We start from the raw sequence: 576,716 nt of genomic DNA, 5'->3' as shown, positions 1-576,716 counted from the left end.
TCTCCTCAAAGAGGTATTTTGATCACTACCTACTATTAAGAAAGTGTCCACGAAAAGAGCCTTCAAAAGGTCCTTTACTCCACTTAAGCTGTACAATAAAGTGAATTTTATTTCATGTCATAGTTGTTTACTCTTAAATAGCATCAACAAAGCTTCATTTCTAATTAACCTGTACACCAAGAGATTTCCCTTTATCTCTCAGAAGATACGGATTCAGACCACCAATTCATCTGTTCTATGCAAGTTTGTATGCAAAACAGTCAGAGAAGCCTCTGACTCTTATTAAATTTCCAGTACAGGCCTTGGTGTTACAAGCTTTTGATCAGACACAATCTTTTCTCAAACTCAATCTAATATCCCTAGGTGGCAGCTTTTTCTTTACTTTATTTTTTTTTTGCTCTTCTTATTTTATCAGACAGTTTTCTCATCAATTTTCTCTTTTCTCTTTCTCCCTACAGGAGCTCAGACACGCAGTGGTTTTGATGCAGATGTGTTCTTAAATACAGAGCTGGAAAAGCTGCGGTGACAGATGAGGCCGGTTGGTCTGTCCTGGAGCTCAGCCTGCAGCAGCTCTGTCCCTGCTGCCTCTCGGTAAGGCAGGAGACATGCACGCCCTGACCAGGCATTCTGGAGATGCAAAGCCTTCCCACTCCCCTCCCAGAGATGTCTTCAAAACCTTGCTTTGTACCCGCACGGCCATATCCTATTTGGTTTCAGCTCAGTCTCACAAGGAGGGTGTGATCTTGCACAACGTGTTTTTGCACGATATAAAAATATTCAGCAGCCACTCTGTGGGTAGCCAGCTGTGGAGTTTGATCAACCAGGTGTCCAAAGGTCCTCATGCAAGTAGAGGGACAAGTAGATGGGTAGATGGACAAGCTCAGGGCCTAGCTGCCATGGAAATGGGTAGAAATTAGGAAATCAATTAAGGCTGAAAAAAGTGTTATCGCTTTAGGAAACTAAATGCTTCTCTGTGTGTTTTCATTCTCTGTAGCTTCCATCTTAGACATGCAGATAGTTCAATCTGTTAGCATGTATTAGCTTAATGAAAGAAGTTCTAAATGAACCTGAATTAGCTTGCATTAGCTACAGACCAAGTGTATGCATAAATGTAGACATCCAGCTGCTTTAGGACACTGCTCTTGCACAATAACCCGCTTCTGCGTCTGAGTTCTTGGAAAATTCAGCCTTGAGGGACAACTTTTCAAATGAACCTTGAAAAGGCTCATTGTCAGGGAGGGAACGGGGCATCTGTGCCCTGCCAATGGCATAGCTGGTCAGTCTGGAGAAGAATTTTGGATAGAAAAAAAAAAAAAAAGGAAAACTTCTCTTTCTGCTGATGCAAAATAATAAGGAATATACTCAGGGATGATACTAACTGGCTGTAAGTTGGCAAAGTCTATTTTATTAACTGTCTGCACGTGGTGTATGGAACACGTGGAGCCCAGGCTGGGCTTCGTCCGCCTGACAGCTCCTGTCTGCTCCCCCTGGGCTGTGGCTGGGGTTGGGGTTGACGCTGCCGCCGCGGGATGTAGCCCTCTGGCTGCGGGATCGGATTTGTATTCCAGCCATCTCTCCCTGCTCCTTTTGGTGTTTGCTCTGTCTCTGGGCTCAAGCTGCCCAGACCTGGAGAACAGGGATGTGGGGCAGCAGCTGCGTGGTCTCAAGCAGCTGTTTAGTCTCTTGCGGGTAGATTAATGCCTCTACGAATGGCATGTATTTCTATTTCAAAGAATGTTTTTAAAGTAGTCCGGCAGCTGGAGTGTTTGAAAGACCCTGAAGGTGCTAAAGGGCCACATTCAGGTGTAATTCAGTGGCAATCAAACCTCAGCCAAAAGTTCTAACTTTTTGACTTCTTTAATTGACATTTGGAATGGGATTTTCAGCTGCCCAGGGAGATAAAGTTCCACTGAAAATCAATGGGACTTTTACACTGCTAATGACTGAAACGCCTTCAGAAATCCCATCTTTAGGACTCTAAATTACTGCCTCATTTTCAGCAGTACTCAGCGGCTTTGACTGGGTTTTACCGCTGCTAACTACCACTTGGGCCTTTCTAAATCTCCTCAGTCAATGATGATGAGGGTTGTGAGAGCTGTGCTTAGGACATCTGGAACTAGGGCATGCGTTTGTGTATTTGTGAATTAAATCTTTAACACACTTACTGAAAAACTATAGCGTAGAGATGGAGCCTTGTATTATCCCTGTGTCCCTTTTTGTCAAGTTTTCAGTTCCCTTTTTGATCTACAGGATCTAAATAAATTGGTGTGTTTGCCTGTCTTACCCAATGTCTAATTAAATATGAAGATTACAGATGTACTTGAGCTGAAAACCGAATGCTTGATGTATTTCATTGAGATCTGGGTTTATAATGAAATTATTTATCACTTCCAAATTAGAAGCACTAGAAAAGGTTAGTGTTTGTACTCATGATTGCTACAAACTGCTTGTATTTGCATCTCACGGTTTTTTATACGAACATCTTGCCTCTTTTGTAGAAAACTGCTCTGAGATGCTGATGCTGCCCTTCTGAGATTTTTTTTTTTTCTCCTTTGACTATGCCTTTTCAGTGGAGAGCAATGTCTAATGGAGAAGCTGAGCTTTAATCTATCACATTTCTAGTTCCAGTAACTGAACTCAATCTGAGGCTTGAAATACCATACTAAAAATGACATTTGGGGTTGCTACAGCTGTTTTCTTGCTTGTAGTTTTAATTTTGGATGAATTCCATAAACTTTATTTAACATTAGTATTTAGTTTGATATCTTTCTTTGCAGGAATATTTTTAAATTGCTTCTTTGGTTTAGAAAGTTTGTGAAAGCCACAAATGCGTTCTTCTCCCCAAAAGGTTGTGGAGATAAATATGGTGAAATGATAAACTTGTGCATAAATCAGTACAATGAGATCACTTAGTGATCCAATGAGCAAGTTCTCCTGTATTTCAAGAAGGCTGATGAGAAGGGAAACCAGATACTATGGTAGTTGAGAAATACAAGGGTATGTTGCTGGGGAGGGGGTGTGGGTGATAATGACTTTTAGCTGTACAGGAGGTTCACACTATGCACCCAGCACAGGTGAGCAGGGAGGTGCTGCCCAGCCATGTTTCATGGTGATACCTCAGGAAGATGTAGAAGAAGAAGAAAAAACACACACACAGACTGATGGAAAAAGCCTCTTTTGCTACTCGCCTGCAATGCAGACCCCAGAAGAGCTGAGTGTGAGTAGAGTGGCTGGGACATGGAGCTCTCTTTCTGGGGGGTGTGTCAGAATTGCAGAAGAGGAAGACAAGGCGGTGTTGTGTTAGCAGGCAGAGTCCCTGGGTTGTTATGCTTGTTGTTAGTCTGAGGGGTTTTTTCCCCCAGAATGGGACCTTCGGGGAACCACAGACTAGAATTGCTGGCATTAGAAAAGACTTTGCAGTCAGTTTTGTCTTATGTGTTATTTGCCATATTGAATGGATATGTGACAAACAAATGAAATTAAGAAAAAGACCTCGCTCATTTAATTAAGAACCCTATGGATAGGGTGATACATTGGTGACAAAAAATCTGTGATCTCTGCTTTGGGTTTCCCATAACCTGGCATAAAAATAATGTGTAGTATAATGTATAACATAAATGTGTTTATACCTTGGTATATCTTGTTAAACCATTTAAAGTTAACTAATGTTTGGCTGTTTCCAAACTTTAATTAGCATTTAACAAGAAAGCAACAGTATAGCCAATTAGAGATCTAAGCAATAACACACACTCACTTCCATTTTCTAGCAATTAATTGATAACTAGTTTACCGTGGGCTAATAATTAAATGAGAAAACATTCTGAGCAAATTGAAAGCACTGATGCAAATGAGTTCTGCATTTATTCTTTTCAAATTCACTGACCACGTTATCTAATCTGTCGGGAACAGAGAAATCCTGAATTATACTAAATATATACTCAGGCTGACTAACTACCCTTAAAGCAACATTAGTCATTTTTGGGAAGCTTTAATTGCTTTCCTGAAGGAGAATCTTAGAGCAGTGCTGAAGCTGGCGGGTGCGATGCAGCAGGATGGCCAGGTGCTCTGCGGCCCCGCTGGTCTGGTCTGGTTGGCAGGTTGGTTTCTCTCTCTCTTGTGCTTGAGAGCAACACCGAACAGGCACAGTGGGGATGCATGCTGGGGTTTTGCAACCAGCTATCGCACTCGTGTCCTGCCCAAGAAGCAAAATCTCAACCGTGCCTGAAACAAAGGGGTCACCATTGGAGCTACGCTGGTGCTGGTGGCAGACGTGACTCTTGTGCCTTCTGCCAACTGCACGATAAAGGAAATGTTTGACAAAGAAGCATATGAGTTGGCAAAGTCGCTTGGTACATCCTGTATGTGAAAATTGAAGACATTTTTCTACTGCATGGAGCAGCGATCATTGGGAATAGCTCCTTACCAACGGGAAATATCCCCATCGCCCGCACTTGAAGTACAGCAATCTCTGGTGTACGTGGGAGAAAGTGTCACTTTTGTCTTGAGGTTCATAGTTTGTGATATCTTCCTCATCTGGATGGGCAGTAAGGTGAAATTGCCTGAGCTCTATTAAGCCACAAGCCATCCATTCCAACAGAACGCTCCCCAAAAGACAGCATTTCTCGATACCACTCCTACCCCTGACTCTTGCAAAACTGCCATGTCGATATGCAGGGAATAAGGCCTGTTTCAATTGCTTTTCCAACTTAATGGAACTGTATATAAAAAAAATAAGATGATATCAGGTGTTTTAAAAGATTTTCCCCTGCCCCCCCAAGGTTCTTGTTTGTCTCCTCTAAACTCAGAGGTACTGTTTTACTGGTGTGAAGTCAGTGTACGGGGCTTCATGGCAGTACTTCAACAAGGGTTGCCTAAAATAACAATTTCTGTTCAAATTCTGATGTGTTGTGCTTTGACTCACCAGTGCAGATTGGGACATTACGGAGAATTAAGAATGTAAACTATGCTTATCTCCTTGTTCAAGACCTGCATCCTTCTGCTGTCCATGTGAACGCAGCCTTAGGAGAGGAGCAGGTGAGAGATGCTGACCTGTGACATCTCCTGGGAGGGAAGATCACCGGATTTCCCCCACCAAGCACCTTCACCTTGGGGTGAGCACCCCCTTCTTGGCTGCTTTATTCCCAGAGACCCCATCCACTGCTTGTTTCCTGGGCTCTCTTGATTACTACAAATACAATTTCTCTAGAGTTTTTTTGGTTGTTTCAAGACAAGACGAGTGATTACATGTCACTTCCCTGTTTATTTAATAAGTGACATTTACTGGTATCCACAGTAAGAGTTTCTGGTTTGAAGCGGTCTCTCTGAAATTCTTTCTGAGCTGAAAAACAGATAATAGTGGAAGTAACTTAGACATTTTGGGATATTTCATGTCAAAGAAATATAGTAGAATTACAGAATAAGTATTGATTCACATTTATCACTGTTTCATAATTTTTTTTATTAAACTTTATTTAATCCTTGCTTTCCAACTCATTACTTTGTCTCTGGTTGTGACAGACTTTTATGATTTATTATGCCCTCTTAATAGATATACATTTTGAGTCAGAGTGGTAGAGCCATATTAGTTCTTTCAATCTTTTCTAGTGCCAATAGAGGATTACTTGGGGAAATACTTGCTTAAAAAGTCTTCGTAAAGCTTATTTCTAGCTTGAAATAACTCCAGCAATGGGTTTTATAGCAACTTGACCCACTGTTTGAAGAGAAGGTTACTGGATGGGAGGCTGGACACTTGGAGATTTTATAGCGTCTTGTTGCCTCTTCCTGTGGAGCGTCATATGCCTCAGCGCTGGGGGTTACAGAGCTCTTATGCTTAGAGATAAAAGCAAAGCAGACATCCTTGCAAATTTTCACTCATTCCCACCAGCTGTTGCAAACACAAATATTATCATATGATGTATGCACGGCTATAATTTGAAATTATAAATAGTGTCTCATTTTACCAGTATTTACTACACAGACATAAATAGAGCTAAAACTAACGGGAAAATAAAAAAGAACATTTATATCTCATGTAGATGTCAGTGCTAACTTGAATTTATTTTGGTCTGATTAAGTATTGTGTATAATTTTTCATCAAACTATATATTTAACAAAAACAGTCTGTGATGTAGTAATTAGAAGAAAAATAATGACAAATATAAAGACTACTTATTAAATAGCAAATAAGCACACCCCATCACGGAAAGAGTTGCTGTTTACAGGAAGCAAGAACAGTACAAATCTGATACAACTATCAGGGATATTTCAGGTTAAAAAATTATTTTTTTACAAGCAAATTGGAAGTTCTGAAATTTGGCAAAATGATTACTTGCCATAATGATCGCTGAGCAATTTATTCAAGAAATATAGCTTTTTATTTGTGGGGTTTATAGACATTTCTTGCCTTTATTCATATGTTAAAACTAATTTACTTATGATTTATTCAGATGTCCCTTCATAACTGTTTATTCTGTGGAATGAACAGGCATTATGACACTGTGATGTGCAGTGGTTAATCCCTCAAAAAATGCATTAATTTATTGATTTCATAATATTGGAATGTTTTTTCTCTTTTGTTTCAAACTTGTTAATTTCTCCTGAAAATATAACTAAGATTTGTGATAAACATAATATACAGTGTTTTCAAAATCACAATACGTCCTCCAAATTATTCCAGAGAGCAACTGGGACGATTTGTTAATGAGATGATGTCTGGAATGGCTTCTAATACTGGGTAGCATCTTAGACCATGGAAATTTTCTTTATTCCTTGTTGTTAATAACTTATGATCCCCCTATTATCATCACTATTATTTATTAATAGCTGTTCCATTGCTTCAGTCATGCCCATCATGCCGTTTTACATCAGCAATATCAGCGTGTTCACAGTGCCCCACATTACCTCGCTGTCAGCATGACTATCTGGAGCGCAGCCTTCCAGGGCAAAGACATCTAGAGGTTACTTTGCTGCAAGTGAGCACAAAATACCTACTTTGATACTAATAACTTCTGGCTACTGTTATTTCATGGGAGGTATGATTTGATCTACTGCTGGAAAGTTGTAGTTGCTCTTAAAAATCCAGAAAGCTGCCGGATCCTCAGAATCCCACAGATACATCCACCTTTTGATCTTCGGAAGCTTTATCTGGTCCTGTCTGAAACCAAAGTCAGCAAGGCTTTTTAAAGGCTCCTGTTAAGAAGATGACACCCCAAGTATCCTGGAGTGTCAGCACTTGGCGACTTGAAGCCACTGGTAGAGCTCTTGTGATGAACACTCCCTGGTCTACCCTGAGTCCCGACGTACTCTTGAGCGCAAGCAGTAAGCGGCTCCTTCATTTAACCAAAAGGCCCTTTAGTGTGTGAAACGATTTCCCATATCCTTTCTCCTGCTCCACGGACAAAGCTTCTAGGACACGCAGTGTTCTTTCAAAGAAATAGCTCAGAAACCTCTCCCTTGCTGCATCCCCTGGCGTCGGGCTCCTGCTGTGTGTGCTCCATCTTGAGCTCCGCCAGCCTCTCCGGGCGCTGCTGCTTCTCCTTCCCTGCCTCTCCACCTCCCAAGGACAGATCTTTTAGAGCATTAATGCAAGGCTGCCTTTTAGATGCAACTTCAATTGTCCCTTGCTGTTGGTGATTGCTCTGTGGGTTCAAATGCTTGTTTTCATCTTGTTGGTCACTCCCTTGTTCTACTTGACTCTTACAGTTTTATTTCTCTTCTTTTTTGTTGCATTCAAATCCTGTGAAGATCAATATGTGGATGTAAACTGAGAAGAGCAACATGCTATCTGATGATCAATATGCATGTGTGGTTTTCGATGGATCAGTGGGTAACTCAGATTCTTCCTTTATACCAAGCTTAGGGGTTTTTTTACATTCTCTAAAAATACTGGTTAACCTTCTTGTTTGTGGGAATATGACTATAAAACGATTTACTATTTTTTAAAATTTCTCTGCATTTTCCTGGTTCCCAGCAAGACTGGCAGCCAACGCCAAGATAAACCACGCTGTATCAACGTTGACATCGAGATCTACATACTAGGTGTGAAGCTACTTGGTACATTTGCATCTCTTTTCTGTTTTTCATCGCTAATCAAATGTTTGATCAGATTCTGCCTTTCACTGCGTATTGTTTAAGGTGTGCATGTGCTTTGTAGGAATTTTTATATGAACGCTTTATGAATTCGTCACTTCAAGCTGAAACAATCTTGCTCCCGCCACAGGAGGGCTCGCCAGAGGTTGCGTGTTGCGCAGACTGCAGAGCTGCTCCTGCTGCCCACTGGGACCGTCTTCTGTGGTCACTCCAGCCCTTCTCACCACTTGCCAGGATTTCTTCTTTTCTTCCAGCAGGGTGCATTGCAGCAGTGCTGTTGGGTTTTGTCTTGAGCTAACCTTGCTTTGCTTGTTTCGTTCTGTGCACAGTCGTTGATTATTATTTTTTTTTTTAATGGATTGCTTTCAGAGAAATCATGATCAAACATATAAAGAGCAGGCGGACTGTCCTCTCCGTAAGACATGCAAAGCATGATCTCTGGCTGAGATGTGATTAGCAAAAGCTTCTGCTGCCTCAGGCAAAAAGAGCCTCTTTCCCTCCACCTCTGGGACAGGTTTCCCGCAGTGCATCACCCGGGCGGGCAAAGCTGGGTCTGGGGAAATGGAGGAGTGGAGCAGGGATGGGCTGCCCTGTGCAGCCTGCTGCTGGGGGGAAAGGGGGACAGCAGGGAGCGGGGGGCTGCTTCTGGGCACGGCTCTGCTGCCACTGGCTGCACCAGCAGCAGCGCTGACTGCATTTGCAAATTAAAGGGTAATGCCAACGTGGCAAGCTTCTGTTCAGATCTAGAAAGATTTCCTGCTCTTCTGGCTTCCTTATTCTTTTATTCCAGAAAGAAATTTGCTCGGTAACCAAATGTATTCGGTGAAACATTCCAGTTTGTATAAACAGCTATCCAGGGGCGGATATCCTCCTCTTCCCCCAACCTCAGATGCCATCACTCTCTTTCTTTCCAACCAGAAATATTTGTTTAAATGGTTTGATTCATCTATACTGACTCACAGCTTAATGGGAATTTTAATCTGTTTATCTCCGTGTCTCTCTGCAGTCCGTGTGTCTACCCCCTTGGACAAACTGTGTCTCCCGTGGCTGCAAACCCAAAGGCAGAATAAGGTCTGTTGGCCTTGCAAGGACCCAGCCCACACAGGCAAACAAGAGCACGGGTGGTTCATGCTCTGCATAAATCTTCTGCAAGGCAACGCATCTTTGCCCAGTTTTGTTTGAGTTTGACTGTATTAGTTTTTTATGGAGGAAAAAAAAAAGAACTTTTTGTTACTTTTTTATCAGCTCTACTTATAACACTCTCTGTCTTTGTAGTGTTCAAGACTGCATGAATTCAAAACCAAAACAAACAAAAACCCAACCCAAGCAAACAAAACCTCTTTCTACCCAGAAAGATCTTTTATGCCTGCACTGTGAGGTCCTTGTGGTAGTAGCTTGTGCTGCAAAGCTGGAATAGTTACCTTGGACACACTTGTAAATCTCTCATACTTGTCCTTGGGCTTGGTTGTTTGCAGCTGTCTCAGAAGTGTGACACCTCTGACTTCGACCTTGCTGATACAAAGAGTTCAACGTGAAGCACTCAATACTTGACAGCAAAGCTGGGACTTGCTGGGGGGGCCACTGAGGTGCCCCTCTGAGAAGAGTCTCCAGACTGTTGTCCATAAGCATCCATCTGCTCTGAGGAGCTGAGCCAGAGACCCTTTGTCTCTGCGAGCACTGGTTGATGGAAGAGATGACAAAAGGGGCTCTACAAGGTTGAACATCTGCCAAGCAACTCTGAAGGCATTGCCTTTTCATAACCTCACCTTTTCTTTATATTTCCTGGATCAATTCTCAGTATCTCTGCCTTTGATTAACACCCTTCTGTGGAGAGCACTTTCTCTTTTCAGCAGTCTTTCTGATATTTTGTTTCATTCCCTTCTGGTCCATTTTGAAGCACCTTCCAGGACATGTTGTTTTGACAGAAGGGAAATAACTCTTTTTTTTTTTTTTTTTTTTTTTTTTTTTTTTTTTTTTTTTTTCCCTTTCCTGGTGGGAGAAGTACTGTCCAAAGTGGTGAGATTCTTCCACTCCCAGACATTTCTGCCCTCCTGAAAGAGAAGCCTGGCAGTCATTCTCTTGCCACGTGGAAAACAAGAGTTTTGGTGTTGGATTTAAAAACTATAACAGGACGCATACACCTGTATGACGTGAGAAAACGGTATTGCAAAATAGGCTACAAAAGGCACATTCAGAAAATGCCATGACAATGGGCTAGCACTTTTAATTTTGTTTTTTAGAATTTATAGAAGATCAGTCGTTTGCCGTAATTGGCTTCTCTGAATACGTCATCTCATGCAACAGTCATGGAGGGTGAAGGAAGGAGGAGGGGAGCGAGCCTGTTGAGAGGTATTTTGAAATGAAGCAGCTCAGCTGCTGTTTGGGTCTCTGTCACTGGGATTAAATAATAGATTATTTTATTCTGAGAGACGTTTCCTGAGGTGGAAGTCTCTTCCAGTTCTCCCGCCATCAGTAATTCTCTTTGAAAGAGACTAAAATATTGCCCTGATTTTAGGTGGGGTGACATTTTTTTTTCCTAAATATCTGCAAATCTTGAAGCAGACACGGTGTGAATGTTGCACTTAGTAAAGCAGCGAGTCTTGCCTTTGTCTTGTGTGTGTGAACGTAACTCACTCTTGTACCTTTGCTGTGAATCCATGGATGCGAAACAACGCTCGTTCTGGATTGTTGGGATTAAGTGAGAGCTGTGCACCTTGTTCCTCCTATTCAGTGACTGTGCACAGACTCTGGAGCCGTGTGCCAACAGCGTAAACAAATAAAAAAATGCAATTAAGACTGGAGAGTTCTCAGTTCTTGAGCAATTTAATCCTACAGGCTAGAAAACCCTTGGTATAGTGAAATCCAGGATAAAATATAGCTTTTATGGCCCTTAAATCAAAGATTCCTGACAATCTAATAATGGGCTACTGTGCTGGTGGTGACAACCATTTTGCAGTGGCGGTGGTTAGGTATTGCCTTTGTCATTGCTCCTGGCTGGATGTGGACTGCCTTCATATACAGATCCTTCACAGGTGGTGTGGCGGAGCAGGAGAAGCAGGATGCTGGTTAAATAAATCGAACTTCCATGCTTAGACAAAAGTTTGAAGATGTGGAACCTTGAATGGGGTGATTGCAAGCAATAACTTTGCAAAAGTGTTGAGTAGCAGCTGATCACCACAAGGACTTTTTTCTTTGTAATATGTGGTGACTTAAGTTTTTGTTTTTGCTGTGACTAATTGTTGAATATTTCAATAAACATATTTACTCCTCAGAATGAAAAGGGTCAAGGTCAGCTCTTCAGGGAGATGTTATATTAATAAACTGCTTTTATAGATTTTCTTGTATTTTTAAGGCTTTGTAGGAAAAGGTGTAGGTATTTAGCCTTGATCTTGTAAGCTGCTTTAATACTGTTTACAGTGAAATTATTTGTGTGCTGAAAATTTTATGTGTGCTTAAGTGCTCTGCTAGACTGAGGCCAGCAAGACCTTGGCAGGGATAAGTCTCCATTTCCTAGCACCTTTTACGTTGTTTTTATCAACTTCCAAAGCGAGTCTTGGTGCAAATCTATTGATTCTTCCCTGGCTAGCACAGACATGTATTTATCCAGAATTTCTGAGAACAGTTTTGGGTTGTTCATTAAAAGCCTTATTTGAGATGCTTTTCTTCATTCCAAAGGTGTAATGAATTCCCAAGGGGTGGGTTTTTAATGTAACTTTCAGATTTATTTTCCACATCCCCATTTCTGCACGTGTTGCTTGCCTGTTATTTTTTACATGTGTGACTACACGTGTGTGGTGCCTGTGCAGCTCCTGGAACGAGCTCACCCCAGTCATGCTTTGCTCTCCTCCTGCAGTCGCTGGGTTTGTGCACAACAAACGGGTTTGCATTAGAGCAACTTTGGCAACGCAAACGCGTTTGAGGCTGTGAAAATCCAGCCCGAATCCTCGATGGTGCTGTTAAAGAGGATGAAAGACCGTGCTCTTCCAGAGCTGGTTGCTGAATTCCCTGGCAGCCTTTGAAACGTAACCCATGCTTACCCCCAGTCCTTCCTGGTCCAGGTCCCATATGGTCCTACACTGTACGTGTTGTGTGGTTTCCAGGTGCAACCAGCAGTGCCAGGTGACAGCTCAGAAGCGGCAGGAGGTGCGGTGAGGTGTCTAACCTGTGCTCACACGGGTGTTTGATTTATCTGCGCAGCACAGGAGTCTACACGCAGAGTAAAGGTGGTGGATCTCCCGAAACATCTGATTCCTTTTTGCATGTTGACCAAGCAAGGCCTCTGTTTCTGTGAAAGGACGTTTGCGGATGGTGAAACAGGTGATGACCGGGAACGGTGACGTTTGCAGGTGGGGCGTAAGAGTGTCTTGCAACTGATGTGTTTTACAGGCCAACTTTGGAAACTCTTCTAAACAAAACCGTTTATCCCATCTACATTGTATTTCTATTTCGAACAGTTCATGTGAAGTGACGTCAGACATACATCAAGTAAATAGCTTAGTAGAACAAAACTGTCAGGCAACTATAAATTAAAGAGAGTTATGTTAGAGTTTATGGATTCTGCAACTCTTAATACACCTTGCAGCTTTAGCATAGCGGTTGGGCTCGCAGGAAGACAACAGTTGACAGGATTATATTTTATTTTAAGAAGTATATATTTTAAGAAGCCCATTTGCTGCTCTTTTCCTCTCCTATTTCAGTTTTTGTCTTGGAAACAAATGATTATAGGACTTGGGCTTCCTTCTATCTGTCTGAACTGCTTGTTTTGGTTAATTTTTTTTTTTTTGTTCCCTCTTTTCCTGTCCATTTTACGTCCCACAGCAGAGCAGTTCATCCTTTGCTACCCTCACTTCATAACCGAATTCTTAAGGTCAGGTCTGAGAGGGCTGATGGTACTACCGGGAACAGTGGGCCAGTGCTCTTTTGGGGTAGGAACACATCAGTGCCTGTCATTTCACAGACAACAAAAATAAAAAATCGATGGTGAGATATACCTCCAAGTTACTGGTGGTCATTTGATGCTTAATACCAACTGGGCAGTGGTGACAGTTTACATCAAATCCGTGGAGCTGCTGTGGCGTTTCTTGGCAGGGTTGTTGGACCACAGAGGTGGGGCTGGGAGCTCTGGGCAGCCGGAGCTGCTCCGAGATCAAGTGCCCACTTCCAGTGCCACATGCTGATCGCCACGAGAGGAAGGCAGGATTGACTGAGCACTCTGGCAGGTCAGACCCTTGCGAAGATGACTGCAATTCCGCTTTCGTTAGAAGCTTTAGGCAGGAGTAGAGGTGCAAACGCTACCTGTCCTGAGTGGCAGCAGGCAACCCTGTTCGGCAGGTGCCAGTTGCATGTGAGCTTCAGCGCACCTGGTAGCGGCATTTAGGAGCATCTAGTCTAGAAAATGAGGTGTAGGTTTTTGTGGGTATCCTCTGAACACACTAGGGCTTGCCTCCCCCATGTAACTGCAATGCTCGCAGGGACTGGGTGGTGTGGAAGGGATGTATGGAACAACCCAGGCCTGATGTCAAATGTGTATCCTATGGAGTCTCCATGATATCAAAACTTAAGAAGTCCTATGAGGAAACGCATTTCAAAACACTCTGAATCCTTCCACACACTCATACTTCTGAATATAGATTTTTCTCCTGTTATTATTTATTACTTTTTTCTTCTTCTTGAATCACGTTTGTGCTGGTCCTTCAGTTACAATGTGGAGGTCACTAGAGCATGATTAAAAATGATAAATAAAAGATATTGTGGAAAAAAAAAATCAGTAAAACACTGACTGAAAATATAGCAATGGAGAAATATAGTGCCCCTGTGCTTTGCAAGTTGTTATTAGCCAGCACTCTGGTAAAATATCTTTCCTGCTGTAATTGTCTCCTTGGGTGGTGGCCATAATGGATTATCACTGGGTTCTCTGGATAATGTTTTAAAAGACTCTCATGAAATTTCCCAAGGTTTAGAAATAAGAGACCGAATTTCTGAGATTTTTTTGTCTTTTATGATTACGTTCTGAACTGAGAAGAATAACATATGGTTTGCAATGTAGAAACCAGGCACCCTTAAGAACTTATGCAAAATTCTTCTAATAGAGATTCCTACACAAATTTTAGAAGGTAAAATATTTGTAAGGAAACATTCCTGGGCATGAAAACATCACTTTGCTAAAATCAGAGTTGTTCCAGTCCTTTCTATGATCTTTCTGGTCAGTTTTGTTGTTTTTTGGTTGTTTTTGTTTTTTTTTTTTTATGTTTTACTAGTGTTAGGTGAATGGGGAGAGTATTGTTTTGAAACAAGTGTTTGTTTTCTAAATTTGGATTAATAACAAAAAAGTTATGATAGATTCCACAACTTCAGATATAGATAAAATATTTTATAGTTATCCTAGAATTACTAAAAGGAAATTTTTTGAACCCTTCAGAAAGAAATGAGCTCAAATGAGAGACAGGGAGTTAAAGTGCTCCGGAGACTGATGCATCCTCTTTCCATCCTCCCTGGGGCGGAGAGGGAGGGAAGGGCAGAGTCTCCTCCCTGGCGACACCTTCTCTGATGGTACCTCCAGGTGCGCTGGGGCTGCTGAAGCCCGAAGCAGGGGTGGCTTCCAGCCCACTGCTGTCTCCCAGCAGGGAGAGATTTGGCAGTCTGCTCTCCATGGCAGGTTCCAGCTTCATTTTCCTGTGCTTTCAGCCAGTTCTGAGTCACTGGAACATCCTAAACAGCAGCAAAACCCATTTAACAACAACAACAAAAAAAAGACTGTCGTCGTTTCCCCCTCCTTGATGGCAGCAGTCTGTTTCTGCAGCACTGAAGAACTTCAAGTTTTCTTGCTCTCCTTCAGCCCAAGTCCTCTGGCACGTGGGCTGGGGCAGGCTGAGAGGAGGCAGAAGGGGCGAACGTGGAGCAAAACCTGCACGGCGGGGAGTGCTGCCATGAGCACTGCGGTGGAGTCACTTGGGTCCACAATTAGCAGATGATGTTAGCAGTTCTGTAAATGATTGCTGATAGGCCTGCCAGAACAAGCCAAATCCTCTGTACAGCTGCCTTTCTATTATATGTAACTCTGGTCCCTGCTGCCAAGAAACGCAATTTTTCAATAAATAGTATTTAGACATAGCAATATCCTGTATGTAGAACAGCAGACGTTTGGGGGTAGAGAGAAAACAGCTTTGACAATAAAAAATAATTGTATTCAAATAGAACAGCTTCTAGTTTTCACATTCCTTTTTAGTAGACAAAAAATAAGAAGGGCGTTCACGTTTCTGGGCATTTCAGCAAATCGGAATGCATCGTGCCTCGTTTATTTGCAGTTCTCCCCACGTTTTTGCAGGGTAAATCAGCTTGGATGAAACACGAACTAGCCTCATTCCTGCCAACACCTAGAGGACCTGACAGCAATTAAACTGAACTAGATCCTGCAATGTGTGAAGAATTTAGAGGCATAACTTGATTTGCTTGGTCCTGCTAGATAGCCCAGACCAAGGTAAGAGAAATTTTCACGCTCGTGTGATTCAGGTCCAGTTTTGGAACAGACCTTCCAGTTCTCACACAAACAGTTCTTGCCCTCTTTCCCCTGCTCCCTTCCCCGACGCGAGCACTGCTGTGAGATGCTGATAACACATTGCTGCAGCAGCTATTGCCTCTGCGGGAATTTGGGAGTGGAGGAGCTGCTGGCGTAGGCAAAGCTGCTGCTGCAGGGGTGGAGGTGGGTTGCTCTTCAGTGAGACACCTCCAGTGTGGTGCCAAGACCCAGATCCGGCCTCTGGGGCTGCTGAAGTTGAGCCACCCCGTTCTGTGTTAGATAAAAGATCAGTGTAATTGAGCCTTCAAGCCCATCCCCTTGCCCAGCTCCCTGCCCAGCCCCCTCCAGCCCTCGCTGCTGGTTTCTGACCCCGGCAGAAGGTTGGCCCCAGCCATGGCATGCACCCCCCTTGTGCTATGTGCTGTATGTTGCAGGCAACTAAGATCTATCACCCAGAAAAACAGTTGCTTTCAATTTAAAAACAGAAGCATAAGTAGGTCCCTGATTGCAATTCAAGCTTTTAAGCAATGTTATAATAAAAATCAGTAGTGCAAGAGCAGGTGATTCTTCACCTTTATTATTAGATCACCTGGTAACCTTTGCCTATCAAGCTGGTGAGTGATGGATGTTGACAGTTCCCAAGTATGGTGGTCCACAGGTGAATTTGTGGTGGATAAGACAGGAACTAACAGCATTAACAGCGTGTGTGGTAGAGGCACGTCAGTGCAACTGTATTGCTTCTACGGTCACCACATTCAACACGTTTTGGAGAAAGTCCTGGGTAACGTTAATTATCGCATTTTTATCTTTGTGTAGATAATGTCATTCAGGAAAAGAAAATCCTGCAAGGGGAAAAAAGCCTGAGGAACAGTGTGTTAACCATAGAAATTCTGTGTATGATACAGCACATCAGAGATGAACATTCTTGTTTTGTAGCTCAACATAATGCTGATTATTACGTGGGCTGAAAGAATAGGAAAAACCTGCTCCTTTACCCCTGCTTGATTCCTGCGTGCCATCCAGCCTTGTTGTTTAGAAGGAGCAGCTGAGCTCTTCTGAAGCATTACCTTGCTGTTTGGTACAAATAAAAAGGCTGCTGATGAATTAACAGTAGAGCCTTCCCTGACGGTTCATATTTGTGAGGGGATGTCTTTTGAAACTCAACATTAAATCATTATTTGTGTTTTGGGAAATGGGAGAGACGAGTTCATATACATTTCTTACGTACGGAGGGATCTATCCCGGTGCTCGTATGCTCTCCCATTACGGTAATACATGGTTTATTTCACCAGCTTGTGTATCTCACAGAGAAATGGTCCTATCAATTTAGGTAGGCATTTGTAGTCCTCCTTCCATTTCTGTAATAGCTACTGTATTTCAACCATTTATGTACTGCACTAAAACCTTTTTTGTTCAGAAAATATTTTTGGTATAGCCTTAAAACGTAAATTGCAGCCGATATAGTTATAGAAGGATAACCTTCTCTGGAAACTTTTTCAGTCTGAAGTAAAAATGCCTTTTCAGTTTAGCTCAGATTTTTTGAAAAGCATCTTAAGATAACTTTAAAAAGCAAACCCTACAGTTATATCAAGTTCTGAATGCCCACAAGTGAGGGTTTATATTGCTTTTTAGCTATACCCTGTGTTATTTCTGAGCTATAGGTATAATTGGCTGAATTTCTAATCTAGGCAGTGCTGACACTGATGTGTCTGTGGCAGAGCAAAGCACCCAAGGCTGTCAGGGAGGATCAGACCTGCTGCCTGTAAGATTGGCCAAGTCTCCAAATTTTTACAGTACCACCCCAGCATAACTCTGAGAGTCTCCTTGCTCTTGAGGTAGGAACATTTTACAGAAAACCTTCCAGAAGCAGAGATAAAATGTACCAAACTAAGGTCAAAGGGATTTTGGTGAAAAAGTAGGAGCTGAAGATGTTTGGATCCTTAAACACAGCCACAAGAGAACAATGGTCTGTCCAAACTTTGTTTTTTATCTGTCTAGACTTTGCAGCCCTTAGGATGTTGTCTTTTCTGCAGCTCTGAATTATGAATGGCCTTCACTTTTTCTACCTTACAGTTCAACAAAGAACAAGAAGAATAAAGCATAAGAAAGAGTAATCCCGATGGAAATGGGTAGAATTGTGGCATGTAAAAAAAATGACAATACAGCAAGGACATTTCTAGTGTGTTCATTAAGTTATTTCTAATGAGACCAACCACTGGTGCAGTGTGTAAACAGAGGCTGGAAGGGTGATTAAGGGACAAACTCGTTGGGTGCCTCCATACACCAAACTGTCCCATACTCATGCACGCGCACGCAGGTGCACAGACAAGTCCAGTGAAGAACCATGGTTTATTATGCTCTTTGGAGAGCTGCACTGGAGAAGATTCGCTGCTGAAAAGTCAGTGTAAGCTGCTTATCGTGAAGAAAAGGAATCCTTCATGATGGGAATGAAATCACCGTTAGCCTTCTGCCTTTTTGTTTAAGCTCTCCTGCCTACTGCTGAATACCTTCAGGATAAAAGATGTGCTTCAGATGAAGCGAAGAGCAGCAGGACATAGAAGCATTAAAACTCGTACTCATAAAGCTCAGCAAGAGACACACCGTCTTTTATCCCATTCAGAGTGTTTCACCAAGTGAAAAAGTGATGAACTTCTGGTTCATTCCCGTCTCGCCCCTAATGAGGCTGCCAAATTGGCTGGAGCCATCACGAGCCAATCACTTGGATCAATTTGTAGTTGGCTGCTTCATAAAATGCAGTGACAATAAACTGGCTGTTACCGAAACTTGAAATCATTCCCAGGGAAGCTGGTTAAAGACCGTAGGCTTGATTCGGAGCGCACGGCTTTGTGCTAAAGGGAGCCCCTCGACTTCCATGGAGCACTTGGACCTTACTCTGATGGACATCTGAAAGGGTGTAGGGTTTTCTCTGGCTGCAGAATGATTGCTGCTGCTTTACACTTAGGAAAAACCACAGTTTCTTATATACTCTACTAACAGCAGTGGAGGCTTTTGTTTTGGGTTTGTACGCACTAAGTCATAATAGTAGCAGCCATTATCTTTGGGTCATTAGCTGCTGTGGAGCTCTGCTGTTTACATGGACCGGTCAAAAGGGATCCAAACATATATCTAGGCACGTACTGGCAAACCAGTTTACATTTTAATGTTGGCTGAGAGTGATCCTGCAAGGAAAGAGTACTTGCAGAAAAAGAAATATTTCAACATGGCTTTATAGGTATATTTTAATTGTTACATCTATATTTAAAGAAATAGCCAAGAAGAGGTGAGCGGAGAGCCGTGTGTCCTGCTTATAACTGTCAACTTAAGAGCAGAGTTTGTCCACTAAAACCTGCAGTATAATTTTCAGTGGCAGTCAGGATATTTTTAAACAAATTAACTTTGGTTACCTGGGCCACAGAGATGAAGAGAACTACACTGGCCCATGTGGATGTCTGTCCTTCCTGTAAAAACAATCTAGGTCAGGCTGCTTCTGACTTGCTTGGTTTTGTCAGAGATGACCAGTTATCTTGTCTATGATGTGTTGTCACCTCTAAGTCTGTCACAACTTCCATAATATTGATACAATTGTTGAGGTTAAAATTAGAAATCCCGACAAATGCAATCATTAGTTTTTCCTATAATTTCTTTTCAAGTGACTCTTTCTAGACCTTCTATGGGTTATCTTAAAACTGCAGTGCGTGGTGAGGTGTGCTCACTGAAAAATTGTGACTGTGGTAGCAGCAGGTAGCGCACGCAGGTGTGCCCAGGTATCGAGTTTTTAAGGAGCATATGTAAACCTGAAGATACCTGTTTCTTGGTGATCACCCAGGAACATAAACTAAAGGCTGCATTGTCTTCTTTGGATCCCTGATCAGATCTGTAAGAAAGCAATTATAACTGGTATACTGAAGGGATGCTAGAGAGAAGGAAGGCTTTTTGGCCGTAAATAGGTAAAATTAGGGATAAAGAAATGCTATACCCAGTTGTTCCATTTTTGTATGCAGTGACACTTAAACCATTTTACAACTTTCTCGGCTGATGTCGTCAGCTGTTGCCTTCTGAAAAGACAAAATTAAATGTAGATTTCTAACGCTGCTTCAGTTTGTGTGAAAGCGCTAAGTGTGTTTGCCATCAGCCAGGAGCTGGCTCCAGATGCAGCGAGTGTTACACAGCAAAGCCCTGGAACTGCTGCAGGAAATGGAGAACGAGGTGAAACAGTCACCATAGTAGCAGAATGTACTCAGACTTTAATTGCTCTAAAAGATGTATTAAACTCCGGGGAATTTATCAGTCTCTTATACTAATATTTGACTAGAGAAATGGATTTCTTCAGAAATGTAACTGATCCATCTGACAACCTTCTGCTGCTCTTTCGAAGCTAAAGGATCCTAAAGTTTCCAAAAATTGTATTTAAGTCAGTGTTTCTTCCTGCAAATCTAACTCTGGTTTTGTTTTTTTTTTTCTTTGAAGTCAGAGGACATTCACAAGGCCATGCAATTTTAAGCAAAACAAGAAAACAAGTATTAATTTTCTCTTGGTGAGTATTTCATACAGAAATACATGGAGTTCATTTCTAAAAGCGGTTGCATGGCAAGTGGTGCCCTAAAAGTTACTGTCAAGAGCTCCTGCTGACTGACCATTATGAGGATTTTGGCTACTGTGCACAAGAGTAAGTAGAGCTCCTTTACCGGTTCATTCACAGTTTTAATATGGTAATGAAAAAATGTTTTGAATTATATAATATTCTGTTATGGTGCCCTAACTCCATTTGTGTTGTTAACAAAAATTAAAAGTCCACATTTTTATGCCAGCAGAGTTTTCACTGGTAAAAACTTAACGTACAACATATGCAATATATGTTTTTTCTAGTAATTCTGTACAATTCTGATTGAAAAGGTATCACTGGTGAAATTTCTGCTTTCCTTGCAGGAGATGTCATGGTGTTTTTAACTAAACTTGATCCTCTTGGCATCTAAGAAGAGCTGGTTCTAGGAAGAGTTGCTCTGCACCTTGCAGATTGTAATCGTATAATAAAATATTAAAGATACAACATCGGTAAGTATTCTTACCTATTGCAACTTTGATATTGTTGTAGTACTTACTGTATTACTCTGGAAGTGGATATATATGACACCTTGCCACACTGAACAAGTTTTATGACCCTTCCTGAAATGTCAATATATCTTCTCCAAGTACCACTTTATCATCTCTTTGTACATTCTTAAAACCAAAAGGAGCTGTTGAGATAATGTGGTCACAGCTTGTGCATGATGGAGGGTGCTACTGGATTTGATCAACTTGGGTTTGTTCCTGGTGCTGTAGCACATGACTCAACTCGGTCAGTATCTCTCATTGTTTTTGAATTTTGGCTCACGAGATGGTTATCAAGGCTCCTTCTGTCACACCTTCAGCTGGGAGGATGGCTCAGGTGTTTGATATCTACTGGTGTTTTGACACAAAGGGCACTGATCCTCCAAAGCATCAACCTGATTGCTTCAGTTGGTTCCAAGAACAGTCCCATGGACATCTATGTATGAAGTTAAGTTTATATTTAAGTGTATGGAGTCAAAGAAAGGTAATCAAATAGGTCATAAATGGTGAAAAATTAGTCAAGAAACAGTCATGGTTAAATAATAAAATCATGGTAAAAAAGATCTGCACATGACTGGTCATTTTAATAGTCTAAGATAGAAAACTGTTCTTTGTTCTGTGGCTCATAAAACAAATGCCCATTTTATTTTTCCATTTTGTATAAAAGTAAGTGTTCTTCACTGGCTTGACAAGGATGAAATTATAATTCAATTTCTCTTAGACTTCAAACACGCTGTACTATAGATGTGAAGCTAGGAGCTCCTTAGTTTACATTTATACCTCTCGCATTGTCTGTGGCTTCTGGGATTATTTTACCAGATTGTGCTATTCAGAATTGTTCCAATGAGTTCCTGATTTTATTGTCAGTCTTTGAATAGAGTATGTTTGAACTTAAAAAAAAAAAAGGAAAAAGAAGGAGGAGAAGGAGAGACAGAAGAAAATAGGTTCAGAACATAGATTCCCACAGAGCGTATGATCAGAAGTAATTTTCTTTTTTCAGGAATACAGCAAACCAGAAACTCTGTGTGTTCCAATATTTCCCTTGTCTTAGAAGATCAGTCTCTAGTGGTAGTTGTCAAATAAATTTTTGAAAGTATAGTGAGCATTTCTACATCTAATTTTGTTTTTTCTTCATCAAAATTTACTGTTTATTTTCCCCCATATTTTTACTCCTGCTTGCAAGGCTTGGTGGAGCAATTTTCTCTTAAACAGCAGTGGAATTGTCTACGATGTGGTGTACGTCAAAGGAAAATGAAAGCTATGGAGAAAGTTTTGATCCCAAGTGTCAGCTTCCCTCACCGGGATTACCTGCTGGCATGTCTCTCCTGTGTAGAGGAGACGTGGATCTAACATGCCCTGAGAGCCTGCCACGTAGGGAGGTTTCTGAAGATGAGCAGAACTGGAGGATGTCAAGAAGAGATGTTCTGAGCCTTTGCTTTGAACCCGTTGCTCCCAGATTTTATTTTATTAATGAATTATATCAATTATTAATAACAGGATCTTCCACTGGAAGATGGATGGAAGATGCCTATTATGTGGTTGTGGATCATGAGTCTTCATGCAGAATTGAATCTTCTGGTAACCTGTTGCGTTTGTGGCAAAACCTTGGGAGTGACTACTCCATCCTCTCCAAAGCAACGCTGATGCAAAAGTGAGATTTCAGCGAGGAGTATCCAGAGCCGAGGTGAATATTTTTGTGGAGGCAGATTGCAGCCTTTATCCTCATTGTCTGGTCTTGTCATGCCCTCTGAAATTTCGCCAAGCCACGGCATTTCTTTTGTATAATCAAAGAAGAGTGGTCTGAAAGGTTTTAGTAGTTGGAGAGAGCAAGCTGTATGGGTGTCATCTCTCCGAGAGCAGGATCTGATGCTCAGCAATCAGTGGGCTTAACCACATGGGGTCTCAGCATGGTGGTGGCTGTCAGAACCAAGTAAGGCTGAGCTGGCGCTCAGGAGTGTGAATAAGGGTTGAGAAATACGTCCTCTTCCCCTGGCCCTGTATCAGAGAAAGAAACACTGGGGCTAGTCTGAATTCCTCACACTTTAGGAAGAGTGAAAGGAAAAGTAAGGGAAGTTGAACCTTCCTAGGAGCTCTGCAGGTATTTTAACAGCTGTGAGGCTGCTACCGCTGTGCAGCTGATACCATCCGCCAAAGCTTCTTGGTTACTTGTGGAACACTGTGTCATCACATTAACAAGTATCTAGTTCCACCACTCTCATGGACATGTATGAAGACGCATCTACCTACAGTGACAAAGGTAGTTGTAAAATACACCTTAAAGAAAAAAAATTATTAGAAGGGATGTAGCCAAATTTTAAACTTAGAAACAAGAGCAGTTTACTAGTTTCTCCTGCTAAGAGTTTTCGTTCAATTTCAATTCCTGTATATTGCTAGAAGACTTCAACCACCGTCTATAAAAAGACTGACTTAATGTGTCTTGGGTTGTTTTATAGTTACTGCTTAACTGTCTCTCAGATCTCTTAATGGGCTTCAACAGACAATTTCCAGAACTGGAACTGTCATCTCTCTATAAAATGACAGATACAATAAACTGCTGTGAAGCTGCAGATTTCTTTGCTTTCCTTTGGGGACAGACAACATAAGAAAATGATGGGATTGTGACCAGATGCATGGGCACACCATACCCGTGTAGCTGTAACCCACAGACTTTGACTTTCCATAGTAGAAGACCGTGGAGCTGCCAGATTTACTGACAGTGAGGAATTCCTACGGGTGTCTGGTGGCAGTGAGACTTCTGTTTTGTACTGCCCTGGGTGTCCTGGTTGGGCTGGGACAGACTCCCAACCCGGCCGTGCCAGGCAGGCTCCAGGCAGCCAGGGCAGCTGCCCTGAGGGAGCTCCAGGTGGAGCCCATCCCGTCATGGCACGGGCGGTATAAAGGGGGAAGGTTTTTGTGGGAGGGGGCTCCTGGGGGGTTCCTGCTGGGGCTCCTGCTGCTCCTCCTCTGGCTGCTCCCAAGGACTGCTCTCCTGCTGACTGTGAGTGCTGCCTGTTCATTTGGCTGCGTTATAACCCTGGCTGTCTCTGCTGGTGTTGCTGTTATCTCATTAAAATCTGTTTCCCTTCCACCCATGGGTCTGCTCTCCTTTTCCCAGGTCCCCTCCCTGGCTGCTGAGGGGTTGCTGGGTGACAGAGCAATGGTTATAGTTTAGCCCCAGGTACAGGCTACAACACAGGCCCTGGGAAACTATAAAAAAGGAATTCACTCCTGAAGCCTCTTTCCTTCCTCTGCCCCAGCTGCAGCACTGCACACAGCGTTATGTGGTGCTGCCCACTCACCCAACGTGGCTTTTCGGTTTACGTGAAGATGCTGGGCTTTCCTCTGCTTTGGGACTTTCATCTTTTTTTTTTTTTTTTTCCCTTTTGTTTGTTTTCTCTTTATGCTCAATCTTGTCAATCTAAAGGTAAAAAAAAAAAAAAAAGGGGGAGTTGGGTGGAGGTGGGACGTCTGCAAACTCACCACAGTCCCTGGCTTTTTTTTGTTACTGTTTGGTTTTGGTTTTTTAACGTGAGAGATGAGTACGATGAGCGGTGTGGTAGAGGAGAAAAGCTGGCTCTATGGTAAGTAGCCATAGACCGCAGATGCCCCGGGATCTGGCGGTGGTGAGGGGTCAGCAGCCCAAAGACCCACCTTATTTTTTCCTTGCTTTTTTCCTAATTCCTGCCCAGATGCTGTCACTTAGTTAATGCAAAAAAAAAAAAAAAAGGGTGGGTTCTTGGCGCATTTTGTTTACTCTGTTGTCTGATGCAATTCATATCAGTCGCTGTGATTTTGCTCGTCTGTCTGCACATGAATCTGCTTCCCAAAGACTGCGTCCTGTTGTTTTATTCATGGGTGCCCTAATAGGAGGTATTTGAGAAAGGAAAGTCAGATTTTGTGTAATTTTGTTCACTGCTCAATAACTTAGTGAATAACAAGCAAATTTCACCACGTTCTCCTTTGCTGGCTCATTAGTAGACTTGCAATTCCCATTCGTGCATGTAGGCAGTGAGACTCTTAAATAAGCAGTTTACTGAATTTAGGGCTGGATATGATGCACGTTACTTTCTCCACACTGAGTATGGCAGGAAAATTTGGCTTGTCACTGTATAATACCAGTGGAATATTGCTTTTTCCGCCATTAAGCTGTGATATACAGTGATTAATAAACCGTGCCCTCTTTATATGCAGTTCTGTGAAACGTATTATCTTCACTGTATGTTTAGTCTTTTATTTCTATTTAGTTTCAAATGCATCATACTAAACTTCTCCTAACAACCTTCTTGTAAGAATTCTTTGTCTTTATAGCGCTGAACCTCCGTAATTGTTAAAGACCATGTGTACAGGAAACCAAGTGGAAAAGTTGCATGTCTTTCCAGGTTCTGCTGTGACTGTGAGCTAATTGCTGTACGTGTGGGCACTGGTTTTGGTCATGCTCTCTAAATCTGGAGTAGTGTTGCTGATCTTCAGGGAGTTACTGTGGAATTTCATCTCTGTAACCCAGAAGGGGAATTGTTCTGAAGGTCCAATAAAGGTGAAAAGGTAGCAAAGTTCTTTCTCACAGGGCGAAATAAAAAAATACAAATTTTGCAATACAAAATACCTTGCAGAAATGATTCAAGGTAGTGATTTAAAACAGTCTTCAGCCAAAGGTACACAAGATCATGTAAACATAACGTAATCATTAAACATATTTGCTCTGTCAGGCTGCCTTCTTTCTGAGGTTTTAATTGGTGTGCTTGACCCATGAATTCTGCTTAGCAGGGTAATGGAAACCAGTACTGGTCAACATGAGTGAGACTGGGAGAATATCTTTTCTTGACATGCCTCAAAGATGCACAATTATGTATGCTAATTGAAGTTTAAAAGAAATCATCAAGAATCCCCAGCACAACTGGAGACCTGGAGGAAACTCTGACCAGTGAGGATTCGGAAAGAGTTGAAGCTGGAAGAGAACCTGTTTGCTAAGCACAGAAGGGTTTTTTCTGGTGTAAATTCTGGACTGAATTTAAATTGTAATATTTAAACCGGGATAGCCCTGATGAGGAGAAATTTATTCTGGGAGGAGTTGTAGATCGAACCGAAAGTTATTCGGTTGCTCAAGTTCTCCATGCGGTCGGCTCCAGCAAACTTAGTTTTAAAGGCATGTAGGCATCCAGTATGAGTTCCAGAAGTGTTTGTTTAATCACATCAACAGGAGGTAAGTGCCTAGGCGCCTTTCAAGATACCACTGGGAGCTTTATGAAACATTTAAAGTGACTGGAGCATGAATATCTGTGTGTTATGATTGTCGACGTTGGATCTTTGTATTACGGGAGCCTTTGGCAGTGCTAATTTGACCGTAACCACACATGAACAGTCATACACTTCTTGTACTCGGAGTATCTAAGATAGATTTATGCCAGTGTCACTACGGGCATTTCAGCTTGCAATCTTATTTCATATTCCCTTTGTCCACTGCTAGTCAGTGAAACATATGCTGCTCATATTAAATGATTCAGTCACTTAATCACCCTTGAGCATTGATCTGTCTATAACCTTTTTCTGTGATAAAGATTTAATGTCATTCTTGGAGGTTGTAACAGATACCTGCATTTTGGCCTTGCTTCAGTTTAGTAAAACTGCTAAGGCTTTTATCTTTTGATAGTACTTTTTAAAAATGAAAGGCAAGCAAGCGAAGAGATCTCTTATCTCAGTTGTCTTAAGTGTTTTACTTGCTGTTGAATATTTCAATAAAGAGAGTTTTCTGTACTGGGGTCAAAGACTATTTTAAAGACACTGGTCTCCTTTTAAGACCTAAAACTAAGTAAAGCAAGATATCATGATCAAATATATATGGAGCAGATTCTGATCCCTTTTAACCAGTGAAAAGGTGAAGTAACTGCATTCCAATTTCTCTGGATTTGCCCTGGAGTCGTGAGTTACTGCGGATTTTCAGCTCTCTTGCTGGGATCAGAATCTTGCCCAGCACTGGAATAGAAGGGTATTGTGCAAGGGAAAGGCTCCCAGGTAATCACTCAGATCTGGGGCACACTTTTCATGGGTGTACAGCCTGTGAGAATCGCCTTAATTCATCTCTGTCTCTGAATAAGATTTGGATGGCAGAATTGCTCTGCTAACCTGAAATTGAGTTAACTTGACAGCCAGAGAGTAGCATTGTTATTGGCTGAATACCATTAATTTTGATGTGACATATTTCTTGCTAATGGGAACATTTATATAATCTGTTTTTTCAAAAAGCAGGAGGAAGGAAAAAAGATCTACCACAACAGTATCAATATTTCAAGGGCAGGCAATGCAGTAGGGAGCACTCTGGCTTCTGTAGCATTGCTTTTATTGATTGCTATAGGTCTAAAAAAAAAAAAAAACCAAAACAAAAACATTTTCACCTTTCTTCTCCACCCCTTTTCCCTTCAGAGACTGCAAATGCAGGTGAAGAGGAAAATTAACATAAAGAGGAAAAAATATGAAAAAAACTTTAGTTCCATGAGAAATCCTGATGAATTAGATGCGTCTGGTCAAAGTGAGCACAGATAATATAAAGACCTCAACAGGAAAGTAGAGTTTAAAGCAGACCTAGGGACAGTAATGACTGATAAACATTCACACAGGAATTGTTTGCATTTGTAATAGGTTGAATTTGGAGTCCTGGTTTGCTCTTGTTCTTGTGGGCTGGGAAAAACTAGACTGGTTTCTGTGGGGTGAGACTGGATGCTCTAAGGATGAATATAACTGAGAATTGCAGCCCTACAGCTACAGAGAAAATGTGATTTCATTAGAGACCAAAGCGAGATCCTTCCCGATGGGGCTGGAGCCAGTGATGCTGGAGAAGAGCGCTGATGTAGAGCTCCATTGCACCATCGGAGCAGAGAGTCTCCTTCGTACGTGCCCCAGCAGCGCTGTTTGGGATGGTGCTGCTCTGCCGCCTTTCCCCAGAAAACCTGAGGGCACTCTGCATCAAAGGACTCTTCTATTAACTTGGGCAATAGATTTGTTCTCTGCTCTTTTCTCTTGTAAATGAGAGTGGGAGATGACCTGTGAAACACGTGAAGATGCTTGTGAGTCACAGGGCGAGGAAAATGAGAACAGAATTAGCTTTTTTGGCTGGAAAGGTAAAAGGAGCAGCTGAGTGAGGCTGTAAGTCATGCTCTGCATCCTGTGATGCTGTTCTTAAAGAGAAGGGAAAGGAAACTTTAATATTGAAAGAAAGCAAATCTACTGGAAAAAAAAAATGTTGTACTGGGAAATATTACTACAAGTAGCATGTCCGTGGTGTTCACCAGTGGAAGTGGTGAGTCAGGTCTGGAGGCTGGATAGAGGTTTTCCATAGGACTAGGCAATGTGTTGATCGTTGTGGGTCTCCTTGTCAAAGAATTGATGCACCTGCCTCCAGATCAGCTGCATCTGATGTCACAGCTCTGGTTTAGCTCTTCTTTAAATTGGGCAATAATAAAGTAGAAAACTTTAAATAAGGAGGATGATAAAGTAGTCAACAGGCAAAATGAAGGAGCAGGCTTCTGTGCTTCGTAGAGGTGTGAGAAGGTACAGCAGCTCTTTTCTCTGATTCCTTCAAAGAAGAGTTGTGTTTTGTTGAATGAAGGTTATGGGCAAGAAGATAGGTTTAAAAGATGCCTATAAATCCTAAAAGGCAAGGAGACCTTTTTTTTTAAAATTTTATCTAGTTATAAAATCCCTGGTAACTGACTTCTGGATTGATAAAAGATTTCATAATGATATTAGAAAATAGATGAACAAACTTTCTCTACCCAGTATGTTTTAATTGCACAAGTAATGCTAAACTTCGAGATTTAGGCTGACTTCAGAGGCAAAGCTTCCTTGAAATAAGCCAGGGAAAAAAGTTAACATGATACTGCCAATATTGTGTGAAATACGCTGTTTTGGTCTGGTTTTTGCAAAACTGAAGAAGGGAATAACTCGGTCCTACAGGTGAGTTTGGTCAGAGATTTCAGTGATAGTTCAGCATGTTATTTCCACCTCAGGTTTTGAGATTTGCAATCACTTTTTCACTGTATGAGAAAGACACATGAAGTTCACCATTGCACTTTGCTTCCAGGCAAACTGATTTTCTAGTTAAAAATCAGTAGATGGAAAAGCTGTACAACAAAAGCCCTTCAGATGAGTCTCTACAGATGTCAGGAGAATCAGCATCTTCAGGCAGATCTAGAAAATCTTGATGAAGCCCCCAGCCTCTGCAGTAGGTCAGCTGCCAAATGCTACGGATCTTTGCCCCTGCTGCCTCTGTTCAGGTCTTGCCTTCGAATAAGGATCTTTAAATGCTCTCTCGGATTTCATTCTGCGTATAAAGCATGGTATGACTTTCAGCCCATGTATAAGAAAGCAAAAATGCTGAAGTATACATTAATGACCTTAAGGAGTTAAGTAAAGCCACAGTTGTATTTAAAAGGTCCAGACATCAATGCAGAGGCACCATCACGTTCCTGATGTGAATGCCTGATAATTTGCTAACCTTTGGCATAGCTTGCGTTCCTGCGGTGTGCAAATGTTCTTGCATACAAACATTTAGAAAGCTTTCCATAATGTACTGCGCTAGTGGACCAAAAGAAAACATTGGGTAGGCTCTCATGGAAGACAAACTACCAAAGAGGTGCAAAGCAACCCGGTCTACACTTTGGTGGGAGCGCGCTTGGGAGAGCTTTTACCGCGCTTACTGTAACGGCTCTCTGGTTCCTGGGAGCGTGGCACCGCGCTTTTCCTTGCTCACCCTCGGCACTTCTAGAAGTTAATCTCTCTTCATGTTGAAGCCTGAATTTAGGCACTCCAGGTTTGCTTTCAGATGCCCAGATCCAGTGTTCCAAGTTTGTGCCAAAGGCAGAGTCTTCAGGACTTGCCTCAAAAAGTCCTAGATCTGGCAATGAGAGAGCGAATCTCAGCAAGACTGTCATGTTTCCTTTTGGAATCTCTTGTTTTGGTCATTTTCAAGTCTAATCCTCAATGTCAGCCATGCCTGTTATTACTGGACATGCGTGTCTAAAACTTGGATAGAGGGAGGGTTGGTATGCCTGAACCAGGTTGACAGATGCTTTGGGCTCTTCAGAACTCTTTCCCTCCTGATGGATCACATGTTAAATGATATTTGTCTTGTCAAAGATTTTGTGTTGTGAAAGCCTTCTAAGGATTATAATTTGTGCTTTGATTTTTTTTTTTTCTTTCCCCTGGTGACAGCTTATCTAACTTGGTTTTCATTAAATAATATGGTTCTGTAAAGTGCCTGGGAATATTATTTTTAAGAGACTGTAGGTTAAATATTGAACATTTCAGAAAGGAAATATTAAGACAATTATTAAGTTAGAGTTGATTATTAATCCCAGAGAGATAATTACCAAGGTTTGAGGCAATTTGTCTTCTGTTTGAAATAGATTTTTCACTTGATTAAGTTGTATTTGTCACTGAGATCCATGGTTGCTGCAAAGAACTTTATTATCCTGCAAAGTACAAAATGCTTCTCCGAAGTTCACCGTAAGTATATCGGCAACAGGTCACGCTTTTCTGTGTAAAGGCATGCAGTCATTTGGGACTAATCTGTCCTTGCTCCCATCAAAGGCAAAGTTCCTTTGAGTGAGCAGTATTTCTACCACAGCAACAATAAAGAACGCTTTATATATGTAACAACTAAACTAAAGTGTAACTTTATTTCAGAAAACCGTAGGTTATCTTGAACATTATATGCACATATAGTAGTGTAAGTAAGTGCTTACGTTGATACTTAAAAACTACAATAGCAAAAACCAATGTAAGTGATGTGTGCTTTTTGGCAGCATTACTATTCTGTGTACAAGTAGCGTAACGGTTGCAGACATCTTAACCCTTCAGTCTATAAACTGAGAATCTCAGTAATGGATACATTAAACGTATATTAATGTATTACTCTGGATTTTGTGTCTGTTAGACTGTGACATGCTACACACAAAGGATCTGTGCTTAATGTTTGTGCTTAAACGTGTTTTCAAATAACCTGTGAAATAACTTTTTTGGATATTTAAGTCATAAATTCCGATTTAATTGCTCTGGAAATGAAAGGGACAGTGATGCGCTTTAATGTTAGGTTGTTACAGGGGGCTGGAGTCTATGGATAGCTGGTGGTGTGCAGCACCCGTGAGACTTCCTTTTCTGCGTCAGCTCGTGCTTTTTTGATGAGGGCTACAGAGGACACTGAGGCTGTTTTCACCTTAATATTGTTCTAGCAAGGTGAAAACGTATCTACGTTTTCCTTAACGATGAGGTGTTCGGTGCATCCAGTGCAGAGAGGATGATTGCTCCCTGCTTCCTTTCCTCAAAGAACCAGCTTGACAGAAGAATCCTGCTTCTTATGCTCAGTCACTTTTCATCTTGGAATTCAAAGAGCATTATTTATAACCCCCCTTTTGGAAATTCACCAAAAAAGGCTCAATTTCCTTCTCAGATAAATTTTTTCCGGTGTACCTAGACAAACAGTTACGATGCTCAATGTCCATTGTGTCCTGTGCCCCCTACCCCTCCCCAAAACCTGAGAGCAGAAACATTTCCTCCAGGAGCTGCAGCAAATGTTGTTTGTTAACTCCTACCGAGTAAATCCACAACAGGCTTCTCTTCATTGATAGCCTTTCTGAGAAAAAGCTGCAGATCCTCTCACGCTCAGGTAGTGGAGGTATGGTATACCAAGAAGACTTAGAAAGATTAGCTAAAAAATGGAAAACAAGAATTTAACAGAAAGGTAAATGCTATTCATAAGAATTATGGTGTAACTGTATCTCTCTGTGTTGGCAGAGCAGCATTTCTGCTGCAGGATCAAGAGGGAATTGCCTGTGGGGCTGGACATGGGCACACTGTGGAATGTGCTGGGCCCTCCTGGACCCGAGAAGTGCCAGGGCAGTCATGCCCTGAATTGCAGAGAGATGGGCTATGGGGAAGCATATGGTGTTTAACTACTTATTGTACTTCCAAATTTAAAAAAAAAAACCAAACCTCTCATAAAAACAGAGCTTACCTTATGTTCAAGAACATGTGACACTCAAGGCAATTTCTGCTTGACTTCTTTACATGTATATTTTGTAAACTCAGCTTTGTTTTCTTTGAGTGATGGGGATACTGAACCCCTTTCATGTGATTTAATATGCACGGGTTAAGCAACCTTTCAAAGATCAGTTCCGGAGAACAGTTTAACTAACCTCAGTATCAGACAGGGCTTTGAGTTTACTGTGATGCTGCTTCTATAGTCTAAAGCGAACACAGGTATTTAGCAGTCCCACAAACAGTGAGCAGGCATTACCTTATTAAACCTTTCCTCATCTGTGGGTGGGAGGTAAATATTTATTGCCGTCTTTCATAGGTAAGGCAACGTGAGATAAGACAATGTAGTGATAAATGGCGAACAAAAGCTGCTGTGGTGCCAGAGAACCTGGCAAAGCTCCCACCGAGTCTGAACAGTGCAGGAATCAGATATCTATAAAGAGTTTATTCTCCTAATTAGAGATTTGGATGTTTTAAGCCCTTTTTGCCTATGTCACAAGATTTGTATAACAAAATGACCACTATTCCTGTGAATTACAGGCTTTGGAAACCCCAGTTTTTTATTTTGCTACTTTTTCTTTCTGCTTTACAAGGAATTTTAAATCTTGGATCTCCACCAGGTGCAAGCACACATGATACAGTTTGAAGCAATCCTTAGAGGAGTAATTTCTATCTGCCGTAAGAGCGGTGTGGGTCTGGGCACAACAGGGGGCTGTTTGTATTTCATGTGCGACAGCTATGACGCACCCACTGGGGAGCAGCCGCGAGATGGCTTGGGGGGAGCTCTCGGGTTGCAGGTTTTTCCTCTCCGGGACTGCAATTGTGTTATTGCTAATAAACCCTCCTTGCAAATCTACTCTGAAAGAAGGCCAGAGTTTCATTCATCAGTGCCTACTGCTTAAGGCAGTGCTGCTTTCTCTTGGTCTCCCCACAGACGCTTTGTGATTTCCTGGGGATAGCATATTGAGCAGAAATTGCTTCCAATCTTCGGCAGGACCGAGACATGCGAATGGGTTTGTGCTCTGGCTGCTTTCACACTGTCAGCTTATGAAAAATAACAAAGCAAGCAGCCAAGTTGGGGAAACAAATAGGATATTATATAGCTTATTCGTATGTGCTGCCTTCCATCCCATTTGTCACCATTTCATCCCACCTGCTGCTGAAAAAAATTCTGTCGCTGAGAGATGCCTTCAAGGCGTTGTTGGTGCGCTCATACTACAAGTGAATATCAATATCTGCTTTGAATAGCCTAAATGTATTTTAAACAAGACATTTCCAAATTATTGCGGTGTAGCTGTGTATGGCGCTCCGCGGAACGCCAATTAAGAGTCTGTTGGCATTTTCAATATGATCCATTGTGAAAATTTATTCTGAGTAGAAATTTGGCATGTAATCACCAAGACTAGGAATTCTCTCTTCCCCTTTCCCCTCCTTTTCACTTTTTCTCTTCCTCTTCTGCCTTGGAAAACAATATCTGATGTTATAACTGCTAAATAATTCACATAAAAATTTGGTCTCAATGAGAAGATGGAGTAAGGCAAAGGAATGGCTGTTTCAAGGATGCACAAAGGCTCTTCAATGGCTCTTTGACACAGTCCAGTGAGACAGAATGGGAAGGAGGTATTTGAGTATAAAAAGTTTCCTGTGAAGTAGACAGAAAACACTTTTAGGAATGGAAGCATCTACAGCTAAAGCAGAGCACCAGAGGTGATGTACAGTTTGTGTAATTATCAGATTTTCATGCTTTTCATGGGATAGATTGCCATGGAAGGTGCAACTTGGTGAAATGCAGTTTGAGTTTGGTCCCCAGTCATGTTCAGTGTGGTGCTAACCTGCACAGCAGCCACCGAGTGAGGTGCTTAGCTGTGCAGCAGCCGTTTCGTGGTGTGCTTCCCCTGATGGAACAGATCGCTGTGGTTTTCGTCTGAGGTCTGCGCTAAGCTTAGCTTGCGACCTGTTGTAAAAGGTTAAAGAAAAGCTTTCGTTGATCTCGAAGTTGAGATCTTTTGTTTAAAGGTGCCCATCATATTCTCCGCTGAAGATATCTGGCTGGAGAGTAGGTTAGATGCCGATACCAACCTTTTTTTGACAGCTAAAGGGACTGCGATTTGGCCTCCAATCTGCTTTTGTCATTCTTTCTGATACTGAGCACCTCATGTCATGAAGACTTTGCTGCCTCCTAACTCATGCTCTGTCAACTTCATTAGCCACCTTCGTTGGCAATTTGCAAATTGCAGTCCGCCGGTTATTGCAAGATGTTGCTTCTGGATTTGTCCAGGTTCTCATCACTAGTGAGTACCTACAAAGCAGCTGCAAACAACGAGAGGGGCTGGCACTGGGTGCTGTAATGGCAGATGACATCTGGAGGGCTGGCAGATGAAGACTGGCACAGGGAGGGTTGTGCTGAGCTGCTGGACAGCATCCAGAGGAGGTGAATTTTGAGAGATCATCTCAAAAATTCAATCAGGGTACCACGAGGAAAAAGGAAATCCCAAAGATTTGGCCTGCAGCAAGGTAGGATAAACATATTTAAAATAAATGAAGTACTTTGCTCCAAGAGCAGCAAATTGGAAAGGTGTTAGAGTCACATAGAGGGAGTGCAGGTGCAAATGGGGCTTCTACAGTGGGATGTGTTAATGGCCTACAGTACATCTGCAGTAAATGTTTTATCTGTATTGTTATAGTAATGCTCCTAGGCTTATTATGCACCTCAGAACCAAGTTTGGCTCTGAAATCTGCAGTGCAGAGTCTCTGATTTTGTCCATATTCAAAATTAATTCAATTGCGTACTGACGTTGGTGCTTTTAGCGGGGGTACATCTTTGCGGTTGTGAGAATAATTCTGTGAAAGAGAAAGGAATCTGCATAAAATGAGAAACTTGCGTTGAAAAATACAATCCCTCTTCCTTTACGCACCAAATTCTTGTTTTGATTGCTTGCAATCATGTGTGCATTGTAGTCAATAAATACCATAATCAGTAGAGGACTAGGGCTTGTGATGTCTGGTTTCAGCACTTCTCTCATGATTTAAATGATAGTTGGCATTCCTTCTGAAAATTATAATGGCTGTGGATGGGTGTCATATTTGGTTTTTTGCAGGTATTCTTTAACGCATCTGAAATATTTCGTGCTTTTTGTTATAGCTCCTTACAGGCAGTCTTTATGTGTGTACTCCTTTGGAGGCTTGAGATATGCAAAGAATGTAGCGGCAGTTTCTGTGCCTGGATAATTTGGATTTCTGCTTCTGTGATTTATGCTTGTTGACTTCAAATGCTTGCCCCACCAAAAAGCTGCATCATAAAGCTATTAATGTCAGGCAGCTCTTCTTTTATATGGCTCTCCAATCGCATAAAGGAATGCAGAGTGCTGCAAAAGCAAAATGCCAAGAAGAAATCGCTCTGGGCTCACTGGTGTGACCAAGGACTGGGTGATCCCAGGAAAGGGACTCTGCAGGAGTGGTTGCCAGTGGCCACACGCATACTGTCTGGATGGTCATTAGTCTTTCCCAAACTGGCTTTGTAAAGTTATAATTCCTTTGTGTTTTTCTTTCTGACATCCCTTGTGTTGTGTTTTATCATGTGAGGTTAATGGATCAAAACTCTCCTGCCTGGAGATGGCTGACGATCCACTTTAACTTGTACTCCCTTGGAGTAATTTCATAGGCTTTTAAAAATGCATTTTAATAAAAGGAATCTATTAATCTCTCAGCCATTTTTCTCTCAGATTTGTCGTGCTGAAAGCTGGCAGGGCACCACCTGCGTATTGTCCACTTGGGGACTATTTCCATCCCACGTTTCTGGGAGAATGAAGGTAGATGTCCAATTGAGCAGGGCTGGTACTGTGATGATACAACTTATAGCTGAGCTGCTTCAGCTGTTGGACTGGTCTCAGGGGCACAATTCTTTCTATAGCTCTTTTACCCCGCATTTCTACTATTACGAAACCAAAAATCCTTATAATTTAACTCTTAGTCACTTCTCTGTGGGGAAAAGGTACAACAGCAGGTGGTCACAAAGAAATAAGTTAAACACCATGGATTTTGCAGAGAAGACAATGAGATTTTAATGCTGTTTATAGTTATTATTTTTATGATTTAGATTTCAGATTGAAGAAATGGAAAATGTGGAGGAAGGTATTTCTTTCATTTAATGTAAGGATACACAAGCTTTCTCCCGCTAAGGATGTAGTAAACATCTAGAAAATGTATTGTGTCTAAGGATTTGAAAATTATTTCATGCATCCAAAAGGACAAAGGAAAAAGAAATTGGAGACAAAGGCAATAAAGCATTTACTCATAGAAATCTTTGTGTAGTGTGTCTAAAAGCCCAAGTTTCAGGGTAGAAAAAGCATTTATCGTTGTCCTTAATCCAATGTAATCCTCTGTCTCTGACCTTGGCAATATCACAAAGCCCAAAATTTTATGTAGTTAGAAAACCCGTCCACTGCCTTTGTCACAAACATATTTTTAGTCATGCTTAGTTTGCTTGTTTGCTTCGCTTCCCTTTCCTTTTCTTTTTTTTTTTTTTTTTTTTTCATTTTCACTGAAGGAAAGTTTTTGTTCCTCACAGTGTTCCTCACATTGTTCGGGGCAATGGTAAATGTGCAATATGTAAGTGCAGAGGGTGCAATTAGAAGTAATGGAATGGAAGAACAAATCAACTTCAGACTCTTCTCACTGTGAGGGCTATTAGAAAAGGAGCGAGCCTCAGCCATCGTGCCGCTGTCTCTTGGCTGCACACGGTGCTGGAGCCAGAGGTGCTAAATCGTGTCCTTGTGCCTTGGAAGGCAGGGCTGAGGAGCAGCGTGGCAGAAAGATGAACCGAATAGTCCCATAGATCTCTCATTTCTGCCTCTTGGAGGAGTCAGCTATTAGCCTCCCACTGCAAAAATCTTGTCCTCATCACTTCTCCGCTGACAGTCCTGATGTCGGTGTGGAGGTCCTACGAGGCGGTGTTAGTCTTGCTGAATCCTGCAAGGGGCGAGCAACCCATAAATCTCCATAGAGATGTGCTAAATTTAAAAGTCACTGACCTCCTGCTGGGAGAAAGCACAGCGTGATTACGTAGGATCAAATGCAAGACGTCACTGGCAACGACAGCAGGAAAGCAGAGCGTCCGACCTCTCGTGGCTTGATATTCATCACGGGCTGACTGCGGGTCTGCTTTAATTTCTCATCGCTAGTAGGTTTGGCCTTTGTAGGGAAATACTGGTTAGGATCAGAGGGTGTTTGCTGTGTCTGAAATTGATACGGGCTTAATGCGGCGTGGAGTTTGTACTGCAGCAACTTTTAGCCTGAAACTTATCATCCATTCGGCTCCTGGGCAGGAGAGGGCATCTCCTGCCCGCTCCAGGCGTGTCGCACCCGCTCAGTGAATGAACGCTGAGGATGAAACGCTCAGATCTATTCACACGTCACCCAGAACGCCCCTAAGGACTTCTCCGTGGGAAAACCCACATCTCGCTTCTGCTTTTGTGCCTCTTCTGTCAATTAGCATAAAACTAAAGTCAGTGGTTTTGCCCGCTGTAAATCTGAGAGGATCAGCACAAGTTTCTGTCCCCAGCACTGGGTCCCTGAGTGGATCCAGCAGTGTGGGTGTGGAGATGAATCCTGGTCTGTCTGTTCCTCTGATCCTTTTCCTCGATGAAGGTGTGACCTGTGGTGGTCTCTTAAGTGATGGTGGTCTCTGCCAGCAACCTGACCCAACCCACCATCCATTTTAAATAAATTACAGGAAATCAACTGGGTGGTTGCAACATGCAATGAGGTTCCAACTGGTGATCCTGAGGGTGAACGAGGGCTTGGCTTCCATTAGCTTTTCTGGCCAGCAGGTCAGGTGCCAGCATCTGGGTCTCTTTCTTTTTCATTAATTTCTGTTAAATACTCTCTAGTTTAGACAGATCTTGGTGAGAAGCTATTTGTGTATCAGTGATGTGGAAGCAGAAGTTTCCAGTTCTCCTGCCGGGCTGACGATGCCAGGAATACCCCAGTGCAAGCTCGTTAAATTTCAGTGTTACCGACAGGCCCGCAGTGCCCTGTGGTTTATAAGCAGCTGATGGTTCCCAAAATCAGTTGGAAGACTTCGCTTCGTGGCTGTTTAGATCAGGCTGCTGTACTTTTGTTGCAGTCCAGTGCTTTTGCTTTCTCTTGGATTCTTCATTCTTTCCTTTTATTAATTTAAGTTTTTAAAATTTGTAGCTAACCTCCTTCTGTGCCTCTAGTTTATACAAGATGCGTATATCACCCCCGCACCATTTTCTAGGTACAGTTCACGACAAATAAAATACGTCTGATACCATGTTTCAAACTATAATCTAAAGCAGAAAAAGTAATGACGTGCTTCGTTTGAATTTTGGATATTTGTTATCCTGGAACACAGTATCGCACCAGAAAGAGTATGTGCGTCTCGGAGATGAACAGAGAAAACCTCAGTACTGTGTCCTGTGAAGAGGAAGGGTTTGCAAAACCAGCTGTTCTGTTTTGCAGTGCTGTGCTCAGCACACAGTTTAAGTGTGGTTAGTCCAAGAAGAAGAGAAAACCGATGCTTCAACGTAATTCCATTATTCATTGTGCTGATTGCTTCATTACGAGAGGATGCCCAACATCCCTAGGAAAGTAATAGCTTACCTTATGTTTGTGTAATGCTTTTCATTTGAAAGTGCCTTGCAGACATCGATTGCTCTTCACGTGATGTCTGGAATGTAGATAATTTTTATTGGATCTACAAAGCGTCAGAGGATGACAAACAGAAACGTTGAGATTTACTTAATACTAAGTATTAGATGCACATTCTCAAATCTTCTGCCTGAAGTGACTTTGGGTGAGGCACAGCCTGAGGGCAGTGAACTTGTACCTTGGGGCCAAATTTCCAATACCAGCAAGGCAGAAGGAAGAAGCTACAGAGCCGTTGCCAGCTGTGAAGAAGCCATCAAGGAGATGATGGAGGTAGAGCAGGGATCCACCCCGCTGACCAGAGAGGTGAGGGAAGTTTTGAAACAGAAAGCAGCAGGAGGGAAAGAGAGGGGTAGAGCAAAGTGTTCCTGCATGATCGCAATGCAAATGGGTAGGGATGCGACCAGGCCATGGAAGGGGGTGCCATCAAAGCCACTGGCACGGCAGAGGCGAACGGCGGTGGGAGGAGGTGGGTAACTGTGCATCCAGCACCCCCAAGCCGCTGCCTGGGTCAGCTGCAATTCAGTCAACCCGAAGCTGTGGAAATCCTTAATTCAAAATTTTAGAGTTTTAGTACTGGTCAGTGTCAGTAAAAGGAAAAAACATTTGGATTTGTGCAGTGCTGGTGTAAGTTGTCTGTTTCAGAAATGTTCCCATTAAAGACACGAAGTCTCTGTCATTTTTGTACCATTTCCAGTCCCAGGGCCTCTCAGGACAGTGCTGGATAATTAGCTCCTGTAATCCTATCAGACCGTCAGATCTCAAATTATTTGAGATCTCAAGTAGGGAAGATTAAGCCTATGCTTAGGTTAAACCGTTCACTCGGATGCCAAAATTAAGCTCGTGCTTTAGGCGACTTCCTGAATTGTTCTGCTCAAGTCCGGCACTGCAAGATAGATCCTACGTTCTGCACTGAAAGAACCGACCAAGTGCAGAACGACCAGTGACTATGGTCTGAGGCAGGCAGCAAAAGATATAGTGGATACTGAGCAACCCTGAATATAGATGTGCAAGAAATGTCCATCTCTGTCTTAAGTTCTTTTGATGGCTAATGCTCTAGCACAAAAGGCTGAAGGAAAAAGGAAGAGGATGTACTGTATATAAACGTAGATGTTCTATATGCTGCTATGAAGTGTAGCCTATGGTCAAACGAAGAGGCATTTCTATATTTATAATTAGTTGTTTACTGTTAATCAATTGTAATTTCCTTGCAAAACCAAGAAAAAACAAAGTACACATTGCTGCTTGCGCAGAGGAAGCAGTGCAGTAGGAGGAGTACATCTGGACTCACTTCTTTTATGACTTGATTTTCTTTGGAAACCAGAAGCTTATCCTATTTCTGAGTATCTTGTGGGCAAGTCAGCCAGCGTTTTCAGAAATCTGTCCAGCTTCTTAACCGACTTTTCGGACTCAAACCACGTACAGAAGATTCAGTGCATAGGAGAACCAGACCGCGGCAGAGCAGGGACAATGAGTCAGCTCGCACCTAAGCTGCCAAAACAAGCCGCTGCTTACGGGAGATCACAGGGCTATGGCTGGATGGGATTTCTAGGTCCCCACTTGTTCTCCCTCCGCAGCCCCTTCAGGCCTTGGCTGGGTTCGAGGAGACTGATTCCACTGTGGTTTCAGGAGAGGGTCCTGCACAACCCATGTGCGAGCTCCTCACAGGAAACTCTACATATTTGCGGTTTTCTTTTTCAATATTTACATGACTGTTAATGTTGAGGCCACAGCAGTGACGGTTTGTAATTATCATTGCTCGGCATATGAGTTAACTAACCTTGGGTGGAGAAATTCAGACTGCTAAAAGGTTTCTTCCTACGTTCTTTACTTCTGGAAAGAATAATTTCTTTTGCAGCCACGCGAGAATGAGCCTGAAAAAATGTACTTTCAGTTGCAACCCATCATGGCAAAGAAATATGTTAGTTTATGAGCCCTGATTGTATAACAGCTGCTTTTAAATATTTTATACATTTGTTCATGGAACTATTTGGTGTCTTGCTCCACTAGTATCAAACTTGATACCTTTCCCCCGAGGACCTCATAATTGGAAACGGGTCGTTTGTAATATGCGTGGTTTAGGTAACGTCAATACCTTGCAGGGATGTCTGTGACCAGCAGATCCCTGCTCTCCAGCTCTGCTTCATCTCGCAGGGACCTGGAAGCTCCATCCCAGGTGAGTTCCCCAAGCCAGGAGCGCGAGGGCAGTGCTTCAGCCTGGGGCAATGCCCTGTGGAAAGTGGCTCTTCTGCCTCTAATCCTCAGCTTGGCCATGTCATGTGGCTCGTGGCTCTCCCCTGGAGCGTTCCTCACGTACCTGTTCCACCAGTATAGTCTGGAGTGTCACTGGTGTTCATGTTACCCTGCCCTCTTGTCCGTTCCCTCGCCTTATGTTTGCCAGGTGCTGATGCTGGGCAGCTGATCGCTGCTTGAGCTTCCCGAGCTGGAGCGCAAACTCTAAACCACAAGGACAGAAAACAACATGATGCTCTGGTTTGGTTTGATTTGGGGGGTATGTGTGTGTCCCTCTCCCTCCTTCTCCTCTTAGAACAATTCATTTGGGTGTAGTGGGATCTGCAGAGCAAATCCGAGTGTAGTTTGACGGTGTTTGTTCAAACGGAGCCTCTTTTGGAGGTAACGTGCAAAGCTGAGGTCCTGCCTGCTTTCCATGACGTCCCTAACTATAGTTACACACATGGCTCGGGCGTGTGGATAGGTTTTTTGCTTACGTTAGTGACAGATACATGAATTTCAGGCCAGATTGTCTCGCCTTTAAAAGCTGTAGAGCACAGCGCAACGTGTTCTTGTTTTTCTTCGTGAAGGAACTGCATCTCATTTACCTTTTCATCTTGTTATTGAAATCCCAGCGTGATTTTATTTCCATCTGCAGGCGGCTTTGATGTAGCCTGACTCTGTGCATGGAAAGGAAAGAACGTCTCGTGTGGTATGATGTCTTTACGTCATCCTCTAGAAAGAGGGTTTGCGTCGTAAGAAATTATAAATGCAAGTGAGCTGTGTTCAAAACTACCAGGAGGTTTTTAAGGTTAGTCCATGGGTACTGCTCATGCAGTTCCCGTTAGCCATTCCCTGAGTGGCGAGTGCAGCTCTACGGCCCCCACACCTGGGTAGAAGTTGTCAGGTTTGCTCCTCTGGTCTGGATCAGTCTATTGCTGTGAGAAGGGATCGACTTTGGCTATTTCTACCTACGTGTCCATCTCAGTAAGAATAGAAAAAGGTAATACTCCTTTCCAAAGAAAACAAAAATATTTGGGTGATTATTTTTTTTAAATTTTTATTTTTTTTTATTTGGGTTATGTGCTGTGGAAAATTATCCCTCAGAGCTATTGATGTTCAAGATCAGGTTTTGTGATAGAGGGGAAGACTGGAGACAGTGATGATACAATAGCACTGTTTCAAAAGTGCCCTAATGTCTGCAAGATTGGATGGAACTTTCTCTCACCGATGCCCCCCCCACATCGTTTTGAAAAGGGGGATGCAACTATCACGGCAGTTCTTAAAATTTTATGTGTAGTCTCCACGTTAGGCACACTTCATTTAGAATTCAAAAGGCAAGCTCCGTTTTCACTTACCAGTGCAGTACTTGCATGTGCAGCTATAAATTCAGTTTGACCCAGTGTATGAGTTTCAAAACTGTTGGACCCCTCTAAGTAAAATATGCTGACTGATTTTCACAGATCACTGTGAAAATTCTGCTCTGATGCTGTGTCAAAGCGTATTCTCGAGGAACAAATCAAAAATGCCTCAGCAGTGCGTCGCACAAAATAGTAATTTGAAGGGCTAAAGCCTTGTACCATGATGCTCTATAATCCTGTCTCAATGCATTTCCCTGAGTAACTACCCCTCCGGAAGGCTTGTCGCTGTGCTGGTTTGTAGTGCTCTATAATTGCAAAAGGGTAATCAATAAAATGTCTTAAGCAGTTCCTGGATAGAGAAAAGGATTCACGTGTGAGGTGTCTGGTACGCAGATACATTTTAAGTGACTTTCATAGTGAAGAGGAGGAACATCATCTTGAAGTTAAACTCTAAGATGTTACTGATTAACAACTTCCCAGTTTCACTGGCTGGCTTCCAGTTATTCACTGGGGAATCTCTCTGTTATGAGACGCCCACTTTCGTGATGCAGCTGTGTACGTGTGTAGACTTATATACAGATTATGTCACTGCAGGACTGTCCCTCTGCCCTGCGCAGTGGTAAGGGAAGGCACTCTATATACTCGAGGTATATGTGCTGAGTAGCGACGAGTACCCCTACCCCTGCTGGAGCCTGTGCTCTCCCTGGGTGTTTTGGGACTAGAAAACAAGAACAACTTCAGGAGGAGCTCGGATTTGCTATTGTCATCTCTGTCTCGCTGAGGCCCAGCTTGCAGCTTCTTAGGGCTTCATTTGGACACTGGACAGGGTCCCTGGTAGGCACAGATGGCACAAAGAGGGTGTACATCGGGTGGCAGGAGTTGCTTTCAGTCGGTAGAAACTCCACACGTGTATGGGTAGGCATTGCTCTAGGAATCCTAATGTCATTTTTTGGTAAAGTTCAAATGATATACTTCTAAGACAAGGGTCTTCTTTCACTGGTAATAGACCTTACTTTATGTACTTTCCTCATAACTCTTGCAAAACGCTTATTGATTTTTAGTGGGAGTTTTGCTGAAATACGGGCTGAGCAGGGTGCGCTGCGTGAAGCCCTTTGCTGTCTTAGTGATGGAGTTTAGACATAACACAAAGTGCCTGAAGCTGTTGTGGCTCATCCCAAGAAAAGAACAGTCGGGATGGTATTTGTCCATCCAAGGAAAAACATTGAAAGTATTTCAATAAATAGTCTAGGACACCAGAAGGGCTGTTAAAGAAGAGTTGATGGCTTTTCCTTGTTTAAGCATGAAAGAGGAGTGGACTGTTTGTTGCCTTTCTTTATGTTCGTGATTTGCACGCACTAAATTGAGCACTAGCTCCAGTGAGAAACAGGAATATTTCTGGGCTAGCAGCATGTGCGTCTTCTAGAGAAGTCGTCATATTTTGAAATATATATTTGAAATATTTCTCATTATCCCTGACAATAATACTGCAATTAGCGACCCTTAATAAATATTGCATATTTATAAATACAGTCCTGCTACACTGTCAGGAATAAGGTTTCAAAAGAGCCGTTCGTTATCGATGTGCGGTAGTTCGGCACCGTTAAGTCAAATTTGCTCAGTTATCTGTAGGCTGGAATTAGGGACTCGTTAGCATGTAATAGGTTGCCAACCCACGTCTCTAACAGACACTGCGTGTTATTTACCCTTCAACACTGGCGGAATTTAAAAGTGTGCTTTGAGGACACCTCACATGGGTTTTAAGGCTATTTTAAGGCTATTTTGCCTTTAGCCAAGGTCAGCCTTGAAGGCCCCTCAGCTAGTTCAGATCTTGGCTAGTTACAGGGCAAAAAGGGATCCCTAGAGCTATGCAAACCTCAGGGTTTCTGAAGAACAACCTCAGACCTCAGCTTTTTTTAATGTTTGTGAACCTTCTTATCTCCCACGATGTTTATACAGCTTTGCAAGTGCATGCTGCACATTTTAACCCAGTTTGAGTGCCCGACTGGATGGATAACCGGAGTTGCCAGGAATGCTGCCCTTTGCCAATGCCCTGATAATCTGAATGTGAACGAGCGTTTGCTTTCAAAGCCAATATTTACATACAGAGCTTCTCATTTGCATGATTTTTCCCCCCCCTGAGGCCCACAATGTCTTTGTTTGTACCAGAACTCAGCCCAAACCCTTTGTCCTTGTCCTTTGCCACTGCTCGCTGCTGCTAATCCTCGTCTCGGAACCCCCTGCAGCGCCCGGCAAGGTGTAGGTGTTTGGAGTAAACACACTCAGCAAGTGGAAGCAGTGTGTTTGCAGGATGTTGCCTTGTTTACTTAACTTCTGCAGGACATTAAATAAGTCTGCAGTTCTTCACTGTCAAATCTGTCGCGTATCCATGGGATTTAAAAGTGCGAGTCTAGCTGTGAGTTACACATGTTGAAATTGTGAAGTGATTCCTTCAAATGGGAAGATGCTCCCCTACCCAACAGATCAGGAGCTGTCACTTTTCTAAAAAATAAATAAAATAAAATAAATACAATCCAAGTTATGAATTTTGTTCATCTTCCTGCATGGCATCCTCACTTCTTGTAGCAGTGAGTTGTAGTGAAGTCTCAGGCGGTCATGTAAAGGGCTGATTTTTCTTTGGCTGCCATTCATCAGACGACACGGAAATGGCAGGTTTTGGCGGGCTGCGCCTCCTCCGTGGGCCTGACTTACACCCCGGGTGTGTTTCAGGCCCTGCACAACGCGGCAAGGCAGAGCAGGGCTCACGGCTGGCTGTGCCCGCTGACACCCGCCGTCTCCGGGCGCTTGCTGCTCCGAAGGAACAGTGAAGTGCAATTAGTTATTAATGCCAAAGCCTCGTTTATGCCAACAGACCTATGTCCGTGCCTGCCAGTTTTTTCCATGAGATCCGTTGTTTGTTGTCAGGAGAAGTATTTTTGTGGGAAAGGCAGGGGCTGGAGGGAAGCGCCTGCGGCTGGAGCAGCGTGAGCAGGGCAGTGGGGCCGGAGGGCTGAGGCGATGCTGTTTTAGAATGGCTTTCATGCTCTTCTACAAAAATAAATAAATAAAGCCTGTGATCTGAGCCTCTAACAGTGTGGCAAAATAAATCATTTTCTGGCCCCGATTTATCCGTAACTGGCGTCTGTGTTAATAACGTTTCGACTCCTCTGCTTCTCCTCTCTTCAGCTGCACAGTTCAAGGCAGCAGAACTAGAACTCCATTTATGAGACTGCACGCACTGGAAAACGTGCATTTCCAGCACACGCGGTTGTGTGTTTCTGAACAGGCTTTAGGCAAGTTAACGTCGGGTGGCTATCGCCATTTATCTAAAACATCAGTTAGTTCCAAAACAGCTTCCTGCCAGTCTTTATTTCTTATGAGTTAAGATTGAAATCACTTGTGGTCAAGATTAACTAGTTAACACAGTTCTTATGATCCCCTTTTCCTAATATTTTCTCTCAATGATGGTTACACATCAACTCTAATGACTGCAATGAGAGTGAGCTGCAGAAAAAGAGTTCTTCCATGATGGTAAAGTGTGAGCTGGAGATGCGATGAGCATTCAAGGTGCTTTTGGATTCTACCAGTTTTAGGTGATATTTCCATGTGTTATGTTTGCTGTTAAGGCTGAACTCCTGCTCAACTTGCATGTTATTAAGTTACAAGTGTTTAATGCATTTTACTGAAACTTTAAAATCGTAATTCAATTTATTTTTTGAACCTCATTAAGCAGATAAGCTTGCCGTGGTGTATTACTTATGTAATACTTTTCTCAGTGCCCAAGTACCTCATTTCAACGATTTTAAAAGTCCTATCTAAAAATACATTTAGTTTCTCTTGTTTCGTAAACAAAACCATGTGTGCAAGACTTAATTTTTCTCAGCACTGTGACTTTGTAAAGTAAACTTTAAATATTTTCTTTAGTTTTCTATTTTTTGAGTTGCCTGGCAGGAGGATGCAAATGTGGCACATATAAAAGATCTTTCATTTTAATCTAATTGCTAAACATTTTCACTTCAGTGTAGTTATTAGCTGTTTGGCTTTTATTACCTTCTCTGACAAGCATCTTCTACCTATGAGTCAGAGAGTATATAACAGCAGAATTTGTATCACTGACTGTCTCCTGGGTGTGCTTCCATATCCATGCGAGACACTTTCATTGAGCTGATGGAGAGTTTTTAAGGACCATAAAAGGAGATGTTAGAAAAAAAAGCATTTTTGGTTTATTTTTTTTAAAAAAGAAGACACAAAACTTGTGACACATCTTCTGAAAGTGAGAGCTGAAGAGTTTACTGTCTCTTTACAGAACAAAAATGCCACCAGCTTCCCTTAGCACTCCTGGCTGGTGGAAGCAGGTCTTCAGTGTCTTCTGCACCCAGCTAGACAACACAGGCGCTGCAAGTGCTTGCTACGTGGGTCCACCTACATCAAACACGAATGATTAGGTCTCCATCAAACGTTTGTTGGAAAATAAGTAGATGATGTACTCGGAAGCAATTAAAGGCTATTTCCTTTGAAGCAACATTTGTTGCTTTGTCCTGATGCCTTTTTCCCCACCAAAGCCCGAGCTTGGTTTCAGCCACTGTCTGACAGCGAGAGGCAGTTGTGCTTAAACAACGCTGTAGTCAGCTGAGACTGTTTTTCACAAACCAGTACACAGATCCCCCTCTCCCTCTGGTTCTCCTGCATTTACTCTGTTCATTAATGAAGATACATATTTATTCTTTTAAAGTTACAGAATAATACGATTTGAACAGAGAAATCTGCTCTCTGTCAGCTTTGAGTTGACTGTCTTAGTCTGCCTTTTTCAAGGAAAAACATAATGCATGGATTTTGTACCTTTCTAAAACATTTCTTTATATTTCACAGCTGAGTATACACTTTAGTGGATCATCCTTCTTCAAATATGTGGGGACAAGATGGAAAAATTGCTGATCTAGAGTAAATTTGAGTAAGTACCCAGTGATAAATAGCTCTTTACTGGGCCACACTGAGTCTTTTCACAACCTTCTAGGCAAAAGAGTGTTGCAGTTCGGGGGAGGAGTAAGTGATACTTGGGGGTTGGCCAAGGCTGATTTTCTAGTAATATTGTATATCTCCCCTGCTTGCTGTTCCCCTCTTTTCTTATTAAAGTAGTTCAGTATATAATACAGTGAACTCCAATAATCGTTTATGCTATTCCTGACTTGTCATTGGCAATCAATGAATGCACAGTGACTCTAGGGTTATAGCAACGTGGGGTTTTTTGATCAGTTGTCCAACATAAAATACATCCTCTTTGATCCCATAAAAATGTCTCTGAAGAATAAAATGTTCTCCAGGTTTTGTTTCACATGGTGTTGGAAGTCAAAAAGTTTGATTTCAAATGGTTTAGAAGGGTTTATTCCAAAGGTTACTGAGTTCATCCAGAGTTTTTCATTGGTTTCAACAGATTATGGATCCTCTTAAATCAAGCCACAATGACATCCACAACCTTGAAAGGTTTCTGTAAATTATAGCATTGTAGGGAGGAAACACTCTTACTGTAGGGTTTTATATCTGATTTATTTACCTTCTCAGGAGAGTCAGCTAAGTAGAATGACTTTCATATACGGAGTCAAACAAGAAATATCCCAAACTTTGAATTGTTTTGCTCTTTGGCTACTTCTGATCATCACAGCATATATTTTGAACCTGTCTAGGTCTCACACCTCTTATCTCATAAAAGATATCTGTTGTGAAATAATGATCTTGGACAGATTTCATTCGATTAAAAGCTTGGGCTGAGTCCACTTGTGAGCCACTGCTCCATGTAGCACAGCTACGGTCACGCTTCAGATTTGCTTTGTAACGCTGACGTCGATCGCAGTTGTGATGTCCTCTCCCGGCGCCGGCAGTACTGATGGAGCAAGTGTCTCTCCTCTTGTCCCCAGCTGCTTCCCCCAACCTTCTGCACGGGCTCTGCACCCACCCACCTCTGGACGTTACAGCCCAGCAGCTCTCCGCGTTCTGCTGCTGGGGCTGACACCTCGCGGGTCGCAGAGTCGGCTTTTGTCTCGCTGTTCTGGTTCTTTTAAACAGCACTGGCTGATGTCCTTAATGGCCCACCAGGGGCCTTTCTGTGCAGACACATAGTCTGGAATAGTTAGTCCGTCACTAGCAGGGAAACACTTCTGGATGGGCTTCATAATTTCAGGTTTCTGGGAAGAAGCTTTCAGAAGCCCTGAAGGCTGTAAAAGGTGCTGCCTCCAGCTCCTCTCCAAGCTGTTCTGGCTTAGGCTCTTGACCTCTGCCTTGGCTTTCCAGTAAAAGGAAAGGAGTGGTAACGTGCTTACTTGACTTTTGAGGGATGATCTGCTCTTTATTATTTTTTAGTCTGGTAGAAGACGCTGTCAGTCTGATGAATTTTGCAACACATTGAAAGAAATAAGCTTCTTTCTGCTGAACTTTTTAATCCTTTCTACTGAAATCTGACGAGAAACAACATCTGTGCCTCTTGTTATACTATTTCAGACATAGACAAAATTTCTAATTTTCACATGAAATTTCACATGCATTCACTTGCAAATGATAATAAAGAGTAGTGCAGGTCCCTGCTCCTGCTCTCGGTAAAATCTGAGGTGAGCTTTGACTGGGAAGGAAGAAACATTTTTCTCCACATGGTTAACCCCCACACATCAGCAAGATGGGATTTACCCTCTCCTTCCCTAGTCCTTGGTGACCTTTCCTCTGCTGTATACAGCCACAGCTCTGCTGCCATACAGCCACATCTCTTCTGCCTTCGGCATTTGAAGCTTCACCTAAAATGTCTTGGTTTTCATTTTGATGGTTCTCTGTCCCTTTTGCATTATGTGAGCCTTTAGGGAAAAAAGTATCAATTTTTTTTTGTGAATAATTTAGTTCAAAATATTTTATGGAATGTAAAATATGTTTCTATAATGTAGAGCTATTTTAGAAGGCTTATTAACATTTTATATAGTGTACAATGTATGAAAGTAATGGTCCGATTATTTATGTGGCAAAACATCGCTGAAAATTTTCATATCCATGCTGACTATTTAATAAGGTACTAAAAAATACTATAATCCACTAATGCTTTTCTTGGTAACAGTCCTCAATTATACCCATACTGTAGTTTACTTTAACATCTTCATTAAATCTATTTTTTTGAGGTTTGAGCAAGTAATCTTAATGCAATTAAACTGCAACATTAAATCATACGTGATCTTTTCTTTTAACACCCACTTTCTCACAATGAGAACTGTAGTAACGTAACAGCAAACGACAGGGACTTGCTGTAGATGCTACTCTATATGCTAATACCTCCGACAAGCGTGTTTATCCAATGAAATGAGTAAATTCAGGATCGGGCCCATTTTGAACTCGTACTCTGCTCGGGGCATTCTCACGGGAGGCAGTACCAGACGAGGCAGAAGGCAGCCCTTTTCACCAGCCTGCCCTGCTGCTCAGATTACATTACAAAAAACCCGCACGATTTCATGATTTTTCTTCAAGCATTTTCAATAATTTGGAAGTTCGGTTGTGATGAACACCTTCCTCCAGGCAGCAATGGGCGGTTTTGTTTACTTCACTCCTAGCTGAATAAGCACCTTCCGTCTGTCCAGAGGAGATAAGCACAGATGTTTTGTTTGAAAGTCTGGACATGTTAGCCATGAGAAAAGCCACCTGTTAAACTGTGGAAACACACCTAAAGTTGCCCTTATAAATGCAGAAAGCTAGTTTTTGTGAAGGTGGATTTGTTTGACAGTAAGCAAATGAACAAATAAATAAAACCAGGATAAACCTCCGCGATAGCTGACAATGAAATGATTTTGAAATGTTCTGAAAACCATTCCTTTGAGTTCCAGCTTTAAAAAGTGGGGAAAACTTTTTTTTTTTTATTGCAGGGGGTACTTAATACCTATTAAGTAGTGCTGTCATGTTAAATGGTTTTCTGTAATCTGTACAGGTAAGACAAAAGATGAGCTATGATGTCATTTTCATGAATGAATATCCATGAAAACTGCAGCAATTTTATATTAGTGACAAAGGCAAAGTAAACGAAACACCTACAGCTAAATGAGCTATGAAAAGTGTTGCCGTTTGGCTGTCAGAATGAGTTGTCGATGAACAAAGCAATCGCAAAGTTATCGATTGGCCTTTTCCTTTTGCTGTTAACCTGCTGGTGAGCCTCCTTGGCAGGACTCGTCCTTCTAAACTGCACACGTAGAGTTAGAGTGAGGACAGAAGTGAGAGAGAGCTGCTGCTGCCTGCCAGACCTCGTCTGGAAGAATGATGGATGAAACTCCTGGAAGAACAGGAGTAAAGATCCTGCCACGAGGCCGGTGTCAGGAGCGACCGCCCGGGTGGGAATGGCAAAGGCTCGTCACTAACGGGAGTGAGGGGCAAGAGAACCCCAAAGTGCTGCAGAGGGGCGTTGACTCCCGCTCAAAGCCTCCTCCCCTGGTCGAGGGAGCCGGAATTCCAGGGGAAAGCGACTTTCCCAGGTGAGCACAGTCAGCGCCATCGGTTTTATCTGTTGCTGGTGGTGGGACTGGCAGATGAATATGGGAGGTGGAAACCGTTTTCTCTGCTTGTCTCACGACCCCCACATGGTTTTAAAAACATCTCTCAGAAACGGGACGGCGGCCCAAATTCTCCAAGTGCCTGAAAGGGGCTCGCCCCCAATCGGGAGTCTCAGGCAGGAAGCCTTTCCTCGGTCCGAGCTAGCGCGCTGCGCAGCGCGAGGAGATGCTCGTCCCTGCCTGGAGCCCTGGACAAGAAGCAGAATAACAGCCAGACTCCTCTTTTGCAGCACTCCGCTGTAGCTTTCTGCTGTAGCTTTGCTTTCTTTTACCTCGACGTGTTACATGAAATGCTGATTGGTGCCGTGCGCCAATTAGAAAGAAAAGAGCGCAAGCCTGGTTCCTACAAAAACTAATTTTGCGCGTGGATAATTACCATCATACTGGATTTACTCTCCTTAGCACAATTAGTCAGCCTGCATGGAAAAAAAATAAAAATCAAGGACCGTCTCACAATTTCTGTGCCCGTATATAAGCAAGTCGAATTAACTGCAGACAGGAGTTTTAGTGTCTGATTCAAATCACTTTTAAAATTTAACGAGCTTGCATCTGTGCCACCCGTGTGCTTAAGCACTTGTCCCTTACACAAATTATTTTTGTCTTCAAAGTCTGGTCAGAAACACACCGCCGTGCAGGAGCGGTGGTTCTCACGAGCTGAATTTTAAGCAATCTCTGTTTAACCACTGCTCTTGGGGAGACTCACCCACACTTCTGAAGACAACACTGTTTAACACTGAACTAGTTACTCTAGGGTTGCATAGCGGATCTATTTGGTTTTCTGTTATGTGGATCTATTTGGTTTTCTGTTATGTTGTATGTAGTTATATTGTAGTTTATACCGTTTTTTTGGATGAAAGTCTGATCCTGAAGTAACGTAAGAGTGTGGTTATTGTAAACTTCACTTACGGTGATAAGTGTGTGTAGCTGAGGTAAGTTCCTAATGCTGGCCATTATGAAAAAGAAGTGCCATTTTGAGAAGTTTTAAAATGAGAAAGGTAGACAGAGAAATATTAAATTTAATTTGGTTTAAAAAAAGTTAAAGGCAGGAAAGGGAGTTAGCATGAAACGTTGGTTGGTCTAAATACGATAGATCTTAGGATAAACAGCTGATTCTGTGACTGTGGGGCATGAAACTAGTCAGAGCTCTCAGTACAAACTACAGCAGCTGCACCAGAACCAAGTAAACCACTTCCATGCTTATAAATTTAGTAAACTTTGCAAGATTTTGTTTTGTGTGGAAACACAGGAATATCTCTGTGCGACTTGCACACGTGATAAATAACGAGGGTCCATGGCAGCGAAGAGAGGGTTGCTGTAGGATGTGCTGGTTTTGGTATTCTTTAAGATGGATCTTTTTGCGGTGATTCAAGCTACCAGTGCTGTCAGACTCATAAAACTACAGTCCTGTGAGTTGTCGATTACTTTAAATCTGCCTACAGGGAAAAATTAGAAGTTATAACATTATGGGAAGCGATTTTCTCTTGCTTTTCCTGTGGAGTAATGTTCAAATGGAATCTGAAAGTCTGCAGATTACACAAAACATCTTAGCAAACGCCCATGTAATTTTTGGCAGCTGTAAGTGCAGAAACTTCGGGCAATTTGTAGCAATCTGCGTGCAAGTTTAATACAATTGTAGGGAAGTGTTGTGTTGGCTATGATTTTGTGAACTTTACCTATGGGTTTTCCTTCTATTTCAAATAAAATGTTCTGATTTCTGTAGCTTTACAATACATGGGCACAGATTCAATCAGACTAACATCCCAGGCACTAACACTTAGAGATCCTGATAATTTTTTCAGTGGTTTTAATACAAGACTTTTACAGTGGAATCTGGCTGTATAAATTTCTCTTGTCAATTAGCATCCAACTGGCTGCTTTGGTTACTAGTAAATTTAACTATTACTAGATGAGTGATGATATCTTTTCCCTTTACTTCAACCATGACGTTGACCATAAAGAAAAGCTGAAATCAATGATCTGAAACGACTCTGCAATGCTCAGTGTGTACTCGGCACGTTTGTTCAGGATGTTTCCGAGACCCCTTTCTGTGGGCTTTAATTAGATGTCTTAAACATGAAAAAGTGCTTTGCCAGAAGAATTCACATCATTACCAGCAGCAGAAAACTAGCTTGGCGTGGCAATATATGATCTCAGGTGAAACACTGGGGATCTTAAGCGTTTAAAAGTGTACATCAATTTAAAAACAATTGTTACAAGTTAATTAGCTAATATTGCCTTTGTCTCACTTCCAGACTAAGTGCTAAATGGCCAAAGTGCAGACTTCAAGCAAATGAGAGCACCCATCTCCAACAGGTAACATCCAACCCTGCTATGTATTCTCTGGCTTCAGAAAAAATTTTGTATTTTTCATCTGCATTTTGTTTTTGTTGGAACTCTTGCAGTTTCAGCTTGCTAGCTCCATAAGGGGGCTTGATTGATTTTTATGCAAATCCTAAATGAAAGACAGCTGCTGTACCCACTGGCTTCAATAAAGCTAATCTGACTCATACAAGTCTTGTAAACAGCCAGATAATTACGTTACGATTTAGAAGGGATTTCATCTTGTAAGGTGCTTATAGCCCTGAAATACTCTCTTTTTTTCTTTTTTTAAGGTTAAAGACCACCTTCAGACAGGTGTTAGTGCGGATTGGCACCACTGCTGACACCGCTGCAGAGGGGTCCTGCCCGATTTCACGCTGCTGCCAGACGGAAGGAGTTACGCGCCGCGCGAGCGACGTGACTGCAGCGCTGCTCTACCCCCAGCTCTTCCAAGGGAAGAGTTTCCCAGTGGGGTCGGAGGCGAGTTCCTCACCGCTTTGAGTTCGCAGCTGCTGGTTGACGTCGCCAACGAATCCAGGCTTTTCTGCACCGATGGTGGCGTTTCCCCTTCGGCGCTGGGGCTGGGACGGCGGCAGCGGGGCCGTGGCCTGGGGGACGGCTGCTGCTCAGCCCGGCCAAAGCCGAGCGAGCCCGTAACCAAGGGAGACGTTCATAGCGGTCTCTAAATTTGATTTGTTCGCGTGAACGCTGCATAGAAAGGTGGTTGTTCTTTTATTAAACCGTCGTTGCCTTAGGGGAGGGTTTATACGACATTATTACACCTTACAGTGATAAGTCAATTGTAATCGCTTTCAAATGACGGATGGCAGGGCTTTCGGCAGATCCAGGAAAAAGCAGTTAGCTGTTCATCCACCAACTAATTATCACCATTTGTAGCTCTACAAGACACGCGGGTGCATCTCCGCACGCGGTCCTTTTCACTCCATCTAAATAAGGACGCATTCATGTGAGCGCATATTAACAGAATTAGTTTCTTCATTTAATACATGCAACAGAATTAAATTAAACCTCAACATAAGCAGGGCAGACTTCAGTTATTAATCCTCCCATGAGCAACTGTAATTATTTTCGCCGACACTAATTTCATTTGCATACGTATTGTTAAATTGCAAATCACGGTGAACCAAGAAGAGTTTCTGTATGTTTAGCTGAATTAAGTAGTGCTGCTTAAGTACATTGACTATGGTAGCTAAAGTGCTTATTCAAATGGGGGGGAAAAAAGCAGCACACGCTTACATAAAAAGGTAAATTAACAACTTTGAGTGTTTTCTGATCTCTCCATTGTTTGCAAGAAGTTTCCTGGGAGAGATTGCTGACCTACCCGTGTCATGAACTACTGGTTTTGATGGTTGAGATCCCAAGGTGGCCTGGCTGAATGAACACAGCTCAGGACATGTGTTCAAAACCAGCAAAAATAATCACAAAGCATTTGGGAATTTCCCCACCTCACCCCTGAAGTTCAGCAATACCAATGAAAAACTCATACAATTTTCTAGAGAGGACAGAGTAGTTAATATCCGTCTGCATGAATGCAGATTTGGGCATTCTTCTTGCAGAAACAGCTCATTAATAACCCCACTTATTTCACAAATGCGAGTAGCTGGAATCAATGCAGGAGCTACTGAGTTTGAAAATGTGCAAAGTAAACAGGACTGTTCAGTTTTGCTCATCTGCTGTGCTCTTGTTTGGTGAAAGCTTGTGGTTCAGCACGCTAATGGAGGTTCCCTGGCTGCCGTCAGGACTCAGGATTCAAACACGACCCTAAAGCTATCCTGGCAAAAATGCCTCCCAGGAGTGGCCCGTCAGCGTTGCTTGGCAGGGTGTGGGGTTGTACACGCCTTTAATATGGGCTTCCACAGGCGGTGATGAACTGATATCTCTCCGAATCTGTTTTGTATCATTAAAACTAAAAAATAAGTCAAAATTATTGATGGCTTCCCTGAAGCGTGATCTGTTCTCTTGCAAGCTTCAGATGCAATGTCTGTAAGAGGTGTAAATGCCCAGCGTTTGTTCAGCTGAGCCACGTTTTACCTGCTGTTCATTTATTTGTTGGCTTCTGCTCAAGTACCTTCTAGTGAAGAAAAGAGGGAAGAAGCTTCAGTGCAGTATGGCAGGAAAATGTTCTTGCTTAGTTTTCAGCCATGCAATAACTACTTACGTGGCTTTCAAATGTGGCATTTCTTTCATTAGATGAAGCCCAGGTTGTTGGTTGACACTGTGAAACTGGGTGCACTTCTGCACAGATGAATTCTGTCGCCGGTTTACTTCGAAGCCAGGTAACGTATTTATTTCTAGATTTAACTTGTAGGTACTGGTATTGGAAGCTCATTGCAACTCATTTTGGATACTTAAGCAGCCCTTGTGATTTCACTGAGAAAAGGCACGGAATAAAGTTACAAACACACAGGGCAGTTTGTGGGCTAGTGTATAACCAGAACTCCAAACAAGGGAATTCAATTTTCATTTCACAGGATTTCATTAAAAGAGGAAGTGGCTGAAGAAAGGGTTTTCCAATTTTAATGGAAATTAGTAGTATATTTTTTTTTCTGTGAAGATGTAATTAGGTTTGGGTTTATCAAAGTACTGACCTGACTTTTCAGTGTTATTTTTTCCTGAGAGCTTTATTTTTAAAGCATTCAAGAATTTAAAAGACTTTCAATTACTGTTCTTCAGAATATGCGCTTTGGAAGGTTCAGAGCGGGAATTCATGACACCAATTCAATCCTGGTAGTTTTTGATCATAAAAAAAAAAATAATAAAATAAATCCATCACAATATTTGTTAAAAGTGCCTTGGGCTGCACGTGGCGTTAGGTGTGCCAGTTTTATTTTTCATTTGCTCTTCAGTTGCAGGTGGAAAATAAGTTTTACAGGACTTTGCCACACTTCGTGTGTGCTCGGTGTTCTGCACTGACATAAAACACACGACTGTCGGACAACAGGCTCAAACAAAATTTTCGTTCAGGCCGGTGAATGGGGCACAGGCTTCCATCTTAATTTTTTAGAAAACATCATTCTGTTTCTCTCTGTTTTGCATTGTTAATTAGTGTTATGGCCTTGGCTGACACAGTGTGTCTTTTTTTTTTTTTTTAATTTGGTTTGTTGGCAATAATTATTGTTGTAAGCCCAACAATGAAGTGCTGATGTAGGTAAACTCAGACGGTTCTTCCTTTCCCTCTGTTTTCATGATTTACGTTGAAATGGGCGCTACCAATTGCGTTTTTACAGGCTGTTGGATGGGACAACAGGAGCTGTGGTAGGGGGACACAATTTTCATGAGTTTTGTTGGGATTTGCCTAGAGAATTGGCACGTGACAGATGAGGAAGGAACGGTTCCAGGAGGAGGTGGGCTGGCCGGTATCTGCCTACCCCTGCCCAGCAGCAGCGCGAGGCGGACTGAACAGCAGCTGACCCGGTATTGTTTCGTTTCCACTGCTCTGCATAGAAGAAATAATAAGAAACTTGTCACCTTCTCCCTTGCTTCCGCTGCATCCTCTGCTGTTCGTATGCAAACCGGTGTGGGCACGCTTCCCTGGCGGCGAGATGTTGGTGACGGAGCGGGGCGCTGGCTGGGGCCGTTAGAGGAGTACTGGCCACATGGCAGCAGAGGTAACGGCCCCTCGAGAAGTGTGAGGATTGCAAGGGCTTTTCCCTCCTTTTCAGCAGACCCCTGAGGCTCAGATGGATGCCTCTTCAGTTTTTCCTGATGATCTTTATTTTTGACAATCAGTTTCAGCACTCAGCTCAGTTTGCTTAGCTCAACGTCTACCTGGAGTGCTCCTGAGGATAAAAACCTGTCGTGTGCTGAACAGCAGATATGACTGGGGTTTATTATTGCAACATTGCTCACAAAACTTCTGCGCTGTACCCATTTAGCGCCATGACACTGAAGAACTTTGACCTTAAAATATTATGAAAGTGTGCATGTTAATAAGGGAGAAGTTGCCAAGAAATAGGCAGGAGAACTGGGAAGCGGCCGTATCTCAAAGCCGCAGCCGGGAGTTTCACAAGGCTTTTTTTTCTTGCTCAACAAGCAGAGTGAAACAAATTGGTTTTATTAATGGAAATCTCTTTTTACAGTAAGAGAGCTCATAAGCAGAGGACAAGAAAAAGGAACGGTCAACATAATTTCGTAGCGTATAGCATTTTAAGCTCGTTCCTCTCCTCAAATAACAAAATGAAGAAACAAAAATTAGTGCTGCTGAAACTGAGTCAGAAATAAGTTTCATCCTCAGGGAGCTCGGTTTATGTAGCCAGAAATGACCCACCTCTTTGGCGTTTCAATCTGAGCTTGTCTTCAGCGCTGAACAACTTCCTACATTCGCTATTGAACTCTTGATTTTCCAGATTGTGTCTGAGCAACATCTGCCTGTTTCTTCATTTTCTTTGGTTAACTTTCCTTGTTACTGAAAACACTTACTTTGTATGTCATGTTCCTTTCTCTGTTCCTCAAAAAATAATGTTGCAAATGAGAAAAGAACACAATTTCATTTTTAATGCAAAGGGTACAAAGGAAAAAAAATCCCAGTACTCCCTTGTTATATATGCACTTTCTGCAAAGCACTGCATATCAGATTGACTTTGGGCTAGAATAGGAAATGCAGAGTGATTATTAACAATGTGGGCATCAATGCAATCTTTCATCAAGAAATGAAAAAGAAGGAAAACAGAACTTGGCTTAGTAGGGTTTTATAAATAGGTGTTTCAGAACGGTGCTCTGCAGATAAAAACAATTTAGAAAGGACATCCCATGGTGATTTTACAATACAGCATGGAAAATATAATATGAAATTGCATATTTCAGATGTGACCTGTATGTATGTGTATATGTGTACATGTACCCAACGTCTTTGGATGTGAGATCTGGAATTTGCCGTTTTGATAGCTTTTTACTCTGAAAATTTCTGAAAGACCTTGATAGCATTTAACTCTGGACTATAAAGATATGAAAAAGGAAGTCACAAACAAAGCAGAGTTCATTTAAACCTGAATGTGCATTTGACTTCTAGTTTGTTGTATTGTGTTTTGTGATGAGCAGTGGAAGGTAAAAATGGGTGTAGAGTTGATGCAAGAAAGTTTCCAAAACTTCTTTTTAAGAAGTACCAATGTGGAGATAATTTGCATGGGTGGAAAGGCCCCCACTTCCAGGGGAGAAACAATTTGAACAGGGTGCAGAAAACAGTTGCCAGAGGTGCCTGAACAGAGGAACAGATTGAATGGGTGCGACCGAAGCCACGTACCTCCGTGGCCCAGTGGCCAGTTGTCCTGGGAAGCGGGGAAGCATCCACCAGTGCTTTCAGGCACACTGCCCCAGCCTGCGGCCCCTCGGTTCTGAATTTGTGTGCACTGAGGGTTTCTGGCTTCTTTTTAGCTTCTAATAGTGATTTCCTCTAGCTCCGTCAGCAGCTCAGCTGCAGCCTGCGCAGGAGGAGAGGGGTAAAGAATCGGCATTAAAAATATATTGGATTGTGAGAGAGTTGTCATGGGGATATGGAGGTTTATGAAAAACTGCAGCTGTGAGCAGAATCTCCTTAGACTCCATCGCTCCCGAGGCACGGGGCTGATGATGGCATCTATCAGGCCTTTAAGGGATTAAGGAGCAGGAATGGGCAATAGCTGTCCTTGCTCTGCTTCCTCACATCTCGAATTAGCTGTGCTCTGCACATCACAATTTTTCTGTTATTTTTTTTTGAGATAAGTACAATAGTGTGCTCCCCTCCTCTAGCATTAACTCGGTGAGAAAGGAAACAAATGGGCCAGGAATTGGGTCAGGTGCAACAGGGCAACTTTGATTTTTCTGACTTTTATTTTTTTTTTTTCCCCCACTTTCTGTGCCAAGAAGAAAGAACACAAATGAAAACTAAGACTTACAGGTGCCTGGAAGATAGGTTTGACCTAGATATTCCAGAGTAACCATAACTGGGATATTGTAAGTTAGCAAAAATATGGCAATACAGAAATCTACCTTAATTGGTAACCTCGTTGGTGGCATAGGAAGCTTGTGGAGAGAATCAGGTTTAGGTTGCACAAAGTGAAACCTCACAACAACACAGAGATTTGTCAAATTCTATGTAGCTGAATTGAATTCACGTCTGTTTTCTGCCTTAAAAAAAAAAATGTCTGTTTTTTGCTCAGTCTATCTCCATCCATCTCCGCAGCGGGAGATCTATGAGAGGAGGAGCAACCCTTGGGAAAAGTCCCTTTCCAATACTAGAGATTACTCACACCCCTGCCTTGAAATGAACAGAAAAAACCTGGTGGACCTCCTGGTCCAGGGATGTGCAGAGATCCCCAGAGATTGGGGCCATTCTCCCTGAAAATCCCCCTCCTGCAGGACCTCTAGCATTCCCAGCCCAACTCCTTTCTCTTCCAGTACACCCTGGACATTTTCCAATGGCCTGTTTCCTCTAGTCATTGTTCCCACTTTGATGTATCTTTAACTCTGTGGGCAGTAGTTCAGTACAAATATCCAATAATTCTTCCTTTTACCTGCTGAATCAGCAGATGGGAACAGCTCAGCCCTGCTGCGAGGAGGGCAGCAGCTGGAGTCTGCCGCTGAGTAGACTGGGAGCACAAGTATGATCCCAGCGAGGATCATAAGCCGTTGCTACACCTAAGCTACTGCTTCATGGTAGAGTTTGCAGCAGTGTTTGAAATAATCATCACTGGTATTTGTTTCAGAGTCAGTATGATGGTGGGTGACTTTCCAAGTGCTTTGTTTTAGCTCTGGCAAGGCAAATAGGAATGTGATTTTTCACTGGGCGTTTTCTGCACGAATAGCGTTACGTGAATTCCCTTGCGCACTCTGGGATGACGAGGCTGCTGTTGGCATCTCCAGAATGTGTTTTAGAGCAATATTATTCTTAGAGTCTCAATCACAAAACGAAGTAATACAACTATGCTGATTTTTAAACCTCTGTTTCTTCTCACTATCCACTGCTACCGTAATGAAAGCAGTGGAGCAAGAATCCACTAGTAGAAATGTCTGTGTGTCAGTCCAGTTCTGTCATACTGGGTCAAGGTCCACCATGAGGTGACTTTGGGCTTGCTTTCAGCAGAAACTGATGTGCTAAAGCCACGGGAAGCATGCGAAGACCGGCACTAACGGTTAGCAGCAGGCTGCCTGCCTTTGTCAGGCACGGAGCGCGGAGCAGATGCCCCAGACGACGCCTGTGGCCAAGGTTCGGCTAATCACCAGCACATGTTCCCCCTGGAAAAGACAGGTGGTATCAAAGCCTGCGCTTTGCCGCATATTTTCTTTGGGAACAGCCCTGGAGGCAGAACGTGCATCTGCTGGAGAGGTCTGTCTTGATCAGCACCTGCTATCCTTCCCCACGCCAGCTCCTTTCTCCGGGGACTTTGCTGCTGCAACCGGCTCTGCAGCGTTCCCTCTCACTGCCGGCCCCGCAGTCTGTTCGGGCTTTCTGCCTTCTCTAGAACTCTCCCACCGGTCCCCAAAGGTTCAGGAAAAAAATCATCAGAGCCCTAATTAAAAACTTTGAAAGCTGAAGTGATAGCAAGTGCCTCCCCCGCCCCAGAACGAGTTGCTTTTGAAGTTTAGCTGGACTTCTGCTGCTCTTCCAAGAGGCCTTGTTTATATGTGTGAACCACGATACATGGTAGGAATGAGTTGCTATTTTGTGCTGCTCATCACGCGGGTGCTCCACAGCACTGGATGTACAGCTCTTCTGTTACCTTTATCAACCATTTTTAGAATTGAACTGGCTTATGCACGTGTCACCCGAGGCTCAGAAGAAAAAGGGCACAGGACAAGAGCTACTTTGAGCTGAGGGCAGAAACGATTCTCTTTTCATTCAGGAGTTGCAGCACCAACCACTCTGGCTAGAGAACTCCGATGTCTTACTAAGGCTGTGGCACTGTACGTCAGCTACTCCAGGCTATTTCAAGGTGCAAAATTAATATTCACTTGTTAAGTCTTTGCTGTTACAAAGCCAGACACCAAATAAGACTGCGTGCCCAATTTTGAACATGCTTCTTTATTCCCCTCCCCAGTTCAAGACAGTATGAGCTGCTTAAATCCAGCACACAAGCAGCTGGAAAGACCTGGGCTCTCCAGTCAGTAAATCCACGTCCGATTGCCTCCACAGGACCCCGCCAGCACATCTCCTCTGCGCGGCCCCTGCGGTGGCCTGGCTGCCTGAAACGAGGCTGTCGGCGAGCCCACGGCACCGTCGTCTTTCTTTGGCAGCGGCCCAGCTGGGCGCTAGCACCCTTTTCGCTTTTGCATGGGAAAGTGATGTTTCACCTTTGCTTTACACAGCAGGATATTTTGTCAGACTGAAGATGTTTTCAGCCTCGTTGCAGAAAATAGCGCTTGGTGAGAAGGTGTCCCAGTCTGTAGTACACCAACTGAACAAATGCCTTATTTCTGTGACTATAATCCTTTCCTTCTGCTTTTCTAGTCAAAAAGATGTCTTAGGTGCCTTATTTTTTTGCCAGATATAATACTGAAACACAAGATAAATGTGTTGAATAGGTATAGTTGTTGCATGTGTGGTCAACGAGTTGGATGATCTGTGCGTGGATCTGTGTTGAAATTTTTGGTAAATAATGCAAATTTCGTTGGAAATATATTTTTAGTTAAGAATATATTTAAGCACATCTTTACGTGTGCCCTTTGAATCACGGCCTTGAAGATTAGTGCTTTTAAAGGTGAAAAAATATTGATACTTGTTCTGGGAGAGAAGCGTTAAAAAATATGAGCATAGGCTGGATATCAAAGAGTTGTGCTCTTTGAAACAACAGTTACCTACTTGTAACTGCTCTGTGGACAGTGGAAAGCCCCAATGCTCTGTTTGAAGAGGTTTCAATCATAACTTTATCCAGTTAATTTGCTCAAAGCAAAAGGTTTAAAGTCTAGAGAAGCCCTGTTATCTAATTAAATACCTCCCTTCTATATTTCTGCCCATAAAGTGAATTTAAAATTAAAATAAGAACCACCTTAGTCTTGTCCCAGAACTCTAAATGGTTTCTGGAGCTTCTGTCTTTGAAGTCTGGTGACACTGGGGAACCAATTAAAACACAGTTAACCGATCTGTTCGAATGGTTCAACACAGACATGGATGAGAGGAGCTGGTGATTTTAAGGAAAAAAGGGGAGAGGAGGGTTGGGCAAGTGAAAGTAAATGAAAATAATACTGTGCATCAAGGTCTTATTTAATTTCAGGTGCTTAAATGTTTATAATTATTGGCTGTTGGCGCTTGGACAGGTTTACCCTGTGTGTTCAGCTGCCCCATACTGCAGGCTGCTTCCAAGCAAACATCCAGTAATTCTGCTGGTCTTGTCTGCATAAACGTTTGACTCTAAAACTGATGTGCAGTTGCACGTTTAACACCCCAAAGCTGTGTGCCGAGTGAAGAATTGTTCCCAGGCTGCTCTGGGGAAGTCTCAGAGGGCTCTTCTCTCTCTCTTTTTCTTTTTCTTTTTTTTTCTTTTTGGATGCAAAAGCTGTTTCACAGATAAGTCAATGTATATCCTGAGCCGCCTGCGAGCGACTGTAAGGAGCACCGCTGGTACGCAGCCACGCTGAGGCACCCCATTGCCCACAATGAAATTAATAGCACACTTAATTAATAGCAGGCTTTCACTGACAGAAGAGCCAGGCACTCGTCCCAAAGCAATTGCTTCAAGAAGCAGGAAATACAAATTAAAGCGTTTTGCTTCTGCGTTTGCTTATTTTGCGAAGGCATTTATTTGTAAAGGTTTCCGTTTATGTTTGAAATCCCAGTGCTATATACAATTACACACGTATTTATATATGAAAACAAAACGCGACTGAGGACAAGAATAAAGATTATCACAAAGAAAAATGATTGTTTGCAAAAAATTATCCAACCCTACCTTTTTATGGCAGATGAAAGCAAGTGAGGGAAAAAAACCCCAAACTCACTTTGTTGTATACAAGCCCATTTTTACCCCCCAGGACCTTCAGCAGACCAAGCAAAAAGATGCACTGACATTAACTCTCTCGTGTTGAGTTTTTTCCTGTTCCTAAGGTGAAGTAAGAGCCTGCACGACCGAGCTCTTTGCAGAGAGCCTGCACACGTCGCAGCAGACAGCGGCTGGCGCGTGAAGCACCATCCTCACTGTCTGAAGAGGGCACAAGACGCCTCTTACCATTAATGAAACCTCTCCACCATAGCTGCAGTGCAAAAGTGACCTTAAAGTACTCGTAAACTCCAGAGCCGCAACTCAGCTGAAGCGTGTGGAGTTCAAGAGCTCCAGTTCTCTTGGCAGTAGCTGTGGTGGTTCGATCGCACCGCTTCTCGTGACTGCCTAATGAAATGAAAGTCGTTTTAAAAAAACCAAACAACTTCTTTGCTAGCTGGAAACTTTCTCCCAAGGTCTAATTCATGGTTTGAATAAATAATGCCTCTAGACCAGAGCTTGTGTGCATGTACCTGCTGGGTGAGGGAAATGGGGAGCGGTCTTGAACTGGAGATCAACTGGGCTTTGATGCCAACTCTAACACAGTCTGTTGCCTTCTGTTTAATTTCAGGATGTGCTATTACAGATTGGCCAGATTTGGAAGTTCGCTGGAAGTAGGAAAATATGGCTGAAACTAACAAATGTTAAAGGTAGTATCTTGTTAAAGGCAATATCTTGTTAAAGGTGATGTCTCGTTAAAGGTCATAGCGAACAGAGACGTGGTGCAGTGTGTGCCCGGGGGCAGGCTGGCCAGGGAAAGGAGATCCCTGGTCCAGGGACTGAGTCACTTCTCAAGAGGCTGAAAATGAACAGCTAACGTGAGTCAGATGTTTTCAGTTTTCATTCATCAATGACAGATGTATTTGCGTATGTTTAATTTTGGAGGTTCAATTGATGTAAAAAATTACGTAAGCATTTCTAATTTTTGCAGGAGTCAGCTTTTAAAGTAAAAATAGCTCCAGTACTTTTATGCCATTTTAATGAACATTGTTTATTCCTCTAAAAAGTGCAAAAGCCTGTGAAGTGTCTCCCATCAGTGCTGAACTACCTTTCTTATTTTCTTAAATAGTGGTGTAGATGACAGAGAACCTGACTTTTGTTGCTAGGATAATGTAACCCAACATATAGAATTTACCCAACGTATAGGTTACACCTACACCCAGCTCTCACCTTATACAGTGTTTTTTCTCCATCTGCTTCCGAGGAAGGGAAAGGCAGAGCAGGTGCTGATTTGGTTTTGTTGCTGTTTAGCTCAAGCGAGAGTTGACTCTGGTTCCTCCGGGTTAAATATTCATCTATCAAAGCAGGCAAAATTAATTTTCTTTTTTAACATTTAGAATTTAATATAGGTTTAGAGGTAGAATATCATCTGTCTGGTGCTGTAGACATGGGAGCATGACCCGGGCAGGAATTTCAGCATCCCCTCATGTAAACCCTTTGCTGAGGTCCGCGTGCAGTTGCGTATGTCTGGTGTCTTGGCTACGCGTGAACACGCCGGCTGCCACCCCGTGGGGTGGCTTGCTGCCTGTTCAGCACAACGTGTTCATGCTTCCAACCCCAAACCCAGGGGTTGCTGAGGGCCGGGGTGGCACCGCAGCGTGCCCCTGCCCCGAGCCCTGCGCAGAGCTGTAGGGACTGAGCCTGATATGAGGACGGAGGGAGCAAACCTGATGAGGGGCTGGTGGGTAGGTCACTGCAATATTTCTTCACTGATGGCCAAATTTCCATTTCTGGTTGTGCTGCACAGGGAAAGTCTTTTTGGGGCAGCAGTGAAGCAAATAAGCAAAACTTTGTATTTCTAAACTGAGGAAGTAAGAGCTGAAAATCCTGGAAATGCTACGTAAACTCAAAAAATCCAGGGTACCATTTTTATATTTTTCTGATTACCGCTGCACTTTCAGATGCTATCATTTCATGAGTCTAAATTGGTGATGAGTAGATTAAGGGATTTCCCACCACCTGTTGAGCTATTACAAACAGCAGATGTTAGGTAGTTCTGGAAATATCGTTCTAGATTGGCATTTATAATTCTTCATTTATTTGCACATTCCTGAGAAAAGAATTAAATGTGATTCTTAATGATCTAAGTCATTACAGAGAAAAAGAATGCTTTAAAAAATCTGGTGACCCAAGACTACCTCTTCTTAATTGTAACTGTAAGATAATTTCTGCGATGACAATGGAATACTGTACAGTAATTACAGCGGCACGAGAGAACATACCACTGAAGTCCCAGGCTATAAAACAGCCCCACACTTTTTTCATGTCACAGAAACTCCCGCACTTCATTCAAGAACAGAAGAGCCCGATACCCCAAGGATGTCTCATTTCACATCCCAGAAAACAGAAATCCTCCTTTTCTGTGCATGCAAATTGCGTTTTCGCTACAGCAAAGAGAAGTATGTAACTCTTTTTTCTTTTACCTCATTGGAAAAGCTGTTGATGTAATTGGACAGTTGATGTAATTGCATATGCAATTGGAGTAATTGCACATGCAAATAAGCGATTATTCTCACAATTATAAAACTTCTGTGAGCAGTTACTATGCATTTCTCTCTCGCTTAGGCACATAATTGTGTGCGTATTTTGCAACTAGGTTTTTTTATGCAGCATCCTACCTACTTGCTTATTTCGTAACACCACTGTTAACCTAAATACAAAACATTCTTTAAACAGCAAGCAATAAAAATAATGAGTTCACCATAATATTCAGGACTCTGAATACATTATTTCTAAACTGTTGTGCATTTTACTTTATGGGGAGTGAAATAAACACTTACTAAAGATAAAGCCTCATTTAAGCTCCTGTCGCTTTGCAGCAATCGACAACGTACAGAATGTTTTGCCAGTTCCTGAGGCCGTGTAAGGGGAACATGGCAAGCAACTGTTTACCACGGGTTTTTTAAACCTGTTGTTGCTACTGATAAAATTCCAGGTGTAATGACTTTCTTTCACTCTATCTTTTCAGCGTTCGTGGCACCAAGAGAGATGGTCTATGGCCAATCCTTATTTATGTGTATGAGGCAACATACGCCACGGTATTTTGCAGCCAAAATGTTTTCCAGTTCTCTTTTTCAAGCTGCTGGAGTTCAGGATGGAGCTGTGCACACCTAGGTAATTTCTTGTGGTTAAGTAACACCTCCTTTACTTGTTTCCCTTTCCTTTCTTACCCCGCTGACCGTAATGGAGGGAATTAACAGTGCTTCTTGATGGTGTCAGGATTTCAAGGGAACTGGTAGAGCCAGAGCAAGGAATATATTTAATTTACTGCTTCTGTTGTCTTTTGCTGTTCTAGAGCAGGAGTCCTCACAAGCTCCAGCTAATAAAGAAGACACATCGAATTTGAGGAGGATAAAATCTCGGATCAGAATAAGATTGGAATATCATTGTTAGTAAAATCCACTGGCGCTACAGAAACACAACAAAAATGCGAGCCTCTGAGCTGTGCACTGGGGTCCCTACCCGATATTTGAAAGGGCCCGGCAGGCTGGCTGTTCATGTGCTGAATGAGGGCTCTCCTGGTAAGAACAGAAATGTACAGGTTTACGTGACAGAACGGCAAGAAGGCAGACCGTGCCCAAGGTGGGGCTGTGTGCTTGCCTAATTATTTCATTATCACTGGTTAATAGATTAATTGGATAATTATTTTTTTTTTTTTTATTCTGTTGCATAAGATGCTTACGGATAAATTGCTAAATAAATGTCAGCACTAGAGCTTTTGCTGAAGACAGTCTTCATCTTTCTTTTCCTGACTGCCAAAAATCTGCCTGAAAATGCTGGTGTGTATGTCCATTCCTTTGCTGGGGCTGGTGCAGTGTCTTAAGAGTAAGATTGCAAATTGTTACACTTCACACTTTTTCAAAGCAGTTTGGGCAGATTTTAGTAGACATTTGGTTTGTTTATCTTTTTTTTTTTTTTTTTTTAATTATTAAAAGCATACAAAAATTTAACTAATCAGGCATTCAAAGGGAGGCAGGGTTTTGCTGAGTGCATTGGGTGGCGATGATGGAGCACTGGTTGACTGAAGTAGATGAACTGTCCATCTACAGAACTTGTTTTCTCTTTCTCCTTAATAAGTGTCAATACTCAAAAGAAAAGGGTTTAACCTCCTAAAAACCTGTGCTGTCATTGCACACTCGTGCCATTTCATAGCAGGAAACAGGGAAAGAAGCTTCTGAATACAGGCTACCTGGCCAAATTTTTGTGAAATACTGATTTATAATTTAATGATAGCTCAACTAGGATAAGAAATTAACGTTTCTCTTTTTAACGGTGATTATTTTGCTCTGAAATTTGTGAGGTCTTTTCATCTTTGGCTAAACTACTCCACCTATTTTCTCTGCAAATATGTCACCAAGATTTATTCCATCTTTCAAATACTTCCTTGTCATCCTGGCTGTAAATCCAGCAGAGGTGTTGCTTTCCACCTTGGGGACTAAATCTGGCCATTGATCCTAAGGGTTTCTGTTCAAATTCTCCATAATTAATGTATGAAGTATCTGAAATAAAATAAGTGAAAAAGGATACCCATCCCCCACCCCCCTCATGCAACAGTGGTGCTTTCTTTTGATTATTAACAATAAATTGTGGAAGTACCAGTTTTCTTATATATATGGACGAGGAGCTGCTGGGAATAGAAGTCAGGGCCTTCTAAAAGGCTTATTAGGCCAAGAGAATTTAAAGCACTCCCTGGGCAAGAGGAAGACTAACTTAAAATTTATAGGCCAGATTCTCAGCAGTATGGGTCAATATAGATCCATTGAATTGTACAGGGTATGCTTACTTACATAATCAGATAAACATCTGGTTCTATATGGTTTTATTTAAGTATTTAAGCTGGAGAGATCCCTGGTAAGATCAAGACCACCTTATTTCCAACGGCATCGTGGGCAAGCAAAACAGCCAGGAAAAAACACTTTCTCATTCATATATTTATGGCACAAGAAATTAATCTTTCAGAGCAAGGCATCATTTTTATTCTGGAGATGCTGTGCTTGCTCTGTATCCTGAGTAGCTCTGTGACTGACCCAGGGAAGATGTGAGCCTACTTTTTTTTCTCACCTGTGAAGCCAGTTCCTATAGCTGTACCTGTTCCTGGTTCAAACTCCAGCTTCCTAGTCATTGCCTGAAAATTGTAGCGACTCTTTTGGGACAACAGTAACGAAAAGGAAATTTGATTTTCTGAGGATGTGCTTCCTCATAAATCCCTCTCTCTCTATGTGGTGGTATCTGTATCAAAAACCTTTATGGATTCTTGCTTTGAAACTGCATTACTGCCTAGATGCTGCCAGAGACTGGATTATTTTAGACTTTTGGCTTGATGCAACCTGGCAATTCTTGTTACAAAGCAAAGCTCTGCTCACAGCAGAGCTGCGCAGAGCCCCAGGCACTGGTGTTTGTTCTGCACAGACATAGAGATGTGTGCTCTGAAGGGCAAATAAGCCTGGAAATGACCTGTCTCAGGTGGACAACTCCAGTTTTGGGCTTCAGCAATGCTCTTTAGATATCTGGACAAAGGAAGGCGTTGTGGCGCTTCCACATCTCGTTTGGAAGCGGCAAGTTGGTTTCTGCTGGACATCAGGGGGTGTGCTCAACCTGGGTGCTCAGCCTTGCCCTAAGTGCAGCGTAGTTCCAGCATTACTTTGTGTACCTGAGCTGTTTAGGTTCATACCAGGCAATACCAGCCACAGCCTCCAGTCCCGAAATCATTGCAGCCTCATTGACTTCTCTGGACTTCAGCCAACGGAGGTGGATTACCAGGTGGCCAGGAGGCCACAGCTCCAGCTGGAGAGCATCGCTGGAGAGCATCGCTGCCCAGTTGTGAGCTGCCCGCCGTCCTCCTCCACAGCACATCCAGTGAGGATCCAGCACAGTGAGCCTGGGGGGCAGGAATTTCCTCCTCCGAGCTCTGTTTCCACATCGTGCCTCTAGTGCCCTTCCTGCATTTCAAATCCACACGAATGGAGTCGCTGGCACCTTTGAGCCATGCAAGCAGTAAAAGAAACGCTTGGGTAAATCAGAATGTTTTTTAATGGAAGTGGAATCTACAGAGTTGCACATTCTTTGGTGAGTCAGTGCTGGACTATTTACATCTCTGTCAGGCAAAGAGAACATGTGCATTAGAGGGCGAACTGGGAGAGTGGTCAGGACACTGCTTTGGTATTCCACGCAAAGCGTGTAATCAGTCTCTATTCGTCCTCTGAAATGTGTCTGTGAGAAGACTGAAGTTCAAGAACAGTATTATTTGAAAGGTCTTACTCTGTTTAACCTTTGTGTGCAGGTAATACAGTATTTTGTTGAGCAAACACTCACGTTAGATTGGAACTTGATCTTTAGATAACATTTGCAACTTCATAGGAAGAACCTCTGGCTTGATCGGTTCTACGGAGAGATGAAGAATTACCTTTACTTATCAAATGCATGTACAATTTTAGGGTTAGTTCTTCAGCTGATGTAATTCAACGTGACTGCAGGATTATCAACAGAGCTGCTCCAGTATATAATAGTGTCAGATCTTGAGGAGAAATTCTGATGCAAAGAAAGTCTTCATGCTTCCCTTATTTAACCTTCCCTCATTTTCTTCGGTTTAATTCTTAATTCCAACAGAAATCCAGGAAAAAAAAAAGTGTCTTGCTTTGGTTTATGTTTATTCCTACAGGGCTGCAGAGTAAGAGCCTTTGCTACTCACCCCTTGCTTGTCCACCGAGTGAAAACACAGCGCCACTCATCCAGATTCAGGCCATCCTTGCGTGCCCTGTTGGGCAGGTGAGCATGGACTTTGTTTCATGTCCACAGCTACATGAATCAGGTAGGTGCAATGCGATGTACCATTTTCTTCATTAGGACTGCTTTCACCTTCCTGGCTTCTGAAAAAAATCCCTACGATGCCTGGTAAGAGCCGCACAGGCGAGTTAACCGTGCACGGGGCGTTTGTCCGGCAGCCAGCGGATGTAATACAATCACGTTCCGTCACCTCGTAGCTCATCCCACCTCTCGCTGAGTTTACAGCTGGTTTTCTCTGTGCAGCTTCATGGTAAAACACCTTTAGCAATGCTCACAGCTCCCGCAGGTTGGGGTGGAGTCGCAGGGCTGCAGGGCTCCTCAGACACGACCTCTCGGTGCCCGTGTGGTGCTGGTCGCCGCGCTGGCAAGCTGCTCCCTGCTCGGTAACGGCAAAGAAGTATTTATGCAGCCGTGAAATGGACTTCTTTTTGTAGCCTGTTGGCGGCTTTAACCCCCAGTTTTATTTAGGAAACGCTGCCACTCAAGACATTTCTTACAACTGGTCAGTGTAAAGATGGTAATTTGCCATCTTGTTTCCTTGTTCAGGTCTAACACTTTTTTTGGTGATGTGTGGTCAATCCCTCCGATGGCATAGGGATAATAAGATACCGGTTTGCTGAAATGCACCATTTAACTTGTGTGTCCTAACATCTAGAAGCAAACCCTTTGCATACACACCTCGTAAAGAAAGGAAGAAAAGTGAGAGAGGTTTTTGTACTTTTCTTTCTGAAAAACTGAATTAGTTACAAGTATCTTGGCCCAGGAGCTTATGCAAACCCTTATTCAAAATGCTCTTCTGTTATTCAGCGGAATGAAACCTCTGTAGAGGAGGGTTTCTTATAAAATATTCTGTTCAAAATATGCTTTCAAATTTGAGGCAAGTAGAAAATACATGTGGCATGGTAACTGCTCGGTGTTTCTCTTTGTATTTTCCTTCTTCTGGATACTGCTAAAGTCAGGAAGTGAATGAAAATGCAGAACAAAGGAGGTTTTTTGTGATTTCACACTTCCGAAAGATCCATTTTGCATTTCTGCTCTGGTTAGGTTTATCTTAATCAGACACTCTCTGCCACTTGAAGTAAGTGATCTCCATCACTAGACAGAAACCCGCTTACTTCTCTGTGGAACTTGAAGCTGAGTGTTTCAATTGAAGTAATAGGGTCTGTCCTCGCCTTGGAGATGTGAACACTACAGTGAGGTTTCCTGCTTGCTGAAGGTGTGTGGCAGAGCAGACCTTGTCCGTGTACCTGGTAGCACCCCACCAGGGATCTCTGGCTTCTGTAAGGATACCCAAAAAATAATTCATGCTAATTGCAACATCACTGCTAAAGGCATATGTGAGAGATAAAGATCTTCGCCATGAAAAGACGTAGACAAGCATTACGGCTGTTTAAATTGTTCAGGTGGCAAGATGAGAAAATGTAAGTCAGTGGCAACAGTCCTTTGAAGTGCAGAGAGGGAAAATTGGTAGTTTTAGCCACAGTGCAGCAGAATTTAAATTATGCCGTTCAAAATACACAGAGCTGTTTATAACCCAAATGGATAAAATACATGTTTTGCAGTAAGTACCGATTTTTAAACAGGAAGGTAATTACAGCCCTAAGCCCTTCATGGTACAGAGCTATTTCTGAGTCATTATTCCTCGTGCGGTACCGCAGCTCCTCGGCTGACCTGGAGCGCCGTCTCCTTTCAGGGGCTGAGCTGATGCCTCGGTAAGATCTATTTGCAAAAACCAAAACCGAGCCTTGCATTAAAACAAATCCCCCATATGGTGGCAGCCTTTTGAAAGGTACGGGAAAAAACAACCTTCCATTTAATGTTTGTTTTAATACGGTCAGGAGGAAACGTATATAATGTGGAATGGCTCCTCTTACTTTGATGGAGAAAAGTGGTCACCTGTAACGCACCTTCACAGGAACCTATGAGGCACCAGTGTTTCCTAATGCTAATGTGATTGTTTCAATTCTAGACCTTATTTCAATACATGAATATTTTTAATCATTTCATCACTTCTCAAGTGCTTAAAATCGTCACCCTCTTAGAATAATAAATATAGACCCCCACTTCAATTATCAGTGTTGTCGTTAACAGCTCAGCGTGGGCTACATGGTGACTGTTGGAAGAGTTTGTTCCTCTTCTATGAGACATTTCTGCTTATATTCAGCAAACTCTAAAATTAGGTGTTCAGCAGTCCTCCTGGTTTCCAGAAGCTTTTCAATGAGAACTGTGTTGGCAGCTCCGCTCCGTTCCGCTGGTACTGGAAGGGGAGCCACGTGAAGGGTAAGAGCATCGGTGCTGTGGGAGGAACCGGGAAAATCTATTTGCCAAAGATTTAAAGTTCTGTAAATCAGGGCCGTGAACTGTAAAGCACACCAGGGAAACTGGGGCTAATGCCTTTAACTGCCCATTAGACTTTGCTCATTCCCACTTAAAGTATCTGATTGCCGAAGAAAAGCTGATCTCTGGGGAAGCTCCGACATCACTAAATGTCTTGGCTGTTTCTAGATGGCCAGTTAGGCAACACCACTATGATCAAGAAAAGGTCTCAATTTTCTTTGAAATGACTCAGTGTAAGGAAGAGTCCCGTGTGTCCCCCCCCTTGATTAGTGGCTGATGCTCACCAGACTCCGCTCAGATGAGCACAGGCGTTGGAAGGATGGAGCCCCAGCAGACTGACACTGGTTGCCTTTGAGCTGTCGCTGGGAAGAGCGGCCTTTCCGTATTGTGGCATCCAAGCAAAAAAGTAGGTTTTTGAAAGCACATTTAAAGCATGGTGGTTAGGCAGTCTTTTGTCTGTCTTATTGCTCAGAGACAACTGTACTGCCCTGAAATGACCTGTTTCTGAAATATTTTTTCCCCAAGTAATAATAAAAAAGAGGAGATACGTGCCAGCAAGAAGCACATTTGAGAAGTGGTATCTGCGGCATCAGCTCCTGTTTTCGAGCCCTCTTGTCCTGCAGCTTAACTACCAGCCTTGCACCCTCTTTTCTGTGGGAGGCAGGAGCTGTTTTCCCGGCAGGAGCTGTGAGGGCAGGGGGAGGACAGTGGTGCTTCTCTTATGGACTCCACCCATTTAATGCTCTGTTTTGGACCCCACAGCCACTCTTTCTGCTGAGCACGAGGTACCCTCCATGGCCGTGGTAAGGGGACATGTTTTCTTGGTGAGCTTGCTGCGTTTTGCTCATGCAAATGAAATTGCTGTGCTCTGACTAATGTCTCTGTGAGTTACAGCCTGCTTATTGTTTTAGCAATAAAGATATTAGTATGCAAATGACTCTGGAAGGTGTTTCTTCTCATTAGAGAATGGAGATCATTTGATAAAAGATGCAGTGTGCTTCATCTGTAAAAAGGCTTAGCAAATTTGTCTTGTCTCAACAGCACTCTAACAACAAGAGCGATCGGATAATGCAGCAAAGAAAGCACAGGAGACAAATGGTTTATGACACTCAGGTTACCTTTACTGTGCAAGGTGGGCGTGAAATTTTTTATGGTGAGACAAAAAAGATGATGGGCAATTAACTACAAACTCATGCAGCAGGTTTATCATATGCTCAGCTCATCCATCTGTGTCTCAGTCTCCAGTGGACTCATGAGTTTCATCAAGAAAACCATTTTCAGACTAGCAGACCAAAACGGATCGTTTTCGACTCCAGGCTCCATCGAGGCTCTGCAGTAGTTTTACCTTATGTTTACGATTTACAGATGCACTTATACACATAGCAGAAAAGAGTGGTCCAAATGGTTTTCCCCCTGCGGAGTTTGTGTTTTAAAATATTTCTCATTCAGGGACCAGCTCTGCAAATACTTGTACGTGTGTGAATAACTTTGTTCGGATTAGTTCCATTAAATTCTTTGGGGTGAGATGGTAAAGGTGGTACGTAACTGCATTTAAATGCCAACTTCTGCCCTTTGATGACTCTGATAGAAATGATTCAGGGAATTAGGAAAGGAAGGATGAGCTGGTGGTTAAAGCAGTGAATTGATATGCGAAATATTGGTGCTCAGTTTGTGTTCCTGCTGCAGACTGTCTGTGTGACCTTGGATGAATCTCTTGGCCTAGTTGCAACTTAGTTTTGACCTGTAAAGTCAGGATAGCTGTTGTTAGGTTTGTGCCAAAGCAGTTAAAATTTAACTATTGCTTTTCCTAATATTATGCCAATTAATAGCTCATTAAAGACATTTAAGAACTGATCTTATAGAAATAATATTTTTTCTTAACTAGTTTGTTTGATACAGTCTTGTCAGATCAGGTAAAAAACAAACAAACAAACAAAACAGATTTTAAGAATTGAAGGTAATTATTTTCATCCTATGAATTTTCAAGTCCCCCTTCTCTTTTCAATCTCTAACTGCTCCACAAAACGCATACGCTTCCTCCCAGGAGATCACACCAGGGAGGGAATCAATAAAGTCAGAGCCATGGGACTAATCAGTTAAACTGCCACAAAGCTCTGAGATGATGTCTCTTTTTTTTCACCCTGCAAACAGGGGAGGGTGTTAAGCCTAGGTCACATAGGAGTAATTCTGACAAGTTTTATAGAAAATGAAGGGATGAAGGCAGGGTTGTGCTGTCCTCAGGGCTGCCACGTGGCCAAACATCTGATGACTTCACTACGAAAATTATGTATTTTGAGCTGTTCTCTTCCATGTCATGTTCTTGTTTGCTTGTAGGAAGATGAGTATCACTTGAATGAAACAGAAAGTCCTTATTTTTCATAAATTTGTCAAATGCATGTAAATTTTTATTGCTTTAGAGTAATACTAACTAATGATGTAACACTACGCAGCGCTCTCTGGCTGAAGTGAACGAAAGGCTTCCTTCAAATTCACTCCCTTGCTGCTCAGCACCGCTGAAGAAAGTGAACTCCTGAAGAAAGATGTAGGCCTCGTGGTCTTTCCTGACAGTCAATAAATCGGAGTTTTGTCAGACCAAAGAGATGCCATAAAGAGAGCGGATTAAAAGAGATTAGTTCTGCCAAGTGGCCTGAAGAGAGAATTGACGGCTCCCCTCCACCTGCCTGGCAGAGCCGGAGGGTGCACAGGCTCCAGAGGTCAGTGGAAATCCTTCTGCGGGGCTTTATATCACAGCCAAAATGAAATCTGCTCTACTGGAGGGGAGGAGGAAGAAGGGATGGGAAAACGCTTGGGTTTATTTCTCCATCTACACGTTACATTTGCAAGAAGCTCACTTCTGATTTCGGTCACGAAGTGTGCCCTTCACTCTGCTCGGCGGTTATTGCCATCAAAGTCATACCATTGAATGTAAAGGCGTAACAGTAACTTTAAAAAATTTGGTTTTATCAGCACAGCAACGGTGCTGTTGTACGGTGGTGCATGTGCTAGTATTCATGTTGGCGGGTCTTCAAAAAGTAATGGTGAAGGATTCCTCGAAGCACACGTCGGGGTGCCCAGGAAACCAAGGGGTGGGATGTGAAGGGAGAGGAGGTGGAGAGCTGGCCGTCAGCGAGCAGTGGAAGTTCAGATATCAGTCGTAAGCTGAGTTTAGTTTAAAGCATCCAAAACGCAAAGCTGCAGTTGACTGTTGTGGTACCCTTGAGTATCTGGATACCTTAAAAATAAAATAAAATAAAAAAAGACTTGGAATTTTCAAATTCACTTTCAGACAGGTCTGAAAATGCAGAAAGCACAGGCGTCATCAGTGGATTTATCTTGGCTGATAAAAACTTCATAAGCTCGGTCTTCACGGCTCAAAGCTTCCCTTGACTTCAAAGAGGAGTGTAGCCTGGGAACGCCATGGGACTGGTTAGGCACCCCTGCCGAAAGCACGGCTGGCTGGGAAACAAGAACGAAATAGTCACATATTCCGAAGTAATGAGGGAAAGGGAGAGCTTTTACCGGGGAAGCTAAGAGGGAGCAAAGGGTATCACAAACTTGCTGTAGTGAAAATGCACTTGGACCTACAAGAGCAGAGTTGCTTTAGCCCCTTTCCTCAGACCAGATAGTGAAAAGCCATTAAAGTACAGAGCCGTTTCACAGCTCATAGGAAGACAAAATGTGTCTTGATTCCTTTGCTGCCCCACAGAAAGGCAGAAAGACATTGTAATTGGATGGCCAAATTTCAAGTATTCCTTATATAGTGCATAAAACCCCTGAGACCTATGTCTGCATTTATAAATAGTGGGGTAAATCTGTCTGCTTTATAATTTAACCATAATTTTGCGTAGGTAAAATTACTTGCATCCCATTTTTGCTTTGTATTTCTCAACAGCAATTTTCTGATTTCCACTATAAATGCAGATATTTTATATGTCCTTATAATGTGATACTGCAAATACGTTGGAGTAACGAGTTCTCTTTGCAACCTGAGAGATGCTGCTGTGCTCATGGTATTTTGATCGTAGTAATCTATGGAGAGAAAACTTATCGTAAAAAGTCAGTACGTGCATGTGGTAGACTGCCCTTCCCTTTTTCCCATTTCCCGCGAATTTTTTTTAAACCTTTTTTACATTATTTAGCAAAGGGATACAAGGTGAGGTCATGGAAGTGCAAATGCATGGAGTTAACAAAATAGACGTGAAAGTCAGGATCTGAATAGAAATATCAGTATCTAACGCATCAGGTTATCAGTATGTAATGAATAGGCAGTTTATTTCTACAGTTACATTGAAATAGTTTGAGGTAGAATAGAAATAGACAGAAAATACGAAAGTAAGACTATCATATCCATGAAAATGATTTGATAACATGATTTTCCCTGTGGTTTTATTTGCCTATGGAAGACCTATTCCAGAGAGAACAAGTTAATCTAAAAGCATGTATTTTACTTGATAAAAAGGACATTTGCTTAATCCCAGAGATTGAGTATTCTGGCCCCGTTTGATTTACTGGTAAAAATGAAATGCACAGTAAGTAGGCAGAGGAGAGCTGCAATGGGAAGATCCAGGACGTATTTGTTTTATGCACAGCATGCAACGCTTTTCAGAGCTTTCAAACGGTCCGCTAAAATTTATCTTGGTGTTTAAGGCAATGCTTTTTCATTCATAAACAATAAAAACAGGCAAAACCTCTGATACAAAGTAAGACGCAGAAGGTTAATTCCATCTATGAAAGCCAAACATAAATTCTGTAATTTCGATTGCAAAATCAGTGACGCAGGTTATATTTTATTTGTACGGCACCCTGCTCGTGACGGCCGCGATCCAAAACTGATGTTCCTGCGCACCACTGCAATAAAATCGGTAAGACTGATTTTTCCCAGGAGCAAAGGGAATGGCCACATGCCCATCAACACCAGTGCTGAGGATGTGGGCCTGGTGTCACAGGAGCGATCTGAAAGGGTTCGCTGAAGCTGCCTTGCACTGCTTCAAAGAGTTGTTCTTTGTTTAAAATTCAAAATAAGTAGTCATCCCGTTCTCAAGTGATCAAATGAATATATTTAAAAGTAATTAATTGCTGGTTAATTGCCATGCAGGTTACTTGTCATCCCGTATAATAAAATTCCTGGAAATTTGAGTTTCTGTAATAAGCTAATGAATTTTTGTGTTTGTGTTAAGACTGAACAATCTTAAGGTAGCTGCACAGCTTATGCCTAGTGTACAAATCTCAAAGAGGTGCTCACAAATTTTTTTAAAAACATAAGCTGGCACTGTTTCAGTTAAAGAATTGAATCAAATGAAAATCCTGAAATTAGTTTTTTGGGAAGCTTAATTAAAATAACTGCTGGTACAAACGCTAAGGGATAAGACCTGCACATAAAAAAAATTAGAAGTCTGTAAACCAAACATTTCCTTTGAAGCAGTTGCCTCTGAAAAACAAGGCTTGCCCATCAAATTTCTGTTGGAATTTTAAACCATTTTGCTGTGAATGGCGCTGTATATATTTTGGCCAGGGAAACCATTTTACTGTGATCCTGAGCTCTTTGCTGGCTGCTGTGTGCCACACATGGTCTGCAAAAATTATACACCTGCCGTAAAACAAATTGTGGGCTTGACTAGGTCTCCAGGAGTAAAATTGCCTGCAATAAATGAGCGATCAAACAACTCTGGGCCTGTTTTGAGATGCCATCAGCGACACCGGTCGAAAAGGTCGCTCTGCTTGTAGCTCTCCTGTCTGGTTGGACCATCTACATCTGCCTGAGCTTCCCTACGGCCTGTGTGCTGGTGGGTGCTCGGAGGGCACGTTTAATGCTGCCCAAGGTGTATATTCCTGTTCTATCCCTGAGGCAAATCACCCTACGATAGTCAGTATGAAACGGTTTATGCCGTGCTGTAGGGATTCTGGTGCTGTTTCGGTCCGATGTTGAACTACAGCTGTTAGGACTTGCTCTCGCTGCAGCAGGCACCACTGCCAGACCAGCACAGCACCATTGCTTGAAGCTGGCAGGCGCATGTGCTGGTCATACCGTCTGCATTGCTTCAGCCTGCCGGTCATTCGCTTTTCCATTTGGTAACTCCAGCTCCGAAAATATGTCACTGAATATTTTGGCTGCGTTAGTTATCCCGTAAAAACTCAAAAAAGCCTGCTTTGTGATGCGGGAAAAACCCCAATTTGCCAGGTACTGCATCCCAGGGAGACTCTGTTGATACTTGAGCAGCTTCTGGGTCAAGGACACCACGCTCCACGCCACAAGCTGTGCAAGAGTGAACAGCTAAATATGTCTCCTGGCACCAGCACTGGTAAAATGGAGTGATTCCTCTAGTGATGGAGCATTTGCTGTATGGAGGACCTGTGCTCTGCCTGGTGGAGGTCTAGAAAAGAGAATGCAGACGTTTTAAAGCCAATTTTTGTTGTTTTTCAGATCTGAGATGTGCTTTTTGATATACTTGGATATTTTAAAAACCTAAATTGGTATTCAAAGAACTGTTGGCAGTCTTGGGGCCAGATTTTGCTCTTATTTGCCTTTGTGCAAAACAGGAATGTATAAGTAGAAGTTGGCACTGTACGCAGGACAGATTTGAGCTTGTTTAAACTGAGTTTCTAGAATTGCTTTGCTCTTCTTCAGGCTGTGTGAGTTTCCAAATTGGTGCTTCATCCGGGGGAGTAATTCATCCTCTGGGCACTGCACTTTGAAGAACACCACTGGCTCAGCTCTAGGCTATTTCCATGGTGAAATCACGACTCCACTCTGACTGGAGTCCAGTCCTGCATTGCTTTCATTGATCCAGTGTTTTATAGCGGCTACCCTGATTTGTGCCCATTCGAAGAGATCCAAGGTATTTGCCTGTACCCTGCCAGCTTTTCCAGCAATTGCTGACCATAGTGCAGCATCCCTCTGACGAACTGAGGCAAGGCAGCTTGCAGCGCTGGCAGCCAGATGGACACGCTGCGGTTTCCATCGGCTTCTGCGCCGATATTCTGCCGTGGTTTTGTTCGTTGTGTATTCGGTCTTGGAAGAAACAGAGAGCTTTTACAAAGCGAAGCTAAATCGCTGAAGTAGGAAGGAAATGGTGGAAATGTACAGCACGTAAAAATCAAAAAGTTGCAGGTTGTGGAGGTTTTTTGCAGTCTTCACCTTTTGGGCTTTACTGCAGGTGTGAAAGGGGTGGAGCAGCGATTCGTAGGCTTTCCTTTCTGAGGGGTTGCCTTTGGAAAGGACAGGTGCATGCTCCATTGGCTTCAGGGAGGGTGTAGCTTGCAGGTAGCCATGCAGATTTGGAATTGGTTCGGAAAAGGTTTGCGCTACGAAACCCAAACCCGACAGACTAAAAACCTGTGGGACATGGAATGAATTTAGAGAACCACAGCTCTGTGCTCTCAGCTGCCATGGGCAGCGTCACTGCTTCTCGTGCTGCTTGCAGGGAACTACCAGAGATGGTTTGCTTCTCAGTTTTCTGGTCATCAATTAGAAACCTCTTTCCTTTATAAGGTGTTTGCAAGAAAGGTGTTAAATTTTGAGTGGATTATCATTAAAATTCATCCCAACTGCCTTAAAAATACACCTATAGAACCAAACTGTGATTAAGAAAGCTTACATTCGGGTCTGAATGCTTTCTATTAATGCTCAACCAGCCACTTAAATATAAGATTTTAAATTTTCTCTTAGTCAAAAACTAGCATTCGGCTTTGTGTAAGTTGGTGTAGAACAGCGGCAATTTCAGCCGTTTAGGCTGTGTGTGTGCGAAGGAGGGTCTAGTAAAGAGCAAAGATGTTTGATGAAACGGAGGGGTTTTCCTCATTAAACTGTGTGGTTATTAACTGGAGTGCCCATCCCCTTTGTAAGGCATTGCTCATGGGAAAGTGCTTTTTGGCGCTTTCTAACAGCACACCTGAGCCTTCCCTCCTGCAGCCAGAGCAGAGGAAGGGCTGTGGGAGGAACGGCCGGGGTCCAGCCGGCTTCTGTGGTACTTCTCGTGGTTGGTAGGGCTCTGGTGCCTGCCCTGCCCAAACAGGCGTAGATTCATGTAGAATGGGAAGCAGAAAGAAAAACTGCAGGGGGGCGGGGGGGAAAGATTGCAGGTCCATTCAGTGCAAACATTTCAAAATTAATTTTGTTTTGGACACTTTCCCTTCATGAAATGCCCCTTGGAAGAAAATGTTGCTAGACTTCGTTTTTTTTTCTGATTAATTTAACAAATATTTAACAAATGGAAGTAATTCTCCATACGGTAATATGTTATGAATGCTCTTGTATTAACTCTTGCATCTCTTCCTGAGGGTTGGCTATGTATAACATTATTTACAAATTCAGGACACAAAGTTCAGGGGTAAATTTTTATTTTGATTTTTCCTTCTCACCCTTCAGCTTTTAGAAGATGACATAAAATTGGCCAGAGTACAGTTAACAGGAGCAAAAGGGACAGATATTCTGTTTGATGTTCCTGACAAAAAGCCTGGGAAGAAGGACAAAACTATCAAAAATCAATACTCAAAAATCTCTGTATTTCATAAATGATTTTAAAACAACCACCTCACTGTACCCTCCTTTGAGGTTTTGCTGAAAGGGTTTGTTTTAGGAGAGGCCATTTTCAAAAACAGGGGTTGGAGAAGGCTGGGAAAAAAAAATAATAAATTATTTTCACAGTTCAGTCATTCTCCAGAGGACTAACACATGGGAACGCTGGCTTTGAAGGCCAGGGCAGAAGGCAGTAGAAATAAAACCATTTTTTTTCCCCCGTAGAGGCAACCGACTCCTGTTGGCTGGAACAGTATCACATTTTGTTTAAATTTATGTATTTCTTTGGAACTTTGGGATGGTGGGAAAATGTTTAACTCCCTGCCTTAGCCCATGAGGTGCGGTAACTAGAGCTCTGCCTCTAAGTTGTGTAATGTTTAATTTAAAGGAATGGAAAGGAATATTTTTACCCTCTTAAGTCAGCCTGTCTTGCATTTGCAGCTTTTTTTTTTTCCCCCCCAGTGATTTGCAAAAAAATAGACAAGGAGACATGTCATTGCAATAGGAATAGCTGGTAAATGATGACGTTAAAAGGTAACCTTCTGTTGTCTACTTATGAAATGAACCAGACCTGAGACTTCTTGAACAAGTGGTTTAAAAATAATGACTTGCGCCAGAAAATAAAAACAGAAAGATGTATCGTAGAATAAAATGTAATTGCTGTGATTTAGCTGCACAGAGAGACCTTCTATAAGAGAGAAATGTGGTTTTGAACATGGAGGAAAAGCCAGGAATTAGTCTCAGGGAAGTTTTAATCCTTTCGTGGATGTATTTTCTCCCTAGCTTCCTGCAAAAACTAGGTTAATACACCCACGTATTGTCAGAATGCAATTACTTCAAACGGAATTGAAGATTAAAAGTGCACATGCTGCATAGTATTAGCTTCCTATGTGTTCACTCATTTAGCAGGGAACCTTTTCTGTTTGTACCTTAACCACCGATCTTGCCGTGCAACCCTAGGTAAGTCACTTCATCTGTCCTATCTTGTGAAGTCCACCCTTCCTAGAGGAAGGAGGGAGCAGGGCTGGCTGCCTTTCAGGTGCAAGTGGAACCTCATGGTGGAAAGTTGTTCGGAAGTGCTAAACATTTTTAAAAGAAAGAAGACAGCGTAGACTGGCCTGTGATGTTCTGGAGCTACAATTTCTCCCCCAATTTTCAGTATAAAGTAAACATTGCAAGTGATATGGAAGGCCACCCTTCCATCTTCCTTCCCTATAGCTACCTGGCTGTGAAAAACTTCTCTGGGAACACTTGATGGAAAGATCTTCAAGTTCTGGGTGCCTGCCGAGGGGCCATAATTTTTTCAGCATTTCTTATGATCTACTGAGCTACTGCATGCCACCAAGGAAACCAACCCCGGACTTTGGCGCTGCCGCCAAAGCAATTAATTCCTCCATCAGACCCTAAATTACTAAAAGCAGGCCCTTATCCTAATCTGTTGTCACCAGCTCTGCTTCTTTAGGGTGCTGAGGTATGAACATTGGCATGGGTGAAAGTCCTGAGGTTCTCAGGCACTCAAAGGAATCTCTGCACGAGCACCACAAACAACGTGCTTCCTCCTTTTACATGAACATGGGTTCCCTGAGTCCATTCTTTGCCCGTGATACTGTAATAGGGTCCTCTGGCTTAGGCTCCGCCTCCTTCAGCGTAGTCAGGATCGTGGTGGAAAGCCGGTGGTTTGCTGCAGTGCTCTTTCTGGGTCGCGCAGATGCCGCAGACCACTCTGCCTCCAGCTGCAGTCTTTGGCTGCTACCAAAGAGGTTCATTCGGGAACGGATGGCCAAATTGAGGGCAATTTAGTGCTTGCACTGAAGCGGCCTTGCATGCTGTGAAAGCTTCCTGTGTGGCGCTCTCTTACCTTGGTCTACAAATCCCACCATGCTGCCTTATCCCAAATTGCAAAGACCTCATCATAGCCCACGACTCTCCTGGCTTCACAAACTGTTCCTTGGCACTGCATCCCTTGTCCAAGACAGATGCTCAAAGGCATGAGTCATGCCTACCGTACTTCGTTGTCACGTAGGCTCGGTGTTTTTTATGTTGTCAGTCATAACCTGAGTGCTTGGGTATTTACAGTGCGGCAGACAAAGTCAATATACTAGGAGTGAGTCATATTTAAATGTAGTTTGTTCTTGCTATGTAGAACACACTGATGCTCTTTCACCAAATGAACTCCAGCTCAATGACAAACAGCTGTTGCTGCCACATTTTAATTAAAATGGAAGTCTGGCCCGAAAAGTTCTCCCGTTTTATTATGCAACAATAACAATACCAAAGTGAAAAAGCATGGGTATGTTGGGAGGAGAGAGGAGAAATAAATGGTGTCTGTACTATTGAAAATTCACCTCTACATTAATTCTTGGAGACAAATTCAATTCTACTGGCTTCAGAATGATGGCAGGTTACTTTGGAAAATGTCCAGCCTGAAAAATCCTCCCAAGGTACAGATGCACTGGGAGCGCTCTCGTAACTGCGGTTAGGTTGTCACCTCTGCACTTGAGCGTGGAGCTGTGTCCGCACCGTCATTCATCATGCTGTAAATTCACCATTGTCCTCATGTTAATTAAAGATGTTTTTTAGTTATCTGGAGTTTTTAGTAATAAAATAGGTGTGAATCAAAATAAAGCCCTTCCTATACTTTAAGCCTTATTTTCATCTTTAGAAAGTGAAAGCTCTTACTGGCTTTGACTCTAGTAGTGATGCTGTTGGAGATAGATTTTTATGGGGCTCCAGCACTTCAATTCCTTGTAGGCTGTGAATACCCTGAAGATACTTTACATGTTCTATTCTCCGTGTGTTATTCCATTTTTCCATGGTCAGTGTCACCACCTAGTTCTTACCCTGCCACACTTTCCAGCTAGGAACGTACTCTTTAAGCTAATGTTCTTGTTGATGAGGGTTGAGTCCCCAGATAAAAGCCTGCATGATGAGTTCAGAGCCCAAAAGAGAGGCTGTAGCAGAGCTGAATAGTAAGAATTCAGCCACACTGGCTGTGAAGGTGGGTGGATTTCTTTTCTATCTTTTTGGGAAAAATAGTCTCTTCTCACAAACTCACTCTCACATGAGGGCCGTTTCTTTAGCCAGGAATTCTAAGTATTTATCCTATGTGGCCACAGGAGTGTTTTTCAGAAACTATTGGTGACCTTATATAACTGAAAATGTATCAGAGCAAACCAGCGCCGCTCGAGACTTATAAAAAGGTCAGCAATAACAAATTAAGATAACGTATTCACCACTGGCCTGCTAGGTCCTCCTGTACTTATGCAAAAAGTTTTTAGGGGAGATTTCTTTCAATTACCACCTTTGACGGCCGATCTGTTTTCCCAGAAGTCTTCCCGTCTCCTCCGCCAGCTGCGTTCGCAGCACAAAGCCAGCTCAGCAGAGTGAAGCAAACTTCTCCCACGCAACTGGAAGAGCAGAAGTCTTGTCCACAGCCTGTTTGGACGTGCAACCAGAGGTACAACAAAAGCAGCAGTGAGTCCTTGTTCATCGTGCACCCCGTTGTCTCTTCCATCTTTACGAGCTGAATTGAGAAATTTAACTGTCTTGCAGGGAATGACCAAGCAAAGAAGCAGGGGCCAGACTCCTCTAGGAACTTGGCACCCATGTTGACTTTGCTTCCTCTGGTGGCTTTGTCAGTTCCTACAGGATAGATTTTGGAGGGGCTATAACTCTATTTCTCTGACAGCTACTGTGTGGAGAGCTAGTCCTGGCTGAAGCCTCCTTGGCAATGGGTGTTGTACGAATAACAAAAGATTCGGTTGTAAATACACTGGATAAAACATAAATGTGCGGCATTTCGAAGGGTCGTTTTGGTCAAAAGACCTTACCGCTAACCTACTGAAGAAGGATTTTCATTGATTTAGTGGGTAATACATAACATTTATGTGAATGTACAGATATGTACAGTTTGGTTTGAAGCCAAAGGTCTCTCTAAAATACATTGCAAAAAACAGAGCAAGCCCTCAGCTGCAGGCACTGGAAATGTAACTTCCATAAACCCCACGATTTCCTGAAGTGAGAAATGAGCATAAATCAAAAAAAGTCTTTGTTTCATATTAAAATAATAATAATAAAGGATTTCTAACAAAATGGCCATATAAATCAGCACGACCTGTGTCAAATATTTCTGAATTTTTTTTTTTTTTTTAAGAAGGGCCTTACCAGTAAGTGTTTCTACAGGCAAATAGAAAAAGCAAATGACATTTAAGAAATTTCTTTTCCTTCAATTCCTCAGAATTTCCTTTTTTTCTTAAAGAGAATCACAATACTCCATTGTCAATCATGAATCACGTTGCTGTACGTACATCAGTTGCGTGCTGCGTCTACATCGACCGGCTGCCCACTGCTGCCTAGCCCGGCAGCGAGGAGCAGTACAAAGCATGGTGTGAGAAAGGCAGTGAAATACAAAATGCTTACCCAAATTACATCTATTTATTCTCCGTAATCTTTGCACCATGATCCAGAAGACTGATGATAATCCAGGAATAAATGTGTACCTTTTACACAACATTAACTTACTTTCTTCTAGCTTGTCAAACAGCTTTGGGATTTATTATGTGTTTGTTGTATGCCTCACCAGTTTCTTTTCCAGCTAGGGGACTGCATATTTATTTTTACCTTCCACCTTTGAGTATTGAATTTGGCTTAGTGAAGCATATTTGATAATGGACTTTAGCAAAATGAGAGTGCAAATTTCGTGCGTTATTTGGAACGAAGGGACATGGAGGAAGCAGGGGTGGAAAGGCAAGGTAACGAAAAACTGCTACTCAAAGAAAAAGTTTCCCACTCTAACAAGGATTAATATATTTTCACAGCATGCTATGCACCAGGGCTGTAAATTGAAGTTCCAGGTGTCTGGAAGGCTGCTTGTTTATCAGAGTTCTCAATTTCAAATCTTTAACTAATTTTTGGCTATATACTTGTAGATAACTATTTTCTCATGTTTCTTCTCAGTAGTTTACCGAGCTATTGGAGCGGCTGAAATTACCGCAAAAGTTAAACTAGATTATATTAATCAGTGGTTATAGAATAATTGATTTTTTGATGAACTGTTAATGTACCAGGGGCTTGGGTTATTTCTTAATACTTGCTATTTTCCCAGTTAATGCTGTTCATTGAACGTGGTACGCCTGGAAATGAAATGGAGCCAGTTTCCATCTCAGCTCCGTAGTGCTGTTAATGTCGCTTCCAGTAAAATCTGTACAATTTTTATTTAAAATGATTCCTGAAGGAGCACAGCTGGATTCTTCCCCACTGCATTGATACTTCTCTTCTGCAGCTGCTTAAGTGCCCACTGTTACTCCTGCGATCAGAGACAGGCTGCGTAAACATCCACCTGACGCGCTTTGCAAGTGCAAACTCTGAGTGAGTGGGGGCTAAGAATCGTTCTGTGCGTTTTGGGGTCGGTAAAACCGTATGTAGAGAAGTCGTGACTGCCCCAAAGGTCCCACTATGAACTAATGACATGGCTTCTCCTTGTCACGCAGAGTTGTGCTCTGATAAGTGTCACGATGGGTTGGGCAAATGTACACTGAAAAGGCACTTACGTACACTTTTAGTGATTCATTGCAGTTTAATTGGGAGCATCCGGTCAAAAAAAAATTCCCATTTTTTGTGGCTGCTTTTGTGACTGGAACAAAGTTTTGGCATTTCTGTTTCAGTTGGGTTTTTTGAGCCAGCTGTTTCCAAAGAAATTGGAAATATGGTGATACCCAGAACAGGGATGGGACTGTTCAGGCCTAGGGTGTGCAGGCCGTAGGAAATGAATGTGGAGAAGTACCTTTTCCTTAGGCAGGTCGTCCTTCTCACCGGCCAAGCCCTGCTGTACCTGTCTTACCTTGAGCATTTTTCACAGGTTTGAGCTGTTCTAATTGCAAATAGGCACCAGAGGGATCCTGTTGGATGCTGTGCTGTGCTCCCGTACCATTATCTGCGACGTTACTCAAACACATTTCTCCTGGAAAATCTGGGGGTCGGGTCACACAGATCCAGAAAGGAGCAGGACATATTTGAAGACTAACAAGTAAGAAGCAGATATAATTGCTGTCAAAATTATTTAGTTCTGACAAGGTTAGATACCGTTTTAATTTCTCAGTTATCAACACATGAAGCGACAAGAAATTCCTCTGGCAATGGAAAAAAAAGTCTTGAAATTGTATCCACTACTGAGCACAAGTGGGGGTGGGAGGAGAGCAATGAGTAATGATGTTATTTCTTTAAAGAGCTTTATAATCTCCTAATGAAAATCCTGCACAGAAAGCTGTCACACCTTTCTTCTCTATAATTTGAGCCTGTTGCCCTCCACGTGTGCCTGAGAAGGAGCTGTACGACATTTCATGCCCTGGGAAGAGGGAGCTGTAATGTAGGCTGCCAACAACAGCACATCCATTAGCCAGCTCTATAGAAAAAAGAAACTGGAGATCTTCAGGGTTTTTTGGTTTTTTTTTTGTCTTAACTTTTATCTCTATTATAACTCACTCTGTCCTTGGACACCAGCGTTGAATACCGGCCTGTAACAAATTTTGCTAGCATAACCATTTATATCAGAGAATCAGATGAAGCATTTCCCTTGCATGAGTTACTGTGAAGGCAGACATATGGCAAGTATTTAAGCTGGGTAGGTTCCTGAAGTAAGTGTTAAAACAGAAAATCAGTGTAATAAGTGTATCACTCTTCTTTTAATGCTAATACAGCTACAGATTTCTGGCTCCTTTATGGGGTCTCATAAAGTGCAGTGATTGAATTATACTGTTTCCTATTACTTTTTCTTTAATTCTGGATCAAATTCTGGCATGTTTGTTAACCGTAGCAGCTTTCACTTAAGGAAAGAGATTGGGGAAATATTATTGTCAAAGCCATTTTGGATTAAAATGGGATCAATAACTATTGCAAGAGAAGAATAGCATGAGCATTTGTGCATCTCAACGTCAAAACGCCAATCTCACTGCGCCGTATTTCTTGGGGCAGCGTTTATTTATTTGCCATATCTAAATAAGGACAGATTGAAAACTTTGAATAAGTCAATTCTTCTTTTTGAATCTTTTAATGATTCTGAATCACAGCTTGTGTCTCTGCTGCATCCTCTGCCGTGTTAAAGCACGCCGAAGATCTGAAAGTGGCTCTAAAAACGCAGCGGGGCATCTGAAAACAGCGCGCCGTCATTGTAAGAACTTGTAAAGCCAGGCTGCTGCTGTTGTCCGCCTGGGCAGCGAAGTTCCCTTCCAGCTCCTCATGGGCAGGGCTAATACCTGCCTTGAATGTCCCCCGATAGGTGTCAGGGTCACTACTAGAGACGCAGCCCAGGTCACTTAATTGGGAACTAATCCTGGGTCATTCAGTCCTTCAGTCCATCTTCAGACCCAGCACACCAGTGCTGCACCACCAGGGGCAATAGGGCCCCTTACAGGGGTACATACCTAATTCCCAGCAGATTTTAGATTCAGTTGTCCATTCCTGCTGAATTTCATGAAACAGTCTGTTGGACTTCACTGTGAGATCATACAATCCACGCTGAACACTGATTACGAAAAGGCAAAGCTGTTATTTACCAGTATCTTCCCCAGTGGTTAGGAACAGAAAACCTTCCCATTTTAAGCATTAATGGTTTGATACTTGTGAGAGTCTTACAGGGAAGAGAGACTCTGCCGTCACTCCGTAGGAAAAGCTCTCCTTTCAAGGAGTCCCAGCCCTGGCCTGCAGAGCTGAGGTTGTGATGGTGGGGAATAAGGTTAAATAACCTCTCTGGCCATGGCCGGTTTATCTAAGTGAAAACCCAAGTCACAAACCCTTTGGAGTCTTTCCCATCACTACCACAAAAGCCCATATTTAAAAAAGAAAATGAAATGTTGCCGTTTTCAATTCAAAGAGGGTGCAGGTGTTTCAGTTCCAAAACCCGAGATGGCAGGCTATTAAAAACCGCTTCCGTGTCCAAAACAAACATATTGCAAAACTCCACGTTTTATTCAAAGTAAACAAAACCAATTAACCTATTTGCTGGTAGAAAACGGTGGAAATATCAATACAGATGTTAATTCTCAGATCCCCGTTTTCCCTGGAGATGCTCACGTCTTCCCTCTTTCACCCCAAGCAGCAGCACACGGGAAGCTCAATGGTGGGGTTAAGGCTGCTGTGGGAGACGGCTGAACTCCACTGTTACCTGCGATGCCGCTCGATTCAGCGGTGGGTAACTCCTGATCCGACGCCGAGAGGAGCTCGGAGGGCCACCAGCCGGCCCTGCAGCCTCGCCAGTGCCCAGAAAACTCGTCACAAACGTCCACACTCCTGTGCAAAGCGGGAGGCGGTGCCGCTGCGGCATCCACGGAGGAGGCACACGGTGAGGGACCCACGCTAGGTACGCATGGATCATACTCAGAGAATAATTACAAGAGCCTATTTTTAATGTAAAGCAAAGTTATGTTATTTTCAGACTTGTCTGGGGCATAAATCGGAAATCAAACACCTAACAAGTTTGTTATAACCTTGCTGAAAGCCTTCAGGCTTAATTTAGTCAACGTTCTGAATTAATTTTCCTATTAAATGGGTGCCTTCTTCAAATGTAGGGGGGGAAATTTTTTCACTGATAAGATTGTTCCGTGAACCGTTCCTAATGAGCTGCTGTGTCATTCCCTTACGCTTTCTATTCGTCTTGTTTAGATCGCTTCAGTTTTAAGTATTCCAGTCTTCTCCTGCCTGTTAAGAGTTTGTTTTATTTCAACTGGGAGCTTCAAATAAATTTTAAAAGCTGTTATAAAGCAAAATATTTTATTTATTTATTTATTTAAATTGGCTTTTACTCAGGTGAGTGAACATACAAATTATTCTGACTCCTTTTATCTGTTTCTGTAAGGTTTATAATCCAAATTTCATCTCCTTTGTTGGTTCCCCAAGCCTTTTCTTTCTTGCTCCTGAGAACGTGTTTGAAGTCTGTCGGGATTTCGGAGGCCTGGCTGCTCTAGGAGCACTCATGGGTCTGGCTGGAAGGTAGGACTTCAGGCTTTAACTCTGCAGAGAAGTATTCATCCCTGGACAAAAAAACCTGCTTCAGCAGAGAATCCCCTTGGTTTCGAGCATACGGTTCCCTAGGGCTTCTGTCAGTCTAGTGGTGACCTAAACCAATAATTTTCCTAATCAATTGTATTATATTAACGATATATCATTAGTTAATTTCCTATTTAAAGCCAGACACAGTAAAAATAAAGCCCTGCTTACGTTAAAAACCTGTTTCTTCAGTTATAGCTTTGACGTGGCTAAAGCGCTATAACCTCCGTGCTCTGTACGCAGCTGCGTTGGCACTGACGGGCCTTGCTGGGTAACTGTCGCCCCTCGGAAAAGAGACGAGCTGTCGCGTTGTTGCCAAAGGAGTTGTTGTGTGTCAACAGTTGTCTGTAGTGCCAGCGACGCGTTACATCTTCGCTTGGTTGCTTGTGCAGCTTCGTGTAGGTACGTCGGCATCGTTTTCAGTCTTAGCTCGGGCCCTACAGAACTTTTCCAGGCGGTGGCAGAAGCAAGTGGTTCACGCGTGGCAGCGGCAGATCTCTGCACCCTGTTCTGCAGCGGGTACCGTGGCGGTGAGGAGTCCCACAGCATCACCGACGCTCTGCCCAGCAGCGGGTTTCGGCATCTCTCCCTCGGGTGGCATCTCTAGATTCCTTTCACCACAGTAAAACACTCCTGTGGCCATGAAAAATATTTATAACTCCTTGGCAACCATTTTTGAGGCGCCTTTAGAAAAGGAGGGATGAACATTGAGGAGGGGGGAAAAAATCTCTCAAGATAAAATAGAGTTATTTTAACACGCTTCAGGCCAAAACAAAGCTTTTATTTTCTGTCTGGCTAATTCAAGGTGACTCCAGCGCCTTGAACACCTTAAAACATTGCTGTGATTATGATTTTTTTTTTTTGGACATGGCTATTTTGTGAGTATTTTGTGGGATTCACACAGCCGATCTATGTCTTAGGTGGTATGTCAGAATTCATCCCCTTTTGGTTCAGCCCAACGCATCTTTTTCCCGTTTTGTGAGAAAAGACCCGATTCCTGCTCAGTGGTGGTGGTGATTTTCGCTGGATGCCCTGGTGTCTCCCGTCTCTCTTTTCAACCAAGGTTCTGAGAGAACAGCTGTTCCGCAGCATGGCTGGGGGTGCAGGCGGGGGCTCAGCACACCGCTCCCCCCCCAATGCTGGTGGGGTGCCCTGGGTGCTGACACCAGCAGCGTGTTTTATCTCACTGAGACTCCTCTCTGCCTCTACAAATTTCGGTTAGAGGTTTTCAGCTTCCCAGTATATTCTAAGGGATTGAGTAAATTAGAAAAACTATTGAAGCAAGAGCTTTTCTCTCCCCTCAATCAGGTAATGTTACACTCCGCATTTAATTGAGGAAAGAAGAACTTTCACAACCCAGTGATTCCACTTTTTGTTCTTTTTACGGTATGAAATATTATATTTCTTAATAGTGTCATGCTTATATTTCAGAGCATAATCCACTTTCTTTTCCATTCTCATCATATTTCATATAGTTTGAAGTCTTTGAGTCTAGAGTATGTGCTCACCAGGCAGCCTTCCCCCTGCGCCTTGCGAATAAAGCAGTGTTCAGGCATTCATTAGGATGTTTCTTTTTTTTTTTTTTTTTTTTTTTTTACTGAAACAGTGCAAACTTTGTGCTGTAAAGCACTATAACGTCCTGTGCATAACGTACATTTTCTTTGCCTTTTCCATTACCTATTCCACAGCATAGCACATTTGTCACTGGTTTTCTTTCCTTCTGGCTTAATGAGAATCTCAGGTTTTGGAATGTGCTGTTTCTGTCCTTTGTGTCTAATCTGTGCCCTCTATTTCTCTCCCCCTCTTGGAGATAAAACTGCATTTTGCTGCTGTTGCAGTTCCAGACGAATTTGATCAAGATAGAGGAACTGACTCATCACCTTTTCTTGAATCTTTAGGAGCGGTACAGGCTCACGTGCCCTGGAGGAGTCGGGGGATCAGCATCGTGCGGTGTCTGGTTGGATTGCTAGGAGACCACAGGGGGGTTTATTGTTGTTTTCATCCACATGCTGCTAAGGCTCCTTTGGATCCTGATTCTGTTGATTTTATCTTCTGTAAATGGAGAAGGAGGGGGAAAGCCAAGCTGATGACTCTGGGAAATATTAGAAAGAGTACTTGTGAAGGAGACTGTCATAAAGCGTGATCCTTCTCCCAGTGTGTCCCACGCATACTGCACCGGTGTCGCTCTCTCAAGGGAGTTGTCTTGGAACCTGTGTTTAATTTTCTGTCCCATGCAGTGCTAGATCCCTTCACATGAGTTTCTGTATGTACCACTTTTGTTCTGGCAAATAGGGCTCATAGCTCTGGCTTAATAATTTCTCTCGTAATTCAATTGAGATTGATGATAAATTTCTAAAGGCCATTCAGTCACACTAGGGGAGCACGAAGGGGAGTTCAAATTGAGATGTTAACCTGTAGGAAGTGCTGCTTTAACAAGCAGAGCCACTTATTTAATCCAAATGCTATAGCTGTATACACGGTGTGGTGGCAAAGGTCAGCGTGAATTGCAAGGGAATTGGAAGTCAAATGTCTGCAGTGATTGTTTTTGCAACAAGACTTATCAGATAGGCTCCTTTTTATAGAGTTATAAAAACACATTCTCGATCCTGTTTTCAGCATCAGCTTACTGGCTTATTTCCTTGGGGTCTCATCAGCCCTTTTCCTTGTGGTCCTTACACAAGATTGGGAAGGGAAGGGCTTTCTACAAAGGAGCACAGAAAATTTGGTGTGCTGCTTTGGTCCAGCACCTCTTCTCCATAGGGGAGATTGAACCTTGCCCTGGACTTGCAGCGACAGGTCACTGCAGAGAAGAGGCATGTTTTGCATTCTGATGCACCCTCTTGTGCTGCAACCAAGGGAACTTTCACCTTCCTTTCATGGTATTTTCCAGTATTTCGTGGTATTTTCCAGTATTTTGCGGTATTTTCCAGTGATGCATCAGCCAGCCGTCTTTAGCCGTGTTTGTCGCCCGCCCCAGCCCTGAGCGAGGTGAACAGCTCGGGGCTGCTGCGGTGCGAGGGACCGGGGAGGGACGAGCAGGAGGGACCCGCTCGGGGCTTGTTTCGGGTGCCAAACCGAACCCGCCGCTGCTGCGAGCGGAGAGCAGCCGAGTCGGTGGGTTTGGCGCGTGGATTCCTGAACGGCTTGTTCGGGGGCTGGGGGCGTGGATTGAGTGGAGAGGAGACGAGGCTGATCCAGGAAATTCTCATGACCTGACCGACCCCTACGAGTGGCGGTTGGGCAGAACCAAGGGAGAGCCTTTTGTGGGCGCATTCGGAATTGCACCCCCAATTTGGAACTGGGACCCGAGTTTTAATTCTTGCCCTTTCTCGTGCCAGAGAGCACCAGAAAATTTTAAACTTGTTTGGATTCTGATCTTCCCAGCCTGACATGTATGTTTAAACCCAAATAACTAGAAATCCATCTTTAGTAGGTGGTCCGCAATTTTATTATTTTTTTTTTAACCCCCTGTACTGTTCGCTTCACTGCTCCTCACCACCGTTATTGTGCTTGTGCTGCCATGACACTCAGTTTGTATCTTTTTCCTGTATTCCCTTAAGCCTCATCTCTGCTCTTCTGTTTTTATGAATTACCGAAATAATAGCTTTCCTATCCAGCGCTGCACTTTGGCAAGGTGAGCCAGAGGAATTTTTGAGCATGATGATATTTTTCTGTAGCGATTCAGCCGCCTATGTTTCAATTAATGTGCAGGCCAGGTATGTTTGGTGTGGGGTTTTTTTGTTTGGTTGGTTGGTTTTGGTTTTGTTTTTCTGGAAACAGCATTTTTTCTAGCAGTGCTGATCTGTGCACCACTGTTGCTATGCAGCAACCGCAACTTCAGATTTCTTTCAGATTTTGTTTTGAGCAAAATCCCCAAATCTGAAGATTTTTCTTTCGTTTGTTTTGCTTTACTGTGTCAACATTTAATGCTGTAATCTATGCTACTGCAAGAAAATTTAAAGAATTACGCTTCCCACCTACTGCAAAGGATCCTCTGTGGAGGGGAACTTTGAGAGGAAGAGGAAAAGCTGTTGTGTTATGCAAAAGAATTTTCTTGTTTCTTTTAACTATGTGTCTTGAGATCACAATTCTTTGACTTTATATTTATAATTCAAGCTAGTGGGAGATATGATTCCTTCACTTTGGTTTGTCAAATGGGTAAATATAATTTTGCTTTCTTTTTTTTTTTCACAGCAAACGAGTACGCATAGTGAATGGAACAGTCCTCTGAGAGTAAAATGGATAACTTTAAAATGCATGTGTAGTTTTCTTGCATTCATAATATTGCTATTAACATGATTTTTGAATTTCTGAACACCGTGGTTTTATTTAATAGTAACTTCTTTGTTTGAACAGATGGAGTTGTATAATGTAGAGGCAATCAATTCTCATACAAAAAATGATAAATGAAGAACAGGCAGAGAATTTAAGCATTTCATATATGTATAAGCAGTTTTAACACGTTCATTTATGTTACAATGCAGTTTCTTCTAGTGAATAATTGCAAACTTAGAGCAGGTTTTGTCAAAACTGAGCTGCTTTTTTCCTTTCTTCTCTGATAGGTTGAGAAATGTTGCCTTTTAGTTTTGGTCTGTCCTTTCGTATCCCACCAGATCACACCTCCGATTTGTGCTTGTAATGATACAGAAACAGATTGAATTACGTGGCAGAGCTGTAGATGTGCATCAACTTATACTACCACGAATTGGTATAAAAATTCACAAGAATGTGAATTTACACTTACATGTAGTTGGAGAGAGCTTTTTCGAGTTTCAGGGTTTAAATGTGATGGTGAAAGGGGATGGAAAGAGACAGAAGGAAAGAAAAAAAGAATGAGAGTATTGAGACTGCAATTTTAGCTATTATTTATTTAAATTTGCAGCAAGATCTTCCTGAAGGTAAGAGAGACCAGGCAGCTCTAGCCCAGCCCGTACAGAAAGCCTCCTCTTCCCTGTGCCCTTTCTCTCCTCACGGGGACGGGTTCTCCAGCAATTTCACAATATTTATTGCCAGCATCGAGGGAATTACTACAGGTCATATCGGGACAGGTTTTCTTAAGCAGCTCCTTGAAGGAGAAGGACAAGGTCCCCAGCCTGAAGAGTGCACGATCTGATTTTAATCGCGCCGTGATCAGACGGGAGGTGACAGTCGTGTGCTGGGGACGGGGTGCAGCGAAGAGGGTCTGGAGCCACCCGAAGATCAGCTTGGTCTGAGTCACGATCTCCCTTTCTGAAAGCGGAAAGCAAAACATTTGCTTTACTCAAGCAATCAACAAGGCAAACATAATTAACTTTACCTGAATATTAATGTTAGTGAAGCTTTATTCTATGTGTAGGAGGGAACAGTGTTTGAAGACAATTTCCTGCTGAAGTCAGAACAAATGTGAGCTCTGTGTGTGTGTGTGCAATGTTTAACTGACTCTGGCGTGACAAAACCCAAAATGCACGGCCTGCAGACTTTAATCTAAATGCCATTTGTGCTAGAAGTGTAATCTGAAGCTGGTAAATACATTGACAATAAAGGTCTGCACCTCGTAAGGCCAAGCCGATCTGAAGAATTCCTATTAACTTTAGATCGTCTTTGCAAAAATATTACCCGTGTGCAGTTGACCTTGTTTTGCACTTGAGATCTGAAATTCAAAGTTCATACCTGGCTTCAGAGCAGAGCAATGTGAAAAGGGGATGAAGGTGTTAGTGGTGTTATAGAGACCGTCTTGTTCAAAACGTGTGGAGCCTACAGCCTCTGGCAATCTGAATCGGAACCAGCGTCCCAATGACAATTAATTAAACAATTTCAGCTCCCAAGAATTTCCATTGAGTTTGTTTTGTTGAGGCTGGGAAGTGAGAATTGGAAATTACACCTAATTTTCAACATTTTGTTAAATAATTAAGATGATATTTTATATATGATACTTAGCACCACATTTCTGGTCTCAGCTTGACCTCCTCAGGGTTTGGAGCCTTTGATGTCGTTACATCTGTCGTTCACAGAGCCTTTGTCTTGAAGGAGAGTTTCTGCCTCGCACACGCATGCATGCTGTCAAAATATTATGCGCCATCCTAAATTATTTGGTAGCAATGGGAAAAACACCTGCTTCCTGAGAACATTGCTTCCTTTCAATTATCCGCAAGAATTTTTTGGGAGATGTATTATTTACAATGGTAATGACAACCTGATGTAAAAAATAGGTAATTTTTGATTCTTCTTGTTCCAATACGTGGCATTAGGGTACATTGTTCTAATTCCCATTTCGTTATGTGCAAATGGCTTTCACAAGGTGAAGTAAATACATCCTATTCTTTATCCATTACATCTGTGTAGTATATGATATGCAAAACCTTTCAGGACTTACTGTGCAGCAAATGCTGCTTTTTAATTATAAATATATATAAAATATGCAAAAAGATAAAGTCGACATGAGCGAAGAGAGAGCAGGAACATGAGATACATGTCTTGAAACCACTGTGCTTTTAAGTGCGGTGGTAATTTTTGAAAATGAATTACTGTGGTAATATTCAGAGGAGCATTTTAAACAGCTTGAAAACTTTGGGACTTTAGATTGTTAGTCAGCACTGTTCTTAAAAGGTACTTCTTTATGGCTGTCCAAATACTTAGTATGTAGTATTTATATTTGTCATGTGTGTCTGTCTAATTACATACTTAACTTCTTTAGATACATAACTATCACATGGAAAGCATTTTAATATTCTTACCTGTAGATTTTAGTAGTAATTGCTGCTTAGCAATATTTCTGAGATGAGAATACTGATCCCCTTGACAATATTACGGTCTCTGGAAACTGAAATACATAAATAGGGGCACCCTATTCCTCTCTTACACATCTTTGCGAATATAACCCAGGGCAGAAACATGAGATAGCTATGAAGCTTATTTCTATTGTCTGTGATGGGGCACGCCAGGCAGGGCTTCTGCCAAAACCATCATCATTAGTTGGTATGAAGGGTGGGAAGAGGGTGGAGATGCTTGGGACCAAGCTTGATTGTGTCAGACAGAGGAGGGGCCATCGATCAAGCGCAGAGTGACCAGCGGTAGGAGAAAGAAGAGGTGTCGGGGATGGTGAGTGGAGCTTCCCAGATGTGGTTTTGGTGGTTGGGCTCACACAGACATCTCAGAGATGAGATGGCCTTATCTCAAGGGCAGTCATGAACTGGGAGTTCAATGGCAGAAAAACGCGCTGAGCTCTGCCAGGCAAAGTAATGTCAGAGAGGGATCAGGCGTCGGGCTTCTGCTGTCACCTTCAGCTCAGTTGTGTCAGGCCAGGGTTCTGTGGGGACGGTGGGACTGTGGAAAGCTTCAGATGTTTTAAGACATTTCCATTTACTTGTTTCTTTACCAGACATCTCACCAGACTGAATGACATTCAATTAACTCCGCAGTTTTCCTTGTCCAGAAAGAAAGCAGTTGCAAAGCAGAGCTTGCATGAAGAGAGGGGATGGAAGCAGCTCCTGCTTGCTAGTGGGAACGTAGATGCTTTTATGACATCTGGTGGTCATAAAATCACAATTACGTCAAGTGAAAATGGCAGCTCAAAACCTGCCAGAGAAAATCCTTCCTTACAAGACAGACAGACAGACATACAGACATGTATGTGTACGTGCACCTTACTTGTACACATACATATACACACACACACACATAGATATTTATTGTATTGGACTTTTATGTTCCCTACCTTCTGTTGCTTTAGGCATTTTGCGTATTTATTATATGGAGTTAAAGATGATCATATAATTCAGAAAAAAAAATTATAATATATTAAAGATGGGGAAAAATGGAATCTTTATTTAGCCAGGCAATTTAACTGAAGTCAGTGAAAAATATGTTGGCATAATGATTACATAATTTGGCTCGTGTTCAACAACACTTGAGATTACACCACGTATTTTCACTCACAGCATTCGCCGCATTCAGCCCAACAGCACCGGCCATGTTGTTCCTGTGCCTTTGTATTTATTATTCTAAGAGTTTTAAACCAAAAGGGAATTTCAATCTGTGCTGGGCGGGGGATATGGCAGCATTTATTTGTTCTGTTACTGGCCCCAGGAAATACGTATTTGCTACTGCACAATATGGTGGTGTGTGACAGTGGCCTTGGATATGGGGCGAATTACTGAGTTGGCCGTTGTAATTAAAAAGATAGCTTGTAAGGCTTCATCCAGGCTAAAATAAATGGAAATACTACTATTGACTTTGGCTGGCTTGGATTGGGCCTGTTGCATAAACACCTACTACAAATCTAAAGGCTTCAATACTCATCACAGGTTATTTTAGACATATGATATTGTCGGCTCTTGCCTGACCTAAATTGTTAGGATAGTAGGAAATGCAAAAAACCAAGTGAAATTACTCTTTAGCAGAAATTTCAGGCAATGGACACTTTTCCATGAATATTTCATACAAAGCTATAAATAATTCTGTTGGATTTCGAAGATCAGAAAGTGACAGGATGATGTAGGGCATTTATGTAAGCCTTATCACTTTGTGCATGCTGTAAGGGGCACATTCATTCATGGAATTCAAGTCATGTGTGTGTAAATCTGACATTTTTCCTTAATTTCTTTTAAATAGCTATTTGTTTCGACTGCTTAAGGCTCGATCAGACAAATATAGCATCGTCATTCACCTCCGCTGTTACCCAAGAGCTGTGCACACTGAACTGGTTTTCACAAAGCTTTTGCATTTTAAGAATGTTTTATTCATTATTCTAATACTAGTGCTGAATATACTGTACTGACAAACTACATGTTTGTTAGATTACTGAAGTGTAGGTCTCTCCAAACCCTCATTCAAATATAAAAATCAGATCCACTTGATTGAATTTGCCTCTTCTGAACTGTTTCTTTGCGTAAATGGTGGTAATCTCTTCACATTAACCAGGGGAAAAAAATTAAGAACTACAATTTTTTTTTTTCTGTGTCACATGTCCTGCAATTTACACAGAGAATTTTGTTAAACTGTTTAACAAAAAGTAGATTTCTTTATTATGAAGAAAAAAAAATTGAAAATGTGCTTAGTTTCACCATAAAACACCAACCAATAAGACAACCCAAATACCTGAAATTTGTTGATTGAAGAAGGAAAGATGTCCTGATTCCTGAGATACTACTTACCATAAGCATAACTGTTAGTTACCGCCCTTTCTGCATGCCAAGTTCCTTGCTGAATTCTCCTCCAAAATCACATTAACACTGGTTTCCTCTGCGTTCAGACATGTGCTAGTACTTGGGGCCAGCAATCCTGCGAGGCTTCCAGGTAGGGCTTTCCCTCTCCTTCTCACGTCTCTTCTCCCTCTCTCTAGTTTGAAGGCTGGAGTTTCTGGCAAACTAACAAAAGAAATGAAAAAAGTATCTAGAGTTTATTCCTTAAATCCCACAGAAAGCAACCGGAAGGTGAACATCAAAAAGCACAAACAAAATATTGCCATACTAGAGTCTTCTGCACAACGACTGTTGGCTTGTTTTGTGTTTACTGTGCAATAGGCTTATCCTGCAAACTCTTGGGCAACAAGCAGAATAACCCTCCACCTGTCAGCATCCCCTCCTGCTCCAACACCCACGAGGAAAGGAGCCCTCACAGCATCCTCCGGGATGCACACCAACGCCCACGGCTCACGTGGGGACTGGTGGCCCCTTCCTGACTCCAGCCAGGTCCAACGCGAGCGTCACCACCGCCTTCCCTGCCCAGGGAGCAGCAGCTGCTTGAGGAGCCAGGTCCCAGCTCCCTTACAGCTTGGTGAGTCCCGCTGAACCTGCCAAAAGCAAGGCTGTGAGCAGGAATACCAGGGCTTTATGGTACCACAGGGTCTCACCACAGAGATAAAAACCAAACCCATCTGGCTTTGCGTGGAAGGGAAGGTGGCAGCGTGTCCCATGGCAAGGGTTTGTCCCCAGGGCCACAGCCTCCACCCTGTGGAGCTGCTGAAGCCTGGAATTAAGGGAGCAGAGACCTCGTGTCCCTCAGGTCAAAGGAGGTCTCACTCAACAGGTTCTGCTTTTCATCGTCATCAGCACTGTCTGTTGTTAAAGTCATTGAACATTCTAGCAATTGGATACTTACATATGTAGTTTAATTCTCCTAATCTCTCGCTGATGTGTGTTATTTGTTTCAATCACATCCTGCTTTTCTACGCATAATTTTTCAGAAATTGCAATGGTCATTTAGTTAACTTTTTTTTTTAAAAAAAATCCGCTTAGATTTGTGCCTCTATTTTACCACGGTAAAACTAGGATTCTTGATAACATTTCCAAACTGTATTTCATTATCATTTTTCACAATTCATACAATCTCTTTTGTAATGCCAAATGTGCTACTAGTACACGATAAATCTGTAGAGCAGCAAAGAACTTTTCTGTTTCTCCTCTGTTCACAGCTAATCTTTCAGTATGATAGCAAATGTTACTTGCATACTGATTTGGTACATATCACAAAACAAGGACAAAGGAAAACGACTTAGCAAGTCAAAAAAAATTTACCAGGCCAGAATCAAGAAGATAATTTATATGAAACAAAATTCAAATAGGTGGGAAAGTACATTGGGTAGCAATAAAATTTTCCATGACGTGTTTGGATGGAACACTGAGATCAAGTGGAAAGGATCCATCCACCCAGGTTAGAGTCTGGAGAAGTTGCCGCCAGATTCTCCCAAAGTAACAAGAAGAAAGTAGGAAAGCTGATATGCTGGAAACACTATAATCTTTGATTAAATTTTTTCAAAAAAATTATTGTTATTGCCATGTACGCCTCTCCTCCAACCCTTTGGCAGCTAGTATGTAACGGCATTTCACTGGAATTTGCCCAAATTTCATTTTTTCAGAGTTTTTCTGCTTCAGAGTGGTCAAACATTGGAACAGGCTCCCCAGGAAAGTGGTGGAGTCACCATCCCTGGAGGTGTTTAAAAAAAACGCGTAGACGTGGCACTTTGGGACATGGTTTAGTGGGCATGGTGGGGCTGGGTTGACGGTTGGGCTTGAGGATCTCAGAGGTCTTTTCCAAACCAATGATTCTATGATTTGGTCAACATTTAGAGCTTTGCGAAGTGGTTCCTCATAAATGTGGATTTCTTCAAACAAGAATCTGCTTCACTGGACACCAAACAGCACGCAGGCTAACAAACGGCTGCTGCGTGGCAGATCTTCCTGCCACCGCCTGGCTGAAACGCAGGGCTGAAAGGTCTGAACAAGGTTGGGACTAAACCACAGGGGACATCTCCCGGACCTTATTTAGGAAGTACAGGGTGAGAGAAATAAAACAGAGCTAAAAGGACCTTCCCAAATCCATAATACAAAAGATTAGCATGATGTCTTGGGATGTCTGCGTACAAATAAATTGGATTAGCAAAATGGGACTGCTTTCACCAAAAAATATCCTGGTGGTGATAATTTTTATATATTATAAATTATTATAAGATACTTTCAAAATAGAGTGGGATTAAAATACTTGTTTTAAAGTATCCAGGGAAAAGGTGTCGGGCTTCTTGCACAATCATCTTTATTGCTTTTTATCGTCCTCCTCCACTCTCAGCCACTTAGCAGTTCCATTTCCCGAAATACCAGCGGTAACTCTCTCTCCAGTCTTTGCCTGTATGGATATCTGCTGTGATATCTCTCCATTCCTCAGAATAACTACAGTAAAACCCTTCATCACTTTCACACTGTTTTGGTACAAATGTAGTCTAAACTGTATTTTTTTAGACAGAATATTAACTGTCAGCCATAGCTGCAGATACTCGTCCATCTCCCAGCGCCTGCATCACTTGCTGTGAGTTTTGCAGCCTGACAGGTTTTTGATTTACCACAGTATTTCATATTCCATACTTTCTGTTTTGTACCTTGACATTTAACTATTATTGACCCCTGGCAGCATAAGGCTTCGAATGGCAGGAGAAACTTAATGAAGCACTTTACATGTCAGTCATAAAATGTGGAAGCATGTTTGACTGCTGCTGTTCTGGCTCTGGACTTATTTTCATTTATATCTTTCATAGCCAAAGGTAACATCGCAATGGGTTCTTTTCTTGCTTTTATAAATTGAATATCCACTTTTCTTCCAGGTTCCCTCAGGAACCTGAGAGTGAAATTGTTTTCCTGTCCTGCAAAATACTTCAGAAACTTTCCATTCCCAAACTGAGGTGAGTGTTTTTCTTTCTTTATTGTTGCTTTTTCTGAAAGTAATATGTTCCATTTTTCTGGTCATTTCAAAGTACTTTGATTTGTATCAAGTTTGAATTTTAACTTTTTTCTTCACATTTCAAAATGAAAAGTATTTTTCAGCTTCATGTTCTGTCAGTTCAGGAACTTTTTTGTATCAGCCTTTTCATCTAAACAATATTAGTTTGGGTACATCTTATTTTTAAACAAAAATATTTAGTTGAAAAAGTTGCAGGCGCTTCTTGCATTCAGCCTTTCGCTGATATGAGAGGGCCATAGTGCCTTCAGCTGTGAGGCTCTTTCCCTTTGAATCACAAATCTTTCCATCTAATTTTGACATCTAAGATTAGTTTCAAATTCTCTTTGCACACTTGTTTTTCCTTTTTCTCTGTTCCAGCTTCTTCTCTCTTTCGTGTCTGTGTATTTTCTGGATTTGCTTCTTCTCCTGTGAAAGCTGTTGGGGCAGACACAAGCTGGAAGTGCATCCAAGCACCTTTCCTACTTCTGGGTTCTTCAGCATACAACTGCAACCAGCTGGTGAAGCTCACGTTGCTCAGCTCTTTTAATAACATTTTAATAACTTCAACTTATTTGTACGGGTGGCTGTGCTGGACTCGCTGCTACGAGTAAATCTGATGCTTTCCATAACAACCATGAAACCTTCAAGGCAAATAATGTAAGGCGTAGTAGTCAATAGTTCTGGCTTTGGACCTTTATAACTGGAAATTATTTCTTTGGAGGTTTTATTTGTGTTTAATTAAAAGCTGTGTATCTCTTACCTGTATATAGTCAAGAATAGCTTTTGATATAAGCAGTTAAGGAGATTAATCTTTAACAGCTGCATAATAAATTCCCAGAGAGAATGTAACTATGAAAGAGTCAACTGCCACTATTTTGACACCCCCGACTTCTTGCCCCTCATTACCTCCTGCAAAGTGCATCGTGTGTGGCAGCACTCAGAGAGCCCCAGTCACAGGGGATTGCTGGGGAAACTGGTCCTACCAGCGGTGGTTAGGGCTGCAACCCAACAGTCCCCATGTCGCTACGAGGTGGGAGTGTTGCATGTGACGATGCTGTGGTTCGTATTTCCTGGAAATGTATTGTATGCTTTGTATTCTCAACGGGAGTTTGCCTCAGTGCTTAGCTCGGAGGTCTGTGTTTTGCCTTTCATTTCTTCTTCCCAGTATGACATTTGCCTTTTTACTGAATGTCATTTTTAATCCCATTTTATTCTTTCATTCATTCAGACAATCAGTTTCTGCTCACGCTTTTTCAGCGTGAGCCCACCCCGGGCTTTGCAGGTGTACCGAATAATGGGCTTGGTTTACGCGGTTTAAACTTGACCAAAAGTCTGTTTTGGCTTTTTTCTGTCTGTCTTTTGTTTTCTGAATCATGTAATGGGATGTTTTGAGTCATTGCTCCTGGTATTTTTCTGTGTGTCAAAGTATCCAAAACTTGTCTACAGCTTTCCCTGCTCTTACCACTCCTCCTTGGTTTTCTGGGTTCTCACCCATTCCACAAGATTTTAAAGACAATTACTAATGGCTCATAAGTCCACCAGGATGAATTTTACCATGCCCCGATGAGTTGCACACTTTTCATTTCCCTACGTGTTCTTTGACCTGTATTTTTTCCCTAGAGCTTTCTCTTCAGTCGGAATGCCGCGGATACCTGGTCACAGGTTGGCTGATGTTCAAGGCCAGAGACAAGTCGGGCACCAACAGCTGCTTTACTCTTTGTGTTTTCTTCGTGCTGGTTGCTCTCCTTTCTTGTTGAGGATTTAACAGTTCTTCCATCTTCCATGTGTAACGGGCTGGCAGAGACTTTGCTTGCCCTACCTCCTTTGGCACTGTAGCTCTTTTGATTTTCCTCTCTATATACCAGAAGAAAACTGTCAAGTTTCAGAAGCCTTTTTAATGACTTTTTGAAGCAACTCCCTTAAAAAAGAAAAGTTAATCACTCCCAACTGCCGATACACTGCACTTTAATAGCTGTCAGAGGAGTTCTTTTCCTGACCTGGAGGAACAGTTCTTTCTCTCTGTGCCAGTATATTTTTTTTTTCCATAAAATTGGCCTGTTACGAAGAGAATCATACATGATACAGTTTCTATGGGTCTTCAGTGACTCAGTGACACAATATTTCAGTGCTGTTCTTTCTGGGAAATACACATTAAACTTTCAGAAAGTAAAGAACAAAGAGCATTTCCCCCTTCCTTCAAAAAAAAAAAAAAAAAGAAAAAAGAAAAAGAAAATTGTTTAAAATTTGAAGCACAGCCCCTGCCAAGTAATTCTTGTAATTTAAAAACAAAACCCCAAAGTGTATTTTTCGGGCTTTGGGTTCTACACAAAAGAAGAAATATCTGAGGTTAAAGGTAACCTTAAACCATCAGAATTTCAGAAATCATCATCCTTTCTTCTTCCAGTGAGGGTGCACATTGAAACTCAATGCGGGGTTCTGTCTGTGCTTGTTTGGAAGGGTCCTGAGGGCTGTCAGCTTCTGCTGAGGAAGACGGAAAACCACGAGCTCATCATTTAACGCGACCAAGCTGCATGTTCCACTTGTCCCATCATATTTCAGGTATATAGTATGTACTACATGAAGCTACTAAACTCCGCACCGCTGAAACTAAGTAGTTTTAAAGCTACAAATGGCCATAGACATTACCGTAGAGGTAACCCTGGCCTTACTGAGAGAGAGCTGGACGCAGGGAGATGGTAAAGCAGTGAGGCCAGCTAAGCTGCCTGTGGACTCTCTCAGTTTATTATGTCTTCACAAAAGAACCCAAGCTGTGAAGCACAAACATTTCCCATATCCAAAGCTTTGTAAATATTCAGAAATACGCTGATCTAGATATTTACAGCCTGCTGCTTTGGTTGTCTTCCATTTCTCCCTAACACACAGAGCTCCATTAAGAGGTTGGCAAACTATTTAACGAGCTCAAAGAAATTACCAGTTTTCCCTGCTCTCAATCATCTCTTAATTCTTTTCCTATTGAAAAGTGCAAAGTTTTCTCCTCTACCTGTCAGGCTCTGCGTAATTAATGTCTTCCTGTTCTCCCAGCTCCCACATCTCTTCCTTCCCATCTCTCCACGACACCGTTTCCTTCGCAGATTTGAAGAAACCGATTATTTCGCTAAAAAGGCAAAGAAGTTCAAAGTATTTTGTGTGCGACAGCATAAACTTCAGCTGCAGCTTTGCGCGAGAACTGGTGCGTAATTTTCTGTGAATGGATTTAAACTTGTCGATTCCACATCTCTCTGGGAGCCAGACCTGCTCCAGCCCCTTTGGAGTCTGGGAAGGGGAATGTGGCCCCAGCCCCGCTCATGGAGGTGTGGACGGTGCCCACCTCACCATGGCTCTCCTGGACGCGGCTCACATTCCTTTCTACCATAGCCTTTTCCCAGAAAATTTATGTAACACATAACTGAGATCTGCATGTACACAGGCACACGCCCAACACGGTTAAAAACCTGCCTGAAGTCAGCAATGAAACAAGCTTGACATTCAAAATCTAAAATGAAAGGGCACATCTACATTATGAGAGAAGTCTTTCTGCCATCACTCAAGCAAAATTTCTTGCAGGATTTGGTGAAACCATTTGCATTACAGAACCAGATTGCAGCCAGCATCTAACTCTACAAATTCTCACACGGCTTTTTTAATTTTTTTTTTCCCCTCAGAAATGTTGAACAGGCTAATCTGTAGGTAGGTAATACAACATGCCTTACACTTACATACCGTGTGTGTACAGAACAATTAACTGTGGTTCTGCTCCTAATAACAGGATTTTGAGAAAAGGTAACGCCGGTGGTGATCGCAGCATACCAGTTAGCTTAAAAATATGCCCGCTGGCTAAAAGCTACTGTCTGTCTGATGGGAGGTTACTGGTTTGGGTATTTCAGAAGTGAACTCTCTTTTTCTGAGGTTTAAATATGGCTGAAGTGTGCCCTAACTTTCAAGAATAGGTGACTGTAGCATGGTGTTGAAAATCTAACAGCCTGTCGAGAGGGGGGGTAGTTTGCTGCAGTCTTCACGTTTTTTACGCTTCTTGCGGGTTCATAAATGTAAAACAAACATCCGCTGTTTTGGATTTTGCGGCCAGTTGCCGTGGTTGTGCCTCGTTTGCACTTTTGCTGTAGGATTGTGCCAGGGAAAGCTGCCACGGGAGAAGCAAGGAGAATAGTTACAACTTTTGGGGCTGTCTCACGGCCTCAGCAACATCTCCCTTCTACGAGCTTGCTCATTCTAACCTTCCTGGCCCAGCTGTCCATTATTGTGTAGCGAGAGGATTTCTAAATTAGCTTTTCCATTTTTTTTTCACAATCATGGCCTATTTCAGTTGTGTAGGATTTCACTTGGCTGGAAAGCAACGTGAGCTGATGGCGAAATCTCTCACCGACTTGAGCGGCGCAGCGCCGTAAAACACGGGTGCGGGGAGCAGAATCAGCAAATAGCGGTGCCTCGAGCCTCAGTGCAGAAACCGGGGGAAAAGTAAATCCCCGCCTCAGATGTCCTCATTAAACGTGTTGCTTCTCTCCCACCAAGCCAGGGCATCAGCTAAGGAAACGCTCTACCAGGGAGCAGGAGGCACGGGTGCACCACGGCATTGACGTGGGAAGAACATTGCTGATGTATGTTGCGATTTGGAATAAAACTTGCAGAGCGATGAGGGGTAATAGCAAATCCTCTTTTACAATATTTATATTATATTGCTATATAGTCCAAGGGGGCAGGGAGCTGAAGTTTGGCGTTAGTTTCAGCTTTGCGCAGCTGACAGAGTTCCTTTTTTTTTTTTTTTTTTATTTTTAAGAAGTCCATAAAAAATGAATATTTGGTTTTTATTTTTAATACGGACGTTAAAGATTTAGAGCAGAGAACCCGCCTCTTTATGAATATCACAGTAAAGAGCTACTTTGGCACTCTGTCTTATACAAACCCCGAAGGCCATTCATTCTTCTATCACACTGATGCTGAAGGCAGGGGGTGGCTGCAACCATTTATAGCTGTCGCTCTCCAGTGGGATGGAACAGGAAAATCTGTTGCCAAGAGCAGACTTTTCCTTATGTTTTCTGGTTTTCCAATATGTTCTCTGAGTACTTCCAAGTAAAACACTTCCAGACATGTCTGCCAGCAAGCAACAGAGACAAAGTATGATTTCTTTTTTAGGTGATGATCTTGCATCATGGTGGGGGAGACGGCAACCGCCCAGCCCAAAGTTAGAATCGGTAACTCAAGCAATCTATTTCCATTGACAGTACACAAGTATTGCTGCTACAGGCTAGTTGCGTGACTTGCATCACTCCCATGTCTCTTGTGACTGACTTGGCTGGAGATTCCTGGCTTGATACTTGTTTTTGGGGATGCTGTGCCCTGAGGAAGGACCCAGCACCCACAGCGTTGGGGCCATTTCTTTCTCCCCGTGGCTGGAAGAAGGGTGCGATTACGGTGTAGGGTACCGCTGTTTGGCCAACTTGTGTGGTTGTCTGTCGCCTTAGTGGAGGTCAAAGATTTGATGGATGTTTGACAGAGCATAAGGCACAAGGAAGCAGTTTGTTCCATGTTTGCAGACAATTAAAACTCATTTTAAAGTCCCTCCCTATTCTAATCGGTATTAATTACTCCTCAACTAATCCCATGCAAGCTGTGGGCCCTTAAAAAAAAAAACCAAACAACAAACTTTAAAAAGATAGAACATGATTTCACAATGAATATTCCTCAAATTAGTCTCTCCTGCCTACAAACCAAAAATAATTAGGAAGTTCCTAGAGCCAGAAAACAGCCAGCTTGCCATGTGCGTTTGCTGGATGAGTGGTGAGTGATTTGGTTGTCCTAAACGCGTTGGGAACACTTTTCTGCATGGATTCCTTATCTGTACTGTCAATAAACATAATTCTTGCTGATGTGAGCAAAAGCAATGATAAGAGCAGAAGAAAGTGAAGGCTTACTCCTGCTGTATTGGCTAGACTGCGCACTGGAGAAGCTGTGAGGGTGTGCGCAGCAAAATCCTCCTCTGCCTCAGTGCCGGGGTGCTGTTAGGGAAGGGACAGGAATTCTGGTCTCTGCACATTTACGTGGCATGGTACAAGATTCACCGTTCGTGGGCTATCAAGATACCCTTGACACAGCACAACGAAGAGCTGGCAACGCGCTGCAAGGGGGCTGAGGGTACCCCAAGTGCTGCGGATGCCTCTGTGCTCCTCGTGGTCACCCTTCCTGCTTTCATTGCCCAGGAGCCCCTTGGAAACGGGGTACCTGCCTGGATTTAACCCCTGCGTTCACTGCGAGTGTAAATGCTGCAGCAGAGATGGTGCTGGGGAGGTCTGCGAGCTACTCGCGGGCCAGCAGCCTCTGGTTAGGAAGTCCTGCTCCTTCCCCTGAAAAAATTATTATATGACCATATTGTGTACAAAAGGGTTACTGATTCCCTTGCTGGGAAGAGGGGAAGAGGAGAGGAAGAGAATCTGTCAAGCATTTTTTTGTTTTTTAATTGTTTTCTATTGGTTCTGCTTTCCTGGAGAGCATTATTAATAATCCTTTGTCAGGATGCCAGGGATCTGTCATTCTAAATGCAGCATAATTAAGTGGGCAGTATCTGCAGAGGTGTACAGACATTATAACTGCTTAAACGAGAGAGAGCTCTGGAGCAAAATTTTGGAAGGGCACTGGGGAATTTTATTTTCTCTGTGGATAAAAGGACAAGGGCCTTGAAGAGTAAATACTGGCTGCAAGATCGCCCAGGACAGGACGCACTCCCGAAGTACTTTTGCTTTCCATTGCATCCCCTGAATAATATTGTTAGCCCATCACCTGGAGGTTTTGTTCAGTCCCAATGTAATGCCAACTAGTAATAATAAGAGGGGAAACAAACAGATTGGAGTTTGATGAGGAGGAAAAGTGTAATTATATGGACAGCTTTGATGGATAAATGCAACACCAAGGTAGCAGAAGTTCTGCTTCTCATTAATACAACATTTAATATCATCTGTTAGCTATAAACTAATTATTGAGCTGCCTTGGCCAACGCAGCCCATTATTTTCTTCTGTTTTGCACGAGTGGCGGTTGAATTTAACACACAAATGTAGGTACAGATTGCCTGCTTTTTTTCAGATTCTCATCCTATTGAAAAGCAAAAGAGAGCAAAGACACAGGCAGGTGAAAAGAGTGAGACTTCTGTGAGAGTGCAGCAAGCCATCCTGTTCTCCAAGAGCCTGGCAGATGATTAGTATTGATTAGGTCAAGGTGACCCATTCTAGCACAATACAGTTCTCACAATCTCAAATTCAAAATAGCTATAGTAAATAAGATTAATAGAAACAATTTGCTACTCCCACGTCATGTTGTAATATAGCTTCATCTGACTGGGTTCACACTGGAAAATAAATTAATAGCCAGTAAAACACCGTGGAAGTGCGCTATGAATTTCCAGAGCAGCATACAGCCACTAAGTCCTTCATTAACATGAAGTGTAAGAACCAGATTATCGCCTGATAGCAAGTGACATGGTTCTACAATATTTAAAGAGCTGTCACAGGCTTTTCCCCCCAAAGTTCAGTGTGTTCCAAGTGCTCTTTTACTTCTGTTTTCTGCCTTTGGTCTTCAGTTTGCCTTTGGTCAACAACTGTGCAGCAGTTGGCTTGAGCCGGTCACCTAACCATACTTAATAACAGCAGATGTAAAATTAAAATCGTTCTGTTAATTCTCTGGGGAGAAGAAAGACAGAATGGGAGGCTAATGCTATGCCATGATGTATTTCCAGCATCTGATGGATAAACATAGCAGGACAGATTTTCATTCTGGTTAATCTGAACAAAACACGCACCTTACGGTGCCCTCACGTTTTAGTTGTTAATATAGCCCCATTTGGCAGAAAAAGGTACTCTCTATGTTCTCAGCATCAGCCTGTCTTTTAATCTCATGCAACTTGCTCTCATTTTCCCCCGTTTTACACCTATTTGCTTCCTTCTACCAGATTTCAACACCTCTCTGGATGTTTATTGCATCTAGAATGATGCACACAGCTCACCAAGCAACAAATTACATTCTCTAGGAGAAAAAAAAAAAATAAATATGCTACTTATGTCTAATTAACTTCACTACAGCATGTTCAACATTATGGGAAGGTAACCTGCTGAGTCCAGGGCAGAACTGTGCCAGATTGAAACTCTCCCAAATGACTGCTATTGATGAATAAACAAAGAGGGTCGGCCGAGGTGGTGGTAAACAGCGCATCTCAATGCAGGCACTGCTTGTACAAACAATGCATTAGCTGTGGAATGTTCATTCGGCTTATCTGCAGACCGTTAAAATTACCCTGGTATTTAAAAGCACATACGCTCAGGAAAAATGCATATTCATTTTTTCCCCCTGAGAAACCCAGATAATATTGATTCAATATTTAACTTTAAGGGACAGCCTCAAGACGCTGAGAAACTCTGTCTGAGAAACTCTCTGTCTCCTGAAGGGAGAAGTCAAGGGGGCTGTTTGTGGTGAGCTCAGCCTTGTCAGCCACGATACGCTTTGCTCTCAATCATTTCCCTCGGTCTTACGCGACGTAATTGTGAGCACAGGGGCTGTTTTTTCAGCTCTGTATTTGCACATGCCTAACACAAGGGGGTTAACCTGTGTGAGGTAAGGTAAATAATAAATAACCAGGGAAGTTGCTGCACCAATTCATGCTCATTCAAGGGAGACTTTTAGGCTCCGGTTTTAAGCTCCTGAGGTGGGGAAAGGATCCCCTCGTCGTGCCAAAGCCTCTCACACTGTGATTTCCTCTGATTTACGTCTGCTACAGAAGCAGCCCCGGAAAGAGGCGGCCAAATTACACTAGCTTTAACGCTTATGACAATGTTTATGCTTCACCTTAAAATTACAACTTTCCTTTTCCTTTTAGGTCTTTTGCTTTGTCTTTCTATATCGATTTTGAAGCGATGCAGACCCCAAGCCAGAGATGTGCACACACCCCGGCGCAAACAAGAGTTGCTTTCATCGGCAAGCACACGTCAGACATTTTTCTGAACAGATCTTGCTGTTGGGTCTTTTGTTCCCCAGCACGTTAATGTTTTATCTATTCATTTGGGAAAGGTGCCAGACAGTAAAAATGAAACATCTCAGGAAACTGAGACACAGACATTTAAATAAATGCAGGTTATCTAGAAGATATCATTTCATATTCACTTCAGGCATATCAAGATGTTCCAGAGCCGAAAAGAGTAGAAAAATGATGTGAATGTTAGCAGCATTGTTAAATTAATTGTACACAGAATTGAACAGAGTTCTTAAGCAGACTTTGTACTGTAACTCATACCCTCCAAGCACAGGAGGACTCACGAGAACTGCTGTTTGAGCCTGAAATGGCAAAGAATCCTTCTGTAACAGCGTTTGTTAACGTGTGGCGTGTCCCCTTTGCAGGCATCATCTGTTACATCAGATTTTGCCCCAAAGTAGCTGAAAGCGAAGGACGATGCTGAACATCTCACAATGAAAAGGTTGCTGAGGAGTAAATAACAACGCTGTGATTTAGGGCACTGCGGTGGTGCTCAGAGCGTACAGAGTATAAATGAAGTTAAAGTGCTTTGGGCACAGTAATTACCTCTTTTGTCTTTGGTGTGCCAGCGCTGTAGAGAAGATTTTATGTTGCTGGAGTTAATAAATCATTCACTAGGAGTACGGCGTAGTGGTCCTTGCACAACGTAATTAACAAGCTGAACTGTGAGTACTGCATGCCCAGCTGTAGAGGAAGGTGTTTCATTAAAAGGGGGACGCTTCCAACGACTCAAAACTCTTTCAGGTGGCAATTTCAGGCTTTTACATACTGGAATGTTCATCTGGACTTTATAAACCGAAAACCATGGTGAGGATCGTAAAGCCCTGCACCCCGAGGTGGTAATGAGATCTCTCAACCTCTTCCCAAATGTGACATTTCTTAGCATAATGCTAAATCCAGGTTCAGCCTGTCTGGGGAGGAAAGCACCTCTGCGAAAAATATCGATGGAGCTCGACATCGAGGCCCTGATGTCGTTTAGGTCAATCTTTGCTCATGCAAAATAACCCTGGCTGTGCATGAGGTCCAATGGCTGCATTTCATGTGTGTAAAATTCCATGTGAAAACCCAATGCTGATATTCATCAACAACACCCAACGGATTTGGGAGCTTTGTGTTTAGGAGACACCATCTTTCTTACACCTGCTCTGCACTGCACTTGGCCGGGTCGCTTGGACCCCAACCTTTGAGAGCGTTTGGGTTCCTCTCGCTTGCAGGCTGAAAAAGGCAGCGCCCAAGCGGCTTTCAGGGACTTGAGCCTTTGATCCTCCTCGCAGGATGCCGAGTGCTCATGGGATCACACGGGATCCGAGCGAAGCTGGCTTGGAAGCGTTCTCTGTGCTCCCTCCCGAGCGCTGCTCTGCGCTGCAACGCGCTGGGAGCGCGCTGGGTGCGCGGCTCCCTCAGCTCCTCTGGGGCGGCGACAGCTTTTCTCGGCTCTCACCCTAATTTACAATTTTTCAAAAATCTCATCAGTACGTGGGTGTAACAGAAAGGGAAATGAATACAACCACGTTTTAAAGATTAACGAGGTCCAGAGTCCTACTACAGCGGGACAGGTATGCACGTGCGGTACCAGAAGACGCGCAGGTTCCATCCCTTGGCTGCGGAAAGGCCTGCCCTGCGTGAGCCCCTGGGAATTGCGAAGGACCCCCGGAGTGCCTGGATGTCCAGCCTTGCGGGGCTGCCCTCCCACCCGCTGCCGCTTGCACCAGCCCGGCTCTGCACCAAATTTTTAGGACTAAAAATCATTTTTCTTTTTCCATAGCCAAATATTGCAGAATTGTCCACAATTTGCAGCAGCGTCGTGGGGTGAAAGCCTGTCTCTCTTTAATTTATAAAGCCTCAGTTCGAAATACGGAAAATCTGAGAGCAGAGAAGAGCCCACCGGGGGGTTTGCACGTCAGCAGCAGCCAGCGATGCCGCAGGATGCCGGTGCCACCGCGGCGATGGCAGGCAGCTGCCGCGCCGGCGAGCGGCTCAGCGCCGGGGGCTGGCAAGGCCCTCGCTCCTCCGTGTTGAGAGCAGCCCCAATGAAGGATTGCAGCCCAACGGCCCGAGTGCCAACTAAATTAAAAAAATCAATTCCTTTGAAGGGTCTGTGGAGCAAACGGGAAGGGCAGGTTTTGCTCGTCTTTAATTGTTATTAAAGGGTTGTATTAAGACAAGTCAAACTGCTTGTTACCGCAGGAAACTGTAGTCTTCAGTCAGCAGCTCTCACACTTAAAGATAAATATTTTAAACCCTAATTTTGCCTGTTATATGGCTTTAATTTACAAAATGTAGGATATCTCTTTGAGAGAGACTTCTAATTTATTTCAGGCATCCAGAAAACTCAAATTAATAAGAAAAACATCCTGTTGCTCTGCTTTTGCAGTAGAAGGTGAAACGCAATCTTAAAGACACAAGGAAACACGGCGCTTTCTCCCTGCTTCAGAGCTCTTCCAAAAGAAGGGTCATGGTGGTGCAAACCCACTACATCCCGTCATCTCTTTGAGCATCCGCTCTTGGGGTGTGCTGGTTTAGCTTGAAGACAGGGAGATAATTGTCCTTTCAGAATTCATGGAAAAATGATTGTCATATATAACTGAACCCATAATTGGGTACCTGATTTTGCACGGATAAACCTTGCAAAATAAAAATTTTGCACAGTCCAAATTCCACTGTGCTCCAACATCGCTGGAGATGAATTTACTACTGTAAATTCTAAAGCATATTATTGGGATAAAACTACTATATTTCCATTCACTTCATTATGCGAATATATCTACATACTATATTATGAAGCGTATTAATTTAAAAATGTGAGCTCTGTTGCTTGCCCAGTCAAATCAGGTTGTTACCAGCAAGCAGCGAATAATAACTTAGAGATAATGGAAAGAGTCAGTCAGATGATTAACACAAGTTTCCTACCACAGGGAAGACTCTGTGCGCGCTCACGTCCTCATGGTTAACAGCTCCGGCTTACACTGAGAGGGACTGAATTATCCGTTGCAGGCAAAATCCACCCCTTTATTCCTTAATCCTCACCTCCAAAACTGGCTCATGACAAGCACTAATTGGGCACAAAGAAAGCCTCCACCATGAACTACAAACGCATCGAAGTGTCCCTGGGGATTTCAATTATTTTGGCTGGGTGCTGAGGGTACGTGGGGGGTAAAACTGAGTTTACTGCAGGAGGGAGCACGCCCCGGCTGGGCTGGCCCCGAGAGCTCGTCGCAGCCGCGCTCGGGCGGTGTGAGCGGTGGTGGCTCCTCCAGCGACCGCCGGGGCTCTGCACATCCCCCCGTGCCGGCAACGTCGGAAAAGATGGGAGGTTTATTACCATTATTTGCTTATTTTTCTGAAATCAGCTTCCTACGAGACACAATATCTAAACTATTTAAACGCTATTTAAAATCTGCAGCTATCCATGAATTTTTCTGTGAGAATATATAACGAGAAGTCCTGGGGATAACGACATTGTGTCTTCTAATTTCCTTTGGAATAAACCTTATTTATATCCAATTAAAGAAACTCAATCTCTATAATAATATTTTGACTTGATAGTTACAAAAATTTTTTGGAAAAACGTGTCTTTCCTCTCGCTTGACGACAAGTGTTCTCCGTTGAAGGAGCACAGCCATAGCTCGCTGCAAGGGACCTGCAGTCGTGTCACAGCCTCCAGCCACGAGGCTACTGATGGTCCAAGCTACAATGAAGTCCCTGTTTACAAACACACGCGTCCCTAACAAAGTCTGAGGCCTGAACAAGGAGTAGGGGAAATGTCTTCAAAAAGATGGCAGAATTACCTTCTCTGTTTTATAGACAATTTATATTTAAATGCTTGTTTATTAGGAACAGCACAAATGGGGTTTACATGTTAATTTTATCCAGAGTTCTCACCTATGGGTGACGGATTTATTTTTAATAAAAATTCTTCTCTTGCATTTTCCTACATTCTCCCTCAGTGTCCCTGCTCTCAGCACTGTAATTATTCAGGTTACTGATTCTGCACATCAGGTGTGTTAATACGGGGGAGGAGAGGGGGATGAACTGTTCAATTAATTAAGCCAGGTTGCAGCAGATCATCATCATTTTTCAAGGTGTCAATTGAGGAGATCTCTGGGAGTGATGCAGATTAGTTAGGACCACCTGGGAATTCAGCCTCATTTACCATCACAGCATTTCAGAGTGCTTGGAAATAAGACTTGTCAAAGTTTAATGGCAAACCCACAATAGCTATAAAGCATATTTGCAGGAGTGTCCTAAAACACTGTTAATTCCCATCCCTGCAATACTGAAACAACCCAGCGAACCCAAGAAATCTTCTGATGTTGTGCAGAGAGGGTTTTTGTTGGTCGGTTTTGATAAACTAAGTCGAAGCAAACTAGAAATGTCAACAGTAATTAAAACATGGAATGCTGCCACTGGAGCAGTAAAGGAGGGGAAGCCAGTAAAGCAAACGTGTAATATGAAGCGCAGAAAGAGAAACATGAATTCTGTGGTTTTTCCTTACATCCCAGCTAAGAAAACTCTATCTGGGTTTCTGCCCAGCTGGATTCAATACGAAGCCACACAAATTCCTGGCTTGCATCTGTTTTCTTGATCTAGCCTGAAACCAGCCAGTCCTGAGACCAGTCAGTACATTGGCTTCCCTTTAACAAGTAGCGCTGTGGCTATTTCAACTCACCTGATTATAGAATTGAAAAGCTTTTAGCTTGTGGCTTATGCTTGGGGTGCCACACAGGGGTGAGGGCACGCAGGGCCGGGGGGCACATGTGTCCCCTCCTGCACATTCACAGCGCCGCGCTTTGGGAAACCTCCCCGGCTTTCTTGGTTAAGGACAGGGAAGATCCAGCAATATTTCATCCCAGAGCCACGTTTGCATGTCTATAACCTGCAAGCTTCACCATGGCTCCCTTTATGACACCATGCTGCACCGATGTACGGTTTTGGATGTTTACTTATATTTTTGAATGCCACCACCTGATCCGACCCCAGTTCTGTGGTGTGTTGTGAGCCATGCCCTGGCTCTGTAAGACAGCACACCTCTGTGACACCCGTGCTTACTGGGTTTATTGCTTTAGCCCTATTTATTCTGCAGCTGTTGGTGTGTTTGGGTAGGAAATCAGAGTGCTGAGGGCCTGGGGCTGTGGACTCTGCTCACTTGGGAGGAGGGTGTGGGTTAGTTCTGTGCTGCTTGGCTGGAGCTCGGGGTTTCTGTGGAGCAAGAGAGGGCTTTGACCAACACCCTGGGGTCATGAGAAGAGGCTTTTCTGGGGCTCTGGAGGCTGCTGGAAGGAGCTGGAAATGAGAGTGGAAGGAAGAGCTGAAAAAGGTAAGGGTTTTTTCATTGGTTAGTTTTAAAATATATTTCCCCCTGCATTTTCTGTCTTTAGCGAGTTATATTGTTCTGCTCCAACACAAGAATTTGGAACTTCTTTGATGTCTTTACGGAAAGTTATGGCTGTGTGCTCCAGCTGATTCTGAATCCCTTCCCAGTGACTTTTTTTTTAATTAACCCCATGTAGAAAGGCCGGCTTCCCCACCCTGAGGAGTGCAGGACCCACTGTGGAGGGGCTGGTGTAGCAGGGATAAAAGCAGACGGCTGACCTGCAATGCGCTGTGTACCGGGTATCGGTGTGAGCCGCCTCCTCGCTGTGCTTTTGTCTGCTCTGCCTTCTGACCCTGGGGCCTGAGCTGTGAACTCCTCCCCTGGCTTCACCCAGCTTGGCGGGGGCAGCCCCTGGTTCGGGCGCTGAACTCCCCGCGCTTGCGTCCAGGCGTGGGGTCTCCGGCCAGAAGAGCTGCGGGTGCTCCTGCGTGAGCACGGGGTGGTTTGCAGTGGACCAGAAAGGCACGGGGGTTGGAGCCTGGCCTGTTTGCTTCGAGAAAACAGCCTTTTTTAGGTGATTATCTGTCTGATTTAGAACCTGTATTCAGTTTGATTAAGGGAACTAGTTGGTGAGAACCTTTATCTATCAGGCCTGGAATGGGTCCTGGGACAATAAACTTTCTCTAAAGGAACAATATAGGTGATATTTACTGGTTTAGCATCAAGAAACTCTGGTGTCACACTTGGTGTATAACTTAAGAATTATTTATTTTTATTTTCCCTTTGGTATATGGTTATGGGGTGAGTATTTTCTGGTCCTCTCTTGTAAATAAGAAAGCACCTTCTTGGGTTTTTTTTAAAAAGTTTTTGTGAATCCGTGTTTCATGTACAATAACAACTTGAATCTGAAAAATTGGGGGAAGAAAGGAGACTCCAGAACTGAATGCTTTTACCGCTAGTTATTCATCAGTGAGTACAGTAATTAACTGTGTGATCAGTGTGCGATTCTTGCCTCTCTTCAGACACAGAAGACTTCTGCTGAAGTTAGCAAAGGCACAGTTAATTATATCAATATATTGGCAGATGACTGCTCTCAAATTTCTCTTTCCTGAAGTCTGGCTTTAGTAAAGTCCAAAAGGGAGAATAAATTTTGCAGCAGAAATGTTTGACTCCGTAGTGGGCTTGTTCTCATCCCTCCTTAGAGGTGCTCAACATTAAATCCTGGGGTACCTCCCTCAGGAAGTTCATTTTCAGCCCCATTTATTCAATATCCTTACGAGATCAACTGCTGCTTGCAGGCAAGTGCTGGGGTGTGGGACCCGCCTGTCACCCTGTGCACCCAGCACTGCGGGGCTGCTTGGGTGCATTGGACCGAATGCAAGAAATAGCATTGCATGGTTCCTCAATATTTGCTCTGAAAGACAACTCAATCGGGTGAGTTAGAAGCAAAGCTGCTTTCCAGCAGGCATCTTGTGATGTAACTTCTACCACTTGACAATCCAAACACCTGAAAACTAGAAACCGCGGTTGGGTAGCGCGCAGAAGGTGGCGTCTCCAGCGTTGCCACTGTGCAATACTCAGTTACGTGCCTCTTTGGATCATGTTTATCTCATACCTGGTGGCAAGGCTTTCTTGCCTTTTTAGGAGGTTTTCTTCAGATATCGCGTATTTTATCAAAGCCTGTTTGATTAGCAGGTAACTTTCTGATACTGGCATTTCACCTGTCTGGGTTGTGATGTGCCTGCATCAAACTCCATGAGCAAACAAGTAATTTAGGGGACACGTGAAAAGCCTGCAATTCTGGTGGTGCAGCAGCCAGGTTGCCGACACCCTGCCTATGAAGACAGCAGAAATGCAGGAATGAAGCAACCCTCGCCAGTGGCCAAGGGGCTGTGTGCGCTCTCCTGGGTAATCAAGCGGGTTTTGCAGGCGTCAGTGTCACACCTTGTTTCATAAAGTGATAGAGCCCAATCACATAACTGGTTCAGCTCCTTCCCCCTCTGGAGAGCTGGAAGGTTATTCCAGAGCTTAATTTTTCTGACTTTTAGAAACCCTGATTATTTTCAACCTTGGTTTGCAGCCAGCTTGCTTTTTCTTTTTTCTAACTTTGCCTTATAGCGTAACTGCTTCTTCTCTCCTCCTCATTTATTTACTGGCACGAAATCTAGCTATTTTTCCAGGCTAAATAAGCAATTTTGTTTTAATCTCATCCTCTGTTCCCCCTTTTTGATCATCCACACAGTTCTTTGCAATACTTGTGTACATTGCAATTCATCTTTCTTGAGCAAAGATACACAAAATTATACACAGTATTGAAAATGGAGTTCTTTGTGCTTCTGTCTATTGCAAAAATAGTGCATAATAGGATTTAACTTTTTTAATTGCAAATTCCCATTCTATGTAAAGCGTACTTGGTTTCCTCTTCTTTTACTTCTAACCAACAAGTTCCTGATATTTGACAGGAATTCTTGTTGTTGGTGCTCTTGGGGAGCACCTTTCACTTAACCATAGCCATGTTTCTCTATCTCCACACATAGTGGTAAAATTGAGTCATTCTGTGACTCGGCATCACATCGTTCCTCCCAGTGATACTCCCTGGGGCACGAACCCTCCTGACTCCTATTAGCTGATTTAATGAGCATATTCAGGTTTGTACCCAACAAAAATCAATAAGGAGTTAAAAACAAGCTGTTACAAGGCTGATGATACTTCAAGAATTTGGTTACTAACCTCTGTGTGGCTTGGGGGCCACCTTACCCTTTTGCCTTACCCCTACCTTACCTACCTAATGCTCTTTTCCCGAGCCTTGTCTCCTCTTCTTCAATTCACAATTTCCATACGGAATGTTCTACTGAAATCCAGATATAATAGATTACTAATCATAACATTGGAGAGGTTGGATGTGGAAAACTTCTATTTTTATTTAATATTGTACAATTACCATATCTGTTACTGTTCTCCAGGGAACTGCTTGTTTCAGTCTCAATTATAAGGCAGCTCCCAGGTAGCTACCTACCTACACAAAGGTAACGGAGGGAGGTTAAAATTCTCAGATAAAGAAGTCTGGAAATGAATTATTACGGTTTGGAGAATAATATTCTAATTGGCTTTGAGGAAAATGTAGCTTCTGCTGATTCTGGCTACTATCCTGTTGATTATAGGGCCTGTGCTGTGGGGGGAAAGTGGCTGCATTTCGTGTGGTCCTCTTCAGTAACGTGTATATATAGGGATGCCTGCAACAGCACAGTTGCTTATAGGACAGGGTTTGGTAAACAGTCTAATGCAAGACTGATGATGAGTAGTTATGATTTAGACTAGAGAGAGTTACCAGAAAAAGTAGTGTAATTTTTTTTCTTTTTGGATTTCCTAATCTGTCAGAAGACGGAGGGTTTGGACAGACCCTTACGAACAAGTTAATAAGGTCTATTTCACAAACTCATAACAGCCCTTGAGCAGCTCTTAAATCTGAGCAGCAGGGCTTCGCCACTGGCTTTATTTGTGGCACAGACCGATGCCATCGATGTGGCTCACTGACTTCACGTTAGACCTGCTGACTGTGAGGATCTGTTTCAGAAAATATCTAATATTTGTCAAACTGGAGGAAACAAAAAAAAAAAACCCAAACAAACCAAGAAACTGCTCCAACAAACTTTTTGTCCTGTTGGCAAAATCAAGCTGAGAAGCTGCGTGGAGCTCCGAAGGGCCTTGTTGTCTTGCGGGAGAGGTGGCTGGGTGCTGCGGGACTGGGAGTGCTGGCCGGCACCGCCAGGTGAGCAGCGGCCTCGGAGGCAGCACCGAGGGGCGGTTCAGGCTGTGCCCGGGGAAGGAGCTGGCTGCGCTGGGGAGAGAAGTCGAGCTGGGTGGTGGATGTGCTCTTTGTCAACACTGCCTGTTGTTTCCACGTGAGGACCATGGAGGGTTTTCCTTCTGGAGGTTTTCTATGATTTTTTTATAGACAGAGCATTTATTGCCCCTCCTAAACAGAAGTGATGCTGGTTGGGCAAAACCTACTTGTGGATCCCAAGAAGGAGTTTTTACACCATTTCCCCATCTCTCTCTCTCCTTCTGTGGCTCTGGGTACTCAGCCAGGTTTTCACGGACCGTTTTGGTGGCAACTGCTGCTCGAAAGAAGGAAACAAGCCCCAGACAAATGACATCGTCAACACTGACTGTGGTCGCAGAGCGTTCGGCTGCTCACCCTGCTCCTCCAGGTGGCATTTTGGATCTCAGAACATCCTTATGAGAATGTCCTAAAGAATGTAGATGGATGCCAGAGAGGCATCACCTCTTCCTGCGCTTGTGCCGGCATGCAGAGCACCTCAGTTCCCTCTGTCTCAAAGCCACCGATGGGTAGAAGCTATATTGGCTGGAAAGGAGGAGAGAGAAAATGTGTACTCGTTTGCTGTTAACAGCAGCACTGGAAAACAGTCCTGGAGCCTAAGCCGGGTCCAGATAATCCTTGTCCTGGAGGAGTGAAGGGAGGGAGACAAGAGGGCAGGGTATGGCACAGGAGTGAACAGGAGACCTCACAGGAGGAATAAACTTTTTTAATGCTTTTAAAGAGCAGTGTCAATTTATTCATTTTCTAGAAGCAAAGAAGTCAAAGCTGTCTGGGGTACTGGAAAGCTCTTATGTTTTGTAAACATCTTGCATTTCTCTCTTTTTTATTGCAAACTTGCTACTCAGTTATTCCGTGAGTTTTCATTGATATAAACCTACTCCTCAGAAGTGGCAATCTGCAGATCTTGCATTGGCAGAGGGATATAGTCATGGCTATGTTATGTCAGCCCTGAGAATTATTTTACTCAGCTTATGTTCCTGCATTACACACGCTTTCATTGACATGAAGAAGTATTCTGGCCTGTGACTGGGGCTGAACAGCTCTGCTCTGCCTCATCTGCATTGTCCACGTATTTACTTACTGACACAGTGCATGGTAATTTTTCTCCTTTAATATTCTGTTGTCTAATTGCAGTTAATTGTGGTTCTTAATCTTGCTAATTACTGTAAATCATGCTCTGCCAGCCATCCTTTCTTTCAATGGCATTAAGGCTCTTTTTTTTTTTTTTTTTTCTCCTTGGAAGGTGCATGTAGTTTAATATAATAAAAGTGTCTTAATAATGAAGATTTACTGGCAAAGGCTATAGAGGACTGGGTGTGAAAGCCACATACTGGGTTAAAAAAAATTAACAGAAAAGTCAGAGCTTGTAAAACACTTTATTGATGTGAATGGCAGTCAGTCTAACTTTAATTCCATGTCTAAACCAAGGTGGCTAAACGTAAGACCTTTAATTAAAACCATTAGAAGCCTGTGATGTTGCTGGCATACTGTTTGACAGGTAGAATGTTACCTCCAAGCAATTAGCATTTCAAGCATAGTGTACTGGCAGCTCTGTGGTCCTCCCGCAGGAGTCTAATCTTTTAAGAGTTTTCATACTGAATGCTTTTGATTTCATGGCTAATCAGTTGGTCAGATCACTGTATTCTATGGATGTGTTTAAATCTGGTCAAATTACGTTCAAAATTTTATGTTAAATGTAGGTCTGTGTAAGGGTCTCCAGATTAATCTGTTTTGATCCACTACAGATTTTTTACAGGGTTTAGAATTTGAACAAAATCTGCATGAGTATTTTTTACCTGCATATAAGTGTTGGTGGGAGAACTGGCTTTGAGGTTTCAGATAATTCCCACAAGGTAGAAAACATTGGTATTTAGAGGTATTATTTAACTGGCACACTATGCAGAATGCAGATTTACAGTTTAGCCTTAGGAAGAAGAACAGAAAGAATTGAAAAGTCACCGAAAATAGACTCTGAGATTGTGGTCGTGAAAGTTAACAGGTAATGGGACTTGTAAGAAGGTGACTAAAACCTCTTTTTGACGATTAAAAATGGGTGCCTGAAATGCTGGAGTTGTAATTCATATCACTAATATTCCAGATTATCAGCTGAGAAAACTCAGGTCGGGCGTCACCAGCTCCTGGTGATGTGGTTTTATTCCACTCTGTCCCTGTGCTCTCCTCCTGGAGTCTATACATCATTGCTAACTACTGCTTTCGCTCCCCTCTGCTCCTCTCCTACTTGTTAAAGAACAAACAAGTGCATGTTGAAGCCAACCAAGTAATCAAGGAAAAACTATGTTAGGCTCTCCATCCGATGTCTTGGTTTAGAAGGAAACTTTTAATAATGAATTAACATCTAATTTTCAGTCTTCTGCAATGCTGTTTGCATATATAGTTGTGTTATTTACTACTTAGCAGAGCTGGAAAGGGTGCCTTTTGGCACAGTTCACAGGTTGCTTTGCAAAGGTGCAGCTTTGCTTATAAGTTCCTAATGGTGTTGCTTACAGGACAGTGTTACTCTTGGCAGTGCACTCTCTGAGCTTAGAGGCATCTCCAGTGCTGTTTGTGTCCCGTGGCGGTCAGATGGCAGCTGGGGCTTTCCCTGGGGGACACTGCAGAGTCGAACAGTGACAGAAAGTCCTGGTTATTCCAAAATGAGCCGGCAGGCTGGAGGGGTTTCACTCTCCCTGTGGTGAGGAGGAGAAATACAGCAGCTGTTTGGGTCTGGCTGAATGCGCCCGAGGCAACATTTCTTACTTGCCCAGCCTTGTTCATGGATCACTTCTGAAAACCCCTTGGTCTGTCTGTCTTGAGGAGACCCAAGAGATGCCCCACCAGATTTCAAAGCCGTTGCAGGATCATGAAGGCTGCGTGCCGATTTCTCTGAAGAAGCCCCGACCTGGAGCACTTGTGGCTGACCGCAGGGCTGTATGGCGTGATCCACCTCACTGTGTTCAACGTTCCGTGTTCCCACCTCACCTCTGCAGAGCCTGCATGGTGTGCTGGTACTCGCTGAGCAGCTTAGCCCAGAGCAGTCTGCAGGGTGAGATGGGGGGATGTGGGTCCGACATGCCCTCGGTGGCGTGGCTCTTGACAGTGTCTGTGAAAGCGATGCAGAAATACTACAGAAAGCGTACGGTTCCCATACAGTCTCCTTTCTCAAAGGCCATCTGTGCAGCTTGCAGTCTGACTTTCTCGAGGAATTGTATGCAAGTTTCTCGAGTCCTCAACAAACCCATTCACTCGTGAGGTGGTTTAATCAAACAAAGGGGAGAACAGGGATACTCTGAGTTTGGATGTTTAGTTATGAACAATCCAAAATCTAATAAAATCTGAAAGATATTTCTGAAGCTTGCAGGAAAATTGAATAATTTGCAAAAATCGCAGTTGGCTTCTGCCTATTTACGAAATGGAAACAGGTTAAGTTTTATTTCAAGAGCTTCTGTTTTCCTTGCTGTGCTGTGGTGACTTCAGTTCCTTCAGAAGAGAGGCACGTCCAGCCTGAACTTTTGCTTTCCAGTGAGTGAACTTATTTTGTTCTTTTCTTCCTTTTGGATTTGCTTGTTCCCCCATGCCCCGTTTGTGCACCCAAATATGTTCTTCTGTAGCCTGGTTTGCTTTGGGCAAATATTTTTGTTCACTGCATAAATAACCAGAGATACGGAAACTTAACTCTGATGCCTGGGTTGGAGATGTGATTGCCCTGCCTGGGGGAGGTGATAAGGATTGACAGGGGCACTGACATTTTGGTTAATTTGTCTTCAGGAGCTTTTGTCATTATGAGCTCAACCTGTGTTAAATATGACTTTTTGACTCATGAAGAGGTTGGGAGAGGTTGATATGGGGAAGTTGCTGGTTGACAGACGACAGCCCTTTCCCTTCAACATTGACTTAATCAAACTGCTGAGGAAGGTGATTTTGGGAATTCTGAATCCCCCAGCGTGAGAAAGGTGGGATGAAAGGGCTGAAGCACTAAAAGCGAGAGCTTTCAAAACGCATGTGCAAGAAGACACTATCTGCCTTGCGGTGTGGAGGGCGCCCCTCTTCGGGAGGTTCGGGTAGGGGTCTCAAAGCCTTTGATTTCTCTTTCTGTCTTGGAATTTGGAGTTCTTGTTTTCTGCTGCCTCCCTCTAGTCCTGCCACTGCATCGTTAGAAACGTTGCTGGTGACTCCAGTAGTTGCTGCTACAACCCAAATAAGGGCTTTTAGAGCTCATGGTAGGGTGTGAGTGTGCAGTTACAGAGGCTGTCCCCATCACTGTTCTTACCCTTTTTTGTCACCTCGACATCAGAAGGATAAATTTTTAAAGATGTATAGACCTTAATTTACTTAAGTCTTCATTTCTTTACTTTTTCAACACCTTTAAATATGAATAAGATAAAAAGTATTTTGAGGTGAGTTGTCTCTGTGTTCATTACTTTTAGCATCTTTCTAGTTAGATGACAAAATTTTCAAACCTTGAAAATGAAAAGGAAAAGTCTTGAGGAATTTTCAGAACAGTCATTTTATTTTTATCTGTTTTCAGCTATCTACAGAGCCTCTGAAATGTCTTGTTAAAGAAAATATCTACGTATTTAAAATGTTGTAGCTGGAGAGTGCTTTATAAGATCAGATGTCAATATTGAAAGCTTTGGAAGGAAAGGGACATCCAGCCCCTTTGTATTTAAATCCCAAAACAGCTCTAACTGTCTCTTCCTAGAATTAAAGCACAAGTGATCAAATCTATTTGGAGACTGACTGCTTTAGAAGACAAGCTGAAAGATTCCTGTATATTTGGTAACATTCTGCTCTTCTGAGATGATCTCCTCTGTTAAGCTAAAGATTTTCTGCGATCCCAAAAGTCCTCGTAATATTTACTGCATAATTTCTGTTCATCAGCAGTTTACTCCACTGTGTTCTTGACTGAAGAAATCGCAAATCTTTCTGCTGATTTTGGAGAACGACACGGAGGGCTCTGTCCATGTTTTTATGCAATTTTGAATAAATGAGCTAGCTAATCAGACAATACAAATGTGTTTCGGTAAATGCCCTTGTTTTGAGCACTGCTTCCCATAACAACCAAGTCAGTAAGTCAGAGCAGATGACACGTTGTCACATATCCTCCCTCTAACAGTGCCTGGAGTATTCCCAAACCTGGCAGAGAGGGAGCGCAGACTCAAACTGTAATTGTGGTAAGAGGTACACAACGTGAATGTACGCTCCTTTGGTAGGTGGTCTTGGGCTTCACTTAGTGCAATGAAGGACTTAAAGGGAGAAGGAAAGAAAAAAAAAATCGGGTATCATGACTGTGTAGTTCAGGAATTCTCAAACGTGGGTTTTCATCAATACTTGAAAATGAAATAACTGATTATTGTGCACTTCTATGCGAATGATCTAATCAACCAGAACAGGTACATCATAAATGAGATGAACGTGTGGCAATTTGTTATTTGCATCTGTTTTTACAGGGCTTACACATGCCCAAGAGAAAGTGCAGCTTAAGATAATGATTTCCTAATTTTTACAAAGGATGTCTATTTATCTTCCTTATTTTAATTGTCACTTTAATAAATGCTATTCCATATTGGTTATTTCCCTTGTGAGAAGAATCTTAAGAATTTAATCAAAAATTTTACTTTGTGCCTCTGGGAGCAGCTTTTTTTTCTTTTCCTCTCCTGGGAAGTGTTAAAAGCATTTAATTTGTAAAAATGTAATGTTTTTCTCCAAATTATTTCATTTATAATTCATTATAAATCTGATGCTTTGAAATAACGAATAAATGAAGACAAAATGAAAGGTGTGATTGTTGATGGCAAAGCCCCCATCAGCTCGAAAGGGGTCAGATTGCTGTGACTTTAACACCATTAGCAGAGTAGTTGTGTAACAAATTGAGCATATTTTAGGTACCAGTTCTTCAGAAAATAGTCACAAAGACTTGAATAGCCTTTTGATGCTTAGATTGACTAAACCCGGTTGGAAAAGGCCAGAAGTAGGCTCTATCTTGTCTCCAGACCAGCAGAAGCATTTGAGATTCACAAAATTGAGTTCTGCTTTGACTCAATTGCAATTACAGCCAGAAATAACAATCGTGTGCTTTAGATGCGTTCTTGTACAGCATCTTTTTTTTTAATATTGTAGCTTTCGAATTTCCCAAGTAGAAGAAACTAAGGATCAAAGTTATTTTATTGGGGGTGGGGGGGTGTGTTTAACCAGCTTTCATGCTCTAAACCCAAACTGAACCTGCCATGACTATTCAGATCTTACTATTCATACGAAACAAATCCTATCCTTTGTTGTGATATGATGACCTGAATCTCCAGATTTGTAGTAATTTTCAGCTTACTTTCTTGTACTTTCCAGATGAAGCAATGGGTTAGAATGAGTTAACTAACTCTTGGGCATAATTTCCTTGTCCGTAGCAGATAGAGATTTCATGTCTGCACCAGCCTATTTAATTTGCTGTCAGTGGTAGTTATTTCTTTATTACCTCCTTGGAGAATTTCTCCATTAATGAGCAAATTAAGACTTTTGGCGTCATACCGTTAAGAGTCTTTGACTTCCTCTGTGTGCACTGCCTTCTGAACATGTTTAGCCACGTCGCCTGCTTAGCTGGATGCGGTTTCTACTGAGGTACCTGCTCTGAAAAAAAGCATAAACTTTAAGAATTTAATTTTAATAGCTATTTAAGCATGTTAGCAAGTTCATTCTTTGCTTCAACATCCACTTTTATACAGCGTGTAGGTACACACGGTCTCTATTTTGGCATGCCGAACCAGAGAGGCCTTACGTTTGCTTGTCACATACACAGTCACTCAGCGAGTTAGGAAAATGTATTGAGATCTGCAGAAGAAATCTGAGGAAATGTCTGCCTAGGCTGATGTGGTGGGGGAACGGAAGGATGGGTTAGAAAATAAGGGCAAATCTACGAAGGCAAGTTGAACAGATTATATTTAATCTGCCAGTAATGGCGGCCTCGTGTATTTTTCCACCCTTCCTTCTTCCCTGCACGGCTCTTGCAATGCTTACTGTTGTTCGTCAAGTTAATCCTATCACGTCCAACCCATGAAACCCCTTCACACCGTGTTGCATCAGCCAGCTTTGCTGTGTTGTTGTATTGAGGTCGATCCCTAATATACCCTGATTTGACTTGGACTGCAACATACATCAACTGGAAAACAAAAAGGGAAAGCTATTCCTTAAGTACAGCTAAGACAAGCCTTTGTTTGCTTCTAAAACGAAGAAAAATGAGTTAAGCCTATAGCAAACGTGGACGTATAAAAAGTTCAGTCAGGAGACCTCCACAAAGAAAGATGTACTTTTATTTTTGGAAGTACCTTAAGTTCTTATTGAGGATGGTGGGAAAGCACTAGGGATTAAACACAATTTGTATTAGTCTTAAAATCAGCTAGAGAATTATTTGAGCAATAACAGACGCTGAATGCTCCTGTTAACTCCACTAGGAGCAGGACTGGGTAGGTGCTGAGCGCTCTGGAAATCCGCTCTGCAGTCAGTCTTGATGTTTGGATCTTCAAGACTTTGTACACTTATTCACCTGGTGATTCTGCTATATTAATGCTTTGTCGACAACTTTTCTGACTCTCTGCAAAATAAATCTTCTAAACTACAGGGCTCTGTGAAGTGCTTTCACTAATACAGCACACAAGAGCCAACAGCTCACCCTTCTGTTCCTCTGCATCCGTACCCCTAAGAAATCACGGGATCTGACATGTCCCAGTTCAGATAGTCGTCTGTTTCTGAGGAGGAATGATGTAATAGGGTTACTAAAAAGGGAAATAATATAGATTTTCTTTAGTCGTTGTGTCATCAAAAGAGTGTAAATCTGACCAGTTTGAAAAATCCAAATCGATTTATTGTGTATTATGAAATTTCCTTAATATGTCTTCTGTATTGTAGAACATTGTGGCTTCCGTGTAGCACGCTTTGAAAAACAGCTGTTACTTGTAAAGAGATTTTCTTAAATTATCTAAATTTTATTATATAAAATAATCTTAATATTTTAATAATAAAATTATTATGTTTTTATAATATAATAATTCTTAAATTATCTAAAAGTATGAATATAGAAAACTGAAGGTGGTGAAGGGCAATTTTGGGGTTTTTCCCCTCTAGCTTCGGATCCGACACCTTGTGTTTTAAGAAAAGGAAGTAACGGAGAAATGTTTCCCTAGTGATACCCATAATTTGACAAGTTACGTGGCACTCGAATAAAATGATCACTTGGACCAAAAAAAAACCCCAACATTGCGCTCTCAGTACACCAGGTGTTACATGGGCACAACCCCACGGCAAATTCTGTAGCCTGTAGAAAACGTCCTTTGCGACGCTTCGATAATGACTGTGGTAAAATACAGCGCGGTGCGGAGCGTCTGGCCCTGCAGTTGTAAGGGGGATGAGCGACTGCCCTGGGTGTGCATCTGAAATAAATGTCTTGTTAAAGAAAATACCTACGTCTTTCAAATACTGCAGCTGAAGAGGGCAGAGGAGCCCCCGGGCCGTAGGTCTCCCGAACACCTGATGCCCAAGCGGTGCAGCCCCCCGTAGACCCTCAGCAGTTCAAAGCGTGGCCGTGTTCGCTGTGTTCCTGAGGTGTTCTGGGTGGTTAAGATTGAGCAGTCGAGTCCTTCTGCTTCTCTTCGCCTCTCCCCATGTCACTTCACCCTTCAGTGCTGGCTGAAAGGGCAGGGCAGTGCGTGGATTCTACTTAAACGTAGAATACTTTGACAAGGTGGTCTGAGGGAACATGATGTACAGTTACGGGTGTTTGGGGGGGGGTTGTGGGATATGGAAACCTGCTCCCTCCTCCCTTCCTGTATTTCCTCTCCCATGTCTTTATGGCTGCCACTTTTCTGTGTGGTTTTCTGAGACAGTCAGACACAGAGCGGTAGATGAGCTGGGGCACAAAAGCTAATTAATTTTCTTCTGCTGTATCCTGAACATTGGGAAAAATGGGATAGGGCAAGCAGTTTCAAAGCTATCTTCTTATGTGAGCTCCTGAGCTCTGTTTTTTAGAAGGCCAGCAAAACAGGTTAATTCTGAGAGTTGCTAATTGAGTAGCAGCTTTCATTGACAAAGTTTAAATTTCTTGACAGTTTCGAACACAAGATTGTGGCTTTTCCATTACTCTGTTATTAGAAGTAACTTTATAAGGTAGCTAGGATACACCATGGATGTTTTAAACTATTAATAACTTAGTTTTCAAGACCTGGAGATGAAAATTGAATTAACTTAAGTGATGAACAAGGATAACTTCTACCATGTAAGGATGACTTCAAAGTGGGGGAGACAAAACCTAAATGCATCAGGAAAGTTATTCATTGCAAATTACTCACTCGGAACTAAGGGAAAATCACTTTTTTGTATAGTAAGTAGAAAGCATATTAATCCAATTTTTGAAACTGTCTTATGGAAATTAATATAGAAATATGTTCCCAATGGAAAATCGTTACGTTTCAAGAGCACTGTATTAATAGTAATGAATACATTATGAAAATTTAATTGCATATTTTAAAGCAATTATCCAACTAATCATAAAATTCCTGTTGTAAATAGTAATTAGGAAAATATTTAGATTTGTTTAAGCATAGAAATTGGAAAATGACAAGAAAGGTCAGAAACCACTGTAAGAAAGAATAATTGATTGGCAGTTGACCCTTAGGCTTCTATAAATAACTTTTAAGAATTCTTAATTTTAAAGGTAGCTCATGGAAGGTGGACAATACATTTTACTTGTGTTTTAACATAGCCCATGAGCTGAACTTCGGAGGTGAGAGTGGGATGAATTGGCACTTGAGAAAATGTCAGCGAAGAGCTGCCTTGAAGGCAGCCTGCCCAACAGGAATTCATTTTGCCCTATTTAGATTTTAAGATCGTGTTTTCATGTTCAATTACCTTCTGTGAGATGGAGATAATTTTAAGCTGCTGATTGCAATGAAGGGCCTGGCACAGAGTTGATGTTCTTCTGGCACCAAACCAGTGCTCACGTGGAGGTTTCAGCCTGCAGATGCTCCAAAACCTTCCATGAAACTGCGTCTGGATGTGGAGAAATTATGTACGATTTTCTGCCCTAATAGTTTAATATCCTTTGGGTGGGTGGTGTGGTGGGCAGGTAAATGACCTTTAATTTTAGCTTAAACAGCTATTTTTTTAACAGATTCTGTACAAATCTGTTAATGTATTTCACTTGCTTATGTAGGTTTATACACACATGCTTCCTAAAACACAAGCACCCTTCAGCAGCCTGCTCCCCTGGTTCACTCCCCTGCTGTGAAGGTGATGTACTTGAGAGTAGGTCTCATCAGAACCGTGCAGAGAAGCCAGGATTCAGGGAGCCCCAGACCTCTTGCTGGTGATTTGTGCCGCGCTGGGAAGCTTTTAATATTGATTTTCTGGGGAGTTTTTTGGTTTGGTGAACTTTGGCGTCATCTTCATGAGTGGGTCACTCAGCACAGGAGATGATCAGTCAATTAAATTCAGTAGTACCTATCCATGCTGAATGCAGGGCTCTTCTGCAGCCTACGGACAGTTTGGCCTCAGGACCAAGCTACAGATGTAGTTCAAAGCTGCCAGAAGGACCAAGAACTGATTGGGATCTTGGAGCTTATCTGTATGCCTTAATATGGTCTGAACTGATCTACTTTTTAGCACATCTGCAATGAAGATACCGCTTTAATTTTCTCTTAGAGAAGTCTAGTTGGTGTTCACCAAAACTGCTCTGGGAATTGCATTAATATCTGGTGATTTGGGGGATTTGTTTCTAATTCACACTTGCTCTCTCTAATCACAGCATCAACGAATATCCAGTCTCCACAACCGACAAGGCAAAATACTGTCATGGTGGTTGGTAGCAGGTTGGGATTTCCTAAATTAAAACACTGGGGTTTGATATGACAGCTCACAATATCAAAATGATCCAGCAGAGGAATTGCACCTGCGCAGTTGTACTAATAGTGATGTTAAAAAGCACTTTTCCACGCAGAGCTTGCGCAATGATACCGGTTCACACACTGCAGTGGCTTGTGTGAACCTACCCCTCTGTGGGCTCGTGAAGCATTTCTGTGGTCTGTTCTCGAGCGGGGATTTCAGGCACATGCAAATATTGGCTCATAAAGAAGATCATGTAAGGGAATCCAGCCTTCCGCTAGCGCTCGGCCAGCATGCCCGCATGGCTGTCCCACGTGGAGGGATTGTCCTTTTCTTTCTGTGCCACGTAAGGTTCGGAGGTGTGATGGCTGCGAGGGCACAGGCACAGCGATTCCCGTGGTGATCATCCCCAGCATGGTGGTTATTGCAACGTAACACCCAAGCCCGTGCTCCTTTTAAGTCCTCACGTTTGCACATCTTGGTGAGAACGGCCGCTTGACCTGGCACCGTTTCTCTCTTAGGGTCTGCCAGTGGAGCCACTGATGCTTTGGATCCTAGGGCTGATGTGAGCCTACCTACACCGGGCCTTGCTAATCCCCAAATGAAATAATGTTGTGGGACTGAGTGTGCCCGTGGAGCATCACTTCATATTTCTCTTTTAATTTTAGACTAGGATTAGATCTGTACCTTCCTCAACTAAATTATTCAGCATTGCATCTCATGAGTCTCAGCAGTGCACACTGTTGTGCTTGCTCTGTGCTCTCATTTGGGAAGTGCCTTAGCCTTGCATAATAGGCAATTTGGGGGAAAATATCCTTTGATCAGCTACCTTTGTTGCTGAGAACAGAGCAGAGTAAATGCAGAGTAAAATATCTTTTTTTTTCTCTCTAAGAATTGGGTATCTTTAAAGTTAAAAAATAATTCATGGAAATTTACTGCAGATTTCTAATTAGAAGCACTCTGTTTTATCACATGTGATTTACCTCTGAACAGATTCAGATTCTTTATAAGACATTTATATGCATGATTTTGGCCTGTAATTAATGTAAATTTAAAAAATATTCACTTCAGCTTTCTCTGGGTAAAGCATAAAAAAAATAATATCTAGTCTCTTTTCTCTAGACTGATTTAGGGCTCTGAATCAAAAAGCAAAAAAAAAAAGGCATTCAGCTTGGTCTAAGGCTAGTGTCTTTAAAGCTGTTCACATGAATCCCTGGGATACCTCTGTAGTCATCAAAGTACCTATTTTTGTATTTGCCTCTTGTGACATTGTTTTGTTTGAACTAGGCCGAGTTAATAACCTCCCTAAAGCAAGCTAATTTGCTGAGCAGTACAGCTTGACACATTTTTATTAGCAAAAGCAATGCTTCGGGTTGGTTGGTTTGCGTGGTGTTGTCCCACCCCAAACACCAGTGCGAGCGCTCGGCTGGCGCTTCAGCAGCCGAGTTGTTTTCTGCACCCCTTTGAGAAGGTGATTCCAGGGTGGAGGCTGTGGCTGGAGCTGGTGAGGGTGCCCGGCAGTGCCATGGCTGCCTCGTGTCCCGCCCTCCCTGTTCAAAGCTCTGCGGGCGGGGGAAGGCGCGGTGAGGTGGGACTGGGGGCTCGGGGCCCATGGCTGGGTCCCCTGCGTGGGAAGCCCACGTCAGGGTGGCATTGCCTCTGCCGGCGCGGCGGCTGGCACCACGAACCGGTCCCTCCCCAGGCCAGTGCTGCTGCAGAGGGGGGTACACAGCCCCCAGGAGCCCTTGGGCTGGCACCAGCTCGCCGGCCCTTGCAGGGCGTTGCTGCTCCGTCCCGCGCAGCCAGACCACCCAGCCGCAGGAAGGCATGGATGCTCCCTTTGGCTGCAGCCTTCCCCCACACAGGTGCCAACCTGGAAACTCTTTGTGAGTGAAATGAGAATCAGAATAATGAAGGAACAGGATGGAAATGAAAAAAAAGTATTTGTTCTGCCTCAAAGAATGCGAAAGACACAGTTGGGTGACGCTATGCTCCCCGCAGAGCTTAACTCCTGTTCTGACCCACTCTGACCTTGCTTTCCCAAACTTTTCCCAGGAAAAATTCTCAGTCCTTCTCTCCCCACGTCGGGGTGTGGTGTGGCTGGTCACACGGACGTGGTGGCAGCTCAGTTGGGACTTGAAGGTGTTTCGGGGGCCGTGGGAGACGGAAACTGCTCCCTGCGTGAGGTCTGAAAGCTTGCAAAATAACCTTTAATTCTCCAGCACGAAGCACGTGTGTGAGTACACTGCTTTTCTCCTCTAATATAACTGCAGTGTTAGCAGAGATTAGGTCTTTTTTTTTTTTTTTTTAAAGATACAGCTTGTTTCCTGTATTCCTGGACGTTAATATTTGTTAATATTTTCTTTATAAATTTTTCATAAGCGTTATGGACCTCCCCAAGTAACTTGTTCATAATTGTAGATATTTTCAGTAACCATTTACGAGTTTGGTACCGACATAGTGTTCTTCCATCCAGTCTTCTAAAACACTACAGAAATAATCATGAAAGAATATAAAAAGAAGGGTAAAACTTTCTTCTTTATATACAGCACTTTGGCAAGGAAATCTAAGCCTTGTGCTTTCTATTAAGCAGAAAAATCATGTAGCTCTTCAGTCAAAAGATTTTTTTAATTTCCTTTTTTTCTTTAATGAAGGTATGTGGCTATTACATCCTCTGAATTGCGCTCAATAAATGCATATTTCTTCATAGTGTGCGTGACCCTGATTTAAATAAGTATTCAAACACATTTAAGTTCCTAAACCATCTTAGTGGCATAGTGAGATATTATAGAAATGATCCTTTGACCGTGTGCCTTGATGCCACCTCAGGAGGGCAGTTGCCTGGTTAAGGCAGCATCGTATACAAAGGAGAAGCCACCCAGGGTGCAGTGATGTCCCCTGCGAGGAGGGGGGGTGGCCCTGTGCCAGAGGCAGCTCCTGGGAGCTGGGGCTGAAATTGGGCAGAGGCAAGGGCAGCGGAGCCTGAGTGAGCAGCCCACCCCAGGGCACCGAGGTCTGCATCACTCAATGCCCACGTTTTTGGACAAGACTGTTTTGGTTCTAGTGTTGCTGGTTTTCATTGCTGGAAACTCTCTGGGAGTCTCGCAGTAGCTTAAGTTCTCCAGTTTGCTTAACTTCTGCTAAGCTCCGATAAACCCATTTAATGCATGTATTTATAGCTTGGTCTTCTTGGTAGCATAGAATGAGCTCCAGCAAATTAGGTAGGTTTGTTTTATGCCTATGAAAATAACGTTCACTCAGTGAAAAAAAAAAAAGGAGAATCATGCTGGCTGGGATTTGTCTCTCAAATCAAAGAGCTAACGATACACGCTCCTGCTGAACCTGGCTGAGCAGGGAGAGGGGCTTCCATGGCCACTAAAGTCTGCAGGCAAACCTCCGTGGTCACAGGCTCTGGCTGACTGTAGCACCGGCTTGAACAGAAATCTTCAAATACCCCAGTGCTGCTTCTTGTTACCTTAATCGGAGAATCTTTTATCTATGGGACCCTAATGGCTGCAAACAAAGCTGCTTGGAAGACTTTGCTAGGGTGATTTACACACAAGGGCGCACTTCATACTTGCCAAAATTTTTTCTAATTTTGTATATTTTAATTGTTAAAATACATTATTAATACCTGATGTGACAGATAAGTTTCACCACTCGCAAATATTAAATTTCATTCTTTTGCTTGTTTCTTTTTTTTTTTTCTTTAATTCCCAAAGGTTAAGAAAACCAAACATAAAAGAGCTTAAAATAGAAGCTCCAGATGTACAGCTTGGGGCCATGGGACTGAATTTTGCCAGGGTTCCACCGCCTGCACTGTGATTCTGGGGGGTTGGGTGATTTCTTTATATTCTATTAACCAATTGTTTCGATATCAGCACTTTATTTAATTTCAACAAGCAGTCATGCCCTGGTTGGGCTGGGAGAGAAGCCCAGGCAGGCTCCAGGCAGCCAGGGCAGCTGCCCTGAGGGAGCTCCAGGTGGAGCCCATCCCGTCATGGCACGGGCGGTATAAAGGGGGAAGGTTTTTGTGGGAGGGGGCTCCTGTTGGGGTTCCTGCTGCTCCTCCTCTGGCTGCTCCCAAGGACTGCTCTCCTGCTGACTGTGAGTGCTGCCTGTTCATTTGGCTGCGTTATAACTCTCGATATCTCTGCTGGTGTTGCTGTTATCTCATTAAAATCTGCTTCACTTCCACCCATGGGTCTGCTCTCCTGATTCCCCTCCCTGGCTGTGGAGGGTCATTGGGTGATGGAGCAACTGTTATAGTTTAGCCTCAGGTACAGGCTAAACTAGACAAGTCACAAGTGCAAAAAGAAAGACTTACATTTAGAAGCTAATTTTTAAATTAATTTGTTTTTTAAAAAAAATTAAATCCTTGTTCTGTTACTCTTGGTTTCTATTTCTATGAGTTTATTTCAAATTATTGTGAGAGTGAAAGAAGAGGAAGCTCCTGGGGAAACCACTGTTATTGTACAGGTTTGGGCTGAACTTTCCTCTTGTCCTGAACTGGAACTTTCAGTTAATTTTTAGAGACAATGATGTTTTCATGGGCTTTTGAAAGATTAGTTGAAGTTACTGTTGGGTTTTTCTGTACCCTGTGTTTCTGTTGATTTGTATCACTTCAGGGAATGGGGCTCTGAGGCAGGATTGGGAAAAATATTGAGTTCAGTAAGTTTTTATTGAGTAACAGTATTTTATTGAGTAAAAGACACCTTGCCTCTCCCAGGGGATTGGGGGGATAGGAATGCTACCTGTGCTCAAAGTGGATGAAAAGGAGCAAAATCTAGCTGTGTTACCCTTTTTCGTTGCTGTCCTTGTGTAGAAGACACATGCCCACTTCTCCCCCTTTAGCGATACCCTCCTGCCGGGTATAAAATCCACTGATGTGAACTGCAGGAGGTGCTGCACATGATGCAGGAGCCTGTGGTTCTTTGGATAAAAGCAGAATTTCATCAACACACATCTTCCCCAACATATGACCGATGCCACTGAACAGCAACAATCTAGTTCCATTGCTAGCAATGGAACAGTGAAATTAAGTTTATTCAAGCGTAATAACTCCTGCTAATAAATTAGAAAAGGAAAAATAAAACTCTTCTATAGAGTGTCCAATGAAACAAACACCAGTGATGTCATGAGTCTCTTGCAGTCTGTAAACTGTGAGTTTTTCCAGGGTAAACTTCTCAGTTATACTGTTGAACAGTGGAGCTAAACCCCAAAAAGACTAGATTTAGAACATTATCGTGTAATTTTATTAAGAACAGATGGGTGGAAAACTCCCTTGAGCGCTATGTTAGCTACCTGCCATTCCCGGGACGGCAGCCGACAATGTGCTTGACGGACCTCAGTGTCCATCTGTTAGTTGATCTATCCAGTGTTCGCTGGCTGAGGAAACACTTCGAACTGGAAACTTCAAACAGCACAGTTAAATGCCAGAGATGGTTTGTAGTATTTATAGATTTTGCTAGTTCACGCTTGAGAACATTTTCTGTGATTCATCAAGTGTTATCTTGATTTGTATCGTTTATTAGGAGTATCTCTTAATGACTGACTTGCATATGCTCTGGAGCTGTACCATTTGATATTCAGTGTTCTGGTAAGACAATCTGGCATAACACCTACTGTAATTTATTTCCTTACTGACTGATTATCCCAGACTAATTCATGTACCTCTTAAAGTACAGATTTTGCTTCAGGAGACTACAGAGTTTCAGGAGGAAATGATCTTGGTATTTTCAGAAAAGGAAAAGGCAGGGGAAGCGCCATGAGTCACCCAGCCTCTCCCCCAGTGTGTATTGGCAATGGGTGACTGGGGATGCTGTATGCTCTGTGGAAAAGCTGTGAATCTGGTTGTCAAATGAAACGGCCATCTCTAAAGAGAGAACATTTAATGGATTTCGGGGTTTTGATCTTTAATTTTTTTTTTAATTTCCTCTTGCTTTGCCTATACTTGATAGGGAAAAGTGCCTTGAAAAAATGGAGCTTCATAACGTAGATTGGATCGCTCGTCCTCTAGCAAAGAATGGGCTCTGCAGCTCCCCTGGGTACTAAACAGATAAATATAACAGGTTTAACACCAGCTCGTGTGGTTACTGAGAAGTTAAAGCATTACTTAAAGCAGTAAAAAGGATGTGAAGATTTAGTGCTGCTGTGCAGTGCACTCAATAACACCAAATTAACTCACAAAACATGTCAAGGCTTGGTCCTTCAGCTGCTCCATCTGCCCCTGTAACCAGGCTGCCTGCTGTGCTGGGGGGAAGGTTTCGTAGGCACCTTCAGAGAAAATGCTCTGTGGTGCAACCTGTTCGTGAAGAGACTTACCCAAGCCAGAGACGGCGTAACTTTAAAGCACTTCTTTCTTAATGACCTTACTACATGCAAGTGTCCCTTCTCCATGAAAAAGGTTCTTAAATCAGGATTGGGGGAAGGAAAGAGCAGAAAACCACTGGGTGGTTAGTGTCCACTTGAGATTTGCTATATAAATCTAACTTATCAGGAGGCTCTTAGGCAGAAAGGTGATGTTTTCCATGGCTACTTCTAAGAAAATTGTTTAAGGTGTTTGGGAATTTTCACTGTAGTGTAGTTTTTCTAAAATATGTTCAGAATTTGGACATCATAGCAAACTGACAGCTCTTTCTCTGTCCTCCCTGACCTAGTCATGTCTGTTGGCTGTAGTAACCACCAAAAACATTTTACCGCAAAACTTATGCAGGTATTTTCACAGTAATTTTTAGCTACTTTTAGTGGGAGCATAGGAGAAAGGATGCTGAATTTTTCTCTTGCTCTTTTATTACCTACAACGATCCCTCTCTTTTGTCTCCATTGTTCTCCTGCCTTTGCTTCCTTGTGCTTTGGCTTGACTCCTGATTTACGACCCTCTGCTGCACAGGTTCCTCCACCCCCTTGTCTCCAGTACACCCTTTTCTTCCTGCTAGGACATGGATTAGAACATTTTCTTGGTCTTATGTCTGATCTGAGACAAGTTTTTACCTCTGTTTTGCTGAGTAACTTCAGCCATCGGTAGAAGTGTTTGTGCAGGCTCCTCTGCTTTCCCAGCTGCACCTACGGGCATCTTGACTTGTCCTTGGCAATGAAAAGTTTGAAGAACGGCTCCTTTATCAGAAATGCCCCCTTTAGATACAGCCTGGCCTCTGCAAGCGAATGGAAAGTACTCAACATTCATGTGTCTCAGTTATTTATGAAACTCTATTCTAGGTGGGGGGGGAAAAGTGTGAGTTATTTAGATGTAATTTCAAAAGTGTAGGCAAGTACACTTGATCTCCATTTGAATGTGCCATCCAAACAGCGCGGCCTGCTCTGCAGGATAAAATGATGGTGAAATGTGTTTGTGCTTCGGATAAGAGAAGCTGATTCATCAGAGTAATAAGAGTATTAATTACATACCTAACGGGAGGTTATTTTGTTCAGTCAACCATGACCACCTGCATGAACTCATTCTCTTGTGTATAAGTGTACTCTCCTGTTGTCCAATAATCCTAAAATTTATCATCACAAATAATGTTTTATTTAGGGTCCAAGGAAAACTTCACTGAAGTTTTGAGTTCGTGGCTTTCAGAGTATTGAGCATATTTGTAGTTGAGTCGAGAAGCGATGAAATACCTTTCACCATTGTGTTTCAAGATGGTTTGTTTCTTGTTGGAGCACAGAGGAGATGCTCTGGATGACCTCCTGATAGACCTTCCAGCTCCCCTATAGGAACAGTATGCAAACTAGTCCTAGGAGGTCACAACTCTTAGAGTCTTGAAGAGCAGGGCAGTCAAGCTTTCGGGGGAGCCTGGAGTTTGCTCAGGGCTTCATGGCGTCCTGTTTAAAATTCTGGAGCATTGCTGTTTTTCTCCATGGAATGTCAGATTTTATTAACTAATGTTGTATCCGAGCATCTTATTAAGGAAGTAATTCACTAATGCATCTGTGGTATCACAGCTATCCTCACGGTACCCTTGCAAGGCACTGGGAAAGTTAACCTCACTTTGCAGCCGGGAAAACTGAGGGACGGAATACAAAGGAGAGATGAGAAAAGGACTTTTGGTGGCATTTATGCATCTGTGCCTAAAGTTGTGCTTATGAAAATGCCACTCAGCTGCTGCCTGACTTGACTTCTTCAGCCTTAAAGGTCCTCGTGTGTCTGAAGCTCCCCATGCCCTCAGGAAGGGCTTGTCAGTCTAATCTGTACACTGGGACCTGGGCAGTGGGGCAGACCCAGTGCGTGGGGAAGGCCGGGCTTCAGGCACAGGGCAGTGGGGACTTTCTCCTCCCTCTTTATCCAGCTGCATCAACTGGTCTAACAAAACGTGCTGCCTTTTCCCACAAACTTCCCCTGGCTGTGTTTGTGTCGCAGCTCCAAAAATGCAAAGGCTCCGTACGTTTGTATTCTTGTGCAGTAAAAAGTTACTGGTCAGGTTGTAAAGAAATTAATGTTGTTATGAAATTTTTTTTTTCCCTTTAAAAAATGCACTCCTGCTTTCCCTTCACTTCCGAAGGTGATGATATATCAAATTATGGGCTCTGCATAGGCGGTCTCGTGGCTGAGTCATCAGTGGAAAGAGCACAGGGAGAAGAATTGTAGTGTTCCATTACTTGCAGAAGATAAAATATGTTTGGTTTTCCTTCGTACTACACAGGCATAATTGCTCAATTCCTCTTATACTTGGCATTTTGAATTAGCTGCTTTAGTGACTCTTCTCTCCTGAGTCTTCTGAGGCAAGGTGGGCCACCAAGCTGCTGGCTTGGTTTTTAGATGATGACAGCTATGAATGTTTAAACTCCTCTCCTACCTGTGTTTTTAGTTCCTGTAGAGCATCCTAATTTTATGTGACAGCCCGTTCTAGCAGCGTAGGTGCCCGCTCACCTGTGGCTGGTCCATTGTCACTGCCTGGCGCTTGCTGACGTTCCGCGTTTTGAAAAGGTAGATGGGAATGTAGCTCTTCCCAGTAGGCTTCCTGACTAGCTGATGGTGAATGCAGGCTTCATTCTGAAATTTGAAAGTATTATATTTGATTATATGTTAATTTACTTTGAAAAGCACCTGGAGGTGTTATTTATTATTGTACACAAAAGATGGAATTGGTAAAATGTAATGGAAAAAACGGTGCAGAAGTTGATGGAGATCGAGTGTCGAACAAAATCTTGTATGGATTCATTGAAAGATGACCAGAACTGATATCGCAAATCTTTGCTGGTTTGGACAGTTAGTGAAAAATTAATCCCTCTATGAAAAGAAAAACAAATTTTGAGATTAAATGGACCAAAATGCCTTGGTGGTGGTGGTCTAGCTTTTTTTTTTTCCCATGCCTGCTTCTGTATAATGTTCTAACAGGAGAACCGGCTGTAATTGAGAGTGAAACCAAAATAATAACAAAACAACCCAAGTTGCTTGTATAGTTGTGAGGGACTCGGAGGTGTGCAGGACCAGGCAGCAAAACCCAAACAATAAAGAAACCCCTTTGCTTGACCGTGAGAATTAGGTTTTGATTTTGAGCTCGCCCTGCAGTTGGTTAGCTTCATGAACTAATCTCAAATTAACTCCATTTTCAGGAATTATTTGAAGTCAGTCATGGTGGACTGTGAATTTCCAGCTAGCGTGATGCGAAATTATTATCCCAGTATACGGTTCGCTGATGGCTCCTTCCAGTGCACAGCCCCAGCTTGGCTTTGGGTAGGAGCATGGACGTGGGTACAGATGCGAGGTGGAAAAGGGTGTTGCTGCTCCAAAATGATGTCCAGCAGTTTCTCCTGCTCCCACAGGCAATTACATACTAAACATGAATGTGCTTCTAGTCTCGATCAGTTCGATTCCCCTGGTTTGAAATTGAATGGGAAGGAGGATAAATTATTTGAAAATTGAAGACATTTATCTATGACATTTAATTAGTGCAAAGGGACTTCTCCTGATCCATGAAATTCCCAGTGCAGCATACATGTATCTAACTCTCATCAATGATAAGGCTATCCATCAGCTCATGCACTCTTTTCTATTACCAGAAGTTTATCCTCAGATCTAGCTAAGGCCACTCATAAATTCATTCTAAAGGTATGTTGTTTGGAGAGGATATTATACTATATAATTTCAAGCTCGAAATCAAGCTGTGATAACTGCTCTCTATCTGACATAGCAAGCTTTCAATCACACTTTATCACAGTTATGGATGTCGGTAAACGAACAGGTTTTTCTCAGAAACAATATAGATAAGCAAAGGTGGCTGAGAAGGTGTGAGGAGTAATTTAGAGAGGCAAGCAGCCTGGTAGATGTTTTCATTTTCAGTATTCTTTGTAAGAAAAAGCACATAAAAACTCTTCTATTTAAAAATAATTCAACAAGGTGGTTCCCTATCCCTTATTTGCCTGCTCCAAAGTAGCAATAAAGGAATCGATGCCTTGTCAGTCAGCACCGTAGGGCCTCAAAGCGCTGCTGCCGGCGTCGAGGAAGGCGGCTGTGGGGAGGGGGAACGTTCCCTTCGCTTCCCATTAAGAAGGGGACCCTTGCTTGTCTGCACCGAAACATGGGTCTCAAAGGAAAAGCAAAGAAGGATTTTATCAAGCTGGGCTGACCCTTGTAAATCACACGGGCTGTGATCACTGATCACTTGCCTGGACTGACCCTCCTAGTCACAACGGGGGAGTTACTGCTTTATGCTTTCCATTTCCCCCACGACTAGAGAAGTTTGTGGGTGCAGAAGTTTGGAAATCTATTCTTAATCTATTTTTGTTTTGCTGGAAAAGCAACTTTGAACCAAATTAAATCTCTTATTTAATTACATGTGAAACCATTTCTTTGGCTTTTTTTTTTTTTAATCTTGAATTAGACTTCGAAACAATTTAGAACACCAAAAAGTCTTAGTGCAAAACCATGAAAACAATTATTTGGCTTCTCCAAAATTGTCCAGGTTCCCTTCCCTCTGCCACCCCCAGTGAAAAACAACAGGATACATTTGACAAATGTGACACTTCTAAAAGTCAATACGAATGGGGCCCTTCTGGGAAAACGGTGAGGATGGAGCCCTGGGAAAATGGCTTGGACAAAAAATGCCTGCTATTTCTAACCCTTAAATCCAGTTTCCAACAAGGTTGTGTATAAACTGGCTCAGAAAAGATGCGTAGGCCTTACCTCTGTGTTTTCATTCTATTTAAATTAGGAATGCAGATAAACAGTTCAAAAAAAGATTATCAAGCTAAACCATGAGCGTTTGCTTAAAGCTTCTCTGCTTGCAATGATAATATCAAATATTTTGTGGCAGTAGCTGATGTATGTGTCCAGCTCATTTGCTCACCAAAGTACAGTATCCAAGCTGGTACTTTTTTTTTTTTTTCCTTCTGTCACCTAAATAACTAGTATCTTTGATCCTCTTGCTTTATTTCCTTGACTGTTTTATGATCTCCTCCTCCTCCCCTTATTGCACTTGCCTTGTCTTTCATGAATTGTGTAAAACTAATAATAGGAGAGCATTCCTTAATAGTAAAAGAACATTTATAAAAATTAAGCTATTTCCAGAGATACTGCAGGTACAGGTAGAGCCCTGGTTCCGTGCCCCACAGGGACTTTTCCTCCCAGCTTCTCAGCCAGCCACTGGCACCGCCGGCTGCATCTACTCACCTCACTTGGCACTTTCTCTTGCATCACCTTTGTGAGCATCTGAGGATGTGCTAGGGCTCGAGCCAGTCCTCACCTGGCCTTCGTGTCTGGCCCCAAAAGCCTTCACCTGCCTTGCACTCAACCTTATCCTGTTGTTGATGCGGTCATTTTAGGTTATCGAGGCATTAATTCTGCTGGTAGATGTCTCTTGAACAGTGTTTTCTCCATAAACTTCATTTCTTGTGACCTACCCATTTCTAGCAAACTGAGTCTGTGTCCAGTGGTTCTGCTCATAAGCTCTGGCACTTCTCCATATTCTTTTTTCTTTTTTTTTAATTATTTTCAATTTTTTCTGCTTGATTATCGGGAAATAGTAACATTTTCAAGATAGACATTTTTGAAATGAAGCTTTTTGTGATGAATGTTAAACGTAAGTCTCAACCAGCTCCTGTGTTTTGCACAGCACAAGGAAAGACAGCTGACTAAGTTTTCTTTGTGTGAAACAGTTCAGGAGGTGACACTGCTTGGGCACTTGCAAACAGGCTGCTGTCTGGCCCAGGATGTAGCAGGGGCTGCCCATGTTGTTTCCCCTCTTCTGCAGAAAAAAATGGTACCCCAAAATACGCTATATCGTTTGAGCAAACTCACTGACATTTGGGAAGGTTTTTTTGTCAGCCCACTATCTGCTTTCTTACCGAAACATTTCTGTGCCTTCCAGGCATGGTTATTTAATGATGCAGTCTGGGTATTTTTTTTTAATGGTAGGCAGCTCTTATTATGTGATTGGTCACCTTGCAGGAAGAAGCACTTCATTGGGCTTGTACAAGTTCATGCTCTATTTAAATTTGGTCCTGTGAGACGCTTTTTTTTTTTTTTTTTTTTTTCAGAAATTGTGTTGAATTTGGATTCAAAACAGCCACTCAGAAAATAGCCTATATTACTGAAAGTGAAGCTAAGCCCTATTTTTTTGTTTGTTTGAGTCTGAGGACTAGTTAGCTCCATACCTTAGAATTAGAGTTTTGTGAGGTTGTTTTCTTAAAGATGTAGGAAGAAATAGAACTTTTGGAAATGTGTGAAATCATTGGGAAAAGAAGCCCTGAAATTTCTGTAATAGACCACAGAAATTCCCACATATATGTCAGAAAATGAGGCGCAAGGACGTCGCCATCCAGGGCTTAATGGTGGTAGCTGTCAAGACTTGAACGACAGACTTCACTGGGAATCTGTATTCAGGCCTGGATTCCAACTGAAGAGGGGGGAAAAAACCCCAAAACCTCTGCAACCAAATGTACATTGCTCAATACTTCAGTATTCCTGGTCCACTAAAACTTCTCTAATGAGAAATTAAGAATGAAGCAGACCGTGGAAGCGAGAAAAATTTGATTTATGCCTGAGGAAGAGTGGGTCAATAGTCCCAGGCTGAACGCAAGGTTGATGTATGAAACCATCACATTAACGTCCGTCACTGCAGACCTGTGGTCGTTCTTGAGAAAGGGACCTGCCAATACACTCCCTGTTCCTTGGAATTTATTAATAAGAAAAGGAAAAATTATAAATCACATCTTGGGAAAAACAAAAGCAGAATTGGTTTCGTGGCCTGGATCAATGAGCAGCATGACTAGGTTACCTGTTTCAAACCCGCAGTTTTTTTTACAGCTAACGTGTATTTGCACAGAGTCACATCAAAGTGCATTTCGGGAGAAAAAGGACTTCTGTATAATTTAAACAGGCAGCTTTCCTTGGGCTGAAATAAGAATTGAATAATGCCATGGGCACTCTTCTGTTCATACATGATTTAAGAGTTATTAAGATAGATTACCACCCTTACAGATGCTGGTGATAGAGGCACAGAGGCACCCAAGTCACGAGAGCAATCTGTTGCACACACAACTTTGTAATCTATTTCTAATTATTGATCAGAGCAGACTTCTTTTTATTCAGTAGCAACAAATGTTAGGGGATAATTTATATTCATGGATAATTATTACCAAAGCCAGGTGCTATAATCTGTTTAAAAAAACCTTTGTGCTTTACAGAATGTAGAATATTCTCAAAACCTTTAAGTGTGGAACAGGCAGGAGCCACTTCCATCTTCTCTTTCTTTCTTCCACTGTAAGTGGGAGTTTATAGAGCAGAACGATGGACCTGAAGCTTTTTTCCAATTTTCTGCTCACCATATGGAAAAAATTATTGTCTTGCTGTAGAAAGGCTCATGATTCTGAGAAAAGATTGCAGAAATGTTTCATCCTTTCCACGAAGGACCAAGCTGGATGGAAGGGGAAGAGGAAAGGGGCAATGCCCACTGCCCCCCACACCAGGGGCACAGCAAGAACCAAAATGGGCTGATTGAGGTGGGGAGAGGAGGGAAAACAGAGCTTAGAGCTGCTCTGAGTTGAGAGGGGAGCTCAGAAAGAAGAGTCGGTCCAGAGACGTTAAAGTTGAAGGAGGCTCATCTGGAAATGGAGAGGTGGTGGCGCTGCTGGGGCATCCCCGGGGGGGCTCTCGCCACCTCCCCGCTTTGCTCCGTGGATTTCTTTTTAAACTGGACATGGGGGAGGAATTTTCCTGTAACATGCCTTCCAGCTGGGTGTGGGAGGTGTTTAGCTTCATCGCCATCTGCTAAGGAGGTGTTAGAGAACAGAGAGGGCTTTTTCCCTGTTCTATTTCAAGAAAGGAGAGAAAAAAAAAAGGGAATTTGTGTGTGTTTCTGTGTCAGAGTTTGCAGCTTACAGCAATAATAGCAAAACCCCGTGTAACAGCTGAAGAAGTTTTCATGTACACTTGCATAGAAATGCGAAATAATATAGTCAGTTATTTCCAATGTTATTGTATCAGCATTTTTTTTTCTCCCAGAGCAATACTCTATTACAGCCAAAATGGATAAAGACTTAACAAACAATTCTGTGCCTCTACACTAATAATTCATTATTATTATTACTTTGAGCTGGCATTGTTGGGCCACTACATTAAGGAAATTGGAAGCAGTCAGTCAGCGACTCTACTGTACTTGCTTTTCACGTGCAGCCAAGACAAAGGCTCCATCACCCTTTGGCCAGCAGGAGATAATTTGGGTCAGGGCATCCTCGTTAATACAGTTCAACTTATTTGCATTGCTCTGATCCTCCTGCTCCTGATGGCTGGTGAAACAAAGGAGTGACAGCCACCTTTAACAGCGCCCACCCTGGAAGCGCTGTCACAAACGTAACGAACTGCTCTAACGAAGTGGTTTCGTCGTTTCCTCACGGGGCTCGTGGCCATGCACGCCAGCCCCGTCGAGCCTCTGGTCACTCTGAAACCAGCGGGTTCCCGTGCACAAACCTCAGCAGAGCGGTGATGGCGGGCTGGGGAGCAAAGCCTCGTCTCAAGCATGGGTGCGGTAAAGTTACGCCTACATTTCCAAATATACTTGAAGAGGATTAGTGTTTCCTTCCGTGGCTGATGGAGCCTGCTAGCTCACCAAATGGCCAAGAGTATAGTCTGTCAACATATAAATAATATACTGTGTTTACCTGCCTCGAACCGATCTCTGAAAATCAGGTCATTGAGTCTGGTCAAAACTCCATTCTAAACCATTTTTGGTTTGGTTCTGTGTATGTTGGGTTTTTTTTTTGTAACTGTGCGTTTCTTTAGATGCAGAAATTAGTTCCAGCTCAGTAATATCAGTAATATTTAAAATTATTTTTCATGCTTTTACTAAATCTTGGTTCAGCAAAACTTTTCTGTGGCAGCAGAGATCAACAGATGTTTTGCTCAGATACAGACTGACGATGATAAGGTTAATGCATTTCACTATTTATTTTTGAAGTCCTAGCATCATCTTTGAGTACAGGCTTACTGGAAGAATATGTTTTTCCTGAAAGAACACACAAAATGCTACATTACTATGTTCTCCTTTCAAGGTAAGTATTTCACTGAAATGCATCGCTTTATGATGCTAATCTCGCCTGGCTCCATCCTGCTTGCAACGGGCTCCTGTTCAAATGCAACCTGCAAGCTGGAGAGCAGCATGCTTGGAAGCAGCAGCGTGACACAATCTGAGTGGCCTAAATGGCATCGTTATTTCAAGCTGCTGCCCCTTTGAACAACTGCAGTAGCCGAATTGCCATGTTTCCTCAGGTTTCCCAGCCTGACACGGTACTGACTTGCAAATACTTATTGATGTGAGTAATGTTGTGTGTGACTTCGGTGCATATACATGTATTTTTTTTCACAAACTCGGTAAAACCTCTGCTGTTTAAGTTGTTAGAATGCTACAGATGTTTATATCGTTTGGAAAGATTCACGGTCCCATCCTCACTGCTACTGCTGCTGAGGGAAAAGCTGAATCATGTGCATGATGTGCAGCAGTCAGGTTTCTGCAGCGTTGTTATAGTCTGAGGGTTTTGTGTGTCAGTAGGTGTCAGCATTCAGTTACTGTGTAATTGAGCAGCCTGATGGAATACTCATGGCAACACGCCTGCAGAATTAATGTCAAGTACTCCACAAACTGTGCTCTAGGATAGGATTATTCAGCCAGAAGTTTCTTGATACACAAAGGGGGAAAAAAAATTACTTAAAGCTCTATTCACTGCCCCAAACCAGAATTTCATCGCTGAAAATGCTCTGCTGCTTCACGCTTGTTTGATAACACCCAGTGCAAACGTGAGCATCCGCCTGTGCAGGCATCGGTGCGGGCACCGTGGCCGCTGCGTGGGGTGCTGGCTACCATGCGTGGGGCTCATCGGCAGGAACTATTGCTGGAAGAGCTGAGATAACTCTCAGTCAAGCTGCTGAGATAAATCTTCGCCGATAGCTGCAAGGCACCCGTGGTTGCACCTCCCTTTCCAACCACGTTACAACCTTAATTTCCTCTCCAGGCTTGTGAATCTAGTTTAGCGCGTGGTTGATGGGTTAGGATTAACTACGATGCGCGCCATAAGGGCTGGCTCGCCTGGGGGTGCTGCAATCCGATTAGGGTAATGAGGATGCTTCGAAGAAGGGGGTTTGGGGGTGTTTCTGAGCAGACATTAGCTGGGGAAGTGGAGTGGTTGTCGCTCTCCTTACTGCTGCCCACTCGTTTTCAGGAAAGATGCTTGAAGGAAGAGGAGCTCTATGGCTCTTCCATAATGCAGAGCTTCAGTTTTGGCCTGTTTGTGCAAGGAAGGCAGATGGGAACATAATGAATCTGGAAATGACACAGACTACGGTCTAAGTACCGCTGAAAAGTAAAGTAATACATAGAAGCTCTTCTGTATAAATGTGTACAATGGGAGCTGGGTTTTTCAAGGTGCTGTGGTGGTTAATACTCAGATTACTGCCCCAGCCCTGCGCATGTAACTCTGCACGTGGCCAGTCCTTGGTAAACGCTCCAGCTGTGCACCAGGACCTGCCTTTTCAAATAGATCACAGTTCATTGGAACCGATTAATTTGCTCTGTGTAATTGGCTTTGTGAGGAGCAGAGAACCCCTCCAAACTAAGAACCAGTGCAGCTGCTTCCATATCCACCCTAATACTGTCTCCTCCAGTAGAAGTGGAGACTTAAGCTAAATCAGAAAGGCTCAGATATGCTTATACTTTCTATTTCTTCCCTCTTCTCTCTCTTCCCATCCGCTGTAACTGCTGACATCAGTCGAAACAGCAAGAAGTAATACGTTTTTCACAGACCTAGCGTGCCAATGACATTGGATTTACAAACCTGAAGGGGGCTTGTTTCCCTTCCCAGACTTGCAGCCTCAGAAAAATTTCACCTTAGCTGCAAAAAGCAGCTGTAAGAGGAACGTGTTCTATTCTCCAGCGAGCGCAGAGGACAGTGAAGGGATGAGACAGCCCTCAATGGTGTCTGGATCCTCTGCTTGGCGTTGGGAGCAGATTAGATCTCATGTCAGACAGCAGCAGCACCCAAGACAACGTCTCTCCAGCTTTATGGTTTATGGTCCAGTTCAGCTGATGAAGGATCTTTCCTTAGGAATTGTCTTAGGAAAGGGTCTTGGACCTGGGAATCGCTTTATGCCTCATTTTTTCTAGTGACAAGGTGGCCTTGCAGGCGGGGAAATTCCAGCCTTGAGGGATTATCCAACGTATGTCACCTGCCCCTGCCCTCACAGCCCCTTCCCTGCTGAGTCGGGGAAGCGGCTGTGGACTCGTCTCTGCTTCCTCGGTGGCCACCGCCTGCTGCTCCCACACTGCTCCGTGAAACACGACTGTCTGGCAACAAACCTCTTCTGACTGTGCCTTTGGCGTTGGGGACGGGACGTGTCCCGGTCAGCGGGGTGCGAAAAGGCAGGGTGGCATCGGTCGGTTCTGATGTGTGACCCTGCCTGTGTGTCCCCCATGCTTCAACACATCAACCTCGGTCTCTCAAAGAAATCTTCTGTCGCTTAGTTAAATCTAAGGGCAAAAAGCATTGCTAATCCTGCAGCGGTGGTGATGGCAGTACTTCTATCATTATTACTGATTCACAATATTGGTGAAGCAAAAACAATTACCAACTATTCACCGAGTGTTCCTTTTAACCATCATGCTGCAAGAACATAGCAAGTGCTAGCAACTAATCTCCTTGTAGTCTTTTGTGGAAAATGCAGGATTATCCCCTTCATTTCACCCATTCAGCTTGTTTCTAGCTCATTTTGCTTTGCTGTTTCTCTAAAGAATGCCAATTCTGCTTCATGACTCCATCCCTTCCTGGCTGACACATTGATCCTTCCACAGGAGGCTCTGTACTGCTCCTCAGCAGTTCAGTATTATATCCGAACATCAGTATAATGATTTCATTTGAAACACAAAGGCTTTCTCATCCTACAGGTTTAAAATATGCTGCATTTTGAATGCTGTCCGCATTCAGCGGCCCAACGCGAGCAGAAGTGAATCAGGAACGTTTGCACTATGAAGCAGCATGTTTTAATGGAATCATTATTTTTAGGAGGGAACATAACAGCAGTGCAACCTGCAGCATCCAGACGTTTCAATTGAATTATCTTTTTTAAACATCCCCAGAGGAAGAGGAGAGCAGCTTTCTGCGAGCACAGAAGAGGAAGCAGTGCTGGGTAGGGGTGTTTGTCACATCGGAGAGGCTTTGTGCCCCCCGTGAGGTGCCTGCCGCTACCGACTGTGCTGTAACGAGCGTGGTGGAAACCCTCGGCAATCCCTGACCAGGGACTGCACAGTGGTGTGCCTGGAGGTGACAACACACAGCCCTGAACCGCCCGCTGGTGCGTGTGCTTAGGCAAAGGTGAAGTCAGGACACAGTGAGGGCTGCTGGCGTGTAGTCAGGGTTCAAAGGAACCCAGAACCTTGAGAAGACAAAAAAAAAGAAAACCAAGTGAAAAAGGGTTGGGAGTGTTTTGGTTTGGGATCCACTGGTGGCTGGAAGAAAGTCCGCTGTGTGGGTGTTGATCTTTCTGCAGTTCCTAAGGAGATGGGAAAGCTTTTCCCGGAAGGCTCCTTGGCCATGCCTTCTGATAAAGATGGGACCGCTTTTGGTTACCTTTCGTTTTTGGCAAAAATCTACCAATCTGCAGGTTTGGCGAACGCTTTGCAAATAGCTTGTCTACGACACAACGAATGAAAACAAAAGCGTATGCAACCGAACATGGGGAAGTAGAATCTTTGAAAATGTGGTTTAGGATTTGGATTATAAAATATTTTCAGTCCCAAATTAAGTTGTTTTACTTATGCGTTTGGTTTGGAATTGTAATCGAACAAAACAAGTGGCGGTTTTGGGGTTTTTTTTGTTTTCTTTCTCCCTTATTTTCACACAGTGAGAACTAGGAAGAGTTCTGGGTTCACGTGGGTCGTCTGCTCTTGCTGGGTGACACCTGACTGGGCTCACCCTCCTCAGTGGCATATTCCACTGCTGAGAATGATAGTTACTGACCTTCAAATAAGTAGCAAACTGAAACAAGCCTTAGCTATAACCCCAGAACTAGAGAGAGAAGTTGCTGGTGCACCCTCTTCTTAGTAACCCCAGAAGCACTATGCCAATCTCCCATGGCAGCAGTATTCCAGCAATGCTGCAGCTCTTCTACTACTCCTTAAAGCACATCACTCCTGTGACACGCTGGCAAAGTCACCAGAAAAATAAACAGGGAACCTGCCTCAGACCCAGAGCTGGCGTGGTCTCTTCTGCACCATGTTACCTCAACTCTACTGATATTTACTCCTCCCTCCTTTGGTGCTTGGTTGTTGATGCTAATTTTTATGCCTGTACTAACCTTGCATAAATTCTGATGATGCCTAGGATCAACGCTTCTGCATTGTTACTTAATCCTATTTTCCTCCTTTCCATAAGCAATTTACCAGCACGTGATGATTTGATTTTTCTTGGCACCCCACTTACTTCTCACTTTTCTTTATCAGTTGATTTACTGCCTCTAGACAGAAGATGAATAGTTTGCACTTTGTACTCTTAAATCAAAACAGAATAGGAAAGGCTGGTTTAATCATATTTTATTCCAACCCCACTTATCTGTATCACCTATTGCTTAGCCCTGTCAAGAGTGATGTGCCTGCAATATCCTGTCTTTGCTGTTTGCTCACCGCAGTGCCGCAGGTTTTGCTTATTAATGCTCCCAGCATTGTTTTATAACAAAGCTGTGTGAAAAGCTCTGAGCAGCTCATCGTCGATTCCGATGGCTTAAACAATGAGACCAAGTTTAGTTGGGAATAGCAACTCAATAATGGTTCATATTTCTGTTCAAGCCTCGCCATATTTTTGAACTGTAAGCTAGGTCTTAGTCCAGCTCGATGTTTATATTCTATTTGTATCGTATTCTTGACACTAAACTCATTTCAAGCTTTCCAGCTACATATATATTTTACCCGAAGTAGTGGAGTCCAACATACCCAAAGTAGTAAAGTCCAATAACTATTGGACTAATGGTTATTCCAGCATGGGCGTATATACCTTGTCATTCTGGGTCTGAATGCACCAAGTGGTTTTGATTTCTGATTTGAGTGTGATTCGCACTGGGTTCTAAAGCAGAAGTTAAAGCAACTGAATTAAAATATTTTTAATTTCATATATATAGACATAAACACATATATTTAAAGCACCTTTTTTAGGTGATGTAGTATTTTTATCCTAGATAAAAAAATGTTTAGGCTAGTTTTTCAATGGAGAACTTCATGCTTCAGGCTTCACAGAAACACCTCTCTAATATTTGGGATAATGCATCTGGAAACAAGCAATCCATTCCCTTTGTGGTCAAAAATACACCATGAAAACTATTTCAGTGTAGCTTCACAACGCAAAATGTTTTGGATCTCAAAATACTACAGGGTGAAAAAATCAGATTTGAAAATTAAATAGTCAAATGAGTAAGTTTCTCACCATACATACTGATATAAATATATATAGTTTCTCACCATATATACGGAGCATTCAAATTACTCTTCATCAAGAGAAAATCTCTGACAGAGGCAGACAGTGACAGGATGTTTTTTCGTTGCTTTTTCCTTGAGCTGTATTTGAGCTGACATGATGTGTGTAGAGGAGCTGACCTTTTAACGGAGCTGGGTTTTCAACCTGAAGCACACCAAAGCTTTCTGCTCTGCTGTACTGATCTCTGCTTTTAGCGATAAAGCAATTAAAGATATCCTTTATTTGATCAACTGGAGAGCACCATCAGTGCAATTTTCATTTTACTTCTTACCTGTTGCCGGAATACAGAATGATTTGTCATGGCTGGAGCAATACTGCACGTGGCTGTGAACACCTTATTCAGAATTTTCCATTTCTTCCACTGGAGTGTAGCCATGTAAATGCTACCATGTGTTTTTAACTTTTTTTGCTATTTTATTGCCTGTGAATCAAGCAAAAGAACAGCTTTTGTCTTCAGCCTCAAAGGCTTAGACTCAAGACCAGGTTCTGTGTCATCACTTAAGGCTGTGGCCCCTTTGAGGGGACTAAGCTAAAGGTAAAACCACAGCCCTGGCTGTGGAAGGCTTTTCAAAGTTTTGCAGTTCACTGGGTTTTATTTATATGTATATACTTCTAGAATATTTTTACAGCTTTCACCACAGTCCAGTTAAAAATCACTTTTCTGTTTTCACCACTCATCACGTTGTTATGTACAAGTTCCTTTTTAGCAGCCAAAGGAAATTATTATAATCCAAACCACTGCGTTACTGAGATAAAACACATCTCTCAGTTCAGTCAGGCCAATTGAGTTATTGGCCTCCGCAGCCTGTGGGCTACCGTGAGATTCACGCTGGACCACGGCGGGATGGCTGGAGAGGCTGAAGGATGCCTGTGCTCTGAGCAGCTGATGCTGATTTTAACCAGTAAGTCCAAAAGTGCGTTTGTTTTGCAGGTCTTGGCTTGCCTAATTAACAACCCCCTCTCCCCTTTTTTTCATTCTTAAGCTTTATTCTGTCCAAGCTTGTCTGCAAAGCCGCGGGGATCGCCGAAGGTGTGATCTGCTGCTCCAGCTACACGTGGCACTGCTTTGCTACGTTTCACCACCCAAAGCCTGTTAGTGAAACCTGAGGCTTTTCCCTCTGCACCAGTAAGTTAAAAGGTTCTAAGACATACCTAGCGACCCCTTGCAACCTTTGGGAAAAGCGATATTCACAGATAAGAGCTCACCAGCCCGGTGTGCAGGCGGCCGTTCGAAGCGACGGGCGGTGCAGAGCTCGGACCGTCCAAAGCTCGAGCTTCTCTGCTCTGGGGAAAGAAGCGGCCGAGACTGGTGCTTTTGTTCAGGAGAAGCTGAGGCTGCTCGGTGGAATGGGCAGCTGGTGCACTCCACGTGTGGTCAATAGAACACATAAGAGCAGCCTGAATCCCTTCTGAAAGCGCTAGGACATCAGGAGCTGTAACTATCGAATGCCGCCCGTGTTATGCTGCAGCAAGACCTGCTCTAAAACTCGGGAAATCGATAGGCTTCTCCTGGTGTCCTTAACTCTCACCATGTTACTAAATTGCTACTCTTCTCTTGCTGTTTTTCTTACTATATTTGTTGTTTTTAAGATTGATGCAGCCGCAGGGTCATGTCTTACTTGGGTATCGAGATCTTACTGAGTGTTCAAAAATGGGACTCATCCTTTTGAGCCTAACTCTGCCTTGGCTTTCTTGACTGATAAATGAAGGAAACGTCCTCTGGTGATGCCTGTCTTTCTCCATCAGTTATGGAATATTAGCCAGACAATGCTTCAGCAGCTATCATTGAGGTGAAAAATACTCTCCATCTCTAAAGGACATAGCTGTAAGAAAAATAACGCTGGAAATCGTAGGTGGCCCTAGAAGTTATTCTGCCCTGTGAAGAAGTCTTTCTAATTTGCATCTATTGCGGACATTCTTGCTTTCTTCTTTATCAAAAAAGCAACTTTAGCTGGAGGATCCATTGCTGTTTTGTGCTTGCTGTCTTTGGAAATAATAGAAGGGCTTATAGAAATTTCACTTAGGAGAATGGTAGTTTTGAACAGAATCTCTTTGGTTCAGTTTCTTCCAGAACACATTTAAAGAATCCACAGAAATCATTTTCAGTGCTAAAGCTTGAATTGCCTTGTTAGATTGTCGCTTTTGAGTGAAGAAATGGATTGACATTGATTTTTTTTTTTTTCTTTTACAATGATATCCAAGTTTTTTGTGTCAGTCTGATTTGACAGAAACGGAGATCTGTCTCTATTATTTTTAGACTACCGACAGTTCAAGGTTTTTGACAGATAGGGGAAAGTTTTACACACTTCTGATAGGGATTATCCTGTTTAACACTTTCCCTTGACTGCAATACAAAGTTGACTCTGAAGCGAGGAGGTCCTGGTTAAGAAGTACAGAGCTTTAATGCACGTGTTAACTAAACCATCCATCTGGGATTTCTGGAGTTCAGGCACCACGTCCCTGACTTTCCACCAGCTCACTCCTTTCCCACAAGAAGTCACATCACTGTTAAAATTCTGAAGATCTCTGCTGAGGCTACTGCTCCTGTGCACTCCTGGGACCCGTGGAAAGCACCACACCTCAGTGCTGACTGCTGGTGCCCTGGAGCTATATCTATTTTTATATCAAAAAATAAAGAACGAGATCCAAGGTCCTCAGTGGAGATGCATCTCTCGCAGTCCCAGCAAATGTGTCCCAAATGGGGCGAGAGGCTCGCTGTTAAGAGTTTTTAATGGCTCCAACATTTTCTCTGTAGGAAAAGGCCATTTCTGTACTGGTTTGGAATGAAAAACAAAAGAAAATGTTCCTGCATAAGCGTTCTTTGTCAGACCACAGCTCTGGCTGGAAAGAAACATGAAGGACTGTAGTGACCTGAAGCTACACAACTTGTGCTTTTTTTTTTTTTTTTTGTATTCTGTAGGTGTATTATTGAGATTAACTTGTTCCGTTCCATCAGATGGACTCGGGCTGTTCTCTGTTAGGTAGTCGTACCCAGGTTCTGTAACCCAGCAGAAGTTAAAGCAGTGATCGCTCTGCCATTGGCGTTGTAGCGTTGGGGTTTCACCGTTCACGTGTCTGAACGGAAAGCAGCGTGATGGCCCCACAGATTTCCAGTGCACTGAGCAATGAAATGGGAACCAGTTTTTCTATCGCTTATAGAAGCGACTTCGAAGGAGCCTTGATGAATGTGACTAGGAAGTATTTAGCAGTCTGAAAACGGCATGAGTATTCCCAGCACTTCCTAGGCTCTGTGAACGAGTGAATATTTATTGTTAAATGTAGCTAGGAACATAGAGATGTACACTTAGTCTGTTATTGTCCAATAATATTCAGTACGCTTCCCCTGAAATTTAAATACGTTCTGTCAGACTGGCCTTTGCTGCATCTGCCGTGAAGTTATTCTGTAAAGCACATGTGATTTACTGAAATTAATTTTACTATCTGTATTACTCCTTTTATCACCAGTATTAAGGCCCTGGTACCTGTAATATTTGAGGTTGTCATTGCCTGTCTCCCTCTCTTTAGTATGCAATTACAATACACTATTTCAAATTTCTCTGTGCGAATTTGGAAGCTCAGGTAAAGTCTAAACGTAACTCAAATTGCATTCCTGTGCCTGAAGACAACCTCTAGTAATTACCCAAGTGAAAAATACACCTTGGGAAGCGAAGGGGCGCACGATGGCACACTGAGCAGGCAGGCCAGCAGGCGTGGGCAAGCCAGGGAGGTGGGTTTTGAGCCACGCTGGCAGGTGGAAGCCCTACCGCCGCCGGTGGCTGCCGTGGGCAGGAGTCACGCGTACCACAACACATCGCTGCGGCACCCGGGCTAGCAGTTCCACTGAGTAGCCTGTGGATGGATGTCCATGGCAAGTAGAAAAAAAACCCAGAAATAGTCTGGTACAAAGTAAAAATTCACTGAGGATCCCTCGGTGAACAAGCTGGAGGTTAATGGGTGAAGCCAGTCCATGGAAGTGGCAGTAAAGGAGCGCGGCGCTTTGTCAAATGCCCTACTCCTCATTCCCCAGCTATTTTTCCTGTAGTCTCTCTGCCTTGTTGATTCACTCTCTATTTGCAAATCACATTTGTAAACATATTTCTTCTTCAGTGGTTATAGGTTCTAAGATCTAAAAAGAAATCCTCTGCCATTATTTTAACTCTATAACTGCATTATAGAACTCTAAATCCTTGTGGGAAATTTCTGTGAATTATATTATGAGGAACAAAGGTATGTTGTAGCAAACTGCACAAGTAGTTTATCTGTAAATTCTTAGTACGACACTCTTCAAGTGGGTCAGATACTGGGCAAGAGAAAAATGTGGTATAAAGTCGTTCATCAGTGGGAAACTGGCTCAAACCAAGTCGCTGTTTGGCTGTGCCTAAAGCTGGATGGATTAGTCTGGCTGCCTTGCGAATGCGAGTAAAGGTGTTACTCTGAGAACGACAAACAAATGTATGTTGGTACCAGAATTGAGGGCTGACAGCATTAAATAAAAGTGATAAACAAGGGTGGAAGCATCTCTTTCACAGCATGTAGTGGCTACAGTATGTTGTAGAGGTAGATTTCAGATATTATTTATTGCCGGTTGTAAATGAATTCTCATCTGAGCTTGTTCATGAGTCTCTTGCAGTGCACGATCTGTAAATATTTCAGAAATTAGGCTTGCTGGTCCACAGTGCTCACAGAAACCTGCACGTTGGAATAGACAGCAGGCTGCAGTTAAGGCCCTGTCGTGGCATTTCAGTTGGTTCCCATTAAACGATTAATTGATCAATGGTATGTATGGATATTTTTGGCAGGGTTATCCGTAGTTCTAGCTATTGTGCTGCTGTCTGAAGTCGGGATCATTCTCAGTCATTCAACAAAGCAATATGGATGTAGATGAACACAGGATAACTCTTCTAGAAATGGCCTGTCTTCATCTTAAAGGGACCAAATACTCTTTCATCTCTGGCAGTCAGTGTATTTCTAACACTGGAGGGTGGAAAATGCCGGTTAGGGCCTGATCCTGGGAGCACCGTGACGGAAGATTGACTCTGAACCTGAACGCTTCACGTGAGCCTTGACTTCACCGAAACGCTACTGATCTGTCTGTCGTTACTGCTGCTGCTTTTCCTTGGCATTACTAGTAAGTTTATCAGTTACAAACTGTTATAAACAGTGAGAAACATTAACATCTTTGCACTTCACTTGTACCATAGAACATTTAAACGCAATCTCTGGTATATTTTTCCCTCATGATTTGTCTGTTCTTCAAAAACATAGATTGGCATTTAAATACTTTATACGCGCCCACTGCTTGCTGTACAGTTGGTTTGCATTTCTCAGTAATATGTTCTAAACATGACGTCAGATAAAGCATTGAGGGGCTTCGAGCTCTTCCCTCTCTGGGTAATTTCTGCACTTCATTTTCTCAGTTGTCATTCTTGGCAGGGCAGTTGAGCTGTGACTTGTTCTATCTGAGTGGGGGAAGATGCTCCTCCTGCTGAACCTCTTGGTTCACCCTGTGGGGCACAGAGATGCTCAGCAAGAGCAGGCATCCGTGCACGCTCCAGGCAACCACGGGGCAGAGAAAGCCATGGTTCTGCAAGGAGAACTGTTCTTTAATGGAAAGCTGAACTGAAGTGATTGCTTCTGTGGTCTTCGTTGGAAATCGGAATGTAAATTTTTCACCTAGTCTGAAACAAGCAAACAAAGGAGTTCAGCTGAAATGTATTCCTGTGCTTGATCCCAAGACGTTACGATTTCAGTTCTCGTTTTGTTTGGTTTTGATCTGAAATTAGTTTTCCACTGAAAACACCAGGTTTCTGACCACTTCGTGCACCCTGTGTGTACGGATACATGCATGCATATACTTACATTTGTCTCTTTGAAAAAGATACAACGCCTTTGAGTAGATTTTGTATGGTGATGGTAAAGTATGTTAAGCTCTCTCATTAGGGCGGGCAAAGGTAAAGAACCTAACGATGACCCTGGCAGCTGCTTTATGTAGGAACCATTCAGCGCATCAGACGCCTGTGACTCTCCAGGCATCCTTGTGCCTCACTGTCAAGCTTTGCACCAGAAAACGTGTGACGTACATTGGCTCTTCAGCTAAATTTTTTATTATTTTGCTTGGCTTTTATGGAAACACTTAACACCCGTCTCTTTGAGCAGGCACAAGGAGATAAGTCTATTTGCAAGAAGATACAGCTGAGGCCTTCGGGGCATCAATGAAAAATAAAAAAAGGCTGTCGCTGCAGAGTCATGGGCTTTCCCAGCCTCCAGCAATTTGCAGCTCTGGGATTTCCCGGTCCTTTAGCCTTCCTTTTAATGCTCCACTTAGTTACAGAACAGCCAGCTTCTATTTCCACTACTCGTGCACCTTCATCTTGACCCAGAAAGACAATTATTTAAATTTCCAGGGACCAGTTAATCTTTGACATCCTTATGGCAGAGAGAGCAAATCGGATGCCTGTACGAGGCAGACATCTATCTTGTCGGAAATGTTCTGAGATCAGAAGGGTAGAGGTGAATGAGGAGCCAATAAAGGTTTATGGAGCTATTTCTGCAGCCGAGATCTCTCCTTAACAGGGGCCGATCCCTTGTGAAACACACCTGGAGACTTCATCTGCGGTATGGTTTTCCTCATGGTCGTGATCATGGACTACGTTAGATAGAAATTCAAGCCAGCCTTTTGGTGAAAGTGATTTTTACGTCTGGAATCGATAACCCATGTCACACAACATTGCACGTGCAAGTTTTTTCCTTGGCTGATGGTCCAGCCCTGCGATAGTCTGATCACAGCACCAAATTACAAAGAAAAATTGTCAGCGTTAGTCGTTCTTTTGTGGATCAGTGCACTTTTTTCTTTTATTATTTCTTTTTTCCCCCTTTATAGACCAGACTGAAGGATGTATTTGATCACCAGACGTTAGTTATTAGAGGGGAAGGAAGATCCATTTCAAAAGCAGATGGTTCTTAATATTCACAGCAAACTGGCAGCAAGTCAGTTTTCCTCAAACTCTGCAGACTTTTATCAATATGCAGGTGAGTAAAAAATGAAAATAAATAATGGAAAGAAAATTACATTAACATTTCTTGGGGTTTTTGTTTGTTTTTTTTTTTTTTTTTTTTTCCTGAGGGAATAGGATGGCCTTTACTTACCAGCCAGCAGAGGAAAGAAAGCAAAGAGGGTGAAGTTTTGGGATTCAGTTCTGGGTCTGCCTGGTTCACTGATTTACATGCCATGTTGCACTTGTTCATCAAACTAAAGCCATTTCTACAGGGAATAATGCAAGCTACCATACTAAAAAGCAAAATTTAAAAACAATGATTGACAAATTTTGTTTTGTGCAAGTCAACAACATACTTAACTCAGCCAAACGTATGTGAAATATGCTTTTAAATGATAGTGATCTGACAGTCCTTTGGTTATGGAAACCGTATTCAGTGGGGTGGGGGGCAACAGCCAGGTGCTTGGTAAGTGTGCTGCTCCCTGTCTGCTGGGCTTGTGCTGATACCCCTTGAAAGGCACTGGATAAAGCCCCAAACTCACCGCGCTCCATATGAGTTTTGAGTCTTACAGGGCTTTCACTTAAATATTCATTAAGAAATAACCATTCTAGGCAGAGCTCCAACCAGCTGGCATGTTGGCTACCAACCCTTGCAGAAATAGGATTCAAGGGCTTTCACTTGTTTACAAGCCAACCAGTCTCGATATATGTGAACTTCCCTTCCCTCCTCCTCCCATCCCACCTTATGCATAAAAATACCAGACAGTTAATTTTAAAAAATACTGATGCGTTTTGAACCGCTGCTTCAAAGTGACTTTTGCTGTGACAGTAGCCTAAGGAATTAATGCACCCAGTTTCTAATGCAACACATAGAAAGTACCTACAGAAAGCTCCCTGGAAGATCATAGGAAGTAGAAAATTAAACTTTGGGGTTTGTTATAGCTCTGTAAGATGATGGGCCATTCTTTTGAAACCATCCCAATAACAAAAAGATGTTAGAATACTACTAATGAATTCATTTCAGAATAAAATAATCTGCCACGTTGAAAGCTTGATTTCTTCTCTAAGGCAGTATTGCACTTAAGTGGGTATTTAAGTTATTTTGAACTGTAACAGCAGCACCTTCTGGTATTATTGCACTTACAGTATATGCAACATGGAAAGGGTGATGATGTCAATTAGCATGTTAAACTGGATTTTCCTACGAAACTTGCTATTAACAAGGTTAAGCCAAGTTCCGAATGAATGAATTTTGACAACATCCCAGTGCAGTGGCTTATCTGAAACTCTGTATTACCACTTCATTAACATAAAAGGTTTTATTTTACTTTGTTTTGATTTTAATCTGCCCAAATGCGTTTATAGACAGGGCTGGCTGCACGATTTCTTCGGCCTTCAGCTTATGGTGAAATTTTTAAAAAGTATTTCTCTCTGTACCTATGAAACCAAAAAGCCACAATTAGTATTAATCACCTCAAAATCAGTTCTTCACCTTTTCTGTACCTGCTGTGCTCCTTTGCTGTCAGAACTGACCCTCTGAATTTCTGCTGGCCCCTGGTCAAACGCATGCCTGTCCCCCCCCATCCACGTCTGGCCAAGACTCCCATCTCCTGGCTTCTGTGCACGGTCATTGCACCTCAAAATACTTGTACTAGGCTTGAAGGGAGGTTTGGGGTTTGGGTGAAGCTCTTCCTAGTCGGCAAAACATCTGCTTTTGTGGAAATTGGTCCAAATCTTTCTGCAGATACAATAGAGATAAAAGTCCAATCTGGGCTGAATGCCAGCTAGGCACTATGCTTAAGTAATAAGTGCAATTATCTTGTTAATAAACACAGACTTTAAATTAATCTCATGTTTACAGATATATAGGATGCTTAAATGTTAAGTGGAATTAATTAAAATCTGAAAGAGGTTCTGTCACAGGCAAAGATATAATAAACAAATAGCCATGTCTGCTTTCAATGCTGTAATTATCTCACTTTCTTTTAGAATTTGGTATTTACCTGAACTCACCAAGAGATAATAGTGTCAAAGCCATGACGGTTTTCCCCAAACAAATACTTTCACTTTAAAATAATACCCATTGAATCTAACAATAAGATAAACACATTATCAGTATAGAAATTTTCTGTAATAAACTTCAAGTCCATGGCAAAGACAGTGATGTTAAGCCACCACCACGTGTGCTGCCGGGAGGGTTGTCAGCACATCCACCTGGTGCACGCTTGGATGGAGGTTATAGCTGTAGGTTGCAATTGTGGTGGTTCTAATGGCTGTTTTCCAAGGCATCTTTACTCTCTCAGCAGAGATACCAGAGGCAGTCTTGCTAATACACTGTACATTGCAGAGAATTATCATCCACCTTTAGGTAGCCTTAATCTGCTCTGTCCATTTGTCACTCCAGGTTGCATCAGTCCTCTGAGCATCGCTGAACATTTTGAGACAAGTTGTTTACAAAGTATGACCCCAAAAGATCCTTCACAAGTACAGAGCGGTATTATTCATATTTAACAACATGAAGACAGAGCTAATGTTTAGTTCAGACGTTTCAATAGGCTACAAATGTGCTGCCAGCTGCTGTCTTTAAAACACTTTACTGGGTAATCTCTGTCCTATGCTAGTGTCAGGCAGGTCTCCAAAGGAAGAGGGTAAGTCTTATCTTTTTGGTTTTCCTTGCCTTTTAGACTCGAGAGCTTTTTTGTTCCATTTCTGTCAAGCACTGACAGGTGTTCTTCCTGCAGCCCTTCGAAAATAGTTTCGAACATCTGTGCACCACTCGCTCCCCTGGTATTTTCCTTTTAAGTTTTAGTCTTAATTGGGACCCACGTAGGTATTTACTTAGTTTGTGGCATTGAGCAGCAGCAGAAGAGAATATTCCCTCCCATGGAGGCAGACTGGGGAGAGGGCTTCAGGGCAGGCAGCTCTGTGAAGACCTTTGCCAGTCGCAAACAGTTTCCCTTTAAATCCTTTGTTTTGGGGGGTGAGGAGGGATTCGTAGACTCATTGCCATCTGTATGCTTCTGCACTGACCTTAATTGAGTTCCTCTGCCAGGTAACTCTTCCCCATGGGCCCCTCTTTACGAGAATCTTCTAGTTCAAAGGCTCTGCAGAAATCCAATGCACCTCAGCTACCCCGTCCAGCGAGACCTCTGAGCCGGCAAGGAGTTTGTTGCTGAAATCCCTCGATCTGTAATTATAGCGAGGCTTTGTGCAATGTGGATCTCCGTCCCAGCGGGATCCCTTGCGCAGCTGGGAAGGCAGCGAGCGCTCCTCTTCTTCACTTCCCGCCGTCTCTTTGAGGGTTTTGAGCTTCACCTGCCCTTTACACTAAACCCCTCACGCACAAGGAAGGATGCATGCTTTCTTCTTCTCCTTCTCCTTCTTTTTTTTTCTTCCAAACTAGTAATTTAGGTCAACTTACTGGAACAGCCACACATCTAACATCATGCACTTGCAAGAGACCTTTCCAGAGCATGGCTAGTATGCGCAGGCATGACTGCCTATTTACCGAAGGTCCTGGTGTTTGCCAGAGGTTGTCAGAAAAGGAGACTCGCTGGGACTTCAGATGGACAGATGCACTTGTTTGAACTGAGAAAGGCAGCCGTGACTTTCTGTTGGAGAAGAAAAATTATGATAATACACAAAAATGCTGCTTGAATTTGGTCATTTTTGCTCTACAGTCTAGAAAAGCGCTAGTGAGGACAACGTCATTAGACAACGTAATGTTAACAGCAGGTGAAGCGGTGAAATACAAGACTGAAGATATAACGCAGAATAACAGAGCAAAAAGGGAAAAATGGAATACAAATCTGGCTTCGTGCCTGCCTTCAGAGCAGAGGAACGGCCGGTGAGAAGCGGGTGCAGTCTCTCAGTGGGCAGGAGCCACCGGCGGGTGCGAGGTGTGCGCGGTGCTGGGGACACCAGCGGCGGGGACTCCCCTCCCTGGGCAGAAGTCATCGTGCGGGGGCTTTGCCGTCGTGGAGGTTGGGTGAGGAACAGCGTAGAGGCGGCCAAAGGCCTGTGCCTCTGGGTACCCGGTGTGAACCTGAATCAACCTCCAAAACCCTGCCCAGACCCTGGTGTGGCTGTGCTAGGCACAGAAAGAAGAAATAAAAGATTTTTACTTTGTTTTCTTCAAACAGCTGATTCCCTGCGAACCCGTCCCAAAGTTCCATGGCTCCCATGGGAATCGGAGGCATCCTCGATTTTCCTGTCTTTGACCACTGCTTTTAGCAGCTTAGTTCACACTAATCTGCAATAAATAATTAAACTTCCTTCTAGGAGTTAAATTTTTGTGCCAAAAATCGGGCAATTCTGCCCCCAGTTATCAATAAGGCTGTTCCTTCCTAATCAATCATCAGTGCCTCTGTAAGAAGGTGGTTTAATTTGGGGTGATTTATTCTGCTCAATAAAAGCTTTAGAAGTAGCTTTAAGGATCAAGCAGCTTTAAAGATCATGTTATCTGATAACTATTGTGTTATTGTGACAGAATTAGAACATAAAATAATTTAATTACCCTATTCTGTATGTTCAGCACCTCAGGATATTTTCCTTTTCCACATCATGAAATCGGCACGTCCTCAGGCAGATTATAAATTATAGAATATCACTGTCAGAGGTGAGTATCCTCGCTTGGAGGTGAGTGGTTGGGGGGGGGGCAGGGGAGGAAAAGACAAAGTAGAATTTGCTTTATCACTTTCTTTGAATTTGTCATCTTCAAAGCCAACGGATTTATCAGGCAGAATATTTGTAGGCATAGCAGGCAATGGAAAATATTTATGGAAAGTGAATTTTAAACTCAAACATAAATAGTAACGCTGGAAAGCTGAACCTACGAGTGGATTTTGTTGGTTTTGTAGGATTTTTTTTTTACCAACAAAGCTAACCCAAACATCGCACTGCAACTTAAACATCTGTATGTGCAGAAAACTGAACCTGCTGTGGAATGGGATAACAAATATTAACTTTTTAACTGGTCACAAAGCATGGATGCCATTTTATGTGGAAAAGTAATTATATACAGGTACTGTCCAGCAAATCATATAGCTGATAAGTTCTACATAACCCAGGAAAATTGAAGAGGGGAAAGGATTGCTCGTATGCTACTGATGGTAAAAATTCATTATTATTATTTCACTCAAATAATAACTACTTTGTTATTATTTCACACACGGTTTCCACGGCTGTCCATATTTATCCCCACTGTCTGTGCTAATTAAAACATGTGTTTTGACCCAGTGCAAATAGGTTCCTTGCTCATTTGGTAGCCCCTTTTAAACCGTACAACGAAACGAGCTGTAGAAACGTGATAGATGTGACTGCACCCAAAAAGCATCAAAATTTCTTGTTGGTCCTTCAACTAGCGGCTTAAGAGAGGAAAGTTGGTGTGTGGAAAAATGACAATGTTTCAGACTTGAGTAAAGAAAGGGGAAATGGGTTGGTAACAACTCAAGCAGCTGCTGCCTTTTTTTTTTTTTTTTTTTTTTGCGGGTGTTTTTGTTGGTTTGTTTTTGTTTTAACAGCTGCCAGAGAAGGTACCTTGGGGAGCTGGACTGTTTGACATTTCAGGGGTGAGAAAATGGATGCACTTGGTCAGAAAAATTCTAATGCCTTTCTCTGTCCACCCTGGCCCCCTGCCACTGACAAACAATTTAGCTCACAGGAAGAGGGTTGGTTTGTTGGGTTTTTTTTGACAGCTTTGAGGCTTTTATCTGTCTGATTTTTGACAAAGTCAGGATCAATGTTCCACCAGACTTGCTTATGTCTTATAGCCTTCTCATGGGACTTCTGTCGCATCCATCAAGGTGGCTGAATTCTTTTTATAGATAAGCAACCAAAACTTAAACAACATTTTTTTCCCTTAGCAAAAAATAACTGCATCAGTCTTCTCCTCCACTGGGGATGGCTGGAATTCAAAAGCTTGACATAGACTATCCAACATTTTCATTAGCTCTTGGTGAATAGAGTGTCCCTTGTAATTTTTTTGACCTCTACAGGAGTAAGGAGAATGTCCTTTTAATTTAGTCTTTCCTTTCTGTTGTCTACTGTAAGGCTTTGAGTCTTGATTATTAGTACTGCGACCTTTATTACCGTTCTCTTTTTTTCTGTTTTCCTCAACTTCATCATTTTGTCTAGTCCACCAGGACAGCTTTTCTTTAGAATCATGGTTTCTCAGGGCCTTTTCCATTCAGGTATGGAATATCTCCAAGCCCCTGCAACGTCTGTGGGCAGCCTGCTTGTGCTTGGTTACCTCCACTGTGAGCACTAACCAGCTCACAAACCTCCCCCTCTCAGAATATCCTGGCTGTCCATTAAGTGTTGTTGTAGGGGCTGGCACCTCCTGAAACCCCGTCTTTGAACCCCACAGGCACAGTTAAAAAGCACACATTCTTAGTCTTTCCATTTCTTAGAGGCATTACGAGTTTGAAAGACCACCTTTTGCAGAATTTACAAACTCTGTTCGTAATTTAGAAGTATTTATTCAGTTATATGTGCCTGGCTTTGTAGGAGCTGCTGGGAGCTCAAAGACAGCTGCTTCTTAGGCATGATAGCACCGCCTTCCCCCAGGATGATATACCTGGTAACAGGATTTTATTCCATTTCTCTCATTCAACTCCCCAGCTAAAGTACACAGGGACTTCAGCCATGAGGAATCCATGTCATAACTCCCTAAACTGGTATAATTTATAATTGCTTATTCTACAGAAATGCCAAAAGGCCAAGAAATAATGTGTACATCCTCTTGCACCAACTACGCACATACAGTCCGGATTGACCTGCGGAAGAGTTTGAGAGGATGTAAAGAAGGGTACTGAGGGACTGAGAAGTGAGGTAAACATCACCGTCTGTGTGTTCTCGCTGCCTTACTTATATCAACGTGTTGTTACTGCCAGATTATTTTCATACTTTAGATATGTAGATAGATAAATATTTGTCAGTAGTTCTCATTTTTAATTTTATTTAGGAATGGTCAGGACCGAATAAGCCCCTTTTCGTATGTCGTCTTCCGAAGGGATTTCAACAGGAGAAGACTGCAGCAGATCGCTGAGCCTGCCCAGGAATTTATTGCGATTCCCCGCTCACAGCGCTGGAAGGATCAATACCGTTATGGTTAATGGGCATCGCGAGCATGGCTCGAGATGAGAACAGCTGCCAAACGTTGAATCCCAGTCAGTCTAACCATCTCAGCGCTGAGCTCTTGCAGCACGTTCCCAGTTAAGCATGGGCCCATGGGATGCAGGTCCTGCGTTGTGAATTACGGGGATAAAGCCACAATTCAGTATCAGCCTTTTTTCACAAACAGTTTTTAGAATACATCTTGATTTTTTTTCACTAGGGGAAACAACGCAGCCAAACGCCAGAGGAAGAAGCACGATCCTTCCGTGAGGTTCTACGTGTTTCTTGCTTTGCGTACCTCAGGGATGCGCGCAGATGCGTAGGTGCCCAGGAGGACAGCTGAGTGTTCCCTGGGACTTAGGGAGTGGCCCTGCCTTTGTACCTTTGCGTGTTTTAAAAGTTTTGAAATGCGTACCACTGTTTCACAATCTGGCTCTTGAACATTGTATTGCAACTCAAAACTCATGGTCTGACCTTAACAGATGTACGCAGCCCATGTATGAAAAGTATTTTTATCTTATAAATACATTTCCTTTGTTCAATACAGTTGCAATCTTGGTTCACTAGCGTGCCTAAGAGGAAACCATAACAATTAGCTGTGTAAAAGTGATTTTATAGTACAAATTGGTTTGCTGGGACTGCAAAAGCATTTTGATTGTTATTTTCTCAGTGGAATAGATTGATGTGACATCTGAAATGACAGTCAGGAATAGATTCTGAACTGCCACCTTCATCTCTTAATTAGTACAAGTAATTCTTTTGAGCAAAATATGGTTATCATCGAGTTCATTCAGTCCCAATGAGATTAAAGAGTGCTTGAATTTCACTTTTTTTTTGTCCCAGGGGTGGGATAATCCCTGTAATTACATCATATTACCCACTGTTACTCATGTATCATCTCTAGTGATATTGGGATCATCTGCAGATCACTTTGAATATTTAAACAAGCCTTGCCAATACACTCCTTACCCAACAGCTGAAGATTGCTCTAGTGGAAGCAGTTACTTTGATATAAAACTCCCCTTGTTGCTTGTTAAATATATGAAAATGCTGTGAAATGCTGTGTTTTTAACCTCACTGTATTCAAAATATTGTAAATACTGGGATTTCAGTGGTTATAAAAAAAATGTAGCTATTTGTTACTCCCATTTATGAATGTAGTGGCGCATGTTAAGAACTCTGAGTTAAAATATTGCATGTCAAAGTCTTCAGCTGGGATACAGCTATACAGTAGGTGCTGGGTGGATTGCTGTGTACGGGAAGGCGGGTGGTATACTGAAAGAGGAGGCCACCTCTCTTGCTTTAATTGACTTGCAGCACATTTAAATCTTTCAAGCGATGACCATCCCTGTCTTGACCCTGGCATGCTCAAATTTTAATGGCAATTTCTTCCATGTTCAGTGTCTCCACTTTGTTGCTTTTATGGTTGCTTCCAAAACTTTCATTCCTAACTTGCATTTGGGATCCGTATCGAGATGATAAAGAGATAAAAATTAGGAGCACGTTCCCCTCTGCTCAGGAGGCAGGTGGTACGATTCTGGGGATGCAGTGAGGTCAGTTTTTCGGCTGTTGGCCTGGCTCACCCCACTACCCAGGGCACACAAGGCTTTCGGTCCGTATTGCAGACGTGAGTGTCACTTCCATTCCCTAGCAGATATGGACTGCTCTCTCCCAAAATCGACAGCTGGTTTTGGACAAGGATGTCTGGGTTTTCTTGCAGTGATCAACCCTACAACCTCTTCTGCGGCCCAGGCAAGCGCTAGTTCAGAGCTTGCCTTGGCTGTCCACGAAGGCTTTGGAAGGTCTCTGCTGGTCCTTCCAGATGTGATGCCTCTCAAACCAGACCTTCTCCCCTGCTTGGACATAGAGACACTGCCTGGTGAGTAACTCTTCTTTGGGGACCAGACCCCCGTCGCTCTAACTTTGCTTTAAGGTCACTGCAGCCTTTATTTTTTGCAGGTGGCTCTCTAGGTGAAAATGTGGGTTTCTAGCTTTGCCTCTTCACAGTATGCTTTTATTTAAGCTTGAAATCTTCATTTGCATCTTGCTATCTGTTCGTTTTCCTGGCACTGTAGTACTAACACGCCTATTGGAAGGAAGAACTGGATAGAAGGCCTTAATCTTTCCGTAGTGATGCCTTCTGTGCGTTCATTCCAAGTCTGGTTTACCCACACCCCAGTATTTCAGCCTGGGTTTGGTCACGCAGGAGGGAGCAGGCTGGCAGCTCAGTCCATTAACAGAAGGCTTGCTCAAAACTGCTTGTGTTTTACACAACAGACTGTGATTGAAAACTCCAAAGTGGTTCTGAGAAAAGTTTTGTCAGAGAAAGCATAGTATTGAGCAAGGCTCTTGAGGAGTGACGCTAACCATCATGCCCCTTAAAAGCAACTAAGATACATTAAAGTTGTGTGATAGCTTCTCTGTCATGTTGCAGTCTTGAGTTCTGTCTAACTTGTGATAAAATACAAATTGATTTATCTGTATTTTATTAAATTTGTACAGACCCACGACTGCAGTTCGTGGCCCCTCTCCCCTTCATCTTGGAGAAGCTGGTGAAACACTTGACTCAAAACTTTGTCATTCATCAAGTGTTTGCATTTTGTTGGTGGGCTCAGCAGTGAGCGTTGCTTTTCTGCACATGTCGGAGGAAGAAGAAAAGGGAACATATGGATTTTAATTATTTCAGGAAGGCCAGGGAAAGGCTGACACAAACAGCACTTCAAGCTCCATTTCGTGTACGGCTAGTAGACTTCCACATGTCGTACAGAGAAAAAACAGAAAATGTCATTTCTGTTATGAATTTCTACACAGTATTCCCTGCTGAATGCATTCTTTTCGCAAATGGTGTCATGTGTGAAATCCTTATGATAGACTGAAAGTACTAAACCCATCCCGTGCTGGTCAAATGTCGACATGTTAAAAAAAATAAATCCAGTATCTCCATTTCACATACGAAAACCATGGCAGATAAAGAGGTCGAATTGCTTTCAAAGGCACATTTTGTGTTGAAAGCTGCACAAGAGGGAAGAGCTCTGATCTGTTTCCTCCAAGTTCCACTTCTGATCTGCCAGGCCATGGGTTTCCTCGGGCCCATCGTTCAGCGGGCATCCAGTTTTTATACACGTTAGTAACTAGATGACACTTCTCAACTGTTTGTCAGCCCGGGTTACCCTATGCACCCATCACCAAAGGGTGTAAGCCCTTACTTTTGCTTTGTGATGTGAACTTGTCAGGATGTACCTTCTAAATTCAGGGAGAAGAATTGCTCTTCTGTACAGTGTGGTGGCAATCCGCGCGAAGGACCTTCTGTTAGCAAATTTATTCCTTAGAAATGTTTTTGCGCTGTGAAATTGGATTTCACTTGTGATGTGTCCTGTATACATATGGCAACCAAATCTCACTGATGGCAGAACTGAATGGTACCAAGAATTGGGAAAATTCTGGGGGCGACGGGTGTTGCAGAGAGTGGTGCAACCAAGGAATTTGGAGCAGAGCTGGAGATGTGGAAAACAGGGTGGAGTGGCCTCATCCAAGGTCCCAGCATTTTGTCTAGCTCCATCGTGGAGGATGCGTGCATAGCATATATGGTTATTTTTCAGGTAGTGGTGGTTTTTGCAGGGCACGTTAGGGGATTAAAGTCTGTGAATCCGCTTTAGCTGCTCTGGGGATCATAGCTTTCAGAGGGCTTCTATAATTTCTCAAAATCTGTGATCAAATGTCAAATAAATGAGCTAGGAAGTTGTTGAAAAAGACTGCGACGGCTGTTTAGGAAGGCAGGTTTTCAGGGCAATATCAAGAAGCTCTGATAAATCATGTCACTGCCTGAAGGGAGATGCCATGGCACACTGGTGTCCTCAAAATGGACCGAAAGTCTGCTCTGGAGATGGCAGCAATTAGAGTGAGTGATGGACTGGGACTTGGACACCCCCTGCCTGGTGCTAACAGGGCTTGGGAAGAAGCCTGCTGACTCTAGCAAATGCCTTCCTGTGCAGTAGGATCAAACAGGTAGAGAAAATTTGCTCTCCCAGAAGTGCTGGGAAAGCAGCGGCGGCTCCCTTCGCTCCCTGCCATTTTGCAGGAGAAGGGATTGATCGTGTTCGGCGGCTGCAGGAATGTTGGACGAGGCTGCCCATCACAGGAGTGGATAAATTAGCACTTTATGCCCTGTTGTCTGCTGAGCTTATCTGTGTCTATTGATCATGCACACACTGGTTTGGAGGGAATTTATCACATGCAGGGGAAGGATGAGAGGCTAATCTTGAAAAAAGGCTTGATCTGTGCCAGCAAATTAGTAAGACTTGGGGATGGAAATTTGACAGTAAATGTGCCACCTCCGAATGCAGCCTATAAGTAAACTGAACCTATTAAAATAAATGGGCTATAAGTCTGTTACTACAACTTGCATTTGAGGATCTCACACAGACCTAGCTTTTATACTGCTCGTTCTTCTTCAGCAGTTTCTTCTCTTAATCACCCCTCCTCGAGCCGCTGTGGATTCAATCCAGTTGTCACACATCCCATTAGCATTAATCAGGTCTCGGGCCAGAAATCAACTTCATCCGCAGGCTGCGGGTCTGCTCTGCCAGTTTAATTTACAAATGGAGCCGCGCTGCAGAGCAGCCTTTGTGAGCGTTCCCACCGCTCGCCCGAGGGAAGCTGGGGGATTAGTCGGGGTTTGAGGGCTTCGTGGTTCTTCTGCAGCAGGAGCCTTGCACGGAGGTCTTGCACCCGAGATGCAAGTGAAACGTGTTTGCAGGGGTCTCTGATGTGGGTTCAAGGGTAAATCGGCCCACCCGGGCAGTTCTGGTGTGGGAATACGGCGCGCTGAGCTCGTCACCCCCAGGTGAAAGGAAGAGGCAGGTGTCAAAGGGTACTACAGTTAAGAAAATGTTACAATAACCGGTGAGTCCTCTTGGAATTAGACTCGCTGCTTTTAAAATTTCATTAGGTAAGAATCCAAGTCACAGAGAAGATATATACGCAATCACAGCTACATAGTTCAAAGAGCTCTGTCAAAAATGGGATGCCCAAAAATATGACCTACCTTTCCTTCTGTTTGAGATTTCCAGGGAGTTATGAAAAATTAAAGATGCCTTTAAGGAGCTTCCCAGAAAACTGCTAAAATGTAGGACATGGTGTACCAGCAGGTTACAAAATGAAACAACTTTTATGCAATATACTGTGCTGCAAAGCAATTTTGTTCCAAGTATCTAAAGTATTTCAATTAAGAAAAATAATAATCAAGGACAAACAGCATTTTAGTAGGAAGGGATTAGATTATTTCTATGGTTACTGTGCTGGAGCTACAACTAGAATTAAAGTTTTGAGATCCAGGTTACTTTTGCATTTATTAAAAATTGGATGCTAATGGCCAATTTTTTTCATACATCGAAAAAATCCTTTGTGGTTTTTTTTTGTTTTGTTTTAGGACAGGATATGGAAGCGTGCTCAAGCTATGACGTAGCTTGATTGGTTTAAAGTTATTTGCGTGTTTTGCTGCTTTGGCACCAAACCTGGTGAAGGTTTTGGCTATTCCATGCTTGGCTTTTAACACATTTAAATTCAAATCACACGGGGTCCTGCAAGCAGTGATAATATACTGCTGGTTCATATTTTTTTTTCATTGGAGGTAAGCGCCACGCAACAAACAGGGATAAAAGAAGTGTATTAATTTATCATCCTACCAAACTTTTACATTAGGGCTTTGAAGGTTGTTTTTATGCGTTTGGGGGGAGGATGTTTGTTTCCTTGTAAATCAGTAGCTTTCAGCGAGCATCGCAGTATCGCCACCCCTGTTTTGCAGGCAGTTCAGGAACAAAGTGGTTTGCTTTACGTTATCCAGCAGCCAGCCAGCGCAGCTAGAAACTATACCCAGGTAAGCCGAATACCCTGCTTTGGGCTTATTTGATCAGCATTATAACAATTACTGAGTAAATGGGTCTTGCAAGACCTTGAGGAAGCGACTGTCTGTCAGTGCCTCTCCTAAAAGCAGATTTGTCTGTCGTAATAAACCAAGGTGAAGCAAAATGGGGTGAATATAAAATCCTTGTGGGTTTCTCCCGTCTCCCAGACTGCCAGTCTGCCAGGAAATATCTTCTCAAAGCTGCGGCCTCTTCTTTCCGTAAGTTCTCCCGGAGCAGCACTGGAGTAACCACGATTAATAGTAGTAACTGCTGAACAGTATTCACATCAACAGTAAAGGGGTGTGTTTGGGGTTTTTTAGCATTTGGGGATGGAAGTGGCTGCAACAGCTGTGCTTGAAAATATTTCTGAAGTTCGTACAAAGATATGGAAAAAGAAGAGAAAATAGGTAACTATTAAGGAAGGACTTAATTTTAACAACATTCCTGCTCCTCGCCACTCCCTGTCTGCAGAACCTATAACAAGAAGTACATCTGTGTAACAGTGAAAATAATCAAAGCTCATTTTTCGTAGTGAAGGAAGGAAATTACCTGAATTGGGGTAGTTGCTCTTGTTGCTAAGCAAGCACAGACAAAAGATGCAAAAAAAAGGAGCAACCGGGGAGCGTTTCTCTCTGGTGCTCGCTGCTCGGGCTCAGCCTCCCCGGAGGTGCCCATCTCCTAGAGGGATGGGCTGTGCCCCTCTCCTGGCTCAGTCCCCCTCTTCGGGGGGTCAGGGCACTGCTGAAGACTGCACCTCAGTTGGCAGAAGTAGCTTTTGCTTTGCACAAAGCCAGAAAGTAGTACGGAAAACTAAAAAAAAAACCCAAAAAACCAAAAACCCCCCAAAAAACCCCCAAAAAACCCAAAAAAACCCCACAACAACAACAAAAAAACCCACAACAACAACAAAAAAAAAACCCACACAGAAACACTGGATGGTTTGGGTTGGAAGGGACCTTAAAGCTCATCCAGTTCCACCCCCCCGCCATGGGCAGGGAGAAAAAGGATGAGAGAAGAGGGAAGAATACAGGAGCCCACGTCTTCTCTCAGGCCCCTGTCAGTACTGAGTAAAGCTGACAGCACAGGGACAGCCAAGCCCACTTTCTTACCCCGCTACATTAAAAGCTTGAGGGACAATGTCTGTTTTCATTCCTGTGTTAGGACAGGCGTTGAAAGGGGATGTTGGTTGCACTGGCGTTGCGTTAGGATTTGGAAGGCTCTGCTTGTGTTTGGGTAACTGTTGGCTGAGTTTTTCTGTCCTTTCAAACCTGCTCTTCATCCACTGCAGCGCTTCATCCAGCCTCGGCAGGAAAGCTTCGCAGATCTCTTTTGTCACTATGGCATTTCATGCTCAAATTCATTTCATTAGAACATGGATTTGTTTTTACTGAGGTGCTGGAGATTGTCCTTTTTTTCCTTTTTTTTTTTCCTCCTCTCCCACAGTTAAAAATGAAAAATGTTTTCTTGTAATTATCATGACTGATTTGTAGCTTAATTGCACCAGGCGCCTTTAGATTACCACAGTCTGGCCAGATGCTTCAAGAGGCACACGGAGATGCCCTTGCTCCAGGATTAGATCATTTCACTACATTAGAACTTATTATTAATTTCATATTTAGTAAAACACAAGCCATGCGCAGCCTTTGGCTTCTGAAGGAGGACAGAGGGAGCGGAAGGTGGAGCTGGATGCAGTGTGCCCAGCCACCCCTCTGGACCCAGTGTGGGGATGGGGAATTGCTGGAGGGTTTGGCAGTGGTGGGGTGGGGACGGGGACCACCACCACAGGGGCTGTCGAGGACCCTGTGGCTAATGGAAGTCAAGGGCAGAGCCATTTCGTTTGTACCCAGCTCCCACCAGGAGGGTTCACCACCTGGAGGAGGCGACCACCAACCTGACGGAGAGCTGTTGGGGGCAGGTAGAGAGGACGCGGGGCTTGTTTTGCAGATTTTCTGTGGGAAATCTTACCATGGAGGATTGCAATGAACCTGGTTCCCTCCAAACTGTTGTGCTTGCTTGTGTTTTGACTGTTTACTGTGGGTCCTAGGACTTGTTGGGAGATTCATTTAATATTTCTTGTTCTCTCTTGTCTGGCTAGGAAAATTATTTGGATAGGATATTTGGCTTTTTTTTTACTATTGTCACACTAAAAAAAAATAAATAGAAATGATAACAAAATAGGGGATTATAACACGATCTCTGGAAGTTTTGGATAAGGTATATAAAAGTGGTACATTTTGCCTTGCTGCACTAGCGACACTTTCTAGACTATACTTTCCTCCCTACACTGGGTTTGAATGGAAAACAAGCAATAGTGTCATCATCCCTGCGCAATTCTATTACTAAATTGTCAGAACATAGGCGTATTTCTGGCAGCAATGATTCAACTCCATTTCCACCTCCACATGGATCAGCAGTGACCTTGACATTCTTGGTCAATGCTCATGTAGCGATTGCTTGGCAGGCGCAGGTGCCAAGCTGTGGAATATAATTTCCCGACAATGTATGGTATCTGGGTGCGTAATTGGCTTCTGGGCTGTCCCTGCACAGCTACAGGGTCCTTTCCTGAGCCTCTCAGCTAGTAGCTTTTAATGACCAGGAAACCATGAACCATCTGCTTGCACAGAACTATGGAACCACACAACTGTTGCTGCTTTTACACATTTTGTATGCTCCTCTCGAAAATATCTCAAGCGAGATCCATTATCTAATTTTTAAAATGGAGCGTCAGTCAAAGGGTAGGGTTTTTTAATTAGTGGCAAAGGTGGAATCGTTATCATGCAAAAGAACACCGCAAGGCGAAACTGCATAAGCACAGCCCAAAAGTAAAATCTCCAGCCACAACAAGCGTTTGGAGCTAAATCCTGTCCCTGGGGATGAAACGGTGCAGGGAAGTGACGGGCGTTCAAGATCTCCTCCCCGCTCCTTTGCGTTTCGGCTTTGTCCATTAGCGCCTGGGTCGCTGCCCGTTTGGCCACTGCTGCCTTTCCTGGGGAGGTGTGCAGGAGAGCACTGGGGGCAGGTAGAGCTCTGGCTCCGTTTCCACTTGTGCTGCCCAGCCCAGGGGGGGAATGGGAGATGTCCCAAAACCAGAAAATGTCCCGGAGCGCATGGAGTGGCTCATCGGTGTGCGGGAGCCACGCGGGCAGCACAGCTCTGTGTGTTTGTCTCGGAGCACGTTAAACCCCGTAATTTTGCCACCACAGATTGCGCCCCTGTGAGGAGCAGATAAGTGGTTATTATTTCCAAGGAGGAAAGGAGCAAGAGGCAAAGAGCAGCCTTACACCGAACCTCGCTGCTGCTAAGGGCACTGCTCCTCTGGATGGCTGTTGGGACGCAGGAGTTATTTGTCTAAAGCTTATTTCCACTCAAAGCGCGGCTTGCTCTGGAGCAAACTTGCTCTCCAGAGGGGAAAAAACCCCTCATGATTAAAGGATAATTCAGGACAAACCTGCCAAAGAAAAATTTTAATACAACTGGAAAAGGTTTGGGGCAGAGTCAGGCCTTTCAAGCTGGTTTTGTCTGTTCAACTACTTGTGCATAAACTCATCACTCCCCCCACCCCTGCCATGCCTGTCGGTCACGGAGGGGAAATTTGGGGTGTATGCGATATATGTTCATTTTTTACTCTTCCAATTTAGTGGTATCAGACATGCACAAGCTAGAGAAACGGATAAAACTTCATGCTAAATGAAATGTGTGTCTGTCAATGCGTGAACATCTCCTTTGCTTGATGTCTTATTAATCACGCAGGGTTATCAAAAGTCATGTTAAACTCCTATGCGGGACAAGTTGGGAAAAGATAACGGTATCTGTCCCCTCACAGAGAAAGTCAGCAATAAGATAGCAACAAATGTGCCAGATTTGCTTGTTTCCTCCTCCGGCAGGGTGCTCCCCTTCAGTGTTTGCTATTTCGCAGCACTAACAGTTCCCCTCCCTCAGGTCAGCAAAGCGCTGATCATAAAGGGCAGTTTGGGCCCTAGGTAATGAGAGAGGCTTAATACCCTGAAAGAGCTTTTCTACATTAAAGTGGTATTTCCACCTACTACTGCGGGGCTTTGATAGTAAATCCAGGCTCAATATCATTTTCATTGGAATCTATAAAACAACAAACTGAAACAAATCCGGCCAGCTTATTGATCAGAGCTGGAGCCTCTTCTCTCTTGTTGTGGCAGCTATTTTCTCATGTTCTTGTCCTAAATATGACTTGCTTTATCTGAGGAACAGACATGTTTGCATTTTTTTTAAAAAAAATTAAATTATTATTTCAAAGTCATTACTGAACACTCCTCTCTGCTTCTTGCTTTTAATGACAATCTTAAAGGGTGAAATGCTGGCGTGGCTAGTGAATCTACACAATAATTCAGCAGCAAATTAAACCCAGAATGCTTAAACATCTGTTTGTTCGTCAGCTCCGTACATTTTGGACAGTTAGCGACTTGTTTCCTTCCTCAAGGACCTGCAGTAACAGAATTGTACATTCGGTATCTGTGTTCTAGTTGTTCTTCTTTTCTTTTTGTTAGCAGCAGCCCAGGGAGACGCAGACCAACGGTGAGGACTGAAACTCGTACCCAATGCGGAGACTTTTGTTGCTTGACGGTTTTCTTGTTCTTGTGGAACTAGTTCCTGATCGTAGGTGAGCATTTAGTAGGTTAAAACCACATAAGTGCCTACTTCATTTCCAGGACAACCCAGGAAATAAGCTCCAGATCCAACCCCTAAGGTTTGGGTTTGTGAGGCATCAATGATTTTGTATCTAATCAGGGCACTGGTGCTACACACATTCCCACCCCACCCCCCCCCCCCGGTGCATTGTACGGGTTGGGTGTGTGGAAATACTGACTTGTTTGTGAATTCCTTTAACTCTCAGGGGCAGCAGAGGCTCTCCATGTCTCGGGGGACGCTCTGGAAGTGTCCCAGGCTCTTACGGAGAGCTGCATGCTCTGGAGCAGACAGCCAACTGCAGCACCAGTTTTCTGCTGCACACTGCACTGGAAACGTCTGCCCGTTCCCCATCAACAGACTGGAATGGAGTGAGACAGAGGCAGGTACATGGGGGTTTAAGCATGGTTTTAATTTTAGGTTCCACAAAATCGGTTGTAAATAGATGCAGCCGTATCTCCGAGGCTGTGCTCAGAGGGCCAGGTCTGAACTGAAGTCACTGTAATGTTCTTTTTCCTCAGAGCCACCAGTTATGCAAACTGAAGCTTTACCTGAGTGGGGATTAGGATTTTCCATGTTTAGCTCAAACCATTTAATGGAAAGTGACCTGTCTCGGGAGGGAGGAGGAAAAAAAAAAAGCAAAATCAAAAACCCCCTAAAAATGACACATCTTATGTATCCTTTGTAAATCCTAAAGGCTCTTTTCTTTCCGCTAACGCTAATTTGGTTTAAAATCAGCTTATGTTCAGAATACAATAAGGAGGAGGAAGAACAAGATTCAATAATTTTCTTATGCTTCTAGTAGTTGTTCCTTACTTTATTACTTGCAAAAGTGCCAGAACTGACAAATTATCCAATAACGCAAAATTGAAGGCAACACCGCAGTCGTCGTAAAGCTGGATTAGTTTATGAAGTGTCTTTGTTATGTTTCATAAAATGAATAACTAATATCCAGCAAACCTGTTGCAGATTCTTTTCCTCCTCCTTTCTCTTCCTGCTCCTTTTAGTGCCAGAAAGAAAAAGAAGAAAGTTAGACAATTATTTACTTGTCATAGGAGAGGAAATTCTTCAAAAAGAAAAATTGTGTGCTACCGAAACCATTTCGGGATGTGAAAGGAAAGGCATTGGATTTCCACCCTGCCCACCACTCCTTCGGGCAGCTGGATTCCTGGCACGGGAGGGGAGCAAGCAAGGGGTTTTGAGGCTGGGGGTGTTGCAGTACAGTAATTTTTTTCCAAAGGGTAATGCTGAAAGTTACTCAGTGAACTACGAAGTACTATATATTGAATTATAACTAACAGTTGATTTAATATTAAGCTTAGGATTTGCTGAAGGCTATTGTAGGAAAATATAATGCATCAGAGCTGGCAGTTATGGCTTTCTGGCTTTTTTGTGCGTGTGTTTGGTTTTTTTTTAAATCCTGTGAACTGCAGACACAGGCTGTTGTCTCACGCGTGTAGGTGTGCGCATTTGACGCACCCTGTTGTGTGGCAAAGGACGCCCAGAGACAACGGCGCTCCTGCGGAAATCGGTGCCCCCGGGGGAAGAGCAGGACTGAGCTGCGGTGACGGTGGCGCATCAGGCTCTGCACGGAGAAGTTTTTGGTTGAGTATTTTCATGTTTCACTAACTTTGTGTCTGGGGCAGGTTAAGCAGCGTGCCCCACAGGGAGCGCTGCAAGAGCCTCGCTGATGCAGGCAGGAAGCAACATTAATTTCTGCTTTTATATACACGTAGGCGCTTTAAAAGCTGAAGTATCGGCGTGTACGTGCATTAACACAGCTACAGAGCTTCCAAAAGAACGCTGGGCTGAGCTCCACGGCTCGCACTGGGGGCAGAGCAAATCGGCGCTTCTTGAATTGCTCTGCCAAGCCATTCCTCCTCACCTCCTTCTTTGCTCCCAGCATGCAGAGGGGGCGAGTATAACTCTATGGCACTTTATTCTGCTCCACGGCAAAAATAGTCACGTTCCAGCCCAACACTGTGCAATTTAATAATGAAGAACCATTTTATGGCACGGATATCAGTAAGAAAGAGCAAGTGCAGGCCATGTGGAAAGCACGCTGAGCGCCGTATTCAAGTTCATTTGATTTGCTGCCGGGCCCTACAGCCCGTTCCTCATCGTCACGATGCACAGCCAGAAGGACGTTCCCTTTATGGCAAGTTTCAGCAGACACCAAGTCCTGAACTCGCATTTGATGCGTGACGCAGGAGGAGACAACCTGACCACACCTAATTCTGTGTAATTACAGTTTATTTCAGCCTCTTGCTTCCCAGGAGAATGAGCTAATTGAAGTCACTTTACCATGTGCCACTGAAAGATCATCCAGATCTTTGACTGATCCTCTCTGGATGTTTTTTTTAAGCTGTAACTGGTATTTTACAGCACCATTAATGTGCTAGGTCACCCCTGAATGCTTTTATGAGTACGTCTACATAACAAGGTACCCAAATTAATTCCGAATGTGCTTGCTTACAAAGGAGGAGCATCGTGGTAACGCTAGTGAATCAGTCCGTTAACAGTTTGTGTGTGCTGGTGTGCAACAAAACTAACCGACCAAGTTACTCCTCGTACCGAAACCGTACGGTGACGGAGCAGGGAGCGCTGCCAGGGCCACCTCTGCGGCGTGCTAGCACCTACGGCACGTGTAGCTCCGTGCTCCCAGTTGTGAAAAGGGCCGCAAAATGCAAACAGGGCCAAAACAAAAAGAAACTGTAAGTTGTTATAACCGGTCATTTATATTTAGCACCTACTTGTAGGACGGGTGGGAAGCTGGCACAAGCTAATTAGGTATGGTTTATGCTAAAAGAGCTACTCCGTAGGACTGGAGTTATTAGAGATCATTAGGAACAGTTCTGAGAGCGGTGCTTAACTCGGCAATGTGCTAATGAAACTCGCCAGCGAGGTATCACCAGTACAGAGGAGTTTGGTGTACAGGAAGAAATAGATGACTGGGAGGGCTGTAGTAATGAAAATAATATGAATAGTAATAAAAAGTACAAGATTATGCACTTTGGGACTTAGAAATGAAACATTTCTGCCATAACTGGAAAATTATGGTTTTAGATGATGGAGGAGGAGAAGGACTTTAATATTCTTGTAGATCTTTTCCTGTAAACCAGAACTTGGTGCAGCTATGAAACTGTGGCATGTAGGAAGCTGTTTACAGTTGTGGTCACAATCGTTCAAAATCAATGTTAATCGGATCAGGGGTGGAGAAGGAATTTCCATCTTCCCCATCAGCATCCCATCCTCTCTTTCAACAGGATCCCGGAAGTACTCCGTTAAAACAGCCCAGCAGTTCCAAGAGGTCCACTTGTTTTCTGCAGGTGCACTGGGGTGAAATACCAGAAGGTGACCACAAAACCGAAGGAAAGGTAACACGCCGTCAGACCACCCCAAATCCCTCCCGAGTGAATTAAGACCAAAATTCACTAAAGGGTGAGGACCCGGAACCCCCAGTTGGTGGGAACAGACCATACAACAACCGTCACTGGCTGCAGCGTGGAGACGTCGGCTGACAAATGCAATGGTGCCTGTGGTTGCCTGTGCTAGCGAGGGACTCGGCGAGCCAGGCTGGAGGCTGCTTTGGGCCTTAGGCTCTACATTGACGGGGTTTTGGTTTGGTTTGGTTTTACTGTGCTTTTGAAAGGCAGGACTGCAGACAGTCCATCTGTCTGTCTATTCTCTCTGTCAGCAGCATAGGTGGTTAGCTAACTAGGTGTGATTTGTGCTCTCCATGTGGAATAAAAAGCAGATAGGACAAAATTTAATAGAAAACCCTTCAGGAACCGCAGCACTGGAAGGGGAGGGCAAAGCACGGATAATGTTTTGTTTTTTTTTGCGTGTGTGATGCAGTTACACTACCAGTGTGGCCAAGATCCCAAGAACTTCAGGCAGGTTCTGAATGTATTTTGAGGTGATGGTGAGAGCCACCACGTTCCCAGGGCTCTGGGAAGGAATCAAGAAGTTGCTGACCAATAATGGTTTGGCATGTGAGCAGACATTTTTTAAAGCTCCCTTTTAAATCTTTGCAAGACTAGAGATACCCCTGAAAGTGGCCCATATCCACAACTAAATCTTCCATTTTCTGTTCAGCATGTAATTTCACAGCAGTCTGATTGCTCCTCCACAGCATTTTCATCCCGCTGTACAAGAAAGGAGAAAATTACTAACAATTAGCTGAACTCTGCAGTCTTCACTCAAGCAGAACCCCACTGCGTTCTTCGGGAGCACTTCCCAGGGTTGGATTCAGATTTTCTTTTTTTTTTTTTCCCCCCCTACGTGTCCAGAATAGGGTTCACTCAATCTCTGAACCGTCTGTAGGGTTGTACCCTACCCAGGGAACTGAAATTGCTTTTCAGAGCAATCAGGTTGAACAAGGTCCTGGATGAGCTCCTGAGACAGGTAACTCATCCCTATCGTTATCTAACAGAGTATCTTTTAAAATCAGCCGGGTGGGCGTCATTGAGGTGGCCGTGAGCCTTTCTGCGAGCTGCTAGCATTGGTGATACAGAACTGGAGGGGATTTTGGGGGAGGTAAGTCGCACCTTGATTCATTCCTGGTGCTTTGATAACCTGTCAGCTGCCGTGAAAGCCGGAGACAGAAACATCTGTGTTTGCAAAGCTGACGCTGCTGGCTGAGACAGATGTTCGGGTTTTCTGGAATGACACCTGGCAACGTCTGACAGCTGTGACATTGCTGGGACTGTGTCCCCACGTCAGTCGGTGCTGGCCGTGGGTAGGTCCCTGCAGCTCCCGCTGCCTAATTAATTCTGGTACTTTCTGCTCTTGGACTGTAGCACATCTCTTTGTTACTGCACTCTATCTCCATCCCTCACCCCTCCAGGCATTTCTCCACAATACATTTTTCATGACTCCCGCAGCCCAACGATATTTTCCTCTTCCATCTCCACCTCCTCACTCGGCTCGACACGGGGCTTTGCCCTGGCCAGGGGATGCGCTGAGCAGGGTGAGCTGGACTTTCCCCCCCCGCGTCAAGGCGAGCTCAGCTGGGCTGAGGTCTCGGGGAACAAGCACATCCTCGAAACAGCTTCTCTCCTGCTGCAAGGAGCGCCCAGCCGTTGCCAGGTTGGGTACCACCACGTCCTGCTGTCAGAGGGGCAGCAACGCCATTTGCGGTAGCTGTAAGTATACGGGTGTAGTCTAAATTCAATCTCTAGGTAGGAATGGTAAAATGAGTATTTCTGAGTAAATCAAGGACTAAAAAAACCTCTATTCTTGCTTCTGACTTGTCTTTTGCCTGACAACAGAAAGAGTGAACTATTTCCACAATGTCTGACAGTCCTACAAGACCATCAGCTCACTCCTACCAGTTAAATCACATTGGTCTTCTCGTTAGTTTAAACTTACAGGAAGAAAAATCTTTTTTTTTTAATAAGCAGAGAGGCATTTGCAAACATCAAAGGAAGTATAAAACAGTTATTGCATGCTCCTAAGCCCCACGTTTTCCCCCTCTTTGTTTTCAAGTCTAAAAATGACAGGAAGGTCGACGTGACCGTGGCTTAAAAATTGGGACTGTGAATTTGACAAATGGTACAGCCTCACACCATTTTACTTCCATGAATAATTTTTTTTTCTTCCAACAAGACTTCTTGAGGAGGAGGAGGAGGCTGACCCATGGAGCCCTTGTGACAGACACTCTGATAACTCGTGCTTTGTCACTTCAGCAGTGCTATTCATGTGTTTGACATTTGTCCTGTGTTCTTGTGCCACCTACTACAGCTCCCTCTGATCGAGTCACTGCTTCTGTTATTATTTCTCTGTTCCTTGACTTTTTCCAGTGAACTGAAAATACTTTCATTCCTGTTTACTATTGATCAGATAATCTACAGGTCTGAACTGCTCTGACGTACCCGGGACTGCAGGCTGATGTATTGAAAAACAAATACGTATAAGGAGTAATTTATGCTTTCTTTTTCCCTGTACTTACACAACGTTTTAATATTTGCAGACATTTTTGATGCATTACAATTGACAGTAACTACATTACAATATATATAGTGTGTGTTTCCAGGAATGGTACCAGAGAAAGCAGAACGACCAGTAATTCTTTTGACAATATTCAGCTCTTCTCCTTTCTCCTTCAAAAAACCCTCTGGTGTAGATAAAATAACTGGTTTGCAACTAGTGCCTGAACACTTTCAACAAATTTTAAACCCTTTTCACTATTTAAACTCACCCTAAGAGGGGAAGCAGTCATTTCTCAGTTTTAGTGAAGGTAAATGAAGGCTTTTCCGTGAAAGGTTTCCTTTAGCTCTTGCCTTCCTTGACTGGTTTGGTACAGAAATTTCGGAGAACCGCAGGTGAAAGGATGCTGGGGCTCGAGAAGCCCTTTTCCAGGCACCGGGTGCGGTTCTCCCCTTAGGGCGGTTACATTGCAGGGGCTTTTTTCTTCAGCATGACAGGAAAACCTGACACTGGCTAATTTGGTAGCCATTAAGCCACCATTCTGATATTTCCCAGTCAAACATATTCCTCACTGAGTGCTGCAGCTCTTAACTGGTGATGGGGGTGAAGCTTTCGGTATTTAACGGCCAGCGAACTGCAGCCTTGTGCAAGGGAGTGCACTGTCTGCTCTCCTACATCTAGATATTCTGGGGAGAAAAACCATGTGGAAGGAGCAGTCCACAATAACCGAATGACAGTTAACAACTGGCACTTGGGCCACTGTCTTTGAACACAACTATTCCTCTATGGTTCAAATTGTGTGAGAAGAGCAGAACAGGAATATCCTCAACAGGACACCATATATCTTAAATAACTCCACATATATTGAAAGCGATGCAGAATTTGGTCATTAGAGGTGACATTAAATGCTTTTGAAGAGGGGGTTGTACTGGAAAAGTGGAGTTGCTCTTTTGAAGTGTATGGAACCTCCTGCTGTTCACCCCCAGAGTCCAGCGGCGGGATGTGGCACTGCCACAAGAGAGTCGTAACCCCCAGGGCACTGCCTGGAGCTTGTGATGAGAATGAAATAATCTCTGATCTTTATTTTTTTTTAATTTACCTTTAAGGCAAATATATCTTCTCCTTAAGATAAAACAGCAAATCTTTTGGAAACTTTCTATGGCCCTTGGTATTTTATAACAGGTTGGACCCAGGTTATCTGGTGAGCTTAGGCTGTGTCTCCTCCCCTGTGAGCTCCGAGCGTTGGAGTGCAGCCTCCAGCCTGCCTGCACGGCAAGAGGAACTGGCCAACACAGAAGCTGTTCCAGGCTTCCATCCACGCTGAAGCCCATGGAGTTTTGGGGGTGAGACTGGGTGCAGTTGCATGAAAATTCAACAAAGCTCAGAAGCGTTTGCTCCTGCCCAGCTGGCCACCTGCCCTGCTCAGCACAGACTCCCCCAGGAGCTTCTCCAAAGACTTCCGAAGCACCTGAAAGCGATGGGATTTCTGGTAAGAAGGAGCAGGTGGATTAGGTTGACCTTAGATTTTTGGGGCTATTTATTAATTCAGGTGTCCATGCAAACCAGTCTCAGAGTTATTTCTCTGTCTGAGAGATTACGAACAACAGGGACAACTCACAACCTCTTCCAATTTTCCACGTAACTTCAGCCAGGACAGAAATATTTCTCTTTGCTTATGCCATTATTACCACCCAGATGAGTGCAAGGATACAAAATCATAAAACCACTTGCTTTTACAATTGAGCTGCGTTTTTACTGCATGATTTATAGACTTGTGACAAGGAGACCCTTCTCTAATAAAGAGGGTTTTTTTCCAAATGAATTTGCATCAGTTTCATAGGTCATACTCCTCACTTCAGTTCTTTTGTCTGCCATTTGCTATGGCTGTTAAACAGCTCTAAAATTAAAGTGTGATTATTCAGAAATCACTTCATAAAACATTATATGCCATTTGCCACCGGTTTTTCCTTTATGTCTTGCACTAGGCAAAAGAAACTGCTGAGTTTGAACTAGCAACGGAAAGTTCATTATGGATAATTGTTGATTAGATAGGAAAGTGAATTATAGAAAAGAGATCAGAAACATCTAATTGTCTTCTCCATGGTCATGATGCTTTACGGATGGGGAGGGAGCGTGCAGCCTGCAGCATCATTGGTGGCACTGAGATGACTAACAGATCTCTTGCTAATGCAGACTGAGGGATACGGGACAAACGGTTGGGTACCGCTGCTGCAGCAGAGCGCATTTCCTTTGTTCAGCTTCTGGAAGACAAACGAATTAATCGTAAATCGTATTTTTAAAGAAAACATGTATTGGTGATAATGCAGGGTGGGTGATTTGCTGAGGAGGAGGGTGGGGTTTTGACTACCTGGATAAACAGTTTTAGATCACTTATCTAACGTTTCTTTCTTCAGGTTGATCTCCTGACACCGTTGGTCTAACGAGGGACATCTTATTCCTGTCCCAGGTAAAGCACGGAAGCAGATGTCATAACACACGTCCCAAAATGAGGCCAGACTGTGGTGAAATGCTTTTATGGACCAAGTGGTCCTTCCCAAGGAGTGACAGAGAGAGAAAGCAATAGGAAATTGTAGTTGCCAGTGCCCTCTTTTTTTTTTTTTTTTTTTTTTTCCTCCAAAATATTGAGATGCTAAAATAATGTCAACAGCCTCAGCTGCTTCAGTATTACTATTTGGCTTGCTTGGGGCACAAATACTTGTGTATAGGACGGTATTACACCACCTGAGGGAAGTGAAAGCATGAGAAATTAGGGATCTGGGAAAGGGTTTTATTATTTAGAGTAGGATGGTAACTGACGGAAGGAAAATCGAAGGAATTAAAACCAAAACATTCAGTTAGGGAAGAAAGAAAATAAACTTATTTTCTGTGTCTTTATCTAACTCTGCTACCAAAATCAAGCATTTGACAAGTAACTATTAGGGATATTGTGAGCTGGAAAAGAGGCCGTGTCCTCCTCCCATAACCAGTGTGTGAAAATGAGGAAAGGAAAAGCCAATCAGTAAAAGACAGAAAATATCGAGAAAATAAAGATGCCTCTCAGAGTATGGGGACTTTAGAGTTAACCTTAAAGACAGAATGTTCTGCTGAAGCTAGTGTGCAAGGTTAAACCTGTACATATTTTTCTCCCCCCAAGTCTGCTTTTTCCAAGCCTCATTAGCCATTTTGCTGAACATTACAATCATTACTCTTCTGCCAGGTTATATCACATTTTTCAACCTTTTAGGTACAGACCTTAGAATTATTGATCCAATGAATCATACTGACTTAGGCGCTGGCTGCTGCTGGAACGCTTTTGTAGAAACCAGGATGGTGGCTAAACACAAACTTTTTTTCCGACTGCTCATTATGTAAGGCAGTATTTTTCCACACGGAAGAAGCAGCAGCACGTGGGCATCACCTCTTTGCCATTTCTACAGCGCTGCCTGATGTTCAAGGCACCAAATGGCGATGATGCACAAACGTCAAAAAAAAGCCAAACATGTATTTTTCTTCTTCATTACTGAAAAGAATGAGATCTGTATTCCATAGAGGCGTCCTGTACTCGATACCTGAGGCTAGTGATATTATTTTGGCATTTTATTAGCTAACTGGGTTCATTTGGCATGCAGTGCGAGGAGCATGAACAGCTTGGACCAACCTCTTGGGGTGGTAAATTCCAGCAAAAAAGGGTTTATAAGAACCACCCATTTGCAACAACACAAAGACTGTTGATTATATCTCTATAACACCTAGAGTGCTACCGCAGATGCAGATAGGCATTGGTCATCCCTTTTTTTTCATGTTTTGGGAATGCCAAAAGGCTAAGCTGTTTGTGCGAACAACTGATTTTGACCGAGCTACAGAAAAATCCTGCCTTAGCTGCCAGAGGGCACATGTGTGCATTGCATTAGGAGCTTTGGATTTTTGTCTTCTAATCAGGATTATTGTACTTAAAGAATGGGCCTAGAGTTTATCCACCACAGAAATGATTAGTATAATTTGAAATCTAGAATAAACATGCAGCCAGATGTGATACTCTCTCAGCCTGTGTTGATGGTTATTGAACCTGGCCACAAAAAACCCTGAAATAAGGTCTTTTAGAAGAGACACAGTGAAATCACTGATGAAATCAACAGCAGTTGAGGTGTTAAAAGTTACCCTGTTCCCCACATACGTGCCTTAATTACAGAGCTGTTCATAAACTCTGAGCAGCTCCTGTAAGAGACGTGACGAGACAATAACGATAAGCTAATTGAAGCTAAGATATTAAAGATCCCCAAGCAGCTGCTAAGGCTGAGATGAGACATAAGAACGGTTTAATCCTGAAACATCCAGCTCTGGTGCACTTGGCTCAGATTGGATCCAGCTGTATTTAGGGGAAAAAAAAATCCGTAGGACTCGATGCGTAGGAATTTGTCCAGGGGCAGGCCTGAAAATAGACTCTGTTTATTAAACAGACTGTAAAGAGAAGGCTAGAAGGATCATTTCTGTGGAGCAAAGCATTATTTTTATTTTCATTGTTTGAGTGCCTGCAGTAGGACGGGAACAACCACCTCCCGCTTGGAAGAGCCCGAAAGTGGGGCAAGGCAGGGAACGCACAGATGCTACCTGCCTCGCTCATATTTCAGGTTGCTACAGGGAATTTGTAACAGAGTTGGGAACAAGATGTTCTGAGTCTCAGATTAGTACTTGAACATCAGGTTTCTTTGTCTTCCATCTCGAGCGCTTTGCATCTGGTTTTTCTGTTGTGCCGGGGCTTCTTAAATCTGCCGGGGAAATCCCACACCTCCCCCTGGCACCCCAAGCGCTACGTGACACAGGCCCTAGACAGGAATATGAGAGTATCCCCCAAATAATATAAATGCGATAGAGACTCTTTATTAATCATTAGATAAAATATAATGATCTTTAAAAATACCAAATAAGTTAATTATATTGAAAGCACTTTCGTGTTTACAGAATGAAATGTGTAATTCATGAGCTTAATAACTCCCAGCCCTAAACTGGGATTACAAAACTGTGTATGGATACTCAGTTTACCACAAAATACACATTGGCAATGAACTTAAGACAACATATTTTGGCAGATTTGAGTTGTTCTCTGTAAGGTTCAAGAGAAATGAGCTGTATGATTTATTTTGTAGAAAAATGTTTTGATAGAATATCCAACAGAATTTCCCAATTCACCTACGTGTTTTGTTTATAAGAATAAAGAGATTGAAATAGTTAATAATTTTGAATGAAATCAACTTTTCTTTCGCAAAGCAAACAACAACAAAAACCGCTGTGGTAATTCTCTTGCAGCTTTCCAAGACAATTAGGTGGTAATGACTGCTGAAGAGATTTTCGTGTCGTTTCAAACACTGGTTGGAACAATTGGAAGCTACAAATTTTTTCTCATTGTGACTTTATCATCTGAAAGGAAATGACTAATTTGGAGTTTGTTATTATTGTTTTATAGCCCATGAAATATAAGTATATAAGTAAACATTTCCATGAGTTTAAATATATAAAATACATACTGTGAAATAGTTAAAAATTAAATAGTTTTTCAGCTGAGGCTGAGCCAGGCTAAATTACAAGCAGGGCTGAAGTCTGTGGCTTTCAGCACTCCAGCACAGCCTGCCTGGACTGGGGCTGCTGGCAGGTTCCACGCTGAAAACCATCCTGTCGATCAGCCGGGGCCTTGCCCTTGGCTGGCCGCACGGCTCGGTTCCCTCGGGCCGGGTGGCCCCGCTGTTGGGGGCCGCCAGCCTGTGCCCCCGCTGCTGCCCGAGGGGCTGGCGGTCAGACCTGCCCCGCGCTGCCGGGCCGGGGGGCTCTCGCTGCAGCCTTGACCTTGCCAGGACAGCGAGGGAGATGCTGTAGCCAACGCACAGGCAGCCCTCGGCTTAGGAGCCAGCTCCTACTGTAGTGTTATTATTTTATCGATGGAAGTAAGGAAATGCTGTCTCTTATGAGGCCTGTTGGTCATGCTAACCTGTTCCCTCAGGCCAAAGGTGGTGTTAAGCACAGGAGTCTCGGTGAGCAGCTCATCTCCACATCCTCTGGCTGCAAGCTGTACCTCGAGTCGACGTCCTCAGGAGGCAGAAGGGGTGAGGACCACCGAGGGCCCGAGAAAGATGTGAAGCCGGAGAGTACTGCTGGCCGGGAGCTGTGAGAGGTGAGGGGTTTTCACCACCGATAGCTACGCCCCTTCCAAGAGGTACACCTATGTTAAAAAAAAAACACAAAACCAACCCATAATTCATATAAAGATGACCTCTATTTGAGAATTACTGTATATTGCTGTTCAGTGAGACTGCTTATCCTGAAATTGTTCTTAGTTTCTATCTTGCTTTGAGTATATGACTGAATAATGACATATGAATAACATTTGAAAGACTGGGTTCCCCGCCTTTGAACGATTGTTGGTTAAAGTAGTTCCATCAATCGGGCAGCAACGAGAAGCATTTTTTCCCGTGCGGATCCTCTAGCACGTAACGATTTATATCATAGCCTTTTTCTTCCCAGCAATGCCAATATAAATCTTGCTCCTTTGCATGTCAGTCCAGGGTCTGCCTCGCTCCAGCCTGCTCATTCCTTGGGAGCTCTAATCTGTTCCTTGACTTTCATCCAGCTGTTCTGCCCCAGGTAACTCCATACAACTACGCACCAGATGCTCTTTCTGGCATTTCACCTTCCTCCTCACCTTGCCTGCACGGTTGAGCTGTCCCTGAGCTCTACCCGAGAGGAATTTTTCCACGTTATTTTGATCCTCATCCAAACCATATGTATTTCCTTCCCTTTCAAGCGCAGTAAATGTGTTGCTGGAAGCGGACATCCCTGTCGATCGCGTCCTGCCCCTTCCTTCTCAGCAGCACTTGAAAAACATTCTCACCATACCACGTCTTGCTCTGCCAGTGCTTCCCGTCACCTCTGAGCTGGCCTCCCTCGGCTCCCTTCATGAGTTACGCCACCCTTGCGCAGGGGAAAAAAAAAAAAGTCCAATCGTTTTTGTCAGCTGTTACGTTAACCTTTAAATCCCTTTTGAAATCTCGCTGTGCTCTGATGGCTGCCGCTCGCCCCCCTGGCACTGGTTAGGTAAATGACAAGCTGGAGCTTCTGCTCCCCGTTATTTCGCTGTCCCCATCTCCCAACCTCTGCCGCTCTCTGGTTTTCCCTCCTGTAGCATCCTGTCCATCACACAGGTTATTAGCTCGCCAGCTGTCTCCTCCGCTCTGTTTCTTACAATGCCAAGAAAAATAGGATCCTCGATCCTGATTTCTAGGCTGTACCATAAAGAATAAGGATTATGATCATTGGTGCCATTCTGATTTATTCCATTAGAGTAGCTGTTTATAGCACATGAGCTTCATTGTATAGTAATGATAGAGAGAAATTTTGGCCCCTTATTTTTCATAACCACTTGGTAGCTGTATATCATCAATTTTCCTCTCATTTAGATACTTGCTTCTACTTTGGGAAAAATAAAAATATCCCAGTTGTCTAGGTAATAAAGCTGGTGAAACAAATTCTGAAGTGCATTTTACAATGGAATTTGATTGTGATAATTTTTCATGTGTTTAAAAAAAGAGCACGCTGGCTTTCTCTGGGAAATGTTTGGGCTTATCTTTTGTTGGGATTTTTTACATCCACAACTTGTAGTCATGTGGAAGATCTCCTTCTTTCATGGGAACAAAGAAACATCCCACCATTTACTAGCCAAGATCGCTGAAAAACTACACATTATTATTTAATGAGGCCTGAAGCTGTACAGCTAACACTTGAAGCAAAAACTTTAAGCAGTGTGAACCTGAATTTTCAAAATTCACCTCCCTGCAAGTCTGGTAGGAAAAATAAATGGGAAGCACCAGAGATACTTCAAACAAAGCGAGTGGGAGCTGCACTGGGTCTGGATGCTCTTCTGGAGAGCTTTAGTCAAGAGGACTTCCACATCCACGGGTCAAGTGTCTGGTCACCAGAGATCACACCTCTTTCAGGCCGCTCCTGCCACACCGGAGCTTTTATGTGTGGGTTCGTGTAGCAAAGCTTGGCCTTGGTTTCACTGGGGTCTGAAAGCCAGCCAGAAGGTTTGCCTTTGGGGGGCACGGCTGCCCTGAGGCTGTCAGGATCTCAGGGTCTTGGGGGGCAGCAAAGCAGCCGTGGGCTGCCAACGCTTGCGCTCATCCCATGGCCCGTTGCTCTCCATCCCTCGTGGTCCTCCATCTCCACAGCTCGCAGGGCATCGCATCCCTGTATGGAAGAGGGGGACTGTAGCTTTCGGGTTTTTGAAGCAAGCCCAGCACACGCTCGCACCCATCTCCATGGGCTTGCGCGGCGGCAATCAGAGCTGCATAAATGCTCTCCCCAGGGTCTTTGTGCGGTTTCTTTTTTGGGTCACTCAGGTTTGTTTTCACAGTTGGCCAAAGCATGTCCTGGGTTGGCTCCACCTCTCTTACTTCTCAAAGACAGACTCGCTCTCTTGGCTACCCAGTGAAATGACATATTTTGCCGTGTCACTTCAGTTACAAGAGCTATAGATGGGCATCTTGGCTCTCACCAGTTATCATGCTGCAGAATTCCCCTTGTCCCTTTGGAAAGTCGGGGTGGGGGTCAGCAAAATGGTCCTCTCTGAAATCCCTGAAGACTATCCTGTTGCTCCAGGCAACACAGATGCTTCCCTCTCCCCATCTCTCCTCTGCCAGTCAGTATACGCAAATTTACCATCCAAATGTTCTTTATTTTATTTATTTTGTACTATTAACAGGGAAACTGAAGAAATATTCAGATAAGCTGGAAACGGCCCTATTGCACAAGCAAAAGAAATTATCCACGTGGTGGTTCTGTGATACCGTTCCTCAGCTGCAGTCCTCGGGAGAGCGCAGCAATTGCTCACATTCAAACAAAAGAAGTCTAATGAAAGTATTTTAATCTGCTGATCAGCTATTCAGAGAGAAAGGGAGGGCCACGCTAGGTGTCTTTGGAGACTGGAAACGAGTGCAGCAATGGTAATCGGAATATCCACATTTATTTATGTTTCTTAGCAAGACGTTGTGTGTGTAATGTTGTTGGAGGTGGCTTTAACTCCAGATTTCATTCCCTGCACTTTGGGCAGGTTAAAGAGCTCAGGTCTCGCTACACTGCTGGTCTTGATTTATCGAAACCAGAAGGCTCAGCTCCATCTGCTCTTCTGTATAGTTTAGACTGGAAAAATCTACTGGAAACTCATTCCAATCACCTAACTTAGATCCCTGTTCTGCTATTCTGCAAAGCTTTCTGATGGTGTAAACTTTTGGATAATGTGATTAAAGCAGTTTCGATGGGAATCCAGCTCTGACAACTTTCGGACTGTGGAAGAAGTTTTGTTTGGTCAGATCCCAAACTACACCAAGGACAAAGCCTGCCTTAGGAACCAGGAAGCTGACAGGACGTCCTCTCTTCCTCCTCCACACCATTAATATTGTGATCAGATCACAAAAGTCTTGGTGCCAGCGGAGCGACAGAAGAAGAGTGTCAATAACAAACGTTTGATTGGAGCTTGACACGTTGAAGGAGGTTTGTCTCACGTCTCACAGGTAAGGAGATCTTACCAGCATCCCATCACATGCTGCTGTTCCTCATTTCACACAAAACCGTTTCACAACAGACCCTGCAACCCTTCTAGTCCTCGTTGTTGCGGGAGCGCTTGCCTGGAGTCAGCTGGAGAGGGAAGATGTGTCTTCTCCTGCGGAGAAAAACCCACCTGAGCTTCAAAGGAAGGGCAGAGGGGAGCAAGAGGGCTCTGCACCCGCCTGCTTAACATTTGCATTTGTGCTGCACAAGCTGTTTGGGTGGGATATTCACGTGAGGAAGATAAATACGCGAGGAAGTTATTTCTGAAAGTATATTCTTTCAACGTTGGAAATAGCGTTGCCTCTTGCTTGCAGGAACCACAAGAAGGAAGATGAGAAGTGGATGTGGTTGACTGAAGATAAAGAGAGGGTGTGATCCAGCTTTGGGGCAGTTTTCAGCTGCAAAATACCAGCAGTAAACGGAGTTATATTAGGTAAGAGAAATTAGTTTAACCCATACACTCCTAATAGAAGCAAGGAAAGACTGTTTAGGGAATAAGACAAAGTTTATGTTTGTTTAGTTGTGTTTAGGTTCCCCATGGTGTTTAGAAAGATGAAATATATTTCACTGAATTTATTTTCTTACCAAAAAGATGATTTTTTTTTTTTTTTTTTTGACCAAAAAAATATACAAACTCTCCCAAATCCCCACATGGCTGTGAACAACTTGGTGATGGGAAGAGTCTCTGGATAAACCTGTGGTTCTGTGACCTGTGACTCATCCTCCTTTCACGGCCAAATTCCACTGGTGCACAAACTGGCTCACCCCACCACATGTGAAGGGTCAGAACTGGCTGAAGCTGTTGAAAATTACAGCACTGAGTAAAAATCTCCTCTAAAAAAACCAGACCAACTAGCAGATCTGTTCCTGATACCCTGTGGCTGTAAATTAGTGCTATATCAATTTCAAGTAAATTCACACAATTGTATGTCAGACTTTGTAGGTGATGCCAGAGGAAGCAACAATAATTAGTCTTTCGTTGCTATTGTTTCATATACATGTCAAAGTACAGCACATTGTATGGAACTTTTAATTAAGACAAGCTAATTTTGGCGAAGCAGTTCTTACTTCTGTCTCATTTCTCTACCACGCTAGGCCTTTCTGCATTGCCAAAAACTGTTGAACTGTTGCATCAAATGGGCAGACAATATCACTTTACCCAGCGGAACATGCTGTACTTGTACAAAGGAAGATATTTTTCTTTTACTGAAATGGATCCTTAAAAATATATTCTAGGAAATAGGTGAAAAAAAAGGACACAAAATGCAAGAAAATGTCCATATTGAGAATGTAGATTTTGTTCATGCTTTGTCTATATAATACCTGAAGTCCTTGTGCTGCTGCTGCTGTTTGTAGTAAATTATCTGTCACCTCTTTTCTGACTCTTTTTACTATCATCTTCTGAGTTACCTATTCTTTCCCCTACTCATCATCTTCCTTCCTCTTCATAAAATGTTATAAAAGAGAAAATTATTAAGTTTGAGGATCAGATGTGAGGAAAATGATGTGCTTCCTGTCTGTACGATCAGGCTTTGCTGGTGACTGCATCTGCTGCGGGTGAGGCGAATAACTGTGGGAGCTGCGTAGTAGCTCCAACTGAGTGAATTATTTCTGATGAATAGTAAATACTTTGCCTGTCATTCTGGCATTATTTTCAGATTTTGAGTCAATTAATACTTGAATATTCTGGACATGAGAGGAAAAATTCAAGGAAAGAGCCACAAAACTGCTGGGAGCTGTTTAGTTTGTGTATGTATATATACACATACATACATATATATTTTGTGGAATATGGAGAGCCAGGTTTGGCTCATTTTCTTTAAAAAGGAAATGGAATTGTTTCTGTTTTGCCAGTCAGGAGAATGTCTGAAGCTGTTGGTTATCCTGGGAAGGCCTGGCTGGGGTCCCTCCTGGTGATACTCATCCTCCTTTCACGGTCAAATACCACTGGTGCACAAACTGGTGCCCCACCAAACACCACAGTAGGTACAGCTGGTTGAGCATGCCAAGCGGCAACGCAGGATTTACTTGCTGCATTTGAGAAATTCCACACTTTTCACCAACAGGACAAATGATCGCAGCGTTTGCATTCCTTCTTATCAAGCAGGACACTGAAAATAAATGTTCATAAGTAAAATGTTTTTGTGGCCGTTTGTGGTGATTCTGCTGATTAACTCTGTAAAATTGAGATCATCACGCTGAGTTAGTTTTGATGATCCTTTGCTAGAATGCAAGCTGATGTGGGTCTCGCTCTTCTTCAAGCATGTGCACCTACATCTTATGCCTAAGACGTGTGTAACACTTTTTTCTTTTAGAGAAGCAATAAATGTTGTACAAGAGTTTCGGTCTGAATTGAGATATTAGTGAAGTAATTAAGGAGAAAGCCTCACGGAGTCAGAGAGCTCGTATCGGGAGCTTGGCGCCTGCGGTGAGATGCTGCGGAGCCATCAGCAAGAGAGACTATCGTGCTGTTCCCCGAGCAAAGGACTTGCATAGCATTTCAAATACATTTGCTGAAATGCATATAATGATGACAGAGCTGGGGTGAGTTTCAGTCTGTGGCTTTTTCCCCCTGGTAAAATAAATGAGGGTTATTTTTCCTGACCCTGCTGTGTGTTAGTGTAGCGTGAAAACCCTATTTATTGAAAAATAGGTTGCATGGTGAGTTCTAGGGCTTAAATTTGCTCTCGGATAGCAAGAAATAGACTTTCCTATAGCATTTAAGACTGTAAGGGTTAAGAGTGAATTATGGGCTTTTAATGGGATGTTACCTTGAGATAATGTAACTTCATTGATAAGGCTTAGAATATACTTTAAATAGACTTTGTACTCGGTCCCACTCTCGACTGTATCTCGTTACAAGTGGAACTGAAAACAAAACTCCTGTGTCCTCCGTGGAAATACCCGCCGTAGCGTGGCATGATAACATTGCTGGTTTATGTAGGCGTTTGCTGTTTCTGAGGCAAAAGAGACACCGACCCCGTTGCGGCCTGGCCTGAAATCCCCGACCGGCTGCGCAGAGGGTCCCTCTCCCTTTCCAGCCGTAGGGACCCCAAAGCCACCCGGGGGTGGCTGACGCACTAAAGCGCCTCATCTCGGGGCAGAAGTAACGGCATTTCACGTGTTTTAACCCAGGGGCCTCCCCCGCGGCGCTCGGTGGGGAGCGCGGAGGCCGCCGCTCCCCTGCCCGCCTCGGGGCCCACCCCGACCCTTCCCGCCTCCCGCCGTGCTCCGCCCAACGGCGCCACCTGCCGGCGGCCGCGGCGCTGCCGCCGGTTCCCGGTTGCTCCCCGGGGCTGGGTGCCGGGAGCGGGGGTGGCTGGGGGGGGTTTGCCCCGGCCGGAGACCGGCTTTGCAGCTCCTGGTGGGAAGGGAGGGGTCTGAAAGGGGGTTCTGAGGGGGGGTCTTGTGGAGAAACTCGCCTCCTGGCGTTAAATCCTGAAGCATTTGGTCCTCTCTCTGTGCGGATATCCCTGATGAAGAACAAAGACCCCAGTTAACACAGGTCACTGAGTGGTTTGGGTTGGAAGGGACCTTAAAGACCACCCAGTCCCACCCCCCTGCCCTGGGCAGGGACACCTCCCACCAGACCAGGTCGCTCCCAGCCCCATCCAGCCTGGCCTTGAGCCCTGCCAGGGAGGGGGCAGCCACAGCCGCTCTGGGCAGCCTGTGCCAGGGCCTCACCGCCCTCACAGGGAAGAAATGTAAAATCTGATGTAAAAGACGGATTTTTTTTTTTTTTTTCTTAATTGAAACTGCTTTTGATCAAGTTCCAAACAGATATTTTACAAGCAGCAGGTGCTCACCCACGTTGTTTCCATTCACTGTAGGCGGTAGTACGTTTTTGGGGTTATAGACCTGTGATCTTAACCTCAGCCGTGGGCAGCGGGAGCACTCACGGAGCTTTAGTCTCCTCTGTTAATGCCGTTTGCTCTAGCTGCTGTGCATTTCTGCATCACATCCTATGATCGCAGCCGCAAGACTGCACAATCCCCCTCTTAGGTCTGTGCCTTTACCCGCTTAACTTCAATATTTGGGGAACAGCAGACTTTATTACCTCCTTGGGAGTATTCAAAGAATGAAAGCAGGCCATCTCACCACCAAAAAGAGATGCTATAAAAAGAAAAGATTGAAAAAATAATACGCTGGAAGTCTGGTTTTACTATTGAAATGAAGCAGAGTTTATTGCCTAATGGAATTTATCTTCTCAGGTAACATGTTTTGTGCTGTAAAGAAACAGACAGCCATTTTTTCATAAGCTCCTCAAGGTACAAGTTTGTGAGAGCTGTCAAAATATATTGTGTTGCTGAAGCTCACTGCCAGCACGCATCGCATGGCACGCAGGAGAGCCACTGGCTTCGTGCATCCAGGTATGTTCCCTGCTTCATGTGCGATTCCAGTGGTTGTTTCTACCTCAAAGTAGGAAAGGTATCCACACGTCGACAAAAATAATGCAAGAAAATCTTCCCAAGAGTCGCACTGTTTACTGCAGCATTCAGGGAGGAGAAAGAAGGTGCATCACTCACCAGCGGTGGGAAGGATTAGGAGCTCAGTTTGTTATTTCTTTAGACAATTTTAGCGGAGGTTTCTTCCAGAAACCCTGGGGCACGTGTACGGGAGGGGCAACGCGGGTGTTTGCCAGCAGCGCTCAGTATTCCTGTACAATAAATGCCGTGCGTTGCTCCCAGCAAGTCTGCCCAGGCCCTCTGAGCCAGCTTCCCCCCGGCCAGCGGTGCTGGGGAACGGGTGATGCGTGCTCCAAGCAGGAGCAATCACTTGCTGGGAGCTCCTCTAATATGCTGAGAAGAGAGAGAGGAGTACATATCCATTAAAAGGGGAGTAAATTATTTCTTGTTGCTCTTAGCTGCAGCACTGTTACATTATACATGACTCCTCGTGGATCAAAGCCACGGCAAAAGGCAGCTTCTCCCTCTTGTTAAGGATTAGCCTTTTTGTCAGAGGTGGCAGTTGATAACCTCTGCTTTTCTCAGTAAATTGGTGGGCTCTCACCCTTCCCTGTAAACATTTCATAACTGGCACAAGTGTTATGAATATACAGAGGAAGAGAGTATTCGTTACTGCATCACTGTATGGAGAGTCTCAAACACGGCTGGGATTTTGACTTCTCTCCTTGGTGTGTGCTGTGCCTTGTCAGGACGTATAGCTGTCATACCGCATTTGGGAGCGGCAGCTAACGTTACCTGTTAGATGAATCCATGGGGCTGTACAGGTTTTGTCTCATTAGTCTGTAGTTCATTTTAATTTTTCTTTGTGTATCCTGTTCTCAGCCAAAGAGAAGACGCCTGTGACGTTTTGGTGGGGGGTTTCATGTTCCCAGTCCTTAAATTTCCTTGGGTATTTTAAAAAACATTTAGTCTTTTACATAATATTAAATACTCCAGATTTGAGAGCCACGTTAATGGATGACACAAAATACATTATTTCAAATAAGTTTGATTTCTAAGCCTCCTCTCATGGCTTTTTTAATGTTTGAAATAAACACGGTTTAAGCTCAGAGGCTAATGGAGGACGAGATGCACTATAGGATAATCGTTAAGCTTTTGTTCTATCCTGATGGGATTTTGAACAATAACTGTCCCCCCTCCCCCAAAGTTTGCTGGGCTCTTACATTTTTTCAGGCTCGAGTTCACCAGCATTCGGGTGGAATGCCAAAAAAAAAAAAAAACAGAACTGACTTCATTACTTGCACTCTGGAAGTGACTTGACAGCTGTTTAGAAAAATACTTAACATTCACCAATTTCCTTGGTTCCTCCTGTCCCCGAGGAGCAGATGGAGAACAGATCCATTCGTCTCCGTCCCGTCCAGCAGCCCCATGCACAGCCGCGGCTCGGAGGCAGCAGCGATGTCCCGGCACTTTGATTCATGGGATCGATAATCCCAAGGCTCTACCTAAAAGGATGGAAAATGCGATGTGACCCAGGAGATGAGTAATGACCGTTGTGTGTGGCAAACCGACTGGAGTACAGTTTGTGTCAACAGATAAAGCCCCCTGAGCACAACCAAATGATAAAGATCCTTTTATTTTGCATTTCTTAAATCTTTGCTTTAAACTTGACCTTATTCTCAGCGGTAAATACGGTCTGGCGCTGCGCGAACAAATTCAGGAGTATGCTTAAGCTATGATTTATTTAGGTCTTATTGCCTCCTTCAGACAAAAGTTTGCATTAATCGGTTCATTAATTTACTCTAAAGCTTCTACCGTCTTCATTTTGACTTCCATTCCATGAAGTATCAGTCAATTGGGTAACTTTGTGGTTGTTGTAAGGGTAAGGAAAACAGGTTTTAGGAGGGAGGCTGTCAGTTGGTGGAGTCTCTTACCCAGCCCTGGGTTTCCTTACACACCCTTCAACCCTGACCCTGCAGCCAGCACTGCCCCATGGCTCCGGGGAGCCCCACTCTTTGTGTCCCTAATGGACAGGAAGGACATTTTCTTGATAGCAAGGAAAATGTAATATTTATCGTACTGCAATTTATTATACATTAGGAAAGAACAAACGTTGGCTCTTACAGTGACAGATTTTTGTTTTATCCATGAAATTCATTTCTGGATCAAGCTGGTGCTTGCTCCTCTTGAGTCATACAGAGGGTGTTTTTTGGCACCTAATACATTAACATGTGTGTATTCTTTGTGGCTACAATTTGAACAAATGTTTTGAAATTATGACAGAGAAAATGACTTTTCTTGCCTACGTTAACAAGTAGGTGTCGTGTATTTTAATTACCGTGACCAAGCTGCAATTACAGCTGATAAACATATGGAGATTAAGCTGCAAAAAGAGAGGAACGTTTACATCTTCTTAAGAAATTGCCACAAAGATGAACAGAAAAGGGGGGAGGGGGAAAGGTTGGACAAAATTATGCCAAACTTACTTATTATTAACAAAGTGCAGTGCTGTGCATTTACAGTATATAGCACGCTCCATGACCTTAAAGAACATAAAGCTCTACTACATTAAGTTACCTCTTTGTGATAAACACTCACGTCCTTAGATCAACATAAGAACCAAGATACCAAGCAGTACAGGTACTACTCCGTGTAGAAGATAAGCCCACAAAGGCTTGTACCACAGCTGGGCTTAGGTGTGCATGTGTGTCCCTGAAGTCAGCAATAATACCATCTTGATACCCCGAAGGATCAGAACGTTGCTACAATTTTCTTATCAGATGACAAGCCTAACAGCATGATTTAAATCAAACGTGTTTTAGAAAAGCGACCGCTTTTTTTTTTCTTTCTAAACTTTGAGCTCTGTGGGAATTCCCAGAAGACGTTGGGAAGTTTGTACAGACTCACGGATGCTGTTGATTCTTTCAAGATTCAATATGTGCAGGCTCATTGAGAAGGTTTTCCTGTCTCGTACAAGACTTGGTGGAACAACTGCCGTGCTACGAACACGCGCCGCGGTTGTTGGCGCCGAGGGCGGTACGTTCACATACACAGCCCCAAGGGAGAGTGAGCCATGGTGCCTTCTTTCCTCACAGTGCAATTCCCAGAAACATCAATTGGCATTAAAACATTTCTGAAACAGAGCTTTTCCAGGAGAGTAGACTGGCCAAAGAAAAGTAGATTGCAGCCAAACATTAAGCAATTTTGCAGCGGCTTTTGAAATAATCCTGTATTCATGAATTTACACTAGCCTGTAAAATCTGTCAAGAACTGTGCTTCCGCACCTTTATCGCATTACTGTAAAGTTTGTTTTAGCATGGGGACAGGGATGTCTAGCAGTGTGCTGCGACTGAGAGAAGAGAAGTTCCGTGGCCAACTGAGGAGACAGGTTGGATACATTTCGCTCCCGTAAATGATAAGATAACATATTGATCCGGAGGGAGATAGCATTTCCCATATGCTTGGTGCTAAAGTTTTTTGCCTGAAAGAACAAGAGTTGGCCCCAGACCAAAGCTCTATCGTTAAACTTGGTTTGATCTTTGAGGAAATTCTCAGCTTCCTTTGGCAGATTCTCTTGGGTCAAAACAGAAGAGGACAGACGCAGCGCTGGGCATCAGCTGCTGTCATTTCCAGCAGTCCCAGTGGCTCTGCGGCCTGCAGAAAAGCTGAGGATCTAAACACCTGAAACAGAACCTGGGATCCCTCGGAGGTATTTCTGGTAAGTGTCTCCTTTTATACACTTTACGTATGTGAAAGCCTTTGAATTAGCTTCAGATTGTTGTCTGGTACTTCTCCACAATCTGGATTTAGTGACCTCTAGAAGCCAGCTGCCCTGGGCTTCTGTCCCCTGCGAGCCTTCCTCCAGAGTTTTAATTTTTTCCTGGAAGCTGGCTTCCATGCAATGTTCTCACAAGCAATACTTGGATACTTTGGAGGTCCTGTACGTCTTTATTTACAGATCAGGTCCCAGTGAAATAAATCATTTATGGCTTCTGGAGTTACCAGCAGTGAGGGATGTTCTGAAGCTGGAGATCTGGGTGCGTGGCCAAAGTCGCAGTCCTACACCCTCAACCCTAACAGACAAACGCGAGTGCAACGAATCCAGCACCTATTCAATGAGCCTCAACTGGTCATTGGAAGTTACCCTGCCTGAATTGTACCCCACCAAAATGGGGGCGAGGACGATTTCCTCCATTGGGCACTTAAATAAGTCCACATGCATCAAATGCTGGTTCACATGAGACACTTGCACTTTGAAATCGGCAGGCACAGAACTCGGCGGCTGATAGCTGAGCGGCCCTGACGCTTTGGCTCTTCTGCCTTCTGTGCCTGCGTCCTTCAAGCAGGTAATGTTAAGGTGTTATGAAAATGTCAGAGACTGGAACTTCTCTGTAGCCTCTAACTTCTGGTTTTGTGAGTGGCATTTTATCTGGCCATAAAATCAATAGCATACCAATTCCTTTCTTAGGCATAGTCAGCATCAAGGGAAAAGTTCACTGCAGATACCAAAGATTTTCTTTTGCGGTAATAAACACAGAAGCCTCCAGCCATGCTTTTTTGCTGTTAGCATGAATAAAGGTTAATCGCCACATTTTTGTGTTTGCCTTGGTAATTAAGAGTTGAGCCTTCAGTGCTTTTCACTGCAGCTACTGACAACTGAAGTTAATCTTCTTAATCGTTGCAGGAAAAGGCATGGACCCTAGAAGAGATCACGCTCAAAACACACTGGCTTGCTGTATTTGGAAGCAGGTCTGCATCTAGGAAAAGCTGGAATAGTGTATTTGGAGAATACATGCTTCAAGAATAGCAGTCTGAATTGTACTTTCTCTGCGACTTGATTGAAAGATATGCCAACGGAAGGTAATTCCCAGGCTGAGGCTGTAACGAGAGAAGCTGTGACTACATTGCAAGCTGCATAGAAACTGTGCTGCCAGAGACTTTGAAATTAAGGCCCATTCTGTTTGCTGCCATTTCTCTCTGTTTCATGTTTTTATTGTATTAACAAATTTTCCTATTGCAATTTTTTTCCTCGTTCATGCAACAAAAACTCAGAGATAAATTAGTGAAAGAAATTGGGCTTGTTGTTGTTGTTCAGGTGGGCGCAGGCAGTCCCTGTTCTAGGCGATCAAGTGGTGGTAGGTCTGGGGAAACCGCTGCCGCTTCTGACGGGGAGGAGGTCCGACGGGAGCACGGTGGGCAGCAGCACCCTGCAAGAGCCCGGGGCTGCGGGAGCCATCACACTTTGACAGCTTTATATTGCGCAGACCGTGGAACAAATATGTGTCACTACATCGTTTGGGTATAATACACTTGTTGCCGGTGCCATCGTGAAAACATGCTTTGTTGTGTTAATAAATAACACGTTTAAGAAATTAATTCACACGGAAAGATTTATTGCAGTATGTAATTATAGGAAGAAAAATGAACAACTTGGCCCTTAGAGTGGTTTGAAAGAATTTCTGTCTCATCTGATTAGGAGAAAAGGCTGCTTTGTCTTCTTAAATTATTTTTTCTGTATTTAAATAAATCTTCCGAAATGCTTGCATGCCTGCAAGAATTATACAAGGCTCTTCAGACCTAAATCATGTGTTCCAGTGTTGCTGCATGAATCTTCCAAGGCAATAAACTTTTCGTACCTTTGACAAGTTTTATGATTCAAGATAGGTGCACTGTGCTATGTGCCATATTTCAAAGTAACACATTTGAATAGATCATATCAATTTTTATATGTTAATAATTTGTTTTGGTATTTTAGGAGCTATAATTCGTATCTATCACGTTCCTTAACCTACAGATAATTTGTATAACATTTAGAGAAAAATCACTTTAGGAACACCTCCAGTATTGTGCTTTTCCATCCTGCAAAGGCAACAAGGAAAAAAAAACAATACTGAATCAAAGCTCATCAACTTCAGCTCAGGATTGTTCCCTCTGATGTTTTCCTGTCCCTTAACCACAGTACATTTTCTCTTTGCTGAGTGTTTGGGCTCTTTTCCACCTCCTGTGGTAAATTCTTTGGTAGGCAAATCACTCCTGCCATTTTCACACTCTTTTTGCCTAGAAGTATAACCTAAATGTTTCCTTTCTTAAACTTACCTCAAACTCCCACTGATATTCATGGGGTATTACAAGGTTTTACCCACTCTAATACATTACCTGTTGTGGGAGGGGTTGAAACTCACTTTTGGTGTTGCAAACTGGGTAACGATGGCCGTGAGATTTGCAGTAGGAGCAGTGTGGTAGTGGGGGGAATGCCATGGCAGTACTGTGTAGTCATAAAGCCAATTGAAAACTATTTTGAGGGCAGGCATTTCTGAAAACCAGAATAATCTCTGTAGTTTTGTAGCAACTCAAAATTTCTCTTTCTAGACGTGAGATGTGCAAATGGCCATGAAAGCTCACCAGAACCTGCGGGGATTTCTGAGTGTTTTGTATAAAAGAAAATAAAGCAACAATAAAATGAAAAAAAAAAAAAAAAAGGGAAAAAACGCTGAAAATGTCTAAACATAGAGAAGATAAATGAGGCTAAAGGCCTATTTTTATTGTTTCTCAAGTAAAAATACCTTCAGTGCTAAAATGGAAAATCTCATTGTACAGTAAACAGTTTATCAGCTGCCTGATCTGGAGCACCTTTGAGACCCCATCCCAATATTTGTGTTCAGCCAAACGAGCTGAGAATTATTTCCTTCTCCCCACTGCAGCTGCTCTCTCCCTACAAGCATTAATGGTTATTTGTCCCTGTGTTTAATATAGCTGATTCTGAGTTTCAAAACTGTTTTGACAGAATGCTCCAGATTACGTCTGAAAGAAAGGATTGCCGAAGTGTTCAAGGTAGGACGCGTTCAGGCTTCTCAGTGAGACTTTCCCTCCTCCTCTTCACCTCGCAGAAGCAAAGCACTCCGGCCAGTGCATGTTGCTTAATTTTTCAGGAGTCAAATTTTAAAAACCCCATAAAGCACATGGAGCGGTTCGCCATCCCCTCCCTTCCACCCACACTATCTTGGTGTCCTCTGTGGAATCTGCACTTGAAATGATTTTTCTTGTTGTTTGTTTGTTTGGTTTTTTTCCCTCTGAGTTACAGCTTGCAGAGCTTTGCTGTTCAGGTGCTGGTGCGATTTCGTGGGTTCCTTCATTCCTGCCAGGAATGCAGTTCAGCCCATAAGCACACCAGAGATCAACAGTGAAAACACTCAGAAGAGCCCATGTAAATATTGGCACCACATCCCTGCCCTTGGGGATTTCTGACCTTTGCCAGCTTATCATAAGCACCACGCCTCAGTGGCACTAACCATGGCTGTAACACAAATCAGCATCTCGCCGCTTCTGCTGTCTCTGTTGACTTCGTGTCTTGTTATTTTCCTCTCTTTCCTTCCAGGGTTTCTGCTGTGCCTTGCTCTGGTCCCTCCCGCAGTGGGAGCAGGTTGTGCAGCCTTTCCCCCATGCCGGGCTATCGCCGGGGAGCTGAGAGCAGAACCGAGATGTGGTGAGATGATCATTCCTCTGTCAGGAGAAACAAACACAACCCAGCCCTTCTTCCACAAAGAACCACGACCTTCCAAACCATGGAGGAACCGGTTCGGTGCTGAGCTTCATCTACAAGTGGTACGTGCCCTGGCATCCAATGGCTTATCCTCAAGTTTGTTTCATGAAGACCAAACAGACATTCCCCATGGTGAGCCTTTCGTATCATTTCATCCATTCAAAAAGATTGATTTGTGAACCCATTAAAAAAACCCCAACATGTCAAAATGGAGGGGCATGCATGACTTGTGCAGCGCTCTTCACAGCGTGCGTCATTCCACCTTTCACATGGATGACTTGTTGAAGATGAGGTGATGCTTTCTCTCCAGCTGGGTTTTTTCTGGGAGTTTTGGGTTTTTTTAATGTCAATTAGTTAAAAACAAAACAGCTTTCGCTAAAAGGCCAAAAGGGAAATTGAGAGGGAGGGAGAGTTTTTATTACCAGTGCCTTTTTTCCTCAGAAAGAAATATGTCATTTTAGAAGGAGGAAGGGAAGGCTGCTGAAGGGAAGCAGGGCCAGAGCTGGTGGGTCAGGCAGCAGCAGCAGCACAGGGTGTGCATGTGCGGCGTTAGGGAAAGGGACAGAAGTACAGCTCCTGGTGTCCAGCAGGTGTTTAGGCTCTTGCCTAGTAACTCTCAAATACGTTCAGAAAGTCTTTGTTCTAGTTGTCAGCAAGACAGAGAGTCAGCTGGCTACTCTAGAGGCACCCTTCATATCATTACAAGGAAATAGAGGGAGCATGTTTTGAAAGGAAAAGGGTGAAACGTTTCCCTGTGAGAATTTTTGGGAGAAACTACTTTTTGTTTTTGCCTATGTGGTGATATCACCACTTGGAGGAGTGGGGCAGGGCAGCAGCATTTCCCAGATGAGTCTGCAGTTGACTTAATACTTGTACTAAGGTATATTCAGGGACATGTCCAGGCACCTTGTTCTTTTCACACTCATGTCTCCTCGTAGAAGCAGATGTAGCAGGAAGTTACTCTTCCCAAAGAAGACCTCGTTGCTTTTTGGATGACTTGTGTTCACGTAGCTCTTCTCAGGAGATAATTTGCAGTGAATATAGTCTTTATCGCAGTAAAATGATGGCATCAAACCAGCCAGCATGTGCTTCTTTACCATGTGGCATGTAAAGGGAGTCTCACTTGCAGACACTGCTCGTTTACACCATTTTATTGCAAATATTGAGACCATTAACATGCTGTTTCTTCACCAAGTTCTGGTCCTTGGGGGAAGGAGGTGCAAAGGGGGCTTCTCCCTCGCCCTTTGTTTTCAGGATCTTTTCCAGCCTTTGGGATCATAGGCAGGCAATGGCAGATGGGAACAGCGAGGTTGAACATAGTGAAAGATAAAGCCAAAAGGAAAATTAACTTCAAAACCATTTAATGTTAAAATCTTGAGATGTTCAAGTGTTTCTTATGTTTTCTGAGTTCTAGACTGAGACCAAAAACTCTGAGTTGGCTTTAAGGTATTGACTTAACGGGCAGCAGACTCAAACCGCAAGAGATCTGGAGGACTCTGTGTCCCTTGTTGATACCCTCTCTCTGTCTTTCACTGCTCGGCTGTCAGTAATGCTTGTCTTGGGTCTCTCCAGGGCTCCCACGGAGGAGCTCCCAGCTGGAGACCACGTCTGCCCTCTGTGGGACAGGTCCTTCCCTCAGACCCTGCCTTTTATGAGGCTGTGACACAGAGCTGTCTTTTTGGGCTGAGAAGCTACTGAGATTGTGGGGTAATTTATCTAAGGGTATCTGATTGTCACTGCTTGAGCTTTGAACTGAAATATCCCTCGTCTTTTAAACCAGTAACACAGTGCCTGTTGCCACACGGCTAGGCAGAGGGGACAGATGTTGTATTACAATGAAAGTCAGAAAGGATTTAAATAATACAGTCGAAAGAGAAGCAGTAGCATGGGAATGCATCAGCAGCTGTTGGGAGTATGTACATTATACCTGTAAAACTGCGGAAAATTACTTATTTCACACCTTCCAAGGACTATAAAGGAGGCCAAAAGAGTAGTAATTGTATTAGGAATTAATCCGCTCGGCCCCTCAGTGTGTTGAGCTGCCCCTTTTTACAGAAAGGACAGAAATGGAAGGGCTGGAGCCTCCCCCAGGTGTGTCTGGGGAGTGGGGTGCAGTGCGGAGCTCCCACCCCTGCCCCACACCCTCCCCCTGGTTCTGGCAGGTTTTGTGGAGACTTTGTCTTGTAGTTACTCATGCTTTGGGGTAAGTGTTCCAGGCCCGCACTTAAGGCAAGCCATGAAATACTGTAAAATGGCTGTTATTTGGTTTTCTGTATCTCGATAATTGAAACTAATAGAAGCAAATAGCTAATATTTTCTGGTGGGATGACCTTGGGAGCAGGAGACCAGCTAGTTGTGTCTTCCTCCAGGGAAGAAAGTTAGAGGAATTACTGCCAAATAATAATAATAACAGCAGCAGCACAGGCTGTAATTCCTTGCTCTCCTACTTCAGCGACACCTGAACACCAGCACGAAGAAAACAAGTCATTTATCAAGTATAATTTCTTGGAACTGTTGGGTGCGTGGAGCAGAGTGGGGGAGAAATGGTCAGACCAATCTCTACCTCATCCCAGCCATTAAGGAACTAGCATGTAATTTTCCCATTTTGGCAATTTGTGCTTGCTTAGGCCAAATCTGGATGTGGACTAATACGACTTGCTGTATGTCCCCGTTTCCTTTTTAAGGCGCTCCGAGGCGCGAGCTTTGCTGCACCCACCTACACTTCCTAATGAGGGATCTGACCCTGTTGTTCTCCGTGTTCCCGAGGTTCCTGTGCAACCACAAACCACCCACCCTGGCTCTCATTTTGACCTAGTTTGGTTTTTTTTAAGAAATTGAGGTTCGTGTGATACCCGCAGAAATGCTGAGCCTTTTGCATCTATTTTGGTCTCTGTAAAATCAACTAGATTTTACAGCGAGAGAGAAAACTCAGAGATAATTAAATACTAAAACAGTTATTAACAAGTTGGTTAAAGGAAAGGGCTATCCTAAAGCAAAGCACGTAGAACTTGGACATCAAATACTGTTTGGCGGCGGCAGCCGGCCAGGAAACCAGCAGGTGGAGAAACCTGGGTGTCAGGCGCGGTCATAAAACCTAGTTCATGTGCAGTGGGGTCTTGTTATTCGTGGGGCTTATGGAAAAGCTTGTAGAAAACCTTGTTACAGACTCAATTCTATAGAAAGAGCAAGCTATGGAGGAAGAAGAATGGACTAAAGAGTTGGGTAGAAACACCTCAGCACAGGACAAAGCAGCGAGTGAGGGAGAGGTACCACCTGATTGCTGGGCGATAGAAGTTCGTTTCTTGCTAAAAGAAGTCATTTGGCCATAAATGTGGTGAACTTTGTGTGTCTCTGTCTGAAAAAGGGGAATAAAAGCCAAATGCCGGAAGGTTATACTGGTTTCTCTGGGGAGGAAAGCAATGAAATACTGGCCAAAGCGAGATAGCTGCACAAGAGGGGATGCAGGCACAGAGATGCCTGGTGTGTGACACCACAGCACGGCCTGGGAGAGGGAGAAAAGGGTGACCTTGAGCAGTTATATGCAAAAAAAACGGTAACAAACAGAACAGGAAGTTGCTGTGACACATGTATAGTTACGAAAAGTGGTTCTGAAAGCTGCAAATCTGCAAGCTACCCCTTCACATGTAGGAAAGGTACTGAACCAGTGATTGGAAAAGCCAGGTCTGGGGGTGAGAGGTGTTGATTGAGGAAAGAACAGTCTGCACTGAGCCGTAGAAAAAAGAAATCTGTGATTAAATCCACTCAAGCGATTTCAGCTGAGTCCTCCTGGGCTGAGCGTGGCGGAAAGGAATAAGCTTGGCCCGTGAGCTCTGCTCATGCCAGCTGGGATTTTTCTTCAAGGCCCCACTTCATTTCCAAACCCCATTTCCTTGCAACACTTCGCAAGCTGCAAGCAGCATGGCCAGTCCCCCCAGCTCTGCCTCACTGCCCCGCACTCTTTTGCCCCCTTGCATACACAGAAAATGGGAAAATTTGGATGTGTTGCAGCACCTGACGGGATCTTCTGAGCATCTGGAATGGTTGAGAAAAGGAGGGACCCCACGTGGTAGAAATACTACTAGATAAAGACTAAAATAAGAATGAAGAAGCATAAAACAAGAACAAAGATCAGCAAGGGAAAGGAGCCTGTCTCCTTGTTATTAATCTACAAGTTGGAGAATATAAATTAGCAAATGAAGGTGTTTCTGTGGATTTGGTCCAGATGCCAAACGTGTACAAGATGAGATCTAGGGAGTTCCTCTTCATTAGGGGAAGGATTAATGTAAAAAGTCAAAAAGTAAGAAAAAGCCCTGTGTGAACAAATGACTTATGCAGCACAGTAATTAGATAAGGCATTCATAACATATTTATTGCAGAGATTTAGTTACTTAATTGCTTGGTAGATAATGTGTGTATGTATATGTATGCATGCAAGTTATGGGTGTTTCTGCATGTAATTAACTCTGCATATGCTATATATCTATAAAATGGCTGATAAGGGTCTAAGATGACTGTCACGAGTTTAAAATGCCTTTGAGCTTAAATAGCTTTGCCATTTAACTCAGCATTTCGCTAACAAATGGAAGTTATTAAAAATCTTAGAGGGCAGAACGATCCGACTTTGCAGCACATGAAGACAATTCAGGTGTTGCAAAGAAAACCAGGACTAGCAAATGCATTTTTTTCCTTTAAATCATCTTCTTACTAAGGCCAGTCCATCAAAGCAAGCGGTGACCATGTGGCCCAAGGCCGTCGAATTACTGAGGCTTTACGAACGAGTTTGCATCCCTGATGCTGCGGTACGTCGCTGCGTCGTAGTCGCAGCCGGTTCCAGCTGGGAGGTGCGATAGTTTAAATCATTGCGAAGGCAAGGTTGGCTTTAAGTAAGTCGTTTTATCCTCCTTCATAATGCTTTGACGGAGGAAATTTTGCTTCTTATGTAGCTCTTGAGAGCTGTTATTTCCAGCAGCCTCACCTGCGAGCGCGGTGCTGAAGGACACGGTTTACAAGGTGTAGCTGTTGCAGAGCCGCAACCACGCCGGCTGTCTATATCGAGCAGCCTGGGGTTTCCAAAGGAACCGGGGAAATGAGGCATCTGCCTTTCCACGTAAACAAAGGAACAGCATGCCCCTCAAAGATAATTTTTCTGATAATTTTCCCATAGCTAAATAAATCTCGGGCGAGGGGGAGGTATCGCCATCACGTGACGTGACCCTGCGTGAAAGGGTGGAAGTTCTGCGGAAAGTTTTGTGTGCTTTTGCTCTGGAGGAGTGACGTGTCGCTCTTTCCCTGTCTGCTTTGAACTGTGAATCTCCCAGGACCTTCTGCGGGCTCCTCGTGCTCTACTTGAGGCATTTGGTCAGGAAGGTGCTGCCTGAGTCAGGGGCTTCTCCCTGACGGAGCAGAGACAGCTCTGCAGCAGAAGGGGTCTGACTCCCTCCCAGGCAGGGAGCTCATCTCACCTGGAGAGGGTTAAACTCCCCTGGAGACAGATATAAATTAATGAGGACTTTCCCTGGGGTGTGCTATTCTGCAGTTACTCATCCCGGGGTTTCTGGTTTGGTCCACTTCCCGAGCTAAGCGAATGGAATAAACTCATTGAGCACTATCTGGGTAAGTAAATCAGCATCGGCACTGAACAGCATGCTGTTTGTCACCTCCTTTCCACTTCTCCATGAAGAAACCCCAAATCTTCACCTTCACCAAATCCCGCCTATTAAAATCTGAAGCTGGACGATCACATGAACGAGTTCAGGTCCTACAATGATGAAATAAATGTCTGCTGCTAGAGAGAAGCCAGTCGGTGACCTTTCCCACTCAGCTTCCCTGGTGATTCACAGGTTTTATTTTTTGCTAAGTACAAAAGCGTTTTCCCTGGCAAATGCTCCTTTACTGAAGGTGAAAATGAATAAAATAAGCCCACAAAACACTAAGGGGAGGGTTAGGTCTTTTCACAGTTATCACTATTTATAACGTAAAGCAGCTGAAGTGTGGTGAGCTCTGTGGAGAAATGCATGGGTTTCCCTGTGCCAGCCTGAGCTCAATTCCTGAGTTAATGTCCTGTATTTTCAGCAGGAAACTTCTGCATAGCCTGGTGTGCAGTGTGATCTCTTTAAATGATAGGTCTACTACCGAGGGCATTTGGCATTTGACTCTACTAAAAAATTCATCAAGAATTGATATACTGCATTTTTCAACTGAAAAACTGCAATCTTGTAGAAAAGTGTGAATATTCATACGAGAGCAGTATCTTTTCAACGTTCATTAATCTGAGTCAGGAGTGAACTACAGGTAAAATTGAGTGATAATTTGGAACAAGTAATTTATTTGATTATTTTTCTCATCTCCCTATTATTAAATATCCATGAGCAGTTTAATTGACCTTCCTGAATTTTTCATTTCATATTCAAAGACTTTTTTGGTAAATGGTTTGCAGGGCCGCTGTGTGGTTGGTGTCAGCAGCTGGCCAGGCTGGCCCAGGCTCGCAGGGCGGAGCGGCAGCACCGGAGCGGCTGGTGGTGGTACAGAGCTCTGCCCCGCGGGGGGCACTCCTTGGTGGGCTTCCCTGGTATTTACCCTTTATCTTCCTTGCCCAGTTCATGGCTGATAGGGCAAAACCCAGAAGAAGGTCATTCCTTTGCCTTTACTGCTCTCTTGAATATGTTTTAAGTTTCTAAGTTCTCTCCTCCATCTTTTTTTTGGTTTAAGACTCAATTCCCCAACTTCTTTTCACCCCTTGGTGATGTTTTCTAGACTTCTCATCTCCTTCCTTGTCCTTGTTCAATTCCCTCCATTTAGTTCACAACTTTACTAACACACAGTATATAAACCAGAATGTATTTCTCCAATGAGGGCTAATTAGGACTGAACCTAGCGGAAGGATTATTTCCTATATCCTGATAGCCACACTTCTATTAACCAGCCGAGAACGATTGCCTCTTTCAGAGCGGTCATCCCCAGCTCCCTTTCCCCAACCTGTGCAGTTGTTCCCCAGCCTGTAAATACCCAATTGATTATTTCTGCCCAAGTACAAGATCTTGCGTTGTCTCTCCTGAATAACACGCTTTCTTTAAAGATTATTTCTGCAATTTGTCAAGATCTTTTTGAATTTTAATCCTGTTTTCTCGTGTGCTTGCAGTCCTTCCCTGCGCAGTGTCATCAGCAAATGTAACAAGCATAGTCCTTCTTCCATCATCCAAATCATTAATGAAGAAATTAATAATACTGAGTTCGAGGCAGGTCTCTGAAACTGCTTGATTCAACCTTCCATTTTGAATAGAACTGTTTTCTGGAAACAAAGCGTCTTGTAGCAAGCTTTGTGGGCCGTATACGCCTCGCCAAAGGCCATGTTAATAGCTAAGGCCAAAGTCAAGCTATGCCTCTTTCATGCCCCATAGAAGGAAACGCAGTTGGTGTGGTGCAATTTAACAAATGCTGTTTGCTTCTGCTCACGCCTTTGGTATCTCATTGCTTTTATAGACAGATTGAGTACTTTTCTGTGTATGGATGGCTCGTGAGCTGGTATGTAAAGCAGTATCTTTTCCTCCTTCTTAGACAGGGCTACTTTTTCCCCATCTTTCCCTCTTCATTCTTCCATGATAATAGTTAAGATTCTGATATTGCTTCAGACAGTTCCTTAAGTATGAGAAGATAAAGCTCATCAGCATAACCAATTTGAAAACATCTAAATTAGCTAGGCACTCTCATCATTCCCTTTTTATGAGATTACAATCTTCCCTCTTTGTTACGGTATTATTGTGCCGACCATCTGCTCTCAGTTGGCCTTTTTGATGAAGATTGAAGCAAAGAAAGCTTATTAAACACTCAGCTTGCTTGGTTAATGGCTTTCCCACTCCTTTTTTGGTCTTCCTTTATTACTAATGTACTTACAGAATGATATCTTGTTAATTGCCCCGTGCTTTGTACTCTGACCTTTCCGACTTTGTCACTACTCTTCTCTGCCTGATGAAATGCTTGCTGGACTTTTTTAAATGCTAGAGCTCAGGCTACACACTGAAAGTCCTGCACATTAAATCCATGGAGAATATTTAATCAGTTTTCACCTTCCAGTGATACTCGTGGGTCAGGTCTCTCACGTGAAAGGTAAGGTGGTGGCAGCCCCTCAGCTAACACCGCCCTGAGCCCGCAGCCAGTCAGGATCGATAGGCAGGAGAAGACAAAAAACCGTAAGTGAAATCGTCAAGATTACAGTATTTTTTTTTCAATCTAATAATACGCAATTTGTTCAAATTGTGTTAACTTTTTTTCCAAGTTCTCCTCTCCTGACTCCCTCTGTTCTTAGTGCATTACCTAGATTATTTCTTAGATCTTTAGAGTTCTCTGTGGATTTCCCTTTATTGGTCCCCAGTCTGCAAGTAATTGTTCTTATCCTTGATCCTTTTAAAATAGCTACTACAGCAAGTTTTACCTTTGTAAGTACGTGACTTCCAAGGCACAAGAAAAATCCTTCTCAATTACATTGGACAGCTTGTAAACAGATTTCCAAATTATGCCAGCCATATGTAAACACACTAGGGTTTGGGAAAAAAAAAAGAAAAAGTAGTTCTAGTCATAGAGTTGTAGATCAATAGAGACTTTGGTTTGAATTCACTCATGGCATAGCAATTTAGATAATAAGATGGGGAACATAATAACATAAAATTTCAGTGTTGCAAGTTCATTTTATTACTCTCACACTAGAGACTCGGGAAATGAAGAGAACTCTAATTTGCAAAGCTAAATAAAACAAAAGCACAGAGGAACCTGCCTGGGCTGCTGACCTTCTTTTCAGTTTTCAAGCAACGCGAAACTGAACCTTTCTTGGGCCATTATCATTGTTTTCTCATGCAGAGCCATTAACCTATAACTTACTGAAGCAAGCAAACTGTTCTTTGCCAGTATAAAAAAATTCTGGCCTTTCTCATTTTCTCCTGAAGCATCTGCAAATGGATAAGCTTTGTCAGATCCTAGTATTTCTAACCTGTGTAAGACACTAGAAGAAAATAAAAACGCACGTTGTTGGTTATATAATGCAAAATGACTGAAATTTAGCAGAAATTTTGAATCTATCTAAATTCTTGGAAACTGAAAAGCAGGAACCTTTGCTGCAGGATACTGCCTTTTGGGGCAGACTGGTTGGATAGCCTGAGCCCAGCCCTTAGGGAACTGCTGCCTGGAAGCAGCTCGGGGTAGCACTGAGCAAGCACGGCGCTGCAGAAAGCATCATAATTTGCTCTCCATGTTGGACTGGAGGAATCTATTTCTCGCAGAAAACCAAGCTGGAGAACACTTAGCAGAGTGATCGAACCGGCAAATATCCCCTCCAGTTTTCCCACAGCCTGAACTGGCATGTAAGGCCGTTGCAAGGCAAACAGAGTGAAAAGAACAGAGACTAATGTTGTTAGTACTTGTACTAAATTAAATGGAAATAGCTGCTACTTGCTAGCTTTTCCCTCACAACACACTATTCCTGGTAATCCACATGTTGCATGTTGACAAATGAGTATGTCAGGCTGCAGGAAGACCAAGTCCGGAGTGAGCAGCACTCCCCTGGGTGCTCCTGGCTGGCAGTCCTTGCAGCAGCTCCATCACGTTACGCCTCCTCGTTGTTCTCCAGGTAGCCAAGTTATAAGGGAGAACAATCTTCCAATCCCAACTGTGCAAAGAAGGGTGGCCAAAAAGGAAAAAACGGAGACCAAAGGTACAATTTCAAACTGCAGCTTCCACAAGAAGTCTTTACTTAGAGCTACGCAGGTCTCCAGCCAGTTGTAGCTTTTTTTTTCTGGCTCTTTCTTTGTAGCTCTTTGGTTGAAAAGAAGGAATTACAAGCTTGGTCTAAAAATCTCTAATTCTGAGTCAGTCACCCACTGGCAGATTGTTACTGGTCAATCACTGCTCAAGATTACTGGGTTTTCCAGACTCATTTGTTTCAAATGTAGAAGTTTTTGTAATAACTGCAGCCAGTGGACTGCAAACTTCTGCAGAGAGCGAGCAGCCTTTAGGAGGCTCTAAGAAGGAGGGATCCACAGAGAAATCACATTGTGCTTTTTGAGTAAGCTTTTTTTTGGCAAGAGAATTGAAATATCAAGCTAACAAAAATGCCAAGGCATTTTCGAAACATAGTCTTAACGGAGAAAATATGTCTTTAAAAGTAAATGATGTAAGCAAATAACAAAATCTTGATAGCTGACACCAATGGTTTATAAATAGGGGCTTTTTTTGTTCTTACCCATTGCTTCAAGCAGTCACTCAAAAAAATTAAACTTCCAGTTCAGTGAGTAAAGAGTTTAAGGTCTGTCTGTGGTGACGGGAAGGACCAGCTCTGCAATGCAAGCATGCGTGCTTCAGTACGTGGTGATATTTTCTGAGGTATAAACTGAAGAGTAAAAAGACAGAGGATGGTCTAAAGGTCAGTATAATAAAATAGCAGAATTTAGTGATTCCCCTCAGAGCTTATGATTCGAGGAAGATCTCTTGTTTCAATTGCTGAGATATCCAAAAACCTGCATTGAACTTCTAGAGAACGGGAAGCAGTTCCAGGGGGCACACGTGGTGTGACCGATTAGCTGCTTGCTTGAATCTTCTGAGAAATAATTAACCCATGACTGTATTCTTCTTTTGAGGGAACTTATTTGGGGTCAGGAGGAAAAACTAGTTCTCCTCCTCCCCGCAGTCTTTTACTGGAGATATTTAACGGCAATGCAGAGCTTTCTGTTTCCATCCCAGCAGCCCTGAAAACGCAGAGGTGGGCGCCCAGTCACACAGACTGTGATGAGACACGCTTGGTGCTAGACAAACGTTATGGTACCCTGACAGCAGGAATGCTTCTGTTTTGTCGTTTGCCCTTCTCACCCTAGAAACATAAAGACCCTTGAGCTTTTTTAGTTACTGAATTGGAAACTCAGATTGTGCTGAGCCGTTGCTTGAAGTAGTGGAAAAAAAATGGTTGAAAAAGTAGTTTGCTCAATGACCTCGCAAGCTGGAACTGCTTGTTCTCTGCCACCTTCAATGGCCGTCAACCATCAAAATCTCCTGAAGGTCAATAGAAAAACTCACCTTTTATTTTATTTTTGGTTTCATATGATATTGGAAAAGCTAAATCATGTTTTAGCTCCAAAAATCTTATTTAAAATCTTTTGACAGGGACTTAACACTTCCTTATATACCATTGTTATGGAGTCTGGTTTTTATCCTATTTATGCTGTTGGAGTGCCTCCACTTAAGGGCATGTGCTTCAGGTGCAGGTGCTACAAGCAAAATCAGAATGAGGTTTGTTTTCTTGTTTCCCTCAGTGCCAACGTTTTCACGGAGCTGTTGAACTACGCTTGCTGGGTTTTACCTTGACACTTTAATTTGGAGGCAATCTAATACATTCTGACTGAAAATTTTCAAGTGGAAGTCCCAGTGCGCAGCAGAAACAAGGCATAGATTTCATCATTCTTGACCCATTATCAGGTTGGGTTTTTTTAATCTGCCACTTTAGAAACCATGTGTTGTTTCACTCCAGGTATTTTAACAGCTCATTTTAGTCTTGCTGACATTGCTGTGTCACGGTTCATGTCTTTTCTGACATGAAGCTATCAAGTTCTTCCATTTACTCTTCCATTTTACCCCTGCTTACAAATGAGGTTTAGCGAAGCTAAAACCTTTCTGCTTCTAAGGTCTCTTTTATTTGAGGAGCATTGCCCTTTGCATTTTATAATTGCTGATGTACGGTTGCAGTTGAAAGACTGCGCATCCTTGTAAAGTACTTTGAAGAATGACTATTTTAAATAAATGCTAGAAAGAAAAAATTGTTAAAAACGCATCAATGTGGCTTTCATAGAATTTAAATTTCCGTAGAAGGGAAATGTTTCACAATATCCCAGCGTTTCTGTTTTCCCTCAGTACCCTTTGCCAGCTTGTCTTTAAAATTAGACCAGAATTTGGCTTGACCGTGATTTTTCAGTGCTCAGCGCATTTCCAACGCGTCACATGCCCTTCTCTCCCTCTGCTTACACTACCCAGAACTTCTGAGCAAGAAGGCAACCAGGTACCCAAAGGCGAGCCTGACAGCTCTGCTGGTGCCTTCTCCAGGCAGCACAGAGAAACTGGAGGTGTCACTGTCTGCATTAATATCTCCTCATCCTTGTGTGCAATCATCTGGTGCTTTTCATAAAAATCACATATGTATTTTATTTTAAAAGGTGAGGTGAGCGTGCTTTTCTGTCTCTCCACCAATAAATATAGCTGCAAGGATGCGTAGAGGAGAGTTGTGCCCCCTCGCTGACTGATGCTCCGTGACACGGGGTGTGGAGGAAATTCAACACTTTGTCACTTCAGCCGTTGACAAAGTGAGTCACCACGCAGGGGTCCCAACTGCTCGTGTCGACGCAGAGCCAGGCTCCCCTCCGCGAGCGCCGGGTGTTAGTCAGGCATCCCAACCTACGGCGGCAACCGGGAATGCTGGGTAGGGGAATAGTTGGCATAATTTAGCAGGATGCTGTGCGTCAGTAAACATCACCTTTATTTTTTTTGGATGTGGCCGTGTCTGTACGAGCTGGTTGGATGAAAATGACTCACAAGGAATGAAGTTGTGGTTATGAATGGTCACCCAAGCTATATGTTTGCGTCACAGCTCAGCAGAGCTGAGCCGGGTCTCAGCCCAGTCGGTACCACCAGCCTTGGGGCGATGCGGAGGAGCTCGGCCGGGGAGGCGGGTGCACACCCCTGGCTCATTTTCCCTCCCTCGCAGCCTCACGCCATTACTGTCTTTGTGGTACTCATGGGAACAACTTCGTCTTTCTTTTTCAGCTCTAAAGAAGTGTCTTATGATGCGAGCGGCAAATCTGCACCTGGCGTGGCTCTGAAAATCCCAATTCCCTTTGCCATTGTCGTGAACTCAGGGCATGGAGGTTTGAGGAGTATTTTGGTAGGAAATGTGTTGTAGAAACGTACAATGTCTCGTTATCGGGCAGTTAGTGCCAAAGCAGTGATTGCTTCGGGCACAGCAGGCGGTGGTCGGGTCACAACCTGGCTCTTCCCTTGGTGACACCAGAGCAAGGGCATCCCGCCGGCTGCAAGCCGCGCCGGGACGAAGGAGGTTTGGTTTTCTGGTGATGCGCAGTCGCACACCGCTGGTCCTGATGTGTGAGCATCATTTCTGATGCTGGATCCAGCCACGCTGCCGCTCAGCTTGTGTCTGATGAGCCATCTACGTAAATGAGGAGCAAACCATGTGAGATATTGCCAGGGGAAGTAGGAGTCAATGCTCAACTGCTCAGACATTGATACTCCTTCTTTCTTTCTTATCTATAAACCAGACTTCTGGTAAGACAAACTCTGAAGGAAGCAGATCTAGTATTTATAATTTAAAGAGGCTGAGGTCCCCATTTCATATTTGGAAATGAAAGACCACATTTATTTGTTTTTTATCTTTGAGTTTTAAGCCTGTTTCCACACCAAAAAAGTGTGGGAGAAGAACAAGAGATAAAAATGTGTTTGAAATACAAGCTATTTTTTGACGTGCTTACAATATTTTAAAGCTTTTCCCTACAGCTATTTATTCCATGCACTTAACATCTGTTTTATGCTTTGATATATTTTGCAATTATTTATCATCCTTAATTTGATTTTCATTTAATAACGTTGTTCAGAACAATAGTGGGTGACAAAGATGACTAGCATGCATCAGATAATCACTCTCTGACCAAGATGAGTTGTTTTAATTATGTACGTGTACATATTGTGCCACAGATCTGCTTAAAGGTTTTGTGATTTTAGGAGGCAATACTATAGGAGAACAACTTCTCAAAGGATTCAAAGCATTATTTCAAGTAGTCTTGCACTTACCCAGCATACACGTCATGGTTTTCCACTGACAAGACGACAGTTTGCCATTGAGCGCAGTACCAAACCGCTGCGCAGGAAAGTGCTCAGAGCTGGATCCTCAGCGAGGATGCTGTCACTGGCGTGTTTCCCTTACAATCCCAGTGAGGAGTGAGATCGCTCGGTCCGGCTGAAATCATCCAAAGTGCCATGCAAGAGACGTCTGACCCCCTGTTGTCAGGCCGCACTTCAGCCTGTACGAGGAGGGATGCTCTCTTGTTAAAGTAAAAACCGTTTTGTTTTGAATTACGAATATTACACACTTTGTCTCTTTTCCCATTTCTTCTTTTTTTTTTTTTTTTTTTTTTCCCTGTTACACAAATAATCTGTTTTCTGACAGTATTTGATTATCTTGTCTGTCCACAGCTAGATTTGATTTCACCGCTGGTAAGTTTTCTCTGGGAATTAGGTATGACTAGATATACAAGCACTGCTCTAACCAGGCAGTTCTGCCTCTGTCAATGGGAATGTAATGGAGTTTTTCAGTGTTCCCTGTTATAACTCTGTTGTATATCACTTAGATGGTACCTAGCTGTGGGTCACATATTTCTTTTTCTCCCTGGCAATTCTAAATTGCCTGGGGAGAAAAATAAAGCTTTGCTTAAAGCAGAAATGATTAAAAATTTTCATTTCATCCCAGAATTAACAAAGCATTCAATTTGACCTCTCATTGGATATTTCATTTTAGTTGCTAAGAAATGTACTGGGGTTTAGCATAGAATAACAACCCAAGTGAAATATTTGACACAAAGTATTTTGGTGAAAAAGAAATGTTAATTAAGTACTTCTAAAAAATTAAGACAACTTGCTGACATTGATGGGTAGTTGTGAAGTATTTAGACGAGCCTGAATTTGTTTTCTTCAAAAGCAAAAGTTTTTTACCAAACTTTTCTCCAGCTGAAGGTCAGCACCTGCCATGACTGTATACCACGTTTTACAGTCAGTCGGACTCATACAGATTTATGCTTTGAAGGGGAGAAATTTATCCCTGGTGCCTGAACTCCCTCCAAGGCAGCGAATAGCAGCCCCTAAGAGCAGAGCCACCGGGTGCAGCCCCCGGAGGTGCCAGACGTGATTTCCGCCAGCAGCAGTGCAGAAGGTGTCGCCTGCTGTTGCTCTGTCCAAGGAGGGCTTGGAGATCCCTAACAACCAGCTGTATTATTGGCGCTGTCTGGGTGGTGGCTGCCATGATAACCACCAGAAGTACCCATGCTGTGTTTGCGTGTGGCGAGAACAAACCAGATTATCTCCATTTCCCGCGCACACACACACCCATAGCCACAGTTTTTCTTTCTTTCATTTGTCATCAAAACTTTCTTATCTTGCTAACTTTTTCTTTCTTTTTTTTTTTTTTTTAAATGATAACCTTGCTTCCTCTCCAGGTAGATTTGAACCTTATTTTCTCACTTCTCAGCTAAGCCTTCTCCCCATCATGATGAGACAGAACACACTTGTACGACTCCATCTATCACAAGAGCTCTGTTGTCTTTCAGCTGCCCAAAACTAACACTAGTCCATTTTTGTTGGCTGTAGTTCTTTGTACAACGTGCCAGTGAGGACTGCTGTGGGGACGGGATGTCCGACCTCGTGCATGCGATGATCAAGAGAGCCATCGTTAAAATTGCATCAGCTTCTGCTCTTATCTAGGAGTTGGGAGCTGGGACATGGTGGGAGCTGGAAGGACAGGAGGAGGAGGATGGAGACTCCACCGTGCTGAGCTATGCTCGCCTCCAAGCACGTTTTGCCCAGTGAACTCCAGGCTGGAAGGTGAGTTCTTCCTTCCCCCCTAGGCAGGTATCTCCAGGGGACAACGAGCCCCTGAGTAACCCTTTTCCCCTGCCCCACTGTCCACAACACCTGATGCAAGGCAAAATCGAGAATCCATTGCTTACCTAGCTAGTTCAGCCAGAGCTCCTCTGTAAGCACTGTTATGCTGTGATTTGTTGCTACATATTTCAGACTAGCTGATGGCCTTTAAAAGGAATTAATATTCTTATTTTTCAGTGCTTAGGTATTTTAATATTTTCTTTACGTTTCCTTTTAGAATCGTTTCTACTATTTAAAGCCCACCTCTGTGTGCTTTAATATGAGACTCATTTGATTTCGTTTTACATCTGTGATAAAAATCTTTGATCTTTATTTTAGCCTTGTCTGTAATGTAACCACTAAGGAAAACGCTAGAGATGTCTCTGATTTTCTGTCATTAAAACTGGATCGAGATCTTCATAGAATCCAGTGTGAACTAGTGCTTCTCCAGTCTAGTTCTCACATTCTGAGAATAAAAGTTGACAAAATGCCACTACAGATCTTTTTTTTTTTTTTTTTTTTTTTTTTTTTTTGTGCTGTAAATTGCATTTTGATGATTCTCCACTCTTGAAAGAGCACTCCTTCAGCACTGCCAGGAAGCATCCCTTGTTGCTTCTAGCAAGAATTGTCATGGTGATGCATTCTGTTGACCACATTTTGAAACACAGATTGTTTCTAATTTTGTTTCTTTAATTTACTCTGGATACGGTAATATCTCTGTTTCTTTCTCTCACTCTCATTTTTTGAGATTTTTTATCATGACAAACTATATATACATATATATATATATATATACACACAGGATCTGCCCGCTCACCTTCACATTTGCAAAATGTACCAGCTGATATTTTCTTGCTCGCTTGTCCCTATGTATCTTTGTGCTGTGGCTGCAGCCCCCAAATCACCGGCGTTGCCCTCTCCGTGTGCCGGCACCCAGCTGCCAAAAGGGCATTTCTCCCTCTGCTCCCGGAGCGCCGCGTCGGCAAGGATCCCAGAGTGCTCTTCTTGCAGGAGGGTGCTATTTTGCAGCCGCTGCAGAAGCCGTACTTCAGATATTGAATTACACTCTGAATGCTGAAGAAGAATGGGAAAACCCGACGGGGCATCGAGTGCAGGGCTCGTTACCAGCACGCCGGCACAGCCTTTCCGTGGCTAATTATGCCTCTGTGGGAGAGGCCAGGCAGTGGCCTGAAGAGCACTTGGCCCTCAGAAAGGCTGGCGAGCTTTTAACAGGCTCCACGAAGAAATTAAATTTGGCAGCGAAAGTGCAGTACTTAGGTTAGTCTCAAGTAGTCTTGAGATATAAAAACGTTTCTGTGGGAGTTCTTGGCTGAGCGTAAAGGTTGAGAGAAGAGTCCAGCAGCTTGCAGTGTGGAATGGTGCCACTTTATTTGTTTCCTTGTTGTGTCGATGGCTTTGAGAGGAAGGGTTGGCCTAAATTTATGCCTAAGTATTTATTGCGCTTTCATGCAAGGACCAGGGCAAGGTTTTCCTCTGGTACTGGTCCATTTTGAGCTGGTCAGGCAGCCTGGGAGCTCCAGCCAGTCCTGTGTGTGAACAAAGTCTTAAATGCAAAGTGAAACTGGGGAAACTGGTGCACTGGGTATTAAACAGGCGCAGCTTCAATTGATACCTCTGCATTCCTCCAGAGATACAGAGCAGCCACAAGCCCAGTTCAGCCCCAGACCTCCAGGACGGAGTGTTTCCCCTCCTGCCTTGATGGCTGGGCCGGATGGGGCAGGGGCCTTCCCCGGGCACTGTGTTCCCAGGCACAGCGTTCTCCTCCGGGACTGATGCCCCGTGGTCCCTGCCTGGGACACACTCGAGAGTTCCAAACAGCTTCAACTTGGTTGCTGAACCTACTTCTACTCAGAGGTCTTGTTCTTCAGGCTGCTACTGGGGATCCATCTCTCCCAGCTGCTTCTACAGAAAATTGTGCTTTTTAGAAGAAAATGAGTAGGTTTTGGGTCAAAGAGTAAGGAGGGCAGTTTCTGTAGAGCCTGGCCGTTAAAGGCTTCTGGCTCAACGACCCCTGTCTGAGGCTGTGTATGAGGCTGTCTAACTGCTAAAGTGCAGTGCAACGACCTCGGGAAGAAATGGAGACAGTTGTCCCCTGGGCACTTCATGATTGTCCCCGGGACACTTTGCAGCTGCGGAAGTGGGAGATCTGGATGTAAAATGCTGCAGCAAAATGGGCAGAGGAGGAGAAATCCCGTGAATCCGAGCCTTTCTCATCTCCAGACAGCCCTCTTAACTCCAAAATTTGGATTTTATTTTATTTCTTTTTTAAAGTGTAGTTAAATTAGATCGCGCAGGCTTCAGGAAAGGGCTCACAGGTGTGACATGGAGGGGAGCTGGGGGGGAGTGGGCTAGGGTGAGACTTGGGTACCCAGCTGTGTGGTCACAGCCCTGGGGATGGTGAACAGAGAAATGAGCCCCCAGGAGCAAGGAGCAATTTGAGCAGCTGCCCATGGGCTCTGATCTGATTTTTAAAATCCATGACTCAACAGAGCTGATGGAGGGACGGGTGGTTTCCAGCTATGGACAGAAACAGTAGAACACCTTGGACAGCATTTGTGGACATTGCTCATAAAAATAGTTTTATTTCTGGAAAGACATTTTCAGTTTTCCTCTTCCTAATCTCCAAAGGCAAAGCTGTCCGGTGTGAGCTTTTCAAGTTACAAACCCAAGTTTACTTTGCATATGTTTCTCTGGTTTTAGGAAAATCTAAATTTAATTTAAGGAATGCTGTTTGTTTTGGCGCTGTTTCACATAGGCCATTCTAAAGGAAAGAAAATCCTTCAGGGTGAAGAGGAAGATGATGAAAGCCGCTGTGTCCTTCCACACGGCACAGACAGGGGCATCCTTGCTCAGAGATCTGTGGAAGACAAATTCCACAAGAGTCAGAAAGGCTGAGCTCCACCTGCATGCCAGCCGCCCTACAGGTAACTGCCACACTTTTGTCTAAACATAAATATTTTTCTAGATTTAAAGAGAAATCAAAGATTATACGGTGGCACTAAGGCTTGAAAGGCATCTCATTAGAAACTCAGCTCTGAACCATCGTCCCAAGGGTGAGGAACAAGTACAGGACGTGAGGAGCAAGGCTCCAGGACATGGAGGGAAACATGGTTGATTTCAGCAGAAACGCTGATTTATAAGAGGTGGCAATTTCATACAGTTTATGCAAATTTCACTAAGTTTAAAAAAAAAAAATACAAAAAGGACACTTTGGCATCAGCTTGAAAGGAATGTAAATGAATATATCCTTAATGCACAGCCCTGCTTGCCAGCAAAGACAAGTCCAAAAGAGCTGTATTTCCCACTGAACTCCTAGAGCGATAGCAACGCTGAAGCCAAGTTTTGTGATTTTATGCTATTGCAAGGAAAAAAGTCATCTAGTTGGGGTTCTAATGGGTCTGTGGCTCCATTTTTCTATTTTTTTGCATCCTGGTGAATGTCATGCCTTTATAGAAGACTACACGTAACGTACAGGAGAAATACAAATTATGCAGAACACCCCAGAGATGTCAGCATACATGTTAAGAGCATAAGCACTTTGCAGTAAGTCGATGTATAGTCAGTATGAAGTGATGCCAGTGTTTCAGTTGGATACTGAAGGAACCGTGTGTGAGCTTGTGCAGAAAATCCCAGCTCGCCTGTGCACAGAGAGAGGAGGTAGGACTGGGCGCCTCGGTGTCATGGTAACGAGGCAAGGCACGCGGTGTATAAATATCTGAACATCACAGTCCTCACTTTCTTCTGGGATGTGCTGCTTACAACTTTGTAATGACCTCAGTCAAAAACTAGGCTGAATGCCAGAGTTTCTCATCACGAAAGGACATTCTTCTGGCAGCTAACATTTGTAAAGTGAGTTAACGGCAGAGCTTTGTTCATTAAAGAGGAGAGGTAAAAAATACACGTAGAGGCTTGCTTCTAATTTATGATTATCCACAACCTTCCCCTACCTTTCATCTCCACCATGATGCATTTAAAAACACCTTAAATCAGATATGGTTTAACGGTGGGTAACTGGATCCCGTGGGATCCCTGCCCGGGCTCCTCCCTGGCTGCCAGCTGTGCCCCATCCCTGGCCACGTTCAGAACTGGGGTGTTTAAAGAGCTGCTGAGGCGAGGCGGGGTGGTGAGGGGGTGTCGCTGACACATCTTCTGGGACAAATCCTGGCTGTCGCAGGAGAAAACGTGAATCATCGCAGCCCCGAGAGCCACGGCAGTGCGCTGCCAGCCAGCGGCCCTCTGCGCTCGTAGCTGTGCGGCTGGGTGGAAATCTCTGACAAGGAAAATTAAGAGACAACTAAATTCCTTCCAAGAGTTGGATTTTGAACCTTGATGCTCTTGTCTCTGTGCTCTGCTGCTGACAACTCCTAGCTAAATAATAGCATTAGGCACTCATTTAAAACCTGACTTACGAATATTTTGCGTGATTAAAATAATTCCAAATTAAAATTCTTTATATATGGCATGCCTTTGGACCATTTGGGGGCATGAAAACTTTTTTAGCAACAATGATATTTAAAATAAAAATAATATCGAAACATTTGAACAGTTGAATAATTGTCACTACTTTGTATACCTAATTTTTCTTCTAATTCCCTCTTCCGTTCTTCTTGAAGAAAAGGTTCCAAACATATTCTTTTTTCTTTCTTTTGAAGAAATGCCATTATTTCACTGAAAAAAGAGTCTTCAATGTGTAGCACTGGTGAACTGTGAGACCTTTGTGGGTAAAAGCAACCAGTCACGTCAACAAAACCCTACCATGGTTTTAGCAATAAGCTTCGTTCAGTGTGAGAGTATGTTTAGATTTTATGTTAGACCCTTGAAAAAACAGTTTTATAGCGAGTCTTAGCACATACAGAAAGTCGTCTGGAATTGATCCTCCAGAGATTTAATCCTCTGCTCTGGCACACCATCAAGGCCAGTGAAATCTTGGCCTCATTTTAGCCTGTTTTCGCACCTTCTTCAGGCTAGAGGCGAAGGAAGCAATCTAAGCAAAACGAGATTGCCTGGAAAGTAATGGCTTTTCTTGTCTCCAAATTTTCCAAAATCTATTTTTAAAGTTTTTTAAATTTAATTTGAAGCTATTTGCTAGGAAGAAGAGCTGTTTCGGGAATCTCTTGCAGACACTGAAGAAGGAAGATTTTTAGGTGTTCAGATTTTACATCTGTCTTGTATTTTATTTGGATAACCACTCACTACTTTTCTCTGTTACATCCTAGAAAACGTGGTCGTTCTTTTGTGGTTTGGATTTTCATGTCTGTATTCACATTGTGAAGGAATTGATGGAAAAAACTGTGTATTTTAATTGCTTGAAGAGAGTCAACGTGTGGCTTATTAGGAGATATTTAGCCCTAGTTGTCTCCTACAAGGTTCAGAGATCTTTTTTATTTGATAGATGTTTCTATTACTTGGTAAAAAAAAAAAAAATCATGTTTGAGACGTAACTATGCAGAAGTGTGAAAAGCTAATTCACACTGTGATAAAATAGTTATGTAAATGAGATGGGGAGGGATCATTTATCTGACAGATTACTTGGGAATAGCATCAGTCACCAGTATCAGATAATGAAGTCCTATTCCTGCGTTGGAAAAGCAATGCTGTGGCCCCTAATATTTGAACACAGAGAAGGGGATTTACCAGCTTCCTGAGGGGATTTTACATCTGCTATAAATAGATGTTGCAAATATTATTTTGCAGTTAGATTTGCCATTGTGCAGCATGGGCAAATTACTGGTTTTGCTAGCAAAGCTCACTGTTCTGTAAAGGTCAGAACAGAAAAAAAAAAAAAAACACACAGAAATTTTGCACGTAATTTAAAATAAATATAAACAATATTTTAAAAATAGAACAACAATACGTGTAATATGCGGTAAGGAGATTAGTAACTCTGAGACTTGCATAAATTTGTACAGGTGCACTGAAAAAGGTAGGTGTATTTTGTACTGAAGTTGTATTTGGAGCACAAAAAAACATCCTCTAAGTCTATGGAAAAGACTTTGTAGGTTAAATTGCTCCTTATTGCGCTCTGCTCTCTTCCACAATGCCCACGCTGCATGCCCGGGCTGTGCCGCGCTGCACCGGCACCCGGAGCAGGAGGGGGCGGCTCGTCCCTTGGCCTGGTGCTCCCCAGGGACCCTTCCCCGCCTGCCCACCACAGGAGGTTTGATCGGGAGGTTTGGTCAGGAAGTTTTACTGTTCTCTAATTGTCGCCTGCACTCACACAGAGGACAAGGCAGATTCTCTCCCGGCCCCTGCAGCTTAGTGAGTGATGCCCACAGAAGCGATACCAACCAGCCAAGAGAAGTTCTCCAGGTTTCCCGTCCCCGGGTTATCCCCAGCCAAAGGAGTTCACAGGGGCAGAATATCCTCTGTACAAATGCATTAAGAACAGGGTAGGACAGAATATAACCAGTCATTAAACAGTGTTTTAATGAGACGCCGGCAGAAACAAAATGTAATTCCGAAGTAAAGGTGGTGATAAGGAGTCTCTATGGGTGACGGTGTGTTTATCCTCTCGGTACGCTCAGTGTACGTGTGGCTGTGACTGAAGACCGCGGGGAAAAAGGAGAAGAAGAAGAAAGCCCTGGGAGCTGTCAGAGCGGGTAATCACACAAATGCACTGCTGTGCTAATCCGACTCAATTTGCAAGCTGGAGGGGACCTCGGTGAAGGTTAAGATGTAAAATTACAGGCGCGGAAGAGGGTGTTTGTGCACATCGGCGGGAGAAGCGGGTACAGCCTCTCTGGGGGTGGCTTCCCCATCCTTCAGACCTGGAGCTGCACCTTCACAGCCACGAGTCGGCGGGGGTGGTGGAACAGAGATGCAACCGGCTCTGCACGGTGGCTGTCCGGCGAGGCTGTGTCACCTCGTTGCTGCCGTGGCTGGGATTACTTCCCGGCCCCTGCCGTGGGGTATCTGAGGAACTACCCAGTAAACCTTCAGGACAGTCCTTTGTCCCCAAGCTCTGGATCGTTGCAGCTGTGCCACGACACACGTAAGGGGAAGCAGTCTGAAAGGAGAGCAAACCCCCACTGCTGTAGGTGCAAAACTTGCGCGAGCGGATCGCTTTGGTATGAGCGGCATGGGAGCCGTCGGTAGCGTCTGTAGGACAACCACGTGAGTACCCGAGAAGAGACTGAATTGGGAAATGGGGGAAGCAGGCTTCGAATTGCCAATGAAGTCTGAAAACCTAATTTAAATGGTGAATTTCCTGCAAATTACGTCCCTGTTTCAGCATTTCTGGGACACAAGACCCGCCCTCCTGCGTGTAAGCTCTGAGTTTTAGCGGCGCGCTTTGTGAAGAACAGTTTTCAATAACGATTCTCCAGGAAGAACGTGCAGAGAAGGTCACTGAGATATGTGTGCGTGTATATGCATATATATATATATATATATACAGCGATTTGAGACTGAGCTTTCATTACATGGAGAACTTTTCCAAAATTAAAGGGTTACTCTGGGCCGTCCTATGACAGCAAAAGCCATAATGCCACTGTTTTTAATTACCCTGTCAGCTAAAATAATAATAATAAAAAAAATCTGTAATTTTTCAAGTTTAATTGCAGTATAAGCATCAACATCTTAAGCTCTTTTGCTTAAGAGCGCAAAACCCAGCATTTGTTTAAGCAAAGGGGATGGGTACACAGATACAGTCTCGTAGACATTATCTGTGCAGGCCCTTAAAAACTGAGGCAGGTCGGTAGAAGCAAGAGTAGGTGAACAAAACCCGAGCTCATCTAAAACACGGATGGAAACGCTGGTGTTTAACACGTCTGCACTGTGGTACTGCCTGGTTTTGAAGGATGCCTTATCCAGGCCGAGTGGGCAAGTCCCTTTAGACTTCCACACCTCACTGAGCAAAAATTGGATGGAAAAGGCCTGGAGCCTGACCCTCATTTTCGCTTTAGCCCATCCATCTTTTCCCACAAGACAAAGCAAAACCTGCCGCGTTTTTTTCGTGACAAGGGCAAATTCGTGTGATGCTGGTGAGGAGCAGCACGCCTTTTCCCTTTAGATGGGGAGGGAAGCCGCCCTCCTCCAGCTGTAGGGTCTGGGCTGCTTCCATCGCTCCGGCAGCACAGAAATTAATTCTTTGAGGGGAAACTGTGGTCGAAGGGCAGCGGCAATATCTGGGGCTAAAGGGATCTGCAGCGGCGATCCTGCCGCGTGGTCGTGGGTTCTGGAAACCATAAAACTTGGTCAAACTGTCTCCTCGGGCTGTTGGGAAATACACTCATGTAGGTGAAGTGTTTGACTATTGTGTACATAAACATCAAGGGATGGGCAATAGCTCACAACAGAATATGTAAAGAGTAGACGGGATATGCAGTAACGACACAGCCGATGCATGCAGTATCTTTTTCGGTAATTCATTAAATATTTGCCCTAGAGCAGCACTGCTGTATATCCTTCATATAGACTTAAACACAAGATTAGATAGGATTGCAGTTTTCTGTTATTTTTAAGCAAAGAAAACTTAACTTCATATTATTATAGCGAAATAATTGGTTTAATTAGTTAAACCTTTCCAACTGCATACAGAAGGAGATTGCATGATTTTTCATTCCATACCATGTTGTTACGATAGTCTGAGCGCTGAGAAGAGACTCCTCAGAGATTGTTCTTTTGATTTTTAATGCAAAAATACTTTTTCATGTCACAAACTCTGCACTGAAGAGTAAGTCTCCATAGCAAGTGGTTGTGCTGGCTCTGATTTACACTGCAGACTGCTTTGTGTGTAAAACAAGGTGATATAAATTGGAGGTAATAGGATAGAGTGCGGATTGGAAGAGGATTATATTTTGTACTCAGAGGGTATTTAGCACCTTGAACCTGCGAGACTAATGAGTTTGTTTCTGTTCATGAATCTTCTGCAAAATTTTCATCTGACTTTTGACTGGGAGAGCTGTCAAGGAAGGATGGAGCAAAGTAACAGCGAGATGCAATAAAAAGCACAGAGATCTTTGACCTTTAGGACCCCATAATACGTTGTAACATGGCTAACAAGAGGGCTAAAAAAATATTCCTTTGTAGGCTGAGATCTCGGAGAGTTGCATGGGAGGCCTACAATAGCCTTTTTCTTTTTCCACCGTATAAATAGAATCCAAGAGGAAGTTGTTAAAATTATGGTCAGAGATACGTTCTTCAGTCTTTTTTTTTTTTTAAAGCCAGATGAAGTTTGATGTTTGAAATTTTATGTGTCTTGTGAAATTTAGACTTTAGTTTTTAAGTAAAATTGTGATAGCTTCTCCAGAAAAACATATCCTTCCGTTAGTTAAGCACTACTGGTGCCCTGAACACTCAGCCTCAGAAGACACAACCTCCTCTTTCCTCCCACCCACCGTGTCCCCGTTCCAGCCCTGGTGAGGGTCTCCACCCGCAGACCTCCCTGGGCACAGTCCTGTCCCACAGGAGCTGCAGCCCCCGCGTGGCGTTGAGCACAACGAGGTGAATCAAACAGGCCGGGTCCAGCAGTAACGCTTGGAACGGGGTGGGTTTGGCACCTCCTTTGGCACAGCCACCTAATGCTGTCAGTAGTTCTCCCTTCGCCTTCCCCTTCCCTTCACCCCCACACAGCGACAGCATTTTTTCCTGTACCTGAGGCTCTCTGCTATGGTCACGCTTCTCACCACAGTGCTGCTTGCCACCTTCTCGTTAAGGTGACAGCAGCAGTTAATCCACAGCAGTGTAAGGCTTCTCACGAGCCAGCGCCTTGGCACGTCCGATCCTGACAAGTCCGTACAGCCCCGCCGAAGCCGGTGGTGCCGGCCAGCGTCACGCCCCACAAAGCCACCCCGTTTGGGGGTTCCCACGCTCGTGGTTTTGGTTGTCTGCTTTCCCGATCCTACGCTCACGCCCTGCAGGTCCTGCAGAAGCAATCGGTCACAGACTGGCTTACAGAAAATGGACCCAAACCAGTCATTTGGGGTTGCAACTCAGGGCTAATTTAAACAAAATCCTTGGGAACCGGCAACGCAGCGAGAGGCATTGCCTCTCCGTTAAGCTTAACCAACAACAAGCTGGTAAAGTTCTCCTATTTTATATGACGCTGAAGTGTGTGGAGTATTCCCCACATGAGCCTCATAAAGGTAATTTCTAGGAAGAGAAGTTGTTCATCAAGTGTTGTCAGAGAGAAGGGAAAAAAACACGTTCTTTCAGTGTCATTTCACAGGATTCTTGCAGTGAAATAGAAATGTGTGTGTGATAACGGCAGTTCTACCCAAAATGGTAAAAAAGACTAGCTGAAATGGAGGTACTCTTTTGAAATGTCTTTCTTGTTGGTCTCATGTAGGGAGCTGGGGGAGCTAGAGGGGGACAGGCAGGGAGCCGGGGTCATGCAGAAGCAGCTCCAGGCAGCGCTGGGGTGCAGGCAGGGCTGTGGTGGGTTGGTGTCGTGCTCCCTCCTTCAGCCTCACCACAGCACACAGCCCTTGCTTACTAAACGCCAGCAGTTATCAGTCATTTTTCTGCGTGGTTTAAAAGATACAGAGCGTTTCAAAATGCAGCTGATTTGGGTGAGTATTTGGGAACGCCCTTGGGCATGGCCCCTGAAGCTGCCTTTGGGGGGAAGCATGTCCTCTGCCCGCACGTGGGCACTCCCTTCGCCAGGAATTCCGCCTCTCTCCTTTGCAGGGGGGTTGGGGTTTTTTTAATGTATTGCTTTGAGATTAAAATATATTTCCCTAACTATCTTTGTTAGGGAATGAAGGAGTTTCACATCGCAAAGGTTTATTTCCTGACGAAGCTGTCCCACCAAAAGGTGACGTCATGCTATGGCCATAAAGCTCAGTATTTATGTAAACCTTTGGATGCTCCATCGGCTCAGCACCCTTCTTGAACGAGCGTGGATCTTACGCATGTTTTATACGCAAGGAAGAGGACGGAGAGCGGGAGAGTTTTGCAGACGGACAGCAAGAAAACCAACGGAGTATCGTGGTTAAAACCCGGAGCCAACTGGCGCCTCCTGCCCAGCCAGTAGGCCTTGCTGCCTGCCCCGCCTGGATCAGAGTATCTCCCTCTGACCGTGCGAGAGTGGAAATACTTCTCATCGCTTTTAGCCGTACAGGGCTTATTGATAACCTCCTGCTCTTCACTTGTATTATTTATGGCCAACAGCGTACGCTGCTGTAAAAGCAAACACAAAAACAAAGGCAGTACCCGGCCCAGCTTAAGGTGTTTTGCAAATACAGATGAGGTAAGAAAAGGCATAAAAGCTTTTTGAGGCCTCTCGATTTTTCCCCTTTGAATCCATCTGTCATCAATTCTCACAGAAGATAGGACGTGCTGCAAACTCAGAGGTAAAGCTAATGCCCTTTTTGATGCTGCTGTTTGTGAAATCTCTGACATATTAGCAATAAATTCAGGTGCTGCGGTCATCCTGGAAGAAGTAAGTTTTTTACCAGCTTGTACATTGTATGTGGCGTTTGATAAACGCTGCTTTGGGTTTCGGGGAATGCAGAAAAGCACTGCAAGTGGTCAGGTGCGGTGCTCGAGGAGACAAACAACCAAAGCACCTTGTGTTTCAGGAGGCAGAACCTACCCAAAGCACAGCAGGGAAATCACTGCTGGCGTGCATCTCCTGCCGAGTATGAGCCGAAATCAAACTGGCAGAAACATCGTGTAGAAAGTTTTTTTTTTTTCAAAATACCCACTCTGATGAGTGTACAAATATGGAAAACCTATTTTCTTTCTTGTGTTTAACTGTTAATGGAACGTGCTCTGCTGCTCCCAATCGTGATCTCTCTTCCGAGCGGTGGGTGCGGGGTGCCCCTACTCACACGTATCACCGCCATGCAGATGGGGGCACAGCATCGTTTTCCTGCAGAAATCTGGGTTTTGCCTTCAGTGCCCGTGGCTTTCCCCTGTGGACGTCGACAACTGTGCGATGTACTGGAAACTGCAGACGAAACACGGCTGAAGCCTTTCGGGGAGGGATGGAGGGGCTGCGCATCCCATCGGTCTGAGCCTGCTCAGAACAAGTCAGAAATGTGTTTTCTGCACTTGTCGCCGAACAGCCGGTTTCTGACAGCCGTAAGCGTCCTCTCGGCATGGGGGGAAGCCAAGGGGGACATCCGGCAGCAGCAGCGGAACAAGTCTGGGCTGTTGGACTTTGTTGTTTTAACATAGGTGATATTCTCTTCTTGTGCGAAAGCGAAGAGAATTAGCTTTAAAGTGCTGTCCCTGATATCAAAGGTACTCTTAGTCTGCACTAACTGTATTCCTTGAATTCTCATTTGGTAGTAGAAAGGATAAATTGGATGATAAATAGCAATTCATTCTCAAAAAAATTCATACGCCCTTTTACTTTTCTTAATTCAACTTTTGGAATTTTCATTTACTATATAAACTCCATGGTCTGATCCATCTCCAATTCATACTTTCTTGTCTGGTGGGTTTTATTAATTACAACACCTTCAGTTGTTGTTTTGTTTAGATAATAGAGGACAATCCAGCATGAAGAAAACTAATTTTCCTGTTTCACATGGTTTTGGTTTTGCTTTTTTTGTTTCTTCCTGTAGTTTTTAAACGAATTCTAGAAATTAGCAGTAATGATATGGAAAGACAGAAAGACTGAAGTAAACATTGATCTTTACAGTGTAATAATTTATGGTACCAACTTAATAAGTGGTGTGACATGAGCAGTTCACCATCCACTTATCATGTGTTGATAGTTCGATATCTGAATTTTTAACACCACTGCTCGCTTTGACATAATAAAAGACCTGCCAATGTTCCCATTAAAACCACAAGATTTTAGGATTTCTGCTTTGGCTATAAATATCAGTATTTTTAATCTATGAATTGTTATGCAGAGTAGCAATCTACGAATTTCTTATTCCAGCAAGTATAAAAAAAAGAAGACTTTGACATATTTGAACTTCAGGAGGACATCTTCCTCTTTCCAGAGGAAAAGGCTTAGGGATACTTTTCATTACGTCCGCCATAAAAAGTTTACAAACTAAGAGACAGTTTCTGAACTAAAATAAACCACTTTAATTCCACAGATAGCAAGAAGGAGACAGCAATTTACATTAAAAGGTTCTGATGAGAGTTGTCTTGAGCTGTAGTTTGCTGGCATAATAGCTCCAGGCTAATCACATATACTTCCAGAAGCTGTAGTGTGGTTATAGTCAGGGAAATGAATGTACAAAAATAGCATTTGAGCTTCCATGTTTGCTCTCAACAGTCCCATCTCAAGGACTTCCCAATCCATTTTGGTCAGCGTAGAGGTCACATCAGAGTCTGGTGACTGCAAGTCTTTCAACTGGGCTGCAGATAATAACGTCAAGTCAAATTATTTCTGCTTCTCACATCACTTTCTCCTGATTTAAAAAATGCTATGAAGCAGAATAACCCCCCTGACGTCCCTAGCTGGCTGACTTCACCGTGCTGTCCATAAGAAGCCTAGCTTGTCAGTGGAATAATACATAAACGTGTTTCCAGTAGTCATGATTGATGTCCAGGTTCTCCATGCTTGCTTTTCCTGGTGAAATCCGCTCCAGACAAGGTGCAGGTTGATCATTTCTAACGTATCGCTGGTGTAGGTACCAAGTTTTTTGAATGCTTCAACTTCGGCAGAACATCAGTGAGGCATAGCCCTGCGAGTTCAGTGCCAGGCGTTAGGTCGGAGCTCGTTTAGCAGCTGGGGGCATCCTTGTCGCCGTGTTTTATGGCTTGGGGAAATGTGGGGCGGCGGGCAGTGTTCTCACCAAACACTTCTCAATAGTCTTTAACCTACAGAGTTTGTTTCTGTAGAAACAGCTATGGGAGAAAACATACTCTTTGTTTCCACAGACAGCCACAGCGTCGTTGTCAACAAGGCGCGACGCAGGTCCCTCACGCTGCGAAGTCTGGGTCAGCTCATTGGCGCTTGGAGCCCGGGTTAGAACGAGCAGACACGAGTACAGAGTAGGCACGGAGCTCTCCGACAACGATGGCATCCCTAGACAGCTAGACCAGTTTGGAGTGCAGTCTGTTCCTAAAATGTTTTTCAACTTCTGCCTGAAACCTAGGTCCTCGCCTCCATTCTTTCTGGAAAATACATAAATACCCCTAATGACTGAAGACTCTGGAGTGGCTTCACCTGTTGGTTTTGCTGGTTCAAAGACCCATAAAAGGAGAGACATGGAAAATATAAATTGTGGGTAATGGGACAACAATGAAAAACAAGTGAACTGCTGTGATAAATTCCGTTTATATCTGCAGTTTCAAAGGAATTGCACTAAAAAGGGTTTGTGATTATGTTTGTCTTATCTTAGGTTGTAGGGATTTAATGCACCGTCTATAAGTCGTTAAACACTTTTGCTGTGACATTTGATCTCTGAGTTGATACGTTATTACCGTACATCACTTAGAAATGGGAAAGGGAACTGTGAAATTTAAAAACAAATTATGGTTTGTTGGCTTTTCAGTAACTGGATCATTTAAAAGCTCCATTTTTAGTAAGAAATGATGACTTGATTTATTTAGAGACTACTTTAAATGCTCTTGAGGTATCTATTGAATATCTTGACATAAAGACAAATCAGTAGCGGATTCGAAATTAGTCCTGCACTGTTCTGTATTATGATATGTTCTATATTATGGTGCGTGTTATACATCCCTTGTACACTGCGTGCCAGATATTGAGGAAGAGAGTCTGTTTTCAAAGCTGTTTCTCACATAGGATCGTTCTTACCCCCTGAAAACCCACCAGGACTTGTCTTTGAAGTACAAAGTCGGTATATTTGTATGTTTGTGGATGGTCTCCGATAGGCTGAAGATGATGGTTTTCACGGAGTTTTTCTCTTTGGGTGTTGTCAATGCATTATTTAGATATTCAAAAGTAATTAGGAGAGAGGTGGTTGTTCAGCTGAATTTTAAACTAATTAATCTGACCTAATTCCTGTCAAAAATAATTAGGATAAAAACCGCGCTCCCTAAGGAACTCTTTCAGGATGGAAAGCTGGGCACGGGTGTCTGGGCGCTGGAGCTGCTCCGGGTGAACAGCCACACGCCGCGTGGGTAGCTGCGACCCGCTCCAGCGCCTGACGTTGAAACAGTATTTGCTTTGTGACACCAGAATCATTAAGCCGCTTTCTTTGTCAACTGCAAGATGCATTTTCAGTCCAGTCAGCTCACTTCATGCATTCCCAAACCAACCAGGTCCTTACTGGGATGAGTGGGAACTCTTCCGTGGCAACAAACCTTTGCCTTGATGCGCTGCTGCTGGTCTCCTTGTCCTGCTGGCATTGCCTGCAACCCCCTGCATGGCTCCTGCAGCCTCTGGTGGGGTTCGACTACCCGAGGAAAAGACTTGCCGGCCTCTGGAATGACAGTGAGTGGATCAGGTGGTGGTGGGTTTTTTCCCCCAACAAACATAACTGTGAGCATTCACCAAAACTTTCCCCAAAACGGTGTTTGGCAAACAGCTGCACCTTTGTGTCAGAAAACAGCTTTATTTTAAGCTGAAAGGAATAAACTCATCTCCTTGTTTGAGCAGATCTGTAGGGTGAACTCAAACCAGCTGACTTGGTGAAGCAACAGGCTGCCCAGAGCGGCTGTGGCTGCCCCCTCCCTGGCAGGGCTCAAGGCCAGGCTGGATGGGGCTGGGAGCGACCTGGTCTGGTGGGAGGTGTCCCTGCCCAGGGCAGGGGGTGGGACTGGGTGGTCTTTGGGGTCCCTTCCAACCCAAACCACTCTGTGATTCCAGGTGTACACAAGAGCTTTGCTGCCTTTCCTGTTAGAGAACATCAGATATGTTATGTAAAAAAAAAGTGAGAGAGAGAAAAGCAACAGGAGGGAGGAGTGCGGACGGTCTGTCGCTGGTGTGATGGCAAATACCAGCCTGCCGGCTCTTCTGTCCGCGTTAACCACCAGTGTTACGTAAGATTTTCTCTTTGCCCTGGGACCTTGTTGTTCAGAATAACATATAATATTAAAGGAGCATTTTGAGTGATTTTATTAGAAATATATCAGGCTGTCTAACAGTCTGGTGGCATCAATAATTCCCTATTAAGGCCTCTACACCCATTACGGTTTGTGCTTTTACTTTTTTTTCTAAGTTAGTTTCCAAGCAACCAGTAAGAACTGAATTACATTAAGCTATTAATTCAGTGTTGCACGCCAGCTCTGGGTTCTGCAGCTGATTTGCTCCTCTTGCATACAAGTTTCCTCATAAAAACCCTTTTATTGGTTTAATCTTCAGTGGTACCCAGCCCAGAGAACTGATTTTAGAACGGCAGTGCCTGTACTTGAGTTTTGCTTCTTGTTTGTTTTTTGATGCTTGCTGGTGGGGTTTATTTTTGATGTACAGTGAAGCAGAGGTCTGCGAGGAAGGTTTGGTGCCAGCCACCACAAATATATACTGCTGAGTGTATTCCTCAATGCCACGTAACATACTGGCTCTCACAAAGATCTGAATTAAGAAGATCCTTGTCATTGATTTCCTGATGGAGTGCAAACTGGGAGGTGGGTTATTCAGAAAATCTAACTCATAGGACCTCTCTTTACCCAGCGGAGAAGTGTGCTGTCCTTCCTCGGCGGCTCTCGCAGCCCCCCAAATCCTCACAAACCTCGTGCACAGCCCTCACCTGCGGGAGGTGACGACCTGCCGGGCAGCAGCACGAGCTGCACTGCTCCGCTTCTCACCTCACAGCCCTGAGCCCTTACTCTGGCTATTAACTGCAAGTTCTCCTCTAGCCCTTTGTTGAAGAAAACTAGAGAATACAGAGTTTTACCTGTATACACAGTCTGGGAAAAAAAATGTGGGAAATCCTGTCCATGACAGAAAGCTTGATATCAGAACCAGAGCATTGTTTTCGTAAGTTGAATGCAAATAGACAGATATGATGTCAAAGATCCCTTCCTTTCGAGGGAACAGAGGTTTATTAGTTAATACTTGTGTGGAAAGTACGTGTACACCAATAATGTGAAAATAAGGAAGAAGCAGTAATGAGACACAACCACCTCTAGCGTGACATGGAAATCTTTGCAGTTATTAAAAAGGAGTAATTTCGGAGTCGTGCTCCATTGTTGAAAGAACGTAGTGCCCGTGAAGGGAACTAGACTGACAGCTTGATAATGAACTTCTCTGCTTATTCCCTGAAGAAGGTCAGAGAGGCTGAGCTTGTCAGCTTTCCTCCCAGACCCAGCTGAAAAGAGACTCCTAGAAGTAGGACAGAAATTTTGGGATGAAGCTGCAGTTGTGCCTGATGATTATGGTTTATGAGTTACGAAACCCAACCCGAATGCTGTATTGAGCTATCATATATTTTATCTAAAAGGTCAGAAAGGTCATTATCCGTTCCACAAGCTGTATTCACCGGCTCCAAACTTGGAGACTTCTGCCATCCAGGTATTTGTAATGTCTTTGTTTTTGTGTCACTCTTTGTACGGGTGTCAGTGAGTTGTGGAGCTCTGGGGCAACTGAGAAGCCGTGCTGGTGATTTTTGGTGAGGCTACAATTAGAACAATCAAGCTTAATTGAAAGAATTTCTCTTTATCCACTGCCAATATTTTTGGCAAAATTATAATACATAAATAGACTACACGAGACTGAAAACAAAACACGAAGACAAAGGCCATTTCAGATAAAGATGCCGTGGCTTTTGTGAAATAGTTGACTTCAAATGGAATTTTAAAAACAGCGATTTTTTAAAAAAACAACAATATTTATTTTAAAAATAAACTAGAGTTTTGAGATATTTCCAATTTCTGTTTTTTAGCGATCTGTGCTATGAGTCTGAATCATAGAGGTGACAAATTCAGACCGCAAAAGATAATCATATCTTCATAAAACTTCACTTGAAAAACACAGTAATTAAAGGTCTGCAGTTGATAAGCAGAGCACATAATATATGCTCTCCCCTGTTGTAAGAAGCCGTAAGAACTTGTAGAGCTAAAAAAGGATTTTTATGCCTCATTGGTCGCTCAGATCTCTCAGAATAATTATAATCACCAGACTGAGCGTTTCCCCCCCTTTACATTTATCACTCGAAGAGTGTGTTGCCATCCTGAGGGTCTGCGGTTCTACCAGCAGACCCAAAAAACCCTGTGGTCAACATGTTGAATCTAATCATGGTCGCTGTTTCTGGGACATACTTTATTAAACATTTTCATCACTTTCAACTGTGCATTCATACCTCCACAGATTTATAACTGTAATTAGGGGAATTGTTATTTACCAACAGAGATAAAGCTGGTAAAAAGACACCTTTCAGCAACATAACTCAAATGTCATGAGTTATTACTAGTTCCAGATTAATAGTACAGTTATTTCTTTTGCTACAGGTTAGGAACATGTCTCCTGTCAGAAACCTTTGGAAATTGTTCCGAAATACTGGGCAACAAGTATTTGTGATTGTCCAGGTAAAGAAAATCAGATGTACATGAAAGAAAGTGATCCCCTCTCCAAGATCTGCGTTCAGTAATGAGATATTTTTATTTAACAAAGTCTCTAACAGATGGTGTTTCTAAATTTTGAATATTAGGGCTGTTTTTGAAAGAGGCCTCCACACAGTCTGATGTATTGCAGATGAGATCTTGCATTTAAGCTACAGCTAGGAGCTAACTGTGCTGCTGCTCCTGATTGCACTAAGGCACCAGCTCCCAGGTGGCTGCACGGGGACACCCCTCGTGTCTGCAGCCACTGCTGCCAAAAGTACCACCCCATGGAGGGGGGTCCTGTTGGTGGCACCCAGAAAAAAAAATAGTCATTTATCGTGTGTGCTCTGTAGAAAGTATCTTCACGTGTCAGAGCAGCTTCTCAGTCGTTATATGAGACTATTTTGGTCTCGTGGTTGGTTACTGGGAGGTTACGTGATTGGTTATTTGGTTACTGGGAGGTTACGTGGTTGATTATTTGGATACTGGAAGGTCTGTGCTCAACACGGCCACCATTATCAGCCAATTTTCTAATCTTGTGAAAAGAAACTCAGTAATCTGGGAAGCTCTGTTTTCCATACACCCGTGTTGCCCTGCCATGAAGAAGCAGACAATGGTGATGCCAACCAAGTCTAATCAGCTCTGCTGTTCCCCGGGGCTGAAAAACTGGAAATGACCAGGTTTTCACCCCTTCCAGTACCACGGGTGCCACCACAGCACGGCCAGTTTGCCAGGCATCATCCCTCTGACTAGCTGCCTGGGCCTCCGCAGCTCCAGCAGGAAGGCTGGGCCTTCTGATGGCGAGAACCTTCCCACGCTCGTTCAAACCCAGTTTATACTCATGAGTTCAGTGGTAACAGTGGTTGCTTCTGCGAAGTGGTTCAGACCCTTTGATCTGCTTTTGTAAGCGCTCTCTTACCCTTCGAAAAGAGTGGTAAGACCTTTTCTTTGTTCCATTCCTGCAAACGTTTTTCGGTATTGGAGACGTGTTCCAAGTTGTTCAGTCATCTCATGAGTGCAACACACAGACAAGACCTCATTTTCATAGTTTATTTTCTCCATAAGCAATACAAGACAGTGGCTATTTTTGACATTGAAATGCAAGCTATCTAGGCTGAGGGTGGCTATGCACATGTAATTCAAGAGAGTAGCTTTGGGGAAACATCAGCTAGAGGAAGAGAAAGAAGAGAAATTTGAATTCAATTGGATTTCAGTAACTTCAGATTGGTTTTGAATCATATTTACATGCTTTTCTATTTCTCATATGTTTGCAAGTTTTATTGCTGTAGTTCTAAGTGTCTCGGAGCTATGTGAATTAGTGGATATGTTATTACTGAGCAGAAGATGAACTGCGTGAGCAAGAAATGAGGTAGTTCCCCAGAGTCCTACACAGGAAAGCTGTGGGAAACCTGGAACTGAACCCAGGTCCCAGGAGACGCAGAATGGCCCCAAAATGTATGGCATTATGGGCCAGGAACTGCCACCGGGAAGCTTGACTCAAGTTTTAAAACTCAATTAGCATGAAGTATGCTGAGGGAAATGGGTGTATTTTAGGCAAAATGCTCCCTGCCTCTCGCAGAGACCCAGGAGCTTTGCAGCTTTCCCTCTATTGCTTCCAGCGGTGGCTAAATGTGAGAGTTTTGTGCAGTTTCAGATTGAGAATGAAAGCGAGAAATCATTTAACACCCAGAGCTCCAACGGGAGCATCAGCAGGAGCTGGATTGATGGAAATGCCCAAAATTGATGGTGTTTTTAGGGCGGTTGTTTTCATTGTTGGTTGTAACCTTTCCGTGAATGCTTTTCTAAGTACGTATTTCAGGGGAAGGCAAGGACTTCTTGCGGGGTGAACCAAATAAGAAATTACGGTTCTTGAGTGAGAACTGCATCCATAAAATGAAAAATATGATGTGACACAGTAAAAATAGGACTGTTAACCTACAGCCTTTAGATCTGACATTAAAAGTATACTCTGGGGATTATTCATCAAATGATTTTGTCACAGTAATTTGATTCAAGTATTTTTTTGCTTATATTGATGACTTAAATTATACAGCCACTCGCTGTTATTATTATTTTAAATAATGCAGCTGCTAAACTTGCCAGGTTTAGCTATTGGCTTGCCAGCGTTTGGCCTTTCGCGGGGTAATACCTAGTTCTTCACAGTCCTGGTTCTCCACCGCAGCCCTGCTATCCGGAGGCCTCTCCTCTACAAGCGTGAGAGCGTACGGTTCCTTTCTCTGCTTGTAAATACACAGGATCTGGCCTATGGGGGAATTTGGTCTTCTCCAAACGCCAGCCCCTCACCCCTACATGCGTGAGAGGTCTGGAGCACTGCCGACACTCCACAAGGTCGGCCGCGCTCGACAAAACGACCAAAGCTTGAGATCCTGCTGACCAACCCAACGTGGAGGACCTGGACACCAAAGGCAATGGTGGAGGCGGAACAGGTCTGTTTCCCGCAAGGATTGTGCTAGTGGCCGATTTTTCCTTCTTCTCATTTTTAGGCTGTGTTCCTCAAATGTGAAAAATACCATAATTGTATTGGTAAAGAAATGGAAAATTAACTCAAAAATACTTTGGTCTAGAGAATTCGAGCTTAGTTCTAGCGGGAATTAAGCAGGAGAAGTTTCAAGTAATTTATGCTTGAAATGCCTTCGTAACTTTTGCTTCATAAAAACAGAGGGCGACATAAAATGATAGTAAAAATTCATATTTTGGAAATGGACATTCTCCTTTCTGGCAGTAAAAAGGAAAGGTAATTTGCTCTGTTTCAAAAAGATTGTTAGCAGTTACTGTGATTTCAAACGACGTAGCTTTAATACTCAACACATCTTAATCTTGCCGACTATAAAACATTCCTTTGATGGTAAGTTGATGATCTATGGGTTTGACTCGGAATTCATGCTTGGAATTAATGTCTTTGTTAAAAAGAATAAAACCCTCATGCCACCTCACGTGGTTTCCTACAAGCTAGAGGCCAGTCCCTGGAGGCCCCAGAGACAGCCGGGAGCTACCTCTGTCAGTGTGGGACTGCCCGATGTGATCTACCTACAGGTGAAATGCCGACGTGCGAATGTGAAAGCTAAGAAGGAAACACAAGAAGAAATGCACGATGGCTTTTTTGTCCTTAAGTGCTTTCATGGTTTTGCCCGTTTTTCGCTTGTACCTCGTTTTTCCAAAATCCCATTTTTAATTTTTGTTCCTCAAAAAGCATGAAAAGGAAGGTTGCTAAGGAATTCAACAACCAGCAAAGTTAATGGTTTTTGTCCAGGACACTGATTTTTCTTCATGTTTGTGGCAGAGCTAGAACTGGAGTCCACACCGAGTCTCCAGCCAGCCCAGCTTCGCTCTCATCAGCTCTCCCTCCAATTAAATTAACCGTCTGAAATCAACATACGTTCCAGCATCGCTCTTTTAATTTCATTTTCTGTTTCTCTAAACCGAATTGCCTTTAATATAAGCCTTATAAAAGCAGGATTTATTCCTGTCTACTAATGCCAGTCCTGAGCCACCATTTATATGTTTTAAAATTTTCAATTTGATTTAGCCAGAGTTATACCCTAACTTAATGGAGAAAGCAGAGGCTATAAGAAAACTTCTGAACTTATAGAGAATGCAGAGCACTATCAAGGTAGGGCATTGAAGAAAAACAAGAAAACCTCTCCTATTTTAATAGAAAAATAAATGATGGGGAAAATAATATTGCTGCATGAACCTTTAATTTCCCAATAGGAAAAGCTTGCTTGTATCTGGGTCAAGAGAAAAGAAAAAAAGTTGTTACAATTAGGCAACACTTCCAAGTTTGGATCTGTTACCTGCGAGTGAGGCTCAGTCAGAAATACTGAACTGTCACATGGTGCAAATGATGTTTTCTTAATGGGCTGGTGAGTTTGCGTTCGATTTTTGCCTTAAATATTTACAAGAAAATTAACCGCTGTGTTTCGGTCCTGTGCCTATCCACATCAGGTCTCCATCTTTCATTAGAAGGCTTAGCGTGCATAAACATTTGCTGAATTGGACCCCTGACCCCCAGGTGAGAGACACAGAGAGCCTGGGCAGGGATCTCGCCGCTGAAGAGGAGCGTGCGATTTCCAGCGGCGGAGAGGGCAGCTCTGCCTGCGCGTCTCTAACGGAACTAATGGCGGGAAACGCTTTCGTCGCGGACCTGTTCTGCCGAAACACACCAAGCGGCTGAGCGAGGGACGGTCTTTTCAACTCGGGTGAAGCGTCCCCAGGTACCTCCTGACGGTGTCTTTCGGGCTGAGGTGGGTCTCGTTTCTCCTCGCACCTGCCTCTGCGTCGGTGGTAACGTGCTCGCAGGGGCCCTTGTTACACTGGAGTCTGAAGCCGTGTCCCTTGCTGGGGTTGCTTAGCTTTATACTTCTCATTTTATATCCACGGAAGCTGGTGAAAAATCTCTGCGTTTTGGCAAGCCCTTATTTAAATAACAGGTAATTATTTATACCCTGCAGCAAAGCCCAGCGTCCCTTCCTAAACACATTGCTGGTGCAGCTGATAAAAATCCCTTACGTAGAGAATGTACAACCCCTGAGTAAAATCTGCACCTAATTTGGGGGTTGAATTTGCTTGGTCCGTAAGCCATAGGTTCCTAAGTGTCACCCATCCACAGATGGCATGTGTCAAAGGCCCAGAAATTCCAAGGAATTCAGTGTTTCCCACCCAGTGGTAGGCAGTGAGGGCAATGTAGAGGGATTTTCAAATACCTGCATGTGCCCCAATTCCCTTCTTTCGGAATGGCTCGATATGCTTTATTAGTCAGAAATTCCATATTTTGTACCATCCATGTTTGCGTGGAAGCCCTCAAAACTCTCAGCTCCAATTTTTTCCCTTCTCAAAGCTGTCTTCTGAATAACAAAACCCACATTGTTCTTGTGTGTTCTTCTGAATTTATTTCATGTCATCTTACGGAGGAAAAAAAAAATACAGCTTCTCTCACTTAGCACCCTTTGGGACAGCAACTGCAGATGAAGAGCAAGCAATCAACATGTCAGGATAAAATTAGATTGCCATAGCTTACAAGGTTTGATCCAATATCTATATCAGATTTGGTTTTCAGCACATCACAATAAAATCATACTTGCTGAAGTTGTTCGGCACGAAGCAGTTCTAAAAGCCTGCAACGCTCTTCATCTGTGCTGGGGGCGTGAGATTCAGTGTTTTACACTATTACCTCAATATTTAATTATAGTTACAAATAAGAAATTGATACAAGAGTTGGCCCTTTCGCTGTGTTGCCGTGCCTCCGAGCGGGATCGTGCGTGTATTGAGTAGGGACAGTGCTGGAGTCACCAGGGACGGTGCCCACAGGAGCGGGCTCCTGCAGCTCAGGGCTCCGCTTTATAGGCAAATCTCCCAACTGCCTCCGTTTACCACACTCCCCGTTTTGCTGGGACGTGGCTTTGGAGCAAGGAAAACAGATTAACTTTGGTTAAATGACGTGGGAAATGGGCTCCAGCAGCAGCCCTGGCACACTCCACTGGCACCCGGTCCAGAGCAGAGCCAGCCCAAAGCAAACCCCCAGAGCCAGGTATAGCTGGATGCGGGGTCCTCGGCCAAGACCTCCACTCCACAGCCCGGCTCCTGCTTGCTAACGTGGGCAGAATCCTTACAGACACCTCCGATAAGGCCAGGGGCAGCTGAATTATGGCTTGCATGCGAAATATCTACATGTTGACATGATTCTTTTCAAAAAAATACCCTAATAACATCAAGAAATAATACTATTTGCTTCCATTTAATTGTAACAAAAATAGTGAAAATATTAAAAATGTTAGTTCAAAAATGTTTGGTTCGGGTCAGACAAAATGTTTTGGCGACCTCGAAGCACCCAACAAGACTGAACAGCCAGCAAGTGGGAAAATGACAGCTACAGGCCGACACGACCAATTCTGGCCATGCCGTATTAAATAAAAGCTACAGCCTTTTTCTGCTTGTTTGCACACCTTCCCCTAGATCCCTGGCTGGCAATAATTGCCTCTCGAAGTGAATCATCAGGATCCCCGAAGTTTGGCTGGGACTTCTGTGAAGGTATTAAGCCAGCGCCTGTGCTTCACCCCGGGGCATCGTGATTTGTACCAAGTCAAATCTTCGGCCATCGTTAATGCTCTTCAGCTCCACCGATAACAGGAAAGTCATTGATTTGAACTAACTGAGGATAAAATCCATTTTCTGTTAAGGGTAAAAATATTGATACACACAGGGAGCCTTTTCATATCGCTTGTGGCCCAGTTCATCTCCTGTTTAAGGGATTTAACCTGGTTCTGCTTGTACCCAGCTACAGGATTCGTATTATGAGACTGCAAGGATGTCCTCTGCCCTTGCATCATTTAATTCTTCAGACCTGCTCCCACTGCTCTGTCAATAGCTTCCAAATTAATGCTCCAATCTTTTAAATTAATGAGTTTTCATCGACCTCAGTGGAAGTGGATCAGCTCCGAGACTGTCGGCCCACCCAGCTGTCCTCATCAGTACTTCAGCTAAAAGTAGTTCACCTACTTTCACGCACAAGCCCGGCACCTTGGAGCGCATCGTCTGAAGCCGTGCCGTTCGGATCTCATTAAAGCAGCCACACGTGTCCTGCTGCTCCGGACGGAGAGGGTTTTAATAAAGAAATTTTGGGGTTTGTTCCACGGTAACTCCAAGTTATTTTGAGTTCCTTTTTATATTCATTTAGCTCAAGCAACCAGTCTAGAAAGCTCTTATTAGCCCAGGATTTCCTGAGAGAGGAAATTTAGCACTTGCATTGTCCAAACGCCTAAATGAGGTTTGAAAAATCTTACTTCAATAATTACAATGAAAAAAGACATTGCGAACAAAAAATATATTAGCAGAGCGGCTCGTAGGTGATGGAGACATTTCCAGTCACTGGCAAATGTTTTTTTTTTTCTGTGGAAGATGCAGCGAGTCTTGACGAGGGAGCGCTCTGAAACTGCTGTCAGCTGGGAGGCAGAAATCTCCGTGTTGGAAGATCCATTGTGAGCCCAGCCTGGAGTACATCTTGATTTTGCTTAAAAGTGCCTTCAAATGCCTGTCAGGGACAATTGATAGGGCACAGGAGAGGAAGAGGGGGAAAGGACTGGGAAGAAGGTCCCGGGCGGTGACATTGCCTCGAACAAGCCCCATGGCGGGGACACAGCTCCCTTGGAGCCCCAGCAAACATCAGCTGGAGGGGCTGGGGCCAGGCAAAGCGCGACCCGCCTGCTGACTCCTCTGAGGAGCTAGCGGTACTGAGAGAGGTGAAGCTAAGGACAAGATTCGCTTTAAAAGGGAGTATAATAGGGCATAAAAGTCAGGATTAAGCACCAGAGAAGGGGGAAAGGTCATGACTGTCTAATATTCAATCTAGCAAAGCAAATGAATAAAGATAAAATCTATAACATAAAACCGCATCAACAGAAAGGAATCTGAGCGCTTTAGCTGGGGACAGCCGAGCGTCAATGTATTTTGCCTGAGTTTGCTGCTTGTTGGACACGGGGATAAAATCTTGCATAGACCAGGCTTTCTACAAAGTGAGCGGGAAGAAGCATCAAGGGAATAAACAAAACGGATGAGGTAAAGATCTGTGCTCTTGTCAAAAGTGCACCGCCATGGAGAGACCTTAAAAAAGATTTAAAAGTTTATTTACAACGAGCACTCCTGATTTCTGTCGTGAAATGCTCCCAAACAGTCTCATGACTCAGTTTCTGCAGCCATTGAAGGAGGAAGAATTACATAAGACTCTTGCCGGTTGCTTTATTTTATGCTTAACTCATGTTCTCAATGATTCATTATCAAGATTTGTCAGGACTAATTAAGAAGAGTGCCAGCTGTGGTAGCGTTTGATAGCGTGGCACCTTGCTCAGTGGGGACTCAACCGAGGTAGCTCCTTGAGTAGAATTAGCTCACAGCAACTGGCGATTTAGTGGCTTGCTGCTAACTGTGGTCTGAGCCTGACAAAGGTGAAGGTATGCAGCAGCCCCTGCAGACATGTTGCTTCTTATCATTGAGTTTTCTGTAACTCTATTAAAACAAACAATGAAACTTATTAAATGAGATATATTATTTTCTTTTCCATGGTAAGCCACTGCTCTTTATTTAAATAAAAATAATTAAATTCAAAAAAGGACACAGTTTCAAATTTGGGAAAATTTGAAAACACTGCATGTGGTTGTGACTTCGTGCCCAAGTTGTTAATTCTGATGTGAAATGTCCAGTGGGCTCATGGACCTCTGGAAGCTGTTCACAAACAAAACCTTTCCGACCCATATTTTACACAAGCAAAGTCATCTACCGTGTAATCGATGCACAGCTCTGGACACCCTACTAAAAAAAAAAATATAAAAGTGATTAATTTCTGGACAGCAATGGCAAAATATCAGAGGCTCGTTCAGAGAGTCCAGCGGCTCTGGCTCTGCCCACCCCAACGCGTTCGGCTTTGCCCCGGCAGTGCCCGGGCTGCTGGCTGCGGCGTGGGGCACAGGCAGAGACCTTCCAGCTCTTGAAAATGAGATTATAGAAAACAAGTCTTAAAAAAAAATCCCAACCCAAGCCAAACGCAGCACCTAAAATTAATGGTGTTTTTAGCTTAATTGCTCTGAGCCTGTTGACCAGTAGCCCTTCTGTAAACAGGGATAATAATATCACTTATCTCATGAAAATATATGACTCTTTTTGAACCACTCAGACACTATAGTGACGCTCAAGACAGAAAAACCCAGGGAAAAGTTGTTAATTCTGACTCAGTATGCGGCGAGTGCTCTGCAGGAGGAGCCTTGGGGACACGCGCCGAAGGCTGGGGATAAAGCAGCATCTTGAATAACTGTTGATGAAGCGAGCGCTGCCGAGGCTGTGAGCTGAACGAGGCAGGGGCTCGGCAGAAAGTAAAGTACTCTTTGATTGTTTAATTAAAGGCTACGTCATAGCACGTGCAGAACGGGCTGAGGAAGCAACCGTGGTTCTGGCATTGTCCGTGGTGGATTCCCCACGCTTAATGTCGCTTTTTAAGTGGGCGTTGTGGCTTTTTCAGGGAAATACTCGACCAGAAGGTGGAGGGTGCCTGCAACTTCAGCACAAGAAATACTCCCTCTCCTCTCGTCATGTCTCGGCTGCCCTGGAGCACCCCAGCAGCCTGTTCTGGAGGGCACAACGTTTTTCCCAGCTCCGTCGGGTTGGCTGGGGGTCAGCGGGGCTGGGTCGGGTCGCAGATGGGCTCTGCTCGCTGCGCACGGGTGTGTTACGTGCAGGTCTCCTCCGAAGGGGACCGGGTGCTGTGCCCCAACCAGGGGGCTGGTACAATTGTTACCAGTTAAAGGTATTTTTCAGAAATAGAGGAACCATTTTCTGCCTGAATTCTTTGGGGGGAAAAAAAAAAAAAAATAAAGTATTTCTGCTTAAAATTTGGCAAAGCTGTAAGGAGCAGAAACGGGGCGCTCACAACTGGGTGGAAAATGCTTCTCAAGAGCATCCTGAGCGATTCCAGCAGCCTAGCCCATGGCTTTAATGCCATTTTGTCCCTTAGAAAACTCCAGGCACCACAGACAGTCAGGGAGGGGGGGACCCGCCTGCGCTGGCTGGATCAGTTTATTGTCTGGCATTAGGAAATTATTATTATTTTGAGAAAGCTGTCTTATTTAATTATCACGAATGTGAAATCCCTTCATTTTTAATTCAGCACTGGAGGAGATGTTCTAAGCATTAAGTGAATCAAAATATTCTTAGTAAATCAGAAACCAAGAGAATAATAAGTGTTTGAAAAGAAGAAGTTATTGTTCTCTGTGGATTGCAGTGATTTTAATGATTTGGCTGAAGTGCCCATCTAATAGCGCTGCCTATTTGAAATATTTGTGATCTCAAAGGAACGGTTTTAAAGTGTCTCCTGCGTAATTGATTGATCCATTCCTCTCAAATGCTTGGATGGCTTTCAAAGCCAGGGGACGGGTATTGATGGGGCTTCGAGGGGGGGTGTGTGCTTGACATGTTCTGGTGGGGAAAAAAATGCCTCAAGTCCCCTCCTGTACCAAAGGTGGAGGTGACTAAACTGACAGGAGTTCCTGTTTAGAAAGGGGGAATTGCCTAGAACTAACCCAAAACTCGTTCCTGAGAGCAGCAAGGGCTTTTCTCCTCCACTGTCTTCGCCTTCCCCTGGCAGGGGGAAAGGTGGTACGTGACCCCCTGCACTGGGACTCCTTCTTCTAAACATGCGCTACATAGATGGAGTTGTTTCCTAACGTTTTGTTTTCCAAAATATAGTGAGTTTGGCTTCAAAACTGAGTGCACACTACTGTTTAGAAAAAAATTTATTTCGGTTTTGGTCATTTCCGAAACTGCCTTCTTGATGGAGGCAATCGCAGTTCGAAAACCCAAACGAATTCACATGAAGACCCCCAGGCCTGTTGACATTATTTTCCCCTGAAGGTTCTATATATTAGCTGGTGGTGTTTTACATAGGTAGCCTCTACTGATAAAAATTACAAACTTCACCGTCTCTGCACTTGTAAGACCTTACAGCGCAATTTATTTATTATTTTAATATTATCAAAAAATTACCTTTCCAGGTACGTGGAGCTCCCACCGCGCAGGCTGTGGTATATCGCAGGGAAGTTACAGCGAGTGTGAGAGCAGCTGCTGTTGCTGCCCACGGGCACGGTCTCTCGTGGCTGCTCCTTCAGCCACGAGCCCGTGTTCGTAGAGCAGAAAACTCCTGGGAATTTGGCAGTAAGTGCTCGGAGCTCCCTCGCAGGCTTGGTGGGCGCTCCCCCATCCCCACGCCGAGGCACATCCCTCCCCATGGGAGAATTCACCCCGGGATGTGACACCCTCACACCCCGTGGGCAGAGCAGCAGGTGACGGCTCCAGCCCCGCGCTGTGCCGGCTCCGGTGGGTCACGGAGCATCTGCCGCCCTGCACCAGGTGCCGGGGAGGTCTCCCCGGGACGCTGCACCACGGGGACCTTCGCGCCGCGTCAGCCGCCGGCTCCCTCCCGATCGTGGCATCTGCCGGCACCGCGGTGACCTGCCTCCGAGGCGGCCAGGCGGCGAGGAAGGAAACCTCTGCCAAGGGCTTGGCCCAGCCACCGCGCCCAACAGATCGGCTTCAACCCATGGCCAAGGGGCCTCTCGTCCTCCCGGAGCCTTTGTCTTTTTTAAGCGTGTGCAATGGAGGCAGGACCCAGGAGGCGGCCGAAAGCGGAAAATACCCGTGTACGTGTGAATTTGTGGGTCTCTGCAAGCACCGAAGACAGAGAAATGTTTCGCTCCGTAGAGCAGCCGAGGTCGGCCCTGGCAGCTGCGCTGGTTTGGTTTTGCAGCGTGTTGCGACAGGGAATTAGGGCCAGAGACCTTGTGGTTTAGCACAAAGCGCTCGTGGCATTTGTTTCTTCACAGACTTGGGAACAATCCATACGTGTATTTCAGATTTACTAACTTAATAGGTATCATAAATTATAAGGTATATCTAATTTATAATATACTGCAATAATTTATAATGCAATCATTTATAATAAGATCAAAATATAAAAATAACTTTAATCTTATATACATTAAGATCTAGCAAGAGGTTCAAACTACTATATCCTTGAAGAGAATTTGTTGTCCCCTGGAAACCAGAGCCACACTGACACCTTCTCTTTGTAAACAGCAACGGCAAAGCACCGAGTTAAGGATCAGAGTTTTTCACTGGCCTCTGCTCCAAAAATTCATTATTTTCTGAACGCCAGATAAGCAGGAGCTCTGGCTGCTGTCCCAACACTGACTTCACCCAACAAATTAATTGCTTGTACCACGTCCATTACAGTTGTTCCAAATGACCTCCAACTGTGCACGGCAGCATCGTGCTACACTACCGAAATTGGAAATATTGTTTTATTTCTCCTTTCTGCTAGTTCACTGCTCTTTGTTTTGTTTCCACTGGTCGGTTATAACACGATTTGTGTTCGCTCTGCCAGTTGCCCACATAAAAGCAATGTTTAATTACACAGCATCTTTGAAAGTAGACGCGGGTACGATCCTCCTGTGCTGGAAATCACGTTGCTGCTCTGAAGGATGCCAGCCACGATGCTGCTTTCTTTCTGGCAAAGTTTTTGCTTATCCAGTAGCAATTTGGCTGAATCCACGATCTGATTTGACAGGCAAGTTAAGAAATGGTTTTTGAATATGCTTTTGGCTGTGTTCAACCACTGTTTACTTCTAAACAAATCCTCTTGCTAAGAAGATCAGGCTCGGGTTTTGGTTTGGTTTTGTTGGTTTTTTTTTTCTGGTGAAGATTTGTTTTGTTTTGTGGTTTTTTTTTTTTTTTGCAAGGCAACCCCTCCCTGGGGGAGATGGAGAGTGTCCCCAGCCCTGCAAAGCAGGCAGGCAGCAGAAACACGCCTGTGGGCAACAGGGGCACGAGTGGGCTTGTGGCTGCTGGTCCTACCTGGAGCGGCAGCAGTGCTCACGTGCGTCAAAACCCAACGCCGACCTCCCCTGCGCGTCGTTCTTCGGGTGAGAAAGACAGAGGAGCTTCATTCTTATCACCAGAGGGGATATATAAGTATATGTTATAGATAAGTAATAAATATATATATATTCCAAATAATTATAAATATGATTTTAAACAAATAAATATTATAAAGTATATATATTACAAATTATAGATGAATATTTATATATACTATATAAATAATATATATTATAAAATATAAATGTATATTATTATAATATATATTATAAATAAGGGCTCCTGTGGCCGCACCAGGACAGCCAAGGAAAGCGTCCGCCGTCTCTGGGAACTCGGCGAGTGACTCGTGCTGGGAATTCGACGTGGCACCAGAACGGCTGATTGTGAAGCCCAACGCAGAACGTCACGTTGCAATGCCGGTCCCACCGCTCCCAGACGCTTCGGTCAATATTCCCATGAAATACCCAAAACGCTGTTCCGCGGTAACAGCGTTGCTTTCTGAGAGCCCTCGTGGATTGCCGCTACAACTTTCACGGGCTTTAGCGTGCCCTAACTGGAAATCCTCACTGGTGGCTTTAAGAGCGGGCGAGTTCAGGTTTGAGTGGACATAATCTAATTTTTGCTTAGGAACTGCTTGTTGAATCCCCTTAGCGTAGCTGTTCTGGTGGGCTGTAAGGGAGGGGAGGACTTTTTTAGATCCAGTGGGATACGGGCTGTTGTTACTCAGCGCAGGTGTGATACGCTCATAGCGGTATTTATTCAGCGTGGTCTCACCTCCAGGTATTCAGTAATCCAAACGAAAATGAAATGCTTCTTCAGAGGAAAATATGGCCGTGGCAGATGCACAGGCTATTATATTTAGTCTCTTGTCTGAGAGGGCCAGATTGAAGGTAGGTAGCTGACTGCACATGGTGGATGGAGATCAGGTATGATGAAAGGGAAATTACCGGCTATTTTAAGAGTTAAAACTTAAAGAGCAGGAAATCCAAAACTGATAAAGTGGGTTTTTTCGGGTGGTGTCCAATTAAGCAGTGGTACTCGTTACCATGGGAGGCCGCTGAAGCCAAGTACTCTAGCAAGAGTGGAAGAGGGACTGGGCACTTTTATGGATATCAAGAGTACCCAGAGTAATGATTAACTATATCAATTTTTGTAATGTAATTAGAATAATTTTTCATGCTTCAGGGCTTAAACCAATTTCTATATACAAGAGACCAGGATGAGACTTATGGTAGGAATAGATTAAAGACATCTGCATACTGCAGAGCTCCTGCCTCGTCTTCTGACACATCTGCTGCCGTTCCAAGACAAGATACTGGGCTAGGACGGACCCTGGGTCTGCCTTGATCAGCTGTGTCATTTTCCGTGTTCCCTTAGGGAATCTGGTGTGGAATATGTGGACTAATTTTTTAGGTAAACCAGGGTGTGGGGAGAAGGAAGATGAAGTAGACAGCAGATGGGGTTTCTGTGATTTCGAGAGGATAAACATGTTGAATCTAACAGCAGATTTGCCTAAAGGAAAAAAAAAACACAACGCAACAGGAAGCTTTCAAAATCATGGGGTAGCTTCCTGCAAAACAATGCGATTTATTAGAAAAGATGATTTATATTTACATCCTTTCTGAATCTGGAGCACTTAAGGCAAACTTGAGTCATGCTTGCAAACTCTTCTCTACAACCACTAGAGTCAGATCTTTTGATAATAATAATAAATACAGCCAAGATTCGCATCGAGGAGCTTTAAGTGGGCAAGAAGTAAATAAACGCTGAAGAGCCTCCACTTTAACTGCGCACGATCAGATGTTGAAGGGAGCTGGAGCTGGTGTTGCCAAGGAATAGCTGAGAAGGAAACTCCTTACACTGAGCAGCAGATGAGCTGGTGTGAGGAGTTCAGATGGGTGTCTGCATCGAGGGGTGGTGAATGGGCACTGGTGAAGGTGCAGCTCGACTGGCAGAGGTTGGAAGAGGAATGGGTGTCTGACCCTGGGGCTGCAGGGAGGCAGCAGGAAGCGGGTGTTTGTCAGGAGAGCGTGGCTGCCCTTCCACCCAGCAATGAACTGAAATGATAAGTGACAAGGCCTGGGTGATGGCACAAGCTGGATCATGATACCCAGATTACAATGAAATAATCTCTTATGATGCTTTCAGTCCATGGAAAAACAATATTTCAGTCCCAAGCCCCAAAATTATAATTTCTAATGCAGAACTCCAGCTCCTTTTATTGTTGTTTATGCTTGTAATATCCTGGCCCTACTGCAAACTCCTCTGACCTGCTACGTCTGCCCAGTTCTGCTGCCACTGTCCAAACACCCCCTTTCACCAAGGAACATCCATACATCTTCTCTGGCTGTGGTGCTTCGACTAGCACCAGTTGGGAAGCCTTGGCTGTAGTAACTTCTGCCAAATACTAGTGGGCACAGAAAAACAACGTACAAGGAAAAGAAAAAAACCGTGAAAAATATGCTAAGGATACGATTTAAAGAGATTTTAAGGTGTTAAAATGCCTTAATAATTATTGGATGAAACATCCCTAACCCCTAGCCAGCCCCATCTCAGTCAGGACCTGAGCAGCACTTGTGTCTGCCAGACAAGTCACGCTGCAACATTTCAGTGTTGTGAGGCGAAAATTTGGCCAGGCCAAAGCAGATAAAAACCATCAGGTTTTACTGGTGTTTTTTACTGTTACAGCAGTAACAGCTGTGTTACTCTGACTTCACTGAAATATAATGTGTTGGAAATTAAGCCATCACTGTAGCTGTCTCTTCATGAGTAATGCTTCAGAGTTGCAGCTGGACTGGGCAGGCTGAGCCACTACGCATCGCGTGCTGCTGGTCCAGTGCGTGTCAGGGGCCAAATGATGAACAGCGACTATACTTGATCTCGGATTTATGAAGGAGGAATTAAAGGTTGGCCCCCCAAAGTGGTGGGAACCAGGTGTCAAGGGTGTCTTTGGTATTGCTCTTGAATGGGGAATGTGACAGGGAATGGGTTAGTGGGTCAGCAGGGAGCGGCAACAGGTCTCGTCTCTTGGGTGATATAGTTTTGGGATGAAGGGAGCAAAACCAGGATGTTCCAGCATCCTCGGGATCTCGGTATGCCGAACAAAAGTGGGTCTGGCGATCTTAAAATAGAATGAGATCAGCTGCATTACTTCGGTTTTGGGAGTATGGGGTTACATGCAAACTCCTCCTCCTCCTCCCTGGCTCCATGGGTATCCACCTTAGTGGGGAGGAGGATGTCTTTTGTATATATATTAAAAAAAAAATAAATAAAATTAAATTTAAAAATCCGTATGACTGGTTCGGCTGCGATAGCTTTGCTCGAACGCTCCCGCACTTCCCCGGCCGGTCCCCGCTGCCACCCCCTGCCCGCCCCGCTGCCCAACGCCGCACCGCCGCTCCCCGCTGCCTAGGGGCGCCCGCCGCCCGCCTCCGGCGAGGAGGAGGAGGAGGAGGAGGAGGAGGAGGAGGAGGGGAAGGAGGGGGAGGAGGAGGAGGAGGATGCTCCAGCGGGGCTGAGCCCCGCGCCACCTGTAGCCCCCTCCCCCCCTCGCCACCCCGCCCCGGGGCCAGGTCGGTGGAGCCGCCGCCGCCGCCGCCGCCGCCCGGCTCCATCCCCAGCCCCGGCCGGCGCTCGGGCGGTGCGGCCGCATCCTGCGCAGCGGCAGCGGCGGGCGGGGCGGCGGAGGGAGGGGGGGGGGGGGGGGGGGCGGGAGGCGGAGAGGCCCCGGCCACCATTTAAAGCGGTAGCGGCGCCGCGCCGTTCCCCAGTGCCGGGCTGCCGCGGAGCGCGGCGGAGGCAGCCGCGGCCAGCAGCCGCCGACCCCCCCCACCCCCCCACCCCGCTCCCCTTTTCCCTCCCCGCTTCCCATCCCGCCCCGCTGCTCTTCCCCCCCCCCCCCTCCCCGCCCCCGGCCCGGCCCCTCCGGGGGGGATGAAGGCGCAGGGGAGCGCGGGCGGGAGCGCGGGGTATCGCCCGGGCGGGAGCGGCACCATGGTCCGGCTGGGCGGGCTCCTGCGGCTCCTGACTCTGCTGAAGTTGCCCTGCTGCCTCCTGGAGTTGCCGCTCTGGGGGGGGGCGCAGGGGCAGGAGATGTACGCCCCCCACTCCATCCGGCTGGAGGGGGACATCACCCTGGGCGGCCTCTTCCCCGTCCACGCCAAGGGGCCCCCGGGCGTTCCCTGCGGGGACATCAAGAAGGAGAACGGCATCCACAGGCTGGAGGCGATGCTCTACGCCCTGGACCAGATCAACAGCGACCCGGACCTGCTGCCCAATGTCACGCTGGGCGCTCGCATCCTGGACACTTGCTCCCGAGACACCTACGCGCTGGAGCAGTCCCTCACCTTCGTCCAGGCTCTCATCCAGAAGGACACCTCCGACGTGAGGTGCACCAACGGGGAGCCGCCCGTGTTCGTCAAGCCGGAAAAAGTAGTTGGAGTGATCGGAGCGTCGGGAAGTTCGGTGTCCATTATGGTGGCCAACATCCTCCGGCTTTTCCAGGTAGGGCTGAGCGGCGCCGGGCCGGGCCGGGCCGGGCAGGGCGGGGGGGGGTGGCGGAGCTCCGGGGCCGGGCTGTGGGGCTCTGCCCGCCGGGGACGGGCGGTGGAGGCGCCCGCGGCTGCCCGCCGCTGATCAACTCCCTCCGTGCCCCTCCGGGTGCTCCGTTTGCCCCCCCGCCGGAGCATCCTCTTCCCCCCCCAGCCGCCCTCTCTGTGTTTCAGCAGCCTTCCCCCGTCTCCCTTCCCCGCGCTGCGTGGCACTTTCTGGATTTATCGCCCCATTTGCAAGCCATGAAGGGAAAGAAGGATTGGGGGGGGGGGGGGGGGGGAATGGGGGGGCAAGGCGATGATTGAGATGCATTTGCGTGAAGGCAGAAAGATGGCTTGGCTGAGATGCGGGGGCACAGCCGGGACGGGCTTCGCGCATGAGATTTCCGCGCTGGGGGAGCGCAGGGGGCTTGGGGGGGGGGAATGTCGGTCGTAGGGTGGCTTTCCCCGGCGGCGCTTGGTGGAGACAGGGCAATTCCAGGCACCCAACCGCTTGCCGGGGCCGGGTCCCTTTGCCCTCCCGGAGGGTACGGAGCCAGCCCGGACACCCCCCCACCACCACCCCCCGCCCCGGTTGGAGGGAGACGGCGGAGGGGATGGGGGAGCGCAGCAGTCCCGGGGGCGGCTGGCGGGGGTCTGCGGCTCCGCGCCGGCGGCCGAGGCTCAGGCGGCTCTCGGCAAGCGCCGAGGGATGAGCAGAGCCGGCGGATTAACGAACCGTGCGTGTGCGTGTGTGTGTGTGTGTGTGTGTGTGCGGGGGAGATGCGCTGCAGCGCCTGCCCGTGCCGCTGCTCCAACCCCCCCTTCCCCGGGGCGCGCTGCGATCGTGACCCTCTCTCAGCCCCGGGGCTCAGCCTTGCACAGAGACCCCCCACAGACCCCCCGCCTCCCGCTGCATCCCTCCCTGCAGCCCTTCCCCGGCGCCCCGAGTCCGGGAGGGAGCATCCCTCCGGGGTTTGGCTCCCCGGCGGCGAGGGCTTGGGGGTGGGGGTGTGCGCCGGGGGTTGGGGGTGCCCCCCGGGGGCGCTGGGTGAAGCCGGCGGGGCTCGGCAAGCGATCGCGGGGGCAGCGCCAGCGCCAGAAGCGCCACCAGATGCACCGTGAGCCGCGGAGTTTCTCGCTTCCTCTCCTACGCCTTCGCCTGCGGAAGGTGGTGGTGGGGTTTATTTTTATTTTTCGGGCGGCGGGAGGAGAGATTTCCCCCCCACCCCCCCCCGCTTTTCCCAGCTGGGAACTTGCGAGGTTTTCACGGCACATCCCCTCTCGGCGCTCGCCGTCGCTCCTCGCTCCCAGCCGGCTGCCGGTGCCGTCGCATGGAAAGACAAACGGAGCGATTGCGCCTTCGCTGCCACTGCCCAGCCGGACCTGGTCCTGTCCCTTTTCCCGAAAGAATCTCAAGGATCGGGTTTTTGTTTTCCTTGCTCGCCCCCTCCCCCCCCCTCCCCCCTTCTTGGCAAATTAAAATGCGACTTGTATCGCCGCTGGATTCGCGGTGTGCTGAATCCCTGACAGTTGGTGCGGCTGTAGCGGGCAGGGCTTCCCATGGAATTGCTGCCTCGGAGAGAGCAGCCCCGCTTGGGTGCTGCGAGCAAGCTTGGCAGCGCTGGGTGCGCTGTACGTACTTCTGTTCGAGACTTCTTGCATCGCGAACACCCCTGCCTGGGCTGCAAAACAGATGAGCTCATGTGCTGCTCGAGCTGGAGCCGAGGAGCTGGGAGGGATGCGCTGAAGTTCTGCTGAAGTACTGGTTCAGCAGGCGCTGATCTGCTGTAGGCTTCCACCCGCCAGTAGATTGAAATGAGCCAGCCGTCTTAGCCCGAATCTCGTTCAGGAGCAAATCCTGGGCACTCGGTGCTGAGATCTCGCCCAGAAGGTAATCCTCGGCACCAGGAGCCTTTTGTATTGTGCCACAATACCTGCAAAATCTTTGGTGCTATGTTACGTAATGGAGTTTGCAGAAAATAAGGCATTTGGGCAGTTTCTGCGTGTGGGGATATTTATATCAAGCCAAACGTTTTAACGTATTGTGACTAAGCATCTGTTCAAAATTGCTTTTTAACCAAATCAACCAGAAAGCAGGAACCGGTACGTACTGAGGGAGGCTTTACTGAATTTGTCTTTTACAGCTTGGTTCTGCCTTCTTGGAGCAGATTTTTTGTGCAATAAATCTGTTCCTTATCGCCCTCTCCTCCTCCAAAACACAGTTCAGAACATGTCCGAGCCAGAGAGAAATAAGAACTATTTTGAGGAGAACTGGACCTGTTAGGCAACTGAGTACTGTTGGGGGGGGGGACCGAGATGCTCTGAGTTACGGGAAAGAAGAACCCAACCAGCTACCCAACCACATACTTAACCGAAGTACTTTCTCAAATGCGCGAGCTGTTGCAGCTGCCTTGCTTCTCCTGGGTCGCTGCGGGTGTGACTGACCGTGGTGAGGGTGGGTGAATGGCTCTGGAGCATCTGCTTTCATACCCAACCCGGCTTTTCCCTAATATCTCGTCGGTGAAAACTCCTTCCATCTGTGGAGGCCTCTGCAAAGGAATCTTACTCACTAGTGTTTACATTTCTCTGACAGTATCTTGGAAGAGAAGTATTTGTACTCTACCTTAATGTAGGGAGAACAATTAAATATATATAAAACCCATACAGAGCGCAGTGGGGCTTCCTCAGCCAGCTGCTGGTGCTTAAGGGGCTTTTCTCCAGGATGGGTAAGGGTTAGGCTGCTCATCTTCCTCTCTGCGTATGAAGTCAGGAGATCTCTCCGTGCAGCTCACCTGGCTGTTCCCAGTCTAGCACAGGGGTTTGGGAGCATCTTCAGCTAATGCCAACAGGTGGATCCGCAAGGGCCAACGGCACCGAGGTCCTCGGGTTTGAATTCACTCGTGTAATTGCTGTTTGGAGTTTTGTAGAAGCTTTCCCTTTTTTGTAAAAAAAAAAAAAAAAACAAAAACAAAAAAACCAAAAAAACCCCCCCCAAAAAAAACCCAAAAAAACCCCAACCCAAACAAACCAGCTCATAATGATGTGGAGGATCTACATTAGACTTGGTGCTTTTCCTGTGTGATGAGAGCAAAAGCCCTTCCCCCTGCCTCTAGATCCCTCTCCCTGCTTAATCCCTGACTTGCACCTCCGATAAAAGGTGGTGGCACTAGTCGGGGCTGCACGCAGCTGCTGCCGGCGCGAAGGGGAGCCGCAACCCCGACCCTGACTGACGTGCTCCTGCTGATGGAGCGAAGCTGTCAGGGCTGCTGAGAACCAGGCGTAGTCGGAGGGGGACATCGCTCTCTGCGTCACTCAGGATGTGTTGGCGCGTTGGAGGGGGGCGCAGGGACTGCCAGTGAGGGCAGGGTGTCTCCTAAGGCCGAGTGCGTGAGGGTTTCTCCTCCAAAATTATAACTGAGGGAGGGAACTGCCTGCACAAGCGCAGGGTTTGGAGGAAGGGGGGAGGCTTTGCCCCCGAGTTCAAATCTGTCATTGCCCTGAACTTTGTGTGGGACCTTCTGTGAGTTCTGGCAGCTGAAATGTTCGGGAGCATCCCGGCTGTGCACCGAGGTCCCGTCCTCGGGAGCAAGTCAGACCCCGCGCCCGAGGCGTCCTGGAGCACGGCTGGGTGTTTGACTCGCTGTGGAAGGCAACACACGGATCTCCCCAGGCTGGCAGCGGCTCACCTTGGAAGGGGTTGAGCTGGGAGGTGTCTCAGGCTGGATGCTTTGGTTTTGCATCTCTGATACCGAACTTCATCCTCTTCACAAGCAGGGACGTGAGCGTGCTGGTGTGAGACAGCCCTTTCTGACCATGTCCCTCTGCAGACAAGACCCCCTGTTCCCCAGAGGTCGTGCCCCGACCCTGCTCTGGACGGGGAGGGGTGGCTGAGCCGTGAGCTTTGGGAGCAAGGCTGCGTGGGGCAGGGGTGCTGCCCAGCACCGAGGGCCTGCGGCTTTGCTGCAGGGCCCGGGATTAATGCAACAGAAGGGATAATATCTTGTGTGGTGGACCGTGGAGATTTAAATGCATAAATATTCAAGTATGTCAAATACAGGGACTTCTTCAAAATACAATTCTATTAGAGCATGCCAATAAATAGAACGCCGACTGTAAATTAAATATCTGTTCTAAAAAACAAAGCAGAAACAATTTGGAAAGCTCTTTCCAGATGCATCAGGGAGTTCAAGGCAATATGTTTTTAGGCTGCTAGTTTTGCATTGTAGAAAATACTGTTACTTCGCAGTGCCATAGCTTTCCTTACAAATTTAACTCCATGAAATTCAATACCTGTGCTGAAAAACATGGCCAAATGTTTCATCTGTTTCATGTGTTCTGGGAGTAGAACCGTGCAATATGGGGAATATCAGCACACTGATTTCTTTTTTTTTTTTTTATATTGGAAAACTAATTTTTGGACTCCCTTGGAACTACAGACTTCTCATTACAAGCTTTAATAATGAACTAATTACTGCTTCAGGTGTCCGTCCTCAGTGGATGTAATTTTAAATAGTCAATCAACAACCGTTCGTTCTTGTCTAAATACGTTTTTTCCTTTATCAGTGATGGTTCCTGTGGCCCGTAGCGGCGCGTTACCAAGCCCCATCAGGGAAGCCCCATCAGGGAAGCTTTTAGGAACCAGCATGGGATAACGGAGTACGGTGAGATTGGGAGTGTAGATTGAAACGTCCCTTCTAACCCCTGGGGGCTTCTGGCTCCATTTCCTTCTGCGGGCGCCCTTGTACTAAACGAGAAAGATGGAAGCTGCAGTCCGGCCTTCTGCTCTTGACACAGTGAAGGTGGCAGAACTGTGCTTATCCGGAAGGGAGTACAGCTTGGAAGCGCAGCTCCGAGGCGGACGCTGCTGTTTCCCTTCGCGAAGGGCGCTCCGAGGGAGGCTGCCTCTTGGCCGCCGCATCCCCATGCTGCGGCTGGCTGAGCTGCGATGCCCGAGGTGCCGCGGCTGGCGTCGGTGGAGGTTGTGGCTCTGCCTGAGGTTCTGGCCTGAGGGAATCCGGCGTGGCGCCGGGGCCTGTTCCTGCTGGGGCTGCAGCACGGTCACGGGGAAGAAGGGCGAGGGCTGCACGAGAGGCGCTTTGCAGCACGTGGGATCCCGTGATTTCAAGAGATGCTCCTGGAGAGTTTGTCTTGTCGTTAATTGTGCTCTGCTCATCCGATCGGTTTCTACAAACTCCTTCGCTCCGTGGCAAAAGCAAACCGGTTGTTCCTCCCTCTCGTTCGTTTGAGGCTCTGGCAGGAATATGGGATGTAGGCCCAGGGGTTTCCATCTGCACAAGTTCTGCCTGCCAAGCCAAAGATCCGCGCCGAGACCCCTCCTGCTGAACCTGACGTAATGAGGTGGTCATAAATGGTCAATTTAATTGACTGCAATGGGGGGACTCTTGGGTTGTCGCTGCTATTTGGGATGAAACCTATCATCCTTGAGCACTATTCTTCTCTAGATGCCAATAGATTTTGAACTCATTACCAGTTTATCGCATTTTCCTCTTCTAACTTTTAATAAGGCAATACTGGTTTTAGGAAGTGGAGTAATGATTCATTTTTTAAAAGGTATTTCAGGGAAACTATACATTTTTCGGTTGGACTCCTACAGAGAATTTAACCAATATAGCTAAAAATAGGAAACGGGGGACTTCAATTCCTTGCCTCTTTTTGAAAAATGGCTCTGGTGTTCCTCAGCCAGCTTTTGTTTTCATCAGCCTCTGAATGTTTGTCCTTGTTGTTACTGATGCACCTAATACACGTCAACAAGCTGAGCCATGCCGTTCTGCTGTATTGTTGTGAAATCTTGGGCTATAGCTAATAGAGGTGGAATCTTATTTTCTTTGTATGAATCAAAAAGTAAAGGAAAATTCTTGTTTCAGGAATTCACATGTTGCCACGTGGAGTTACTAACGGGCGGTTGGCGGTGCTATGAATATATTTTTCTGGAACATGGTGTTTTGGAGGTAGAATTTATTTTCTTGACAAGGCAAAATTCAATATTGGAAATAATCTCGGCTCTTAATCTGGTTTTGAATGTCTCTGTAGATGTTGGGTAGAAGGGACTGCAAAGAGTCTTGTGGAAGAAGAGTGGCTCTGCCAGGAGAGGGATGCTCGCCCCTGGAGAGAGATGGAGAGGGAAGATGAGGCTGATACGAGGGAAGGGTTAGGGGTAACTGGGGCTGGCAGGGGAGGCAGCACGGGGGATGCTGGAATGTGTCAGCTTGTGTGATGGAAGCATATATTCAGCAAGTACATTTGTGCAATTCCCAGTTTACTCCTTGAAATGAAATAAGGTGACCTCTTCGGAATGACAAATGGAGGGATCATTTCAAGGCATTAATTTTTATGAAAGAAATATTGATCTGGTTTTGAATCTCATAACACTAATACTGTAAAACTACATGGGCTGTATTGTCTATTTTATTCTATTAAATGAGTTTTGCTTGGAGGCAGTAAAACCATCCAACACAAAACTCTGCATCGCAATATCATATGTTGTTATTTCTATTTTTAGTGATATTCAAATTAATCTCAATGAGTGACAATGCTGACTGTCCCAGACACAGGACTGTGATGAATTTTATCATAATATTGGAAGATACGAAGCATGTAATTAAGGCTGCTTGGAGAGCATGGAATCCAATATAGTCAGGTCATTAGTGTGGTGGAGGGGGTATCCAGGCAGAGAGAAATCTGAAGAAAAACAAGTATTTCTAAAGCCTTCCTCGTTACTGATGGTTCGCAAGGTCCTCTAAAGCCCTTCTGCTGGAGGCAGTAGAGGTATTCTGAATAATCGCCAATTTAGCTGAGAATAAAGCATGGTTCTGTTATGGACCTCTAAAACGTGGTAGCCCTGCCCTGCCCCAGGCCACCGGTCGCTTGTGTCCAGTCACCAGGCGTTTTACCTTGCTGGAGTCCCTCTTGTACTGGCGGAGTTAGCGCGGTTCTTCCACACAATCGTACCACGTCAGGAGGAGAGACCTCGAATGACAGCCATTAGCATGTAGCAACGGTCGAAGAGCTCTTTCCCCTCGCTCCTTCTCCAGGGGGCAAGTGCCTCCCGGTGACAAAACCTGGCGAGCGGTGTTACGCTTCCAGAGAAGCCGTAACCCCAGCAGTATCGCTCAGCTTCCCCCCGGCTCGGTCTGTGTGGTGCGAAGGGATGCTTCTGCTGTGTCGTTTGGGACGCTGGGGAAGGGCGTGAGCGTGCCGCGTGAACGCGAGCGGGTCGCAAAGTGTGTGTCCTCGTCGTCCTCGGCTGACGGGGTCACGCGGGCCGAGGCCTCCCTTCCAAGGACTTTGAAATGAGCTTGGCAAGTGCCTCCCAGCCCCTCGGAAGTGCTCCCAGTCAGCGACCGCCTTTCTCCTTGCGTCGAGATCAGGTGAAGCGCTCAGACTACCTGGCCCCTGGTTTAAAAGGGAAGAGGAGGCAGGTTTGGGAGACCTTCCCTTCTGCAGGCTGCGCGCTGCCCGGTGTGGCACTGGTAAAATCTTTTCCATGTCGGGCACTTCAAGTGGCTCTATTTTTGTCAGAAGGATTGCCTGACCTGTGGGGGCGGAGGGGACGGTTAGGAGCAATCTTAGGTTGTGAGATTTCATTCCCATGACGGTTCTGCTTAATATCTATGAATATGTTTGTGTATGTAGGTGTTTTATATATAAATATATATATACACATAAGTATTTTTTTGGTAGATATTTATGCTGTAAACAGAAGTGACCTGTGTTTTGACGTCTTGCTCGGGGATAAGGCTGGGAAGGGGAGAGCAGGCACCAGGGCGGGTGAGGACGGGATGGAGCACACCTCCGCTCTCGCTGGCTGCCGCTGCTGTCAGCGCGCTGACAGTCATGTCACCTGCTTGTTTGGCTTTTCGATTCTGTCTATCTCACATTATTATGATGTTAGGGCTCAGAAGAATCAATGATGTGTGATTAATAGAGAAAAGCCGTGTTTTAGTAATACAGAGGCGCCTCAGAGGTGGTCAGCAGTACAGTCAACGGGTTGTGTTGAGGCTGCTCCTGCCCAGGCAGTGAGTGAAGGGAGGACAGGCAGAAATGATGGAAAACAGGGGGAAGAATGTGGAGAGGTTGGCGTGTGGCTGGTACGGGGCGAGAGGGTGTTAGAAGGAGGATGCTCTGTGGGACCAGCTCTCCCTCCCCTCCCATCAGCAGGACCCTCAGCTCTTCCCCGCCCCTCTGGCAGCAGCTGGGGCGGCTTTCTGGACCCCGGCTTGGGCAGAGGGGATGGTCAGCAGGGCTGTGGTGGCTCTTCCCTTTGTGGCAGGCTGCTGGCCGTGTGCCTGCCACCTTGGTCTCTGTCTAGAGGCTCAAAGGGAGAGTCAAGGTCAGGGCGGAGAAGCTGAGAGTGGTCACTGCGCAGCACGTTGCCCTGGTAGGGGAAGCAGCTGAGGTCGAGTCCGGTATCTGCACAGCCCAGATCAGTGCCAGGCGGTGACCCAGGAGTCCCAGGGAGGACACGGCCCTGTTGCTGTGTCACACGGTTGGGAACTAGCACCGCTCGCCTTAGCCCAAGGGCAGTGTCTTGCTGGAGCTGCTGTACTGCTTCCAGTTCAAAAGCCGGATAATCTGGACCTGGCTTTGGTGTGGTCCCTCTGCTCCCCCGCCTGCTGTAGATATGCCCTTAGATCTTGCTCTTACAGTTTTACAGCTGTTTTTTGGCTTTTCACTTGCGGGTATAACAACTGCTGACAAAGCCAAAACCTTAAGCCGTAGTTGTCCTGAAAACTGACTGTGATCCAGGTTCTCCTCAGGTGGGTTGGTACAAACCCGTCTCTGCGCTTCCTTCGTTAGAGATTTCACAGTCCTGTGGCCGATGGCAGGATGGAGCCAACAGCCCGGGGTGCCCGCGGTCGATGGGGTTCAGCCATACGAGCCCCGCGGGAGGAGTGAGCACCGCCCCTGTCGGTGCTGCTGCCGTAACGGGAGCTGAAGGGCAAGCCGAGCTCTGCGCCACCTTGAAACACCCCTTGTCGCTGGAAACATGCAAAAATCAGTTGCAGCGTGGTTGTAGGGGCTTTCCAGGGCTGGCTGGGAAAGTCATCCTTCTTTTTCATAAACCAAATGTCAGTTATAGAAATGATGGTGTAAAAGTGAATAGAGATGCCTGCATGTGACGCTCATCGCAGCCATTTATTGCTATCCTACACAAAGACCCTAATCCTGACTTTTCTTAGGAGGGTGCCCATACGTACGTAGGACTATAAACCAAAGATTGTACAGGATGGGAACACACACGCTTGTCTTAGCGCAATTTTCCAGCGTTTTCTTTGGATGCTGCAGCACTGGCTGATGTTGGTGGGAAGGCAGCGAGCTGGATAGGGATGTGGCTGGTTTCCTTGGACAGGTTCAGGCATCCCTTCATCCTGGTACCATTCCCTCAGGGGCTCCCTGTTTTCTCAGGGCAGAGGTTGTCGGCATGGCCCCTGCTGCTGACCCCTTCAGCAGAGGTTCTCCGTGCTCCTGGTGAGCCACCGATCGGAGATGGGACCCATATAGCCAGGCTGGTCCTAGCAGATGCTTGGTGAAGAATATTCTACAACCTCCATGAAAGACTATTTTTTTTCCCTTCTAATAGTCATCTTTTATCCTCTTTGCTGGAAATTTTCCTGGTCTTATTTTGACTGTACTTTCACAGCAGGCTATGCGGCTCCAGTGCAACACAAGCCGCAATAGATTGTCTTCCTAAAGCAGGACTTTTGCTCTCCCTTCTGTGCTGGAAGTCAGGGACAAAAAGTAGAGGGTTTGAATGCTTTAGTGGGAGAGATTTATCTGCAAGATTAATGTATGCTCAGCTGGGACTTGTGAGAGACTGTCTCTCTCTGGCTCAGGCTCAAGATGTTAGCCTAAATTTCCAGTGGTCTGGGTGGGTACTAGTGGCTGTTTCCAATTCTGTCTTGTCCCAGTGATGCATTTCCAGCCCAGACTACCTGTGTTAAAAAAACAACCAAGGAAACCCCACGAGAAGTTTGTTTCCACGATAGCCCTTGTTTAAAGAACTGAAAAATTTCCAAATAGAGCAAAGAATGAAATCCCATTTTTCTCTATCACTGTCTTTGATGGAGAAGACAGAGAGCTCAGGATCTCAGGAGACCCTCGTGCCTCCATTGTCTCGGATGGAAATGCTCAGGTTCGGTGCCTTGCAAGTTTGTTTTCTCTGCTGCCATTTTAGAATTCGTGTAAAGCGTTCTGCAAGCTCATATGCAGAAGATTTTCTAATAAATTTATTATTTCATAAATATTTTAATAACAGTAATTATGCATTCATCAGAATGGAGATTTGTTTCAATGTCATTAAATTCAGCCTCATAATTATATGCATGGTATTTTTGCACACAGTACAAACTGAGTGCAGTTGCTTTGTAAATGTGTTGCAGCACTTGGCGACGCAGGAGGAATTTATAGCTTTGCAGGATCCTCGTCTCCAGCTATTGGCATGTTCAACCCACCAAGAAGAACGGGACAGCAGGAAATTTTCTTCCATGAGGACGGAGGATTTGGGCCTTAAGAGCTGCAGCAGGCTTCTATTTCCAGCAGCAACAACAAATGAGCTCCTTAATAGGAGATCACAGATAAAATGCAAATCGTGAGCTGCAGAGGGGCCAGTTGCGCCGCAGCTGATGTGATCCTGCCGAAACCACGCAGGCTGCGGGGGGCGGGGGGCACGTGGGGAGCCCGGTTTGCGCCAGCGGCCACCCCTGCTTGCTGGGGTGTCAAAATGCTGCTGAGGTTGGCACAAATATTCTTCCGAAGCAAATTTATAAACCGTTTTTGTGATAAACCTGTACGTCTTTTTGAGCACAAGTTTGTTTGTCGGCATCTTGAGATAAACACGGACAAGTCAGCAGAAGTTCTGTTGTTGCCAAAGCAAACTTGACTAAACTGAGTGAACCTTCGAAGCTGAGAGCTTGCATCTCGGCTGACGCAGCCAGAACAACCTGTGGTGCCTCCTCACCTTCTCATTGTGGTGAACTGGTGTTGATAAAGGGCCTCTTGGGACTCTTATGAATGTCACCTTCCCTGTGGTGTCTTTCCCACTGGCTGTTTCCCTTGCATTTTGTCTCCCTACCCGGAGGGACGACCCTTCCCACCCTGCCTGTCCTCACGTGAGGATGCGTTGGGAGCAGGGGACCACCCACCCACTCCTGGTTAACGAGGGCTGAGGGCATAGCTGGGTTTATTCACTCGAAAGAAGTGGTTGGGGTCAAGTTCCCTGCCGATGGGTGTAGGTGGAGCTCTGGCAGCTGACGAGGGCTGTGGCTTCTGTTTCTCTGTATTTATTCCCTTTGGGAACGGGCGTGTGTTCGCGAGCTCTGTGATCTTTGGGGCGCCAGGAATGCTGAGATGCCCTTAGGGCGTGGTCGTTTCTCATCTGATGGTGAAGAGATGAATCTGAAACAACAAGATACAGGTTAATCTAATGGATGGCTGGAAGCTAATAAATTCTCCTGTTGCCTGGGATTTAATGACAGCTCAGAAGAGCCCAGGCAGCATCGCCACCAGTTTAATTGTGCCAGTGCCTTGCCGCTGTAGAGACAGGACTAAGTGCCCAGAGTTGTTTCCCGTGCTGATCCCATCAAGATGGAGTCCTAATAGGCAGGATCAAGGCCAAATCCCATTTAATAAAAAAATGGCAGGAATAAATCAAAAGTTAAAGGGAAACTGTCAGCTCAAATTTGGCTGCGAGTTGTTGCTTCTATAGAAATAAAATCCAGCACTAATAGAGAGGTTTTAGTGATTTTTTTTTTTTTTTTTTTTTTTTTTTTTAAAGCAGGTAATTTTGCAGTAGTGCTTACATGCACAGAAATGATGTTGACAATAAAAATTAATTAAATGACTTCTTGTGGGTTGGTAGTTTTTCTAGCTGACAGCAGTACAGAAAATGTCAGAGTATTAGCAATGTAAAGGAAATTCTCTTTTTAAGGTGTGTAGAGCACTACTGCAGTGAAGGATTTTCAAAATTAGGAAAGGTGATTTTGATGTCTTGATTCCCCAGCAAGTCTGTGGCCCTGGGCAGCTCCCTGCCTGTTCCAGTGCTGGGCAACATCTCCTGTAGGAGCATGTTGGTGTCCTGGGCCAGGTGATCAGCGTGCTGTACGGGATTCTGGAAGCTGACACCCAAAAAAATGAGTTTTCCATCTGCCTGCAGCAACCACGATGGCACCAGCCCTTCGGGAGTTCCAGCTTGGGCTCACTGGGTTAGCTGCACGGGGCGTGTGGAAGTGGAGAAGGGACTTCTGCAAGCTTTACGGCGGGTGGGCAGCACTGCTGCGGAGGTCTGTAACGCACCTGGGCGCGAGAGCGGGCGGATGGTGCGCAGCAGAGGGGCTGGTGTCCGTTGAAAGGCAGCTTTCCCTCGTTAGGAAGATTTTTTTTTTTTTTTTTTGGTGATACGGTAAACTGTGAAGGGCATTAAATCCATGAAGAAATGAAAGAAATCACAAATACAGCTTTTCCTACCTGTGATAAATGTATTTTGCAAGAGTCTCACATTGTTATTAAAAAAGCCTCCAAATCCTGTGCTTATTTTGCTCAGGAAGAATCTGCTTACATTTCAGAGGAAAATAAATACCTCTAAGCACAAAAGCACTGAGGAATGAGGCTGATAAAACTCTTCTCTGAAATGTCCTGCTTGAGACAAGCAAAGCTTCTGCTGCTCTCTGTAAGAAATCAGTCTGTTAGCGAAATAATAATTGCTTATTTCAATTATTACTATTTAATATACATGCATAAATGCACATATGTGAAATGAAGTCCATACTTGTTTCTGCCCGTGCATCGAAGCTGTGCTCTAACCCTGCACTCAGTATTTGCGCACGTAACGACTCTTCCCTGATTCTCATAACCCAGCAGTTGATCCCGGCTCAAAACTGTTTTCCCAGCCCCCCTGGAATTGCCCCACACGGAACGAGAGCGGGGCCGTCAGCCTGGCCCTGGAGCAGGGCTGGGGCTCCTCTCGCGGGGCGGCAGCAGGCAGGGAAACGCCGCAGCAGCGCGGGGCCTGGGGTGGCTCGCGCGCGCTCTGAGCTGTGGCAAAAGTTGCAGCTGTGGATCAGAAATATTGCCTGTTCCACCAGGCGAACTGCCTGATTTGTGGTACCCCTGAGCAGCAAATGACTATACGCATTTTTATGCGGTGGTTTATTTATACGTGCTGCTTTGTTTTTCCTTTTGCTACTTTTTCGAATTGAATTTTTTAGCAGTGAACGTGTGTGCTGCTCCCTCTTCCCTCCCTCCGCTGTTCCAGCTCCTAAGCAGTCTGGAAAATTGGTCTGACAGTTGATCTTAATCTCCAGGGTGAATTTTAGATAAGATGCTATAGGGTTCATGAAATGAAGTTGGTTTTTTTCATGTGCTGTTATAAAGGTATCATTGAGCTAGCAAAGCTAGCAAACTGTTCTGTCTTTCCTGCTGGTTTTGTAGAGCATGTTAAATCTTACCACTTAAATTACAATAAATACGGCACATATCAAAAATAACAAAAATAATGAGGTATAGTTTAAACACACAGCTAGGAGAAATCTTTCTCAATTGAACTGTGTTAGTACTGTTCATGAATCTTTTTGTCATATTTGTTGACTGAGATCTATTTTTTTTTAATGGTCTCCATGAAGACAAATTAAAAATGCCAGTTGTTTAATGAAATAAAATTGCACTGAGGTTGTGCTGCTTTACCTCACAGCTTTACGCTTTGCATCGTACTTGGTGGCGTGAAAGTTTCTCTGCGGTCCTGTGGCTTGCTGAGAGGCGAGATGGAGCCTGGGCTGTAGCGCTGGTTTGCTGCGGCGTTACCTGGGGCGGCTGGGAACGCACCCGGCGTTTGGAGAGGTTGGGGATTGTCAAAGCAGGAATAAAGTACGTTTCCAGTTCCTCCCATTTTCATTTTATCCCAGCCTATGCCTGAAAACCAAATCATTATATTGACTGTTGCTGTAAAACTTGATAAGACAGTTTGTTTTTAACTGGTGGCAGTCTTTTGGAGAGTGTTTCAACGGCGAAAACAAAAGTTCCAATGAACTACTCAGCCCCCCAGTTTGTGGTCATCCTTCATACTGCACCAGTGCTCTTGGAGCGATCCTTTTCCCACGGCCTGAGCTTGCAGGGTCGGTTCCTTCATTTGCTTTGGGATGGCTAAATTCACGCTGACTTTGGTTGACCAGTGGGCAACGTAGGGATGCTTTGCCCCTCCGGTATTGGGAGTGTTTTCTCATGGTCTATGATGTGACATTGGGACGGTGGGTGATATGAGACCAAGTGACTCTGCTGCAAACCTGCAGCGTGCCTTATAGTGAGCCTTTAAGGGAAGTCTCGACGTGCTTAGTGAATTACCTGGGATACTTACCGCAGGGCAGGGGCATATTCAGGCTAAATAACAGCCTGTCACTGCGCAGAGCAACATACTCTTACAAGCTACAGCCATTTTAAAAATAGAAACCAGGGAGAAAATGGACCTGAAGGTACATAGCACTCAGACAGACGGGAATTGGTCCTAATGGGCCTTGAGCTGTGCTAGGGATGGAGGGCTGCGAGCTCAGCCAGGGCAGCTAGCTGCAGGTGGGAGCAAAGTTGCTGCTCTTCTATGTCTCCCCTTATCAAATGTATTTTTATTCCTGATTTGGAGAATGAACTCCCTCAGACTTGGACTTTTTTGTTGTTTGGCTGCTGCACGGGGCTGCAGGCGGCTGGGGTTGAGTGCGATGGGGGAATCGACTGCAAAACCACAGCTGCTCCGTGGGACTCGCTTTACTTTGTAAAAACTGGCATTATATGGAATCTGTTGGGCCTGGATTAGGTAATGTCTGATTTCAAAAAAGTAATAACATGACCTGGCTCCTCAGTCTAGCAGGTGGGTACTTGCTGAAAGCCCAGGAAAGATGGAGATGCGATTTTTATCTGCTCCTTGCTCTGTCCCATGACCTTTCCAGGTGAGCCCCCCAGCAGCCCCAGGGACCCTGCTCGTACCCAGGCACCAGCCCAGCGACTCCGCCACCGCTCGGGAATCCCCCATGGGCGCCCAGACCGGCCTCACCGCTGCTTTCCGCCGCCGAGGGCTGCCAGCAGAGCCAGGGCGCTGGCGGCCGGGGTGAGCAGGGTCTGTCTGTTCCTTGTGCTCGGCTGTGGAGGAGCTCTCTGGAGCCTCTCAAACTTGGCAAGTTTATTGTCAGAACAGCAAAAAAAAAAAAAAGATGAAAAATATGTTTGCTCTTCAGGTTGCTTCTTCCTCCTTCACCTTTATCCCAGTGCTCACATAAATTAAGCGAAACACGGTAGAATTGGAGTCTGTTTTCCGTAACAGTTGGCAAAGTGTAAGATGTACTATGAAATCTGAGTCTGTCAGAGGATGTAAAACCCCCAAAGCATTTCACTTTTTTTTTTTAAGAGGCATACTGCTCATCTTAATTTCAGGTATCACTGATATATGAAAAATATTTGGAAGACATTGTTTATTTTTGACCTATAAAATACACCCTGTCATTAAACCAGGGTGTAACTCAACTGAATTCGTGTGGTGTATAAATCCTTCACCATGAGGGCTAAGTACGTGTGTCTGGGAGGCTGCCCAGCAAGGTTTTGACTTCAGCTGGGGCTTCTAACTGCCACTGTAATATTAAAAATATAAAACCTGTTGTAATGACGGTACATAAACACCTAGCTTTTTGGCTGGAATGACTTTGTCAGCGCAGTTGCAGAGCTTGCCCTCCCCTTGGGATTTTGCTCATTGTCTTTCAGAGATGGACACAAAATGAGTAACCAAGTCAACATTTTCTTCCGCAGCTTTGAAAAGAAACCCTGCCAATAGTCTAACAGGCCAATAAAGTGAAGTGTCTTCCCGTGCAAAAGAAAGTCCTGCCCACTTTTAACATGGATTGCTGCATTTTTTGCTAGGATTGGTGATTTTTCAATGTATCGTTTCTTGGCTCGAGAATCCCAGTTGATCAGGAAAACGATGCATGTTATTTTAGCAATTAAATATTATTGCCTTTATTGGGTTTGGTCAGATGGATGTGCTGGCATTGTCAACAGCTTTGATGTAGTGGTAGATGGAAGGACTTGTGGTGAAATCTGTTTTCTGCATTGGCTAATATTTGTTACTGAAGTAGCTTCGGGCGTGAACCACAGGAGATGAACAGAGAGTTGTGAGTCTTAACCCCAGCTTGCATGTGGATTAGTGCCTTCTTCTCGGCAGTACAAAGGGAATCAGTGATATCTTTAACTTCTGTGTAAGAAACCTTATCCCAGAAGTGTCAGAAGTAAAACCTTGCTTTTGCAGCTTCAAGAATGCAAGTGGTTTTTACTGGGGCTCCGCTAGGGCCAGCTCATTGATGTCGGTTTGAACTGCTGAGCGCTAAGCACCGTGAAAATCCAGCCCATCGAGATTTTGGGTATTGCTAGGAGCGATCCTAAGAGAGGGGAAATGCATTCTAGTATTTTTTTTTTTCTTTGTGTTAAAATGAAATTCTCAGGTTAATTAGTAGCTGTTTTCCCCCCACTTTGCACTTTATCATTCTGTATCTCCAAATGAGTTTGTAAATTCACACCTTGTTGACAAGAACATTATTCTGGAGAGCGGTGATCACAGCTTTGTTGGTAATGTGTCTAACCAACAGCAGCTATGAGGTCCTGATGAGACAGGAGCGCTGCGCTGGAAAAAGCAACAAATAGAGCTATCTGGATAAAGCAGAAAGGCGAGCATACACTTTATTTAAGGGGTGATCCCACTCTCAGATTTTGGGGACTGGCATTTTTTTTCTAAAGAGGCCCCCTACTCAGTCACAAAAAAATCACTTAAAACTTCAGGGTTTTTTTAGAATCTTGCAGATGTAAGCCTGCTCAGAAGGTGCAAAGCTCGAAAACATCGTGACATTTTAACACAATTATTTTGATGGAAGTGTCAATTCTCACAGTAACGCGTGGCTACGGGAGCTAGGATCACTAAAAAGTCGTGCAAATACAACGGCAACTGCAGTAAAATTACGAAGATCTAAATGTGCTGTAGGACACTCAGGACATTTCTCAGGACTTTCTCCAGTATGGGAAAGACCCTAAACTTGAAAAAAAGATGTATGTTTATAAGCAGTTGTTAAATTTTGATTCAGTGGATTTTGATGCTTTGATAAGTGGCGGTAGACATCCTTAAAAATCAAGAGGTCTCATGCTTTCCTATTTAAAAGTACTCACGAACACAAAGAGTTGTTGAAACTCGATTCAAATCTTACATGGTAGAAAGCCCTGCTCGTGTGGTGTGTGAAATAGCGTGTGTGAAGAGAATTCACGGGCCCTGGAGTCCCATCAGTGACCTCAGCTGCGGAGCCACGTGGACCTCTGCCCTTGATGGTTTTGCACTTTTCGACTCTGTCTCCTGTACTTAGGTCATTAATCCAGCGCTTTGGCTGGTTGTCTTGGCATCCCATGTGCTTGGTCCCCTTCAGATAGTTGACATCCTCTCAGTGCTTTAATTCCCTTCTGGCATGATGATGATAAGGTATTGATGAGAAAACTTGGAAGATTAAGACTTGAATTGAGTAAGAGTAGGACTAACCTTAATTAACGCGTGTTAACTGTTGCTTACGTGACCATTTATCTGCTCTTAATGTTGTTCAAAGAACGTTATAGATACGTGATTGTAGACTTATTTTACAAAGCAATGAGATGGTGAATAGCTGGGATGATCCCACAAAGGGTATACTTAGATGGCAAGAGGAAAAAAAGGTAGTTGCCAGTATGATTAAGCCATCTGCACCCCAGGAGGCAAGTGAGATGACTGCTGGCTGTAGTTGACCTCTCTGTCTCTGAATTAAATGGAAATTGAACCAAGCAGCCTAGTGAATCTTGTTCAGTTTTGCCCGTTTTTATTGACTCCTGTAATTGTCCTAATGAGACACTGCATTTAAGTTGTCTAGTCTCTCCCACCCACTATTTTGTCTCTATCTTTTCTGAAACTCTATTTTTTACATGGGCTGTTCTCGTATGCAGTTCTTTACGTTAACGGTTTTAAAACGACAATTCTTCCACATCTTTTTAAAAATGTTCTCTGGGGAATTATGCTTCAAACAGGGAAATTGTATGTTTCGTTATCAAAAAGGTTTCAGGCTTTATCAGAGCCTTTTTGTTACAGTTGTCACGGAGGTTTTTATTATTATTGTTAAATTGAATAATGGGGAGGAACCTGTTCTTAAGTCTTTGTACAAGAACTAAAATTTAAATCCAGATATATCTCCTGTTTGTAAAAGTGACTTTTTAAGGTTAACTGCATCTAGTTACAATCAGTGGAAGTGCAGCTTTGTTACTTTATCTGAATTAGATAGCAAGGGGTTTTGCAACTGTAATAAGGGAAGATGGAACCTGGCTTTTAAATGTAGATTGAATGTCTGGTAGTTATTTTTCAGGGACTGTTATTTCCCAGTAATCAGAGGAAACCCTCCCTTAACCTCCCAGGGCTGCTACAGGACCTAGCAGGGATGAGGTCTTTTGGTAGTGGCATGGAAAGAGATGCTTCAGAAAGACCTCGGAGTGGCATTTCTTTGGAGTAAGTACAAAACTCTTCCTTCTGGATGAGGAGTGAGATGCTCCACGGGGGCGGAGCAGGTCGGACCAGCCACCTCGTTCACGGTGCTTAACACGGACAGGCCGAGCAGTTGTTACTGGCCCCGCTCACCCTCCGAAACTGCGGCAGCTCGGGGATTTGAGCCCAATAGCTGTGGACTGCTTTCCTCTGGCTTTACCTGGTTAATGCAGGCAGCGCGGCCGGCGCCGGAGCTTCCCCGCCCGTGGTCGCTGGTGCTGTCCCCAGGTAGCATCACCTCTGTAGAAGGGCGCTCTGCACCAGCGGCTCCGCTGGGGCACCGGGAAGCTGGAAAAATCACTGTACGGGCGATGGGATGCTAATTATTATTCTGTGTGGACTCAGGATTATTCATAGCCATCAAACATCCCTGGGACGGCAACAGCTCCCGACTTCTTGGGGCTGGGACGGCATCAGAATGAGCAATAATGAGATGAAAAGCTTGGATCTGAGGGAGTTCTTGCAGCTGGGAGTCACCAAAGCAAGAAAAGCCGAGGCAGTGGAGTGTAACCTTATTGAAATGTGGGTCAAATTCAGCAAATAGTTTTGAAATAGTTTTGTCTAAGGGAAAAAAAAAAAAAGTAGAGGAATAGTTTGAAAATGTAAAAAAACTCCAACATTCATTTCAGCATATTCAGGCTACCCCAGACTTTAGGGAGCTCCCAGTTCAGAGAAAGCATGAAATGTAAGTACTTTATATAATGTTTACTGTGACCATCATACTCATTATGCCTGCGAAATGCATCATTTTTTCCTTAGGATGCTGGAATTTGTTGACAATCAGGAATAAGAAGAGTCCCCCAGGATTGTTTTGGTGTTACATATGGGAACTTCCCTTGTAATTACCACAGTAAGGCAAATTGCAGTAGGCATTTAAAAATAACCAGTTTAGATACTGACCTTTTTCAAAGGCTTTGATGAAAGATGTGAAAAATTGGAATTCATTATAATATTTCTAATTTCCTGACATTAAAATAGGAAAGGCTTTCTCAATGTGCATCCTCTCAAATGGTTGTCGTCAAACGTCCTAGTTTAACAAAGGTCCCTTGACTCTATGCATGCCAATGAACTTCACTATTGAATTTATAAATCGGTGCTAATATATGTTCTACAAAAGGGAAAGGTTTCTTTCTGTGTATACATTGCTGTCATACAATTCATTACTGTGGTATAAATGCCTGAACGAGTTTGGTCTAAAAGTGCACGAATACATTTAAATAGATTTGAAATTGGGACTATTAAAACAACTACACAAATCCCCTAAGAGCATTTTGGGGCAAAATTAAATTCAAGACACATAACATACAAAAAAATTAAAAAAAAAAGAAATAATATTCTATATGCTTTCATCAATGCCGTCATTTATTTTTTATTTAAAAGTCAGAAGAAAGTGCGAAATTAATTCTTAAAGCAATTTCTATGACCGTAGGGAAGGTAAACAGGAGCATCCCCATGCTGTTTACTCTTGAGCAGAACAGGCAGAATCCTGGTTTGGTGGCCGTTTGTTTATTTTTCTGTGGGTGGGGTTGTTCGGAGGGGTTTATCATCGACTTGAAAGACCCTAACCAAACCCATTCTTCAAGGCTTTGTTTAAAGGCACAAAGAGACAGTCCCTGCTCGAAAGCATTTACCATCTAAGCAGAAAAAAAAAACAAAGGGATTGGAGGGAAGATGTATTATCTCCCTCTTGCAGATGGAAAACTGAGAGGCATAACAGATTAAGTGAATTGCCTCTGATCGTTTAAGACAATCTGTGAGAGCTGTGCAGTGAACTTCGGTAATGGAAGTCCCCGAGAGCCGTGGCCACAAAACCATCCTGCCCCACCCGGACGGTGGGGGGGAAGGGGGCTTTCTCCCGTGGGACACAATTTCTTCTCCTCCTTCCCTGCTTCTAGGGCTCGATGCTCGTGCCCTGCTTTCCTTGGCATCCCCCACGCTGCTCCTAGCATCTCTAAGGCAGAAGGCTTCCCGTTGGAGGGATAGTGGGTTGTGACAGCTCTGGTTTGTTTTCCCAGCGCGTTGAGATTTCTCGCTGTCAGGTGAACGTGTTGACAGTCAGCCAGGTCATAAATATTAACTGCGGGTGAAAAGGGTAGTTCTTAAGCACTGAGAAAACTGGGTATAACACTGAAAGGACCAAAATATCAATGTAGGAGGAAGTTAATGCCATTCGCTTTAGAAAAAAGGGAAGGAAAAAAAAAAAGCTAATGTCCCAGAGCAGCCATACAGTGTGTCCGAGGAGGGAGCAAGGCTAAGGCAGGTGGGAAATGGAGATGGATTAAGGAGAGAGTGACACAGATGGGATCAATCAGGAGGTGAATGAGGAAGATGATAAATGAGAGAGGAGCTGGTAGGCGAGCCCTCTTACCCGATGAGCCATAATCCACACTGACTTGGGGTAGTTGCTGTTGTTGCAAGGTGAATATTCAGGTACTGTAACATACTGCACTTACAGGGTGTGTTCTTGGGCAGGAATAGCGGGAGATCATCTTAGAGAATCTTTATACCTTTTTATCTTTACCTTTCCTCTCCCAGTGCTCTGAAAACAAGAGGTTGAAAGTTCCCAAGGAAAAGTCCTTTCTTGCCGTGAAGTGTCTGAGACCCACATTTCTCCCCAGTAGTTCCCATCTGTCGTCTTCTGGCTCTTGAGACCCCACAGATCTGTATGTTAAACAACCCCTTGGATGGGCAGAAGAAGCTTTTATTCAATGCATGCTGACGTGCAGCTTTGCTAGGACCTTGTTCTGGGCCTCGGGAGCCGAAGGGAAGCTTTGGCATTAATGAATCTAAGTTAGTAGGAGAAATTTCCTGACTTGCAGCAGAAATTCAGGTGCTAGGTTTATTTTATTTTTTTTTTTTAGTGGAGCATGAAGTGTTTCACATACAGCTTAGAGAAGGTTTTCACTTGAGAGGAGGAGAAGGAGCACTTTGGAGTTCATGCTGTGAATTTTCTGCAAAGAATGACTTTAAATGCGCTTTTCGTAATGCATGACTTTATTTTAAAAAAGGCTGCGTTATTAAATTTGGGGTTGTCTGTGCAAACAAACATGAATTATTTTGCCAGCTCAAGTGTCTTCTCAGTCACCCATAAATAAGAAAATGACTTGAAAGTACAATTGATCAAAAATGATGCATTGAGTTTTTCCCTACAAGGATGCCATTGAGTTCGGAGTTCTGTCAGGTCATGAATTTCCCGCTCATCCACAGAAAGGCTTTCTCCTTCAAAACTGCATTTCATAATAATATCTTTGTTTTCCGCCAGTGATGCAATAATTCAGATAAGTCTGCGCTTATTGAGGAAAAATAGAAATGAATTGTGCGTGACATGTAATGAATTTCCAGCCTGTTCAGAGGGAAGGGGTAAACAGGTTTAGAGCTGGCTCCTGGCTTCCCCCTGATGAATAAGGGTCTGTCCAGGGCCTGCTGTGCCGGCCAGCTGAGAAATCTTTCCAAGTGCATTAAAAATGAACAAAAGTGATCCCGGGGAGGAACATCTGGGACGCCTTTGTCCTTTGTGCCGGCTTTTCTCTTTCAACCCCCCAGAGGGGCAGGTTCATGCGTGATGCTGCAGGTGAGGAGCCCAGGCCATGGCTGGGCTGGTGGTGGGAGCTCTCCGGAGGAGGTTATTGTTTCCCAGAATATTTTTTTGTTTGTTTGTTTTTAAAGCAAAATGTGTAAGGCATGGACTTGGTGTTGCCTGTGTTGGCCAACCTGAGTTGGGTTTGTGTTGAATTGGCAACTTGCAAAGACGCCCTGGCTTCGGCGCGTTTCTGCCAGCCAAATTTCTGGCTAGACTGTCCTGAGAAAGCACTTACAGATACATTGCCTTTAGCAGTAAATTATTTAAATATTGTTGCAAATCCGTTTCACGCAGAAAGGACGGATTTCCAGACTGAACTGTAATAGCTGCAGCCACGGTGATGCCAAACCAGTGCGTGTTGCCCCCTCCTTGTCTGTGTCAACTGCTTTTCGCACCCTGCTGTTGCAGTCTGTCTTCTGCATTGTCTGAGGGTGCTGGGGGCCTGGAATTAGGAGCATCAAGAGAATTTTGACGAGATCAGGTATGCAGTTATAAGTAGATTATGAAATGTTGGCTGTAAACCTGAAGTTTAATAAATGGGTCAAACTTACTCCGGTTCAGGGAGCTAATGGAGCCGAATTCCCATTCAGAGCGCCCAGCGTCAGTGCCATTTAACCTACATGTTACCGGTGTTAGGACAGAGGCGCTGAAATTAATTTGATCTGTTTGACCTACATAGTTACACAGGGTGGAAATAATAAGAAATAAACAAGAAGATGAGACCGCATTAAAGCAAATCCTATTTTTGTCCTATTTTTTTTTGTGCCTAGTGAATGCTAATGTACGAATCAAAGGAATATACTTAAAAGTGTTTTAAATAACCATCCTTGTTAGAGGCTAGTGAGAAGGGAAAGGCTTGTCATTATGCAATACAAAAGATTGAGATGATCTTTACATGTGGCTGGGGAAAATAAGGCGCAAAAGGCGATGGCAAACTCCTCTTTCCTGACGAAAGGAGCAAACCCTTCTGGTGGCTGTTCCAGACCTGGAGCAGTTAGAGATCTGCAAGCAGAAAAGTGTGCCCCGAGCTGGCTTTTAGTTGGCACTGAAAGATGCGGTTACCGAACTCTAAGCTATTATTTTAAAACAGTGTGAAAGAGAAATAATTATCAAGATAACAAGGGGTTCTTAAAAACCCCAGAGAATTTTGAAGTGCAGTTGAGTATGTATTTGTAACCGAAGTATTTGTTATTCTGTCCCATATGTGGTGAGGAGTTCATGCTCCCCGAGGGGAAGGTGATGAGCTGGGGACCATCACCTCCTGCCTCGGGGTGCTGGGACGATCTGTGGGCAGCGCTGCAGGCCAGTGGCTCCGGGGGAGGTGCTGGGGCAGGAGATGGGTGCTGCCTCAATGCCAGGCGTCGCTTTCCTGGATTTGGATATGAATTTGGAAAATTCAGGAAAACAGAGGCAAATTTAACCAGCTGTGTACTATCTTGCGTACATCGTCCGTGCACGCACGATGCTCAGGGAGGAACGTGCTCTCATCAGCTGAAGCGGGACAGAAGGGATGTGTCTGGGTGCGAAGCCAGCCTGGGTGCTGCACGGTCACCTGGGGTGTCCCCAGCCGTGTGCTGGCATGAGTACCGGGCTCCCGTTGTGTGCGAGAGGACGAGGAGAGATGCTCGGTCTTCCTGGTCTCGGTGGGCGTGAAGAGAGGGAGAACGAGCCAAAACCCTCAGGTTCAGCTGTCACCACTGAAACAGCAAAACCTAGGAGGACTCAGCAGCCAGGCTGGCTCGGGTTTTGGGGTCTGTGTCTTTTGTAAAATTAAAACTGTAATCTTGGGAGCGGGGAAATGATTGCTGAAAAGGCACAGGCACAGTGGGTGTGAGGGTATTGGTACGTAACTGAATTTTGGAGAGCCAAAGGGATGAGGGATTCCTGATGCTTTCTGAATGTTGTTATCGGCCTAGGATGCTTGGGTTTGAGAAACAAGTAGCCGAATACAGGAATAAAGAGTTTGACTGAGAGGGATATGTTAAAAGAAAAGGATCGGAGATGTCACAACTTGCAGATAGTGCTAGGACAAAATCTTACACACAATTAAGCTCATGGTGGACCTCTAACAAGAAAGGCAGTGGTGAGGGAGTCCCACCAAGTGCCGTAGAGCCCAGAGAAGCTCCTCCTCAGGAGGTGTTGTTCTGCTGCGAGGAATGGCCTCCCAGGCTCGTAGTACCGGCAGCGTCAGATTTACTGATTTCTCTTGCTCTAAGGGAGGAAAAAAAAAAAGCTAAAAAATTCAATTTCAGTGTTCCCAGCCTCGTTTACTTCTCAGGTTTCTGTGATGGTGATTCTCACTCAGCATTACAGTTCCCATGCTGGGATGTGCGTGTGAGCTCACCCCCTTAGACAGCTCATGTTTCTTATTCCCTCCCCGTTTCTACGTCCTCGCTCCCTTCCCCGGCTGTCCTCTCCAGCCCGGGTGCCCACACTTGCTTTCCAGATCCCACAGCCAGGCTTCTACCACTTGTTTGGTTTTTTCCCCCTTTTCCCCCACCCTTTCTCCCCATCAGTCCATTGCAGTAAGGAAAGATTACTGAAATGTAGTCTCTTAAGGATATCTGTTTATCCACTTTGAAGAAGACCGTGGCTAAATGTTTTCTAGAGACTTCAGGCTTTTCTGGCTTCAAAAGGCGGCAGTTTCTTCATATACGGAGAACATCCACTGCAAGATTTTTCAAATCTCTCCGGTTTGAAAGCTAACTGCACCACTCTAAAATTACCCCATTAAATACCAATTATCATAAATCCTCACAAGATGCTGTTCAGATTAAATATGCTCCTACTGGGTCTTTCTGTCTGGAAATATAATCAAGTGCAGAAATGTTAAAATGAAACGAGTTGGATGTTCCATGGGTGGTTTTTCTTGTGTTAACTTGGTGTTTTGGCTGAGTTTCTTGTGAGTTTACATTAAAAAAAAAAAAATTGTCCATGTTATTGGATGAAACATTCTTATCTACACTTACACTGTTGCGTGTTCTCGGGCGCTTCTCCCTGCGCACGGAGGTGGCCTGTTCCAGCAGGGATGGGCTCAGGCTAAAGGCACACACCAGGCTAAAGGGGATCTGTTAATTCTGGCTCAGATTTTTAAAGCTGCATTGGCTTTTTGTGGAGAAATCTCCTGCAGAACTGACTGTAATTCGGTTTAGTTGAATTCACACTGGAAGTGGATTAAGCTTACTTTGGTGTCTATACGAAAGGCTGAATCGAAGTGATCTCATTTCTGAACTGACGGAGTTCCTGTTCGAATTGTTGCCATGTGGGCAAGTCCTCCGTCATTTTACTGACTTCCAGATCACAGCAGAATTGCTGATATATGTGTGTGTGTGTTTAAGCTTTGCAAAACAGTGCTAATGTCTTAAAATGTGGAAGAAATTCACGTTAAGAGGTAAAAGAGAACAAAGGAGGGAGACATTCATACCTTTTTTTCTGTACTGGTGAGTGTTTCACCCGTGTCTAGTAGCAGAAGCAATGATGAATGAACATGTAATGTTTTCCAACTAGTTTCTGGGTCATTTCTCCAATTGCTTTTGAAAATGACTAAGCAGTATTTAATCTGTTTTTACAGATACACAAATCAGAAATTACGCTTTCCCTGAAGCAATGCTGGGCGCAGATCCTGGGTTGCTGGACTTTTCAACTGGTGCTAATGGCTGGAACCCCAGTGCCCTCAGCGGTCAGGTGCTGTGGGATGCTCTGGTGCGCTGCCTGGGCAGCATATGCCTTGCTGGAGCTCTGGGGAGCCCAGCAGTTGTGCTGTAACCTATAGGCATGTCTTTACAGGAGCGTTACCTACCAGTGGAGGTGTTGTTTGTGATCTTGACAAGGTTTATTGCCCCAGTCCATTCTTTTCCCATCAAATGTTGTCACTAGGGAAGTGGGATATGCCAGACAATTCCTCCTTTATTTAGTTTTTAGCTTCTTTTACTGTGAAATGGGAAAGATGGTGACTGGCTTCCCCACCCCATCCCAGGTGCTTGAAAATCTAGTGATGAAAAGATGTACTTTGGATCAGAGAGACTATTTTTTTGATACGATTTGCATACACCTGTAGTGTAGAAGATGATGCCTGTAGAGCAAGTTCAAAGTCAGCAGTTCAGTTCAAGCACAGCGATTTTTCCGATAGGAAGTGGTGTGCGATGCAATGCATTTTAATCACGAAGATGATGTTGGCGCTTAGTGGCAAACTACAGAGTTTGCACCCAGGTTGTGTCAGTATCCGCTGGGAGAACACGGAATTACCTGGTCTTCTATCGCCCTGACCGTGCGTTACCGACCGACCGTGCCACGGGGCTGCCGGGCTCCTGGCACGGCGCTGGCTGAGCAGGCGAGACCTGCCGTGAGCGGTGGCTTCCCTGGTCACTTGAAGCACTTTCTTGTTTTTGCTTTTTGTTTGCATAACAAGTGCCCGATCCAGATGCTGTGTTGTGGAAGCTTTAGCAACATCTGCCGCTTTGGCAGCCTTCTCAGACGGTTGTGTCAATGGTTTCTGAACAGATTGGGCTTCACAATGGCTGATTTAATCTACTGGGCACTATTTTTCTTTCTGACTCATCTTTGAATAGCTTTGTGCCAGTCTGAATTGATAGTAAACCCTTGTACAGTCCATATAAACAAATCTGTGCTTGTAGCAGAACAGGGCATCGACCTAAGAAATATGCCTGCTGTTCACGCCCTGCCGCGGCGGTTTTTGCAATTCCTTGCTTACAGATGCACATCCAATTAAAAGTAATTTCTAAGAGGAATGTTACTCAGTGATTAAAAAGCAGCAACATACAGAAAAGAAACCCACACATTCTTTTTTTATTATTAATGCATTAATGATGCAGCACCCCGTGTTTTTCGGAAGACATGGCTGTAGTGTCAACAGACTTCAGTGGCGGACAGCAGCATAGTCTTGGCGCTGAGCAGGCTGCAGATTCAAACTTCAACCCGAGCTGCGAAAAGAGGGGGATTGGATGTCCTTGGCTTGAATTTCACCCTGCTGATTGAGTCTTATGGTCTTTATTTCGCGTTGGTAGCTTACTGTTACTCTGCACCAAAGCTGCCTGGGGCAAATCTGTCTTCTAGAACAAGAAAGAGGTCGGGTGTTGCTCAGTTTGGTTCTGTGTCACTGCCTCTGACTCGAGCAATCTTTAAAACAGGTAGGAAGGGGCAAATGCTTGATGCATTGAGTCTAGGGTTGTATTTATAGTTGGCTGAAGTTGGTGAGTTTGTACCAGGCTGAAGGGTCTGATGCAGATGCTAAAGGGAACCCGCTAAATGTCAGACTCCTCCACTGAGCTTTGGTTCAGGCTCTGCTCGGCTGTTCCACCAACAAAACACGGGTAGCAGGAGCTGACGGTGCTCGGTATAAAGCTGTGCTTTTTGTGATCAACACTCGTGCTCTTTGGGTGACCGTTCAGCTGGCCAGTGTGGTGCCCTGTGTGCAAAAAAACGCCTTTGTAGTAGCCACAGGAAACTGGAGAAAAACCAGTGGAAAATACTGCAGAGAAACCAGCTGAATGAGAGGAGGACACATCTGAATGTGTTTCACTTGTCTGAGACCTTTAATGAGAGGCCGGTGTTCATGCTGGTTTGAGCAAGTTTGAAGTGAGAAAGCTTCTTTCATCTCTACTGATCATGTAGTGATTAATTCATTGATCAATCATTCCAGTATCTGTTATCCTCTGGAGGTGATAATTCAGGAAAATAAAATGAATCTTTGCTCCCGAGATGGCACCGCTTGGGGCTCAGATAGATCCAGGCTAGAGCTGGGAGGTTTGTGAACGGATCGCTGCTCTGCTTTAATGATCTTTGATGTGTGTTAGCGCTGCTTCTGCCTTGCACATGAATTTCAATAACCGTATCAGCTCTCGCTTTGGTGTTTTTGGAGACCGATGGAAATGCCCGTACTTGCTGTGGAAGGTGGCGGTGCAGGTGTTGGCAGGTCCAGGCAGGCAGGAGGCTCCCGGTGCGATCACACCAGCCCTCCAAGGAGCATCCAGCTGCTAGCGGAGGGCAGCATAGACGTAGCATTCCTCCTGCAATCGTCCTGGAAAACAATTTTGCTTTAGTTTTTCTGAGGCAGGTCTTACCACTCGACTTCTGTTCGGCTCATTTCACGCTCTGGCACCCTTTCTTTTCAGAGAAGCCGTAACTTTTATGAACTTCAGCGGGTGATGTAGAGTATCACAGCTCAGTTATCTTCTTTCCCGAGTTACATGGGAAACCAGAGTTCAGCTGGTTTTGTGATGCATCCCTAGGGTTTTTTTTCCACATCTCGTGAGATTTATGTCAAAAGACTTACTTGGTGAAATCTGCCACATTACAAGCTTTATGCGGCTCAACAGGTCAGACTAGATAAGTGTAATATATCCTGAAACTCTGCTGCTTCTTCCCTTAATCTTCACAGTCCTGTTTGTCACGAAACCTGACATTTCTGTATGGGTGAATCCATTTCGGGAAGTTAATACGCGTGTTTAATACATAGGGGTGCGGATTTCTGACGTCTGATACGATGTCACAGAAACACAACGGGATGCCTTTTGCGTGTCATTTAAACTAACATATATGAGCGTACGGTTTCACGGCCACATAAGATTAAGAGCTGTCTCGATATTATCCCTTAATTCTTTCTTATGATCAAGCACATGCTACTGCTGTTATACAGATGCTGACTAATTTGCAAGATTGTCTGAGGGCACGATAAGTCACGGAACACGAGCTGCAAGCATTCGTGAGGTTATATGCTCGGGGTTTATTTTTTTGTTCCCGCTTTCACATTTGTGTGGATGACTTAAAAAAAAAAAAAAAAAATTAGGACACATATTTTGCTTGCTGTAAATGTAAATATAAATCCTCGTCAGCAACTGTGTAATCCGGCAATGATCTCTCTTAAATTGAAACAAATAATAAATTTTGTGAATAGAGCTGAGGATTGATGGTGTCATCCTTGCAGGCAGTTTATATGTAAAGAGTTTTATATTGACTATGCAAATCAACATTGAAATAACACCAGAAGGCAGCAAAAGATAAAAGAGCCGTTAAACCTTCATGTGAATACTTGCAAATCAGCTACCCAAGCCTGCAAGCAGCCTCCTCTTGCTTTCCACCACGGGTGAGCAGCCTGCCTGGTCCCAGAGACGGAGGGGCTGAGCGTCGGGCTGCGGTTGTCCCTGTGCTGGGGCAGTTAGCGAAGGCTCGGGAGCTTCCAGAGATGGAAGATGGTAAATAGGTCAGTTCTGTCCTTAATGTAATGCTTGTTAATACAAAATGTCCTGAAAGGCCTTCTTGGCTGGTAGGAACAAGACTAAAGGAAGCAATTTCTTGTGCAGCTGCTGCTCCAGTGTACCGGTTGCTAAACAGTCCCTGTTCCTGCCACGTCCACGCTTGAGAGACTGGGTGGCTTCCAGCACGTGCAGGCTGCAGCCGCCAGCCGTGCCCCCTGCATCTGTGCTCAGGGCAGTACGGCTGGCTTTGCCCTTTAGCTCTGCTCTGCCTTGCGCCTTGGTGTTTCCGAGAGGAGACCCGAGCCCCGAGCTGTTCTTCTGATAAAAGGATTTAATCCTGCCTCTGTGTCTGCAGGGGTAATCGGTGCAGCCGTTGGCTTGAGGAAGATCTGTAGTTGACTTGGGATCCAGCCCTCGCCGCTGCATCTATTAACGTGTCTCAGGATAGTGTAAATCACTCTGGTTTGTTTAAAATCTTGCTTATGGTTGAAAAACAAATGATGAAGCATAAAATGTACGTGTGGGTTGGTCCCCTGATGATCCTTCAAGTAAACCAATCTGAAAAATAATGAAAAATACTTGAAAAAAAAAACCTCAAAACATCTACATCCCAAAGCACATTTTAATGAGTCTTTCTCAGGCACAAACAACAGAAATAAAACTCCACCCTCTCCTCTTCTTACAAGAAAAGCAACATCAAAGAAGAGGGGAAATTGTCAACGTAATTACAGAAAGCAGTGACACTACAGAAAGCAGTGACATTCTTCTCCTAGAGGAGTTTTGGGAGTTTTGCATTTCAGAGTGTGGTCCCCGTTGAGGCTCGTCTGTGCGGGTACCAGCGGCTCTCGCCGCTCCCTGGAGCGGTTCATGCGTTTGTAACTGCCGTGGGATGGGTTTCAGAAGAGCAGTGGTGGTGTTCGCAGCGAGGATTAGTCCTCCCGTTACGTGGGGGGTGTACCTGACCTGAAACTCTTGCCAGGCGGGTGTCCTCCATGCCCAGCAAGTGGCGATGAGCTCTTATTTTGGGCAGGAGCGCTGTAAATGAAATTAAAGTGAGCGCTGCAAATCACAGAGCTCCTGGGTATCGAAATCTGGGTTACTGTACGGTTCGATGTTGGGTTTTTTTTTTTATTATTATTGGCTTGGAAGTTTTTTGATTGCTATGGTGCATCGGGGGACCTCTTCTGGGTTATTAGCGCTCTGTTTGGGGATGGAGTTGGGGGTACTTAGCAGCAGATCCCCGATATTGCGAAACTGGGATAAGTGATGTGTCTTTTCTGAATTGCTTTCTGTGGGCTATGGTTTTGGTCCTGGTGTAACCAGGGGGGTGTCTCGTGTTCAGCTGAGGATGAGCTCAGCGCTGGGGACTCGGGAGGGCAGGAGCAGCCTCTGCCTCCTCCGCACACCCGAACCCTCCTTGCGCCAGGACTGACAGGAGGGCAGGGACGAGGCGTCTGCTGTGCTAGAGCAACCCCCGGGGTTGGCGCCAGCACATCGTTTCTTAACAGCTCAGTAAAGGCGTCAGCGCTTGGCTACCCGCTGGTGGGGAGGCGACGTTAGAAAAGCCCCAGCTTGTGTGCCAGGTGAGCTGAAATGGTGGACTTTGGGTGAAAAAGGAGGTGCTGGGGGGGGGGACAGTGGGGCCCGACCGCTGGCCGTTGGCATGGGGGTCACCCGCAAGAGCAGTCACTCGCCCCACGCTGGTTTTAAGCTGTTTTCAAGCTGGTTTCAGAGGTGTATGGTACCGCACACCCCGCGTCGCTCCACCTCTCCCATGGGAGGGTCATGGGTTGGTTTGGGCAAGGAGCAAACGGGTGAGGCTCCAGCAAAGGGGGCGGGGGGGGATGTGGGCAGGCTCCTCCGCTTGGTCCCGAAAGCCTTTGGCAGATTCGTTCATCCCAAAGCGCCCACTCTACAGGCATATTCACCCAGAATGCTGTGAAAAACCTCTGGTGAACTGGATAAATTGTACCGTGGTACTGAACCTCAAACATCTCCCAGGCCTGACTCTGCCACCCGTCGTACGCCTGGGTTTATTGTGGAAGTAATCCTCCTGCAGTTGGCAGGATTATTCGTGGAGTTAGCTGCTGTTCAGAGTAAATAACTTATGAAATCTGGCCTGATGTTATCAAAGAGGATATTTCAAAGTTGTATTTATAGATTCACAAGTATTATCTGAATAAACGTGGCGGTCTGCATCCCACTCGCGCCACAAGCCTTTGCCACTGCAGCGATAAACACAAGGCAGAAAATGTACCAAGCAGAAAATTTGCAGGTAAATGAAAATTCATTAATAGAAGTGTGGCTTTTTCAATAGGCCTTTTTGTGTGTTGGAAATGTGCTACTAATGCTGTGATTGAAATGTTCCCCGGGAAAAAAAAAGCTGGCTTTAATGGGACCGAAATTACATGGTGAAACCTTTGTTTCTTGCCATGTTTCTGCGGCGCCCAGCAGCAGGATTTCTCTTCTTTCAGTGTTCCTTGCACTGCCCTCCTCTTTCTCATGTAGAGAGCTCTTAACCGAAGCACAAGTGCCAACAAGGGGGTAGGTCACTCTACCCAGGGCAAGTAAATCACATGTTAGATCTTTGTTTCTCAGATGTTTTCACTAGAAGCAGCATAATTAATCAGTCCCAGCAGAATGACTGAAAGGCAGCTTTCCAAGCTGAATGACTGAAATGGTTTCTGTGGGACAGGCCTCCTAAAGTAAAATATTTAAAAACCCAGCGAGTTTAAGTGAGAATGTCACAACAAACAGGGAAATATTCCTACCCATAGTCCCACTTCTGCCTGTAGTTGCCTGTATGTCCTCATCCATCATCAGCTGACAGCTTCTTGCTTATGGAAACGGTGATGATTTGACATCAGGCCACTTAAATTTCCTTATGCCTGGGTTGGAAACCTACAGTAGCATTTTTCACCACTCTTCTTCTATCTTCCTCACTCTTTTTCTCAGTTAAACTGATATCAAAACCCACTGTAGTATATAAAAGTATACCAAACTGGCCATTCCAAGATGTAGAATACGTGCTAATGCTTGGAAAATATGATCTGTATTTGGGGAAGCACGAGAAGGGAGTGGAGCTGCAAATAGGAGTAGCTGTAATCCCAGAGTAACTCTGGTGGGGAGGTCAGGAGGTCTCTGGTCCAGCCTCGGTTCCCAGTGGGGCTCTGGGCCAGGCCCGGTTGCTCAGAGCTTTTATCCAGCCTGGCCCTGAAAACCTCTGAGGATGGAGCCTGTGCAGTGGCTCTGTGCAGCCTCTTCCACGGCTTGGCTGTCCTCCTGCAGAAAAGCTTTTCCTTAATGGCTATATATAGGCTCTATATAGCTTTGTGTGTGTATATACGTACCTACAGCGTTGCTGTGGCATGGTCTGTTATATAGCTTTTCCCCTCAAGATTGTGAGAGCTGATGGAAGACTTATTTTTAGACTTTGCTGGATTTTGCATCAAGCCTATAGGCATTAGGCAGTTTCTTTACTATGCATGAGTGTATGCCAACATACAGAGGACAAACAGGGTTGCAGGGCCACTAGACCACCCTGAGATAGCCGGGAAAAAAAAAAAAAAAGAGTTGGCAATTAAAATACTTACTGGCAAAGGGCTAAAGTATAGAGGAAAACTGAATGGCTGTGGGAAAAATAAAAGTTAATGGAAAGTAATTTGGCAACTTAATCTGGAGGTTGGCAGGAATCCAAGTGGATAATAATTTGATTTCAGCTACTTTTGTGTACTTAGTCATTCAGCTACCCTGCAGACAGTCACACCGAGCTCAGCTGGCTTAAGATAAAGCTAGCGGCTCGTGTCTCGAGCTGGTCGGTCCAGGGAGTGCGAAGGGCCACTGCTTCAAGCAGTTCATCAGGGGGCCAGACCAAGGTTTGATGGAATTTACACTGATGTATTGATATAAAATTTTGCTTTGCGGGGACGTTGGATTTCCTATCCTCATCTTGTGGTAACAACTTTCAGCTTAGGCAGTCTGAGTGTGCGTCTTCTCCCTCTCATCTCTGTATTTCTAACGCAACTCGTTAGAGCCCCTGTGACAGTTAGACAGGCATCATGTCTCTCTGTGTGAGTGGTATCCCCATTAAGATAATGAGAAAAGTCTGACCTAGCACTCAGCATTTCTACACATAACGCAAACTTAATGAAACTACCAGCCATTTCTGTGCCTTCTGAATATGCTAAATCCTCTCGCAGTGTAATTAAGTTGCCAGGGTGCAATTGTTTTGCCCTTTCTTCCAGTTTGTGTCAGCATCCTCGTTCAAAAGCTCGTTGCTTTGTCACATGGCTTTGCCATTGTCATACCTTTCGATGTTTACTAGTTAGGGAGGTTGCCTGATCCAGGGTGTGCTGGTCTCCAGGGATGCACATCATCCAGGCTGCTCAGCTCAGCCTTGCTGTGGTGTTCATCTGTGCTGCACACTGAGCTGTTATTCTTCCCTGTTGAGAGACACCGGAGTGGGATACTTGTAGTGAGGAAAAATACCAGTATTATATAGAAAGTGTGTCTTTAAAAGTATTTTTCAGGTACTAATGCAGCTAAGGCTCTTCCTATGTAATTTCAAGAGTTTCTTTGCTGTGTGTGGGCAGTTTATGGCTGGATTTATTTTCATTATGTAATTGTTCATTCTAATGAATCCTGTATGCAGGGGCCCTGAAGACTCCATTTTTTTTAAAAAAAAAGAACAAAACAAAACAAAAACACCCAAACAAACAAAAAAACCCCCAAACAAACCAAAAAACCCCTGAGATCAACATTCAGCTTTTAATGCAGGATTTCTAAGTCACCAGGAGTTCTCCAAAATGCGCCGGGGACCTAGATTAGTAGGACATTGAGGTGCATCCCATGGCGTTTGCGTGGGTAGGCTCCTGCTGGACACTCGGAAGCGCTGTGGAAGGAACCATCAGTTTCAGCTGACAGCAGCAGAGGTTGGTGAATCTTGGTGCTTGGGAAAATGGGCAAATGCCTAATTACTTGCTGGAAGGGCTGCGCTCCTGAACTGGTTGGGCTGGGAGAGAAGCCCAGGCAGGCTCCAGGCAGCCAGGGCAGCTGCCCTGAGGGAGCTCCAGGTGGAGCCCATCCCGTCATGGCACGGGCGGTATAAAGGGGGAAGGATTTTGAGGGAGGGGGTTCCTGGAGGGTTCCTGCTGGGGCTCCTGCTGCTCCTCCTCTGGCTGCTCCCAAGGACTGCTCTCCTGCTGACTGTGAGTGCTGCCTGTTCATTTGGCTGCGTTATAACTCTCGATATCTCTGCTGGTGTTGCTGTTATCTCATTAAAATCCGTTTCCCTTCTACCCCACGGGTCTGCTCTGCTTTTCCTGCTTCCCCTCCCTGGCTGGTGGGGGGATGTTGGGTGACAGAGCGACTGCTGCAGTTCAGCCCCGGGCGCAGGCTGAGCGTGGGCATCTCCTCCTAAGGCAGCTGAGCTGTAACTTCAAAGAGCCATCAGCAGTTCTCGGTATACGTGGCTGCAGCCACCTAGAATGAGACTCTGGACGTGTGACTAAGGAAGTCTTCGGTGCTTCTCACTGTTTATTAAGTGTTTTATGGACCCCTCTGTCTGTCCAACCTAATGTCATTGGCAAGATAAGGAGGGAGGGAGTTTCAAGAAATAGTCTCTCTCTTCTCCTAATGCTTTATGTGCCTCTCTCTCGTTTCCGATTTCCTTGGCATCAAATTGCCCTTCACATTGGTGAGTGATACTCGGTAGTGAGGGAAATGTGGCTGTTGATAGCTGGAAATAGTGTGTCAGGAGTGAAATATTATCCGCGTTGTAATGTGTAATCTAATTAGTGTAACTCACTGCAAACTTTAACTGCCTCCGAAGCACTGCTCTCCAACGAGCCCCAAATCAGTGCTTATCTCAGCAGTGAACTTACTTCATATAAATATACCAGGGACTTCCTCAAAGTCCGTGTGTGTGACCCACTCTTCCATCTCTTTGGGATATGGAGCTTAAGTCTCTGCTTTCTCAGTTTTAACTGTGCTTTGTCAGCCGTGCTATCAGATTTGAAGATTGGAAAACACTTTTATGCCGGTATTTAATTTTTGAGGGGAAAGAGTTTGCCGATTTTGGCAACTAATTACTCTATTTTGTTTAAATTAACCACAGCACGTTCTGCCGCTATGACAGTAGCGGTGAGAATAAATTACTTGCACCGCTTCCAAAGCAGAATGCTTTTCCCAACGAGCCCAGGATAATGCCTGTGCAGCTCAGAAAAGTGCATTTTATTCTCTAGGATTCCACCTTCTGAGACAGGGAAGAGGGAAAGTGGCATCGCCTTTCTCGTGGGTCTAAAGATTAAACCTTTCTTTAAGACCTGAGGCAGCTCTTCCAGAATGCAGGGCAGTGAAAAAGCTCCCTGTAAGTAGCTTAGCCTTTAATACTAGATGGAAGGATGATAACAGCAAGCAGTGATCAAAGCTGCTACCAGTCTTTCAGGGCTGCATTTACCAATCTCCCCTTGCACCAGCCACAGAGTTTCCCATGTATATTATATTTCTGTGGAATTACAAAAAGTGGGATTCACATTTTATATGTCAGCTTTTAATTGATGCCCCTACACCCATCAATTGAACTTGAAATTTTGTAAAGGTGTTTTTCTTGTCCTGAAAATTGAATGCTCCAAGCAGAAGAGATTTTTCCTGACATTTAATGCAGTTACAACAGCTGTGTGCTGTCCATGACATACACTAGCAAGGGGTGAAAAGAGCGCTCCCAACACTCAGCTGACTTGTAGCCAGTGCAAACAATCCAGCAGTTCCTGTAAACTTCCTCAGTCCGTTGCTGGAGGCGATACAGGAAAGTTTTATTGGTGGTAAACACCTGATTTCCCCAAATGATAGGAAATGTAAACTGAAAAGAAACAGAAATGCGCTCTGATTCTATGCACACCCGGCCCAGAGGACTTCCCTTGTGCTTGACGCGGAGATCCATCCTTTCTTCTGCGTTTCTGGGGCTGTTTCTGTAGATTTGTGTTGCAGGGCTCTGTAATGGGCAGCGCTCCTTCAGAAGCCCATCGGTTAATGAGAAGAGGATGTGGGGGGAACCCAGTGCCCCTTTGGTAAATCCTTGCTAGATGTTTCCACTCTGCTTCTTGTCCTTCAGGCTTCAGGAAATGTTCTTCAGGAGGGTTGGCTCTAGAATGTTACCAGGATGTAGGGGAGACCGGACAGCCTGTAGGCCCCCAGATCCTTCTCCTTGCCCTTTTTGAAGGGGACCATGACACCTAGTCTGGTCATCAAGGCCTTCTCCAGGAACTGCAACCTTTCTGTGTTGGAGTACTAATGGAAATTGTCACTTATCCCTTTCCTTTAAGCGATTGGGAATCTCGATACCTTAATAGTGCAAGAAAATAATTATTTTCAAGCATAATCGTTCAGTTTTAAACTGTTTCCTTCTCTTTTGCAGTCATCAGTCAGGTGGAGTAGTACATTTCCAAGTTTAGCTCTAGAGGAAAAGATATTAATTATCAAAACTCGTGGTATGAGCACACTTGTTTATTTTTGCATCTTTTATCTGTAAAGCTTGTGATATATCTCATTAAGCAAGACTTCAGTGATGTCTATAGATCGTTAAATTTTGGTATTTCAATTTTGGTCCAGTTTGATTGTTTCTGGACGTTGTTGGCCTCGTTCTCTCCTTGCTGAACTAATCTTGGCATCGGTGTGGCCAAATACATGTGTAGCAGGACTTCATACTAACAGAGCCTTCCCACTGCCTTGGTATTTATATTGAGCTCTTTCAGTGGTATGGAGACAGGTGAGCCTGTGAGAAGAGGGAACGATGAGTTGTCTGGTTGCTGACACTTGTCAGTCTCAGCGTTGTACAACCTCACACGGCCACATATGTTGCAGATCTGTAACCTGCTAGCCTAAGACATCAAGCCCCGAAAAGAGAGTGCTGAAACGGTCTGTCATGCATCGTATAACGATGTATATCCTAACGTCTTGCAAAAGATATCGTTAGTCTATGGTCATTAGCGAAAAAGGCATACTGTGGAAAAAATGTTTTACTGGTGTATCAAGAAAACTGTGAAGTCTAATGTAAATTATCTACGTGAAGATCAGTGGGGAAAAACCGGGTAGTTAAATTATCTTTTTTTGACAGGAATTCATCAAAGCCCCTTTTATTGGGCTTCTCTCTTTGAAGATTTCTTTTCCTAACCCAGCTAATTTCCATCCCATGTTTTCAGTGCTGTAGAAAAATCTCAGATCCTTCTTACTTTTAAGAGAAGTTGGATAAAGGCAAAGCATGAAATAAAATTAGGAATGTATGATTTATAATTTTCAAAATCTGTTTAATGTAGCTTTTATAGCCTATTGACATTGAAAGTTCTGGACGGAGACACAATTTAGGCCAAGAGTTGCAAATGAACAAAGGTAAATCATCTTCTCTTAACCCATGACTGTTAAGTAAGCGGTGCCACCCCCACAGGCGAGTAAACGTGGCCGTGTTGTGGATGTTCTGTCACCACTGGTCTTGGAGCTGGCAGGCTCCAAGATTGTGACTCACGTTTTTTAAATCTACAGTGTCTTGTTTGTTAGATCTTGGTGCGTCTCAAGTAAGGACGTGAACAGCCAGTACCTTTTTACAGATGGAGGAAAAAAATCTTTTCTACTTTAAAATCAGGGGAAAGTCAAGTGAAGCAGAACACAGAGCAAAAGATGCAGCTCTGAAAGGAAAATCTTAAGGATGTTTCTGATCCAGAAATCCAAAGAATAAGAATCCATTCTTCCTTCTAACCGAGAAGCTGCATGAGAGTCAACAAACGTCAAAAATCATTGTATTCTTCCTGGCTGCTCTGGTTCTTGAAATGCTCGCTGATGAATTGGAGATTATTTTTTGTCCATCCTGAATTTCTTGCACTGTAGACATCCATACTGATGATAAACTGTCCCATAATTTTTTCCCAGTTGTCAAGTGCTTGAGGCAACAGTCATAGATTCATCCAATACATCATTCTTTGTAATCTGGAAGTCCAGAAAGTTGCACAGACAGATAGCCAGCATGTAAGAGGTTGAACGGTTGCTTCTGACTCGCGTTTTGTGGATCAGATTTTCGTTCCATCAGTTGTCAGATACCCTCTGTGCATGGGTAGGGTTTCTGCATTTTGCAAGCCTGGCTGGCAGCTCAGCCAGCTGGCTGGATGCTCCTCGCTCTAAAACAACTTGATTTAAGAAAAGTAATTCTGTGTACATGGAATTAACAAAGTAGAAACCAAAAAATTATGCATTTTAATACGCTAGAGGTCTATGCCTGTCTCTGGTAACAGCTAATGATGCATGTTTTAGTGCAAATCCAACAACATTCACGTGCTCTGTGGAAGTAGAGGGCGGCCTTGAAGTGATGCAGCTTTTGCTATTTTTGTCATCTCTGTTAAGCCAAGCCGCTCCAGCTTTGGATGGAGTATTTAAATGCTAACAGTTGTAGATTTAGTGACTTCACATTTCAATCAATAGCAAACCAATATAGCAAGAAAGTGCTTTAGACTCCAAGATTTTGCTGTTATCTTTCGTATGATCACAGTAGTCATTCAAGGCTCCTTGGCTCCCCTCTGAAGAACAGATGTATTTACTGGAGTGTCTCCTGCAAAATCGCAGCTCAAAGGAGTTAAAGTTATCTTCTGCAGAACTTTCCCTCTGAATCACACATTTTTCTATGTGCATGGGTAAGGTGGGTGTCGTAAAGTGTTCTCTCTTGGGCTTCAGTATGGAGGTAGCTAAAATTTTTTAATTTGGGGGGAATCAGTCTTTACATGTGAATTCCCTTGGATCTTGCAATGTAGTTACTTGGTGTTGGCAAAGCGCTTTGAGATCCCTCTGCTGAAGAGACTGTTAGATCTAGAATGCATTATTGCTCACTTTTGTAAATGACGGAAATACAAAGTGCTACTTTGGTAAAAAAAAAGGCATTTTGAAATACTAGATGTATTGAAAAATTTTGTGTGTCCTCCTGGTGTGTCAGCTCTAGCAGCGAAGTCCACAGGCCAGATACCTGTTTGCATTCTCGTGACTGCAGGCTGAGCGCTGAACAGATCGGCGTTGCCCGTAATGGCAACCTCTGGTGGCTGAGATTACCTGTAGGTCCTCTGCTCTTGGGAACAGCGCTCTTGAGAGGGTTTGCTGCTGTTGCTGATACAAACCAAGCTGATGCAGACATGGGCATTCGTAGCATGTCCGTCTGCTCTTTGTGAGCTCTGCCCGCTTTCCAAACGACGGGACGTTGAACGTGACGGTGAAGCTGCAGCAGGCTGGGGGAGTTCACTTGAGGAGCAATGCTCCAGCAAGAGGGGCTCAGCCCAGCACTGGAGTCTCTCTTTTTGTTCCTCCTTCTCTTTCTCTCTTTTACCTCCTTCCTGTGTCTCGGATCAGCCTCTCTGAATAAATCTTATTCTTCAAAAGGAGAATTGTCCTGTCTGTTCGTAATGGGCAGCCATTGACTCGTTGGGTCTTGCCACCTGGTTTCAGATCCTGGGAACGTTTTTACCACATGGTGCAATTTCAAAATCAGCTTTCAGCTGTCATGCTCCCAGGTGGTCTTTGTGAGGAGGATTTTAGGCAAGCAATTTTAATTTTCATCAGGAACCTTATAATTATTTCCATAGCGTGCTAGGGTTACATCCCAGTGTCATGATATATCAAACACACAAAATGCTCGTTCTATATTGTGTTCATAAGATTTCAGATTAGATGTAACTTAGTCCATCCTGTTTTGAACGGTAATTTTTGAAAAGAACTTTACTGATTTAGAGAAAAAGCGACTTCTCTCTTTCCAGAATGCCTTGTTTACACTGTGCTCTAATTGACTCCAACATTGCATGCTCTGGAATATCTCCTAATCCTACGTGCAAAGGAGGACTAGAAAATAAAGAGTGGTGGGGAGTGTTGGCTTGCTTTTCCCCTAGATGTTGGCTGGGAGCTATTGAAATATGAGGGCACGTTGCTTATTTAGTTATTGTCAATTATTAGAAAATTTAGGAGGGCTGGCTGATTTCCTGAGTAACAGAGAGGACTAAGGGTTGGGATGATTCTTCCCCTTGCTGTCAGGCAATTATGTGTCTGCTGCAGCCAGAGATTGCGTGGGAGAATGAAGGTTGCAGGACAAGAGCATTGATTCTCCAGGAAAGCTGACAGTAGCTGTTGTGTAATGTGTCCTGATGTCATGCATGTCACAAGTCCATGTGTCACTTCCATTTATTTCAGTCCTTGTTGTTTCCACAACACAGTGGATTAATATGCACAGTGCTCTAGGTTTCGTGAAATACTTCTCCCCGCTCCTTTGAACTCTTTAATGCAGGTGTTTGCCAAGTCAGCTGTACATTGTACTTGGGGTTGGAAATCTCGCTTGTTGGTTTCCTCCAAAATGTCAGAGCGCGCCTTGAAATACACGCGGGCTTGCGAGCAAGGCGTTCCGGGGAAGAGAGATAATCTGGATCCGCGGCTGCGTTTTGTACAGGATTACTGACAAATGGCCCCGTTCTCGGCAGCTTTCACCCGTGGCAACGCGTTGAAGGGCTGCAAAGCTGCCTCAGGTGCTCCGTCAGCCCCTCCTCGCTCCTGCCCTGGGTGGGCTGTGCTGGAGGGCTCTGCTGGAGACACGTTTGCTGCTGTCTTGCTGATGTACAGCTGGTGTTTCTTCCTCCGATGGCTTTCTGGGGTCTTTCACCAGGTAGCTTCAGCCACATGCGTGGTGAGGCTGTTGCAATTCCTTTCAGAGGCAGACCTGGCTCCCCACAGCCCATGGACTGGTGTGGGGAGGTGCTGGAGGCCAGCCTGGCAACTTGGCGTGACGACCAGCAGAGGGGCAGGTCTGCTGGGACTCCAGCTGTGTTAGAAAACCTAATGTGAAACTGGAAGTATGGCCCTGCAAACCACATCAAGGGGGGGAAGGAGGAGGGAAGAGTATATTCTGGGAGATGCATTAAAACCTACTTCTGCCAAAGCTGTCAGTGACTTTCACATCATGTACTCTAATGTTCCAGTTGGGTTGGTGTCCTATATTTTTTATATATGTGCTTTGTCTCACAATAGTGTTTTGACTCACAATAAACTCATCATCACCATGAACTATGTACTCTTCCAGACTATAACGACCTCACTGCTCACCGTGACTGAACTTGGCTTTTGCGGACTAGCAGGGAGCCCGTGCTGGGTACCTGGAGTGCCAGGCTGTGAAAGGCTGTGAAGGACCAGAACCACGAAGTGTTCTGTGTTTCTTCAGGTGCATACTTGATTTGTAAGCTATTCACGCACCCTTTAATTTCTTTTCCCAGTCTTTCCTCCGTTCCCTGTCTTCGCACTCAGCCTTGGGTTAAGAAGCCCACAACCAGAAAGAGGGCTGGGCGAGGCGGGGTGTCTGACTGCCTGTCAGAAGAGGTGGCTTATGCAAGCCTTCTTTAACAAGCTCGTCCTTCGATGTGTCTGAGGCTGTGGTGTAAAAAAAATCTTACTGTAGGGCTTGTGGTGTGAGCAGAGAGATGGGAACAGACAGGGATGGAGGAGGACTTGCTTAGCTAGCTCTCAGCCTTCGGGACTTTCATGTGCACCCTTGAAGACCATGGGATTTTTACTTGTTTGTTGACCTCAGTGAGAATAGACCAGGCTTTCATATATATTTGATTTAGTAATGTCATCTCCTAAGACTGACAGAGACCTTCCACCTTGAAACACAGTTTGCTCTGGCTGTGTAGACTTGTGGCAGATCCCTTTACTAAAATTACGCTGAAAGAATAAAATGAAATGTATTGCATATTTAACTGGAGTTTCACTGCTCTTGTCCATCTGATAATGAATTGGTCTTCAGCACAAGAAAAAAATAATAATAAAAAAAAGATATTCTCTTGCAGAACCCAGTTATTGCTGATGGTAATTATAGGCTGCATATTCAGCTAATAGGAGTTTGAACTGTGTTTCCAAGTGCATAGCTTGATAAAAGTGTTTTGTACACTGCGGGAAAGAGCCCTGAGTTAATTTCTGGACCTCAAGGGCTCCCAGGGTTTTGCAGGGTTTTGACTAGAAAATCATGACGTGCCTGGAGGTGATGGGAGAGCATGCCACTGTCCCCCCGGACACTGCAGGGGGATGTTCGGAGGTTCAGAAGGAAGAGCTGCCCCATTTGCAGCCAGATGGGTGGTGGAGAAGGTCTTTGCTTGGGTCTCAGTCCTGCAGGCTTTGTAGCAGATGCAGCCACAGGAGTCTGTGCTGAAGACAACTGACATAACGTGAACCTTAAGCACAGTCTGCTGTGGTTTGCAAAGAACTTAATGCCAGGGGTTTGGATGTTCAAGCAACATCTGGAATGAGAATTTTGGTAATACTAATGTGAGTTATGAATTCACTTGCATGCCAGTTTCAACTTGGTCTTTTTTGTTTGAAGTTACCTGATTTTTCAAGAAAGCCTCTTTCTTGCTTTCCAGACATACAGAAATTTAACCCAGTGTGTTTGGAGAGAGCAGGTTTTCCTTTCAGTGTCTGGATGATGCCCTGTTTATTTATCAACCCAGCAGTGGGCATGTTGTTGACAAAAAGGATATAGAGAGGTAAAACTATAGGGATCTGATCTATAGGGATCTGCCTGGGATCTAATAAATCATGCAATTCATCTGTTCTTTGGGAACATGATGGTGCAGCTTGTTCTTGCTGTCCTGTGCACAAACGGGGAAGGGAAAAGCAAGGAGCCAGAGGAAAGCAACTGGGTTGTGGTGCTGCTTCTCTCAGTTCAAATCCCTGTCCTCTCTCCTCCCTCAGGAATGACCATCTTCCACTTGAGTCTGGTGTTGGTCCAGATTCCATCTCCTTGTATCTTTGTTAAAATCTCGCTGTTGAATGAGCCCTTGATGTCATGTTGTCCTTCTCAGATGGATGACAAGCGTTTCTGTTACTGGTACTCCAACACAATAGCCTGCACTCTGCAGGGAGGAGAAAAAAATAGTCCCCTAGGAACTTTTTACTTATTAAAAAAAACAATTGCAGGGAAAGAGAACCACTGAAAACAGTAATCATTCATTGCTTTGACAGAGCTCCCCTTGTTTGGGAACTGCAGTACGTCCTTACACTAAAGGCATTGTCATCTGCAAGAATAATGTAGTTTTTCTAACCCCCAGAAAAGAAACAATTACTGCAGAGCAGATATTATACACACACTTAAGCAGCCCAGAAGGCCTTCCTTGGCAAAGCCAGCACAGCTAAAGTTGAGCAGTGATGTTTCTATAGAAGCAGAAAGTCAGCTGCCTTCCCCTCGCGGCAGCCCCCAGGGTAGGAACGGGCCAGGCACCCGCTCAGGGGCTGCGAGGGCGGGGTGGGATGTCCATGTCCGTACGCAGGGGCGGAGGGGATCTGTGGTGACGGAGTGGATGGAGCTGCCCCAAAAGTGGTGCCTCCTGCGTCTGAAGAACCGCTGTGGTGCTCTCTCTGGGCTTAAAATGTTTTTCCAACCTCTTTTATTTCCCTTTGATTTCAAGGAGCTGGGGCTTGTTTTCCAGGCTAGGTCGGTGGGGTGGTGAGGTTCATAGATTATTCCTTACTACACTCGTGTCAGACAAAGTTCAAGGGCTGTGCAGGGCAGGCACCAGCTCAACGTGCATTGCTACCGAAGACCTGGTGCCACGGCAGTTGCAGCCTAGACTTCCCTTTCAAGAAGGAAATGCTCTGGTGTGACCTTGGTCCTTATCCAGAATTGACTTAGAGCCGAGGAAGCAATAAATGGCTGTTACTGTGCAGGCAGTCGACCATTCTGCTCTTCTCACAAAAGTCAAAACCCACCCCCACAATCTGTGGCCTTGGGTTTTTGGCACTGATTTGTGTTCAAACACAGAGAGTACTTAAAAACAGAAGCGTAGGCAAGGACAGGGGGTTTTCCTTCTCCTATTGGAAGTTGTTTCTGTAAAGGTTTTTTGATCAAGGTCCCAGGACCTGAAGAAGACTAAAGCATGCGGGAAGGTGGAGATAGTAACACCTACATGGTTCCTCTACAATTAGTGTGAAAAATGCTCTCCTTCACCACCTCTCAAGAAATTTTCTGCGTATTACTAACTTTCATTATTATTATAACTGTAGTTATTATTCTGTGCATTATCAAATGCAAGGTGAACATATATTTGAAACAACAACAGGAATGGTTTCCAGCTCTGAATTAAATTGAATTAAATGTATGAAAGCTGCCTTATTTTGGACTGTCTTTTAGTGGTAATTGTATCATACAGGCAAAGCACCAATCGCTTCCTCCTGATCTCCTTTCTCAGCTGTAGCACTCCGGTGGAAAGCTAATGCACTTAAGGGATTATGCAGGAAAAGTTTTCCGAATGTGACCACAATACTTCCAGCGGAGCAACACAATCTCTCCCACACTGCTCCAACCAATTTAAATTGTTACTCTGTAAGGATCCTCAAATTCCATTTCTAAATAGTTGTTTACAGCCAGTGGCTGGTGTTTACCCAGATACAAGCTCCTATTTTCTGTGTTCAGATTGCATTGCAAAATAATTACCCAGTGTCGCGCTGCTGCCAGTCATGGAAGGAACTGTCTCCCTCGCAGGTGCCATGCACACCACGAGCAACGGCGTCCTCTGGTCAGCTCAGAATAGGGCAGAATTTCTGCTGATTTTATTTAATGACCTTGATCACAGGTCTGGAACTGGCCAGACGCTCAACCTAAAGGCTTTTGGGCACTTGCAATGTCAAGGCTTCCTTGGAGGTGTGAGTTTCACTCCAAATCTTCTGTCTGCAGTGGTCAAAAAGAACACTAAAACTCGCAGGAGACAAGTGTCTTGCACCCAGCAGCATCAAACCCCCCACTTTATTTGGCTTACATGCTTGTAGGGGGCTGGATATACCTTCTTTTGCCACTGGTCACCCTCTCCTCAGGGAGGCCAAGGGCATCCTTGCCACTACGTAGGAATTGTATAGTCCTGTTGTGCCGCATGTATATAACCAAGGTGAATTTTAAAACCTGGCCAAATGAGATTTGAGGCACTTGAAAACATTTTTATAGATAAATGTGAATGTTTGTGTGGTTTTCGTGTTGGCTTGCACTATTGCATGGACTGTAAGTCCATTCTCATCAGTAGAGGGTAGTAACTTCATGTCGTACTGACAATGAAATTATTTTTAACATTCTTCTAGTTCTGTAACAGGAAGATTTCCCAGGCTTAGCGGGTAGATTTGCGTCATCTTTTCTGAAATTTAGATCCTCTGTAGTCACAAAACAAGGAAAACAGTAATTATGATCAGGGGTTTAGTTTAGTTTATCCTTGTGCAAATCGTGTCAGGCCAACATCTCTTCTGAAGCAGCTGACCAGCAATAACCTGCAGTCGGCTGAACTGTCGTGCAGAACAGGCCGTGTAAGGAGCTGGGAAGTGCTTTCCTTCTGCGGCTAACGCCGAATCTTTCAGACGGTTAATTCTGGCGTAAACCTGGATCTGAGCGCCGTGGGTCTTTCTGCTGACGCCACGTTGTGCCTGGCGACGTGACCTCGGGCCGTGTGTGATTACCTGTGATCCTGCCACTTCCCCGACCGGGAAATCGGGCTGTAGGGCCGGTGGCTGTCCCTGAGGTGTGGAACAGGCGCGGTGTGCCTGCCGAGGCCAGCGCGGGGGCAGGCTCCCCCTGCCAAGCTCCAGGACGTGGCCGTGGGTCCCGTTTTGCCTCCATCCGTGAAGGAGGCATTGCTGGGAGCACTGGGCAAGGGCTGTGGTCTCGTTTGTGTCATCCGAGAGCAGGTCACTGAAGGAGTCAGTCATTGACATCCGTACAAAGTGATGTTCTGACTCTCCCTCTTGCCCTTCTCTTCCATCTGAGAAGCAAGAAAAAAAGGATCAGACCAGGTTGGGCTTCACCTAATCAAAACCCTTTTGCTCTTACAGCCTTGGGAGCCGACTCCAGAGTTTTAAGTGTGTTAAACATTCCAAAGCGATGGGTTGTGGTAGGTGTAGGGGTGTGTACTGAGACTGCTCTGTCGAAGGCAATGTCTTCAGCTTGAAAAATTTACACCAATCTTGCCCTATGACTCATCGATTTAAATCAATTTTCAAAGGAACATCTGCAAGAATTAAAGGATTATAAAAATGAATGAGTAATTTTTTGCAATCCATTGTTGATATGACTAGAAAAGGGTGGATGATTTACTCCCTGACAATCTATAATTCTACTTGTTAATAGGCTGGGTGAAATCCTTCATATTTATGATAAGGGATTACAGGACTCTCCAGTGAATTAGCACAAACCCCAAATGAATCTACCGCAAGTGGCAGCATAGACGAGGATTTATAAGGATCTGATCGAGGAATTTTCTGGAAAGATTTGCAATGACACATTTAAGTTTGTGCACATTTCCCTAAGCTTCTGTTTAAAAATAAAGATTATATAAATTAATTGACAGTTACTGCATCATAATCCTGTGAAGGATTTGGTAATACTAATATTATGGAATTCAAACTTAAGAATGTTGCAACACCTTGTAGTAAATCACTAAGGCCAACTGTATTAATTGAGGCCAACTGTAACTGTAGTTATTTGTTCGGCAAACTCAAAGGAGGATACAGAAATTTGTCCAATAGGCAGTTGTCACCAGCGAGTTAATTATGCGTAATGGCAAAAGGAGCACATCTTTCGAGAATAAGAGATCATCAAGGGAGACTTTGATCTATGTTTAAAAACATAAAAGAGTTTGAGAAAATTAGAAGGTGCCTAAGAAGGGAAACAAACAATGATCAAAAAGCAGAGGCCAGCAAAACCAGATAGTGCTAGGGAAGTCCACAGACTAGATGTGTTGCCTGTGCCCATAATGGGCAAAAACAACTAAGAAATGGAAAAAAGATCTTGAGGGAAGCGAATGATGGCTGGATGGAGACTGTAACAGCATTACTAGGGCAAATGAGAGGGGCAGAGTGCGAAAAGCGTGGGGCAGCCTTCTAAAAATCAGCAGTTTGTAGTGAGAGAGCAGAGAAAATGGTGATAAATTATTAGTTTGAAAAAGCAATATGTTGGATGAGTTTGTCTGTGCGCGAAGGACCTGTATTTGCCAGTAAGGAAATAGACTCCTGATAGCCCCAACGGTTTCCCAGCAGTCTTGTGGGTTGGATTTGTCTGGAGGAAGACGAGAAGCAGATGATCTGAAAACCTTTAAAATGGATTGAAATGGATTCTCTCCTTGAAGTGACCTGCTGTCAGAACCGGGTCAGTGAAAGCATCCACAGACACTTGCCGCTCTCCAGAGGTGTGCGTGAAGTAGAGTTCGATGGGTTTGTAATGTCGTTTTCTAGAAGCTGGAACTTATCTGGAACACTGTCAAATTGTCCTCGTTCTTGCCCAAGGTTCCTGCTTAAGCCCCAAGACCCCCTTTTTGAGTTTTGGGATGGTCTGAGGGGCGAGGATGGGCTCTAAGGACAGGAAAGCAGCCTCGTCCCTGCTCCTGACGGCGCTTTCCTCATCCCTGCTCTGACACAGACACAACCTGTGCTGTAAGTGGCAGCAGCAGCAGCACAGGCCCCATGTACCAGCTCTACAGTGGCCGGAGATCCGTGTGAAGGCGGGATGTCTCCACCTGCCCGCACCACGAGATCCCTTTATCCTGGTGCAGCAGCCCAGAGGGGATTTGATGTGACTGGAGGTTATTATCCTGGTATCTCTTGTTTCCTTTGGATTCTCTTCTCCTGTTTTAGTAGTCGTGGCGGATTGTACTGGAAATGGGGCTGATGGTCCTGTGTACCTCACTTGTAAAAAGAGTGATTTAATTAGCAAGCTGTAGAGGATGTGGGATGGAGAGTGTCTTCATAAAATAACAGTGGTGCTGTAAAGCAATTAGAGAATTTGCTGATGTCCTGAGCTGCACAAGCACAATTTAAAAGTTTTTACAGAGTTGTAGGAAAAAAACAGATTAAATTGTACACCACAAATATTTAATTTGGGACCCTTTAGTTTTAGTTACAACGCACTCAACGTTATTTTGTAGCTTCGTTGCCATCTTTGTCATCGGGGGACAAAGATGAGAAGAATATATAAAGCTTTAAATGAAGGGAGGAGTAAACAAATTGCATAGATTTGATTCAGTTTTTCTTAGAAAGTGTTTATAATAATTTTCCAGAATGTGGCGGCTGTGAACAGAATTTACTCCAAAGCAACGTTACGTCTCTCTGTCTCGCACACGCAGGCTCGCTTTCTCGCATTCACTCTCTTTGTGAGGATAACGGGAGGAGGTGGTAGCATCTGCTCAGGGGTTTTAAATCCAGAGGCAGGCATTTGTCTGCTCTGTTTTATTAATGCCCTTTTTGTGAGTGTCTGATTCAATGAGGAGCAATTCTTCTGGTCCTGTTCTGGATGTTCAGGAGTTGAAGTCTTCCAGGGCTTTTTTTAAGTGTCTTTGTGCTGTAAAAATCCTCGTCGTGTCGCAAGGGGTGGGCTGGTGCGGGGCAAGGCAGATGCTGGGTGTTTTGCTGCGTTATGTTGGTTTACGAGGCAGTGACAAACGGCTGCGCCAACCCAGGCTTTTTGACACCGCCCGTGTGGGGTGGAAACCATTAGCTAAAGAGTTGCAGTGTCGACATGGGCCGTGCCTCTGAAATTACTGGGAATTCTGTTGATTAAAAAGGTGGAGGGCTGAGCCCAAGGGGTCACCTGAGGGGTGCAGCTCCTTCTGCAGGGCCTGTGATAGCCGCTGCAAGAGGGCTGTTGCATTTTACATGGGTTTGCACCATCACACTGGAAACTTTTACTCCTTAAATTCCAGATAACGCTGAAAATAGGAGGTCGTCTTTCATAGATTTCTCTGGTGAATCCGACATCTGCTGACATCATCTACTAAGCATATTCCCATTTCTGTGAGGGGAGGGAGGAGGAGAAAAGATACCTGCATTGTCTGAGTGGTCTGAGGAGTTGCAGCCACTTCAAAGGAAAACATTTTCCAAACTGCAGCTGAGTTTGACAACTGGAGTGTTGACAGCCTTGCCCAGAATGAAATGCTTCAGAGGTGGGGGAAAGAGATGCCTTCAGTTGAGGCCGGGCAGTGGGGCCGACAGGGACTTCGCTGCCTCCCTGCGCCCGGTGCCAGGCAGCCGCCTGCGCCGCGGGCACGGGCTGCGTCCGTCTGCTCTCGCGTGGTGCCCGAAGGGAAGGGTCTCACACCCGGTTTGTTTTAAACAGCCTTTCTGAGCCCCAGATATAAAGGCAAATTCTTGGACCAGGACAATATTTGAATTTAAGACGGCCCAGCGCCGCAGTCAGACTGGCAGCGTGAACTCGGAGGCAGCATTAACCGTGCGGCGTCTGTCCTTACGGGTTGCCTTGCCCACGGCAAGGCTTCTGCTGCGGTAACGGCTATCGGCGTAAAACTCCGTTGTATCACACCAGGTGCAAAAAGCCAGCTTTCTGGAGGAAAAGATCCCATTCAAGTTTCACGTTATTGCTTTTTACGGAAAAAAGGAGCCCGTAAACCTCGGTGTGTTCCTGAAGCCAGCAGCATCTTTAGGCAACTTTTTATTTGGTTTGATGCAAAGTGGTGCCGTTTGGCAGGGGAAGAGTCGAGCCTCACAGAAATGAAGCCCCTTTCCCACGGTCACCAGCCAAGGCTCTGCTCCCCCCCGGGGCCACGGGCAAAGGCAGCGCTGGCACTGCCCGCGGCGAGGGGAGCACAGCCCCGGGGGGACACCGCACCCGACCCCGCATCGTCCCCCCGTGCTGGGGACAGCCCCTCGGAAAGGCCAAGGGGCCCTTGGGTGCTTCAGCAGGGTCAGGGCTGGGGAAAGCCCTGGGTTCCTTACGGGGGAAAAAAGGCTGAGCTCGAGGCAGAGGGAGTTTTGCACAGGGACATTGTGCGGCAGAGCGTGCACCTCGCTGGGGTTGGTTTCCTGGAAAGCTCTGAAGTTTCTGCCTGTGTGACTCATTCTTGCATGAACCTGCTCTGCCCACCGTAAAACTGGAGATTGCCTTTCTTTCCTTCGAGTAGTGCCGCGATTTTTTTTATTTTTTTTTTTCCTTCTAGTGGAGGTTTCAATTTTCAGGATCTGCTGAGCAAAAACTAAGCTTATGTTTTTTTGTAAGGAAACTCAGGTTTGAACTGAAGCTCAGGGCTGTGGGGGGACACCAGAAACTGCTCTCCCAGTGCCAACTTCCCACCAGTAAAATACAGGTGCTCATGCACCTACTACCTAGCGAGGAAACGGCTTCATTCCTAATCTCCTGTCAGTTGGGTTTTCTTCCTTCTGATCTGACTTGCTTGTCAGCATCTTAGGACTGGAGCATTATAGTCCCTTACAAGGGTTTTTTCTTAGCTGATGTTTCGTAACCTTTTGACTCTTCTAAATTGATCGAGCATCCCTTTATAGCCTGATGAATGTTCCTCTAGTATTTACGATGTGATGCAGAACGCTTTTAAATGCTTTCACTAGGTTTGGGAGAGATGTGGGCCACTTAGAGGTAAAAAAACTCAAAAGGAATAAATACAGGGGCGTTCTAGCAGAATATATAGTTTTTACTAAAGACGGAAACAAGGGTTTTGCACCTGTATTGTGTGAACTGCAATCTATTATAAGTATTGAAGGTAGTAAAATACCAATGTTAATCACTACGTGTAAATTCCCTGCCTTAATTTTGTGCATAATGGGCAATACATGGCAGTACCAATTACCCTGTATTCTCCATTTGCAGAGGTAGCACTTAAGATAATGCTGACATTCCTCATTGCAAATTCTATTATCTCTAAAAAGAAACAGTTAATTAACCCCATAAAACCATTAGTAGATAGTTCTTCGTATTTCAGAGACATCTGAGTTCTGGGAGAGATACTTCTGCCAGCAGAAGCCAGCAAGATTGGCTTCAGGTTGCCCAGAGAAGGTGGCTTCATATGGGCAAACACTAAATTACAAAATAAATGACATGTTAATGATCAGCCTTAGATACTCTTAAAAGGTGTGGTCTTGGCCAGAAATGGCAAAAAGTGAAATACAGCATGTTTATGTGATGCTGTGGCATCCGTTACGACCTTGCTGTAATAGAGCAAATTTTTGTGCAAGTTAGTGCCCTTTCAGAATAACACGTTCCTCTGGCAGAAGAACATCTTTGAGTCAACACAAGTGATACAAGTGCTGCATTCTTAATGGGTTTTGGCAGTGTGGAGCGTGAAGGCTCCTTCCACTTACTCACCCCAAGGAAAGAGGCATTTTGTGTTTAACACAACTTTAATTTTACGTAAATAGATGCCTTATCTCAAGGGTAAATTCACATCACACAATGAAAGAAGAGGATTTCATAATTATTTCTTTTGGGCGAGGAATAAAACTGCCCAAAACCCAACTGTGCCAAAGCAAAGAAAGGCAAACTGTAAAAATGCACTGGGCAATGCTGATTTTATGAGTAAAATATAGATAGTGGACACCATAAAGATTGTACTTGCAGTTCTTCCGAATTAGAAATAATGTTGTGGGCTCGAGGTCTCGATGTTGCCACACTGGTGCAATAGCTCGTGGGTTTCCCAGGAAGGTGCCCCCGTACGCCCCAGTGAGCCCAGTTGCCCCGAAACAGCCTGTGTGCCGCCATCGTGTCCCCCCGGCCGCGCCCCTCCAGCCTGCCTCCCCTCATCCTCTCAGCCCTCGTGCTGATGCCAGCAGACTTTTCTTCTGCATGGGGAGGAAGGCATTTGAGACGTCAATTTGAACTGAATTTTTTTATTATTTTCTTTTGTAAAGCTGCCATCAGCTACTTATAAATGATTATATAGATGCTGGAGGAAACTAATCTGCTAACCAGACAGAGCAATATGTGGCTCATTTACTCTTCTCTTTTCCTGGCTTTCTCCAAAATCAATTGGACTCAGCCTACTGATGCCTGCTTAATTCCCAGACGTTTCTGCGTGGATCAGATATGTCATTCAGAAGTTATTACAGTCCATGCAAAAAAAAAAAGATGTGATTTCTCAAGGTTAGGCGATCATTAAGGGCTGGCTTAAACTTTTTGTAGCAGAAAATGATCTTTTTCTAAGGGATTTTGAAACTTACTGTATTTAATGCATTGTAGGGAAATATGATGAATTTCTGTAAAATTGAATAGAGGTCTTAAATCTGTAAGTGAATCTTGTGTGTAGTACCTGCTTTCTCTAAAGAATTCTAAATCTGTGGGGTTTTAGAATAACACATAGAATAGGGTGGTGGGGTTTTTTTAAACCACTATATACCTTTAAATTTTTCAGGTTTTGCACTTAATACTGATGATCCTCCTCTTGGGGCCGCCTCTCCTGGTGTCCTCCTCCTTCCCTTCTGGTCTCTGCATCTGGCACTAAAGCTTTGTCCTTGGGCCATACCTGGTTTATTACTTCTTGATACCATTAGGCAATTTAATTTAGTTTTAGTGTTAGTAACTTCTCCTTGGGGAAGAGTCTTGACTCTGCATGTTCAGCCTTGACCTCTCCGTGCGTATTCAATCTCCCGTCTTCATCTGCCCCGTCAGCTTTTGTTCATGAATCATCTGCCAGATTGAGCAGAATAAGAACTAAACATCCAAAAATGACTGCTCCAACACATCTGACCGCCTGTGCCCTGCTCAAAGACACTTGATGACCTTTATTTATTTCATATATTATCTTTACATTGTGTTTTGCCTTCAAGGTGCTTCTCAGTTTCACTGTGGCCTGTTTGTGGGTCCTTTCAGTTTTCCATTGCCCTCTCTTCCCTCCACTGCCCATTTAAGAGTGTTTTATTGGTTCTCTCTGGTTCCTTCTCTTCCCACCCTTGCTATGATCATGCCAAGCAAGGTCAAATTGAAGGATGTGCAAGTCAAGGTTTTCCAGTTCAGCAAACCGTTATCCAAAATGTTTAGTAATGATCAAAAGGCACAAAAAGTGTAGAAATCACAGATTTACATGCATTTACAGGGAGCTGCTCTGTCCTGTGAGACAGCAGAGTGATAAGAAGAGAGAAAGAGGCAGTAATGAGAGCATGGGGATAACATGCAGGTCAGCATAAAGCTTTCTGTTTCATGTAATAACGGCCTGTTTTCTACCCGTCTGCACAGACAAATAGCAGGGAGTGGAGCTCAGAATAGGACACGCAGATCCTATCCATCTGCTCCAAGTCATTATAAAACTCTTCCTCCTACACAGAGAGAGGGGAAAAGAAAAATGAAGGAAAAAAAAACCCTGAGCGTGAGCGCTCCACGGGGCTCTGCAGGCAGGTCAGCGGCTTTGGTGCCCGTCTCTCCTACGGGCACGGCACCAGGAGAAGAGGAGAAGTTCTCCCTTGGTCGTACGTTGAGTCTCAGTGAGGAGAAGACCCGATGGAGTGCTTTAGAGACCAGCAGCGAGCATTACGGAACGGCTCCTGTACGGCTTGCAGCGAGGCGAGGCCCCGCCTTTGTCACTTCCCTGCAGCGGGGCCACCAAACGCACGCCAGCCCGCGGGAGCAGCGCCGGTGCCCGGCTCTCGTCGCCGCCTTGCAGCGCACGGGGTGTTCAAAACCGCTGTCAAAAAGGTGCTTAAAGACAACTGGCCTGGCGCGGTGGTCAACGATGGCCCAGGCTGGCCGCTTGGTAGGCGTCGTGCTTGGCACACCGGTGTCGTAGTCTTCCAAGCACCCAACCTAACATGGCGTGGAAGCAAATGTCTCTTAGATTGTGTTTTCCTTCTTTTTTAATGTGATTCAAACATAATTAACGCTAGTGATCATTCTACCTCATTGGTTTGGGAATTTTTTTTTTAGCTAATACATCCCTGATGTATGAATTGTGACTTTTATTGATGTTTTCAGAGTATCTAATATAGTGGGGACCAGCCGAGCTGTAGATACCATCATATTTTTATCGGCAACAATAATGTTGTTTGTTTATTGAAAAGCTGCATTCTGTAGCCCAACTGGAGATCAATTCCACTGTGTTTTTTGGGGAGAATTTTTATTTTATTTGGGCTTTAATCTATTGATTTTGTCTTCAGAATGCTGGGCTGTGTATTCATTCATTTTATGTGGAAAGAGCCCTTTACAAAAATTAAAATAACATTTAAAAAATGAGTATCGGAAGCAGTAGAAAAAAGAATGACTGCTATGAAAAAACAATAGCCATCTGGATGTTTCTGCTCTACCACCTATGTACAGTTTATATGGCCTATTCGTTAGAGAAAGACCCTGCTTCTCTCTTTCCTGACTTCAAGGTGATGGTAAAAAACTGTTTAAATCCAATGCTTATTTTACTGCACAAAACTTAGAATTAAATCGCTATTTTAGTCTTTGTGTGTAAAATGTTACATATCTTATAATATCCGAGAAGGAAATATCCATATAGGGGAATGACTGAGTTGTACTGAGCATCTGTTAGAGCATCTCTGATGTGAAAAGCAGATGGAAATGCACTGGGTAGGTCATGTTTTCCATTTAAAAAACCCCTCAATGGCATATTTTTGCTCTCTATGATTGCATGGTGAAGAGCAGGAGAAAGCAGAATGGGAGAAGGGTTGGAAAGGCAACGCTCGACTGGGCCTGAGGTAGCGATGGAGGAATGCTGGAGCAGCAGAAAGCGGAATGTCTGGAAAAGCAAAGTGTCCTGAGGTAGGAGAGGGGGTGAGCCCGGCAAAATGGGCGAGCTGGGGGCAGAGCAGCGCCGTGTCTGGAGGAGCAGTTTCGGCAGAGCGGTGGGATGGAGGGAGGGTGGATGCTGCGGGCTCGGGGAGCGATGGCACCCCATGGCGGGCCTGGCGGCAGGGTTGCCTTCCTCCTGTCCTCGCTGTGGCCTTGTACCGGGAAGGTGACTTCGCGGCGTTTCGACCGCTGTAGGAGCGAGCAGCTTTAGGTCTTCGCAAAGTATTTCTTCATTCTCCGGAGCGGACAGGAAGGCACAGCCCAGGGGGTGCAGCCCCGTGGAGCAGTTACCGGTTTGTTCTACCCAGCGGCGACTTGCCCGCTCCCCCGCCGGCGTGCTTGTCCTCTCGCCCGTCTCTCCGGCTGAGGCTCAGGGCTCCTGCGAGCACCGAGGGCGATCAGCACCTCCAGCTCCCGGGGGTGCTCTCCCAGCCTTCCTCCTTTCCTAAGCCGTCTCGCCCCCCAATAGAAAGGAGTAAACAGGTCACCCCGGCGTGGTCCGCTCCGTGATGCAAGCGGACACGACAGGACGCGTTCGGGTGCCCGAGGCGCAGCGCGTCAGGAGCCCCCGGCACTGGCACCGGCGCGGGGCAGGTCCTGCCTGCCGGGAGCCCGGCCCTGGGCTTGCCGCAGCGGGAGCCGGCAGCTCAGCAGGCCTCTTGTCCTTTTTGAGGAAAAATGTGGCCAAGTGTCTTGTCCTCGCTCTTGCAGCTTGAGGGTGGTTAAAGTATAGAATAAAAAATAAGATTAAAACAACATAAAAATGAAAATTATGCTTTTCTTCATGAGCTAGGAAGTGGAGATGTAAAGCATCCCATGTCAGGTCTCGGTATTTGTACTCTAATCTGGGGACGGGCCAGGAGTCAGGCCATATACGCTGCATTTAAAAGCATATAATTGAAGTGAAAGTTACAAAAAAAAAGAAAAACCCCACGTTTTCATGTTCTCTGACTTTTATATCCTTCCCCACCTGACCTATTCCAAATGTATTTTGATTTAAACTGGCAAGAATGTATATCCACTGTGATGGGACTTGGCACCAATAAGGGGTCCAGCCTGTGAATTTCTGTAGTATTGAAGTGAGATTGAGATTGACCAGAAATCTTGTCATTGCTGGAATGGGAGATGTCTTGTGTGTTTACTGGTGGGTACTTCTGAAAAATATTTGGAAATTGAAATGATATTTATGTTAGAGCAGCGTTACGCTTGTACCCATGCTCTTCTAAGGATACAAGTGAGGGCAGATTTGTGGAGAAATAACCTCATTTACAAAACGATGTTCAGAGAAGAGTTTTCTTCCTCTTTAAGGCAGACTCCATTTTTTAACTTTCCACGTCATGTTATCTAGAAGGTAAGGAATCATTTGGCTGGCATTTGGTCCGCAAGCTGCTTCCCTGTGTTGTGCCTCCCTTTCGGCAGTATTACCGACATACGTGATGTTACGCAAATCTCGGGGAAAATCCTCTCCCTGCTTGAATTGTCTCGAGCAGCGGAATAGTGCTGGTATCGGTGCGTTTAGCTCAACCCCAGAAGTCATCGAAAGACAAATCAGCTTTGGAAAAAAAGGGCAATTTTTTTCTCCCCTTCCTTTTAATCAGCAGAAAGAAACCCAAGTTGTCAATTTTAGTGTGTCAGGTTTTGGAAGACAGATTCGATGGAGGGGCAGAAGTGGCAGCTGCCTTTGGAGAAGTGTCTGGAGGAGCTGGCTGCCTGCTGCAGTCGGTCACGAAGTTCAATAGAGGTTTTCAACTCGTGAATGTGCGGGAGCAGGTGATGGCAGCTAGCTTATGTCCCTGTCAAATTAGAGAGCCCAGAATACTGAAAAGCCATCAAGTCTTTAAAGCCCATTTCAAATGGAGTCACTTCAAATGAATGGAAATTAATGGAAAGGGATAATGGAAATCATTGGCTTCAACAGAGATATAATGTATTCAGTTTACATGTGTCTTAATGGAAATTGATGATCCTCATTTTGAATTTAATGGAATTCCTGCAGTCTTATTGCAATATAATAGAAAATAATATTCTGTAATTGAAAATCAATTCAGATAATTCCTATTAATAATTAACACTCCTATCTCGGAATCGTCTAACATCTATAATTTAGTGCAAAGGGAAGTAGCACATCGGACGGTGAGGTGAGGCTCAGTTCTGGGTTGCAGGTGTGCAGTCTGCTGAGAAAATACGGAGCTGAGCTGATCTCACCTGGGCTGGGAGCAAGCAGCTCCCTGGATGTGAGCTGAAGCAACTGGCCTCTGTGGTGTAGTCACCGACACCGAGAGGTCTTCCTGGTTCCTCACGGAGCTGCGTCTGGCCTTTCGCCCTACAACGTTGAGTAAAATAGAGGGCGTTTGGGCGCGATGTGCGTTCAGGTGCCGGATCAAGAAAACCCCCTCAGAGCCGCTCTGCCTCAGTGCTTCGTGCCAGCAGAGTTTGAGCACAGATTGCACGGAACTGGATTACGTGTGGATAGAAAATGAAGTGTGGGTTAAGGTGTCTCTTCCTTCCCTTATTCTGCAAAAACCCCAGCACTACCATCGGGTGGACTCTTGCTGTGTCTTGCGTCCAGCTCTGTCTGTCTTGGGTGGGTTGAGGACCCAGGCTCCCACTGAGGGTGGCGGAGCGAGCCGAGGTTGTAGCCCCTCGCATTCCCGGTGCTCTGGAGCCAAGGAGCAGGTAAGAACGAGCGCTTACGCTGCCTATTTCTTTTTCCTGAGTTTAAAAGGACGATGTTCATCACCTATAGTGAGTGGATTTCCCCAGGCCCTTGTAGAGCACTGGCATTTTGTCCTCAACCAGACATCAGAAAGAAACCTGTCCCTGACCCACTGCAGGTTTTTTCTGTTGGTTGTTGAGGGAACCTTGCTCACCCGTGGCATCTACACCAGACAAGTCTAACACGAGTCAAGATAAAGCCCGTCCCATTCCCTGTCTGTATTTCTGCATCTCCTAACAGCTCTTCCAAGTGTTTAAAGCCGTTGGCTTTCTCTAGAGGCGTGGAAGTGGCAACGCGCGCTGGAAACCTTTCTGCCCGTGGCGAGACAAGACAGCAATGTCCTCACCACCCCTGCAGGCCACGTGGACTTGCTAGAAGGGCAACTTCTACTTGCAATACGGTGGCCTTGTCAACTTACTGGGGGGGGAAAAGCCCTTCTGGCTACGTGCTGAGGTCCACTGTTGCACTTGATTCCTGTTCTGAAAACTTGTATATTATAAAAATAACAAAGTCCTTTCATTTTCCATCACCTGTTTATTCTTTTCAGATAATATGGGTGGGGCAGAGGAGGTATGTCATGGTCCAGATTGAAAATCTAACTCTTCTAGTTTGAAGCATTGCACAAAGCCCGGTAAAGCCCTGGGAGTTTGCTTTGTAGGAGGAGAGAGCACAGCACTTCACTGGATTTGGCTGTTAATTTCCCAATTCAGTGAACAATTGCGTTCCCGAAGAGAATGGCGGTACAAAATGCATTTCAGCTGATAAGTAATGGCACTATATTGCAAGTATTTTAATTGAGAAGCTTTTTCACTGAGGAGACTTGTACATTAGCAGCATTTAACAGTACAAGCACCCATTTTCCATTTCATTTTCAAACTACTAATTCTAAATAATTCAAAAATAATTCCCCTGAATGCAACTTTTGTCAGTTTTTACAATGAGATTATTAAGTAGTGTCACTTCAACAGTAGCTCCCTTCCTAATTATACATTCAGGTCCATAGAAATCCTCCTTTCTTTTTAATTACTCTTTGATGTTTGATCTGCAGAATTTTATGGCTACCAGTCATTGTTTTTTTCTTTTTCCCCGTTTCCTCCATTAAACTGATATACTGAATTGCTTCTCTCAGAAACTTTTGATCTTCTTGACTTTTAGAACGCCTATAGAGCAAAATCTTTCTGCTTTTACTCTTGAGCTTGAGAGAGAGACTTAAATATTGTGTTTAGTCTACTTTAGCAGCCAAGTCTAGCTAAGTCTTTGTTCTTCTACAGATGAAGTTGGTTTATGTTATTTAGGCTGCTCTACTCAAGGGAAGAAATACCGATCTTGGCGCATCAGGAGACAGGGTTCTGTCCCTGGATTGCCTGCGTTTGCCAATGGTGGTAGCAGGTATTAAAGTTTATAAATGATGACAAAAGCTAATGATAATTACGGTTTCACTTAGTGAATTCTAGCAGCTTCACGAGAAAAAATACCTGGTTCACAGCTGGCTGAAGTGTATAAAGCTCTCATCGCTCTTTCTATGGGCTCTGGCTCGACAGGGAGGTTGCTCTGGCTGCAGTCCATCAGGACGCTCCACGTGAGAGCCGCTTTGCACTGAGCACCGCGTCCAAGAAAGGACTCGGGCGTTTATGAAATCAGTGTCTCGCAACCAATGCTTAGACTCAGGCATGGAATCCTGGGTGGCTGGGGTCCCCATGGTGCTCCTGTGGGGAGTTTGGACCACGGGGCACGCTCGAGTGCTGAACAGGGGTCTCCTGCTGCCGGCATGAACCCACCCGGGGCTGCTCTTTGTACCCAGTGGTTGCTCAATACCACAGCGGCTTGCGGGCAGAGAACAGGACCTTGAATTTCTCCAGCGAGGTGAGCATGTTGTTTTCCAGTCCTAACGCCTGGCTCGCTGTTACCGGTGCATCCGCGGTCGTTTTGGGCAAGCGGCACAAGTTTAGTGCAGGTGTGGAAGACGCTGGCGTGCTGATCGCCCCCGCAGCCTGGGAGTGGGTGCAGGGCTCTCGCCTCCGAACTGGGTGCTCCAGCCGCTGCCCCGTTGCCTGGGAGGGCTCTGGCTCGAGCAGCTCGGGGAATTTCATGGTTCAAACCCACAAATGTGTCTCCAGGATTAAGCAGGCAGGCAGCAGTCTTAGACCTTGGTACCTAAATACCACTGAAGTTTTTTGTTTTGTTTCGTTTTTAAAGGGCTTAGCCTGGAATTTAACAAGAGCTTGCTATTGAGTTTACTGGTGTCAGGGAATTATTTATGAATTCCAAGTGAAACTTTTCTTCCGGATCTCCAGGCAGGTATTTCACACGCACCTTCCTCCCGTTTCGAACAGCTAATTGCATTAATTTCACCATGAAACTTCCATTTCAGCAGGTACTACTTAACACAAGTAGTTGTTTTTAAATAAATAAGGTGCATTATCTGTTTGATCAGCATGAAGAGGGTATGATTTTAATCAATGAGATAATTTGAGGTTTCTCAACCCAGCTGATGTGGATAATTTTGTTAGTCTGAAATTTGTGCCCTGTTCTGCATTGTTTTACCACTTGTTTAATTCAAAGGCACCCAGACATTATCGAGGGCATTTATGCATGTGTGTGCTTAATATAGTCTCTGTGTAACACAGCATCGTGTGGAGGATCCTTAAAGTAGGGCAGCACCAAACACTGGAGAGAGTGTGACGAGCTTGCTACAGACTAGCATCTGTATAATATCTCTGTAAATGCTTATCTGGAAATATAAAATAAACCATTCCGAGTAGAAAACTGACATTCCCTGAAAAATGAGGAGGGGGATGTGAAGAGAATAATTGAAATAAAAGCATAACGTCTGCTTTGAAATACTCACCACAGTAAAAGGAAGAGTAGCTGTAGAAACTTCAGAGGGAAATGACTCAGTAGGAAGTTTCAAAGACTGTTAGATGGTAGTTATAAACTTTTTTTCCCTTGAGGATGCTGTTGAGGTAGCTGTGCATTATATCATCCCTTATTTCTCTGTTGTCTGCTGTAACTGTATATAGTTGCACGCAGGTCTTTGCACCCACACTAATATTTTCAGGTCTCTGCACCCACGCTAGCATTTTCTATAGTAAGTGTGGGCAATGCAGCTTGTCTTGGAGGTATCTCCTAATCTTTATGTATTACATATTTATGAAGGTTGAAGAGGATTTCTCAAACGACACATTTCTGCACTGCCTTTCGCCTTGGGTCGCCTCTTCCACCAGCAGTGCCTGCAGGCAAGGAACCAGGATTTGGCAGTCTCTTAAAACATGTTTCTCGGTGGTAGAAAGACCAGCCAGAGAGACAGGATCCAACCCACTACAATGCAATGAAGTCAGCTCCTCTTCTTCCCCCCGCCCCCACCGTGTAACTGCCTCTTTCATAATCTTGGCTCCCGGGCGGTGTTTGGGCTGCACCCTCTCCCTCGTTTATCCTCGCTGGAGTGGAGGAGCTGTCAGTGCTTTATCTTCACTCGATGAAACCTTGGAGCACAGTTTATAGCTCAAAAGCTTGTTTCGAGGGGCTTCACAAGATGGGATCTGGTGTTTCGAAGCGTGCCCTGCATACCTGGAAACTGCCGTGGATGATTACAGGGGGGTCGATGGGGGCCGCTGCCATGGAAATGTTAAAAGGAACCAGCTCAGAGCGTTCTGGGAACACAGACCTTGCGAGCTGGTGTGTCCCGTGGTACCCAGGGCAGCGATATAGTGTTCTCTGTCACTTTTTAAACAAATTAATGCCTCAGGCAAGGCGTACAGTAGAAAGCAAATGGATTTAATTTTAAGTGAGCTGGTTTTTAGAGGATTTTTAGGTAGACATTTGCTGTTTAGATGAAGAGTGCCAGTTCTGATTCTGGTCTTTCTGAAGTAGATCCAGGTAAAGAAAAACCTTCATTATCATGTGAGTTAGTAATAGCTTTTCCTCTTGGAGTTGAGCTGAGCTGAAGTCTATAATAATATTGCTACGTGGGAATGATTTTCCCTAGGTAGGGAAAACAAACTGTTTTCCTATTTGCAGTATCATTTTGTTATGTGCAAGCTACAAAGCGCAATAAGGGGTCAGTAATTCGAAATGAGCTTGTTACTGACAATACTCTGACGTGGTTTATGTGCTGGGGCAAGGAGTAAGGAAGAAGGACCCCCCATCTCCCCTGCAGTGGGCTGCTGTACGCTGGGAATGGGTAGCAAACACCGCTGCATCACGGCTGCTTCCCACCGGTGCTACCTGGGGGCTCATGGGCAGGTGAAAGGGAAGGACTGAAGTCTTGGCTTTACCTCCAGCAGCTGCATGCAGCAAAGCTCTGATCTGAAAATTAGTAACAGTAGTAATAATAATCTGCTAGAGAGGTAGTAACTACAGCCTTCCCTGCGTCCTTCCCCCGTAGTGTACCACGTCTGGGAGGCTGCCACTGGTTGTGGGTTTCCCATCCTGACTGCAGTGGTGCTGAACAACCAGTGGGAAAAATTGCAGTTGTTTTTGCTTGCTAGAGCGTCATCTTTCCCTTTAGTTGTAATGATGGGACTTTGACACTCATGATCCGAAATCCAGATGTGATGCCCAAGTGATTTGTTTACTGGAGGCAGCGGTGGCCGCTGTAGAGAGGCGGCTGCTTGGGAGGCCGTGTTTGAAGTGCTGACACTGATGGTGCAAGGCAGGACAGAAAACCAGCCTGGAAGATAAATGTAGGAGAAAAAAGGTCTTTTGGAGATGCTTTCTCTGAAGTGCCTCTGTTTTCCAAAACAGAACCAGCCAGAAGAAACTTATGGTCAAAGTATGTGTGGGAGAAGACAATAAAAGTAAAATGGGAGATTACATTTGGGCACCATGTGGAAAGGAGTGATGAAGGGTGCTCAAGTTGGATGAAACCAGCAAAGTAAAGGCCTTGAGGTAAATGAACAGATGTAACAGGCACATACCATGGGAGAAAAAAGGGCTCACTGGCCCACATGTTGGGGAAAAGCAGGATGGACAGTTTTAGCCTTGCTTAAATAAAACCAGCCACATCCAAGTGTGTAAAACCTGCAAAAATTCAAGTAGAATACAAAGGGAAAAGAAGAATCACTGCCAACAGTAAATGAGCAAGACCAAGACACGGTAGGTGCAGCTGAGCCACTCAGTGTCAGCATCAACAGATGCGTGTGAAACACAGAAGAGACAGACAAAAACCAAGGAGATGAGTTCATCTCCTGAAGGACAAGAATTTGTGAATAAACGGGACCTTTCAGGCCAGCGAGGGACAACTCCGAAATCAGTGGAGTTGCTCCGGTTTAGGACGGGATCTGTCGCTGCGGCGCATGCTGCATTGTGATAGCCCATTGATGCGGATGCCCTGAGCACCCAGGCTGGCGAAGGAGAGCGAAGCCGCAGTTTTACGCGTGAGCAAGAGGCGTAAAAACCTGGATAAGTTGGTAATAATGATCTTAATCCTGGTACTGTTGCGTAAGGTGATGGAATGCTGTATTGTGGCAAGCCACGAGGAACAACATGCTGACACCGTAAAGAAATGCTGCTGGTAACTGGCAGTGCACCTCTAGCTCACCAGGGGCGAGATTGGTTTTTTCAGTTTAGTCTTAAAATGTAGGTTTTAAATGTAAGTTTTTTTTCCTGAATCAGGTCCCCCATCATTGATGCCTTCCTATGGTGTTAGGCAATTCCGGCCGGTCTTCCATTCCTCTAACAAAAGTGATTTATTAGGGGATGGGCAAGGGCACAGGACCCTGCTGGGAGGGAGGGAGGTGCCCATGAGGCTCCAGCGAAGCTGTGCTCCTCTGCTGCGGATGTTCCATTATGCCAATGCCTTGTCTCAAGTCTTTCAGATTTAAAATAACAACACAAATGTTCTTTCTATATAACTATAAAAAAATGTAGTTAAGACAGGGTAGATTGGAAATCCCGAAGTTTTATACTGTATAACTTTCCTGCCATGAAAGTATTAAAATTGCATTTCGTTGCCTGTGATGAATCTGTCACCCCAGGAGAAGCAGATCTCCTGAGCTCAGCTCTGGGAATATTAAAAAAGCTCTGCCACGGGTTCATGTATTTCAATCTTCTCTGACTTGCTAGGCAGGCATTGCCAGGTATGGGAGCTAAGTGGGTAAAAAATTAGCTATTTATTTATTCCCTCCACTCTGCATACTCCCAGTAGGAGCAGCACTGCCTGAACAAAGTCAAGAGTGGCTGGAACCGAATCTAATAAGGGATCTGCTGATTTTATCAACTAACCTTTTCCTCGAAGATGGAGGAAAATGTGTGGTTCTTAACTGACAGAGTTGGATGTGCTAACCCCACGATCATCTCTTCGCCTCTTCCTTATGCCCCTGGACTCCCGCATCACCTGCGGGCTGTGGGATGCTCGTCCCACTTGTTGAAGAGGGCTGGTCCCCTGCTCGGCTGCTGCTCGGCTGCTGCGGCTGGCAGTGCTGCCTGTCTTCATGGATTCGTCCATGGAAAGCACCAATGCAAAACGCTCTCATTTTCTCAGCCATCTGCTTATCGATTGCCGGGTGTTGTGACAGGCTTGAAGCGCGCGTGGGCGAGCACGGAAGAGAGGGGCAGGGATGTGCAGCCCAGGGACCTTCCCCGCAGCCGGGAGAAACGCCTTCTGTCCGGTCTGGAGCAGGAATTGTTGTCTTACTTCAGTCTCATCTAAGAGATCTCGTTAGAGATGAACATGACCTGCATCTCGAAGTATGTAACCCTCGTATTTTTACTTTCAAAATTTAAATTAGTCATTCTTGAGCATCTTCAAGTAGACTGATGACTCATCAGCTGCTGAACTGGTTAAAGCTTTTGGAAAAAAAAGTACTTGTTGAGGAATGATTTTTAAAATGCATTCTTTGCAGCATAATTATCATGTTTGATACATTTTCCACTTCTGTGGGAAGTGTCAGGCTTTTCTAAACTAATCCACTCTTACTGGAAAACCATATAAAAAACGTCATCAAAAGATACAAAAGTCAGTGACCAGAAATCTCAGGTGCGTTCTCTTTTGTAACTGAAAAAGGCTTGTAGCTCTGTGTCATCCTTTTTGTACTGAAAAGGAGTTACTGTGGGCAATGACATTAGGAGGGAGTGCCAATTAAAGAGGGGGTTTGGTCAAGCGCTTTGAAATCCAGCTGCCCCGTTTCCCTGAACGCGGCGGTGGGTATTCATTCCGCCGAGACGCTGCTGACGTGTCGAGGCCTCTGCTCCTCCGCCTCCCGTGCCCCCGTGCGAGGGTCTCCATCCTGTGGGCAGCCCCCAGGGGCTTGGGAAGAGGTGGCACGTCCCTTCCTTGCGCTTGGATGGCAGCAAAATGTTTCCTTAGTGCTTTGGGTAGGATCCACCCAGAGGTTTAAAGCTTGCGTTTGGGAACCTTTTCATGGCTTTATTTTTTTCCTTTGCAAGGGTAGCTATTGATTTCAGACTGAACAATATTTTTAAAAAAGGTTCTAGGGGGATAATCAAGCAGGAAGGAGCTTGGCTGTGATATACCCACCGATAATCTGTAGATCAATGCAAAACTTTATTTAATGGTTTGAAAACAAAATGGATTCAATCTAACTAACTCTGCAAGCTGTAAAAAGGTATTTACGAGAATTAAATTTTAATATGTATTTCCTGAAGGCAAGATAAAGCTTCCTCTCTCTTAAACAAAGATTACATCTCCTGTTTGTTTGTGCCCCAACTCAAAAATAATACTTTGGGGGAAGGAAGATCAGGGTGGAGACGGCTTTCATGAGGAGACTTTCTCCGATTCCAGCTCTCCTCAGCACCACGTAGCTCTCAGGAGGCCGGTTTATGCTATTTATACTCTAACCAAGAGATCCTGATCTTTCAGGAAAATGCATTTTAATGTATACATCTTCTTTCTGACACCTGCAGCCGCCGCCTCCCCGTTTTGCCCACCTCCACAGCATCAGAGCAACTCCTTCGCCGTCAGTGAGCTCCTGTCCCCAGCGGCAGGGCGCAGGGTCTGCTGTTCCGCCTGGTTTTGCAGGCAGGGAGCCGAAGCGCCGGCAGCCCGAAGGGCAGGGTTTTGGAGCGCCTCCCCATAGATCTCAGCGACTCGTGGCACAAGAGCTCCGCTCTCCTGCTGTGGGGCGTTTGCCACACGCCGCCGTTCCCGGCGCTCAGGGCGGGATCAGGCTCAGGCGCAGAACAAGGCGCTTTCTTACCTGTTCTCACCTTCTCCTCCTCCTCAGCCTTTCCAGCTGGTGAGCGTGGGAGAGCACTTACCAACCAGGGGCCCCCGGCCGCAGTGCTGGCATCTTCCATCCCCTCTGCCCACGCCTGGCCTTAGGCGCCCCCGGCGTTACACCTCAGCCAGGCTGGAGCGATGAGACTGGCACTGTGTTCGGATCAGACCAGATTCTGCCACCTGGCTGGGTCGAGACTAGGGGGAGATAACGATCCCCTCAAATCTGTTCATTTTTCCTGCTTTGGCGTTGGCTCTCATGCATGAATTCCTGTTCCTGTTTGATCCTGCTTGCTTTGGGTTCGTGGGAGTTTATTCAAAACATTTTTGCTGTTTCAAACTACTCTAATGAATTCCTTCAGTGCTTTGAGATCTGTAAATGAGAAACATTGCTCAACACAATTATTTTATTGTCTAAGTTTCAGAGGAAAACTTCATTAGACAAAAAAAAACCCAAAAACCAAAAAAAACCCATTAACAACAAAAAAAAACCACAAAAGCCCCCAAACAAACAAAAAAGCCCAACCCCAAACTACATGAATTGATGTAGTTAAATTTTTACTGTAAAATACAGGCTCTGTCAAGCAAAGATGCCAGCATTTCAGAATGAGCTTTTCCATTTGGGTGTCCGTGCTGCAGGTCAGCGAGGATGGGAGCACGGTGCGAGGGTGGTGGGAGCGCGGCTCCCCAGCAGCTCTCGGGTGTGCCCTTGCCAGCGATGGGCAGTGACACCCAGGAGAGCCACGAGGGGAAGTGTTGGGAGAGCATCAGCAGGAGGTCAGGTCTTTCTGGGAAGAGCCATGGGTTTTCCTCTCTTCTAGAGCTTTGAGTTGCTTCGTCCTTCCTTCCTGAGAGCTTTCAGAGAACCGCAGCTGAGCAGCTCAGCCCTGCCTACTGCAAGGTGGATGAAGGGAGGGGGTATAAAACGCTGCGGGAGATGCTGTTCTGGCAGCCTGCGGTCAGCTGCGCGCAGCCAGGGTGCTCGGAGGGACGGGGCGGGCACGATGCTGCAGTGCCTGCTGAGCCCTCGGCGCCCTCAGTCCCCGCTTTGGGGCTTCAGGCTGAGCTCTGCCTTGCAGTGCCTAGTGCTCGCAAGTTCGTATGTTGATATCGTGTGCAGCCACAGTGTATTTATAGTTTTTGTCACTGTACAGTCAAGCATCTGTTCTCAACTGTGACATAATTTATCCTTCGATGGAGATTTGGGTGGGTTTGTTCTGAATCAGTGAGCACACGGCCAAGATCTCTGTCACATTATGTGCCAAAGGATTTTCAACGTTTTACCTTTCGGGAGCGCAGCAGCCTGTCTGAAACCCAGCGCAGCAGCTCCGCTCTTGCGGGCGCTGGAGTCTGTGATTTGTTGTACTCGCCTGGCACCGGCTGCAGTCCTGTCGTGCCGCCTTGGAGAACGAAATTGCATTTCGTGCCTTGAAAACACTGTGTGGGAGCCGCTTCCTAAATGGTTTCTTATTCTTTATTTATTTCTGTTTTCTTTTCCTGAACGCGCCTTGTTCCACAGTGAGGGGAGCCACCCGTGCGTGTGCTGTAGAATCTCCCCCTGTTTCCATCTGCCGCCACCGGGCAGCCCCTTAGCAGGAGTTCGCTCCGTGCCTGGCTTTGGTTTTGAAAACAGTTGGATCGGTTTTCTTCATTAAGAGAACTCTTCAGCCGTGCCAGGCCCTCCTGCTGGGTACCTGCCCTCGGCAGCTCGCGCCTCTCGGGCTGTATTTCCACCAGAGAGCTGGGGCTGGGCTGGGAGGGATGGCACTGAGCTCTGCTGAACAGAGGCAGGGAAGAAAAGGGAACCTGGATTTTGAGTCAGTACAGAGACCAGCTCCTTCTGGAATCTGGAGGTGAAGTGAGAAGTGGAGCAGGGGCAAGTCGTGGTGTTCAACTGTGGTTCCCGTGGCCAGTGTCTCCTCGTGCCTTTGCTTGGGTTCTCCGTTTCCCATCCAGTTGGTAGAGATATGGGATAAAGGTGTGGAAAGGACTGTGCATGCAGCGGTGCCACGAGGATGGGAACCCTGCAAGTAACGTACGCGCAGTATCTACCCAGGTGATTTAAAAAAACCAACTTGGGTATCGTGTGCTAAAGGACAAGACACGTGGTTGTCCCCGTCTTTTAATACCAACCTTCTGTCTCGCATCCTCCGTGGAGGGGTATCGCGAGTCGAGGAGCTGTGTGTTGGCTCCAGGGTCTGGCACGGCTGCTGTGTTCTAAGGCAAAGCAGAGAAAACTTTCCTCAGTTTTCCCTTTGCCTCCCCAGCTATTCAACTTCAGCACCTTTCACATTTCCTCCTGGAGGCGGTGGCGGACTAAGGCATTATTTATTAGGAGCTGCAGCAGGGCTGGAGCGAGCTGCTCTGCGGGGTGATCTCTTGAGCACGAATGGGTAAGACAGTGCCTGTCCCAATAAGCGTCAGTGGAAAACACATCACACCAGTGTAGAACCGCCGAAGCGCTTGCGTAACTAGCGCCTTCGTTCTCCCCTTGCACGGCGGCCGCGCTGATAAACTGGAGGTGATGATGGGGTTGCTGCTTCAAGGGAGAAAAATAATTACTGGCTGTTTTACAGCTCTGCAGTGATCAGAAGCGCTGTGGAGGTGGCGTTGCTGTTTTTTGGCTGGCCATTTAGGGGCGTCTCACCCATGATGGTATTTTTCGAGTGGGTTTAATGCAGTTAGAGATGACCTGTATCAAGTTTGCCTGTTGGAGGAAAAAAATTACTCCTCCTTTCCCAAGTTATAGATTAAAAAAATAAGAAAATGGCCAGAAGGAGAAAAATTGCCACAATTTTCAGGGAAAAGTCAATGAGAAAGGCCTGCCAGGTGTGTGAATCCATCCAGTCCATTCGCCGGTGCCAGAAAGCTGTAGCACATACTCTTTTTTTTTACTAGTTTTACTGCTTAATCTGCCGCTGGCTGTGGCTACTAGAGACTGCCTGTCTGTTGGATGCTAAAAGTGGGGTAGCATAAAGGCATTACCTTCTGAAGGCTTTGCTGCGCTTTGCCTTTTTTTTTCTTTTTTTTTTCTTTTTTTTTTTTTCCATCTTGGGCTGCTTTGAAAACACATGTGATAAATACATAATACCCCTCTCCCAGTTGTTAAGGCGTTGAATTCTTCAGGCTGCACACCTTGCCCAGGACTGTCAGAGCGCTGAGCAGCCGCTTCCACTTCTAGATTTCTGTTCCTTGTTTGAAGTGGTGTCTGTAGGATTCAGCTGGGGGAAAATGTGCAATTCTTTGCATTTCTCTGAGCTCTCCTAGCTGAATCTCTCATCTCAGTTATTCACCTCGGGTTGCTTTTGGATTTTCTTTGAGTTTTGCAATTAAATATATATCAAAAGCCTCTTCTTATTCTGATGTATCTTAAAGCCTGCCTGTTCAAGCATTCCTGCTTTCCCTGGCATAGCTGTCAGAGTTAAACCACTGGGTTTGTAAACCAGTTCCATCGTTGGCTTTGCATGCGGTACATTATAAATGTTCTGCAGCAGGGAGAGGATCTTCTGCATTTTTCAGCATCAGTGCCCAGCTCCGCACACAAGCGTAAGGGATGAGGAGGGTGGGTAGTGACTCAAACATGACAGCTGCCACCCTGCTCCTGGGGGATCCGTCCCGGGGATAAGGCAGGTGAAAGCCGTCGGTGGATGGACGGAGCGGAGAGACCAGCTGCTGGTCCCGGCCACTGCCAGCCCAGGGAGCTCCAGACTTAGTCCCAGACCAACAGGCTGCTCCCACTTCCCCCCAGGAATAACGGGGTGGTAGTGTTGCAAATCTGCAGGGGTCAGAAAAACTTCTCTACACCCAGTTAGAGAAGCAGAGACGTCCTTTATTAACGATGCGCACCGGGGACATGGGATCCTTCCCAATGATGTCCGCCTGCACATTGCAATCAACAAATATTTATATATTAATTCATATGTATTCAGTCTATACAATGCATATTCATTATCGTTCTCTTGATGATTGGTTCTTTTCTCGCTTCTGATGCAAATCAGCACTCAGCCTCTGTTGTAGTCGTCTGTCGTTCCCTTGTGAGTAGGGGGTATAATTTGGGTAGGTGGTCCGTGAGTCGGAGGTCTTGACCGCTCCTCGAATTGACCAAGTATGGTCAGGGAACATGTCCTTGGCTCGCAGGCTCTTGGCTCGTACCTGCTCTGGTCACGATTCAAAGGTTATACGCAATGGGTGCCGTCATAAATCCTGTCCAGCAGACATCTGGGACTGCAACACGTTGTCCTTGTTTCTAACCACTAACAGAGCATTGGTTGATTAATACCTCAGGGCTGGGACTTTACAGGGGTGTGCTAGCAGCATTGGCAATACAGATTTTATTTTATATTTGATCATTTATTCCATTTGAGACTTATTTTCCCAATATAATCATTAATTTCTCCTATTAATATTCACTGGTAAGAATTCTTGATATTCAAATCAAGATGGGAAAAGTAAGGGGATTTTCAAGCAGGATCCTAAAATCCTAAATCTGGTGATTTCTGCACCAGTAGTGTCCTGGGCTGTTAATCTTTCAGGTGGCATTTCTATGTTCACTTAGCTTTCTCCTACTTACAACAGATTCTTAGTCAAGGGCAGATGCTGGTTTTCTTTAAACCGTGTAGGGCAGAGTAACCAAATACCTGACAGACTCCTGGCTGTAGGTTTGGTTCGCTCACGGAGCTGAGCACATGCTGAATTTTGTGTGATTCATCACCGTGAACTTCATGTGATTCTTATGTGTTTAACCCCGGATTTCTCAAGGCGCTTCAAGTGTGTCAAAGTACTTTGGTTATCAGTTGTGTTTCTGGTACTTCAGGGGTAACGGCAAATTTTGAAAGAATAATTCACCCTCCATATGAAAAGGATAATTTTGGTAACATACTGATTTTTGTATATTTGAATTATTTTTAAATTTCTACTTAACCTGAATCTGGGCTGGAAATGACTGAATCTGAAGCTGGCGTCTAGTGATGCTAGTGGGGGCAAGCGGAGCCTCATACCTCGCTGAGTTTTGAGGGAGACTGTAGTGTGAGACTGTAATAAAAGAGGTTTATTGGCTTATTAAATTTATTGAGCAGAGAGAATTGGTATCAAATGGAGGTTTTTGGCAACTCACCTTGCTAACTTTTTTTTTTTTTATTGCGTTGTTTGTACAAGAGCAAGTTATGTGTTTGTAAACGCAGCTGGTTTCTTATCCTGCCGTGAGAATTTAGGGGACAGAGTGCCCTCAGTCCCCAGGTCTGATGGAGGATGCATTCAGTGCCCGGGGAGAATAACGCTGTTTAACCTCTGCAATTTGTTTATTATTTCCCACGAGACAGTACGTGATGCTAAGGTAGAGCACGGTGCGGATCGCAGTCACAATGCAAGTTTGGGGGCAGCAAAAGCCGACTCGCGCGTTCTTTGTATGGAAACTGTAAAATTTTGTGACGAGCATCAGCTGGCTGCCATTGCCGTGTCCTGAGGGACGCGGGATACCGGGGAGATCCGAGCCCGCTCGGGGGTGTCCCAGAACCTCTGCCTGGGTTTAACCTGGGGCTGCGACAGCACAGCAGCGATGCCACCGCTCTGTGAGCTCCCGCTGGGATCTTGCACCTTTGGCCCAGGGATTTGCTGTGGGTGAAACCTCTGTCTCCGTGGGTGCCCTTTTGCTCGGTCACGAAGTGCAGCCCCTGCCTTCCCTTTGTCGTGGTGGGACCCCCGTGCTCCCAGCGCCTGCTCCCTGTGCTGGGGGACACCAGCAGTTTTGAACACAGCCTGTAGAACAGGATGTCTTGGCTAAAACCTTCTTTCAGTCTGGTTTGTTGTGACTAACCCAGCTTCTACAGTCTTTATCTCAACCACGTGTTTTGCTTTAAGTGCTGCTTTTTGTTTAAAAAATGCAGTTTAGTGATAAGTAGATTGTTCTCATTTTCTCCTAATGATAGACTACAATAATATTGTTAAATTTGCTTTCTCATTTATGCAACATCGTTTTGAAATCAGACTTGAAAACATCGCCTTCAAACCTTTACTTTACCTTCCCTTTGATACTTGTTTTTTTATTAACTGTATCATTTAATTACATGGAAGGCACTCTCCGATAGAACTTTATGAAGGAGGGGTTTTACAGCAGCTTTGTCTTGTACTGTAAACGAAATAAGATTTCCTGTTCTCAAAGCTTGATTCAGCACTTGAACGCAGGCTGCCTCCTGCGCCCATCCTGCCCCATGAGCTGCTGCGAGCAGCCTCGGATTTTATACGAAAGGCATCCGCGTACCTGCGGGCGGGCGGGCGCTGCTCGGGCGAGGGACGCTGCTCCCCATTCCGCTCCTCGCTGCGCCGGGGGCAGGCGTCCTGGGACGGATCAGCCGTGCCTCCCTCCTGCCCCTCGGCCGTGACGGGGTTTTGTGACAGATGCCATGTGAGACAGATGCCACCCTTCCCTTTGTGGGCTGAAGAAACCCCTGTGAGTGACTAGGAAAGGTGGCAAAGTGATGGCTCTGGTACCACCGTGCGAGAGGCGGAATAAATTTCCGAAGGGCTCTTGGACGGGAGGTTTGACTCTGCCCTGCAAGGCGGGGGTCAGCCCTCGGCCTCCCCGAGGAGCCAGGCTGGGATCTGCCCGCTGCGACCTGCCGGTTGTCCCCGAGCTTTTCTGAGGACAGAGGGTCAGTGCCAGCGTCAGCCCCTGCAGCTGGCTGGGGTGGCGTGGCTCCCACCGCTATCGAATGCTCCGGGGTCCTTCATCCACTAAAAATGGGTGATAAATAATAATTTACTTAATGAGAACTACTCCAGTGGCTGCAATGGGTTGCGGTCGGGCGTGACAATGGTTCTCGTGAGGGTGATTTTTCGGGTCTGGGGTGGAGGCTGAAGGGAACCGAGGGTTTGACCCTCCTGGTGCTCCGGAGCTTCCCGGTGGGGAGAGCCAGCTCCTGCAGCACGGCAACTGGGCGCGGGGCTGGCCGCAGCCACGTGGCGCCTGCGGAGGAAGGGAATCTTTCCATGCTTTTTTTGACTGCTGTTAATTTTCCTGCTGATTTTATGCTCTAGCTTTCTCTGTGATCCTTTAAAAAAGGGTAAATGCTTTTTAATAGTTTTAGCAATTAAAAGCACTCTATTATCTGAAGAGAGAGCGGTCACAGACACCTCATATTCTCAGGTGGCGTGTCTGTTTGAAGAGCTCCCCGCGAGGGCTGGTTGCAGTAGAAGTCCTCACAGAGTGGCGTATTTGTGGAGAAACTTGCAGGGGTTCCTCATGGTCTGGGGAACCTCACCCCGCCGGGCCCTTGCACAGTGCTTTACGTCCCAGTTTGCACCAAAGCACTGCAATTCAAAGCAGCTCCGCTCCCAAAGATGCTCTGTGTGAGAGCGGGAATTTCGTCCTCTTCAGCGTCTGAGGGGCAGTCTGAAACCTGTTAGAGATTAGGTTCAGCTTGTGTTTACACCATAGGGGGGATAAACAATTAGTGTGTGTACGTACTTGAAAAATTAGCAACACTTGAAAAATCCAAAGATAAGGCTGGCTATTTGATGAAAGGTTTACATTTAGAAGTGGGAAGGATTTTTGAGTTTGATTTATATTTATTACAGCATACAAAAAGCTAGATCAATGCTACACTACACCCTCATTATCAACAGGAGCCAGATTTGAAGCTCTGTTTTGAGTTATAGATGCAACCTCCTGCTGAATGATAGGCAATAATCGTGAAGATGAAAAGAAAACAAGGAAGAAAATGGAGATGGTTAAATAAATCTGTGGTGTATGCACTGAGTGAGCAGGGAGTTCTGAACGTGGAGCTGAAGCCCCAGTGACCGATGCGTCTGATAATTGATATTCCTGGTGTATGTATATACACGTTGTGCCAGCAGCTTCATAGGTGGTTACAGATCCATAAATCCAGGAGCTCCTCAGGAGCAAAGCAGCCTCACTGGGAGGAGTCAGAATGGGACTGGAGGCAGACGGGTGCTGCTGAGGCTGTTGAAACAGGCAGCGAGTACCAGGACGCTGCGGGGCTCGCTCTGGGCTTGGGCTGAGCATCTGCAGGGGTGGCACTGCACCCTGGCGCTGTCCTGAACTCCTCCTCCTCCTTGCCATGGCTCTGGGTACAGGGCTCCAGAGGAAAGCTACTGCCTCGCACCCTGCACTTCAGGGATGCTTGGAAATCAAGAAGGGTCCCTGTGACACCTCGCTGCTGTCCCCAGCCCCGGCAGCAGAGCAGCTGGAGGTAGCTCAGGGATGGAGGACCCACCTGCCTGGTGGCACTTGGGCCATTTGGCAATGGATGTGGCAGAGGAGAAGACAATATAGCTACAGGCAGCTGGCAGAGATGGAGAGAGAGATGGCGGTAGGAGATAACTGGAGAGCGGGTGGGATTTGTCTTTGCAGGGGAGTGAGGATGTGGCGTGGATTTGGAGTGAGGATGCATGGAGGAAACCAGGAGCTGCCCAGGACCTGCGGGGGCTCTCAGTGCCTGGGCCCAGAGCCGCCCCAATAGCCACGACATCCTAAAATTCAACTGCTCTTTCCTCCAGCAGTTTTGGTGAACGATCTCGGGAGTCTGAAGTCCTCCTTTGTGGAGGAGAGGGCAGGAAGGTCTGACAGCTCCCTCCTCCTCCATCAGTGCAAAAGGTGGAAGAGACATTGTTTAAAGCATCTGTTTCGGTATTTCTGAAGCTGTTGCTGGATTCATTCCAGATGAATCTAAATTGGAAGGTGTTGCAAGTGCCAGATGGAGCAGGGATATGTAACAGAGAAATATGAAAGGCTTGGAAATATAGGCAACATCTTTAAAGATAAACCCAGCAACAGAAAAGGCTTAACAGGGAAGGAACCAAAGGACCTGGTCCTCGGTGGGAAAGAAGGACATAAAAGGAGCCCTGACAAAGATACAGTTAGCTATAAAGCAGGTCAGAATATTTTCAGTACTGTTTTTTGGTCTAAATATGGCTGGTTTACTGTTGCTGAACACTTTTGTTCTGTTTTATCCTATTAGCAGTGCTGCAGCTTTGAATGAGAATAGTGAGAAACAAATTCACCTTTCTGCCTTGGCCGTGGCCTTGGCCTGGGAATCTCCGCTCCTCATCCTCTTCCCTTCATGCACCGTGAGCTGCTCCTCCCTGCTTGCTCCAAATCAGGCAGCTTAGGGACTGGAGCCTCTCTCCAGTATTTCTCCTCCTGCTCCAGCTGCTAGGCTGGCAATTTCCATTCAAAAACTGGTGTTTGGCTATAATTCCTTATGAGAAGATGCAAGTGATTTTTGTCTTGTTGGGTGACAAGAAAACTGCAATTTCTGTGAAAAACCGTCATTGTTCGTCGTTAGCTATTGCAAATTGGACCTGCGGATGCATGTCATAGCTGGGGGGATGCGCGTTGCCACTCTGAGATGGGCACAGTTGTATTTATAAAGAGCTGCTGCTTGGAGATCTGCTGCTTTGGCCGGGTTTGCCAAAACGAGAGAAACTCAAGCTCCATCTTATTCTTATCCTTGGCTACCACCGATGCCACCTCGTACGATGCTTCTGCATAATGCCATTTCTGCTGGAACCGATGTCCTTTGTATTTGGGGTGACATAAACAATATGAGAGGCACTTTATTTAAAAAAAAAAAAAAAAAAAGGAAAATAAAAAGCAGGAAGCAAGTGAAAGCTGCTGCTTGAAGGGTAGGACAGGGCTCATTCTGGTCTTTTCACATTACCACACTGTCTTGAAATAACCCTTTGCAGTATTTTTTGCTCCTTTTTGACTGTATATGTATGTGTCATGCCACAGTTTCACTAAATTATTAATGCAGAGGAAGAGAAAGGCCCGTGTGAATAGCTGAAGTACATCACTTACTTGTTTTTGATGCTTTCCAATCTTGTACAGAAACACATTTGGCAAAGGACCTGTATAAATAGTTCATAACTCTCAGTGAAGTCACGGGGTGTCGAGGCATCGTGAGGGTTTCTCCGTTGGTTGTCTTGAGGCAGAGCAGCGCGCCCGCGGTGCCGGAGGGAGCCTTGCTGGGTCCAGCTGGGACAGGTCTCTTTTCTCCATGTGCAGCAGAGGGTTTTCTGACCTGGGCATCGCCTGGCCACGAGCAGCTCCCCCGTGGTGGGACATTCAGGTGATGGTGCTGAACCCTGCCAGGTCTGAGGCTGCACTGGACCCAAGAGCTCGAGGGAGTAGGAGGAAGGGCTGCGGTCTACATGGAAATGTTGGGTGTTCAGTCTCCTAAAGGGACCTCAGCAAGGGTTGGTGACCACCTACAGCACGTATTTCAGAAAGGATGTTCAGATTTTTCAGCCATTTTCAGCTTGTACTTCTCTCTGCTGGGCAGAGGGGGGTCAAAAAGTGGCTGTGTGGCCACCGGACAGATGTCTCAGGAGAGAGAGAGCTGCTGTGTGCCGAGGTGCTTGTGCTTGTTCCTTGGGTTTCCGCTATCACAGAGATTTCCTTGTCCTTTTCGAATGCCAAGCTTCACAGGTATTTGTTTATATGCTAGTGATAGAGCAAATGCTATTGGAAATAGTACTGTGTCCTCCAAAAATAAGGTTTGCATTTATTTGAGGTGAACAAGATGGTCTCATCTCATCAGCATTACTTCCATACGTACGTTTTGGGCAGCATCCACAGGGGTTGTTATCCAAGAGTAGAAGAATACTGCATAGAAATGTTTACGATGGCGGTTACTGCAGTAGATAAATCTGATTTTTAGCAAGTGCAGTAGATTTACATTAAAATTCTGAATTATGTACTTGAGTGCGCATCACAATAGAATTTGGCTCTAATTTGATATTCATCCTGGATGAAAGTCATTAATAGTAATTATCTCTAGGAACAATTTTCATGAGTCTATTCCAATTTTCAGTGAGTGACCCTTCTGGAAAAAACCTCCTTCTGAAATATACTGGGACTGGTTTTCACCCAAATAACTATTATTTGCTAAATTCCTCTCGGTTGGCATTACCATAGAAATAATGGCACTGTCGTAGAGACTGCGTTTGCACTGTTGCTTTCTTTTTGTGTTGTATGTAAGGTTGTGTCCAGTATTTGCAGGTGAATTTGTCAATACCACCAAGAGAATAAATGTATCGTGATCCAGACAGTAACTGTAAAACTTGATATTGTGGCTGCATTTACAGAAGGTAAAGAGCAACTCGATGCCCCGTCGTGCTGCGCTGGGAATGTCAGCAAAGCTTCCACACAGCGGCTGGGCTTTGGCCACCGGCCTGACCCGTCCACCCCTCATCGGCTCCCGAGGGGCGTGAATTCCATCCTCAGGGCTCATCTGGATCGGAAATTGTTGTGGTCTCACCAGCAGGTGGAAGCAGAGAAAAAAAACCTCTCGAAGGCTCTTGCGTCTTTCCACGCTGTTCACAGAGAAGCTGTTTTCTTCTAAAATTGCAAACCATGAGGGGTTATAAAATACTGTATAATTTCGGTGAGCCTTGCCTCTGGTCCCTAACAGCCCGATCTGGGTGATTTTTAAAACGCCTTCCTCTGTCGTTGTCCACCAGTAGGGTTTTCCTTTGCTTCGTTTTCCCTACTTCTATGCATCACCAGCAACAGGAAAGCAGATTTGTGCTTAGATGCTGTGTTTTGCGTTGGTATTTATTAAACTGATTTTCCATTTCCCTGAAATATAACAGATCTTCGTTATGCTTCTGGCACAGCGTTAGACACGTAGGTCCAGCCTACCGTGGTAAAAAACCTGGGAGTGCCAAGACCAGATTTCGTTGTTGGGGGCTCTGTGATATCTTGCTCAAAGGCATTTTTTAGTAAATGGATATTTGTCTACTAGAAAGCGCCGCTCCCTTGTCCTGCCCGCTGCTCCCCATCTCCCTCTGGAAATAAATGACAGGGGGACGCTGGCATTGTGGCATGGGGTGGGGGGTGGTGTGGCACCAGGGTTTGCCGAGGGAACGGCACGAGCCTCCCGGTTCACAGCCAGCACGGGGGTGGGCTCGGGGATGCCGGCGCTCGGGGGCGTGCGTGGCGCTTTGCCCGGGAGAGCCCTGCTCTTGGCGAGGCTCCCACGGGGCTGTGGGTACCCGGTTGTGGTCACCGGGGCTGAGGTGGGCTCGGAGTCACGGTCGTGGTGCGTGGGCAGAGCTGGGAATGCGTCTCTCCAGCCCGGGTTGCCATCACGTAAGCCTGGGGTTGGTTTTTTTATTGTCGAGAGTTAAATTTTTGACACTCTGGTTTGTGTGTGTCGGATACTTGGTGATGTCTCATAGCGCTGCGTATCTCCTAAATTATGCATATGTGTAGGAACTAGTTATTTAAATCATGGTGGACAGTGGTAAAGCAATGGTTGTCTTCCGTTTGCAAGCAGAAGTGATACTTTTCCGTTGTTCTGAATCAGTGTAACTGGATAATGTAATCTACATGTATATCATGATTCTTTTTCCCCAGGAAATGGTTTAATTTCTTTAATTGCAGTAGATTTTTAGCTTTATAATTTCCAAGTATTGGCAGTGTTTCCGGGGGGGGGTAGGAGTGGTGACACACAACATTATGAAACGAAATAAATAAAAATGTAATGCTAGATGCATCATAAAAGTGCATTTAAGCTTTAGCATGTCATATAATCAATCAGCCATTTCATATACTGATGTCTTCCTGAGCTCAAACACTTTAAAGAGGAGTATCAATGTGAAATCTAGACAGAGAATAAAGATCCCGAATCAGGAATCAGTTCATTGGTTTAATGGGTCTTTCTGTCTGTCTCAGTGTTAAATGCTCCGTGCTTGAGCATTCAGGAGCAGGAGATGACAAACTTCCCTGCGCTCAGTCTGTGATGAAGGAGCTCCGTGTGTATTTGATAGCAGAAAGGCAGTCTACGTTAGTGTTTCGGGTAAAGAGCCACCGTAAACGATCGACACAAGCAGAAAGGCAATGACCCTTGTTTAAGCCAGAGTAAAATATCAGGTCACAGATTGTCCCATTCTGACTAATGGCTACAAAAGCATCTCTGAAAACTGGATGGGGTACTTTTTTCCTAGTGAACGATGAAGACTTTTTTTTTTTATTCTTAAATTATTTGCAGATATTTATTATTATTTTATAGAGGGAAAAAAGCTTATAACCTTGTTAGTGCCATCTGAGGCATGACAGAGCTCTACTGATGGGTGTTCTCACTCTTAATAAGAGCGATCTTCGTATCAATCCTCAGTTTATGAACTGTAATAGAGCTGCTGTAACAGTAGTAATTGGTGAAATTAGTTTGGATGGTTGCATTAATATTCATGCATTCCTGCAACAGCACTGAGCTAATTATTATCTCTTCCCTCTCTATTACGGTGGCAAAATGGGACAGACTAAATCTCAGAGGTTAACTTCGGTGCTGAATGTGGTCAGAAGTCTGAGACGCCAAACGTTGGCGGCAGCGCGTGCTGCAACCCCGTCGTTACTGGGAATGAGAACGGCTGGTGCGCTCGAGGCCGGGTCGGTTGTCTGTGGGAGCCCCACAGGTTCAGGGGTGTGAGAAGGATGTGGAAGTTTGCTTCTGGGGAAGCATGAAGTCACGTTGTTTGCTGTAATTATTCCGCAGTAAGCAGGAGAGAGCGGCCGGGAATCTGCAGGGAATACTCCTCCGCATTGGCCTAGATATGGAATAGGTGGTCTGAAAGAGTTTTTCCATCCCTAATTTCCATAGCCCTAGAAAATACCAATTTTCTGAAATTTTCCTGCCTGGTTTAATGAGTTTTGCTGTAATGTGTGCTTTGTTGTTTGGTTGGGGTTTTTTTCCCTTCTCATTGAGAGCTATAAAATGAACATCATGAAGTTGCTTCCTTCTGTCAGGGGACAACAGAACGGGAACAGAAGGGGACAGAGTCATCCCTCACTGCATTACTTCGTATTTTGTTGCTTTGTTCTGTGGTGTTTTGTAATGTATCGGTAGGTGAGGAGCTCCAAAGCAGGGGGTTTGGGCACACATTGCTGGGAAGGAGTGGCACGTGGTACACAAAACCTCTAGGTCCCCAGGGGAGGCCCAAATGGCCTTGAGGAGCCCATGCAATAGTGTCTTCTCTCCCAGTACTGAGCCCCAGAGCACCCATGCTGTAGTCCCCCCAGGCAGGCGGGACCTACAAGGCCAAGACAGCCCCACCAGGTCCTGGGCACGGGTCAGAACATGCTCCAACCTGTCTCAACCACGTTCTCCTGATGGTTGGGGTTGTATCTGGGGTACCTCCAGGAGGCTGTAGGGCTGAAGAGAAACTCGTCAAGAGATCTGCAAGGCTCTTGACATCTTATTAAGAAAAAAACAATAATTGTTGAGAAGGATGGTAAAAGAGCAAATACAGATAATGCCCCAATCTTCTCCACCTGGGAAAAACCAGAAGGTAGCAGTGGAGCGGAGGAAAGACGTGATCTGAAGTTCATTTGTCTCTTCTGCGATACGCCGTGCTGTGCCAGGCACCTTTCTTGAGAGTGTTAGATTGGTTTGCCATTTCCCTTGGTGTGGAGACTCGGAGTAGCAGAAAACCCTCTCGTCCGTCCCTGGTGTCAGACACGCTGCCCTGAGTTTGCGGGTGATTGAAAAAATGCAGTGCCAAGGTTGCAGTGAGCGTTGCCTTGAGTCTGGATCTCTGCACCAACTCATTTAAGCCCTGTCTAGCGTTGTTCTTAATCATGGAGTACTCATTCTCTCTCTCCCCACCTTCCCATCCCACCTGGGCTGAGGTGCAGCAGTCAGGGCTTCCACTGGAGTCGGGAGCAGGCAGGGGAGACAGCAACCCCGGGGATGGATGAGCACCCACAGGTACTGGAACTCTTACAATTACACAGACAACTCCTTTTTCCCTTTTTTTTTTTCCCTTGACACGAAGGGGAAGCGATGTCCTTCACTCAGCCTCTTTCACAAACAAATGAATAAATAAAATAAAGCCATAAATGAATCGAGCATTTCACTTGAAAGGAAGAAATAAGGAGAAAATGCTATTAGTTCTATTTTTAAAGACTTGCGGGCTGCTTGGGTACCATGGTGATGGGATTGGTGTAAGCACCTAGATAGATAGAAATCTCCTGCATGTCTGGAATAATGTAAATGGACCAGGACAGTAGGCGAGTGGAAAGTATTTCTGTTTATCTAGTTTCCCTTCAGCTTTCTGTTATTAAACATGGTGATTTCCAAGCTGTCAGCATGGATGTTAAAATCTTCTGGCATTTTTGAGTATGAGAAAGTCTGCAGGAAAACAAAGCCCGCAAATAAACAGCTCCACGCGCCGATTTCCAAGTGCGGCGAGTGCCGAGCGCTCGCCCAGCAGCCCCAGTGAGTGGGGAGCACTGGGGAGCGATGCAGGGGGAACCCACTGGCTGGTGCAAACCCTGCAGCCGAGGGGTTTGGTGGCACCTGTGCCAGCTGCAGTGAGGTCTCCTGCCCTGTGCCCAAATGGTAATAATGAGAGCCTCGAAGAGCTAGATACCAGAGAGCGGGGAGTGGCTGCCACCCGTTTTGGGTAGCTCCTCAGCAGCTCCCGAAAACCACAGAAAACCCCGGGAAGCAGCTTGGTGAGCGATGCCGAGGGGAGTTCTGGGGGATCCCTGGAGTCTCCAAGCCCAGGGAGGTGGCCGGCATCCTCAGGAAGGGGTGCAAGGCTGCGGGGCCGGGGCTGGCTGCTGGGGGGTCCCCGGGTGCAGGGCAGAGCTGCTGTCTCCCGCCCTCCCCGACTGACAGCTGTCATTCCCGAGCGATTAAAGGCAACGGTCCTGCCATTTAATGCCTGCCAGTGAACTGTCAGCCGGCAGCAATGCGTAACTAACTAAGGATACTCCCAGAGCTCTGTTATTTAGGAGCTGGGGGGGCGGGCGGGGGGAAAGGAAGAAAAGAAAGAGGCTTGAGTCACTCAGTTGTGACCATATAATGACTCTGTATACAAATGAGATGGATTCACATAGTGGTTATCTAAATTAGGTTGCCATTTTACAATGCTAATTTTCCCGTTGGTTGCTTGTGGATACCAGAACACAGCATTGCAAAAATTCCCGTGCTCCTCGGCTCCGAAAACGTGGCATGATGCAGTGCCTCAGCAAACTGCAGGGTTAGCACAACCTGCTGGGCTTCGGCGATGAGACGCTGGCTTGATCCTTTTGAGCTGCTTGTAAGGTTGATAACTGTGACTGCAGTAATTAGTAGCGAGTCTACAGATCTTGATGAAGTATGCACAAGGGGCTTGTTCCTTTGCGCTGTTCTCTTACCCTCCAGAGGAATAAATAACTAGAAGGAGGGGAACTGGAAAAAAAAAATAAGTAAAGAAGAAGTAAATAAAACCCCCGTGCTTATTTCAAAAGCTGACACCTAGGAATCTGATAGACACTTGCAAGATCTCAGTATAAAGAGGCGGCATTTAAAAAGCTACCAGCATCCTGATGCAAAAGCTGTTGTGCTGCAGAGTCAGAGCAGGAGGTGCAACAAAGGAACAGGAGTCATATGTGAGCGTTTGAGAGAATACCTGGCTTTTTGTTTGTCACTCATGTTTTATTACGGCTTATCACACAGAAATAAGACAGTCCCAGTTTGCTTCTTTTCTGGGAAAGCTCCCACTGCGAGCGCTGACATTTAGCATACAAGTAGATGCTTTTTTTTTTTTTTTTTTCCAAAATTCTCAAGATGTTTGCAAGTGGAGAGTAAAGACCCCCTCCCCATCCTCTCTCCTCTCCCCTTCCTCCCCTTTCCCCCCTCCCCTCTCCTCCTTTTGTGGAATTGGGGCCGAAAGGGCCACTCCGTTCTTGCAGTGAGCTCCACCACTGTGATGGCTTCAGGCTTCTGTAAACATGGGTCATGGAGCTTGTCTAATTTCTGTCAGCGAGGCTGATGTGCCGAGCGTTGCCCTGCTGGTCAGGGACCAACAGGGAAAATCACATCCCATCATCACCATCAAAATGAGCTCTTCTTCCTACGGACCTTCCGGCACTGCTTAATTTGTTCTGGTGATAGCTGATGGAGACCTGTTATATTCGGTTGTTCAAAATGATCTGACACCCGACATTTTGCTAAACTTTCTTTTAGAAATATCTATTCAATGAGAAGTAAAAAAATACAGTGATTTAGGGTACAAACGGCACATGCATAAACATGAGGTGATCTCCAGAGTCACGATGCTCATTTTAATATGATAAATACAGATGCACGGTTATTTGCAGAGCAGCATTCATTGCAGGGATAATTTTGTGCATCAGATCTTCAAGCTGTGTAATGTGGTAGAGCTCCATTGAAGCCAAGGGCAATTTTCACCAGCTGAGGATGTGATGCTCTACGTACAATTTTTAGTTCATAAAAGGGAAAATATATGGTGTCATATCATTCCTTCTTGTCTGTAGCTTTTCCTCCGTAGTTCACTTATTTCACATGGTTCCTGAAAGTAAACAGGTTGCTCTGCTCTGTCGGCTTGGTGCATTAGCACCTTTCAGGATCAAACCCTAAATAATGATGAGCACAAGGACTTCCAGCATTAGCAGCAGACATAGAGCAGGGATCTTGAAATATTTAGTGCTTTCCAGAAATGGGTTCTGTACCTTTTATCTTCAGAGCTTTTTCAGGGTCAGAAGGATCTCTTTCATCTTGATGAAGCTCGCTTGCCCTGTGCACAGATCAGCTAAAAAATCTTATGCAAAACTCCAAGACATAACTGCCAGCAAATTCCCCACAACTGAGAGTCAGTCAAACATGGACAGAAAGGTTACAAAAATACAAGACTGCCCAGGGAGCCCATTAGTTTGATCTCTGAGAGCTTAAAACCGACTCGAAGGCACAGCCAAGAAGCCCATCCAGTGCCAGAGAGGGCCCAAGGGGTCAGTTTGTTGAAGAAAAAGGTGTTCCAAATTTTGACACGTGGGTCCTTCAGGTACCATTTAAATTTCCAGAGTACCTCTATCTTTCCTGCTAAAGGAATTGCAAGAATAAAACTATCATCAGGTTTATTTTGAAACTATTTTGGTATCTGGGTAAAAGTGGCTTTATTTGCACTTGTTTTTCTCCTTTCATTTGGAAGTATAAACAAGCCCAGCTATATGCAGCTATGACAGCGTATAACGCGTCAAGTCTATTGTCACAATTCTGCTATCCAGAGAGAAAACAAACCAGACCTAATTTACTGTAGGTGTGCGCTTTGCACAGACGTTTTCTTTGATTAACAATTGCATGTAATACCCTGTATATTGAATCCTGACAGAAATTTACACCAAATTTGCACACGTGAAACTTCAAAAGGACACTTGGTAGAGCATTGTGATCCTTTTTGGTTTTTTTTTTTAATGACTTGAGATTATGTTAATGGTGGACTACCATTGGCCAGATCAGCAAAGGTAAGAGAAAGGTAGATGGGGACTAAGAAAGGTTGTTTTATTCATTGAAAATGGCTGTTGGCACACTTTACTGGGGATTAGTTTCATCGTAGACATCCATAAGTATTTTCTTGAAGGATGAGAGATTTTCTGTACCATTTTGTGGGTCCACGCACCTATCAATGTTTGTCATCTCTGTGGTTTTTATAGAAATGCCTAAAATTGCTCGGGGGAGAAATGTTTCTGTTCTGTCAAATTGCTGCCCCAAACTCTGTCTTGCCTTCTTTTAAAAAGAAGCTTTAAGTAATTGAAAGTTTGTGTTTTGTTCAAGGAAAATCATACTTAACAAGGCTATTAAAGAGGCCGAATGATGATAAAAATAATCGCATGAAGAACATGGGAGACTTCTGCAGTTTTCTGTAATCCTTTAAGCAACTCAGTTTACCAGCCCTCCTTTGACTCGAGGGATTAGTTCCTGTCTGTGATGTGTTGCCATATGAGAGATGAGGGAGAGAGTGATGCCAGTTCCATCACCCAGTGCTTCACCAGCCACCCCGGTTCTGGTTCGCAGCAGCCGGTGCTAGGGCATCCTGCTGAGTGCAGGCTGAAGCATCAGCAAGAGGTCAGAAAGGAGCCCTGTGTGGAGGTGGCATTGCCCATGAAAATATTTCAAAATTATTTTCACTTGGAGGTGAGACAAGAGCTAGAAATGTGTAATTTCCTATGAGGAGGAGGGCAAAACAAATAGATGGATAAAAAGAGGAATAAATAAGAGGTTGTTGAAGAAAAGTGTTCTGTTGGGCGATGGGACAAGGGGTAACGGCTTTAAACTGAAAGAGGGAAGATGTAGATTAGATGCAAGGAAGTTCTTCCCTGTGAGGGTGGTGAGACCCTGGCACAGGCTGCCCAAAGGGGCTGTGGCTGCCCCCTCCCTGGCAGGGCTCAAGGCCAGGCTGGATGGGGCTGGGAATGACCTGGTCTGGTGGGAGGTGTCCCTGCCCAGGGCAGGGGGGTGGAACTGGGTGGTCTTTGAGGTCCTTTCCAACCCAAACAGACCTATGACTCTATGAGGTACGACAGTAAAGTCACAGCACGGCTGCTGCAAGGAGCTGCCTTCGTGGCAAGCGGCTTTTCCTGCTGCCCAGCTGGTCCTGGTGCCCCAGGGAATGTTCTGGTGTCTCTGTGGACTGGGGCTGCGCCGTCGGCGGAATCGGCACCTCGTGCCCAGGCTGCCGGGGCCAGCACCCGCCTGGCTCTGCCGCCGGCAGCTTTGCCGTGTCGGGGAGCCGAGCTCAGGGAGGGGACAAAGCTGACCCTCCCCTCTCTCTGGTTTGGCAGTGTTGGTTTTTTTTTTTAAAAAAAAGACTTTATGATCCAAGCCATGGAGCTGCTTCTGAACGTTTCTTGTTGCGCAGAGCTCCCTGTAGGCTCCTTTGCTCCGGGCTTGCGGCATTGCAGGGAAGGAGTTGGTGGCCTCCATGGTGTGGTTTTCATCAGGGTGTTGAAAGGCAGAGCTGTTAGAGACCTTTAAAAAAACTATATCTATATATTTCTATATCTGGTTGCTTCTGCATGTGTCTAATAACATGGCCCTTAGAAAGTAATTTGGATTAATTAGAATGTCTGGGCACTTTTGCGATAAAGACATGCTGAGTAATTATCCAATGTCCAGAATAATCTATCGAGCTTGTGAAGTTTAAGTCTGAAAATTATTCTCCCCTAAGTATTTGTCTTTCTAGCTGTATTTCTGTTATTAAATTTGTTTTCCCACAAGTTAGATAAGAAGAAATGTAATTATTTAGCTGGCAAGCTTAATGTTGAGGTGAAGAAAACCAGTGAAGGTAAAGTGTGATTGCCTTGTGTTTTTCTGGTAATAATACATAAATATTTATATATATGTAGAATTACATGGTGATGATGCACTTTGTAAAAGACCAGAGATGAAATATAAGGAAATAAAAGGTATAGATACTCGTTGAAACTTCACTGTGCCCTATAATTCTTGTATATGTAGTCGCAGAAATGTCAAATGCAGATTTCTCCCATAATTATAATCCGTTCTCACTTACATCTCTTCTTGCCGCATTTCCTCGCTCTCCTTTATGCCTTAACTCTGTGTCCTGAAGGACCTTGCCCGGTTTCTTATGCTCAGAGGACACAACAGGCCTTTTTACTCATGATAATGTTTATTTCGGATTAAAGAAAAGATGAAATCAAAGGCAGCCTAAATATAATCATGTGGCCTCCCTGGTGAAACCCATCCCACACCCAGGGTCACCGCAGTGTCCCCACAGAAGTGTTTCTTCAACTTTCCAAAGGAATATTAAATGCTGCCCATGGCTGTCTTATTTCAAAGGAGGAAATTTTTGACCTTGTGGGCGATGAAGGGGAAGCGGAGCATTTCGTGCTGTCCGAGCGCGCGCGCCTCGGCGGTCTCTGCCTCCGACGCCGTGCTCATCCCGAGGGGGGAAGCAGGCGATGCCTCGGGGGGGTCAGGCCCAGGAAAACTGGCTGCCAGGCGCCAGGCAGGCAGTGGCAGCGGGCATCGAGGGTCTCGCACCGAGGAGGAGCTCTCGGGAGAAGGCAGCGCCTGCAGAGGTCAGTAGGTTGGTTGCTCCGTGCTGGGGAGTTTGGAGGGGAGAAGGGGCTGGCGCGCTCGGGGACGGTGGGGCAGGCAGCTGTGCTGGGGGCTGGGACCCAAAGTGTTGGGGGATGAGTTTGAAGATGACCGGTTTAAGGAAAAACAACCCAGAGGGCAGTCCTGTGAGCGTTCCCAAGGAACCGAAGGGTGAAGCTCTCGGGACCGGGCTGGGGCTATGGTCGCAGATGTTGAGCGATGACAGGCTCCCGAGGACAGGACTGTGGTGCTCCTGACCAGATCTGCTTCCTACCTGATGGAGCCTGTGCCATCTCGTGCCGGAAAGCTGCAGATCACCAGCAGAATGCCCTTTAGACAGGACCCCAGCCCAGCTGTGGTGATGTCGGGTGGTGGGAAGCTCATTGTCACAGGCTGGAGCTCTTCAGCGGCTGGGGCTCTCCCGGCTCTGCTTTTCGGGTTAGGGAGCAGCAGGGATGCAGCCGCGTTAGGAACCGGGAGGGCGGTGGGGGTCAGAGCGGGGCACGGCAGAGCGCGCCCGTGCCTGCAGCCCGCCCCGGGGCCGGCCGGGAGCACGGCGTGGGCTTCCCGGGGCTGCCGGCACCTTCCCTCTGCTGCCCATCCGCCTGCCTCTTCCAGCCCCACCGGTCAGATCCCACCGTGGCTATTTTGTTTGAAAAAACCCTAAAACTGTGAAAGCTGAAAACTGAAGACGAGTGCAAGGGTGCTTGAAACCAGAGCTCTGAAATAAAGGTTGCGTTTCAGTGAGAGGTCGGGGGACCAGCATCATGCTGGTATCGTTCCCGCGCAGTTGGTAGTTCATTGTTCAAGGTTAGTCCTGGCTGTAGTTTAGCTCATTTGTTTACAGCGAACCTTTTTACATTAAATTTTTCTTGCTATGGGTTATCAGCAAGATTTTTCCTCTGGTAGAGTTGTCATCGCTGCAGCAGGTGATAACTTCTGAGAGATTGATCCAAATAATTTATCAAGGATTTTGTTACAGAGGCAAACTCTAATATCCTGGACTGCTGCTTTAGCGCTAACGAGCACATCTGAACAAAAGGCTTCTAAGTGCTCTTCTTAAATGGAGACTTTGCTCCAGATCTCTGAAACTCCGAACACATTTGTATCATGCTTTTGCTAAAATGCTGTACAGGAATTTCCTGCTCGCCACGCTATTCGTAAGGGATACGAGAAAAAAATACACAGTTGTGTCCTTCCCTACCCCGCCAGTATTTTTCCCTTCCTGTAGGAAACAGTTCTGTTGCAGTCTATGGCTTCCTCATGGGGGACAGCCAAGGCAGAGGTGCTGGTCTCCTCCCGCTGGTGACCATGATAGGACACTGGGAAATGGGATGAAGGCACAGTCCAGATTGGACGTTAGGGAAAGGTTCTTCACTGAGAGAGTGGCTGGTCACAGGAACAGGGTCCCTGGGGAAGTGGTCACGGCACCAAGCCCATCAGAGTTCAAGGAAAACGCTCTTGGTCATAGGGGTTAGTTTTAGGTAGTCCTGCAAAAAGCAGGGAGCTGGATTGGATGATCCCTATGGGTCCCTTCAAGCTTAGAGGTATTCTATGATTTGCTGTATGGACTGTCTGCCACTGAAACTCGGTGCATCTTGGATGCTCTGAAATGCTCTTCTGTATTTCGTAACGTAAAAGGCGGCAATTTGTTTCGGGGACAGAAACCTTCCAAAAAACAACAGACAAGTTAAAAATTATCCTTGAGTTAGCTTGGCCTATTTAGGCTGTAGCTTGTCTCGAGCAGTTGTAGGATTCAATTTACAGCAGGAAGGAAAACTAACACCGACATGGGATAATCTGCTCTATGGATTCAGTCTCCTCCTGGTTGCTACCGCTGGGTGTTAGAAGTGTGTATAATACCCAGAATGCTAATTAGTAGGCGAGACACGTTTCCTTATTCCCCTTATCCCCACGCACGGGGCCGTGTGCGGGTACCAGCGCTCCCGTGCCCCCCCGGCAGCGCGCTGGAGCATCGCAGCCTCCCTGGGAGCCCCTTTGGCTCAAAGGGAATTTGTGCTACTTGACGTCACTGCAAGCGCTCGCAGAAGCGATGCCGCTCCCCTAAGTACGGGCTGATGTTTTGGTATGGGGAGGTTTATCGCTTCCTTCGTACATGAGGATTAGTTTTACAGCTCTGGATTCATCACTTCCAGTTGTAGTTACTTAACCATGTTTCACCCCAGGCGTCATCTGTAGTCAGTGCAGAGAGCATCATTGCCAGCAGAGAAGGAAAAAGTGAAAAAACCTGTTGAAGCATGTAGGTATGAATGACCAGAAGTGAAGCGAGAGGTTCAAACAGGAGCTTACACATATTCTTTTTAACCCACAGTTTTCCTCTTGCCTCAAGCTTTTAATAATATGCCAATCCAAAGCAAAATAGTTCCAGCTTGAACAAAACCATTCAGGCCACCGCAGCGTGTGAGCACCTTAAAAACATAGTTGTCTGTATTATTTGACACATTTTTAAATGCAAAAATACTTCCAATATTATGTGAAGGGAAGAAGCGAGCTCCAGAAAGCCTGTTTAAAACCCCGTTCTACTGCTTCAAATGCAGCTGATGCCCTTGTGGGTCTTTGTAGGGGAGGGGAGCTGGGGGAGGTCTTGCTCTGCACGATTGTCCATTAAAATGAAGACCACTTGGAGACATTTTTATGAGTATGGATTCTTAATTTTGCGGTACCCGATCAGTGGAAGTCATTCACAGGAGCTTGGTTTTGCTCGTCATGATACTCAGCTGCCTGAAGTTTAACTTTACAATGAAATTGTAAATGAGTGCTTAATAGAGATAAATTTGTGTTGACAGATTTTAGATCCATTATTCTGTAAAGAGAAGAAGGCCACAGGCTTTCTTCTATTTGACAATAAGACACTTTGCTATGTTGAAAATTTAGGAATAAATATTCAAATCACAGCCTTATTTTCCAACACATAGACACGGATGCTCGTCTAGGAATGCAATTATGAGCAATCCTCAAATCCTGACTCGCCAGCTTTCCTTTAGCCCAGTAAGTAAGCTTTGAAGGACGATTGTCTCACACTGTACCGCGCTGCAGTTTGTTTCCCCTCTTGTGGGTTTGTGTGTCTGTGTTTACATATTACTTTCAGAAGACTATGTCAGGCTATCGAGCTTTTCTGTATTTCAGCCTGTCCACTGAATAAGTCTTTATTGTTCTTTTCTTTATTGGGCTGCTTTCAACATCTATGAGATTTATACTTGCAGATTAAAACCTTTTAAAATATGCATAGACAATATAAGGTTCAATTACATGTTTGTGATGAATGGGGCAATGTGTATGCATAAATAAAACATAAAAGCTGCTTTGCTGTGTCTATCTTCTGGTTCTGATTTATTTTCCAAACTATTGGAATTTGTGAGTCCGTATGTGGATGTGTGAGCTCCAGTCACTGCGAGCGTGTTCGTGCTTCATATATATATATATATTTATCCTTGGTGTACCTCCATCACTCCTCTATCTGCTCAGCTTTTGGGGAATGCAGACAGTGCATGGGGATGGTGTACGTACCAGGAGAAGAAAAGCAATCTGCCTACTGGTATTGCGTCCCCTGACTGAGCGTAGGGCACAGGCGGCCTCTGGTTCTCTGCTCAGCCCTCCTTTGAGCGGTTGAAATGGCCCTGCTGAGAATGCCTCGCTTGCTGTAAATCTGCATGCTGCAGGAGGTAGGCTCCAGTCCTCAGGGGGTTCTTTTTTTGGCATCTAGAAGACCTTGGAGCGTGTGTTCAGACAGTGTCAGAGGCAGCTGTGCCCTCTGCCTCCCTCTGCTTCATTGTGCAAGGCTTGGAAAGTTGATGTCAGCCTCTCCCAAATGTGAACCTACCGAAGACGGCATTCTTTCCTACTCCCAAGCGTCTTGACAGGTTAGACAACCATTAACCTTATTCTTAGCAATGTGGTATAAATACGGTTTCATTTTTGACACAAGTTATTTTGTTATCTGAAGCATTTAATGGTTTCTTCCCTTTGAAATACCATGGCCTGTTTTATCTGATGGAGATACTGCTGATGCTTTCTCAGGCCGTGATAGAAGTAAACAACCCCAAAAGTAGATTCAGGCTTAGCACAGACTCAAAGAATACAGAATATGCCTCTTCTAAACTTGTTCATTCTTTCTCTGTGATGCAATATCTTTGTAATTATGTTTTAGACATTGTGGTGTGTCATGGGATAAAAGAGTGATAGACTATCCATATATGTTATTTGTAGGCTGAATTTGAAACACAGCATGAGGCTGAAAAGACCATTGCAGCCTAAGCAGCTTTGTTGTACCATATCATTACAAAAATGGGGCCGTTAGAAAGGTTATAGGGTCCCCGCACTCCCATCGCCTTACGTGAGTTCAGCTAAAAATTGGCTTGAAGTATTAGCTCATAATAGACAAGATCCTTTGATGCTTTGTTAAGATTTCAGATTGCCTCTAGCAGAGTTCCATCTATTATTTTAATGCTGCTCTCAAGCTTTCATTCTATCAGGGCTGGAGTTAAAATATGAAAGCTGTGCATTCTTGCTCTGCAACGGATGGGCAATCACCACTGATATTTTAACTGATGCATCCTAGGAGGAATATTCGAGTTAGTATTGTAAAATCAATGAATATGCTCTAGCATATATAAATGTGCTGTGCTGGTCATATCTCATCCAGAGATCTGCAAACCAGTAAAGCTTTGTCGCCTTGCTAGTTTGAGCGAGCCAGCTGAAACTCTTAACAAGTTAAATGTTTCACTTGAAAACCTTGTGCTGAAGTTTCATGGTAGTACCTGTTCCTTTGTCTTCAGTATCAATAATCTCCCTGGTGCGGCAGGTAGCTCTTTCGGTTGGCAGATGGGAGCTGTGAGAGGCTCCCTATGCCTCAATGGGTGTGTTGGGTCAGCCGGGGGACGTTTTGGCGTCTGTCTGTCTGCGCACGTCTGTATGTCGGGGAGGATGGACCCAGCCTGCGCAGGGGAAGGAGCTCGTGCCTCTGCCTGCCTGCACCAGGGCGCGTGCAGCTGCACCCCTGCGGCATGCGGAGGGCCGGGGGGGTTCGAGGTCTGCCAGTCCTCGCCCACGCGCGCCACCAGGGCAGGCGGCGTCGCCGCCGGTGCGCGATGATGGGAGGGCCGGGGCTGCGCCGCTCCTGGGCTGCCGGAGGGGCTGTGGGCTTCCAGGCAGGCTCTCCTCAAAATAACGAAGGATCTTGATATAGCTAGGGCTAGAAATAATAATAATTAAAAAATATCTAGGGCTAGAAATAATAATGATTAACAAGTATAAATTGAATTTTGAATTTAATATTGCTATATTAAAATATAGGTAAACCAAGAGAAATTAAAATGTAAGCAATATAAATAAAAACTAATTTTACTTCTTAGAAGTGGTGGTCTTCTTCATGACCACAGAAATGCAACTTGAGGCCCAAAGACGAACTTGTATACGTAAATCAGGCAAGTGTCATTTTCCATTTCAGTATAAATTCAAATACTGATTTCTGCTCATTTTTAAAAATTTTTTCAAGGAATGTTTTGAAACAAAAGAAGTCCCAAGGTATGACAGTTACTGGAAAAATTAACAATTCGGATGATAGTGGTTGGTCTCGCAAACACAAATAATACCTGCAAACAACCCCCCACTATTTTTCATGTTGTTGTGGGTTGCTGTGACCCAACAGCTCAGAAGTGTTAAAGAAGGTGACATCTTTTGATACACAGAGGAAGGTACTTTTGTCTCTTAAAGGAGCAGTCTTCAATATGTATGAAGCTTTTGTGTCCAAGCTACAGCAGAGCCTGAGGTTTACATTTAAGTAATTCTCTGAAGGACACAGAGAGAAAGAACAGTTGAATTCCACTTGGGCCTCACCTATTTCTAAACCAACGTGCAATATTGACAGTGGTGGTGAAATCCTGCTCTGCCTTCCTCAAAGGCGTTCTATTTCTGTCGTGGGAGTACAGTGGGAACTGTGCTTTTTGGCACAGCTGGGTCCAAAGGTTTGAATGAATTATTTTTAAGAATCAGAAGCTTTTTGAATTGGTTCATAGGCCCTGCTCAAAGGAGCTTGATTATAAAGAAGGCGCTTTGCCCATGGGAAAGGTTATTAGACTGCTAACTGCAAAAAAGAAGGCGCTTACTGGAGCTGTAAATCTCAAAACATTCAGCAAAGTAGGTTATGTCTATATTGGTGCTTCAAGCCTTCGTTGGCTTCTCCATTCGCAGTAGGTCTTTGCGCGGTGGCTACGAAGGGGATGTTGGGGGCCTCGCCTTAGGGACAAAGACCTGGAATTGCGACCCACGCTTCGTACTACCCACTTCACTGGTTACCTCCTCCTGCTGGATAATAGATGAGCATGACTGATAGCACGTCTCGAGGGTGTGGGTTCAAGTGTGTTGACTGTCTCGTGGCAGTGTGGAGGAGCCAGGACCAGCGCTGTGGTCGGGTGGGCAGGTTAAAGTGCCTGCAGGCACAAGGGATGGGAGAACCTTGCTCTGAGAGGAAGGTAGCATCATGGAAGGGATGTTTTGGGTTTTTTTTTTTAATTTCATTTATGCCTGTGTAAGAAGAGAAGTGAGCCTGTAGGTTCTTTATAAATTGACTCAGTACAAGGATTCGTAGATCCTGGCCACCTGGAATACGTTTGGTGTGACACAGGTATTGGTGTGCCTGAACCCCCTAACACACAGATTAGACAAATGAAAGTATTAATGATGAAAGTATAAATGGAAAGTTCTTAACTCACAATATGTAAACTTGTTGAGATAGGTGTTATGTCCTTATTTGTTAGGAGGACAGTATTATTTACAGCCTTATAAGGAGACAGAATCCTTATTTTCGTGCTAAGAGTAATTTTCATGAAAATTGTAGATCCTGGTTTCAAGTCATCTGTCCAAGGATCTTTTAGTGTTTAAATCTAAGAGATCACCTCCTATTTTGCAGTTACAAAAGCCCAAGCTATGCCGTGAGCTCGTCGTTGTCACAAGTAGACCCATTTCTAAGCACAGGTCATCAAAATGAAATACAGGGATATTTCATATTTATGGACACCTCTCTTTTTACTAGGTGTTCATAATTTTTTTCTTCCTGCTTTCTGTCTGAGTTGATGAAGTGCTGCTATGAGCCACGTGGACAGTACTAATTGCTGTAATTATTGTTCCCTTAATTGCTACAATTATTTTTTCTGCAGTAATTCATACAAGTACTTTCTTATTCTAGAAAAGGAAGCAAGAGAGACCTCGTAGATATGGAAAATGCTCCCAGCTTGCCAATATTATTCAAGGTGTCTTTCCACTTCAGTGCTATGACAGTTACCCTAGGGATGAAGGTTGACTTACGTGCCTGGAAATGGGGTCTTTCATATATTCTTTTCAGGTTTGAAATGAATTAAAAAAAAAAAACCAAAAACCTTCAACTCAAAGGCCAGTTATTTGCAAAAACCCAAGTAGCATCGTTTGTTTCAGTGTCTGGATTGCATCCGTTATACTATTAGTAATCCAGGAGTTGTGAATTTTAAAAGGTCTTATTAACCAGCACCGTTGCTCTGGAAGCACGCTGGTACACGGCCTTGCTCCGTGTTGTCGGGTCGTCAGACCGGTGGTGCGTCGCTTCTGTAACAGCCCTGTTAAGGTCTGTTACTGCGCTCTTCGATTCTAGTACGTCCTTTAACAGGGCCGGCCTTCCCTCTTAATTGCCATCCAACAATCTGCATGGAGCTTCTGCTCCGTTAGGTGTTGAAACTGAAGTCTATGCTGCACCGCAAGAAAACTCATGGAAATGAAATTACAGATAACTCCTCCCTGTAGCTGCCTGTGTTCTGTCAGGCCATTACCCTGCCTGACACTGCTTTATTCTCCTATCACTGTCACTCGAATTATCTGATACCGAGAGGTCCACAAAGCAGTGGCCTCATCCAGTTTTTCACTGACAAGTTGTCGAGAGCACCTGTAGTTCTCTGTGAGTATGGAATTTTGCCATTCCACTTGAAAACCCACACAAAAAAAAGAACTTACGTGAGACCTGGGAGCTCTGACACAGATCCTCAATTGCAGATGCTGAGCACTCTGAAAATCTCTCCTTGAAAGTGGGACTCACCCTATTTAACTGACATGTTAGTAGTCCTTGTAGTCTGTAAGATCAAGACGAGAGAAGACGCACCCACCTATTAGCTGAGGTCATAATACCGGACGAGTAGCGTGAGATGGAGCTCGCAGCGTGGTGAGGTTTGGTGGAATGGGCCAGTTTGGATAGAGGCAAAATTCGTGTGTGTGAATCATTCATTTAGTTATTTTCTTAGTGTTGCTTTTGTTGCTCTTGAAGATATTTCTGTTTTATTAAATGCACTTCTCCTCCAGGCTCAGCTCCTCATTTGTATTTGATGTTGTTTTGTATTTGTGTTTCTGTACCTTATGAAATATCTATCCAATTCCCTTGTAGGTGATTGTGTTGATCTCTAATACATCATTAGGAATTCGCGGTGAGATAGCACGGGAGAGGTGGTGATGTGAGCAAACAGGACCTTGTTTGAACACCGGTAGCTTTAGTAATCGGTAAACAGAGTGAGAGAAACTGAGGTGGCCTGTAAACAGATTAATGGCTTTGAAATTCTTCTGTTATACGAATGCCCTTCTTTAGATGTGCTGCTTTGGTTCACTGCTCAGAAGAATCTGCTCTTGTGGTGTAACTTTTGCATGCAGCAACAGGTTTGCCATATGTAAACAACTTCTAGACTGTGGCAGAGCCGCACAGAAACACTTTCTATTGCTCTTAAAATTGATTTACATGAAAACTTTCTTTGTTAATTGCTTTGCCTCATTTTCTCATTGTTAACATTTGATTCCCAAGTATAAAAACCAGCTTGAAATGCACTACTTCTAGAATTTCATCATAAAGCATAATAAGGAGGGATTATCAAAGCACTTTAGAAGGATTTGTTCTCGTCATTACCTAAGACTGTTGGGAATATTATTCCCTAGCCTTTTAAGAGCCCTAGAGCAAGAATTGCAGTAATGTTTATTTTCACATGCACCTTTCAGGACAGAAATAGGGCCCATGCTGCTAGATTGACACCTTGAGAAAATCTCCCCAAAGCTACTGACTCAGCGGTGTTCGGTTTTTGGAAGGGCTGGTGAGGAGGAGGAGAGCAAAAGGCAGGGATAGTGTTTGTTATATCAACCCCCGTGTTGATGAGCTGGCCGGGCTGCCACAAGGCCACCGACTGCTGCAGGGCAGAGGAGACCTGAGGCTGTTGCACCACCCCACGGATGGCGGCTCCTGACGAAGTGGAGTGAACCCGAATTCCCCCTCCAGCAGAGTGGAAATCAGCAGGAAGGTTCAATCCTATTATCTTTGCAAGCTTTGAGTCATAATCTGATTTTTATTTTGTATCTTGGGTAAAATATTCTTCCTGTTTGAAACAAAGTGAAAATGAAGAAAGTGTAGGGGAGTTTTGCCCAGAGAAAACAGCTAGTTAGAAACTTCAAATAATTTTAATTCAAGACAATGGAAACAATTATATGCAGTTCACAGGATGCTGAAGCTGTTTGCTATGCAATTTCAGATGTAAATGGTGAACAAAGAGTAGTTGTACTAACTGATGATTAAATCCTGACATGATAAATTTCTACATGAATAAAATCCGAGACCTAAACAGATTCAAGATTGTTAGTCATCCATCAGTTCACACCAAAGAGTTTTGCAGCCTAGTGAAAAGTCTTCAGGCATCTTATTTCTGTGAAGTTAGGTTATTGCCAGGATTTTGCAATTTGTGTAGACTGACACTGCACTGCCAAATGAGATGAGTTCAAGAGGCTTTGTCAAAGTAGGGTGGTTTTTTTCCTATTGTCGTGAAACCATATCAATAAAACTTAATAGGAAGTTGAAAGTAAAAATGCAGCAAACTGTGAACTTAATATTACCCTGATGGGAGCTCATTAATATCTCAACAGGTATACTCATGCATTATCTTAATTGCACATGGTCCTTAGGGAAATTGCCTTTTCTGAAGCTTTCTGGCTGCCGTCATTTGGTGAGTTGGGTTCAGGTGCACCATTTTATTAATCTCTTAATAAGTAGATACTGAGGAGATGCAGCCTAGCTCCATCCCGTTTGAAGCAGCATAGTAGCAATAATTATTTTTACGGTTGCACTGATTTGCCGAGGTTCTTGGCTGCGCAAGTGAATTTGCAGGCAGAGGTGGCGAGGGTGTGGGCAGCGGGCCCAACGCTTCTGGCAGCTATTGTAGCTTTGGAGAGAGTTGGTTTGTCTTCTGGCACTGGGTTTCTTGCGTGTTTCCAGTTGAGATGCTTGGCTGTTAGCAAGGAGCTCGCCGCTTTTTGTTGGTTTTGCTTGAAAAGAAGGGTCTACCGCACAGTGAGAGGAGGAGGAGGGTAGGGGATGAGGCGATAATACAAAATAAGTTTGAAGAATTGTAACAACAAGTTTGTATTTCAGTTGGTGTTTACTCTGAAACACGCACTTCCAAGCCTGGTGTTGGAAGATGTGTGATGTTGCAAAGAGTGACTTCAGAGACCGTCCAGGAGAGGTGTTGATCCGTGATGTGTTTGCTGCGCGGCTTTTGGTGCAGCTGCTCACAAACAGACCTGCAAAGACAACCAAGAGTGATCCAGGGCGAGCTTTTCATTAACTGGAGAAAATGAAATAAATGAAGAATAATGTTTAATGTTGAAAATCAATTAACATTAATCACTGACTAATGCAATGTTCCCAGCATTAGTCACTCACTCTTACTGTAATCTGAATATCAGCCGGGGAAACGACTTGTGGAACTCCTGAGTGTGATGTTTGCCGTAGTCCTGTAAACACGAAGACTGCCTTCAGGAAAATCTGCCCCCCACGCCGGTGATCGGCTCACTCCTCTGCCGACACCCCAGTGCCCTTCAGAAAGCTCCAGCTACAACCGTGTCTCTGTGGCTGAGGCAGGATGCCTCTTCTGCAGGCGCTGCCTGCTGCACAGTACGTGCAGGACCACCACAGGCTTTTCTCGCTGTTGAAGGGCCAGGGGGACTTTCATCCCCTGTGCTTGGTGGATCACAGCTCTGTGGCCAAGACGTAAGAGCCATTTGGAAAGCAGACTGCAATTCCCTAGAGCTTTTTGATGTTTCAAACGTGTTTCAGAGCAGAAAATAGGAAAAATGTGATGGAAGAGAAAGCTTTCTTCTTTAAACTGAGGTTTTGAATGCGAGACACCAATGACAAATAGCAAATTTTACCAAAGCGAAAGAAAAATAAATCAGTTAAGAGACAGAAAGTATTTATCTGGTTAATTAAAAATAAAACAAACTCCATTTAAAATACTCCATGTTGTGATCCTGACATGAAGTCATTGTGATGCTTGCTGGGTTTGTTGACATCCCGGTTCCTCCCGTGGCAGCAGGACGCCGTGTCTCAAACTGGACCTTGCAGGACCAAAAGGAGAAGGAGCATGGCTTAAGAGGAGTGACGTGTTTAAAAACTTGTAAAAAGAGGGAAGGGGTCGTGCAAACCTTTTTATTTCGGTGCCATCTACTCAGTGTGTAAGCTGGGTGAAGTGGATAAACTTGCAGGTTTTCGTGTGGTTAGGGCAGGGTGCAGGCTAGCCCGTCCTGTCAGATGGCTTTTGTTTGCCAGCCCGAACCTCGGCAGCAGCTTTCAAAACCAAAACAGAAAGAAAACTGGCAGTGACTGGGACATCTGGGATGGCATTCAGGGGACGCACTGGGTAGCAGCAGGACTACATTCGAGATCACCTACTGCTCAGGCGTCCCTGGCATCGTACTGCAGCTCGTTCTGCCTTTCGCTCCTTCATCTTGTGTCTGCGCGTGAACGGAACACTTCCCATGATGGGGCCGATCGTTCCGTGCCTTTCCGCAGCGCTAAGAGATGGGTTTATAAACTGATGAGGGTGGAGGAGAGTTGGTGATTAAACGTCCACCTATTTAACTGCAGTTTTATGTGGGTAGCTTTACGGAGGCTTTTCCTGCACCTTCGAATCTGAAATTCCGTCTGCGCGTAACCTGCCGTCTCCCTCCTGGCCCCTGGGGCAGGTTTGCTTGTGTGATTGAGCCCGGAGGCTTCAGCCTCTTGCCCCGAGGTGGAGGCCTGGGCCAGTCTCGAGAAGCATCAGCGTGTGCTTGAGAGAGGTGGACCAAGGGGGTGAATTTTCGTGACCAGAGAGAGTAATCAAATTATAGCCTGCCTTGCTCTCCCTTGGTCCCCACTCATCCTCCTTGCATGGTGAGACCATCTGCATCATCTTTGGGAACAGAGCAGTGACGTTTGGCCAGCTTGGGTTTGGGTCTTGATGACCTGGGTCAATCCATTTTTATTTTCGAGTGTACTTCAGCGTTCACAGGAGCCGAAGGTGCATGTCTGTGAGCAGCCATCAGGACGCAGCAGCCGTGTATGCTGTCTTTTGGATGCTGGTCTGATGGGCGTGAGCCCTGTGAAGAGATCTCGGAGAAGAGAGGTGCCTGGCCGCTGAGATCTGACTGCGGTTGACATGGTGTTGTGTTTTTCAAGCTGAAGTCACTCTCGGTAAAAACAAAACAGTAACGTGGAGGAACATATGGTGTGGAGTACGGGAGAAAGGTTTCCAGCTGAGTCTGTGGGAGGTTTGTCCACGTCCAATTGCATGTGAACATCAAAAAAGGAAGAGGAGAAGTGCTCAATTGTTAGATTTTAGCTGATGCGAACAGATGTTCAGTGTGGACATCTGGGATGCCGCCCGCGTGCACGGGGAGGCGTGCGGGAAGGGAAAACGTCTTTGGTAGCTGTCTGTGATGTGCTCTGACGTACTGGGCAAAGTTGAGCTGTTATGGCTGCAGTCTATACTGTATCCCTTTAAGGCCTTTTCTCTCCACTTTCAGACAAAATCTTGTGAAAATTCTACTCCTCATACATAGAACTTTATGTTGCTTTTAGATGTCCTGTAAGAAACATTGGTGAAAAACTCCAATATATGCTTTTTATACTCCAACTGATTGGAACAGCCAGAAGTGTTTAATATTTTATGGACAGAGGAAAAAGGCTAAAAACCCAAAAGTCTCCGAGGTAATATAAGTAACAGAGCAAATTCTGTAAAAGCTTTGCTTTTTGTAAAAGTGCAGAATACGATCCTTTTGATTTTTAGTTGAAAAAGCAGTTGTTGGCAAGTTGGAATACAAATATTTCCATGGATAAAAACTCATATTTCATCCTTTCTTTTTTTTATAATTTTAAAAACCAGCACTCAGCTGTCTCAGGACAGCTCTGTGTGTGGGACTGTGTGTTGTGTACTGGATGCTTGTCTAATTAATAACGGGTAAACAGCACCAGTAAAGTCAGCCTAGTTAACTGTTCCACTTAATATAATACCATCCAATGAATAGATGAATTAAGCTGATAAGCAGCTGAGCAAGCTCCGTTAACTGCTTTGTACAAATGAGAAGAGAGTGATCCTAAAATGTCACCAATCATTTATTACAACAGCAAGTGTAGGCGCAGGCAAATTAGGAATTCAACTTATTTTTGATGGCCAGGGTGCCCAGCATTTTCTGTGCGACCACAGCAGTTGGTGTTAGCTCAAAGTCATCCCTAAGGTAGATTAAAAATAAAGAACCCTGAGAAATTGGTGTAATCGATCCATTTGTCTTTGAGAGTCGTCCCCAAGCTTTGCTGGCCCCTAGGCGAAACACTGAGCAAGTAAATCATGTACCAGTGGCCAACACCATGCTGTGTTCTTCCCGGCAGCCTCAATTTTGACTTTTCTAATTTTCTGTGACTGGGGCACTGGAAGGTCTTGCTGGCGACGTGCTGTCCACAAGCCAGAGATCTAAAATAAATCTGGCAAGGCTTTGTAGACAACTGCTGTCTTGCATTAAAAACGTAAAGCATCCCAGCTTTCAGCTTGATTAGCCACCTCTCTGGCTGTAAAACCAGGAGACGTGCAAAGGAGTGACACGACGCCTCCGAAGGAAAGACGGTGTCGAGTGATGGGGGATTCGATTCTCCGACATCCAGTGACAGCCTGAGCATCCTCTGGAAGTTTAAGTGTTTGTTTAGGTTTAATAATTCATAGCAAGTAAGAGCAGTACCACGCCTGGGACCTGATTCAGCAAGCTCCCTGCGCAGGGCTCCCACCGGTGCAGGGCTCTGAGCAGGGGCCACGAGCCGTGTTTGCTCTCGGCTGATGCTGAATGAAGCTAGAGAGATCTTAACTAAGTCGTGCACGCGATGGTTGTTACGGTTTATAATAAAGCAGTGGGTGTTACCTTTACGAACGGGAGTGTGACTCAACAAATGTTGGGGGTACTTGGTAATTTTGGATGGTTTGGATAAGTTCATTTATCTGCTGGGTCTGCAGCAGCGGTTTTGCTTTACTGGCCTGATGTACTCTGCTGCGGTAGTTGTAAATGTGCAGGTACAGTGTGTGTTCTGTGGAAACGCCGCGTTTGCTCTCATCTGCCACTGAACTCTGTGGGAACCAAAGGCGCCGAGCCCTTTGCGATATTGAGCCTGGGGAAATACAATGTTTGTTCTTCTGAGAAGGCAGGAGAGCTAATAAATACTTGTAGGAATGCTGTGCAGAGACAGAATACAAGGATGCAGAAGGTGCTTGTGTTGAGGCATGAAATACTGACCTTTCTGCAGACTAGAAGTCTCACATCATTATATATGATCATGTTTGTGTATATTGCAAATCTCTTTTTTCCCTCCGTGGCACCTCAAATGTGAATTATGTCAGGTTCCTTAATTTAAGGAGCAGTCCCAGACTGTTACTCAAACAATTGCATAATGGGTTTGGGAATTAACATACTGTCAGCTCGGTAACTGCTTAGGGACCTTTGCTATCAAGGAGAAAATAGCCCTGAACAATATTCTGGTCTCTCTGTTATGAAAAGTAACCGTCGGTCTCCTTTGAGCTCTGCTGTGAGAAGGAAAAGCGGCGCCTGGTTTGTCATGGGCAGACGGAGTGTTAGGGCAGAGCTGAATCGTGGCCAGGTTGTCTTTGTGGGTCAGAAGATGCTCAGCAACCTTCACGACTGCTTTTCATCGGAAAGAATAAAAAATAAACGTCCTTTTGTTTAAATCTGGAGTTGCAGTTTAATGTTTAAGAGCTTCTTCATCCTCCCCAAACTGATGAAGGGTCCTTCTGGCCTTCAGCCAGCGACAACAGGTGCAGATTTAGACTCTGTTGCATTCAGGATCCCAAATAACTTGATGCTAGTGACACCAGAACGCCAATAAAAAGGACATAGTGAGAAAAATGGTTTGTGTGTGCTGTATTTAATTAAGATTGCCTGAAAGGAAGACATCATGAAGGTGCACATATACATTGTTTTCCGTTGATTAATGATTTTTTTGGTGTCAATGAAAAGATTGTTTCTTTGACTTGTACGTTGTAAAGGAACATGGTGGACAAATACAGATGTATGCAACGGAGATGAGCTGAGGCTCAGCTGAAGCCAACTGCTTTAGCTAACTGCTGCAAGAAGTGCAATGAGTATGTGAATATGTATATTTATCAGAAATTATTTTTTTTCTACAGATCCCACAAATCAGTTATGCCTCAACTGCACCAGAGTTGAGCGATGACAGGCGCTATGATTTCTTCTCACGTGTGGTTCCTCCAGATTCCTTCCAAGCACAAGCAATGGTGGACATTGTGAAAGCTTTGGGATGGAATTATGTGTCCACTTTGGCATCTGAAGGGAATTACGGAGAAAAAGGCGTCGAGTCCTTCATGCAAATTTCCAGAGAGGCAGGTAGGCAACGCCCGTCCTCCCTCCGGAAAACGCTGTAATGAATGTTATTTTGTACCAAATGTTGTATTATTTTTCTGGAACATATATTCGACTCTGAAGTTGCGCCAGTTCTTTGCAATGCTTCTGTAATGGCTCCTAGATATTCCCAGTCCTAAATTGCTTATGAAGTTTCAGAGAGTTTGAAACCTTAGAAGTTTTCAACCATTTCTAGAGAACATAGAAACCCCTGAGTCTTAACAAGCTCCTACCATTTCTCCGGATGGCATTATATTGTGTTGACATGGATAGAAGACAGATTTTGAAATGCTGAGCTTTTATCTCTCCACAGCGAGAATTCTGTGAAGACTGCTTGTTACCAGGCATTGACTTGTGTCATACTATTGCTGTTCACCTTTCAGATTGCTGCCTGATTTGTATTGCTTTTCTTTAGCAATTCTCTTGACCAATTGAGTTGAGAAAATTCATAGTCTTTTACTTGAAGGCTCAAAGATTACTGGTCTGGGATACAGAGGCAACAAACTCAGCGGTGTGGTGTGAGGCACGTCAGACTTCTGGTGCGATATATCGCGGTTTTCTTGTTACTGGTTTCATTTAGTGGTGTCCTGAGAAGGCCAGACTGTGTTGGGCAGTGTCACTTGCCAGCGAGAGGTGTTCCAAGAGGATGGAGGCCAGGCAGGATGGAGCTTTGAGCAGCCTGGTCTAGTGGAAGGTGTCCCTGCCCATGGCAGGGGGTTGGACTAGATGGTCTTCAAGGTCACTTCCAGCCCAAACCATTCAATGACAGGGAAATGCTGTGTCTTACGCTGCGTCAGGCTTATGGTATTGAGTTGAACCTTCATAATTTTGTTGACAGAAATCTCCAGTTCTACAGCTTGCTTTCCTGTTCTGGTACAAAACATAGAGGAGATCTGTCTTCAAGGTGTGCCTGCTCATGCCTTTACCCCCATAACTTATTCTTCAGGGTAAATAGTTCTAAATTTCCCCAGAGACACCAGAACGTAGGAGGATTTTAGATGGCACTCCCGGGAGTAGAGGTATAAATCCATGACAAGCTGATTTGCAATCCCAAATCATGAAGGTTTGGAAATTGAAATATTTAAAGTTAATTTCTGTGCTGGTAATGAAAAATAAGCAGATGATGTCATTCGTTATGGTGATACAGGCAAGGCTCATCTCGAGAAGCCTTCGATGATGTGTCCTGGTCAGGAACCCATCATCATTGTGCAAGAATAAGCTCTGTTGTGCTCCCAAAATGAACTTGCAGATCTCCCACCCTTTAAGTGCCCCGCCATTGCGTTAAATAAAACCAGCACCACACAATCCACAACCCAGTTAGAGAATTACACCGGGCACCGGCCCCATTAGTGAGTGTGTGAACGGAAAGGACTAGGACGGGGCAGGCGTTGCTCTGAAGCAGCCGTTGGAGGTTTCCAGCTCCTTGGTCGTTGAAAAGCTGGTTCCACGGCGTCTGCTGGGCTTTTGCAAGCGGCCTGTGCTGTGCGCGAGGTGGAGCGTCAGCTCGGCCCCAAGCTGATGGATCACTTGTGGCAGCATAATCCAAGGAGTGAGCAGAGAAGGCGGCTGCACTTGAAAGAAAGGCGCTTTAGAGAGGGGTATCCAAAATTGTTTCATTATGTTCCTATCACAGGAGGAACCTATATTTGCATAAATTTGTCTGTTCGTTTGAATGCATATTTATGTGGTATTAAAGAAAATGGGTTTGGATTTAATACCGCAGGAAGTGGCGAATGCCAGTGTTCATTATAATTTAAAATTTACTTTATTTGCAAATATCCACTGTTGCACAATCATGCCAGAAATGTGTTCTCTGTGTGAAGGACAAACTTCAGCTGAATAACACCGTGTCACTTTATAGACCTTCTGTAGAACTAGCTTAATGATAGGAGCTGTTCATGTAGGCAACGTGTAATTCAACCTCCACAAAAAATAGAGCATAAAACCAAAAGAATGCCCTGCTCAAAACAGCCTGGCATGCAGGGTGAGACAGGGCATGCCTACAAGATGAAGACACTAACAGGGATAGAGCATAAACTGTCTTCCAGATACACAGCATGCCTTGTCTGGAAACTGGAATAATCCAATCCCCAGTGCTGCCTCCGACGCAGTACAGCCGCTTTTCCTTCTTAGGGCTGCTCTGAATTTTTTTGTGTTACGCAGATAAAGCTTAGGTGAAGTTCTGAGGGGATGTAACACCTGCCAACAAGTTCCCCGGGTTTTTAAAACCCTGGGAAGTGTAAGAAGATCCTGTTGTCTAGATATTTAACGAAGCAGGGCTCCCTGCAGATACAGGTCCTGACCTTGATCCCCTACAGGGAAACAGCACCTTGTTCCCTGTTTTCAGGGATCAGTTGTGACCATCGCCCAGGTCCTGTTTTGGGAGGTCATGGCGCAAAGGGATTTGCCCGTGCTCCGAGGGACGCGCCGTGGAGGGTGCAGCGGTGCTGGTGCCTGATGTGGCTGTGTCTCCTGGGGGATGTTTTATGCAGAAGAAAAGATGAACCAGGCTGTCAGGTGATTGCTGTCCTATCAGGGTTTGGAAAGAGCCTTCTGAAGAAGCAATAAGCAGCAATGGTTTTACTGGCTCGTGGCTGTGGTGTAGTCAGTAGCACCTTGATCTGTCTAAAAACATTGGAGTGGTCAAGAGCCGTGTGTCTGAGCGCATGAACTGAACAGTAGATTAACCTGGTGCTTGGGCTGCCAATCAAAACTCACGCTAATGAGAAAACCCATGCCAGAAGCCACAGAAATGCAACAGCAGTGGGAGGAAGGTTTTTTTTTCTTTAGTCAAAAGATCCAGTTCTTCTGGAAACCAGAGAGGCTGTGGATTACCTCGTCTTCCCAACTCGGAGGCGTACTCAGCACACCCTGCAGGGACGTGGGGAGGGGTGGAGGACAGGAGAGGGGTTTAAGGGGCAAGGCGCGCTTTAGCTCATTTTCGAGTCAGCTAAAGCACGTGATGTTCATCGGGAGGAGCTGTGCTATGTTTGAAGCATTGTCCATTTAATTGCCGTATTTGGGCTCTGGACTGGCTCAGGGTTTGGCTGTGGTGTGGATTGCCCCAGCTGCCCGCTCAAGGCGGGCGTCCGAACCCAGCAAGGCTGCAGCAAGGTTTTGCAGAAAGCCCCACGGCTGTGTGCCAGCAGACTCGCTGCTCCCCCCGCTCTCAAACCCAGGAGCCCAGCGTGCCAGTAAATGCACAAACGAGGCAGCAGCACCACGAGCTCTGCAGCCTGGTGCCGGGGAGGGAACGCACTGGGTGCATTTTTCAGTCCTGGCTTCTCCACGCTGCCGGGGCTGCGACAAGACGACGCGGCGCTGGCTGCCGTCGGCTGTTTCAAAGCTTTCCTGGCTGTAGGGATGGCAGAGCTGGCCTGAATCCTGCCCCTGCCCTGATCCCCTGTTAACGAGCAGAAGAGCAGAGCTGGGAGAGGTGTCAGAGTCCTTGTGTCGGTGCTGCCCGACGTGGCCCCTTAGGACCACGCGCATCTGCCAGGAGCAGGACCAGCCCCGGAGCGGAGGTAATTAGTCAACGGTTGAGACACGCCAGCAATAAGCAGTCATTAGCTCTTAGGCAACTGCCTTGTATCATAATCAGTGTATTTTGGCAGAAAGGAAGGTTTAGTCCATAGGTACCCGCACGTTTATTATCTTGGGCCTCGAGTGTGTAGCAAGTTAATTATCCTAAATTCAGTGTTTTATCTAAACTTGTTTCTGATTCAGCCAAGATCTTAGGAGTTGTGAGGATGAGCAGGAAGTGCTCTCCTTGCTTCGTTTTCAAATATGCTTTAGCCTATAAAGACTTTGCTTGATCCTTTGAGTTAATAATTCTTCACAAAGTGACTTTTATTATGAGTACTTCAAGCGAGTTTGAGTATGTCATTGTGGCAGGAGATGAAGATTTGAAACATGCTCTGCAGTCTGTGGGATTAATAAATTAGGGGAATGGTCTAATTATGGAAAAATCTAAAGGACAATTTCAGATTGTTAATGAAACTACTGAATACTTGAATTTCAAAGATTAATTCGCCTTTGATTTTTTTTAAAGATTAATCTGTACCAGAAGGTTAATTGCTATCTGTAAGAAATATATATATTGAAATCGTTAGCAAAAGACCACTTGGATGCCTCCTAACAGATAAATGAAAGATCTAGTATGCATTTATTCATCTTTTTCTCTCCAAAAATTGCCCGTTTTCACGGATGAGTACACTGGCTGGCTTGCTTGTGGAGACTCTGGGGCTCACTCCACACGCTGCAGCACAAACGGGGTAAGGAAGGGGCTGCCCGTGTCTGCAGACCCGTGTGTCTCCCACCTTTGCCTCTGTCGTCTGCCTTTCCAGAGCTCCCTTGTCCAGCTTCATCTCGGAAATAAGTATGTCTGCTCAGCAAGGCTGACGTTGGGCACAGTTGTTCTTCATCGCCCGAACTTGGACAGAGGTGTGCGTCAGTCATAGAGTATCTTAATCTGCAAACTAAGAATTTGTTTAGGTGATGGTGTTCTTAACCATTTGGAAGGACTGGAGAGGAAAATTTCTGGAAGAGCAGGCCTCCTTTCTCTGTGTACTAAAGACATGATAAAAAGGGATTAAAGCTCTTGTACCAGTGGGCTGATACGATATATATACTGAAGTTTCTTCTGAAGCATTTGAGTTGCCATGGCATATTTGTTAAAAGGCTATCATCACCTTGACAGAACAAAAAAGCAGAATAAACTTTAATCCACTTTAACATAGGAAGCACGACACTTGTGACAGGCTCTTTATCTTCTTTTCTCCTTTTTTTTTTTCTTGCCGAAAACTTTTTTGAAATATTCATTTCTTTAATCCTTCTGTCGCCGTGATCCCCGCGCGCTGCGCAGGCCTCTGTTACGTAAGGCTGAGAACATCTGCATGCAGCAGGGACGGCCTAGATGCACACACTGCGGGAGCTGAATTTGCTCGGAAGCAGAAGAAACATCAAAAAACATTCACTGTCAGGGCAAAGAAGAGACCCTTGAAATTTTGACTCCTTCTCCTTACCCTCATAAGTAGAAATTTTTCTTCCAGCCGTGATACTGGACAATATTTCTTTACTGTCTCTCAATACAAACTTGAATTTCCATCTCGCTTTTCCCAGATTTATATTTGCTGGTAAAACCCCTGTACACACCTGTATGAGACGCAGTGCCCTTCTGGCTGACAAGTGTCCCTCCACCGAAATCAGCTGAACCACTGTTTTGCACGCCGTTATAATCTGTGCATTAAAGAGTATTATCCCCTAACATGTTGATTTCTTTACAAATTAGCTACACACAATTAAGTAACTCCTACAGAAATTATTTTCTATGGGTTTGTTATCTGTAGCAAAGACTGTTTTAAACCCCTTTAGCCGCCTAAATGTGAAAGTATGACAGCTTTTCCTAAAGCCTTGATATTTGTTTTCTGCACTGCCTCGTGTTTCTAGAAAGAGCTGAATTTTTTGATTCGGGTTTTTGGTGATCTGAATCATCTCATGTTACTTTCTGTGAAATCCTCGACGTGATGTATCATAACAGGGTGCTCTAATTCAGTATTTCCCTTCTATGGAAGCTGACACTGTTAAAAGGCAAGAGCTGCTGTATCATCTGTCAGTGATTCACACAGCAGTTTTGTAGGCTCCTGTAGGTCTGTTCAGCTGCCTGCTATGATCCTGAATCTGCATTTTTGTAATAGAACTTAATTTTTATGCTGTCTGTTGGGAATTGCATTAGCACAAATTAGTGCTGGATAACATGAGAGAGTTAAATCATTGCTACGAGCGAGTTGTACAACTGTCTGTGTTTGAAGAAGGGAGAGGAGACTGTTCTGTCTGTACATCTCAAATAGAGTCCTGCTTCCTATTGCCAAGTAGAAAATCCTGATATATTTTTTTTTTTATTGTGTTACATTCTGATGTTAATGAAATATCTCTCCTTTTTTTTTTTTTCTTGATCCATTAGAGCCCTACCAAATGGGTTTAGAATACTTGTTACAAGGAGCAGTCACTTTAAAACACAACCCAAGGTTAAAAGAAGCCCAAACATGAGAAAGGAAGGTGAAAAAGTTAGTGACATCACTGTGGTGGGCAAAGAAGGCATTGGCTGTGTTAATAAATAAATACTTGTGATTTATTAGTGAAGCTTTGCCCAGCATACTGGCAATGGATGATACCACACATCATCCAATGACACTCAAAATTTATGATCTGTGATATCTGTTCTTTGTGGCAGCGAAGAGAACCCAACTTTTAACAGAGTCACTGTTCAAATATTCATTTGAGTGAGTCATTGCTTTGGAAGAAGATGGACTGAGGTGTTGTACTGTCCACCATGATGACTATTGATTTATCTCGCTGAAGGAACAGCATTTTGCAGGCTGTGTTCGCCGGATCTCCCTCTGCCGTAACCCAAGGGGCAGAAAGCTTCTGCAGCATTTCAGTTAGAGCCAACAGCTGAGCTTACGTGTTGCCAAATTGGGCTATAAATATGGTTTTGAAGTGCAGTCAGAACGCCCGCCCAGGAAAACCAGACGTTGTCGAAGCGGTGTTTCGCATGGCCCTCAGGAGCTGTCACTTCAGGGAACAGCAGCTCTCAGGAGGCTCACAGACCCCAGTGCTTTCATGGAGTCCGAGGGTATAGAGCATGGTTTGAGGCTTATGGAGTTTCCCCAGCAAATTACTGGTCCTGCAGACCACTCCCGTTGGTGCTCTTCTGCTTGGTGGGCGGCTCGGTGCCCGCAGGAAGGGATGGAGGTCTCTTGACATGGCAAGAGCAGTGCAAGGCTGTTCCGCGGTCTTTGGTTGTGTGAAATGATTATACTTTCTGATGGGAGTAGCCTTTATTCATTTACTTGAAAGCCTGGTTTTTGGGTCAGATATAGCAAAACCCAATATATAAGCCACTATTGAAATCAAGTCATTTATATCAGAGTACTGCAAGAGGTTTCCATTTTTCTTTCTGTTTTTCTCAAATATTCATTCATCGGTCCCCTGGTGTTCGGCGATGTTATGTTAAATAACCATGTTATGAAATCTATTATTTTCCTTCCTCTGTTTTGTCAAATAACAAATGTTTGCCATTTCAGAAAAAAGTCAAGAAAAATGGCTTTCTAAAGCTGCACCAACTTGTGTTGTGTGCTGCAGTCTGTCAGGTTTAATAGGTTAATAGGTTTTTCTTTTAATTGTAACTGAGCTAGTAGAAGATGCGCCGGACTTGATCCTCAAGGGTGTTTTGGATTGCATTCAGACTTCAATAGTATGCTTCTGACAGTGGAAAAGAAAAAGCCAAGTGTGCCTCTGCAAAGTAAATCTGTTACTCCATGTGCATGGTCTGTGCTGCTGTGGCTTTTTTTAATAACTTGTGAGAAGCGATGTTGTTTAGAGGAGGGAATGGGTGATGATTTGACTTCTGACGTCCTTGTGATACTGAGTAAAACTCATCGGGTGCCTAGCTAAGAGGCTGAAAAACCCTCTAGGCACCTGCCTGTATTTCTGGGTTATCAAAACACTGTGAAGGCGATCTTCACCTCTTTAGCGAGGCGTCTTCCCACCCAAGACATAACAGATGTCCTGAGTGAGTTGGCTCTGTTCCCTGCACAGTGACGAAGAGCGATGGGATCTGAGTTGCCCTTTTGAAACATCTGTTTCTCTCTCTTGGCTACACAGAGACTGTAGGCACTCAATACAAGCACATCATTAAAGAAGTGGAATTAAAAAACCCCAACCAAACCAGTCATTGATGTTTATGTGATAGACGTATTTTCACATCTTTTTGTCACCGTTGGAAGATAAATGCCTGGTGTGGATTTACAGGGTTCTTGGGATCTCACTCAGGAAAGCAGAGGAGCTGAAGGGCATTAGGACCACATGGTTTGGGAACATCCCTGACAGCACTGCAGCATCAGCAGCCTGTCTGCCCCAGTAGTGTTGTAATTCTGTGATGGAACTAGCAGGGCTCTGAGTAATTCCTCCTTCTCAAATAGACTCATGAAAAATCAATAAAATAGAGTTTGGGGAGAAGGAAAGAGGTAAAGATGTGACATTATCATTACCTTTGTGTCTGCTTATGTGAAATCTGAGACCAGTTCCGTGCCGATACGTGCGGAAACTTGCACCCTGTCCTCCTGAACGATCTCACAGCTGGTTTCTTGGCCAAGTGTTGTTGGATACCTGTAACGGGCTGCTGTCACAGTTATAGTGTAAGTCGCTTTAATGATAAATATCTGCCTTTTTATGGCATTTATTGAACATTTGGAGATTGAATTTCAAGGACAGAATAGAATGGAAAGAGGCAATTCTTGTTACTGAACAAATAACCTCCAGCATCCTTTAAAAACGTTACCCCAAAATTAATAAAACATTGCTGTCATCATTATGTGAGGTGGATCACGTGGATCGGCTGAAAACAAGAGATTGGTTAAGTCCTCCTTATTTCAAAGCAGAAAAATGTATTGTTGAGCATTTATTTTTACCAGTAAAGCCGGACACCCCTGGGGAAGGCTCCTGCTTTTTGCAGCGTGCGTGCCCCGTGGTGCACAAGTGAAGAAGTCGGTTTGATGCGGATTCAGTAAGTTATTCATCCCAATCCAGTTTTCTTCACTTGTTCTTTGGCAGGTTTTCTGCATCTCAAGGGTAACACGCTCCTCCTGGTAAAGGTAGTGGCGTGGAGCAGAATTGGAGAAGCAAGAGTATTTGTGTTTGTTCTACATCCATCTTCTGCTGGGAAGAAGAGACTTTTGCGAAAAACCGGAGGTGGAAGTATCAGGGGACTGGACAAAAAGTATGTTGATGTGCATTAGGTAGCTCGAGGAGAAGGTCCTGTTGAAGTGCAAAAGCTGATGTTTTGGGGAGGAGTAGGGAGATAGTTCAGGTTTACTGAACAGTTAAAGGAGGGATCAAGTCTGTGGAAGACAGGTGTGAGGATAAGAGAAGCAGAGATGAAAAGCCACGAAAAGAAGGTTGATAGAAGTGGCTGGGGTTGCAAAGATTGAGGCACAGCAGGGGAAAAAAAAATCTATAAATAAGGAAGTTTTGCCATAGAGGGTGGGCTAGCAAATCACATTTGTTTCACCAAAAAAACCCCAAACATAATTATTTCAGAAACAGAATTGACTTTGATTGTGAAAACTTCAAACTTCTGGAAGATAAGATAGAAATTTTTCCAAAGTCCCTTTTTTCTGCTGGGGGACAGTGAAACCAGACTTCCTAGACGATTGCATCTGAGTGCCTTTGCTCTTCACGACGCTTTTTTCCTGCCTTCCAGCCTAGCCGGGGGGGAGCAGTGGAGCCTGTGAATCCTGGCTCACATTTTGCCTCCGCCTACGGTGCCTATTCCAGTGTGTGGTGCAAAGCGTCTTGTCAGTTTTCCTGAAGGAATAAGATGAATTTCGTAAAAACCTTCTGCAGAGGAAGCCCCTGCTGTCATTTTGACTTTCCCCATGGAAAACAGAAATATTGTGATTACACCGAGGTTTTCCCATGGGATATGTCTGTTTTGCAAAGTAGGATGAATTTGTTGGAACGTCATTTGGGACCAGCTCTAAATGCATTTCTGCATCTGAAGGGTAATATATAATCGAACGCAGTGAGTTATTCCGGTTTCTGTCACTGAAATCTGGCGTCCCAGGAGGAAATACAAAATACTGCCTCATCTTGTACCTTCCATACTTCACAAGCCCTTTTCGCTTTGTGCTAATGCAAAGAACAGCTTTCATAGCCATGGGGGAGTAGCAGCCCATAAATAATTCTAAGATGCCTCTTCCATCACGCGCCCTCCCCTGCCTTCTTCATTCCTTCTCCTTCCTCAGACAACAGAGGATGACAAACGTCCTGAACCCTTCGCACTCTTGGAAGATGGCTTTCATGCGTTGCTAGTGATCTTCTGGGCATGCCAAAAGTATTCCCCGGGTTGTCTCTGAAGCTGTCTAAGCCTTCCTGAGACCAGCCTCCTTGAGAACGGAAAAAAGATCAATGAGAGGAGAAAGCCGCTTTAACCGGGTATATGTACCCCGCTTTGCGAAATCAGAGCAGGTGGTAAATTATACTCAATGGACTTGATACTCCCTTCTTACCCATTCTGAGGAAAGTTATTTATCAAGGCGGTGTCTGAAATACCCGGACTATTTGCTGTAGTATATTCAACAAGGTATCTGAGCTGAAAATATGAGCTGCAATACAGCATTTTAAGTGGTTTACACGCATAGCCAGGACGTTGGGAAGATATATATACCCAGTTTATATCGCAGGCTGTTCTGTTTCCTTTCGCTTTGGTGTTTCAAGGTTCATATATTTTCAGCCTACAGGGAATCAAGAGGCCATCTAGCTTGCTGTCATAATGGAGACTGTTGGCATTATTATAACACTTTACTAATGTTCATTATTTAAACAATAAACCTCCTGCTGACAATACCCCTGCCTCTTCCCAGGTGGGTGCCTCGGCTGGTCCTGCGTCCTGTGATGCTGCGGGTGTTTCCATCGGTGCGTGAGACCTGCCGTGCCAGCGGCAAAGCGCCCTGCGCTAATCACAGTGCTTCCAGTATTCCCTGTTCTCATCATCTTTGGGCTGTTATTAACAAAAAGCTGGTAAAAAAAGGCAAATTATTCAATTATTTTATTATGAAAAAAAGCCTTAACGCTTATTTCACTGTGTAAACATGGAGATGAAACAGATTAAACTTTGGGTGGTAGAAAGGCGACCCAAACGGGCAGATGTGAATTTGAAATTTGAACTGGGTTTTGTGCTGACACTGGATGCTCCAGTACACCCTGAAGCCGTCTCCTTACTCGTGACACACGGCGGCACTTCACTAGGTTGCTGTTTGTTTGGGAGAGCCCGAGTATGAAAAAGGAGAGCAGGCGCCTCTAGTCTAGATTTGGGTTTAAAATAAGACGTTCTGCTTCAGGTTAGACCCAGGCGTCGTCTTTGCTGCCTGTGGCACGCGTGTCCCTTGTGGGAGACACGGTCGCAGCGCGCGTCCCGGGGCTCCAGCATCTCCCCAGCGAGCTGGCCGCCTTCCTTCGGGCGAGCGCAGCCTGATGCAGGGTTGAACAGAGCCAGCGAAGAGCGGCTCAGAGCTTGTCGTGCCGCTCTGCTCTCCCGCCGCGGGCCGGGAGCCGTTCTGGTTGGCCTTGCCCCCGGTCCTGTGCCTGAGCTCCGGTGCGTGGGTACGTCCTGGTGCTGCTGGGCGAGAGCGAGGGCCACGTTCTTACGGGGAGGGCGCGGGGTGAGCCGGTTCTCTGCGTGTCAGCGTGTTCCTGCCGATGGGCCAGCTCTGGGATAAGGGAAAGTGGCTTCCGATGGAAAATGAAAAGTTGAAGTGTTTCAGGTAGCTGCTTTGCAATGGGAGACTTTCTCCAGATGCAAAAAGCCTGGAAGTGGCTATCTCAGTGGCTATATCAGTCTCATGATCAAGGAAATACTCTCTTTAAGCATTGATTAAAGATAAATTATAATTTAATTCCCTGAACCTATTTTGTTTTTCCCCTTAATTTCACTAATCCATATGTCTAATCAACCCTTTAATTAACTCTCAGTTTATCTTATATCTGTATTTTGTTCCTTTTCCAGCCTAATTTTTCTTTTTTTCCCTTCAAATCACTTTCTTCCCTTCCGTCACAAGTGTCCCCAGTGCTGTCCTTCGGTCCTACGCCTGTGCTGCTTGTCCAGGAGCCGCCCCGAGGCAGGACTGATGCTCAGCCTGGGCAGAGCGGAGGGGAGGCAGCTGTGCCCCTGCCCGCCCCGGCACAGCTCTGCTCTCTCTGCCCGGCCGGGGCAAGTCAAAAGGAGTTTGCTTCAGCTGGTGGAATTCCGGGCTCTGCTGTAAAAGGGTGTCTGCTCTACCTGAACCCCGGTGGCGTTACTGCACCAGGGACAGGACCATTTCAAAGCGCACGGGACTGAGGCCGGCGCTCTCTCAAGATGTGGTTGTTTCTAATGACTTGCCTTCCTCAAGACCAAGGCCCACTTTGAGCTGCGTTGAGCAGAGCTTTCTAGGAGAGGCGTCCTCCAGTGAAGTCCTAGGCGAGTCGGGAAGCTGGCTGCGAGCTTGCGATGCAGCAAATATAGCAGCTTTTCTGCTTAAAAAATGAAGGATTTCACTTAAATGATCGTGCTTTAAGAGGAGTGCAGGGTGCAGATGTGAAACAGCAGGAAGCTTTTTTTGACAGCTTTTCATTGACTTCTCATTGCTGTTTATATATTTCTTTTAAAGCCAATTTTATGTTCAGGCAAAAGAAAGTCTAGACAGATTGTCTAAAAACTTTTATTGGCTAATTAAGATTATACTGCTGGTATATCACTGCTGGATAACGTGCGGACTCTGGTTAAGCAATGGCCTTAATTTTCTGCAGCGTGTGCCTTTTGCCAAGCTTGCTTCTGTTATTCCCTGGGAGAGCTTTTTTTTGTATCTGACTATTTGAATGTCAAAACCAAATGATACCTTGAAGTCTTATGTTTGGACATCTGAGTCTATATAAAGGAACCTGAGTGCCTTGATGTTTTTTCCAAAGTACTGAGCATTTGTGGTTTCCATTCAGATTGATTGGAGACGCAATTGCTCCGTACGTACAGAAATCAATCCAGCCTTAAATAGTTGTGTCTCAACGTTGTGGCCTCAGCATTCATGGAAGGTGGGAGACTGACAGCCCTGGGAAATGCAGCTCTGGCGCCGTCGTGCAGTAACCTGGTGACGTGTCTTTTCAGAGGCAAAATCCCAGGAGGAGCTGTGCTCCCAGAGGCAATGCTGTTCCCTTTGATATGAATAACTCTGCTCTGCTCTGAGCCGGCTGGTTTATCAGAGAGTGGTGTTTTTTAGGAAGTTGGGGTGAGGCGTGTTTTCTTTGGACGCTTGTGTATCGAAATTGGTCTTATTTTGCCAGCTCAAACTGCGTGACAAGAACAGTGCCCTGTTTACCCCAAGCCTGGCTATTGCCAGGTTCGAGTTTTTTCTCTCTTAATAATTCCCTGAACCAGTTCTTGTGCTCTTCCCTCTTAGGAAAGCACAGCATATTCACGGCAGCCAGAACTGATCTCAAACCTCCAATTGCTGTACTCGGGTAACTTTTATGTATTAACATCAGGAGGGAAGAGGGAGAAGCAGCATCACAAAATTGCAGCCAAAGTCTAGCGTACACAAGCTGTTCCTTGAAATAAACATCTTTTGAAAAGTCTCTACAGAAGCTCTGAGGAAGTATAGCCCCTCTCTAGGTTCTTCACACTGAGATGCCCTACGATGGCACCGCTCTGTAACATACACAAAATAAGCAATTAGCACTTTCGAGGGCTTTGCAAAATTTTATTAGTCTTCTGCCTCTTGAGGCTCTGGCAAATAATGCTGTTTCACTCGGGGTTTCTTTGATGTGGGTTTTTTCTCAGTCTTTTCCAAGAACAACAAGTACAAGAACTGGGGTTACAGGGCAATCAATCCAGCACTTTACAATCCTTCTTCCTGAGAACTTTAAAACTCACTAAAGACACCACCGCTTTCTAAACCCACGCCATGCTCTTTCCCTGCTTCCCTCTTCATCCTTTCCTTGCGTTCATGTTACTGCCCCGGAGATTCTGGATTAAGGGCAGCAGGAGCTGCGGTGTCCAAGAGCATCATGCATTTAACTTGAGAGCAAATGCACCTTCTAGATCATCTAAGCCATTTCCTCAGGTTTCACTGGGAAACAGGGAAAAATCATCGGCACTCTGGGATTTAAAACCAAACAAAAAAAAACCAACCAGACAGAAACCTCTTGCTTGCAGTGGGAGAGGCTGTGCGATTGCTGTAGCTTGGGACTGTGCCAAAACCCTCTTTTACAGAAATTCTGCTCTGGAGAAGTGCAAGGATTTTTATTTTATTTTATTTTTTCCAGGGCTAATTATCCATGAAAGGGCCTCATTATTTGCCAGGCCCTTGGCGATGCTGAGTTGAAGTGCCCAGAGCTGAGGGTCACCCGAGCTGACCGGGAGCGAAACGAACGCTTTGGCGTGCACGTGCAGCACCCAGCCGGGTGACGAATCGCTTGATGAATATTTACGGCTTGCACGAGTAACCTGTTGGCCGCCGATTGCCGCCTGCCTGCGCGGAGGCGGCCGCTGACGTGGCCTCGGCAGCCCCTGACACTCCCCACCAGAGCCTCAGACCTGGGTTTTGCCACTTCATTAGTGCCTGATGCTAAAGGATGCCCGCTCCGTGTCGGGGAGCGGGAGCGGAGTGTGGCCCCGAGTAAGGGAATGACTGAATCCAGAGATAATCATCTTCCCGATTTTTGGTAGAATGTATTTTATTATATTTTATTAATCTCTGCCTTCTGAGCACTTCCAAGCCCACCCTGCAGCGAGCAGAGCGCTGCGTCCACGGTCAGCACATGCAACTCTTCCCCCAGGTTTCAGCCCTGCATTGCACGTAAACAAAGCGAGATAACATCGTGTTTTGTAGTTGCTGTTTGATGTTCCTGAGAAATTTTAGCACCGTCTCTAGCATGAAAACTAAAGCACTTTTCTTTTTATCATTTTTGAAATTCGAGCAGGTTTCAAAGCAAAACCTGGGTAGCTTTGTCAGGTTCAGAAAGCCTTTCTTAAAGCAGAATGCTATTGATTAAGCTCTAATGACATCTTTTTCTTAAAAAGGAGCCAAGAATCATGAACATTGAAGATGGGAAAGATGTAATTTGGATGTCATTAGTACTTAAGCTGCTTTTCTCTTTAGTACATGAATGTGTGCAGGTGTATTAGCAGCTGGGTTTGAATACAGGATTTTTCCTGCCCCATCCTATATCAAAAATGGTTGAAAATGGCTGGTATTGAAAGCTTATTTGCAGATACGTCCTTTGCTCATCTAAGCAGTTGTGTCATGAATCGCTCTCCAGCCAAGAGGAGCGCGCTCTCGCTCTCTGTTTTAACCAGCCAACCTATATATATCTATAATGTTGCTTGCGATGGCAAATCCACCTAAGAAAATCCTTTCCTAGCTGAGGTCTCAACCCTGCTATCGGCAGCGCGCAGAGGGCTGCGTCCACGGGCTGTCCCCTGCACGATGGTGACCGAACCGGCCGAGGGCACGGGGGCTGCCTGGGGACCCCCGATGTCGAGGGGGGACTGCTCCGGCACCAGCGGGTATGAATCCCTGCTCTCCGTACCTGCTGCTCCAGTAGGTCAGGGGCTGGCTTAGTGATATTGGCCATGGTCTTCAGTCTCTTTGAGGGTTTTGCCTCCAACTTAGCTTTCCCTTTTAAGTAGAAAGCATGCAGTTATATAGATTTAAAGCTTCTCTTCTGCTCTGCTCCAGAAGTAAAGGCGTCTTCTCCAATGAGTTACGTTGTCCTGTACTTCAAGAGCATCTCAGCAGCGTAATGTGTGTTAGAACGGCTTGGTGGTCCTGCAGGAGACCCCTAAATGTGCTTGTTGTGTGGGACGGAGGGGACAGCTGTGATTCACAAATGGTGTCTATCTCAGCCTTGTCTGTAACATGAGTGGCATGGAATAGATGGAAAAAGGAAAAAAAAAAGAATCACACTTTTTCCTAGGTATGCTTACTGCTGAAGCACAGATGGTTACTGATTTCCTTTTCAAGGTTAACAGGTATGCTTTGTTTGTAGCTTTGTTTACTGAGGTACAGAATTTCTTTGTGTGCTGAGTTACAGGGAAGAGCATTACTAGAGAATTTGTCCAGCAAAAGTGGTTGATGGCTCCAAATGTGCCAATAAATTCGTACACAGGAAACCAAAGATTTGGAGACAGGATCAGAAAAGTGCAAAATCTTCACTAGTCAAAGGCAAAGTATATGACAATGACATGATCAGACAGAGAGTCACATTATTTTAGCTAAGAGCCATATTTAGAGTAGCCTGGGAGAACATTTTCTGAGTAGCCAAGCCTGTCTAAGCGAGAAGAATGAACTACCCGCGCAACTGCTGCTTTTCATGATCCAATGTATGGACGTGGGCAAATGGGTTTAGAACAAAGATCGGCACTGTCATTGCCTCAGCATGGCTTACCGTGAAGTGCTGGGCACCGTGGCTGGAGAAGGAAAGGTTGCCAGGCTAAATTAATTGGAGGACAAGCATGAAGAGTAATTGGCAGTACGTGCCAATAGATGTGGTCGCTGGCATTCTAGCCCGTAAGGAAGCCTGCTGTTGTCAAAACATATATCATTCTTGGGGGAAAAAAAACCCATCTCTCAGTTCTGTGAATAACCTCTGAACTTCATTAAAGATAGCTTTTATGAATAAAGGAAACTGTGGGTCTTTGAAATTATGTATTTCCATTTGCAAATTGCAGCAGCTGACACCAAGTCAATAAAGGCAGCGTGATACGGTGTCTCAAAGATTAACAGAAACCAGAAAAGCAGCTTGCGCATCTCTTGCGAATGTGTAAGTTTTTAGTCTATCTGTTTCTGTAAGAGGCAAATTAATTAGATTGTAAAATTTAGTATCTTCCATGGAAAGAGGGTGGGGGTGACAATGCCCAGCTGCACCTGCAACCCCAGCCCCTCGGCGAGCAGCACTCAAGATGTGAAAGGAAGAGCAAACTCTGCAAGCGTTCGTGCTGTGGTTACAGGTGTGTTCATGATACACCTTCGTGCAGCGCGAACAGTCGTTACAGCAGGAATCCAGAGGCGATCAGAGCTGCCTGTGGAGCTGTAGCCCCCCCTTTCATCAGTGCAGTTGAGGAGAAAGATCCAAATACTTTTTTATCCTGTTTGTTGGGGTTAAGGGTATTTTGGCTGGGGGTAGGAGCAAGAAGAGGCTGGTTGTTTTCCAGGCTATCTTGTAGCTGCTTGTGCTGCAAGTTGCATGTCCCTTGGACTGTCTTCACAGGACACCGGAGCACGCACATGCCTCAAAGAGAGGTGAGCGTCTGCTCTGGACATCACCAGTAATAAATCCGTCCTGCCTTGTTAATAACTCTGTGTCCTTTGGGCATGTAATTTGGCATGCCATCAGCACTCCAGAGCATCAACTGATCGTGGCAAACTAGACAGAAAGGAGAATCATTAGTCGGGGGGATGAAGGAGATGACGGAGAGTGATGAACAAAGCTGAGTCTGGTTGGATTTTACACAGAGCAGTGTATGGTATTACCTCCCCTCGTTCTTGCCAGACACGGTTTCTTAAAATAGTTTAAAGAGAGTTTTAGGAAGAGAGGGAGCATTGGCAGAAGGGATTCTTCTTGCCAAAACCAGGGCTGATACAGAGATGTTTGAGGAAGAAAGGTAGGTGTGATCTGGGGTTTCCTTTCTTCATCAGGGAAGTGATGGGGCCAGATCCTTCAAAGAGCGCTCGAAGCTAAAGCAAACTGGAAATGAAGCAACTGAACAGATTGATTTAGCCGGCGAGGCAGGTGATTTAACGATGGCCTTTCAATTTAACTGGAGGGGGCTGAGCGAGGGGTAATGCTGACGCCGGCAGTAATGGCCCGTCTTCTGCACCGCTTCCAGATCACCGTTCACAGGCTTTTGCCGCACCGTGGTTTTGTTTCTCTTCTTATTCCTGCTTGAGCTACAACCTGCAGCACAGCCATTGATCTCGTGATCGTTTTAATTTGGATTGTTTGCTGTGAATATAATTCATTCTGTTGTAGCGTTAGCTCTTTCTTGGTCAGCAGAAGCATACGTGCCGATATTTGTGTGCTGACTGTCCTTAGGGACGACCAAATGCTTCTTGATCCAAATGAAGAATTCCACTGAGATTTTTAGATAACAATCCTTAAGGCCTCAGTCTTAGTGACATTCAGGAATAGTAATTTTATTTGCATGTTTGTGAGGAATTGTGACAGATAAAAACCAACATCTCAACTCAGATGTCTATTTTAGAAAGGTCTTACTGTTTTTTGATACTGTTTTGATTTTTTTAATATCCTTTTAAGTGTAAGGAGGAAGGAATTAATACCATTTATGTCAAAGTGATTCTTCTTCCCCCGCCGTTGAAGCCATCAGTGCGCCGTTTGCAGCGTCTTCAGTTTGCAATGTCAGGCTCGAGGTTTCTCATCTTGCTTCTCAGGCTCCAGCATCACACAGCCTAAAACTGTCTGGGTGTCTCTGTATATATGTATATGCACATATATATATATATATATTTATGTGACCTCATTCATGGCTTAACGCGTCACTTCCTCTGTGATGTGAATGGATACTGGTACACTTGTATTAGAGACGGAGAAATAAGGCGTAGAGGAGCTAAATGATTTTCTCAGAATGGCACTAGGAGCATTGGGCTGATAAAGGATTTGAATAGAGCTATCTTCAATTTTTTTTTCTAAACTGCAGTAGCAAGAGCTGGAAAAGCTTATGGCTTGTAAGTTAAAGACAAGAAATATTTTACTGATGAAATTTATTGTAAAGAATAAATAAAAATAAGGCAAAATCTGATGGCAGGCAAAGCAGCCGAGGAAGCTGGGTTTGAGTTGCGACGGCAGGAGTGGGCGTCGTGCGGGTTTTGCGGCAGGGGCCGCGGCCGAGCGCTCGCCCCAGCCTGGGCTGAGCCAGCAGCACCGGGCGCCTCGCCGCTGGGTGGTGCCTGAAGATGCTGGGGTTGAAGTTGGGGTGTTTCTGCACAGCACTGCGGGGCGCAGACCAACCCCGAGCGGCTGCGTTGCCGAGCCAGGGCTCGGGCGAGGCGGTGGCTGCCGCTTGGTCTGGGGGGTCTGTTTTTTTGTTCAGGGTAAACTTCCAGCTCCTGGAGCCGTTCGAGAGATTTCTAATCCTATTACAGTGGAATGGTGAAAGTTTTCTCTGCGAGTCTTTAAACATCCTTATCAAGTCTAAATGTCTCATCGCTTTGGCAGCTGATGTTTTTCTTCAAAAATTAACTCTTCTATAAAAATGACATACTTTCAGCGAGATAAGCTATTTGATTCTGTCAGTTCATTTTCTGAGCTTCCAGCCCCAAATCAAGTATGTTTAAAGGGAAGCTGTTCAGTCATCAGTTAAGATACTATACGTTATTCATTTCCATATTATTTAAATAAAATAGTATTATACTCTTCTCCTTTGCATTGATGCATTCTTTGCAATAATTCTTATGTAAACCTTGAAGGACTTATGTTTTTTACAAAGGTAAAACAAGGAAATCCACTGGCAGCCCCAGGAGAGGTTCAGGCTGGATATTGGGAAGAATTTCTTTACTGAAAGGGCTGTCAGGCATTGGAATAGCCTGTCCAGGGAGGTGGTGGAGTCACCATCCCTGTAGGTGTTTAAGGGACGGATAGATGTTGTGCTTGGGGACATGGTTTAGTGGTGTTGGTAGAGCTAGGACAAAGGTTGGACTTGATGAACTTGAAGGTCTCTTCCGACCGAAACTGTTCTATGATTCTATGAAAGGTTGAAATATATTAACGATATATTAAAGGGGCAGGATTAAAATCTGATGTTTGCATTTTTCACGTCCCCTGTGGTATTTATGCAAAGTTCCTATAGGTAATCTCTCTTTTATTATAACTAGATCTTCCGTCTCCTTTAATCCAAATCTTCTGTATCCATCAGAAGGCCTCAGTGACTGGGAGGAGGTTTCCAACACTCAGAATAACTTACTGATGATGGAAAGATAGATGTGTGATTGCTCTTGATACATAATGAGTTTTTTATTTATTTTATATGTGAACATTTTCATGTTTGGCTGTCACAGGGACACTCGGTATAAACCCAAACTGCTTAAACAGGACATTGGTGTTACAGTTTGGGCTATGGCGTTGCCCTGAACCCTGCTGGGCGGGAGTAGCTGTGGATGTCATGTCATGTCATTCATAAAAGTGTTTCTTGAGAAGCTTAGGAATGGGAAAATCCATGCAAATAGTGGTGTTCCTCTCCTGATTTGCTGCGTGTGGGTAGGAGCCCCTGTGCTGCAGGATGGAAACCAGCCTTGGCAGGGGAGGGAAGGGATGTAATTACTCTGCACCAGATAAACCTCAAGGTTGCTTCCAGAGACGTGATCTTGCCCAGAGAAGTACAAGTATGTTGAAAGAGAGCATTACAGTTAAACTTGTTATAGAGAGCAGCTCAGGATTTCTGATAAAATCATTAATTTTTGACTAATTTTTTTTATTCTTTATTTGCTGTTACAACCATCCCGTGTTACTTTCAAGCTGGTGGCAAGGCTGAGAAGGCTGATTAAATTGCAAAGCAGACTTTTAAATGAAAGGATCCATATCTAGCTACACTCATTATCAGGTCCAAGAAATTAAATCTACCGTAAATGATTTACTCTAAACCAAATCAAATAGGCATCGGAAAGACAAAGGGCAGAGTGGCCATACAGATTGCATCTTGGTGGAAGGAAGCAGCGATCGAAAAAGAACCAGATAAAACCCAGACCTGCCGTAAGGTCTCCAGCTCTCCCTGCAACAGCTTGCGGCTCTGCACAGTGAGTCTGTGCCAGTGAATCCTTGTGTTGCCTTGAATGTTGTGCAAGTAAGTTGCACGGTAGCGTGCAACGTTTATCTCAAGGAACTGAAAATGCTGGTTTTCTGTAAGCTCTCTTATTACTGACTGTTAGGTAAGACACTAACACTTACGTCAGGCTGTACAGAGTGCTGCTCCCCTCTGCAGGTTTATGTATTCACTATTCTTTCAAGGATGCAAATAAAAGAAACCGCTAGGAATTCGCCTTTGCTCTAGCCAAATCCAGACATAAACAACGTCATCGGGACAGAGGTGTTCCTCAACAGGCTGACGTAAAACCACGGCAGAGATGGTCTGCGCGGTGATGCGCAATGACTTCCCGTCCTCCACTTTGCCTCGAAGTGTGTGTGTGTATACACAGGAGTGTATCTCTCTCTCTCTCTATTTTTTTTTGGTTGTTTTTTAATATATATTTGTAGTTATGTGATGTATCTTGAAGATCAGCATCTGCAGCTTGATCACTGCTCATCCATGTTGGTTAACCTCGTAGGTTAACGGCGTCATTGCACCAGCCTTCTGCCTGGCCTCGGGTGGGAGCCCAAGGACGAGGGTTATTGCTCTTGCCCGCGGGGCGGCAGGGTGGGCCAGCCAGCCAGGGACGCCCGGGGAGCCGAGTTAGCTGCACCCCGCTGTGAAATCCAGTGCCACTCTCCAGCCCTCGCGACGTTTGTCTTTTGGGAGGACGGCAGAGGCCAGGGGCGGCCGCCGTCACGTTCCTGCGGTTGCACAGACAAACGCCCCAAAACCCGTATTTTTATGCATGAATAATGCACGAAGCAGAAGCGATGCCGAGTTCAGCTGGTTCATCCCCTCCCTCACCGAACGCAGGTTGGCACGGCGGAGGCCCCGCTGAGGCGAGGGGCCGGGCTTCGAAATGAACCCGGTGAGAGACACCGAGCATCTGCGGACGTGAGAGGGAGCAAGGGGAGTAGGTGCGTGTTACAAAGCTGCCGTAACCACCTTGTTTGGTACATGAAATCTTCAGAAACGAGCTGCTAAGGACGTACGTGAGCAGTAAGAATATGTCGTTAGTCTATCGAAATTATATCCCCACTGGCCTAGCTGGTGCGCAGACCACCCGGTTGGTTCAGCCCGCTGCCTGGCAGGCTGCCTGCAACAGATGTTACCCTTCTTTTTCAAATAATAATTAAAAACTTAAAAAAAAAAAAAAAAAGGCAACTCCCCCAACCTCTACTTCATTATTTTTAATATGACGTGCTGAGTGTTGTTCAGAACATCCCCGGGCTTCGGCCAAGGCTTTTGTGGGACATTCCAAGACTGGCTGAGGTCAAAAGAAGTCAGTGAAATTTTTCACCACGCTGTTTTCAGCTTCCCTGAGGGTAACATCAGAGTGATGTAAGTTTACTTCATGTTTAGGCTTCTAAATGTTTTCAGTTAATGGCTTTGAGATCCTTCTGGAAGAGGCTGGAGGGCAGCAAGGCTGTTGTTGTTAGATGAGACTGTTAGACACAAGACGTGGTCAAATATAGCGGGGTCTGTGCAAAATCACTGCGCTGTAAGACATGCTGGTCCTCGCCTTGCCTTGTATTTCAGGATCTGTCCATATGGCTGTTTAACTAGTGTTTTATTTTGAGTTTTAAGTTTCAGTTAGCCCTAATTCACACATTTATAAAAAGTATATCATTCTTACTGTAAGTTCATTTTTCAGGCAAAAATGACGTGAATGTGGAACTTCATCTTATCTCAATGCATGTTGATGAAAAAGTTCAGCTGTGCTCTGGCTGATCTTGAATTTTAAATTGGCCTGAAGGAAAACTCAAGGCAGGAAATGTTTATGCTTTTTACAGGAAAGAAAAGATGAGACTTATTCTGAAACCTTCTCATGTTCTTGGGCCTATCCAGTTAGGTAGAGTCGTGCTGTCTCCAATACCCACGTTGCCACAATGTGTTCAGGTTCTGAAACAAAACCAGCCCCATTAGCTGGATTTGCTGATCCAAGACTCCACGTTAATCTAATTTCAGTTCACATTTTCAACTTCTAATTCATGTCTGAGTGGCCAAGGGGTTTATTTGGTTGGTTGGGGCTTTTAACTTCCATTTTTTGAGCTAAAGAAAAAGTACAAGAAGGTGTTTTCTGGTGCAGGGACTTTCAGGCTCCATACTTGGCTTAATTGTGCTCTGGGTTTGTGAAATCTTCAGAAAAGTCTTTCAAGGGCAATCCTGAATTCTCTCCATGCATGGGTGATCCACAAGACAAGCTTCTTTCCACTTCCTTGAGCTTCTAGTATTTTTCACGTGCTTTATGAAGAGTTTGAATTGGTACAGAGGAAAAAGAAGGATAAAGGATGTTATCGTGTTATTTTTAAAAATCAGATGTGCATTTCATTTTCATTTCACGTTGTGTATTTTGCATGTGTACAATTACTAATTAACAGGCAAAGGTAGCTCTGACATAACCGTTTCTAATAATAATTTTAAATTTTAAAAAGTCATTAAAAGCACAGGATTCTAAAAATTTGTTTTCACACATGTCTTAATGTTTGTAACCACATTCTGGAGTCAAACTGACCATCGCAATGACAGTGCAGGAAATCGAAGGAGTGGTCCGCTGCGACACTGAGCTCATTAACCCCAACTCATAAAGCCTTTAAGCACCAAACAGTGCTATTACCTTCGGAGGGCCTGCTAGCGTCTGCCGTGTAACGTGCAGGCTTTGGGGTTTTGCCCTCGCGGGCCTTGTGACTGACACCTTCCGCTATAAAACGCTGCCTGTGCCCCTGGGAGGAATCAGTCAGGGCGTGCTGCTCTCACGGGCTGCTTTTTCCATAGCCGTGCTCCGTGCAGTATATGCTACGTCCTTACCGACTATGAATTTTTGGACCCAATCAGATCCGCAGATGAAATGCAAAAATCAAGAGGTAATTACCTTCATCGTTATCCTGAGCTCTCATAATGTTTCACATCGCAAGTGCTTATTTTCTCCCGAAACTGGAGCAAAAGTCTTTTCTTTCCTGCTGTGCACGCTGCTTCCCCCAAAGCTGCTGTCAGCCGGTGCAGCTGCGGCGGGTCATGTTGCTGGTGGAAGAGGCTGCGTTTCAGTCGGCAACTGGAATTGGGGTAAAAACATCAGCTTTCTTTTAGGGAAAGTTGTACCTGAGGAGGTTCATGAAACTTGGATGTACTCGGAAAAGACCTTTGGGCGTAGTCGGATTTTTACTCCAGTAATTCATATACAAAATATACAACTCTCACCTGGAACAAAGAGTGTTCCTTAACATGTAATTTTAATTTATTGTATACATATATATATATACACAATATGTTGTATGTGTATAACTTTGTAGTTTTACATAATCTTCTTCTGGCTGGTGTTAATTGCATTAGTTGTGCTTACAGAATACTAAAAAGATTTGCCTGTGGGAATTTTTCTTCAGTTTTGAGTCAACAGTCGATTCACAGGACTTTGTTTTAGTTAGTGACTTCTTTATTAAAATAAACAAGATTACTGACAGGGAGAAATGTTTTCTCTGTACTTATTAAAAGGAAGGATGGGAAATGCCAAGGTGAGGAAACGGAGATGAATAGAGATGGATTAAAGTTTCTGCATTGTAATAGGTATACATGTTACTTTGGCAAGCGTATCCTTTTGTGATGTTTTTTTTCTAAATTGTTTTATCCCCTTTGGCTTTTCTTTTACCAAACAGCAGAGTGGTTGGGTGATGGCAGGTAATAGATTTCTCCTGTTCTCTTAGTTCTTTGACCCTGCTCAACCATAGTTTAGTATCTGCTCCCCCAGTGATGAAATACGCTTATTGAAGCTAAATAACTAATAAATAAGTAGAATATATTCTACTTATTTATTAGTTGTTCTACATATTTATTGAAATCCAGCCTTACAATTTGTAACAAACCCGAATATATGCAGAACACCAGGTTTTATTTTCTCCAGTAATTTATTTTTCAAGATTGGTTTTGCTGCTGTGTCTTACCTCTCAGTAGTTAGTTGCACGGCCAGTTTTTAGGTTTCGGTTTGCTTGAGAAAAGCCTTTTCATTAATGCCTATGAACATGTAAGCCTCTGAACTTCCAAAATGTCCATTGACTTGGGAGCTGATATCAATAACTTGGACAGAGATGGAGTGCTGGAAGCCAGGAAGGAGCTCCAGGCTCGTCATTCGCATCTCATGTTTCTAAGTCCATAGCTTTATCTCCTGTGACATTTTAATCTCTTTTGTCCTCCTGGAGCATGGACAGCGAAAGGGATACAGATGAGTGGAGCGGGCCTTGGGGGACACCCCCATGGCTCATCCATGGGGAGATGACCTTCTTTATGACGTGTCGTCTTGTTATTTCAAACAGCTCCTGCTCTCCCAGGAGAGCTTTGTAGCCCCAGGCTGCCCCTCCACCACGGTCCTGCTGCAGCTCTTCATTTTTTTCCAATCTTAAAAGACAGAGGCCATTCTGAGGCTGGTGGGTGAGCACGGCTCACCTTCAGGTCCGCAGGTCGCTAGAGGAGGGCTTGTTCAGACAAAGCCGCGCTGAGCCAAAGCGAGGAGATGATGTCCGGTGCTTCAGCAATAATGTACTCGGGGTCAGGGTAGCAAGGCTTGAAAGGGGTGTGGATAATGAGCGTGAGCAGCGAGCTGCACAGGGTAGGCTCACTGCCAGGCTCTCGCTAGTCTTACGCCTGCAATTTGGGATAATTTCCCAGCAGTACATTGCTCTCCTCCTGCAGAATCCCTCTTGCCCGGGCTGTGCTCAGCCAGCGCTGCTGGGCGCGCGCCCAGCCCCTCAAGGACGTGCCCCCTTTGTCCGGCCCTCTCGGGCCACAGAGGAGGCTTCACCGTGTCTGTGTCCTCCTCAGCGCGATGCAACGCACGTGATGTGTCGCTGTGGAAATGGGGGTCTGTGGGAAGGGCGGTGCCAAATGGAGCTGTGAAAATGACTGTTTTGCAAATAGCATGTTCTAGGATTGCCAACTGAGTTATATGTACATCTTTCGTGCCTTTTTTTTTCAAAATCAGCTATGATTCAACCAAAGTTTTTCTACTTGCTACACTGATTTAAAGCAGAGACCTGAAAGCAATGGCTGTGTGCAGTTTGGGAAAACGCAGGCAGGTGAGGCTGCTACGGGATCTTATGGAGAGAGGTGGTGAGGCAGCCAGAAAGGGAAACAAGAGCTCTTTCATTTTGCAGGATTAATTTATGACAATTAGAGGGTAACAGAATAATTAGGAAAAGACTGGAAATTATTTTGATGCATCTGTTTTCCTATCTGATTGTGTTTGCTTCTTGCGCTAAATTGATAAGAATTGACAGGGACTGAGGGAGAAGTTCTGTCTCCTCCTTCCCGTAGGTCAGCGATGGCTGGCCCTGTAGACTGAAGTTCTTCAGTGTTGTATGAGTGTAAAAGAAACAAGATTTATGCCTCAATGTGAAATAATAAGACTATTTTTCACCGTTGTGTCCTTCTGTTGAAAAAAGAATAGGTCTGTGGATTTGGCTTACGAATTGGACAAGTCTGGGATATTGATTCAAATTTGATTTTTCTAGCTCAAGAGTGGCATGATCATCAAGCAAACTATATACATTTATGTTCTACAAAAATAGTGAAAGGCGGTGTGTGGTTTCTGTACTAGAAGTATTGTTATATAGGTCAACTACGAACTGGATCTGTTATCACAAGTGACATTGACAAAGAAAAACCAACAGAAAATACGAGAACCTTGGAATAAGAATATCATAGGTACCAACTCTGTGTTCAATCCAGAAACGATTCTTTAGGCAATATTCAGCACTGTATTTTTCTCACCTCACCTCCAGACTCTCTACCAAATAATGGTGTAAAAATACCAATTGTCGTTCACCTGAAACCAATAGATGTGTTAAAGTAGTATAAAAATAGATAACTGCTATAATGCTGATAATTTAGGGGAAATTCAGTGTGATTTTTTTCAATTATCCCTCATTTTGCTCGAGTGGTTGGGTTTTGGATGAAAATACCAAGAGTATTTAACACAATCAGAATATGTTACTGGGAAACAAACTGTTTCTGTTGGTCGCCATTCCCTGCTAACGCCAGGTCTTGGCTTCTTCAAAGACACAGGTAGAGCCTCCTTGGTATTTGTCATTTCAGACCACTTCTGAATGATTTTCTAGGGTTTTTTTCAACATGCCAGATGCTCCAGATGCAATCGGCCACCACTTCTAGAAGGCAGGCATATAGGTCTTTAGTGAAGCAACAGAAATGTCTGATTTCACATTTCTGTTGTGCATGATCCTCTTCTTTTCCTTTTGGGCAAAGGACTGTTGGGACAACTCCAGTAAATTCTCAATAAAGAGCTTTTGCGTTCATGAAGAGATTTGCTTGCATTTGGATTTAACCAAGTTTGAAAGCTGCCTCGTAGGGGCCTCGCAGTCCTTCGTCCTGAATATTATTTCTTACGGTCTCTTCAGATTTGGGAAAAACAGTTCTTAGAGTAGGTGAAAACTTCTATCAAATGCCAGTTTGTGCAGTATGACCCATCCTGCTTATCCTAAATGTAGGTTTGTATTAACTGTTCGTGCATGACAGAGTCAGTCCTATCTGAAGAGCTTTTAAACCTTCTTTCAAGGACTAGAACATTCCTTTAAAGGCTCCTAATTTTTAACTTCAGAAGTTTTACTGTGTGTTGTTATTATGCAGTAAGACTTAAGGGAGAGGTTTCTAATGAGCACCAAGTTCCTGCGGAGTAGCATAAACCTTTTATTTGTCTTTTGTGGGGTCTACTTGTGCCAGTGTTGTAAAGCTGAAGTGATTACGGTGCTTGTCTGTCGGCTGCAGCTGGCCTCACACTGCGGTGGCACGTGGTCCTCCAGGCACTGTCAGCTCCAGCGCGTGGTGACTCATGAAGCTGCACTCCCCTGGCTGGAAAGCCCGACTAACCAACCTTTTAGGAGGACTGGTAACTATCAAATTTATAACAAGTGTAATGACAGCCCAAATGTTTGCAGTATCCTACTTAAAACGTCCCCCCTTGGGTTATAACAGGATAATGTGTGTTAAAGAGCCTTCGATGTTGGAAAGATGCTCTCGGCACTATTCCCTCATAACCTTCCCCCGTGTGCAGGTTGGTTTGGCTCCACTGACCCCATCTCTAAATACTTAATTGCAGAACAGATGTACTGACCAGAGCCGGATTACTGTAATCTCATAAATCTTCACCAAATTATCTCTAAGTGAAGACAGTTTCTGTCAAGGCAGCTGAATAACTGTGTCTGAAAAAGCAGAATGAACTTGCGCAAAGGAATTAATCACGGCCTTGATTATGACAGTTTTCTTCTCTTGCTCTCCATGTCTGACAGACTTCTCCATGAGTTGTCTGAAATGAAGGAGGTGTCTTCTACTTGAACACTGAGCTTGGACCTGTATGATCAGAAAATACTGTTACATACTGTAGCTCAGTGTGGTCTCAGTTGATGTCAGTCCCTAGGTGAGTCTTCTTGCCAGAATGCTGGTTTTGAGGAAGAGTTGGAGGGCTCAGGATGTTTAGAGTTGCAACAATTCAGCAGTTTCTAAGATAACGAGGAGCATTGTTCCTGTGCCCGTACCTGCTTGCAGTGTGTGTCTGCTCAAGTCAGCGTTTCTCTCAGGTAAGCCCAAAGGGATGAGGCCAGCCAGCCCACTCTCCCCAGCGCCCCACTGGGCGATCAGTCACAGCTAGAGAGATTCAATTATTTTTATACACATTCATAGCTTAATGAGACTAATTCTGTGCAGTTCCTGTTCCTTTCTCTGTAATGTTTTTTTCCCATAGATTTAACTCTCTTGACTTCATCCTGATTTACCATGGAAACAGGAGGCCCCTGAATTATATCTGTGGTGCATCTTCTGACCAAACTGTCTGGCAGAGTTTGAACTGACCAGATGAACCACCACTTCTAAGGTGATTGGAGAACCTTGATGAAAAATTATGGGGATTTTGCTATTTAATTTTGAACTCTGTTTCTGCCAAATAAAGGAAGAAAAGGCCAGACAGAAAATTTGGCTGTAGAAAATACAGTGCAGAAAAGATGAAATCCTATCCTGAAATAAATAGGCATAAGTGGCTATCCACTGTAAAAACTAGGTGAAGTTAATCCATCAAACCGTTCTGATACGACCAGACTGACTCCTGGGAGTCATTTTTAGATGTTAGCAAGAGGTCTATAATTTTACTTTAGCTCATTTTCCAGCTGGCAGGCAAAAATCCAAAAACATTCACTAGAATTTGTAAGTTATGGTCAGTGCCACTGTCTTCTTTAACCTTTTCACCTTTGATGAACACATGATAAATTGAATGTGCTTCAACACTAATCATTCAGGCAGCGAGCTAGCCTGGAGCCAGAGAGCTACGGTAGGTGGGGCTTTGGTTTTTTACTTGTTTTAATTAATTTATCATTTAAAAAAAAACTTTTTAGAGTTTTATCCAGGGAAATTATTTTTTTCTGGATGTAAGAATGCGGAAAACGTTGTGTAGCAGTGAATTTCAAAATGATGCCAAGAAGAAACCACTGCCAGTATTAATTGTCTTCCCTTCCTTATGTTTCCTCTTGACAGGGTAGCAGCAGAAAGATTTCTGGAAAGTAAAAGATTTCTGAAAGTGAAGCTCTTGTTCGTGTTGCTAGCTTTACTTTTACCACCGCAGCTTACTGCAGTTGTTTCTTCTAAGTACTTGTAGGTAGTACATCCAGTTGAGTTACAGCAGAGAGAACAAAGATTGATGGCAGACTGGTTTAATGTAGCTCTTACCAATGATTTGCAGAGATTAGGAGGTTGTTCTGTTGGACATCTATCACTGGAAGTTTGGGGACTGCTTTGAAAAGTCATTTTGAATTGGCAAGTAACAGATAGCTTTCTTGGACAGCTCTTTTATGGGCAGGTAGAGCTAAATGAGAATCAACCACAAAGGGGAATGGCTCTTTTCGACTTTCTTTGGCGTTGCGTTTCCTGCGTTGCTGCTTTCCAGCCGGCACGTGGCATCATCACAGCAATGCCATGGGTAGAAGCGGGCGATCCACAGGGGCCTCCTCAGCGCTGCTTAAACCTTGAAGGTGATGGAGAAGACAGCGTTTTGCCACAGTCGGTGGCAGCACTTCTTTGCGTCTGGCTTCTACCTCGGTTACTCCAACCAAAGTGAATCCATGGTTCTACTAGGAAAAATCTCTGGGCATTGTTCTAACCAAAGGTAGCTTTCACTTGCAAAGGGGTATGAGCTGTTGGGAGCAACAGGGTAAAAGGCAGCAAACGAACCAGGAGATACTAATGAGATATAACCTGTTTCAAAAAATACCGATTTCTACCTTTTTTTTGCCTGGCCAACTTCAAGGCAAAGCTATGACCTCAAACAAGTCTTGTTTGTGCTTTTTTTTACCGGAACACTGCTGTCTCTCTTGATCTGTTTTCCTATCAAGTTTTGATAGAAATTTCAGGGTATTCTGAGTGTCTGGTTGAAAAAATGCATCAAACAATCTGTTGTTTTAAAGCAGATACTACATCATGTGTTTCTGAAATCTGATTATATGAGCAAATACCAGACCCACTCTGATACCCTACTCTTCTCAGAAGGTAGAACTGATAAAGAAAAATGATTAAGGATGCGTAAAAGCTGTGATCCGTGTGCTCAGTGAAGCTGCAAACAGCAAGCCTTTCAACAGCAACGGCTGTCGTTACTGGTTACCAGCAGCCACCAGTGTTGGCAGCTGATCTGCACAAACAGAAAATGTTTTGTTGTTTTGTTCCTTCCACTTCTGCATTTCTCCTTGTTTGTTTTTGTTCCTGCATTTTTTCTTTTGGCTTGGGCCAACATATTCACTGAAATACATGGAGAACATCCTGCGGACTTAGCTGGGTGCTGTGTATGACGTGGACTACGAATTGCCTGGGTTCCTTGCCCCGTGGAGCCCTCCATGGCACGGGTGATCAGTGACAGCGGTTTCTGTGGGCTGACGGCTTCTTCCGAAACAGGCGGCTTAACCTGTTCCCCCAGCACCCCTCGGGACTGGGTATGGAGCCGGTGAGGTTGCGATGCAGCCCCCTTCTCCGCCTGGGTCTGGAGAGGAGACACCCTCTGGAGTCGCAGGCTGGCCCGGTGATGTTCTGTATAGTCGTATTTCAGCTGTTGAGCAGCTTTAATTTTGCCTGGTCTTTGGGTGAAGACGCTGGGGAAACGTGAGTTTCTGGCAGAGAAGAGAGTGCCTGCAGGATCTTGGTGTCTTCTGTCGCGTGGTCACCAGAGGTTTCGGTGGACCGTCACCAGCCCATTAAAGTGCTTGAACTGGAGCGCTGGGCAGGTGCGTCCGCAGGAGGGTGCTCCGGCTGCTGAGGCCAAGCAGGCGAAACCCGGCTGTGCGCCCCTGCCCGCTCAGCACCCGCAGCCCCTGGGCGTTTGTTTCACTTCTCCCCAGTAAATGCATATTAGAAAACAATCTTTGCCCCACGTTTTTTCAGTGGATGTTTTCCTTGAGTTTAAATTTTATACTTGCTTCAGAACATGTACCGTGAGAGAGACGATACAAACTGCCCTCCTATCTGCACCTTGGCATTAGACGTTTAATATGCAAGTGCAGCTCTTTGCTCTGTTTTAGGTGTTAGTGATGTCTTCAGCTGTGGCAGGGGAGACACAGAACAGTGAACTCCATATTTTGGTAGGTAAAAAGTGTTTCCACTTCTCTTTCAATGACTGGTGAAATGCTATTAGAAAGATTTAAAAAAAAGAAAATCCCATCATAGACATCTGATGAATATTCACTCGAAGTAACTCAAATAAGATTGCCGCATACTGGGTGTTTCTGTCTAAAATGTTGACTGGGTGCTCTGTAGCCTTGTCAAGAAGAGACCCAGAGTGTTTGGTAAGAGGGAAAGTAGGAAAACTGATCTCGGGCGTGCGGATGAGCACCCAAACCCTTTCAGTAATCCCAGCCCCTCGCCGGGTTTTAGCAGAGTCCGGCAGTGTTACCACAGCTGGGCGGGACACGGGCAGCAAATGGCACGTATTTGCACGGCTGTCTTGAACTTGGCTCCAGACTGGGGGTGGGATTCGGTTTCTACCCTAAAAGATAAGGATCTCTTGGAGGAGAGATGCTGAGGTCGTATAACCAAAGTTTATCTATGTGTCAGGTGTAGATCAGGTCTGTGTGGCCACTGTGAACTGGAAGAAAAAGGGACCGGGGGAAGGAAAAAAAAAAGATCTCTGATAGGTAAAATAACATTTTCCTTTCCTTCTCAGCTAGAAACTATGAATTTTTTATTATTATTTTTTTAACTTCTATTTTTGGGTGGATGAATTGTCTACTAGATGAATTTGTTCAGGGATCTCTGGACTTCCTAACGTTTCCCGTGCCAGGCTGTCTGACGTGCGCTGTTACGGACGTTGTTGTTGCTCTTGGCTATGGATTGAATCTACCTGAAGCCAGCCGTGCACGCAGCTCACCTGCAGGAGAGGAGCTTTTGGGGCAGCGGAAGGCAGGTGCTGTGGGGTGTGCCTGGGCACCGGGGCCGCGGGGCCTCGCCGCGACATTGAGCAACAGATCAGGAGCGTCGCGCTACGGGAGGTGGGAGCACAGGGCTAGAGCCGGGGAGACAGACCGACAGAGCGACCCAGGTTGCGATGCAAAGGGGTGCCTCGCGTCCCCAAGTGCAGAAAGGGAAATAGGGATGGAGCAGGAGGGCCTGGCCGGGTCCTGCAGGTCTGGATGCTCACCGGCACGGCCCAGAGGCTCTCTTGAAGCTGCTGAAGTGCAGCCTGTGATTTTTTGGCATAGGCAGAGGAAATGATGCCCCACGAGGTCGAATTGCAAGGTCTAATTCTACTCTGCTGATGCAATGCACGGTTATAAAATCTAAATTACAGAGCTGGAAATTAGAATCATATTAGTGTTGACTTACTCTAGAGTAACGACTTTGCCCCAGCGCTGGGTATCGAGTGATTCAAGGGAAGGAGAAATGGCTCTTATCCCGCAGTAGCACCGTGGCTGTTCAGGACTGCCCCATGGTGAGATGCCTACCCCGAGCCAAGGCTCCTCTCAGACCGCGGCACACAAAGGTTTACCGTCCTTACACATCTCAGCCTCATTAGCATCAAAATGCAATTCTCCTGAAGGAGCTGTCACACGTCAGAAGTATAGTGGGGTATTAATAAAGATATCAAAAGAGGAAAACCCAGCATTGCTCCAAAAACTGTCTTCTAGTTATCTCTCAGAGGTCTTGATGAAGGTGTTTTATTGGCTCTCCTGGTCTGTTTTATGTGAAGGTTTCCTGTGAACGAGGGCTGGTTTTATTCAGAGAGAGTAACTCTATTACCAGGAAGTTATTACTGCATATTTAAAATCATTATTTTTTTAAAGACTGTGCAGAAGGCATTATGTCTTCTTCAGGGGAAAAAAAATAAACAAACCAACAAAACTACCAACCAACCAACCCCACGTGACAACAAACCAGTGACTCTCCCCGTGAGGCGATGCTGGGGGGAAGGACCCTGTTCCCGATGCCGCGTAGCAGAAAAGGCTTTAATTCCCACAGGCGTCGGACCACCGAGGTCTTTCCATCCCGCAGAGCGGCGGGGTCTGTGACACTCACAGCGTGATTGAATTGCACCTTCCTGGCATGGCACTGAAGTGCTGCGGGTTTTTTAATTACATTGGTCTTTCATGGCTACATTCCCGTACCCGTCTCACCCGCCCTTTCAGTTTCCAATTATTCTTTTTAATTTATCTCTTTTCAAGCCATTCGAGCTCCCTTTTTAGTAAACAAGCAGAGGAGGGAACAAATGCAGAAAAAACTAGGTATGCAAGGAAGGAAAAATATCTTCAAACAATTTTGCTCCATAATTGAAAATATTTTCTTGCAGCTCTTCCTTTAATTCATGCCTCCCTCACCTTTGTATTCAGCTTTTAGCATATCCTCTGGACAAAAGCGTTGTCTGGTGGGTTTAGCCTCATACTATCCTGATATTTTTTTCTAGTAGATGCGTTTGAATGGAAAGCAGGCTTGAGGATACTGGGTTGAAGATGCCATGCTAATAGGAGGGAGGTGACGGTGGGGGAATTCAGGGGAGGAAGCCTGGTCGGAGCAGCTCCCTGAGGAGGCCGTGCGAGATAGAAATGTTCGGCTGCCGGTGATAATTTCCCTGATGAAGACAATCTTAGTAAATAATAGTCCTGGAGGATGAAGACAAAATTATCCCTTTAAATGGCTTATGTTTGAAGAGGTTTCATAGGAAAATTGATTTTTAAAAACCACTTTTCAACCTGATGAAAGCAGGTGTTCAGTAAAACTTTGAGATTTTGAGGCAAGGTCAGACAGTGTGTCATGCTTATCCTCCTTGGTGTATTAGCTGTGGTCAGTCAGACAGACAAGGGAATCCTGAGCCATGAGGTTGTGCTCTGAAATGTAATATTGACTGAGCTGCAGCTGCTTTTCCCTGACGTGTTCTGCTTCTCTGCTGTGGGGTTCTGCTTCTGGAGAGGGGCAGAAGGAAAGTACCTTAAAAATGTGTTCTGGGCCAGCCTCGCGGTGTCTGCCGTTATATCCTTCCCGCTTCGCTCGGATTCTGTGCAGGCGCCGTCATGGAGCCCAGCGCCAGGCCGCGTTTCGCAGGTCTCTCTCATTGTCGTCACAGGATTTTATAGCCAGTTGTGTGAAACTGTAGTAACACAGAGCGCCCAGTTTTTATTTTCATCTGAATCTCTAAACAAAAGCTTCCTAAATATGACTTCACTATATTCGGTATTCTTACCTGATGCATTGCTAGACAGACATGATCACGACTTCTCTGCAAAAATCACTTTATTGGTCTAAAAGACGTGCATATACAAAGGATTTATTTTGAAACCCTTCCATTTAGGCTGCGTGCGAGAGGTGCGTGTTCACACGCCATCATGCCTTCTATTAAATCCAGAAAGTCCTCCCGCTACTCTGCTTTTTTGTCCTTCAATTATAAGAAAAAGCAAGAAGCCTCCTGCCCTCTGAAACGTTTTGTCTGGAGTAGAATGTTAGTAGCTGAGATTTAAAGGTTTTTATGGTTTAAATGCTGACACGCCATAGTGGTGCCAATAGCAATAGCGTTATAAATAGTGCATGAATGTTCGCTTGTTTATCTTCTCAAAGTGCATTTCCAATTCTGTCAGTGTACATGTAAGAGGGTTTAAGTAGCTTGTGTTTTGAGTTCAAATACTGTCGTGAACAGCAATATTTTTTTAATGAACTGGAATGAAATTATTGAGGACATCTGATAAGTGAGATTTGATGAAGCTTTAAAACATGTTTTTATCAGTGGATATTAAGAAATATGAGATTGAGTGTTGCAACATAATATCCTTTTTTCTGATGCTCCGTTTTACTGACTTAACGGGAGCCATTTGAACCATCATTTTAAGAACCCCATTTATTTATTTAAAAAGAAGTAAACATTTGAAGTGATACTGCAGGGTGGATGGGAACTTGTACTTCAGTAGAAGTTATCTCTCTGATGACAAAGCAGAATGGGACATAAACCAGCGTAGAGGATTAAACCTCTCCTTTCCTTGTCCTGACACAACACTATATCAAATTAATGAGAGTATCTTATGCTTTACAGCGTGATGGGGAGGTAATGATGTGCGGGTTCAGCAGCGGGATTCTGAATGTTAGTTTTTCTTCTCCTATTTTCAGCAGCATCCATGTGCTTTTTCAGGAATGAAAGCGTATTTTAAAAGTATTTCATACTGTGCCCCCAGCTCACAAGAGTTGTCTTAAAAGAAAGCCCTTACGTTTACTTAAAAAAAACGGGGTAACATTCATTATATAGTTGAAATGTGGCCCAAAAAAAAATATTTCTTCTTTTTCTACACCATCCTCTGCTACACGAGCTCAGTGCCTTGAACAGAGACTGCATTAGTATTCTCGAAACCCAGTCAGAGGACATGAAAATCTTTGAACTCTGCATTTGCTCGATAAAGCAAACAGTACATCATGTTTCTAAACTGTTGAATAAAGTTAAAATAATGATAATAGAATGCAACAGCCTTTTTTCTAAGAGTCCGTGGGGAGGGAAGGGCTAGAATGTCAATGATCGTGAGAGATCACAAGGCATTTTTAAAAAATTGTGTATTTATGGGAATTAGTGCCTTGACTTTGTCGAGGAGATGATCTTGCGTTGGGAGTGGGTGATGCCGTCACCTGACAGTGCCCCCGCGCTCCGCAGCGGGACGGGGCGGGACGATCTGCCTTTCATTTGACCATCACTCGATTTTCCTGCCGCCCTGGCATCCTTACGGAGAAGGGCTTTGGGGAGACGTACCTGAAGGGTGGTGGGCAGAGGGAATCGTTACCTGAACAGCCTGGCTGGCCAGTGTGTGGGGAAGGCACAGCGGTTAATGTCCGTCGTGTACGCGGTAATTAATGAGTCACCGCAGGCTCTCCTGGAGCTCGTTTGTGACCGCGGACGTGGTTGTTCAAGGGAGATGAGAGTCGTCATTTTTCAGATGCCAAAGCAGCAGCAGTTGGAGATCCTCAGGGGAGCCCTCTGGGGAGTTTCAGTAACCTGAACTTTCATCCCTGACCTCTCAGAAAGGAGCGGTTGCATCCAGACCACCAGGGATGTGGGCACACGCGGGGACAAGGGAGATGCCCAGCCCGGCTGGCCAGCGCAGGGCGGCGGCAGCAGCAGCAGAGACTTACTCTGGGTAAAAGTATTTGTGTACTGGTGGTTCCAGCCACCCAGTTGCAAAGTGTGACAGTGCCGAACTGCCTCATGGATCTTCTGCAGGTTGCTGCCTTATTGCTGTAAGTAGAGGGATATAGATGCATCCCCATTTTCCAGAGATGACTGAAGGTTGAGTACGTGACATGGACAAATATACAAATGTCCTCACAGACACAGAAATAACCAGCTGCAAAACTGGGAATACTTTATTTCTTGCAGAAAATGAATGCAGAAATTTTACTGAAGTAGCTCAGAATTAGATATTACTGTTTTGATATTTGAAAGACAAAGGTATCCAGTGACAGTGGCCTTAACCCCGATAAAAGGCATGTGCAAATCAGCCAGCATTAGTAATTATAAAGGGTCTACCAAAAAGAAAGGTCTCCTAGGCAGTGTAAATGTTTTTCAGAAAAGTAAAAAATTTCGGAAGAGAGGCTGAAAGGACTACTCCAGGTTTGCTTCTCACATCTGTAAATCAGGCAGCAGATTTACACGTTCTGCTGTTTCAGCTGGAATTCTCTTATCCATCAGATTATTTTAGTATTTTGTGAACAGTGCCGCTCATTAAAATTTATCATCAAAGTAATTTTAGTTTTTAACAGAAATCCTTTTCCAGGGCAACAGGAATCAAGTCTGCATTCAAAAGCTTTACTGAGACGCTTGGCGAGAGCAGTGCTGCTCTGTGCCTTGATCCCTCTGAGCAAGCCCGAAGAAACCCCTGGTTACTGCAGCCCGCGGCACTCTCCGGGCCATAGCGGCCGGCAGCGCCTCCGTAGCGCTCAGCCAGGGGTTTGCAGAGCTCTTGCAGGGTTCCCCTCTGACAGCCTGCAGGACTCGGGGGGGTGTGCTGGTCATACCAGCAAAGATTTCCAGCAACGCCCCGGCCATCGCTTCCGATCGCGTTACGCGGAGACGAGGCCTTCGGAGGAGCGTTTGTGCCCACCTCACCTCTGCCCTCTTTGAAAAGATGTAAACCGAGAGTCTTCTTCCACCCCTGAAGGACTGTATTGCTTTCTGGGAATTTTAAGGGTGTTGAAAATGGTGATGGGGGCTGTTGGAGTCGCCGGGCAGCCCCAGGGTCACCAGTGCGTCACCCACACCGGCATCCCCCAGCCAGAAGCTGGGACCGGGAGCTGCCGGCACAGACCTGGAGCAGCTCCCATTGCAGGTGACAGCAGCTTTCGGGCTCGATTTGAGGTGGTTGGGGTATTACCATAGAAATGATATTTCGCTGAAGACAAAAGCGGGCACGCAGCTCTGGGGGGGATGTTTTTCAAGGGTTTTTACGAAGTGCCTGGATTTCTGTGAGGCAGCTCGCTGGTGAAAGGTTTTGTCTCGTGTTGTAAATGGCACGTGTGTCCCAGGGACTCTCCAAGCAAGGGAAACCAACAGCTTGGTGGTTATTTCTGCGTTTTCTGTGTTCCCAGAAAGGAGAAATTTGGGGACCTTTCACCCTCCGTGCCGTGGGGTTCCCATCCCCACCGTGAGAGCAGAGCTCCTTCCCTGGCTCCCTGGGTTTGAAGAGAAGTGGTATTTTTATAGATCTTTATCTGACACTTGCAACCTGCCGTCTTGCCTTTGGTACTCTTTTTTCCTTAGCCTTGCTTCTCTCCAGGTTTGATTTTACATCACATCTCCACATGATAATCACCTGGCCTCATAAGTTCCCAGTTTTCAGTAGCAGCTTCTTCATTAATATTTGAAGCATATGATTTTTGCTTGTTATCAGCAGTATCCCGGGAGACAGCAAGAAAGACTGTGTAGGAGGGCATTTTAAAAGCTTATCTTTAAAACCATGATGTTTTGTGATTTAAAAATTAAATATGGATTAACAAATGGAGAACTGACACTGTCTGGGGAATCAAGATTGGATATAGAGGAAAAAAGAGCATGACTCAACAGATTGCTTTATCACAATAAACTAAAGCTATTGGTGCGGATATGCAGCTTGAGTAAAGTGGAACTGTTCAAAATATTTGACAGATACTGCCTAAGTAACTACAGTCAACTTAATTAAAAACATTTATTTCCCCAAAATAAGGAGTTTGTAGAACAAATGAAACCAAGTAGATTAAAGAAGACTCGCTAAAATTATGTATACATTCTTCTTTTATCCTTTCTTTTTAGTGCAGAGAATATTGCCGTGTTGTGAGAAAGGCACACAACACTCAGCTTAGTGACTTTTAAAAGCAGTTGCCTTTTCAGGAATCTCCTCCTCCAGGCGCCGGGTCCTGGAGCCGCATCTGATGAGCAGCAGCAGGAGCAGAATTAAGACTCGGGCTGTTCCTGGTCCTTTGCGCTGGTCACGGGCAGGTAGCGGAGCTGGTTCAGGGACAGCACCTTGCAGTCCTGGTCGCTGCTGAGCTAAGCCAGACCCTGATGCTTTTGTCCAGATGTGTTTAAACCCTGTCAGTAGTTAAATGTTTCTCGCAGGAAGAAGTGTTCTGGCACGACGGATGCCTCTGCAGGTCTGTGTAGGGCCTTGCACAGGCGGACAGAAGCTCCTGTGGCCCTGCTGCTGGTGCACACACCGTGTCCTCTCAGGGCTCAGAGTGCCTAAATAAACTTCTCCTGGAAGTTTTTTAAAAAAAAACCAAAAAAATAAATGGAATGAAAGGCAGTGGAGTGCTGCTGATGAACAGCTGAGTGAGTCCCAGCCCCGAGGCTGCTGAGGCCCTGGTACCTGTGATAGGTGCAAGCGCTGGCGCCTTCCTTTTGCCCTTCACCCAAGAAACGGGTGAAATAATCTGTAAAGCAGTCTGATGTAATTTATTCAGCAGCGACCCGTGCTTCGCTGGGCTAGCGCCTCTCGTCTTGCCTTTATCCCTTTCGGCAGGCCCAGGCTGGCCCTGGCAGTTCACCGCCTGGCGCCGGAGCGGCAGGACGGGCAGCGGCGCGGTGGCTCTCGGGAGGACAGCCAGCCTCCCGGCTTCTGCTCCTGCGGGGCGTGAGCTGTGTGGGCACAGCCTTCAAAGGCTGGGCGTGCTGAGGAGCTGCCTTGCAGTTAAAATAAGAGCCTTTTACCCGAGCCTGCGTGGGGTTATACGTTCCTGCTTGAGTGACGGGGAGATTTGGTATGGTTAGCGAATGGCTGTACCGGCTTACCCTGATTTTGACGTACAAAGTTGGGAAAACATCTGTAAATGTTATAACGCGGAGATATGAGCCATGAAATGAAGCGTCAGCTTCAAGAAATAGAATTTTAAATAGAAAATTCAGTGCACTCTATTCCTGGAATCACAGAGTGGTTTGGGCTGGAAGGAACCTCAAAGACCATCCAGTCCCACCCCCCTGCCCTGGGCAGGGACACCTCCCACCAGACCAGGTCGCTCCCAGCCCCATCCAGCCTGGCCTTGAGCACTGCCGGGGACGGGGCAGCCGCAGCTCCTCTGGGCAGCCCGTGACAGGGAAGAATTTCTTCCTAATACCCAATTCTAATATCTACCCTCTTTCCATTTAGTTTCAAAGCGATTTGATAGTAAAGCAGCGCTTCTGTGGCGTTAGCACGAGCTTCAAGTGAGTAGTTAGGCATGAAATGCCAGAGAGAAATTTAATAAAATTGGTGAGCTGTCTCTTGATTCGGAATCAATCTAATCGCGTTCTTCCAATATGCCAAAATATTGGGAAGAATGATTAATTTAAAACCTTTGAAAGTGAGAGGAATATTTGAAATTAATTTTCAGTTTTAGTTTCTCCTGCGAATGTGGCAGTAGTGTATGCCAAACGAAGATACTTTGGTCATCTTTCTGGTCACAAAATGAATTAAAGAAAGTGGATGTTTTACGTGAAGTAACAGTTAACATCTCTTTTCTTAGAAATTACATTGATTTACTGATATTTAAGTTATGTAGTACTCAGAACTTCATTTGAATTCCTTTATAGTAGGAGGCCTAACAATTTCAAGAGATAATATATTGCCCGTTATTGCTCATTCCAGATTGAAAGTGTTGAAAGTTTTAGCTGGTCCCAGCTAGTGCCCTGGCTGGGTGAGCCAGCGCAGGGTGGTAGAGCTGGTGTGTTTCTGCACGGGAGAATTCAATGATGTAGTCACATCCTGAAGCACAGGGATTTATAATGCAAGCAAAAATTCCTCTTCATACTAATTAGTTACACATGTACATTTTCAGCTATCAAGTTGAGCTTTTTATCTCTCAAATTCCCATGAGATACAATAAATGACAATTGAAATAATGGGCTGCTCAGCAGTGTAGCTGTAGGTGCGTGTCGTCAGGTGTAGGTGGATGAGCGTGAAATTTGATCTGCAAATAATATAAGAAAATTTAATTAAATTTAGACTAATATGATGAGTGCCCCAACAGTAAAGGAAAGGGGCATATTCAGCATATTAATTTTTTCTTATGCTTTCTTTCCTGTCTCTCTCTGGTCTCCTGAATTCCAGTTTTGCTTATGTTTCCTTTCCATGTCAAGTTTCCACAAAAAGTCTAGTGATAAAACTTATTTGCAGCGTAAAGATTGTTCAAATATTTATTTAGATATTGATTTCAGGGTATGACCTCATTTCTCGCTACCTTAAGTGCCAAAGATCAGAAGATAAAAGTGTTTTGGCTCTCCAAAGTTCTGGCTGTAAAATAAGTTTCCCAGCTTCTGTTCTTTCTTAGGGTAGCGCGGCAAACCGGTACGGCGTGTCCCACCCTGAACCAGGCCTGGGTGCACAGCTCATTGAACCGGGACTGCAGGGGACAGATCTCAGACGAACTTGACACTCAACCCTTCTGCTCAGACAGTGAAAAAACTATCTGTGGTGGTCTGTAGGTCCGCATCAGTGCAAAGACAAGCTCTGTAAGAGCACACGAGTTCCTAATGTGAATAACGTTACGTGCCTCTTGCGCTGCTCCTGCCCTCCCCCTGTGGGGTAGTCGCTGTGTTACTGCGAGCTTGATGGGGCCTTTAAAGCCTTCAGGATGAGGAGGGAATCTTGACCAGCTGTTGGTGGGGGTTATTCTCCCCTGTGCATTCAATTTAGGAAAATACGAACTTGCTTGCCACTGGTGCTTAAGAAATGTTCCCTGGAAGTAAAGCGTTACCCTAAACCTCTGAAAACTTTGGCTTCTGTGTTTGCTGCTATTTTTGTGTACATTTTCACTTGGTTTCACTCATTTTAATGTCACACTTCTGAGTTGGCAAGCAACGAGTTAAGTAATAAGAACGTGTACTGTAAAGCCCTCTCTGTCCTTCTCCCTGTGACCCTTTCGGCTGGGTAAACATCTCTCAGGATCCATCCACCTCAGCCTGAAAGATTTTGATTTCTGTGTTTGATTCCCCTAACATTTGGGTTTGGGCTTTTTACTGTAGGCCGCAAAAGGGAAAACAAAAGTCTCTTTTCCTGTTGTTCTTCCTTCTGTGAAGGAAAAGATGTCTTCTTAAAAACTGACTTGCTGAAGATACAGGCATAATATTGCCATGACCCCGCTTGTTGAAAGGAAAATGAAGGCTTTAAAGATTCATAATATTTTTGGGTGCTTTGTAGGGCAGTATGGGCTCTACTGGAGGAATGATTTCTGCAGCAATCACTTCTCTTTCAGCTAAACACATTAGGTAGTCCAAATATTGACAAATATTTCATACACCTCTTGAATTCAGCATCAAATTAAGAGAATCACGTTGTCTTCAGTGGGCTGTTCGTTGGAAAGCCTTTTTAGAAAACAGTCAATGAAAGGCTTTGTGCTGAAATAACTCGGGTATAACCATATTCAACCTGTCTTCCAAGGTTCCCATGTGAAGCGAATAGAAATGGCCGTGGAGCGGTGGTGGTTCCCAGTCGCTGGGTCAAGCACGTTTTTTGCTGATTAAGTTTGTCACGTCCCTAAACCTGCAGACCCGTACTTGTGGCTTGCCGAGGCGGGATTACAGGCAAATGGCAGAGCTGGAATGCCCCTGCTGGGCAGAGGCCAGGTCTTGAGCCCGTTGCAAACTGTATCGAGGTCCCTCCTTGACACAGGGCAGACTTTTCACCCGAGAGCGAGGGTACGCAGGCGCTTCAGGAACTAGACCGTGACTGCGGTTCAAAGCCTGCGGAGCAAAGCTCTGCTTTCCAAGGCAGAGGGTGATCTTTGTGCCACGTCCTTTATGTTTACTTCCCAGGGCGCTCTCACCTCTTCAGACCACGGTGTCCGGAGGAGCTGCTGCGGCAGGTCAGAGCCGTGTGTGTGTGGCTCAGCTCCCTACACCCCACCAGTCAGGGCCAGTAAAGAAATCCCAAACGGAGTGCAAACATGCAGCGTGCGGGCCCCTACCCCGCATTACTCGGTGTAACTGCGTTTGGAGTCTTAAGTTACTTAATTTTGTGTTTTAGGAAGAACACGAGCAAGCGTTGCCCACTGACCTCTGCACGCCAACCGTGCCTGAAGAGCCAGCTGTCGCCTCCTCAGCTCTTCAGCCACCTCATTTCCAGGCGGGACTGCTCGTGGGGAGCAGCACCACCCCTCTGCCAGCAGCCTCCCTCCCCGGGTCCCTCCTGCCCTTGACCTTTTACTGCTGGCTCCATCTTCCAGGCTGCTGGCAGCGTGTGGGGCCCCAGAGCATTCCTGACCGTGCGGCTGACGTCCCCCTCACGCTCACCTTGTTTGAGGTCCCTCTCTCAGTCAGAGTCCCCAGAGCTGTTCATGGTCTGTAACTGTGGTATAACAGCGGTTGTTTTACACGAGACAGGGTGCTGCTAAGGCAAAACCCAGACTGCCTTCCGAGAGCTTGCTCCTAACTTTTGTGCCTTTTACGACGTTTTGTTGCAGAACTCTATTAAATTGAACTGATTATCCACGGGCAGTGCATGGGGGGTGGTTTTTGCAATGCTGCAGTAGTGATTTTATTGAACTATATTGCATTTTTAGTACTCGTTTGAGAGAGGGTTGTTAAAGCACAGTGTTGTACATTAAGAACATTGCTCCAATGTGAAGGAGATGAGGATTATGAGAAAGACGAGGAAAGACCAAGGAATTTAAAGAGTTTTGTTTCTATTTTTTATTTCCCCCATCCAAGGGCTGGAAACATATCCTATTTAAATAATTCTTAGCTTTGCTGAATTTACGTGTTTTGAGTCCCAGAAGGCAGTGGTCAGTTTTCAAGCTTGCAGTAATGACCTTGTGCGTAAATCTTTTGAGAGAAAATATGCTGCAGCAAGACTGAGGACTAAGCAGAAACCCAGGTAGGGCCTAACAGAAAAACTACCTTTCAGTGTCTCAGTCATCCCAGCTGTCTCCTGCAAGTCTAATCTAAAGATGATTTGCTTTTGAGACTCTGCAGAACGCTGTGCTTATATGTGCTTTAACAAACGTGTGTGTGAATCAGAGCTTTAGTCAGCGTTCACCAAAATGCTATGAAATATGACCATACAAAATATAACGCCAGTTTGCTAATGGTACTTAATGAAGTTTTCTCTCAGTAAAATTAGACCACACGTAGTTCACTTCTGTTACGATCTCCATATGAAAAGGACCTGCGATTCTGCAGAGCTGAGGGTTGGTGCTGTATGAGAAGCACAGCTTAGATCTTCAGTTAAACTTGGGAAGCAGCAAGCAGAATAATTAGAGAGCAGTTCCCCAGAAGAGGGTTGGGGATGGTTGCTGAAGCAAACAGAAGGAAGACCTTCATCCTGCTAGAAGTACGCAGGAGTAATAAGCAGATCTCTTCTGCCTTCTTTTGGGTGAGACACAAGGAACTGGAGGTGAAACAAAACGTTACGGAAGCCCCCTTCTTCTCTTCCTCTAACCCAACGTGTCCCCCAGCCTGATACCCTGTTTTCTCTTGTTTTCCTACAGAACGTTAGTTGATCTTTCTAGCGAAGATAAGTGAATGCCAAATCCTGTTTGCTTTTGGGTGCTTACCGTAGTAGTTCTGTGCTCTGGCCCCCTGTCGCGCTTTTTGTCCTCGCGCCCTCAAAGCCCAGGAGCTGCTGTCGGTCTCTTTTCATGTACCTTATCGATTGCAGAGACTTTGCAAGCCCAGCACTGCGTTCATGAAAGAATTTTTTTCACGTTGTAAATGCTGGTCTCTCCTTGGGTGGAAACATTAGGAAACAGGTTTCCTTCCGAAAGTATACTTAAAAGATGTCTGATCCTCCCTCCCTTCCCACTGAGACTTGTCATTGTGTCATTGGTGTTCTCTGGATTTCTTGTTCTTTGAAGAACCAGCAAGTCGTTACTTGCCCGAACAGATATATAACAGCCAGAAAATACCATTAACTGAGAGAAAGCTGAAACGCTGTGCTACCCCTCCAAGAAAAAAATGAATTAGGAACATGGGAACACTCCAAATTGTAGTTAGAAAAGCTTCATCATTAGAGATCATTTTGTGCTTGCAGTTCATAATGATTCACTATCCAGAGGTGGCATCATTATTACTAGGGGGGAAATATCCCCGCAAGAACAGCACAGCACTAAGCAGTCTCCTAAATTACAGTGTGGAGCTCCAAGAGGCAGCTCAGACAAATAAAACCATGTCATAGAGCACAGGACTCTTTAGTGTGTGTGAAGGCTGCAGGAAATTGCTTTTTGCAAGGGAGCCAAACCAGCCTGGGAAGGTATTGTTTGTGAGCAGCCTTGCATCCAGGCGTTTTGGGAAGCAAACAAATAACTGGAGAGGAGAAGGGGGTGAGCCTGGCTGCCCCCCGCCCACACTGACTGTGTGCTGGGAGGTGGGACGCGGCCAGCCGGAACGTTTCCGCGGCGGGTAACGGGTCTGGTTTTCAATTGCCTTAATGGCTCAGCGCCTCAGCTGGAGAACCTCGGGGTTGGCTGTTTGTATCTTAATCATAGCACTATTTATAAGAAAACAGGCGATGTTTTATCGGCTTGTTTCTTTCTCGATTCCCTGGGGTCCAATCTCCTTTCAGGTTGGTCGCTGTTCGAGGTGGTAGCCTTGCTAGGTGACCTTCACCTGGGCTTCTGGCACCACGTGCCACCAGCTGTGCTCGAGAAGACCTTCGTACCGCTGTGGTGCTCTGCGGGGCCGGGGGCTCCCCCTGCGGCGTGCGAGGGGCTGTCGTCGGGGTCCGCTTTGTTCGGTTCCCCCTGCGCATTTCAGTTCAGGACTTGGAATTCGCCACTTTTGAGGATTTATGAACCAGCTGGGAGACAGAGAGCCTTAGCTGGTGTTTTGTGTTGAGCACAGTTCTAATTTGTATCATTGCCTGGCTGCACGTTATGCTTTGAAACATGGTATTTTTGGTGCTTTGTTTCTGTCTCTACCCGCAGCCGGAGGTTTTGCCGCCTACAGTTGTTCCTGAAGAAAATGTGTTTTATAAAGTGTTCTGACACTATTTCTGAGAACTTTGCCTTTGCTATTTTTATGCACAATGCCGTAGAGTCGGTCTTAGTCTGACTAAAGCAGACTCTTAAAAGACAGAGGGAGGACTGCATTATATTTGGATTTGCGCCGTAAAAGATCACACGAAGCGTTTTACACCCCTGCGGCTGCTCATCCTGCAGATCGGCAGGTGAGACCAGGGCTTCCTTACAGACCTCTCATCGCCTTCCTCTCAGCTTAGTTCTGGTGTCTGGGTTCTTTGCCGTTTGATGGATGTTAGAAATAGTTACATGGCAAAATTCAAAATGTCAATAGCGTTATTTGGCTGAGAATCTGTTTGTTTCAGACTCCAGCCCTGGGTCTTCATCCAGGAGGTCTTCAGAGCAGCGGTTATCGCCTGTTAGAGCCTTTGCAGGGCTGTCATGGTCCGGATGGGGTCGTTTAAGCACGACTGGCATTATGTTGTAACAGCAAAAGTCTTTTAAATGTTTGAAGCAGAAGTGGAACTTCTATTTTATAGTGCTTTTTTTTTCAGCGTGGCTACGCTGTGTGGCTCAAATGTACTTTTCTGTAGCACAGGTTTGAGGAAGGCGACAACCCTCGAGTCCCTTCTACTGCAAACGCCTCGACTGAGTCCGTTCTCGCTTCGGAGCGTTGCGGTGCGAGCAAACGGGAGCGCTGAGCGCGGGCGGCTGTTGATCTAACAGGATGGCCGTGTTTCCTTTATTTTCTGTCCAGCAGAGCTTTTCAAAAGCTTTGAAAATTGTGATCTTATACCATTCTTATAATTTAATTTAGTGTTCCAGAGAGAGTCTTAATTTTTTTTATCTTGCTGGAGTTTAACTGCCGTAATAAAGGGCAGTTTTTAAGGCGATAAAATGCACTAGGAAAGTCATGAAATACACAGCAAAGCTATGACACAATAGAATTAAGCATTAACAAATAACATACTAGAAATGTTAGTGTTCTATATCAGTTTAGGTCTTCTGTTCTTTGGTTGTGATGAGGTCTAATGTGAAAAAATGAGACAGTAAACAAGCTTAGCAAAAATCAAATTTTAAAATGATCCGGTAGACTTAATGGGTAGAAAGTTTCTAAGTTAAAGCTGTTGCATATCCACAAGGATCCTTTCCCTTGGATAAATTGTTGCAGTTTCATGTTTTAATGTAATTTTTATTATTGGCGCACATTTTATTTTTACAATTGAATTATGGTACTATGGAGACGTAATTTAAATTCTAGCCCATCTGCACAGCAGTGCAGTTGTAAACTTCTTTTACTGGCATGCGCAGGAACTTCATAACTCCTGGTCAGTAGGATATTAACTTTTTCTATTAAAGAAACAACGATCCAGAGCCTCATTAGAACTGTGGTTTCGGACATAAGGACCCAACTGTCGTTTCTGGATCCCTCTGTAAGTCAGTTACTTGAAGTTCTTTTTTCTCGAGGATTGTGCTTGCTCTATGCTGGTTTAGCCTCCGCATTTTTTTTTTTTTCCTTGAAATGTGTTAACTCCATGCGCTTGAATTTTCCATTTTCTGGATCTGTGTTTGTTCTGGGTGGAGCAGTGACTACGTTAGCCACTGAATGCAGGCAGAATGAAGTGCAGACAGTTTTCTCTTAATATGCCTAGGTCTATTTTAACTTTGGGGGTCAGAATAAATTAATTTCTTTCCATTTCTGACTAGATGGAATGGCAGGAACTTTTCTATTCCAGGTGAACTTTCACGCTTACAGCACCTTGTCGCTTGATGGGACAGGGGAATATTAGAGGCTCAGTAATGTGGTCAGGGTTTAGTTTGCTAGCTTGGTTCACTGTGAATTCACAGGTTGAGGAGTGAGACTGGAAATTTTCCTACACTAGATTAATTTACTGAAAACTTACTACTTCTTGCCTGAGGCTGATGACAGATCCTGTGAAGGGGGCGCTGGGGGGTTTGTTCTGTTTTTATTTAAAATAATTAGTGTGCGTTCCTCCATAGACCAAAGAATCACCTTAAAACCCCTACCTGACACACAGGCTCCTGCTGCATAATGTTCACTCGTCTCCAAAGCAAACGTGTGAGTCATGTATTGACTTTCCAGTGATCGTTCTTTGAAGATTTTGTGGCTTTTGTGTCAGTTGTTTGAATAACTCTCTTCTTCTGGTGAGCAGTTTGATGACAAGCAAGCTGGCAGGCCCAGCTGTATTACAAGAATATGAAATAATCTTTATCATTCCAGTTCCTTTAGGACGTAATTCTGCTTTATCAGGGAAATATCCTCAATTGTGGTATCAGACTTTTCACACGGGGAGTATACTGACTTCTTTAAACTCAGTCGTCAGTGTTACTGCCACTGGTTTCTTTTTCTTTTACAGAATATATGAGGTTTAGAAGTAAAATTCATTGCAGCTAATAAATTGTATATGCAGGATATATAAGTATATGCCAAAACCCAGCAGTGACATATAAAATGTACAACAAAATGAAAAAAATACTGTATGCCTTTGGTGTTTGTTTCTTCCCCAATTAATTCCTCTCCTTTGGGCTATCCCAAACTTATGTCAAATGGTTTGATTTGTTTCCCCTTGTGAAATGCGGGGGTTCCTGCTCGTTGGATGTGTTTCGCAGAGCTTTCAGTGCGGGCTTCGCTGAGCATCCCACATCCCTGGGCAGGGACACCGTGGGACCACGTCGGCTCCCTGGCGGATTTCTTTCAGGGGGGATCAGGACTCCTCAGCACTTGATTGATCATAGAATCACAGAGTGGTTTGGGTTGGAAGGGACCTTAAAGACCATCCAGTTCCAACCCCCTGCTGTGGGCAGGGACACCTTCTACTAGACCGGGCTGCTCCCAGCCCCATCCAGCCTGGCCTTGGACTAAAAAAAATTTAGGTATTGTCTGTACTTAACCTGGCCTTTTCTTGCCCTGCCCAACCTGCCTTAAAGTCCCAATTCTAGGGTGTTTTCTGTGCTGGTGTGGGGTGAGAAAGGTCTTCAGATCCCTGCCAGGGAGGAGCTGCCGTGCCGTGCTGTGCCAGGCCGTGCTGTGCCATGCCGTGCAGGGCTGTCTCTCTGCCACAGGGCATCAGGGATGGGCTGCCCTCCAACGGGCCAGGGAGAAGAGAAGCGTGGAGAGAGAATCCATGAGCCTCCCCTGGCCAAACTGAGGAAAGGGGAGGTCGCAGTAGCTGCAGGTTCAGCTTTTCTTTGGTACAAAACCGAGCGAATGTCAGACCTTGTAATTACCCTGACAGCAGCCTGGTGATCATGAGAAATTCAGGGGGAGGGAGGGAAGAAAAGTCTTTAAAAGCAATCAGCTGCTTTCTTTCAGATGGAAGAACCCATTGCTTTGTGTGTTGTTCCCGTAATTGTAACAAACATCCAGGAGGCAGCTTTCGGCAGCTGCTAATTTTAAAGTAACATATTAATCAAATTAATTGAGAGTTCCTTTCAATAATTAGCAACACCAAACTTTCTGGAGCAATGTTTTCAGTATTGCCAGAAGTCGTTCCCCCAAAAAAGAGTGCCTCTGTAGATAAATCATCTGAAAAAGTGTTAAATTGTCTCTTTTGCTACCTGATAATCCAATTAAGTGGTGATAAGAAAAATAGCTCTTGGAGAATTTCAGGGAAGCAGAATAATGTACTTAGTGTTGTACCAGAATCAAAATACCACATAATCATGGGTATCCATGGATACTGAAGCAACACTTTGATTACTAGATACATCCATTACCCTTAAATACAAGAGTTAGGTGTTTAATGCCCCGAACAATTTAATGCATGACTGCTTGAACTTGCACAGAGAATTCTCCTGAGGTTTTGCCTTTCAGAGGCACAGCAGAGAGTCTGTCAGCAGACGCAAGGAAGGCAGCAATGATATTTTTAAGACTCTCTGTCTTCTTCCAAGTTCCTGTGTGCTTTGCAACTGCTGCCACCCAGATGGCTCAATTCGCCCCCCTGTCCTCGAGCTGCCTGGGAACTGGAGCATTATGTGATGTGGCCCGATCTCTATCCCACGTCTGTGACACATGAGTGGGATTCCCGTGAAAAAAATCATATGACTGATAATCTTTTGCAGTGCTCGTGCTGCTAGGACTTGCTCCGCAGCGAATGGATGAGCTCAATGTTGTGTCTTTACAGCACCAGCCCTTTTGTCACGGCAGGACGAGCACGTTGGTTATTTCACGGCATAGGATCCATCATGAAGTTGAAGGCGGAATTTCTCCACCCTGGTTTTGACTTCTCCGTTTGTTTAGCGGAGCAGGGAATCCTGGAAAAAAGCCCCCTCTGCACAGAAGCTGTTGTGGGTCCTGAAGGCAGCCCAGGAGAGGGGCATGTGGGGCTCTTGCTGGTGTGGTCTGAGCAAGGTTCTCACCAGCGTGGCTTTTCTTCCCATTGCATGAAAGGATCCAGTCCTCTTTCCTGGTGTTGATCAGGAGAAAATAAAATGCAGAAGAGAAGGAACACGGGCGTTTAAAAAGTATTTTGATAGCGAGCCTTGGAAGTAGGCGGGTTTCACCATGATTTTATAGGGGCGGCCCCAGCTCCTGCTCAGGCTGGGCGTCTGAGAAGGCAGCGCAATGTGGGTATCTCAGTGTCTGCTTCTGCTCCTGGAGCGTGGTGGGGCCGGGCTTGGTCCCTGTGCTTGACCATCCGTGCCACACTGGGTGCTTTCGCAGCGTGGAAATGCCACGTGATCCGAGAGGTTGAAGACAGGAGAAGCGTCAGCAGAAACTTTCGGGTTTTTCATCTTTTGTAAAGATTACTGGGTTTGTTCTATTATTTTCTTTTTTTTTTCTGCTTTTTTATACTCGCAAAATGTCTTTTATATTATCAGGGATCAAAACCAACTTCCTTGAATGTCTCAATAGCAAAACATGTTTTTGAGGATACTTGTGAGACAGAATCTTATATATGTATTGTTGGAAAGGGGGAAAAGAAGGAAGCTGGCACCCTACGTAGGCAGGGACAGAATGGGTTTGCTCCATTGTTCCTGACAGTAATTGAACAAACCAAAGCTTTCCCGTAAGCCATTCTGCTGGAGGTAAAAGCAGGAAGCCAAGAAACAGTTGTTGTATCATCCCACTTGTTGCACAACTGGTCCTTTTCAGTCTAGTTTTGCTAACCTGCTCCTCTTGTTTTTTTCTGATCACCCTTAATGCTCTCTCCTTCACTGAGCTTTAGTACTGACGTTTTTCTGTTCCCAATTGAATAGTAACTGATAGCAAAAAATGACAAAAAACATATGGTGAATACTAATCTGGAGAGGGAAATGTGATTTCCTGCTTCCTAAATCTTTTATTTGTAAACTGAAACTAAACTCAAGTCTGCAGCTTTGGTTGGAGAGAGTCAGGGAGGAACATGAGGGGGGCTGTACGTCACCAACCCTTCCTGCTGCTCGCAGCAGCTCGGGGAGTGCCGTGCTCTGGGGGAGAGCTGGGGTCCCCTGTTGTGCCTGGGAGCAATTTGCCTTCGGTGCCTGGTGCCTTCGATCTCGTTTTCGATGCTGTTCTTTGACTGAAAACCGGCGTCATCGTCTGTTCCAGTTGGGGATGGTGCAGCTCTGCGGACGGGTGTGGGGACTGTGCCCCGCGTATCGGTGGGTGACAGCGGGGTCAGGACGCTGGGAGCTCTGAGGTACAAGTTCAACACCTCTCTGGGAAAGGAGGAAAGTGGAAACTCACATTTTTGGATGACTGTTTTAATCATTGGGTAGGAGGGAGACACCAGAACCCCTGTGCAGCTCCTCATTTGTTTCCTCCTGCAGGTCCCTAACAATAACCGTTTCCAACTCCAATTAAATGGAGATTTTTGGTTTCAGCAAAATTAATCGTATGGCTTTTTGTTTTAATGAGAAAAACTGAAGATCTAGCAACAAAAAAAAAAGTTTGATCTATAAATTTTCTTTTTCAGTTTGGCAGCCAAACCAAAAAATCAGGTATTTGCACATCCATAATTGCCAGCTTCCTGAGCAATACCTTAGGATAAATTTCCTCTGTCTCCAGCATCTCCTAATTAAATCTTCTCCAGAAGCACGTGAGAAAGTAGGGGCTGTTATAAGGACCTAACTGAAACTCAAGAAGGTTCTCTTTGTGGAAAGATTGACTAGAAATGGAGTTTCTTGAGACAGAAACTCCGCTAAAATGAGTCTTGTCAGTGACTTAACGCAATTCAGAGGGCTCTTCTACTGGAAGTAAAACCTGGGGGAAAAATTATTTTTCACTAGCCAGGGTGAAAGGACCCAACTTCACTTTGCATTTTGTTTGTTTGCCAAAAAAAAATTCTGGAGGTGCTGTTAATTTTGGTTGAAACGTTACCATTTCTGTGCTTCCTCAGAGCACTGCCAATGGTTGCAGCGTGGGGAATTTTAATGCCGGGAACAATCCCAAACAATCGGGTCAGTTTGCCAAAGTGGCACAAACCACTGGGAAAACGAGAAGCTGTAAAACCAAATAATTTTCAAGTAATTGTTTGAGGAAATGGTTTGCCTTGTTGTCTTAGTCTTTTCATAGATCATTGTGCGTTTTCACGGCTTACTCGTTGGACAAAGGCGCATCTGGAAAGGCTGAACCTACCAGGTCTGCTCCTGGTGTTCCCGTCCCAGATTTGATGTTATTACAAAAACATTTGCTGGCAGCAGGGAAGGATGAAAAAGACGCCAATGTTGGACAGCTATACATAGCCTAGAAGAGAAAGGGTATTGTTTCGAGGGTAGAGTGGTATAGAACCGACTGCCTCGTCGCCGCTGTTTTGACCACCTTTCGTATATTGATTCCTGTGAATTTCTAAAATTCCATTGTTAAAGGAGTTAAACATTTGCTTGTAGAATTGCTTGAATGAGGTATCTTATGCCTACTACAGTTCACATTTCTTTCATGCATCACCAATACCCTTTATTTTCCTGATGGTCTTTGCTTTTGGTTGCAGAATCTCTGTTACCTGATCTTTTCACTCACTAGGCAGAAATAACCGTAGGAAACCATGGGAACCCTCTGTAGCCAGCCGGTTTAAAGCATGGTGCTGCTCGTGGGACCAGTCCCAGGATGACTGGGAGGCTCCCGGTGCCACGGCTGCTGGGGCTGTGCGGAGCAGCCCCACCTCGGTCGCAGGGTGCGGCGCGGGTCCGACTCCCAGGCTGCCGTTAATGGCCATAGCAGTTTGTAGCTGGTTAGAGCATTTGCCACATCTCCAGTCCATCGAGGGTAAATATATCACTGCAGAAATCCTATGACAAAATCCTTAATTTGCAACTTTCACGTTTTTACTGCTTGATTCCCTTGGAGATTTTTACCTTGGGAGTACTGTGAATTAACCTGGCAGGTTAAAGAACCGCACGTGTTTCCCACAGGGTGAGAACATGAAAGTTAAACTTATTCTGTATGTGTCGTTTGGACCCCATACACCGAATTCCTTGGGCGTCCGTTATTGCTAAAGAATGAAAAAGGACATGTGCCTCCGCCGGCCACGAGCTCCTCTGCCGAGACCGAAACCCTTTTATTCAAGCTCGTAAGCCTGGGTGTAAACAGGAGCCAACGTGGCTGCGTAGTCGGGGGCTGGGATGGATCACCCCGCTGCTCCAGTAGGACCTTGTACTCTGGTGTCAAATGCTGCCTGGTGTGGAGTTGGGCAAAACAGAGCAAATAAGAAAACAAGACACACTGACCTGTTCCGGTGACTGGGAGCATGTATTAGTCAAATAGTGTGACTTTCCTGGAAGAGGCACTAGCAGTGTAAAACCAGAATATCCCCCGACGTGTCTGAGTTGTGTTGTCTGCGTCTCGGTCCTCTTGCATCTTGACTTCTCTGCCTTTTTCATTGGCCCTGGATCTGCCTTGTGTGGCGTTTCTGTTCCTGGTGTCACTTCAGAGAGTTCTTTCTAATACTGATCTCTTCTGCTGCTACCATCGTAGCTACCATGCTATAGATAAATTATTTGGGGTTTAAGCATTGATATTTACCATTTGTCCATAATTCCTGCTTACCCTTTACCTGTAATCCCTTTGTGCCATAACTGGCATGTTCAAAAAGGAGCTCTGTTACTTCCCTTCACCAGTCAACAGCAGAGAAACGTAAGAGCTGACCTCCCAAAGGTAGCAGAAGATTCTGTATTACAAAAAAGGACCTGAAATCTACCCTCCCAAATTCCAAACTGTTTCCTTTCTCTGCCCTGGGTCCTCTTGTCTTTAAAAACCCATGGAAATGACATACTTTGAAGCTGTACATTGCATTAGAGGCTTTTTTCCTTGTTATTGAGAGCCTTCAGCTGTCTTTCTGTCCAAAGATGCTCAGTTCAGCTGTAATCATTATCGACTATAATAAGATTTTTGGCTTCTCCATTCAGGCAATAGATATTGCATGACCCACACAATAGGTATAATTATTGTCAGGGTGGGTTGCTGAGCTCGCAGCCTGCCCAATGATTTTAGCCTTTTTCCCAAGCACTTGAATCATGTAGGTCACAATTATTTAATATTAATTTTTTTAATCATAGTTTTACAACAGCATTGTATCACTGATCTAGGGGGGGTGGGGTGGGGTGGTTTTTTCCCCTGTATGTAAGGATTCTTTAATGTAGGTAGACACTTAACTACAGAAACCTTACTGTCATGGGTGCCGGGTGTGCGACCCTTCTGCTCCTGTTCCTCTCTGCAGCGTGGTGGGGTGGTCGTGTCTCTGCGGTGGAGCCGTGGTGTGTGGGGATGAGCACCTGTAAGCATTCTTCTGTCTGGCTTTAAAGGTCTCTTAAAGTTATTTACTGGTGCAGTAATTAGAAATCAGAAGGTGGAATATCGGATATATTGGTCGGCGTGCCTGTCAGCTGGTGTCTGTTCTCTGGGGCTGTATTTCCAGTCCTCTCCGGAGACAGGCAGCTTTTTCTGAATGAAGGCGATGGAGGGCTATGAAGGATTGCAAAGGATCTTCGCAGCAGCTTCAGATGTGGCTAAATAATGGCTCCATCCGGCATGCGAAAGCCCTTTGGTCTCGACACGATGAAATATATCCTCTCCTGTTCTGCTCTGTCAGAGGGGGAGCCTCTTGAAAGGATGCCGTGGAGGGAATGCATAAGTTTTCAAGTGACAAATCTGGGAGCTTTGTAACGGTCTGTGGGCTGGTTTGGGTTTTTTTTTTCTTTTCTCTCAATGAATTTTCCAAAGTTGCCACGTCCTTATTTATCAAGAGAAATCAGAGTCTCTGGTGGGAGATTCGGAGCAGCCTGGCTTGGTGTGATGGAGGGCACGGGTACTTTCCTGGAGCAGCTAATAACTTCAGATTCTCCTGGGGCATGATGCCAGGACAGAGATGTTTTTTTCTCCCCGGGTGGCTTCCCCTCAATGTCCAGCTTCTGCGGGTGCCCTGCGCTCGGAGATGCCTTGGCCCTGCCTGTGGAGCAGGGGGCTGGAGCAGAGCTGGCTGGGGGGGCTGCTTCTCACGAGCAGGCAATCCGTGCCAAGTGGGGCATTTCAGGAAAGCTGGGTAACCCTGCTCATGGATTTGGGTGGATTCCGTCTCATTTTGACTGGGGAAAATAAAAAGAGCACATAAAAATGTTTATAAACTTTTGGCACTTATTAACAATGAGGCTTTCTTTCCTCATTTAAAAATTAATTTTACTTTTGAAAATCAGTATTTTCTTTTAATGAAAAGAAAAATTCAGGTTGCAATAATTTGGGCTGTAAATGAAAACAAAATGAAACATTCTGTATGACTCAGAGAGAAACTGGGGGGTTATTATCCTGTTTTATTCTTTCTCAGCCTTTCCTTTTCGCCATTTTATTTCTTCCCACCGAAACCAATCTTTTTTTCCCTGGAGTTTTTGGATCAGCTAGTACCAACAGACCTGTCTTGACTTCAAGCAACCTCTGTGTCTCAGCTTCTCTACGTCTAAAATAAGGAAAAATGATCCTGACCTACTTTGTAAAGTGCTCGGAGATCTGCAGAAGAGCCACGTTTTGCAGTCCGAAAACCAGGAGTTTGGTCTTTACGGGTGTTCAGTGCTTTTCCTCCAGGTGTCTGCACGCCTGCTCCGCCGGGCTCAGGATGGTCCTTCGGCAGGCGGCAGGCAGAGCCCCCGCGCTGGCGGTGGATAAGCCGCCTCCTCTGTCTTCCCCCCCTGAGAACGCCTTCTCTATTACTTCATTTAACAGCACTTTTAAATCTCTGGTTTAGAGAGTATCTGTGAATATCTTCTTTGTCCTGCTGTCGTTTAATTAACTCATCGCGCTGCTGTTTCTCATTATTCATCTCTGATACTTTATTAATTAATGCAGTGCAGGATACTGAGGAAGTTGGTATCTAAGATACCGTAAAAGATGAAAGTGTTTATCGCAAAATAAGGAAGGCAAAAGTTGTGTTTTCATCTGCCAACAATGACAAGCAGAATGTCGCTGGAGATGTTTTTGTTGTGGGGTTGGTTTTTTTTTTAGTTTTATTTTTTTGCCTAAAACAAGCTGTGTAAGCGTGATATGGGACCTGTGCTAGGAGTGCCTGTTTCTGTGGCGCGGATGTATTTACCACCGTGACTGTGTTGACGCTATTTTTGCAGCATTACCTGTGTATTTCTGAGCAGGCCAGTTCACAGACATGCACTTTGTCTTGAGGCTTCACTCGCTTGGGCCACTCCATCCCATCCAGTGATGGGCGTTTGAAGGAGTAAGGATTTTCTTGAACAGTCTTTGCTTTGCCAGTATCTCAACAACTCTGCTGTTCCGGTTCCAGATAAGTTGTTTCAGTGGAAGCATTTTCCCTCAGTATCCTTCAAGTTGCAAAATTAAAAAGAATCTCAGCTCTTCCCTGAGACAGTTTGTCTAACACATTGTCAACGTCTCTTGCCTTTCAGCCTGTTGGGTTTGTTAAAATCAGTTTCAGCTTGTTCAGGTTGTTTGTTGGTTTTGGGTTTTGTTTGTTTGTTTGTTTGTTTAATCCCTCTACTGTCTGGTTTATTGGTTTATTTTGCTTTTCTATGATGTTGGTTTTGCCCGTCTGTTTAACCCGTGACCCTGCCCGGGCATGCAGACTGAGTGTGTTGCAGTGAGTGCTCTGAGCAAAAAAAATAATTGTACGAGTCCCTCAGGCAGCCTGACGTGAAGATTAAGTGCTCCGTGAGGGCAGCGATCTGAACCCGGAGTTTCTCTTCCTCCCAGGCTCCCCTTCCAGCCACGTGTATTTCCCACTGCCTTCCCTGTTCTCTCCTCTGACACGGTCCTTTTCTCCTCTCTTCTCTCTTCCACAGGTGGCCTCTGCATTGCTCAGTCCCTGAAAATCCCCCAGGATCGCAAGGACAAGACCATCGACTTTGATAAAATTATCAAGCAGCTCCTAGAAACTCCCAATGCCAGGGCCATCGTTATTTTTGCCAATGATGAGGACATAAAGTAAGGATGACTGAGGCGATTAATTCATTTGTGCTTGGTAGCTATGCAGAAAAGAGAAAGCAAGTAAGAATATGCCTAATGAAGTGGAAGTCTCCGTTGGTAAGAGCGGTGTGGGGATGTGGAGGGTGGCAGCAGGCACAGAGGCGCCGCTGGTGTTGCCCTGGCTCACGTGGTGCCCCAGACCCTGTGTTGCAGTAGTGGGGGGACAGAGCGTTGATCAAGGTCTGGAAGCTTTTCCTGGGACAGGGTTACTCATGCAGCGGATGGCAGACCTGGCTTGACCTCTCAAAGGGGTACTAAGACGATGCCCCTCTCTCCCAGCTCATACTGCTGTGTGTTACTCATTAATTCAGAGTCTATGCTACGGCAGGAGATGGTTACTAGTGACAAAACAGCTCGGATGCTCAAGGTCAAACCACATGAGGTGCTCAAGGTTTAACCACATGCCACTTGCTCATAAAACAATATAAAGTATACTTGGAAAGTGTGACTTTCATTTCTCACTTGCCCGTGTTATGTGGTCTCTCTCCAGAGTTTTAAATTAGTTTAAAATTGTGATGGCGTCGTCAATTGCTGCAAGGCTCCGTTCCACAGAACGAGGCACAAAGAAGTTAGGGTAACGTTTCAGTAAAGTCAATGGCAAAACCTTTAAATTTTAGCGGACTCAGTATTTCAGTCTTAGGGTGAATTACAAGAAAGGTTCGATCTGTGCTGCAGGGATGGGGGTACAGTGTGCTGTGAAATTCCTGAGCTCTGTTGGTCACAGGAATACGCTATTTCTCTTCATTCTGCAGTTGCAACACATTTTTCCCGAGAAATTAATGTTTAAATGAGATTAATTTGTGAACAAAATGTTCTTTTCTGCAGGCAAATCCTTGCGGCGGCCAAGAGGGCAGATCAAGTTGGTCATTTCCTATGGGTGGGCTCGGACACGTGGGGCTCCAAGGTGAGCCCATTACTTCAGCAGGAGGATGTGGCTGAGGGAGCCATCACCATCCTCCCCAAGCGAGCGACCATAGAGGGTAAGAGCTCTCTTCTCCTTGACTCTGTCCTGAAACGCTGGCGGTACAAAAGTGATCGCCTCTATTTTTTTTTCTCGTATGTGTTTTGTGAATAAATGTGTACACACACGGTATGATGCAAAGAGTAGAAAGGACGTTGAGTAAGTCTTCATTTTCCTAAAGGTCTGTGTTCCTCATCTGAGAACTGTACATTATCTCCACAGCTGGGGAGCTACCAGCAGTTAGTTATTAAAGGCACAATTTCAGATTTTATATTAAGCCGTGGTGATATGACGGGGCCTTTATCACTTAATAGGAAGTAAATCAAAATGATCTTAACACATCGTGTATATACACAGGAAGAGAAAATCTTTTGCAATTTACGTGTCATCTCTGAAGCCGTGGGTAAGTTTTCTATTGAAAAAGTAAAAATTCATTTCTCAAACAGCAGTTTCCATTTAAACTTAGCTTAACTTTTATTTCATTGAGATCGAGCACTGTGTTCATTCATACATGCTGCTTGCGTGCTTCACGAATGTAGGCACTTACATATATGTGTGTGTGTATAAAAACTATGGGAAACTTTTTTTACATAATCCCTTTGTTTCTCAACATCTCTTTGTGTTCTGAAGTGTTGGATCTTTCCTCAATTTGTTAGACCTTTTGTCTGTATAGATGCTTAACTACCCAAATGGCTTCCTATAGGCAAACTAAACTTGTCAGTTAGAGTCCATGTTCTCTATAATATGAAAAGAAAAGTTCCTTACAAGGGAGGCACGGAGTAAAGAAACCAAACTGCTCGTCTGGCACAGAGAGTTGTGTTGGGCAGGGTCTCCCAAGAGTCCTCAAACATGTCGCCCACATTAAAATAGGTTCTGATGTCTTCACTCACTTGAAAACCAAATATTTGCATTCATTTTTACTGTGTCTGCACTACCACCCCATTAGTTATTCTGCTCAGGTATATAATATGCTTCATCCTTTTACATTTTTTAAACCCTGGAGGCATTTTCACATGTTATTTCTCCATAGATACGTAAAGGTGATAGACAATGAAGTGTTTTGTTTCTGAAACCCAGGACATTTTAATAATCTTTTCACACTGTCTGTGTTCATCCCTGAGGGTTTCTGACACGGCATCGAAAAGTCTGCCAACAGCACACAGAAATAACAACTTTCCAAGTTAGTTTGTTTTAAAATATTTTCCTTCTATGTTACACATTAAACACGTTGGACGTAATGAGAAACATGAGGTTTTCTCTTGGGCGCGGTAAGTGACAATATCACAGGGGAAGGGTTCAGGTATAGAAAGTCGGTTAAATAACAGTCACAAATATCAGCACATTTAGTGTACCTGCGAAAAAACACATCCATTGAGCCCACAAATACCTTCTCATTCAGTTAATGTGTTAGACTATTGCCTCAACGTTGGCTACTTGCATTCCGCACCAGTAATCACGCAGATTGCACGATTCCTTGTCTGTGATGCTTAAATTACGTTTTACCTATAGATGCAATTGCGTTCGTTCTTCAGGAGCGGCTGCCATGCAGCAGATCCCTCTTTTGAGGCCCGTGAGTTGTGTGTTACTTTCCAGCAAGGGAAGATGCTCAGCCAGAGATCGGCCCTGCACGGGGTGGGCAAGGAGAGGCAGAGCAAAGTCTCCCAGAACAGCAGTTGCATGGTCAGTAGCAAACGTTTCCTGGCTGCCCTGTGACTGCTCAGGGAGGTTCAGGCTGGTTCTTACCTTTTTCGGTCCCATTCATCCGTCCCTAATTGCCATCTGTACCTGCCATCTGCTTAGTCCTGTTCGGAGGAAGAGTAGAGGGACGGTTAAGAGCGCAGAGCAAATGCCCATCCTCCTGAAGCAGTTTTCCAGAGCTCAACATTGCCCTTTCAGACTGATTTCGTTTCTGTTTCGTCCACGAAGGGAAACATCCAGTGAAATGTTACTTACAGAAGTAAGGAATCCTGAGGTATTAGCATATCTTTGCCCAGCGAGGCCGTTCCCCGTATGGGTTGTCAGCCTTTCGTGCATTTGGGCTGCTGTGTGTTGTTTTGGTTTGCTTTCTGTTGCTGTAGTAATTTTGTTTGGCTGTGAATCTGAGAGACCTGGAAACAGACAGTTTAATGTTATTCTTTTATCATCCAGCAATGAACATCTGCTTCCAAAAATTTAGTAATGCATTTCTTTCGATGAAGATGTGAATTAAGAAACCTTGAGTTTCCCTATTAATGAATGGAAATGAACTAAATTAGCAGAATGGACTCAGTTTGCCCCGAAGGACCGTGTGGTGAGCAGTGTCCCAGCCTCCTCCTCGTGCGGTGATGCGCAGCAGCGCTGCCACCCGCCCCCACGGCTCACGGGCTCCAGGGCAAGGCGATGGTTAAGCACCAGCTTCATTCCCACTGGGTTTGGTGAGAACTTCTTGAGTAGTCCTGAGTGAGGGGGTTACCTGTATTTTGCTCCTCAAGAGCATCTTTTTTTTTTTCCCTTTCCTTTTATCACAGTGTTAAATAGTCTTTGTAATACATCAGGAAAAGATTCCAAACAGACATGACTGGAAACAGAGAGCACTGCCGCTCCCATACCTTAACCTGAAATATGGGATACTGCTGGCCTCTCCCCACACCACAGGGAAAAATATTAGGCTAATAAGCCAAGAAATGTTAAATTGCATTGAAAATTAATGTGCCTGCAAGTTCAAGTGTGTATGGTGCACTTTGGATTATCAGAACTTTTTTATGGCTGCAAAGCTCTTGGTCATATAAGTCATAAACCGAAACAGTCATGATAGAGAAAAAAGTATTTTTCATGTCAGTCTTTTCCCCCAGCCATGACTCTTCAGTTCAAAATACAGATGTGAAACGCAGTGTGTTGGTGCGTTTACACATATCTACGTATGTACCAGTTGAAGTTTCTGGTTTTGGTAACAGTGGGGGTATCCCAGCAGCCTCCAGCTCCAGATGGACCCTAAAGCGCTCGGTTTCTTGTAGAATCCGGCCCCAGATCCGCGGTTATTTGTCTTGATACTTGATGTCACTCTTGGGACAGAATTTCCTTTGCCAGAGTCCCATGGGGTGATTTAGGAAATCATTACATGAACTGAATTCGTTCATCTTAAGTCAGTCTTAATATAGCCCGATTGGGTTTGATGTAATTATGCTGAAAGGATGAAGTCGCATCTTATTTGCATAATTGCAGTAGTCGGTGAGCCAGAGGAGGTGCACACTTAAATAGTAATCACCTGGTGAAACCTGTGTTTGAAACAAGCTCCATGGCCAACTTCACCGAGAATCAGCCAAGTTAAAAGCCTTGGCGAGGTTTTCGGGGCAAAAGAGCAGAAGGTGTATATTTGCAGAACAAGTATGGCGGCAGAATGCTGTGTTCTGGTCGGAGGTACTTTGGTGGGTGTGATGGTGTGTCCTCATGCTCACAGCTTACTAGAACTTCAGTCCCGAAACCCAGTGTGTGCTCCGAGGAGCAGGCACAGTGCGTTGCACTGCAAGCACCTGCACTTGTGGTTTGCAGTCACACGCCGTGTTTTGCACAGTCTTTTACTCAGAGTATATCCTTGGACTTTTGTGGGAAGGTGTGATGGAACCACAGAGCAAGCGTTAGTGCTGGAAGATAAGAAAAATTAAACAGTTTATACCACAGACAAAAGCTGAATTTTCTAATTAAAGTTTGAATGGGATGTATTATTATTGCTACTACATTCATTTTACAGTCATACAGAAGTGATGAACATCTGTGGCTCTGCATGCGTTTGACATTCATTAAAGCAGCAACACAACAGGAAAAAAAAATCTGCAGAAAAATCTTTCTTCTCCAAGTGCATTCGGTGGCATTTTACCTACTGGCGCTTTGCTCCCCAGAAACCCTTATTCTTCTTCATTCACCTGAATAGAAAGATAAACTTTGCACATGGGGGAGATTCCTGTATCCGTTGGGTTGAGGAGCAGAGAGAGTGCCCAGCTAGTCTCGGGAAGGGTGAAATGCTGCCAAGAGGAGCAAGTGTGAGGTAAGGAGGATTTCAGCCAAGGAAAAGCAGGCTGTTTGGAGTAATGACATGATCAGGATCGTGGTAAAAATGGGGGATGCTGAGGCAAGTGTAACGGGTCCCCAAAATTTCAAGTGTCAGGGAGAAAGTGGAAGCACAGTGGAAAATGAAAATAAAGGCTGAGGCTTCCAAAAACCAGTGCTTTATTCGTGCAGTTCAGCTGGGCTGCTTGCCTGCAGACGAGCAAATTCCTGTGCCTGGTTGTCTTTTCCTCGGGCAGTGGTAGTCTAAGAGAAAGCTGTTCATTTGTCGCATGTTGCGTTTGTAGTCCCAGAAGCTTTGTTAGACCATCCAAACCAGCAAGAAACAAAATATGGAAACACTCCATGGTTTCTTATGGGTTGGACCATCATTCCAGTTGCAGACTTCCCCAAGTGATGGCTGGGACAAACTGCAACCCTGTGTCTTTGTAGATGGACACAAACTTCTTCCACACTCATCTTTTTAGTCACAAACTGACCTTTACGTATTCTGCTGCCACTTTGCCTCTTCATCTTTCCGTAGATGTAATGAACTTCAGAGGATTTCCTCCTCTTGCTGTCACTACAGCACCCAAATCTAATTATATGTTTTAACTGCCTGGGGTAGGTCTCCTTATTACACCGTACAGACGTATGTACGAGTTACCTGGGTGACCCTCTGGTTAAAGATGATAATACTACTGGTCCAGACATCAATTAAAGTTCTCCCTAGCAGGCAGATTCAAAGTCAGGAGTTCCTAAATGCTTTCCCTGGAGGAAAGGCAGATCTTCCTGCCAGTGATTAGAAGATACCTGTGGCGTGAGAGATGGAAAAGCCTGATCTTTTTGGAGCAGGCTTGTCCAGTACTTGCTGAATTCAGTACAGAAAGCTGTTGGACACTGCGCGTCCAGAAGATACTAAAGTCCAAAGAATGGAGTCAGGCAGATGGTCTTGGAATAAGTGACTTTCCCGTTTTTGTTTTTTTCTTTCCCATTTTTTCTTCCAGTCTAAGCGATATCTGTACTTCAGATTTTAAATTGGCTCGTATGGTCTGTAGTATCTATTCAGGTTTAAAATGGCTCATTAAACTCCTTGAGGAGCGTGGCAGTAGAGAAGCGTTGCACGGTAGGTAGAACAGTAACCTTCGGGGTGTTGGCTGGGCCTTTGAAGGGCGGTTACGACCCTCTGCATGGCAGCCCAGCAATATATTTTTATCAAACACAGTGTCACAGATGAAATAGGGAAATAAGCAGCTTTATTCCTGCAAAAACATTCCTATCGTGCAACTCCAAGAGTTAACCTTTCGCCGTCGGTCCCGTGCAGAGCTGGGTGAGGCCCTCAGAGCTTGCCTGGGTGTTGCAGTCGAGGTGGCATCACTGGGCATCTTCTCCAACCTCAAAGATCTCACTCAAGGGTTAGTGTGGGAAGAACTAACACCTGGTAAGGCCTCGCTAATACCTGTTAGTATCTCATTAAGCCCCACACAGAAGTAGTGAAAGCCAGTATTTGCATGAGACAGTAGTAATTTTGGCTGCTCTCTTATAATCTCCCCGCTCCGATACACAGAGGTTTGCAGGATTTGTGGAAAACACGGAACACCTTCTTTTTAGGAAGTATGAATCATTCAAAAGACCTAGAGATAGGACTAGAACAGAGAGAAGTAATTTCTGAAAACCATAGCTGTATTTTTAAGGAGGCCAAACGCCTCCAGTAGCTCTTACAAACTTTCAAAAATAAATATATATAATTTCCATGAATTAAAAATGTCTCTCTATTCAGGGATGTCTTAGAAATTGTTTTCCTCTTCACCTGAACTGTAAAGATGAACAACTCTCTACTTACCTCTTGCTTTCTGTTGTTCTGTGCCTCTTTTCTGTGCAAAAATTTTCAGATTGGGCTGTTACACTGTGGTTCCTGTAGCATCCATGCTACTGACCTAGCACTTGCACATATCTGGTTCTTACTCTCAATTTTTTTTTTCTTTTAAAATAGTCTTCCTTGCCTTTCTTACTTACATGTGATCTGTTCTCATGGACATCAGCTGACCATGAAATGAAACCAAGGAGAGGAACAGCTATGAGAGAAATACAGAGGCTAATATATGCATATTGGTATGTTGATTACGTTGAAAATCTGACAAAATGCTTTTCCAATGATGAAAAAAATATTCTTTATGGTCTAAGCTCAGAATTTGATGCAACTAAACAATGGGATTCAACTAGACTTAAGATTAAGGATTCAATTCCAGCAAGCTGTGGATGTGGCTGAGGTTTGCAATCTCGTGAAGCTCTCAGCTGTGAGGCTACAGGGGGGCTCAAATTCAGCATGAGGACGTGTACAGCTATTCTAAAAAAAAAAACCAGAATTGTTGCAAGTGCTGTAAAGCACCATAACTGTCCTTGAATTTTTCAGTTGTTTGGCTTCCAAATAGATGGTGAATCATGTTTTTAATGTTTTGGTTCTATTTCCAACAAGAGCTGACTTGCTTCTTTTTTGTTTGGGCAGTGTTGAACTCCTAAAAAAACAATGAAAGAGCAGTGATTCAAGAAAAAATTCAGATGAAATTATATCTCACTATTTACTGGCTCTCAAATATTTTACCTTCCCATCCCCGGTCTAGCAGAGTGAAGCAGCTCAGGGTTCATGTTCCTCTTCTGTTAGAGACAGTGTTGAGTGTTTTCCAACACAGCGAATACGGGCGTGCTGTGCTGTGTCTGGCTACGGCTGCATTTACCCCGGGATGTTGCTCTGGGAAAGACGTGCTTTGTGCAGCACTTACCCGCCTCCTCCCTGAACAGAGCAGGGCAGAGCAGGGCAGAGCAGCCTTGTACCAATATACCATTGGTAGAACAGTCGGGTTTGGATCCTTTTTGTTTCCAGCCTGGTTCAGTCTCTTTTACAGCTCTCTGCTCTTCTCAGGCTTTTTCTCTGTCTCCCTGGGGCGCGAGTGTGTGCTTTTAAGAGAGTAAGTGAGACGGACAGATCTGGCTCAGGGGGTCTGGTTCATCCCGGGCCGCAGGGCTGCCGGGGCCAGGGGGTCGCTGCAGCCTCGCTCTAGCAGGGCCCACGGGCGCCGACAGCCGGAGGGGACACCCATCGTAAGCGAAAAGACACCAGAGAAGTAGCATGGACCAGCACTCCCGGAATTCACTCATTCTTCCCGTTACCTCCCCTGGATTTTCCTCGCCTCGCCACCACCCGTCTGGCCTGGCTGGCGCTGCTGGGAAGGCTCCAGCATCGGTGGGCTTGTTCCTGTGGTGCCAGCAGCGGGCTCCAGCGCCTGGGAGGGGGCACGCGGGCGTGTTCGTCTCTGCTTTCTGGGGGTTTAAATGGTGTAATTACAAGCAAGAACAATCGGGAAATACAGTTCACGGCTGGTTTGTGTCAGTCGATTGGCAGAGCAACTCTGGTTTGGACACTGCCTCTTGTAAGAAAGGTTTGCGCAAAGGACAACATATATAAATGTTTATTTGCAGTTTTTCCCCCGTGAGTAAATTGTCTTTAAACCGCTAAGGGTGTTGTGTGCTCATGTTAAGTAAGTAAATACAGAAATACATCATCTGTTAGGACAGATTTGTTGTTTCGTCCCGTGCATTCACGGTTTCAAACGGCACTTCGGGTTCCTTACCGAAAGCCTGTTAGCTGGCCAAGCGCAGGTGAAGGAAGAATTTACCTTCTCATTCTCCTGTATCAGTCACGTGGTGTTTAAAGTCATTCTACCCGCAGACTTGTTGGGAACGTATCTTTCCCAATGCTGATGAAGCCGTTAATTGAATTTAAATTAATACCGCAGTTACCTGGGAATCCAAGACACACTCTCAGCCGTGAAAAGTTTATTGCATATCGATTCGAGCCTGTTGGAAAGTCACTCTGGGAGTTACGATGAGCTTTGATTCCTCCTGGCTTAGCGCTGGAGCTCATTGCCTCTCGCCTGTGTGCGTACGGGCTCCAGGAGGGCGGCGTGCGAGGCCGGACGGACGGACAGGCATGTGCCCGGGGCCGGCGCTGGGCTGAGGGGGCTTTAGCCGGGATGCTTGGTGCATCATCACGCTGGCTTCTCCAACGCGCTCCTTCGTGGGTGCCGGTTGGAAGCCGCGCGATGAGAAGGGCAGTGCAGCAAAACGCGGGGTTAGGGGCCGCGGCACGGCGATGCCCCGTCTCCCGATCGAGGCGGATCGACGGGGGAACGCTGGCGATTCGGGCGGAGAGGGTCCGTTCCCCGGCTGCGGGCAGGAGCTGTGCGCTCGCCGTGGCACGGCGGTGGCAGTGCAGCACTGGCCTTTAACGGGTTGAAGCGAAGGCTTTGGGGAGAGGTTTCGTAAGTTCAAAGAGACAGCAGCTTAAGGGCAGCATTTTTTTTCAATATGCAGATATAGAAAAGTTAAGAAACAGAATTTTTTGTGAAGTTTCGAATTAATGGTGTTTTTGTAGTTTTCTTTTAAACAAAGACATTGAAGCCTCTGGGGTTTTTACTTTTGTTCGAGGTTCCCTGTAAGCGTTAGTCACAGAGAAACACAGTCTCAGCTGTAATCCCTGGGCTGCCGCAGGCTCAAAGGCAGAGCCCCACAGCGCTCCAAGCCTGAGCTCCCGTGGGGCAGCGTGTTCAGTAAAACCACATACCACTGCAGCTCAAAACGTGGACTGTTACACCATTTCAGTGTAGTGTTTTGCTCAAGTTACATGTCTCTGGCTGTTTTGTGGTGTTCAGTTATTGGGGTTTCTTAGATAGTTTGAAGGTGTGGTCTTTTCAGAGTGTTGAAGGGAGTTACCTGCCGCTGCGCAGTGCAAGACACAGCTCATAACCACAACGGCATTAACAGGAAATCTCACCTCAAATGGAGTTTGAGCAGTGCCTTTTCAAATGGCTTTGCTGCTTCACAGCAAAGAAATGAGGTAGAAAGCTCTAGTTGGACCATAAAGAACTGTTGTAAAACAAAGGTTTAGGGAGCTTTCTCTTTGGCCCCTTGCAATGAAATAAACTGCTCCCCCAGCCTACGGCAGACCCGGCTTGCTCAAAACCGAGGTACTTCTCTGATCGGAGCCAGCCGTTACTTGTTCTGCGGGTGTATGTGTCTCTCCCTCTATTTCTGTATTTTGTGTGTTGCTCCCAGGGCTTATGTTGGCGTTTTCTCTTTGATGTTCATATTTAAGTGTTATTTCAGGACAGTGGGGATTGTGTGGGTGGTTGTTTTGAGAGAGGGAGATGCGCGCGCACACATACACACACACACAAACTAGAATGGTCGATGCTGTAAGAAGAGGTAGTTCACAGAACGGTATTTAGGTATCGATCACTGTTCAGATAGATCATCAGTGGTCCTTGGTTCGGAATACCCTGAGCTGCATCATCTGAAGAACCATTTTCCTCTCAATGATCTGACACGGAAGCGGTCTGAGCTGTCTGTTGGACACATTTGGGCAGAATATTTCCTTCCAGAAAGGAAGAATGTTATTTTTAGAAAGCCTGCTATCTTTGTGTGCCAGCCCCTGATCTGCATGTGATCTGGTAGGAACCTCCAAGCCTTCCTCTGCAGGTTTGCTCTGCGCAGGAGGCGGTAATGGGTATCTGTGATCGGAGAGGCTTCACGGGGGAGCGTTTCTTCCCCCGCACAGCAGACAGCCATGAGCTGCTTTCCAGCATTTTTGCGAGGCAGCGGCGCCAGGGGCAGCTTGGGCTGGCGACTAAACTCTCCATCCTTGCGAGGGGGGTTCAGCAACACGTGGGTAGCACCCAACATGAAGGAGGCTAATGATGGTTCCCTATACACCCCCCCCCGGGCAGGAAATCCTGATGTTTTCTAGCGCTGTTAGTCCTTGCTTCTGTGCAGAGTTTCAAGCTTCATTTTTTTAATAGGAATGTATTTTCAGTTTGTTAGTAAAACTGGCAGGATTTCCAGGATCTGGGGAGTGACTAAGCTCAGGGGACCTCGCTGGACCCCGCATGAGTGAGACCCTTCTGTGCAGCTGAAGCAGAGCTGGCTCACAGAGAACTGTAAAAAAATAACGGTTTCTTTTCTCGTGATGTTTAGGCACAGAAACAGAAGTCAGGAAAAAATTTTACCACCTTCTCCCCCTCGCTCAGAGCAGTACTGGCACCGGTACCGCGCCGAGCACGGCGCTGGCGTTGTGTTGGCCTCCTTAACTCAACCCAGCCGGCGCAGGGAGCCGAGAGGCGGGTACGGCACTGAGCGAGAGCGTGAGCGGCTTCGCTGCTGAGAGAAGGGAGCAGGAGAAGGGAGTCGGGGAGGGTGGTGGGTGAGGTGATCCCGTAGTCCATCTGAAGCATCATAGCCACCACCTGCCAGCGTGGCAGGGTCCAGATCTGGGGCTGCTTCTGTGGGGAGGGAGAGGGAAGAGCTCCCCTCTCCTCTTTGCGTGAGAGTTGCATCTCTCCTGATATTTCTTACACTATAATTTAAGAGGTTAACGCGTTCTCCTACTTCACAGGAGGTGTATTGGCAGAGTATTTGTTTTGCCATTTATATTTCACATATTTTTCACGTAAAAAGAAAAATTGCGGGAGCTGTCTGAAGTAAACTGTTCCTGTTTTAGGTAAAAATAGCCATGAATGGTCCCAAATACCTAGTTTTGGAAATGCCGTTCTGCAGGAGGGCTGAGAACCGCAGACTGTTCCTAATGGAACAGGTAATTTTTCACATCTGATAAACTGCTTTGGCAAAGCAGAAGGAGTTTAATATGGTATGTAGCATTTCCAGTCCAGTGGCTGGTGGACTCCTGGTAGGTGTTGCAAAATAGGAAATGAAGACAGACACTTACTTGAGCAGAAGGACCGATGTTCTCTCTTAACATTTGTTCATGTTTGTGGCAAATTTAGGCTCAAGAAAGGGCTCTGAGTAAGGACTTTGGGATTAGGACCATGGATCCTAGGTGACTGTTTTACATTTATTAGAGTGTTTTAATTTGGGAAGCTTCCGACACTGAAATTGGGGGCAGTGAAACACAGAATACAGATAACGATCTGCTTGTGCCATAAGGCGATGGAAGAAATAAAAGGTTCAGTCGTCAGTTTTTTCTACAAGGGTTATTTTTTGCAACAAAAAATTAAAATAACTATAACCTAAAGAGATTCTCTCTCTAGGCCACTTAAAATTAGACTCTGAAATCCTCTACGACTTACTTATTCCTTCTCTTTATTAGCAAGCCAGGAAAGGAACAGTACCTCACAATCTCTCAAGCAAAGCAAAAATAAAAAAGTTTGAGGCTTTTATTAGAGTAGAGCACAAGCGTGGCATCGCTGTTCGCCAGGAGCAAATTAATATGCCCGCATTATACGTTAAAAATGTATTCACTGTATTACACTTTTATTAGTGTCTGTTTTCCTGCCTGAGTAGCTGTTGATTACCATCCTGGTTCTCGCCATGGGGATCTGGAGCATCCCGGGAAAGATCTCTGCGGGCTCCAGCCTCACTGCTGCTGGGGCTGCACGCACAGAGACACACGTGAGTTGCGTGTTCCTGGAAGAGGCTGAGCTCCACTGCGTAAGGCAGGGTCAGGCACAAAAATAAATGTGCTGAGTGTAGGGAGTGGACAGAGATTTGAAAGGGTTTTCTTATTTGTTTGATTTTTTTTTTTTTCCCTTTTAGTTTGCGTTGTTAATGCTTCAATGATTATAGGCTGTTGAAAGTAATGCGTTAGGAAATAATACACATAATAATACACATAATTTCCTTAAAGATGATACAATGAATGCTAAAGTGCCCACTTCACCTATGCTGGGTTTCCAGATCTGCGTCGGGAATGTGTTTTCATTTTGTTGACTGACTGCGTAACAACAAAGGAAATGGAAAATAATTTAGAAAAAAGATCCTCAATGTAATCACATAGGCTAGCTCTTTATGAGGGTGAAGCAGGAGTCAATAGATCAATGTTCTTGATCTCCTGGTAAAGACAGATAAACCAAATCCTTTTCTCTCACAGTTGAAATATAATTGTAGGGTGGTGGAGAACTACGTGTTCGCAAGTCGAGAGTTCCCCCTGCGCAGTTTAAGGTAACATGTCTTGAAAGCGTGGTTCAGTCTTTGTTCCAATCACAGGACACGGTCCGTCTGGAAATGACTTCACTTATTCCTGTACCACCTGCCGTAACGCAACCAGCGTACTCCAGTTTGCCTCTGAGCCCCCTGCTCCGCCTGAGTCTGGGGCGGGAAGGTGGGGAAGAAAGAAAAACATCTAGAAAGAGGGCACAGGCTCAGCATCTGAGCCTTCAGCGATCACTGACCCCCTTCGAGGAGCTTCCAGCTGACTCCTGGTCACCCTCCGCTTCTGCTGCTCCCTGCCAGGCTTCTGCCTGCTGCCGCCTCCAGCAGGGAGCGGCTGGATCGACTCCCTGGGCAGCAGCTGGGATTCGCTTTCCCGAGAGGGGCAGGGTGCCGGCCGGAGCACCCCCCCAGCAGCACGGCGCGGCGCGGCTGCCCTCGGGGACGGGGGGTTGCCGGGGGTGCTGAGCACTGCGCGTGCGGGGGCATGGGGCAAATTCATTGACGTTTTCTCTGCTGGAAAACTCGGGTTTCCTTCGGGCAACGGGGGGTTGGGGGAGCGGGGGCTGTTGGCACCGCGTGCCCGCTCCCACCGCGGGCTGGGCCACCCCTGTGCTGCTCTTCTCCTGCAGCAGCCGCGGCTTCTTGAAGGGTCAAGCCCCCTTATTCTCCGTGGGCAGTTCGTGCACACGCACGGTTAAGCGGGCCGTGTCCACCTGGCACCAAGCTGCAGTCGACCCAAGCTGGCACACCTGTGGTCTTTCCTCCCTCTTAACTAAGTTAGGATGCAATTAATAGGGCGATTAATCATGCAAGCTAGTTAATAAAGAAAGGCCAGACAAACTAATGCAATATATAAAAATGCAGGGGGAAAAAAAAAAAGGAAAAACCACCGCTCTCCCAGCTCTGCTGGTGGTTCAGCAATGGCCCGTTGTGCATGGTCCTGATGTAAACTAAAGATGTGTTAGAATTTGTAGGGATGAAGCTTGGAGCGAGTGGCCCCAAATTGATGATTACTACTGCAAAGAGAATGATGTAATTGCTTGTGAGTAATGATGGAGCCTGATTGGATTCAGTGTTTTGCCGTGACACGGATGATGGCCACCTGTAGGGCCTGGGCTTCGGTGTATCCTCCATGAGCAGCCATGGAACCAGCATCGTTGTGCCTCTGCACTGAGCAGAGTAGAGGAGGCTCTTGGCTTTCCTCCAGCATGGTGTGTACGTGACCACCTGCGGTGCGGCAGCTCCCACAGGTATTTCTGAAGTGGAACTAAGCTTTTATTTCTATTTCTCTGTCTAATTTCTTTCCTGGGGTCCTTACAGTGGTTAACCTATTCAAAGTAGCCTTCAGTTACCCTTGTAATGAGGAAATACTTTTAATCTTTGTTTTCAAGTTTAGTTTGAGTCTCTCAGTTTGATTACCACTTCACATAGCATGAATTTCCAAAGAGAAATATTTTAGGATCTGATGGAAGGAGTTGCTAATGACATCTGGAAGTTATTGACATCCCTTCTGTTCCTCGATGTAGGTGTGCTGAGGCTGCCCCGTAGGCTTTGTTGCTAAAGGTATTTGCGTGGAAAGAGCCTGCTTGTTTTCTGGCTTCGCCCCTTGGTTTGTAACGTACTTGGTTCTGGGGTGGTTACAGCCCGCTGCTGGGTCACGGAGCCAGGGACGACAGGAAGGTGGTCAGGGTATTGTGGAAAGAAAGGTGTTGCGGGGGGGGGAGGTTGCGCTGGTATCGGTAGCAATGCACCGCCGAGGCGTTGGGTTGAAGGGAAACAAAACCCGTGGGGTGCTGGTTCTGAGCAGGAGGGTTGGGTGGCTGCTGGCCCCTTCCCACGCAGGGCTGGGGGGGCAATGGGAGCGGGCGTTGGTTGTGGCTGGAGGTGCCTCTGAGACTTCCCCGGCGACGTAAGCGGCTCCTTCAGTCAGAAACCGAGTAGTGAAATAGCCTCGTTGTGAAGGGGTTCTTTTCTCGGTGTTTTGGTTTGATTTTCAGGCGGTCTAGTGGAACTATTGGGCGAAAGCGAGGGTGGAACGAAGCCAAGGTGGGAGCGCATCTCTGCGCCTGGCTGGGGCCGTGGGTTTTCTGCCCAGCGAGGTGGCGTCTGGCCAGCAGCGCCGCGGGGGCACGAGACCCAGAGGGCTTCAGAGCCCCAGCTCAGTCTTCCAGTCATTCTCAGTAGCCCAGCACTGCTTCAGGTATTTGTGTTTCTCCTATTCTGTTAAAGTTTGCACTGAGCACTTCGCTCGCCCAGGGTCGAGTACAAAGTTTAATACGATACTGGGGCACCTTTGATTTGTGGAATCAAGTTGCTGTGCTTTATTTAAAAAAAAAAAAAAAAAAAAAAAAATCAAATCTAAATCACACCTGAACTCTTTATTTAATGTCTCCTTAGAATTTAAATTATGTTTTTAGCTTTGGCAGTTATTTAAAATGCTGATGTGTCAGTCCCCAAAGAGAGAATACTTGTCTCGAGTATTGCCACTTGAAATTTTGGGAAGCCACACAGATGTTCATCTCCTCATTATGGAAATAATGTATTTGGTTAATGTGTTGGTATGAAGAGAGGGGAATACAAATTATCTTGCAACTTGAGAGCCATTTAAAAGTTTCCTTATATTTAGACTGCCTTACTCATCTCTGCCGAGGCATCTCTGACTAGAGAGGTCCCCTGACTCTGCCGGGTTTGGAAGTGCCTCCGGCTGAGGCCCTGCTGCCCCGCTGCCCGCAGCTCTGCCCTGGCTGCTGCTCGGCGCTGGGGCCGGAGGCGCCTGGGATTCGGTCCGGCCGCAGCAGCCGAGAGAGAGCGCGTTGGGTATTTATCTTCTCAGAAAATCCGAGTGCCGCTCCGTGGGGACGAGGCTTGAGTTTCTCTGTCGAGTGCCATGATCGCAGCTCGCTGGCTTCTTGGGCGCAGATGGGACACACGGGAAAATGAGGCGAGGATCCGAGCCAGGAACTGACCAAGGGCACTTGCCTGGTGGTCCTTAAGGTTGGCCAGGACCCCGAAGGGGATGCTGGGGTGGGGTAGCCCTGCAAAATGGAGAGGGGGAACAAAAAACAGAGTCGATGAGAGGATGAGGAATGGGTGCCTAGAGGGTATTGTGCTCCTGAAAGATTTAAACCGAATCGGAAAGCTGTTGTGCTTTCCCTACAAGATGCAGGGTATTCCAATGACAAGTACTTGGGGCGATGGGCTGTTCCTGTGTGGAACCCCTTGGCCTTGAGGCCAACCCGAGTGATTGTACCGTGTCCCCCAGCCTCAGAAATCATCCCCGTTAGCTTTTGTCTTTCACGTGCAAGGCTGGGCACTTGCTCTGGACGGTACCCGGAGGTTTGATGCGATCAAGATAACGTTTGGTGTTAGCAGCCTTGGCTGAGAGGGAGGGAGAGAACAGAAGTTCTATCGCTCTGTCTCGCATCCTAGCACACTCTGGCTGGCTGGCGTTGTTAAAGCCACCTTGAACTCAAGAAGTCGGTTGTCAGAGCTCAGGGAAGTCGTTTTTTTAAAACACTCTAAGAAAAAAGGAAGGGAGGGATGCAGTGGAGTTCTCAGCTCGTATTTTCGTAGGGGCGTTACCTCAAGGGGCATTTGTAAATAAGGTCGGTCACACATACAGGAGTTCAAACTGAGGGGCGACGGCTGCGCACGGCCGACGGTGTCTGCTCCCCGGCGCGGTGCACGGGTGGCCTCTGTGGTTCTGTGGTGCCAGTTCATGCGCTGGCGCCATCCGCCCGCAGCTGGGGCTGGCGAGGGGCTGCCGTGCGTGCTGGCAGCGGTGGCTCCGCAGAGGAGAGGCGTCACGTCCAACAGCGTTCTGGAAGAGCGTCGTTCCTTTCATCTGGCCAGGGTTACCCTGTCAACAGCAGGGGGAAAAAATGCGGCAACGCTCGATGTCTGGTTTGGGGAGTCTGCGTGTGGCTAAGGACGGGTCTGTGAGCGTCCGTGTAAATTTTAGGAGGCACAAATATATTTACACGTGCTGTAAACGTGATTCCTGTTGACATGGTAACGCTCCAGCGAGGCACACGCAAACCTATACAGCGCAAGAAGGAAAATTAACACTGTATATCGAGGGAATTGAAGGCAGTACAAGGGAACAGCATTTGAAACCCGGCGAATCCTGCAGCCTGGGACTGGGGCTGCCCTGTGGGCTGCAGGGAAGGAGCAGCCCCTCTGCTGCCCTCCTGCCCGGCAGGGCCGGGGACATCTCGGCCGCCGTCGGTACGTGTCTCGCCGTGCTCCGCTCCCAGTGCAGGCAGGGGGAGGACGGGCTTTGATTCCCTTGCACGCTGGGTGTGCTGGGGAGGGGTAACCGTGCGACTGCGCGTGGGTTTGGATTTTGCAAGTTGATACCGAGCGCGTGTGCCACAGCTGGGCGTGCGTGTGCCACCGCCGCCATTACGTGTGTGTGACCTTACGGCTCAGAATTCGGGTCGTGTATCGCAGGGTGGTGGAAAACGACCTTTTGGCACAGCGTGGCTGGCGGTCCTGCTCTTGGCTTGTCTGCTGGGTTAGAGCCCGGGTGCTCCGGGGAGGCTGCGGTGCCGAACGCCCGCCGTGCCGGGCAGCGACCGCGGCCTCTCCTCCGCGGGCAGCACCGACCTTCCCTTTGTTTTGGCCTGTTCGTGGTGTGGGCCGAGTGATTTTTATTTTGATGATGTCATTAATTTGAACCTGTTGGACGTCTTCAGGGGTTGCCCTGGTTGCTGCATTACAATGTAGAGGGATTTCTGTATTTTTATCCTCATTTTAAATTATGCAAGCAGATGACTTGAGTTTAAATGCTTTTAAGGATACGCGATGTGCATTTTGTCTGCTGCTGCTATCAAAGGGAAGAAAACCGCTCTCATGTTCTGCATTTAGACCTTCTGTGTCTCCGATTCTCCTGCTCTGCATTATTAAAGTGAATCAAGCCATCTGTGGAGCAGCTTCTCCCGTTTAGTCACAAAGGGTGGGAAGGAAGAACTCGGAAAACCAACGGGAAGAAGACATCAGTACGTACAAAGGAATTTAGTTAAGGAGTTAATTCCAATTAAAAAATGGAGTAACAGCTCAGAATGTGGGGGTAAGTATTATTAACAGGAAAGAGTGACCTGCATCCTGACCCGTGGGCCTGACTTGCCTCCGCTTTGCTCCTTGTCCCTGGGTGACACTGTTTAACTCCGCTGGAGTTTTACTGCTGCCAGGTGAGATGAATGCAGAAGCTGATCTATTTTTCAGTAAAGCAGAAAGCAACAGGTAATTTCAACAAGACTAGATACACAAGTGAGAGGGAAAGCAAGCTATTAACTGAGTTGCCTTGTGATAAGTATTTAAAAAAAAAAAAAAAAAAAAGAGAAAAAGCTTTTCACTCATGTCCAGGTATGAGGGGGGAAAAAAAACAAAAAAAGAGTACCTGATGGATGAGGTCCTGGCCAGACAAATAGCCCCTTTTCAATAACAAGGCAGCAGGAAAGGATGAATTACTGGCAGAGACTTTCTGCTTCTGGATGTATTTAATTCTGTTGTTTGGCCTGATTCTGGTGACAAGCCTGCTCCTGCAAGCGAGGATCTGTAGCTGCTGTAAAGGTTATGTCAGCAGCGCTTCTCCCTCGGCTGGGACTCTGCCTATTGCCATTCATAAAAAATTACTCATTCCGGCAGCAGGAGTCATTTGATGAGACGTGGGGTGTTCCGCTGAGAGCAGAGCACCGTGTGCGTTAAGCAACCCGGGTGACTTACACCCGTGCCAATCCAGAAGGTCCCTCTGTGGCTGGAAATGCAAAAGTCTTGTGCATGATGAAGGCTGCAGTTACTCAGGGGAAGAGGAGCACAAGCCGCCTTCGGCTTCTGCTCCGTAACGCTCTCAATGCTCCGAGCCATGGGTTTGGCCTTTCCCTTGTTCATAAAGAAAGCGGTGGGTCCCTCTGGGTTAGAGCCTCAGCCTCCTGCTCAGGTAAGGGGAGGATCCTGCTGCCCTCCAGAAGACCATGGCTGCAGGAGAAACTGGGGATGGGGATGAGCCTCTGGCTGTGTGTGACCAGTGCCTGCTGCAACAGGAACATTTCATCCTCAGCTGAGGCCTCTAGTTGGTATGGCAATTAAAAACAAACAAACAAACAAACAAACAAACAAATAGGAGAACTAAATTTAGGGTTTTCTGCTGTTTATATTGATGTAAATGTGAGCTCTGTGAAAGTAAGAAGTGCTGGAGGGCAATAAAATGTAGAATAATGAATAATAGTAAACTCCTGTATTAACTGTTCTCTTGCAGCACTGGCTAGACACTGCCTAGGTCATGAGCTCATTGCTGTGGCAGCTGTATGACTTTATGAAAGGGACAACGATAAAAGAAGCTGTATATCTTGAAATCCCAGATTTGCCCTAAGTGTGGCAAGCTGAATTTTCTTTGTACATGCTTTATGTCATGTACGTAGAAAGCCAAGTGTGACAACAACTAAAATACCCTTTTTCACTGTTACAAGCGGCAACTATTAAAAAAGAAAACTGCCAAGTGTTTTTATGGTGTGAAGGAAGTTAATAAAATCACTTAATATTATGTCCTTTTTATTGAGTAGGAAGGTCAAGAAAATATCTGTAGAGTATCTTAAGAGCTCCATAATACCGTGTAGTGTGTGGCTTGGGCAACATCATAAAATCTGAAAAAAGACTAGCTGTCTTAAAATGGATGTTATCATTCCACACCTAATGCTTTTATCCCAGATTTAATGTCCGTAAATTAAACTATTTTGGCTTGAATGCTAGGAAAGTCAGAAAATTATTGGAGCAGCTGCCATCAACTCACTTGGCATCAGTAATCAGAGTGAGTGGTGATTTACTAGCTGGGTAAATAAAATTTATGTAACTAGCAATCATTACTGTGGACAAATTTTGAACAAAAAAGAGAAGAATAAAAATATCATAAATAGATAAAATCATTACTTGTGTGAAATAGGGTCAATATGTTGTATTTGCTCACAAGCCACACGGGCTGAGAATGAAAACACTTCAGGCACATGAGAAATGCAGTAGGTCAACAACTTTGTGTTTTAATTAGGCTTAATTATTTCCCTCATTAAATAACCCCAGAGCCCTCAAGAATCGCTGCTGACACATGAAATAGATGCTTCCCAGCACGGGCTGGTGGGTTGGTAAACAAGAAGGGGCAGACGTCTCTCCTAAAGAAAATACCCGGTTCATTCACACCAGTAGCACCTTTATCACTGTGGATCTTCACGAGCCACCCGCCCGCGGTTCACCTCCCGCCGCCTGGGATACTGGGATCTTCCCAGGGCTGCTGGTGGTTTCACTGGTGCCAGTGCAGCGTTGGATCCCCTGGTTAATCTCTTTCTTTTCCCGGGGGATTGTTCTTTTTTGGGTACCTCCCAGCCCTCGTCTGCAGCCCGTCCCTTCCCCGTCGGGGTGTGCCTGACGCCTTCCCCATGATAAATGCCTCCTTTGCCAACCTGCCTCTTCTTCCCCCTCTGTAGTGCAGCTGACCGTGGCAAACCGCGTCGTTAGTCTCAGAGCCTGGTTTATCCTCCAGAGCACGTATAATTCCCTCAGCCAGCTCTGCCAGGGAAGCTGAGCATTATGCTTTCAGGCAGAAAATGGGTGACGTGTAACATCAGATGGAAGGAGAGATGCAAGATTAATGTTAGAAATAAATCATTTGGGGGGTTTTTTGGGTGTCGAAAGCAGCCACCAGTCAGCAAGCCTCATTTTCTGGTTGAGAATCGAGCCGCTCTTCTAAGAGTTCCCGGCTCCCTGGCGCTGTGGCATCCTCCTTCCTCGGCAGTGCCCTGGTCCGGGAGGACCCGAGGGGGGCCGTGAGTATTCCAGTGAGGGGAGACAACCCAAAGTGCTTGGGTTTTGGTGGCATTGCAGCCCGGTGATGCTCATCCCTCCCCTCGCCTGGATTTCACCAGCCCTCCGTAGTGCTTTGCATCAGGCCCCTTCCCCCCTCCCCCTGTTTCATCACTCCGTAGTTAATTTATATATTAATCCTGGGGTGCAGAAAAAATGAATCTATTAGGGAGTATCATCTCTCTAAGTGTAAGAATAATGATTTAATCAAATCACAGTGATTTAAAGTAATAAGAGATTTATTGTACTTTGTAGAAATCTCATAAAATAACTATATCTCTTAGAAGTATTTGCTGAAAAAAGTAATTTTCTTAAGTATGATATATTGGGAACATCGAGAAATCACTAAATCTTGTTGCACGAGTGTAGTACTTGGCTGTGTACAAGGGCGAGAAACGATTATTCCTACTTTTACATTTAAGCATCCAGCTTTTTTGGTTGGGTCGTCTGATTTGCTGAGTCGCTGAACCCAAAACTCTTTATGTTTAGCACTATGGATGTAAGTTTTTCTCAGTGTCTGCAGTTCAAAAAGATTAATCTTAAGCACAGGCTTAATTCTGTCGCTGTTATGGAGAACGTGTTTGCCGGTATTTCAACTTCAATGTTTATGAATCGTATGAATTTCAAAGAAGTTTCTAAAATCAGGTATGCATTTAAGATGTCCAACCCACTGACACAGATTGCGCTGCTTGTGTTTGCAGGGCAGCTTTATGGGACACGGGAAGCGTAGAAATAGTCCTGACCGGTAAGAGATTTAAGACGGAATGTGTATTTTGGGGTTTTTTGTGTCAATTGCAAGGATTGCTTTTTCCAAGAGTAAACAAGTTACAGATCAGCCTGAATCCGTTGAGGTTACCTGATGTAGCTCATGTGAATCCTCCCAGGACTGCAGAGTTCCTTCACCCCACGCCAGCCCGCCAGGGTGACGCACACGTAACCACGTGTTTTTGCCGTGCCTGCTCAGCCGTGGAACAAGCGGAGCAGAAGCTCCCGTTCACAGACCACTTCTCACTTGCCTCTTCGGGAAAGGAGCTGCCCGTCACCACGCGCCACTGCCCGGGGGCTTGTAAACCTCCTGCCCGGCGCTGTGCTTTGTGGTGCTTTGCACCACCGTCCTCCAGAGCAGGTCCTGTGCTCGTGCCTGGGGAGGAGCTGGGCAGAGCCGGAGAGCTGCTGGAGCCGTGGCCCGTAGACTCGTGTGACGTGATCCTTGTGCATCAGCTCATGGTATTTGCACGGCGCTAACCTTTGCACAGATCCGTCACAGCTTTATGATCCCTGTTCAACGTACAATAACACAGACACGTAACTACTTTACAAGCTGTTCTTTAATAGGAATTTAAATCATGAAACTCATCGTGGGATTCCTAATGCTTAAGGTGCACCGACAAGGCTGCAGGGTAGCGGTAACACTAGCAAAAGATCAGCATTTGCTGAGAAGGGAATATTTGGGGGGTTTATTCGCCATGCATCTAATGTGAAGTTTAAAGATAGTAAGATCTTTATATTGATCTTATTTTCTCTTAATTGAAAAATATGCTTTTCCTCTAGGTTTCTTCTTTTTTTTAAAAAAAAAAAAAAAAAAAGGTTGCTTTAAAGCACATTGAGTGCAGTCACCCTCCTGAAAATAATGGTGGAAAGAAAATGAAATGGTAGTGATTTGTGGGCTCAAATCACAGAGCAGCGAGCAGGGTGTGTGTTCAGTTCAGCCAGTGTATTTCAGGCAATCATAATAACTTCTCTGACTATTCTCAGGAATGATATAGGGAAAAACGAGGAAAAAGCCCCACAACATCCTAGAAGCAGCGAGATTCCCCTGAGCGTTCTTTACTAGCTTCTAACTTGGGTGAAAATCTCATCCGCTGTGACCTGGCGCGGTCCAGCTCCTTCAGTGGAGGTGCGCAGGTTTGCGCCAGATGATTTGCAACGTTCCAGGTCTTACTCTGTGCTGTGTCGCACCCCAGCTGTGCACCTGCACATGGTACATTTTTACCGAACGTTAAAAATAGTAAATATCAAATTAAAAGTAGCTCCTGTGAGCGCATGGCTCCTGCGGTGCAGCGTGGGGCTCTTTCCACTTGGTCCTGGCTGCGGGGGACCTTTCTTGGTCCGAAGTACGTCGGGAAGGAGGGCGGTTCACAAAGGTGATGCCTTGCAGAGTCTTCACCAGGATTTTGGCTACGTGGGAGCAGGAGCGCTGTGATCTGCCAGGCAGCCAGAAGCAGTGAGTGGGCACACGGAGCTTCCACCCAGTAAGCAATTACTAGAAATTTGGCTTGCTGCTCCCCTCCGTGCGTCTGTCAGTCGGTCACTTCCCTGCTTGTCTTGATCGATAGAATATAATGATAAAAAATGTACGCTCTTTAATAGGGATCTATATCCCTTCTTGAGAATGCAGAGGGATCATTAAAAAAAATCAATGGGAATGTTATTATTTGTTATTAAATCTGTAAAGGTTTAGAGTAGTTCTTACGGAATTCTATTACCGTTTTATCAAGACTTATTGATTGTATCTTATGAAGTTATAGAGTACTTTTCCCAGAGGTCAGTTAGTTTGGCACGTTGGTAAGGTGTACTGTTCCTCTTTCTGAGCCCTCTGTATGCTGCAGGTCTTGTGACCACATATCCCCTTTGAAATGCTCTTTTAATTATGGGTAGAACTGATCCACGTAGGTTTGCAGGAAAAGAGAAGTGCAGAACTCGCGCTGTCCCTTCTAGAGACTGCGCACAGCAACGTTCGTGAGTCACTAATTTGTCATTCATTAATTAGAACAGCTGTGGCAGGAGAGGTTTACTAAATGATTTCCCTAAATCCTGGGAAAGCCAGGTTAAGTCCCTGCCTCAGCAGACGTACAGCAGGAGGAGATATCGGGGGTCTCTGCCCTCACAGGCCGGCTCCTTTCCTGCAGCTTCACACAGTTTTATTCTGCAAAGTTTTCACTTCAAGCTGCGAAGCCCACAGGAAGGGCTGGACGAGCCCTGCTGAGTGTGTGGAGCTGACGCAAATACCGGCTGGTACTTCAGTGCGCTGCTGAGCTTTTCTCCCCTGCCGTTTCGGTGTTTTGCTTACAGGTTTCCACGGTTTGGTTGCAGTCCTCCAGGTGCTGGTGCCCACTGGCCGGCATGGCCTTAACTTGCTGTGGCCTGTTGCTTAGGGTTTGCCGTCGTTGTGACGCACCCCGATGTATTTCTTGCAGGAGAGACCTAGACGTATGTTCTAGTGAGGCTGCAGGTAAAATCTTGCTTGGCTTTCAGCCTGTCTCTGGAAGACCCCATTGCTTATTTTCCTGGGTAGATTTTTGGGGAGGAGTGCGTTGTGGCTGGGGAGCAGTGGGCTTTGGATGCGAGTCGTGAGCAGGAGGCTCAGAATTAGGAAAATATGTATTATAGTTGGGTCAGTAATGTACAAAGCTAATACAAGGAGACAGATTGACCCCACTCCTAATCTCCTTTCTTATTTGAAAACATCTGTTTACATGCTGTCTATTTTTATCCCACAGTGGATGGATTGCTGTGCTAATTTAACGATACCATATGTTTTTCCTCTGACTCGGTTTCATGGTGTGGAGTGCCAGATTGAGTCAATTTACCCACCTATTGCAGTGAGAGAAATTGCTGGCTCTGGTGCAAGGAACTTTTTGCTCTCCTTCAATGGAATATGTATTTACTGTCATTTCTGGCTGGAAAATCAAAAGGAGCCACGTGATCGTGCAATGTAGAGACGTGCTTCAGTATCTATAAGAGCTGGCTGCCTCTGTGTTTCCACCCTCTTCTGCAACACTAGTACAGGCTGTAAAGCCAAGTAAAAGGACAAAATAGATACTCTGAGATTTGCATCTTCAAAAGATTTGCACTTTTGGGACGACAGATAATGTACCTCGGAGCTTCTCAGTGAGCAACCAACATTTTCAAGTCCTCTTTAAGGTTGATCGGCTTTATCCAGGTTTCACAGTTGCATAATTTGAATACTTCAACAACCTTCTTAGTAAAAGGGAAAAAACCTCTTTTGTAAGAGTTGAACTTGAACTGGGATCGCAGTTATGGGAGGTTATGTTAAAAATACTGAATCTAAACAGTCTCCCTAAGCGAAAGCCCTGATGTGGCTCACTGCAGGCTAAAGACAGACAACTAGAAGGACTTGGGAAAACTACTCAGCACTGCTAATAGTGGTGAATATCCTGCTATTTGTGTATGCTTGGTTTAAGACTGGTAGAGCTCTCTGAAGACAATGGGCACAGCCCCCTTACTTCAGAGGGACCGTCGGTTTGGGAAAGCCTGTGGAACAAAGCGGGGGTTTCAGCCGTAACCTGGCTGACGGGGTGGAGCAACGATTGCCTGTTTTGTGGCCCCTCTGGTGCAGGGGTGACAAACCTTTCCCGCATTCTGCGCCGAGAACCCTTGGCTGCGTCACACCGTGTTCCCTTCCCTCGGGACCGGCGAGAGAAGGCGAACGACGTCGCGTGTGAGCGCGCGGACGTGCCCGGGTGCGTTTGTCCTCGTGCACCTCTGCCGTTCGCCAGGCGGAACCGAGCATGCAGCAGGGTTGGGGGGGGGGGGGTGGGGGTGATCTCCGCTGGTCCCGGCTCTCGTGCTCCTGAGGAGCCACCGGTGTCTGTCAGTGCTGCACCGAGGCTGTTGTCACACCGGGCTCCCGTCGTGGCGGTACCAGATTTCTGCCGTCACACCAGTACTTGGGGTGTCTGTCTATTGATTTGCCATTATTTGTACGCACAAAGGTTTCCTTAGGCTCTGCGCAGTTGTCTCAGCCTCGAAAGAGAGTAAAGAGAGCAGAATGCTTCAATACAGCGAAGTGAAGCAGTAGTGCCCAGGGCAGTTAGCGATGTGACGTTCCTTTCGGTCTAAAGTTGCCGTTGTTTCTTGGGAAAGTAAGTATTTGTTTCAGAGCTCTGTATTGTGTTGTGAGAAAAGTCCATTCAAATGAGCACGGTCGTGGAAGGGCTATTGTCTGGGCTGGTAAAGGATATTTGGCTTGGTTTTAAGCTACAGAATTTGAAAACCTCCTAGAGAAAATCCCTACAGTATGGCAGGTCTAATTTGTGACTAGAACTTAATAAACTGTACAATTTTGTAGTAGAGTTTTATTTTTCCTTTTATTTTCTTTCCTGGTTTGTAAGCCTTTGTATGTACCTTTTCTTTAATCACCATACACGAGTAGGGGTGTGTTTGTACGCACAGGTGTGTGTGCATACAGAGATCCACATTTCTGGAAAAAAAATAAATAAAGCCAAAGCAAGATACGTTTCTCTTCTGGCGAGTTGGTGAAGGGCTACAGAGAGGCAGAATATGGTGAAGAGTCGTATGAAAACTATGAACCACCACTGCTACACAGCTATTCAGTAGCTGCCACGTGGTTTCTTTCAGTGAATAGTGGACTGGGTATTTCCTAAAAAAGATGACTCAGGGGCTTCAGGTATCTTTGCTGCCCTTCCACTCAGCTGTTAAAAATCATCATTTTTTTCCCAATTAATGTAATACTGGACTTGTATGTCATCGTCACTCTTGCAGCACTCTTGTGGCTGTGTGGCTTCAGAAACAAACTGAATCTCGCAGGTCTAAGGAAGGAAACCTTCTCCCCCACCCCCTGCTTCAGGTTTTCTTATTCCAGTGTCTGGTAAATTGTGGTGATTCACGGTTGCCTCGTAGGATTTTTGCTCTCTGTACCTTTGTGAAAGGAGATTAAGGGAAAAACGCGTGCTACAAAACCAAGGAGGTGTACTGATAATGGCCCGTTTAGGTGAAACTGCCTCCTCTGGAGGTCTGGAGAGGTTAATTACAGAATTAGTTGTGTTGAGCTCAGTCTAATAGCAGCTGCACCATATCGGTTATTTTCATTACTTATTGGTCTATATCAAATACATGCTTTTTGCTTATGACTCTTTTTTTTTTTGTTAATATATTTTACCTAACTTTACGTGTCACAGTTAGTAGCAGTGTAATTTACTTCCAGGATGCAGCTGATTAGATAAAACATGCGGCAGATTTCCTTTCTTTCCACGGGCAGCTCGTGTGGGTAGAGCCGCGAACGTGCGCTGGATGTTGAAGGAGATGGAAGCAGAGTATTTGATTTCCAGGCTGCAGCATCTCCTGTGCAGTACGAGCTAGACTTCAGCTTTCTACCTGTCTCCTTCTCCAGGGTTTGATGCCTATTTCACCTCCCGCACCCTGGAGAACAACAGAAGGAACGTGTGGTTTGCAGAGTACTGGGAAGAGAACTTCAACTGCAAGTTAACCATCACTGGGTCAAAGAAGGAAGACACGGACCGTAAATGCACAGGTAACTTCATTCGTGTCACCCTCCTCGTGCTGCTGGACGCGGGCTGCAGTGGAATGGCTGCTCAGCTGATGTAAGGAAACTTGGCTGGAGACAGGATGAAAAAATAAATTGAATTTTCGTAGGTTGTAGAGAAAATGGAACAGCAACATCAGCCGTACAGGACAAAAGAAGTAGATGGGAAGAGTCAAAAAATACATTCTTCTATTTCTTCCTTTTTCTGGCTGTCTATCCAGCAGGAAAATCAATATTTTCCGTGGGACCCAGAAGTACTTTTTTTGAGTGCAGGGTGGCTTGAGGTTTTTTGTTAGTTTGTTTGAGATGGAGAATATTTCCACAACTCGTGCCTTGTCGCCCAGGTGCAAATCACCCACGGGGCACGTAGCGTGTCAAAGCACCGTCTGTCACGTACCAGCCACGTGGGTGTGCACCTTTTGAAGGAAATGCCGCTGTAGGAGAGTATTAGCACGGGGTGACGCGTTTTTGTTTTAGGTAGCATAAAGCTGTTGATCAGATTTCTGTCCTCGCTAATGTTATTTAAGAAACTGGAGTTAAATTTTTGATTTAATTAAATTTGATTACATTAAATAAATTAAATTTAGATTTTTTTTGCAGCCTCCACTCAGTGGCAGAGAAAACGCCCTGCCTGTATCTGTGACTTGGGGTTCGTGACCTTCAGCGGCGTCTTGTTTGACCTCTGTGGTTTCCTGGTGGCGGACAGATTCACGCCTCTCTTCCTTTTGTGAGGTCCTGCCCACCATTTGAAATATTCGATTTTCCAGGAATTCCTGTTTCTGATCACATGGAGATTCAAGGAATTATTTTTGCTTACACCCAAGTAACGGTGGGGGAGATGTTGTTTTTAACCGAGTTACGCAGGTCTCAGCCCGGCCACCTTAATGGCGCGGGGCGATGCCGTTCTGTGAGGTGTTTGTGCTGAAAGGGAGCGGTGGGAGGGACGGGTCTGCTTGGAGCTGCTCGGACCTGACCCAGTGCCACCAGGTGATCCGTAGGGACAATAGCAGCACTGCCAGTTTAACGGTCCGGTGCTGAATTAAGGTGTTAGACTGCGGGTACTGGTCTAGAAAAGCATTTCTAACCTCAAAACTGTAGTGAGCCTGCCCTCAAACTGCCGGGTCCCTGCTGAGCCTGTGTTTGTGGTGTCAGCTCTGGGCTTGGGGCGTTTGGAGTGGGTGAGCTTCGGCCAGACGCAGATGGGGAAGCCCACAACGCCGTCTGGCGTCTGCCTGGCCCTGGCCGCCCTTTGCCTTTCCTTCCCGGTTAATTTTTCGCGGCAGCAGTTTAACTATGTTATGTTGAATAATTGCCTTGAATTTTGATCAAAGGAAATTAGCTCATAGGAGGATATGTTTTACTTTGATTGAAAATTGATGAAAACTTTCCATATTTCACATCAGCTGCTTTTGGTTTCAATTCATGGATGGGAGTAGGAGTGTTGTGCACAGAAACAGTGCAGTTACCACTGGGAATACACTGCTGTTAAATTGGCATTTGGAATCTCCCCCAAAGGCTGGAATTTGACAAAAAATTGCTAAAAGATCTTTAGGATAATTTCTAAAAGTGTCTTATCACTCCTACTGTTTATGCCATTGTTTCATTACAATTGCTCCCAGCCTGTGCTTTCTGATGTGAACGCAAAAATGGTGTTCTGCCTTCCCTCGGCACAGATTCAACAGAAACATTTGTTTTCGATGGCTAACTTACCCTATCGAACTGAAATGCCGCATTATAGCTTGGTATTGCACCAAATGACATGCCCTGACATCTTCCTTCCCTCTTCTACAAACTGAAGTAAATTGTGCATCAGAAAAAGCATTAGCTTTGAATTATATTGCTAGTATGAGAGTCGTAATGTCCCACTGATGTAATAATATTATGAACGATCATCATCATTATTTCAGCATTTGATCGGTAATTTGTAATGCAGCGAGGTGCCGGGCTCCGGGCCGCCGGTTTCTGACAGCAGCAGAGCTCCTGAGCACCGGCGCGAGGTGGGGGCGGCTCGTGCTCCAACTGGGGGCGCTTGCACCGCAGCGGGGAGCAGCTCGGGGCTCGGGGCCGCAGACTGCGATCGAGAGGAAAAGCTGCTCCAAGCAGGAGCGCCCTGGGGGCAGCTCACCCTTTCGCGTTGCTGCTTTCTGGAATACTTCTGTAGGCAGAACTCCTACGTTAATGCCGTTCGTTTAAGCATGAAAACTTTTCCCTGGTTGGGATGGGTGAGAGGTAGAACGAGAAAATGAAAATACGTGTAGCCCGCCCCCACCTTATCTCTCGATAGGATTAAATGCAACGCGCCGCTGGAATCAATAACGCTGTTTCTGGCGATTGACTTATTTTGGCATTGTTCGGGGCACGATCCGGTGCTGCTGCCAGGGACTCCTGTATAGTTGGGCAGGGGATGTCTGCTGGGACACACCGAAGCGGGACGTCTGCGGGGGGTCGGTTCCTCATGCCAAAGTGCTGTGACCCCCGTGGGGTGCTGCCCTCCGTGCCTGCCCAGGCCCTGGAGCTGCCGCCTCTGCCCTCGAGGGACTCTGCGGTGTGCGTGGGAGGTCACTGCATCAAGCTGCGTGGGGAACCTCGTGTAGTCACCGAGACAGGATGACAGCAACAAGCAGGGGGGTTGGTTCAGTGCGTTACTTCTTGCTGCTTGTGTTTAGGAGTGTGAGGGAGATTCACTTCAGTCATAACAGTCCGCGTCAGGTTAATTAAGAATAGTTTGGAAAAAAGTAGTTTGCAATACCACGGATTATGGCAAAAATGTGCTTTTGTAGGAGAGGATTAACAGAAGAAAAAACCTGTCCTTGCAGAAAAGAACAGGGCTGTAGATCATGGCTGCGGTTCTGCAAAGGGAGCCGCGCCGAATGCTCTGCCCACACCACGTTCACGTGCAGAGATGGGGTCTGGGTTTGGTTGCGAGCTCAGCTGAGGATCCTTCACGGTACAAAGCCAGCTCGCACTAATATTGCCGGTGCCGTGAGATTCAGGGATTTGGAATTAACAGACGGTACAACAAGATTTTCGTGTACATGTTGTGAACTAGGTTGGTCATAAGTTTCAAAGTGGTTATCGAAATCCAATATACCATGCTGGATATTTAGTGGTGTTTCACTGTACCACCCCCGTGTGGGCGGCCGCAGCGTGCCGGCAGGTCGCTCTGCGAACAGCAGCCATCAGCGTGGTGGCCCCATGGGTGCTCCCAGTTCCACCGGTGACATCCCCACCGGCGGCAGAAAGAGGTGTGTGCCGAGGAGAGACCCGAGCACCGTGAATGCGCTGGGGCATCGGCTGCACCGAGGGCGCCTGCACTGCTAACGACCCACCTCCTCGGCGGTAACACTGCCTGAGAAGGAAATTGCAGCACTTGACTGCTTTCACTTATTAAACATAGCTTTTAATTCCGATAGCTTTGCACTCGAGGAGACTTAATGAAGTGATATAAGGGTGATGTCACCCTGGATGTCATTTATAAGAATGTAGATTACTCGGAGAGCTTTTCTAATTATCTGCAAGTGTAATCAGTCTGAAGGTACAGCCCAGAGGATGGCTCAGACAATGACTTGCTCTAAAGGAAACGCTGGGAGAAAGCTCCCTGCAAGATGAAGTGACAGAAACTTAGCGGAAGGGCTGGTAAAAGAGAGACCGTTGTGCTTGGAATGTAAATTGGAGCAAGAGAAAATGCCTCAAAGGGACCCGGATTCCCCTTCCTCGGCCGTGCGTAGGCGGGAGCAGGCTCAGGACGGAATCCCCCGGGCGCAGAGCGCGGCGAGGAGCGTCTCGCCCAGCCTCGTCGGGAGCAGGCTCACGGGCCACAGTGCGCGGGGAGGGAACTCCTGAACCCGCCCGTGCTGGGGCATCTCTGAGCCCTGGCCGTGGTGGGGTCCCTCTGGAAGGCTGGAGGAAGAGGAGCGGGCATGGTGGGGGGATGCTGCTGCAAGGGGGCTTGGCCCATCGGCAGGATTTTACCGGGCAGAGATTTGGTGGCTCAGAGAGGGCAAATCCCTTTTAAAATGTAAAAAGCATCTGTCAGGAAGGGCTATGCTAAGGGCTGACTTTATCTCATCTGAAAATATTACAGGATCGGATTAGAAGTCGGCGAAGGACAGAGGTGTCTCGGGTAAAAATAGTAATATAATAATTTTTAAAAGCAGTAATTTGAGTGTGTGTGTATTCACATAGGCTTGCCTCTAGAGCTGGGGAGGGAATAGCTCCTGCTCTGATGTGCTCCAGAGACGTGAGACAAGATTGGTGAGTGTCCTGCCTTGCACCTCCGCGTGCTTTGGATATAACTGCTGTTTCGGGAAGGAAGAAAGGGTCAGATTTCCGTTTGGTACAGGAAAAAGTTAAAGCGGCAAAGGAATAGTTCTCCTGTGTGCTTCTATTCTACAATAAGGTTGCGCCGTGCGTGCCGTACATCAGCCAGAATTCCCTGTAACCACTTTTTGGGGATTTACCCTTTGAAAGGAGAGAAGCAGCACAGCGTACTGAGAGCTCCGCTTGATCGGGGTGTTCCCTGAACAAATGGTGGTTCTGGGAAATACATCGTGAACCACAAAGCTGGAAGCCCAAGTCTGGATACCCAGGATTTGGCATGTCACCCCGAATGTGGCGCTGTTCTGTGTTTCATGACCACGGAAAAGGAGGGGTGGGGGAAGACAGCCCAGATAATTTTGGCAAACTGTTTAATTATCTGTGGTTCGGTTTAAAATGATACCAGTAGCTGTGATTTTTGGGTGGGGGTTTTGAGGATGAAGAAGCTAACAGCAATATCCTGTCTTTTTTTCACCAGCTGCCAAGATGGCTTGTCCTATGAAGCCATATGTTAGGGAAAGAAAAATAATGTGAAACAAAAGATGTAACAAATAGCAGAGCCTGAGGATATCAGACTATTATTTATAATTTGACTACAAAATGTGATCTAGTGCATTAATAGATTAGTAAAGTGTAATTTACCACAGAAAAAGAAAAAAGTTTTCAAAATGCTATTGAAATTCCTCATCTCAGGGGAAAAATAAATTGTCTGAGATGTTTCAAGCAACGCAATGGCAGATGGCCAAAATCTGAAGCATTTTTTTAAACAAATGCCAGGAGCCATGGCGTGCGTGACGGCATTCATTAGGATGCTTGATGGTATTCGGTAGGATGAATATCTGTTGGACTCGAGGGTGTCAGAAGACCTTAGCTGTTCACAGTGCCGTATAAATCATGCCGGGAAGAGGGACTAAATTTAGACTCATTCCCACTGACAGTGGTGAGGGCTGTGAGTGCAGAAGGTGCTGCGTCCCCAGCGCTGCTCAAGGTTTGGGCTGGCAGGTTTATACAGACGGTGGAAACCGAAGCTCCATCAGCGCTGCCCCACTGGCTGCTCCCAGCTCTTCTCAGCACCCTCTTCCTATTTGTGATAGGGCTCGTGGGTATCGCTGCATCCGGGTCCTGCAGGGAATATCAAGAATCCCTCAAAATTTCAGAAAAAGCACGTTTGGGAGGATGTTTTTCTCTTGTCCGAGAACCTGCAGCTTGAAAACCCTTCTGTCTCCTGTTGCGGCGGTGCTCAAGGCTTCCCAAGGCTGGGCGGGGGGGAGCAGTGCAGGCAGCTCCGTTTAGTTCGCTGACAATTGTCTGTGCATCAGGATGAATCTTTTTCTGCAGCTGTGCTTCAAAAAGGTGGGGGAACCGTTACTATCTCCGTGTGTGTGATGCACTTATCTGTAAGACAGGTTGGATGACTGGTAAGCTCTGTTGTGAGCAGCTAAGGCTGTCAAGGTCCAGGCTTTTTTGCTATCCCTCTTATTAGTTTTGGGGTTTTTTTTTCCAGAATAAGTTTTAAAAAAAAAGCCCAGCAGTGATTTTTTTCCCAAATCTTGGCCAATGATATTAGATCTTCCTACCTGACCGAGTCCTTTTGTAACGCCCACTGTCATCATCTACAAGAAGTCCTGCCTAGGCAGTAGTCCTAGTCTGGGCCTAAACAGTGATTAGTCAAGGTGCTAAAATAGAGAAATGCTTAAAGAAAGGCTGATTGTCCTGAATCCTGTATACAAATGTTACAATAATTTGCTTTAGGTCAAACACTCGGCTCGGATACCCTTTCCCGGCTGCCAGGGGACACAGCAGGATTTGCATGCCTGTATCTCAGGGTGGATTTTTGCCCAGGATTTTGTGGTGTGTGATTGATGACACGAGCACGAGCGAAAAAGCTTTTGGTTAGCTCTCGTTGCAGAGATTGCTCTGTGCACTTTCTCCTCCAGGCTCTGAGGTATGAAATGTGTGTTAATGCGTGTGTGTGAAGGTACGTAATATTTCAGTGCAGAAAGGGTAAAGACTAGAATCCATCTTCCTTTGCTTGCCCTGCAAGCTACAAATAAGGTTAAAGGGCAGACCAGAATGGGAAATTTATCTTCTCAATTACATCCCGTGCTCTGATACGGGCAAACAAGTGGTTGAGGTAGTTGTTTTCCTGCTCTGCCTCTTCCTCCCTTCTTTCTCAGGACTGTATTGCGGCTGATCTGTGTATTTGTAGCCTGTTTCCGTTGACAACTTCTGCTTTTTCTGTTCTTTGTGGTGGTCGTTTTCTTCCACGTTGTCTGTGATCTTGGTTATAGGCCCCCTCTCAAATCGCAGTCTTCAAGCAGGGGGAATCCAAGGCGCAGCTCATGAATGAAACGCTGTGCTCTCCAATACGCTGCTTCTTACTGAGCCCAGCTCATCTTTGGGTGATGACCCCTGTGGGCCCACAAGCTCTAGCTCAGAGGCACTAAGACTGAAGTGAGGATGCCTGGTTAGCCGATGTCTGACACAAATTTGGAAGCCAGGATTTCAGTTCTCTGTTCCTTTACTAGGTTGCATTGCAGCCTTTGTGAATACTTAGCGATGTTCAAACCGCCTAAACACACCAGTGTTAGCACCCCTGAGAAAGAGAAGTCTGTCTTTTTTTCTGAAAAACGTGATGGGCACAGTTCAGGAGCAAACCAACCGTGCTGTGCACTAGCTTGCAAGTTGGTTGGCTGTGTGCAACTCTTTCTAAACAAAATATTTTCCATACAATAACAAATTGTCCAAGTATGCATTATAGCTTCGCGATCTCTATGCTTTAGTTTCAAAAAATTAGTATCATTCAGCATCATAAAGCTTCAAAATATGTATACCTGAAATTCCTAAGAGAACCCTGCCATGGTTCGTTTAGTTGGTTAAACTGACTATGGAGAGTTTGTTCTTAAGGTAAACCAGTTCTGTGGATTTCTAAATTCCATCATCTTTCACAAATACATTTCTCAGAATCACTTATATTTCTAGATTGCCAAGGTGATTTGCCAACAAAGCTCCGTGATTCAACGACTGTCTTCTTGCTATTTACATACATAGTCCTCTGTTTGCAAACTGCGTTTTTACCCAAGTGCTCAAATACAAAGAGAGCTTCAGCTTAGGCCTTCGAATCTTTAAAAAGTGCTTCTTCTAGACATTTGCTTGATCGCTGGCTCCACTGGCAATTGTCACAGGAAGCTTTCTTCGTTTGCACATTAGCAGTATAAAGCTGTAAAGTGCCTGTGATTTACATCAGTCTCGGCTAGCCTGGTGCTGTTTTTTTTATGACTGTAGTACTTCAGCATTAGAATATAAATTAAACCTATTGCATATGTTTTAACGGGAGTGTTGAATGCACAGAAAACCTCCCAGGTAAGGAAATTAGGTCAGTTTTCTAACCTAAAATCTGTTCTCTTAGATACACATGCGCACCTGAGAACAGAAACTGTGACGGTGAGTTGAATCAGTGCCATTGAGGAAAAAAAAAATCATTATCTGACAGATGGAAGTGGAGGTAGCTTCACAAAACTCATTGCATCAAGGCTTTCTGTAAATGGCTACTTTATTATTATTACCTAGTATTAGTATTATTATGATCCTTGGTATGTAGTGTTGTTATTTCTGGTATTGGAACAAGTTCTCAGTAGGACTTTCTGCTGCATTATGCTCCTTTTGGTTTTTACTGTAACACTAATGAGCGAAGACCAGTTACAGTACAGGCATTTGAGCTCCTAGATGAGGAATACGATGTAAGGCACTGTGAGAGCCAGGTTTCCAAAGTCTGGTTAGAGGATGTTAGCTGGCTAGGCGTAGTGAAAGCTGATTGCATCTGCTTTCGGTGGGTCTTGGTGGCGTTAGTAGAGTCACTAAGTACAGCTGTATCTCTGTTTGACTCTGTGTGTCTGCTGTTGCAGGTGTCTGACTGTGGGTCAGGTGTATACCAACTCAAGAAAAAAAGCCTGTCTAGTTACAAAAGGCTTCCCTGCTTGTTGTTGGCACAGAACAATTGGTCTGACTTGAACTTTGTGGTGCGGTATGAAGTTATCGCTCTCCATCAGAGCAGCAGGAGGCTGTAGAGCTATGCTGAGGCTGAAGGTTGCAGAGGAGATTAGGGAGAGGTCTCTCTAGCCATTAGAAAGAAGGCAGAAATGGCACCACCAGCGTTGGGGAGGAGCTCTGACCTTCCCGGGCTGTGCCACCTTACCGGAGCCTGGAGGAGACAGCGTTTAGGCTGAAATGTTATCCTAGCACAGAAGGATGTTCTTGTGTGGTTAGCTGTAGGAACTTGGAAGTTCATCTGCTTTCCCCAAGAAAATCCACGGGGATTAGATTGATGGTCTTGAGATAAAGGCTTTTGTCTGTAATGAGATCTGAATCAGGGTGGGCTGGGTAGACGGCTGTAACTACATGGCTGTGTTATTGGATCTTGTATGTCTTTGTAAAATGACAATACATGGATTAGATTGCAAAGAGGCCTGATTGTCATACTCTGCTGGTTTAAATTACAATTTTTACTCTAGCACATTGTTAGTTTTTCTGAAGCTCTGGTACTCAACTTCTTTCAAATGAAGAGCTCATTTGGAGAAGCGTTCAGTCTCTACACCTCCTGTGTGCGCAGTAGTGCCTGTACCACGAGCGAGTATCCAAGGAGTCATAGCTCTGATCTTGTTTTGGAGAGCCCTGAATGTACGTACTTGTCTATTGGAGATGGCTCCGCTGGTTTGGGGCTATTGTGCCCGTTTCTGGAGTGCCGTGAGTACAGCCGCTGCAGCTGCACATGTACTGTACCTAACTGGAGGAAGCTTCAGAGTCGTTATGAAATGGCATGTATGGGCACTTACGCGGTTATAGACTGATAATTGTAGCTGTTGCATCATGGATGTCTCGTTGCTCACAGGCATCAGGTTTCTAATGATGCTAAATATGCTGGAGATGGATGAAGAGTATATATTTTTCTGTCAGCACTTAACCAGCTGCTGAATTCTAACTTGTACAAATAATAGCTGCTGGTTTGATACTGTGAGCGTTCTGCAATCTTTAAATTAAATCTCGTGTTAATGATGACTATCACTGGGTTCTCAGCAGTACTATTGTGTATGTTCCTTTGAAAATGTGTTTAATCCTTCAGAAACTGAACCAATGTCTGAATTCATCTAACGTAAGCACCGATGAAGTGGGATCTTGATGTCTGTCTGCATGAATTGTACGCCATAAAAAATGTCCTTGCAACACTATTTATACATCATAACATATCCCCTACGTTATGTGATGATCAACGACGAGTCCAGAAAAATCAGCCGAAGGAGAGATGTTGAGAAAATGTAATGTGAAAAACGCTGTTGTCAGCTCCTTTTCCGTACAAGGAGGTGTTAAGCATCGCCTTTACGGAGATGCTAAAAGTGCGAGCAGGCGTTCTTAAACTCGCAGTTCATTTCTGTGTCATCTGAAGGAGATTGTGCAAGAGGACTTCTCTCCGTATTCTCACTACTCTGGGTTTGGGGCTTTTTTCTCCCTCTCTTTGTTGCATTATTTTTCTCTTGTGAAGATTTGCCTGAAGCAGGAGACCTGGCTGCTCCATCTCTCAGGAATCATGATGATGAGCACTTGAGACTCTAGTAGGAAGTGAGGTTAAATTATTTGTCATCACCTTCAAATAGATCTTTTGGAAGCAAACAATGCTCATGTCAATAAATTGCTGTTGTGTTTCATCCTTCTGGTGACGTCCCGAGGTACTCCGTTTCATATCCACGGAACAGAAGTGCGTTCTCTTGCAATCAGTTTGTGCACGTGTGTCTCGGGTGTCAGCTACTTCATTGCTGAGGAAAATAATGTTATTGCATAGCCCCTGAAGATCACCAAGTTAAAAAAACAGCCTTTAAAGAACAGGGGAATGTAAGAAGATTTGCACGTTACGGTGCAAACGGGGTGTATGTTTGCCTTCTGTGCTTTTGATGTCTTCAGATAGCGTGGAGGGTGGCACGTTTTCTTGCGGCACCCAACACCTGAGTTCATATGTTGGTTCTTTCGCACCAAGCTTTGCTCCCTTGAGACCCCCATGATGTCCTGACATGATGGGGCTGGGGGTCCAGGGCTGCCCGGTATGCTCAAGACAGCACCGGCATTGCTACTTTTATCTGTGAGAAGTTCCTGTGGGTTTCCTTCTCTTTGAGGAATAATCAATAGTCGAATATCTGTACACCGCTATATGCAGCGGCTATTCCCGAAGCATGTGGCAAAACTTTCTGCTTGGCTTCTTCAGCTAAACCTAAGAAGGGGAAGCATTTGCCACCCTAATGTCGAAGTTGGAATTGAGATTGTGCCCATCGCTTAGGTTTATCCCTGTCTGAAAATGGACTTTGAGCCTGATTTGCTGCTCCCTGGGTCACTACGATGGTGGTGCGATGTAAACTAAAGGGATCACTTCGTTCAGCCAGGCCCATTAATTGGGATAACTTAATTTTTTTTGTTGGGGTTGAAATTTGAAGGCTATTTGACATATACCAAATATGGCAATTGCTTTGCAGGTTCTTTGCTACTTCAAATTTGGGCTAAACTTCTAATTGCAATAAAGGCTTTTTAAAAGGTAACTCAATCTATGTTTACATGAAGGTTGCTAGAATCGTTGTTGCAATTGTATACATTCATGCCTGGTTTCCAGGTGGGCAGTTACATTTGCCTCCATATTTGGATTTATTGTGCCCAAATTCTTGATGTTTAATACTTGACTAGATGACCGCCTTCAGTTCAGGAAAGCATTCTTGTTGCTGGAAATTCTATTAAGTTTCCCAAATCTTTATTATTTTCATACCTGGACACTGATAACACTGCTCATGGGATTTTTAAGTGGCTTTTGCTCAGGTTCCTTTTGCAGATATCTTCACTGCTAACAGCTTCCTTTCTGCTGTGCTTTTGGCCAACTGTGCTTCTGAAAGTTAATGTGCCAAATCAGTGTTGTTTGTGTGCAGCATTTCACTCCCAGATTCACTTCCCTCGGCATGCGTTTCGGTTGCATTGCTAATTTGGTTACGTAGCTGAGCTGAAACCACTTAAAAGCATTTTCCTTGTCAGGGCCTGGAAACGTAATAAGTTCCGTAATGAATGAGAGGGGAGTGAAATAATGAAAAGGACAGTACAGGGTTCTTCACAGTCTGGAAGCTTCCTACCCTGCTGAATTATTTGCAGGTTTTCGATGTTTTCCAGTGTAGCTGAGATTTAAAATTGAGGGGCTTTGGTAGAGGGTGTCTCAAACATGATATGTAGGTTGAGTGGATCAGACGTCAGTGGTGCAGTTTGGTAATTACAGGGGGAACCAAAGAAGGAGGAAAAGTGTAGATAATTAAAGATGTTCATATAGGGGGATTATATCTTTACTTACCTTCAAGCAAATCACTTCTGTGGATGTCTTTAGACAATCTTTGTGCCTGTAGGATTTCTGTAAAAAGGTGGTGATCTCTCTGTGCTTATTCATAACTCTGGTCTACCACGTATCCACTCAAAGAAGGAAAAAAGAAAAGGATTATTTGGGACTCTGCTTTTTTCTCATGAGCTGAAAAAAATGCTGAAAACGTTGTTCATAGGCTGGCTATGAAATGATTCAGCCTGATAGCTGAATTAAGACAGTGCCCCAAGGGAAGTCACAGTGGAGACGACCTGCTCTGCTCCCTGGCGACGGCTCCTCTGCAAACCCCGCGCTGCCACGGAGGGAGGTGGCTCCGGCTGGCTCTGGACAACAGGGTCTGGTGCTGGTGAAGCTGCTGTTCGTTAGCACAGGAGGGAGAGGTGCCAGCACGTTAGCTGAGCAGCAGCAGGGAAATGGACTTCTTGCCTCTGTTAAAACCATTAGTTCTCACAGTCACTGGCAACTTGATTTCCTTATTGGTATCAATCAGCTCGTTTAAATTCACTCGTCCCTATTTCTAATTAAGGCTGGCTACAGAGGAGTTTTCCCCACTTGTATCTTCCAGCTGAGCATTGCCTTTGATTGAACATCTCTCAAACATTTGCAAGAGGTGACTCCAAGGGCTGGTTTCTTGGAGCTCCTGGCAGTATCCAGACCTGCAGGTGGTGCAGGAAGGTGATCAAGACCCATGTTAGCTTAGAAAGAGTGTGGCGCTGCAGGAGGAACAAGTGGGATGTGGCTGGTCGCCACCCTTGGAAAATAATAGGCTGCACTTCTGCTGCTTTCATCGATGTAGCTCAGAACACTTCACAAGCAGTAATTACATTTCACGAAACCCTGGTGAGGTAGGTAAGTGTAATCACACATTTTTCAGCTGGACAGATTGAATCATGCAGGTGTTACTTGGACAAGGTAAAACAAGAAGTTAGTGGACAATTTCAGGGAAAAAAAAAAATAATAAATCAAAGGTTCCTGATTCTCAACCCGTTGTGCCTTGCTTTAAGCTCTGAAAACACTGTTTGGTTTGCTGCTTAATTGCAGAGGCACACAGGTAGCTGTTCCCGCAACCGTAAAAGTAAGAAGGCCACCTCACTGCCTGGCTTTACAGTCTGGTTACCAGGTTACATATCCATCTCAAGTCTGAGAGGGAGAGAAAGGTTAAGGCATGAGCCTGCCACTTAAAATATTTAGATTCACCTTTTTTGTCACTGCTGTTGAGTTCGTTTGGCTCTTCGTGGTTTCATTTCTGGGTTCCAATTTTCCAGCTGCAAAATGCATCCCATCTCAGACTTTTATCTTGTGCCTTGGCCTGTGGGATGAGAAGGTCTCTGAGGCAGCGGGTTTGTAGTTTCTAACACGCTGGGAGCTGCGGCGATCAAGGAACGGCTTTCAAAGCGCTGCTTTCCCCCCGTTGCAGTTGGGATGCCATTAAGCGTTTGGATTCTGTAAGTTCTCGCCTGCTAAAAGGTTTTAAAGGCAACCAGTGGATTCTGAAGGACATCTCCGTCTCTGCAGGTTGGGGAGAAGGGGGGTGCATGGTTAGTGCAGACATACTGAGCCTCCCAAGCTGGCGTTGAGAGCAGGCATGTTTGCGCAGCTCTCTGGAGCACCCCTTTGGTTGCGTCTCTGAAGTGATTCTTTCTTCACTCAATCTGGCTCTGTCTTTCAATTAGAGACTGGGATTTGCAGCAGAACAAAACATCAGACTTTAAAATACCAGCTGTGCTTTATTTTAATGCCGCCTTCTTTCAAAGACCTACTTGGGGAGCATACGGAGTCTGGTGTTTTCTCTCTCTAAGGTCCCTGTAGGTTAGAGTTTCAAGCTTGTGATTAAGGTAGGATTTGTTTCTCTGGATTATGGTAGAATAACTTGCAAGAAGTGTTGATGATTCTACTATCAAGAAAGGAGGTTTGGTTTTGTTTTAATTAGAAAAACCATAACTCAAAACGTTTTATTGTATTGACTGAAACATGCGGTCCTTTAAATGTGCTCCAAGAGGATTTATTTGCGTTTGATATCAGGAAAATACTGTTCCTTACTGTCCTTCTGTGTGCATGTGTGTATGTCTGTGTGTTTGTTTTTAACGTGCAGGACAGGAGAGAATTGGCAAAGACTCCCACTACGAGCAGGAGGGGAAGGTCCAGTTTGTGATCGACGCTGTGTACGCCATGGCGCACGCCCTGCACCACATGAACAAGGACCTCTGTGCCGACTACCCGGGGGTCTGCCCCGAGATGGAGCACGCCGGAGGCAAAAAGCTGCTCAAGTACATCCGCAGCGTTAACTTCAACGGTGAGCCGAGATTGCTGCTTCAGCAGCGTATTGACCCGTCTGACTCTTCTCCGTTGAATTTCACTTTACGTATTTTTGCATTCAGTGCAGATCAAGACTTTTTTTATCGTTACGCTAAGAGTTTGTGCCAGAAGACCGTGTTTATTTAGTATCTGTTTGAAAACATCATGTTTTAGCCAAGGCAAATAGGCTACTACTGCCCAAAGACAGAAATTGCTGCTGCTACTTCGGGATACCTTCCAGAAAACTGATTTCTTATGGGAGAAATAACTGGGTGAAAGCCTAAGCTTGTCTGTGACTAAACACGCCGGTCGAAACCCTAGAAGTGTGCTAGCATCACACATCGTTTTTTCTCTTTATTTATGTTGTTTCCTGTACTTGGAGAAGACTAGCTGGATGAAATTCTGGTACCCCAAACCCAGCTTAGCTGTGTGCCCACGGCAGGGGACAGCTAAAGGGCCAGGTCAGCTTGCAGAGCCAGAACTGTGTGATTTAGACAGAGTAGTTACTCCAACCTTCATTCCTCTCATAAGACTTCAGAGGAGGTGAAACATCCTGGCACTTGAGCACTTCATCTCTATCTGCTTGTCCCTTGCCCACCTCTGCTTCCCAAGTGTGGCAGCGATGGCTGCAATACCAGCCCTCTGTTTCAGACGGGCTTACGTGTATTTTCCTCTGCGTTGCGCTATATAAATCAGGCCTAAATATTAGCAATATTTCCTTGCCTCTCTATGTTTTACTGTAATTGTATTAGTTTTGCTAACAAGCATTCACCTGCAACCAGCCCAGAGGCACCAGAGCAGGTCACTCACAGCAGGTGACGTTACAGCAACCTGCTGTTACTTCTCCTTCGTGACCCTTGCTAACGTACTTACCAGGAGGTTGTGCTCCTCTTCCCCTAGCTCGGTATAAGACAGAGATCTGAGCTTTAACCAGGAGCCAACAGTTAGACCTCCAAATCCATGTTTAGGATGGATTTAGGAAAGCTCTGACAAAATGCCCTTCTGCAGCGTGCAAGGCAGCCAGGGCTGTCGCTGCCTGGGAAGCGGGGTCGGCATAAGCTTCATGTCCTCGTTGGGCAGCACGGGGAGGCATTCCCTGCTGTGAAGTGCTGATAAACATTTTTATTAACAAACTCAACAAAACCCACACACAGCCAATAGGACCCGAGAGATTTAAAGGTAGGAACACAGATGGTATTTCGTGGTCAAGCTTGGTCATTTGTGCCAAGGATATTTTTCCTTCCTGTATAAATCATCTGATAAAAAGCAAGGTGAATATGAGGAGATTATAATTTCTTTCCTTGAAGTGGTGTTAACTACAGCCAGGAGCAAATTTTGAGATGAATGATCTGAGGAGGTCTGGAAGGTTCTAGTTTCCTCATTTGGAAGGTTAATTGTAAAGGACAAAGCTTCTGTAGAAATAGTACAGCGTTCACGTACATTATTGCACTCGGGCCGTTTTAGTACTGAAAAGCAGCTTGTACATGGTGGTCTCTAGACAGTTCTTGCTCATAAAGATGCTGAGTGGTCATCCAATCATTTTAACAGAGCTGAGAAATAATCTGTGAGACATTGCATGTCCAGCTAACATTGCCTGCTGTCCGGCTCGAGGATTGGTTTGCACCAACTTTCCTTTCCTTATTTGTTTTTCCTTGGTCAGGCTTTTAAAAGATTATTTTTTTCCTCCATTTGTGACTGATTTACACGGCCACATGGTGTTTTTCTTTGCTTGTATACATGTAGCTCGTGTCCAGCACAGGGACTGAAGTAATGGTTTGCTTTTCAGCATGGGAAGGAGAATGGTGGCAAAATGGAGATAGCTTTAAATCTTTTTAATTTCTCTTGGCTGTTTGGGTGTAGGCATTTTCCATGGGAACCAATTCCTTTTAAGGTTCATTATCCAAGGGCAGAGTTTAGATTTTTTTTTTTCTTGTCGTATCCACATTGCACAACTGCACGTTAGTTTATACACCCAGGCTCCATGTCAGGTGTGACCCTCCTGGGGCTTGTTCCTCAGGCTATGGAAGCCTGCTCTGAAACCAGTTTCTTCTCGGTATTCTGTTAAAGCAAATTCCCAAAATTGCTGGATAAACAACCACCATACAGCTTACCAAACAGATGAGGCCAGCCTGGAAAACGCAGAGGGAAGAGGGAACAGAAGAAGCAACGAGAGGGGCTTTGGCTGGTCTGGATGGTGTCTTCCTGTTGGTAAAGCCTGGGAGCTCCTGGGACCCGGGTGCCGGTGCCTACGTGTTCCTTGGCCATCGTGTCGTGGCTGGGAGGGCAGGGACAGAGGAGTGCGCTGCTGGGCTTGGGTCGGCTGTCTTGATCCTTAGCCTTGATCTGAACCTGCCCTTCCCTGAGTCACCGGAGCAGCCGTGCAGCTCCGTCTCACGTAGGTTAGGACTTGGAAAGCAATATTTAGTCAGTGCTTAAAATCCTGTTCTCCCAGCCTTCTGCCTAAATTTGTAGTAAAAGCAGAAAGTAGAGCAGTGGGAGTACTTTCTCCAAACTGTGTGCTAGAGAGAAAAAATGTAGCCCGTTTTCAAGCATCCTGAGCCCACGAGCTTGAGATCGTCTTTGCCTGCAATAGATCTCCTCGTCACAGTGCAGCTGAAATCATCCTGCCTGTGCCCGCTCTTGGAGTCTTTTCTTCCTTGCAAAGGTAATGACATTCATGCAGAAAGAGCACAAGCCATGCTTTAATGAAGAAAGACTGGATTTGTACTAGGAGCTCAGTATGAATTTTGATATAGTCACACTACCTTGAGAACAAAAAAGGCCCAAAATATGGAAAACTTAAAACCTGAAGTGCTCATGCAATGAGAGTCTGAAAATCTCAAAGTGCAAAGTGGTTGTATTTTTGCCAGGGAAAAAGCTGAAGATTCTGTTCATGCGAGCCCTTCAGGTCCTCCACCTGCAGTAAACGTGAACTGAATATAAAGAAACACCTTAGCCAGTTCACCTGTCTGGCACCCCATCCTTCTCCCACTAATTCATTTCTCATCTTGTGGTGATTAAGAGATCGAAATCCTACAAATTCAGTCAGATTGTGTCATCTTTTGAGTGCATCCTGCAGCTAAAGGGTGTCATATGCTCCCTGTGTCTGTGTGGTGAGGAGGCAGCTTATTTGTTGGGAACAGAAGATGAATTAAATTGTCATAGCCACTGAACGAGCAAGAAGCTGCAATCTAGAGGCTAATGCTCAGTTCCTGAAGTGCTTGCTGGGGCTGAGCAAAATTCTTCTAAATATTAATAGAAGGAAAATAAATCCTAAATTACCAAAAAACAACTAAACAACCACATGTTTTAATAATTAGAATATACAAGAAGTCAAATAACAAACAGGATCATTTTTGAAAATACTGTTTCTTCTCTGTAAAGAGGTTTTCATACATTACTTTTTATTATTTTTGTCAGTGCACAAAGGAACTTGAATTGCAAGCGGAGGCTGAAATGCTGTACCAATTCAAAACGGGGCTGATGGGTCCCTACAGACCGACAGGCGGTACAAAAAGAGCAGCGCAGCATGCACCAGAGCCCACACAAAGGTTAAAGGCGGCACTTACTAAGCAGATCCTTGGCCGGGAGTCCCATTACTCCAGCTTCGAAGTCAGGAAACGGGACGCTTCTGCTTGACTTATGACCCAAGATTATCAGTTCTTTGCATTTCTATAGATATTTGTCTTCCCTGCAGACCCCAGACTTTCACGCCTTTTTTTTCTGTATAATTTTAACGCATGAACAGTGACGTACCTAAAACCAGCAACCAGTGTTTACTGACCACCAGGTATCCATAGCTGTGTGTGAGGTCGCTGTCCCAAGGGGCTGTGCCTTTAGGGACCTCGGGAGGTGACCCAGCAGACGATGCTGTATCACGCCGTGTTGCTGTGGAGTCTGCAGCCCTGTAGCATCCAAGTGCCTCCACTGATCTTAGGGATTATTTTAAAGGTGGGTGTTTAAAAGCTGTCTGCATGCAGCTCTGCGATGCAACAATTATCAGTAACCTACAAAAAGTGTTCTTGCTCCTGTAAAATGCACAAGTGGCACTTTTTGGAGTGACAGTTCCTGATATGTTCTCACTCAAGGACCTCTTAGGTCCATAACGGCACCCATCCTTCACGTTGGCTTTCTGCTTATCGACCCTGTTGTCCACTGCCTGTCTGTGGAGCAGGGAACGGGGGACCTGCCAGCAGCATTTGCAGGCAGGCAGGTAATGTGCTCTGGGTGCCCAGCGGGGGGATGGAGAGGCTTGGCTCTACCCCATCCACCGTGGTGGGTTGGCCGTGGGTAACCAGGAGGGTTCTGGGCAATGTACCCATGAGGGTGACCGTAGACGTGCTCTTGGCTGCTCCCCCCCAGCCTACAGAAGACGTTGAGGCAGCAGACGTTGGCTCAGCACTGTTGACTTTGGCATGGCCATGACGACAGTCTGCCTCCTGACACGCAGCCATGGACACTTCTTCGTGTCCATGCCGGGGTCTTGTCAGGGTGTGGGACATCCACGAATGTCTCTGTTGCATTTTGGGAGCCTCACTTGAGCTCCTGCCCTTTGAATTGTACTTTTTTTGTCAGCTCTGACAAAACCGAGCTTAACTAACAATATACAGCCTTTTAGGAGTCGTGATTAGCTAAATCCCATTTACCATTTGTGCTGACTTTCCGAAGGAGCCTAAGAATTACAGCCATTTCTTTGTATTCACTTTAAGTGTTTTCACTGTAAGTGTATTCTGGTTACATTAATCTGTAATGACAATTAAATATCTGCCTAGTGCTCATAAGGAGCCAACGAAGGGAGATTTCAGTGGAAGATTTTCTGTACCAGCTTTTGAACTGAATCTGTATCTGATCTTGGAGGATTGTAGGATAGACAGGAAACAATTTACCAGAGCTAGAATGGAAACTATGCTAATTCACTCCTTCAAATCTTTTTTCACTCACTGGAATTCAATGAAGAATGGGAATCATGAAGAAAACCATCATCTTAAAGTTCAATGCTACAACAGGAGAGATTTTTTTCATTGCTTTAGGGAAAAAAAAAAAAAAGTTATGCAGGAGGAGGAAGCTTTGAATATAGATATGCTGGAGCATTGTCATAATCTTCAATCTTGACACAATATTACTCTACCCTACTGAAACCTATTTTAATATGTCTTGAAATAAATGTCACCCTTGAAGTTTTCACCTAGAGATCTAAGGAAATGCAGCACTGCTTTGAATTCTCATCTGAGAAAGGGTTCACATCTAATGCCATGGTAATTAAAATGCAGACGTGCTGGTGAGAACTGACCCTAGGATCGGGAATTATCTGTCCCATCGCTCAGCTATCGGAGCTCCTCCAGGCTGCCAGCTGGCTTTGCGCAGCACCAGGCACGAAGGAAGGCTCTGGGGGTATCCTTGCCTCGTCGCTTGCCCTGCGCTTCCTTACCCGTGTCAGTCACCTTAGTATATGGCAAAGGAAGTTAATTCAGGATCCTGCTCCTGAACTGTACTGACTGAGGTACTTTTCAGCCTGTGTCTGTGACACAGAGCCTAAATCAGGGAGTACGCAAGGAACTGTCTTCCTGTAGCTTAGTCTGTTCTTTTCCATCCCAACTGCATGCGGATGGTGGGCATAAGAACATATTGTGGAGGAGGAAGCTATTTCTGGATGCTAGTCAAGATTCACTAGACCTGGGCTGACTTCTGACAGCAGTATCTCTCAGAAGCAGATGGAACATTTTCTGGGCGAAAGAAAATCATTTAGAGGCTCCATTCACAGGAGTGATTTTCACTAAAGAACTCCCTGAGGAAAGGGAGATGGGAGGAAGGCTGGAGGGCAGGAAGAAAAGCCTTCTGATATTTCGTGCTTTGTGTAAGTGTTCACTAGAGTGAAGTAAGGCTGATCTGGTTTGGCTTTGCTGTATTTTTAGTCGGTAGGTTTGGGCAGTGATAATTAATCTCTGGAAGAGGGCTAGGATGATGCCACTGTGTCCTGAAGTATCCATTTTAGACGGCTGGGGTGATAGATGACCTTTGCCTGAAACACATTGCCAGTCTGAAAGCTCTCAACCATGACTAAATAAAATAGGTTTTGTAAAGATTTGGCTTTGGTTGGTTGGATTTTGTCTTGTTTCCTTCCCCCAGGCAGTGCTGGCACTCCAGTGATGTTCAACAAAAACGGTGATGCCCCAGGACGCTACGACATCTTCCAGTACCACACCACCAACACCAGCACCCCAGGCTACCGCCTCATTGGCCAGTGGACAGACGACCTCCAGCTCAACGTGAGTCTGTTTTATTCTTTGCTTGCTTTTTTTTGTCAGGTATAGTTGCCAAATGCTTTTTTTTTATCCTGCAAATATTAGTAGGGAACTTTACTATTTCTTCGCAGCTACATAATGGTGAGGGTTTTTTGCATCTTGTCTTCTTTTACTCTGTCCTTTTCTCTGGACCCAGAGTACCAAAGCTCCTCAGACTAATAGAGACATAAGGTGATCATGCAAATTTTATTACTTTTGCGTGTCTGAAGTCCCTAGTTGCCAAGTTGGAAAATGAAGCAGTAACGCATTGTGGTTGGAAACCAATGGGCTTTCGTTTGCAGATGCTTTTCAGTTTTTCTAGTTAGATTCTTCAGTTTTTCTGGTTTTAGGAAAGCTGAAACTAAACGTTTTTTTTGAATGACTCACTTTTCCGGTGTTACTTTTAAGCGCGTAGCAAAGATATACATATGAATGAGATGGCCTTTCTGTAATGACGCGTAAAGAAAAACAAGCGTGTAAGAGCAGGTGATCAAAGACCCTCAAGATACTTTGATGTTTCCCAGATGAAAAAATGATGACTGGTGGCTGAGAAAGCCGGAGACTCTTGCGTCAGCTTCGTCCGTACAAGGGTGGTCTGTGACAGGTCTCTGGAGGTCTGGGTTCAGGCTTCCTGCCTGGCGTTGGGCGAGCTGCTTGGGCCTCAGATTCATGGAGGAGGGAAGCCAGTTTAACCTTAGTTACTTGACTCCTTGTAGATCATTATTAACGCAAAAAGACAGCGTTTTCAGTTCAGTTTGACTGCTCTTCAGCAGCAGAGCCTGAATAAAATCAAGGTATTCCTGAAGTGCAGTGCCAGTTGCTACACAAGGGTTTTCCTCGCTCAGTCAGGATTCCCGCCTGAGGTTGTACCAGCTCCCTCTCCTAACGTCGTCCACCCTTGGTGTGTTACAGCTCCTTCCCTGCCTGTGCTGCCGGATTTCCCTTGAAAACAGGCTGTGGGGTGAAAGGGAAGGCTGTGTGAGCGTGGTCCAGTCCTGACACGCGCTCGAGAGGTGGCCAGGACACACGTGGCACACGGTGTGTGGTCACAGCAACTGTGGCCTGTGCCTCCCTCGGGTCTCTGTGTGTGGGCCCGGCATAACGCTTGCTGCACCCGGGGAGATCCGAGCTACCGCTCCAGTGCAGCTCTTCAGCTGGGAGGCAAGCCCTGGGCTACCTAGGTCGATCAAAACACCGTAGTTTGGAGGGTAACCGAATGCAGGACACTTTCTGGTTTTAATGTTTTCATGTCCTTTGTTAAATTAAGACTTTAACAAATGTGGATTACCAAGGGTCCAGTCTTTGAGACTGACCACGATATTTTGCTCTTCTTGAATTTTGGCTCATTTTGATTTGGCTGTGTGCTCTTTCAGTGTTTTCCAGCTTTTGATGTTCTGTGTAAGGAAAATTATATTAACTTGCAATTTACAGTTCTTTTAGCAAAAATATTAATATTTGATTAAGTAAATCCTTTATGTAAACTACACATCCTGATTCATTAAAATTTAAAGCTAAATTAACAGAGCTTGATTTGTATTCCTGTTGTTGTGTTAAATGTTTCCATAAAAAGCACACTTTTCTCACCCTCATACCCTCACGGCTACAGGGCTATAGCAGTAGTTGAGATTCTCTCACTAACTTCCCTTCTACTCACTTATGGGTCCTAGCTTCTCACACAGGATTAGCTTTGCTATGGTGGTCCCTGTCTGTATCTTCTTACAACAATAAAGAAGATCGTGGAGTTTAGAGAAGTCGAGAATTCCCTTAAAATAACCAACCAAAATAATAGCTACTATTAAATACATCCCAGGAAAAACCACCAAAGGCTACAATTTGTCTTCAGTAATTACTGTGGAGATAACACTTTAGGACATGTTTCCCCAATTCTTATTTCTTTAAGACTAACACAAGAAGGGAAAGAAAAGGATGTTCGGTGAGAGTGCTAATTTTCATTTTAAAAAAGCCTAAGTGATGCTTTGTTTTTCAAGACACTTGTCATCTTGGGCAGTCTCGTTTAGTTCCATGGGTCTGAATTTCCTCAGTTACAAAAGAGAAAAGGTGTTCTGTCCTGTTGTGCAGCCTTAATGGTAAGGACGCTCCAGACCCCAAAGGCGGTAGGTAAATAAGTGCCGAAGACCATCATAGGTGAGTAAATATTTTCTTCTTTATCACTGTCCTCATTCAAAGAAGGACCAGGAGTATTTTGCCATTTTATTTCCCTGGAAGTAGTGCTACTATGGTCTAGTCTGCAGTGGTATGTGTCACCTTCCCATTCACAGTATCTTGGAGTGAGAAGCAGGAGTACGGGGGGCACAGGGCTGATTAATCTTGATAGCTACGCCAGATTTTGCCGTGTAAAATTACAGAATACCTTCTTTTTACATTTCTCTTTCTATTTCATAAGACAGTAGATAGACTGAAGAGATCTTTAACAACATATTGCAAGTCTTAAAATATGCTATATCAGTTTGAGGGGTTTTTTTTGTTGCCATGAGTTTATAAACCTGGTTTTATGAAATGTCTGAGACAGTCAGTATATTTCTCTCGATCCTGATTGCTTCTCCATATCTTTGTATCACCTTTGCTTTTTTTGTGTCTGGCAGAATTGTTCAGTAAAGGCAGATGTCTGCTCCCTACCCACACAGGAGCCAGGCTCTGCTCTCCCTTCAGCAAGTTTGTCTGTGAAGTGTCTCCTCTGAGTGCAGTTGACTCACCCTGGATTGACATTTCTGTATCCGAGGTCAGAATTTGGTCAATAACAAAGAAAATATTTTATGACTTTTCGCTGCAGCAAACTTGGGACATCATGCAGTTTTTATGGAAGGACAGCATAATCACCAAATTTGCTTTTGCTTCCTTGATGTCAAGCAACCTCGCACAGCTTTGCCTAGTACCCAGCGCATGATTTAGTAACAATTTTGGCTGTGTTTCACAGATAGCTACGCAAGGATAAAATGAGCAGATGTCTAATTTTAAATGGCTTGGCCAGTATTCCATGAAAAACTCTTGCAGTGCTTTGTTCTCCCTGCAGTGAAGTTGTGATTACAAGATGCCCACCCACCTCCCGCAGAGGTCACGGAAGAGCACCTCCTGCCTCGCTCTCTTTGATGGAGATTATCTCAAGCTCCGTCAGCCCCTTTTTGTCCCCCTGCGTGCAGATTGAGTGTGCAATATTTATAGTTCGCCTCCTCCTGCAATTCGAAATGCTTTGCCCTGAATTTTAGGGTAGAAATTTGGCCAGCTGCAGCCCTGCTGAAATCCTCTGTCGTGACCCCCAGAGCCTGTTGAATAGGAAAGATACAGCTAATGCAATTAGACAGTAAAACCGTTGACCACGGTCACGTTAGCAGCTGAAACCAGCCAGGACTGTATTTCGGTATGCTGGTGTTGAGGGTACGCTCATGTATCACAAGGCATCTGCGTCGTTATGAGGGGAGCTATTTTGACTGTATTTAGCTTGAATGTGCTTCAAAAGCCAGAGGTGCTGGTGGTGAAAAGGAGGAAATCTACCGTGGGGAGAAGGAGGTGTGTCATGTACCAGCTGGTTTTTGGTTGTTTTGCTTTTCAAATGGGAACATTTTTTTTTTTTTTTACTTCAGCAATAGCTAGGTCTGCAATGCTTGTGGTGTTCCAGCACTAGGAAATGGTGAGGATGACTCTGTGGGTTACGCATGAAGGCAGAGTGGCCAGGAGATACAGGTCCTGCCTTCATGCCACATGTGTCACGTTGAATTTTAGAAAGGTAGTGAACTCTCTGTGCTCTGTTTTACCCCAAGCACACCATAGATCCAATAACAATAGATGTGTTCTTGACCCACGTGCCTTTATTTGTTAGTCTCTGTAAAGCACTTCGAGGTTGCCCGAGAGGAGGCACTGTAGGAACTGGCTGACCAGCTCCCATATGTGGCTGGCTTCTGTGAATGCAACTTCTAAGGGGCCTGACAAAACCAGAAATGCATCTCTCCTGGAGGAACTGATGGGCCTGAAGGAGAAAGAAATGGATCACTCCTAGAGGAACTGCAGGTTCTCATGGGAAATTTGGTGATATTGCTTCTCTTTCTCTATATAGAGTTAGCTGACAGGTCCCAGGTTTATTAAGTTTTCGCATCCAACCTCTGCAAGTATCCCTGGACTGTCAAAACCAAAAAATAAAGAAAACGATCCCTGTGAAATTGTTGAATCTTATTTTTTCCAAGGATTTGTCTTTTGCATACCCTATCACAGTAGCACTCTCCATCACATTCCCTGTGACTCCTTCCCGTAGTTGTCTCCACAATTTCCCTGCGGTGCCTGAACTCTCTCCCACACCTCTGTATCATTTGCTGTGCAAGCAGCAGCCTGTGTCGTGGTTGTCTTTGCATTACACGTGTGCCAGCTGGTTGGCTGTCTGGCCAAACCGAAAGGGTGAGGGAGATGCTCAGTGTTGGGTGAATCTTTCTTCGAACTGTCCACTGAGTTTTACTAAACCTGCAGACACGTCCTTCAGAAATCTCTGCTTGTAGCAAACGTGCTTCAAATTGGCCAGCAAGTTCAAAAGTTTTTAGAAGGACGTTGGTACGGACAAATGGACGAGCAGGCAGGGCATGCATGTGTTTCACTTCCTTCAAACTTTCCTCTAAAATGACAGCAAAATTTAGAAATTCCCAACAGTTACGCAGAATGAAAAGTAAAGCTAGTTTTGCTGTTGTTAATTTTGGTTTCAAATGGGGTTTATGCAAAAGTAAGCAGACTGTTCTTGGATTTGGACAAACAGGCATACAGGTTCAATCTCTCGTGTCGCTGAAAGGAGCGGCAGACTTGCTTTTGACCAAAAAGCCAGAGTTCTGGCCTTTTCTTCCATCTCTACCCTGTTTTCCTATTTCATACCGACAAGCTTTTGAGGGTCAGTACGAGGCTGAGCTCATTTAAGGTTTTCAGTTTGAGTGGCTTAGCCGCGGTTTGGCTGTGTCGGTGCTGCCGAGGCCGAGCCGTGAGCAGGCTGGAGAGACCTGTGCGGGCTCCCACGTGCGGACACAGGCCGATTTCTGTGGCCTGGGCACAAATGGCGTGTTGGGGTGTTGGGATCCTGCGTGGTGGACTGGGGGTCTTGGCTGAATAGCAAGAAGGAGGCTCTCCGTGGGGGAAGCGCTCTCGCCTCCGTCGTGTGGCGGAGCTGAGATGTGGCCTTCACCTCGTACCAGCCCTCCACAGCTTGCAGCACAGTGGCGGGCGTGATGCCCTGTTTCACCTTCACCCTCGTCTTGGTGAGTAGTGAAGTGGTTACAGGATCCTATTTATTCGCCATTCGAGAGGGATATCTTCCTAGAGCAAGCTCATGTGGGTTTTTTCAGTTTGATTGTCTAATTAATGCTGTTCTTCTAGTCTGTTAGTGTCCGCATAGGGCGCATCATGGTGTTTTAATTGCGTTGGCATCTCTGACTTGTCGAGCATGCTCCTCCAGCCCGGTGTTATGGCTCATAAAGGTGCCACTGAGCACTCGGGTTCTGATCAGACCCTGCAGCACATTTTCAGGATTGCTGAGGAAGATGTATCCTTGACTGTGGGTGGAAAACACGATGTCCTGTCCATTAGTACACTGTAGAGATTTCAAGTAGCTCTTACTTGAAACGTGTTTTGCTTCCAAAGCATCAGATGGGGTTAACTGTAAGCTCTGGATAAAATTAAAATATTTCTCTAATTTGTTTGCAAACAGAAACAAATACATAATAAAGAAGCCTAAACATACTGTGTGCGGAGATAAACAAAAAAATCTGTATTGTTTTATAGACATGCCCTTGAATTGTAAATGGTTTAGTCGCATGAAGCAGTGTGCAGCTTGAAACATGACTGCCGGTGAAATGAAGCCTTTTGCATGCAGCGTCGGGAAGGCTGGCTGCTTAGCAATTCCCTGCCCTTTTATTAATTTCCTCCAGCAATAAGTGATGTATTGCTGCAATCTTTCTAAACAAGTGCTTAGAAGATTAATAGTATTGATAATTATCAATATGGTTCCATAAACACGTACGTTACATAGATCTAACTCCCCTTATAAATCCTGGCTCATGGTGTATGTGCGAAGGAGATCGCTGTGTACTTATTAATAACTCCCCCCTCCCTGGGGAAATGGCTGTATTAGGTTGTTTTCTTCACTGTGGTTCAGGCCAGGATTTGAGAGGAGTGTGAAAAATGGCAAAAAAAAAAAATTTAAAAAATCTTGCTTTAAGGAAAGTAACATTGCTGTAGCTCAGAGCGTCTGGTGCTGGAGCGAAGGGAGGGTCCGTGTGGCTGGAGGTCAGCGCTCTCCCTGCGGAGGATGCGGAGCCGCTGCCGAGCCTGGCGGCAGGCAGGGATGGTTTCAAAGCACGTCACTGACCAAGAGAATGATGCAACTTCCGTGCTGCAATTCTTTTTTTCCCCCCAAATAGAAACATATTCAGTAACTCGGCAATCATCTGTGCAATTTATGCAGATCCTGCACCCTTGAACACCTACTGAGCCTGTTTGGGCTCAGACTGATCCATATACGTGCCACAAACATCTCTGTTTAGAATTGGGAAATATGAATAGCCAGCTGATGAAAAGAGTAATTAAATGTCTGACCTTCTGGCAAGACACCTATATGTACCTGACTCTTTTTGGTAAAATATTCAGAGTGGCAATTAGATCCAACGGACTGCTTAGCGAAGTTCGGGGCTCAGGAATATTCTGCCTACAGATGGCATTTTTCTAAAATTATGGATTCAAATTTATTTCTGTTCGTTGTTTTTTGGTTTCGTGGTTGCGTTTTGGTTTTGCTTTTTTTTTTTTCTTTGCTGTTGAGCATGTTCAGAGCAGATGGCTTTTTTTTTCAGAATATTTTGCAGCAAAAGGTAAATCTTTCTGGAGCATATGCAAATTCCAGTTTATCGAAAGCCTGGGACTTCCCAGCGAAGGCGAGCAAAAGCGTACGTATCCGGCCAGTTAGGTTTTGCTTCAAACAGCAGGGATGAGAGAATTTAACCACAGTGACCATAGGGTTGTTTTGGGGATATTTACATGCCTTTAAAAGAATGTCTTTTGAAGTATTTATCTGAAATTTAAAAACAGAAATTCGGCCTCTTTCAGCCTAGAAATTTTCAGCTTAAACAATTTCACCTGAGAGAAGCTGCATGTAACTGAAAGCGCAATTGTTGACAGCATTATCAGTCGTAGCTCTTACCTGCATGTAATGTACAAACGCAGACATACTTGCAGATATCTATTAAAAACGTGTGTGTTCACAGGCCTTTATATGTGTATGCGTGGACGGACATGTATACAGGCACAGACCTTTGCCGTTCATAATCCTTAAGATTTCTGCTGGTTTGCAACATCTAAGAAAGCTCAAAATTGTGGTTCAAAGATTACATCAAGGCAGATAAAAATTGGTATCTGTTTCGTTTCTCATTTCAGTTATTGTCACATAAATTGGCCCTTGTAGTGTCATACAGACTGTAATGAGTACAAAGATAAAACATCTCTCTTACAACCTGGAGCCTGAAATCTTGTGAGCTGGTGGGTTGGCAGGAGGTATGCATTATTCAGGTGTTAGACAGTCTCATTAAACAAATTCAGCAAACGAGGTCAGGGTGTTATTTAAAATTAAGATTTTAAGCGTTAAGCATGATTAGTGTGTTTTGTTTTCATACATCAGTGCAGAACCTTGAGCTGTCAGCGGATGCCGCCACTTGTTGAAAATAACCACCGTTTCCATTTTTAATGAAACTGGTTAAACCCGTAGATTTAATTAGCTGTACCTTACAGCATATTCACATACATGGAGACGTATTGTATCCAGAAGTACATGGGTTTCTGCTAGCTGAAAAAACATGAATTATTTTAGCCTCTATTGCCTCACTGACATTTTTGGAAAATAACTTAATCTGGGCTGTTCTTTCCGATGGAAATACTGCTCAGCCCGTGCCTCTCCTGGTGAACTGCAACCGCTGCTGCCGCTGCTCCGCAGCTGGGGCTGTGTCCGAGCGCAGTGGCATCCTTTACCTTCTCACGGCGCTCTTTGGAAATGTTACTCCACCCCAAAATAACTAGTTTTATGGTACATAACAAAATTCTGGGCTGCTGCTTCAGGCATTTACACCCCGCTGGGACGGATTAAACCCCCCTGAAGCCCCTCTCCCCCGTGGCACTGTTACTGACACTCTGCATCTTCTGCTCCCCTGGCCCCGGTCCTGTCCCTCCTCCTGCCTTTCAGTGTCCCAGCAAAGAGCCACCAGGTGACAGGCGGCGACAGTCGTGCTCGTGGGCCCGCGGGTGCCTGCCTTTATGGCAATTACTTCACAGCATAAACGCTGGGAAATGCAAAGCCCTTCCAGAAAGGTCCGCAGCCTGTTTGCAGGCTCTTGGCCATAGCTGGGCCTTGCTGAGCTCGGTCTCCATCACGCCGTCAGCCAAATTGTGTGCAGTCCAGTTAGAAATGTAAAGGTGAAGGATTACATCAGTGTGGTACTAAAATACACCCCAATTACAGATTTTGGCTAGCAAGTCACCATGCCCAACATGTCAATAGCTATAATCTATACTGTAATGATAGACGGTGTTTATTTTGTTCTGTCATTAGATGCTGTAATCTTTCATTGCTCCTGTCAACCATGACCGGCATGAACACCTTTAATTATCTTGACTTGCAGCATTAACTTTCAGCCAACTGGAAGGGAATTTTTCAAACCACTGGCCCGCTGAATGACCATATGCTAATTCCTTAGTCCTCCGTCGGGTCTCCAAAATGTATGCTAACAGGCAGCGGGACTGGAATCACGTAGGTCCTGCTCGCAAGCTGTGATTACAGCCTGACTTGGTAAGTGCTCTTGGAATAAAACCGATGCGGTTTGTAGTACCGCAGATGGTTTTGACGCATTAGGTTTAGAAACGGCTGCTGTAAATAATTTTTAGTCAGATAAGGGCACAGCCTCGAAATACATGATAGTAACCGTGTGAATCAAGCCGCACTTCTGTACCGCAGAAAAGAGCTAAACAAGTCATTGCAAATCATCGATAAATGCAGATAATCCCATTTATACCTGTGCTTTCTTTGGAAAAAGCCTTTGGTAGCGCATGTTGTAATCCAGAGAATCTCAGAGCGCGTCTCCAAGTGTCCTTTAACACACTTCGTCAAACATTAACGCGTAAAAAGCCAAATTAAACCAGAAAATCTTGGGAGCAGCACGGTGCTGAGCGCATTGACACCCGCATGCACGCAACAGAAAGCAGAGGGGTGCGTAGCATGGGCAGAGAGTTGGAACGCGAGCTGCGGCGGCTGGCACCGGGCGGGAGTCCTGTGCAATCCTTCCGCAGCAAGGCCAGGGCCTTGAATGAGGCTCCTCTATGAAGAGAATCAGAAATCCTCCCAGGGTGGCGTTTTTTGGTGTGGGGAAAGTAATTTAGAGAATTCGAGCGTTAGGAGGCCGTGATAAGGTTGGTGTGAAGAGCGTAACAGAACCCTCCAGGAGGACAAGCACCTGCAGCCCTCGGTCACCACCGAGGTCTGTGGTAGAACTAGAAAATAATCCACAAGGAGAAGAGCCAGACCAGTGTGGATCCTTTTCCTGTGTTATTTGCCACACTTGAAAATCATGAAAACTGGTGGGATTTGTTTTCCTTTTTTTTTTTTTTTTTTAAAAAAAAAAAAAAAAAGGTTATTCAGTGAGTTGAACTTTCTGTATAGATTTTCGCTATATCAAAATAGGAAGGCAATAGTTAAATCTTACACCTGACTCTGAAAACCAGCTCAGGCTTGGAATTAAAGATGTGAAATGTCATTTCCTCTTTGTTATTGACCCATTTTGCCGAGGCGGTAATGTATACCGCGTGAGCTGCACTACCCTAGGCGAGGCAAAGTGAATTAAGCTATATCAGCTTTTGGCAACTCTGAGCATCGGTATAATTTTCCTCCACGTCTGAAAATGTCACAAGGTAAAATGTTTGTAGGGATATAAATGCTAAAAGAATTCAGGCTGAGAGAATATCTGAGATGTATTACATATCTTTCCAAAGATAGGAAAAAACCAGAAACGTAAGGAGCTTATAAAAGCTATAATGGAAAAAAAATTACGTTGCAGAAGACTCGGTGACTTCAGAATTTGCTTCATCTTGTGGTGTTCTCTTAAATGTCCGGGAGCCTGTAAGCAAGCAGACTTTTGTTCTGAGAATGAGTAACATAAGAAATAGAAGGTCAAAAAATAAATCACTATGTTTTTAAAGTAAGTGGCGTTTTGCTCCTACACGTCACTTCTTAAATCCTTTTTTGCAAGGCTAATGTATTTTTGTCAGCAAATATATTCAGGAGCAAATACTCTGCTGGGGTATTTTATGGATAATTAACAGGTTTGGTTGCTTTTGGCAGGAGTAATAATGTCAGTTTGTGTGTTACTGAGAGCGTAATACTCTTTTTTAATAACTGAAAATGGAAAGATGCTTTTCAATGACAGATGCGTTGTGTTGGGTTTGGAGAAGTTCACCCAGCAACATGGAGGAAAGCACTACATACGTGCAACAAAGCTGCTCTGCTCATCAAGCAGCTACTGTTCCACTGCTCTGGGAGCAGACGGCAGGACACGGCAGCTTGTCCAACAGCACAGGAACTCGGCATTTTGCAAATACCTGTCGGGCAATCCAGTAGAAAACTCGGGTTTGTAGATCCACCGTGGTCTTTAGCTGTGGTTTTGCCAAACGTTTCCACCCTTCTCCCCTTCGTTGCAGTCCAGCAGGACCCCCGTAGCTCCTGCAGCATCGGCTGGCTCTGACCTCAGTGGCAGGTGAAGGAGGGCTGCTTTCTGTCCTGGATCGTCCCCCGTGGCACAGAGGTGCTGTACCAGCTTTTATGTTTGCATCTCATCTTGCCCTGGCAACAGGAGTGTGGTGGAAAATATCACCCCTGTTTACATCCATGAATTGCAGGCTGAAGGACTTGGAGATGTGCGATTGGCACGGTAGGCAGCGGCCAGCCAAGGCTGGGCATGGAATGAGGGAGAATCCAAGAAGTATCAGCAAAACAGTGACTGAATTTCTGCTTCTAAATCAAATGCATTTAGGTTTTGGCTTTTCCTTTGCAAAATAAGTGTAGTCTTTTGTCGTGGAGGTGGTGGATGGCACCAAGGAGGTTCACGTCCAGTGAGCCCAGCACGGCAGCCACCAAGGTGCTCGCCATGGTTCTTCCTTTGATGTCTCCTTTCTTACCTACTTTATATTCCCTCTGGTTGTTTGTCTGGTGTGGTAGAAGGTGTTTGTCTAATATCCCCGTCTCTGTGAGTTGGGAGAGCCTGGCCTTCCCCTTCCAGAGGTCGGGATGCGGCTGGGGGCTGGTGGGGACCCGCGGGCCGGACGACGGGCAGAGCAGGCGCTTTGCACCGCGTGGTGGTTGAGCTCTTCCAGCAAAGCCTTCTAGGGAGGTGCAAATCAACGACGACACAAAGAGCAAACAAAGTTTTATTAATGTGCTTGTATGCGGAGGGTGAATGAAAGACACAGTGGTTTCTGCTGAGATGTTCATGTTTCGAGAGCTGAGTCGTGCTTTTCTGGTGCAAAACCTGGAAGTCGGAGTCGTGAGCAGGATTACCAGCTTTTGGACTTCACCTGCCTGAGATTTTAGCTTGGCAGATCCTTGTCAGCTATGGGCTGGCATCCTCCAGTCACATCAGTGGTCCTGTGACAATTAACAGCAGCCAAAGGCTTGCTCGTTTGTCTCCATTTTTATTTACCGAATTTGCACATAAAATTTTTTAAGGTATTGCATTGACCGATAGGGGAACTATTGGCTTAAAGCTGGTTTGGTAGGTCCGAAACATACTCCAGCTGGGTTTTGGAAAATGAAATTTTGCTACGGTACAGATGCAAGTGCCAAGGATAGTAGAAGAGAAATTAGGATGATCGCACAATATTGCTCTTGTTTGCTTTAGAGGGGAGAAAGAAATCCCGTGAAGGGTATTTAAAAAGCTCTGCACACATCAGGACCATGTGAACAGTCCTTAGAGTTTCCGACATTTAAGCAAAGCGTAAAGGTTCCTGACAGAGTACGTGTATTGAGTGGGTCAAAAATAATCATTTTTTAAATGTCCCTGAATACTGTTTTCTGTAGAAAATCGACGTGGTTTGCAGCAAGACTATAATATTGGATGTACAGTGTGCATTTTAATGTGCCTCAAGCTAATTGTTCACATGATAAGCAGTAATGGCCCCAAATAAACAGCTGCAAAGGGTCTTTAGCCCGCTCTTAAAACTTGAAGGGAAGCCTTTATTTGCTTTGTTTTCCCTTTTTATTTGTTTCTTCTTCCACTAATCTGAAAATGTACATTTTATATGAAAATGCTGCGTTAAATGATTCCCATGAAACAACCTTGTTTACTTGTTAATTGCATCTGTTAATGACGTGGAGGATGTGTGTTTGACCATTAAAAGCAGCATCCAAGCATCTGGCTCCCAATGGTAACTACAATTAAGGATTTTATTTCATTCTTGCAATGCCTGTCCTTTAGCCTGGACTTAAACCTCCCTTTGCCAAAGCAGAGCTTGGGGTCTCTCTTCCTCTCAAGAGCACGACTGGAAAAGGCGGCCCAGGCTTTTCTCCTCCATCACCAACACGTGAGGTTGGAGTTCCTTCAGGACGCGGGAGCTTTACCCTGCTCCCCCTCACGCGGGGGCGAATCCCATCTCCCTGCTGCCGGCCGGTCCCTGCGAGAGGGGAGTACGCCAGGGTGCTCTCCACGATTGTCCTGAATGCATTGCCCTGTTCGTGGGGAGGAGAGGGGAGGAAGAGTCACTGGAAGGAAGCTGCACAACTGGGAATGTGTCCTGTGGGTAAATATTGAGATTGCTCAACTGGAGAGACTAAGATACCGGCCCCAGTCCTTCTTTTACTTTTCAAAGGGATAGTGGGGGTGGGGGAAGGCAAAGTGGGGTGTTATTGTTGCTTTAGTATGCAAAAATGCGAGGAGGCACAAAATTCCTTAGCTTCGCAAGGTTAATTTTTTTAAAAAAAAAAAAAGCTCTGAATTTTTTTTCAGAGTTTTAGTGGAATTTCACCTAGACCCATCCCATCGTCGTGTTAGGCAGGGTGTGACTGGAGGGCCAGTGTTAATTTAGATATTAAATCCATGGAATGATCTTCAGTTTCAACCTACGCTGCTGGGTGTTCCCATTTTGTCTGTCTCCCTGCTGCGACGGGCCGGTTCCGCGCAGACCGAACCAGTGTCCTGCGCAGCTTTCGGAGCAGAAGCAGCCGCCAGCATCGGCCCTTGGCCGCCTTCCCCCGCAGCGACCGCCCGCCACAACCGCATCGCTTCCCTCTCCCTCTCCCCGTTCGGTCTCAGCGAGACGTGACAGCGGCGTTGATGGAAGGCTGGCCCCAAGTGCGGTGTAATTAAAGTCCCATCAGGCAGCCCTAATTTTCTGTGCACCATCTACAGTTCTTTCAGGGCCCGATTGACTGAGTATAACCTGAGCAAGATAATTTAATAATATTGATAACGCTGCAGCAATCCAATTAGGGCCTAAACGAGTTAGGTACTGAGTTTCACTCAGAATTTTGTGTTTCTTTCATCTTGTTTCCCTGGCCTGTGTGTCATTAGCCATGCACGCTGGACATGATGAGAAAATTACTGTACCATTGATGCTGATTCTTTAAAAATGGAAAACTGGGACCAAATAATTTGACTAGCAAACACTGGTCTTTGAATCAGCTTGGGAATTAGTAGGATAAATAAGCTAAAGCGTTTGGAGTTGGCAGGCACTTCCAAGATAAATGCTATCCAAATCGCACACGTGCCATTTGGTACATCTCTAGTTATTACCCCTTCCGTTTTGAAAATAGTATATCAGATTTGGCAGAAGTATTCCTTTTTCACAATGGTAAATACCAGGAAAAAAAGAAGTGATTGGCTCATAAGCAGAGGCAAACAAACATAAAGGGCTAATCCTTCTCTCAAAGCTTGGGTGAGGTCAACTCGTGGCTATACGGTGAGAAGTAATTCAGAAAAGGAGTTTTCAGGAGAAAAATCAGAATTCCTCGATTTGCTTCTAGATGTGCCATTGTCATCCAGGCTTGTTCTTTAGGGCTTAAACTTGCCAGTTGTTGAGCATGATGAACATGTTAGAAACAAGCACTTGAACATTAGATTTTGACTGCTAAAATGGTGAGCAATTGCTTTGCCCGAGTGTTGAGCTTTATTTTCCAATATGCTCTGGTACTTTGGATTGTGGGCTCCTTGTCATCCTGCACAACGAAACCCTGCAGTCTCGGCGCTGTAGGACAGGCCCTGAACAAGTCAGAACTAGAGATACCTGGGAAGTTCTGGCAGAGTCAGCGGTCACATGCTAAAACTGCGTGTTGATGGCTTTGGCCTCTCGTCTCACTGTGCCACGGCTTTATTACACCTGAGAACGTCCTTCGTCCTATTTGTGGTGTACTGCTGCATTCATGTACCACTCTGAGATCCTTGGATGGAAACTGGCATGGGAATCAGCCAGACTGTTTTAGCCTTCTCTGTCAGGAGTCCTACACAAGGTAGCCTTATCTGATTATTTACTGTATACCTCATGACAGTTAAGTTTCTTATTTACATTCTAGCTGCAACATGAGTGTATTTGAAATAGGATTCATGCAAACATATCCAGCTGTCATGGGCTGAGCCTAAAAACCAGAAGAAAGTAAAGATCTGAAATATCTTTGATTGAAGGGAACTTTGTTAGTGCTCTTTCCACCAGAATAGTAAATATTGAACGGTTTTTCTTATAAAAGTATGTAACTGGGCCACCTCACTTTAAAATTAAACCTTCCATCTTCTCCCTTTTTCTTTCACATCACAGTGTATAGGAATCCTGTTGCAATCAGACCACTCCTGTTGAGATCCTGGCGTATGATGTGCGTGGGATGGTCAAGGACACCCCGCAGCCTGGTGCTTCATCTCTCCATAACAAATACTGAGGGCTGGGCAGACCCAGAGGCAGGTGAAGTGGCAGCGCCATGGTCATTTGGGCACGGTGACCTCTTGGTGGTGTGAAGGAGCACGTTCCTCACTACAGACTGTTCCTGTTCATCAGAGGTGCCAGGCTTCTCTTTCAACTGAAGGCTGCAACGCCAAAAGACAAGCTAGCTTATGCCAAAAAGCATTAAATGCTTGAGAGAGAGGTGTCCAGGCTACTATTTCCATAGGTCTGCTTTCATTGTCCCAGTTAGTAGCCAGACAAGCTGTAAATTGCTCCTTTAATTAGGCAGAATTGTATCTCCTTATGTATGCCAAGAGAAACATCAGGAGTTGGCAAAAGGTTGTGAGCAGGGAGATGAGTGGACGTTTTCTTCAGGCTGAAATTGTGGCTTATGAGTTCGGCCAGTGACACCTCTTCTGAGCTTTGCCAAGTGGCCCAACCACCCTGCTCCTGATCCCGTCTGCTAAAAACATATAGCTTCTTTAAAAGGGCTTTGTATTGTTTAACGGACTGCTCTAAATTCCTCTGAATACATGTAGGCATGTCTGCTCTAAATAACTGAGTCAAAATCCAAATTCCTGCTCAGAGCGTGTGCAGTCTGCAGTCAATAATCAGGAAGAAACATACCCCACTGCTCTTCAGGGCTGTGATCTGTGTCAAGACTTTACTATTTTTGACCCACATTCTGCAATTAGTTTTTCTAAGAAACCCTTAGCTGGCAGTTCGATCGTTTTAAAGAAGTGGAATGAACTCTGGCCGTGAGCGTGCAGCGGGTGTTGCTCACCTCTCCTGCGTACTCCAAATGCCGGGTGACGTGAGCTCTCTGACGAGGCTAATGGGGGTGAAGTTTGATGCAGCTCTGTAACAAGGCTAGTGGTAATGAAGTTCAAACCAGTTCGATGAATTACAGAGCTCGGTTCAGCCACTGGGACCGGATTCACAGCCAGAAACGTGACAATCCCCATGTGTCCCTTCGCAGAAGTTTGAGTAAGTCTCAGCATTTTGTGGTGTTCCGCTCTTTTCTGAGGTAATGGGTTGAGGTTTCTCGGAGAGTGGCTTACAGCGAGGACAGCGTGCTGGGGGTAAGCTGGGAAGCGTGCACCTACCTTCAGTCTTCGCTGAAGGTGCAGATGCTAAGGGTTGGAGTGACGCTGCAGTTAGCACTGAGGGGTGTTCTTTGGATAAAATGTCATGTACGAGGGGAATGGCCAGAGCTTTCTGAGCTTTGAGATTGCAGGGGTTTTGTTTAACTCTGCACCACGTGTTTAACTTCATTTTGGTTTTGTCCAGGGATTCTCATTGGGCCCATTAGCTAAATGATGTATTTAAACTAATATAAGTATCAAACAATGAAGGAGGGTGATCCTCTCCTAGAATACTTAGTTCTGTAGATTGAATCAAAGAAAGAGTCCTGACTTAGCAAGTTTGTTTGTGAAGGTGAACCGAAACAGGGTGTGTTTCTGCGTGGCTCTGGGTTCGAGTGCTGCACGTCCTTTGTGCCTTTTGGCTGCTGAGGCACAGAGCTTATCACCTCGCTTGGATAATCCGCTTTCAGACACCGCTGTGAGTGAGTGAAGGCTATTGGATTGTAAAACAGGTCTGATGCTTTCTGTTCTGTCTGTCATTGCCAATCTTAAATCACTGATCTTTCTACAAATACCTGAGAAGAATATTTTTTGAAACATTTGCAAAAAAATGTCAAAAATACCTACAGTTTCTGAGATTCAAGCTAGAAAAAAACTACAATTTTTCTGAGTAATGCGGAAGTGCTGGTCTGGATCAAGGATGGGCGCACACCTTCATGGCAAGGAGCTGCCTTTGGATATGGCCATTAAAATCCATCTTCATCAGGCCAAGCTCAAGGACTTTGAAAAAATCCCACTTTCCGTGTACTTAGTGGAGCGTTCCTTTGGCAAGTCTCACTGAGCATCCTGGTGAGCATGGCCCTGGCTCAGGGGGCTGCCAGAAATGTGGGAATTGAGCCAGGGAAGAGCTGAAGCTCCCTGGGAGTGGGGTAGGGCACCCGACAAATGGATGTGCAGGACTGCTGACGCTGGCAAACATCAGCGTTGGCAGATTACTTGTCTGCGGGCCATACAGTACGAACCAGTAAAATTAGAAAGAGGTTATTGTTTTTCATAATCCCTGAACCACATTAATTAGATCTTTCACCCAAAAAAAGTTTTAACACTGTTGTTAATGCTTTTTAGGGTAAATTCTCCCTTGCAGCTGTGTCTCCCGAGTAACCTGCTGGTGATTTCAGGGTGATCTATAGTGTGACTGAACAGTGGTCCCTCATTCTTCACTGAAGGAAAGCTCCAGCTGAAACCAGTGGGAGTGTCACTTGGTTATGGCATTCCGGGCTGGTCCCACAGTCATCTGTCCTTCTGCCTGTATGAAGCTGAAATCCAATGTGTAAATATCCCCTTAACGCTGTGCAATAGGTTTTCCTTCCCCCTGCCCCAAAAGGTGCCTTTAGAGCACACTTCCAAAACAGAAGAAAATTGGATCATTTATGAGACACGGGTTTGCCCTGTGCTAGGTTGTAGCAGGAATTGAAGCAGAGCACTTGGAGACCAAACTTTCCCCTAAAAATATCTGTTGTTGGCTGAGAGAGGGGGGAAAGACCGCAGCAGAATGAACAGTGACAGGCAGTGAGGGCTGGTTTTGTTCATTTCCAAATGAGTACCTGATATGCTGAAGTTCAACCCAGCGTGTAAGAATGGCAATGTTCCTCCCCGTGTGGGAGATGTTCTTTTCTGCATGTAAAATACTAAGAGCACCATGAGTTTAGCCTATTTTGTGAAGTATGGAAGACGGCTATTAGACTGGTTTCTCTTTTGACCAGTTTGACAGTGGGATGTGCTGGGAATGTAGTGCTGGGCACAACACAAAGGGCAGCAGCATAAACCCCCGAACACCCCGTCATTCCGTCCATGGCTTGGGCTGATTACAGATACTCTAATTCTAAGCCACTTAAGGATGAAAAATTGTCTTAGATTACCTCTGCTTTCAGAAGATAGATTTGCTCTAACCTATCAATTTAAATAGATAAGAATTGTGTGTTATAAATGTGCATTTGGAAGTATGTGCTCTTTTTTAATTAAAAAAAAAAAGACGCAGGGGATGCAGGATGAATACTGAAGATGTATGGTCCATCCCCTTCCATTAGCGAGAAGACAACACGAAGCTGTAGTCAGATATAAAAGCATTAAAATAATTAATTTTCAGTTTAATTGTGTGTCAACAGAAATGTATGATAATAAGCATTTTTGCAAAAATTGTAGATTAAGCATTTTTGTCTACTTCGCTGTTGTGCTAAAAATGTCCTTGGTTTAATGTAGAACAAATAGCCTTTGGATCTCATTAAAGATGTTATTACGAGCGCTTAGTGTAACTTGCTTCTGGTGCTTCAAAGCAGGTCAGATTGGTAGAAAATGGTGACAAATATTAAATGAAAGAAGAAGTAATATCAGGAAAGGAAAGAGAAAAACAGGTGAGGTTTGTATGTAGGTTAAGAACTGCTTATTATGAGATCACCAAAAAGGAGTTACACTGTAGGAACAAAGGTGTTGGTTTTAGTTGAGGTTAAAATCATAATTGCTTTAATATGTTAAATAAAAAGTAATGCAGATTTTTATACTTGTACCCAAACACCATCTGTCCTCTACTCGAGGTGGCAAGACCAGTGCCAGGGGAATTCTTACCTGTGATAGGTAACACAGAGCTGAGCGCTCGGTGTGAGAACTGCGGAGCGGGAGGGAGCCTCTCCCCGATGCACCTGCGGGTATTAAAGGTGTTAAAATGAAATTAGAGTTTTCTTACAAGAAAAAAACACCAATAGATGACTGACCCCAGCCTTCAGCAGTTACCCAGTGAAACGTGGTGCGCCGGCCCAGAAGGCACCAGGGCTGCAAACCCCGGCAGCAGCCCCGGGACATGCCCCAACACCGCGCCGGGGGCCAGGCTTCGCCCCCGCCGAGCAGCCGGGGGGCCGTGTGGGAGCCAAAAGCTTGAAGGGAAGTTATTTTCCGCGCGTGTTCGTACAGCACTTGGCACGGTGGGATCCCTGCCCATGCCGGGGCTTCCCAGGAGCTGCCACAACAGTAAAGAGAGGAAGAAATGGGAGCTGCACGGTTCCTGGGCGAGACTGGGCGGCTCCGCGGTTCCTGGGTGGGGGCGTTGTGCTCGTCAATAGGTACCTGGATCGGCAGGTGGGAAGGTGAGGCTCTGGCGTTGTGGGAATCCTGTCACTGACAATGTTTCTGATTTGTGCTGATGAGGAAAAATGGCAGGGTTTTTTGTCTGGAAGACTTTGAGAAGCGCTGGGTTTCCATCACCTTCAATTAGAAAGTTGCAGCGTGCTTGTCCTGTGTGTTTGTGGACAGGACGCTGTCTGTTCCCACAGCAGTTGCTCTTACGTTAGCGCAAAACCAGAAAGGGCAGCAGTAGGAGAAACCAGAACAAAAATACGTATATAAGGATGTTTAACTTGTGTTTTTAAAGAAGATAGATTGGAGGGATTTAAGGTAATTAATGCAGCAGAGCAGGAAAACCTAGGAGATTTTGCTCTTCCTCTAAAGTGTTGCGTTTGAAGTGTCCCAAGACACCTAAAAGCACTCGCTAGCACAAACCACGCCGTCTCTGGCGTCAGGAGGCAGCGCCGGGTTGATGCTCCACCTCGCTGACCAAGTGCTCCTGCGGAACAGCTCTCAACGTGGTGGGAAAGAGCTGGCAGGAGGCCGGGGTGGGCGGCAGAGCCCAGGGCCGGGTTTCGCGTGCTCTGAGGGTGCCCGGGCTCTGCCGGGGCCACGGCACTCCCGTCCCAGCAGAGATGCTGTGGCAGCAGCCGGGGACCAGGTTTGCACACTGCTGCCTCGGGGGTCCGGGGGCTGCTGGTGAACGCGTCCTACTTCTGCCCGGCACAGATTTTAAAGCTGCTTTGAAGTAGCTGGATTTCGACTTTGATTTAAAGCAAGAAAACAGAAGGAAAATGAAGAGGCAACTCAGTCTTTGCCTCCTGTCGGGGTGCCGGGGTGTAACCGGGCTCAAGGCGGTGCTGAGAGCACCCAGGTTGAGAGGATGACCCCAGAGCCAGGGGGGGTGAGGGCGAGTGGAGCTGGGTCCTGCCGAGGGGCTGGGGTGGGACCTCAGCTTCAGTCCCGCGGCGAGGGGAAGGGATGCTGTGGTTTTCCAGAGCTGGTACGCCGCCGCCACAAAAACAGAGGCTTTGTAGTTTCTGGGGATTGTTTTGTGCTCTCCCGAAAAGGCACGAAGGCTGCCCTGCTCAGAATGCAGTGACTTGTTTGTGTCACATGCAAAAACTATCGGGATTTTTTGCCTCCATCACCTGGCACGCTCCACGCTCGTCTAAGGCTTTTCTGTCAATCCCTGCAGGCAGTGAAATTAAAATAAGTTACAGTGTGAGGTGAAACACCGTGTTTGCAGTGTCTGGGCAAGTCATTGGAGTCGCTTTGCGTCCTTCTCTGGTAGTTTGGCTTATCGTTGCCGTTATCTATTGAAGGGGCTTTAGTTGATATTTTGGAGAAGGCTCTGTTGACTATGTGTTATTGACATATTCTTAGCTTAAAACCATTATCATGTTAAAGCCCTGGATTTAGAAACTAATTACAAGACATTAATAGCTAAGCCCTAAGAGCTAAGTCATGCAAATATTGCTATCTGTAAAGTTGAATATACAAAAACTGTTTGAACTGCTGACTTAGTAACTGGAGTCTAAAAGCAATCTGTAAGGTGGCAATAAATCTGAGCACAATCCTCCACAATTGTTTTCTAATGTGTCCATGAAATTAATGGCACAGTTATTATGAAAGTCGTATCAGGGAACGTGGCTATTTTTTTCCCTGGGTAGGTTAATTATCACTAATGTAATTATTTCTGTACTGATTTTTGTTTTAATCAAACATTGCATGAAACAATTTAGTTCAGAACAAATAGCTTATTACACAAATGTTTGTGGTGGTGAGGAAAAAAAGCAGCTATGTTTAAATTATACACATATATTGAGTTACTTTATTCATTAAAATGAACAATTATGTTAGGCCTTATGAGACAGACTAAGCATTTCTTGTTAATGTTTGTTCTGTAGTGAACATAATGAGAATTTATATTGGAAATGGATCCCATCCCTCTAGCTCGAGGCGTTGACGAACTGGGCAATAGATAGCAGCTGGGAGAGACTGGGGGGAAAAAAGAGTTGGAGTTAACCCCTAACCCAGATGGATGCTGCATCGCCCCGTGGTTGTGGGGAAGGCACTGGATCTGGGAGGGAGCTTTTTTTTTCTTTTGGGGGTTGTTTGCTTGTTCATTTTTTGGTAGAATTTTTTTTGTTGTCCCTCTCCGTACTGTGGTGGTAGGGGAAAACACAGTGTCCCACTGTACCACAGTGACCCTACTGGATCCAGGTACCGTGGAGCAGGGTCAGCTGTGATGTTCTTTTTTCATCAGTTGTTTTGAATGTCCTACAATGAACCAGTTGTGGTTTGGGGGTTTTTTCCCTCCACTTATCAGATCAAATAATCAATGGGTGAACTATAATAGCATCAGTCTGCGCATTATGCTGTTGGAGGTCATAGAATGCCACAACGGTTTGGGCTGGAAGGGACCTTAAAGATCATCTGGTTCCAACCCCCTGCCACGGGCAGGGACACCTTGTGTTTGCCTGGATTCTGGCAGCAGCTCCACTCACTGCCCTTCCCCAGTGAGTCCTCCTGCTCCCAGCCCCGTCCAGCCTGGCCTTGAGCCCTGCCAGGGAGGGGGCAGCCACAGCCGCTATGGGCAACCTCTGCCAGCGCCTCACCGCCCTCACGGTGAAGAACTTCTCCCTTATATCTGATCTAAATTTCAGTTTGAAACCATTACCCCTCGTCCTATCCCTGCACTCCCTGGTAAGGAGTCCCTCCCCATCTTTCCTGAAGGCCACTGATTATGACGATGAGATGTGCCACTTTATATGATGATAAGTGGGTAATGGGTAGATATGTGATTTTTCAAGACCTTAAACACATGTGACTACAGCATCTCGTGCAGGGTAGATTTTGGATCCTGCCCAGGTCTGGCAGGACTGTAGTGGACGAGTTCGTTGCATCCCTCGGTACTGACTGGGTCAAGTGCAAAGTCCAGGGTGAGGGGTTGCTGGAAGCTGTGAGCGCAGTGTGTCTGGCTACATCCGTGAGTGGTGTTGGTTTGGGAGAAATAAATTCCCCAGTCCTTTGTGTGCTGCTTCTGTATATGACTGAGATGGAAGGTTGTACATAAAAAGGCAAATTGGTATTAATTGCAAGAGTACTTTCTCATGATTTATGAAATTGTTTACTTGCTGCTCTCTAGATTATGATTCGCATTTTCAGATAATCCCTTTTTGATTATGGGAGAAGAGTTTATTGTATTTGCTTACAGAAATGTAGGATTTGCAAGTATATAGCACTCTTCCTCCCTGGATCACAGAGTTTTTTATAGGTCTTTGTTATAAATAGAATTGACAGCACCTCCAGCTTACAGGTGGGAAAATAGAAGAAAAAACGTACGTGAAGTGCCTTGGGCAAGGTGATCCGACTGGCCTGGGGACAGGGTCAGCAAAAGAGCATGAACCTCCCGAGTCCTGTATCTGCCATTGCTCTAGTTAATCTTGCCATCTGTGATTTTAATTGATGAGGTTTAGTTATGAATCTTGACGGGCAAGGTTGGCTGCGCGTTGAAGCAGCGGTCTTGGAAATCGTCGTCCTCAAAACCATCTTCACTTCTGTCACGTCTCTCCTTTAAAACTAGGAGGTAACGTGCAAGAAGTTTAGACTTGTGGTGGCAGCCTGCGGCTCTGTTCTCTGTGGTTTGTGTCTCTGGACACTGCTCGGATGGTCCCGTTGCTGGTTGGCCATCGGCGAGAGCTTGGGCAGTGGGCTGCACCGTGGCCGTGTCCCATGGACATGTTAAGAAAGAAGCCACCAAACCAGCGCTGCAGTTCCTGCCCCTGAATGAAACGCTCTGCTGTTTTGGTTTTGTTGAAGGTGCTCTCGCAGTAGTTGTGGACGAAAGTCAGCCTTGCTGCTTTATCAGTATTTGATGATCCTGATCCTGAAACTCTGAACTCAAAATCTTTAAGCAAGCAATTTCCAGTTCATAGTTACTGAAAGTATTATGTTGAATATAAGCAGGTTTAGGTTTAAGTAAATGCAAGAAAAGGCTGAATATAACAATTACTTGCCACAATAGACGTCTTTTTTAGATTCAGGTTTTCAAAAGCCAAATTATTTCAAGGAAACTGCAGTCAAAGCTGGAAGGAGGAGGGAGGGGAGAAGGGGGACAGAAAAAAAGTACATCAGGCACAATTATTAGATCCTAAAGCAGCCAAATACACAGTTGAACATTTTAATGCTTTTGTTTTCGTTTCTAAAAGGAGTTACGAAACAGCGATTTATTTCAAAGAGAAAAAATGTTTCAGAAATACTTTTCTGAGTGAGAAAGTGTCTCACTTGACTCAGATTCTCATCTCCAACGCCAGGCTGTGGTGCTGGGTGCATTATCTGACACACGGTTTTCATCATTAATTTTCACGCCAGAAGCAGCAGAACGCTGCAAATCTCTGGGGCCAGTGATACAGAGTTACCGTGGTGTCGTCCCGGGAGACCAGAAAAAGGACTTTCCATAATTTTGCCTGATCTTCAGTTTATCTCTTTACACAGAGTATCTGCACAGAATAAAGTACCTTTAGGCTGTCCAGACTACCCAGCAATGCCATGGAATACATTTGAGAATATGGAAATTCATCCTTTTGTACTCATAAGGGGGGGAGTGGGTAGCGATGTGATAACACATGAATAATTCTGTGGTTCTGTGAGATATTAACATGCAGAAAATTGGTGAGAATCCTTTCATCGCTGGGTCAAAATCCATGCAGTCAGGATGCCTTTCTCCTTTCGTATCAATGCGTGCTGTAAAAAGGGCATCAAGGAACGTCTGTGTTTCATAGTTACGATAGAAAACGGAGGCTCCAGACCAGACCGATGGTCCCACTTTCCAGCTGTACAAACCCGGGTGGGTTAGTCACCCTGCCTCAGCCTGCCTGTCACAAAGGCGAGACACGAATCAGCGATTAAGAAGAGTGAAGGAAGAGGCAAACTGTCCCTTGGTTTCCCAAGGAATCGTCATGGAATTTTCACACTTGTTTCATGGGTCAGAAACCTTGGCCCTGGTTCTCTTTGCTCACCGTCTCTCCGGTTCTCCTTCCGGCTGCCATCCTTTGCCGCGCCTCTGCAGTAAGTTACACGGACACGTGCCAGCTCGCCCCAGCTCTCTTGCGAGGTGTGCACACAGCCTGGGAGTTCGGCTCCAGGTTTGGAAAGGGCTTGCTCGCCTTTAGCTGGAGCCGTTACGGAGCCGGACATAGAAATGGATTTCCTGGCTCCTTGGGCACGCTCTTCCAGTAAGACCAAACTATCATTTACTGGTACAATCAAACGAGTCTTTGTATTCTCCTTTATCATGAGTATTCCTCCAGCTTCTGTAAGCTACGTACCTTCAGCTCAGCGCAGTGTGAAGCAATAGTTCCTGGATTTTATTTTTTTTTCAGAATAACTTGTGAATATTGAAGGTTAATGAAGTTTCTCAAGCCATGGCAGACCTCTAGATTATCTGTTATTGAGGGATTATTTTTATAACACTCACAGCAGAGACTCTTGGTAGTACAGTATTTGAGCAGTGTGTGACTTTAGGGGTTTTTTCCGAATGTATGAAATGAAGATGATACAGGATCTAATTTGCATTAAATTAGGAAAGCGCAACTTAGTCCTTCAATTTAGGACTTGCAAACCCCAGCCTCCTGTACACATTAATAATCAAGGCAGCTCATTCAAGAAAGTCAGCTTCGAATTTTTTACTTGTAGGGAAAATAGCGGAGATTGTACGCATTTAACCTAAAAAAAAAAATAAAGCTGAAATTTTGGGTTTAGTAACCCTTATTCATGCCTGTGCCAGGAGATCAGGTTTTATATTTGGAAAGCCATACACGCACACACACACAGATCAGCTCTTGGAGCCACCGAAAATTTGCTGGGCAGTTGTTTGTTGAGTTGGTGACCGGTGCAATGAATTGGTGCTGGGAATGTCAGGGCCTTCCCAGTGGTTCCAGTCTGGACTGTTTCAAGGGGGCTCCAATGCTAAATCTTCCTTGTTCTTCAAACCGGTTAGTGGCTTTAGTCTGGAATACTTTTAAATTAATTGTGAGCCTCATTTTCTGCGGTACTTGGGAGCCTTTGTGCACATACTTTGGGGTTTAGGATTCCTGAGACTGCGTAACAACTGAGACTTTCCATTTGTTTCATACAATCATTTATAATTTGCATTCCCAGAAGCATGTATGGTATTTCAAAAGCAGAATGTGACTTTGAAATGAAATGTTATCTAATTATTGCATTTTTCATTGATGACTCTGTTCTTTGTCCTCCATAATTCTTACACGGCTCATATTGCAGATCTTACCATGGCCTCACTGATTCCATGCCCTATATAGGAGACATTTCCAACTCATTGAAAATATTAACCTGGTCAGTAGGTTCCCTCCAAGAAAAGAGATCTCTTGTTCTGGTCTCGGTAAGAAACTCCAGGATCCAGCTGCATGAAAAGCAGTTTTGTGGATGTAGCTGCTGCCTTCCCTCAAGCCATTGCAGTGTTCTTGCAAATTTTCATGAAGCAAGGAGGGGGTTTACACTCTACTGTTTTATCTGATGTGTGTCATTCCACCACAATTAGCTACTAATAAAAATGAAAAATGAAGGCAGTAAACACAGTCATGCATTAGAGCCCCATGCAAAGACACAGCAAGTGTGGTTCCCGGTGCTTTTCCAGGCATCTACCACATATCAAGTTTATCCATTTGGTTCTTCTGTGTTGTAGGTTCCCCTCGGTCCTTCCCTAATTCCATTCCCACCCCGGCTGTCTGACAGTAACATCTGAATAACCAACCAGCCTCTTTCTATTTCACATGTCTTGTAGATCGATGAAATGCAGTGGGGCAAAGGGGTGCGTGAGGTCCCGTCCTCGGTCTGCAGCCTGCCTTGCAAGCCAGGAGAGAGGAAGAAGATGGTGAAGGGGATGCCGTGCTGCTGGCACTGCGAGCTCTGCGACGGCTACCAGTACCAGGCTGACGAGGTGACTTGTCTGCTCTGCTCCTACAACGAGCGGCCCAACGAGAACCGAACAGGATGCCGTTCGATACCCATCGTCAAGCTGGAGTGGCACTCGCCCTGGGCTGTGATACCCGTCTTCTTGGCTATGCTGGGGATTATTGCCACCATTTTTGTCATGGCAACGTTCATCAGATACAACGACACTCCCATTGTCCGGGCTTCTGGGCGGGAGCTCAGCTACGTCCTGTTAACAGGGATATTTCTGTGCTACATCATCACGTTTCTGATGATCGCCAAACCAAACGTTGCAGTGTGCTCCTTCCGGCGTATCTTCTTGGGCCTGGGGATGTGCATCAGCTATGCAGCCCTGTTAACTAAAACAAACCGCATCTACCGCATCTTTGAACAGGGCAAAAAGTCGGTGACTGCCCCCAGGCTTATAAGCCCCACGTCGCAGCTGGCGATCACGTCGAGTTTGATATCTGTCCAGCTTCTAGGTGTCTTTATTTGGTTTGCAGTTGACCCACCCAACATCATCATAGATTATGATGAGCAGAAAACTATGAACCCTGATCAAGCCAGAGGAGTTCTCAAATGTGACATTACGGATCTACAAATCATTTGTTCCTTGGGTTATAGCATTCTTCTAATGGTTACGTGTACTGTGTATGCCATCAAGACTCGGGGTGTCCCAGAGAATTTTAATGAAGCTAAACCCATTGGATTCACTATGTACACTACCTGTATAGTATGGCTTGCCTTCATTCCAATATTTTTTGGCACTGCCCAGTCAGCCGAAAAGGTAGGTGAAAATGAACAAACGTGCACCTGATCTATCAGGATTCATTGCGGTTATAAACGAGGGGCTGATGTTCAGCTTTACATAGATTTTGAAATGAGCTTTCCAGTTAGATCATTACTGAGGCGTGTGCAATGTATAGCACTATTTTCCTTCTCCATTTAGCTGGTGGGCTGTTCATTTGATAAACTGGCAAATGATCAATAGCAATCATATTAGCCATTAGTTTTATTGTTGCATCCATTTCAATTGTATCTTTTCAGTAGGATAAGTGGGAATTAGCTGTCATATTGTCCAGAAAGAGGCATCTCTTAACTAAATCATTTTGAATACAAGATGTAAGCAAAAAAAAACTGTCAAAAAACAGTCAAGTAGACTCCTGCACTTCTGGAGTTCAATCCTGAGGGCAGTGCCTAGTCTGATGAGTGCTCTGCTTCACAAATAGCAGCCTCAGGGCACACATACACCACAGGGTAAATAGCTTGTCCTGAGCTTCAGCTGCTGAGATTAGACTGACACTGAGTTCTGCACGGGTTATTTTTAAGCTAGCCCAGGTAGACTTACCCTACAGCTCATGGCAAGGGTATAGCCAGAGTCCTGGAGTGAACGCCAGGTTGCTTCTCTTCGTGAGAAGCCCATGGAGTTCATTCACCAAAACCCAGTCCAAAATTACTACGCTTATGTGACTTAAGAAAAAGCATCCAGACGTTAGGATCTAATCCATTAGTTGGTTTGTTACAAAAATGAATTATTGCAAAGTGCCGTCAGGCTCGATTGAAAGGTTCCCGTTGGCTTTGAGAGGCTTCAGGTGCTGCGGAGGAGTCTGCAGGGTGTCTGTCACGGGCCCAACGCACATCACTTCCAGCCCATGCTCCCAGCGGCTCAGGCACCAGCAGCTTAGGGAAGCGCGCCCTGGCAATCAGAGCAGAGATGCAAAACTCGGTCAACTTTGGGCTTTGCTGCCGACACAAGTCAGGTGTAAAGCGCTCTTTGTAAATACATTGGATCAGCTCCGCTGAGAGCAGCGGTTAGCTGGGATCCCAACCTGGCGTGTTGCAGGTGGTGCTGTGATGGTTTAAGCACAAAAGTTAACGGCCTCTCTTCTGTCTCACGCAAAGGAACAAGGAAAAAGTCCTTCTTCCTCACATCTTCTCATTGCATTGATCGGTGGTGATGGTGGCCTTGGGGAAAGCAGGCTATAATAAACAGCCAGAGGACAATAGGATTCATTTTACCAGACTTTGTCAGAAGGTCTACTGGCAAGAAAAAGCCTTTTCAGATTTGCACTTAAAATATATAAAAAGGGAGAACCTTGGTTGCTCTGTGTGTTTTGAGTAAACAGTACTCAAGAGGTGAAAAATGGATCTGCTAGTACAATGTGTAGGGCTGAATCAAACCGTGAGTGACTTCAGTTACCTCCTGGGTCTCGGGCCCCTTCTGCACGTTCCCGTTGCAGCCCAGGTGGCTCCAGCTAATACTTGGTGATAGAGATGTGGGCTTACTTCTGTCTGAATCTCGTTTAGAGATAGCTGTAATTTCAGAGTGATTTGGCAAATACCTGCAAGCCTAGTCTTTAAGGACGAATGAAAATATTAGGCTGTCCTGACCTGCTGTCAGACTGTCTTACCCTCCCCAGCCCTGACCCCCATCTACTTCCCCAGCGCGGAGGAAACCGCTGCCAGGTCTCCGTACCTGCGGCGTACTTCGGCTGAGCCCAGGCATCGCTGACCTCACCTCAAGTGCTCTCCCACAGGTCTTGCGTGGGTTCAGCAGCGTACTGTCAGTTATCCCCCCTTACTGACCCCAAGCTTCCCTGCGCACGAATGGGCTTTGGCTTCTTGCTCATGTTTTTTCACCTCTGTCTTCGTTTAACGTTTGTTCTTTGACACAAGACTTGGGCAAGCTCACCACTGCGGGTAAAATTACTGCAGCTTTTAAATGAGCGAGCAAATTTCAGATCCCAGCTCGTTTTGTGCCAGGGGTATTTGCAGTTCTTAAACCTATGGGTTATTCAAGTAAAATTGCAGGAAGACAGCGGTGTCAGTTTGGGCTGGTCTGTGCTTTGGCTACGAGTCTCTTCCATAGGAAGGTGCCTGCACCAGAGCTTTGCTCTTGGTGATTCGGGAGGTTGGTTGTACAGAGACGTGCAATTGTTTTGGCCTCAGTTTGCCGGTGGAAGAGGGGATCGCCCAGGAGGAAGCGGAGGTTATAGAGATTTTTACGTATCATCTCACCTCTGCAATGGGCTTTACAAGGCAGCCTTTGCATCCCTAAAGGTAATTAATTTCCACGGGAAAGGAGGTCTGCCAAGTCTTACGAAAGCTTCGGACACCTCTGCTCTCGCTGCCGAGGGAGAGATCAGAAATGGCATAAGCGGCTTTAAACCCGGTTGGGCCCGTTGGTAACGTCGGTGGGATGCAGGGCAGCTCTTGAGCTCCCTGCCCGGTGCTGCTGTAGGCCCGCAGGGGACCAGGATGAGGCACTTTAAACTGCTGGCTGCGGAGACTGAGACAGGTGGTGGAAAGACCAGAAGAATTTCAAAGGCTGCTGCCAGCCTTCAAAACAATTTCGCGGCAAAAGCTTTAGGTTTCCGTGTCGTCGCGGAGCTCAATTACCCTGCGCTCCTTTGAGAGCAGAGGATTCCTGCACAAATTCGTGTAGGGCAGCAAAAGACACGGTGATCAGCTCGGTTGCACGCCGAGCACAGAAGGCGGCACGGGGCAAAGCGAACGGCCCTTCGCTTGGCCATGCGGCGGCCCAGGGGAAGCCCCCGTGCCCCTGCAAGGGACCTTGGTGCCCGCTGGCTGTCACAGCCCACGCTCGCTGCCAGGGGTTATCGTGGTTCCCTGGGCTGGAACCAGTCGTGTTTTGTCAAAACCGAAGCGCCCGGTGTGCACAGCCCCGCGCAGTCCCGGTGATGGGCTGTCCGGCTGCCCCGGCCCGCGGCGCCGGCAGGCGATGGCTATGCTGTGCCGAACGCCCGTGCCGTACCTGTGGCTCCGCTGTTGGGGCTTTTTCCCCCTTCTGCTCTACGCCGAGATGGAGCTGCAGCAGCTTTGCTGCTTCGCTTTCCTTTCCGCCTCCCTCTTTTTTTTTTTGAGCGGGGTTGCGGGGATTGTACTTTTTGGTGATTGCTAGTGATTTCCTGTCAGGTACTTGCTCTGGAAAATATTGTGCTTAAGCTTAGCCACACAGGTCTTTGCTGAAATGGAAATTGCATCTGCTGAAAAGCTCACACAACACAATCTTTTAAACTGAGAACTAGTGTTATATATAATGTTGTGATTTTCATTGTATGGATTTATTTTATCAATAACTACAAGCATAATGTTGTTTGGTTGAAAGCATATTGAAAATACCTACCTTGTTCGGTGTAGAAAATAACAACGACAACGACAACAAAAAAGAACTAGAAGTATGCTGCAAGTAATTCATAGAAGGCAAATGATGCAAGCAGCAGTAGCATTTGCAGCAGGCTGGAGGGAGGCGGTATGCTCTGAGGAAGACCAGATATCAGAGTTTGTGCTACAGGATGGAGATAAAATATTAGGTGTATGGGAGGTGGCACGTGGAAAAAGTGGATCCCTGACTTTTTAACAGCCTGCATTTACTCAGCCAGTTTCTTTGTCCGCTATCTAAAAATTCAGAAAACACACGGTCAGTTATAATTTATAGGCTCAGTTTGGTAATGCAGCCTGTCGCTTCCTGGCGGGCGTGGAATACGGTTGTCCTTACCACGTCTCACCATTCCTTGAGTTTCTTCAGCTTTGATGGAATGGTCACGCAGCCGTTGCTCCATACCCGGCAGTCGCTGCTGTTGTCTGGGTTTTGGGGTTGTGTTTCAGGGTGGGTTTTTTTTGTGTGTTTCCCTGTAACTATCAGGGTGTACTCTGAAATGCTGATTGAGGACCAGGACACCGTACTGGGGACTGGAATTGCGCCATGTCCTTGCTCAGAAAGGTTCCTCCGTTAGTCTGCATTTTGTAGAAAGCCACTGACTCTAGAGAGGAGGCCCTGCAGGAGGAGGGAGTCACTGCTCAACTCCGAGCAGCCCCTAACGATCAAAACCATCATCAGCTGAAGGGTCAGTGGGGTTTGGGGCTGAGGGCAGGGGACGGTGTCCATCCCCACCTGCTGCCCAGCTCCTGCTTTAGTGTTGCTCAGCTTGTTAACCCGGACATTTGGAGAGGGACTGTAGGGGTGAAACGCTGCTTTTACGCTCCTGGTGTAATTGGTTTTGACAACAAAACTATTTTAAATTCTCCGCAGATGTGCGGGTATCTTATCAGAAACAAAGTGGCCTCAAAGAGCCATTAAATCAATTACAGGAGTCGTAGCTCCACGGCACAGTCAATACAAAGTGGGACTTGAAAAGAGCACAGATTGCTCTGTCAGGTCGGGCGAAATCAATAAGCCAAATTGAGTCCAAATTTGAGAGTACGAAAGCGAAGGGCTGGGATGGGATGCAGGAGGCGTGGGGAGGTGTCCTGCGGGAAGCTGCACCTCACACCCTGCCCCGCGGCGCGGATTAATTAGTCCCCACAGCCTCTGGGTTGGTCGTTCATTGATTATCTGTTTGTGATTTTAACTCCTTTCCAGAGGCAGGGCAGTGCACTAGGGCATTGCTGGGGCTGGTGGGGGCCAGCGGTTTGAGGCCAGATCTCTGCGCCCTGTCCCTTGTCCCTTTTTGTTTCTTTTTTTTTATTATTATTATTATTACTTTTAGTGTTTTCCTTTTACAGATGCTGTAAAGAGCAACAGCATGGCAGAGCACGTGATGTGCTCTAACATATGTTGGAAACATCACTTCGTAGGTGGCAGGAATAGTTTACATTTTTATAATTAGTCTCTCTCGTAACGTAAATATTTTTAAAACTTACACTCTTGCGGATTTCCGGAGGCAATACTTCCATAGTAAAAACAAAGTGAAGGGGGGAAAAGCATCTGTAGTTAAATCAATGTAATATGCAGAGTTCTTAAAATACTGGTTTGCTTTTTCTGTACATAGAAGTCAATTTATTGTTAGGAAAAACAATACTTCTCAGCACTTTTTTTTAACCTTTGTCATGTAATGTAGTTGTATTTATGTGAATATTAAAAGGTGGCTGAGCAGGCGGGTAGGAGTCTGCCTCCCAGACCCGTGTGGCACCCTCAGTCAGTGCCGTGGGCAGCAGTACGGACAGAAGGTCGCCTTCACCATCCGCCAGCAGAGCCAACGACAGCAGCTCTGTCCGTAAGGCTGCCTGTCCGGCGTGTCCCCAGCCCCGGGGTCCCTGCGCGCCTGCACGTGGGGGCAAGTGGCCAAGAGAGGCAGCAGAGCCCCTGCGCGGTCTGGTGGCATGGCCTAAAGCAGCAGTTGCCTTCCCAGAGGTGCTTCCCCCCACTCCTCCTCCTTGTTTGGGAGGATTCCCTAGGTTTGGGATATTCCCTAGGAAGGTAGCTGAGACAAAAAGGACATCCCAAATTTCAAGTAAGCTTTTGCGAATAATCTCCTAGAAAAACTGGCACAGGAAGGATGTGATAGGAGACTATGGAACTGTTGGATTTGGGTCTGGTGGTGGCTGGAGATTAACAGAGCAGGGGGAATTGCCCGTGGTTCCTGTTAAATAGCCTTGGTTAGGGTGAGGGGTTTTCTTGCTGCTGTGTTCTCCCTTTTTTCTAACCATGTTTAGGTCTAATTATGAAGGACTGTAAGAGCACAAGCTATTTTCTTCTCCTATGGTTATTCAGTATTACCATATATATATACACATATACTGTTGCTTAAATTAAATTTCCCCAATCCCTAGAATATAACACTGAGAAATCAGATCCCTTGAATGGCAAACCCGAGCATCACTCAGCTCTCTGTAGCAGGCACGCCAGAATCCACTTGGGTGCTTTGCCTGCCCCAAACCTAACGCCGCTTTGCCGTGCCGTGCCTGGCAGCGCCGCTCGTTAGCCCGTACAGATGTACGGCTTCCTGCGAGCCGGCTCTTCAGATGGTGGAGGAGGAGGGCAATTGGGAAACTTGCCAGAGCTGTAAGCATTAGATTAAAAGAAATCATTGTCTCCACAGGTTTGAAGTCCGTATCTGTACTCTTTAACTATGTACAGATGTAGTTCTGTATGCTGAATATTCCCCTAAGATCTTATTTTCTCGAATTATGTCATTGAATTAATATAGGGGGATATGTCATCATTATATTTTTATGTTTCACAGAGATTTTATGGCCCTGTAGCTGTGATTACTTTTATTTAGTAATTGCTAAGATTAAAATAATACATTTCTGGATATGTCTACAAGCTAGTAACAACTGTCAACATGCTTCCAAATATAGTCTCCAACTGGGATTTTTTTCTTGAATTATTTTCAGGACTTTTTTCAAGTTAAAAAAGTTGTACTCATGACTCTGAGTGAGTGATGATGGTTTTTCAGCTAGTGCCATCTTCCTGCTTGGGAGCTGTATTCATCCTGGAATGGAGAGAAACGGGGAAAAGTTCACCATACAGACATCAGCTTCCATCACGTTATTTTTGCACCCAGATCATGCACGAACCTTTGGTTGTAGGGGTGTTTTTATTGTAATACAACCGCTATGAAATCCTATTGAAGTCCTTAATCCCATCTACTGGTCCACCTTCCTTCTCATTTCTCTATTTTTAAGGCCTGTTTGATTCAAACCAATAAGCAGGGTAAGCCAGGTATATTTGGCAGCAACATTTTTACTTATTGTGTTGAATGCTACATAAATACTATAATTTGAAGGCACATGCAAAGTGGATTCTTATTCAGATTAAATAATGTCACATTAACACGGCGGCACTTCAGTGTATATTCTATTTTTTGGTGGAACTAAGTTACCCTTCAATTCTGTGTAACACAAATACCGATTAACCAGGTAGGACACACATTTATTTTCTCCCCTGGGAAGGCTCGGGATGACAGTTGCTATAGCAACTCTATATATGTGGATTTTGGAGTTATGAGGATTTTATTGCAACATTTGTTGGAGTTTTATACTATTGGATGGTGGAGAAAATCAGGCTTTGAGGCTCACAGGGAATGTGACTTTGGATCTACCATGATTTGGGGCTCATACAAGGACAGTCACGAGCTGTAACTTTTGTTTAAAGAATCATTCTAGTCATAGTACCTGCATAAAACTCGTGAACCACAAATATTCATTTCTCTCATTGATATGCTCTCAGTTTGCATCGCTGCATTGCCGCAGGGATCTGCATGTTCAAATGGTGAAGTTCTTCATTTTATCCAGCCTTAAGATTGTATCCCTGAGAAAACCATGGAATACAAAGATCTGGCGTTACAGTTGTCCTGAGACAAGCCTGAACTGAAAAGCAGCTTCACTTAAGTTCAGTTCAGGCCCTCCAGGCTGGAGCCGTAAGGTCTGGAGAGCCTCCAAGAACAGAGTATACAATAAAGTCTGCTTTTGTGGAGTGTTGGGCTATTCACAGTGAGCACACAGCGTTTCATTTTAATTGAGGGGAATATCAACTGTTCTTTGGAATTTAGAAATTAAGTAATAGGTGGATTTTTTTTTTTTTGTGACAACCTTTATTACAAAAATGATCCTGGTGGCCTATACTTTTGTCAGGATATGTAAGAACACTGCTGTAAGAGTATAGAAAAACCCTTGTGAATACCTTCAAGTGTCTATAGAGTTTCAAAGTTAATTTCTGTGGAAATAATCAACAGTCTTGCCTTCTCAGTAAAGTTCTCAGGAAGATTTGTTTTGTTACCTCCCGCATTCATTTTGTCTTCCAAGAGGAAAGGGACACTGTTACTAGTCAAAAAACGGTACAAAAGGCTTGTGACGTCACTGCTACTAATGGTTTAACCCTAAAATAAAAAGTCGGTATTTACATACATACACCGTAAGTGCGACAGGAATTTTGGGTTCTGGAGTCACCGGTCTTTTGCCACACACTTGTTTCTCTCTCCCTGGTGCTTTGGCAGGAGGTTCCTTCCCTAAACAAGGAGACACTCATAGACTGTCATTTGGTGGTTCTGTGACCCACCGCTTACTGACAGGAGCTGGCTTATGGCCTTTAGCAGCCGCTTCTGAGAACCGCTGCGGGAGAGTACGGCTCAGGAAAAGCAGAGTATTACTGGCTGGATTGTTTCACAGTGTTTGCTAATCGCTTCAGGGAGAAGACGGCTTAATCAGCAGTACCTGCCCCGTCTCCCTCTGCTTAGTAGGTTCCTGTCACAGAACGCTGAAAAAAAAAGACAAAAAAAAAAAGACAAAAAAAGTAGTGAAGCAAAATCGTAGTGGCCTAAACTCAGGCCCCTGGGATGTCGGGATACACCGTACCCTAACCCTCCGGTAGAGCAGAGCAAAGCGCGGTCGTTTACCGCTTCTGTTTGGCGTGATGGGAAATGGCGTAGGGCCCACGAAGGGAAAGCCCAGTTGAAGCTGAGATAGAAAAAGCTGCTGGTTGATGCCAAAAAGGATGGGAGTTTGATACTGCCGGTGCCCTGCTCTCCCCACTGCGATCGGGGCTGGGGCATGACCGAGTGTTCGCTGCTTGGGTCGGCGATCCAGAGGCTGCCGTGACGTGATGCTGGACCTGCTCCCATGGAGGATGAGCGTGACTCTCATTAGCAGGGGACGGATCGGGTGAAGGCTGCTCGGCTCCGGCATTCGTGAGCAGATGCGCGATGAAAGGTAGATTTACTTCTGGGTGGCCGTTGCGCTTTTGAGAAAACTTGAAGCTGTTTTACCTTGTGGCTACGCAGGATGTGCCCGAGGCAGCACCCCGAGGAAAGACAGGCCGTTTTGTGATTCCATTGCCTCGTCTCAAGCTCTGCAGGTGCCTTCCCGCTTGCCACGGCAGAGCTGTGTGCGGAGAGCGAAGAGCGGGGGGCTGTCTTTCTGCACTGGTGCCTGTGCCCCGTGTGTCAGCGGCAGGAGAAGGCGGTGGTCCCCGCGGGGCTGGGCGCGGGTGCTCCGGGCAGACGGGGGACACTAATTCCTCGGCCATGCAAACTCCTGAGAGCTTTCCTGTGCCAAACGGCCAGCAGCTTTGCATCGCAGCAAGGGCAATCCTTCTGCTCTAACTGTGAGCTACCCTCCGTTCAGCTTTCTCCCACAATTAGAGGTGGATGTAAAGATATCTGGTTTCTACGAGCAGTCACTGCCAGCAGTGCAGGTTTCTCCTGGGCAGTGGGCTAGAGGTGCCAGACACGGGACGTTCTGCAAGCACTTGCCTCGCTGCTGTCCCGGGGCACTTGTGTCCGTCAGAGGTGGGAGCTCGGCCCGGGAAACAACCCCTCTTTCTGCTCAGCCTAGGTGAGGCATGGCATGAGTGGAGCTGGGTAGCGGGGGTCTTTGCAGAAAGCAGCACAAAAAAAGGAGCAATGGTGTAAGGAATGGAACCTGGCTCTAGGACATCATTTACACTGATGGAGCTGCATTTCTGTACGCCAGATTTGACACTTGGTATTTCAAAAGCACTTTGAGTTACTTTTGTAAAGCATCAAGTAATTCCTGAAGTTTTGCTAGTCTCTGAAGTGAGAGTATTTCTTGTAATTGCATTTCTACACTGGGTAGAAAACAACGAGCGGTGGGAAAATATCTCTATATATTTAAATGTGTTTTAAGCGCTTTGATTGTCACTTATTTCTGGAACTACATAATGATTCTGGATTTTTTTATCCACCGCTAATTTGTGTAATGTTCAGGCAGGCAGACTGGAGTGTTTCAGAAATGAATACAATAATAACAGTAATAGCAGTTCCTTGCATGCAGAAGAACCCTAAAGCATTTTACAGATGATTTTAAAAACCACATGTTCGAAGCATTGCATCAGCTGGCGAGCTGCCGTTTTAGCAGCACGCAGAAATGCAGTGTGAGGCGGGCAGGTCTGCGTAGGTCTGTGTACGTTCTCAGGCTGAGAACCCCTCCAGGGCTGCGTTTGCCACATTAATAACAGCATCGTGAGGCGGGGAAGCATGGGCAATTCAAACGGGGCAGGATTTGACCAGGAAGCGGGAGTTGACACCTGTGCTCTTCCAAGAGGCATCTTTAATGACCGGAAGGATGAAGACATTTTGGTGATAGGTATATTACCGGCAATGCTGCATCGTACTGCCAAGTCAGGACTGCTGGAAGAGGGATGTCTACCTGCGCTTGATCCTGTCGGGGAGATCTCCCATCCGAGCGTCTGACTGTGCTCAGAACCTTCTAAGTTCGGCCAAGCCAGTAGGAGGCTGTGGGACTGCTGCAGTTGCAGGTCTGTGTTGTCAAGGCAGGTATTTAAAGCTAGGTAACAGCAAAAGTGCATACTCTGGGTGAAATAAGTGATGGTTAGAGTAATTAGATCCTCCTCAGAAGACCATAAATTAATGGTGATTATGATTCTTGAAACAACAGAGGCATAAGGTACATCTAACATTGATCTGTTTTATCACATCTGCTGCATTGTAATGCTCCTTTAATGTTAATACGTACTTTTGTAGTAAAATCTAATTGAAAACACTGAGCAGGCAGAGCCCAAGGCCACAATCATGTTCCCCATAATTACCTAAGGAGGGAGGGGGTGCGTTTCCAATGCAGGGGAGCCACCGACCGTTAGGCAGGTACGTGCGGCGCCGTCCTTGTGTGCATGCTCAGACCGTAATAGCCTTACAGGAATGTATAGGTGAAAGCTAAAAGATAATTAACAATCAATTCATTTTGTGGAATCTTCAATTATTGAAGCAGGTATCTTCGTAATGGAGTAATAATACTGCATTTAAATTCGTGTGTGGCTGTCTCATAACAGAGATGTATTCATTTAAGCAGAAATTACTGTAAGTTAGCAACCCCGCGGTAGTTCTGCAGTCACCGAGGGACTCTTTGAAGCCTGCGAGCATGCTGCTTTGATGTCTGATGCAGAAAGTGAGGGATCTCTCCGCTGTGATAATTCTAGCCTTTTCCATTCCCTTCCTTGTTGAGGAGAGAGAAAAAAATCTGATTCGGAGGATGGAAAAATAAATGGAACTCGGCAAGCAGCGTGCATTAGAGAGGGGAAAATACCCCCACCCAAATCCAGAGAGGGCCACCCCTGTCCCCTTGTGCCTCAGTGACCAGGACACAACGCAGCAGGGCTGCCAGATTCCCTGCTGTGTTCTGGGGTCTGTCTGCCTCTGCGGAGCACTGAGGCTGACCAAACGTGCAGCTGAACATACCCTCCCCTCGGCGAGAAGCTGCACGTCTCTGAGAACGTCACAGCACGGCCTGCTGCTGCAGGTACCGTCCTGGGGGGAGGACAGGGATGTTCCAGGGCAAAACCCGTAAATTAATAATTTTTCACTGTCCTTTGGGGAGAACTGTTCTCCCACGCCACTGGGGCAGCCTAAAGCAGCTGAACCAAGTCATCGAAGTGGGGACTCAAAACCAGCTCGTCCTCCTCAGCCGTCTGCGTTTCGATTGTGCCCAGTCAACCAAGAGCCACAAGGCAGGAACAACCCCAAATTGCCTGGGACAGCAGGGTTAGGAATATTTTTCATGCCTTTTCACATCGCCTGTTAGGAGCCCCGGCAGGGGCAGAGGCGTTCGCCCGTGGCTCTCCGGGCACATCCCGCCTCTGCTCGGCTTTGGTCGGGGCGCAGCTGGCCGTGTCCCCTGCACGCCCACGAGCACTGAGCTTAGTTCAGAGGTGCCACGGGCAAGTGTGGAAGAAGGGTATCTTTTTCCTCGGTGATTCCTAGTGCATAGTTAACGACCTCTGGCTAGAAAGCGACGTAATTTTTAGGAAATTTTAAAGGAAAAAACGTGTGGGTGTTTAATGCATAGTGTTGACACGTACTTTTTTTGGTTCCTTATTTTTTTAGAAAATGTAGAACTGCCAGGAGAGTTCCACATCTGAAAACAGGCCCCTGCCACTGTTACCTATCAGTTTTCATCTGCAGCGTAAACTGACAACACCTCAAAGCGCAATAATTGCGGTTCCATTGAGTCCAGAAGAGTAATTACTTTGTTGATGAAACTTTTCTCTTTGCTTGCGTTTTGATATCTCTGCGATGTCAAACTCACTTGAGCTGACAACATAATTTCTCCAGCAGAGCTGTTGCATCGACCATGCAACCGCTGTTGGGCGTTAGTGGGGGTTTTCTCAAGCTTTTGCTGTATTTCTATGGCAGCAACAGTAAAAACTCCGTCTTGCAAAACCCTGTTTTGTGAATAGCGCTTCTGAATAGTGCAGATAGTCACACGTACCTCCAGGTAGCTACATACAGGAACAAGGGGTAACTGTACAGTTATAAAATAGCTCTTCAGCGTTAGTTTACAAGGATGTAATCATAAAATCATCTCATTTGCTCAGAACTGGGGACGGTAAGTTTATTTTAATGTCTTTGCAGATAGTTTCAATTTGTGATAGTGTATTTTAATGGTTATTTTGAATTTCCTGTGTACGTGAGGCTTGAGATAAGGACATTACAAAGATGATGGGGTTTCCCAGAGGTATGGATTTATTCCTGAAACCCTGATTTTCTTCTAGTATGCATTTTTTGGGGGAGAGTTCTGGTTCAGGGATTCAGGTGGGATGACTTTGGGCTGTATGGAAAGGTCATTCCTTGCGCTAACCTCTGCAGGATTTTTCCCCGAGAGGTGGCCAGAGGATGGTGTGCTCTACTACGTCCATGCAATGTACAGCGCAGTTTGATTTTTGCTGCAGAAAACCTCAGTTCCCATTAATGCTCCTTTGTTTGAACAAGAGTTAATCATCCTTTCAGAAAAATCCTGTAGATCGTGGCTAACATTGTAAGCCAGACGCTAGGAACTGAAGTAGCGCTTTGCGAAGGCAGATCATAACCAGTTTCTGAACCCCGTGGGTATTGTGGAAACATAATAATGTTATTTTGAGTGAGAAATAATGGCTGCTGATTCTAAGCTCATCCAGGAACAAAGAGAAAACCACGACGGACTTACACAGTACAATGTAAGTTATGCAGATGTTTCTCAGTTTTCTTGCTGAACTTATGTGGCAGAGTCAGGGTTTCATTTGATCAAACCATTTCAGCAGAAAGAATGGGTCCTTAAGCACTTTTGTCATTGCTTATGAATGGCTTATGAAAGCAGCCTGCGGAAGGGCACGAAAACAAGTACCCTTGTCAGTCCCACACGGAAGGAGCGTCCTTTCTTGCCCCTACTAGAGTCACACATTCAGAGCTAAATTTTCATTCTGTTTGGTTTAGACTAAACAGGAACAAGATGGAAGGAGAAAGCAAACCTGCTCAGAGTCAGTCAGGTGAAGTTTTGCCATTGATTCGGTCGAGGGAGCTGGCGGGATGGGCATCGTGGAGCAGTGACTTTCTACCCGCAGTACAGTTGCCTTACCCTGCACCAAACTGATGTGCAAAGAAGAGAGAATGTGCAGCTCTGGAGCTAGAAATTCAGTCAATGTTTTACCCGAGGGAGTAAGGCCAAAATGACTTTTCTACAAAATCAGTAAAAAAAACGAAGTTGCAGGGACTGATAAGGAAATCCCCATCACAAAGCAATCTTTGTTGATCTTGGAGGTGGTTGCAGTTTGCTCTGAATAAGATCCTCTAACGCAAAAATGTCAAGTCCTTTGTGCATACCAGGGAGCTAAATATAGCTGAATTTGCAGAGGAAGAAAACAGCTATTCTTGAAGGTGCATTTTCAGTCTAGCAAGGCCAATTTAATGCAAAGCAAAAAATAGGTTTCACTACACATGAGAGATGAACGCAAAAATATTGACCTGAAGGATTTATTTGTTGTTTTAAATGGTTTAAGCAGGCATGTAATAATAATAAAACTGGAAACCATCATACTCAGTCAAAGAAATTGCCTTGTATTTTGTCTTTGAGGCATAAGCTTAGCAGAAGGTTAAAAAGAAACAACAATGAATTCTCATAGACTGAAGCAAAAATTTTGTGTCCCAAGTGTACCCCGTCAGAAATGATTTGGGGCATGTTTATACTGCTGCATTTTGAAACAATGGCTTTTTTAAAGTATGCGTTCGTATTCATCAAAAGCAATTCAGCAAAAAAAGCCAGCAAGGATCCTTCCTTACCACGCAGTGGGGCTGGGGGGCTCCTGCAGACCCGGCTGTGCTGTGCCAGTGCAGGGTGCGTCTGTCGCTCCGTGGGGCGCTGGGGAAGGACCACAGCCACCAGCAGGTCACAGCCACCGGCAGGACATGTCCTGTGGTCCCTGGCCGGCTCACCCCGCAGCAGCTGAGCTGCCCCCGACACCAGCACCCCACCACTGGTTGTGGAGGGACTGAGGAGTCCCCGTTCAACAGCGAGCACAAACCAACCCCGCTCCGGTGCCTGGTACAGAGATATCACCGGTTCCCGTGCTGCCCTTACTTCCCAGGCAGCGCTAGAAACCCATAGTGGTGTTCGTATGGCAGAAAGCAGCTGAGAAGTGTTGTCGGAGGATCGATACCTTACGACAAATGAAAAAGAGAAAGAGGTTAGTCTGCAAGTGCCGAAACAAAGGTGCCGACAAGGATGTACAAGGGGAGCTGCTCAGGTGCATGGGCAAGGAGACAAACTGGAAGAGAAAAGGGAACCTAGGGGAAGAGATCAGAGAGAGAGAGAAGTTGTTGGTTTGGGGTTTTTTACTGTCTTTCCCTCCTGTTAAAGAAGGGGTCTTGCTGGGGGAGTGCTCTGCTCGACATGTCCGAGCGAAGCTTGGGGGGGTGGGAGGTCAGTAACAAAGCAGAGCTGGGGCTGGAGCTGCCCTGAAGCCTGCGTCCGTACCACCACGGCGGAGGACCGGTGGGTACGGGAGCCAGCTCTCGCCTCTGCCCGTAGCTGTGGCCCAGCCACCCCCGCGGGTTGTTGGCAGGTGAGTGTGGTGCCCTGTCCAGGTCGGGGATTTCCCCAGGGAAGACCTTTTTCTTCTGCAATTTGGTGGTTTGACATAGTTTCCATCTTAAGCTTTATCTTCTCTATTGCTAACCTGCCCGTCTCTGTGTTCTCTCAGCAGCAGAAACTGAAGACCCGTGTGTTTTCTTGCCAAACGGAGCAGTGGGGATGGGGAAGGGGTGGGCAGCAGCTGGGAATGCACCCACCGAGCTCTAGTGGTGCAAAGGAGTATTTTACAAGAGCATCTCCCTTGTCTGGCAGACGTTTCCCAGCCAAATCTTGGTCGGTGGGGTCCCCTGCGGTGGGCAGGGCTGAGCCTTGCTGACCTCTTTAATTGTCAAGGCTTTATGGAGGGTTTTTCAGGTTTAGCACTTTTCAGCTAATGATGTCAGGCCTTCACCAAGAGATTGTTCCGTCTGTGGTGGCATTTGGCCTTTAAATGGCTGAAGTATCTGCGGTGACAAAAGCCAGGGTGGGGGAACGAGGTGAAACTCCTGTTTACAAAGAATAGGTTACTGGCTCAGCAATCAGGGCTTTTCTTACGCAGCTAATGGCCCATTAAAGGCCATTAACCGCCTCTGCCAGAGCAGGGAAACCTGGGGTTTAACCCTGCCCATGCCCCTGAGTCATACGGTTTCACCGATTAAGTAATGCTCATGTTGCGTTTATAACAACTGAAAAATAATTTCTGCATTCTGAATTGAGCAACTCAGGCGTTTGCAAGATCTTCATTGGACTTCTGGTTAGAGACATTTATTTAAAAGAATGCAGAGGGAGTAGGAGGACAAAATATGTGATGAACAATATGCTATCATCTTCCTCTTGTTCCCTGTGATTTACATTTTCAACATCAGAGCAGCCTGTAATGTTTAATGGAGATAATTAAATATAATTTGAAGAAAAGATGGCTCTTTTTAGTAGTGGAACAGATCCTGCTAACAAACTTAACTAGCAACAATAATTCACCAGTAAGTTGAAGAGCAAAATGCATTTAAAAGCTTAGCACTAGATTGTGTTAGGTGATGATGCTAACAGAAAGGAATGAAATCAATTATTTTAGCCAAGGTGCTTAAAACATGATTACAGCTGGAGAGAAAGTCTTGGTGAGAACTGATATTAGGTAGTCGTTAAGATTTATTCTGCTACTTTAATTGGAGGACCAAGGAAGTTTAAGCAGAAAGATCAAGTGATTTGCTTCTCCAGAACTTCAAAATCAATATAGTTTTAGCGTATTTTATTGACTGGAAGATGAAATCTGTTAATGACTGAAGATAAGCAAGGAAGGCCAGGACCTCTCAACATCCCCGGTGTTAATTGCTCCATGTGCTGAGCGCTGCCAGCCGCCTCCCCAGCACCCGGCAGAGCCCAGCGCCAGATTTAGCCCAACCTGGACCTGAGCAAGGACTTGCTGGGGAAAAAATAAACACGTCTTCTGGATGTGTGCCCGGGTAGCATCTGCGGAGCACGGGGGGTTGTTCAGTGCCCAGTGCTGTGTCACTGGGCTCGGGAAGGTAATGCGTAAGACAACCTTTATTAACGTAAACTTCCCTGTGGGAGCAGGACTGGCTGGATTTCGTTGCAATCATACACACAGAAAAACTCCTCCTTTGGATGCTTTTTCTCCCCTGAGGCCCCGGGCTTGCATTCGCTGACAGAAGGTATAGGTTTTCACAAATTCAGCTTTGTATTTACAAGCGTCCTTGTGGTTTCCTCATGCAGAGATAAAGGAACTACTAGGTACTCACCATTTATTTCTTGGTACATAATAAGGGTTAGAAGACAGTAAATAAATCTCAGTTGAGTATAAAAGCAGGTACGCTGTGCAGCTATGAAGTCAGCAATAAACTGTTTGGTTTTTTATCTTGACAGAATTATTTTTAATAAGGTATAGATGCAGAATAGAGTCTCTGGGCCATTAGCTTTTGTCAGGTCATGGATTAGTTGAATGTGTGAGCTTCTTTGGCTTAAAACTCGGGTTTTTCTCATCCTGTAATCTTCCAGTTGGCTTTCTGTACAAGTACCCCGAATGCAATGGCTGATAAGGAGCTCTAAATAATTCCTAGTAATTTTTAATGTTACCTCTGAGGTATGATGTGTGGGAGTTAATTTCAGAGTTAGCTTGGAGCTGGTGAGGAGGAATTGGGAGCAGTGGTACAGTGATGCAGGACACGGTATCGCTTTGTTAGACCGTATTGGAAAATGGTTTGAATATTGCTGTAAATTGTCATTGCAGCCTCAAACTCGAGATGGAGATTCAGTTCATTCTTACAATAAATCTTACAGTGTTTGATAATTGAGAGGAAGCTCTTTGCTGATGCTCTGGATTAGTGTTGATATGCATGGGTACCTTCTGACAGTACAGGATCGTGGAATGACTGGAATTTGGCAGGTCCTGAAACAAGAGACTTTTTGTAATTAAACCTCACTTAAATGAGCACCTAAATCATCTTGTATTCTGGGATTACCCATTCCCAATTTACCATAACAATAAACGCCCATCTGCATGTCACAGAGGCCCAAGGATTGCGTCAACCACAAAGCAAGCGCGCTCCGGTTTATGAATTATGAGAGATTGAGCTGTTGCCGTGGCAACCGTTTGTTCTAATTGTGATACATTAGTAGCAACAAGAGTTGGATGGCTCGAGTCATTTACTTAATTAGATGCAAACATGGACAGCTCTGGAGGAATAATAGCGAAAATGAACACCTACCGGTGCACACCTATAAAACGTGGACAATCGCGCTGCAAACCAGATCCCGGCGCCTTTCCGTGTGCTTGACGTGTCGCTCCTGGTTCGTGGCCTCGCATGTCCTCCCGTGGGCTGCGGGCTGGGTCACCCCCAAGCGCCTGCCGAGGCGCCGCGTGCGGGGTGGGGGAAGCCCCTGGTCTGGAGCGGGGCAGCGTTGGGTGCTGGCTGGGGAGCGCGGCTCGGAGCGAGGGGACGGGGCTAGGGGATGGGAAGGGCTGGTACGAACCTTTCTGGGCTCACGCCGGTACGTTGGAGCCCCAGAGGAAGCCCAGACTCGCTGTCAGGAGGGAAGGAGCTGGGGTTGGCTGGTGGAATTGAAGGGTTGCGGCTGCGGGTGGACTATCTGCGTTCACCTGCTCGTAGGCACGGTCAGCTTGAGCTGTGGTCAGCAGCCAAGGGTGGATGAAACCCGTGTGGGGCTTCGTCCGCTGCCCACATCCATCTCTGAAATCCGATTTTTGTTTGGATTTTTTTGGGGGTGGGGTGGGTGTTTTCTGGGCAGGGATTTTTTGAGGCTGGAAAGGTTTCGGTGCACTGCTGCCGCTGACAAAAGAGTACACTTTGACCATTCTGCCGTTACAGAGGAATATTGTCTTTTGAGAACCAACAAAAAGGAATTGGTTCCTTCCATTCAATTCCATCAAAACGGAATGAAGGAAAAAATATTTCGGTCTCCCTGTGCAACTTTCTGCCCCTGGATAACTTGCACTACAGGACCGGTGCTTGCAGCCTTGGGAACAGCAGAAATTTTTCTCCTTGTGGGCTGTGGAAATGGAGATTATGTGAAGAAGCTCCTGAGTTGTAGGTGCTTTCAAGGCCTGCGAAGACAACAGCCCAGGCACAGCTTTTCAAGCTGCTTTCTGGAGCAGTCTCGTCCTGCAGTGTTTTTCTGTGCCTGTAGATGTTTTTCGGAAATGAGGCTCCATCAAAATAGTGATGTAACTTCAGGTAACTACAGCAAAGGAAAATTTCAATTTTTTTTTTCTGTAAGATAAGCAATTATTTTTCTTTATTCTGCCAGGGTTTGAATTCCTAACGATGGCTGGTCAGGAATGAAGGCTTTGCTGCCTTATCCTTGCTGGAATCCAACCATTCTTTTAAGCAGCTCCGATACACTCTTTGTTCACTTTTACACTCTAGAAAGTAAAATCATTTTCATGCTAATAAATAATTCGGAACCCAGTTAAGGTAACTGATTGGCTGGAGTTGCTGACTGACCTTTGTACTTGAATGCAACCTCTAGATCCCCAGACACCCAAACTGTGTGGTCACCTACTCTTTGCAGCACTGTGATGGCGTGGCTAAATAGAAAGGACACTTGCAGCCATAACAAGTCCGTTTCTCTGTAGCCAAAGCAATATGTAAATGTTCTGTTTAAAATAATAATTACATTATAATTTAAAAAGTCGGTGAAAAGCTGGCTTGCCTGATATATATATATATTTGTCAGTGCTTTTTAATAAGCAGTGTTCTACTCTAAAGGTCTTTACAGAGAAGTAATATGTGTTAAGATTAGCCGTTTTCTTCCCGACTCCTCCGCTGACACCAGCTTGCACTTTGGATTCCTCTGAAGTTCTCCAAGCAGAATTAGATCGTACTTTGTATGCAAATATATGGAATATATTCTCAGTATAGGCCTGGGTCAAACTGCTCTGACATTGAAAGATTCCCATTGACTTTTCTGGGGTTTATAGCAGGGCCGGAGTGATGGAGGAAACGAGATGACCATAATTAGCACGGGAAGAGGCAGGGCTGTTGCCATAGTTCAGTTCTTAGGTGTGTTAGACCGGCAAGATATTTTTTTTCTGGGATTGGTTTGAGGTTTTCACACTGGTTGCTCTCATGTAGGGGAATTCTTGGCTGCTTCAACAACCTGCCTGAAAGGGTTAGATGGAGGGAGACCTTCTTCCCTGTCAGCCAGGTGGAGTCTGCTCTGAGCTAAAAGGTGAAGTAGGGACAGAACAAATGTGAACCTGAAAGAGATGCTCCCAGGAATGGATACGCTGGAGCTGGTAGGATTATGAGGAAATCTAATAAATTCTCCAGAAAACGTTCGTGGATGTGGTGGGGCAGGTGAAGTAACTATCCCGTGCTCGTGTAGCGTGGCAGCATGTTACTTCAATCTTTCGTGTATGAGACCTCATAGAAATCCCTTTGGCAGATCAAGAGAGTATCACCATCGTGTATGTTGTGTAAGAATTATGTAATTCTTAAAGATACGACATCCAGCTGTGGAGGAGAATAAGTCTTGTTCTCCTGGGAGGAATGGGGGATTTGTGTTTGGAGGGGGGATGGTTGGGGATGGGGTTTTCTGTGAGCCTGGTGAGTCGGTAGATCAAGGAGGTTCGGTTGCTGAAGAGAGTGGATGCAAAGGGAATCTATTAACTGGACTGCCTCAGAAAAAGAGCAATTTTATTTCAGAGAATGCCTTCCAACTGGGTGAAAGTGACTGGATATAAATAAAAAATTCATATGGCTGGATTGGGCGAGACAAAATTGAAGGTGAAAGGGCAGAAGAAACCTCGAAGCTCACTCTGCAAAATTAATCTTCTGCGTGGAGGCCTGATTTTCATTAGGAGCATAGCATGGGCTGAAATACCTTCTTTTTTTTTCCTTGTTAAGACTCCAAATTTGCAGCTCAGGAGAACCTAGCCTCCACAGAGCAGGATCGACACCGTGCATGTGCATTGTGCTTTCCAGCTCCACCCGAGCCCCCAGTCAAACTGGGAGAAACACCCCCATGGAGAGCAGCTCTGCAGGGCTGGCAGGGATCGGCCCTTCTTGTAAGGGTGCTTTGGGGCTTGACTTCTTTCTTTGGCTTTGTTTTGCAGTATTAGCTTGCTAGGCTACTGAGTGTGATTATAAAACCATACAAATGTTTATATTTATTTTGGATTATAAATTTAATTTTGCGAGACCTGAATACACTAAATGAAAGGGCTGCTTGCCGTCATGATGTAATGCTGACTGATTTACCGTGCAATAAAAATAAAGAAAATTGCAAAACCCAAAATGGTTAACAGCATATAGCGGGGGGAAAAAACCCATTAGGGCATTTACGCCTCTCTTATTTCCAGGCTATGAATAATTTTGGCAATATTTTTCAGCACTGTCAAGGCAAAGCAGCAGTTCGTATCAGCTGCATTCGCAGACGTTTCATTGCCATGACAACCTTGTGCAGATACATGAGCTGCTGTCGATTGTCAAACCCATCATCAGTTGTGACCTGCAGCTTGACAAAGGAGCCTGCCTGCATGGTACATACCACGTTATCTCCTTTGCCCACACTGATAAAAGTATACGAAGTGTAAAGAGCCAACCCGGGAACTAAAGGGAGTTTCAGAAGCTCCTGCTGTCTCTGTGTTTCCGTCCTGCTTTTCCTTAGAGGATGATTCCTCACCTTTTGAGATGCTTCGTACCTTGCTTTTCTCATACGCCTTCCAAAAGGCTCTGTGTAGGGACATGCAAAGGATGGAAGAGAAATGTTTGATCCTTCTGGCACGTGCATCCCAATAAGTTCTTGCAATGAGGTCGGAATACGTTTACCTTGGCAGGTCTGTTTTCATCCTGAGCACCCAAAATCCACGGGAAGGTGCGTGCTGTGGTGTGCCTGGAGCTTTTCAGTCTTTCCGTGCTTCGGAGTGCCCAATGTGCAGCACCTCTCAAGGGCTGTGGCTTTCTCAAGGCCCAGAGGCTGTGGCTGGAAGTCAGCAGGCCTGTGGGCAGGGGAGGTCAAGCCGTATGCCCAAAAATACAAGATTGCGAATCACTTTTTGCTGCTGCAAGTCGTGTGTTTGAACGGGCTGGCCAAGGGTCAGCAGAAGTTTTGCCGAATAAAAGCACACTGCGGTGCTGATAGAGAGTTTGCTCCCAGCTGAGAAGATCTGCTTCTAGGCACACAGAAAGGTCACTCAGTTACTTTTCCGCATTTATTGGTGCTTTCTGCATACAGAAAGGAACGGTGCAAAGAGATCATCTGTGGAAGCAAATGGAGTCCGCTAGGGCGTCGGATAAACTTGGCGTGTTGATGCTCTGGTTGCTGTCGTCTCCAGCCGTAGGTAGAAGAGACCTGCAGCACCTCGCGTCTATTCCGATCACACGTAACCAGCAGTTTGTGTGTTGCTCCTAAGGGCTGAGCAGTTACAGCAGTGCTCCGAGAGGCGTATTTTATTTATACACAGGTGCTGAGGCGGGATCTGTGTAACCTTAGCCCGAGCCAGTGTTGTAAGGGCATAAATAATTTCACTTCGTCAGAGAAAAGTAACATTTAAGAAGAAATTAAAAAGAGATTTACTTGGTCATTATTATTCTGCAGCTTAAATTTTTAGAATTTGCACGATTAGCATGTGTCGTTAGCATGCTTCAGTGAGCCCAGCTATCCGTGAGGGCTGTAGCTCATGGGCCGTGCCGGCGTTACGGAGCGATGCTCTGGGCTCCAGCTCCCCGTCTGACCCCCCTGTCAGCGGGACGGCGCGTGGCCTCGGGCAGCTGACGCTTTGCACCTCGGTGTCTCCCCGTGTCCAACGCCGGTGTCTCCCCGTGTCCAACGCCTTTGCACTTCGCACGTCGTGCGACACGCGGGCGCCAGTTCGTGGTGCGGTTTTCTTCAGAGGTTTCCTCTGCGTGTTCAAGTGTTCGAGCTACAGTGAGGAACGTTGGACGGATCTTCGCTGGCAGCCTAGGACAGTCTCCACCGTGGCCATGGTTAGATACTTTCTCTTCATTTTCTCCAGCTTTGGGGTTTTTCCTCCAGGGAAAGGCACCTCCAGTGTGGGAAGACAGATAAAACTAAACATTACTTGAGGCTTTCCAGTCATGAGTAATCAATGCCAGCACCTCTTTTGGTCTGACAGAGGCCTCTTCTAAGAACATTTAATAGACTGGTGATCAGAGAGGTTTGCCCTAAGATGCTATCAGCATAAGATTAAGTATCTAAAATTGTTTTTTTAAAAAAGAACTTTTTTTCATTTTCTTGAGCTATTTATTAGCATCATGTATCCGGAATGACTGCAAAGTAAAATTCTATAAAGCTAGGCGGCTTCCCTGAGTGGAAATTTCTTTACAATTGTTTTATTAAGCATGACTATTTACAAGAGCCATATTTTTAGTTCCCTGTCTACTTGCCCATCTACATGTTTACTTACAGACACGTTAGCTTGCAGTTTGTTTGGCTTTTGGTAATCAATCCCTTTCACTGAATATTCACTCTTGCTTATTCCTCCATCTAAGATAAATGGAATTCTCGTGAAATAGTTTGACCTGACTTTATTTTCTATTCTAGAACATGTTAATAATTTAAGAAAAATGACGAGATAGCTTTGCCTCGTGTTCACTCCGCAGCTATTTGATAAGGAAAAAGGGTAAGTGTGGTAAGGCTGTCTGGTCTCCACCGTTACGAGCAGTATTTGATCTCCAGGCTATTTGTGGGAAGTTCAGGGTCTCACAACAGCCATTTCTGCTGTGCTGGCTTCCCAGCAGATGGCCAGCATTTCTCTAATGGAGTGCTTTTTAATGCTTCCACAGATTTTCTCTTGAAGACTGAGGCTAAAAGACATGATTTTGGTAATTGCAGATATTGTATTGCCTGAAAATACTCAGTTCATGATCACACCTTCTCAAACCCTGAAATTTCAGATGAGGGTTTGAGAATGCCTGGCTCTTGGCATCAGCCCATGTTTCCCCTTTCCAGGAGCCTCCTGAGGTGGCCGCTCTTCCTGCGGCTCCAGTGCCATACGCGCCGGCAGATATACCAGCGCCGTGCGGTGCCTGCACGCCAGGCTGCAGAGACACAGCCGCGGCAGTCAGAGGAACCTCGCTTTATTTGGCTCAAGATCTCAAACTGAGTATTGCAGGGTGTTGGTGGAGTTTTTTTCCTCCTTTTACATTGAATTATTCAGTAGTTGAAGTGAGTAAAATTAAAGATTTCTAGACTAGTGACGTTTGGAATATAAGAAGGATAGCAAAATCTATTTCATTTGAACTCTAATCTCTGGTCATGTATAAAATGAATAAAATGCAATAAGTGTGGAGAAATATGATTTATAACAGCAGCTGAAGTCTGGCACTGAATACCATAAAATGCCAAGATTGTGTGTCAGTCAATTTAGCAGTGCAGCGGTGAAGATGAAGAATGAAATGAAGGCTTTCTCCGATGATGTAATCTTTGGAAAAAATGACAGATGAAGAATTATTTCTACCTCAAAAAAGCTAAGTGCTCAGCCAGCGAGAGAGGGAAAAGCCATTATTTTAATAATTGAAGTTGGGGATGTACATTACTTCTGTTGCACTTTGTGTTTGTCTCTTTTAGTGATGTGTAACTTATTTTATAGCTATTATAACCAACACGAATGTCGAGCAAGAGATATTAGACAGTTCTGAGGATTGATAATGGGATTTCTTGAGCTATTTGCTTCTGTCTGTGCTTGAAATAGAGCCAAACTCTGCTGTGACTGAAATTTCTTATCACCTGAAGACCCCTTAGTGACCCAAGTGAAACGATTTGGTGGGTCTCAGGACACTCCTGTTGTGAACAGATATCTGCGCTGGGTAACAGTAGACAGCCGAGGTCCCTGTGGGAAAACACCCATCTCAAATTCTTATGTCCATCAGCTTACGGACATGTAATCAGCAGAGAAGAAGAATGTAAGGAGAGGCACGTGCAGCCGTTTCCCGGCTCTCCATCACCGTTACCTGTGTGAACAGATTCAGGACTGGGAGGGCTCATCCTCGCTGTAACCTGGACGTGGTTCACAGCCTTGCCACCATCCATGGCGGCCCAGCCACCACCCTCGGCTCTGCAGTAGGACACACATTTCTCGTCACCATGCCAGGGACAGCAGCATTGCAGAGCAGCGCTGTATCTCCAGAACAGATACAACAAGAGCAGACGAATCCGAAAGGAGACAGAACTTCATCTTAGTTCAGTCACGGAGGTGCACGGACCTCGCTTCAAACGTTACTGTCCTTGCAAGAAGGTTGTTTTGCTGGCCCATCCTTCTGTGCCTAATTTCTACTTCAAAAGAGACAACAAAATTCAGAAATCCTCATAAAGTCAGTTCCAGGGAATCACCAATTTGAAACAGCTTTAATCCTTTGTTGACTTAAGCCAGGGCCATCGCTGTTCATTTCTTGGCTGAGCAACTCCCAAGTGATTCTGAGTAGTTCATGGGCATCTTTATTGTCTCTGTAACTGATACAGAAAGTAAAACCGGCTCTTCTTTCCAGCGGATGTGAAGCTCTGCTGAATATAGTCTGTATAAACCATTTGACTTGTGGGACTGTCTTTGATACTGCTTCAATTTCTCTTTTAGCCATTTGATGCCCTTTGAAAGCAGCAACATGCTTTTCCATCGCTGCTCTGTCCAATTATCTGAATAATTTAATTTCCTTTTAGATAAGCTGCTAGAGTTTCTCTCACAGGCTGGAGAGACAAAATTCCTCCTCCTTCTGCGTCTGCATCATAACCCTCAGAGCAAGTGCTTTATCATGTGGTATTTTGAATTATCGTACAAGTTTTATGGATATAATCCATAAATATTTATTTTTTCTGATGTATGCAAATGTCTTGCATAAGGAAGTTCCTATTATAAGAGAACAAGCTGTATAAAGTATTTAGCTCCAATAGCTGAAATATATTTAAAGTACATACATTTGCTTCATCTTCACTCTGCACGTTTGCCTGTGAGATGCAAGCTGAAAAACTAGATGTGTCGGGCACTCTTAGGACATGAAAATTCAAGTTGGCTTTGGCAGTGTGACATTAGAAGGAACAGTTTTACAGTGCAGGCAGAGGGAATTGGAAATTAGTCCTTTTAGACCTGTTTACTGCTGTACTGTCTGCCTTTGCATTTGGCCTCTGCAGGTGGTAATCTTTCAGAATATGACCCCAATTTTCCCTTTGGTATGCTAAGCCTCTTGCTGCTAGAAAAATATTGAAACATAATTCATCACACCCATTACCTGCATAACTCTGGTGTGTGATGTTGTCATTGCCAAGCTGGTAACCGCCGGGAGCAGTGAACGTGACGGCGTTTGTAAGCACGTCTGAGGGTTTATCAGCGTTATCACACCCTCGCTCTTTCTCCCAGCGTGGTACCTGTGCATCGGTGTCTGCCGTGTTTTGCTGTATCGTAAGGAGGGAACAAGATCCCATCTGGCACCCTTGTGACAAGGGGAATTTCACAGCTCTGGGCGTGTTCTGCTCCCGGATCTCTGTGCTTCGTGATGTGCCTTACAGCAACTTTTCAGAACATCACAGCTGGTCGTCAGGTGGCCAGAAATGCCGGATCCAAAGCTTGCTTTAGCATCAGCGGTTTCCTCGGGCAGGGGAGAACCCGTGTTTCTAAAGCCGACTCTGCGGGTCACCTCTGCTGTTCGCGGCGTGCGGCGTCCTGTGAGCGGTGGCGGCGCTTGTCGTGCGCGCCTGAGAAGCGGCCGTCCCTGTCGCTGTGAGTCGGGGCGAGAGTCACCCCTCGTTCCGCAGCAGCTTGTGCTGGAGCGGGGATGGAGGTGGAGATGGGCTGAGGGTGCGCCGGCCCCTGGGGGCACAGGCGTGCGGAGGGCTGGGCGTGAGCACGGACGTCTCACAACTGGATAATTAAGGTAACCACGAGGGGTTTACGCTTCTATTTAGAAACGCTGTTCAGGGGAACCTGATATGGTCCCTGCGGTGAGGTGGGCTTGGAGCTACAACGGTGACATCTCCAGGAGCATCCAGCTCCTTGACTTGGCTTTGATTTTGCCCCCAGCAAGTCCGTCGATTAGATGCTTCTGCTTGAGACATTCTCCTTTGGTTGGTTTGAATCACTGGCCATGCAACTGCAACCAGTTGCTGCCAGGGAGCACCGTGGCTGCGCAGAAGCTTCAGGAAAGCACCCATGAAGGTCCTTGCGTGAGCTGTTGGAGCAATGTGCCGGGCAGGGGCCGCTGCCATGCAGGGCGGTCCTGCTCCATTGCGATAGATCCTAACGGCTCTCCGGGTAAAGCTTGAAAGATCTTTGCCTCTCTGCAGGTATTTTTTTGAAGGTGGTGCACATCAGAGCAGAGACCGTATCAGTAAAGCAGGTTGCGCTGCGTCGCTGAGGTTAACGGAGGTGCGTGCTTTGCCACAGGTTGAAAGGGCGTCTGAGGCCACGCGCTGTGCAGAGCACACAGCAGCGAGGGCGTGTGCACGCTCACGTTCGTGTCAGCCGTCGGGCCCTCAGGAAGAGCTGCCTTCCATCTGCTGCCCTCGCCCGGCCCGCGCTCCGCGCCACGTGTTGCATTTGCTGCCCCCGTGGCAGCAGGCTAGCACCGAATTTTAATCCCTCCCAGAACCAGAGCGGAACTGGGCAGCAGTGAGCGGTTATTTATCATCCTAAAAGCCAACGCTGACAGAAGTAGTTCTTAGACTGAGTCCCCTGTGCGTTTACTTGTCCAGGACAACTGAATATTGTCGTTAAAGGCAATGCTTCCTGCTGGCGGCCACTTTGCTTTTGGTCACCTTTGGAGATGAAGTGGTGGAAACTCAGCAGCTGACTCGATGCTTCACCGTATATAACATGCAAGGATTGGCCAGTTTCCTGAGGAGATTAATGCCCTTTTGTTTTCTGCTTCAACAGTAACGTTTCTTCAAATCGGAATCTTTTCTCAGCTCCCTCCTTGTTCTCTTAGTAAGAATAATAATTGTCTCTGGTTAAATGCACAAAAGAAACTCACCCAGGCACACAATGGTTTTGTGACTATCTGTTAGTTACTACTTCTGCAGTTTAGTTGGAACCCTGAAGTTTCTGGTTTATAAGGATAAATACAGAGATTGCATCTACAAAAAAGCACAGAACAGTCTGTGATATTTAGTCATTTCGTTATTAGCAAAGAAGAAAAAGCCTTCAAAGGTATATGAACCTGTTGGAAGAGTTGTCTTAAACTGCCCTGAAAAAAAAAAAATAATTTGAAGGCAAAATGTTTCTCCCCACCTCTCGTTACTGCAGAGCTGCCACCACAAGATAAATACTTTTGCTCCTGTGCTGATGTGAGCTCTGGCTTAGTGAGGGCCAGCAGATAGCCGATGGCCTCTTGAAAGAGTGAGATGTGATTGTTATTACTGGGTGTAAAAGAAAAGTAATTTGGGGAGTAACTTTCCAAACTTCATCTTCTTTACTTTTACCTCTCTGAGTAAATAGGGATGTTACTCTGTGGGTACTTGCTGCTCCTGTGGAACTGTTTTTGGTTTTCCATTACGCTGAAATATATCCACAAAGTTAACCTGCATTTTTTTCTGATTTACCAGATGTAATATTGTGAGAATTTCCAAAGGACACTAAATTAATAGAGCGACTATTTTCACTGATGAAAGCCATCCAACCTCAGGTCTGCTGCAGCCAGCCAGTTAAATGGTCCCTGTCGGGCACACAAAGCTCCTTGTTGAGCTGGAGAACAAACACGGGCTTTAGCTTGAAAATCAACTTGGGGAAAAAAAAAAAAAAAAAAAGAAAATTCCAGGGGCTCCACTCGTGCCCCAAAGCCCACGTGTCCCACGTGCCACGCCATGCGTACCCCCGTGTGCCGGGGCTGTGCAGCCCGTCCGCTGAGCCTGGCCTCAGCACCGGGAGCAGCCCGGACCGGGGTGCTCACGAGCAGGGCGTGCTTGATAAGCCCCTCTAGCGCTGTCAGCCTGCAGAACAACCAACCATTAAAGGGAAATTTTCTGAAACTAAAATCCCATCATTTCCTTCAGTGTCACCTTTCGTATAATTGCTAAGCACAGAATTTATAATTAAATGGTACGACTGATTCTGTGACATTCCCACAGACATTTCACAAAGGCTATTTGCGTGCCTTGCTATTTTGTACAGTAATAACTGCAATCAGCATAACTACTATGATTTGTTTATCAAACGTCCCTTGGGTAGCATCCGTTGTCATTTGTAAAACTTCGCGAGCGTCCCGATTTGCATGCCGTTGCCTGTCTGACGCTGCTGTTGGGTTGTGTGCCTGAAGCACCGCTGACGCTCACCTCTGCAGCGCAACGCGGTTGTCTTCCACGCGCTGTGAAGAGCACACACGGAGCAGTGCAACAGCACAGATAGGCAAAAATGTGTAGAAAACTTACCAAGAAAGTAGGCATTATGTCTTCACAACAGGGATCAAAGGGTATGCTTACTGAGCAATGGAATTAACAGGTTGAAGAATAGGGAAAAAATAGCATATTGAAATAATCATCCATTAATTAAGGGAGTCCTGAGGAACAGGCACGCGTGATCACGTAGTTGATGGCTGTATCTGTAGTGCCGATGTACCAGGAGACCAAACCCAAGTAGCACAGGGAGCCCTGGTTTGACGTGACGGCACTGATTGCTTGCCGTTGCGACCTTGAGTGCCCGTCGTAAGTATAGAGTGTGTGTGTTGGCACGGACGTGTAGGTTTTTTGCCTATAAAATATTCAAACGCTATAAAAGTATGATGAACTACTGATACAGCGTGGATTATATTAATACTATTAGAAGCAGTAGGTTAGAACAGCGGACAAATCGTGTAGTCACTGTCTCTCTTCTATTAAGTCATCTCCTGCAACTGGAAATCTCTGTCTTTTGGATTGTTTGCCAGATGTTTGCCCCTTCTGTCTAAAATGCTGGAGCCTGGTGTCCACAGCAGGGGTGTTTTGTGGTGTTTGGGTTGGGTTTTTTTCCTAAAATAATATTAGCTTAAAAGAAAGGGAAACCACTTTCCCTAAGCGCTGCTAAAACCTTCTAATCTAGGAAAAGAGTTTTGTTTTTTTTAAACTGCTCCGTTCTCCAAAGGGTACTGCTAAGTGACAGCTTGAGCAGATTATGATGCTTAAAAGGATGGGGACAGAGGCAGGGGTCCTGGAAGTTGTCAGCAGATAAGCTCCAGGGCGGTGTGGTATTATCTGCAGTTGAACTGGTACCATCCAAGTGAAGAAAGCGAGCGCATGTCTGGATCCGCGGGAGCCGCCAGCGGGAACCTGTGATGTGCAACCGGGCTGCTGGAAAGCCTCAGTGGGGCATGAAAAGAGGATTGCTGAGCCGGGCCGGTAAAGAGAGCTGACAGGACTGCTTCACACACACTATTTCGTATTTCTCAGACAACAGAGGTGTGCAATCCTTGTGGAAAGACGTGGTTGTCTGGGTAAAGTTGCCGTTGCCTGAAACTTCCATAAATCAAGCTGTCTAAGGAAACGAGAACGGCATTTGCTTTTACAGCTGGGGTTTTTTCAGCTGAGGGTATGGTGCTGCCAAAAAACGGGAGTCGCACTGGAAGGCCCGTGCAGGGCTGTGGTCAGAGGGGCAGAAATGGTCCCAAAAAGGATGGAAGCAGCTGCGGACTCTTCAGTCCCTCTTGAATTAGCATAGTTTTAGGGGTGCTTTGTGACTGGAGATTTTGGTCCAGCGACCCCTGCCCTGGGTAATAGCAGCTGAGGTTGCTCTGTGAGAAACGTGACATAGCCCCTTGCAGCGGTTTGGGTGACAAAAGGGCAATGCCCTGTGGGAGGTAGAAGGGCAGTGGTCCTTCCTGAGCAAAGCTGACTTGAAGTCAAAAGCACAGGAAACACAGGTTTCCCTGGAAAACATATATTTTCCATTTTCTATTTGCCTTTAAAATGATGTAGTAACTTCGGTGGGTTAGGGGCATAAGACACTAAAATTTATATTCAAGTCTTTTTGCTTTCCATATTTTTGCAAACATATAGTGCAGTGGAAGCTAATTTTAATTTTTATTAAAGAATGTTTCTCATGCTTATGTTTGCACAACATAATGTAGAGAATGAGATGAAATCTTCAGATGACCTGGTAGAGTCTTCTGGGAGATTTATAAACTGTCTGCTTCATATGTAAGAACATTTGTTTTAATTCCCATATAAAAGTGAGATAAATTGGTTTGTGATAACACAAGTCCAAAAATATCTCAAGCTACCACTTTATTTCCATACTACAAAATAACACAATTCACTGCATAATTAGAAGGCTGGATTAGATAAAAGGAGCGGTTGCTTGTGATTAGGCTGTGAATGCAAAACATTAGCCTACAAAAAGTATTCCTGACTCCTAAAGAGACTTTTCTAAGATCTGCAGCTATGCGCTCAGTTAGAATGGCCCAGCAGCTGGAAACCTGTCCACTGGGTTAGCAAAGCCCGAAAGGCCTGATCTGCCAGTGCCTTACCTCTGAGAGTAATCCCAGCCCATGCAAAATCATCCATTGATATAATTTGTTCTATAAAAATTGCTGGTTATTAGATGTGTGTATTCAGGACCAGTCTAATTTTCTCACAAGGTTTTGAAGGTAATTTTCATCATTTGCATGAATAAAGCAAGAATCTGGAAAACATGGAAAATGTAAAATTCAAATGGAAATCATTTATGTAAAATAAATGATAAAATCTAAGTGCCTTTGCATGTGAATGATATCCTTAGGGTTGAGTTTTCTCCAATGCACTGCTTCAAAGTCTGACGCATTTGTAATGGCAGTGTGTTAAGTTAAAATTTGTTAAAATTCAGAGTCTCAGAGAGAGGAGGTGAGAGATGTGAGTAAGGATGACCCTCCGGAATGACTTTGTCCTAATGTCGTAGCAAACGTGCCTTCAAACCCTCCGTGGGCATGGGCTTGCAGAGACCAACATGGCATTGTTTTTAGAAAGATTTGATTTCCACGGGCAATGCTTAGCTCAGTTCCAGTTCTCATTCAGGTCAAGTTCGAGCATCTCTCGCTAAATCTGCATCTTAATTTCTTAATTTGATATCAGGTTTGGAAACTCCCAGGTTCACCAGCCAGCTGTAAAAGGCACGCATGAATTATTAGACTCCCATTGTCGGTTAAATCTTATCCTTTGTATTTTAAGTCACCCATTTGCATTCATCTAAAATGCTTTCAGAGAGTTTATCAGAAGAAGTGAAATAAGAAATGAAATAGTTTCACGTAAACTGCATTTTTATGTTTGACTGGTAAAACCACAAAGCAGAGATAAAATACATAAAACTAAGGCTCTGCATAATAAGCATATCTATTAGTTTCCCTTATCTTTATAAAGCTCCCATTTGTCATGAGAAGCATTGTGTGTCACTCATCTTGCCTTGTTCTACAAAAGCGCTTTTCTCCCTTTTATCTCCCATCGGCATTTGCGAGGCAGGAAGCTTCGCTGGCGTGGTGCTGCAGACGACCCCGTTGGCTAAATAATCATTTCACCTCCAACCCCTTAATAGCAGAAAGAAATAAAAATGAACACCTGGGTGCCCCTAGATAAGGATGTTCCTGGCACTCTGCTGGTTGCAGCTTCTGCAGCCATGGCAGGCCAGGATTGAGGGGAAACGTTGGGTGAAACCATCCTCAGGGTAGAGTCACCTCCAAGCAAGGCCAGACCCCGCTGCTGTAGCCCATGGAGAAACCACGGAGGGGAGCCGCTGGCCGTGGCATGTGGCGGTGCTCGAGCACGGTGCAGAAACCTGCTGTCGGGAGCCACCCCCCGCGATGTCTCGGGAAACCTCCGCCCACCCACCCGAAACACCCGTGTCAGGAGCAGCAGCTCCGAGGACGCCGCATGGCTCCGGTGGTGGATTTTCGCCGGTAGCTGACGGTACCTGCAAACCCACAAGCCCTCAAACACGGTTACCCGGCTCCTGCGCAAGAGCGGGGGGCCTCGGTGCGGGCTGTGTGTCCCGTGCCAAGGGAGCTGGGCAAACAGGATCCCCTTCCCCTCTTGGTTCTTAGCTTCGCTTGTCCCTATCTTCTCTTTTTGGGAAAAAAAACTCTCGCATCGCATGGCCAGGTCCTCCGCTGTACCGAAACTCAGAAAAGGCCACGCGTAGGTAACAAGTACTTCTGCTGAGGACTCGTTTGCAAACTTCTTGCTTTTAAATGTAGCTCTTGCTCCAAATGCATCTTTCCTTCTGCTTTTTGAGGATTTTTAGTTGCTGTCACACACAGCCTGTCTATGACATATGTGTCTATGAGTGCGGTGATTATTTACTTAATAGTTATATTAACTGACTAGTTCATCAGAATTCCTACGGGGAGCTGTTGCTTTCCATGCTGAAGAAGAAGTGGGATTTGGGCAAAGAAAATCTGTAGTCAAACATAAATATGCTATTTCTGTCTGTGGAACAGAAACAACTAACTATGTGTGTCGTGCTGGCAATGCTGTGCCATTGGCTTCCCCCCTTTCTTTTTTTTTTTAATTTTGGGTTTTTTTGCCCTGTGGTCCAAATCCCTGTTTTCTTGATAAAGGCTTTTATATTCTCTAGGGAAGTGAATCAAGAGTTAGTTGTAAAACGTTACTGTGCATTTTTTTCACCATATGGCTACTTGAGCAGCCTGTCTGTGAGTTCAAGTCATCTGAGAGAACCGCTGAGCAAAACACCGCTTTGAAGTACGGGTACATCTTCTGTGTTTCTGACAGAGCTCTTCCCTGACATAGATCTTTCCTCACCTCCTAGAAATGTAGATCTCATTCAGTAATACTGCTTAGTGGGTATTCCGTGCCCGTCAGGTTTAGTTACGTGTCTTGTGTGTAGAAACAGAGGGAGTTCGTACTAACCACGTGTTACAGAGCCATGTCCTTTTCCGACTAAACCAGAAGGACCGCAGACAGTTTTTAAGCGAGCTCGCTTCCCAGGCGTTAGCAGAGAGACTTGTGGTCTGGACACCGAGCTGGGAACCAGACAGTCCCTAGGCGTAGTGCCGTTTGGCAAGCACGCAGCCCACTGCATCTTCCTGGGCTGTAGAGGTGGCGGTACCTGCAGCTCCTGTAACAATTGCAGGAGCTTCTATAAAACAGAAATAATAGTTACCTAAATTAGCAAGGGTAAAAGCTGGTAGTAAGTTACAAACTCTTTGAAGATGAGGAAGGTACCTTCCTGTGTATCCTTTAGCCCTTAGATATTACATGTTATATATTTCACTTCTAGCTATTAATGTATTTAATGAGTATTGAAGTCTGTGTTATTAATATCGATGCAATGAGCTTGACCCTGGTGAGTTACAGCTGATTTATGGGAACATAACTGAAAGGAGGATCAGCTCCAAGGAAGCAAATGCGTTGTGAACTGTCTTCTCTTTTAAATGTCCCTATAAGATAAATAGACATAGTGCTTACGTGCATGGAAATAAAGGTACAGGGTGTATATCTGTAGTGTAACAACGTTCAACTGCAAGGCATAAGGTGAGGAGCAACCGGTAGGGTAGTAACTCTGCGGCAAAGGCTGCAACACTACCTCACTGCGAAAAATAAACACCGTGTTTCACAGCAGTGCTATGAGATAAATTCAGGGAATAATCCCCCAGCGAGGATGCCTTCGGTAGAGCACCACACTTGGTTTGGAGCATCGCCTCTTGGTGAAGCAGCAGGTCAACAGCAGCGTCCAGGTTAGGGGGAGACAGAAGGGCCTGAGATATTCCCAGTGGCTGAAATTGGGAGATATTATGTCATTATCTGTCAAAGACCAAGGGGAAATGTGGTACCATACTGCTCTTTAAAAGTTCCCCACAAGGCAGTAGCTACTTAGATATCTAAAAGAAGGTAAGAGAAGGGTGTGGTGGCCACATGCTCTCTGTGCCACCAGGAGAGGACAATTAGCAGTGTCCTTCAAATGGAGCCTTTTGGAGACCTGAGCCCTTTGTGAGAGTTTGGTTGGGAGGCTGTGAAACCTCCCTCAGAGGGTGGGTTTAGGGCCTGAGGAGACAAGGTGGTCTGTCCGAACTAGTTCTGGTGTGAATGGCCGCTCCTTGGGGCAGGGGTTTAGATGAGGTGACCTCTTGGGCTCCTCCCAGCCTCAAATGGTGTAGCTTGGCCCAGGGTAGCTTTTCACCAGATGAGCTGGGTCTGGATGTTGGCAAAATTTCTGACAACATCGGTGTAATTTTCGTCTGATAACAAGTAAATAGAAACTGAGAAAGCGCTTCAGTTTCTGCTTGTCTGCATCTGGATGGAGACACATCCGTGCGTAGCACGTTTTTTATGTTTTCTGTAAGGCATTTTATTGCTTCCAATGGTGGTCTTAATCACTATAATAGCAACTGCTGTGTAGATATAGCTAGAAAGTCTGGAGACATTCATATTTTTCTAAATATGGGAATTTGGAAGTACCTGGGCAGAGTCAGCATTTTACTCTGCCATTATATTTATTCATGGAGCTTTTCCGTCAGAAATTCAGACTGATTAACACTCAGTAGGAGGAGAAGAGGAAATAGTGTTCTGAAGAAATCACCTTCAATGTGTAATGATTTTCCCATCTATACGGATTTACTCTATATTTAATTTTTGAAGAGGATCCGCATAGATTTTGCTCCCTCTTCAGCTCCCTCGCACCTGTATTGTGCTGTCTCTGTGCCTTTTAACTGTGCCTAACCCTCTTAAGTCATGAGAATTGTTCTAGTTTACCTAATAGTGTGTCTTCTGAAAAGGTAATTTTAAAAAAAAAAAAAAAAAAAAAGGCTTTTCTACGCCTGTATATGTGCAGAGTATATTTTTGAATCCTTGTGGTTTCTTTGAATACACCTCTCATGGCAGCACCTGTTCTCTGACTTGCATATCTTCTATTTTTGCATGCTAAGCATAGCTGAATGTCACGAGAACACAAATCATTGTGTATTCTCTGTGTAAGTTATTTCAATGAATTGAAGAGAATTATAGTAAAAGCAAAAAAATCCCACCTTCCCGAAATTAAAAAAAAATAAGGTTTTTTTACTAACTTGTGTTATTATAGTTCCTCTTCTGTAACTTACAGTAGACCTAAATTTAAATTTATACCAGCATTATTTCAGTCCAAATCTGATCTTCACTCTTTAAATAAGCATACAGTAGAAACTGTGTTGTTAAGGACATGGAAATTTTCCAGCCTTGAGCCTCCAACGAGGCTGTTGATCCACCAGGTGGCTGACGTGCGTTGGACCTCACGGTGGCTGGCAGCGCGGAAGTCTCAGCTCGCGTCTTCGGTTGGAAACTCATTGAAAATTGCTTTTACTTAACGTTTGCAATACTACAGCCCTCTGCCCAGCCATCTTATTTGTAATAGTGTCTCATGTGTTGTGTCTCCTAGCTCTACATACAAACTACCACGCTTACAATATCCATGAACTTAAGTGCTTCAGTGGCCCTGGGGATGCTTTACATGCCGAAGGTGTACATCATCATCTTCCACCCTGAGCTAAACGTCCAGAAACGGAAACGCAGCTTCAAGGCTGTGGTCACAGCAGCGACCATGTCGTCACGGCTCTCGCACAAACCCAGTGACAGGCCCAACGGCGAAGCCAAAACGGAGCTGTGTGAGAACGTAGACCCAAACAGTAAGTACTGCTGACCTTCTCTTCGTTGCCTGGCTGGGGGTTTTGGAGGCGTTGACCAATATCTGAGGTTTAGGGTCTTCATGTTATTTGCTCTTCCCAATTAAAGAGTTTTGATATCTCATAAATATATTTATTTTTTTTTTTAATTTACATTCTCTATTTCCTCCTCACTTGTTTGAGTTGTGCCATTTGGCGGCAACTCCTCGCAAAATGTTTGGTAGCTGTGAGTAACTCCTCCTCCTTTCCCTCCTCTGTGAGCGAGAGATCAGCAGCATCCTTGAGTACCAGCCCCTTCAGCCTGTGTCAAACTCAAACCTTCCTAACCCTGGCAGGTACAGTTTCCAGGATGGATGGAGGGACAAGTACCACACTCATTGATAACTCTGATAACCTGAGTTATAATTTTATGTCTTGCAAGATTTCTTTGCAAAAAATGTCAAAATCCTTAAAGGTTCCCATTTAAGGATTTTATCCGGTCCTAATGCAAATCTTGCCACTGATTTAAAAGGAAAATAGATCGAAAAGATGCTTCCAGTCTCCTTAATGTGCGTTGCATGGGATATTGTAGCACAAAATTACATACTGAGGCCATCAAGTTTGATTTGCATTTGAATCTGGAATGAGTTGAGGAAGGAGACAGCTGCACAACTTTGTAGCATATTGGAAAGGTTTAGGCATGTCTGCAGTTTTTATGAAAAACAGATCTGAATGTGGAGAAATGCCCTTTCCTTGCCCATGATCCGTTCATCCATTTGCTGCTGAAATCCCTGCCACTTCTTGTCTATTAACTGCCATCTGAATATCTGCCTCAAAGCAGATTCTCTGCTGTCAAAGCAAAGTGGAAACAGCCAGCAAATTATTGACGCAGCACTTTTCCTCCCTTTATTCACCCCTTGAGTATTTTCCTGTGATGTCTTATCATGCAGGTATACAAAATACATTCTGACTGGAAAAACAAAATTTGTCTGGAAACAGAACTATCTGAACTGTGATTCTGACAAAAGACAGTAGGGAAACGCTTCGCATCAACGAAGGACCATATTGTGCCTCCTGCAGTCACAGTGAGCTCTGCAAGAGGAAATAAATGTCTTTCCTGCGTTGGGGTATTACCCAGCAAGAGGGAGAGTTGCAGAGTCCCCTGCTCTAGGTGGCACTGGCCACGGTGGAGGAGCCCCTTCCTCTGTGTCTGGGCTCTAGGTCTACCCCTCGCTGCGATGCTGCGGAGGTCTGACCCTCCAGCGCGCAGGCGGCGGCCGCTCCTCGAGCGGGGCGGGCAGCGCTGGCACCCACAGCGGTCGGGAAGGGCCTTGGCGGGTGGAGGGAGCGAAGGAAGGAGGAGGGAAGGGGATTCTGAGAGGCAGCTGGGAGAGGGCCGGTGAGTGCGTGTGGCTGAACCGCATCGCACCGAGTGCTGTGCTGGTCACACGAGTTGGAAGCAGTTTCTCCTTCAGAATAACCGAAATCTAAAGATTTCCACTCAAAGGCTTGACCAACAAGAAAACCAGACAAGTTCTGGTGGTGAAATGTCCGAGGTAGTAGCAGAGGTAGACCCCTGTGCATCTTATTGCTCTTTTCAGACTTCTGAGAATGTTTCCCCCCTGCCAAAGAACAGTCTGATTTTTCCCTGGGAAGGAGATATGTTTATTAAAAAGAAACATTGCTCACTTAAACCCCCGCATTTCTGATAAAACACAACATTTTTTCACCTAGGACTATATACTAGAGTATGTTTTTAAGAGGCAGGAGATGAAGTAAGGGACAGAATCCCCTTGCTTGCCAAGACTTGCCAGTTTCTGCCTTAAGCATCCAAACTTCAGTCCCGGTTCTGTTAAGGCTGATTTAAAGCTGGGGTGATGTCCACGGGGAGCAAAACCCTCACAACTTCGAAACTCCTGTGTGCGAAGGGAGGATGCTTTCTGTGAACTCGTTCGATTACGTGTAGGATCCTAAAGCACATGAATGTGTTCAACCTAGCCAGCCAGGAAATGTGCAATAGTATTAATTTATATGTCTTTCTCCAAGTACTGGGCTTTGTCATGATTTGGAAAACAAATTTTCTTTTAAATCTTTTAATTATTTATGTGTATAGTACCATCTGTTCATATTATCCGCTGCACCTACTACTACTATTTCATTCGCTGGATATGTGTGTTGATAACAATTATTAGAAAATCAAATGAAATAAACTACTGCTGTACTTAGAGTGTTCGGGCACACTCAGTCCCAGCGCAGGCTACTGCTGCAGTTAATGGGAGCTTTCCCAGAGCCTTCAGTAGGTTGTCACTCAGGCAACATGCAGCATGTGTGTCTACACGTGGAATTCATTGAATACGTGGATTGAGTTTCTTTTTATTTTTTAATTTGAATAGTTTGCTTAAAAAATATGTTTACAGTTCCATTTTTAGGTGGAAAAATTGAAAACCATATTTATGAGCTCAAAAAAAAAAAAGCCATCGAAGCAAATCTCCCCAAACTTCATTGTCAGTGAAATTTTGAATAAATAAATAAGGTTTTGATGTTTTCATAGCAATTTCACTTCAAAAAGTATTTTATGCAGCAGATGGGGAAATTTTCAGAATTTTATCAATTGGAAAATAGGAAATATGAATGAGAAATTGCTCCAGATGATGCATCAATGCTAGGAGCATTTTTTAAAAGCTCAAATGTCTTCTTTCAAAAGAAAAGAAAAAGAGCCGTATTTTCAGTATGCCTCTCTCCAAAATGGGGTTTGATCCACTAAGGATGGCGTTAACAGCCGCCTGCAGCTGCAGAGGGGAGCTGGCCGACCGTGGCAGGTCCTGGTCGTGCCCCGCTGCCCGGAGGCGCCCAGGGGTGGGCAGTTCTGGTCGGGAGCTCTGCACCAGGCTCCTCTGTGTCAGACTGAAAGGGAGTGGATTGAAGGGAGCCCAAGGATGAGCCTGAGACTCATCAGTGCTGGGCAACGCGAGCTTGGCTGCAGGCCTGGCTTGGCTACCCAGTGTGTTCTGTAAGTGCAAAAGTACAGCTGGGGTTTCCAGTTTGATTTTCTATGGTATTCCCTGGTGATGCTGCTCTTCATGGCTTGCTCAGGTACTGGAGACTGGAGTTGCCATTTCTATTGAAAATACAGAAATGTTTCCTATCCCCTAAGAAATTATTGACACTGAGCCACCAGCACAGGATTCATGTACCTCCAAACATTGGGGAATTCGGGGACTAAGCCCAAATTCATGGCCTGTCCTACTTACGTGCCCCAGTCAAAACTAAAAGCAAAATGTGGATGGTTTTACAGAAAAATAGCCTTGAAAAAGATTTAGTAGACCTTTAAAAGGATGGCTAATGAACTGAAGAAGTGCATGTAGAAGTGGAAGGCCTATTAATTACCGCAGTGCCTTCCCAAGAGCAGGCGGTCCTCAGCAGCGGCACCGAGCATCGTGTGGAAACGCTGCGCACGGCTCTCGGGTGATCTGCAGGAATTTGAGCTCAGAAAAACGTGCAGAGCACTTAGGAGGGCTGGGCTCGAGCACTGGGGTTTTAGTGTGAGCATAAAAGAAGAAACTGTATTAACGTGGGAGGAAAAACACTTGAAATGCAGTGGCCTTATATCCCATCCATCAGGAGGAACAGGGACTCACTCGCTGTGTTGCAGCTTTCTGTTAGGATACATGGGAAGCGAGAAGTTTCACAAGCTGAGCTCCCAAGCCGTGACCCGGGAGGGCTTTCATGCTGAACATGTTAAGGCCAAGCTTTTCAATCTAAAACTGCATTATTTATGAAAACCCTCTTAATCATCCCAGTTTGCCATCTCGCATGTGCATGCTTTTACTCATTCAACAGCTTTTTCCTGCTAATGCGTGTTTGCGGCAGATTTGGAGAATTTGGTGCACGGCACTTTTCACCTGTTCTGCTCTCGTGGGCCTTTGGTTGAATTTCACACTGTTCGAGAAGACACTTCTCACAAAGTCTGAAGTTGAACAGATAGCAAGTGCTTGTGCTCGGCTGTCTGCTTGTGTTTCTGCTGCAAGAGCAGAGTGTCAGACTATGAGAAAAACATTTGAACCTCCAGCCCATGCTTAGCTTGTATGGAGATTTACATGTAATTACTCCTTTTCCCTCGCCACTTGTTTTAATTCATGGCTGTACCAAACAGAACGAGAGGGAAATCAGCATCTTGGCGGTTTGGTGATGAGGAGGTGAGGCTTCTCGCAGGCTGGACCAGCAGGCCTTACTGGAAGGGCATTCGCTTTCATGCATTTCCCTCTCGAACAGCCGTGAGAAGGAAGCGGAGCTGCCCAGTGCTTCCTGGGAGCAGCTCCTCTGGGAACACACTTTCCTGCAGGAATTGGGATAGGGTCTTTCAGGACTTGGCAGCACAGGGAGTGTTGGTTCCCGTGTCCCCCTTTCCAATCTTATGGGAAAAAAATCTCACCCTCCATGAGAACGGCTCTGAGATCAAGATGAGTAGTGCCGAGTAGCCCGGTAGTAGGTAGCAGTGAGCAGGCGGTGGGCAGCATCTCTGAGGCAGAGACCAAGTGCATCCAAGCGACAAACGACTGTTGCAAAGATGGAGCAGCTCATGGGACACCGCTTCCCCGGAGGAGTTCAGCTGAGATTTGATGAGAACTGGCCAAGAAAAGGTGTCACCATGGACTAGCCAGAAAACTTTAAGGTCTAAAAACTTGTCATTTTCAGTCTAATTTTCAGTAGTGCTGCGATTTTGTGGACTTTGAAGTTAGAGGGTGCTTTGAGGGCTCAGTGTTCGAGACGATTTTTTTTGTCTTTCTCCTTCATTTAGCATTACGTAGAACTTACTTGGCAGTTGACACCATTCTCACTAGTGAAGTGCAATCGCTGCCCCTTGTCCCCAGACAGACCAGGCACCGTTTGCACATTCCCATTTTAAAAAGGCGCTTTCCTGGGCGCTGCCAGGGCCTCCCTGTCACCGCGGCAGCGAGAGCAGCGTGTGTCCATCCTCGCCTTCGCCGTGCGTGGAGAATGGCCCTGACGTTGTGGGTTCCCATCGGTGACCTGCGGATAGAGTACGCGGTGTACGAGCATCTCCTGTCTCGGACAGACGTGCAGACACCCCTGTGCAAATGCTCCCCTGCTCTGCCCTGGTGTGTTTGTGTATTCATCCTGCTCATCACTGACATGACATCACCCCTTCTATCTTTCTGAGGAAAAAAGCTGAAACGGCTGTCAACGATGCTGAGGAACCTCAGGGTGACTGCATGGCTCAGGAAGGACTGGGGAGTTTTAAAGCCAAAATGTTTCACAGTTTGTTCAGGGGAGAGAGAGGAAAAAAAAAAAAAATCAACCAGACCTGCTGTTTTCTGAGCAGCTGCTCCCATGTTCAGAGGTACCTGAACTTCCGTGAACTGGTTCATTTATTTCCAACCCAGAGTTAATTTCATATAGTGGCGCCTCTCAGCTTTCCACTATCACTGCTCTGGCTGAGCTCTTCAGCTGGATTAATGTCACGGCCTCCATGACAGGGCAAAATTTGAAGAGTTTATTGTGAAGACGTATTATACATACCAATGTATTTACTTTTCCTGTAGACTGCATACCACCAGTAAGAAAGAGTGTTCAAAAATCTGTTACTTGGTACACTCTTCCACCTACTGTATAGCTTTTGCCTGCTTTCCAAAAAAGGTAAGGAAAAATCCAGCTTCTTATTACTTTATTCTCAAATGATGATGGTGATGATGGTGATTATATACATAAATAAATGAGGAATGTGTTTTAGTGTAGCTATGTTAAAATAAGTATCTAACTTAAAAATTGTTCACAGATCCATTACCAAAAACTCCCGTGTGAAGGGCTTGCTTTGAATTAGGGAGACCCAGGACTTGGGCAATTTTCATCCCTGTGCTGTCCCCCAGTGAAACGAGAGACTGGTGGTCTACTTCCCACCAGTGGAGGTGGATCCCAATAAAGCCTCTGGAAATGTAGATATTTGATAACAATTTGAAGAAGGAACAAACAAACGATCAGAAGTTAATTATGGCAATCAGATCTAACAACTAACAAAGTGTTTTCTGAGTCATTTCTAGCAGCTTTACCGGCAGGGTTGCCTGGCAGCATAAAAATAACATTTGCTAACGTGTGAGCAATCTTCTTTACTCTAAAATGATAAATGGCTTGAAAAAAGTTTGCAAAATACTGTTTTCCCCATGGGTGATCCCAGTGACCGCTCCTGAATAGCCACGAGTGAACAATTTTTGAGGACTGGCTTTTCCTGGGTGTTGTGACTGCCTACGTCGTGAGCTTGTGAGCTAGTGTCTGTTTGGGCTTTCATCAGCCGGGAATTACTGCTTTCCTAGTGAAACGAGAGGAACGAGAAAGCATTTACTATTGGAGACAACTAACTAACAACCATTACTAAATATTTCTCATATCTGTAATTCCGCGGGTGTGCTCGGAGGGTTTGCCCACTCCTTTGGGGTGTGCCCAGCCATGGAAGTGCTGGCCTGGTTGCTGCGGTACTGGGCAGTGCTAGAAGAAATCGCTGTGTGCAGCCTTCAGAATGTTTAGTGGTCCCTGATAGGTGAGAACTTGTATCGGTAAAAGTAGGAATGTTGCTTGAGTCCTTGTTGTCCTCCGAGTCATAGGAAAAAAGCCCCTGGTCCCTTTAGCTGGTGTAAATTGCCACAGCTCCAGTTTCAATTCAGCTCCAGTTTCAATTCAGCTCCAGTTTCAATTCAGCTCCAGTTCTCCTGAAGTGTTGAAATTCCTTTTCATTGTATTTGAATCATGCCCGTTATTCTAATCTACCTGAGGTGCGAAGTGCCTTACGAACATCAGGAGGAGCTGCCTCCCCGGGGGGCTGGAGTCTGAAAGGTTGACAGTGGCTGGTGTCAAGGGAAATAGAACAAAGTGGCTGGAGAGACAGGGCCACTCAAAGTGTTATTGCAAGTCAAATGGGAAAGAGTAAAGGGCGACTACGTGAAGATGAAATTGCTAAAAGGAGATGAGAAGAATAGGAGAGACAGAAGACACTCTAAATCTCAGGAGAAATCACCTTTTTTTTTTTTTTAATAAAATTTAAAAACCATTTAGAATTAAAATAATTAGGAGCTCATACAGATTTCTAAATATTATTTTTTCCATGTAACGTTACTGTTTAATGTAAGCAATTGCTACCTGCAAAAGCACACAAAGAGTTTTATCATCCAAGTCTTGTGAAAAGCGATTGCCCATTCAGAGTCTTTAAGCAGATTTTAAAATTTGGGCCACACAAAGCTATGAAAAATGCTACAGTCGAGGACGGTTTGGGCTGGCAATGGTCTGGCCCACACCAGTGCTCTTCTGCAGCGGGTACCGTTTTCCATTTCTCACCGTGAGGGTTTCTGTTCCAGCTGGGCTCGCTGCTGCAGCTCTGGTTGCTGTGTTTTGATTTGTTCTTCTAGGAATACAAAACAGAAATGAGCAAGAAACAACATAGTGTATTAAAAGCAAAGCAATGATACCAGGAAAACATCAACTTGGCTGTAAATTGACACTTGTTTTGCTAGAAACGTATTTGTTTGTAGGTATGAACGCAGTGCTTAAGCCATTACTACTATCAATTTCTGCTACGCGATGCATGGAGAGGCGCATTTGTAATGCTTTTAAATTCTTTCTTGTGAGTGACAAATAGGACTTCTTTATTGTTGAGGCTGATAAAATCAGAAGGCTTGAAAAAAACTCTACGTGGTATCTGGGTCAGGGAAAAAAAAAAATGTCCTTCACCTGAACAAGGCAAAGAAACATCCAAAGCTTATGTAGAGCTACAGCGTCACATTCGGTACTGTAGAAGTGTCTGGAGCACTTTTCTCCTGACCCATCTCCAAGCTTACATGTTGGTCAGGAGGAAACAGTGACTAAAGTGCTTGTGACACCCGAAAGACCTGGATCCACCCCCCCCCGGGCTTCCAGAGCCTCCCAGTGCAAGGCTGGCAAGTGGTGCTGTGCCCCTTACCCTTGTGCTGCCTCCCAAGCACGATGATCGTGAGCTGCTCAGGGATTGCAGGTGGGATCCCAGAAAGACAGCTCATCCCTTCTGCTGCCTTCTGGACTTGGTGAGCAAGGCCCGTAACGTGGGGAGGGCGGCAGCCTGACGCGTCGTGCCGAGGTCAGTGAATCCTTCGTCTAAGCGCTTGCAAAGACTGTGGCTTTCTTCAGCATCTTGGAGCCACTGAGCACTCGCTCTGTATATATTGCCTGCTGTTTAGTGGGGATTCACTTCAGTGTCAGAGGAACAAAGAAAACCACGGCACAGGCTATTTTGCACTCTCGGTGATGCCCGTGAGTTTGCTGTGCTCTGAAATCTGTCGTAACGTTTATAAAAGTGGTCAAGGAGAGACTAAATGGAGAGCATCCCCCCGGTTTTTCTGGTTAGATTGTTATTACTGGGCATTGTTATGTTGGTTGCTTTATCGCAACAAGATGGTACTGGTGGTCCTTCAGCACGTAAAGCTGTTTTAGCAGGGGCAATGCAGGGGAAACACTGCAACTCGTCAGCAACCTGTTATCATTTGTCTGTCTCTTCTGCTGAACTTTGACTCGATCTGGGCCAGACGCTGAGCATGTCTAAACCACAGTGGTCCCATGGCTTTGAAGAAGGATCAATTGATATTAGCTGAGGCTCTGGCCTCAGACTTTCAAACAGCAGCTAACCTTTCCACCTTCGCTATGTGCCACAGTGCTCGGCTGCGAGGGGTTAAGGGCCTCACAAAGAGGAGCAGCTACCTGCTCAGCAGAAATGTTTTTTGAACCGTGGGCTGCAGCTGGCAGATCCTTGACCTTTGCGTTCCTCTTGAGTTCACGCTGGGTCTCCCCAAAGCTGGTCCTGTGCGCTGCTTCGGGCAATGAGTAGGTGTCCAGTACTAAGCGAGTTAATTTGAAAATGCCAGTCACTGGAGCCCCGTGCAGGGGCAGAGCTGGGAGGGCTGGCTTCCACACAGAGCAGCCCAGTGACACCTCTGAGGCTGTTAAACACTTACAGTCCCGTTAGGGGTGAGGGTAGCTCACCCTCCCGGGGCTTGGGCACAGCGTGCTGCTTCCGAAAGGTCTTCACTTGCTTTACGAGTCACTCTTTGCTTGATCTGTATGCAGAGGGATTTCCGTGGTGATTGCAAAGGGCTGAGATCATTTGTGAGGTACGTGCAGCACCGTGCTGTGTGAAGTCATTGCGTTTTCCTGGTCGTATCTCTCCTATAATAGCTACGCAATTACTTAGGCTATACTGTAATGAAGCTGTTGTGATACGAGTCATGACATGGTTTCAAACTGATCTTGGGCTTATGTTGAAAGAGGTAAATATAGTTCGAATTATCCTCTGGTGCCAAGGATTTTCAGCCCTGTCCTCCTCCTGCCCACAGCCCCACGGAGTCCGGGACACCCCTGGGGCCACCTGCACCATCCAGCAGTGGCACCTCTGGGCACTGGGCAACCCAAAGTGAAGGCTTCGGGTCCCAGTTGTGTGGTGTTCTGTAGCTCATCACACCCTAGAGTATGTGGTATAGAATAGTTATTTTCTGGAGGGAGGCGTCATTTTAATTTTAAATCTGGCTGGTTTTGTCCTGAGAAAGTGCTCTGTGTTTAACCTCACTTGAGGGATTTTCTATTCAGTGGAGACTGCAAAGAAATGAGAATTTGCAATCAAAATTGATAAGCAAAAGACTTTGGCAGGTCTTCACTACATCTATTTTTATTCTAGGATGGCTTACTGAAAAACTAAACACTTATGATAAATTCCTTCTAACGATGGTATGCTTATTATAAAAGTATTGCACAGAGGCACGTGCAAATAAAGCCGTGCAGCACCCCAAAGTAGTCCCTAATCCATATTTTCCTGGTTCCCAAGAGTAAATAATTTTATTGCACAGTAGATTCCACTTTATCTGGCTGATCATGGGACGAGTCGCTCTGGGGGTGACCCCTGCACCGCCCGGGTGCTGGGGGGGAGCAGAGCCCCTGATCTTGCCCTCGGTCTGCGCAAGAAGCGGTGCAGCAACACGCTGTCCGCTAGTTGAATCCTCCTCGCTCAGCACAAGCCAGGATCCCTTTTCTGATGCAGCCTCTTGTGCCAAGCAGTCGTGGAGATGTTTGCTGGGCCTTTCCTTATGGTCTGGCATGTATAGGTGGCTTTGGCTCCTTGATGGCTTCTTAATGGCTCCCTGATATCTGGAGCTTTGTCTCCTTGATGTCAGGCAAGATGTTATCTATTTGTCAACTTTGCTCAGCAAAGAGCTAAAACCATCCTTGTGGGGGAAGGAAAACTCAGGAAAACAAAGCCACAAGTGAAACTAAACAAAAATATGGGAGGAAAGCTTTTATGTGTCACAGTGAGGCCTTAGTCAGGGATGGTCAGGGTTTAGCCCGTTCAGCAGAACCTGAGCATCTCCCTGTTCCCAGCTGATACCTGAACTGCTCGGCACAGTCGTTCCGGGCACGGTGTGAAGGACCATGCCCTGCCGGTGGCAGGGGGTTGGACCAGACGGCCTTGGGGGGTCCCTTCCAACGCAGACCAGACCGCTCTATGCCCAGGCAAGAAACGGGAAATCGAGGGAACAGCTCTTTTATCGCAGCGCCGGGGCTGGTGCCTTTCCCGGGGTCGTACACCGTGTCGTGTCTCCTGCCCGGGGCGCAGCCCCACGTGCTGGAGTCCGTGAGTCCCTCACCCTGTTGTCCGAAGGGGAGGACCAGGGGCAGACCGGCAGAAATACTGCTCGGCGTTGGTCGGGCGGCACTTGCTAAAGCTTTAGCAAAAATGTGTTTGCAACAGACTGTGTTGCAATTGCTCCCCCTGAGGAACATCTACTCTTATTTTTATGTAACTTTGCGTAGCATCGTTTGACAAAGCAGATAAAACACAATTTGCCGTCGTGCCGCACTACGAAGCAGAGGTGCACTTTCTATTTTCCATTTTCTGCGGTTCGGAGCTGATTTTCCCCTCCCTCTTCTTGTGATCACCACGTCCTTTTTCCCTTGAGCTGCTTCCCCAGTGGTCACTCGCTGTTAGGGATGCATCCCTGATGCGCACACGTGGACCGAGAGCTGCACACATGCGCTCCAGCACTTTTGCAAATTCAAGCCAGAAACCGGCACGTAAGTATTTATTCCAGAAACTGCTCGTTCATTAGCATATATTTTCCAAGCCGTAGCCCGGCTACACCTGATGAGGTTGAACTGTTGAACAGCCTGTAATTTTGCACACACCAAGGGGCATCCGTAACGGGGCCTGTTTTCCAGGGTACAGTTCTGATGGTTTGACATCGTCTTATTTACTTGTTAAACTAAATGATTTATACAGATACGGCCTCTAGAGAGATGAAGACATGCAGGACTAAAGCGCCTTAAGACCTTTATGCGGGAAAGAAAATACAGTTTGGAATGCTCTGATGAGTGAAGCTTAAATGTGCTCTTTGATGTTTCTGACGCATTCATCATTTTTGGTGAGTTCCCACTCCCACGCCGTCCTCGGGCCCCTTTGCCACCAGCGTGGCCGGGGGCTGTGGGGCAGAGCAGAGCCCTCCCCGCGGGGCAGCGGAGCAGCACCCGTCCCTGCAGGTACCCGCGCGGGGCCGTGGCAGCTGCTCTCTCCAGGTTTCTCCTTCAAAAAAAAAGGAAAAAGCAGGACTTTTGCTCCAAGAACGGAGTTCATCCTCTCCACTCCATTTGCATTTGCACATTCAATTTGCATTTTAATTTTTAGCAGTTTCTCAAGGTCTCAATATCCATTTGAATCAGTGTTTTCCTTCAGGTTTTATATATCCGTGACCGCATCCTGTTGCCCGGCAGCCAAACTAGGGCCAGAAGTTACTCCCTCCCTGACCATCTTGTGAGAGACACGAGGGGGTTTGTAATTATCCTTCTTGGCAGTGCAAGGTTAGACTCTTCTCACGGCATTTCAAACTGCAAGGGGGATCTCTCACAATGGAGATGTATTTTTTAAGCTATGACAGCACTTTGTGTGGCTGAGAGCAATCTGTGGTGTTTAAAGGTTTAAACCTCTCAGAAGGAAGGCTTTTGCAACTGTTGCTTGAACGAGTCCTTGTCCTTTTGACTCTTTTAAGCAGAGCTGCATTCAGTTGCTTGTGAGATTTTTAATTTTTTAAAAAATCTTATTATATAGCCAGGAAATTTTGCTGGAAAAACTCTTTAAGTGTGCTGTAACAAGCCGGTAGATGCTATCAGACCCTGGGGAGTTTGCAGCCTCTGAGTGCAGCACAGGTCCTCCTGGAGCCTGTGCCAGGTCCCCTCCTGTCTGCACGTTTGGGGATTGAGTTACTTTCGCTTTACATCTCAGAATAACTACTTTTGATGTTGCGCTTTAATACGTTCACATAAACGCGTGCTCCCATATTAATTATTTTGCAGGCTGTCTCGTGCCTTGAATGACTTACATGATACAAGACTTGTAAATGTGCAGGAACGTGTCAGGCTGTTTCCTTTTTTTAAAAACTGAAATTCTTTATGCACTGAGACGACCACCATGTAGCTTGATGTTCGAACAATGCTAGTTAAAACACATTGTTCATGGCTATAAGTGCTTTGGATGTTAAAAGCTCGGTAGCTAGATATATGCCTTTGAGACACAAATGAGTATTAATAGTTTATTAGTAGTAGTATTCCTCTTTTGTGCCATTGTTTCTCTTTGCCTTTTTGTGTGATCTTTTTTCCTAGGAAATTTGGAAGAAGAGTGAGCCTGAATTGTGATACCTCATGGACCAGTCCCTCTCGCTTTTTTGCCTAATAAACTCTTAGTATGCTGAGTTCTCCCTTCGACTAATTTAACAGTCCTTACATCCTCTCAGGGAGAATTTGTCAAATTCATAAACTGTAATATCAGGGAAAAGACAAAGGCTTTTGGCTCTCTTGTCTTCCATCTATTTATAATGACTGGCTTCCTCCGGAGCAGGGTCAGTGTCACCTTGGCAGGGCTCACTCGGTGCTGCTCTCACGTGGTAGCTCACTGGAGTCTCTTACGTGCGCTCGCGTCCTCATCTGTGTTAATGAGGTGACTCAGATAAGGAGCTGTAGGGTTACGAAATCAGACTTGACATTCCCAGCTCAGTTTCACTGAGGTCCCTGGAATCACCCCACGCTAGGACATTGAGATATTTGGGGTCCTGTTTCTTTTCTCCCCTACCCAAGCACTAGGAAGCATCCCAGTTGCATCTCGCAGCTTTCGGGATGTGTACCCTTTTAACTGTCACTGCTACTATAATTCTAACAGAAGTGTCCCCCGGAGCAGCCATGATCCCTCACCTCGGGTGCAAAACCTGGCTTGATACAACCAGGAATCTTCCAAGCCCAAGAAAGTTTTACAGACTCAGATGCACAATGTTGTGTGGCCCCTGAGGGTGAAATTGTGGATAGTTTGGTTGGAAGTAGCTAGACAAGAGGTTTTAGGAGAGAACAGCTCACGGCCTTTAAGGCAAAGACTGAAGGAATCGTATGCTGAGCTTCGCGCTGCGTTGTGGCCTCTGAGGCAGGACAGAAGCTGAATTTGAGGTTTTGCAATTTAGAGTCTTTGCAGATTTTTCTTGATCTCGTTTGCAGTTGGTGATTTTTGACCGCTAGAAGGTTGGTTTGCAGCCGTTTTAGTTTGCCTGCGGTTATTACGGTTGGTTAATAGAGTTTATTACGTCATTATTATTATTACCAGTTAGACAAGCAGCCGTCACCAGCCGACGCTGCAGATCTGTGTCCGAGGCGGTGCCGGCGCTACGAGCCTGCGGGCTCCCCGTCCCGCTGCATCGCCTCCACGGAAGAGCCCCAGTGCAGGGTGTGCAAGGCTGGGTGTGCAGACGGGACGGAAGAGAAGGGCCTTCAGTGCGTGCTTGAGATGTCATACTCTGGGAAAGAAAATACTTCTGTTCGAGTGGGAAGTGTCACGGTTGTGCTTAAACTTGCGGCTGGGCAGCCATTCCCTGGTGCAGTCCAGTTCCCTCCAGCTCAGTGGCAGTGGTGAGGGATTTCTCCCCTTACACACACCGTCCTGCCCAGCTCTGCCCAGCAGCAGCCAGTAACACGTGCCTGGGGATACACATTTCGTTTTCCTTTTCATCAAAGCAAGGTATAATTTTTCCTTTTTTTCATTGAAAAAGGAAAAAAAAACCTCCCTTAAAAATTCTGTGCTGAATTAAACCATCTCTGAAGAAGCTCTGCTTCAGTTCCTGTGCAATGGTTTTACAGCCATCAGCACCGTAACAGCTGTCACATGCTGCAGGGAGTAAAGGACAGCGAAATGAGTTATTTTAAGGACATCTAACATCAGGTTTAGAAGCGAGAAGCTTACAGTTGTGATGAAATCTGTATGGACTATCAGGTTTATTAAATGAGTGACTGGAAGTTTTTTCCCCTCAGGTGTAAAGGAGGCCTGTGCGTAGCTGCCGCTGAAGTAAAGGGCTGAACATAAATGGCAATGAAGTTCAGTCAACAAAAAACCCCACCAGCAGATCTGATGGGGGAACACTCCCTTTCTCTTTTTCCCTGGAGAAAAAGGGTCCGTGGCTCGCTGGGCAGCAGCGGAGCCCGTTCCTCTTGGATTTGGCTGCTGGGGTTTCAGTTCTGGGTGAGAGCTGTTAACTTCACTGCTGCAGTTTTACTCAGAACAAAAGATTTTTTTTTTCTTCTTTTTTTCCTTTGTGTGTTTTCCTGAGATTAATGATACTGGAAATCATTGGAGTCCAGTCTTTAGTGGAACGCCTCACAGGCAAACTGGCACGAAGCGTTTCCACCAGCAGGCAAAACCAGTGGCAATGGCTTGGCTGAAAGTGTTTGTTCACAAACCTACTGAGAATTTGCTAGGTGAGTATAGAAAGCGAATCATAGTAGTAATGGAGTAAAAAGGCCAGGAAAACTGGAAATAGGCAGTATCACAGGTAAACCATGTAGTTTTCTGTGTGCGGGATTACAAGCATGAAGAAAACTGTTCAAAGGCTGTGTAGATAAGAGCAGAAAAAACCTCGGCGGCAGAAAGTCACTGTGTGTTGGAGTGTGCTGCAGCCAACAGGATTAGAAAAGAGACCGTCACAAATCCAAGCCCGGCCCGGCCGCCGCCCGTGGGTTACAGCCACGCTGACCTGCGAGCCGTCACGTTCTGGCCGAGGAACGGCGTTTGTGCCCGCAATGCCCAGGCACAGGTGTCGTGGCGTCACACAAGCCTGTTCCTGCGTGCGCTTGTGCATCTTTGGTGATTTCACCCAAGCCTGGGTATATTTTGTCACCGTGCGACAAACCAACCCGTAGAAGGTTTCAGCGCGGCGCTGGGAAATGCCAGCGCTGATGAACCGAGGGAGCACGCAGGAGAAGCGAGCGTGAGGCACAGCTGAGCGTGCATTTGTCACGGACATAAAATAATACTGTAAAAGGAGATGGAGATTATTTGGTGCTGACACAGATAGCAAACAGAGAACGTGTTTGTGCAGCGGGGGCCTGGGTCGGTTTGTTCGTTTGAGGCCAGTAAGCATCAGCGAATCAAAAAAACGGCACGTAAGAAATTGGTCTTTCTCGGGGTTTCTGTCTCATTGCACATAGGCACTGCTTTCACAGCCGGCATCTCTGGAAAACATCCCAGGGTTGTTTTCTCCTCTTTATTGGCTTCAGGAAAGGAAACATGCGCATCTCTTTCAGTGACGTGTGGCGATACATTAAAGAGGAGAGACTCGCTTTGTTCTTGAAAACAGGTGTTTTGACTTTGGGGCGGGATCGTGGGTTTTGAGCTCTGTCTGGCAGCAAGGAGCAAAGGCATGTTGTTATTCTCTAGCCACAGTGCAAAAAAAAAAAAAAAAAGGAAGGGAATTAGGTTAATGGCTAAATACATGTAAATGCGCATGAAACACCACAGACACACACATAGGAAAGCGAGGCATGGCAGTCCCGGGATCTGATGTTTGGCTTAGTTACTCCTCCGCAACTCAGAGCACTGACTCTTACCTGGGAGAAGAGTCTGGCACCCAGTGAGATGTCTGTTCTTGCTGTTCAGTGGGAAAGAAAGAAAAAAAGTATAGTTGCCATAGATACACCACTTGTCATGATGCTTATCATGTCCATGGAATAAAGAGCCTTATATTAAATCTGTACTCTTATTAATATCAGCTGTTAAACCTTTCCAGGATATTCGAAATCAAGACTTTCTGAAAAAAAAAATTAAGTGTTGATTGCGGCAAAATTGTACCGTTTAACCGTGCAGCTCGGAGTGTAGTTTTGTCAGACGGTGTATGACAGCGTTACATACCATGAATAAATCTGGCAGGGAATTTAGCCTCTGTGCACTTCACGAACATTCTTGATTTTCCTGTTACGATGTTTGTTACTTGCAACTCTTTGCCAACTCCCCCGAGCAGGCCGGCTGTTCCTCTCGGGTGAGGAGGCGCACCCCGTCGGTGCTGTGCCGTTGCCTTTGCTCCGTGCCGAAGGAATTCAGACTTCCCCCGCGTGGGAGGGATGAAGGCCGTGATTGTGCTGCACACACGCGTGTCCTTGCTTGCTTCCCAGGGCAAACATCCCCCAGGCACCCGTGTAGGCTGTTCTCAGAGGCGGGCGCATCTTTCCAGCGCCAGGAGACCCGCAGTGGGACGCGGTGGTGTTCTCCTGTTTTAAGCCGGTGTGCCCAATTGTAAAGCGTTAGGGGAGCGCTCTTTAAAACGGTTCTTTACACGTGCAGCAGAGTGTCATGTGGAAAGAACGTCTTCAGTGCTCTCCGGCGGCCCTTGGGCGGTCACCTCTGCCCCGTGGACTTTCTCATACGAGGTTCATCTCCTTTGGGGCAGTGACACAGCGTCATCCTGGCAGTGGTGGATCTTGTCAGCCGTGGCCAGCAGCATCACAGAGCTCTGAAGACCCCTCTGGAGGCAGAGGTACCAGAGTCCAGGTCTTGCAAGCAAAGGCACCCTGCGCTGGCCGAAGCAGGTCCCATGCGGCCCATGGGACATCCCCTGGGGATGCCGGCACACCCGGAGAGTGGAGGAGCCGCCCCGAGTCCCCACCGGGCTCCGCGGGTGCCGCAGCAGGACGAGATGCGGTTTCCCAAGGGAGTGACCGGACAAAAGGGTTGGTGGCAGCTTCTTCTGGTGAGACAGAGACACCCAGGAAGGGGGTTGTGGTGCAGTGTAAGTTCAAACCAGGAGGAGTCCTGTCCTAGGCTGGGTATGTGAAAAGTCTCCGTAAAAAACTGTTCAAAATACAGCTTTGCATCCAGGGTTTGTCAAGGGAAATTCATCTCTTCAGAGGAAAGGATGTACCGAGTCAGACCCCCGTTACCCACGGGATGTTGCAGTGTTTGTTCAGTCTTTTCTGTCCTGTGTTTTCCTGGAAAGGACAAATGGAGCAATGAATACGACACTTACTGTTATTTAAAATAAACCTATGACCTGTTTCTCTAGCCCAGGGAAGCTGTGTTCGGTGTAACCTCGTCACTCCCACCCGATGACAGCTTCAGAGGAGCAGTCCTTTGGCGAGATGTTGTTTATTTCCCCGTCACCTCGTTCCCTGGCCACGCACGTCAGCAGCAGAGCTGTGACTGACGGCCTGAACGGGCGATTTATTGACAGGGAGATTGACTGAGACAAAACCCAAACTCTGAAAAAGTTTTCTCTCCAGGTGTCATCTTGATTTCAGTTTTCTGTTGAAAAACAGAAAAATGGTGAGAAACACCAACTCTGTGTGTGCCTGAGTTGTTTTGCTGCAACAGGCTGAGCTGTTGGAGCCCAGGTCCTAGGGAGGCTTTTGGTTTGGCGCTGCACAGGGACACGGCCACTGCGTTCAGGGGGCTGTTTGGAGGCTAGTTCGTAGGAAAAAACCTGGAAATAAACAGAGTAAATAATGGAATTGCTTGTAATTCATTAAATGAGTAAACAGAAAATGCCTTTGTAATCTCACTCAGTGTGAAAGCCATAACTGAATACAGCTGGGGGGAAAAAAAAAAAAAAAGAAAAAAAAAAAGGTTGCTCAGTCCTGTGTTCCTGTTGTTTGGCAACTGCACAGAATGTTAGTTTTCTTGGGTTTTTTTTTATCAAGTACAACGATTAACTGGAAAAACATTTCCAATTCTTTGATCACTGAATGAATAAACTAGCTAGACATGTAGAGCTGTGTTTAATGAATGCGGGTGTAAGTCAGAAAATGATTATTTATGTGATTACTTCGTACCCATGTATGTACTTGTGTATCTGCTCGGGTCAAAGCCCAGGGATTTGCACGGCGAGGTGCCAGGGTATTGCTGGGACGGGACCGGCTGAAGAAGAGCGCTGTGGAGGCAGAGTGTCAGCCATGGGCTTGGGTGGGGGTTTTGTACCGGTCCTCAGCGGCTGGAGAGAAGGGAGCGGGACATGGCAGGATTCCGGGACAAGGGATGGAGAGATGTGCACCCGGCTGGCACGGGGTGCTGGAGGACATTTAGGAACCAAAGTCAAGAGGCAGAGATCTCATAGCTCTGACTTCAGGACTCCTTTGGGATGTTTTGGAAGATGACTAAGGTCATAATTTTAATTATGTTTCACGCACATTGTTTTCACGCTTGGCTTTAACAGCTCTCGACAGAGCCTGGCTTTCCAGGTAAGATAACCAAAGTACTATTAATTGCTTTGTTTTAAGCAGGTGAAAATAATTTGCTACTATTCGTTATCTTTCCAGCCCACAGCATGCAAACGGGAACATTTCAAACGTAGTTTGAATGAGTATGTTTTCTGTACTGCCGGCTCCGGTTCAGGAGCAGTGAGACCTGGTTTTGCTTCTGCCCTGCCCTGATCTCGTGCAGATTTGTCAGCGCGTTTCCGAAGACGCCGTGGAGCCAAGGGCTGGGGGTGCTTCGTGCAGCGACTGCTGCCCGCCGGGAACCAGCTCCCTCTGCGTGCGCCCCGCTCCGAGCGGGGACGGCCGCTCCTCGGCCGGAGCCCCGAGCCCGTCTCGCCCCAAGAGCCCCAACGCCCCAGCCGGCTGCGCGGCCCTTCCGCGTGCCAGCTCTTCTTTAAGCCTCTCTGCAACCTTGCGTTTGCTGGAGGCATCGATAAGGCTTTCTGCTGTTTGGTCTTTGATCCCAGTGTTGCAGGTACTTTCAGACTTCACCTGCCCCCAAAGTTTTTATCTGCAAAGCAGACAAGTAGGAGATAGGGGAAAGACGGAGCCAAACGTGCTCAAGATCGATGTGCTTCAGCAGTACAATACTTTGTTGATTTTAGCTTTCATTTAGAAGGGTAAAACTAATCCTTTTCTATTGCAATCTTATTACCTGACTCAAAATCTCAATCTTACGGTGATATTTCTGGCAAAACCATGATCATTTTTCAGGCTGTACACAGTTTGGGGCTGGCTCTGTTCTCTGACTCAAAGTCACATTTTCTTTAAATGGCTTAGATGGGAAAATTAATATTAACGACAACCTCTGAATTTATCTGGAGGCACCTACCTTAATAATGCCGTGCGAAGCAGTCAAAGGTGTGGCTGATAAAAATTATCTTTTAGCCCAGCCCCGAGGAGGCTGAAAGCAGCGTCTGTCACCGCAGGTGGTTCAGGTCATCCTTCCAGCTTAACAAAAGGGGGTTGCTGGCGCTGACAGTTATCAGCGTAAGCAGTTCAGGCGCAGAGAAATAAATGACACGCTTTTTGTTTGTTTACAGAGAACTATCACTTCCGTGGGTAAATATTCATAAATGAGGAATGCCGTGTCTCGCCATTGCACAGGGGGAACACGTATCCCTTATCCGCGTTGTGGCCTGTTTTTAGAGCTCGTAAGGATTAATACAGGCACATACCTTCAATAATATTCTTCAGAGGAGTGAATTTCCTCTGACCCTCGCTTTTGCCCCTACCGTAGGCACGTCTCCCCTCCGAGGCCATGCCATTTTGTTCGTGTTCCTGCCGTGTTTGGTCCCCGCGATGGTGGCTGTTGGGGGAAGCGGGGCCGTGGGGCGCACGGTCGCTTGCAGCAGAGCTCTTGAAAACCACGAGAAGCACAGAAGGGCTCCCTGTGCCCAGGTGGCAAAGTGCTATAGAAGCATCGTAAAGAAACCCATAACTCCCCACGTTGTTTTATACCGTGCTGTGGATTTTGATGGCAAGCGATGCCGGCTGTGCTGGAACCGGCAGGTGCTTTGCCCTCGGCTCCAGCGGCAGTGGGACGTCGGCCGCAGAGCGCGGTACCACTCCTGTCTGTAGGGCTGGAGCTCAGCTGGGCAGTTCACCATTACACTGGCTCAAAAAGGGAAAGCGTGTGGATTGTGCTACCTTCTGTGGGATTTTTTCCTTACTTATCTTTACACAGACAGCTTAAATTTGCTGTCCACAGAGTAGTGTTAGAGAAGTGTAGTGGTTACCCCGTGCCATTAGGCAAAACTTCCAACCCCTCCCCCCCCCCCCCCGCCCCCCAGCTGTATTTCTTTCCTCTGGTGCTGGAGAAGGGTGGCTTTGAAGCCAGCGTGTGAGCTGGAGCTCGTTATTTATCCGGTACGCTACGCAAAAATGTGCCCAACTTTGAAATAAGCAATTTGTTCTTCTTTTCTTTTTAAGAGGCAAGTGCCATGTGCAATGGTGCATACTGACTTTGCAGAATAATCTTTACATCATTTTGTGGGGTTTAGGGTGATCGGTATGAAAAGCCTCCCGTCCTTTGTGGGGTTCATTGTGGCAAAGCCTGAAATTAATGGGTGTTATTCTACTCGAAATGAAGTCAGACTTTTCTAGCTTTGTACTGTAGTGCGAGCATCTGTCTAACACAATCTCTTCCCCTACATTGTCTGAGCGTAGAGTTTCTTCATCCCTATCAAGATAAAAGTTCAGCAGCAGATTGGTCTCAATCTAATACATTTGCAGAATGACAATGCAAACACATACTTTATGTACCCAAACCCTCACAAGCTATCTTGGGCTATAAGAATGTCGTGTCATTCCCACTGTGACCTGGACTGATATATGTCATTATACCATTATCTCACCCAAGAACTGCTTTTATTACTCTTCCTATTGTATACATTCTCTGTTCTCACAAAAAGCACATCATAAAAAAACCTGTTGAGTTAAAAACAGACGCCTCTGATAGCAGCTGCTGCTTGAAAGCCTTATAGGCTAAAACGGACTTTTGTTTAAAGAAAAACCTACTTCAGATCCCAGCGTGCCATGGGGAACTGGCAAGGTCATACTCTTGCTTCCTATTAAATCCTTCTGGGAACTTCAAAGCAATCCTCGTTAAAAGAACCCATTATATTGGATATTTGTAATTGTTACTTATGGCCCTGGCACTGCTCTGTAGGATATTTTGTCAGTCCCCTGGGTCCAAGGCTCACTTCAAGTGTAGTTCTGTCATTCACTTGACTGGCTATGCAGTCTGAGTTTGCTTAGGGGCTGCATGATAGACAGGGTAAATATCCGTTTCTAAAAGGGATAATAATAAGAAAGCCCTAAAGGTAAAATGTAGCCCTAGTTAGAATATGAGGGATTTAGAAGTGGAAGCCGTGCAAAGTGACAGATGCCTGAATGCTCTGTAGATAGAAATACACCTGCAGCATTTGCCCGGCCCTGCGCTGAACAATACATTTGCATGCATATGCATAAACATCATTATTCTAATAATTTGAAGTAATCATTTCGTTATTAGTTGCACTCTGAATGCCACAGAGGTGAACCAGGTGAAGCCAGGCTGTCACGTGTACGTAAAGCCGTGCAGCATCGCTTAGGCTGTTTTCCTGGTTGTGCTCTCATGGCATTGATCACTTGGTCGAGGTTTCCAGGCGCTGGTGCTTGCCTTGTGATCTCCCTCCGAGGTAGGAGCTCATAAACACTATCAGGGCTCTGCAGATTGGAAGCAAAGGCATCTGAGTGGCGTTCGGTGATGTAACGGGATAGATTGGTCGGACATCTGGCTTCCAGCAACCTCGTTCACGTTAGTAGAGTTGAGCCAATAGAGGCTCTGGCCTTGTCTTCCTGAATTAGCGTGTGTGCCCATGTGGGGGAGGCTGGTTTGGTTTTTCTTCTGCGGCATTTGACATTTTTGTGACAGCTCATTAGACATTTAGCCTTGAGCGCTGTGTTATGCATCTACGCCAGGTAAAAATTTATCCGTGTGGCCCAAGCTGACTTGTGATGATTTCAGCCGGCTTTGGGGTTTTCCTCTCCACTTCCCAGCCCATCGGAAGAACTCTGCAGTACCAAATCCCACGCGCGCGGGTCTTCCTAGCAGCCACGGCTCAATTATTCTATCCCACGACTGGGGAGTACTTTGAAAACCCACTGCCACCAAGTTGCTTTTTCTTTCTGAGTGAAGGTGGGATCATTCTGCATGTTCTCCGTGCACCTCAGTGCACGGTCAGACGCAGCCAGGCACGTTCTCCGAGGCTCGCAGTGGGAGCGGGGCTTGGCGTGGTCTCGCCAGGCGATTCTGGTGCATTCCCGCAGGCTCAGCGTAGCTCGCAGGGCGGGCACAGCCCGCGGTCTGGCGGTGGCGTACAGAAACGAGCCTCTTGAAGGATGCCAGCACAACGCAGGAGAGTGCCTCTGGCAAATCGTTGGAGTGGTTTCAGGTACAGCAGTTCCTGTGGATCAAAGTGTTGACCAGAATGTCGCGTTATTGACCCAACCTGAGCCCAAGAGAGTCAGCTGAACGGGCGCCCTCCCAGCTGCTAGGCTGAGGCAGCGCTGCCAAAGCCAGTGCTGGCGATGCTGTTCCTGCCTGTTTACACGGTGGCAACAGGTCGCAGGGGGACAACGAGCTTGTGTTTTCTCTCTTTGCATTGCATAGATCAGCACGGCCTCTGCAGCAAATCAGGTTCTGCGGATGTAATTGCATTTTGTTGCAAAATTTCTAAATGCATAGAAGCAGAAAATGAGACGGTCATATTGGGAAAACTGTGAAGAAAATATCTGAATGTATGAACATCTGAATATATATTTATAATTTTTATAGCCAGGCAAATTATTTGTTCTACATTTATCCAATGAACTTAGTTGTTTGGGGCTTTTCCAGTTAAAATCTGCAGGACTTCTTTGTTATTCATACGCACCTACCAGCTGTCCTTAATTGGTTTGGAGAGTTTGGCTTCAGAAACCTCACTCCATGAATTTCTGTGAGCTGTTTGTTTTTTTTATATATATATATATATATATATATATATATATATATATATATATATGTATTTGCAAGGCTTTCATCTTCCTGACTACACAGATGTTTTTCTCGCTCCCCGCTAGCAGGAATGTCCCAGATAACGCATTCTGCATTACATAGCGGGACCGCCTCATCCGCGTTGGCTCCTCCGTGGCGAGGGGCGCGGACGCAGCTGAGGGGGCGATTTTTCAGGCTACAGTTTGCAAGTGCCTTTCAGCGCCATCCCTTGAATACGTCAGCCAGTCTAATGAATCTCAGCAAAGCCAAAACAAATATCGTAATGGCACTGGAAATCCTTTGACAGCAAACTCATCTTTCAAGGAAAATCTGAAGGAATTATTCAAATTACCTTTGGCAGATTTTTAAGGTTACTCCCAATAGATGGTGCACTTTATTTTGGTGGTCATCGCCTGGCAACCTACAGCACTTCGGTTTAAATGAATAAAACTCAGGAAGTGATTAGCCCTGAAAAAATCTCTTGAGTGATTAAAAAAGGCAAAACCCCAAACCGGAGCAGCTCCTCCAGGGACTGCCCGTCAGAGCTGAGCAAGAGGAGAACGTCGTCCTCTCCTCAGGGCTGGAGTCCACTGCTGTCGACTCGGGCTGTGAAGGCAAACATCAGTTCAGCGTGTAAGTAGATTTTAATGTTATCGCTACGGAGGGGCCACAGATGAAGGTAAGGAGATGGGCCGTCAGCAGTAGGAAAGGAGAGGCTGTGGTGGGGAAGAGCTGCTGGAAGTGAGGTCTGGCTTATTTGTGCTCCAGGCAAGCTGCAGCTTTTAAAATGACTTTTTCTTCTTGCAACAGATCTTTTTTTTTCCCCATAGTGAAGCCACGAGGTTGTGAACGCCTCCCTCCTCCCCGGGAGGAGGCTTTTGCTGTAGGCGCTCCGACATACCGAGTACGATGTGCCGTCTCTGTGCCACCGTGTGCATGGGGACAGAGCAAGGATGGGACAGACACACAGCAGACGTGGGGCTGCTCTGCCCAAGGCCATTGGATCAAAGCTACAGTTCAGACAATTGTGGTCTTAATTAAACTCCAGCCATTTCTTTGGTGGAACTGGAGGCCAAAATGGAGTTGTGGAGTGTGTAACTCCCCTTACGCACTAGCGCCTCTGCAAACCCGCTCGAGCTGGCCCGGCTCACAGGTGGCGATATCTCAGGCTTGCAGAGGGCTTCTGACACGGGTCTGGCATGGGAAAGCGGTCACAGCGTAGAAGTGGGGGGAACGTGGAGAGCTGGTGGCACTCCAGCAGGCTGGAAGATGGTGCAGGCAGTGGTGGCACTTCCATCCAGGAAAGTGTCTATTCATTAGCAGAGTTAATTAAGAAAATAGTCTCTGTGAAACGCTGATGAGCTTCTACACTGAATTCCTCTGCTGTAGATGAGAATGGAGATGCACAAACCTCCCTTGGTTCCTTCAGCAATGACCCTGCAAGCCCAGACTGAGGTTTCGGAAGACCTGATACTATGTGCTTGGAGGTTTTGGTCTGGTGTTACCTCAACCTGTCTGAGAAAGAATCAGTGATGGATGAAGAGGGTGACTGCGCCTTCCACAGCATTCGGCTTTACGTGTGACTTTTCTCGAGAGAGGAATCAACTAACCATGTGAGCTGCACTAGTTGTAGGAGAACGAATCAGCATCTCCATGAAGTGGCCTCAGACCTCCTGCAAACCCAGCTCTGGAGCAGAGCTGCACCGAGCAGGTCATCCCTGCCAGAACCGGGATGCCAGTCACGCTCGGGCTGGTGCTCGCCTGACACGGTCTCGTGGTCCTCACCACGGCAGCACCTACTGAACCTGTCACACAGAGATACGGAAAAGCTCCTTTACGTTGCAAGCAACGACTGTCAACGGTGCAAATGTGTCCGGACTCACATAATCCACCCGAAAAGGTGGTGGTTGCTAAGCGACGCGGCCCCGTTCTCTTTTTATGCCGTTTTAGTTCCTTCCCAGCTTTATGTTCCATGTCTGGGGCTGCTTAATTTGATCCTATTTGCAGTGACAATTTAGGGTCTTGTGCCTTGGATACCAATTCACACAAAATGTACCAATCGTCACGCTTGAAAATCACGTTTGGTTTTGGAGCTGGTGACACTGAAATGGAAAGTGGGGGTTGTTTTCTGCCGGAGAGGCGTTCCCCAGCCCATGCTATACCAACCTAACGCCGTTATCTCCCCCCACGCACCCTCCATCCTCCTGTAGCACTCTTTGATGGCGTTTAATGAATTAATTACACTGTTCACAAATTCCAGCTTTCCTAGAGAAATAAGCGGCCTCAGGGCTCTCTCTCTCTCTCACTCCATGTGGTTTTGCTGCTGTTGTAACAGGCAGAACGTCCCTCTTTAAAATATGAACCCACATTTCCCAAGTATTGGGTTGGTGAGAGTACTGATGGGGCAGAGTGGGGGTGGGAGGGGTGAGGCACTTGCAAAAGGGGGGGACATGAACCCCGTAGCCTTAACAATGTACAATACCCCACCAAATTAGAGAAAAGTTATTTTTTATAAAAAGGCAAACATTTGCATCTCTCACAAAAAGATTGTGACAAGGGGGTGTTTCCGGGTGTCTTGAGTTTCTCCTGGATGACCTCCCGTCAGAGAAGATCCTTGCCCCAATCTAGTGATTGTCTGGAAATAGAGTTATTTCCTGATGCCTGTCAGAATTCTGTGGTGACATCACCCTCCATGCTGGGCAAAAATAAGAAAAAAAGGCACTTTGCAAGAGCAAAGGAGAGGGATGAAATCTCATTAAGGAATTTGAAACATACATAAAAAAAAGGTAAGGAAAAGACAAACTTAAAATATAACTGACACCGCCCACTTTCATTCTGGTTTCGATTTTCTAGCATTTCATGGAGTTTTCAAGCAGCATATATTACTAATACGCCATAATACCCGGTGTGTCACAAGAGTAGCAAAAGGAGTATGAGTGATGACTGTATAAATCTGTACAGTTCTATGACACGATTGTTTATTAATTTCCAAAGTGTGCTTGCTCTTTGCAAGCAGCCCTTGCGTCTCACTGCGGCGTTCTGTACAACGTGCTCTTTCGATCTTCCCTCCGGCCCGCTCGGGCTCTCCCTTGGCTGGGCTCTACAGTAATTGCTGAGGACAGTCAGCCCAGTTGTCCTGCCTGGAGAATCTAGAGGGCCGTGCCCATCAGAAGGTGTAGGGATGGTCAGAGAGACCTTTATCCGGGTTGTTCGTGCCTCAGTCAGTGCTTCCACACGAGTGCTGCTCACCGTGGAGGCTGAATTAGTAATTACACTCACCGCTGTGTTTTTGTTGACTGGGTTTTGGTCAGACCGCCCAAAGAAACCGTTCCTACAGCGTTAATCCCCGGGGCAGGAGGTGTCCTGGGGCAGGCGATGCGGAGAGCCGGGGGATGCCACGCCGTGTGGCGGCGAGTTCTGGCCCCCGGCAGGGCAGTGCTTAGGCGCGGGGCGGCAGCGGGCCCCCACTGAGCTTGTCACCAGGTTGCCATCAGGCCACTTACAGACCAGATAAATTAGTAATCAGGAGACAGAAACACTCTCTTTAGCAGCTTCTCCCTCCCCGTTGTCACTTGTGCTCCGCTGACAAACCTCTCGGGTGACGGAACACCGCTGCTATTTGTGGTGTCCCGGGCGCTGAGGCGCTAATTGTTGCTGCTCTGCTGAGAGTGACAAGGAAATATGACAGCTGAAGATGATATCATTTATGGGAAGAGAAGGCTGTAAAGCAATTAGGGAGGAACACGCTTTTTACCAATGTTATATTTGTAATTTAATATATTGCTATTCTGTTATTAAAACATGAGGTTCCGTGGGCTAATCTGCATAAAAGTCACGCCGTCCAGAGACGAGCAACTACCCACCGGCACATGCAATAAAATGAAGTGGTTTTTGTACAACCGTAGGCACTTCTGTACCGGATCAGCTGCCAATGCACTACGGTAGGGAGCACAACAGGAGAGATGTGAAAATGTGATACAGCAATCTATTTACATTTAGATACTAAATTTAAAATTATATTATTTTCTCCAAGCTTCGTTCCGTTTGTTGGGTTTTGGGCAAGCATGTAGAATCATTTAGGACTGTTGCGAGATATTCCCCAATTTGAAGGCAACAGAGCATGTGGATAGCTCTGTCTTTCAGGCATAGAGATGGGGGAGGAGCCACGTGCATCCATTTCCCTTTTAGATGGACTAGAAGCAGGATTTCATAATCAGCCTCTGCTTTGCCTGCCGTGAACGATACAGGTTTCTGAGCAAGAATTAAGAAAATGAAAAAGAGGAGGTAAGCATCATCTGCCACAGTGACTGCGGAGGAAATCAGAGCAGAAGTTCCAGACTCGTAGCCATCACGATGTCAGTTCTTGCTCAGCGCTGCAAATACTAAGATCGTGTTTCATACATTTGATGGCTCGAGATGCCTGTGGGCTGTAATAAAATTCATTTTTTGCACTGTAAATCTTTTCTCCTTAAGCATGGAAGAGGTTACAAATGTGCATAAAATTGAAGTGAAAGTGATTAAATCTCACTCTGAGCAAGTATTGACAGCTCTGCCTTGCTTTTGGATGCTGCGGGAGCTTCTTTCTCTGTGGCCCATGCTCAAGATAATGAAAACCAGTCAAGTGATGAAACTTATATATCAAAAGAGGATTTTTGCTTCTGCGTGTTTGTTTTCAATACGTTGTTGGCACAGAGATGCAGTTACTTCAAATCCTGTTACTCACTTCTGGAAGGGGATGGGTGTAGACTATCGCCACACCGGTTGGGTAATAGCTGAAAAGGAAAGGGTTTTAATTGATGGTTGTGCTTTAATGGAACGTTCATTTTCCACGTGCAGAGACGCAGGTTGTCTGCGCTGCCGTAGGCTGTGCGCGGGTGGCTGGAAAGGGATGCTGGCAAGGAGGGAGGGTGGGATCTGTTTGTGGAGAACGGGAAAAGGCACAGCACACACCTAAGGGGACTGCTCACAGCTCATGTGGCTGTCAGTACCTCGTACGCAGTCACATCCTTAAAGTTAATGCCGCGCCGTGAAGGGTCTGGGGTTCGTGACGGCCAACGCGCCTTCTTTATGCTTCGGCCAGCCCGGCTGCCAGAAACCGAACGCCCGTCCTGTCTCGGCTCCTCTTGGCAGGCTTTGCTCCCGCCTTCTTGGTTTTTCAGAGTTCCTGATCACTTTCAAGTTGAGAGTCAGTGTAACACTCATAAAACCCAGAAGACTAACAGCAATGTCAGCAGCACAAGGGAGACGTGGTAGTCGCACCTTCCTTCAGTCCAGCACCGTGTGTTACCTGTAGTGGGGTACGACGTGCCCATCACTCTGGGCAGCCCTGCGGCAGGTCTTCCCAGCCTTCCTGAAGCGTGACAGCCGGGGCCGGGTTCCACCACAACGTGGCCAGAACAATTGTGTGTTCAAGCAGAGTTAAGGCAGAACTGTAACGGGAGCAGAAGACTCTGCGCTCTGCTTGGCAAGTGCACGGGGTGTGGTTGGCTGTGGCCGGACTGAGCCTGGAGATTGTTTCCAGTGCAGTGGCCCTGTCTGTTTGTATGGGATTGTATTCTTCAGGTACTCCTCATACTAATTTCTTCCCCTATTAGCATTGTCGGTCTTCATCACTAGTTAGCAGAAAAGGGCGCTTGTCACTAGGAGCGATAAGAAGCCTCTTTTCGAGTAGAAAGGTCCCCTTTTTTCAGACAAGTTATACAATGCAAATGCCTCGAGTGCATTTATTTGCAAGTACGCAGGCAGTCACTATCTAGGCTGTTTCCTTTCTCCGTTTTGTACTTACAAAGAGCTAGCAGCCCACGTTTATCCCACGGTGTGTTTGCTGGTTCCTTTGTGCTGACCTCAGGAACGGGGGAGGGAGTTGGTCCGTGTATCTCTGTGCAGAAGGTGCAGTCCCACATGTCAGATTCTGCTTGCCACAGCTACTGGCTCACCTCCAGTATGTCTAAGTCAATGAGGTTGACATAACTATATGTCTATTTATTAATATATATATACATTATTTGCAAGAGGACAATCTGTTTTCACTGTCAGCAAGCCATCGTCCATTAACACGAACAGCAACAGGGCGTGTGAGATCTGTATCTGTTCTCCATTTAAAGAACAGGGAATGCTCATGTATCGTGGATTAAAGCACGGTGAATCCTGGTAATGCTGATGTTTCATTAGCATTCCCCATTTTCATGTAAATTAATTTCTTTGAGGAAAATCAAATCCATACCTGGTGCTAATTGCCACCGATAATGATGAGCTGAAACTCAGTAGAGATTCGTTATCAAGGTAGACTCTCTCTCTCTCTCTCTAAGTCTTCAAATCAAGACTGGAATGCTTCTGGAAGTTATGCACCAGCTGAGCTCCAGGTTCCTGGAGTTAGTGCGGGAACAGAGCTGTGAAATGCACCGGCTCCACATCAAAAGGCATGATCTCCTCCGGCCTAAGAGCCTCTAAAACCAAGGAAGATTGTCTTTCCTCTCCTAAAATAACCATGAAGCTTTTATTGATCTTTTTATCTAAATTATAGATGATGGTTTGTCAACTACATTATTCTTGTGAAGCAGAGCTGTGCCAAAGATAACTTTACTGTCTAAGGCTCGGATGCGTGGAGCCCATCTTTTCACAGAGAGGTTACAGGAGTACATGCTATCAGCAGTATTTCTTGGCTGAATTCATTTGGCACTGGTGGTTCATTGTCATACTGAAAATGAGAAATGAGCTACCATGATTGAATTTGTGAGAAAACTCATCAAGCAAAATTATCAGGTTTGCTGAAAGCTCGCATAAAACCCGTGTAAGCGTTAGAGGGGTTGACGTGATATGAACCAGCAGTGGAGAGCATCAAAATCTCCTTCCCTGTCACAGGAGCTCTGCTGCTATTTGAAATTGGAGCATGTAGTGGATGAAGCTGAAGTATATCACAAAATAATACATGTAATTACTTTGCAACCTGTTTCGTGATGGTATTTTTTTTCCCCAGCTGCATTTTACCTCTCTCCAGCATTTAATAGCATACCACAGTTTATTGAATATTCGCAGTCCGGCCTTGAAGGATAATGGATTTTATCCTGCCATGTGTTGAACACCTTCGTGTCCAAGAGAAGTTAATGGGAACTGAAGATGATCAGCATTTTGTAGGATCAGTCCTTGATTGAACAGACAGCTCTGACTCTTGGCATGGAACATGGTGAAGCAGCTGAATTGGGGTGTCAGAATAATACTGCAAAGTGCTGGAGTTACGCGGGAGGTTTTTAAATGACAGTCTTGAAAATACCGAGGAGTAAAATTGTTTCTTTGCCTTTGTCAGTAAAAAGGATAGTGAACACCATGAAAAATATTTACATTTGACTGCACTCTCATGTGTTACACTCTCAAAAGACTCCGAATTGTGGGTGGAGAGCCTCTCCTTATTTAAGCAAGCATTTCTGAAAAGCAGGCCACCTGAAAAATTAATAGCGGTCGCTGATTAATAATGCTCTCTGGCTGTTGGACACCTCAAGGGAAGAGGTGTCCTGGCTGTGGGGACCAGCGGGAGGTGCCTTAGGTCTCCGAGGCGGGGGGATGCTGGCAGACCTCCTCCTCCCCCGGCAGGGCAGTGGCAGAGGCAAAAAAGAGCAGAAGGTTTTCAGCAATCCCAGAAAAAAATCATCCTTATCCCTTTCTCTTACCTACCCTCGAATGTATATTTTACTGGGGGATGCACTGAGGATCAGCTTTGTTTATATATTCAGTTTTTTGTGGGTGGTTGATTATGAGTCACATTAATGTCTTTGGATGACTCCAAGTTACTCAAAAAAACCCTACAAATGCTGAATAAGGGTAGTTGATAATAACAGCAATACCTGGTAATTTTAACCTTTTGAGAACACCCATTAGCTTAAACTGGTCTCGTGATAACTCGGTTGGTTAGAATATTGGATTTTAATCTTTTCTGCAAGAGCGTACATACTTCATGCACTCGCTTTCCTTTTTTTCTTTTTTTCTTTTTTTTGACAAATGACCGAGTGGGGAAAGGCCTTTTCTGTATTCATTGGAACACAGTTCAGTGTAAAATCTCATAAGCCCAGTACACGTAGTTACGTCCTAGTTACAGAATTTGCATATAAATAGCAATGTTTTTGTTAATATGCCTGATGGAAAACATGTTATCGGTTGATATGTCCCTAATCTGTCAGTGTTGCCAAAGTATTGCAGAATATTTTGCTTTGTATTCAGCTGCAAATATTTGCAGTTTTTACTGACAGAAGACTGTAGCATCCTTCACGAAGTAGTTACTGACTGGTTTTATTTATTGTTGTTTGCAAACAGATTTAATTTGAAGGTCATAATTAGGAAAGCTGGTACCTGGATCCCCACGTTGAAAAATTCTCAGAAGTCATAAAACTCGAATAAGAATCACTTTGTCCATGAGAAAAGCCAAGTTTAGCCCAGGAGATTTAAGAAGTTGGAGAGAATGTCACTGTTTTGTTTTGGGTTTTTTTTCCAAAAAGACATTTTAATTTAATGGGAGCTGGTTGCGGTGCCTCCGCAGTGAAGTCACCCAGACTGCCAGAGCAGAGCAAAATCAATCAGCCGTCGTTTTGTTTATGGGAATGGCTGGAGCTGGAGCCACGGCTCCGGCTGATCAAATACCTGTCTGCCTGCAGCCTCCCGCACGCGCTGCCCGGCGGGAAGATGCTCCCAGGGATGCGGGAGCCGCCGGCGCATCCCTGACCGCGCCCGCAGCCCTCGGGACCAGCAGCCCCAGGGCTCGGGGCTGGCGGGGTTTCTGACCCTTCTCCGTTTTCCTTTCAGGCCCTGCTGCAAAAAAGAAGTACGTCAGTTATAACAACCTGGTGATCTAGTCCGTTTGGCCGCGTGGGGCGGAGGACGGGTGAGGATTTCCATCCGCCGCGGGCGCAGACCTCCTCCCGAGCCGCGGGGCGTCCGCCTCGGCGGGGGCGAGGGCACGGCGACGCTGCGGGAGAGGGCGAGAGGAGCCCCCCGCGCTCCCAACGGCTGCTCCCCGAAATATCCTTCATCGCTCTCGGCTTCGTACGTCGCTGGCGCCGCCGTTGGCCGTGGCCTTGGCCCCGCTCCGGCCGCCGGAGCCGCCGTGCCCACGCACCCGGCTGCGGCACGGGAGGACGGGCTCCCCGGGGCGGGCTGCCTTCAGCTGCAAGGACTTCAAGGGGCTAATTCTGTCTTTCTATGTACTTCCAGACTGCAAGTTTTTGAACTCTCTGTACAGTTTGTGAGGATTTTTGCATATTGCCATCCATGTCGTTTCGAGTTCACTGTTTGTTTTTCGAATGCACAGGTTCATCGAGGCCCTGTTCTCTCAGACTTAGCACACTGAAAACAAACAAAGCCACCACCAACCAAGGATTTCAAAGACCTATGTACATGCCTTGTATGACTACTACTGTATCACTGCAATCCATATAGGTTTTGTTGGGTTTTGTTTTTTTTTTTTAACTAAACAAACAAAAAAAAAGAATTTAAAGACCAAAAACTGTGCTGGCGAAGTTAGTCCCCATCTACCCCCCCCCCCCCCCGCCCTTCACATCTCTGATGGGCTGCAGAGGAAGCAGAAAGGATTTTTGCCGAGTTTTAGTAGAGGTCTTGATATTTGGAATGCATGCCAGTAATGTATTTTATGGTACATGTTAATAATTTATGTTTGATATTTGTATTTGTGTTCTATTTTGTTATTTTATTTAAGGTATATGACTATTTTGCAATAATTTCAATAATTCTTATGATATTTGGAGGAAAGAATATGGCTTTTACTTGTCTTGAGGTTTTTTTTCTTTGTTGATGCCCCACCATGATTGACCAGTGTGATAAGGACTTAAAAAAGCATGTATGTTTTATACTGTTTGTAATAAGTAATTTCGTTAATCTTGCTGCTTATGTGCCAATTTAGTGAAACCGATCTTTGCCGCAAACTCCTCCCTTCCTTTCCATTCTCTCGATCCTGTGATATTATCCAAGAATGTATCAATAAAGGATTTTGGTTAACTTTTTTTTATTTACTCCAATAAATATATTTTTTCAGTTGTTCCCTCCCCCTCCCCCCTTGTGACTAAAGCTTATTTCATGACGTTGTCAGGCGTGGACATCCCACATCCCGACGTGGGGGGACCCGATGCTTTGTGCACAAAGGGCGGGTCTGGAGAAGGTCTTGGGGAGTCAGCAGCTAATTGTCAAAAAAAAAAAAAAAAAAAAAAAAAAGTGCCTTTTTAAGTGCCAGGATCTAAAACAACCCTCGAAAACCAAGTTACAGTCACGCAGAGAAAGCCCTGCTGTCTGTGTTTGATGGGCGCCAAAGCTGTCTTCAACCGCTGAGTCTCACGACTTTGAAGGATATTCTGTTCAACAGCACACCAGAACGCAATTAGATGAACAACTAATCAAAGCCAATCTGCCAGGCAACTGCGGAGTGAGCTGGGGCGGGGGGGGAAGGGAAAAGTTGAGGCAAGAGGTGAGGGGAAGCTCATTCCGGCTGCAGCACGGCGCCCGCGCGCTGCCTTCGGCATAGGAACGGCACTTTGGGTGCAATGTGACGACTGCTCTGGAAGGTATTTAGCCTCCCGTTTTCTCCAGACAACTTGATCAATTATACTGATGAAGTTAATCAGCCTCAAAAGAAAATTTGACAGCTGCAACATGGGCCAGAGCGCATAGTGATGAAGACCTCCGTGTCAGACCCTGATTGACTGTCTGTGCCTGCGAGCACGGGGGCTGGATAGATGTCTGCGAGGCCTTCTCGTTGTTGTTTTAATATTCATAGATATAACAATGAATTACAGCAGCCAAAAGATGAAATTCCAACCAAGTAAAGGCTTTTTTAGCAAGAAATGAATTATCAGCCCAACAAATAATGAAGGCAAAGGCTCTGCAACGTTACCCTCTTTCTCTCCACGATCCATATACATGACAGCGTCAGGCTAAATCACTACATTACCACCAAACAGTGACTCTTGCTCAAAGACCCTGATTTTTTTTTTTCTGAATGGGCAAAAAAATGGTTTGTTGGTTGGTTTGTTTTTCGCTTTTTGGGGGGGACAAGGTGGAAGGAGGAAAGGGTGCTGCTGGGAGGGAGGGATGTGGGGTTGGGGTTTTTTTAAATTTCTTCCGCCAGCTCATGCTGCATTACCTCCATCAGAGAGTAAAACCTGAGCCTTTTGTTTCCCTGCTTATTTTATTTTTATAGGCGTGTGAGGGCACGTGTGCACGCACTCACACGCACGCACACGAGGCGCGTAGAGCACCCGCAAACCTCCGGTTCGTGACGTGCGTTGGTCGTTACAGGTGAGCTGGCTGATGTTTTATACATCTGACTGCAGCCCGGGCCGAATCCCCTCTGAACATGCACAGACTCAGCAGCAAAGTTCTCTGCTCATTTACTTCAGGTTAACACAGAGTCAGTCTTAAATGATTTATCCCTCCTGAACGGCTTTCTGGTTTGATCACTGCCTGAAAAACTAAGTCAATCGAGGAGGGATGAAAACCCTGAAAATATTTTCATATATCAAAGTACTACATGGAATACGCTCGCTTTGATTTGCGTCATTCTCTGGCGGCTCCCACAGCCAGATCACTGGTGAAGCTGGTACGGGCAAGGTCATCTCGTGACGGTTCTCCTACGGGGACAACTGAAAGTTAAGCCAGCACGTGGCCGGCTCCTCCATGCACCAGTGTAAGATTAAAGGAGGCAGCCGTGGACTGGTACATCTGTGCTACACCCAGCTACATCATGAAGCACATCACTAGCTCGCTCTATAGATGTATGTGTCTCCCTATATAGATAACCACTTTATGTTGCATATATAAATATAATTTATAATCAATATACAATCATGCTTGTTGTTTTAAAACATTTATGGACTAATTTTGCTATTTAGTAATATAAATGCACTGGTAAATTTTTGAATCACCTCTCCTTCTCTATAACCGTGTATTAACACTCTGAAGTGAGTCCCTGAGGAGACCAGCACGGCACTGTTTTAACGTTATACAAGGTGAAGATGTTGCACTGTAGCCTGTTGATCTTTTTTTATTATTATTATTATTCCACAAGCTACACCGGTGCAGCCATTGCACCCCCACAGCACATCTTCACAAAACAAAGAAGAGCCAGAAGAGCCCTTAGCTCCATTAGGGTCCTTGATTTTACAGGATCGGCTGCACTTCGCACCAGCGCAGCGTTACCGTTGTTTTCGTAACGCCTTCCTCTCACGGCCCGCGGTCGGCACACTGGTATCGCGGCACTGGCTTTGGCCCCTGGCAGTGCCTGTGAACTGAGCAGGTGCCAACGGAGCCGGCCCTTCGCGTTACAGCCCTCAGGTTTTGTGTCATGCCAACGGTAGGTGTCAATGGCGGGGTGTTTCACGAGTAAGAAGGACTAAGGGTGGACAAGGAAATCTGGTGGGATTTCCTCCCCTCAAAAAAAAAAAAAAAAAAAAAAACCAAACCCACCCAAACCACGAGCTTGTGTTGGTGCTGCAACAACCCCCTAAAACTAAAGCTGCAGCCCTGCACCGAGCAGAGCAAGGCTTTACCCAAGGTGCGCGTGGGTAAAGCAGGAGGGGACCGTGGGCGCTGCGCCTCCCGGCAAAGCCACCCTTCAGCTGGCAGAGCTTCAGCCACCCGGGTCACGGGGCTCCCCCCCGACCCCCCCCCCCCCCCCGAGGGGCTGCGGGCGCGGGGGGCAGAGCAGCCGCTCGCACACGCACTCACGCCGCGCTCTGCCACGCAGCTACAGCACAAGCACAAGAGAGTAAGGGGGTTTTTCCACTTCTCATCATGCCGAACGTGCTGTGAAAAATGCCCTGTGTGATTACGCTTGGGAAAAAAAAAAAAAAATCTTGAAGAATGGGAGTGATTTTTTTTGTTTTGTTGCCATTTATTATTTCGTCTGAATTATACCCAAATTGGTTTGGTATGTTAATGCCAAGTTTATTGTTCATAAATATCATCACAGAGTTAAGCTTTCTGGGCATGCTGTATGACAGATAATGACAATTATTTAGGCTGAGTCAGGGCTCAGTCTTCATTTGTGACATTAATTGCCTTTATATATAATTAAATGCACTGTAATGCTTCCATATACAGAATCTGTGCATCCATGAAAGTGCTAATCAAACATATTTATTAATTTCTAAGAGAGCTTTTTGTAAAGGCTTTGATATAATCAAGTGTTTTTTGGTAAACAGTCTTTTTTATGAGAAGTTTAGCAAAATATTTTGATAATTGCTTTTTGTGCTACAGGCAGAATTAATATTATTTATAACAAATTAATAAAAGCCGAGGGGGTGAGACGCTGCTTCCATCCAGCTCGGCGGATGCTTTGCCTTTGACTCCCACGGAGTCAGAATCACACCACCAGCCCTCAGCACCCCTGGCCCACCCCAAAACTACTTCAAAGAGACAAATTTGGCGTTATGATGTCGAGGGTGGCTCTACCCATGAAGCTACAAACACCACGGTCCCCTGAGGTTTGGGCTGTGCCCTGCGGGCTTGGTTCTACCCGTTCTTCACCTTCAGCCCACGCTGGGGAGGAACCAGGTCTGACCCTACACCTGCCACACGCGGGGCTGCCAACCTCAACTCCCAGTTTTATGGCGAGCTTGCCAAGCGTCACAGCCTGATTTAGTATTTACTGAGGGGAACAAGAAAGAAGGGCTACGGGGGGGGGCAAGTGAGAGGGTTGCTGCATCTGAACCTGTTATTTCAGCTCTTGAGAGCAGGTGATGGGAGCCCGCCGGCACGCTCGGATGCCGGGGAGGGACACGCGTTGGTTCTCTGGCATCTCAGCTAAGAGAGGGGGGGTGTTGGCTCCTGCCAGCAGTTTGGGAAAGCCCCTCCGTCCGACAGCTTCCTCGTCACTGAGCAAGTCACGGGAGCGTTAAGCATTACGTGGGAAACAGTGGGGTCCAGGGCCGGGTGCCCACCCACCGCTCTGCGCAGCCTTCGGTGCTGGGAACCCTTCGCCTTCGCCCAGCTGGGGCGTGCAGAGCGGGGCTGCTTCGGGGCGTGTGAGCCTTGCTGCCGCTCTCCTCCCCCCCGCCCGCACCAGCAAGGTCTCCTGCAGCCACACGCTGCATTTTGGGTTCGTTCGCTTTCAGCCCAGGGCACTAACTCCCTGAAAAGGCCCCTTTTGCTGGGTGCCGAGCGAGCGGCCACAAGCCAGCCCTCCCGGGGGGGCTGCAGCCGCCGTGCATCCTAACGCTCCCACGCATTGCGTTACCCCGTACCCTGGTCAGTAAATCCAAGACCTCAGATGAGGAGGGGTCGTCCTGCCTCAACTGCTTGTGCATCCCAGAGCATTTGTTTTCCAAGGTGTCTATTTGCTGTTTGCTCTTCTGATATACAGCCACCAACTCTGTGTTTGGATCACACATTCGCTGCCAGTAACTGTTTTGTTCTCAGTAACTGCTTCCATTTTTACTGCCCCAAAAGGATACACTTCTTTTTTTTTTTCCCCTTAAGACTGATCTCAACTTTATTTTTTTTTCCCCCTCCAGTTCTTTGGATGCCTGCAGTATACTTGGCTGCATGTAAAGTACAAACCCCAAAACAGACCCTGTACAGAAAACAGACCTGCAGGGAACAGCGTCAGCTCTCCCTTCCAGCTCCCGCTGGAACTCAGAAGACCCAGGCTGCGTTTTGCACGGCTGAGCAGAAGAGCTGACCAGCAGCACACACCAACGCCTTTAATCCTCTCTTGTCATCAGACCCTCCCCCCCCCCCCCGCCCCCCAAAAAGTCCCCATTTAAGGCATCAGGTGACCTACGGAAACAGGCTCCTGAAGCCCCTCAACCGCTGCAGCCCCCGGCGTGGTAAGAGCGCGGGAGCAGCGCAGCCGCGGTCCGATGGCCGCTGGACCCAGCGATGCTGCTGGGGGGCTGAGAGCGGCGGGGGAGAGAGGGCACAGCGCTGGCATTAGGCCCCTCCCTGGAAGCAGAGGGATGTGTGGTAATTTATTTTCAATTATTAATACTTCGCTGTTGATGAATGCTTTGTCATCAGTCTATTACACCTTTCTTTGCCTCCTCTGTCTTCCCTCCCCATCACTTTTTTAGCACCACGCTCACACAGTCCCTGAACCAAAAGGCCCAATTCTGCTTCTTGGGACCAGGGACAGAGTGAGAACATGTTCCCACAATTGCTTTCAAACTGTGCGATATGTCGGTGTAAGAGAACTTGACCAACGGCAGCAGGTAACTGAAAAGCCATTATTTTTAATATTTAAAAATAATTTAATATATTATATCAAACCCATGAATACTTATGGGATGTAAACACACACACACACACACCCCCCCCCGTGGGATGTGAGATGCAGCCAGGCCCTCGCTGCAGGGAGCAGCCCCAGGAGTGGCCGCGGTACATCCCCGAGGGAGCAGCACAGTCCCGACACGTGCCTCCAAGGCAGAGATAAAACATGGTACGTTCTCCCCAAATTAATCAACAATAAATTAAAGGTCTATCATTAAAAACTGGGGGTTTTTTTTAGACCACAGCTGCTTTTATAAATTTTTTATATGTTGACTCAAGCTGTTGAATATGCGCTCGTGAAAGAGGAAAACCGAAACCCTTTGGGGTGCACGTGGGTAGTGCTTAGTGAAGTACGAATTTATGCACTGCAATAACATATGGGAAAGCATAAACACTCATTTTGCTCATTGGTAAGTAAGTGACTCAGTGTTAACTTTTATTCTGTTTATGAAATTTTAGGATGGGAGGATCTTGAGGGAGCTTACCAACTACCTCCTATTAATAGCATAAAGAAGAACAGTAGAAAGTACAGAAGGCAAGTGAAATCATCTTCCCGGTTCCTCGTGCCGAAGCTTTAGCAGGACCTTGCCACTCTAACACTTGGTTGCAAAACATAAAACTCCTCCAACATAGCACTTTATTGGTGTCTTGTCTAATTGCTTTCCAGTCAGACAGAACTTTTCATCCAGCCAAGATGCTTTCACTGAAGAGGTGAGTTTCCTTCAAGGACTATTTAATTTACAGTAGAAAATGCACTTGTCTGTTGTCTTTCATGTACAAATATACAAAAATAACTCATTGAAATAACTGCCCAAAATGTGACTTCTTGTCCCAGTCCCTTCTTCAGCAGTGAAATTAATTTTATATGTAATTCATCTCACAGTACTTACACAATGTGAGTACCACGTGGACTGTTGATGCTATTCAGCGAGCAAATGGGTTTTCTTGGCAGCCTAATGGTCTGTGCAAAATGTATTTGAGGAGCTTTAGCTATTTTTCTGAACCCATTAGCTGCTCTGAAAATCTTTAGTTAACCTAATCTTATGACTCCATCCATCATAAAGTGCCACCTACTCTGTCCCGTGGACTTCAGCCGGTCCTAGTTCTTACTTCCAACCCCCACCTAAAGAAAAGTTTACACCATTTTTAATTCCCTTTGCACTTGATGCATGGACAACAATGAAGGCTGTCCCTCAGTGGCCCCTGTACAGATACAGAGCTTCTGCTAAACATCGATTTTCTTCTCTAATTCTTAACTACTGGAAGGGGTAAATCTCAATATCTTATCTGACCGATAGGAAGTCCTATAAAATTCATAACAGGTGATTTGCAAAGTATTCAGCATAGGAAAGGTCTTAAAATCAGGCCCAACAATGTGTCCCAAACTCCCAGCACAGCTATGGATACTCAAAGTGGTACAAAAAGGACAGCTTGGTACCCATGGCTGGTAAGCTCCAGTTCACAATTACTGCGAAAGTGTGATAATTAGGGCAGGGAGCACAAATCAGCCCTTCTGTTTAAGGTTTGTAAGGCAATAATTGTGCTTGCTGCTGTGTGATTGGCTTGGGATAGTTTTCTGTCTAGGTGAGGAGAGATGCTGCTCCAGAGACGTCTCAACTACAGGAAAAGCTTCCAAATTCCTCCTTAGGCACCAGGGGATTGAGCCACGTAGCCCGAGGAAACTGCTTTCGTCCTGCCTGATCTTACTCCAGGACTTAACGCATAGATATGAACACAAACACATTTTTTGCATACATATTTATACACACACAGTACATACACCTACTTTTTCTGTTTTGACAACTGCAGGTTTCTCTTTTAAGCAGTGACTAACTCAGTTCTGGTGGGTGCGACACAAGCAGCAACGTGACTGATCCGAACGGAGCCACCCCCTTGCACGGGTCCAGCTCGGAGCTGCCTTGGGACCGAGGACAAACCTGAAACGTTCCTTCTCACTTTAACAGCAGCTCTTAATTCTTAGTATCTAATAGCCTCAATGCAAACCAGAGGTTTTGGATGGAACTTAAAGGGGTTTTTAAGAATTTTACCTCATCATTAAATGCTCTACCTAAATGCTGAGATTCCAAAAACTTTGGGTTCTTTCACTTTTAAACTATATCATCTGTGAGCTTCTAATTTATGATGTGGATAGATATTGTTACAGCTTTTTCTCTCAAAGAATGCACAATGATGCTGGGCATGGAAAGAATAAAAAACCCATGTGACTACTTCCTCATTCACAGCTCCAAGCCTTTTCTGGTCCGTGATTCTGGCTGTCTGCTGGGCTCCGTGACTGCCGGACGTGTGCCAACCCACGGGGGAGCTCTGGGAGGATGGAGATCCACTGGCCGTGCTGACTGGAGTCTCCAGCCTTGGAGATACTCAAACCCCAACTGGACAAGGTCCTGAGCACCCAGTCTAGCCAGCCCTGCTTTGAGGGTGGGACTTGCAGGCTCCGGGTGTCCTTCCCAAGCCCGGCTGACCTGCGAGGCCGTGACTATCATCAGGGAAAGACGATGCTGCTGCCTCCTCCCTGCAGGTCCTGGGAAGGTTTCAGCGTGCTCGGTGATGTGCATGGCCCAGAACCACAGTGACAGAACATCTCTCCACCTGACAAAATAACTTCTAAGCAATAGCTTTGTCTGGTTTTATTGCATGGTTTTTGTCCCAGCCAAAGATTTATTAAATCCAGCAATGACAGCAGTGATTTCTCCTAGTCACAAGCTTTTATCTTGTTGTTAAAAGTTTTAAACAGCGTCTTACACAACAATGAACATCACATACATTTCAATGAGCCCCTTCAAGGAAGAAATTCAGCTAATCTGTGATGAATGTATCTCAATCTGTTGCTTTTTAACTTATGAAAACGGCTGTCTCCTACCATTTTAAATCATAAGATAAGGGAGGCTGGCTCTCACTTTTCAGTTGGAATAAGCCTGTACCTGCTCTTTCCGATGTGGCGTTGGAGCAGATAAATTGTACCGCATGCGCCTTTCCCAGCGGCTAGAAGAGGGTTAGTGAGTTGGTACAGAATATTGGACAGTAAAAGCCAGGCAGCAGAGCATTGCAGAGGAAGAGGGGGAACATTTCTGGTCTCTTCATGTCTTCTGGTTGGTGCTTCCAAACTCTTCTTTGGGTTCCCATCAGTACAAGGATCAGTGGCCAGAACTACCCACAGCCGGGCTAATTCTTCTTAGCCACACAGAAGCTTAAGACGTTACTTACATGGGAAAACTGAAGTGACACACAAATGAGACACCTGAAAGGGCTATAAACAATACAGTGAACTACTTGGATTTCAGACAGGCCAAAGCTTCATCTCGGTACAAGAGGACTACCAGAGCCCTCAGTATTTATTCCTGATACATCCTTTTCACATATTGCTTTTTATGACGGAGATTTGTCTCGCGCGCCCAGGCCCGTTGTAGACGATGAGATCCAGAAGCCTATAAAGCACAAAATACATCTCTGCCTTCACGTACATCTGCTTACCCGTTACCTTGTGAAGTTCATCCCAACACTCTAATTGCTATTCAGAAGCATTCCTTGTCCTAAAAGTACTTCTCAGTTTCATCTCTTGTGTGAAGGCTGGAAGATGGTGTCCGCTGATTAAGCCAACGACAGTGTGCCGCCAAGCAAACACCATTTGAAACTGTGGGGAAAAAAGAAAAAGAGCTACAGTATTCACGTGGTAAAGGAGGAAAAACTGAATGACAGGGAAATGCATGTGGGCACACGGCTCATCCAGATCCACACCCACAAAACTCAGACTGCACGCGCTGTGGTCAGAGGATGAATGACGTCCCTGCAAAGCCTGGAGGGTTTTACCAAGAGATCCCAAAAGAAATACAACCTGCGCTGTGCAGCACCTGTGGGCTCTTCAGCTCACACAGGGAGGATGCAAATGCTGAGAACGCCCGTGGACCTTCCAGCAAACCCCCAGCCTGACCCCTCCGTCGAGCAGGGCCTGGTGCACCATGACATCAGCGAGTCCAGCTCGGCAAACTGGGAAAGGACGAGATGGCCAAGGAGGGGCTTGCTTGGGCTGGCACCCTCTCACACCAGAGGTCACTGGAAAACACTTCCACTTCTCTTAGGACCTTCCATAGATGAGGGAGTAAACCCAAGAGCCCTATAATGATAAACAAATCTATGTGGTTTATGTCACTGGAGGAAAACAGGCTGAGCAATCTGTTGCAGAATAAATCACACTGGGCAGCTGCAAGGGTTTTTCTTACCTTTACTCTTTTGTTCTTATTATTCATGAATACTCCAGATTTCTTAATCACAAAAACACTTGCTCAGGGAGAGACGGATCTCAGTTGGAAGGAGCCCCACTTTGTGTGCACACAGCTTTTCAGTTTCTCCCCCTAGACTAATTCATCCTTCTCTTGCCCTTTTTACACCCTTCTCTTCTACAAACATATCTACCTCTTTAGATCAGAAGATGAAAGTGAGTAGATATAGCTGACGGGTCAAGAGAGAGGGAAATTTTGACTCTTCCAAAGGCAATATTGCAACTCTAAGACCTATTTTTATTTTGTTTTTCTTTGCTTGAGTTTCCCTCTCCCTTTTCATCAAGACACTGGATTTTACAAGGCACACTCTTCTGTCCTTTCTATCTATAGCAGCCGTAGGTGTATGATGGCTTTACGTGTGCATGCATTATCTGCATCTGTATATAGCTGCAGTTTACTCAGAGCAGTAAATCACAGAAGGATTACAGCTCCCCGGCTGCCACGTGCTGTTCAGCCCTGGCTTTCAAGGCTGCGATCATTCTCAACAGGTACAGCAAGAACCGGGGGATTTACAAAAGTCCTTCAGCCTCATGCTTGGTGACCTTCCAGTGGGAAACTGGAACAAGAGAACTTCAGAAAAACCTATAAATACATAGGAAAGGGGAGGAAAGCATGATAATCATTAAGATAATCTTAACAAAGTAAAGAAAACTTCAGAATCATCCAGTTTTTTAGCAAATCTGGAGTGCAGTGGTGCACTGCAGCCCACCCCTGTGTTCAGTCTGATGGGGACAGCAGTCTGGCTCCTTTGCTATGGAGGTTTTGGAAAGACCTACTTCTCTTCTCTGCAGCAAAGTTCTGACGTTGGAAGCATCCTCCAGCCTTTTCAAGGGGTTAGTTACACCCTGAAGGGTGTCTTTCTTCTTCTCAACCCCACGGCAGTGTCAATGTGACAGTACCAAGCACTGTTAGCCACCCCCACGACAGGGATCTGACCACACGTGGGGTCAAATTTACAGGCACCACTTAAATGACAAGGTCTTCCATGTCCATGTATGACCAATGACACATACAGCACAGCTGGTACGGAAAAGGACTGCAGTCTTTAAGCTTCCAGTCATGACATTTTTCAGGGTTCAGAGGTGATCACCAGCGCTGTCTGCCTCTAAAGAGGACCACCTCAAGCACGCTTTCTTGGGGGATCTGTGCATGGAGTCACCTATCCAGTAACGACTGCCTGTAGTGACACACGGAAACCAAAAGGCAGACTGTGTGAGATTAAGAACGCAAAATAAAGTGGAGTTTAGGAATAAATTTAGAAAGGAGAATTTTTCAGAGACGTCTCAATTGTTTTTCATCACTTGTCCATTGTGTGGTCCTTATCTGGAAATAAGAAGCACAACGAGTAATGAAGCAATGCAAAGCTGCTGTTCCCTTACACGCATCCACACCAAGACTGGAGGGTTTACTTGAGACTAAGCGAGGGTGACGTACAAAATGCAGACACTAGAGGGCAAGGATGTATACAAGTTTATTGAGGAGGGCACAAGATACTGGGCAGAGCACCGGGGACAAGGCGAATCGCCAGCCTGACACACCGATCCGTCAGTCCTTGCCCCCGTGAGAGGCACTCAAAGACACCCGTCACTTACTGAAGTCCCACTTCACCACCGCCAGGGTGGCTCTGACATTTTGCTCTCCCAATTTAGTTTCCTCAGCTTCCATCTGTACCTGTACACGGAGCTGCGCTGGTGCCTGCGCTACCCCTGCCCCTGGATTTACCCTCACACTAACGGGACGTGCTACACCCAAAGCTGCTCTGAAGGATGCCAACATTGCGGAGAAATCTCGCTGAGCTTTGGATGTGGCCAAAGGTCGGTTGCATAACCTTAATTTGGCCCCTTAATACAGTACTAGATATCCTTTAATTTCAATTAGATGTTAGCATACTCTCTCTTTTTTTCCCCCCAAGACCCTCTAGCAGGGCAGTATTACTTAATTAAGACGAAATGTGGGAAAGTTGCTAGTCACATCATCCAGCATGAGCCCCAGGCCTTGGTAGGTGTGACCTAAACCTTCTCTGAATATAACTATCCATATACTATTGGAATATAACTATCAGGGTACTCTGAATATATATATATATATAAAATATGCTACCTAATCCTGCTAAATAACACGTACAAAATTATTAACTTCCTCTTCAGGCATTTCAAGTTCCTTGTTCTAGTTTAGAACCTTGTACAGCTCTATCCAACAGGTCACTAAAGAAAGCAAAAACATAAAAGCCCTTGTAATTAGCTATAATCAAGTCTTCTTTCTAAAAACTAAACTTAAATGTGACAGGGTGCATCAGGTCAAATTTTACAGAGATTTCCTCATTATTTCAGTTAATGAAACAAATAGAGAAGCAGGAGCTGCACCAGGAGTTTCAGAGGCAGTTTGACCGCTGGACTGGGAAAATCCCCAGTTGTGCACCTACAAGCAGGTTGTGACGCTAGGACTCGGCCGTGGTCTCCTCCACAAGCGTAGGGAGAATATTTTCTTAATTTCCATTTGTTCAGCTGGCTTCTCCTCCCGAGCTCCCTCCTTCAGAGCACAGAAGCCAAGCAGGAGGTGAAAAAAACAGGAAAACTGGCTTCCCACTTCCAAACAGAACAGAACTCTGCAATTAGCTGCAATGCCTTAAAATGATTCAACAGCCAGCAATTCTATTCATGAACTTGAGCTGGTATTTCTACTATTTAGTACAGAAAAGATTTTAAAATTAAAACCATATTTTGTCAGGAACTTTCCTGATGCGTTCAACATACCTGAAGTAGTTTTGTTAAGTAGTACAGGAGTTCTAAGATGCTGCTGACCTGCTTTTTACGTGCATTTTCATTGCCATCCAAAAGCTGCCTGACAAATAATGAGTAAAAAAGTTAATTAATCCAATAAATAAGAAATCTCCCTCCTAATTTTCTAGTACAATAAAAAGTGAATAATAAGAACAGGAATGATGCTATGTTTGCAGTGTAAGATCATAACAGAGGGTATAGTGTTCTTCCCTGAATAGCAGAAATCAGCACCACCCTTAGAGCAGGTAAACATCACCTTTGTTTAACAGACTGAGAGAGGTTCAGTGTGGAAAAGGACTAGTTATAATTATAATTTATAAGCATTATAAATAAATATTACAAATATTAGTATCATCAACTTTGAGAAAACCAGGACTTGTTTTGTTAACAAAACTGCCAAGTAATGAGCGCGTAAGGCTCTGACACGTGCGATGCGCCGGGTGTCCAGAACAGCCCATGCTCGGGGCACTCCGCTGCTGGAAGCCAGCGAAGAGCTGTCTGTCCCATCACATCAGCCCGAACTGGGGGACGAGGGGACAAACTGGTTGTGGGAAGCACCAAGGCCAGGAGATGCACGGACGGGTGGATCTCTGCATCCTCGGGGGGTGGTCGGGCACGGCAGGAACCCCTTGGGCGTCCCAGGGCTTTGGGCAACCCCTGTTTCTCGGAGCCAAAGCTGGGAAGGGCACAGGGATCCGCCGGTGCAGGACCCTGCTGCTGGGAGGGCAAGGCAAAGCAAGGCTGCCGATGGATTTTGGGGAATACCCACCCCCTCCAGCAGTTTCTTCCCTGATTCGAGCAGCATCTCCCACACGGTGTCCTTTCCATCTCCCCAACCGACTAGCGCCACCTCCTCCCAGAGTCACTCCAGCCGCAGCAGCAGCCACTCGGGCATTTGTCCTCTCCACCACGAAGGTAATTTGACAGAGCGTTTCCACCGCGTTACCCTGCTTAGCACAATTATAACTTCAAAGCCAACTGCACTTCAAATTCTAGTTTTTATTTACAATGAGAAATCTCAGGTTTTGTTCACTTGGGGAAAAACGTGCCGCTAGGAATCGCCTGAAGTCCAGGACTTTAAAGCCTGTCAAGGCTCATGGAGAAACGAGGCACAGTGAAAAGGCAGATGATTTTTCCCCAACTATGCTCCTGCAAAGTGTTGGAGCTTGCCTTCATGATTCTGCCCAGCAAAAGAAAATGACAACGGAGCAAGAATAAAGACCTGATGATGAGTGTATTTATGGCCAAGAAACGAGCCCTGCGTATTTCCCGCCGCCTCCGCACAACCGCGAGGAAAAGCACACCGAAACCTGTAAACCACTGCGTGTCTCCCAGTTACCCGCCGTCCCACGGGAGCACCAGCTTCACTGAAATTGTTTTGCACTTCTGTGCTTTAACTGCCAAATACACAGCAGCCAGGCTGGCTCAGCCCGCTTCGCCTACGGCTTCGTGACACCGTGCCCGTAAGCGACACCGCTGACCTGGAGAGCCTTCTCACGGGAGGGTGGTTCTGCGCCCGACGGAGGAGGACATTACCCCTACTGCTGTAACAACCACCCCGTGCCCGCTTGCGGATCACCTACTGAAGGGATCGGGTACCATAAGTATTCGAGCTACGTCATACTTCGCAAAGATGTACGAACACGTTACGCTCCCTGGGGAAAACCACAAGTTTCAGAACCTGCTCTACACACAAAGGAGGGAAATACAGACTGGGGCAGCAGCAGAAAGCGAGGACAAAGAAGCCCAACAGCTGAAGGAGAAAGTTTAATACACACAAAAAAAAAATCACTCAACTTGGTGATTAAATGATTAACTTATGATTTTTTTGGTCGTGATGTTTTCTTTGTCAGATCTTTACTGCGGTTTCCTTCAGCTGCAGGGGTTTCTGGTTTTGTTTGCTTTGCTTTCCTTAAATATTGATGCTGCTACGCTTTGTTTGCTCAGCTTTACTTAAATATAGACGCTACAGTGCTTTACTGGTATAAATATTTGTTTTATTCCAAACCGACTTGGCTGAAAGATAAACAACAGCATAAGAAATCAGAAATTACGCTGGAATTTTAGAGGGAGCACAGCAATTAACTCCGCCAAGGTGTTAACCTTTTTAAAACGATGCGATTTGCCTACGCGCTGCGTTTGATGAGCTATGTACCGACACGCATTAATTGTTCTAAAAAACATTTTCTTGAATTCAGTTTATTTTTCCTCCCCCTTCTGCTTCAGATGCCACATTAACCCTTTCCGTTCCTCACTGCCACGCTGAAGGCACCAGTTTACACCACCCTGCTGCCCCACAGGCTGAGCGAGCGCGGGCACAAAGAGCCGCTGGATGAAACGGAGAGGAAGTTTATCGGCTTCCCAGCGAGGAAGAGGAGCAACCCCTGCCAGGGCACGGGCGCTGCTCCCGGGCGGTCCTGCCCCACCACCGCCCAGCCACCAGCCCCGGCGAGCCCTCGCCACCCACCACGCCGTGTTGTTCCAGCAGCTCTTTCCAGGAGCTGCAACGCCTTCCGGAAAGCTCGCGGCTGGAACCCAGCCGCCCTCCCGCAGAGGACAGGGCAGCGGCGATGCCCCGAGAGCCGGGGCAGCGGAGGGCAGAGCAGACCAACCCGCTGCCGCTGAAACCCCTGCAGCCCAACAAAGAGGGTACGTGCTCGGTCTTACCCTCAACCCCCCTTCCCCCCAGGCAAGCCTTACGGACAGGTAACTTACTCCACCTTTTCTTCACAGCTCTGTCAGGCGACGCAGTGCTCGCTGCTGTACGTCCCAGCAGTACAGTCGGACACCTCATCCCGAGACCATTTTCTGCCAAAAAGGCAGCAGGGTTTGGGCTGACAGGCCGGTACTCACTCTGCTCTGTGCAGACTGCCCCTGTGTACTTAAACGAGGAGGAACTAACATTTTTATTCCTGACACCTGCCACGGAGTTTAAGCACTATAATTATTTCTCGTCTAACACCAGGCGTGACACACATTATATGCAATTTCGGAGGCTCAGTTACCACCGCAGCCTGCGGCGTGTGTCTGTGTGCAACGTCAAAACGGAACAAAAACATGCCATATTTTTTCCATAGAGCTCAAGATGAATTAGCATGGAAATGACATGTATCTGAAGTACCCCGAGTGTTTTTTCCTCAACAAAAAATGGTTAAAATGATTGCTGCATCAACAAACAATAAAGCTTTCGCCCCTCACTAAGGTGACATACAAGGTTTTTACAAGGATACTGGCTTCATAAAACTAAAGCCAGTGACTTTTCAGGATAAATTGCTGATTAGTCTTAACAATGCTAAGAAAAGATAAGAACAAGGGGTTTAGCAATGCACATACAGCTCCCACATCACCTTCTGGTGTAGGACTTCCAAGAACAAACAGGTGAGACGCCAGCCCCACGGGCAGCGCACTCCCGTTTCACTCGGCACCAGGGTAGCCTCAGAAGCACCTTTCCAGTCACCAGCTTTATTCTAAGTTCAACACCAGTTGAACACACTACGAGACCCTCACGGGTACATTTCTTTTTTTTCCACTTCAGTGGGGCTGCATGAGCCCAGGGGACCTCCAAAATCACGGCCAAGACAACTAGCCACATACAGCACATCACCTCTGGAGTAAAGGCAAGCATAGTCTTACTAAACCATAATTCATGCAAAACCTACTGGCTTTAGTCAGGAGCACTTAAAACCACTTTTGGGCCTCAAGCCTCAACTATAAATTAGCAGGTGGGCTGTTCGTGTGTTTTTCCCCACTGCCACGATGATGGATTTTTCACTTTAAAGATAAGACTTTGCCTGATAGAGCCAAATATTGACAGAGGAGATAAAAAGGGCTGTTATGATAATAGGCATAATGAAATGTTGTTTATAAAACTATGGCTGGGAATAGATATCTTTCCCTACAACAGAATATTGATCCCCTCCAAAGAAAAAAAAAAGAAAATCAGCTCTTTTCTGTCTGCTGTATCTGCACCTGTATTTCATCTCTGCAGCAGAAACAACTAACTTTTACAAACAAAGATCTCAAATTTTGTTGCTTGCCAATTCCTCACAAAACCAATGCCATCAGCCCAGCGCTGCACGGTTGCGGCAGAAACGGCTCCAAACTCAAAACCGACCTGGTACACATTTCATGGGCAAATTCTGCTCCCACGTGCACTAGCGCAAGCCTGGAGTAACTCTGTGGACCCTGGAACGAAGTAAAACCAAGATCTGACAGACCAGAAAAAAAAATAGTGTATCAAGGTTCCTACCTCCCCTGTTGAAAACTAGAAGTAGGAAGGAAAGGAAAAAAAAAGACACTAAGATAAGAAAAAAATCCGCTACTTGAACACCTTTAACTCTCCCTCGGTCTGTCACTCTCTTGCCCTCTAAATTAATCTATGTTATATACGTAAATTAATACAATCAATCCATAGCTATAAATTAACTTAAACTCCACGATGCCTGGGCCACCAGCTGCCAGGAAGCCAAGTGGGAGACTCCCAACTTGTCTCCGAGGGAGGGTCCGCAGCGCCGATTCCCTCAGAGGAGCCGCCGGGGGTGCTCAGGAGATGCCCTGCCCCAGGCCCGCACGGAGCTGCAGCCCCGCAGCGCGCCCACCCCGGCCAAGCGGGGCTTCCGTCGAGCCTGGAGCTGCTCGGACCTCCTTGGGAGAGGTGTAACGCGGCAGGACGGGGGCATCGGGGTCAGGCCGACTGAATTCAGTTGCTGAGCACTGCTACGGTGGTGAAGGACCTTCAGCGCCTCCCTCGCCCGAGCAGAACAGCCCTACTGGTGTTCTTCCCACTGCCGTCCCAAGGAATGCCCAGTAAATACAAAGCACGACCAGAACTGCCTAATAACTCCAGAGGAAGAGCCTGCCAGGCTCCGCCGGATGAAACTGTCATCTCAGACCTCCCTGGAGTTTTCCCCTGTAATCCATCACTGCAATGAAATTATATCAGTTACCATAGAAACATCTTGACCAATACCCTGAAAATACATTTTTAACACAAAGTGAAATATTGTTCCATTCAAGCGAAAATCTGCACCTCTGTCAGTGCTGTTTTGGATAAGCTGATGTTCTGCTCACTCACCCACTCGGCAAAAGGCAAAATTGTCAGTTTTCCTGTAGTGCACTGTCAGTACCAGTTGTTTCTCCTATTGCACCTTTTTTTTTTCTTTATGAATAAACTGCTGAGTAACACTGGCCACACAGAGGAAAAGTGATGAATGCCCCCTGGTTGAAACCACACACTAATATACCTGTGAGGCCTCTCCATTTTTATTCAAAAATTGTTTGATACTGGTATTCTACTACTTTATAATGAAGAAATCACATATAACAGCAAACCTAATTCTGAAAGTAGAAGTTAAATATTTACACTCAGGCTGCAATCTTCAAAACAGCCCAGGGAATGAATCCCTGGGCCCCCCAGGGATGGAGTGGCCAAGCCCCAGGTTCATCCCGGCCATCTGGGCAGCACGATCACATCCACAGAAGGGAAAAGCAGCACCTGAATTTTTGGAGAAAGTCAAACTATACTGAGAGAATTCCTTCACCTCCTTAAAGACCATCAGGTGGTTCCTCAGCTTGTGGCAATAACATTTCATTGCAGACACGTGTTTATTGGGTCCTTACATCCTTCATCTCGTCATCTGGCGCTCGGACAGACTCTTCCTACCCCTGCTCTGACGGGACCAGACTTTCCTGTCAGAAAACCCAGAGCTGATACTACCAGGCGCTGTTGACTGGGGCATTTCTCATATACATGCAGTATGGTTTTAATCTCTGTACAGTTGTTAAGTTTTATAGTGCAACTGCAGACATAAATTTTCCTTGTGCAACAAATCCAGAAAGCGACCATATGCTATTACATGAGGCTGAAATTTTATATAGCTGTATTTTTGTAAGTTCCGAGACAGTACAAAACTTCTGTTTTCAATCCAAACAAAGCCTGTTCTGAGCCCTTTCCTGCACGCAGTCTGTATTTCAACAGATTGTTTAAAATTAAAACCCAAAGTAGGAATCATAAGAGGCCTGATTTATTATTAATCATGGGGGAAGACAAGTGTTTTCAATCATATTATGCCTACAAAGTAGCGCAGTTCCCACTAGTATCTTCAGTGGTTCAGGCTGCTTCCTGGGCATTTTAATCTTCTATACCCCAGAGACAAAATTATGGCAATACTGGTAAGTAATGAATGGGGATTACTATTTAAACCACCACTTAATTAATCAGAAGAAAGGCCCAACTAAGCATTAACATTGCTCAGGATGCTCCCGCCCCGCACCCAGAGCTGGCCACACGTCTCTGCGTGTGGTTGCCGGGTTGTGAACGTGGGGCTGCCGCCCGGAGAGCACCCATCAGAACTCCCACCCGCTTCTTCCAGCGTTTTCAGCGCAGTGAAACCCCAGAGGCCGTTGAAAGTCTGCAGAAGAACGGTTCGCAGCTTGTCGGGTCGCGGTGCACGGTGGAAGAGATAACGTACAGCCCCCGATCCAGCCCCGATCCTCCATGCGTCTAATGCAATTTCACAGCAAAATATTTTGCCATTGGTGAATTCAGTCTCCGAGACCAGAGTATTTTGGTCACTCCAAGATTTCCAACAGGGTAGCTAAGTTTTGGGCTGACTCACATTGAGCAGTAATTGCACTGGACACGGATGGAACAAGGAGCTCGTGCTGATGCCCAAGGAGTTACCCTGGGCACCAGCTCCAGCTCCCAGCGCAGGGGGAGATACATTACACACAGCTTTTAACGGAGCGTGCGCTGGAGATGGACCCTTATCTGACAGCCTCTGATGTGCAGCAATGGGCTGGATAATTGTAATTATTCAGAGTTACCTACGGCGCACGATAGCGATACGATTATTTCCTGTCTAGTTATACCTTCACGTAATTCCCTGAACTGCAATCTGCCTGGGACCCAGATTTCTCTGCTGATGTCTGTGCTGTCCCACGGAAATAAAAGCACACTATTGCAACCTTTTTCTCTTTAAAGTTGGTGATAAAACTGCCCTTGACCTCACCAGAGCTGGCTGACACGCAAGGCCTGAAACGTGAGGGCAAGCCAGGCTGTGGACGCTTCAAGTCCCACAGAGCAGCGAGGGGGGCGAAGCGATCCCCTGGAAACACAGCCGCGGCTCTCCGGTCTGAATGGGAAGTGATCCAGGTTTAACGCCTTTCTGCAAACGCA

At 45.2% G+C, this 576,716-nt stretch overlaps 1 protein-coding gene across 1 annotated transcript; it reads left to right on the top strand.

Annotated features, from left to right (window-relative positions):
* The first annotated feature begins 254,248 nt into the window (after positions 1-254,248).
* GRM7 (glutamate metabotropic receptor 7) lies at positions 254,249-529,746 on the top strand. Its single transcript, XM_086469667.1, has 10 exons — positions 254,249-254,818; positions 357,054-357,270; positions 413,804-413,945; positions 414,813-414,967; positions 440,975-441,115; positions 454,927-455,127; positions 461,256-461,395; positions 487,352-488,287; positions 523,889-524,135; positions 529,676-529,746. The coding sequence occupies exons 1-10, from the start codon at positions 254,249-254,251 to the stop codon at positions 529,744-529,746; spliced, it is 2,820 nt and encodes a 939-aa protein (XP_086325793.1).
* The last annotated feature ends 46,970 nt before the right edge of the window (positions 529,747-576,716 follow it).

This window comes from Leptosomus discolor, chromosome 9 (assembly GCF_034619465.1).
Source record: "Leptosomus discolor isolate bLepDis1 chromosome 9, bLepDis1.hap2, whole genome shotgun sequence".
Lineage (NCBI taxonomy): Eukaryota > Metazoa > Chordata > Aves > Leptosomiformes > Leptosomidae > Leptosomus > Leptosomus discolor.
Note: the sequence above shows the minus strand (reverse complement) of the source record. Positions and strands in the feature narration are given on the sequence as shown.

Coding starts and splice junctions, on each gene's coding strand:
- GRM7 (XM_086469667.1), top strand. CDS start 254,249: ATGAAGGCGCAGGGGAGCGCGGGCGGGAGCGCGGGGTATCGCCCGGGC. Junction 357,271..413,803: donor GCAAATTTCCAGAGAGGCAG/GTAGGCAACGCC, acceptor TCTCTTCCACAG/GTGGCCTCTGCATTGCTCAG. Junction 461,396..487,351: donor CAGACGACCTCCAGCTCAAC/GTGAGTCTGTTT, acceptor CATGTCTTGTAG/ATCGATGAAATGCAGTGGGG.